This window comes from Caretta caretta, chromosome 2 (assembly GCF_965140235.1).
Source record: "Caretta caretta isolate rCarCar2 chromosome 2, rCarCar1.hap1, whole genome shotgun sequence".
In the NCBI taxonomy this organism is placed as follows: domain Eukaryota; kingdom Metazoa; phylum Chordata; order Testudines; family Cheloniidae; genus Caretta; species Caretta caretta.
Window position 1 is genome coordinate 90,276,466 of NC_134207.1, and position 576,716 is coordinate 90,853,181.

The 576,716-nt window shown below is 40.7% G+C and overlaps 1 protein-coding gene across 4 annotated transcripts; it reads right to left on the reverse strand.

The window, feature by feature from the left end:
* Positions 1-3,525: 3,525 nt before the first annotated feature.
* On the reverse strand, positions 3,526-469,284 carry PIEZO2 (piezo type mechanosensitive ion channel component 2). 4 transcript variants are annotated; one of them, XM_075125318.1, is made up of 56 exons: positions 468,502-469,284; positions 375,842-375,937; positions 300,500-300,625; positions 238,840-238,882; positions 197,896-198,058; positions 170,822-171,029; positions 166,751-166,964; positions 136,244-136,406; positions 131,891-132,010; positions 129,053-129,091; positions 127,390-127,528; positions 125,605-125,747; positions 123,290-123,526; positions 117,111-117,234; positions 114,216-114,439; positions 113,167-113,315; positions 111,904-112,077; positions 107,129-107,170; positions 103,853-103,885; positions 103,300-103,508; positions 97,872-98,032; positions 96,883-97,059; positions 96,569-96,694; positions 94,851-95,051; positions 92,706-92,910; positions 92,472-92,573; positions 91,745-91,910; positions 81,987-82,230; positions 80,640-80,736; positions 79,406-79,565; positions 77,258-77,347; positions 73,686-73,807; positions 72,542-72,613; positions 67,863-67,966; positions 66,875-66,973; positions 64,371-64,482; positions 60,726-60,791; positions 54,908-55,074; positions 53,237-53,412; positions 44,213-44,380; positions 41,625-42,014; positions 39,922-40,180; positions 39,165-39,347; positions 37,477-37,729; positions 36,467-36,599; positions 35,840-35,987; positions 35,513-35,727; positions 33,634-33,792; positions 31,595-31,742; positions 23,522-23,710; positions 20,650-20,742; positions 19,042-19,214; positions 14,783-14,902; positions 12,379-12,458; positions 6,213-6,390; positions 3,526-5,024 (listed from the first exon to the last, which is right to left on the reverse strand). In XM_075125318.1, the coding sequence occupies exons 1-56, from the start codon at positions 468,563-468,565 to the stop codon at positions 4,772-4,774; spliced, it is 8,499 nt and encodes a 2,832-aa protein (XP_074981419.1). In that variant the 5' UTR covers positions 468,566-469,284; the 3' UTR covers positions 3,526-4,771. The 4 variants fall into 4 exon arrangements, with proteins under 4 accessions (XP_074981419.1, XP_074981416.1, XP_074981417.1 ...); XM_075125315.1 differs by lacking the exons at positions 44,213-44,380; positions 66,875-66,973; XM_075125316.1 differs by lacking the exons at positions 44,213-44,380; positions 66,875-66,973; positions 129,053-129,091.
* Between the last annotated feature and the right edge of the window lie 107,432 nt (positions 469,285-576,716).

A 576,716-nucleotide genomic window follows, 5' to 3' on the forward strand; every position in this document is an offset into this window, starting at 1 on the left:
TAACCTACACACCTCCTGGGTGTGGTGTTCTGTCCTATCTAGTGGCACAGAGACCACTTAGCTAAGGCTGTAGAGTAAACTAATTTTTTACCTCTCTCAAAGAGCCAGTTAGCTTTTAGCTCATGCTATAGAGGTTCATGCACTAAGCTCCAGAGCTGCTGAGCGGGGGTCTGTCGGTGTTACGCTGGCACACAGATTCCCCCTTTTTACGTGAAAACATGTCCCTTGAATTTTTGCTTTGTCACCTTTGTTGATTAGATTAGTCACTTCAGGGCAGCAACTAGATCTTTGTATGTTTTTGTACAGCACCTAGCACGTGCATGAGGACCTTATGCCAAATGGAGTCTTTGGGATAATACAAATAATAATTAAGCAACAATCCCTTTAGTAAAGCCTCATTCTTAAATTAGAACTCTCTGGAACCTGATTGCTACAGTAGGGCTTCTTGCTTACTCACCTGTATTTCACCAAGCCCACGTGTCTTAGGAAAGTAGAAACTTGGACCTTAAGTATAAAAAGCCTGAGCAACTTTATCCATTAAAGGGAGATAAAAACTGCTAGGAAAACAGCTGAAGTATGCACCAATTTGACTGTTCCCCACCCCATCAAGCTTACTGCAGCCACCAGGTCCCGGCGGATAGGCAGCTCCATGCACTGCCCTCATGCCCACAGGCACCGCCCCCGCAGCTCCTATTGGTCGTGGTTCCCGGCCAATGAGAGTTGCGGAGCTGGCACTGGTGCAGGGGCAGTGTGAGAAGTCTCCCTGGCTGCCCATGTGCCTGCGGGCTGCAAGGACCTTGCAGCTGCTTCTGGGAGCCGCATGGAGCTAGGGCAATCAGGAAGCCTGCCTCAGCCCCGGGCCCTCACTGCTCCACCCACCGGACTTTTAATGGCCTAGTCAGCACCAGGGTCCCTTTTTGAGCCGGCGTTCCAGTCAAAACCTGGATGCCTGGCAACCCTACTGTTAGTGCAGGGTGGCTTCCCTGCTAGCACTGCTGATTGCACAAAGAAAAAGAATTTTCAAGTTTGCCCTAAATGAACGTGTGGTAACTAGGTTCTACTTCACTTCAGGTACTTAAACTGCTCTGACAAAGCTGTTGGAAGGAATACGAGCTGCTGCAGTTATTCATTGGGAGAAGAAAAAAGCCATTGGCAAACAGGCAATACACCAAGCATACGAGAGAGGGGTCACGTCTTATGTTTTATATTAAGAAAGGAAAAGCAAGAAAAATGAGCAACGCTGTAGCTGTTTTTGTTGCTTTAACATGCTGAATGCTGACAACTAGCCAGTTTAGGGCTAATTTCTAGACATGCTTTGATTTAAAGTGTTTTCTTCTAAGTGTGCTGGTTTAAATGTTGTCCTCAGAAGGTTAATGCATCCGTCCTAGCCTGGAGCCTGACCATGGGTTTTTGTTTAAATCATACTGACAAACCAAGGCAGTTTTAAACTTGAAATTAAAAAGGAGTAAAACGGAATTCAACTAAACGGGTTTGCGCCCCTCCTCCCCCCCCCCCACATAGCAGTAGAAATGAGACTAGTCTCAACAGGTGCTGCCCCCTTTCATATGTTCCAGTGGTATGTATCATTACTAAGGCTCTTAACGGGCCTCAGCTGACATCAGGGCCCATTGTGCCAGTACAGTACAAAGCTCAAGTAAGAGTGTAACAGGGTGGCTTGCCCTGGGAGCTGGAGGTTGAGCCCTCTTGATTGAGGGGAATCAGGCAAATTCCCCATAAAGAGCAGAAGGTGGCTGCAGTACTGGAAAACGAGAGCCAGGATTAAGTGGTGGTAAAGCCCAGTTGGGAAAAGGGCTGGAGAGAGCCAGGCAGAAAGCAGAGAGAAAGGAAATTACTTCAAGCAGGGCCCTGGGAGAGACAGAGGGACCTAGACGAAGCACCCATGGAAAACTACTGCCCCAGCTAAAAGGAGCAGCCCTGAGCCCGAACCAAGAGTAGCAGGTGGCACTGGGCTCCACTAATGGTCCCAAGGAAAGGCGTGCACAAGCCCAACATAAGGGCTGTAGGCTGAGCTGAAGCCAGGCTGAGGAAGAGCTGCAGAAAGGGGAATGACCGTTGGCGGGGGGCATCAGCCCAGAGAGCTGCTATGCCACACTTGGCCACAAGGAGTTGCCAAGTGGTAAGTGGACTATAAAGAGACAATGCCCCTCATAGTTTACTGTCTAAACAACTGTGTACTCATTCCCTCTTAGTCTGCACAGATGCCTTTTAGACTAGTATAGAGTGCCAAAAATTTAAAATGACTGAAATTGTGTGGAACTTGGCAGCATGTCTCCTAACCATCTTTTCCCCACTAACCTTCCAAAATATGGCTGTTTGCAATGATAGGAAATCCATATTGAATTTATGGTCAGATCCTTGTACTGTTCAAAGTCAGTGGTTAAAGGTTCCATTGACTTTAAGGGTATGTCTACCCTGCAGCCTATAAGCACTGAAGTTTATAAGATGCAATGTCTAATAGTTTCTCTTATTTTTACCTAGCATCCACCTGCTTGAGACTTGAATTTCTTGCCTTGACCAAGAAAGCTCAGCACTTCAAGTTAGGGCTCCGTTTCCCCAAACTGTTGGCAGGCATGAGCTCTTTCACAAAACCATGCTATTGCCTAAGGCCTTTGTAGCTTGAGCTGGAGGTACATGCACTGACATGGCTGAACTACGGAGTGCATGACAGGTCAGGTAGAAAGATTGTTTAGTCAATTAATGAAAAGGAAGGAGCCGTTTTGCAAATCTAAAAGGCTGTCAAGTTCATTCTGCGATCAAGTTTTTCACCAGTAAATAAGAGCCTATTAAGGAGGGAGGAGAGACAACAGTGGTCAAAGTAGGCTGGTTGGCTGGTACATTTTGGAAGCGTTACACACCAGCCACATTTAACTCCCAGTACCTTATTCTTCAGTTTAGAAAAGGGGAACACACAGTATTGCCTCTCTTAGGCCAGCCAGTCCCTATACTGGTTCTACAGTAACCCCTGCATAGAGTCACATGATGGCCATGGTGTGAGGAAGAACTAGACTTTGAAGAGTAAATCACTCCACAGAGGAATGTTCAGCACAACCAGAAATCTTGCCAGCCTATAGAACAACTACCACCTTTTCTTTATGGTGTATGAAGAAATCAAATAGCCTTCCAGACACCAGTTGATTTTATTGTTACAATATAACAAAGCACTTCACAGTGTCCAAGATGCGCTGCTAGGGTATAGAATGGAACTGACACCACTTTCATGGAAGAACTGAATAAGACGGCAAGTGTGTTGTAATTTCAACTGTGCTGTTTTTATAAAGCCCTGCACTAAGATGTGCCAATAAAGCTACAATTGTCCCTTTAGCTGAAAGTTACCTTGTATTTTTTGCCCTCTGGTAACTGACTACATCATTTATATAACAAATAGCAGCAGCTAACTGAAAGAATATGATTGGTCACTGACCTTAACTCCACTGTGAACAGTTTAACTAGATAAAGATGCTTCCCATTTAGTGTAAAGAGGAAGAAGAAAAAATACTTCTAAAATGACTTTGCATCATGTGCTTTATTTTAAGTCATTACTGAATCAAAACTACACAGTATAACCTTTTTAACATACCCTACCCACTCAATTATTTTGTTTTTCAGAAATTGCATTTTTTTAAACATGGAATTAATCCTATATTGCAATCGTAAATTTTCATGCTACAATGTTCTCTAATGAACCGTTTGTGTCACCAACCATAGTAATTTAAGAAAAGGCCATTTTTCAAGCTCATATGTACTTCTATATTTGGGAACTTAAAAAACCCGTCTCGGATGTAAAAATGTAAATTGGAATATGTAAACATTTTTGTATACCTGAAACACTGAAAGGAGAATATCAGATAACAAAACCATTGCCTTAAATCATCAAAATGGGGGAGGGAGGGGAAGCATGTAGTGGGAAGCACAGAGTAGCACACACTATTCAGTCTTCAAAGAGATATAAGAAGTGAAACCGCTCCTTAGTCGTTCAGTTGGCTTTTCTCTGTCTAAAGGAAAGCAGTAATTGTGGGAAGATGGCCCAGCAGAACACCCCAATATTTCACCATAATTCTTTAAGGTTTAACTAAGGGCTAAAACCAAGTTTTTTTTCCTGAGAAAAGTCATTGATGTTTCCTGGAAATGTCTTCTGGGACTGTACAAATAAAATAAGGTAATTAAAGAGATTGTCACTTGTTTTCTTTTTGCTTACAGAGGGTTGTCCACAGAGTCTTCGGTACATCAAAACCCCTGCTTTTCTAAAAATGGATATGGCTAGCATTTCTTCAGCTCCCACTATAGCCTTTTGGCATGGTTGTCCTGAAGGCTAGTCAGATTCCCATTACTATATCTTCAAAGTCAGTGACGTACAACAGCATATTGCACAAACTGTATCGCTCCAGAAAAGGTCCAGTGAAGTCATCTGAGGGATCGTTTCTTTCTTTCCTTTTTCTTTAAGGGTAGAAATTTAATGTCTGGAAGATTAACTTACCTAGACAAGGATGCAGAACATTTGGTTGATTAAATTACAAAGCAAGGTCCCCTGATTTTAGAGGAGTGGGCATTCTAAAAAAAAATCAAACCAATCTTCTTCACCATTAATCCTTAATTTGAAGGCAGCATGGACTCCTAAGGAAGTAGCTTCCTAGACTCAATCTGTGAAAAATCATTGCTACCTAACTATAAAAGGCTTAGCTCTTATGAGAATATTGTGCTTTTTTAAAATTCAGATGAAGTCCTCTTGATTTGCAGTGTGACTCCAAAGGGATCAATTAGTTTTTTCCCTAGTCCATTTGATCATAGTCTCTGGTGAGCGGTACAGGAATATTAATTTGGCGTACAGGTCTTCCTCTAGTTCCAGTTCTCCAGTCTCTCTTACTAAGAAAATATCAGTACACAACTTCAAGATACGGTCCACGTTTGGTAGTTCTTCAAACATGATGGAGTGAGAGATCCCGCTGAAGAACTCACGGACAAACTTCCCTATCACCAGGACAACTGAGGCATACAGTCCCATGATACTGTAAAACAAGAGTTCAAAGAGGTTTTTCTAATCTGGTTATAAATCCAAATACAGGCAAATGCTGATAAAACTAAGGTGGTGATGGGTTTATGAAAGATGACCATTTCTACTAAATCAACTGTGTTACGCATTAGGAATAATAATATGTAATCTTCAAAACCTAAACATTTCTCATAAAATCATTTCTAAAAATCTTTTTAAAAATTGTATACTATTAAAATCATAAAGGGACAAAAACCCCACCCCATGTGGAAAACATGCTGAGGAGAGGAATCTTCTTGGGGTTCTCCTACTGCAGGTTCCCCCAAATCATTCCTGTAGAGAGAGCCTCCAGCAGGTTTATCTTTCTGCTAAGGTTTCTTTACCAGAACTTGCAGATCCCTGAGATATGCTGGAGGCTAGGATTAACCATAATGCTCTACAAGGTCTGGGGCCTGTGAAGCTGGGCTGCTAATGCTTCCTCCATTGGCCGCTCCCTTTAAAACCCCATGAAGGAATATTCCACAAAGTGGGAGGGCATACGCAGAAAAGCCTCAGACCGTGTTAATTTCCCTGCAGGGTTATGGGAGAAGACAATGTATGTCCTCTCTTCGGCCTTGTCCGCCTCTCCCTCCCAGCTGCGGTTTCCTGAGCACGGAGAGGGTTCTTTGGCAGGGTAAGCAGCAGGATGGTGAAACAACCATCATGGTCCATCCCCCACTCCACATGGATGTTGTGTAGGGGGAGCAAATCCCCGATCCTGAGAATGGAAAAACACCAGGGGGGCAGAACTCGGTCTCTAGTTATAATTGAGAATGACAAACCTATTTTAAAAAAACTGTTTAAAATCAGTTTCTTTATCCAGCTGCTAGGGGTTTCTAGTGAAGGGTTCTTATTCCACCTAAGATAAGGAATACCGTGTCTCTGATACCATGATGTTATAGCTATGAAGGCCATTAGAGATTCTAAAAAAAGATCTTAATCGCCACAAAATCCTGAAATTTACTCCCTTCTTAATGCACTTTTTTTTTTTTTTTTTTCCGGTGGGGCTAGGGCCAGTCCTGCACCTCTATGATTTATTTTAGGTATTTGTGATGCTGTCATCTGTTACACAAAACGCTGGTCAACAGGAGATACATTTCTCAGTTCACCTTAAATTATTTCTGCTAGACAGTACTGTGGTTTTAAGTACAAGATTCTCTCTTACCCATAGCCTGCCAAGAATCCAAGGCTAGGAGGGCTAACTTTGTCACTGAATACAAAGAGTTCAAGACTTTCTTCCTGTCTGTATCTTTTTCCAAGCTGATTGAGAACCCACCATTCACGAACCCCATCTTTAGACTCATTTTTGACAAGAGAAACAGTGATGTTTTCCATCCTCCCCTCTATTGAAAGAGAAAACATTAACACAAAAACAAGCATGTTGTCAATAAGTCAAATTTGTTAGGATCAGATGCTTATTAATATGCCACAGTGACGGTGCAACCTAAAAAATAAGTCAATTAAAACAATCTTAGAACCCATTTTAAAATAGTTTATAGAACAGCACTACAATGGTTCTCTAGCCTTTTAAAGTTTGTGTTTTCCCTCCCAAAATCCCTTTTGAATGGTCTTTTTAAAATTTTTCTCACATAACCAGATTTAAAACTTCATAGAAACAAATATGGCCAACATTTTCAAACTTGAGTGCAAATGTCGGCCACTATCCAAATTTAGGGACCTAAATAAATGAGGCCTGATTTTTTAGACATGCTGGGCACTCACAACTCCAAATGAAATTACTTCTGAAAACTAGTTGTGTCTAGGCCCTGCAAGGACTCATTCAAGAGCTTAACATTAACTCTGTTGACTTCAGTGGGACTCCAAAGTGTGTAAGGTTAATTGTGTCTCCTCAAGATCTGATGCCCTAGATTGAGAGTTCTCTCTGGTAGACTTTGGGAACAGGGGTGGCAGGTTTGTATAATTTTTGGTGGTGCCCAGAAAGGATCCAAGTCCCACCCACACCTGCCTTGTAAGCCGATATATATTTTAAAATAATGTAAAAATGGACTGGAAACAGTGAGCGTTTACCAGTTTCTCGATATTGCACAATATCACTATTGTAAGAAAAAATTATTTAACTAAGAATATCAACTTTATTAATACTCTTGAATACGGAAATAACCAAGCACGCTTGGATTAATAACCCTCCAAAAGTAAATACTTTCTAAAATTAAAACAAATGTAGCCCCTTCTTTTGCGATGTTCTTCAGGAGGCAGCGAACACTTTTTGTCGTTGTTCAGTTCTTGAAATGAAGTCATCCAGGAGACTTGCAATGTCCAATTCAGAGATAGAGTTCTTACGAATGTGCAGAAATGCCAAGTAATTTAGATGTTCTTGGCCCATTGTCGTTCGCAAATAATTTTTTCAGTCTGCGCAGGCAACTGAATGATCACTCAGTAGTGCAGGTTGTAGTCGGACTTGTGTAGAATAATTTCAGGAGAATTGTAACTTCTGACAACATGTCACTCAAGCCTTCATTTTGTTTCAGAAATAGCTTCACTTCGCTCACCGAATTAAGGTGACAATTTCTCAATCTGCAAATATCACTCAACATTTCTAAATGAAGAGATAGCCTCTCCATGTTAATGTCACCATGGAAAGCTTCACTTATTGGGGTAATATCCTGTTTCGAGCCATTTGCATCAGTTATATGCTTCTCCAATTTTACTGCAAATGTGAAGCTGTCTGTTGAAAGCCTCTGTTCAATGGCAACTTTGCAAGCATCAATGATCCCAACATATATTTTATGAAAATACCCTTTGGGGTCACTGAAGGTGTGAGGAAGGCTTCCAGGGTCGAGCCATCTCAGTGGCTTCCATTTTCTCAGGAGTGTAGGATCATCTAAATAAAAATTTCTTGCCTTCTCTACTGTTGTTTCCCAGAAGTGATTGTATGACGAGTCAGTGTGCATCCCACTCAATACCTCTTGCAACAAGCCAACTTTCTTCATAACACTTGCCAATGACATGTTTGGGCTTGGAATTTTTGTATTAGCTTCTTCTACAGGACCCATGGCTTTCTCAAGAACCGTTAGTATAAAATACGTTGAAAAAGATTGAAGTTCTTTGAGAGCTTCGAGAATCCACTACATTTTGAGCCAAATTCATCTGGGCAGTTCATCATAGCCTCCTAATCGTGGAACAGTGATTTAATGCTACTGATCCTTAGTGTCCATCTTGTTGGGCACAATAGTCGTAAAGAAGGTGCCCCTTCACTCTCTGAATGCTGCCATACGCTTTGGTGACTCCCTGAAGGCACTGATGAGATCTTTCACCATTGAAAACATATCATGAAATTCTGGAACATTATGCAGGGCAGCCTGCGTGGCAAGGATAAGGGAACATGCCGCACAGTGCACAAATTCTGTTCTCAGCTCTTGATCCTTCACTCTGGCTTGGATCCCAGTAAATTTGCTGGACACATTACTGGCTCCACTGTAACACTGCCCTCGGCAATCAGAAAAGTGGAAATCACACCTGAGAAGTGTATCTTACACATTTTGGAAAAGAGACGCAGCATCCATTGCATCAGTTTGGTAAAACCCAATAAACTCCTCGTAAATCTCCCAGTCTTCATTAGAAAAGAACCCTAAAGAAAAACTTACTTGTTCTTTTCTTGACAAATCAGTAGTCTCAGCCATTACAATGGCATAAAACTTTGAAGCCTTGATCTTTTGCACAATTTGTCTGAGCGCCATCATTTCGATTTCATTAATAACCTCATGTGACAGCCAGTTGTATTTTGTGTGACTAAGCCACTGTCTCAGTTCCTCTGACTCTGTACTCCATAGCAACAAGAGCTGCATCCAATCTGAATCGCTCTCATTATGTCCACGTAATGCTATGCCTTTGTGAGCTACGTACTGAACACAGTTAAAAAGCTTGTGCAGCGCATGGGATTCTTTTCTGTAACTGGCCGACACTAGTGCAGAAGCATTTATCTGTGACTGCAGAGCAACCTACTTCAGTATCGCTTCCTTGCGACAGGAGGATTTTTCGTGTGATGTAAAACCACGCACTGTATGTCTCCAATCTTGAAATCCAGATGAAATAAACGTTGGTTCGGCCTTGGTAGAAAATATTAAGATCTTCTTTGCAGACTGAGCAAAACGCTCTGTCTAATTTGCTGTTGTACTCCAACCATGTAAATCTTGATTGCCAAGACTGCTGAAAACTCCTTTTCTTATCTTGTGGATGTGCTATATATTTCTTTTGTATAACTTCAGTTTGAAAGCTGGGTGGTGAACTCAGGCAGTCACTTGATGAATTACCCTTTTCTTCTTTCTTTCTCTGGGTAACTTTATTAGGAATTTATCCATTGTTGATTATTACTGGTCCTACAAATCAAGAATTTGTTGCTGGGATAAAATGAAGCTGCAACGTGCCGGCGCCACAAGATTACAAGGGCCAATTAAAAGTGGAAAGTCAGAAGCAGCATTCACCTGCTTCAATACATTATATTTTGTTGTATGCGTATACAACCAATTATATACTTAAAGGGTGTAAAATAATCAAGTATTGTGCTAAACACGACCCTACCCTCATGTAGCCCCGGGGCTAGGGCCAGAGAGGACTCCCCGCAACCCTCTCCCCGCTGGCAGCAGCAAGCTCTGGTGGAAGTGGCTCCCACTTCTCCCCAGCAGCCCACTCACCCTTCACCACTGTCACTGAATGTGCTCCTAGGGCCCCTCTCAGGGTTCAGGAACCCCCTTGCCTCCCCTGTGCTGGGTGCCGGGAGGGGGCTGCCATCACATGGGACCTCCTCCCCTCGTGGTGCCCCTCACCATAGCCTCACTGGGGGCTGCCTCTTGCCCAGCATGGGGCAGGAGCAGTGACTGCAGGCAGGGGTGGGTGGTGGGTGGATCAGGGTGGCACAACACACACCCAAGCCCCAGCTGCTCAGGTCCAGGAAGCCTCCTCACCTCCCCTGTGGTGGGTGCCGGGGGTGGGGGCTGGCCTCCACGGCTGCAGCCTGCTGCCCCTCACCGTAGTCTCCCGGGGGATGGGACTGCCCCTTGCCCAGTGTGGGGCGGGAGTGGCGGCTGCAGCAGGGGTGTGGAGGGCATGGATCATACGGTCGGAAACTCACCCAAGCCCCAGCAGCTGCTCAGGTGAGGTCCGGACTCTGTCTCCCAGAAGCACCCTCAGTGTTGCCTCCCGGGGGGTGCTGGGGGAGGGGAGGGCTGCCAGTCATGTGCTCGCCTCCTTCCCTCCTCCCGCCGCAGGTGCAGCAGCCACCTCAGCCTGCCGCCGGCGGTGGCGAGGGAGTGCAGTGCAGAGCGGCAGGGCAGCCGCCCACTTGAGGCAGGGATGCTATGTGGGAGGCGCGCGGGGGTGGCAGGCAGGGCGGAGGGAGAGACCTGGCTCCGAACATTGGTGGAGCCAGGCCCCTGAGCCCTGAATATTCCTGGTGGCTGGGCACCACGGCCCACACAACTCGCCACCTCTGTTTGGGAAAGGAAGGGAGAACACCCATTAAGAGGAATGTGTCAGAGCTCTTGTGTCAGGTTGGCTTTGTCTCCATGGAGTGTTTGGATTCATCTGAGAATTTCCCATTGAATGGGCTACTCCCCACTTCCTATTCTGCAGAGGGTTGGACTCCTTCCCCCTATACTATCTGTGAAGAGGAATACAGAGCCTGGGGCTCCTCTCCAGTACCCTGGCTGCCTCCTGCTGGTAGATGTGCTCCTCACAGACCATTGGTTACCATCTTCCTTCCTTCCTCCAGCCTGACTGGGGACATGGAGAGGGACAGAGCTGGTAGCTGAGTTGCAGTCAAGTCTCCCCTCAGGTACTCCGCAATCATGACCCCCTCATTACCATCACCTCCTCAAAAAACAAGGAAAATTCACTGTCTGAAAATGTCAGTCAGTACAGAGTTCAAGCTGAGCAGCAATGCCTCATGCCCTTCCAGAATGTTGAGTGTACCAGTACTTAAACCTCTGAAAAACAGGAAATACAGAGTTAAGGTACACACCAGCGCCGCTTTGCAACTTTCGCTCTGCCCTCTGGCACTGGCAAAAGCCACTGCAGTTATACTGTACGTGTATTTTAGGAAGGCCTGCCCTATAATAAGCAGACATGAAGAATGACTTGGTAAATGTGTCATTTCGTGCGTATTGTGTCCCACAGAATTGTATTCTCTTATTTGCCTGCATGCACTCGATCTGACCTTCGCTGTGTTAGGGACACTGTACTGACTGGTGCAGGGATTACTTGCAGCAGATTGCCACAACTCACACTGTGACATGAGAGGAGCAAATGCACCCAAAAGGATCACAATCCTCTTGTTTCTGGGCTGAGTTATGTTGGTTGCAGAAGTAGAGGAGCAGAATAATATATTCTTGCCCTGGGGATTTATAGTAGTTGGGTAGCATATGTGACAGGGCACTACAGAGGTAAGTGTAGGTGGTCGACCAGAGAAATCCTTAGTACAAAGGCCAAGGGATTGTAAGGGGTTATAACAGCCGGTTTCTCTGAGGTAGTCAGTGCATGTAGGAGTGGTTGAGTACAGGCTAAGTGTAGTCAGCTGGTGTTCTCTAAGCCTGCCATGGTCTGATGGTTTCTTCTACTGTGCCCACATGCTGTGTCTCCACAGCGTTCCATATTATCTGGAAGGATACAGTGCTACAACATCTGTCAGGAGTGTATGGGGGCATCACTCAAAGAGGGCAGAGTTAAGGTTACAGGCTGGGGCTAGTGTGCACCTTAACTGTATAATTCCTGGTTTTCAGCAGTTTCTGTACAGGTGCACTTGTCACTCCAGAAGAGCATGAGGGTTCGGGTTAACCTTAACAAAGTTTTAACTGCATTAACAAAGTTTTTGGGCAGTTAATTCTTACTTGTTGGTACAAGGCCTAACACTATGGGGCCCTGATCCTCGGTTGGATCTACCATAATTCCTAATTATTATAATAATAATAAATGAAAGCCCATGAGGATGCCTAACTATGCAATTTGATGACTGACTTCAGGTATTGAAGTTTTAAAATGTTGCTATTAAATTCTCTGTGTCTCCACTTTCCCATCTCAAAAAATGGGGGTAAACAATGTTCACACACCTTTGGCAAAGTGCTTTCAGCCCCTCAGCTAAAACATTCTATATAAGAGCTAAGTATTTAAACACAGCTTTGAGGGTTTTTCTTGTGTGAAAGGTGTTGGGTCGATAGCTCTAGAGCCCGATATCCTCCTTTTACCTACACAATAGCTACAACAGAGCAGAGCAGCAGCCCAACCTTCCTTGACACAGTCCCATTATTACCTAAACAGCCTTGTGTGTTTCACAATGAAAAAATATATACATAGAGATAACCACAGCCTGCAGTACATACCTTTCCATAGTTGCTTTATGGGTTTTGCCAGAGAATCACTAGGTGCCTTGATGTAGTATGGAAACATCAGTTCTAGCGTCCTGCAAGAAAAATGTGACAGCAAATGATTCCATATTTTTGTATCTTTATAAATTCCCTTAGTCCCTCTTGGGGCAGCTGTAGAATATGATTCCAGTTTGAAGAAGGAGAGTACTTTGCTGTAATTTTTGGACTGGATTCTGAGCTCACATCAGCTTTGAACCAGTGTCACTCCATTGACTTTAATGGACTTACCAGTGATGTTCTGCCAATATTTTAACAAAAGCGTTCCATTCAAAATTTCCCCACTCACCGGTCATCAACCACGAATGCTGGGTATGTGTGTGCACAGGGAGGAATGAGGGCTGGGGAACGCATTCCTTTGTTTTCCCACTTAAACAAAAATATTGTATCACACTATCAAAAAGGAGAGAGGCAACACACCACCACTTGCTAAATAAATGAAGTACATCTGATGGAAATGTTTATAATCTCAGAATAGTACAGTGTTCAGCTAGTGCTAAGCTCGGGGAAGACCATGTGGGAGTGGGTGTAGCTTTTATAAAATTACTGCCTTCTGAGAATGGGGCTTACAAATACATCATTTACTTCTTGCCTCAAACAGATCCACACCCTCCAGGAAATGCCTTTATTTAAAAAGCATGAGAAATAAAATATTTAAAAGACATGCAAAGACATACAATATAGACCTATATGCAGCCATATATCTGTGCAATAGACCTACATATATTCTGAACAAAAAGAGCTCTCAACCATCCGTGTAGCAGTATCTGTTGCTTTGCACTGACTCACCAGACATTTTAGGCTTCAGAGTGACGTTCCTGGAATCTTAGGGTAGGTCGATGTTAAAAACACTGCAGTGATACCGAGTGATCACTTTGGGAAAAGTATTCACCCACAGGTGACAGGGTGTTTTTGCCTTTTATTATTTTTCTGTGAGAGTTCATTTGAGACCATAGCAATTATCTGGTTTCACCCACATATTTGCTTTTGGGGCATTTAGTGATCACTCTATATCTGACCTATCAGTCTTCATCCTCAAAGGAAACCTGTACAATGCTTTCAAAAAACAAGCCTGGGAATTTAAATTCATAACTTTGCTAGATGCTAAAAATCATAACCCATTAACAACCCCACCCCAGCTGCTTTCTCTCTCTCTCTCTCTCCTCCCCCCGCTTTCCTTTCCTCCCTATGACTGCAGGGGTGTTAAAGGGCCACTTCACGTCGAATGGTCCTTTGAAAGGTGTGTTAGCTACTTATGCTAAACAATCTGTTCCACCTTGTGTTTAGCTGTGACACTCTGATTAAGGCCTTGTCTACACTGCCGCTTTACAGTGCTGCAACTTTCTCGCTCAGGGGTGTGAAAAAACACGTCCTCCCCTAGCACTGCAAGTTTCAGCGCTGTGACGTGCCAGCGTAGACAGTGCCCCAGCACTGGGAGCCATTCTCCCAGCGCTGGGAGCTACTCCCCTCGTGGGGGTGGTTTTTTTACAGCACTGGGAGAGCTCTCCCCCAGTGCTGGTGCCGCAATGACACAGCCACGTTAAAGCATCGCTGCGGCATGCTAGTCAAGACATACCCTAAGTTTCCCAGACCAGAAGAAGGGCTCTGTGTGGCTGGAAAGCTCGTCTCGCTCACCAACAGAAGCTGGCCCAATAAAAGATATCACCTCACCCACCTTGTTTCTCTAATATCTTGGGACTGACACAGCTACAACACCGCTGCATATTACCTTTGAAGTAACATTTATTAGTATAGGGCTAGAATGTCCTTGGCTTTTGTGTAGGTGCTAGGAATTTTCACCCCTTTATAGTCTGTGCAAAAGCCAGGGGCTCTGCCAATCCTTGTTGCCAGGAAAGTGGAGTTGGCGAAGAGGACACAGTATGCTGCACCATCCATACATGCTCCCCGTCTCCCGGTGCGCTAGAGAACACAATTCCTCTCACAGCTGCCCCACTGGTGGTGCAAGGTGTGGCCCTCACTCAGAGCTTTGAGTAATGTATTCACTTGGGTGGTGACTGTCCATTTTGCTGTACATTCAGTGAAGTATCCGCAAAAAGAAAAGGAGTACTTGTGGCACCTTAGAGACCAACCAATTGATTTGAGCATGAGCTTTCGTGAGCTACAGCTCACTCACGAAAGCTCATGCTCAAATCAATTGGTTGGTCTCTAAGGTGCCACAAGTACTCCTTTTCTTTTTGCGAATACAGACTAATACGGCTGTTACTCTGAAATCAGTGAAGTATGTTTCAGTTTTATGGTATATGCTATGCTATGAGATTACATTATAGGTAACAACTGTGCACCTGTTAGTTATCTGCTTCAAGAGAAACATCTGTATGAACAAGTCAAGAACATAACTTACACCTTCTTTACCGTGTGATCCCCAGACATCATTGTAGCGATATTTTCTCTAGTTTTGTTCAGTAGGTTACAGGAAAGCTTATCCGATGCTATTTCTGCTTTTGCACCAAGAGAGAGGTTTCTATAACAATAAATGAAAATGAAAACAGATAGTAAAGCTCAGTACCACACAATGCCCAGTTCTCTGAGCTGTGCTTAGCTGATGTGGGGTTGCTAGTCTATCCGCATGGTGCTGATGGCCCTTCCCCATATCCTGTCAAGCATCAGGCTACCAAGACAGCACACGGAACCCGCAGCCGATGTTTAGTGGCCTAAATCCCCCTGCCATTATTGATCATGGCTTTATATGGTTCAGAGGCAATTTTTGATAGTACAATGTAACTGTGTCAAAGTCAAAATAGAAGCCTTACACAGAAACCTGCCTGACGGCTTGCTTTTGAACACAGAGGCCAGATGTTGGCCTTGGCAGACGGCACATGACACCTCGTTGCCTGACTAACCACAACTCCAACTACCAATGCTCTCCGAGTGATTCTAAAGACTTTCATTATCATCAGTGGGCTCATGTACAAATGAAATAAGAACATGGTATTCATCCCCTCATTCAAACACCACTTATAAATCAGGGTGTCTAGGCTGAGGGTTCCTGGGGCCCCTGAGACAAGATGAAAATGTGTATTTGATTATGAACAGAAAACATGTTTCCCCTGATGATTTTTAAATGGAAGTGCCTGAATCAGCCCTGTGCACCCTGGGGAGATGGATGGGGGCACTGCTTTCCCAGCTCCCTCCCACTACTTCCTTTGCAACCCTAGGGCACTGATGGGGTGAGCCAATAAGGTTCTGTCCAGCTGCTCAGCAGCTGCCCTGCTGATTGCATCACAGCACAGAGAGGAGGGTAGTTCTGGCTCCTCCATTGCCTGCTTCCTTGCTAGGCTGTGGGAGCTCCACGGAGAGTAGCAGAGAAGCTTAACTGGCTCTACATGAGCCTAGGGCAGCATCTAGCAAAGGCAGGCCACCCTCTCCATCTCTCCCACCACCACCCCCGTCCTCCCAGGTCCTCCCAGTCACTTAGGAGAGCTTAGGAGGAGGGGGGAAAGGAGAAGCTGAAAATCAACAGCCAATTACAACACAATTCCCTGATTCTCTGTCCCAGCCCAAATTAGAGCAGCCCAGTGACTGTTCTAAGCTCCATCAGCTGGTAACAGTCCTCGTTAGACCACATGGCAGCTGTAGGAAGCTGGAATGCAGTGAAAAAGTGCCACAGCCGCTCCTTTCCCTCCACATCCCACATGCCCTTTGCGACAGGGGCTGCAGGGAGGGAGTAGGAGCTGGCTGTGTCAGTTCTCTGCCTGCTGGAGGCGCCTCGACGCTGGGAGAATCCCCAACAGTGGACTTGCATGTGTCTTCTGCTCCCCTATGTTGCCAGAGGAGCAGAATACACCAGAGAATCTCTCACAGAGAACTAAGCGCGGCCCCCTGACATTTTTAAAATCGGATGATTGGCCTTCAGGCTGAACAAGCTTGGCCTCAACTGCTGTAAATGTTAACCATGTAATATTCAATCATACTTACTATATAGTCCACTGCTTCCCAAAGATAAAGGATCCAATTCATTACTGTTTTTAATTAAACTAACATAACTGATAGATTAGTTGAGGAGTATTAAAAAAGGACTGTAGCTCTGAATAAAGGAGGAAGCTATATTTCCACTGGATAACAGACTATCTTTTCACAGTAATAAAAAAGGTCTAATTAATTATTTTTTAACCTTAAATAAAGTATCTTTTTTATTATGGGTCCAATATTTGTTTTCGATTTATGTACACAACTCCTAGTAATGTAGCTGTGAAGGGACAGCTGTTATGATAGGAGCCCAGGTGTCCATCTACATGATTCTTTTATCAGGGTTAGATATTACAATTCCCAGAAGCTGGAAATGGACAACAGGGGATGGATCACTGGATGATTGCCTGTTCTGTTCATTCCCTCTGGGGCACCTGGCATTGGCCACTGTAGGAAGACAGGATACTGGGCTAGATGGACCATAGGTCTGACCCAGTATGGCTGCTCTTATGTTCTTATTAATGTGCAAGCTGTGCACACCACAGCATGGCTCTTACAGGAGTGTAGCAAAGCTTGAAGGGAAGACTGTACACCAGGGGGCAAATGAGCCCTAGAGTAAATGGGCACATGCCCCAATGAAGGGAATGGGCATTGTCTCTACTTAGTTCAGGGTGGCTCTAGATCAGGGGCGGGGAATCTTTTTTCTATCTGGGCCACTGACCCACAGAAAAAAACAGTCGTGGGCCACAAACACACACACACACACACACACACAGTCGTGGGCCCCGCCTGGGGGTGCGGAGGATCAGGGTTTCCCCTAGGCTCTGGGGTGGGGCCAGAAATGAGGGGTTCAGGGAGTGGGAGGGGGCTCCGGGCTGGGGGTTGCGGTGTGGGAGGAGGTGAGGGGTCCGGCTGGGGGTGGGGATGAGGAGTTTGGAGTGTAGGAGGGCGCTCTGGGCTGGGGCCAAGGGGTTTGGAGTTTGGGAGGGGGTTCCGACCTGGGGCAGGGGGTTCTTGGTGCGGGATCCGGCTAGGCGGTGCTTACCTCAGGCGGCTCCCGGTCGGTGGCACAGTGGGGCTAAGGCAGAGCCGGGGCTCAGTGCTGCTCCCAGAAGTGGCTGCCATGTCCAGCCCCTAGGTGGAGGGGCTGGGGGTTCTGTGCAGGGGGTGGGGGCAGTGTCCAGAACTTCCCTGATTGCCCCTGCTCCTAGTGGCCACAGGGACATGCCAGTCGCTTCCAGGAGCTGCACAGAGCTGACCAGACTTTTAAAGGCCTGGCGACACTAGCTTCCCCCCAAAGTGGGGCAAGCCAGCGCTAGTGACTCCAGCACTACGAGGGGGCGCCGAGGCTTGGGGCTTTCGGCCCACGGCCTGGAGACTAGCTGCGGGCTGGATGAAATGAAGCAATGGGCTGGATCTAGCCCTCAGGCCGTACCCCCCACCTCCCTCTAGACGTTCAGGTAGTTAACTGCTTTTCATCTTGTGTCTTGCTATTTAATTCCTTACAGCATAAAGGGTATGGCGAATAGCGCTTGAGGCTGTAAAGCCGCAGCAAGAGGACTGATTGTTTCTCTTTTGTACCTTAATTTCATTTCCCCATTAAATTATCTGCTTATACCAAATGTTTTTTCCAAAGGCCTGATCCTTCAAAGTGTTTAATTTACATAACTATTGATGAGCATGTTGTCTGAAGCAGATTTCCTATTAGTCTGGTCATTGGTTTTTAAACCCTAAGGTTGGGATTTTCATGTTTTTCTCTTAACCCACTTTGGGGCCCCCCAAATAAATGGTTGTTTTTGAAGATTGAGGTTAGGATTTCAGTTTCTGGGTGCCCAACCTGAGGCCCCTGAAAATTACTGGATTTTCAGAGGGCAGAAGCTCTGCATGGTCTGAAAATCAGGCATCTCCAAAGTGCTTCAGGTTGGGCGCTCAAACCCTGAGGAAGCCACGACCTCGAGTCACTGTTGACAATTTGGCCTACGCTGCGTGCACCTTGTTTTAAAAGTGTCTTTTGGTCACCAAAGCTACAGTATCAGCAGAGTCACAAATGAAGTTGTTAGGGGTTTTTTTTTTACTTTTTATGCTACCCTTAGCTGAATTTTTATGGCAGATGTGCTCTTTAGCGTACTGCATGTTCGAAAAAGGTCTGAAGTAGTCTTGGTAACAATCTTTCACTGGTAGAAAAGCTCAAGCATCATAGTCCTACTCTAGAACTTGCTTTTCCCCTATAAAGAAAAGGAGGACTTGTGGCACCTTAGAGACTAACAAGGTGCCACAAGTCCTCCTTTTCTTTTTGCGAATACAGACTAAAATGGCTGCTACTCTGAAATCTTTTCCCCTATGTTCTTCCATGCTGAATCTCAGATCATTTTACTCCTGCTTTCATAGTTTCCACCTTGGAGGTGCTAATGCCTGGCAAAGGGCATTCTTGCTCAGGAGTTCTAAGGCAAGCTTCCCTTTAAAATTCACGAATGTTATTTTTTGTTGCCAGGAGGGCTCATTGTTGAGCGACAAAGATCATTCCCTTCCCCATCTCCTCCCCAGCCACCCACTCTCAGTCTTCCTGACCTGATGAATGAGAGAATTGGATGGGAAAATAAACACATCACACATACAGGGGCAATGCAAAACACTTCCATTAAACCAGCAGCCCTAGCCCAACAATCAATCTGTCAATATCATCATACTATTTACCTTTGAATACTCCATGAAAGAACTAGAGTGAACTCAGCAGAAAAATCTCGGAGACCTTGAATCATTTTCTTTCTACTGGGAGGGCTGATAGTCCACAATGAATTTGAATTCCCTTCTAGTTCTGCTACAGTTATATCTTCTTTTCCATAGCCTTCAAGGAACTGCAAAGCACCCTGTACATGCAAAAAGAGAAAGGAAAGTTTAACATACATGAAACACACAACTATTCTTACAGGTCAGCCAGAACTATAGGTGTACTACTAATTATGAGCCTAGTGATTTGCACTGATGGTTTTCCTCAGGCACCAGGTAAGGCATAAGAGGGGAGAGGTTTACCCAGAATACAGCCCAGACTAGAAGTCAATGATGTGAAAAAAAATTGCATTGCTAGTGAAACTGATTTAAAAAACAAAAAAAACACCTAATCTGGTAAAAAAACATTTGCAAAAATGGGCCTGAATAAAATTAAGCATATGGATTCTATGCTTCCATTTCTGAGGTCCTCAATACACATTTAAGTGCAGCTAATGAGTTATCCAGAACAAATTTTAATTTGAGATAATATATGTTCTAGTCCCCACTTGTTTTGTGTGGCACCTCAAACTTACTTTAAGCAAGTTCACAGGGGCGCCACACAGCACAAATGGCTACCATTATATGTAATTCGTCTGACAAATTCTATGTGACGTAGATTACCAGACATCGCATTGGACCACGTGGTAACTTGAGGCTTTCTCAAAGTGCAAGGTAGAATTCAGGAGGCCCAAGATACCACACAACATGGCTGGGGGTATCTTCTTTTGGCTTTGGCCTTGTTTCCCCTTCTACTCTGGGTGAGGTGAGTCAGGGAGAGTCCAAATTAATGAATTTTACATTTCTATCCCCAAACCCCGTCTGCTTATATAAGTAACACTTTTAGCAAAGTGAATATGGGGAATTCTGCATAGAGGAATGGGGCCTGCAGACTCTTGTTACCAAAGGAGAAGGTGAGTATGGGACAAATATTTGTTCCAACTGCTGGCAAATAACATGGCATAAGATGCATCGTGCTTGTTTTAGGGTAAGGCATGTTGATGGTTTTTATACTTTTAGATAATGATATGATGCAAAGTGTGTTTGACATCTTTTAAATAGAGTCTACTGAAAAACTGGCTACCACGTGCATTTAAGGTCTGCTTTTGAATGCTTTTCCCTTACCAAGGAAACCTAAAGTAGCTTTGCAGACACTATTAAGTGAAATGATTACTGACAAATACTCAGGGTTCGTCTTAGGGAGGGTCCTAGAGCCTGGGCTGGAGCCACAGCCCAAATGTATACACTGCAATCGTATAGCCTCAGGAGCCAAAGTCACCTGACCAGGGACAGCTGCGGGTATTTTATTGCAATGTAAACATATCCTTAAAGATCTCACGCTTGGAAGCTCTTATTCATGTAAGTAGTCCTTATTTCAGACAAATTCAATGGAACTAATCATCTTAATAAGGCCAGCACTATTGATCCCTTATTGTCACCCAAAGGAAATTAAACAGAATGATTTGGCCGATCAGAATACACTGGATGTATACACACAAATTCTTAAAATGATGAAACACTCCACATTTTACTTACAGTATTACCCGAATATTCTCTTTGAAATGAATTGAACTCAGTTTGATTCAAATCCTTGAGCTGGTTCTGCTGAGCACTCATTGTAAAAATAGGCTGGAAAATAAAAGAACACATCCTTGTCAAATATATTTCATTTTGTTTCTACATTAAAAATAAAACATTCTGTGAATTTCAGTCTAAGACTATGTCAGTCCTTGGTGCCATAGGGAGAGATTCTGAGGGACGGCAAAAAAGGTCACACATGAGATCTAAAAACTTCCAGAACTGAATCTCTGAATTTCTTGTCAAATTTTCTTAAATGGTCCAATTTTGGGGAAAACAAACTACCCCTAAATCAAAACATTTCACCAAGTTTTGTTCCAAAATGGTCCTAATGTTAAGCAATCCCATCCAGAAATGTGTGGAAATTCCATCATTTGAAATTTCTTTCAGGCAAACATCTATTTGCATTGGTTGGAGCAAACATGAATGAGAGAACAAATGGAGACTATTCTGTATATGCTATCACACTTCTGACAGCTGTCATTTTAGATTTACTCCTTCAGAGAAGTGAATTCCTGTGGCTGTTTGTGAATGTCCCATGTTAATATTCACTTTAGAAATCTTTTGTGTTCATTTTTGTAAATGCTCCACAGCATATTTTAATCTGGAAATAACATTATTTTAAAATTTCACAAAGGGCCATGAGACTCGCTCCTAAGAAAGGCAAAGCGAAAATGGCCTCTCTGATCATTCCTCTCCCCCATAACCCCTTTCCTGGGAAATGCATGTAAAATTTTAGTGCTTAAGGTACTTAGGAGTCTACGTCCCATTTTCAAAGGTGATTCAGACCCAGATTTTTAAAGAAATTTAGGTATTGATTTGCTTAGCATTGCAATACCTCACTGATTTAGTAGTCGGGGGAAGAAGTAGGACAGGTTTGAAAAGGTATTTAGGCACCTAACTCCCACTGATTTCAATGGGAATTAGGTGCCTTAATTCCTTTAAACATCTGTCTCCAAATCTCATTTTCAAAAGTGACCAAGGCACTCAGGTTTCTAAGTCCCAGTGACTTTCAGTGAGATAAATGAAGGCATCCCTACAAACTACATTGCTTGCTGGGCTCTTTCAAAATCTGATTGGACCCCGAAATTGGCCAGCTAGTACAAAAGTGGGCCCCAGTGAAAGAGATGAGATAAATATGGAATGATCACCCATATATCTGACTCAGGTTTGTTTACATTCTTTTCATTTTCCAGATTGCACCAACACTTGACAGAGACTTAGGGCTTGGCTACACTTGCGAGTTAGAGCGCATTAAAGCAGCCCCGGGTGCCCTAGCTCACTACCCATCCACACTGGCAAGGCACGTAGAGTGCTCTGACTCCACGGCTAGAGCGCTCCTGGTACCCCACCTCTGCGAGTAGATTAATGCTTGTTGCGCCTTGGCTGAAACGCCCGGGCATCAGTGTTAACGAGGTGTTGCATTACTGCGCTCTGATCAGCCTTGAACTTGCTGTAGGAATGCAGATAAGCCCTTTGGAAGCTCCGTTTCTGACAGCCGGCTGCTTATCTGCTCCGAGACAAAGCAACCATTACCGTGGAATGCTGTGTGTGAGAGAGAGAGGTGGGGCGGAGGGGGAGTCTGCTGCTGCTGCTGTCTGAACTTACAAGACAGCATGCTGACAGGCTCTCAGCCCCCCCCCCCACTCTCTCCCCCCCCACAACCCACACAACACACTCCCTGTCACATTCCACCCCACCCCCCAACATTTGAAAAGCACGTGGCAGCCACGTGCATGCTGGGATAGCTGCCACAATGCACTGCTCTCTGTGGCCGTTGCAAGAGCTGCTAATAGGGCCACTCCAGTGCGCTTGTAGCCTGTCAGTGTGGACAGACTGCAGCGCTTTCCCTACTGCGCTCTACGACAGCTGGTTTAACTCAAAGCGCTCTACATCTGCAAGTGTAGCCATGCCCTAAATGTTAGACCATGTCTACACTAGCCAGCTTACAGATGGCTCATGCAGCCACTCTATGTCGACAGGAGAGCTCACCTAGTCTGACCTCCTGCATAACTCAGTTGGAACCCTTTCACCTGTAAAGGGTTAAGAAGCTAAGATAACCTCGCTGGCACCTGACCAAAATGACCAATGAGGAGACAAGATACTTTCAAAGCTGGAGGGGGGGGAAACAAAGGGTCCTCTCTGTCTGTGTGATGCTTTTGCTGGGACCAGAGCAGGAATGCAGGTCAGAACTCCTGTAAAAAGTCAGTAAGCAATCTAGTTAGATATGCGTTAAATTCTGTTCTGGCTGATAAAATAAGTTGTGCTGAATTTAATGTATATTCCTGTTTTTGTGTCTTTTTGTAACTTAAGGTTTAGCCTAGAGGGATTCTCTATGTTTTGAATCTGATTACCCTGTAAGGTATTTACGATCCTGATTTTACAGAGGTGATTTTCTAATTTTTTCTTTAATTAAAAGAATTATTTTAAGAACCTGATTGCTTTTTCATTGTTCTTAAGATCCAAGGGTTTGGGTCTGTGTTCACCTATGCAAATTGGTGAGGATTTTTGTTAAGCCTTCCCCAGGAAAGGGGGTGTAGGGCTTGGGGAGATTTTGGGGGAAAGATGTTTCCAAGTGGGCTCTTTCCCTGTTATATTTTGTTAGACGCTTGGTGGTGGCAGCAATAAAGTCCAGGGACAAAAGGTAAAATAGTTTGTACCTTGGAGAAGTTTTAACCTAAGCTGGTAAAAATAAGCTTAGGGGGTTTTTCATGCAGGTCCCCACACCTGTACCCTAGAGTTCAGAGTGGGGAAGGAACCTTGACAGCTCAATGTAAAGAACAGAACAAAGACATATAGGGCAATAATTGACTTTTCTTCTGTCATTTACCTGATAACCTCCAAGGGTTATCGTGATTGATACATCAAGAGGCCTGTTGGTGACGCCTGCAACAGATTTGACTAAAGACATGAAGAGCAGAGGGAACCAGACAATACAAATCAGCAAGACAACAATCATGCCACCCATTCCATACTTCACAACTTTCTTTTTCTTCTGGCCTCTTGGCTGTGGGTATCTCTGCAACAAAAAACAGTCACATGGTAAAGCAAACCATATGTTCAGCAGTGGGACAATTTTAATATGAACCCATGTATGAATAAATAATAACCTCTTCCATGGCTCACGACAAAACCTAGTTCAGGACAAGTTTCATGAACATTTTGAGTCAAAATTGGGCTGGGATTTGACTGAAACTTAGTTGAGTTTCAGGCAAACATGGAGGTAAGTTTCAAGTGAACCTGGGTCATTTTAGGGCTTGGGGTGAAAACCTTGCAAAACTCTGTGGGGTTCAGCATGTTCCCAATCCCAAATGAGATAACAATGGGGAGGTTCATTTGAACTTTCTTCTCAAACAGAAGGCATGAAGCCGTATGAACCAAAACTAAAAAAAACCCGAAGGTTTGCTCAATTCTTTGCCAATTGAAGCCATCAACTTTCACCAAGCTGTGCTTCAAACACTGTTTTATCTCAGATCCCTTTTAGACAGAACTGAAACTTTTAGATCCTGAAAACATTGTAACTTTTCTTGCAGAGAAAGGTTGTGTTTATTTTTCAGCAATAGACATATAAATGTCAGTCTTACACTGCACTAACTCCCCATACACTTCAGATATATTCAAAACTGTCCTCCTTGTTCTTAAACTCTCCGTGGGCTTGCCCCAGAGTGCTTCTCAGCCCACGTCCCTTGTCTCTGATCCCCAATCCTGCTCCTTAATCTTGCCTAGCAACAGGATCTTTGCTCTCCCTTTCCACAATATGTCCATTATTGGAGTGAGAGCCTTCTCTTCTGCAGCTCCTGGGGTCTAGAACAATCTTCTTGCATCTCTTCTTCTCTTTTCCCATCACACCAGAAAACAAATCTTCCCTCCCCTGCCCCCCCGCTATGATTCCTCTCCCCCTCTGTTACTGACCTCATGACTGAATGCTTTAATGGATTCACCAGCACGTACAATGTCTTTGCATCACTGTGATTTATTCTGCCTGCTCTCTTATAGGATTTAACTCTGTACAGAGACTAGGTGGGTGAGGTAATAGCTTTTATTGGACCAACTTCTGTTGGTGAGAGGGACAAGCTTTCGCACAGAGCTCTTCTTCATGTCTGGGAAAGGCAGAGTGTCCCAGCTAAATAGAAGGTGGAACAAATTTTTTAGCATAACTAGTTAACACGTAGTCTAACCATTCAAGGTGAAGTTGCCAGTTAACACCTCTGCAGTCACAGGACAAAAAAGAGGGGCTAGTAGGTTACAGATTGTCCTGGGACCAACACAGCAAACATTAACTCTGTACAGCATTTTGAAATAAAATGTGTATGAAAGATGGCATATACAAAATAAAGTTGCATTGCACGCATACACTTGCCAGAAATCTGGCTTTCAGGAAATTGTTCTTGCTTTACAACATGAATCCATAAAGCCCTAAGAGAATATTACATTTGTAATACAACTCTATATTTAAAACAAATCAGTTACATTTTAAAAGTATTGTGTCAAACCATTTGTCTCACACTACAAGACACTGTTTTCATTAATATCATATTGAGCTCTCAAGGGACATATCATTTATCTGTAGAAGGTTATTTCAGGCACCTTTAATGCTATTACAAAGCAGCTCAGAGAGTTAGTAATAGCCAAGTTACTCAGGAATACCACTCAGAGACGTACCTTGAACTACTCTCAGTTATCATCAGTTATTTTGTTTTTAACATACAGATTTTTGAGATATGCAAAATCCATCAGCAAGTGTGGCAATGTGTGTCATTGGCACACACATCATGACTTAGACTTGGAAACTTATATATTCTAGAATTATTCCATAGCACAGTATAGAATGTTCCTATTATAGAAAAAACAACACGTAGAGCACAATTGAAACTGGATTACTCCCTGTATCTTTCCCTATTAATTTCTGAAATGTGTGATGTGATGCAATTCAATTCATGACAGGAATGTAAACAACTAAATGCCAGGTATGTGTGGATATCCGGTTAATTTACTTGTAACTAAGTGACACACCTTGAAATAAAGTACAGTTAAGAGGTAGGATTATAATAAAACTAGAAATATGTCAGTAAACACTCAAATATAAGGCCATTTTATTATTTTCTGAATGGTTGGGTTATTTCCTATTCCTAAAACAACACTTAATTTCTTTTTAAAATTGGCAAAACAACCAAGCATCCGGATGCTGTTTTTTACAAAGATAACACTGAATCCAGGATCCCCGATTTTTATTCGAACTGAATCTTAACTCATTTAAACTGTCTGAGTCTAATGTTTTAAAAATTGACAAAAGAAAGACAAAGAAAGGCTACATCAAAGAGGTGGAAACAAATAAAAAAGTAAAAATAGGGGAATAGTGCAGAAAGGAGAACGAAGGACAAACTAGGGATGGCAAGGAAGCAGGAGAGGAATTCTTTGGACCTCCATTGTGGTCTAGGCGGAGGTGGGGTCTATGTATTCTCATCTGCACTGACCTCTGTTACAAGCTGCCAAGGCTGTTCTACTCCTGGCTACTCAACAAGGCCTTGTCCACACTAGAAAGTTAGGTCAACGTAAGGCACCTTGCGTGGATGTATTTGTGCACTTGTCTACACTCAAATTTGTCTCCCGCCCACGTAAGCATGCTGTTAAGGTGACGCAATAAAACCACCTGCCGAAATAGCATTGACCCATGGTTGACCTACAGAAGTCAACACAGTGGGAGTGTAGACACTGTGACCTATTTGTCTCACACTACAGGACCATTTGTCTCACACTACAGGACATTGTTATACCCTAACAGTCCTCCAGCAACTGTGCCAAAATGCCCCACAGTGACTGCTCTGGTCACAATTATGTACTCCACTGCTCAGGGGTCAGAGACCAGAACCCCTTTAAAACATCTTGCATATTTTTCAAATGCCTGTCCTGATTGTCCAGCTTGACAAGCACACACAGCATCTCTCCCTTGTGGTGTGCAACTGCCCAACCGACCATGCCAGCTCCACACACTAGATGTGCTCCTGCCTAGAGCAAAGAAAAGATATTGGGTCTCCTGGGCCTGTGAGGAGAAGAGGCTGTGTTGGCACCGCCAGGGACCAGTCATAGAAATGTGGACATCTGTGAAAAGACTGCACAGGGGATGCGGACAAAGACAGGAATCAGCCTCTGTGCTGCATGGAAGCAAAGGAACTGAAGCAGGCGTAGCAGAGGCCAACAACTGATCTGGGACTGAGCTGCAGACCTGCTGCTTTCCTACCAAGCTGCACGCCGTACTTGGTGGAGACTCCACCAGCACCCTGCAAACCACTAGGGATACCCCCAAGAAGCTAGAGACCCCTGCTGTGAGCATCCAGGAGGAGGAAGGAGTGGAGGAGGAGGAGGAGACCTGCTTTGAGGTGGGGTGGGGGTTTGTTTATGTACATAGGGCTGTCCCTTGTATCATCTTGAGAGATCTTGAATAAACTTTCATGGAGATACTCTGCAATCTTCTCTTGAAGGTTTCTAGGAATGGCAGCCCTATTTCTACCATGACACTCTGGGATGAGTACTGCAATGGTACCAGCTGAAAACAGACCAGCGGCATATGGACCTAGGCAACTTCAGGATGCCAGCAGCAGCTGTATTCTGTGCCTTTGTTACCCTCAGGAGTAAGTTATCAGAAAAAAATCACCACCGCCTTGGAAAATAATGCCAATATCCAGTGCCATTGCCTTATAGTCATACCCATGGAAACAGGCACTGAAATGTTATTGTTTCATGCAAGCAAAAATCTTAATGCCTTCCTCCTTTCCCCCCACACTTGCCCTTGGTGGGCCATGCTCACCATGGCTGAGGATGGAGAGTGGCTCTGTGCAGAAGCACTCCAAAAATGAATTGCCAATAAAAATGCCTGGTTAAAAAGTTTTAAGGGACTAAGGGAAGGGAGTTTTGAAACTTAACTTTCACTTTCCATTGTGGCTGTAATTCCAATTATACATGCATCTATTTTATCTGCAGCTGCTGCTGTTGTGGCCTGAAGGGGTGCCACCCACAGAACACCTGACCGTGAGGAGGAGAAAGAATAGGAGGAGGGAGGATATGTTCAACGAGACCCTGCAAGCCAGTGCTGCATTGGACTGCAAACAAAGGGCCTGGTGGATCAAGATGGCAGACCACCTGGAATGGCACAGAGAGGACAGCAGAAAATGGAGAAAAACCCATGAATCTCAGCAGCAGCAGAAGAAGGAGATGCACCTGGACATTGTGGGGCTTCTCAGGCTGAAAACACAGATGCTGCAGACCCTAGTTGACCTACATGTCCAATAATCACAGACTCGCCACCCTTTGCAGTCCCTAGACAACTCCATGGTTGCAACTCCCTACATCCCTATCATAAATATAAAGGGAAGGGTAAAGACCTTTAAAATCCCTCCTGGCCAGAGGAAAAACCCTTTCACCTGTAAAGGGTTAAGAAGCTAGGATAACCTCGCTGGCACCTGACCAAAATGACCATTGAGGAGACAAGATACTTTCAAAGCTGGAGCCGGAGAGAAACAAAGGTTCTCTCTGTTCTCTCTGTTGTTTTTGCCCGGACCAGAGCAGGAATGCAAGTTAGAACTCCTGTAAAGGGCTAATAAGCAATCTAGTTAATATGCATTAGATTCTGTTTTGTTTAAATGGCTGATAAAATAAGTTGTGCTGAATGGAATGTATATTCCTATTTTTGTGTCTTTTTGTAACTTAAGGTTTTGCCTAGAGGGATTCTCTATGTTTTGAATCTGATTACCCTGTAAGGTATTTACCATCCTGATTTTACAGAGGTGATTCTTTTACTTTTTCTTCAATTAAAATTCTTCTTTTAAGAACCTGATTGCTTTTTCATTGTTCTTAAGATCCAAGGGTTTGGGTCTGTGCTCAGTTATGCAAATTGGTGAGGATTTTTATCAAGCCTTCCCCAGGAAAGGGGGTGTAGGGTTTGGGGAGGATTTTGGGGGGAAAGACGTTTCCAAGTGGGCTCTTTCCCTGTTATATATTTGTTAGACACTTGGTGGTGGCAGCAATAAAGTCCAAGGGCAAAAGGTAAAATAGTTTGTACCTTGGAGAAGTTTTAACCTAAGCTGGTAAAAATAAGCGTAAGGGGTTTTCATGAAGGTCCCCACATCGGTACCCTAGAGTTCAGAGTGGGGAAGGAACCTTAACAAACCCACAACATTCTGCAATGCACCAGAGGCCGCATCCCTACGCCTACCACTCCATGGTTACGGACAGTAAGGACAACCACAGCTTCACATATGCTTACCTTTGAGAGGCACAGTTGGTGTATGGATAGCCAGAATGGACTTCATTTGTGGACTGAAGTGGACAGAAATGTTTGCTGCCTTCCTAAATTTAAATTTCTGTTCTGTTATTTTATGTTGGAAGTTTGTATTGTATTGTCCTTTTTTATTTGCAAGTTTTTCCCCACCGCTTTTGTTGGTCAGTAAAATTCTGTTTCTTGAAAATAAACCTTTATTAGTTCACTATACATAGTGCAGTGAGTATAGCAGTACTCCAAGCACCCAGTACCATAGGACTCAGAGATTCAACAAAACACCCAGTTGTATGTGTAAATGTGCAGCAAGCACCACCCAATTCATAGCTTCAGTGAAAAACAGTAACAATTATAAATGCATAGCAAAGTCAGAATAATTCATACAGTCATTAAGAGACAAAGTGTTACATATACTAATGTACACCAAGCACTACACACAATTCCTAACAGCTCACAAATGTTCAGGGCCAGAATGAAGTGGTTTTCAACATGTGGTCTGCGGATGCGGACTCCTGGGGGTCCGCAGACTATGTCTAAGATTTCCAAAGGAGTCTGCACCTCCATTTGAAACTTTTTAAGGGTCAGCAAATGAAAGAAGATTGAAGACCACTGGCATGGAACATTAATGTGGCTGACTGTTAAAGTGCTCTATCAAAGTCTCTTGCAACCACATAGTTCCATGTTGGGCTCTCCTAGTAGCCCTGTGTCAGCCACTTTACCTCAGCCCTCTACCCCATGGCAAATTTTCCTTCTTTGCCTCACAGATATTATGCAGGACACAGAAGGCAGTTATAACCATTGGGGTATTTTTCTTGCTGATATCCAGTCTTGTGAGTAAACACCACCAGCATCCCTTCAGTCTATTAAAAGCATATTCGACAGTCGTACTGGACTTGCCGAGCTGGTAGTTGAATCTTTCCTTGGTGCTGTCAAGATGGCTAGTGTACATCTTCATGAGCCAGGAAAGCAAAGCATAGACTGGGTCCCCCAGGATCAACAATTGGCATTTCAATATCACCCAGGGTACTCTGCCGATCAAAAAAGAATGTCCCTGCTTGCAGCTTTCTGAACAGCCCTGTGTTCTTAAAGATGTGAGCATCATGCACCTTCCTTGACCAGCCCATATTGATATCGGTGAAGCATCACTGGTGATCCAGCAACGCTTGCATAACCACAGAAAACCAGAAAAGTAGCCCTTTCTGTTGATGTACTGTGTGGCAATGTGGGCTGGTGCAAAAACAGGGATATGTGTGCTGTCTATCGCCCAACTGCAGTTTGGGAACCTCAGTGCTGCAGATCCATCCACTATGTTCTGCACATTGCCAGGAGTCACACTCCTGCGTGGGGGAGATGACTAGGCTGTACACACTTGCACGACAAAAACCTCCACTGTGGATTTCCCACTGACCCATACCAATCTGGTGTTGAAGAGCAAGTGGCCATCACACTCTGGAATCTTGCAACTCTCAGTGCAGCTCTTATTCTGGTGTCTCTGCGTTGGAGGGCCAGGATGAGCCCAGCACACAGACTCAGGAATTTGGCCTTTCTTATCCAAAAGTTCTGCGGTCACGGATTGTCAACCCAAGCCTGCATGATGATGCAATCCTATAGGTCAGAGCTTGTTTCTCGAGCTCAGAAGCAGCGCTCCACCACCTGCAACTGCATGAATACCACCAGCAACCTTGAATTTTTTTTTGCTATCTCCCTTAGCAAACTGTCCTCAAGAAATATTTATGTCCCCAACTGTTGAAGTTCTTCCTGTGACTCTGATAATAATTGACAATCATGTATCCTGTATTTGCAACATTCATGAGAATAGCACAGAGCTATTTGGGCTCCATGCTTCTGTCAGAGATGGCAGACACCAAACAGTGCCATGCAGGTTTGTAGGATTTTAAAAGAGGAAGCAAAAATTATGGGATATGAATGGCACTAAGGGATAAATAAAGTTGCATGCTGGGAATTTGACCCCTAGCTCCTAGAGATCCCTGGGCAAATTATTTCTATCCCACAATACATTGTGAAAACTTCCCAGAAGGCATTGCACCAGATAGTGGCACATAGCACACTGAGATACTTACCTGTGGTGCACCACTGTTTGAACTGACACAAATATCCCCGGTGAGTATGCACAGTGCTAATGCAAGCAGCCAAGTATGCATGTGTTTGAATGATACACTAACTGCGGTGGCTGTATTCCAACATAATTTGTAGTGTAGTGAGGGCCCCAGTTGTTTGGCTATTCCTCCACCAACTCTGGACAACCTGAGTTCATTTGCTTACCTTGTCTTATTCTTAAATCCACCCCTGAAATCTAGGTCTACAACTGAGTATCTATGTTGGCAGACACAAATTACCATGATTTTACATAGAACTTGTATGAATGAAAGAAAAATTAGTTAGGCACAAACGAGAAGTTAGATGCTGGAAAGCCATTCAAATTTTCATCTGCAGCAATTGCACACAGACACAGGCACATAATTGGATGAACATTTTTGCACATGAACCTTAGGCCTCTCTGATAAAACTCTGGCCTTCTGATATATTTTTTTAAATTTAGGAACTCATGAATTGGCAGCTTTTCTTCATTATTGCCACAATTAACTTTGGGTGTAAAAAAAGCTTTCTTACCTTTTCAGACTCTCGCCAACATTTCAAGATAAATATATGAGCATAAATATCCTCAACGCAGATCCAGCTGGAAAGGCTCAGAGTGGTATCAGTCCAAACCCAGTCCATTACTGCTCTCAACTCAGTCAAAAATGGAACCAGACGGAATCTAAAAGGAGAGACAGTATAGTAGATGAACTATCTTACTGTGCGGTAGTGAGGTATAGCATTGTATCTAATTAAGGAACACAGATAATTTTTAGTGAGTCTTATCATTACACCATGTGTGGGAAAATTACACAAATGTTAAATATCAAAAAGCTTAATGGAGGGGTTCAGAACTGAAAATAGAAAACAGGAATTGAAAGTGAAAACAATTGCACTTAGTCATTTTCTGGGGTTGCTTGGGTATTACTGATGTTCACCATATTTTAATAACCCTGTAGAAAAGTCAAACATGCACTTATGTCACTTGTAATCAATAATCATGGGAGTGATGACAGTGTCACAGATGCAACTTTATGGGATAGATTCTCTCTTGGGCCAAAGCCCCTTCTTCCCTTCTGCCATAGCTCCTAAACTGGGAGGGGAAGGCAGAGACGGATATAAGAACCGATTGCATTTCACTTGGAAGGGAATTTTCTGCTGGTCATTTGCTTTGTGGTGCTTTTGCACTACCAGATTGGTGCAAGGGCTAAAACGGTGTAGAGAAGTCTGGCCTAATGACTTTACTGTAGGATCAACAGGAGAAACTGGGCTGTGAGTATGCAAAGTGGTTTTTGCGCAACTTGAATACTTTCTGAGGTTCAGAAATTGTTTGGTTACCTTTTGCAAATATTTTAATTAAACTGACTTATTTAATATTTATCCACCTTTCCACTTTCTTCTTCCTAGTGCCAGTCAAACCAGAAACACTGTTATAGTGTGAGGAAAGCTATTTCTGTGATTTTTCTAGCTGGACTGTAACCAGTACATACTAAAAATCTTGGAATAAAGCCTGGATTATTAGAACAAAGGGATTGTGATAAATTTGATTATGGTATGAACTGTTTAGCTGGCAAGCACAAAACCCCAAAACTTTTCAGACTCACAGTCAGTAATAATTAGCAATAATGGTAAACAAAATATGAGAGACAACTAAAATGTGAATGATTTAGGCAAGTTTAAATTTGAATTTCTCCAACATGAAAGTCCCTCTTTAATAGGCTGAAGAGTGTGTATGTAGTCTTAAAATGTTATGATTCATCTCACCACACTTTTGACATTTAAAAAAATTATCACTTGTTTGACAGGGAAATCATGTGTGGTTCACGTTATAGCTATTTCATAGTATATATGTGATGGCAATATTTATGCACTGCGTTTAGAGTTATCATGTACTTTTATTTTCTTACCTGCATTCTGCCCACTGAGCCATCTCTCCAAGGGTAACTACTAATATTCCATATCTCTGAGCAACTTGAGAGACACTATTTTTTTTTTAAAAAAAGATCCTTTCTACTACAACAAATATTTCCTTAACCCTCCCATGTGTTATTTCCCACTCAAGACTCTTGGTGTTGGGTGCGACTCCAGTGACAGGTTTAAAGTCAGATATCTTGTTACTTTGCAGAGTTAGAAAGAGCATTTTAAACTTGGAAAAGTGGAGAGTCCAAACTTTCCAATAGGACACACAGCACTTGTTTCTGGACCTGGAAGATCCAGGGACACAGGACACTACAGTGATTTTTATGTAAACTATGTAAGGTAATTGTTAGAATTCTAAAAATGGATTAATTACATTTTTTCTCTCCCTTAGAGGTCTGTATAATTGGGCTCATGACAAGGAAGGCTCATAGATTTAAAGAGCAGATAACATTTCTAAAATAGCTTTTGTCTTTAATTATGTGCAGCATATATTGTGGTGGTATGATGATATGATATGCAATAAAGGTTTTATTAGCACTCATTTACAATGACCTGCAGAACTAAGTCATGAATAATGAGGCCTTCTGAGTGACAATTAAACCTTCATACTACATATATACAAGGGTGGCTGAGAGAGAGTGGGATACACTTACCCTTGAAATAAGAAGAGGTTTACATAGTTGTAACTTTTGGTGAGGAAGTTGCCAAGAACACGGGTTGGGTAACCACAACGGATCTGATATGCTGATAACCCAAAATAAACACATTTCACAAAATACCAGAGCTGGGCAACTGTGTTTTGGCTAAATTTCCTGCAATTAAAAGGAGAGATAAAAAATTGATAGTTTTATATCTATGTTCTACAGATTTAATCCAATATGCTCTGCACATCTCTCAGCTCCTCATTTATGAAAACCTGCAATCAATCCTTGGTTCAGGTCCCCCTGTGGCTGCCACCCAGCTCGAGAGAAAAACTACAACTGAAAGTGTAGATATTTAATAACAAAAATCTATAGAATTGGGCTAAATCCTGACTCATGTTTGCAGGGCTGTAAGCAACACAGTAGCACTGTACAGCTGTTTCACCTGCTGTTCATTGCGCTGAATCTCCCAGTAACAGACTCACTGTGCTCATGGAGAGGCCCCACATCCATTCCTTGAGCAGCTTGACGTGAAGCTGCAGCAGGATGGATGGGATACACATGCAAATGTATTACTCACCCTTCCACAAGCAACACTGTGTATTTCTGGTCTTGCCTCTCTCCCAAAAGAGCCTGCAAGTATTACTGTACCTCTAGTGATGATAAGGGTCAGAGATGGGGGACCAGGGTCCCTGGAATGTGTGAGAAAGTCACTGATGGTTGGGATGCATCTCCGTTTCTCAGTGACCAGGGATGCTGATTTAGACCACGTAAACTGGGAAGGAGCTGTTTATGTGGGCATCTCAGAAGTGGAGTGGTCCCTAGCATGATTACAGCTCAGCAGCATGCTGTGAACTCCTCACCAAGGACAGTGTTTGGGGAGCAAGATATGAGCCAATGTTTTCAATGAGTTGTTTTGGAAAACTATTCTAGATAAGGAATTTTCATGGGTTTATAGAAATCAGTTTGATTTAAATTGACCCTGACAGGTTTCAAATGCAAATTCAAGATTAAGATTAGGAGATACATATTTCTTAAAGGCAGGGTAAAGATCAAGAGGGATTTTGTTGCCTTTTCTTTTGAACAATAAATTAAACTGACAATCCCAAACTTCATTTTTCTCTCCCTTTTCAATGCTCAGTAACTTTTGAGGTAGGAGGTCATTGGGAGAATACCAGTTTTATTCAAGCATAGCTGTAATTACTATTGCACTTGGAAAAATATAATAAATACATTCAAGGACAGTTTTTAAGTGCAAAGGAGGGTCTTTTTGTCTTTTCTAATTAGTTTGAATTCTTCACATGCAATAAACCATTTTTCCCCCTCAGTAAACTATTCTATCACTATTTGCAAGGTACAATGCAACTCTCTTGGAATTTTAAGTTTGCACTTTTTCATTAGTTGCTGGGACAAATTATGACCTAATACTCAATAGCTGTATGATAGCTATAAAAAGGCGGTGTATTTAATGTTGAGGGGGGTGGAAAATAGAGCTATTACAGGAAACAGGAGGTTGTTAGGAAGCATTCATTAAAGCAGGGATGGCCCAAGAGTTTGCATTATGTCAGTTCTGACTACCTTAAATTCAACTTTGAATGTAGTACTTACTCTGTGTCCAGATCTTCATGATACATTAACTACAAAATTATCGCCCTAAAGGCAGTTCTAATTCAGTATGGTTTTATATAGTTCAGTCTTTCCCCATTCAAGCAGTTCCATATTTGCAGCACTAATTATTCTGAAAAGATACTTAAACAATCCATTGGTAATGAGATCAAGAAGAAACCTGTTTGTGATTCAGTCTTTAGCTGTAATTCACTCAAATTAAATTAGGAATAAACTTGAAAAATGATGTTATTCAAGTCTTATGCTTTATTTTTAATGGATTTACCTTTCAGTTACTCCAGGCAAGATAAAGAACATCCAAAAGTGTATCCCAAAAACAAGAATGACCTGGAAGATGACTTTTCCCATGACAGTCTTTCTGAGGTACAGTGCTCGGTCTACCACCATGGTCCCAAACTGAATGAGCACCATCACCAAGAATGCCTCTGGTACCTGGTCCTCTGATAATGAAGAGGTGATATCTGCTGCCGCAGAATGTTTCTGGGAAGGAAAACATCACAGTAACTTTGGGATAACAAATTCTACATGGTATTTCACAATTGTGACGAAGAGTCTGAAAGAGGATTTACAGAACAAGCCTCTCATAACATACCCCAAAAGCCCAAAACCCAAACACAATGATGATGAAGTCCACAGTATCTGCGAGGAACATCAGCACATAAACATCAGTCACAGCACTGTATTCCGGGTGAATGAGATTGTAGAAAAACTGTCTGATGGGCACATATATTTGAAGAGTCCTGAAACAACATACACCACAATCTGATTTAAGACAAGTACCTTGAACTCAAGTTCCTAAGCTTACAAAAGGAAGGGACTGATATTATTAATTTGCTTAATTATACACTTCACTTTTGGGGTTCACGGTGTTTTACAGAAGCCAATTATTACCTGTTGTGTTGGCCATTTTTGTAATGTTCTGCAAACACCTGCCCACTAGGAAATTCACTTAGTCCACCAACTCATTCACAAAGGACAACAATTAGCCTTCAAATGGACTTTGTCTGCCACTGTTGTTTTGTTTATATGTGAACTGGTGACCAAGAGTGAAAGATTCTGTATCCTATCACCAATCTACTGAATCACCCAGTCCCCTGATAAATTTATACTTTTATAACTTATTTTTACTAAGAGTAGCATATTTTTAGTTACTTAAAAAGTTATTTCACTGTAATTTCCCCTATCCACCTCTCCAATCCCCTAGAGAAAATTTGCTCACTTTTTAATCGTAAATGCCTTTGCTTTGATCATTTGTTCTCGAAACTTTTCCATAAGAAGCTCTTTTCTAGATTTTTGCTTGATGCTTAATACACTGCTTCCTTTCTGACTGCTGTTTCGTGTACTGGTGCTCCCTGGAAGTGAGGATGGGAGGAAGAAAACAAGAAAGAAGGCATCCAATTAAAATAAAAGTTTAGATAAAAATACAGAAGGAATAAAATCACAGAGTATAACCCGTGTAAATAAGTTGCACATTTAAGAAGTTTTTAAATGAAACCAGACACCTTTTTTTAATATAGACATATATAGTAAAGTCTTGACTGTTTGACACAGACTTGACAACTGGCTGAATCAAACCTTGACTTAATATGGCTATAAAAAAGAGTTGGTACCAAAACTGATGTAACTGGCCTGCTTCAGTTGCCAGGATGGTGTGTGTATATATAGAGAGATTGATAGATTTGTGATATTGATTTGGATATCTATAATCTAATATCTATCTATCTATCTATCTATCTATCTATCTATATCTCTCTCCAAACTATAGTGAAGTCTTCCTCTTCAGGAGATAGGGAAGGTGATCTGTCACAATATCACAAAATCAATACTTTCCTCACTTCATTACCATATGACCTCAGATGGTAACAAAAAGAAGTTCACTATGAATTCCTGCTAACTAGAGATGGTGCTGAGCCATAAAGTTTGGATCTGGACCTTCCCAAAGATTTGGAATGTTCAGTGCCAGCAAATTATAGAGAAAGCACTGTCTGTAGTGCTTGGATCTGGATCTGAACTTTGTCAAAGTTGAGGGAGTTCACTTCTGGGTGTTGGTTGGGCCCATCTCTATAAGTATCCGGGATTTTGATTCGCATATTTCCCGGTCTCAAAAAGCAGCCGTTGTGTTAAATGTTTTCTGAGCTCTCCACAGAAATACATCAAAGGTCTCAACAGAATCATCTAATCAGAAGTGAGCTACTGGTTTTCAAGGCCCAGTAGCGCTGTGACACATACCTCTCTTTGACCTGTGTGAGGACAAACTGGATCTGTGTGAAAGTTGTGACCCACTGCTGGAACTTTTCCTCCTGACGGCAGTCTGCTGTTCTGGGAAGTGGACATGTATGGATTCCACAGAAGCCGCAAGGTTCACTGACTTTAAAGAGTCAGCAGAATCTCTCCTGCCTGCTGTCAGTGAGAGCTCATCGCCATATTCCTCTTTACTACTGCAGCTTTCACCTTCATCATCTTCATCCCATAACCCATGGCACTGGTGGAGAAAGGAGGAAAAGCATGTCACTCTTGTACATCAGTTAGGGTGATATTTATTGTGCTGCAAAACAGACTATATAATTACGAGCATCTTCTGTCTTTCTATTCTGATATTTATAAGGCTCAGATCCCCTTTTTAATTTGAAGTCATCAAAGTTTGTTTGACTAAAGGGATATAATAAATATCTGAAAGTTACATAGCAATCAGTATGTGTTCTGGGACACAAACGAGGCAAAGGAAGTGCCTACTTAATGTCCATTTTAGAATAAATCTAGTTAGAGATATTATTATATTTGTGTTGTAGTAGGTGCCAGTTTTAAATTTTGCAACAATATTATGTGTAGGGCAGTACTTTCCTTAGGTTTCTGGGGATAAATTATGAATGAGCCACAGCCATAAAATCAGGGATTTCATAAAAATATACCCCTTCCATGATATTTTCCTTGGTTCATTTCAACTGTACACCTCAATTCTCCCCTCCATTTTCATCCCATTTCCAGAAAGAAAAAAAAGAAAAAGATCAATTGTCCATCCACACAAATGTCATTAAAGTATTTCAGTATGAAAGAAAACAATACTGCCTAAGCAGCCCCAAAAGACGTGTGCTGAAGGCAAATCTCAGGTGTCATATCTATTGTTCACATATAAGAGTTTTAGTTGCTTGGTGTTAGACAATTAAGATTTGACTATATTGATAATTCGAAAAATTCTTAAGGACGAATAAATGTTTCACTCATTGCTATGGACACACCAAACATAAGAAATGGCCACTTTGCCTACCTTTGGGGACATACTATCTGCAAAGTCAGCAATGAGATCAGTATTTTTTTGTTGAGATGTCTTCAGGCTTTTAATGAGTGTCAAGGCCAAACATTTCCTTAGAAAATGGAGTCTTCACAATTTAAATGGCAAAAATATTTTAAAATAAAGACAGGTTTCAGAGTAGCAGCCGTGTTAGTCTGTATCCGCAAAAAGAAAAGGAGTTTTCATGCGATGATGCGCATGCGATGAAATGAGCTGTAGCTCACGAAAGCTTATGCTCAAATAAATTGGTTAGTCTCTAAGGTGCCACAAGTACTCCTTTTCATTTTAAAATAAAGTAACTTAATTAAAAAAGTTAAAATAATGTTAACTCAACACCTGTAAATAAACCTGTAAAAGTGCTGATGAACAAGGGACAGAGAGGGAGAATGGCCCTGCACAGTGGAACCAGAAGGTTTCCACTCTATTCCTTGTTCTGCCACAGCCAACTTGTAGGATACTAGGCAAGCCACACAATCTCTCTGTTCTTTAGTTTCCCCATCTGTACAATGGGCATAGTAATATTTTACCTCACAGGGGTACTGCGAAGACAAATTCATTGTGCTGAGTCGTCATAGGAATGACTATAAAAATTAAATAAAATAAAGACATGCCTTTTATCTCAGTTTACCTTTAAAATGGATCGATGGAAGAACAAAGCAAGGAGCTGAACAAGGTCATAGTGTACATAACCCTCTTTCTTTTCAATACCAATAATATTGGGCGGATGGTAAGGTTTATCTTTGGTGTAATCCACATGTTTATTCCAGGGAAAGAAGCCAAACTGGAAGAAGTACTTGATAACAATGGTCACCTGTACGGAAACATAATGTATCAAGAACAATTATCCAAACACCATTCAACTGACAGACAAGTAACCTCATGTCAGGAACATGAAATACCATGTGACTATTTCATGGTTTTTTTAAAATTAGATTAATTAGTGCATTTATTGTTCTGTGAAACTAATTATGTTTTCATACATTCCAATTAGAGGGGTCGCCATGAAAAAATCAGTGTTTACCAACAAGTGCTACCCAGTGGCATTTGAGATACCGCAGTTATTTTCCTATAAATACAAGAGACAGTAACTGCAGTATCTTGGATACCGCTAGATGGTAGCTATTAGTAGATGTTGCCTTTTTAAAACTAGAAGGAGGTCAGCCAAGTGCAGAACGGAAAAATCAAACAATCACCTCTCACACCAATGCCCAAGGATGTTATTTTTAGTATATATTTGTATTATAATGCCCAAAGGAGAGATGTACAAGCACAGAAAAGAGACAATTCCTGCCCTGAGCGGCTTATTATTCACTTTTATTCGCAAAAGAGCATGTTATCTGTTCCCAATGTGTTTGACAAATAAGGATGTAGGAGTAATGGCATACCTCAGTGTAGACAATGGCTGTCATCCAGAAGCGTTTGCTCGGCCTGGGGACAGACAGCATGGCCCAAAGGAATATAAGGATGGGAAGCACAAGGGTAATCATGGAGGCAGATATCATGTGATTAAGGATAATCACAAAATAACACACCATTTCTGACCGGGCCACCAGTGTATTATACAGGGCATAAACGAGAAGCAGTAGTCGAGGCTGACCACTGTAAAATTTCTCTGATTCCTCCAGCTCTTCATCACGAAACATCCTGTGAGAAGAAGAGTTCTATGAATGACATCAATATGAAATTCACGAGAGCTGATTTTTATTATTACTGTTTTCTCCTTTATAATGGTTCCAGATTCTGTTGGAAAATCTGTAAACATGAAGAGAATTTGGTATTCTAAACAAATATATGTAACATAGCCTGATGCTAAATAAATTCATGTAACATTAAACTCCAGCGACAATTCACAGTAAACCATTTGGAAGTGCTAGTTTGGTATTTAATACATGAAAACAATCAGCTTGCCGATAAACACCTAATCATTGCACCTCATCTGCAAATCATGTTCTGGTAGTGAGACATTGGATCCAGTTCTGATCTACTTATACCAGGAATAACTCCATTAAAAGTCAGTACAGTTACACTGGTGTGAAATTAGTGTAAGTGAGATCAGAATGAATGCCATTTTTATTTTAGCCACCAGATGTGCCTTGTCTTCTTTGACTGTTAGGGTAAACCCGACTGTTAATAAAAAAAACAAGCTGATGTTAAAAACATAATAAAATTGTGACAAGTGTAAAATTATTACATGAACGCACATAGATTTAAATCTCTCTGCTTTTCATGAGTGTCATTTATTTATTATTATTTGTACTACGGTGGCGCCTAGGAGCTCTAGTCATGGGCCAGAACCTCGGTGTACTAGGCACTGCACAGTCATAGCATAAAAGAAGAGCTTTTTTGTCTTGTCAACACTTTGAATGTTCCAGCCTTTGGAAAGATTTGGTTGAATACCTGAAAAACAAAGGAACATGGAAGCATAGACGAAAAAGCACTTGCTTTGCTCAGGGAGTGTGGTGCCTTTTGGTCTAGTTCTAACTGAGCGGATGGGACCATTTCTGGGATTTGAGATTCTGCCTGGCCCTTATGCAAGTGCACTGTGGTAAAGGAAGGAATAAGGAGACTTTTCACATATTATGTGGCCTGCATAAGGGCTGGGCAGAATTTCAGTGTCTGCAAGCAAGGGAGAACAGGGAAAGCTCCCTCCTTACTGTCCTTGGGAAGAATGATGTCACAAAGGAAGATGAGAAAGAAGAGCTATTGGCTCCAACTCCCAAGCACTGGTCAGGATAACTTGTTGGCTGCATGGTGGGGAAGGGAGTATGCTGCAGCCCATGAAGGAGTGCAGCATTGCCATTGAATTTGAACTGCAGAAATCCAATGGCAATGGGGGCTATTAACTAAGTGTGTGTTGGGGGAGAAGCAGAGATTTTTTTCCATGTAATTTTAGAAGGAAGGACCTTTCCCAAATAAAATTAAAACAATTAGAGAGAAACAGCCCCACCCCACACTTAAAACCAATTTTTGAGAGAAAAATCCTCACTAATAACAGCAGTAGTTAGACAGAAAACACCTCCTGAAACAGGAATTAAAATATTTAGGAAAACTTCAAAGACTACATTTTTTCTTCTCTAAAGTTTCTTACTTGTTTAGAAGCAGCTCACTGGCAGTCAGATCGTGTGTCAATGGAGGGAGGATAGTATCATTTAGCTTGTCAATTTGACTGTCATCTGGGCTCACCATCATGAGGTTCTTGCCAGCAGAGTCATCTTGGGAACTGAAGGAAAGATGATCAAAGCTGACAGCTTTGCTGTATGAAGGTGGAATTTCGGCATTGCCATCCGCAGCAGAGTATGATGGCACGTCAGTATCAGGAGTGTACGCAGCTCCTTCTGAATCCAAGCCATAATCGTCCACCTCATCTTCTCGTCTTGATGTAGAACCTGCCCCTTCTTCTTCATGCTCCCCTTCTACTTCTTCAATGGTTTCTGTTGTGCCCTGACGAGAATACAGCATGGTGACCTGGGTAGGTTCACTGTCAGGAGGAAGAAAAAGGATTTCTCTCTTAACACAATTACTCGGAAAACTTTGCTAACTCTGTTTTGACCTGGAAATATTGGCAAGCCCTCACTCTGCTCCCAAACTTTGAAAATTCACTGCAGTTGGCAGAAGATGTACTGCTGTCACCTCTTCCTTACACATAAAAAACACTGATCCATTTGCACGCGGAGTGATTGCATGTTGAGCTTGCAGTGATTCAATACAGTTCCAAACCAAGACAGGACAGATTAATGCTGACAAAGAGGGAAGTTGCACACAATTTTCTTAGAACAAACAAATTCTAAACACAATTAGAGCATATTTCTACATTTGTTTCAAGTGAGCTGGATGATGCTACAGTATAATATAGGAATGCATATACTTAATTGTAAATGTAACATTTCTAACAATCATAGCTTTATCATTTCAAAACTGCAGCTTGCAGGCAAAATTCAATTGGACACACAGAATCCATCCCCTCACGTTTCATGCTATATCTATATAAAAGGGTAGGCCAACTGCAAACATGGAGTAATGCCATCCAGAGTAAATAACTGTTTGAGTAGCAGGGTATTATGGTATCTTACCTTCAGTTCACTCTCCATTTTTCTTCTTCACTTCTTTGGCTTACCTGCCTCTTTCCTCTTCTGTGTGTACTTCCTCTCTTTTCACATTGTTCTTACTCACTTTTATCTGCTCACCTACCTCTCTGCTTCTCCACCTTGCTTGACAAAGCTCTACTCCGCTTTATGTGTTTTTCATCTCTCCTGCCACCATTCTGTGTTTGCTCCTCTCTGCATCAGCTTCTCAGCTGGTGTAAATTGGTGCAGCTCATTGACTTAACTGAGAATCTGGCTATCCCCCTTCAGCTACTTTCCTGTCCTTGCTTTGCTTCTTGCCTTCTTTTAGCTATGCCCCACTCTTCCCCTATTCCTAGGTTCTTCTCTTTCTTCGCTCCCATATGTTCCTCTCCTGTTTGCCCCCATCCCAGCTCCAACAGTCAGATAATAAAAAGGAACAACATGGATTTTACATGCATCACATCCTTTTACAGCTCTCCAAAGAGACAAAGGTTGAAATACTGACTGGTAATGGCAGAGCTCCCTTTGACTTCACTAGGATTTTACCCAATATATATATAATAAACTTGCTATTGTAAAAGCCAGTTGACAATACTACCTCCTGCCAAAATTCAAAATAGATTTCTATACCCTTTTCCTTTGAAATCATTTTCAAACTGTAGCTATGTTAGGTCACCTTTTAACTTCTAGTGAGAGTTTTCAGAAGTAACCTGATGGTAGCTGTTGCTTGAATGTACATTTTGGTGATTCTTAATAGTAAATAGCTCCTTTAAAGATGATTAATGAGTGAGAATGTAAAATGCTGAATTTCAAAATAAATCAACACCCAGAAGTTGCTAAAACAGTGTGCAATATGGAAGTAGAATGACCTAATATGCCATACAATTTTATTTTTGAAATGAAATTTGAAACATTGCTTTTATATCTTGAAGCCATATAAAATTTAGGCAATTTTAGTCTTGAGTTGCAAAACTGAGTGAACAGCTCTGGAACAGTTCTCTAACATGTTTTTTCTTTCACTGTTTGTTTATATTGCTCGCTATCTTTTCTTAATAATTTCCCGTCTTAATTCCAAAACTTCAGAGTCTGTAAATCAGTGGAAGAGAATTCAAAACATATTTAACAATTCTTTCCTATGAAGAGAGTAACTAAAAATGAAAGGAGCGTGGCCAAAATTTGCAGAGCTGGATGCCTAAAATTAGATTCCTAAATCCATATTTAGGTACTGGATTATTTGAAGAGCTGAGCTCCCATAAATTCCACTGAAGTCAATGGCAGCTGCTGGGGGTTCAGCACCTTTGAAAATCAGCCCCTTTTTTTATTCAGGTTCCTATATATGGATGCAGGAGTCAACATTCAAAGGTCAAAATTACAGATCAGGTTATAATGAATAAAAGAATAGGGGACTTTTTTTTTTAAAAGCAAAATAACAAATACGTAACTGGTTTATGATACTGTCTTGTACCTCACAGTCTTGTCACAATATACAAGGGAATGAAGCTTCCAATAAGCATGCAAATTGTTTTAAACACACACATCTTCACATGTATACAATGTCACATGTAGAATGGCCAGGGTAAATGAGTGAACAAAGCATGCATGAGTTAAGCACCTTGACACTATACTGCCACTGTCAGCTGATGAGGAGGACATATCCATGCTGTACATTTTACGAAGCCTAGGTCGAGCGCGCTCACTTGTTTTAGGAACAGTGTCTGGTCCATCTAAATCATCAAGGGTTGACTGCCTTGAGAACAGCATGGTTGCTTCAGTGTAGCAGCTAGCAGCGCAAACAGTTATAAACACAATGTTAAATACCAATGACATTACTTTATACACAGTTCAGTAAATGAATGTGCTCGCCATGCAGCAAAACACAGACACAAAGACAAAAGGTTCAGAGAGAAGATAAGGACCTGATTAGAGTCACCATAAAACCAAATTCTTATGTACAGCCAGATTGTGACTATAAAAATATAGAAGCCATAACTACTAATCATAAAATATAACCACTATGCATATAGGGATTGGAATCAATATAGTCTCAGAGTTCCCATACTGCCTAGAGATAACTTTGTACAAGTGAGAGTTTTTACTTTTGTTTGCTTTGAATAGAAATTCCCAAAATTCAATTAAAACATTTTGGAAGCTGATCTCCTCTTTACAATATCTATTTTATTAAAAATAGATTTGGTGGAATTCTTTTATATGGGTGCAGGCCAATTTCCTAAAAGAGCTTTCAGAATTAAAAAAAACCCTTATGTTCTACTAATAGAAAAAACAGAGCCAAATCAGTACTTACTTGATGAATGCCATGTATAATTACCATTGCTTTGGATTTTGTATCTAATATTATATTGTATAATATTGACATTGATAATTAATCATTTTAAGAAGATTTTATTTATTTTGAGTCATTTAAAAATATTTTCCCCATTATTTCAAAATTTGTAAAGCACACACAATATCAAAGAAAGGACATTTTCAGTTAAACCCTTATCTCCTTTCACTTGTCACCACAAGTGGGACAACAGAGGCATATATTATACATTCAGGTGCTATTGGATAAAATGAGAAGTGGATGAGTAATGAAAAAGACAACACTAATGTAAATAGAAACATTAGCAATGGGAAGGAAGCAAATACATTAATGACATATGGTAGGTAAACACAATGTATTTTGCTGTAATTGTGAATGAAGTACACAGATGTGCATGAACTGAGTTGAGGGAACTGTTTGGAGTTTTAATCCATGCAGTCACCTCTCTGGGTCTCTAAGATCCATAAGTGAGAAAAGAAAGCACTAAACAATGGGGGGAGATCCACACTTAGGATCTGATCCTGCATCACTGAAGTCAGTGCGACTTTTCCCATTGACTTCAGTGGGTGTAGGATTGAGCACCTGGAAGGTCCACACTCTACATGGATCTATAGGGCACTCTAGTTCTAACTCTTTAAATGAGGTTTTTGGAATTGAATTATAGGGAGCTAACAGCAGATTGTATAATTTTTTATGATATTTAGTGTCATTTTAAAACCCAAACTCCATCTCATCATCTATGTGGGGAGCTGGGTTTCTTTTCTGAAAGCACCAAGGGACAGATTTCCAAAGGTATTTAGGCATCTAAAGAGGCAATACGCACCTTGTGGGATTTTCAAAAGCACATAAAGCAGATTAGGCATCTAACAACCATTGAAATCAAGTACTTTTGAAAATGTGGCCCATTGCCCTTTTTCACTTTGGTGTTTAGTTAATCCCCAATCTAGTTATTACCTTGTAAAATTACAAGTTCCCCTCTAAATATATATATGTGTGTGTGTAGACATGTTGTCTTGTAAATAACAGTGGGGAGATACAGGGAACGGAAACGAAGTAACTCTGGCGCCTGTGCCACAAGCAGAAGATGACTCTTATATCATAAGGAGTGCCCCCACTGGTACATTTTCATTGAAAAAATGTATTCCAGTTTCCCTCAACTGCTCCCCACCTGGAGGACTTGATCTGGCCCCTGTTGAAGTCAATGGCAAAACAATTACTGGTTTAATTAGGGGCAAGATTAGAGTTAGTCTTTGCAATGATTTTGATTACAGCTCAGTGATCAGAAGGAAAATCTACATGTTCTGAGCAGCTGATGAGAATCCTCCAAGGTTTGGAAAGTGGCACAAGATTATACTGATAGCACAGTGAATGTGCTTCCGAATGTGTAGGAACCTGCAACACCAATAAGCTGTTAAGGAGGATATGATCTATACTGTGATGTACAACTGGCAAAGTTTGTGTTGACTCAGTCACTAACCAGCACAAACATTTATCCAGGCATATCCTTCCAGGTCACTTTTCAAATTGGCATCTCTAGAGACTTTGAAAAGCCCTAGCTTCTTTAAAAAAAATTCAAAGAATAAGTATTTTAAATTGAAATGTGCATTAAAATCCCAAGTCAAAGTATTTGTAAATAAAGTTAATCAGCTATCCATTACAAATGGGTATATATTTAGCATAGATGTTTTTATTCTGAATGATAGGATGGGTAAGAAATTTCCCATTCTGCTAGCTGCATTTCCAACAATTCTACCTTCCCTGGATGACTTATTAGCCAAATTTTTATATCTACAGTTTGTGACCCAGTTAACCACTGTACATAGGCCACTGGTTGGCATTGAAGTTATTGTTACTAATCACATCCTAAGAGTTTTCACACAGCTTTGGAATAAATTGCCAGGTGGCAAACTGGAGAAGGTGGTGCGGCCAGCACAGGCTGCGTTACAATACTGAGCTGCCTACAGAACTGCAGAGCGGAAGGGAACAGAATTGTGGGAGACTCTGGGCTGAAGAAAAGCTTTGGTGAGAGCTTCTGAGCATCACACAGTTCCTACTAAAGTCAAAAGAGTTCAGTAGGTGCTAGGATTTGATCCTTGCTTTGACATCTAAAAACATTCAAGGTGAAATCCTGACTCTGCAGAAGTCAATCAGAGCTTTGCATTTGACTTTAATGGAGCTAGGGTTTTACTCTCTATTTCAGGGGTGGCCAAACTTACTGACCCTCTGAGCTGCATCGGAAGTTTGAGAGCTGGGGCATACCTACTGGGGCTCAGGCCTTCATCCCCACTCCTGTTGAAGCCCTGAGACCCTGCTCCCCACTGAGCAGAAGCCCCTACCCCACCACTCCGCTTCAAGGCAGAGATCCTGAGTTCCCCGCTCCCCAAGTCTGGTAGGTGGACGATGTGTGTGTGTGTGTGTGTGTGTGTGTGGAGGGCTCTACAAGCAGCACTTTAATGGTAAAAGAGCCGCATGTGGCTCGCGAGCCGCAGTTTGGCCATCCCTGCTCTATTCCTTTGTAAACTTAGGCCACATTCCACAAAAGACAACTAATTGGACTTTATCAGCTCCCAGCCATTTTACCAAAATTGATAAGATATTTAGCTAATAAGTTAACTGGAAATAAAGGGCAATGAGCTCATTATAATGCTGGCTTGAAATATTTTCTGGCAGGGCATAGGAAACAACTAGTTATAACAGGGCAAAATTTTCTTCTCATCTCTTCTGTGCCAAACTCCACTGCCTACAATCACCACCCTCCCTCCCTAATTAGGTCACAGATATGCCGAGTGTTTAGCTATATCTGCTGTGGGCATTACGCTAGTCTCCCTGCGAAGGAGGGCTGGGAAGAAATTTTTCCCTTACCACCATATTGGCCAGGTGCAGTGAGGTTTTTTTCGCCTTCCTTGCAGCAGGTTCAGGTAGGCTCTATTCATGCACAGCATGACGGGCGGTAGGCCATATGTCGCAACTCTTTATTTAACTGTATAGCGGATGTTCAGTGCAGGTACTCCACAAATGAAAGCACAAAAGAACGGAAAAATGGCATGGAAAAGGAATTAAGGAGAGGTGCTTGGTAATTAAGCAAGTCGGGGGCCAGTTGGGGACTCCTATGATTGGTACAGCAGGAGCAGGAGCACCCCCATGATCATAGTTCACCTTAACTCCTCCTGTGAGGGGGGTGGTCGGAAAGGTCCCTGTAAATTTTTTATCCGCCGGGGTAGTCCCAGACATCTATTTAATAATAAAGTTCAGCCTGATTAAACCCATATCTAATGTCTCCTGTCATTCTTTCAGCCTAGCCAGATAATGTCCTCACTTTGCATTTAGGACATCCAGTGCCATCAAAAGTGCCTAAAGCATCAAATATACAATAGGGATCCACAAGGGACAGATCCACTGTTGATTAGAGAGAAGAATTTTCCCCTTAAAAAATGAATATGATAATTTTACTGACAGGACCTTTATAGAAGCCATATGGTGTGTGATATTTTAAAGTATAACTGCCTAGTTTGCTTTTTCAGAAAATAGTCAAGCAGAGTCCTACAGAATTCATGGACATTTGCTTGAGTATAAACTGAGTTAAGATTTAATTATTTTAATTCAGAAATAAGCATCCAGTTTTTTTCCCATCTTATGAGACCAACCACGTATATGCTAAATAAAATCCATAAACGTGGTTCACTGACTACCTAGAATGAAAACTTTGTGCTGGGACAAACTAAAGACCAAAACAACAACTTAATTATAGAGGAAACTGTCCCTCAGAGCATCCAGATACTGCTTAATCTTCAAGTGATGAAACAGGGATTAATCTCAGTCACTCTGAGGCTTGGAAATGAATTGGTATATAATGGTTAAAAAATTATTATTTGAATCACATTCCCCGGAAGTGAAAAGTACCAGTAGGAAAGACAATTTATAGGCTAATAGGGAAATAATATGAGTATAACAGTGGATTTCATAAAAATAATAGAACTGTGTATGAGAGCATGTTAAGTATAAAGCCCAAATTGACTCGATGATGTCAATTCGTGTTTTGCCATTAACTTCAACTGGAACAGAACGGGCCTTACAATTAAGAAACATTGGCACATTTTAAAAAGTAATCTTGTTGTTGACAGGGCAAGCTCTATATTTAGCAAAGGAAAAAAATTAGCAAAGGAACTGGTGCAAAATTGATGAGCTTTTGGGTGAGGTTTTTGAGATGATAAAGTTCTCTCACTGTTGTTTGGGCAATGCAAAATGTCACTCACTTTGTATTGCTAAAACAGCTCATGAGACCTCTTCATAATCCCAGAAAGAGACAGGCAAGGATGCTTTTATAAACAGACAGAAGATCTATCATTAGATCTAAGTGACTGGTTATTGCTTCCTCCATTTAGAGGTCATTAGTGATGCAGCAGATGCACATACTCCACAAACACTACTGATACACAAACACGTAAATATCTATTTCCAGGAAAAGAGTTTGAGATTAGAAAATCAATTGTGACAATACTTCTGTTGTTCATTTATTAATGTGCCCTGGTGACATCTTATTTTGGGGAAACAAAGTTTTTTTCAAAGATTATATTAGTGGGTATACAACAACTGTCAAAATAGGCATTGTTATTTATCCTCTTGTCCAGTTTTGGTTCAGCATCACCATCAAAGTCTAAAGGTTTGAAAGAAGCAAGTGAGGTGTCACTCAAAAGCAGGGGGTGGGTGGAGGGGAAGAGGGAGGCAAAGAGGTTATTCCAACAAGAATTGATTGAATTTCAACGGTGGATACAATTTTACTACAGAGACTGAATTCAAATATTGAATTTACAAGAATTACATAATTTTTTTGTAATTATGTTTGGCAACTGACTTCCTTTTATAAAACAAAATTACCCTCCCCAACATATGGCTTTCATTGTTGTCAGCACACCAGCTAACACTGCCATATTGCTACTACACACTGCTAAACAGCTGATTTCAATTTCTACTGTACACCAGTACAGTATATATTGGGTAATGTGACTGAAATATTATTTAATGAAAATGGTTTTGTACCTATAAGTACTGTCTCTTTAAATGATCAGATGAATCCCAAGAGCCAAATTCTACCTCTCAGATAGCCATGTGAGACTCAAAGTAAAGTCAATGGGTCTTGCATTCAGGTGAGAGCAGAATTTGGCTGAATGACATTTTTCCTATACAATCTGACTCCAGTGAATTTTCAGACAACTCATGCAGGTGCTATTTCTCCTGGTAGTTAGCCATGAGGAAATGTGTGCTAGCTTTATTACTGCATGAAATAAAGAATTTTGACAGTTAAACTTCAGTAAATTATTGAATGTCTTATGAGTGCCAGCATTGACCCTGGGGTTTTTTTTACAGCCTGTGGAAATGCTGGGTAATTTTGTGGGTATTTTGTTTACGCACATTGCTTACACATTTTTATTTCAGATAGGTGTTCAGAGACTCAGTTACATTTACTTTTGAATAAACTCTGAAAGGAAGACAAGCCCTCTACTATTTTTAGCCTGTTAACCTCTTACCATATGTCATTAGTAAAAGCTGAGCAGAGTTACTGTACATACAAGCAACTGAGTTTGCAGGGGAGTATCAAGTGTGAGCGGGTACTGCCACGCTTCAGAGAAGAAGAAACTGCAGAAAGCAACTATCAGATTATCAGAGGTCTCCCTGACACTGTAGAATAGCTTCTGCAGGCTCTCAAAGGTCAAAAACGCATTGGACACAGAGAAAACAAAGGATGTTCTTGTAACACGTGGAACTGGATGAGTGAGAGTCTGTGCATGTGCGAAACAGCAAGGATGTGCTAAGCCTTTGGCACTGAACTCTGCAGCATCTCTCTCCAGGGAAGTGTGGAAAAGGAAGGTGGATTTACTCCTGCGGGGATTCTGCATTACTGTGTGCCCACAGAAAATGCCACCCCCCCACCCGCCACCTCGCCAGCAGAATCCCTGTGCTTCCCTGTGGAAAATGGCAGGGAAGCAATGGGAAGCCAAGGGGGGTGGGGGGAAGAGGCAACCATTGGCGCAGTTTTTTGGGGGGTGGGGATTTCCCCCTCCAAACAGAGGTGAGGCATGGGAGAGCACATGGGGTTACGTGCCACTGCCCCCACCCCCTGCCCATTTCTGCAAGCGCAGAGCTTCCCAGCTGAAGGAGGCTGAATCTGGGCTCTGCTGACTCTGCAGCTGAACACCACCTCCTGGATCCAAGTGCCAGTTGTACTCCTCCTGTGTGTTCTGGGAGCCTTCCTGTTTTTTGTGCAACAGTGAGTGCCTGCGGTGGGGCTGCATAATGGGAGGTGGGGGAAATGAGGGAAGGGGGGATGAGCGGGTGGGGAAAGAAGAAGGGTGGAATGGGGCTGGGAGAGGGAATGTGGGAGTGTGGGGAGGGGGATGGGGAATGGAGAAGTCAGGGAGGTGGATGAGGTGAAGAACAAAAGGGAATAGGGGAATCATGGGGAGAAGCAGGCATCCCTCGGCAGCAGCTAGGGCTCCCCCATTAAGCAAGCCCATTGAACTCTCACCCTGACAAGCCCTACCGCCCATACACCTGGATCCCTGTGATGAGCCCCCCACACCCAGACCCCCACCCCACTGATCCCCAACCAGCTGCACCTGGACCTCCGCCCCATGAAGCCCCACTCCCCCAGCACCCAGAGCCCTCCCACTGTGTCCCCCCACCCAGAGCCCACCGATGAGCCCCATTTCACCACACCCAGACCCCCTGCTGAGCCCCAACCACCTTCACCCTGCAGAATCCCATTGCCCCTGCACCCGGAATCCCACAACAAGCCCCAGTGCATCCAGATCTCCCACTGAGCTGCTCGCACCCAGACCGCCTCACACAGAAATCTCTCACCCCACACCAAGTCCCTCCACACTTGGATCCTACTGGGATGTACCTGCCCACCCACACCTGGTGCACCTGACGCAGAGGGGCAGAGCCCCAGGGTGTTCCTGAGGCAGACTCAGCCCTTGCACTGTGTCAGGGTCAGGTGCAGCCTCACTGCCAAGTCCCTGTACCAGGGGAGGTGTGGGCTTCAGTGTGATCTTCCACCTCAATGCAGCCAGTGGCCTGTGATCCTCACTGCCATGCTGGAGCCACATTTAATTATTGACAAATAACATTTGCAGAATTTTGCAGAATTTTAAAATATTGTGCACATATTTTTTAATTTTTTGGTGCAGAATTTTACATTTTTGGGTGCAAAATTCCCTCAGGAGTAGGGGTTGGTCAGGTAAATGGTGGGGGCACAGACATGAGCCCATAAACTGCACTTATCTAGTGGACCATTCCAAGACGAATGGAAAAAAGCAGCAGGGAGGCACTTCCAGGCCTCTGTGCCCTGCCTTTGTCTTGTGAGGGAAAATTATATTCCCTCAAACCCATGTAGTTTCCCAGTACAAAGTCCTTTTACTCAGGCTATGTGCAGGAGACCAGAATTTAACTGTCCAGAACAAAACATTTGTAATAAGGATGGAATTCCTTCATTCAGCACCTATTCTCACAATCAAAGTGAAATATCATGAGACTGTCTTCAGTGTATTAATCTCTAAAAGATAGTTCAAAAACCCTCTAGAAGCTTGTCATTTGGTATTGACATGCAGAGGAAAATTAGTTCAGCCAGATGTTCCTCCCAGAGCTTGGTGACCGTGTCGCCTTGGTAAAATATCCATGCAGCCCCTCAGGAAAAGGACTGAGGTCAAGGGTAAGAGGGAGCTGTACTAAGGAGTATGCCCCGACCCCCTTCAAAACTGCAGACAAATGGAGAGATAACGGTGCTTGAAGAAGCATTAACATGAGTGGCGTTCAGTGACTCACTCCCCTCTGCAGAGTCACAGACCATAATTGAGAGCACTGAGCCAATGACAGCATGACAATTGCTCCTACTGTAGAGTGTAGACAGGAATCATCCATGCAGCTGCCCAGTAACCATGAGGTTAGGGACCAGGATCCCTTCAGATTCCTGGCTTTGTCTTCCTTTTGGGGCTCTGCTCCATGCTCCCTGCCTACTTTGCGCTCCAACCAGGTCTGGTGGACTAGTGGTGGGTGGGGGTGGGAGGTTGGTGGCTGAGTTGGGAGAATAAGAATTAATTCGCTCCCTTTGTGCACTTTTGCACAGAGGGAAACACGTGGGTCTGTCAATTTGATCATCTTTTATCTACTGTACAGTGACTGATAAATCTGATAAATCAAAGGGTTCTTCAGCTTCAGATGTGAAGTCCAACATTATGAAATAATTTCTTAAAATAATTTCTGTCACATGATTTTTCTATCTATACAAAAAACAAGCGTTTTGTTTTTACAATAAAATACCTGGAAATACTGTCATGAGAAGCAGCTGAATCTAAACTATCCATCCTCTCAGATGCCTGTAAACTAGAATCTTGACCAGGATTTTCATCAATTATGTCCAGTCCTGATTCCTTGGAAAGCTTCATCATATGGTTCTGGTAATACATATGGATGCTCTCACGAGTTGGAACATTCCCCTGAGAAAGAGAGAAGAGCTATAGTAAGGCATTTGTGTTGTGTGATATTTTGGTTTCTTCAGTCATTTGGCTGCATGAAATGAGTCTTTGCAAAGAACAAACTGGCAAAAGCCCAAATTTCCTCAAGCCCATTTCAGACAAAGTCAGATTATGATCTCACTTACAAAGGCATAATTATGGGGTAACTCCATTGGAGTTTCTCCAGATTTACAAAGGTGTAATTGAGATAAAAATTTGTTCATAAAACTGTCCATGTAGAAAGAGGCTTCACTATCTATTCGCTCAATGACTTCCTGGTCCAATTTGTCAACAAAAGGATGGTTTCATTCACTGTAAGCACAACCCGGTGCACAGGAGCCAAGCAGAGTTCTTTCTGTCTATCGCAACTTTATTGATGTTTCCTAAGGCCAGACAGTATCCAACTCACTCCACCAATAGCTGTATAGACTTTGGAGCACGCATTGAGTAAGAAGTTTGTTATTTTGCAAAGTCATTTTTCTGAGTTTTATTGAGACTTCATGCACAGATTTCCTTAGGTCAGTAAAGCGATCAATTATAAACTACATGAAAATATGTTGGTCTGTCCCTTTGTTAGTATTGTTACTTCTTCAAATTTCAGTTCTCTCCCTCTAAATTAAATTTGATTAAAAACTTTCTAATTTGAAATTTTGACAAAATTTGAAATTTTGACAAAATTTGACATTTTAACCAAAAGTTTTGGGGAATTTTTTTTAAAATACTATTTACCCACTGCTTCTGCAGTGAAATTATAATCAAGTGTCTGTGACATTATAACCCTTTGCCTTTTAAATATTTATAAAGGCACACATACAGCATTATAGCTTTTTTTGTAGGACCATAATGAAGAAGAATGACTGTGAAAGCAAAAGCACTCTATGTTTTAAATGTATATACAGGAGTGACTATATTAATTTATATGATAAGCCACACATGCCCAGTGTGAACTGCATTTCTAGGACTCTGAGCAGATCCAGACTGAGTCGAATTCTTGAGCATTTATGTTGTGCCTTACTCTCTCCTGATGTGATTTCTGAATGTCTACTATAAATCCCTCTCTTCAATGGGAGTTTCAGAATTAAATCCCCGAGAACATTTGTTTTTCCAATCAGCCGCTTTGGGCTCAGAGACAGAGTGCTGAAACTATTTTTATAGTGGGGCTGCTGAGACCCATTGAATCACACTGTAAACAACGTATATGATGGAAACCACTTCAAGGGAAGGGATGCTGCAGCACCCTTAGTTCCAGCACATATTCTCAAAGTCACAGTTCTCAAGATTTATCTGTTTTTGTTTTTTTGAAATAGAACACAACGAGGATTACAGAATTCATACTATTTCTAAAATCTGTGTAAGTGAGACTTTTACAAATATCCATCTCTAGTACACTGCCTCAAATTAAGTTGAAACAATAAACCTCTCATTTATCACTGCAATGCAAATGGTACGAGCAAAAGTAAAGCACAACGTATGTTACCTTTTTAATTTCCCTGGTCAGCATACATCTCTCAATTCTCAGTACAGTAGAGATATCAATGTGCTCTCTTGAAATGGAATTGAGCCAAGCTGTAAAACTATCTAGCGTTGCCAGGAAAAGGACCCAGGTGAACTTCAAAATATTAAATATTCTTTTGATGATATTATCTGAGAGGGGAGAAAAGTGACAGAGTTAATGAACATAAGCTTATTTTATTCACATTATGATCCTGTTCTGACATTTCACAACAGCTTGTTCAATTTTTACTTTATTGAATATAATAATCCAGGCTGCAAGACCTTTCTATATCAGAAGCAGGAATGTTTGGAAATGCCTGAAAGCCATGTGGTTTGTTGGGGCTATTTTCCTACCTTTCTATGGCCATGACTAAATGTGAACACGCAGGAAACTTAAAGTGAATCAACTAAAGGTGTGAAGTCAATGTGCATAAGTTAATACATATTAATACCCCCACCTACCTCCCCAACGTGGCTGCTCTCATTCAGGAGTAAAATGGCCTTAATTTGCTGTAACTTAGTCCTGGGGGTTTAACTTTGACTTCACACCTTTAGTCAATTTGCCTGAAGTTTCCTGAGTGTTCCTGTGTAGACATGGTCTGTCTGTCTGACTAGTGTTTGTAATCTTGGAATGCCTTTTTCCCCTCTAAAAGATTGATCCTGATAGTCACATAAGTAATTGTCACCAGCTTCAGAGGAACTCCTCAACTGTGGAAGGGTTTTGCAGGGTAAAGCCCTCAGGGCTAAGCATCTCCTGAGAGGTGCAGACACCCTCAGTTCCATCAGCTTAATGGAAGTTGTGGGCACTCAGCACCTTGTAGAACTGGGCACTTTATTCATCCATCCGGCACATGCATTTTCTTCTGTCCAGCGGAATTTCTCCTAGCCAGTTCTCCATTCATGCCTTGACCTTGTTAGCCTGAGCTGGTATCTTTGACCTGCCTACAGTTATTACTCTTGTATCTGGGCTACACTGCCTCATCTTATGAGCCCTCTCTTTCTCATATATTCTTGCAACGTGTAATCAGTTGACTTCTACTCTCAAGTCGCTTCACGAGCTGAGATCTTACATATATATTCCTCTTCCACAATAAGACATTGCAAGGACTGGTGGTTAACAACTACTGCGTCTAAACACAAAACAGTAGTTTTAGTTGGATTTCTTTTTATGGTTTCAATTCAGCAAACTTGGATTGAGGAGTACTTTCTGACTTGAATAGGATCTGTTGGCACTATCAGTGGTACTTCTCATATGGGTAGGTGCTCCTTTGGGTATTTAGGGGTTTATAGAATACCCCATAAATAGGGGTTTATGCCACTATTTGCAACCCATCTCCATCCCTCCTGCTCATAGTTTGACAGTGCTTTATGTGCTGCTCTTTCCAAAGCAAAATCTAGCCCTATGCTGTGGTTTCCAAATCTGAAAGAACCAGATATATGTATCTAATGCTGACCAAGTGGAAGAATCTGCAATATGCAGCTAGAAGTTTACAATATGTGTTACGGAACAGACCTATGTCAGCATTATAGCTCTGCTGTTGAGAAGCTTTTTAACAGTGTCAGTACCCAATGTCACCAGACTATGTTGCTCAGCACTTTGGGGTGTGAGTAGTTTGTGTTTTGAAAGGCATGCAAAAGTTGTACACTAACAAAGTAATATGCAGTAGATATCTAGAAATGTTAAAAACAGATGAAATTTCTAATTCAGGGAGCCACCCCACTGCCAAATGATTCCATTGACCCTCCCTCCATCTCCTCACTTTTTTTGCATTATCATTATCCAATTGCTGTTTTCACTTCCAGTGCTTTTCTGTAATATATGGGTTTGGAGGGATTTTATTATTTACTTACCGAAGCATTATTCCTACATACTTTGAGGTACTCATCTCTGGGCTAACCAAAATCTTGTCACTATAAGTTAAAGGTAAAGTTTAATTTTTGTTTCTGATGAGCACTGCCATTTGCCTAAACTTGAGATATAGACGCCGACTCTGTGGGTGCTCCAGGGTTGGAAAAAAAATAGTGGGTGCTCAGCACCCACTGGCAGTCCCCCCAGTCAGCTCCTCCCCCTTCCCCCCAGACCTCCCGCTCACCAGAGATCAGCTGTTGAGCAGCATGCAGGAGTGCTTGGAGGGAGGAGCAAGGGTGGGGTGTGCTCAGGGTGTGGAACTTGGCAGGGCAGGGGTGGGAAGAGGCGGGGTTGGGGTGGAGGTTTGGGGGAAGGGGTAGAGTGGATGGCAGGGCCTGGGGTGGAGCGGGGGTCGAGCACCCCCCCGGCAACTCATAAAGATGGCGCCTATGACTTCACATGTACTCATGCACAATTTAAAAGAAAATGTGATTCTCTATCTCTCACATACACACAGAGCATGTATGCAGACAGTATAAAATGTGTTGAAACATGCCCTCACAATTGTTGGGGTACCATTTGCACAGTTGAGATTAATTGTGTGGCAGTCTCTGTTCACTTACAAACAAGAAGTCTATTTTACTATTCAGCTATTATAGGTATCCTATAGTCTCACTGAGATGCTTTGCCAATGACTTCCAATTTAATCTAGAAGGTCATTTTTCTTTCAGGGTTGGAGGCAATTTAGTATACATTTTTAATGAGTTTGTGGCTGTTCTGTTCTCTGTCACTTTTTAAAAACAATCTTTTGGGGATCAATCACATGTAAACATCTTCAGAAAGGGAAAGATATTTATTTTCTTGAGAGACTGTAATACTTAAAGGGTCAAATACCGAGAGAGAATGAACACCTGCTGCCCCCATTGACTTCAATGGGAGAAGCAGGTGCCTAGCAATTTGGTCCAAAGCTGTTAACTAGAATAACCCTTTCTAATAATTTTTCCTTCCAGTTTTGGTAACACTTTCTTCAATGAATTTTATCTAGGGGATGTGTGAAACAGTTAAAAGCAAATATGAAAGATGCTACATGCTTGCTCCAATCAAACCCAATGATAATCCAATTAGCATAATATTTCCCTTTCCTCAACCCTCATCAGACCATCCACATTCATTGAAATTCATCTCAGTATGTTAGTGGACCAAGCTACGCCATGAGATAGTAAAAGCTGGAAGAAAGTAAGAACCTTTTCTTCTTTTGAGAAGTGCTCATCTTGTGGGAAAGGGACAAGGTATCTCATGCTTCTGATCTTTGCTACCTTGTGGTTCACTCTGCGGCACAAGTTTTGCCGGAGAGTAGAGTGCCCTTTCCATTATAAATACAGGAGATAAATAGCTCTAGAAGAGAAGGTCACACTGCAGCAGGTGAGAATTGGTCAAGTCCCAGACTGCTGCGCTGGGCATCACAACATGGGGAATAGATGGCCAGCCCTCTGTGGAGAAAGAGGTGGTTAGGGTCTATTTAGAAAAGCTGGACGTGCACAAGTCCATGGGGCCGGATGAGTTGCATCCGAGAGTGCTAAAGGAATTGGTGGCTGTGATTGTAGAGCCATTGGCCATTATCTCTGAAAACTCATGGTGAACGGGGGAAGTCCCGGATGACTGGAAAAAAGCTAATGTAGTGCCAATCTTTAAAAAAGGGAAGAAGGAGGATCCTGGGAACTACAGGCCAGTCAGCCTCACCTCAGTCCCCGGAAAAATCATGGAGCAGGTCCTCAAAGAATCAATCCTGAAGCACTTACATGAGAGGAAAGTGATCAGGAACAGTCAGCATGGATTCACCAAGGGAAGGTCATGCCTGACTAATCTAATCGCCTTCTATGATGAGATTACTGGTTCTGTGGATGAAGGGAAAGCAGTGGATGTATTGTTTCTTGACTTTAGCAAAGCTTTTGACACAGTCTCCCACAGTATTCTTGTCAGCAAGTTAAAGAAGTATGGGCTGGAGGAATGCACTATAAGGTGGGTAGAAAGTTGGCTAGATTGTCGGGCTCAACGGGTAGTGATCAATGGCTCCATGTCTAGTTGGCAGCCGGTGTCAAGTGGAGTGCCCCAGGGGTCAGTCCTGGGGCCAGTTTTGTTCAATATCTTCATAAATGATCTGGAGGATGGTGTGGATTGCACTCTCAGCAAATTTGCGGATGATACTAAACTGGGAGGAGTGGTAGATAAGCTGGAGGGCAGGGATAGGATACAGAGGGACCTATGGACAAATTGGAGGATTGGGCCAAAAGAAATCTGATGAGGTTCAATAAGGATAAGTGCAGGGTCCTGCACTTAGGACGGAAGAACCCAATGCACAGCTACAGACTAGGGACCGAATGGCTAGGCAGCAATTCTGCGGAAAAGGACCTAGGGGTGACAGTGGATGAGAAGCTGGATATGAGTCAGCAGTGTGTCCTTGTTGCCAAGAAGGCCAATGGCATTTTGGGATGTATAAGTAGGGGCATAGCGAGCAGATCGAGGGACGTGATCGTCCCCCTCTATTCGACATTGGTGAGGCCTCATCTGGAGTACTGTGTAGTTTTGGGCCCCACACTACAAGAAGGATGTGGATAAATTGGAGAGAGTCCAGCGAAGGGCAACAAAAATGATTAGGGGTCTGGAACATATGACTTATGAGGAGAGGCTGAGGGAACTGGGATTGTTTAGTCTGCAGAAGAGAAGAATGAGGGGGGATTTGATAGCTGCTTTCAACTACCTGAGAGGTGGTTCCAGAGACTATTCTCAGTGGTAGAAGAGGAAGGACAAGGAGTAATGGTCTCAAGTTGCAGTGGGGGAGGTTTAGGTTGGATATTAGGAAAAACATTTTCACTAGGAGGGTGGTGAAACACTGGAATGCGTTACCTAGGGAGGTGGTAGAATCTCCTTCCTTAGAAGTTTTTAAGGTCAGGCTTGACAAAGCCCTGGCTGGGATGATTTAATTGGGGATTGGTCCTGCTTTGAGCAGGGGGTTGGACTAGATGACCTCCTGAGGTCCCTTCCAACCCTGATATTCTATGATTCTATGATTCTAAGGCTAGACTGAAGGGGAAGTCACCTTCTTCTATTCACACCACCTGAAGTCAAGGAGCCAGTCCTGAGGATCTGACCCACATTGTTAGTTTTAGGATGTGGCATAGCTGTACTAATTTCCTAAGCCAGAGAAACCCCTTACCAGCTTATCGTTATTGGCCAAGTTGTTGACTGCCTCTTGCGAGGTGCTGAGCACTCTCAAGTTCCATTGGGAATTAGAATCAATGGGATTTAAGGGCATTTATTACCCTGCAGGAGACATTCAACATTTTGCAGTATTGGTCTCTAACTGAGCCAGAACAGGGTGCTCAGCAGTGCACAAATAATATAAATATAAGGTCCTGGCTCTACTGGCCTTAAAATTTGAATGTCAGATCCTGCACAATAAAAGTCAACAGAAGTTTTGGCATTGACTTGAACGGAAGCAGGACTGGATCCTAAGACAGGCGTAAAACAGTACACAAATGTATAATACAGATACATCCACCGGCCAGAAGACTATGCAAATGTTGATGTCTGTTTGTGTACATAGGTTGCGGAAGAGCTTGAGAGTATTTGCTTCTATTGTGAAAGACCTTTTGCTTGGGATTTTTAAAACTACTGGATAAAACACCTGAAAGTGAGAACACTTCTGTACTGTCAGGGAAGTGGACTGGATGATTTAATAGTCATTATCTCTTCCTCTGTGATTCCATGAATGAAATGTCTGTATTTGGTTAGACTAGAGTCGGTTGTGATTCTGACTAAAGAGACGAAAGCTGGAGAGAATCACGTTGCTTGTATGTTGCCCTTGGGTGACTCACACATTGACCAACGCCATTTATCCCTGCAATCACAATTACAATGCAATACTGGTGCAGCCTTTCTTCCGCCTGCATACCTGGCCCATCTGATTTCTTTTTGACAGGTTCATCGTCTCTCTCTTCATGTTCTACATCTGTAGCACCTGCCAAATTAAAATATAAGCAATGAGTAAAGCCTTTCCCCCAGAGGTTAACATGTAAATCCCACTAGAATTGAAGCGAGATTTCATGCTTATTAAAAAGTACTTGGATCCATCCTGTCTTAGCAGAACAGGTTTCTCCAGATCTCACACGATCCAAGTGAGGGAAAACATTCTAACAACGCAGTTGGAGCTGGTCCATGAATGATACTGGTTTATTTTTTGTAAGGACATTTTGTTTATCAATTACCTTAAAAGCCAGATCCTTAGATGGTGTAAATCAGTGCAGTCACGTAAATTTCAATCAAGTTATGCCTGTTTACAGCTGCTGAAGATCTAGCCTTAAAAGTTTGCTTGTTAATCCTCTAGAAAGTTTAATATGCTAGAATACTTTTTTAACCTACTTTTGCCTTTAACTCATTGAACTCTATACTGTCATGCTGATTGAGAATAAATGAATTGACAACAGCATGAAGATGGACCTGATTAGCTGAAACAAAGCAGAAGGGTTGTTTTGAATCCATCATGTGCTGTTTTATTTAAGTATAAGTGGAACAGTCAGTATAGTGCAGATATTTGTCATTAAAAAAATCACAGACATGACTAAGTGGGTCAAAGAAGTGATCCAATAGTATCTGATACCTGAACATAGCTGTTGTAGCTTCAGTGACAGAAGATAATTCAATAAGTACCAGAGGAAGATACCAGATAGAGGGACTTCTAATGTAACTACTTCAGGATGAATGTTTTTTTCTAACACACATTGGCAAGAATACTTCTGGTGAGTATTTCTGTTTTTTTAATAGCAAAAACTCAAGAGTTGCAAATCACTTACAAACTGTTTATGTACTCTAAAATGTTTAGTTTTGTGACGCTAAGAAAAGAATGTTAAATTTGAATGTATTTTCATTGCTGCCTGCCAAATGCATTGTGAATTTAACTGCTGCCGGAAAATGTGTGAATCTACCACAATGAAGTATTCTACATGAAAACTGAAAAATAATTCTTCATTTTTCATGTCTGTATGCCAACTCAAGAACTTCTTTTCAGACAATGTGAAACTGGCCATTAAAATTGGCAAATACAGCAAAAATACTGTGTGACTATTCATTTGAATTTTTATATAGATTCATTTGAACTGTGTTAGCTCTTCTATTGTGTTTGCTTTACATATATACATATATTGTAAGGAACAAGTTTACCGGCAAGAACGTTCATAGAAACAATTTTTAAGAGAATATTAGCTAATGTTTGCATAATACAAATTTTGAATTGCAAATTCAAGTCGTTGCAATGGAAAAGTTATGCTCATCAATTTTGGTCTTTGGTGATAAGTGAATCCATTCTACATAAGCTCTTCTTTTAATACATATATTTTTCCGGGGGCATTCCTCGCTTACAAAATAACCTCCCAACTAGTCTCTAGCTTCCTAGATTATGCAGCTTCACACAAAAGGAGGCTTTTTCAAGAAAAAAGGATTCGGAGCATAGCTATCTGTGCTGAGTCAAAGCAATATAGGGCTAGAAGGGACCTCTAGGGGTCATCAAGCACAGCCCCCTGCTCTGAAGCAGGCCCAAGTCAATTCAGACCATCCCTGACAGGTGTTTGTCCAACTGGTTCTTAAAAACCTCCAATGACAGGGATTACACAGCCTCCCTTGGAAGCCTATTCCAGAGCTTAACCACACTTATAGTTAGAAAGCTTTTTCAAATATCTAACCTAAATCTCTCTTTCTTCTGATTAAACCCATTATTTCTTGTCCTTCCTTCAGTGGACTCAGAGAACAATTGATCCCCATCCTCTTTATAACAGACCTTAACATATTTGAAGACTTATCAGGTCTCCCCTCAATCTTTCCCCCCCCCCCCCCCCCAAGCCGAAACATGGCCAATTTTTTTAAGGTCAGGTTTTTTAAACATTTTATCATTTTTGTGGCTCTTCTCTCCAATTTGTCCACATCTTTTCTAAAGTGTGGCACCCAGAATTGGACATGCTATTCCAACAGAGGCCAAACCAGTGCTAAGTAGAGCAGGACAATTATCTCCCACATCTTACACAGGACATTTCTGTTAAAAGACCCCAGAACTATCCTAGCCTTTTTTGCAATTGCATTGCATTGTTTACTCATATTTAATTTGTGATCCACTATAATACCCAGATCATTTTTTAGCAGTATTACCACCTAGCCAGTTATTCCCTGTTTTGTAGTTGTGCACTTGATTCTTCCTTCGAAAGTGAAGTACTTTGCACTTAACTTTATTGGATTTCATCTTGTTTATTTCAGACCGACTCTCCAATTTGGGGGGAGGGATAGCTCAGTGGTTTGAGCATTGGCCTGCTAAACCCAGGGTTGTGAGTTCAATCCTTGAGGGGGCCATTTAGGGATCTAGGGCAAAAACTGGGGATTGGTCCTGCTTTGAGCAGGGGGTTAGACTAGATGACCTTCTGAGGTCCCTTCCAACCCTGACAGTCTATGATTCTATGATTTGTCAAGGCCATTTTGAATTCTAATACTGTCCTCCACAGTGCTTTGCAACCTTTCCCACCTTGGTGTCCTCTGCTAATTTTATTAAGCCTACTCTCAACTCCATTAATTAACCCAAGTCATTGATGAAAATATTGAATATTACTGAACCCAGGACTGACCCTGCTGGGATCTCACTCGATATAACCTCCCAGTTTGACAGTGAACCACTGATAACTACTCTTTGAGTATGGCTTTTCAACTAATTGTGTGCACCCACCTTAAAGTAATTTCATCTAGACCACATTTCCCTAGTTTGCCTATGAGAATGTCATGTGGGACTGTAACAAAAGCATTACTAAAATCAAGATATATCACATTTACTGCTTCCCAGGTATTCACTAGGCCAGTAACCCTGTCCAAGAAGAAAATTAGGTTGGCCTTACATGATTTGTTTTTGACAAATCCATGCTGGCTATTGCTTAAAATTTTATAATCTTCTAGGTGCTTATAAATTGCTTGTTTAATAATTTATTCCAGTATCTTTCCAGGTATCAAAGTTAGGCTGGCCAATCTATAATTCCCTGGGTCCTCTTTGTTCCCCCTTTTAAAGATACGCACTATGTTTGTCCTTCTCCAGTCCTCTGGGACCTCACCCATCCTCCATGAGTGCTCAAATATAATTGTTTCAGCTAGTTCTTTAAGTACACTAGGATGAATTTCATTAGGTCCTGCTGATTGGAATACATCTAAGATATATATATATCTTATATATATATATATATAAATATTCTTTAACTTGTTCTTTCCCTATTTAGGCTTGTGTTCCTTCCTCCTTGCTGTTACATGTTAAGTGACTGGTCACAATTCATCTTTTTAGTGAAGACTGAAGCAAAACAGGTCAGCACAGTATACAGAACATTATACAGTGTCTTCCAGGTAAAGACACAAGGCAAACTCAGTTCAGCACAAAGCACTCCTCCTATTCCCCTGGCAGAATTGAGAGCATTCTGTGATAGTATGGTTGCCTGCCACACCAGGGATTGAAAGAAGAATACGTTTTTGCTTCTTTGTTTGTTTAAAGGGGACTTCAGAAGACCATCCAAAGCATACACACCATCCCCAGATCCTTTTCGCCTTCGCTTGTCTTCCTTCCCAAACTTTTTCTTCTCTTTGCGCCTCTGTCGAAGTGCAGTTTTAGGATCAGTAATCCAGGCCTGATACACAAACTGGAGGAAGCAATTCATTTATTTCAAGGTTCTTCATGTTTTGAAAGTAAACAGTAAAATAAACTACACACAGGAATACATATTTAGGGTAAACACAGGGGTAAGCAAACATTTTGAATCTCAATCCAAACACCTTCCCTGCAGATCTGCTGAGTTTTCTTGAACTATTTTTGTCAACATGAAACCAAATGTGAAAATGTTTGTGGGTGAACCAAGTTTCATAAGAACCCACAAAAATTAATGTTCTGGGAATTAAATTTGGGGATTAACACAGTGTTGTACATAGGGCTCACTTCCCCCAAATCTTTCTAATGTATATTTCTACTTTATCAGCATTACAAGTAAGGTGCAATGAAACAGAAACTTTAACAGCAGGTGTTATAACCAATAATCTAAAACATCAAAAATTGCTATTAATATTTCAATGCTAGTATTTGTGTCAGTAAATTTAATACACTTTATGTGATTTTCTTTCTATCTGAGGATTACAGACAGAGGTCTAGTAGTCTATGAATAGTCTACAACTAATAGCCAGGAAACTCCTGAGTTTTCATCCTCATTTTGACAATAAACTTTCTCTGTTGCTTTGGGTAAGTCACTTAACCTTTCTGCCTCAGTTTCTCTATCTGGAAAATGGAGATAATAATACTTACCTGCATCCATGGGATTTCATGGGGATGTATGAGCTAACAAGCCAAATCCTGCTCACCATACTCATATTAATCTGATTTCCGTGAGTGAGTAAACAGGAGTTTGTCCAATGTTTATTAAATGCTGTAGCAGTGCTAAGTATTATTACCATGTAGTATTAGTTTGAATAGCTTTGCTAAGGGTGTGGGGGAAGGTTACTGATAAAAGCAATTATATTTTATTTTTTTCCAGCACAGTATAACATGAAGCAAGAACTAAAGGCATTAAACACTATTTCCTAGCAATTTGAGACAAAAGATGTGTTTTTGTTTTTCTACGATTTTCATTCAAAAATGAAAATAATTTGCAACTGGCATTCTTCATTTCTAGTCAACAGAAGTTGTTAAGCAAGAAGCACATGATTTCATGCATGAGGGGAAAATAAAGCAAACCAATACAAGCATGCACACAACAACATGAGCACACCTGTGTCTCAGGGAAGCTGGAATTGTCCATTACAGGAAATAACATTGTAAATGTTCCTTTTGTTTATTTGTTTTTGCTATTTTATGAACAGAAATCACTCTGAGGTCTTCCAAACACAATCTTAAGAACTTTCACAAAATTGGCTTTTCGCTGCATTTACAGAAAAAGAAATCTTCTGACTGGTTCTGATTTGTGAATGTGCGCTCAGTAATTGCGAGGGGGAAATGATCTGGTACAGAAGAGAAGCTGGTCTCCTTCCTAGTTTCTCAAGGTCAGCTATTTTCTTTTTACTAGGCTGCTTTGTCCAATGCAAATACCATGTGAAAAATGTCTTGGCATAGAAGGCATGGAATCCTCTTTGCTTTTTAAGGCGTGTTTGTTAATGGAGAGTGATCTAGAGGTATGTTTATCCAATTTTAATAATGACTTGACCTAACATACCATTTTGGACACTATAGGTGAGGCACTGTCAAAGGCTACTATTGAACAGCTTGCAATCATACTGTAAATAGATGAGAACATAGTGATGATGGAACAGACTGAGATAATGGGGGAAAGGAAGACTGAAGGAAAGAAATGAAATTAATAAACTGACTATAACTCTAGTTACGTTAAACGACAGGGTATTTCAACTTCTGCCAGGGAAAACATATATCTTGCTTTAGAATTTCAGTAGTGGACAACACTTGACAAGCAAGAACTTATAGGCTTATGGTTTGGTGTGGTTAATCAATAACGCATTTAGTGCTTACTCTAAAGTAGTATCATGTTGTGTATATGGAGTGCATTACCATGAGCACTATAAAAGGCTGGAATGTGCTAAATTTATTTGAGGAAGACAAAAGAAAATGCTAAGGATGCACAGATCAGATTTATGATGACCTAGACCAAGAAAATAAAGTGCTAGGACAATGAGTTTGGGACAGAATGTGTATTTTGTTAGTTTACTTTTAAGATCTTACCACACTGTCTAAAGATGCATGCAACTTGATGTGACCCTCTTACAATACCTTAGGCAGTAATATCAAAAGAAAACAAAAATTTGGATCTGCATTTTCTCTGAGGTCATAGTTAAAATAGGACAGACAACTTATTGTAGTTTGCGCACTTCAAATAGTTCAACTGATGACATTTAATATGTAAAAAGCTTTGGACTCTCACAGCTCCTCAGACAGTTCATACAAGAGGGAAAATGCAGGCAAGGGCAGTTGGGTACATTATACCAGAATATTACGTAATGAGGGCACATATTGCACACTAGTGAAATGGCAAATACCTTTGCTGCTCTGATTAAATACTGGAGAATAGTTTTGGGCAGTTTAATGACAGACTTTGGCAAGGCTAAAATGGCTGAAGCAAATTTCCCAATAGCTCTCTACAAAGAAGGACAAAGGAAGAGCAATTAGTAGAAAAAAAGGAAAAGTATTAATAAAAAGTTACCTTTTGTATGATTGTAATTATATACTTGTTATTAAAGGGTTTACATTACTTGAAAACAATGTGATAAAAAGACAACATGTGCTATTTGCTCTAAACTTTCAGCTAGATAATTATTGAGCTTTTTGTATTATCCTAATAAATAAAATGCTTATATAAAACATTATCTTTAAGTCCATAAATGTAAACCCTAGTGAATGGTCAAGCTGATAAGGATATCATTATAAGCCCATGACAGATGACTGTTAGAGGCAATTTATGGTAAAGGCAAATATAGCAGTTAAAAGTAAATATTTAGTAGGGTCTATAACAAACAGCAAGTTAAAGGTTAGTATTGTGCTAATAATGCTACACACATACACAGTGATGGAAGTTGTATGGAACGTGGAAAGCTGACCAAGCAGTTGACAAGCTACTCACAAGCTAACGTACTATTCTGCCTCCTCAACTCCACTCTCTGGCAAAAATGCACAGTATTAAGAGCCTTATTCCACCCTCAGTTCTCATGTGCACAACTGGAGATGTGTGCATGGATCAAGAGCCTTATATGGTCACAGCTCCTAGGTACAGGTAGGATCCTCTACTCTTAGAAATCAATGATTTCAGTCTCGAACGGTAACGTTTTAACAATATGAAAAACAAAGGACAATGTCAAGTATTTGAGACATCAAATGTGGGTTTTGTTTAAAAGCTAAAACATCTGGCACCACCTAATATTAACAATTACGGTCAACTTTAATGTATGAGAGTATGTTAGGAGATGCTTATATCTTAACTCAAGCTCTCTCAGTAAGAACTTCAACTGACAAGCACATTACGTAAAATACCTGGAATGCAGATCTTCGCCGAGGTTCTTCATCATCTTTTTTTTCATCCTCCTCCTCTTCTTCGCTATCCGTCTCAAATAAATAATAATCTCCACTTCTGACCACTAAATGAAACAAAATATTTGCTTATTTCTTGTAAAAAAGGAGCTCTAGGCTGAGCTGAGCCAAAGATGTATAAATAACCAGCCAGTCATTAATGGACTCCAAAGCAGGAGAAATGGAGATGAAACAAGAGATGAACAGGACTCAGTGTCAGACAGATTATTTGGTGTTAGAGTATGTGGTACTTTGGGCATGACAGAGATAAGAATAAGCTAAGAAAACATCACCACAAAGAGGAACAGGGCTGGCAAAATGTAAAGAAAAAGCTTGAAGTAGACCAAGTTATTACATTAAAATATTTGACAGGAACTTGATACATAATTAAACCTAAATGTATCCAGGATTGAAGGTTGCTTTCATTTTGTTAGAGAGTAAAATAATCTCAGAAGGTAAATTAACGATTTTACGTAAATTGTACAACTGGACAAAGAGTACAGAACTGCTTTTTTAAATGCTGAGGTATCCTTTAAACTACATAATGGGATGTATGAGTTATTTTCTTCAAACTTTTAAGCTTTGATGAGGTAATGGAAAACCTTGGCTTGTTTAAAATGAATCACTTTAATATTATTAAACATGATCACAAATGAGGTTTTTGCCCATGGATTCAGAAAGGATCTGAAACCTCCATACATTAAAGATGCAGAGTGAATGAACTGGGCCTTATATCCTTGAACAGAAGCATTATTTTGGTATGTAATAAGGTAACAGGCCTAACATGAATGAACAAGGAAAACAAAAGAAATGAAAAATAAGATGACGCGCAAGAGAAAAAACAAAGTCACGGTATTACGTTTGGCAGTGAAGAATGGTAAAGTAAAACCTGCATGTAAACGGAAAGATTTTAAAACAATAGTTACTTAGACTAAATATCACATAGTCACCCAAGACATATGGAACAATATATATTTATATAAAAAGTGTACATTTTACCCTCATTATAAACCTCTAGAAAAATCAAAATAGCTTCAACCCTTCTCAAACATATGTGGTAGTCTACATGTCTCTTTTGTGCTCAGATGGACACTAATAAATCATATTAAATCTTAAACCTGAGATGAAAGTTGCCAGTTCTCTATCCAAACATAGACATGGTACAAGTTGCCATTAAAAACAGAGGCAGTCATGTCTGCTCAGGTGGACCTCTGGGGCTGTGCAGATCTCCATTAACATCAATGGGACTCTGTGGGCTTAAGAGTCCACCTGAATGGATCTGATTGCAGAATTGGGGTCACAAATATTGAATAACAGAAAAATATTGAAACAAGTAAAAATATTTCACACAGGCCTCTAAGAATGTCCCTAGAAGAGATGTTAAAAATGAAAGCTTTCAGAGACATTCATAATTTAAGGCCCCTAACCTGGAGTTGTTTTTCAGGAAAAATTACAGTTGCTGATAACAAGAAGTTGTCCACACAGACAGGTCAGCAGGATGAGATCTACAGTCTGTGTGATACTTAGGGGTTAATATATTGTAGAGTATTACTGTCATACATTTGCAACTACAGGCATCCTTAAGCCTGGAGCCCCATTGTGCTGCAGTAATGTACAAACACTCATGTAAATTCTCTCTCAGCTGTGCACTCAAGTATTTCTGAAGAGACAGTAATATAACAAAACACTCCTCTAACAGCTAATAAGGAGTGTTTTAATTGAAAAAAAAAGTATGACTGAACAACAACAACACGCTCTGGCAGATACACCTCAGGATGGAACAGAGAGTACATTAACCACCTACGGGCATTATTAAAACATTTAATAAGTAAAATAATTAATTAATGGCCAGATTTGTGTTCACTCACAGATCCCCTCCCCACTTCCCACTGAGGAAGGGGATTTTGTGGCAACATTCCTCTTTTTTCCATGTGTCATGGAGAACTCTGCACAGATGTGGGGATTTGCAAGGGAGGAAGGGGAAGGTCAAGGTAGGGGTAGGGCTTGAGGAGTGGGAACTGTACTATTTTCTCCTCCCCACTCATATCCCATAGTAGGAATCCCCATTTGGGAGCCATTTGGAACAGCTGGGAGCTCTGTTTACATCACTCCATTAGAGCAGAACTGTTAAGGGTGGGGATACACAGCCAACAGAGAAGCAAAGAACCTCTATGCAGATGGCTCTGCCACCTGCTGATCCTTTTAGGGCTCAGGGGCCTGTTCCACAGGGACTGAAGGAGCACTGCTTTCCTCATTGGAACAATTTGGGAGACATCTCAATGAGGAAAATCTCACAGATGTTTCCCATCCCATTGTCATCATTATGATCAGAAGGTATCTGAGTACATAACTGTATAAACGGAATGAAAAGGAAACATGGTCCAGTTTAGCGAACACCAGAACTGGCATAAAACGCTGAACTCCAGTAGTGCAGGCTCCTCAACAGAAGTAAACACACCTACAGCCACAAGCCAAAACACTAAAAAGGAAATGTCTTTAGCCTTTTACGGAAAGTGGTTATAGAAATACTATAAAGGATTTACAAATGGTGGTCCTTCCATGTCCAAATTGTGGGCCTGATCTTGCCCACAGTAAGTACTATTGTGCTTCTACTCTGTGTAGTCCTCTTTATTTGAATGGACATGGTAGTGAATCTGCATGGCAGGGCAGGCAGTGTCTGTAGGCTCAGGCTACATGATGCTTTCCACAGGTTTCTGCCTTATTGCAATAAATAATTTAAATAAGGCTCACTGTTTAAACACCAAAATGCGTGTTGTTCCCTAAGAACATGATATAATGAGGGTGAAATGAACCAGAAATTGCTGAAATCAAGGCCTTGTTTGGGCAGTTCTTCTGTTTACTACAAAACCAGTGTGAGGATTAAGACAGACCATATCCAATTCCTTCCAAAAATACTGTAGTTTAAAATTGTAAGAAAACAGTTGCTAATTGTAGCTTGTGTTTATTTTGCTATTGTTGTTTTAAATGAAACTGAAATGACAAGAAGTAAGCTTTTGAAAAAGGATAGGTCTCTCTAAAGTAATATTATGCTCTTTACAAACAGAAAGACATAGGCACAGTTTACTTGTGACTTGACAGAAACAGGCATGTAATATACTATAAAATACTGTTGGCAAGAACACACATACACAAAAATACAGACATGGACACAAAGAGCATAAAAATATGTTTGGAAGGGAAAAATAAGCAACTCTAGAGGTGCAAGACTGAAAGTGATCATTCATAAATGTTTCAGTTTAACTTTGCACTCTGATCAGTACCATTCACTTGTTAAATAGCCAATACTGACTATCCTGCAATAGATGACTTCTGTGAGCTAAGATCTAGTAACTGGACATATGAGTTTAGGCAATTAAGTGCCATACTCTTCTCTCTTCTGATTTATAAAGGGTGTAAATTAGGGTAGAACCATCCATGTATTATCAGGCTAGCTGTACTGAGTTTTAGGGCTGTAAAGGAATTAAAAATATTATAAGGAGTCTGGTGGCACCTCAAAGACTAACAGATTTATTTGGGCATAAGCTTTCTTGGGTAAAGAACCCACTTCTTCAGATGCAAGTTTTTTCCCAGAAAAACCTTTTATTTCCTGTCCCCCGTTTAGTAAAAACAAACACCACTGACTGAATATCAGCTGCACAGTGTAGGGGCAAATTTTGTTGCAACTGCAATAAAGTAATAAGGACAATTTTTTTGGCGGGGAGAGATCTATGGAAAGATTTGACTTGAGGAAGAAGTTGAAGATCAGAACTGTTCGCCAGTATTAATAGTATAAACTTTTTGCTGGAATGGCTCTCTCAAGTCTCACCAATAACGTCAGAGATTTTGGAAGAAGACCTTCACTGGCACCATCTGTTCCTATCTCAGAAGCATGAATACAGTTCTACACTTCACATTTAAATGCTTTATATTTATAAAGGTGGGATTTTCTAGAGCCTTTAGCCTAACTCTACCCTCACAGAAGCCAACAGTAAATCTCCAATTGACTTAAGTGGAAACAGAGTTAGGCAAACTCTCAACACTTTTGAAAACATCACACCAATCAAGATTCTCATGGTTACTGAGGGATCCATCCTACAGTTCTTATTCAGGTTAACTTCTCATTGATATAACTGATTAATGCGATTTTTAAAGAAGAATATTTTCCATGCACATGGCTTGATTCCATTCTCACTGAAGACCATGGTGATCTGTGCATGAGATGACAATTGGTGAACCATCTAACTTTGAAAAATAAAACTAGTAAGGACTAAGCTCCGGCCCCAAATGCATACAACTAATCAGTATTGGGGCAAAGCTTCTACTCTCAAATTTAAAACCATTTTATCATCTTTTTGGAGGCTTCCCCTTCTTTGTGTGTGAGACAGATTATTTTGGTTCATGTTTTTCTTTGACTGGATATAACTGCAAATGGTCAGAAATACCAAAATCCGCATTACAGAACATTGCTTATTTGTCCCCTGGAGGTTTAAAGTTGAAATCACTGGTTTATACAATCAAGCACTCTATCAAGTCACAATCATAAAACCATGCATAAAAACAAACAAGTTGTGGGAATGCTTTCATTCTGGTCAAGGATATAAGGGGTAAATCCATGTATTTGTAAGATGATTGAGAAAACCTACTGGAAGCATGATCAACCCAAGGCCGCCACCACAGCTTTTTTTTGCCCTTGGTTTTCTCTTTGTCTGCTTCTCCTAAAATAAAATATGGCCAAATATTAATTTTACAAAATGAAAAACACATTTTTACACTTTGTTTAATCACTTATTTTTTGTAATAGATCTAAACTGCATAAGCACATCAGATTTCAACTCTATTCAATATACTCAGTATGAATGATATTTATGTTTTAAGAGGTAGCCCAGAATGCTAATGATCTATCTTACACAATAAATAAAAAAAAATAGTATTCCACTCCAAGTACGACAAAAAAGTTCACAGTTTATATATACACACACACACACACACATATATAAATAAAATAAATGATCACCATGCAGACGTGCATTACACACTGATGGATTTCATTGATTTTCCATAAAACTAATGGAAAATAAACAAAAAAGGGTTTATATAGATGTCCAGTGACATTTCATTTGTTAAAATGTTATTGTCTAATATGCATAAAACTTGCTTGTAAATACTATAAACACGATTTGGAAACAGTTTCTATTAATCATCGATGAAGTTAAGTTCTGAAAAAAATATCCATTATTTGTTAACACTCTGAAAAATAAAATTCATTCATAAAAAACAAAGCTCTAAAAGTACATTGCAAATGCCAATAACTTTTTGATCCAAAATTCAACCCCAGTTAGGTATGATTGGAAACAATGGCACTTCATGATATTTTAATCTATAGTGTTTCAAACAATAAAAGATGTTTGTGTATTTCAATGGTTTCAAAAAACTCACAGCAACCAAGAAAAGATTGCTGGAAAAATCGTAAATCTTTCTCTTTCTGAGACACTACAATTTTTTATAAATACAGCTGTTGCTCAAGTAAATGTCTGTTATTCAGTTCCTTGCTAAAAGACACAAATTTAACCAAAGGTATGTCTGTTTACCTCAAAGCAAATCATTTTCTTAAAATGGAAGTACAAAAGCCAGATATTTATCTGGATGAATCAAGGTTTAAAATGGAATTCCACTAATAATGCCCATCACATCAGTATTTCTCACACACACAGACTTAAGCCTACTGAGTTCCTAGCACTGAGCTCCAACTTCTGATACATTTATGCCATGGAAACGTGCTAGAGGTACCTTCATCATCTTCTTCAGAAGCCTTTTGAATTTCTTGCCCTTCTGTTGATTCTTGGGTCATGCTCAGCATTCTCTCTTTACCCTTTTTGTATTTTTGTTGCCTAGCTTTGATGCGGTCCATCCTAGCAAATGAGATATCATATTCAGTCCTTCACCCCTTTGGACCCACAAAGAAACATGACTTTTAAACATATATTACTTATGAGTATACATGTGCATGCGCACACACACACACAGAGGAAATTCTGGATGGGATTTTAATAGATTCTCAAATGATTCTGCCATTTGCAAATAAGCCCTGGTCTACACTGGCCGGGGGGAGGGGGTCGATGTAAGGTACGCAACTTCAGCTCGAGAATAGCGTAACTGAAGTTGACCTACCTACATCGACTTACTGTGGTGTCTTCACGGTGATGAGTTGACTGCCGCCGCTCCCCTGTCGACTCTGCTTGCGCCTCTCGCGGCGCTGGAGTTCTGGAGTTGATGGGAGAGTACTCGGGGACCGATTTATCGCGTCTACATTAGATGCGATAAATCGACCCCTGATATATCGATTGCTACCCACCGATCCATCCTACACAGACATACATTAATCTCCCATTTAAAAAGTAGTTAGGGAGCCCTGAAGATGAGCTCTACATGGCCCTGTGAAATAGACCAGAATTGAATCTGGGGCCCAGTGTCTCACTCCAGAGGATGGCAGGGTGTGAGAGTGATGAGCAGACAGAGCACTCAGCCTGGAGACTGAGAGCACCTTGTGTCACATGGCTGCCCTAGTTGATTCACTCTAAGTGGTCAACCTATTTCAGGGGGAAAATGCCGAACAGTAAGCTGGAATATAGAACGTGGATACTCACATTTTCCTTAGTGCAAGCAAATGGCAGCAGTGCTTTAATGTCCCTGCCCCTTTCACCTCCCCCATCAGCGGCCCTGCTGGTAGAGTCCGTACCAGCAGGGCCACTTACGGGGAGGTGGGGGTGCAGCAATGTTAAAGTGCTGCTGTGGCAAGGGAACCTACAGTGTTTTAACGTCCCTGCCCCTTTTGCCCTCCTGGCTGCCAACGGCCAAGTTGGGGGGTGCAAAGGGAGCAGCTGCCCCGGCGCCAGTGATTTAAAAGGGCCTGGGGCTCTGGACACCACTGCTGCGGTAGCAACGGTGGTGCACGGAGCCCCGGGCCCTTTAAATCGCCACTGGCGCCCCGGAAAGCATAGGCCAGGCAGCCTGGAAGGGCTGGCTGGAGGATGCTGACCCCCCCAGCCCTGCCCCTTTTGCCGAGGCCCCACCCCTTTCGGGGGCCAGAGCCGTCCCCATCCCATTAAGTGTCCGGAGATACTTTCACCCCTGTTTATAGTATAAAAATTCAGGCTCAGTCCTGCACTGGGAGGCATTGGGGCTATACTACTGTAGAAGGAGCTCTGGGGGGAAAGCTACCTCATGCAGAACTTCTCCTGAAGACTCCCACAACTCAGCAGGAGTGTGCATGGTATTACACCCCTTCAAGGGGTGCAGCGTACTTCCTCCTATGCACTCATGGCTATGACCCTAGCTCCTTTGGGAGTGCAGGGACTTCAGTTTTGTTCAAATGTAGCATGGGTGCAGGGACTGGGGGTTGGGCATTTCTCATGCCCTCCTTCCTCTGAGCCTGAGAAGCCACCTCCACAATCTGGTGCTCAGTAAGAGACTGATCCAAAGGCCACTGAAGCCAGTGGAAGTTTTTTGATTCACTTCAATAGGGTTTTGGATCAGACCCTTAAGTACCCAAATTTTGCAATAACTTTTTGAATTTTTTGAACAACTTGTTTAGAATCATCAGGGTCAAAAATTCTAGTGACTAAAAAGTGGCAACATAATTTTCAATTGATGGATCTGACCATTCGTAAGAAACAAATTATATTCTAGGTCTCTAACTACATTATAGTACATATTCAGTTATATATTTGTACTATAGACCAATGGATGATCAGATTTCTCTTTTTCCTTGTGTTCAACTACTGCTGGAATTTCTCTAAGTCAGTCAAACTGGTACAGTTGTTTTTGATTTCCTGCTGTGTAGGCAGTTCTCTACATTCTATTGATGTTTATTATTGAATAAAATCAAACAAAGCACACTTTGGCTTTCCTTTTGTTGAAGTCAGATTTACTGCAAACCCAAAACAATGATTTTTGAATACAGTACATTGGATTTTTGTTTGTTTGTTTTTTTAAGTAACATGATCACCTTGACCTCAAACATATCTATGCAGAATTAAAACAATGATGACTTCCAGTACAGGCATATTGTCTTTTTTTACAGTTAGGATGAAATTCACCCTAATGCATAGCAGCACCCTCCACAGCACCTATACACCAAGGAAAAGATTTACGTGAGGAGAATGGCCACAGAGGAAAGCTTTGTAATGACCTCAGTTGGGCAGGTGTGGACTTGACTGTTGGTAGTGGGTCAGGGGAAGGATAACTGGATGTTTTGGCATGTGAGTAGCAGATAGATAGGACTTTTAGCACTTAGGGTGGCACGGAAGGCAGATTGGGAAATGAGACAAGAACATTAGCAATATGTGATAGAAGCTGAGTGGCTGGGTTGGCTTTATACAGGAAAGGGTTCTCCAGATCAGTCAGAGCGAAAGAAAATATTTTCAGTCAAGATAAAATAGATTCTCATCCTGGGCAAAAGCAGCACAAACTAAACAAAAGAACTAACCCACAACAGAGGTCACTATGAATAAAGACACAAGAGGTGAAATCCTGATCATACTGAAGTCAGTGGGGGTTTTGCCATTCACTAGCCAGCTCAGAACCACAGCTTTGCTGACTAACCCCACTGCTACTGAAGTTTTTGTTTTTTATCCTGTTTCCTGTGTCTCAAGGTCCCACTTGGTAACCTGTGACTCCAGCAGGATTTGGCTAATCTGGCCCTCCAAGTTATTAGTATTCTCAAATGGAAAAACAAAACAAATTTAGTAGTCTCCTACTAAAGAGACAGACCATGCTGCCACATTGCTAAAATGATAAGCAATGCAATAGTTAACAATGTTGGAATTTAAGTTATCATCCTTATATTTCAAAGGTAAAAAACCCCACCTTGAAACTAGTGGGGAGGTTCACACCTTCTGTTTTTATTTACAGTAAAGGACTATTTATAGTATATTTTCAGGCTTTCTACAGACTAAGGAAGTCAATATTGCATTGGTTTACATGTTGTTCACATTTTAAAGGTTAATTGTACAACCATTAGTTATAGAAAGACAATTTTATTTTTAAATGGAAATTTAGATCCTTTGGCTTAATTTTATAGCAAAGGGTAGATTCTGCAGCCACAGAATAGTGGAATAAGTGAAGGATCTCAATTAACAGAATATAATTTCCATACTCAAGAAATTATATACAAAAAACAAACAAACCAGCATATAAGCACTGGTTTGGTTGTGTGCAATAATATGCAGAGAAGTATGAAAGGATGCTTTAGAAGACGAGAGAATGCGAAAGAAATATCCCTTCCAGCTCCCAGAAAAGGGTTAATATGCTGTAGAGTAGGAGTAACCAGTGAAATAAATATAATAAATAATAATCCATACTGTCTCTTCAATTGATCCATTGATTTTTTCTCTTCTTCGATTCTTGCCTTTACTGCCTTGACAATTGTGGCCTGGAAAAGTTCAGCACCTCTACAGAAGAAACAGGGGGGAAATGTAACACTATTATGATTCTACATTCCCTTTATAGCAAGTAAAACACAGGGAGAAGCTTACTTTATAAACTACTTAAATAGTCTGAGACAAAACACTACCATCAGAAGGACAGTACAGAAATGATGAGCAATCACAGCATAATAATTCACTGGTTTTCAGGCAATCATTACCAGATTTTGGGCCAAATCCTGTAGTCACTACTCAACCATTTAGTTACAGCAGTCATTATCCAGTGCTTGGGTTCACTGGCCTCAAGGACTCAAAGTCAAAGCCTGAGTGAGAACTCCTTGCACAACTGCAGAATTTGATTCTTTACTTGTAAACGATGGCATACATTAAATCCTCTTGTCAAGCACGGGCAGCTCTGCCTTTGAGTGGGTGGAGTTCTGCCTGCCTAGTCCTCAGTGAGCACAGCACATGCTTCGTGCTCACAACACAAAATGCAAATGCGTATGACTCCTCAAATGAGTACGTGTCCCACCTCCAATCTGGAGGCATACTTGAACCTCTGTTAGTTAGTTAAGGGGTAACAAAATGGTTAGAGTTAATTTACAATACGTCAGTGTGTATTAGTTTAAACTATTTCTTGATGCATATCACCAGTATTTTGCACTTGCCTATGCTGAATTTTATCTGTGTTGCCAGTTGCTTAGCTTTGTTAAGTCCTTTCAAAGTTTGTTGTTCTTAGCCTACTTCTATGTTGACAACTGACTGACTATTCCTACCCTTTGTTTTCTGTTTCTCAAGCAGTTTTTGATCCATGAGAAAACATTTCACTCCATGACTACTTAGTTTCATCAACAGTCTCTCTCATGAGGGACTTTATCAAGGGTATTTTGAAAGTCAAAATAAATTGTGTTTATTGTACCTCCTCTTGTTGTTGTTGTTGACTCTCTCAGAGAATTTTAGTGCACTAGTGGCCTTTATAAAAGCCATGCTTGTTTGTCAACATCGCAGTGTGCAGACATCTAGAGGTTTCATAAATCCATTTTAATTATTTTTTTATCTGGTACTGAAATGAGCCTCACTTATGTGCAATTCCCAGGATAACCATATGCACTTTTTAAAATATAGGTACAATACTGGCATACCATGTCAGTTCTGTAGCACAGAAGATTATTTTAATAGGAAGTGCATATTGTTTGTAGCAACTCAACCTCTTCATTCTTAAATGCCTAGACTCTTGGATGAATATCATCTGGCTTCAGAGAGGTATTGCAATTGTCCTGAAGACAATCTAATCTTCTCTGGGTCAGGATTGTATGTTTCATAATGTTAATTGTGAACTAAAGATGGGCTCCGGTCATAAAGTTTGGATCCAAATCTAAACTCCCCCAAAGTTCAAGAATGTTTAGATCTCAGATTTTAGTGAGGCAAGGGCCCATCTATGAAGTTCAGCTCTATCTAGCAATGTATATGACCCTCATCAATGTAATATCTCAGTGCCTTACATTATTCATAGATTTTATCCCGGTGACATCCCTGTGACATAGGGAAGTATTATCTTCATGTTTACAGCTGAGGAATTAAAGCATTAGGTAGATTAAGTTTCCAACTTGGGGGGATGTTACTATCCAAGATTTTGGTTTGGGCTAGCTTTACTCTAAACATACAATGGTAATGGATGCATGATTATATCCTGAATTGGCTAAGTTGTATGAGAAAGAGAAAGGGAAAGGGTCACAGAGACAGCTACATAATGAAGCACAAGCAGCCTTGGGCACATTCAGTAAAATTCATCCAAGTGCAGAAATCAGAGAGTTCTATGGTATCTGATTCAGAGGCCTTTTGCTGGCCTTTCCTGCTGGGGTAGCCAATATAAGCAGCCAGACAGAATTCCCTTTTAAAGGAAGAAATGTGTTTGCAATTTTTATTTGGTATTGATTGTGGAGTAGTCAAACTTATGTCAAAGTGGCTGGAGCTTGGGTTAGTCAGACGCTTTACTGGCAATACTCAATATAAATACTAATAAAAACAAACCTAATAATGAAGGATTTGTGTTTAATCAGTTTCCGTTTTTACACTGAATGCTACCTTGATGCCAGGATCTGTGAAGCTTTTATATCAGCAACCACATGTAGGAAGTAGTAGCTCATGAAGACTCTTCTTTGCAGCAGCAGGAAAGCAAAGCATATACTGTCCCAAATAATTCCTGCCTCACCGCTAGGCAATTTACAGTCTCCAGTTTCTTTAGCTTATAAAAACAAACAGAAATCACCAACGTAAGGATTATCATCTTCTTAAATATGTAAGCACATCTCCATTCTGCCCAATGGAAATAAGCCAGAGTTCTGAAAAGCCTTTTTGGGCCTGTAAATCGTTTTTCTTAAGATAACTGAAACGTACAATTCCATCCGATGTATGCTGTATTTTATTTTTTTATATAGGGAGTTACTTTTTGGATGTCACAGAACTAAACCTGGGCTTTGTGGACCCAGAGTGTAAACTCCACCTGCAAAGTTAGCTGGCCTTGGGGAAGCTGGACAGTACTCTGGAGTTAGAGGATGGGGCGTGCAGCCTGTGCATAAGAGCTCTAAAATCAGAGAAGCCAGCCTAGTAGCTTTTGAAGTCCATACTCCAAGTTGGAGTTTCAAAGCTTGCTGCATGAACCATCTTGATTTTTGCAAGCCCCAGAGAGGTTTCTGTTGCCACTCAAAACTTTTGCATAATCAGGGCTGCATTGTATGTAATTTTGTTTGGTGAACTGCCTTTGTATATCCTTTCCCTATTTAGATAAGAAAAAACAAACAAACAAAAAATTTGAAAAAGAAAACAACAACTTTGCAGCAGAATTCCTAGGCAGGACACAGGTTCAGCCATTAAAATTTCACAGAATTCTATGTTCTACAGTTTTACAGTAGAAACCATTAAAAAAAATCTACATTTGCAAACCACTAGGCACAGACATTACGGTTAAATCTGTGATAAGTTAAGATGTCAGTATTTGTTATCTTTTGCCAAATACTGATTTTTAAAAATGGTTATCACTGTATAAACAGCAGATAGTACTCAGTTTTATGCAGTATTTTAAGTATTTGATCATGTTAGTCTATTTATGTCCTAGACCATACCTAATTTAGTTTGTATTATATAATATTGTTCTCAAGATATCAAATCAGTCAAGAGAAAATAGATTTGTCTGAAATTTTGAAAGGAGCCAACGTAGTTAACCTTTATTTTTATTATATTTTTTATTATTATATATTTATATTTCTATAAATAACCTTTATTTATAGAAAAGCATTGAAAAAAATCTAACTGCACTTACGTTGATGGTATCCTTTAACTGTACAAGCCAAGCTAAATGCTTGAATCAACCAGCAACTGTTTCGAATTAATGACTCAATGTAGCCACATGCTCCTATCTGAAAAGCAAATGAAGAGACTGATACATAAAGTTCAGAAACAAGTGATAAGAATCTAAGCACATCTGTTTATGTCACTGTCACAGTTCCAGGGTGGCTGCATCTGTATGTCCCCCTCTGTGTTCCACTCCACACACTAAACATACCAGGAGTCACCAATCAGTCTTAGGGGGCCTTAGCGGACCAAAGTCTTTTTAGCCTTTCCACCAGGGTTAGGGCTCCCCTGGGACAAAAGGCCTCATCTGTTTGCTGGATCAGAAAGAAGGTACTTTAAAAGCCCTTTCTTTGTCTGTTGGTTTCTGGAAACCCAGCTTGAACCTGTATATGCAAACCACTCCAGGCCGGTGATACTTCTGTAAAGTTACTTAGACTCACTGATTCACCTTTATCACCTTCCATTGTGTTTAGTGCTTGGAGGAGCTGTGGTAACCCTCCTTCGTGGAACAAAACACAATCATACATAACACGCTGATTTATATATATTTAAAATGAAAAATGCCTGTTTTTCTCAGTCCAGCAGTAAAAATGTTCAAAGGTAAGCTACAATTGCCAAAAATACATTTAAAGTTATCTTTTATAACATTTTAAATTATTGGCTTTTCTCAGCTTATCGGAGGCATCATAGGAGTGTTCTTTAACTAATGGTTTAACATTCATAAAAAGAACCCTAATAGTTAAATAAAGCCTTTAAGAGTTAAATATTGACATTTTCAATTGAAACTTAGACCAGAATTAAAGGAAACTAGAAGCTGGTTTGCCATCTCTTGCATCAGGCCCCCTATTCTCAGTGTCAGAAACTACAAAACTTCTTAGCATGATGACTGTCCGGCTCCAAAATGCCAATTATAATTAAACACCATAATGACACAAACACTCTATTCATTGTAGACCTTACAGACTTGTAGTCCTTACAGAGTTCTTACTCACACAAAGCGTCTACAGACTTCAAAAGAGAGCTTTCCCAAGTAAAGAATTCAGGATTTGGCTCCTTGAGAATTGCTTCTTACCTTGTGAACTTTCAGACAGTTCGACTGAGCAAAATAGGTCCACATTTTCTTATAATATAGAAACCCACAGTAATTTTGGATACTGTATTTACAGTTTCTGAATGAAACATGGAAGACTCTTGCACGCATTAGTACAATTTTGTGATGCTGAAAGGAAGGTTTTAGGACTGCTTAATGACTGCACACTTTTGCAACTAACCCACAACAGCATTCAGCACTGAAACTATAGATGCAGCCACTTACCGACAGTATGTTTTTCATTGTAATCACAAAGACATTGTATGCAATCAGCCAGTCCCAATAACGTAGAATGCTTCGGATAGGTTTCAATAATAGATCACCACCAAAGAGCAGGAAATAGAAACAGGCCACCAAGTAACCCATACAAAATATGCTGATCCTTGTAGTTCCCGTGATGAAGATGATAGTAAGCACAAACCAGAAGAGGTAACTAAATATTATCACTTTATACATATCTAAGTAGGATCTGTAACAAGAAGACAGAAACAAGGAAAAAAATTACTAAACTTTTTCTGATCATTTTCCTACACATTTTTGCCCACTACTGACTTAACCCTACAAAGTGCAGAGCACTCTGATCTTGACTCAGCAAAGCTCTTACACACCTGCTTAACTTCAACTCTAAAGCCAATGTAACTTCTCCCATCATGTGCTTGATTCAAGCTTAAGTGCTTTGATGAACAGTGGCAGAGTGCTCAGCACCTTACAGGATCAAGTCCTTTATCATAAAAGGATGGAAAATACATTCTTCACAAACTTCATGATGCCGTGATTTATGTGGCAATGTTATATGCATGTAAAAGACTGTTTGAGCTCATAGCTGAAGAAGTCTGGGTAACTGTTCAGCAAATCTATTTCTAAAACCCACCTGCATGACCTCATTGCAAACAATTCTATACTTATTGATGACTTCTAGAGAATTCAGTCTGGTGAGAGGCCCCATTTCCAAAGACAGCTGCTAAAAATATCTTTCTTCAATGCAGATCAACTGTAAGAGGTTTGGGGAGGTGTTTTCTGCAGAATGCCAGTGTGTTATAATTTACTGAAAGCTACGCTAAGAGGCCTCAGACAGGACAATCTGAAATCCATCTTGATTGGGAGAAAGGAGGAACAATGCAGTATTTTCAGATTCTTCAAAAATCTTGACTTAATATTCACTTACAAGGAGAACAGAGACTACCATTAGAAAATGTGCAAAAGGCTGTAGGGAGTAGTAGGTATAACTAACCATTTCCAAACCAATGAATTCTTAGTTTCCCTTACTGGAATATTTTGCTTCCAGATGTTCAGGATCAGCTCACACAAGCTGTGAAACCTGCTGTTCCAGGAAACCATGCAGGGAGAGCATGACATGAACATTCACACCTTCTGTGCCAAACTACCTAAGGAGTAAATGAGCCAACTGTACTGTAGATTGCCATGTGAAGAAACCCCTGCTTGACATTCTCATGCCTCACCAGACCTTTCTGGAGCTGTCTTGCTGGTCTATATTTATATATTTTCCCTGCTTAAGTTGCACTCAGGGAGATACTTAATGATAGGTTACAAAAAGGGTCCTTCTGGTTTACTTCTTGTAAGTAATAAGACTATTGGGACTAAATAGGACTAAACTGCAGTCAAAATTTTATAGATGTTGTTGGGTTTTGTGCGATAAAACACAAAACAACAAATTGTTTATAAGTTTTGCAGGAGAATAAGTAAACGGGGGGCCCCAATTGAACAGGTCTTCAGGGGCCCCTGGATGTGACTGAAATGGCACTGTCTGTGCTTCTGCTGAAAAAGATGTACTGTTGTGTTGCTGTTCCTTTACATAATAATTATTGATGTGTGGGATGTCTGGGAAGAGATCTGCTTCCTGACACTACTTTTATCATCCAATATTTGAGAAGCCTTGTCCCATTGTGCTTACATATTCTGCATCAGCATTTTTGAGAAAAGCTAAAGAGGAAAAAAAACTGAAGCTGAAAAGAAATCTCTCAAAAAAGATCTAATCAAAAGCATTTTTCTACATTTTTTACCGACTTGGGCTATCAGCCTCAAGGGTTCTGTCTGGATGCAATCACCTCCAAACTTCAGGTATATCTGGGGTTTTCATTCAATCAGAGGCTTGCAACAAAGTTCAGTTCTGGAGCAAAACATCCACACAGAGTTTGGGAGGCATTTGGATTAGGAGGCTGGTTTTAGAATAATCTCTTTTTAAAATTTAAATTATGCCTGGATTAAATAGACTACATAACAGTACAAAGCACATATTACACACTCATGCATTTTTTTTCTCATTTTCTCATATGTAAATAATTCAGTGCACCTTAATATTCTTACCTTAACATTCTTACTCCAAAGGAGGAGAAAAACAAGAGCTGGGCTGGGGGTGCAGGCTCTGGGGTGCAGCCAGGGTTGAGGAGTTTGGGGTGCAGGAAGGGGCTCCAGGTTTGGGGGGGCTCAGGGCTGGGGCAGGGGATTTGGGCACAGGGTTGGGGCGTGGGTTTACCTCGGGCGGCACCAGGTCAGCGGTGCAGTGGGGGTGCTAAGAGAGGCTTCCCGCCTGTCCTGGCACTGCAGACCACACTGTGTCCGAGAAGCAGCCAGCAGAAGGTCTAGCTTCGCGTGACTCTCACCTGCAGGCACCCCCCCATACCCAGCTCCCATTGGCCAGGAACCAGCCAATGGGACCTTGGAGCCAGTGCTCGGGGCAGGGGCAGTGCGCGGAGCCCTGGGGCCCCCCTGCCTAGGAGCCAGACCTGTTGCTGGCCACTTCTGGGGGGCACAGCGCGGTGTCAGAACAGGTAGGGAGTAGCCTGCCTTAGCTGGGCAGCACTGCCGCTGGGACTTTTAATGGTCTGGTTGGTGGTGCTGACCAGAGCCGCTGCGACCCAGCGCCTTGCATTCCACGACCCAGTACTGGGTCGCGATCCACAGTTTGAAAACCACTGTTTTACACCACAGGGGATTGTTATTTATGCCTCTTAATGTTTAACAAGAGGTTCCAATATTGTCAAATCTGCTGTGAGGCGAAAAACAATGAGCTGCAAAGAGACTGATCTACGTTAAAATCTGCTCCAGATAGTCTGAATGACTATGTGATGTTGCGGCTTAGCTGCTGGCATCCTGGTGCCAAGACTTCTCAGCATGATGACACTGGTCAGCATCAATATTATAGCATCATCCCCTTTGAAACAAGGATGCTATTGCCCAATTAGTACTTTGGAGCTTCAAGCAAGGTTACCAGCTCTGTTGATAACTCAGCCAAAGGTTCTGAGTCTATTATAGGAGTGGTGGGAGAGGTTCTGTGTGGCCTGTGAAGTGCAGGGGGTCAGACTAGATGATCACAATGTTTTTTTCTGGCCTCAGAGTCTATGATACACCAGTCAGACTCTTCTGCACCCACTAAGGACGGCCAAGATGTTGGTGTCCTGTAGCAGTAACTGATGTCTCAATGCTTCTTCAGGCTAATGGAATTGTCTCTCTCTTTTGCCCCCTTTCCCACATCATTCTCCTGCTTCCCTCTCCATGTTCTCAGCTCTCCCCTCCCCATCTCTCTTGCTGCCTCTCACTCAGGTCACCCCCCGCATCTCTTTATGTTTCCTGACCTTGTTCCATAGGCACACGTGTATATTTACCTACGCCCAAGACTTTCACGTCAGAGTCTCCTACTCCTCATATCATCCCTCTCTGGCCCTATTCTAATGCACCCCGATGTTTCCTTGCATCCCTGTCAATCTCCTTTTCTGCCCTCCATATGGCTCTATCCCCCAGTCTTCTTCCTGAACCCCACATTCTCCTCCTTTTTCCTACTGAACCCTGCAGTCCCCTTCACTCTGCTGAACGCTGATTTGTTGATTTTCCCTTTGTCTTTAGCTATATTAGCACTTTCAAAAATAAGCGTTATTTGTATTGGATTATCCATGTTTTCTTCCAGGATATGCAAGAAAAATTAATTGGACCTAGTTCATAAGATCTCTTCAGGGCCTTTCCTACATTTAATGGTATTTTTTCTTCTCCTGTTTTTCAAGTTCATCTCCTCTATCAGTAAGTTCCTTTTTTCTTGTCTCCACCTGCTTTAGACCATAAATCCAAAGTTGCACTGGTTGTTAAAACCCTTTTTATTAGCAACAAAATGTTTATTTCATGCAAGTCTGAGCTGAAGTCTGTAATGATGATTTGCAGATCCTCTGTCATTAACCTAAGTCAGAATATGTGTGGTTCCAAAGAATGCATTACATCTGCCTATGAGAGTGGTCTGCTGCTTCACCTGCTGTTGTCTCCTTGGTTGCAGGCGTTACAGGGGCCAGCTCTGTGTTAGATGCTGGTATTAGGTCCTGGTGTTAGGGGCTAAAATATTTTGATATCTCCGTATTTTTTCTGTCCATTTCTAGGTTCTTGCACAGGAGTTCTTCTAAATTGGGATTTTCCCACATCACAAGCAGTGGGAACAGAGATCCGCCTGTAAAGCCATCTTGGCTTTGCCTCTAGAAAGTCCCTACTTTTTATTCTTTGGCTTTGCTTTGTTTTTTTAAAATTTCTTCACTTGTGGTTTCCTGCAGGCTTAGTTGTGCATCCCCTGAGAAATCTGGGGGTGGAGTGAAATCTGGACTTTCAGAAAATCTCTTCCTTCAGATTCATTTGTCACTGTTGATCTCAAGTACTTTTCCAGAAACAGGAAAGTTAAGTAATTGGTTTGGTTACAAGTTCTTTTTTCCAATTGTTCCTACTGTAATAAAAGGCCTTTTAGCAATGCCTACTGGAACAGTTACTGTCAAGTGTCTCCTCAGAGGAGAAAAATCAGAAGAAAATCTTCAGGTTGTTACGTAAGATTTTTGCTATGTGACACTTTATGGACAGCAATGAGAGATGTTTGACTAAAACCTCATATACAATGCTTTGGAAATGTGAAATGCCCCAACAGAGAGGACATGGGCCAAATTCAGCCCTGGTGTTAAGCTAGTTTACATAGGCACTCAAGTCAATATAGTTTTAATTTAGATTGTAAAACCTAATTTAGAGTGCAAGCTCCTTGGGGCAGGGACTGTGTCTGCTATTTGTTCTATAAGGCAACTAACACATTTCTGGGTTCAAGAAAATAAACACATACTGATACACTGGGCATAATCTGATCCCACACTTACAAAATAAGGGAATTAAGGGAAAATTACTCAACAGCAATTCTCTTTTCCCTAGTCTTCTCTTCTTCCTTTCTAAACAGCAAATCCAAAACAAGGAAGCCTGTGGCTTTACCAACCAGGAGTAAGAAGACAAAAGATTAGTCAAATCCAAGACTTCCAGAACAAAGACATATATAATAAGATCAAAGAAAAACTACACCAAGCAGCACTTCTTGAGGGGAGCAGAAGAGATGTAGCACAGGAAAAGAGGACTACAACAAACAGAATTACTGGTGAGTAATCTTCCCTTGATGTGTGTCCTCCTTCTCCTAGTCTACCCAGCAACAATTACAATTAGCAAATATCACAAGCTAGGCCTTTGGAGGGAGGGGAGGAGGGCTAGGAACTTATTATATATAACTACTCTCGGAGAATCTAATGCAAAGTAACATTAATAAACAAGTACAGATCAATCTGGTAGTTCAAGAGGAAGTTATGAGGAAATGAACAGGTGGCCACCTTATAAATTTCAGAAGCAGATGCTTTTGCACTATGAATCAATGAAATTGGCTACTGCAGAATGGAATTTAATAATTTTGCATATAGCCATTTGGTTAATGGCATACAGTCTTGAACAAATCAGTCGTAGTCAGAGAAGTGATTGTAAAAATGGCATCTTGTCATGACACTGAACTCTTGATGGATTTCTGTTTAGAAAGACAGAAACTGTTAACTTTTACAAAACTCTGAGTGAGAGATCAGTACAATTCCAGAACTTGCTTTGCACACTGAAAGACACTTTCTCTGATACAGCAAAGGAGGACTGGGACACAGCACAGGTAAACAAAAGGCTAATTAACATAAAACTGCCTGAGTTTTGAACTGGACTCAGTGAGCATATGAAAATTCAAGTACAGGTCCATTACAGAACATGGGAACGGGAATGCACATTCAACTTCTTTTGGAACTTGAATGGGGGAAAAGTATATCAAGGACAGAAGTTGACTGCCTCTGAGCATGACTCAGTCACTAAACTCCTTGGAAAAACCTTTAGCAGTCTATCTGCCTTGCTCAATCTCCACACGGTCAGTGTAAGCATTCCGGGCTGAAGAACAGGATCAAACCTTCAATGCAGTCGTATAGGGCATTTCTAGGAATGCATTGCAATCACAGATTTAGGTTCTAAAACCAAGGGTGGTTGGACTGCAGGGGCCAACACTCTTTCATGAATGTTCTTTTCTCCAGAATCAGAGGTAGGATCCCATGAAAATATATCATGTCCCCAGAGTCTTAGACTCAAATGATCATGAGCAGGAAGGAGAGAGTTTTGCTGATAGGGTGGAGCTAAGCTATTCAAATAGGTGTCCCAGATTATAGTAAATGTCCTGAAACACATGGAGGTCCAAGCTCCTCTTGGTAGGGACCATTACTATTCTTGTTATTAATAGATAGCTCATGCTGAACCAATCCACCATGATGCTCTCCTTCCTTTAGAGGTTCACTTGCTCAGAAAGAGGGAAGAAGAGAATCTATCTAGAAAGTCAGCCATGAGGCTTTAGAAAAGATTTGAAAACTTCCAGTTTGCATGGCAGGTGTAATGTAGCTATAAGGAATATGACTCTGTTCTGCTTCAGAATAAACGGTCAGCTAAATTACAATTCAGAATCTTTATTACTAGTGATGACACACCAGTGAGGAAGGACACAGCTTGATCTTTAGATCTCAGAGTGAATTTGCAATACTGACAGCTACAAAAATCATCTCTCTGACTTGTGAGCTGAGCATATTTTACATGGAAGTCTTATAGGGAGAAAAACTGGCATGATATTATGTCATTTTTACAGTCACTTCTTTGACTATGACTGATTTAAGTAAATCTAATTTGTTTAGTTTTAGGGCTTATTCTAATTTCTCAGTGATACTAGAAAAAAGGACCTCCTCATTCTGCTCATCAGCATGCGCTGTCTTCCTGTAGTCAGTGGGACCTGCTACTTTCAAAACTTCTGAAGACCAGGCACTAGCTCACTTTAGATTAAAGGAAGATAAGCCCCTCGTTCTTGCAAACAACGATGAGACATAGCCAATAGATATGCGTCAAGGTTACCTGAACGCCTCTCAAAATGCTTGGCTCTATTATCTTAAAGAGAGGAACTTTTATCAAATACAAGAGTTTTCTCAGTCCAACTAACATGCTGTTACTCCAGTCTATGAACAATGAACAATTCAAAACTCAGAATCTCTAAATATGGCTAAACCAGTTGATATTTTAGTCTCAGAGTCTCCATGTAGTGTATACCCTGGTAAAATATAGTAACCAACGTGAAAGTCATGAGATTGCTGTTGCTTATTTGGTCCCTGAGTTTTCTAACAAGTTTCCTTTTCTTGTTCCTTTTTCTGCCTTATTTTTCATTTTATTTTCTACACAACATGAGTCTCTACACAACAGATCTACACAACATAAATGCATCAAATATAAAAGGCACATACATTTCCATGCTTAACCAGAACAAATATAGTCACAAACGTGTGTGTTCACCCTAACACAATTAAACAGATTGTTTCTCTGGATTTTCTGTTTTTCATATCCAATACTTTCCAGCGACAACATTGCCACCCCATAAATGTGAGCAGCAAACCTTTTCTGAAAAGGCTGTATACAGTTAATTACCTATATAAGAGTCTATTTTCTCATCACATCCCAAATACAGCCTTTGAATATACATAGAGTGACCTAGGACTTTAAGGAATTTTACGTATGACTCAAAAGGGAGAATTTGGTCCTAAAGTTTATGGAAAGGCAGCAGTCCAGTTAAGGTTGAGGTTTATTTCCCAATAAAAGTCTGATTTTGTCTCCTATCCAAAAATCTTCAGAGTACATTCTTTGTGCTGCAGGTTCTTCATATTTTGCCAGCAGACAATTTCTCCCATATTTCTGGGATTCGAACAAGTTATTCTTGATTTAGATAAAAATAAGTCAATCATTACTTTTTGAAAATCTGCTAAAACCAGCTTTTCCAAAAAAAGCTAAAATGAAATTTATTTGAAAGAGCTTGACGAGTTGCAGTGCAAAGGACTGATGTTATGATGGGAAAAGGTGCAGTTGGGCAGTTATTCCCTGGAGTGATAAGCATGTCCACCAGACTCCTGTGGACATTAAAAAAAAATGCCAAGCGAAGTGAGTCTTTAGCCCTTTTATTTCTGAAGAGAACTTTTAAATGTAGATTCATTGACACTAGTCACAGTGATTTTTCTGACCCAAATCAGGAAAATCACAACACGTTCGCACTGTCCCCTGGCATTCTCACCAGTGATGCTCTTGCCCGGAACCCCTAACTCAATGACAGCTTGGAACCATCTTCATCTCCGGTGCACTCTCCTCAAATATGAGCTCAGAGCTAAAGTGGATGTGGCAGCTGTGGCAACAAGTGGAAGTTAATACTCTTCCTGTAGTATTGGAGTCAACGCCACTCCCTTCCCTTCATTCCTCCCAATTAAGCCCCACTGTGGCAGACATTTTCTGTAGGTATTTCTGGCTGCTGCTAAGACTCCAGGAAATCATCTCCACTTGGTGCAATATCTAGTAGGGAGATGGTGGCACCAGGCCTCACCCTGCTATCAACAGTTGCCTGTTCTCAATGGCAGCAGAGCGCATCAAGTGCTGTAATCTCCGAATAAGCATGTCGGCTGAATGCATTTCAGTGAGTTCACCTTCAAAGCTATTCATGGCTTTGGCCACAGGTTCCAGTAGAAACAATAGGATTCATTTAAAGATTTTATGAAGGGATTGCAATTACAATGAGTGTCTGGTGAAATAATAACTGTTTATCAATTAAAAACAGCTTTCCACTCTGCTCCCTCTCAGCCATCTGAGCATAACATGCTTTCTGAGTCACAACAAACATCTAGGGGGCAAAACGTAGACACTAATGAAGTTTCCCCCATAGATATTCTTGTAAATATTGCACCAAACCTTCAGAAATGCATCAGGCTAGATGGCCAGCTGTGCTGAGCTTACACACGCAGCAGTTGAGGAGCAGGGAGAAGATGGCTCCAGGATTATGAGCTGCTCTAATTTTCAACAGCTGAAGTCGTTATATAAGAGCTGCTCCATCTGCCAAAGATTGGCTGGTGGAGTGTGTTTCTGGCTCCACCTCTTTTTTTTACCCCACACCACCAAAACAGACCTCCAAAGTCCATGGGTGGGAAGGGGGTGTCATGCAGGGGAAATCCTCAGCTGTCCATATGAGACAGCTTTATGTCCTCTTATTTGGGTTGAGTGAAGAATCTTCTTCTTTTCCAGAGAAGATTTTTGTTTGTTTAAATAGTGTATGACCTTCTTTAATTTTGAGCAAAGCAGCAAGACGTAATTAACTGATAAATACATTTGTGGTATTAAAGAGATACAGAGACAGGGCCAGACTAACTCGGTCTCGCACAAGTGCATGGGGCAGAGAAGACAAGGAATAGATCAGGTGTACCACCATGTACTCACCAGGAAACCTAGGAAAGGATTTTGCTCCTTCAGGCACAATCCCTCCTTGAACTCCACCTGCAATGCTGTTGATCTGTACCTTCCGCATGGCACCATCGAGACCACCATCAGTGGGCCAGCTACACCGAGATATTCAGAAACATGCTCACGTGTGTTGGAAAGAGCCTCCTAGGTAGTACCATATACTCTTTCCAGCTATTTCTTATGGAAGATAAATAACTTACTGCTGCACAAGTTGCATGTTGTAAAATGGGAAAAATTAAGACAGATCTCAATAGAGTTGGAAGCCAAAATTCAAACACTCTTCTATTACAGATACCTTCAAAACAGAGAATTTTAAAAAGAAGATACATTGTAATTTCAAAATATTCCAGACCCGACATTACCGGCAGTGAATGAAGTCGGGAACTGGGTTGTGCTGGCTAAATGACGCTGCATCAAGGTTCATGCAAATTTCCACGTTGTCCCCAGCCATGATTCGCACAGCAGCCTTATTTTCATCCTCAAACATTTGTCTTTGTAAGGATGCACAGAGCAGCAACATGAAATCGTCTGGAAAAATGAAGATATCACCTTGAGAACTTCAGCCATTATCTCAGTTCTATGGTGTGGAATGCTGAATGCTATTGGTGAAATGTTATCATCTAATCACAGCACAGTAGTTCTTACAATGATCCCTGGGAGATTGCATTATCTATGATGCACTGTAATACAAGTTTGACATTTGTTGCTACATTTCATTTTCACCTGATTATTCCACTTCCATGATTTTTTCTGAGAAGGAGATTAAAGGGAGGAAACAGAATTCATCACTTTTTATTCAGCTTTATTAAAGAAAAATGAGAATGTACCAGTTGCATAAATTACTGAACATTTGAATGCACTGATTTGATAAAAACACAATTACTGTTCAATGTACTGTGTTGGTATAATGCCTAGCACAATGTGGTCCTGCTCCATGAATAAGGCCTCTAGGATCTAAGTAATAAATATAATAATAATGCCCTGTATTGCTGCTTCTTCGAAACAAATAAAACCTTTGTATTATACTTTTGCATGATTTGAAACCAAAGAAAAGTAAACAACTTTCATAGCCTGTGCTAAAATACTTACAGACAAGAAAAATAGGATTTGGTCTTTCAATGAAGTCTGGAAAGTATAACCACTTTATGATGTTGGAGTTGAAGTTGGCATTAAGGCTTCTCCATGGATAGTCTACAATAAAAGGAAGCACGCAAAAATGTAATCAATAGTTTATAACAATTACTTCATTTTCTTTAAAGTATCTGTCAGTTTTCCAGCAGTTTCCTGTAAGAGCAAATGACCATAAAAGGTAAGTGACCCTACCTTTACAAGGAGCAGGTGGAATGCCAATACAAATGAAATACTGGAATATAATGGTGCATGCCAGAAAACAGCAGTACTTTGGCCAGATCTCTGCAATAGCTTTTCTTCTACGTCGATATAATACAGCAATTAACCAGAAGGCATGAATCATGGCAAAGAAATCCATTCGTTGACCAATTACATTAACTGACAGTAGGAAACAGGTCTGTGGAAGAAGTAAAGAAAAATATGCAGCACTTAGAACCCCTGAGATGGTCAGGGCAGATATAATAAATTAGCTTTTCAATCTGATTCTTGGAAACTTGATGTAGCTGAGTGTAGCTCTTCACATACTAAGCCTCTGACATGGTTAATAGTTCTCCACCACCCCACACTTTGTGTAATTTTCTATCATCACTGACTATCTCAATGCAACTGTAAAGCAAGTTTCCATTTCATGCTACTAAAAAGATAGAAAATGGCCAGAACGTAGTCATGATAAAGCCTAGATTGGAAATGCTTAATTGTTGCCAAGCAATGCATGTTACATAGACATATATTTTGATACTACTTACAGATGTTAAAAGAATGAACTCATAAAGAAAAATAATAACTGGAGGGCATCCTCAGGTGGGAACCACATAAAAAGAATAAGCTTTGTGACAATGTAACTTTTGTTTACTATAGACAAACAGCTCAATTGTTCTGAAGTGGTTCGCCATTATTTTTGAAGCTCTTTTTCCCAGGGTAGTTTCTACTCTCTGGTTGCACTTAAAACAGTGCCTTTAGGTGATGCTATGATGCAACACTTTGTTTTAGAACTCAGTGAATAATTCATAGTGAATCATTTAGTCAATGAATTTCATCATTTCTCTCTCCAGGAACTGCTCTCAAACAGTGATGGTCTCAATTTTTGTGGCTAACTAATTTTGGTGAATTGCTCCCAAGGATTGCTTGTTAACCATTCATTACATTGACTATTTGGAATTTGAGAGAGATGTTGGTTAGTTCTGATTAGACTCATAGGCACACAGTAACTTATAATTGGGTTTCCACTGCAAATAGTTATGCACATGAGCTGAAAACTTGCTTTCTGCAGGTATTCTCTAAAGTTTGCTTAAAACTTGCCTTTTACACAAACATTCTTGCCACTACACTAATTTTCTTCATTTGAATATTAATGAAAATTGAACACAAAAGGGTGTGAACATAGCTGAAGCAAATTCACTGTTCTATTCAAGCAAATATTTATAAGTGTTTTATGAGGTATTTACTCAGCATTACTTTATTTTCAAGATGGATTAAATTTTGCTTTGTCTGTATGAGTTGGTGCCAGACTGGCAGGGAAGGGAAGGCAGAGGGAAGGTGGGAGCTAGACAGAGATGCAGGCCAAACAAGAGATACAGAAGGAGGAAGGAGAGTTGTCTAACCTCAGATCTGCCCTACCCCTTTACCCGTGCTGTGGCTGGCAAAGCAGAGCAACTTTATCCATGGAATACAGCATTGGCCTGAGACTCAGGAGCTCAGGTTCTACTTCCAGATCTGCCACTGACCTGCCACGTGACCTTGGGAAAATCACTTCCCCTGTATCTTTCCCTGCTCATGCTTTGTCTATCTTGTCTATTTAAGTAGTAGGCTCTTGAAGCCAAGAAGCACAGTGCAGAACCAAGCTTATTGGATCTACCAAAATATAAATAATACTAAAATAAAGAGTGATTCTTTTCCCAGATCCTGCAACAGTCCAAAGTGCAGCAGGTGCAAGAACAGCTAACATGTACTTAGCCATAGACAGTAGCCTGCCAGCTGCCGCTTTTCTCCTCTGCTCCCATGGTACTCAACTCAGTTGTGGGTGACATCAGTGGATGCCCCTTGCCAATCCCTCCCTGAATAGCACACAGCCTTCCCTTTTAGTGAATTAGAAACAGAGCACAGGAATGAGAAACAAGTATATTGAAAAGAAAAGAGAAAAACAAGAGAAAAAGCATGGGGAGGGGAAGATGGAGAGGGGGAAGAGATGGTGGTAACTGTGCCCAGACAACTCTGGCCCTAGTGAGAGTAGCAGATGAGGAAGCAGCAGGTTGTCAGTAAATCTCTAACTGGGACCAACAAAACAAAACAACACCAGGTTGGGAATCATTGTCTTAACCACATGAATATGTTATTTACCTCCAACCCAAACTTGTAGAAGAAGTAGTTTATGAAATACTTGGCACAGTTTATGAGTCCATCATCCAAATGTAATCTTGTAATGTCATGGAAAATGGTTTTAGTCACAGGTGCAGTAAGATTATTTCGACATCTGTAGTACTCCTGATGCCGGTAAATTGTAACTTCAAAGGCCAGAATAGCCAGCATCAGTAAGTTATTCTACAAAAGAAGCAATAAAAAGAAGATAAAATCAAAACTGAAATATGAGGAATTGGAAATATTTTCTGAGAAGCATAATCAATGAATATTCTAGTGGATGTTATTGTTTAATATTGCTGCAATACCAAAATGTTCTGGGATTCAATTTCAAAATGGGAAGTTTACTTGAGTCATAAAATGCATCAAGGGTTTACCAATTCCACAATTTCTTTCCTCCCTCTGGAGGGGGTAGAGAGACCTACTGTTCCTCACTGCAGGTGTCTTGACAACTGAGACTCTGAATTCATACTCGAATACCTGCCAGGCCACTGACTTCCGTTCTCACCAACGAAACAATGGAAGTGCTTGATAGAGTTCTTTTGGTGTTGTTTTCATAACCCTAATTTATGTGGGCTGTTCACTTTGCCTGTGTTGGTGCAAGAGGGAACAGCAGCACTATTAAGTACTGCCAGACAGTATCTTTTATGTGATAAAAGACCAGAAACTGTGCATCTGTCCCAAATTTTGGCCTTGTCTTGCTGAAATCACATGAAGATAGGAAGCAGAGAACCTGAAATGGGCTGGATCAGCACTGAGAAAGTTACCCTCTGCAGAAGGGTGTAGTTCTAATTTCAACTAATCTGATGACTGTGTTCAGAACGAACATAAATCTGCAGGCCAATGAAGGTACCATACAGGTAGGTGAAGTAAGTCACTGATTGTTTTTTTTAATTCAGGAGGAGTCACAAGTGATCATTAAACCTGTGATATAATCTAAATGTGCAGTGACTCAACTATGATTTTTTCAGCCATTTTCCATGCAGAACTTCTTATCCTAAATCGTTAAGTAAAGGACTTCAGACACTCTCTAATCCTAAGGGAGTCATGCAGGATAGCCTTCAGGTGCTGACATAGAGTAAAACTAAGAAATGTTTAATCCAAATGAAAGTAACAAAACACACCCTGCCTGCATTAAACAGAACAAAAACTAGAATAAAGACAGGATTATTGCTGTTTCCCCTCCCCCTCCCCCTACCTCCCAAAAAATCCACAACATTTTTCCCAAGTTGTTTCTAAGGGATAAAAGTTTTAAAAAAATGATTGCAGGTAAAATGTGCTGGCAGCCAGAGACAATTATCCAGATCGAACATTTATCTTAGATCTTATAATATCTGAAGTGGATGTATGTTGTTACTTCTTACAAATCTTGTAAATCAAATTTCTTGACATTCTTTTAATCCATAGCAAGAGAGCTATGGTTCCCTGTGCATTTTATCTGAATTATTGCATGGAATTTCCTTGAGTTAGGGGCTTAGGAATCATGCATAGCAGGGCACTTGCCCCCTAACCGTACATCACATTTTTTTTTCTCCATTGCCCACAGCTCACAATTCATGGAATGATGTATTGTGTGTGTGTGTGTGTGTGTGTGTGCGCGCGGGGGGGGTGGGGGCACATGATCCATTTCAAGGGTATTGAAAAGTTCATCGGGAGTAAGAGGCAGTCAGTCTAAACACAGAAAAATGTAGAGCAGTTACCCTTAAGTATACAAGCAGGGGATAAGACTTCCTTAATCCAACCCACTCTGTAGGATCAATGGGTGCGCTGTAGAGAAGCGACGTCTTCAGTTCTTCACTGCCTATGTCAGTTTCATTTTCTGTAGGCTAAAACGCAAACAACGATAAGTTCTTTCGTTAGAATCTCTTTGGAGCCACTGGGGGCAGGAATCATGATGGCTCAGCAGAAACACATCAGCTGAACCGCAGCTTTGAACACTTCACATGCTTCCTTTGGCTCTGTCCTTTCACTGAAGTACCTAGCAATTAAACTCTTAATATGCACTACTACTCACCATTGTACAGTTACTGGAAAAGGTGCTAGGGTCAATAGATGTGAGCTGATATAACATTTTGCAGACGATAATCACACATGTCCAAACAGTGCAGACACTTGATGCCAATGGGCGGAATTGAGCATATGGCAAAGCAAGAGCCCAGGCAATCAAAAACACAAAGTTAAACAGAGACACCTGAAAACACAAAACAGAAATTACACAGAGCAGCCAGATGACCAGGCACCTTAACGTGACCTTTTACACCTACAATACCTCACACACAACAGTCACTGAAAAATCCTTCAAAACAAAGGGCCGAAAACAAGATCTAAGAAAAGTAATGAAATAAACATTTAAAACAGCTCTCGATGTGATGCTAGACATGGATGTCACTGAAACTCAACAGCAGTTAGTGGCTGGTGGAAAACATAGTAATCAATTAGGTTGGAAACAATTCTAACTTCAAAATACTATTAGCACCTCTAACCCACACAGTGGCATGCTCACTCTACAAGTATGGTTTTAAATAAAAAGGGCCAAACCTGTGGCCCTGCTTTTTTTTGCAGCAACAAGGTGTACACAGTGGACTGTTCGGGTTGGTAGAAAGGTTGATTTTTGTGTTAGGGGACTCTCACAAATTATTTTCTAGGCACACTAGAGTTCTCCCTCTCATCTGAAGGGGCTGCTGGTGGGATGGAGAAAGACAGAGGGACTATGACGTTGGCTCCCAAAAAATTAAACAAAAACCGTAGTATCTTCATTGGTGGAGAGGACTGGAGATTTGCTGTGTGAGAGGGGTCCCCATTCCCAACTGATGACTTTAATTTAAGATGGGACTTCAGGGTTTGATTAGGCACCAGCATCTGGAGAGCCCAGCTGGACCATGGAACCGCAGTTAAGCCTGCACCTAAGAAGTAGGTTGGAATGAGGTTTGGCCCAAGTGTTTGCTGTGGAGCCAATAAGCGTCAATAGAAGGATGAGATTTTGTCAGCACGGGTTTTACTTGCCTCTTTCACTGTGACCCAGATGATGTATGAAGAAACAATTTTGATAATATGCAGCTCCAAAAGCCACCACACAAAAACTTGCAGTTTATGAAAATATTCCAGAAATTTCAAGAATAGCACTGTGAGGCGGTCGATCACCAGGTGCCACTTATTCTTTAAATCTGCAAAGACAAACCCAACGGAGTCACTGAAAAACTCTCTTTACCTTTGTTACTTCTCTATCCAGTAGAAAATAGTAAGACAGGATTTTTTCCGCTCAGCCCCAAAACAAGAGACATTAAGGTGAGTAAAATCAGCTCTGACTTTCAATGGTGGATTAAGACAAAATGGGGCCCACCACAACAACAAATCAAAGACTACCCGCTACAAAAGTACTTGTGGCACTGACTGTGCATCCAATGGCCCCTGCAGACCCAGGGCCTGGATCTGTGAATCTGTGAATCCATGGATCCCTGCCTTAATCCACCCATTGATCTTGTAGAACTAAATCAGTTTAGTTTGATTATATTTAGTGGATATGGTCCTATTTTGTTCAGAAAAGTGTAAACATGAAAGTAATTCACAGAGGATATTTCTTCCTAGCAAATCTTTATGTCAGCTTTGAGCAGAATCACATTCCAACCCTGAAAATGGTATTGCTGAGAGTGACAATGTGGAAATGGAAAAGACTGCCTGACGCTAGCATATGGCCGAACACTGCTTTCTAAAAGCTGAATATGCCACTGAGATGATTAAAAACATGTTCACAAGTCTCTCAGATGTTTACACAGTCCTCTGGGAAGAGCAATATACTGTAACAGAGTCTGCAAACCCTCCTGCAGAGTTTTGCTTGAAATACAACTTTTTAGTTACCTTCATTGTACACTTAGCATTAGTACTGCTCTGTTTCATACACATAACACACTACATCGTAGAATACCATATTTTGCTAACCAATAAATGAAGGACTTGATGAAAAAACATAGAGGTAGCATCACAGATGTACTTTGTTCATTTATTTTGACAAATGTAATTTGCAGGGAGGAGCCAGTCACAGATGTAAGCCAGCGAGGAGCAGTTTAAGCAGGTTGTGTGGCACCCAGGAAAAGGAAGGCAAAAGATGGGGCCAGCCAGAGGCAAGCCCCCAGTGCTCCCGAGGCCCAGCATTATGTGAGAGTGACCCCCGCTTGGACACTGTTAGGTTCCATATCCTTGGTTCAGAAAGGAAAAAACTGAAGGGAGGAGCCAGACAGAGATGGAAGGTGGCAGAAACAGCTATAGAAGCAGTTTAAACAGGGCCTGTCAGACAGCAATAATGTCACGACAAGGCGGTCCACAGTTTTCACTCTGAATATTCTCTGCCCTGTACTGATTGGCTGTTTGCTCCAACCCCGTCCTGTTTCCTCCCTTAGTCTCTTCACTTCGACTTCACTCCACCTGCCCTTCAGGCTCCTCTCCCCTTCCTTCCTTCTTCATTGCTCTGTTCCCCTTACAGTTTCCCCTCCCTTCAATGTCCCCTCTCCTTTCCTTTATTTTTCCAGGTAGCAAATACTCTCCTAACTTAAACTCACATAAAGGAGTTTAATTCCAAAACAACAACACAACAAAAAAAAATGGGGAAAAAAAATCATGGCACTAACATGGCCAACCATCACTCTGTTCTCTCTGCCTGTGTGTTCTATCCCTTTCCCTGGACTTTTGACTGTCTTGTCTATTTAGTCTGTACGATCTTTGGGACAAGGATTCTCTCTTATTCTATGTTTGCACATGCCTTGCGAGTTGGCCTCTAGGCACTAGCGTAATTCATAGATTCCAAGACCAGAAGGGACCACTGTGATCATCTTGTCAGATCACCTGTATAACAAAAGCCATAGAATTTCCCAAAATAATTCCTAGAGCAGATCTTTTAGCAAAACATCCAATCTCGATTTAAAAATTATCAGTGATGAAGAATCCACCACAACCCTTGGTAAATTGTTCCAGTGGGTAAGTGCCCTCACCATTAAAAAATTATACCTTATTTCCAGTCTGAAATTTGTTTAGCTACAACTTCCAGCCATTCGATCCCATTATATCTTTCTCCTCTAGGCAGAAGAGCCCATTATTAAACATTTGTTCCTTCATGTAGATTACAGGCTGTAATCAAATCACCCTTTACCCTTCTGTTTGTTAAGCTAAATAGACTGAGTTATTTGAGTCTATCACTGTAAGGCATGTTTCCTAATCTTTTAACCAATCTTGTGGCTCTTCTCTGAACCTTCTCCAATTTATCAACATCCTTCTTGAACTGTGAGCACCAGAACTGGACACAGCATTTCAGCAGCACTCACATCAGTGCCAAAAACAGAGGTAAAATAACCCCTCTACTCTTACTTGAGATTCCACTGTTTATGCAACCAAGGATCACATTAATTCTTTTGGCCACACCATTACACTGGGACCTCCTGTTTACCTGAATATCCTCTATGACCCACAAGTCTTTTTCAGAGCCACTGCTTCCTAGGATAGAGAGTCCCCCATCCTGTAAGTATGGTCAACATTCTTTGTTCCTAGATGTATACATTTAGCTGAATTAAAACTCATATTGTTTGCTTGCACCCAGTTTACCAGTGATCTATATCTGAATCGGAGATCTGTCTTCATTAATACTACTCCCCCAATTTTGGTGTCATCTGAAAACTTTATCAGTAATAATTTTATGTTTTTTTCCAAGTCATTGTTAAAAATAATAACTACCATAGGGCCAAGGACCAATTGGTGTGGAACTCCACTGAAAACATACCTACTTGATGAAAATTTATAATTGCATTTTGAGACCTATTAGTTAGCCAGTTTTTAATCTATTTAATGTGTGTATTGTTAATATTATATCGTTCTAGTTTTTTTAATCAAAATATCATGTGGTACCAAGTCAAAAGCCGTACAGGACTCTAAGTATATTTTATCAACATTATTACCTTTATCAACCAAATTTGTAATCTCATCAAAAAAGATATCAAGTTAATTTGACAGGATCTATTTTCCATAAACCCATGTGGATTTGCATTAGTTGCATTACCCTTCTTTATTTCTTTATTAACTCAGTCCCATATTAGCTGCTCCATTATCTTTCTAGGGATCGAAGTCAGGCTGACAGGCATATAATTATCTGGATCATCCCATTTACCCTTTTTAAAAATTAGCACAACATTAGCATTCTTCCAGTCTTCTGGAACTTATTGAAAATCAGCATTAAATATCCAGTTAGTTCTTCAGCCAGCTCTTTGAAAATTCTTGGACGCAAGTTATCTGGTAATATTAGTAATAATTTAGTTTTAACTAATTGTAATAATTCATTATAAGGTACCTATTATGTAGTACATATGTATTATATAAACAATATAGTCTTAGGACCTGATCCTGCAAGCTGATCCATGGATGTGGACTCATATGCCTGTGTCACTGAAGTCAATGGATTCCATCTTGGAAAAGGGTCTGCTAGTCAGATCACTTTGCAGGATCAAGCATTAGTAATCTGAGACTTCACTAGCTCACAATGCTATTTGATGAGAAGTAGAGTGAGACCACTTTTTAAAATGAGAATTAAGTCTGAAGATTGGGTTAGTAAAATGTAGATGAATGAGGACCTAACATACAGTAAGAATGGTTGCACAGTCAGTACTGGAGATGAAAAATTAGATGTGGTTGCCTAAATTGGCCGAAGATGCAGAGGCATTTCAGGGATCCTTAGACAATGATGTCAAGTTTTCTGATAATTATTTTTATTTAAAAAGACAAAGAACTGTCTACTGAGTGCATATTTTGTATGAAATTCTGCCTTTTTGGGTTTCTGGCCACATAATTCCCAATTATTCATTTTGTTTTCTTCTTTTTTCTTTAAAAAAATCTCCTTTGCAAGTATGTTTCTGTATGCACATGTATGAATTAAGATAGTCTTTAATGACATGATCACGTATTATTTCTCAAAGAATAAAATGTTATATTGTGCAATTTTTTTTTTAACCATTCTGGAAAACAACACTTTGAAGGTGCCAGGTGAATGAAGCAGGGCATGCAAATTATGGTCATGAGTTGTATCTGGCATACAGAGAATAACATATGGCACAAGATGCTACACATTTAAAAAAATTAAATGGAATATTGTATTATTTGAGAAATAGCATTTAATCATGCAACAAGGACTGTATGCATTACCCTGCTAAAATAATGCTGGCAACTCCAGACACTTGAGTGCTTAACAGCGCAACTTTATGATATAGCTTTTTGGTATTCACACACACACACACACTCATTATATGTGTATGTAATCTAAAAGTACCTGACATCCAGTCACAGATATTTTCTGTGCTGCTGCCAAGATCCATTCAGCGCAGCACAGAGCGGAGGCCTCCAGGGAGTCAGTTACTGCTCCCTGATTCTTGGCTCTGCCCCAGTGTAGGTTAACTTTCAACAGCTGGCCAGTGTTCCCAAGGGAACTTCCACCAGCTAGGGATAAGCCAGAGTGCAGCATATTCCAATCACGCTCTTGCCTGCACAGAAAGAGCACAGGAGCTGGGTATGCCAGGGCTATACCCACTGTGGAGTCCTCTATGCGGATGGAATCCCCCAGCCAGGGAAGTATGAGTGGTTTCTGATCCCCTGATGCAAGCTTCTTAAAGCATATAAACTGGCATTTTTCTTTGAGCAGGCCTCATTTCAAGTCTCTATTTCTGTTCCAGAGCTCTACATATAATGGTAACAGTAGTTGCCCAAATTAATGTAAGGCAATTTCCAGACAATCTGATTTTCCTCTGTTCTAAACACTCTTCCCTCAGTTTCCTGTCTCTGACGTGTTATTTCTCTTGCTAATCTAAGTCATGCAGGGTTCATGTTCATAACTGTATTACAGAAATTATTTATGTCTTAGCCAAGGATATCCAGGATAACAGCGTTAACCTCACCCACCACCACACTTCGGCATTTTTATATTCATTTAGAATCAGTTAGATATTCCTCATTCAAAATTGAAAATGTGACACTAATGCTGTTCGTGAACAAGGAAGCAGAGAACTTACTGAAATTAATAACCTTAAAAGCATACAATACAACAGAAAAAAAAGCATTATTTATTTCGGAATTCACATGGAAGGAGCTTTCCATGAGCTTCAGGAACCTCCTCATCCATCACCGGCTTTGTAAAGAGTTTTCCTCTAGTAGAAGTTGGAGGGTTTTTTTCATTTTGTAAGCATACTGTAGGTAACAGTAGCTGTTCTCATCTTAAGAGACTGAAGCATGTTGAATAATTAATAAGGACCCATCTGCTCAATCCATACTATTTTGGCAAAGACTCTAGTCAAAATTAAAAGGAAAACATAATGTTATCTAAAGTAAGATGAGCTCATCAAAGATGAACCTACAACTGAAGTTAAATAAAGTTAGCAAAGGGCAACATTACAGCCTCAAAGCCTACCGGATGTTTCTTCTACATCAGATTCATCATCCTCTTCCTCATCTTCCTCCTCCTTCTCTTTTTCATCCCCACCTTTCTCTCCCTCCCCATCTCTCTCTTCCATTCTTTCATCACCATCCTCTTCCAGATTTTTATCCTCTTCCTTTGCATTGCCAGCAGTTAAATTCAGCATGGTTAGGTCAGGCAGACTTCCATCTTGGTGCACCAGTCTGTTGGTAAATAATGAGTTATCAGCACACTGAGCCATATTGGTATCAAGAACGATTTTTTTCAAGCAGTATAATTTAAAAAAATAAACAATTCATGTATAAATGCCATTGAACTGGAAATGTTAATGATTCTGGTACTTTCTGCAAACAAACACTGCAAACTGAGTCAGAATGTATTAGTAATTATTTCTCAATCGGATGCTAGTGATTAGTTAGTAATGAGTGGTTTTGACACCTAAACTTGACATTTTCCCCAATGGAGAAAATGGTCAGAGTTTAAGGTGTAGAAGCATGAAATGACACTGTGAGAGAGTGAGCATTTCATTACTTCATGGGGGACTTACTCATTGTGGTGGTTTGGTATTTTTTTCTTGAGGCTGCTCAAAGTAATTGAAACAGAAAGAAAAAGGGAAATGAGAACAGAGGAGTTATAAAAGAAGATCAGAGATAATAAATACATCATGCTACATAACAACTACTAAAGCATTCTCCCACTCCATCCACAGCAGCCTTCTGACGTCAAGAGCATGCATCATGGCATTAACTGGGCACTTCTAGTAGAATGACAAAATCAGAGCAAAATGGAAAGTGCCATATAATTATGCTAAAACTAATTGCTAAAAAGTGCACGTATTCTCCCATGCTTTTAGTAATGCAATTGAATTGTCACACGTAAGCTATACAATTCATATTTTGAATACATTTTCAACTTTTTGACATGGAAAGATGTAACTGGGTAGCAAAGAAACATGTTAGTTTCAAAGGTGCTTTTTTTCCAACTGCGGATTCATAAACAGTATAGCAAAAATTCCAAGGTCACTCCTTCAATAGATCTGATATCATGTAATTTTGGGAAGGCCTACACATTCTCTCTCTTTTCTAAAACTTGCAGAGGTCATACCTCAAATCCTGAACCATGTCTGAATGAATCACTGAGCAAAGTCAAGAATAAGCTGAAATACACAGCATGCAAATTGTATTTTAAAGTAGAAATGATAGTAATGATAGAATTATTGTGACATTTAAACTCTTCCTCTTCTATCATCTTTATTAATTTTGTCTTCTCTTTTGTAAAAAAGCAATCACTCATTTTCTATGATATAAAAAGTTTTAGCTTAATATGAAACTCACCAATTCATTTTGCTTTTCACATGTATTTAAATAATATATAAATTGGAGACTGACTGCAACCAAACCTTAAATCCCAACACCTCTGAACTTTGTGGACATTCAGCTCTGGGTCTGGATTGGCACTGCACTGCTAGCCCACATCTCACTAATGGATCATGTGGCTCAGACTCCTCTCTAACATAGACTCTTCTGACATTAACATATTACTCCCCTCCTTTCTTACTGCCAGATCCTGCACACACCTCTAAGCCTAGTGACACACCTGCACACACCCCTCATGAATAGTTCCTTTTGAATGAGACTATTCCTGTAGCACTCTGTTTGGCAGTAAGGGTATGCAAGATCAGGTGCCTAACCATTTAGCTACAGTAATAAATATAGTATAATCAGGAATGTTATAAAACATCTACTGTATTTTTTTATTCAGGGAACTAATTTTAATAGGCTAAAGTATTGTTTCATTTTTATTTACAGGATGAAGTACTAGCATATTATTCAATTTTATTAATTGTAGACAACAATCCCTGAAACTTTTAACTAGCATATTAGAAAATAGAAAATCTAGAAATACCTATTTACTCTGTACAATGTATTTCAAAACATTGTTTACAAAACATGAACAGCACAGCATGAGCTGCCAATGCAACAGTTAAACAAGCAAAAGCATCTTTCAAATAATTGGGACTTGCAATTTCTTCAAATTGCAAGTTCAAGTGGCTTAAATAAGGGAAAGGTTACAGAAATCTGGCTAATTGATCTTCAAGCAGCAAATTAATTGCATGCTAATTATTGAAAGACAGAAAAGGTACAGTGCATAATATTGCTTTAATACAATAGTCAGTCCCAAACATATATTAATCTTACAAAGTATACCTATGAAAATGATTACTAAGAAAAACACCATGGAATATGACTGGAATCTTATGCCCATTAATCTCATTTGACTAAATCCTTAGCTTTCAGTAGACACCTCCCCAAGATATTTTATTTCAGCAATAAGCAAGAGTATAAATGGATATTAAGGGTGCTTGCTCCCAGCTGCAGCATAGATATACCCATAGAGGCCCCAATTCAGGAAGGTATTTCAGCATGGCTAAACTTTAGGTACCTGAATAGTCCCACAGACTACTGAGATCAATGGCACTACTCAGGTGCCTAAAGTTAGGTTATGTGCTCAAATACGTTGCTGAATGAGGGCCAAATTTAACTACGTTCAATATATTTACTAGAGCTGAGTGAATAATTAATAGTGAATAACGTGTTTGCCACATTTATGCTTCTTAGGCTCTTTGTGAATTTTCTACCAGCAATTTATGGGTTTTTTTTTAAATTCACTTGTTCAGAATCATTTGCCAAATAATTTGTTAATAATGCTTGATCTGTACAATATTCCTGAGCCAACCATTGAGAGTACTCAATATCCAAGATTCAAGCTATTAGTTTTGAATGGACGCACAGCTCACATGGCATTTTTTCTGTTCTCTGACTGGATGGGTGTTACTAGCGTGGATGCTCAAGTTTACAAGTTCAGCATTTATTTTCTGTGGATAATGCCTAATACTTACTTAAAATTTGCTATTTCTGTGACCATTCCTGCCAGCAAACTCATTCACTACAGCTGGGATTTTTAAAGGCACCTAAGGGGTTCTCCTTGAGAACTGCAGACTGAAATATTGACTGCAAGTGCACACAAAAGGGACATAAGCACAGGATAAGAACATTAGTTTTTCATTTAAGCAAATATTCACAGAAAACTTGTTGAGGTATTTGCCCAGTTTTTGTGCTTATGTTCAGGAGTAACAAAAAACCGACCCCATTCTTATTCTTACCCTAATTTAAAAAAAAATCCTTGAAAAATTGAAAGGAATCTTGCTTATGGAAATATTTTAAAAAGCTAATTTTATGATGGCATGATGATAATATCAGTTTTGTGGTTTAGATTCTGTAGCACTCAACTCTGTACATCGCTTAACTGATTTTAATATACTGAAATGTACAGGTGTTCTATTTTTGTCTATACTTCATTACTTTGTATACAAGAAAGCTGACCCAAAGGCACAGACTTTCATTTTTCTTCAGAAAAATACTTCTTGTGCATATTTCTTTAACTCTTAAGTGCACTATCTAAAGTACATCTGAGGTAAGTAGGCGTGTGGATATGGATATCTGTAAAGCGTAGCTATACCAACCTCCTGAACTAATTCTGTTAACTGCAGCCAATTAGAAATAGTATTGCTTATGCCTTTATTGAGCTTGAATGAAGTTTAAGAGAAGAATCTGAGTTGGGGAGAGAATTCACAGCCTCTAAATCCATGTGGCAGATGTGTTAACCACTATAAACCATCCGGTGGGTTTAGAAGTCTAAGCATTGTCTTTGCTTATTTCACAATACTACACGGCATCAGTGATTTTTGTTTCTAGGAACTGAAGAAATAGCAAACAAATTAAAGTACATTTTTTAAGAAAAGGAAACATTGAAGTGTACCCACCTATTTATTATTAGATAAACACGACCATTAACTTTAGCATGGCTACGAGGAAGAGATGAAAGCACAAGAATGCATGCGATAGCAAAGGAGAAATGAGTTAGAGAGAGAAAAAAGGAAACTGTTAAACAGGAATGAATGTACTTTGTTACCTGTCACAGAGGCAAGTATTGTCACAATGAGACATTAAGTCTAAACACTTATTACTAATCTTGCAGTGAAAAAGGCCTATATGTACAATAGCATTACTAGATGGCAAGCAACTTCCGCTAGAAGGACTGTAGATAAATCTCAGGGACCACAAAAATGTCAGAACAGGTTTTATTCTTTAGCTTGATCTCATATTTGTCACACACAATATGTATTGCTTCTTTCAATGGACATAAGTCTATTTAAGGTATTTATATGATCCCCTTAACTGTAGTATCTAAGCAACTTTCAGTCTTTAATGTACTTATCTCCACAATAACCCTATGGGCTAGGAAAGTACCATTCTCTCCATTTTATAAATAAGAAATGTTGGCATAGAGAGATTAAGTAGTTTGCCCGAGGTCACAGAGCAGGGAATTTGGGAACCTGGATCCCAAATAAGCGCCGTAACCACTGGATCACTCTTCCTCTCACTTGAATATAGTATTCAACAGCCCAATTCTGCCACCTTGAGACATATCCATGAGTTAATTCCATTGTGCCAGGTTCTACCACCCTTCCTTCCGGTAGAAACTTCCTCAGACATTCATTGTGACATCTTTAATCATGTTTGAGTAGTACCTTACTCCACAAAATAATCCCGGTGATTTCAGTGAATCTTAGTTTCAGACTAAGGCCTCAGTTCAGGAAAGCATTCTTGTTCAGGACAGAATTTAATAGAGGGTTTAACTTTAAATGTGTTCCTAAATCCCATTGACTACCATGGGAATTAAAGCACGTGTGTAAGTGTTTTCATGAATTGGGGCTTAATATCTAATTAACAGTTTCTCTATGAAAATGACTAAATCTCCAGTGTTGTCCACATACTGAAGATAAAGGTTTGTCTTTCTGTAGAAATCAGTTGATATAACACAGATAAAATTAACAGAAGTAGAAAAAAACATAAATAGCAGGCACAATAAATGTGGTGCTAAGTCACCAGATCTTTTAAAATGAAATGAAATGAATAACTGCACGTTGCTTTGATGGCTTTATAAAAGCTAGACCTTGCTTTGTACATAACTACTTTTAATAGATTTTCTGAATCACATAACCTCTTAATTTTCTGCACAACCAGGTTTTTACTGCTGACAGCACTGCCAGACCAGTATTGGTAGCTGTGCCAAATCAAGATGCATCTTATTCTGCTTCATGTACCATGAAAAGAATTGATAGCTGAATTCTGGTTCCAGAAGCCTTTCAGGTGGTGTCAGTGCCAGGTGTCAGTTGACAACACACTGTGTCAAGGAGGAGGAAAACAGCTCGATTTTCAAATGTCAGGTTGTGTTTGTGTTAATTATATAGTAAAAAGGAGAAAATTTATTTTGATTTGCAAATAGGAAAGGCTTGCTGTGAAAGTCACTGATGAAGAACAAATATGATATATGTGACAATTATGGGTTTCAAAATACTGTAAAAAAAGTAAACGTTGTCACTTTTAGAAAACAGTTGTAAAAATCTCTAGCTCCTAGTATAACAGTTGCTCACCATCCAGTCCCACAGCTAGCTGTATGACATAAAAACTGTGTTGCATTAGCATGGAACGAAAGATAATGTAACAATAGATATTCTTTCTTTACCATTTTAAATAAAACAAAGTCCTAAAATGCTGACTGCAACTAATACATCAACTTCTACTATCAGAGTCGTTAGACCCGGGGGGCCTAGAGCATAAGGATATTTTCATTGGCTTAAAATGAAAATCTACACACAGTCACCTTCCTGTTTACTTTTTTTCTAATATTGGTATTTTCTAACTTTGATTGTTCTGTTTTCAACAAGACACTTAGTGTCCATTGTACCACTGGCTCCTCACTTTGGGCAATTACATCAGTTTTCTTCATGTCAGCATTTGAAGATGGACAGTATTTTATATCCTCTGTCCCTATGTATGGGTAATGACAACAATAACAGAGGATGCAAAGACAGCTGTTTTGCAGGGAGAAGATGTTGCAGCATGAGTGCATCTGAAGGACTGGAACTGTGTCAGGCAGTTGTCTCATATTGTGCCTTTGGAATGCATGTTGGAAGCTGCTGCTTTGTTACTGAACACTGCAAAGTGCTCAATCTACAGTAAAATGTGTGTAGTTACCATATGCTATACTATGCCTCCCAAATGGCAATCCCTCAGCCCAAGTTACACCACTGCTCAAATGCAATCATCAAACTGGGCCCAGATTCAGGTGCACAGTTGCATGGTAAGGAAAAGTTCTTTTAATTGAATATCATGCATCTTTTACTGAACAAAGAATTTGCAGCACAAAAGAAGGTTCACACACAGATTCTCTCAAGAGAGCCTTGAATTTAACATGTGATTTATTACTTTGCTAACATAAAAAAAAAATGAAAAAGAGAAATATGTTTGGAAAAGCAAATAAAGAAAAGATTGTTAGGAATTTATCAACAATTTTTTACAGTCCATTTAAAATATATACTCAAGAATTATGCACACGCATATTCAAAAAATAGAGCTTATACTAAATACAATGCTGAATAAGAACACAAACATACCTATATTCTACTGCATATGTATTGTGACAAAGTTCCTGCTCTACCTTGGTGGGTCTTGCGCTTATTGGCGGATTTGCTCGCCTTGGAGCTTCACAGCAGCCCTCAGCTTGGCCGTTTTTCTGAACCCACAGTCCAGGTCGACTCCTCCTGTGTCTGACCAGGAGTTGGGACAATTTGGGGGAACCCGGGCCCACCCTCTACTCCGGGTTCCAGCCCAGGGCCCTGTGGAATGCCGCTGTCTAGAGTGCCTCCTGGAACAGCTGTGTGACAGCTACAACTCCCTGGGCTACTTCCCCATGGCCTCCTCCCAACACCTTCTTTATCCTCACCATAGGACCTTCCTCCTGGTGTCTGATAATGCTTGTACTCCTCAGTCCTCCAACAGTCCACGTTCTCACTCTCAGCTCCTAGTGCCTCTTGCTCCCAGCTCCTCACAAACCACAAACTGAAGTGAGCTCCTTTTTAAAACCCACGTGCCCTGATTAGCCTGCCTTAATTGATTCTAGCAGCTTCTTGATTGGCTGCAGGTGTTCTAATCAGCCTGTCTTAATTGTCTCCAGAAGGTTCCTGATTGTTCTGAAACCTCCCCTGTTACCTTATCCAGGGAAAAGGGACCTACTTAGCCTGGGGCTAATATATCTGTCTTCTATTACTCTCCTATAGCCATCTGGCCCGACCCTGTCACAGTATGCTGTACAGTTAGGTATAAACATATATAAACATAGGTATAAACCAGATATCTGATTATGATTACCAGAGACATTCCTTTATTTCCTAAATTTCAAGCCATTAAACAAATTGGGCCAAATTCTCAGCTGGTGTAAATTGGTATTGCCCCATAGTTCATTTATGGCACAGTGCAGTCTTCCCAAGTTCATGACCATAAAAATGTCATTGTGTCACACATCACTACATGTTATATTTAGAATGCAAACGTTTTACTTCAAATTAACAATCTAAAGCACTTTGCTACTTCACAAAAACAACAGTCAAATCCATTTCTAAAAGAAACCCATTTTTATCTCCTATTCTTTTGTAAACATGATGGAAGCACAAATTTGCTTTTGTGCAGAAAAATCTTTAAGTGTATAACAGTGAATAAGGTGGAAGGGCTGCGAGAATCACAATACTCTGTTAGACATTTTGATGAGTTTGCTTAATAGTCTAGCGAGCTGGCACAGTATAAAGGCCAAGATTTTCAAAAGTGCCTAGTGGTTTAATTTGTGAGAGCTCAGTATGAGACACCTTAATAAAGGGGCCTGATTTTCACAGGGCAGCTGCGCAGCACTTTCCAAAATGCAGACCTCTTGAACTTGTCTCAATGTGGGCACTCAAATATTGGGTACTCAAAATCAACAAAAAGAAAAGGAGTACTTGTGGCACCTTAGAGACTAACCAATTTATTTGAGCATGAGCTTTCGTGAGCTACAGCTCACTTCATCAGATGTATACCGTGGAAACTGCAGCAGACTTTATATACACACAGAGAATATGAAACAATACCTCCTCCCACCCCACTGTCCTGCTGGTAATAGCTGACAGTGGGGTGGGAGGAGGTATTGTTTCATATTCTCTGTGTGTATATAAAGTCTGCTGCAGTTTCCACGGTATACATCTGATGAAGTGAGCTGTAGCTCACGAAAGCTCATGCTCAAATAAATTGGTTAGTCTCTAAGGTGCCACAAGTACTCCTTTTCTTTTTGCGAATACAGACTAACACGGCTGTTCCTCTGAAACCTGTCAAAATCAACAGTCACTTTGAAAATCTTCCCTATTCTTGTCAGGGTTCTTAAAAAGCACATGTGGCACCTAATGCCCACTGAAAGTCAACGGGTGTTAGGTGACATAAGTGTCTTTTGTACTCTGAAAATCTACCCCAAAGTCTAAACCTAACTATGTGTGTGCGTGCATATGTGGGGGGGGGGGGGGGGGGGAGGGAGGCTGGGTGGGAAGGGGGCGCTAATCAGTGGGTTATAAAAAGGCAAATAACATTTCCTGCAAAGTAAATTGTTAGAGAACAGTAGAAAAGAGTACTATATTATGGACAACTGGTAGCTTTGTTTACTTTGCTTGTTTACCTGTAAATAGTGCTGTCCTGTTTGCTGGTTACAGCTTTTAAGTCAGTGAGCTGGAGGAAATGGTCATGGAAGTAATGAAGGTGTAATATACACACCAATAAGAAAGAGGTTGGAATAAAGATACGTGTGAACAGCTCAGCCACAGAAAACTGTTTTAAACCGAGATCCTCTAGTCTGAAAAATAAAACAAGTCACTAAGTCACCTGTTCAAAATGAATTTTGCAATATTTCTCCCATATCACATTAGGTGAATAGTCACAAAATGGCACAGTAAGTAAGATTGTACTTGCTATGTATCTTTTATCTTTTCATTTTTCCGAACAAAAGATAAGAACAATGCAAATGTACAGTACCTTACCTTGCCACTTAACCCTTTAAAGATATGAGTCACACTAAATAAGCACTATTAAATAAATTACCACTGCCACAACATTTGTAGATTTAATTTCTTTCTTATATCAAATGTTTTCAGTGTAGTATTTCAGAGCCAGCTTTTCCAGCTCCAAGCCAACAACTACATTGTTACAATATTGTTGGCAATAGAAAGCAGTAAAAGAGGTTTGTTCTGCTTCTACAAAACAGTTTACTGGGATCCTATATAAGATGGCAGATTTGGCATATATCTGCTGTTTCAGAAGATTTTGTTTTGTGTTTTGTGTTTTTATTTTTTATTTTTTGTTTTGTTTTTGTTACAGCCTTTAAGTCTATCTTTTAAGGAAGGGTTATGCCTTTAGGAGAATGATTAGGGAAAAGCAAAAAATGTTTCGCAGGACACCTCCATTTATCCACTGTGTAGTCAGAATTAGGGTGGTCAGAAATTAGGACTGGTAGTCAGAAAGAGGTGGTCATCTAGGGCAACCAAATAGCAGGGACAGCAAAATGTTCAGTGACATTTTTGTGGGGGTGACAGCAGAGGTGTAGGGGCACATATTTGCTTGTGTGCATGGGGCAGCAAAACCCCCCAAAGCCAGTCATGGTTGGAGAAGGTTTCCTGACATTTTTTCCATAATAATAAGGAAGTGGAGGAAGGAGATCAAAGAGTGCAAAACATCACCATTTCTCTCATGTCAAAATTAATGTGAGTCCAGGTTTGCAAATTGTTTACAAATATTGGTGAAAATCTCAGCTTTTTTACTATGAAAATCTGCAAAGCAAAATAGGGAGTTTTACACAGACCTATATAAAGTCTTTGTAACAGTATGAAAAAAAATCACTACGCATCTGCTTGTGTACAATAAGTCTAAGTAAAATGAAAATACTCACTTTTTTTCATCTAGCCCTGTCATGTTCATCCACAAGCCAGGAAATGATTCAAATTGATATGTATAGATGAAGATAAGCACCAGCATAGTGTAAACAACCACTGACATCCAAAAATATTTTAGGATTCGCCTCCACCATTCATAGTGCACCTGGGAACCAGCCATTGAAGATGGTAAGGCAAATAGATCCAAAGCAGAAGAATCCACCAAACTATACTCTTGTGCAGGCAGATCTCTATAAAACTATAACCCTCCCCTCTAAACTAACACCATTTTTTATTCTTGACATGGAGGCTTAACTCTCATTGTTACTTATCAGAGACATGTCCAGGTAGCAAAGGGAGAACCAGTCTTTGTAGTATCATAGTATTGTTTATTTTGTGGTCTACAGCTAAGCAATGGAAAAGTGGCCGTCATCAGCAATCAAACATGAAGTCATGCAGTTCTAATGTAAAGATCAATAGTATTCCTAAATTCAGCTAGGGATGGTTAAACTGGCCTCGATAAAACAACCATGGTGAATCTTAGTCCAAAATTCTAAACAAACCCCAACTTGATCCATTTTAAGTTAACTTTTTTCATTTTCCCCCTCATGTTTATGTAAGCTCTATTCTTCCAAGTTCCAGCCAGGATCGGAAGGAAAAAAAGTCAGAAATCTCATGAAACAACCTGTCCTCATAAGTTACCCAGAACAATTCTTCAGGCTCAAAAGGTTTTGAGTGGTTGATTATTAATATTTTTTACTAATTTAGTTCTAGGGTGCCCATCACCACAGAGTCTGGGTTCTCGTTCAGCTAAGCATTCATATGTTTGGGTGCTTATCCAAACTACAACTTTTAAAACTTTGCTTCTCTCTCCCATCAGCCGATCTATTGAGGTTTCAGAGAATCAAAACTCTTCAAATGGTCTAAGCTGTTGAGAACTAGTGAAAGAAAGAATACACAGTGGATTAAGTTATTAAATGTTGTTCTCAGTTCCACTGGTGCTGAGTCAAGAGGATGCAGCAGTGCAACCAAAGGAAGAATTTTGCTTAGTATTGCTCTCATTTACCTGGTACAGGGCCACACAGAAGAGGAAGAGCATCATATAGATGATTTTGTACATGACAATTCTGCCCTCAAAGCTGACAAAGAAGAACATTCCTCCGCAGACATAAATCCAGTACTTAATGAACATAGCCATCACCAAGTTTCCCAGGACTTTCATAATGTCCTGTTCATCCTCATCTTCTTCATCTGCTTCCTCTGTCACTTCCCCTTCTTGCAATTCCTCTTCTGCAAAGACACAAATCAAGTTGCATCACCCCCAACCTATTTTTACAGGATCTTTCCTTTATAGGATCTTTCCTTGTAATTGTAAATGAGGTAAAGCATAAAAGCTTTATGCAGGACATGGAAGCTTAGATTACATTTAGATACATGTCTGAATTGACTTTATAACCTCTGCTTCTGATTGAGGGAGAAAATTCACCAGAAGGCTCCAGAGAATTTTGGTCATGCATTTCCTTCTAAAATATGTTATTTTCCTCCTCTACAAGTTGACAGTAGTGTCTCCATGACCAAACTCCTATGCCCAGGTGCCTAGTTGGTAAATGTACTCACTCTTCCACCCCTTTCAAAAATCAGAGGGCCAGATTCTCTGGTCCACTAAGGTCACTTTGTGCTGAGTAAGCAGCACAAAGTGTCTTTAAAACAGCTGGAGATAGCCAGTAGAGTATTCCCTCAAATTCCTGCGAGTAGAATATTCCCTCTATGTCACCTTGTAAGCCACTAGCCTTCACTGCCACCATAAGGGGAAGAGACTTTTCAGGGGCATTCTGGAAGGTGGGTTGGGACAGGAGAAGGCATGCTGTGGCAGAGCTCCATGATCGTTCACTGGGCATAAGGTCTGTAGCTTAATTTGCTTGGACTTCCACTGGGGCAGGGTGGCCAAAAGGTGAGGAAGCCACAGCAATTCCCTGTGATTACCGCTCCCCACTTTGCCCAAGCTGCACTCAGACATAGTGGAGAACTGTGATAAATGAGAGCAGGGATAGCTCCCTTTTGTGGACCCAGCCAGCCAGTTGGCTGTGGAATCCCTCTTGGTGGTTGCTCTCTACTTGTTTTACCTGTAAAGGGTTAACAAGCCCATAGGTAAAAGGAAAGGACTGGGCACCTGACCAAAAGAGCCAATGGGAAGCCTAGAACTTTTTAAGATTGGGAAAAAACTTCCCTTTGTCTGTGTGTTGTGGTTCTCCGGGAAAGAGGGGAACAGGGAGCAGTTATGCTGTGAGAAGCTGAAAGCCAGGTATGAAAAACCATCAGATCATACCTATAGATTGCTTACCTGAAACCCCAGATATGTAAATAAATTAGGGAGCGTCTAGGAAGACGCGGTTAGGTTTATTTCTGTTTATTTCTTATTGGCTTGTGGACTCCTCTGTGCTAACCCTAATGCTTTCCATTTTGCTTGTAACCTTTAAGATGGATCTCAAGAAGGTTATTTTTGATGTTTAAATTTTGTAAGTGGTTTTTTTAAATCTGGCAAAAGCCTAAATTCCAGATGTATTTTCTTTCATTTTGTATTTAACAAAATTTACCTTTTTTAAGAACAGGACTGGATTTTTGGTGTCCTAAGAGGTTTGTGCATGTTGTCTAATTAGCTGGTGGCAACAGCTGATTTCCTTTGTTTTTCTTCCTCAGCTCTTCCCCAAAGGGTTTGGGGGGCTGGGGGGATGAAAGGGCTTGAGGATACCCCAAAGGAAGGAATTCCCAAGTGTGCCTTTCTGGTTTCAAAGGGGTTTTCTGCATTTGGGTGGTGGCAGCATCTACCATCCAAGGTCAGAGAGAAGCTGTGACCTTTGGAGTTTAATACCAGCCTGGAGTGGCCAGTATTAATTTTTAAAATCCTTGCGGGCCCCCACCTTCTGCACTCAAAGTGCCAGAGTGGGGAATCAGCCTTGACAAGAACCATGGCCTGAAGGCTATGTATTGGATCATAGTCAAAGCAAATATATACTGTTATGCCTATATTTTCAGGCAAAAAACATTGTTAAACTGGAAAAAAATGTATCCTTGATATCCAGAGACATAAATTCCAAAGGGAATATTGTGGTTTTGGCCAAAACCACAAACATTAGACAGCTTTGAAATTCAAAGCAGAGGTTCCTGTTTAAAACCAACCAACCAACAAAACTTAAAAAAACATATAGATGTGTCATACCAGGTGGGAGTTAAATGCCGCATTTCAAAAGAATGACTATCCCTCCCTCTTGCTCTATTGTGATCAAACCATGAAAAAAAGGGCAAGTTACTGCTGTGTCATTAATGGGAGCAGTATGGAGAAATCCCTGTTCCTAGTCTTGCTATGCTGGGTGTGAAGTGGGGGCCATCAAAAGGCATCTGCACATATAAATAATGCCAGGGCCTGGCAATTTCAGGGAGTGACTCGTGGCTCTGATCATCACATCCCAGGCCTGATTCTGATCTGATTTAAATCAGTTTAAAACAAGAATAACTACACCTCACTGAAACCTATAGGCCAAATTCTGCTCTTGGTTACAAAGGTGCAGCTCCCAATGAAATCCCAATGGACATTATCCATGTAGGCCTTTCTCCTTTTATGGTTAAATTTTGTGTACAGTGATCTTTTTTAGGGTGTGAGGGGGTGCAATTGTGGTGCATCTATAGAAGGTTTTTCCTGTATTTCCCATTCAAGTTATTTATTTCGTCATATCATTTACTGTCGTTCAACTGTAAAGAGAGTTTATATATTTTGTTTGATATTATCAAGTTCAAAGCTATTTTCTTATGTCCCCTGAGAAATTTATAGTGCATGGATTTAGCAACATATTGTTTTGCACTCAGTCAATAGCAGATGCAACTTTCCAGTTACTTTAGCAATAAGAAAAGAAGTAACCATAACCTCCTACATTCATTGAAGCAGTCAAACTTGATATTCTTTTACCTTTTTCTTCATTTTCTTCATCTTCAACTTTGACCTCATCTAAAGAAGTTTCTTTTAGCTGAAGCACTTTCTGCTCTGTGAGGTGTTGCCTAAGCAGTAGCCAGAAAGTAATCGTGAAAAGGATCTGCAAGCAAAAATAAAAACAAAAACAAGAGAGACAGACTAATTGTACATCCTAGATCCTGCTAATGTTAACAGATATTTTGAAATGTTTTTCATGCCTTTGTTTTCCACTATTCAGCAAAATTGGCAACAATATCATCATTGCCAAAGAACACATTTCTGGAAGCTAGGTCATTTAGGCAACCTATTCCATTAAAAGCAAGTTTATTTTACTTGCAGCTGTCATCCAGTTTGGATAGGAAATTGACTTTTTATTCTGTGGCTTTTGTTAATAAGTTTCTCTTTTGATTCCTTGCGCTAGGAGAGGATAGTCTATTATTCCATAACCAGGTACATAAATAAATAAATATTTTAAACAAAGAGTGTGTACTTTTGTGTTTTCTATACTGCCAACTTCAGCAAGTGTCAGTACTGAAAGCCAGCCAGAACACAGAAAACAGAATGGCACCTGTTTATCATGGGCTTGAGCCTATATCCACTGAAGTCAATGCTCCCATGGATTTCAGTGGTTCAGGATCAAGCCTCATTTCATTACTTTATACAGAAAACAAGAATAAAATTTTAAATGAGACATACAAACAATCAAATATTTGGTATACTCTACTGTGGGGTTGCTGCTGCTGCTAACCAGGCTGACGATGTAATATAAAAAGTAGGGCTGTCAATTAATCACAGTTAACTCACACGATTAAGTAAAAAAAATTAATTGTGATTAATCGTATGGTTAAATAATAGAATACCAATTGAAATGCATTAAATATTTTGGAGGTTTTCTACATTTTCGAATATATTGATTTAAATTACAACACAGAATACAAAGTGTACAGAGCTCACTTTATATTTTTTATTACAAATATTTGCACTGTAAAAATGATAAAAGAAATAGTATTTTTTAATTCACCTCATGTAAGTACCATAGTGCAATCTCTTTATTGTGAAAGTGCAACTTACAAATGTAGATTTTTTTTGTTACATAACTGCACTCAAAAACAAAACAACGTAAAACTTTAGAGTCTACAAGTCCACTCAGTCCTACTTCTTGTGCAGCCAACCGCTAAGAGAAACAAGTTTGTTTACATTTACAGGAGATAATGCTGCTCGCTTCTTATTTACAATGTCACCTGAAAGAGAGAACAGATGTTCACATGGCACTTTTGTAGCTGGCATGCAAGGTATTTTCATGCCAGATATGCTAAACATTCGTATGCCCCTTCATGCTTTGGTCACCATTCCAGAGAACATACTTCCATGCTGTTGACACTCATTAAAAATATAATGTGTTAATTAAATTTGTGACTGAACTCCTTGGGGGAGAATTGTATGTCTTCTGCTCTGTGTTTTACCTGCATTCTGCCATATATTTCATGTTACAGCAGTCTCAGATGATGACCCAGCATGTTGTTCACTTTCACTGCAGATTTGACAAAACACATAGAAGGTACCAATGTAAGAGTTCTAAAGATAGCAATAGCACTCGACCCATGATTTAAGAATCTGAAGTGCTTTCCAAAATCTGAGAGGGATGGAGTGTGGAACATGCTTTCAGAAGTTTTAAAAGAGCAACACTTAGACGCAGAAACTACAGAACCCGAACCACCAAAAAAGAAAATGAACCTTCTGCTGGTGACATCTGACTCAGATGATGAAAATGAACATGTGTTGGTCTGCACTGCTTTGGATCATTATCATCGGCATGGATGTATATCCTCTGGAATGGTGGTTTAAGCATGAAGGGACATATGAATATTTAGCGCATCTGGCAAGTACATATCTTGCTAAACCGGCTACAACAGTGCCATGCGAATGCCTGTTCTTACTTTCAGGTGACATTGTAAACAAGAAGCGGGCAGCATTATCTCCTTCAAATGTAAACAAACCTGTTTGTCTGAGCAATTGATTGAACAAGAAGTAGGACTGAGCGGACTTGTAAGCGCTAAAGTTTTACATTGTTTTGTTTTTGAATGCAATTATTTTTTGTACATAACTATAAATTTATAAGTTCTACTTTCATTATAAAGAGATTGCACACAGTACTTGTTTTAAGTGAATTGAAAAATACTATTTCTTTTATTTTTAGAGTGCAAATATTTATAATAAAAAATATAAAGTGAGCACTGTACACTTTGTATTCTGTGTTGTGATTGAAATCAATATGTTTGAAAATGTGGAAAACATCAAAAATATTTATATAAACGGTATTCTATTATTGTTTAACAGCGCGATTAATTGTGTGATTAATCACAATTAATTTTTTTAATTGCTTGACAGCCCTAATAAAAAGTGATTCTGCTTTTTCATGTGAACTGAAAGCAACTGATAAAACAATGACTTCTTGTTATGTTTTTCAGCCATTGATAATGGTTATAAACACTGACAAAAATGACAATGTTCCTTTTAAGAGATTTTTAATGATATATCCTTCCTGTTTGTGCATTCGGATGTAATTTACATTGTGATCACAGTCTTTGTTCTCACTTGCTTCCACGTGACACATACCAGTAGTGTGAGAAGTGGTGCAGGAAGCACGTATGTTCCAAAAATACTGAATGGCCAGAAGTTGAGTGAGTGATCCTGCATCATTTCATCACCATTATATTATAATAAAACAACTGATTTCAGCTCAAATTGATGAATTTACCATAAAAATGAACCTGATTTACACTGTAAGCTCTTTGAGGAAGGGACATGTATATGTAAAATGCCTATCTCCACAGGCCCCAATCCCTGAAGGGGATGTCTAAACACTATCACAAGAGAAATAAATAATAACGACAGGGAAACTCAGTTTTTAAAGGAGTGAAAAGGCACCAGATTAGCTAAAAATAAATACTGAAAATAAATATCAAAACTGCTAAACATACAAACGTAACAGATAAGTGAAGCCCTTTCATGAATGGCAAATGCACAGAGAGTTTGGGTCAACACTTTTAAGCTATTGATTGGGGGGGTGGAATCTCCCTCCATTGTGTACTGCTAGATGTAATCCAGGGTTACAGAGCAGAAAACAAATCCTTGGGGTAAGTGGATGACTTAGGGAACTGATAATGGGGTACATAGACCATCATTTCAAAGCAACTAGTATGAATCCAGCCCAGATTGGCAGTGACACAAAATTCTTTTCTCAAGGTGGCTGTTCGTGGTGTCTGTAAATCGAGTTGGCAGCCTCATTCCAGTTTGCAGAATACATACATCACAAAAACCATTACAACTGACACAAAATGGTATCTCAAAGAGAGGTGGGTAATGGAAACAGAACTACTCTCTCCCTTCTGGAGATGGATGCTTCACATCAATGTTAAAGTATATTGGCAGATCAGCATGGAGGAAACCTACTCTGCTACTACCACCATCTCTTTGTTCTGTGGGGTAATAGAGGGCTTCATTCTCCGGTCATATTAACACAGCACCTTTCACACACATGAAGGGCCATTTTATGGCTGTTAAGCTAAGCCCATGAGAATAGGTAGCAACAAGAGGTTCCACATCATCAGAAGTGACTTTCAAAAGCATTGTGCTGACTCAGACACAATGGGGGCAGATCCTCACTGGGGATAAATTTTCATAGGTCCACTGAAATTAATGATAAATTTACACCAGCTGAAGATCTGCCCTAATCCTCCAGGAGTGCTGGGCAAATTCACAGAGAAGTGGCCACTGCTATGCCACCTTGAGCATCAGATAACATGCATTTACCCCTACACTGACTGAGCTCTATTTTGCTCAGCTGCTGTCCTCTTTGGAGTCACTGCCAGTACCAGACTAGCTTTTGGAGCTGTGGAATATAGAGGTGTTTTCATACTGCCTCTGACAGCCAGCCTCTGTGCAATGCAGCTCTACCTTTCAAGCCAGTACACACTCTTCAAAGCCCATACAAATATATGCAGGGAAAATTATGGTACATTCACTTCTCTTTTATTCCACTGAATCTTTATTTAAATCCACAGGGTGCATTTTATCCAGTCTAACAAATCCAACAGATGTTCTTCAGTTAGTTTTATAGGTGTAACTAAAATCATCCCATATACAAAATAATTTCACTTTCCTGACAGCAGTTAGTTTTAAATATGACATTCCACAATGCAATTCATCTTTGAAATTATTGAAAAGGGGCTGGCAATATATCAAGGCAGCCAAATCTCTTAAGAGAGATTTACAAAGTCAATGAAGAGAAATTGCAGAACTTACCTCTTGACTATTTAATCACTCTTATCAAGACTAGCACTACCTTCCATAGGAAAAATAATAGAATGCTCACTAGCATTCAAATACATTATAAATCCAGTCATGGCTTGGCAAGGGGCACTGCCAAGCAGGAAATACAGGTGCAGAACCTCTTCAAATGGAAATCAAGTGTATCATGATGGAAGTGGTTCACTCAGTTATAAGGGAATTGGGCGAACTATCCACATTCTGTGAGAAACTCCTCTTGAGTGCTCTATGAAGAAGCTTCTATTGTGTGCTCACTTTCCTCCCTCAAAGATAATCTGCCAAATGTACTGGTCTCAAGACAGGGCAAATATCTGGGTGAAAAAAAGCCTCATTAATTGAGACCAAGAAATGCTTTCATTTGTGATCTAAGGTGATTCCAATTCATGTTTCTTCAACTGAATGACTAAAGAATTAATTCTGATAAGTACTTGCGCATGTGCCTAATTTTATGTGTGAGAGTCGTTCCATTAACTTCAATAGACTATTCATGTGCTTAAAGTTTGGCACATGCTCAAAAAGCTTGCTGACCTAGGCACTTCTATTCTTAGAGACAAATTTGGTGTGTTTTTAGATAGTCAAATGAACTCAGCTACTCTTCACAAATTAAAAAAATATTTGACATTACAGGTTCAATTATCTTTTTCCGCTGCTCTTATAGTGAGGCTCTTATACTTAAACTGGCATGACATCTCAGGTGTTCATTAATATACCAAAAATGGTACCTATGAATATTCTGGTGAATAAAAGCCAGTGATTCCACTCACTAAAACGTACAATCCTTTTTATTCACTTGTTCGGAAGCATTCAGATGATTTTTTTATTCATAAGAATGTTTATGGACAGCAAATGTTCATAGTGTCATGAATAATAACACAGAGAAATATTCCTGAAAGTATCTGGACCAGAAGTGTTCTCACAATATTTTTTTATTCTTCACACAGTACATTTATCTAATATTTCTAAGTGTTTGTGGATAACTTGAAAAGCGAAAAAGAGCTACACATGAAATTTTCAAAATGCTGGCCTAAACTCTGCTCCCATTAAAGTCAGCAGATTTTATCATATACTTACAAGTGTCTGGATTTGCAATTTTTAATTCCACCAGACTCCACATGCAATATGTGTTCATAACAAAAGTGTTCATGAATAGCTGAGACAGAATGTCATGGGCTGTGAGAGGTGGGGTGATAAAGTGTTGCCACACACAAATTCTGCCAACAAAATAACTAAAAATGAAAGGGAGAAAGGAGGGAACAACCACTGTACTGAGGTCTGCTACATTAGTCTTCATTCAGAAAAAAGAGAAGGGAATGGAAATCTTTTATTTAAGTACAACTACAGCACTGAGTTTTCACCTGTACTGACTGATGCTAATGACAAAGCAGAAATGCACTTATAAAAATGTATACAATTTGTGTATGTATAGTGTTTATGTATAGGTTGTGTGTGTGTGTGTGTGTGTGTACGTACAAACAGGTTTCATAAAACAAAAGCTGCCTCATAATTCTATTTAATTTATCTCGTATTTAACAAATCGAAGTACATGTTTTTTCTCTTCCCTTTCCTTCTGTTTTCATAGGGCCAAATACTAATGCTATTTTCTCCCTGGTGAGAACTATTTTATAAAATTATCTAAATTTGACACATTCATTATAGTATTTAATTTACCGGCAAGAAGGAATTTTGTGCTATTGTATTTTTTAACCACTCATCCTGTACTGTAAGTCCCATGCTGAACAGGATTATTCATTGTATTAAACACCAAAGGACCTGAAATTTTTACTGATGGCTAGTGATTATTGTTTAGTTCTTTAAACTACAGATGTCTGTAAGTAAACTACACTTACCTTTGATGCTAATTCCCCAGGATCCTTCTTTTCTAAAAATCCTGAAACTTTAGGAAGCTCATCATTATTTAGGTCAATACTCCATATATATTGTAATGTTAACAGCAAATTTCCATAAACAACCATGAAAGGTGAACTGATCATAGCATATTTCCTTCGGTCACGAATCATCCAAAGTGTGCAGGACCAGATCAATAACACAAAAGTCAACCAACTGTGATAAGTGATACTCCAAGCCTTGGGAGGGAGGGGATGGGAGAGAGAGAGAAAAATGTTCATATATTCACTTAGTTACAGTATTACTGCATACAGTCAGTAAAACTTTACAGCACTGCCCAACTTGACACACTTTGTCTAGGATATGTTTTCATATTTCATTATTTGTATGTAGATTTAGCCATGTGACTCTCATTTATGTTAATATGAATTGGGCCACTGACAGCTACAGTAGATCCTCTGGACTACATACTGTAACAGATTCCTAGGAAATTCACAGTTTAGATAAAAAAAATTTTGTCTGGTACCTTTGCGTCTTGGTACTTCAGTAGAAGTGTTAGTTTAGGTCTCCCAGAATTCAGCAGTGACTATAAAGCATGCTTTAGATTTCACTCTCTGTTGTACTCTAGATATTAGAGATTAGAGATGGAGTAGACTTAGACTGACCTAGCCTAACCCAACCCAGTGTAGCATTGTTTCTTACAGTATATTCAAATGCTCTGCTCATTTTACAGGTATCAAACAAATGTTCTGGACAAAACACTGTATTATAGCACGGGGGGAAGTGTCTTTTTATTAAACGCTGTTATAGATTTTGGACTAGATTCTGGTATTGGCTATGCACCAGTATAAATCTAGAGTAATTTAGCTGAAGTCAATGGAGTCTTAATTTCTTTTTTTTTGTTTAGACAGAAAAGCATGAAATATGAAGAATATTTTAATCAAGGCTGGATTAGTCCTGAATTGATACAGTGTCCATTATAGCCTCTGAGAATCGTGCATATGCTATTCTTTCATTAAGATTCACAACTGTAACACAGACAATGGTCACGTTTGGGTACGGTATAAGTGGAACAGCAGCTGAATTTGGTTCACAACACTTAGAACAAACGTCCTTCAGAGCTCATATTATCTCAATTTAAGACTAGAAGAAAGCTCAGAACAATACAGCTCCATCACTGATACTGACAGATTTGAACGCTGAATGGAATTTAAAGTAATTAAAGCACATGTGCAGCAGTCACTTCAAAAAAATGAATATACCACAGCAAGAAAGTAACTACTTATTAACATCTCAAAAAGCACCATATTCAATCCAGATTCTGCACAAAGAATCTGCTATGTTTTGTTTATCTCCAGAGACTTTTCATGCTAAGGGACAGCAAACAGAAGTCCGAAAACCAAACCAAAAAATCTGTTTTCTTTTGCTGTATGCAAACAAAAAGTGGCCAAACTATTTTTAAAAATTTAAAGCAAGATTGGGCCAAGACACTTTATGTAAATTGCATCCCAGTTGAAACCTTTTGAAAATAGAAAAGCCAGACCTTGGAAGTGCTGACAGAGAACTATCTATCACGCTGTGAACTCGCTACAGTATAATCCGAGGCTAATTTGCACAAAATGACCCTATGTTTTAAGGGATAGGCAGTGTAATTTCAAAAAGAAGAAAATTAATGACAAAAAAAATTGTTGGCACAAAATTGTATTTTCCTAGATGTCTTCCCTGTGTAGATGAAAGAAATCAAGGTTTATTTTCATACAGAGTTTGAACAAGGTGCATCGATTCAATTTGAAGTAGAAATGGCAAGTTTAGATTTACTGTATGACTATGAAGTGCTTTATTTTTGCAGACAATTTCTGATTTGAGTAAATGCATTAAAACTCACTAAAAAAACGCTTTTGAATTATCAGAAAAATTAGCATGTTGAGCATTTTCTGATCTGCCACAAGTAACAAAATACTATGTAGTTTAAAGCTAGAATTTTAAGCCCTGATTCTGTAACGGAATCTCTGCAAGCAGAAACCTGTGCCCTACCCCATAAGGAGTTGGTGGTAGGATCAAGGCATAATTTGAGGGGTAATGTTTTATTAAACCACATGCATCCAACGGATTCAAGCTCAGGTCCAGATTTTACAACATTAAAGTAAACACCAATGAAAAATCAACACGACAAATCACCCTTCACCAAGACATTTTGAAGATAAATATATTTATGCTGTCAATAAGGTGGCAAAAGCTCATTTCCAGAGTTAGATGACATCTATAATTAGATTATGTATAGTACTCCAACTCAATTATTTTTGTCTTTCATACCTACCATCATTGCAATCAGAGCACAAATGTAACTTTGTTTCATGATAAAATGGAAGACGGAGACCATGGCATGTATTTTAACACTTTCTTTTTTCTCCTGAATATCTTCCTCCTCTTCTTCTTCCTCATCTTCCTCTTCTTTCTTTTCTAAGTAAAAAAAGATTCTTACAGTGCAATTCAAATAAGTCTAATGGCAGCGCATGCACACACAGTTCAAAACTCTACAGTCTTTGCACAAACTGAGTAAATTTTGGCCATCACGACATCCTCTAGCAATGAATTCCACAGGTTAATTGGGCATTGTGTGAAAAAGTATTTTCTTTTGTTTGTATTAAATCCGCTGCCTATTAATTTGAGTGACCCCTGGTTTTGGCATTGTAGGAAAAGCTAAACAACACATCTCTATTCACTTTTTCCACACCATTCATGATTTTATAGACCTCTATCATACCTCCCTTTAATCATCTCTCTTCTAAGATGAACATCCCTATTCTTTTTAGTCTCTTCTTGTATGGAAGCCGTTCCAGACCCTGGTTCATCTTTGTCACCCTTCTCTGAACCTTTTCCATTCCCACTGTATCCCTTTTCAGATGGGGTCTCTAAAACTGGAAACAATATTCAAGTTGTGGGTTTATCATGGATTTATATAGTGGCACTATGATATTTTCTGTCTTATTTTCTATCCCTTTCCTAATAGTTCCTAATATCCTGTTAGTATTTTTTACCTCAGCTGGGCCTTCAACTGAAGTTTTCCAAGAACTATCTATGATGACTCCAAGGTCTTTTTCTTGAGTCATAACAGTTAGTTTAGAACCCAACATTATACATGTGGATTTGGGATTATTTTTTCCAATGCACATTATTTTGCCCCTTTCAACCCTGAATTTCATCTGCCAGTTGGTTGGCCAGTCACCCAGTTTTGTGAGCCCCCCTGTAACTCTTTGCAGTCAGCTTTGGACTTAGCTATCTTGAATAATTTTGTGTCATCTACAAACTGTGCCACTTCCTGGTTCACTCTTTTTCCAGATCATTCATGGGTATGTTGAATAGAATTGGCCCCAGTACAATTCCCTTGGGGACCCCACTGTTTACCTCTCTCCATTCTGAAAACCGACCATTTATTCTTATCCTTTGTTTCATATCTTTTAACTAATTACTGATCCCTGAGAGGACCTTCCATATTATGCCATGCCAACTAAGTTTCCTTAAGAGCCTTTGGTGAGGGACCTTGTCAAATGCTTTCTAGAAAATCCAAGTACACTGTATTGACTGGATCACCTGTATCCACATGCTTGCTGACACTCTCAAATAATTCGAATTGATTGGTGAAGCATGACTTCCCTTTACAAAAGCCATGTTGCCTCTCCCCCAACAAATTGTGTTCATCCACGTTTCTGATCATCTTGATCTTTACCAATTTGCCCAGTACTGATGTTAGGCTTACTAGCCTGTAATTGCCAGAATAATCCTCTAGAACTCTTTTAAAAAAATGAGTTTCATATTAGCTACTTGCCAGCCCTCTGGTACTGATGCTTGTTTCAGCAATAGGTTATATACTACAGTTAGTAGTTCTGCAATTTCATATCTGAGTTCCTTCAGAACTCTTGGGTGAATACCATGTAGTTCTGGAGACTTACTGCTGTTTAATTTATCAATTTGTTCTAACAGTTTCTTAAATCCTTATGCCAAGCTGCTTAACAAAAAATGCACAAGGCAAAGAATCTAACTATAGAGTAAATAATAAAGTACCAAACATGCAAGTTTATTCCCAAATAATTCATGTTACTACCTGACATGTCATCTGATGGCTCCCATTTGTACTGTGGGGTTGAGTACATATCAGCTTTGGCAGGGCCATTCTCCAAGTGAAGTGTGGGGTGTATGGTGTGATAATCTACAGGAGTCCCATTCACTGTTACGAGCAGGACCTGCCAAACGAGGATTGGAGAAAGGCATTCCTTTTAGAAAAGCTTCTGTGTGAGTGAAACTGCTACTTACTAACTTTCACTAGGTATTGCTTTTAAAATATGAAATAAACTTAATGAAATCATTTCAGCAGGTTTCTCTATATACTGAACAATCACACATTACACATGATGTCAACACAACTGTCCTAAGAATAATTTTAGCAGACCAATTTATGCTAAAAAGAATTATTACACTGATTTCGTTATATTTTCTTTAACAAAACAGTAATAATAACGATGGTGGTGCTTTGCACTTCTACAGTAACTCCCATCAAAGAATCTCAAAGCTCTTTATAAACATTACTTAATCCTCAAACCATCACTGTGAGGTAGGCATTACACCTATTTTAAAGACACACCAGTGGAGGCATGGAAAGGTTGAGACTTCTGTTAGGTGTCATAGGCAATCTCTGGCCAAGCTATGAAAGAACCCTGATCTTCTCACTAGTTCTATGCCATAGCCATGAGTCCTATCCCTCTCTTTGAGGCAGTCTTGTGGCTGGATATTTTTCAAGGTTAATTTTCTGTCTAAAGATTTCCAGTACTGATGAAGATGATGGGTACAAATGATTTGCATTTTTAAATCAGTAGGGTGATCTGCATTTGTTACAATTAGTAAAATTAGCTGTGTTTGTTACAGTTGTTTATTACTCAATGTTTATGCCACTATTTGAACTTTCCTTTCTGCAACGTGTTGTTGACCATTGTCCTTGTTTGGCAAGGGTTTCTAGCAGTTGACCAATGCAGATGGGCCAGTTTTACAGACCCAATCTCATTGCAAAATATATCATGTGATTTCCTGATGCAGTAGATGTCACAAGGCCAGGGGGCATATTCAGGTTTAGTTACAGCTGTTTCCAGGCTGCATGGAGGAGGAGACCTGCAACTCCATTTGTTAGAGTATGGGACTGAAATAGAGCATTTCCCTCTTCAGAATCTGTTAGGATTTCCTACCTTTGGGCTAATTAGTTTGTTGCCTGTTCAAATAAAGTTTCATACTTTCCACCATTTTAATATTCAACTCAGGTATGTGGTCATTTTTGCTGGACCTCAGCAATTCAACATGAACACTTTAAAAACACATCACAAAGAAGGAATTAAACCAAATTTTAGGGTAGCTTATGTTAGAAAAGCAGAGTTGCATGTTTTCTTTAAAATACAAGGAACTAAGGAAGATCTTTTGCCAGTTAATACAACCTCAAATGTTCTAATGTCATGATTGATACTTAGTAAGTTTAAATAATCAAGATTTTGGATAATCAAAGAAGTTCTCAATGTAATTAACAGACAATGGGAAGATGATCCTGTTTTAGACAACAGGTAGGTTTGGATAATCAAGGTTGTAATATAACGGCTAGGCTAATAAAAAGATCAGAACATTTTAAAATTTCATGTAAACTTATCTCTGTAAGGCATATGGCATAATCCATATATACACCATCGATACGAATACAAATAAATTGCAAAGACTAATAGTATACTAACATCAGATGGCTTGTATTCATCTGGAGTCATTGACAGAAGCTGTAAAAAGCAATGCAAGGACAGATTATTAATGAAGAAGCATAGCTCAAGCAGTAATAAGTTTAATAGATGCATGCATATTTGCTAACCCTCTCAACAGATCTGAATTAAGAAATTCAGTAAGAATTTTAAAGAGTCAGCAGAATTGTATATTATGCCCAATAAAACAGCATTCATTTTAGCATAATTATTGGCATAACTTTATTTTTAAGTGTCTTAATTCCAAATCACAACTGAAAATGTTCTATTGAAATTATATGTGATGGCCATGGGAATTCATCAATATGTTATTACAGTTAGTATCAAATGACTTTCCAATGAGACATTTAAAATTAAGGCTTTTTTAAACGATCATTAGAATTTCTATAAGTATAAAATCACTGTCAACAGAATTATTACACTAGCATACAAATGTTATACCTACATTTCAAAGTATTAATAATATAATTTAAATTACTGGAAGAGCACTACATTTTTGTCAACGGCATCTAATTACTGCCCTCCATCATTCAGCAAAAATTATTGATATAATATGAAGCAGTAGATGAAGAGATACAGAGATCATCAAAACACACTCTAGTAATTTCTATTTGTTGAAAATTTGATAGATAATAATTACATAGGGCTAGAGGCTGCAATCTTTTCTCAGGCAAAGCTCATGCTTGAAATCAATGGGAATTTTGCCTGAGAAAAGACTTTAAGATGTGACTCATAGAAGAAGAAAATATTGTAACTACAGTATTTTAAAATTTGTTAAGAATACACAAACTCATCTTCCTGCATCATATTGGCTTTCCCAAGATTACATTTGGCTTATAGAAGATGTATCTTTTGGATAAGAAGACACATTTCTCTACAAGTAATCAGCACCACATGTAGTGAAGCCCAGAATATAGTGGAAGGTTTTTGTTTGGTTGGTTCTTGGTTCTTTTTTTAAAAGAAAGCAAGCGTTGGGACCCATTTTTTTCAGTTTTTATTTATGAAAGTGGCCCTCTTGAGTTAGGCTGATAGGGTTGGGCCCTTGCTCTGTGACATGAAAGCAGTGTGTGAAGCACAATAACCCCACCACATTAATCAACTTTTACTGTCTTAGACTTTTAAGTCTACATGAAACTTTGTAGAGAACCATGGCCTTACAATAGGACAGAGCAAAGTCTACAACTGTATTATAGTAGTATATATATTTTATAGTTTTTATAATAAACAATTATGACTGGGGCAGCCCCTTTGTGTACTCTAAACCATTAGTGCTTCTCTTGGGTAATAGATCCTTCAACAAATGCAATGCAATCTATTCTAGTTCCTTCTATTCTTATGTGTGTGAATGTCTCTATCACCTGTTGTCCACATATTACACTGATGTGGTACACTGATCAGCTCCACTTCTGATGAAACCCTCTTCCATGCCTTCAGCTCCTCTCACCTAGACTCCTTTCAATGGCCTCCCCAAGCCCCAGCTTTCTAGAATCCAGCGAGTGTAGAATACTACCCCTCTTTAAAAACATGCAAACATTTTCAAACAACTCCACTTGGTCGGTTTCATTTCAGGATCTGGTTCAAAACTATCTTTCTTGTTTATAAAATCCTCCATGGAATTGTTCCTATCTAGAAGACTTTGTCCTCCTGTTCTCCCCTCTTTATTCCTTCCCCTCATTGAACACATGCTTCATCTTGCCCTTAACATCTCAGGGCTGTCAACTTAAGAGTCTTTTTCTCTGCGGCTCCTGCACTCTGGAACTGAACTCCTGTATCTCTCCACTTCATTTGTTACTTAAATGTTCTTTCCCGCGGTCATCATTTCACTTTGTAAATGTACACTACCACAACTCTGTAAAGCATTCTGGAATACAAATTGTCTGAAATTTGTGATACCATATATGTCATTTCACATCTTTTAACTGCCTTTGTTGGCTTGTGTTATCGCCATTCCAGATCAAACAGTATGAAGTTGGAGATACTTCCAACGTATGTCTTCGCTGGCTTTTCTAATACCAGCTGAGCATATAGAAGTACTAAAGTTACTACTGCAATTGTTGGATACGGGAATATAGCAATCTGTCTGTTGTTATAGTTCAGTGTCCAGTTCACTCAGAGCAGTTTTTCTTATTACTACTGTTATTGTTACTTCCATCACAGTACTCGTGGGGATTGGATATGCTAATTTAAGGCTCACCCTAATACTTTTTGGAGTCAAAATCTGGGGGCAGCTGGCCATATGAGAATTCCCCTAGTGGACAAGGAGAAGGGGACTCTTTGGTGCCATGAAGCTGGTGGAGTTGGCTTCTACACCAACTACCCTCCCCACCCTAGCATAGGGGTGTACAGGGAAGAAAAGGAACATGTTGGTGGCAGGCTGGGTTGTGTTGTGGGAGGGCGACGGCAGCTTTGCCTCACTAATTAGGGATCCTAGTCAGCTGTCATTAGATAGATCAGCCTTTATTGCAGGAATCTGGCTCCCTGACAGCCCTCCCTGCTCTCCTGTCCATAGAGCCACCCAGCAAAGGAGAGACTCTAATCCTGGATCTTTTTGTTTTGGAAGCTGGAAACACAGGAAACATTCTGCTTTCACTTCCTTGCACCGTCCCTTGTTTTTCTTCTTCTAAGTTTTACAAAATAATAACATTCCTTTCCCTACCTCAAAATCTTGGTGTCATGCCAATTACATACTCACACATTTTTACTTTGAACTTACACCACTATGTCCCCAAATAGTAATACGTTACTTACAAAGCTACCACAATAAAATGAACTGCATGTTTGAAACATTTTGATGTAGGGAAACCTTCCCCTAGGTCTTACTTTTCTCTCATCAGTTGTGTAGTGGCTTGCATACCACAAACTTCGTCTCCTTGAGGATGGGTTGCAGTCTGTTTCTTTGTCTTCTTCGCTGATACCAGATTTCTCTTCATCATCCATTTCCTAAACAATGGGAATGGCAAGGATAGTTGTAATTCTTAAACCGTGATTTTCTAAGAGTAACACTATGGTACCTAGATGCTGTTCTTCCTCTAAATTATATGCCTTGAAATATTGTCTAGTGTTTAATGTACTGTATCTATGATGAATGCTTTTTATTAGTATGACATTTTCAGAAAATGATGACAGAGCTATTCTATAATTACTAAACCCATCAATATCAAGATGTTTCCTGATTCCTACAGGATACCATAAGTAACCAGACTTCCACATCCTGCTTTATAGTATAAACCAAACCATAAAGTATAATACAGATATGTAATCATTTTAAAGCTAGATTTACTGAAATTAAAGCTCTCTGCTGCTTGTATATTTGAATGTGGGAACAGCATTGACTTGCTATACTGAGCAATAAATTAAAAGAAAAAAATATTTTCCGGGCATAAGCAATGCATATTCAAAGACTACAGAATAACACACAAATCCTGTTCCTGATATATGGTAGCACAGTAAATGCATCAGAACAGTGAACTGATTCAGAACATCTAAAAAACACACCTTGGACAACTATGGAATCACATGCCCAATGGGAAGTTTCTTCCAATCCCCTACCTCTTAGTGGTTAGGTTTTAATCTCACCATGAATAGCAAAATTAAGGATTTTTAGGAGAGAGTGTACATGCTGTAAAGTGGGTTATCCTGTCAGGAAAAGCACTCTATTAATAAGCATTTGAGTCTGACAAACAGGAAGCATTACAGTCTGATTCTGCATTGCTGATGCACTAACATTATAGTTACCCTAAATCATACTTCATCTCTATGTAATTTCTATCAGCCCTGGCTAAATAGCAGGCAGTTTAGAGAGTTGATTACACTAAGTATTAAGCCAAATTCTGCTGTCATTTATACTGCTGTAAGGCCCCAATTCAGAAAACCAATCCCTATTTAACAAAGCATTTAAGCACATGCTTAACTTCAAACACACGCTAAGGTCCCACTGGCCTCAATGGAACTTAAACGTATGTTTAAGTGCTTTACTAAATTGCAACCAAAATCCAGAGTATCCATTGACTTCTGTGGTGTTGCTCAGGATTTATACTGATGTAAATTAGAACAGATTTTGATCTAGTCAAGTAATTTTCATATTTTTTTCACTTTCAATGGTCTGGCTCAACAGGATGAAAAATGATGATTTAGTTGGGGACTGATCCTGCTTTGAGCAGGGGGTTGGACTAGATTACCTCCTGAAGTCCCTTCCAACCTCGATATTCTAAGATTCTATAATTTTTTTCTTCCCATTTTATTCTTTCTATTTAATAGATATATTTTATTTCTTTGTTTCAAATGAAGCCTAAATTAAATTGGCTTTTGATTTACTCCCTTTCTTTTTTTTTTAAAAAAAGAGGACAGTATCATAACCAATATCCACTCGGCTCTGGGAACAACGTTTGTCAGTTTATTTGAGCTCCATCTGCTGACTCCATTGAAACAGCATAGCACAAAATTTTACTTTTGTCGTCTTTCTCAGGCCAAGATTTTCAAAACCAAGATTCTAAAGTGGGGCTTTAATAGGGGTTGTGAGGTTCTCAGCCCTTCTATATCAGCCCACTTATTCTGAAGTCTAACCCATGAAATAGAGCTGAGATTACAAATCTGCCCATGGGAGTAAGGAGCCCAAATAATCTAGGTGGATTTGAAAAACCCACTCTGCAAGCTTCATATTAAGCTCCTCTTTTTAAAAAGCTCAGCCTAAATAAGCAGTAGTTATTAATTTATTTTTACTTCTCAAAAGCATAGCAGCACATTTCACACATGTATGTATATTTATATTTAGAATGTAGAGGATATTCCAAACCAAATTTTAACAAATGTAAAATAAACTAATTATGAGGCTTACATTTGCTATGCCACTTTCATATATTGAAAGTTTTCATATAAAAGTGGCCCACAATGAAACATTTACCAGCAACATTTTGTTTGGCATTGATTTGACCACACAAACACTAAGTGTACTGAGGTATTGAGATAATGATTTTAAGTTATATGAACTTCAGGTGGCGATGGGTGTGGGTGGGAAATGGTGTCTTGTTTAATCTATTTCAAGGATGAGGAAAAAGAGGTCAAGAAGAGCATTATCTAGCAGTCTCATATTGCTAGTCTCATATCTAGCAATCTCATAATTCTAGGCTGCCTTTGACTTGTCCAACACTTCCAGTTCTCCCACCATACAAGCAACTACGATGGTTGAGTGCACAGCTCCAGGAGAGTTTAAGAGTAGCACTAACAATGTTCTCCCAACCCCCATCATCCACACTAGATTAACTCAAACAGCATTGTAGAGGCCTGGTTCTCTTCTCACATGAGCTTCATAGTGAAGTTTTTCCTGATTAACATCAAAGTGAGCGAGTGAAGAGTCAGGCCCTAGATTTATATTTTAAATATTATCCAGTGAATAAACTGATTCCTGATATAACTTCACTGAAGTCAGAAGAGATAAATTGGCTCTTCTTCTTTTATTAAATTATTGCAGGACTCAAGGGCCCAAACATGAGGTCCTTACTCAAGAAAACTTCCAAACAACTTTAATGGGAATTTTTTTGAGTAAGGACTGAGGGTTAAATTCATCTCTGCGCAGAAGTAGCACAATCATGCACCATTTAAAATCCCACTTATGCTCCTTTTTGAGTACTTTTTCTCACCCTGAAAACTCAGGACCCAAATGTGGGCATAATTCCTTGAGCATTTTTCTGAAGCTGCATTAATCAGAACAGAGATATAGCATCTGCTCTCAGATTGACCCATTCAGCAAATTTATCATCTTTGCCTTCTGAACTTGGTTAATAATGTAGAGGAGGTACCATAAGTTAAAGATGAGATTCTCACTACTATGCTGCTTTGACATTGTTTCAGATTGTAAAAACAGAAGACATAGGCAGCTACAATAAAAGACAAGGACCAAATTCAGATCTCCATTAAAGTAGCATAAATGCAAAGGAACTCTATTGACTGCAATGGAATTACAGTGGATTTAGACTGGTGTAACTGAGAATAGAATTTGGTCTAAAATTTTCTAAGACAAAACAAGTAAAAAGAAAAACCAATCCCTGATCCATGGCACAATCAAAGGTGAAAACCATCCATAGCAAAACAGTCTATAAAGCCGCTAAGATTTAGAAACCAGAACATATCATTTTATAGACAGATGTTGTAATGGTGTATCTTCTTCATCAAAAAAGAAGTCATAGTACAAAGACAGCATTTATCTTACCATGAACTTTACTTTTTAAAAAAATGGAAGCTGAGATGTTCACATAATCACATGAATCCTGGACTTGGGGCTTTAAGAAAAACACCAAATGTTGCTAGACTCATGATAAAATTGCAAGATTAGGCAAAACTATGTATGTCTTACAGTATCCTGCACCAGCTTGCAGCTGATATTTTGGTTTTTGGGCAACGAACCCTTGAGGCTGCTTTTAAATTTTCATTCTTTATTGCCTTTGGTATGAGGAAATTTTCAAGGCTGTGTAAAGACCATGAAACACAGAGTAACTCCTGTGTGCTGCACTTACTGCTCATTTTGCTGTGACTTTATGGTGCTTTGCATTGTGAAAAAAAACCCAACAACCCTACCTACTGTAGACAATATTCACACAGACTTTCACAATTCAAAAGTAAGCTAAGGACTGATCTACATTAATGCTGTGAGACGATCTAAGTTATGCTAATTCAGTTACACAAATTATGTAACTGAAGTCGACATAACTTAGGTCGACTTACATCGGTGTCTACACTGTGACATGAGACGATTTCCCATCGACATAACTTCTGGCTCCAGGGAGGTGGAGTATGCAAATTGATATGAGAGCACTCTCCCATCAATTTAGTGTGTCTTTACCAGACCCAATAAACCAACACCACTGCATTGATCACAGCTGTGCCGATTTAGCAGGTAGTGTAGATATGACCCAAGTCTTTGATCCTGTAGCCCTTAATCACATAAGTAGTCCCATTGACTTTAGGAGGACTACCCATGTAAGAGCTGGAGGGACTTATCAGAAAGAGTGTATTTAAGACAGCAGCTTGCCTCACATAAAAATTTTGTTCTACTGTTTGCAAATGCCAGTAACAATCTGAGAATCTTACAATCACTAGTGAGCATTAGAAAAATTCTACTCTGGCGGCTTTATTCTCTTCATAAAGTGGAAAGAAAAAATAAAGTGGGAAGAGCCTTACAATGGGCTCTTGTAGCCAAAGGCGAATAAGAGTTGCCAGGGTGTAGTACATCACCAGCAGTAATATGGGATTGGCATGGTGATACCAGACGAGGTCTTGGTTTGCTATGATCTTCCAGGTGCTTGAGCAGTTGGTTTTAATTACTGAAGTGACACCAAATAACCTGTTCAAAAAGAGTAAGAAAAAAATTTAGAGAACAAATATTGAATTTTAAAACATTTTAAAAGTGAAATTAACAGATACATGATTATCTTTCTTAATTTTGTTTAATTTTGTCTACTTGTGAAACATTGACTTTAATACAGTTTGATCTGATTAAAATTTTATTTGCTTAAAGAGTCTTAACTGAAATGCAGGTCAAAGTCAACATTTTCATTTTCCAACATTTAGTGAGTACAAAACAGGGAGGGTTATTTAAATATCAAGACAGAAAATAAGGACATTATGTCTTTGCACCTCTCTGTTCCAATGAAAAAACTACCAGGGACCTGACCCTTGTAGACTCAGGCCTGAAGAAAATGAAAAAGAAAACTTCATGGCAAATCCACATGTTACATCATGGCAGCACTCTGCCACTCCCCTGGGTCCAACCTTTAACATTTAGTAAGTTATGATTCATAACAAATTAGTAAATAGTCTCACATCATCATTCTAGTCACTTTGTCCAGGACAGAGTTGGAGAGTAACTCTTCTCAGTAATATCTACTGAGGCTCCAGAACTTGTAACAGCTAGGAATTTTAATGCACTGTCCTAAAAACCTAGGCCTCAATCTCCCAATACTTATATACATGGGTAATTTTACACAAATGAATAGTCCATCTGAATTCAAAACTGATGGAAAGTGAAGCCACTCAAGAAACACATTTTAGAGGGAGCACAAGAAAAGTTATTTGTGAAATTACTTATGAAAAATAACATAGGTGAAGTTTTCCACAAAGAAAACATGAAGCATCTCAGAGAAGTATTTTTAAAGTATTATTTTGCTTTGGCCTGGCCCTCACAAAAATTTCTGGCAGGTAAGAATGGCTATTTGCAGATTGAAAATTATTTCAAACAAGAAAACTGCTGTATTTTATACAATTAAAATTTAAAGCAAGATGCTAGAAATTTCACACCAAAACTGGTGAAAACTCCATAATTAATCTAGTCTCTACAGTTTAAAATATTTTGCAGAGTTCTAAAGCAGAGTTATTAAAGTCTTCACCATGGTTTATCACTATTTAATTAAAGATTAACTAAAGATGGCAGAGCTATGATTTCTTTGGAAGACTTAAGCAGTGATCTCTATTCACTTAAATACACTGTATTTTTTAATGTCTAATTAGGCAATTAGGCATGCCAGATAATGACTTTCTGCAGGATTATTGCATTCCTCACCTTCTGACTTCAACCAACACAATAATTCCACAGAAATGTACTGTCTGATGTGTGTCTTTTTGAGGTTATGAAAGGAAGAGAATTGAAAAGGCGAGAGTTCATACCTTTTCATTTACTAGGGATTAGCAATATGGGTGTAACAGCAATCAATCACTAGTAAGAAATCTCTAAGTCTGGTGTTCTAACATATTCTATTAAACAATTTCCTTAGTGGTCATTTCTCATTCTGATAGCTAACATGAGCCAGTTGCTATAAACTTTAAGACATTTTACAGTTTTTGGGTGGATACCACTGCTTGGAAAAGTAAAAGAGAATTCTGCATACAAAATAAAATGCTGTAACTAGAGAGGAGCCTGAGCAGCCAGGTTTGGATATGGACCAGAATCAAACTTCCTCTGAGTTCAAGCACATTTGGACCTGGTGATTTGGTTCAGGTCTATTTAACTGCAAAATATGCTAAACTGTGTTATGTTAATATTTCTACTATAATAGTGGAACATCCTCTGTCGCCTTCTGCCCAGTCTCTCAACCAACTCGCATTTCTTCTCTCTTACTGATCAGATACATCCAGCTCCCACCATTCTATCTTTCTCCTTTATTTTATGCTACACTCTTCTCTCTATTATTTTAACATTTTATTTATAAGTACAGCTTTGAATCACACCAACTTTGCTTCACAACTGTATCATTGTTTCAGGTCATGATCCAACTCTCACTGAAGTCAATAGAAACCTTTAGTTTATACTAAAATCAGGAAAAGAAAAGATCTGTTACTTTAGGTCATCTACTTTATCTCTCTGCCAGTGTAGAAATGATTCCTACAACATATATTCTACTGCTTTGTACAAAATCTACAGTAATTTTAAAGTTTCTAGATTTTAAATCTTCATTTAACGTCCCTCAGAAGACTACTACACATTCTACGTAGTTTTACTGTTCAGAAGATTTTCTTGACATTCAGCGTAAATATTCTTTGTTTTATTTTCATCCCCTCACTCCTAATTATTCCCACTTTGTACCACAGTAATTAATTCAAGTCCCTTCTAGCTGTTTATTCCCATCAAATACTTGTAGATCATTATAGTGTGCTCCACTTAGATGTCACATAGCTATGCAATACCTATTTAGCTCTTTTAACCTTCTCATAACTCAGTACCTCTAGATCCATCATTCTTTATCTTCTCTGAAGTCACCTCAATGTTTCAGCACTCTTCCAGTATGAAGGTACTCAACACAATATTCATTATGTGCCTGATCCAAAGTATACGCAAGTCAAATGGAAATATTTTCATTCATTTAATGGGCTTTGTACCAAGTCACAAATTGCCTCTCATGCAGCATTTGTGCCTGGCCATTAATTTCAGTTCAAATTGTGGGTGCACAGCATCACTCAAGATCAGACCCTAAAACCTTTTCGTTATTCAAAGTTTTTAAATACATAACAAATATTCTGGGATAACTTCCACAATACCAAGTTGCATGAGAAGTGATATATGACATACCATGCTTCGTTCTAGATATTTTGATGTTAGAAACATGTCACAAAATCAGCCCAACTGAGGATCAGCTATATTCTGAGCCTGGTTCTGACCTTAGTAGATGTATTTTCCAACATACATAGCATATATGATAAGTAAAGGGAAAAGAGGAAATAAAATGCAAAACTTGACATGCTTGTAGCTTGTTCAGTCTGGACACTGAAAAAACATCTGGAGAAACCCACCTATTACTGTATACTCTTTGCTTAAAAATCATATTTAGCTTCTTGATAAACAAATGATTTTCCAGGTACAACACAGTGAGCCATTCCGTTTGTGCATAGAGGCAGAAGTTATGTTTTTCAAAGTACAATTTAGTATTCCAAAAACATATTTTATAGAAATCAGTGAATTCACAGAAAGGCAATGATCCAAGAAGTATTTTAAATTATGAAGGCCAGGAGGAACTTTATTACTCTGCTGAGGAACATTAGGAAACAGCTCACTTAAAAATAGCTTTTAAAACAAAGGTAACAGGTGGTTGTCCCATTGCTGCTTTTCAAGCCCATTTTCCCAGCAAAAGCTTCCTACTGAATCTGTGAATTATCCATTTGGTGGATGTACTCTGAATTTCCAAGACTCTATTTGACAAATTTGCAAGCTGTAACTATGATAAATATTTAATAATAATTTAGCATCAAAATCACATTGACTTAGAGTGGAAATGTTGCTTTTAATTGAAAACCATGAAAAACTTACTTTCTCATGATATCCCGAATTATGGAGTTGAAGTGTCACACAGCTAACGCTTGTCCAATTTACAGCAGTTTATTGGTACTTTAAGATGTTATTAGAATCAGTGCTATGTTATGGTTTTAAGTATCCACTGATTAATGGTTAAGCAAACTTAAATGGAAATTAAACATACATTATCCACAAGACTGCTGAACAAATTAATTATGATCAGCTAAAGCAATATATGCTACATACAGTTGTCATGAACTGGGACATTTTTCATTTCAGAAACAGATTCACAGGCCCAGATTCTGGTCATGTTGACGTTATTAGCAGTTTATCCATTGACTTCAAGGGGACCAGGACTTGCTCCATCAGTTTCTAAGACAGAAGGGCAATTATGATAATCTAATCTGACTCACTGTGTAAACCTAGTAATTCTTGCATCAAATCATAAATTGTGGTTGTATATTTTATGTGGTTGTATATTTTATGTGGTTATATATTTTAGAAAGACATATAGTCTTGAGTTACAGATTCCAAGTGATGGGAAATCTATCACATTACTTGGTTGGCTAATTACCTTTATTGTTAAAATTTTGCACTTCATTTCCAGTTTGTATTTGTCTAGCTGCAACTTCCAGTAACTGGATCTTGTTATACCTTTCTTGGTTAAAGAGTTTGCTACTATAAGATATCTTTTCCTTGTGTTGGTAATAATAAATGTAATCAAGTCATTTCAATCTTCTCTTTGATAAACTAAATAGATTGAACTCCTTGAGTCTCTCATTTTAAGTACTATTTTCTAGACCTCGAATTATTCTTGCAGCTCTACTTTGAACACTTCAACAACCTTTTTTCAAGTACAGACACCAGAACTGAATTCCAGTAATAGTCTCAGCAATGCCATATGCAGAGGAAATTCCACCTCCCTACTCCTATTCAATATCCCCCTGTTTGTACATCCAAGGATTACTGTAGCCTTTCACCCACAGCATCACAATGGAAGATTATGTTCATTTGGTTGTCTACTATAATAACCAAGTTATTTTCAGAAGCATTATTTTCTAGGATACAGTCTTCTATCTTGTAAGTATACCCTAGATTGTTTCTATATACATAACCTCAGATTTTGCTGTATCAAAACAAATATTGTTTGCTCCCAGTTTACCAAGCAATCCCAATCATGCTGTGTATGTAGGTTTGGAAGGATTAGATTTTTATCAATGTTGATAAGCATCAATTTCTCTGTATATGCACACAAAATATTTCCATCGAGAATAGTGGAAATTTACAGCTATGAAAGTAAGAAAAATCCTTCTTGAGAAACGATTAGTACTAGATTTAAGGATATTTACTTTGTATGTTTTGACATGTGATGTTGACAATTTGTTTCAACAGCTATGAAGATTTAACTTTTTGAATCTCAACATCTTTTCTCAGAAATAATTACTACCTAACCCCTCACAATTTCCCCTGTGAAAATTTAAATTGATAAAACTTCATACTTCACTGAACAACAGTGATATGAGCACCAACTGTTGTATTACATCCTTACCACTACACAAGATAAGGACTGCAAAAGGAAACTAGTTCCACTTAAAGAAAAGGAGTACTTGTGGCACCTTAGAGACTAACCAATTTATTTGAGCATGAGCTTTCGTGAGTTACAGCTCACTTCATCAGATGTATACCGTGGAAACTGCACATTTTCCACGGTATACATCTGATGAAGTGAGCTGTAACTCACGAAAGCTCATGCTCAAATAAATTGGTTAGTCTCTAAGGTGCCACAAGTACTCCTTTTCTTTTTGCGAATACAGACTAACACGGCTGTTCCTCTGAAATCTAGTTCCACTTAATACTTCCATGTCATAAATAAAAAAATATATTGGCTAAAGAAGCCAGTGTGTATCATTATCAAACATTAAATGAATGCATTGTTGTTACAATATAAGATCTGTCATTGCAAGTTTTTCATATAGTACAAGGCAAAACAAAAATCTTTCTTTGGCAGTGAAGCTTTTCTTTATTAATGAAACATTATTGTTTTTTAAAATGTAGTTAAAATGTGTATATACCATACTTCTAATTTCAGATTTTACATTTTAGAAATAACTGAGTATGTAACTTCATTACTGAAGTTCTCACTTAATCTGACTCCTATTTCTGGTGGTTAAGGTCAGGGAACAATAGGATATGAAAATGCTGGTTTTGACCACTTAATGCCAGAAACAACGACCTTACATTAAAGGGTTAGAAACAGTCATTAAGTAATTAAGACAACTAAAAGCCACATGTTTGCTGCAGAAAGCCTGCAAGTGAAAAACTACCAAGGTCATAGGGATTTAGATCCTGATTCACTAGATGGAAGTAAAGCACACAGCAGTTTTTCTCATGAGCACACACTAACGTGCAGCAATGTGCAAACCACACTTTATTCAGGTAATTACGCATAAAAAATTCATTCAGTGCTTTGGATCAAAGAGGACATCAAGTGATTCATAATGGCAGGAAAATGTCTCTTATCATGTACTATTGATTATGCTTCTTCTGAAGGGGCTTAGAGTGCAACTGATTCTCAGGCTGGCTAGAGTTCTCGTGAGCCTCTCAATGGCCTAATCACAAATACTCATAAGCTCAACACACTGTTTTTGTTTTTGGTTCTCATGTATTCTTGCTGGACCTCAAAGTCTGGTGATTGAGAAATGATGGTTTTTGTCCCATTCTAATTGCATCTGTTGGCAGATTTATAAAAGCTAAACCTGTTTCCAGTATTGTCAAAATTCTCTCTGAACACCTGCCATAGATCATTCAGGTCAGACACACAACCTCAAGCAAACAACATGTGTACATATATGTTAACATATAACATAGTCTTTTAGTGTTCTACCCCACTCAGAGATGATAAAGTGAAGAGACGGAATACGTTACATCCTAACAGCTATTGAAATGCTGGAGAGGTTTTGTTTTGGTAAATGGAGAAAGAAAGAAAAGGATCTAAATGGTTCTCTGAACACAGCTGAGACTTACTTTTTTTTCAAGCTGTCAGGGCCAAAAAAAACAGAGATTAAAACCAACCAGCCGTTTCCCACCCACCCCAACCCCCCAAAATCTGTACAGCTATTGCATGCAATGTTACCTCATCTGGCAGAAGCCAGAAGCCACTGCTTCCGTAGGATGTAAAGACAAAAGGAAGTATAAATTCCCAGAACAAATGTGATTGTGTTATCTTTTGAGCTGGGGAAATGATAATAAAAAGCATCACCATTATAATTTATAAGGAAAGAAACAATATTTGTAGAGGGAGCAGAAGCTCTTGGGCCCTCACTACAGGGGGATTTTTGTAACCAGTGTAACATAAGTAACAATGCTGTCTAATTTTAGAGACAATAATGCAAAATGCTTTCACATGGTGCTGGCTCTCCTTCTTGTTTCCAGTTGCTTCATTGCAGTCAAATAAATTAAAATACACTATTAAATGTTTTTCTAACATTACTTTTTTTATACACCACCTTCTCAGATATTCTGTACACTGTGGGGCCATATCCCCATGCTCTGCTATGTGGTTGCAACTCCTATTAATTTTAGTGGACAGTTACTCCATTAGAACTAAGAGTATGTGGAAATAATGGGCCCATCCCTGCAATTGGTTCTTCAATGGGTTACACATGGACCCAGAGGTCTCCCTGCAAGGATGATGTCTTTTTCCTTTCTTTCTCATGTAACTGGTACTGCTATCTGGTAATGTATGTTACAAAGTATGATCAATGCAGCATCATAGCATAATAGTGTAAAATGAAAATGTAATTAGGGATTGGAAAACTCAAATTGCAGCTTTGCAGAACATTTAGAAATTTATTGAATAAAGATATTTTCCCATCAAAAGCCTTCATATCACACAAAAGGATTTTTTTAAATAAAGATTTCTCTCGCATCTTTAGACCTTACTTTATGCTAAAATATTCCTGTTACTGCTAATACAAATGTTAACAATTAAATCATGCAACAATATTAATGCTAGGTCCGTATTATAAAAGCAATTTGATCTGAATGGAGAAAATCCCTGATTATTCACACTCGACCTGCTCTCCTCTAGCATAAAAGTTTTACCATAGATGTACAAAAAGTGAAAAATGAGTATGGCTAAGTCCACTACAATGTCAAATGCTGACGCAAAATGGGAGCTGATCAGAGAACAGGACAGAGAAAAGTTCAAAGTTTTATACTGCTGAAGCAAAAGTTTATAGCAAATTCCTATCAGATCAGCATTTCCTCTTTATTTACTTTTTATTATTAAAGAAACCTTTTGCAGTGCCTGATGCTTATAAAATCACTATTTAAAATAACAGCAAGATTAACAGAGGCTTTTTTATTTAAAGTAGTGTAATGCAAATTAAAAGAAAGCCCTAGTCCCCCAGACTAAGATACAGTACTAGAACATAATGCAACTTTCCTCCTTGCTCAATATTTAGTATAAATTGAGGGGATTTTTCCACTTGGTTTCAGCCCAAAATATAGTTATCCTAACAAAAGGGAGGTTAGCAAAACCTGAAATAAATAGAAATGAACAGATTTCTTTTTAATTTCTTTGGAAACACAAACATAGTCCAAAGGTGAATATTTTTAGAAATGTTGGTAAAATTTACATGAGCTGATTTTAAAATTATTTTTCATGCTTTACAAAAATTGTTCAGCTGCTTTCATTCCTCGAGTCCTTTAAAATGGTGGCATCTTTTTTAAACCGCAGACTTGACTTTGATTTAACCCTCAGTGATGAATGTGAGCTTTGTCAAATCAGAAATTTGCTGGAATAAAAAATGCATCTGGAAATAAAGCAATTGCATAGTAAAGAACAAATACCATTATTACGTATCCTTTTCCTCAACAATGCCAGTAGCCCTTACTCACACAAGCTGTCCCACTGATTTCAGAGAGACTAACAGGAATGACTAAAGGCTACTCACATGAGTAATGGTTTGTAAAATCAGGTCTTTAAAAAGTGCTCCAAGTTCTGTTATCCAGATAAACACACACACAAACATATTACACTCGAATCTCACATCACACTGTAAAATAAACACATACTCTTGAAAAGAACCCAGCAGGTCTGACAGCCCCTCCAGACTTTATCTCTACCCCAGAAATTTATTATAAATTGTACATATGCTGTAGGATGTAGCACACTTTGGGGCACAAGCCTCCAAAGTACACTAAATTTTAATTGACCCTACATTTTAAAAGAAACGCTGGAGGACGGGGACTAAGGAATAGGAAAAGGTGACCAGAGTATGTTGAGGGTCCAGAAGGAGTAGGGTTAAGATGATCAAGTCAGCCATTACTAGTGGAAAAATTGGCATTTCTTTTGCCAACCCAAATTTCCTTGAAGATTCCACAAACACTTATCTTCACCAAGGGCTTGATCCTGTAAGTCTCCTCTTCACATAGCTCAATGGGAGTCCCAAGTACAGAGGGCTTGCAGAATCTGACGGGTTGAAGCTTTTAAATTAGGCTGGTTTTGAGTGATGCAAAAATGTTCAAAACATCTGTGGTAACCAAGTTTATAACATGTGAAAAAAACCCTTTTATTTGTACTTGGATAATTCAAAATTGGCTTAATGGAATTTTTGCCATGCTTACAACAATTCATTGTTTGCTCATAATTCTTCTCAACCCAATTTTAGCTTAAGGAGATTTTTTTTTTAAAGTGTCTGACTTAGAATGAAAGTGCCTTCCCTCAGCCATAACTACAGTGTTGCTATCACAACACTACAATACACACATTGAACGTGAGGCTTGATGGTTAAGCAGATCATTGTAACTTTTGTTTGAATGTGATCATGTTTCTATAGCTCTTTAGCAGATGTCTGTTTGTACTTTTTTCTACCAAGACCTGGTTTCCATAGCTCCGATTGGATCAAAGTTTTGCTGGCAACGACAAAACCAGCACTAGTATATCCCCCACCCTCTTCTTTTAGCCAATGACTTTTCCTTTAAAGGAAAACTAATCTCAAATGCAGAGCTGTTACATGTGAAACCTCATGAAAAAATACAGAATTTAAACCTTGTGGGCAAATATCATCCATGTAATGTAAGTAAAGAGAGAAATGATGAGCCATTAATCCAGGGATAAATGCATAGAAGAAAGGGTTACACCCTGAGGACTGAGATTTATATAAAGTTAGCAAAAACTTTATTTAACTAAAACATGGCTCTTAATTAAAAAACATCTTATAAGCAGCCATAAAAAATTCACTTTTCTCTCAAGTGTATTAACAACTTTAAAACAGGATGTTAAATATTATTTGCTACATAACCTATTTTTGTAAAAGCAACCTAATAATGGAATTTTTTCTGAGGCTATGTGACTGGAAGCTGTTAGGCTTTGGACATCCATTAAAAACAACTGGACCTCAGACATTCAAATACTTAATGTGTGTGAAATAAAGCAGCTGTCTTCTGGAGACTTAAGTCTGGATATAAAGATTTGGGAGTTACAGCTTGTTTCATACAACATTAGGACTTTGGAGTTACTCTCTGCAGTGGTAGAAATACAAATGTCTTTACTTTACAGGGAATAATATCCCAGGGGTTTTACTAATGCTCTGGATATAATCAAAGCTCTTTGGAGCTCAGACAGAGGCTACTTTCTGAATCATGGTATGAAAAAGATATATCCATCTGCCAAATCAGTCCATTTCTCCAGGTTTACATTTTGTTTTGTCATCCATACTGCATCTGTTATAGCCCGAATGCTCTGATGGACATTAATATAATGCTTGTTTTACAGTAGATCAATGAACTATATCAAAAGTTGTACAAGCTGTAGCCCTGAGGGCAGACCTGGATTAACCAATGTGCACTCTGTCCACCTGCGTAGGGATCACACCAGGTTTGGCCCTAGAGTTGCCACTTGCTGGGGTTTTTTTAATTGTCCTGGACATTTTTGATTCTGCATTGCCAGTTGCAATGTGCCCGGATTTTTTCACTGGTTACTTAAAATTACTTGTAATTTCATAGAATCATAGAATCGTAGGACTGGAAGGGACCTCAAGAGATCATCTAGTTCAGTCCCCTGCACTCATGGCAGGATTAAATATTATCTAGACTACCCTGACAGGTGTTTGTCTAACCTGCTCTTAAAAATCCCCAAAGATGGAGATTCCATAACTTCCCTAGACAATGTATTCCAGTGCTTAACCACCATGATAGTCAGGAATTTTTTCCTAATGTCCAACTTAAACTGCCCTTGCTGCAGTTTAAGCCCATTGCTTTTGTCCTATTCTCAGAGGTTAAGGAGAACAATTTTTATCCCTCCTCCTTGTAACAACCTTTCATGTACTTGAACACTGTTATCATGTCCCCTCTCAGTCTTCTCTTCTACAGACTAAACAAACCCAATTTTTTTTCAATCTTTCCTCATAGGTCATGTTTTCTAGACTTTTAATCATTTTTGTCGCTCTTCTCTGGGCTTTCTGCATTTTGTCCACATCTTTCCTGAAATATGGCACCCACAACTGGACACGATGCTCCAGTTTGAGGCCTAATCAGCATGGAGTACAGCAGAAGAATTACTTCTTGTGTCTTGCTTACAACACTCCTGCTAATACATCCCAGAATGATGTTTTCCCCTTCACCTTTTTTTTTGGGGGGGAGGAGGGGAAGTGTTACACTGTTGACTATATTTAACTTGTGATCCATTATGACTCCCAGGTCCCCTTCTGCAGTACTTCTTCCTAAGCAGTCATTTCCCATTTTGTATGTGTGCAACTTATTGTTTCTTCCTAAGAGGAGTACCTTGCATTTGTCGTAAGAACAGCCATACTGTGTCAGACCAATGATCCATCCAGCCCAGTATCCTGTCTTCTGACAGCGTTCAATGCCAGGTACTTCAGAGGGAATGAACAGAACAGGCAATCATGAATGATCCATCCCCTGTCACCCATTCCCAGCTTCTGGCAAAGAGCTAGGGACACTTCAGAGCATAGTTTTGCATCCCTGCCTATCCTGGCTAATAGCCATTGATGGATTTATCCTCCATGAACTTATCTAGTTCTTTTTGAACTCCCCAAGAACTAGATAAGTTCATGGAGAATAGGATATATAAGTCCTTATTGGATTGGATTGTTTACTTCTGACCATTTCTTCAGTTTGTCCAGATCATTTTGAATTGTAATCCTATCCTCCAAAGCACTTGCAACCCCTCCCAGCTTGGCATCGTCCGTAAACTTTATAAGTGTACTCTCTATGCCATTATCTAAATCATTGATGAAGGCATTGAACAGAACTGGACCCAGAACTGATTTGCCATGTTGTAGTAGTGATGTGCATGCCAGGATCTGAGAGAGACAAGGTAAGTGAAATAATATCTTTTATTGGGGGACTAATGTCTGCTGGTGGAAGGAACAAGCTTTCGAGCTCCACAGAGCTCTTCATCAGGTCCACAGAACTCTTTGCATAGGAGCACCACAACTGTTTCCACTAGGGCATTCAGGTCACCTGGCCACTGGGAGCACTGCCAGCCCAGTACCCAGCTATCACTCCATGTGCAGGTGGCAGCGAAGACTCCTGCTCCTCTCAGCACAGGAAAGCAGCATGGACCTGAGAGATAAGGTGCAGAGACCAGGGTGAGAGAAGCATGGGCTCTTGGGAAGGGATGGTAGAGGGAGACCAGGATGAGGGAAGCTGAGGCTCCTGGGATGGGGTGGGTGTAGGGGTTATTGGACAGGGGGGTCAGGTTGGTGGTTGTGGGGGACACCTGAGGGAGAAAGAGGCATCTCAGGCTGATGGAGGAAGGGGGATGCCTCAGAGGGGAAATGGAGGGTCAGGCTGGTTGGGGGAACAGTGGCCATTTTTTCTAATCCACAGAGATGGCAACCTCAGTTGGCACCCAACCAAGTTTGTCCCAGTAGTCCCCAATCGTGCCAGGGGCAAGCCAAACTTCAGTGAGTGGCACTGCAAGCTGGCGCACAGGGTTACACTGCCACTCCGGTTTAGTGCCCTAGGCAGATGCACAAGCAGGTTTGGAGCTCTAGGCAGCTGGGCCTCTTCTTTTCTGTCTAGTTTAAGGAAGGGTGGAGAACCCCCAATTTCCATAGTGCACAAGGCCCCAAAATTCTTTAATTCAGTCCTGCTTTAAGGCTCTTTATGGTGATTGTGTTAAGAAGAATATCTGATTATTACATGAAACTGTGTTCCCAATAGCTTTTCTTTCACCCTGTGAGGGAAGGAGGAGGGGAAAGAGAAGGGCAGCCTCTGAACTGCTACTCCATTAAGAGGAGGAGAGAAGGTAGAATGAGACCAGAAGCCCGTTGCCACATAGTCTTCACAAAGTGGTGAGGAGTGTGGAAGTGAGCAAGCAACCTGCCTTTGGAGAGACCAAGCAGCACGGCTCTTTTCAATGCATGGGTTATTTCTCAATTCCTTCCCCACAGAGGCCAGGGTAAGAGATGGCCCCCTTGATTCATTTCCTCTTCCCCTCCATTGAGAGGGTTTAGAGGGAAGAGTTTGTGTTGGCAGTGGGGGACCTTTGCTCTGAGAAGAGTAGAAGCAAAGACAGAAAAAGAGGAGCACACAACAAAGATCCTCTTTGAGTACTCCCTGCAGCTCAGTAGGTGAGTGGCTTCCCTCCTAATATGCTGATGGGGACAGGATTTACACATCTGCACCAGAGACAGGGAATGCTGAGGTAAGAACTGGCCTGGCATGGGGAGCCTACAAGCTGCTTCCTTTCATTTGGCTCACACTCTGATTTCGCTACCATAAAGAGTCAGGAGGAAGTCTAGCTGGGGTTCCATCTAATTCTACCTGGAGTTTCACTTACAGTTCCATCTCCTCTCACCCCCAACATTGTCTGTGGCTTTAAATCAACAATCTGGCCTACATATGCAATAGTCACAACAACCTGTCACTGAATACCAACTGCAATTCAGTCACTAAATCAGGACAAATATTCTAATCTTCAAAAAGTGCTGTGCCAATTTAGTCTGGGCTCTCTTTGGAGGTCTCCCAATCAAACACTGACCAAGTGTGATACCACTTGGTGATCACAGCCCAAAATGGTATAGCTTCAAAAGAAAAATAAAGGTGGAAAAATGGAAGAAGACAAGCAAAACCAGTGAACCTCATTTCCTGTTCTCATTATTGGGTCACATGCCATATTGCTTTGCTGAGGCACTTGGAAGAGATTTCTGAAATACATGGGAAGTGATACATCAACACTGATGCTGCTGGAACCTTGTGCAGAACCTCCAGAATGGGAGACAAAAAAAGAAATGTCAAGAGTCAGAAGGAAGGAAACATACTGGACACGTTAGGTGGCCATTCTCTCTCACTCCCTCATACACACGTTTAGTCAGAAGGACCAGGGGAGGAGAGGAAAAACAATTAATGTTAAATAGCACCGTCTAGGGGAAGGACTAGTATCAAGGAAATACAAGTGAGTTTTTATTTTTTAAACACAGATGAGTGAAAGCAATAAGCAATAGGCCCAGGTCTCTAGGAACAGTGTGGAAGGGATATAGGGGGAAAAACGGAGGGAATGTTCAGAAACAATGCATAGTGTACAAAAAGGATTCTCCTTGCCAAAGGGTGAATTTGGATACCCCTACACTCAGCAGGAAGCATGGTTTAATGTTGTCTTGCTGTGCCAATTAGTAACTGAGGTTACTAGCTCTTTGAAATGAGTTGGCAGAGTGACTGGAAGGATAGCAGCCAACAATTCCACTTCAGAAGTTTCACATACATAGAGGGGTGGATACTACAGAAGGGCAGATCGAGCTGATTTTCCTGAGCAACCAGGTAACTCAGGCTATCGATCTCCCTCTTGCCTTCAGTTTAGATGCTGGTGGAATTAAAAACTTACTTGTCTGATTAGCCCACCAAGTGTATTTTATGTCAGTGTCTTCAATAAAAATCACGTGGCAAAGGGAACACGTGCAAAAATAATGTTAGTGGACACAAGCATTTAGTAAAACAGAATTATCTGAATAAAATATTACTGATTCAGGCACAATAACTAAGCATGTGATTCTCTGTTAGGACAATAAGTTTTTAATGGTCCATGGAGATATGCTGTTAGCATTTTATTGCAGAGCAAAGGCTAAATTAAGTTTTGACAAGAGCAGTATTTGCCTTGACAAAGTATGGCACATATTGATTTCAAACTTCAGATGGAGAAAGCTTACAGCAGGATCTACTAAACTAAGTTCAGCAGCTTGAGCCAGGAATGCTAATCCAAGCTTTGAGAGACAGTGTGCGTCTTGGGCAAGTGATTTAATCTTCCTGTGTTAGTTTCCGATCTGTTAAATGGGGATAATAATATTTCTCAACCTACCTGTGAGAGGCTCCAGAACTGTGCATGGAGATGTCGATCTATTCTGTTGACTCATCTGGCAGCCAGACCAGGAGGATTTCATTACATTCTACTCAGATGGATCAAAGATAGTGAGTTGTTGAGGCAAAAGAGTGACTAAGATCTTGCAGGGAAAACCCTAATAAGTCAACTCAGGAGAAAACTCAAGCTCAGGTTTATGTTTGTTGATCTTAAATTAAGAATAAAGGAAAACACCAGGAAAGTGACTGTGGATGCAGGGATGGTGGACATGAAGGCCCAGTCAATACTAGAAAAATACACAGTTCAGCTAGTTACATGACTGCAAACCTGTAATATGTATATGCACTTAAATGGAAGTAAACACTGACTAAATAGGTTTAATTTGTGTCAGCAGCTTACCAACATAAGCTGAACTGATATAAGCAAGGGTTAAACTGGTTTAATTACATCAAAATTAGGGCTTTCCACTTGTTTATTTAGACTGATTTTTAAATCACACTTCTCTAGTACCGGAGTACTTGTGGTACCTTAGAGACTAACAAATTTATTTGAGCATAAGCTTTCGTGAGCTACAGCCCACTTCGTTGGATGCATGCAGTGGAAAATACAGTGGGGAGATTTTATATACGCAGAGAACATGACACACTTCTCTAGTACACACTTCTCAAGTCTCTGCTGTGTTGAGACTGGGACCAGGCTCTGTCTCTTCCCACTACCTCATAAGACAGTGGGATGATTCATAAGTGAATGTTTGTATGATGATTTGAAAATATAAAGAGCTACATAAGTGTTAAATATTATCATCATCATTGGTAGGCATGCCAGAATATGAAAAAAGAAGGTTGACAAGTAGATATTATGAAAAACTAAGGAGAGGTGTGTCCAGCCAAAAGCAAATTGCTATTTATAATTCTTTTCTCTTAATACCATAACATGGTAGAGATCAGAAGCTGGTAGGACTATGTGATTTTATACAAATGTATGTGTGTTTTCTGGGCATGGCAATGGGCCCTTATTTAGGAATCATGGCATACAGCTGTGCATTCAGTTGGTGATGTTTTCTAGGTCAGAGGACATGATGTGGCATCTTCTGTCACCAGCGCTTAACACCAGCTTCTGAGCTTGTGGATGGAGGAACACTTAGGAGGAGCGAATGGGCAGAGGCAAAATTCACAAAGCTTACCATCCCATTTGAGGCCTACCCTTTTCAAAATATTACAAAACAAAGGGCAACTAGCTTTTGATACCAAACTGAGGGCCCAGTCCCGTGAAATGATGAGTGCCTTTAATTCCCATTAAAATCAGTCCATCATGCAGGACCAGGGCAATTACTTTCACTTAGATTTTATGCTTGTTATTAATGTTATATTTAAAATATTCACAAACTGGCTGATCGTCCAGATTTATCACATACTTTAAAGGCTAATATCACCCATTTGGACCCAGGCATATTAAAAGCTATGATTAACTATTTTTCTCTATTAATTATATGACGTTGGCATCATTTTAAGGATTCTTCCCCTTCCAGATAGAATCATAGAAATGTAGGGCTGCAAAAGCCCTCTATTGCAGCCCCTTGAGCTGAGACCATCCCTGACACTTGTTTGTCTAATTTGTTCTTAAAAACCGACAAAGGCAACCTCCCTTGGAAGCCTATTCCAGAACTTAATTATTCTTAGATAGAAACTTTTTCCTAATATCTAATCTAAATCTTCCTTGCTTCAGATTAAGTTGTTTACTTCTTGGCCTACTTTCAGCGAACCAGAACAACTGATCACAGTCCTTAACATATTTAAAGACTGTTATCAGGGCCCCCCCGCTCAGTTTTTTTTTCTCTCAAGACTAAAAATGTCCTGTTATTTAACTGCTTTTCATTCTAAACTGTTTATCATTTTTGTTGCTGTCCTCTGGATTCTCTCCAGTTTGTCTATATATCTCATAAAGTATGATGCCCTGAACTGGACAAAATACTCCAGCTGAGGCCTCACAGGTGCTGAGTAGAATGGGACAATTACCTCCCATTTCTTACTTATGATACACCTGTTAACACACCTCAAAATGATACAAGACTTTTTTTTTTGCAACTGCATCACATTGTTGACTAATATTTGTGTTGACTATAACTCCCAGATCCTTTTCTTCAGTACTACTGCTTAGCTAGGTGTGCATTTGATTTTTAGTTATGCATTTGATTTTTTTATTCTTGAGTGTAGTATTTTATACTTGTCTTTACTGAATTTCATCTTGTTGATTTCAGACCAATTGTCCAAGTTGTCAAGGTGATTTTGAATTCTAATCCCATACTCTAAAGTACTTGCAACCCCTCCTACCTTGGTGCCATCTGCAAATTTTAGAAGCATACTTTCCACTCTGTTATCCAAGTCAGTAATGCAAATATTGAATAGTAATGGACACAGGACAAACCCCATTGTCACCCCACTAGATACGTCCCCCCAGTCTGCCAGCAAACCTACTTTTTGAGTACGGTCTTTCAAACAGTTTTGTACCCACCCTATAGTAATTTCATCTAGACCATATTTCCCTAGTTTGCTTGGTATATTGTTCCAGCTGGAAGGCACTGTTCATTGGCAAGCTTTACAATAAGAGCATTAAAGAGTTCTGCATCAGGGTACCTTTGCCCAAACAAATTTGTGTAGTTATGTATGTTAACTTAAATTTAATTAATTAAATGGACAGATTTTCAAAGTTATCTTCATGCATACAAAGTTCACGTGTAACATATGGGTGCACATACTCAAACCTGAATGAGCAAATCAGGTCTCTGTATATGCACATGGGACCTGATCCATCTCCATTTGGCTGCAATAGGAGTTTTTCACATTAACTTTACTGGGGAGTGGATTGGGTCCATGGTGAATTAGGTGCCTACTGGACACATGAACATGAAAATATCTGCTGTGAGTGTGCACATACCTGATTTGCTCAAGCACATTTGACATTTGCTCACAAAAGTTAATTATAGTTAATTAAAACTTTGAAAATCTTCCCCCAAAGTCTTAACAATAAACCCAAAGAAAGATATGTCTTCCAATACTGGTAATATGTACCAATTTGGCAGCAGAAGGAGGTGGAATTTAGCCAATGTTACGTCATGCAATGGAGACTGATTTTATGTTAGCAATTCAAGCCTGGTTTCTGGATACAGCTTATACATTGTTCTGATAGCCAAGACATTTTCCTCTCATATTAATGAGAGCCACCTGTACAGAAGACCAACCAACAACCAGGTATGCCAAAGAAAACCTCACCAATTGCATACTCACTCACCACTGTAGCAAAACACATCTTGGAAACTGGTGTGTACCATGTGAAGAAGGCAGTTGTTTTCAAAAGGTCTTAGCACATCCATTTATTTACATCCGTTTCAAGTTAAGGGGAAGATACACAGCCAAATTCATCCCTGGTGCAACTCCAAAAACATGAACAAAGTTGTGTCTGCTTTTGCCAGGACTGAATTTGTCATATACAGTTCATCAGCTACAATGCAGGAGCAACTCTGGTTGTTGGGACAAATTAATGGAGATACACCACATATGACTTCTACATAAAGACAAACAGAGAGGGGAAGTGGGGTATTCAAAAGGAGATTATCACTAACAAACTGCCTAAGACAGGGTCCCATTGCCTTCCTCAGAAAATGAGTAACTTACTGATAGTCTTGGAGCAAAAATATTATTGATCTTCAAGGAGTGCACCATTACTAAACTCTTAGTTGTATGAATGAACCTCAGAGTATTCCTCTTGGATCATCACGCCAACATTTGGATGAATCTGATTGCCTTTATTGCAGAGATTAAGCTGGAAATCTCACAAGAACAAGCTTGTGAAGTTTCTGATACTTTCTTGCTACAGTCAGTTGGGAACTCCTCCAAAAGGTCTCTTTCTATATTTTCATACTTCAACTTTTGGAATCTATCAAAATCAGAATGTTAAAAGGCACATGAAAAATAAAAGAAAAACAAAACAACAAAAGTTAACCCAACTTTTTCAGTCTTGAAAAGATTCTGTTTGCGGTGAAAGCCTGAGTTGGACCCATCATACGTGTCTCTTATGTGGCAATAAAATTGTGTTTGACAATGTCTGGGTGCAATAACTAAGACCCTAATGTTCCCCTTCTGTGGAAATACCCATGGGAGAAGAAACAAATAACAGGAAAAATTAGGTTTTGGGGGAACCCATTTTTGGCAGATTGCTGAGACAGGAACGATGACCTCATAAAATGGTCAGGAGAGGTTCTGCATAAAGCAAAGGATCTGTGAAAAACGCAGACCAAGGATATTAGGTAGACTCACCACAAGGCTTCCACAGTTCTCACCCTGACAACATCACCATCTCTTCTGCCCCACTACCATTAACTCTCACTGCTGTGTCTGCACATTTAATCCCCTCTATAGGTGGTTTTCATTGTCAGGAGGATATTGGCATTAGTATATACTCCACTGTAGCCTGTTATGGTTTGTACTAGTGGTCAATCAGTTCAGCTATGATCACATCACTAAGAGTGGTGTGACATCAGTTTGTGGAGTATTAAGTGTTCTCTGCAAAGTCATGGAAGCTTAGTGTTCAGTCGGGCCCTGTAGCTCTGACTTTTTTCTGTCGGGAGTTCATTTTCATAAAGAAACACTATCAAGGACTTTTTGACACGAAATTAAGGATATTTTAAAAAGAGTTAGGGGTGGCTTATTAAACCATCTAAGATTAGTAACGATGCACAATTTTTATTTAATTAAATTATTCACCTGTAATATTAAAGCCCCCCAAACACAATACGATGAGAACACATGCAGAGGGAAATGAATTATAAACAATGGGTCCATGTCACCTCAGTGTAATTTGCTGGATATCTCATGGGGATTAGCCCCAAGTGAGAGCAGCTTTAATCTCAGTCAGAAATTCTTTAGCAGTGCTCATGGCAAGGCTGTTTACGGGATATTAATACTATCATAGTGGCTACCTGGACTGGCTGCAGGTCCCCGGGGAAGAGGAGATTGTAGCCACCTTGTGTCTCTGCCTGTTGGCAGACACCCGTGCTGACCCCACATAACTTTGACCCAGAAAGTGAAATTAACCAGTTTAAGCTTCACTGTTCATGAGGAGAGAAGGGCACAAAATAAATCAACAGCACAGAGAAATGTCAATTAGATGAAGGAAAATGAAAGAATGTTTTAAAAGCCATGATATCTGTAGTAGCACAGTTAAGGATGTATGTATTATATTACAAATAATGGCTAATATTTTTCAAATGAAGGGGCCTAAAGTTAGGAACCAAAATTTCAATCAAAGTTGCTAGGTGCTCAGCACCTCTGAAAATCAGGCTACTTATATAGGTACCTAAATATGGAGTTAGGTTCCTAACTTTACTGTTTGAAAATATTGATCACAATTATAATGTTGTATCTTTAAACATACTTGGCCAAGATCTTTCTGTGGGGGATCCTTGCACAGAGGGGTCTGACTGTGTCTGGTTCTCCTCTTGTCTCTCCAAAAGCCGGGGAGGTCAGACCTCTTGTGGCGCTGTGGTCCACTGACAGCCCTCTGAAGAGGTCAGAGAATAGTGTGTGTGTGTGTGTGTGTGTGTTGGGGAAGAGTAAGTCAGAGGGATGGAAGTGGTATGCTGTGGAACTGCTCATAAACTACAAGATTGAATGCTTAACTTTCCTTACAGGCAGGAAAATCCCCGGCAGAAATTCAAGGTGATTTTTAAAAAACAAATAAGATATTAATAGTTTACATTTTTAAAACCCAATTTGAGTTTACAGTGTTGTGATATCTAAGAACAGGGAGAAATCCTGGCTCCATTGAAGTCAATGGCAAAAATTCCATAATGTTTAGGGGGTTCGTTGTACCTTAAGTGACAGCTTGGCGTTGGAGGAGGCCTGAAGCACACCATCCATGACCCAGAAGTAGCAGCACTGAGCACAACTGTCCCTGACTCAGGGAACACAGGTGGAGCACAGTCACTGTGCACCAACCCTTTGTAATGTAACACTCATGTAGACAGGGCTAACTCCACTTTGGGAAAGGTAGCACACAGCAGACCCTAGCCTGGTGAAGTCACTAGATTCAGGGGAGTGCAAAGACAAGATTGAGTCCAATGACAAAGACTCAACAGTGGCCGTTCCATGCACAGTACATATGGTATTACAGTTTCTGCATTACAGCATACACAGTTCAGTTAGTTTTTACTTATGAAGCACCTGTGAACATGGGTGGTATTTTTCTACTTTTTATTTTGGGCAGTTGGCCAAGAAACAAAGCACATTTATTTTCATCACTGTATTCCTGATCTGTCGTGGGATGACTCAATATCTGATAACTTTTCAGAGAAGCAGTCTGAAGACTTTCTAAGCAATAGAACTGTGGGGTCTTCTTTGTAACTCTCTCAATCACACTGTCTCTTAAGAGAAATATAGTGTTGTCTTGTAGCTAAGGAAATAGCCAAGGTAACTTTTTTCCATCATCTGTATATCTCGTTAGTCCTAGTTTATAAAAATAACACAGTCTTTCTGACTCTTTTAATTTAACTCCTTGTCAATTTAACAGAATATCGTATTTCTATTAAAGTGACTAATTACTACATACATTTTGGACATAGCAGTGAGGCAAGCGGAGTCTCATTACACAGCACCCGCTGTGCAGATTTTAGTAGGACTGTCTGCAATTTCACTGGCTATATAGGGATTAACAAAGAAAGTGAAAACCAAAGTGTTAGGATTATTGACATAGTGGGAACAGTCAGACATGGCTATTGGGATGTGGCCTAAATTGAGACAGTTTTTAAGTTTTCCTTGTTTGAGTTAATAAAATGTTTAAATGGGTGGAGTTATTTTTTTAAAAGTGGGCACAGTATTGAATTCCAGTATTTATCCTTAAAGTTCTGAGGGCAGTGACTTGTCCTCAGTCTTCATCCTCCCATCTTCATCCTCACTGGGAGACTTCCTCGTTCCAATCCTCTCTGAAATGCTCCAGGTCATAGACATCATCTTCAACTAATAGGACCAAATGGGACTTCATGCCATTCCTAGTTTGGCAGTATGGGTCAATGCAAAGAGACAGGAAACACACCCATTCTTCAAATAGGGCTGCCAACCCTCCAGGATTGTCCTGGAGTCTCAAGGAATTAAAGATTAATCTTTAATTAAAGATAATGGCATGTGATGAAACCTCCAGGAATTCATCCAATCACAGTTGGCAATCCTATTTTTGAAGCACCCCCCAGTCCCAGTGAATAAGAAATTAGGCCCAGGAATGAAACACGGATCACAAGACCAACATCTTATCCCATGAGCTTTGTTTTACGATGAAGGCTTTGGTCATCAGTAGAATAAATCTAGACTCTAAACATTCAAGATAAAAAATGTTTTGTATCTTGACATAAAGAAAGAGGAGCCCCAGAGAACATTCTGAATTTCACTCTGTATTTTTCAGTAGTTAGTATCCTGTGCATAGATAGAGCAGATAAAGCAAATATATATGAATAACAGTTTACAGAAATAATCAGTAATTAATTATACAATAATCTATTGTCTCAATAAGAACTACTGCTCTTTGCAGAAGACTGTATGATATAAAAATAATCATTTGCAGGTAGATGGGTTTCCTTAAATATACCTTTATAACTGGTATTTTATAAACTGAAGACGGTGGTTCTGCAATGCATCAAGTTCAAACTTCTTTCTGTCATCCTTGACATCTTTCACAACTCTGTTCCTCACTGCTTTTCCACTCATTTCTTACGTTGCCCTCCCAACTCTGGCTCCTACAATGGTGCTATTTGTCAGCCTCTTCCACAGCCGTTCTTGCTTTCTTCCACCTCTAAATTTACACATGGAATAGTCTTCTGAACTAGTCCATAAGGCCATTATTTCATCCTGCTCCATAATCCTCTTTTAGACCTACTTCTATCATGAAGATTACAATAACTGCTAACTAACAATATCTAAGTTGTTTAGCAGAGGTAAAAAACTAACACTGCGTTAAAAAAACCTGAGGCCAGATTCTCAGCTACAGCCAATAGCCCTTTGGCACAGCAGGACAAGGACATCTGTCAGGCAGCAGGTTCTGGATATTTGATTCTCTGTCCAGTTCCATCTCAGCCCTAACCCTGGGCAGAATAATTTGCCTAATGAGCTGCTCTATGCTATATCGTCTGACAGAAGTCCCCAAGGGACCATCCCTCACTAGGGATAGCTGGAGTACAGTGCACTTCAGCCATACTCCTCACTGCCATCTACCCTAGAGGCTGCAGGGAGGTGGCATGGAAATCAGCTATGCCAGTATTACATATTGAGGAATTCCCAAACTCCAGGGGAATCCTCAGCTGGCAAGATGGAAGCAGTTTCTGCCTCCTTTGTATAGCATGAGTGGTGTAATGTGATTAGAGCAGGTCTAAGAATCTGGTCCTGTATTTTCTCTCTCCCCCACAACACTTTGTATGGGGCTTGTCCTGTTAGATTGTGAGCTGCCTGGGACACTTGGAAAGTGTCTAATACATAGTGGGCTTCACCACAGTCCAAATATTACTAAGTATAATATCACAATAACAGATGCAAGGGCCCTGTGTTTGGACAGCCCTCAGTAGAGATGGGATATTCACAGAGACTGTCCAAACCATTTAGAAAATATATGATTCATCATGCCACCCAGCAGTAAAGAAATGACTCCTAATGAAGGATTTTGTTGCATATAATGAGGCTCATCATGTGCTGGCTTGTTTGGTGGATGAAAACCTGGGACAAAACACTTCCAAAGAAAGGTGTTATCCAGAACAGCACATGCCTTGGGCTACCTCATAGTTTAGATTTAACACAGGCAAGAGATTAGTATAATGGCAAGGACAGGTATTGCTTTTTACCAACAAGAGCTTGAACTTGCCTTCCCAAGCTGCTAACAGAACCAGCCACACCTGTAGCAAAAAAGACCTAAAACTTTAAGGGAGTTACACAGGTATTATTTCTAAATATTACTGCAAGTGTTCTGAGTTCTGGGATGTTTCATTATTAATATGCATCTCCCTTGGGAAATTAGTGTGAGGACAATGACAATTAGCTACCTCTGTTGCTCTTTTAGGTGTAAATCTTCCCCTTAAATCAAGTTAAAGTAGGCTCACTGGCAAAATAATTAGTGCAATTCTGCTGTGAAAAGAGAGGTACTGCGACAAGAGGACCATCCCTTGTGTGGTCTGGAATACCACTCTATAGGTGCTCAGTTTGCTTTAACTGGCAGAGGATGATAGGTAAGGGGCAAGGGCAGCAGATAAGATCCATGAAGCATGAATCCACTCATTTCCTCCACCACAGAGGGCACTCAGACATCATGTGATATCAATGCCTAGAATGATTAGAAAGGGGACACAAAGAGCAGAGAGTCTACTCCATCCACATAGTGGCTCCATATAGAACATACAAATGGATTTCTGATCTTCCTTCTGATTGGACATCCTTATCAACACTTGTCATCAGTATTGGGCGTCCAAGGAAGGCCCAGGTCCAGTGTGTTTGTGGTTTGAGAAGAATGTTCCACTTGTCTCTAAGACTTACTCTTGGGGGGGGGGGAACCCAGAGAATTAATTTGCGAGAAAGAATATTCTAATATACTGCTGCAATGCAATTTGTGTCTGTGACTAATCTGAGTTACCAATTTCACTATTTTTCCTAGACATTTTTTTTATTCACCATGTATACATATTTTATTCCCCTTGTATATCAGAGAAGGGATTAGGCTGCAAACTTTGAATCCAGATCCCAGCTCTTGGGGATGTTCAAATGAAGGGCTCTGAGTTGGGCCCAGGGAAAGGGAAAAACTCCCTCTATTTTGTAAATATGCAAATAATTCAGCCATTATGACTCTACCAGTATTTTGCATGATCAGAGTGGAAGACAACCTAGACTGGTCATGTGATGCAGTGCTTAGCTTCTACTGCGATGGCTGCTATAAAAAGTAAACCCCATAAAAGATAAACAGACGTTATTCAGAAAGCAATTTCCCTTATGCTTAGAACAAGGTCTCAGATTTGACCTATATGTTTAGGATCTAATACAGCAACTTGCTGGGCATCCTCAATTCTCATTCACTTCAACTGGACTTGAGGTGCCATCTACCTTTCAGACGATTGACACCACAAGATGAGGCCCTCAATATCACCGGAAGTTAGTGATCGCCATACAGACCATATAAAGACAACAAATCTACAGTTTTTGTCTTAGATTGTCTAGATTTTTATTAATTTATAAGGGTAAACTCACTCATTCTCTAGACAAACTCATTCATTTTTAAACTGTAAGTTATAAACACTAAATCTGGCATTGATTGGCAGGGAAGCACACTAACTATTTAGTTACATACCTAAAGGATAAATCATTTGGTGAATATACTATGTTACTAACAATTTTGTGAAGGAATAGGGTAAATGACTTGAGATAAAGCCTTATGTTATTGGATTGATCCCATTTCTTCATCTTGGCAAGCCCTCTGCTACCCAACATACTAGATACTATATAAATAAACCACACCTGAAAAAACTGCAGGAAACACTTTGTGCAAGTGCCAATATATCGTTGCATATTTTTTCAGGATGCCACACTTTGTATATAGTTTCTAAGATCATTTTGTTTACTAGTCAATGTAAAGAATATATTGTGACAAAGTTCCTCCTTTGCCTTTGTGGGTCCTGCGCTTATTGGCGGATTTGCTTGCTTCAGAGATTCACGGCACGCCTCAGTTTGGCCACTTTTGCTAGGGGCTCAAACCTGCTATCCACTCAGCTAACCTCATCACTGGGCAGCATGGGGGAAACAGAGAACAATCCCCGCAGTCTCTGTATCCCACCTAGTGGGTTGGGGACAGGCCAGATCCCTTTCCAATTTAGACCTTCCCTTCTAGTGTTTCTCACAGACCAGGTCAACTCCTCCTGTGTCCGATCAGGAGTTGGGGGGGATGGGGGGAACCCGGGTGCACCCTCTACACCGGGTTCCAGCCCAGGGCCCTGTGGATAGCAGCTGTCTACAATGTTCCCTGTATCAGCTGTGTGACAGCTACAACTCCCTGGGCTACTTCCCCATGGCCTTCCCCCAGCACCTTCTTTATCTTCGCTGCAGGATCTTCCTCCTGAAGCCTGATCACGGCTTGAACTCTTCAGTCCTGCAGAAGCACGCCTTCTCACTCCCTGCTCCTTGTGCACTCCCCTACTAACTGATGGGAGGTCCTTTTTAAACCAGGTGTCCAGATTAGCCTGCCAGCCATAACTGATTCTAGAAAGTTCTTAATTGACTCTAGGTGTCTTGATTAGCTTGCCCGTCTTAATTGGTTCTAGCAGGTTCCTGATTGCTCTAGGGCAGCCCCTGCTCTGGTCGCTCAGGGAACAGAAAACTGTTTATCCAGTGGCCAGTATATTTGCCTTCTACCAGACTCCTGTACCCAAACTGGTCTGGGTCTGTCACAATATGTATATGGCAGAAATATGATATTTTCAGAATTAATGTTCAGAAATGGTATTTTTTTGAATTGGTGCAGTTTTTCCCTTTCAGTAAATCACCAACTTACCAATGATAAGGCAGTTAGTTCATTTAGAAGGAATCTGTATTTAAGAATTGGAAGAATATCTGTTTAAAAAGAAGGTAACAGAACCAATGCGGTCTAGCTGGCAAGAGCTCAATTAATATTTGTTTGGTACTTTGAAACTTTACAGCACTAAGTCCTAACTAAAGAGTTGATTCATCCTCACTGGCAAAGGTCTCACAAACCGCACCCTCCTGCACCAGCAAGGGACCCTGTTCCCTGGGAAGAGAGGCATTCTTGTGCCTCCTCCCTCCTGCCGGGACTGGTCTAGGGAAAGATATCTTTAAACTGACGATGCAGCTCCACAGGATCCCTGCCACTGCAGAATGTCAAGGGCATATAATGAGTGCCCTGGCTCTACCTCCTCACTACCAGCTTTTCAGTCTACTTATCGGGCTTCAACATGCAGAACCGTTTTGTGCACACTGAGTTTTATGAAATGTTGCATGAAAATTACATCTGCATGTAGCAGAGGCATAAATATAAGCAGGCTCTGTGGCATGATTGCTGCTTTAAAGAAGTTCCATATATTTATCCTAGATAAAGCAGTACGGTAAAGACACAGTGCTATATTTTTCCATATCCTTTTTACGTTTTAATTTATTTATTGCTGCAGCTCCCCAGGAGGATTCAGATCAAAACATTCAAGTTCACCAACGTACACCATCCTGTTTTTATTTTTGGTTATGCCTCTTCTCATACAAGCGGTCAATGGATGCTTTTATTTTTATCACTAGTGCTGGATTTTGAAGTGGGGGTTTCTTAAAGGTACAGCATAGGGGGAAAACATTAGTGGATGAATACAGTTAACATCAGAACTTCCCTACTTGTCCGGATGTAGTTTAACTTAATCTAATCTGACAGAAAGTGGCATGCTGGCAAACTGATGCGTTTCGCTATCCAAAGCAGACACATTATTTTGACCGGAACCAACTCATACATTTCTTGTGGACCCAGGAATGTCAATGTTAACAGCTTTTAAAAGTCCAGCCTTCTACTCCTTTGAGGGAAATATTATCCCTCATTAGCTCAACAGGATTTATTTTAACGTCAGCCCTTGCATCTGCACAAAGTGGAAAGAAGGGAGGAATCTAACCTGGGAACAGAGTTTTTAAATTTTACAAAGAAATAAAAGCCCTGTTTCAGATGGATCCTCTCTATTTTGTGGATGGGTGAAAGTCACTTTCTCCTTGTAACAAAGCCAAGCCCCGCCCCCCAAGCATTAGCACATACTTACTGAACTGATTTCCCTAGCAATGATTTTAGCACAAAGAGGTGAAGTGATTTTCACATAAATTAACAAAGCTGAGAATTGTTACCCCTTTCTCTTGTAAGTGACTATTAAAAATATATTTTGGATAGGAAAGAGAAAAGGAAAAGCAAAATACATAACAAATAAAAGAATAACTGTAAAATATATTAAGAATATGATTCTTATCTCAATGTACTTGGGATTTACGTGTGTGAGCCAGACACTCGTATTAATGGGTCAAACTTGTGCCTCAAACTGAAAATATTGTGAATAAAATAGCAATATACCAAATTTCTTGTAGTATGGGAAATACTAAAATATTTTTCTGTGCCACCCAAAATACATCTATATCTCATTTTCTTCTATTCCTCTACCCACAGCCTAAGCACCACCCATGCAGCTCTTTTTAATACCATATTTGTGGCTTTCTCTCAATCTCAGATTTGTATATCCCTTAATGGCCAACAAATACCACTACTGCTCTTTCCTCAGCTCTCTCCTAAAATTATTACTTCCACAAAGCCCATCAATATCAATTCATCAGATCAAGATGTGTGATTACAAAAAGATACATGTACTGCTTAGAGATTAGACTATCTACTGCTCACTTGTCTTCTGTTATATTATGCATCTGAACATTGTCTGTGTAATTTAGAATATAAGATCCTTAAGTCACATCATATATTATTTATAAGAACAGCTAAGTTTCTAAAGCCCAAGAGTCTACTTTTCTGCTCCTACTGTCAAGTTACTTTGCATATTTACTAGGATGTTTTACTCATGCATATCATTTTTATTCTAAAACTTTGATTAAGAGGTAGCTAATTAAACTTGGTACTTTAAATCTGTAAAGAGTTTAGGATAGTGAGAAATGTAAATAGACAATAAACAAAACATGGCTCACATCACATAATACATTATATGAATTTTTCAGCTTTTTGAGGTCTTGTATCTTTAGGAATCTCATTGGAGTCCTCTTTAAGTGAAATTCTATTATGAAAAAGCCCAACTGCACTATTTATGAAGAAATTTAAAGCAAAAACTAAGACCTAAACTACATTAACTGCAAACTTTTAGCTGTTTCCATGTGTGGATTTGAAATAAGTGAAAAGAAGAGTAGTCTTTATAAATGTTCAAATTAAAGAGAGCGCTTTAATGCTTTAAGTAAAAATACTATGCAGCACACAACAAAGTAGATTGGAGAAGCTTTTCTACCTTGATAAGAATTTATTGGTGTATAATATAGGGCCATATCCTAGTACACAGGTAGTTAATGGGATGTTTGCAATTTTCTCCCAACATATTAAAAAAGAAGCAAAAGGAAGTTCTATGGCCTGTGTTATACAGAAGGTCAGACTTGATGCCAGTGGTCTCTTCTAATCTTGGAATCTATAAACCTATGAAAAAGAAGGATTTTAGGCTGCTTAAGAATCTGTTTTAAAAATACTTTTCTCTTTTTTCTCCCTCTAGGTTATGAGAATTCATACGATTGCCTAAGCTGGCCTCTAGATGGTACAAAAGAACTTACACCTAGGAATCTTTTCTGATATACATGTGAAGATTTATGTTCCCTGCACCATGTGGCTACTTAGATCATCCTCCTAAAATCAGCAATCCCAACGTTACAAAATGTAGCTGTGGAATAAATAAAATGTCGAAAAATATAAGTGCCAGAAACTGAACGTAACGTGCCAATGTACTTAACATACCAACTGTTATACGAAAACAGTTACATATACAGTTGTGAGACTCTATTTTTCACTTGTTTTAACGAATTGCTTTGAGACAAAAAATGATTAATACTGGCTCATCAAGTGTTCTTTCATTTTCAATTTAAAATAGCTTAAAGTAACATGAAACTTACTACAGACAACATGAACATTAAAGAGTTAAATTAAATTTAATTCAATTAAATATAGTGGCCCCAAGCATTATTTATCATAAAGGCAATCTGAGGTCACAACCCAGTGGAACACATACTAACCAATAAAATACTCCCATGACTTCATATACTTTCGATTTTTTTTTAAAAAGATTTCTTCTTGTATGTTTTACATCCAATAGATATTTATTACAGAGGCGCTGTGTGGAAACTTCAGACACCAACATGTTACATTTTGATCCAAGCATTTTGATCCAAGCATGAGCATAGAACTGGTGTGTGGTGTATTAACACAGGATACACCTCTATATTTTTGAAGGTCAGGAAGGGTTCATGCTATTTGCCTAATATTATGCAAAGTAGGCATGATCCTCAACCTCCTGGCAAGTTGTCAAAGTAGCCTTCAGTTCAAAGTAAGTGCACTGACAATGACAATAATGTACGCACACTCTTTACCAATCAAGAGGTGGTAATGTTGTATTTTATATCTTCTTGTTGCCACTGCCACAAACGTGTGTGTATGTTCTGGGTGATGTACTGCCATTCCCTTAGTCTGTGGGTCATCATATCTTCTGGATTTCTCTGTCTTCTTATCTTTTTAGCCAGAAAACCTCTCTCTTTCCCACTGAGGATTACTCCTGCCTAAAAAGGCTCATTGTTGTCATCTCTCACACAGAGAAGCCTCTAGGGCCAATCCAGTTTACTTCATGCTTTGACTCTCAAAGTCTGATGGATTTTCCTAGCATTACACATATTTTCCTAGAATTATGTTAAATTATTTGTAATGTGGAAGAGCAATTCCAACAACATCTATCATCAGAAAAGTGCACCACTTGTCTATAATTAAACAATGCAGACAGGTCTCTTACCTTGCATAGTAGTCCTTTGGGGGAACAACTTCCTGAAAGAATTGTAACTGGTACAGATAAAGTCCAATCAAGTGCCCCGCACTGTATATAGCCATTAATACACACAGACAGCTGAATATCAGCGGATCAAATGCTAGGCAACAGGACCACCAGGTGCACAGTCCCAAAAATACAAAGAAATACACAGCTGATGTCAAAGATGGCAACATCATACCTGCAAAAACAAATATTGAGGATACTTTGAGAATATTAGTGTTAAAAACATTTATTAATCCTAAAACATTATGTAGTTTATCAAAACAATTTCAAAATCACATTTCTGTTTTGATAGTTTTTACTTATTATAGGTAATGCTAAGACTGCTATTAACTGAAAAATGCCATAAAACACGTACATATTTTTTTCATTTTGCTTATTCTATGAAAAAACAACACTTGGTATGTAGCTAAATTTAGAAGGATTAGATTTATATTAGTAAATGTTGATTTCATACCGATGAAAAAATATTTCCATCAGTACTAATAGAAATTTACAGATAAGCAGAGTAAGAAAAATGCTGCTTGATAACTTATTAGAGTTTGATGTATTTTGACATGTGATGTTGATAATTTGTGTTTAATGGTTATAAAGCTTTAACTTTTTGAATCTCAACATCTACTGTAATTAAAGAATTATAAAATCAAATTCTGCCATGCCTATATATAGTTAATTTCAATATTTCCTCTGAGTACTTCCTGTCCCTAGTTTGTGCAGCTCCTTCCCACAGTAAAAGGGGAGAGAAAAACAAGAATTTGTGATCATAAACCCCCAAATCAGCAGTGAGACGCAGAGATAGGTACTGTACCTGAAAATACTTTTAACTTTTTTTAAAAAATTGTTAGATTTCAAGTTAACATTTCTGTAAAATAATCAGTAGGATAATAAAATACTATGATTAATTAATATGGTGTGAAAGTTTCCCATGTAATCATTGAATTTCTAATCACTAGAAATTTGTGTCCCAGTCAGTGAGATACTGTGTACACTGGAAATAAAAGAGCATCTACAATATATCCAGTACATGCGGTCTATGTAAGTGCCAAATATGGATGAAAAGTAATCCAATTTATATCTCATAAATATTTGTAATACTTAGTGTATACCAAGGGCTGTCTTGTATCCTACGTAGATTTTCTTTTACACACTTAAACAACATTTCATTTGTGAAGTTGCTATTTTCACTCTTCACAGCTGGAGAACATCTCATGAAACGCCTACTGTACCCTGTAAGAGGGGTATTTGAGGAGGTGGGGATGGGGAGATGCTCATATCTAAGATGCAGGAAACTGGAGGAAGTGACATAAGAAACTTTCATCCTACATAATGTGCCAAAGGCATCACCAAAGCAACTCCACTGAAGTCGATGGAATCACACTAGGGATGAATCCGGCCCATTTTGCTTCAAAAATCTTGACAATTGCATACTTGAATGGAAGGTGGATACAACCCAAGAGATCTGGGGCTCATTCATCTGAGTCTGGGTAGTCATCCTCCAGCAGAGTGGCCTGCTGTGCCTCAGAAAGATCCAGGTCTTGGTGCACTGGTTCTCAAACTTTTGTACTGGTGACCTCTTTCACATAGAAAGCCTCTGAGTGTGACCCCTCCTTATAAATTAAAAATACTTTTTATATATTTAACACCATTATAAATGCTGAAGGCAAAGCGGGGTTTGGGGTGGAGGCTGAAAGCTTGCGACCCCCCATGTAAGAACCTTGTGACCCCCTGAAGGGTCCCAATCCCCAGTTTGAGAACCCCTGCCTTGGTGGATGCAGCTTTAAACTGTGTTTGGAGTTCTACAATCAGACAGAAGCCACTTGATGGATGGGATGAATCAATGCATTCACCGGCCAGCGTTCTCTCCTGGCCAGCTCCACTCACTCCTGGGTGATGATGTCTCCCTTTCAGCTCCCAAGCTGAGTAGGGTTGTGAACTCTTTACACTGATGAAAATCCCCACTTCCTGTTGTGCTTCAGCTGACCAGGGTCTTTCATCCTGGGTTATGTTAGCAGAAGCTAGCATAAACCTGGGGTGCCTGCAGCCCTTCACTGCTGAGGTGTAGGACACACAGTATTGTACATACTAAAGTTAGCTTTATATATCTGTGCTAAAAGAACCTTCCACTAACAGTAAATTGGTCTGTGTTGTATTAGCATAATCACAGGCTTGTACGCGGTACTTTAGGCCAAGCTATTGTCTCTCCTCCAGTATATAATCTGTGAGTATGTACCATTTTCATGATTCATATATTTAAAGGTCAGAAGGTTCCCTTATGATCATCTAGTCTGACCTCATGCAAAACAGAGGCCACAGAAACTCATCCAATCTGCATCAAGCCTATAACACTGTTCTTTCTTTTAAATAGATATCCAGTCTTGATTTAGTCTTCAGTGATGGAGAATCTACCACATTCATAGGTAAATTTTGAGAATAGCAGCTGTGTTAGTCTGTATCCACAAAAAGAAAAGGAGGACTTGTGGCACCTTAGAGACTAACAAATTTATTTGAGCATAAGCTTTCGTGAGCTACAGCTCACTTCCAATTGCTCATTACTCTTGCTGTTAAAAAATTTCACTTTTTTCTAGCCTGACGTTGTCTAGTTTTAGTTTGCAACTATTATGCCTTTTTCTGCTAGATTAAAAAAATGTCTACTATCAGAAAAAAACTTTTCCCTTGGCAGGTACTTTCAGACTGTGATCAATTCACCTTTTAACCTCCCTCCCCCAACTAAACAGATTGAGCTTATTAAATCTCGCACTATAAGACATCTTTTCCAGACCTCAAATCATTCTTATAGCTCTTTTCTAAGTCCTCTTTGATTTTTCAACATCCTTTTTGAAGTGCAGACACGAGAACAGGAAACAGTGCTACACTGATGTTCTCACTAATTCCAAATACCGAAGGAATATCACCTCTGAACTCCTCCTTTATATTCTTTGCTTATATATCCCTAGAATGCATTTGCCCTCTTAGCTAAAGCATCGCATTGGAAACTCATGTTCATTTGGTTATCTACCATGAATCTGAAGTCCTTTTCCATGTCTTTGCATTCCAAGATATAGTCTCCCATCTTTTAGGTGTGACCTACATTCTATGTTCCTAGATTTGGCTTCATTAAAATACATGTTATCCAAATAAGCCCACTTTACCAAGTGATCCAGATTGGTCTGCGTAACTAACCTGTCCCCATCACGATTTACCACTTCCCACTGTTTTTGACAATCTGCTGCAAATTTCACCAGAAATTTTATACTTAATTCTGTCTTATTCTTTGATAAAGACATTGAATAGCATTGGGAGTACAGACTCTTGCAGGACCCCACTAGAAACATCGCCCTAGGATGATGTTTCCTCATTTACAATTACTTTTCATGATCCATCAGTTAATCAGTTTTTAATCCATTTAATATGGATTACATTAATTTTATATAGTTCTATTTATTAATCAGATGTCATGCAGGAGTATGTTGAATGCCCTACAGAAGTCTATTATGTCACTAGTGTTACCTTTATCAACCAATTTTGTAATTTCATAAAAAAAAATCAAATTTGAACATTTTTTATTACAGAATGTATAACAAACCAGTAAATAAAGAGTAGCAATGTTTTGTTTTGTGTATGTTTAATATTGTGTGATGTGCAGGTGTGTGACATGTGAGACGTGTGTGAGTGTGAGTGAGTCAGTGTGAGTGTGCGTTAGTAGAAGGAGCTAGCACCTAGTCTATTAATGCACATTCCACTTCTTACCTACAACATGTAGCCTTTCACAGTTTGGCCATAATAATAGCTTTAAAATTAACATATGCAATGAGTGGACCGCTTAGTACTAGCACCAAAATAAATAAATAAATAAATGAAATTAAGCAACTCAGTGTAATTCCATGCCTGCCAAAAGCTAATTTAAATAAAAATCAGCAGAAATTAATTTTCCTTCCAAATTTCCATTTTTATTCCCCAGTGTGCCAAAGTGCTGAAAATTCATTTGTACAATGCATAATCTCAGGGACTCTTGATGAATTTATCAAAAGCACCAACCTGTTGAACCAAGTAAAATTGTAACAACAACTTTTCCAGCGGTGGTTATAATGTTTCCAATAAACTCTTTCAGTTTGGAAGCCAGTGAGGCAATTCTGCGCAGTAGTTTTAATTTTGTGGTTTCTTCAAATTCCTCTTCGCTATTTTCTCCACCATCCAAATCCTCACATATCAATGCATCATCTGGCTCTAACTTTTCTCTTCCAGCCTTAGAAAGAGAGAGAAAACAATGTGAGATGAAACAAGGGACTTGTGTCATATAGGTTATTTGTCAAGTCTTTTTTATAGTGACTGAGCCCTGGTCTACACTAGGACTTTAGATCGAATTTAGCAGCGTTAAATCGATTTAAACCTGCACCCGTCCACACAATGAAGCCCTTTATTTCGACTTAAAGGGCTCTTAAAATCGATTTCCTTACTCCACCCCTGACAAGTGGATTAGCGCTTAAATCGACGTTGCTGGCTCGAATTTGGGGTACTGTGGACACAATTCGATGGTATTGGCCTCCGGGAGCTATCCCAGAGTGCTCCATTCTGACCGCTCTGGACAGCGCTCTCAACTCAGATGCACTGGCCAGGTAGACAGGAAAAGAACCGCGAACTTTTGAATCTCATTTCCTGTTTGGCCAGCGTGGCAAGCTGCAGGTGACCATGCAGAGCTCATCAGCAGAGGTGACCATGATGGAGTCCCAGAATCGCAAAAGAGCTCCAGCATGGACTGAACGGGAGGTACAGGATCTGATCGCTGTTTGGGGAGAGGAATCCGTGCTATCAGAACTCCGTTCCAGTTTTCGAAATGCCAAAACCTTTCTGAAAATCTCCCAGGGCATGAAGGACAGAGGCCATAACAGGGACCCGAAGCAGTGCCGCGTGAAACTGAAGGAGCTGAGGCAAGCCTACCAGAAAACCAGAGAGGCGAACGGCCGCTCTGGGTCAGAGCCCCAAACATGCCGCTTCTATGATGAGCTGCATGCCATTTTAGGGGGTTCAGCCACCACTACCCCAGCCGTGTTGTTTGACTCCTTCAATGGAGATGGAGGCAATACAGAAGTAGGTTTTGGGGACGAAGAAGATGATGATGAGGAGGTTGTAGATAGCTCACAGCAAGCAAGCGGAGAAACCGGTTTTCCCGACAGCCAGGAACTGTTTCTCACCCTAGACCTGGAGCCAGTACCCCCCGAACCCACCCAAGGCTGCCTCCTGGACTCAGCAGGCGGAGAAGGGACCTCTGGTGAGTGTACCTTTTAAAATGCTATACATGGTTTAAAAGCAAGCATGTGAAAGGATTACTTTGCCCTGGCATTTGCGGTTCTGCCTTTGCAAAAGGTTTCTGGGGAGGGCAGCCTTATTTCGTCCTTCATGGTAGGACACTTTACCACTCCAGGCCAGCAACACGTACTGGGGAATCACTGTAGAACAAAGCATTGCAGTGTATGTTTGCTGGCATTCAACCAAAATCCGTTCACGCGGTGGGAGGAGGCAAAATGCGACCTTGTAACGAAAGCACATGTGCTATGTATGTAATGTTAACTTTCAAGGTTTACCCTGAAAGAGTGTAGCCACTGTTTTATAAAATGTGTCTTTTTAAATACCGCTGTCCCTTTTTTTTTCTCCACCAGCTGCATGTGTTTCAATGATCACAGGATCTTCTCCTTCCCAGAGGCTAGTGAAGCTTAGAAAGAAAAAAAAACGCACTCGCGATGAAATGTTCTCCGAGCTCATGCTGTCCTCCCACACTGACAGAGCACAGACGAATGCGTGGAGGCAAATAATGTCAGAGTGCAGGAAAGCACAAAATGACCGGGAGGAGAGGTGGAGGGCTGAAGAGAGTAAGTGGCGGGCTGAAGAGAGTAAGTGGCGGGCTGAAGACAGGGCTGAAGCTCAAAGGTGGCGGCAGCGTGATGAGAGGAGGCAGGATTCAATGCTGAGGCTGCTGCAGGACCAAACCAGTATGCTCCAGTGTATGGTTGAGCTGCAGCAAAGGCAGCTGGAGCACAGACTGCCACTGCAGCCCCTCTGTAACCAACCGCCCTCCTCCCCAAGTTCCATAGCCTCCACACCCAGACGCCCAAGAACACGGTGGGGAGGCCTCCGGCCAACCAGCCACTCCCCCACAGAGGATTGCCCAAAAAAAAGAAGGCTGTCATTCAATAAATTTTAAAGTTGTAAACTTTTAAAGTGCTGTGCTTAAAGTGCTGTGTGGCATTTTCCTTCCCTCCTCCACCACCCCTCCTGGGATACCTTGGTAGTCATCCCCCTATTTGTGTGATGAATGAATAACGAATGCATGACTGTGAAGCAGCAATGACTTTATTGGCTCTGCAAGCAATGATTAAAGGGAGGAGGGGAGGGTGGTTAGCTTACAGGGAAGTAGAGTGAACCAAGGGGCGGGGGGGTTCATCAAGGAGAAACAAACAGAACTTTCACACCGCAGCCTGGCCAGTCATGAAACTGTTTTTCAAAGCTTCTCTGATGCGTACCGCGCCCTCCTGTGCTCTTCTAACCGCCCTGGTGTCTGGCTGCGCGTAACCAGCAGCCAGGCGATTTGCCTCAACCTCCCACCCCGCCATAAACGTCTCCCCCTTACTCTCACAGATATTGTGGAGCACACAGCAAGCAGTAATAACAGTGGGAATATTGGTTTCGCTGAGGTCTAAGCGAGTCAATAAACTGCGCCAGCGCGCCTTTAAACGTCCAAATGCACATTCTACCACCATTCTGCACTTGCTCAGCCTGTAGTTGAACAGCTCCTGACCACTGTCCAGGCTGCCTGTGTACGGCTTCATGAGCCATGGCATTAAGGGGTAGGCTGGGTCCCCAAGGATACATATAGGCATTTCAACATCCCCAACAGTTATTTTCTGGTCTGGGAATAAAGTCCCTTCCTGCAGCTTTTGAAACAGACCAGAGTTCCTGAAGATGCAAGCGTCATGTACCTTTCCCGGCCATCCCACATTGATGTTGGTGAAACGTCCCTTGTGATCCACCAGAGCTTGCAGCACTATCGAAAAGTACCCCTTGCGGTTTATGTACTCGGCGGCTTGGTGCTCCGGTGCCAAGATAGGGATATGGGTTCCGTCTATAGCCCCACCACAGTTAGGGAATCCCATTGCAGCAAAGCCATCCACTATGACCTGCACATTTCCCAGGGTCACTACCCTTGATATCAGCAGATCTTTGATTGCGTGGGCTACTTGCATCACAGCAGCCCCCACAGTAGATTTGCCCACTCCAAATTGATTCCCAACTGACCGGTAGCTGTCTGGCGTTGCAAGCTTCCACAGGGCTATCGCCACTCGCTTCTCAACTGTGAGGGCTGCTCTCATCTTGGTATTCATGCGCTTCAGGACAGGGGAAAGCAAGTCACAAAGTTCCATGAAAGTGCCCTTACGCATGCGAAAGTTTCGTAGCCACTGGGAATCGTCCCAGACCTGCAACACTATGCGGTCCCACCAGTCTGTGCTTGTTTCCCGAGCCCAGAATCGGCGTTCCACAGCATGAACCTGCCCCATTAGCACCATGATGCATGCATTGTCAGGGCCCATGCTTTCAGAGAAATCTGTGTCCATGTCCTGATCACTCACGGGACCGCGCTGACGTCGCCTCCTCGCCCGGTATCGCGTTGCCATGTTCTGGTGCTGCATATACTGCTGAATAATGCGTGTGGTGGTTAATGTGCTCCTAATTGCCAAAGTGAGCTGAGCGGGCTCCATGCTTGCCGTGGTATGGCGTCCGCACAGAAAAAAGGCGCGGAACGATTGTCTGCCGTTGCTCTGACGGAGGGAGGGGCGACTGACGACACGGCTTACAGGGTTGGCTTCAGGGAGCTAAAATCAACAAAGGGGGTGCCTGTACATCAAGGAGTATTTCAGGCAGGACTGCACGGAGGGTTCCAATAAGAAATGGTGCACCTAAGTTATCGTTGTTATTGGAACAAGGAGGTTAGCCTGGCCTCTGATTGATACATGGCTAGATTTACCTCGCTGCACCTTCTCTGTGAGTGACTGCAGTGTGACCTAGAGGAATGAGTCCCCTAGACAGGGGAGGAGGCAAATGAGTACAAAACAAATCTGGTCTATTTCTTGTTTTGACCCACTCCATCTATCTTTTACATCTTTGGCTGGCAGCAGACGGTGCAGAAGGACTGCATGCCATCCACATCTCATGGCTGCTCGGCAGAAGATGGTACAGTACGCCTGCTAGCCATCCCCATCTCTTGCCTGCCTGGCAGAAGATGGTGCAATACGACTGCTAGCAATCCTCATCTCTTGCCTGCCTGGCAGAAGATGGTACAGTACGACTGCTAGCAGTCCGTATCGCCTGCCTGCTCACCATAAGACGGTTCAATAGGACTGACTGCAGGACTAAAGAGAATGACCTGGTCAAGTCACTCCAAATGTAGTCCCTGCGCCCATGTCTGCCCAGGCGCTCCCAGCCGACGCGGCCAGGAGCACCTCGGACACGATGAGGACGACTACCAGTCGTATTGCACCGTCTGCTGCCAGAAGGCAAGGGGTTACTGCTACTGTGCAGCAAAGCCGTACCGCGTCTGCCAGCACCCAGGAGACATAGGGTGACGGTTACCTGAGCGGGCTCCATGCTTGCTGTGGTATGGCGTCTGCACAGGTAACTCAGGAAAAGAGGCGCGAAATGATTGTCTGCCCTTGCTTTCACGGGGGGAGGGAGGGAACGGGAGGCTGACGATATGTACCCAGAACCACCCGCGACAATGTTTTAGCCCCATCAGGCATTGGGATCTCAACCCAGAATTCCAATGGGCAGCGGAGACTGCGGGAACTGTGGGATAGCTACCCACAGTGCAACGCTCCGGAAGTCGACGCTTGCCTCGGTACTGTGGAAGCGCTCCGCCGAGTTAATGCACTTAATGCACTTAGAGCATTTTCTGTGGGGACACACACACTCGAATTTATAAAACCGATTTCTAAAAAACCGACTTCTATAAATTCGACCTTATTCCGTAGTGTAGACATACCCTGACTCTATAATCACAAAATAATCCAAATAAAGAGTTGTGAAAGGTATATTAGAAGTCCATTTGGATATCTAAGGCTACCACCTTAGACTTGTCTGAAAAGAAAGAGATGAAAAATATTTGAGAGTGAGATTTTCCCTGGCAAATGCAATCCAGCTGGTTCCTCTGGCAGCTAGCAGGTAATTCCAGTTCTACATGTCTCTATTCAAAATTATGACCACTCAACATTCTGCCAGGTTTGTTGATTAGATTTTGTTAAGTCCCTTTGAGACACAGATCATTATTATTATTTCCAGGTCCAGACCAAAGGTGACTCCCTACCAGATGATGTTCCTCAGGGTAACCTCCTTCTTGGGATCATTACCATTCCCTATTGCAGGTTCTTTCCTCCCCCCTGCTTACGAACCCAGAGTTTATCAATTGGATGGAAGGGTGTGTTAGCTGCCTTTTCCTTGATCTTTCCATGGATTAGTTAGCAAGAGGCACTGGCACGACGAACAGCCATGACAACTATCAGTAGCATGCCTGGACTCAGAAATCAAAAAATCTAGGCCTTCTTCCAAACCTAGATTTGCTTCATTATATCAAATAGTGCTACTATCAAGGCTAGTTTTCATAGAGAAAGAGAAAGAGAATTCTATATATGTCATTCTAGTATGGATGTGGCTATAAATGTGACTCTCTAAAAGAGATTAATACCAGTGTGCTATTAGTATAAATGCAAAAAGAGATCACAGATAGAAACATTACAATAAACAAGCTTTCTTGTTTCTTCAATATATCCACTGATTGCACTATGTTACTCAAACCTGACTGAGTCAAATTCACCAAAAGAGTGTCTCAGTTGGTCCCCACATCCCCATTCTATTTTGTTTCTGTAATGTTACACTATCAATTTATCCAGCTACAAATGGGTTTACTGAGGAGGCCCAGCATGTGGGACTGGTATTCAGGTAACAATTCCCACCGACAGGGAAGAGAAAGAGATGGAGAGAATCCCAGCAACAGGGAACGAGAGAAGAAAGCGAAGTGTGCATGTGTTTGGGACAGGGGAATAGAATGAAAGAGCTGTGAGGAAGGTGATAGCTCAGGATGGATGGATGGATGAAAAGACTGGGAGGGAAAGAGATGTACCACTCAAACTCAAAGAAAGGTGGAAGCCTGGAAGGATGAGAGAGAGGGAGAGAATGTGAGAAAGAAAGATGGTGAAGAAACAAATAATACAAGGGACAGAAAGACAAATTTGAAAAATGTTAAGTAGCAATTAAACAATGAAAATGGGAGGGAAAGGGGAATTAAATAATGAAAAAAGAGAAAGAAGAAGAAGAAAACCAGAAAAGACACACCCAATAGGTAAGTAATTTGTTAGGACTTAATGGTGCCCTGGTCCAGGGAAAAAAATTTAACAATAAATGGGCCAGATCTTCACCTTGTGTAACTTGGCATAGTTCCATTTGTTTCACTGGAGTGACTCAGAATTAAACCAGCTGAGCATCTGACCCAAATACTTTCTTTTTGATAGGTAGGGGCACGTGTGAGTATTATATCTGTAATGACTTTTCAAGAGAACAACGTATTTATTGCAGCCATTGGAAATGACAAATTAGACAGCATTGATTGGGAGGCTTCCAGTGGCAATTGCAGAACTGTTATCCTTCTGAGTATTTAACTGTACAGAATACTTCATTACAATTTTGTTAGGTGGATTCCCCGAGGAAAAGAAACTCCCTCTTGTTCCATTTCACCTTTAAACTTTGTGCCAACTTTCTCTTCCCATTAATATTGTCTGTGACTGCCCAGAAAAAGCTTGTTCCATCTAGAGTTTCTATTTTGCAGACAATTAAATATGTATTAAATGCCGTAGAGCTGGTCTGGGAAATCCTCCTCTCTCTCAGACACATCCGGCTGTTTCACTAATTACGTCCATGATAAGTGGAGTGCGCTGGCGTCACAACCACCTTGTCATCTTCACAGTTCATTTTCATGGCTTTCAACAAACAAGGTTAATAGCTCTAGAAGCAAGACAATCATTAGGAGGTTGCAATGTGCACACCCAGTAAACACTTCGGGGGGGGGGGGGGGAAGGGCTAGCATGGAGAGGAATTACTATTGTCTGCTGCCCTTGCTAGAGCTCATGTCTAGAGAGCTCTCTAGTTGATGCTACTTTACTTAAATAATTAACCACAAAACAATGCTAAATGCAGTTCAGCTAAATGCTGCATAATATTCTTCCTATCACCCTATCAAAGGGAAAAACACAGGAAAAAGAGTGCAATGACACCTTCCTATGTACTACAATTACTAGAAGAACTTCTTATTTAGCCCCGTTGGGTCCAGTCCTGTGTTTCCAAGCCAACTGTAGCTCTAACTACATTTCTTGTTTAACATGATCATTAAACAGCTAACTCTTATGTGCATGCAAAAAACAAAGAAATCAGTGGAAGTTCTGGATCTTCAGGGATGTGGGATTGAGCTTTTAGTGTGCACGGACCTTGTCATAAATATAAAGGGAAGGGTAAACCCCTTTGAAATCCCTCCTGGCCAGGGGAAAGCTCCTCTCACCTGTAAAGGGTTAAGAAGCTAAAGGTAACCTCGCTGGCACCTGACCAAAATGACCAATGAGGAGACAAGATACTTTCAAAAGCTGGGACGAGGGAGAGGAACAAAGGGTCTGTGTGCTGCTCTTGCCAGAGACAGAACAGGAATGGAGTCTTAGAACTTTTAGTAAGTAATCTAGCTAGGTATGTGTTAGATTATGATTCCTTTAAATGGCTGAGAAAAGCATTGTGCTGAATAGAATAACTATTTCTGTCTGTGCATCTTTTTTGTAACTTAAGGTTTTGCCTAGAGGGGTTCTCTATGTTTTTGAATCTAATTACCCTGTAAGATATCTACCATCCTGATTTTACAGGGGGGATTTCTTTATTTCTATTTACTTCTATTTTTTATTAAAAGTCTTCTTGTAAAAAACTGACTGCTTTTTCATTGTTCTTAGATCCAAGGGTTTGGGTCTGTGGTCACCTATGCAAATTGGTGAGGCTTTTTATCCAACATTTCCCAGGAAAGGGGGGGTGCAAGTGTTGGGAGGATTGTTCATTGTTCTTAAGATCCAAGGGTCTGGGTCTGTAGTCACCTAGGCAAATTGGTGAGGCTTTTTACCAAACCTTGTCCAGGAAGTGGGGTGCAAGGTTTTGGGAAGTATTTTGGGGGGACAGACGCGTCCAAACAGCTCTTCCCCAGTAACCAGTAATTGTTTGGTGGTGGTAGCGGCCATTCCAAGGATAACGGGTGTAATATTTTGTACCTTGGGGAAGTTTTGACCTAAGCTGGTAAAGATAAGCTTAGGAGGTTTTTCATGCAGGTCCCCACATCTGTACCCTAGAGTTCAGAGTGGGGGAGGAACCTTGACATGGTGGCACAGTGGTGGGATTAACCTGAAATCATTTGAGATCCAGTTGAGATTTTTTGAACTAGAAATACAGAGTTTAAAAAGGAAATTTTTTTTTCTTTGGAAAGAAAGTCCAGAAAGCAGCTTTGAAACTTTGGCCAAGCAGAGACAAAAGGGGATTATCTTGTGAATTGCAGGTTTTTTTGCCTGGAGGCAGGGTACTTAACTCCTGCAGGGAAATTCACAGTCCTCCAACCCATTGTTTTTTTTTTTTTTCTTTTCTTCCTAAAAGTAAATAGGGGGTGTGTGTTCTACCCATTTGCTTTTTCTTTGGGCTGGGTAAGCAGGTTTCCAAGCAGTTGGAGGTTTTTTGCTTTAATTTGGGCCCAGAGCAGAGACAAGGGAATTGTCTTTTTCTGTAGGCTGACAATCACTATCAGAGAATAGGTATTCTATTGCAGCACAGCAAAATTTTACAGCCAAGTTTTGTTTGTTTATTTCTAAACCTCGGGTGTAAAGTTAGTTAAAAACAGAGAGGTTAGAATGACCAAATCCTCAGCTCGACTACAGCTGGAATTAGCCAAATTTCAGGCTGAGGAAAGACAAAGGGAACATGAAAGACAGATAGAACTCATGCGGCTGAAGAAGGAACAAGAAAGGGAGGCAGCGAGAGAAGCAGAACAACACCAAGCGGCTGCTCACAGGAGAGCTATGGAAGCAAGGGACAAAGAACTGGAGGAGAAGGAAAAAGAGAGGAAGTATGTGGAGGAGATGGAGAAGATAAAGGCCCAGCAGAATATACCAACAAACCCTAGCAATCCTTCTCCAGGTACCACTTCCCATCCCAGAAAGTTCCCCACCTACAAGGCAGGTGATGATACTGAGGCCTTCTTAGAAAACTTCGAAAGGGCCTGCCTTGGGTACAACATCTCTACTGACCAATACATGGTAGAGCTGAGGCCGCAGCTCAGTGGACCCTTAGCTGAGGTGGCAGCTGAAATGCCTAAAGAACACATGAACAAGTATGAACTGTTTAAATCCAAGGCGAGAGTCAGAATGGGGATAACACCCGAGCAGTCTCGTCGGAGGTTCAGAGCCCTAAGGTGGAAACCAGACGTGTCATTTACCCGACATGCCTACCACATTGTGAAACATTGGGATGCCTGGATATCAGGAGCAAGTGTTGAATCTCCAGTAAATTTGCCCTTCCTAATGCAAATGGAACAATTCTTAGAGGGTGTTCCTGAGGAAATAGAAAGATACATCCTAGATGGGAAACCCAAAACTGTAATTGAGGCAGGAGAGATTGGAGCCAGATGGGTGGAGGTGGCAGAGAAGAAGAAAACTGGTCGCAGTTGGAGCGGAGACCAGAAGGGACCACCCCAGACCACACCTTATTACCGGGGGCCGCCCAAAGCCCCACCTACCTCCCAAAGAACCCTCCAGACCCCTTATCGTCCCACCACCCCGTTCTCCAGCAACCCTCCTCGCCCCAGTGACCCGTCAGCTGGACGATGTTTTAAGTGTAACGAGCTGGGGCATGTAAAGGCCAACTGCCCCAAGAACCCCAACAGATTACAGTTCATTGCACCGGAATCACACCAGAGGTCCACAGGCCCAGATACCTCCCAGATACCCTTGGAGCGGAGGGAAACTGTGAGTGTGGGTGGGAAGAAGGTCACCGCGTGGAGGGACACCGGAGCACAAGTGTCAGCTATCCATGCTTCCTTAGTGGACCCCAATTTAATCAACCCAGAGATCCAAGTGACGATTCAACCCTTCAAGTCCAACTCTTTCAATTTGCCTACAGCCAAGTTACCTGTCCAGTACAAGGGCTGGTCAGGAATGTGGACTTTTGCAGTCTATGATGATTATCCCATCCCCATGCTGTTGGGGGAGGACTTGGCCAATCATGTGAAGCAGGCCAAGAGGGTGGGAATGGTCACCCGCAGCCAGGCTAAACAAGCCGTGAGGCCTAGCTCTGTTCCGGAAACTTCTATCAGGACCCAGTCAGAGGTGATGGACCCGGACCCCAGGCCAATGTCTGCAACAGCAGTAGTGGATCCAGTCCCAGAGACCCAGACGGAACCAGTCCTAGAACCGGAACCAGCCGAACAACCAACACCAGACCCCGTGTCAGCACTGAATCCAGTACTTGCAACCTCAACACCAGAGGGCCCCACCGAACCTGAACTGGCAGCAGCCGATAACCCTACACAAGAGGCTCAGCCGGAGCCTGAATCCCAACATAGTGCACCAGCGGAGAGCGGTTCACAGTCAACAGAAACAGCTCCATCCCCTATATCGCTTCCAGAGGGACCAAGCCTAGGTCCACAATCCCATGAGGAACTGATGTCTCCAGCATCAAGGGAACAGTTCCAGACCGAACAGGAAGCAGATGAAAGCCTCCAGAGAGCTTGGACGGCGGCACGGAGCAACCCACCGCCTCTCAGCTCTTCTAATCGATCCAGGTTTGTTGTAGAAAGAGGACTTTTATACAAGGAAACTCTTTCTGGTGGACACCAGGAAGACTGGCATCCTCAGAGACAGTTGGTAGTTCCAACTAAATACCGGGCCAAGCTCTTGAGCTTAGCCCATGATCACCCTAGTGGCCATGCTGGGGTGAACAGGACCAAAGACCGTTTGGGGGGGTCATTCCACTGGGAGGGAATGGGCAAGGATGTTTCTACCTATGTCCAGTCTTGTGAGGTGTGCCAAAGAGTGGGAAAACCCCAAGACCAGGTCAAAGCCCCTCTCCAGCCACTCCCCATCATTGAAGTTCCATTTCAGCGAGTAGCTGTGGATATTCTGGGTCCTTTTCCGAAAAAGACACCCAGAGGAAAGCAGTACATACTGACTTTCATGGATTTTGCCACCCGATGGCCGGAAGCAGTAGCTCTGAGCAACACCAGGGCTATAAGTGTGTGCCAGGCACTAGCAGACATTTTTGCCAGGGTAGGTTGGCCCTCCGACATCCTCACAGATGCAGGGACTAATTTCCTGGCAGGAACTATGAAAAACCTTTGGGAAGCTCATGGGGTAAATCACTTGGTTGCCACTCCTTACCACCATCAAACAAATGGCATGGTGGAGAAGTTTAATGGAACTTTGGGGGCCATGATACGTAAATTTGTAAATGAGCACTCCAATGATTGGGACCTAGTGTTGCAGCAGTTGCTCTTTGCCTACAGAGCTGTACCACATCCCAGTTTAGGGTTTTCCCCATTTGAACTTGTATATGGCCGTGAGGTTAAGGGGCCATTGCAGTTGGTGAAGCAGCAATGGGAGGGATTTACACCTTCTCCAGGAACTAACATTCTGGACTTTGTAACCAACCTACAAAACACCCTCCGAACCTCTTTAGCCCTTGCTAGAGAAAACTTACAGGATGCTCAAAAAGAGCAAAAAGCCTGGTATGATAAACATGCCAGAGAGCGTTCCTTCAAAGTAGGAGACCAGGTCATGGTCTTAAAGGCGCTCCAGGCCCATAAAATGGAAGCATCGTGGGAAGGGCCATTCACGGTCCAGGAGCGCCTGGGAGCTGTTAATTATCTCATAGCATTCCCCACCTCCAACCGAAAGCCTAAGGTGTACCATATTAATTCTCTAAAGCCCTTTTATTCCAGAGAATTAAAGGTTTGTCAGTTTACAGCCCAGGGAGAAGACGACGCTGAGTGGCCTGAAGGTGTTTACTACGAAGGGAAATGTGCTGGTGGTGTGGAAGAGGTGAACCTCTCCATGACCCTTGGGCGTATGCAGCGACAGCAGATCCAGGAGCTGTGCACTAGCTACGCGCCAACGTTCTCAGCCACCCCAGGACTGACTGAACGGGCATACCACTCCATTGACACAGGTAATGCTCACCCAATTAGGGTCCAACCTTACCGGGTGTCTCCTCAAGCTAAAACTGCTATAGAACGGGAGATCCAGGATATGTTACAGATGGGGGTAATCCGCCCCTCTGAAAGTGCATGGGCATCTCCAGTGGTTCTAGTTCCCAAACCAGATGGGGAAATACGTTTTTGCGTGGACTACCGTAAGCTAAATGCTGTAACTCGCCCAGACAACTATCCAATGCCACGCACAGATGAACTATTAGAGAAACTGGGACGGGCCCAGTTCATCTCTACCTTGGACTTAACCAAGGGGTACTGGCAGGTACCGCTAGACGAATCTGCCAAGGAAAGGTCAGCCTTCATCACACATCTCGGGCTGTATGAATTTAATGTACTCCCTTTCGGGCTGCGAAATGCACCCGCCACTTTCCAAAGACTTGTAGATGGTCTCCTAGCGGGATTAGGAGAATATGCAGTCGCCTACCTTGACGATGTGGCCATATTTTCGGATTCCTGGGCAGACCACCTGGAACATCTACAAAAAGTCCTTGAGCGCATAAGGGAGGCAGGACTAACTGTTAAGGCTAAGAAGTGTCAAATAGGCCTAAACAGAGTGACTTACCTTGGACACCAGGTGGGTCAAGGAACTATCAGCCCCCTACAGGCCAAAGTGGATGCTATCCAAAAGTGGCCTGTCCCAAAGTCAAAGAAACAGGTTCAATCCTTCTTAGGCTTGGCCGGTTATTACAGACGATTTGTACCGCACTACAGCCAAATCGCTGCCCCACTGACAGACCTAACCAAAAAGAAACAGCCAAATGCTGTTCAGTGGACCGGAAAGTGTCAGAAGGCCTTTAACAAGCTTAAAGCGACACTCATGTCTGACCCTGTACTAAGGGCCCCAGACTTTGACAAACCGTTCCTAGTAACCACAGATGCATCCGAGCGTGGTGTGGGAGCAGTTTTAATGCAGAAAGGACCTGATCAAGAATTCCACCCTGTAGTGTTTCTCAGCAAAAAACTGTCGGAGAGGGAAAGCAACTGGTCAGTCACTGAAAAAGAATGTTACGCCATTGTCTACGCTCTGGAAAAGCTACGCCCATATGTTTGGGGACGGCGTTTCCACCTGCAAACCGACCATGCTGCACTGAAGTGGCTTCACACCGTCAAGGAAACTAACAAAAAACTTCTTCGGTGGAGTTTAGCTCTCCAAGATTTTGATTTCGACGTCCAACACATCTCAGGAGCCTCTAACAAAGTGGCTGATGCACTCTCCCGTGAAAGTTTCCCAGAATCAACTGGTTAAAATCGTCCTTGAGATGTGGAAAATATTGTTAGTCTTTATGTACTTGGTAGTATATTTAGAGATGCATGTATCTTATTAACTCTGTTTTTCCTAGAGCTCCAGGAAGAAATCCCAGCCAGTGTTTCACCCTAGCTGAGATTTGGGGGGCGTGTCATAAATATAAAGGGAAGGGTAAACCCCTTTGAAATCCCTCCTGGCCAGGGGAAAGCTCCTCTCACCTGTAAAGGGTTAAGAAGCTAAAGGTAACCTCGCTGGCACCTGACCAAAATGACCAATGAGGAGACAAGATACTTTCAAAAGCTGGGACGAGGGAGAGGAACAAAGGGTCTGTGTGCTGCTCTTGCCAGAGACAGAACAGGAATGGAGTCTTAGAACTTTTAGTAAGTAATCTAGCTAGGTATGTGTTAGATTATGATTCCTTTAAATGGCTGAGAAAAGCATTGTGCTGAATAGAATAACTATTTCTGTCTGTGCATCTTTTTTGTAACTTAAGGTTTTGCCTAGAGGGGTTCTCTATGTTTTTGAATCTAATTACCCTGTAAGATATCTACCATCCTGATTTTACAGGGGGGATTTCTTTATTTCTATTTACTTCTATTTTTTATTAAAAGTCTTCTTGTAAAAAACTGACTGCTTTTTCATTGTTCTTAGATCCAAGGGTTTGGGTCTGTGGTCACCTATGCAAATTGGTGAGGCTTTTTATCCAACATTTCCCAGGAAAGGGGGGGTGCAAGTGTTGGGAGGATTGTTCATTGTTCTTAAGATCCAAGGGTCTGGGTCTGTAGTCACCTAGGCAAATTGGTGAGGCTTTTTACCAAACCTTGTCCAGGAAGTGGGGTGCAAGGTTTTGGGAAGTATTTTGGGGGGACAGACGCGTCCAAACAGCTCTTCCCCAGTAACCAGTAATTGTTTGGTGGTGGTAGCGGCCATTCCAAGGATAACGGGTGTAATATTTTGTACCTTGGGGAAGTTTTGACCTAAGCTGGTAAAGATAAGCTTAGGAGGTTTTTCATGCAGGTCCCCACATCTGTACCCTAGAGTTCAGAGTGGGGGAGGAACCTTGACAGACCTATATAAAGGAGAACATCTTCAGCTCTTCCATTTATTTATCTGTATCTATGGAGATACTGTTTACAACAAAAATAAAAAGATAATTTCAAAGTAACTGCTATTATAAAGGAGACTGGCAGATGTTCGATATAAATGACAATGTGGATTAAAACAATGAGCTCAAGTGGAAACTTTGAAAACAGATTTTGTTTGTATATATACAAATTATGCTTTCTACTAGAGATTGGCATGTCCAGTAATTGGAGCACAGACCTTTGGGCTAAGAACTCCCAATGTCTAATCCCAGCCTGGAGAGTGACTCCCTTGGTGGACTTAATTTATGTTCTTAAAGAATGTTCTTAATTTATCTTCCTTACTTACCCCATCTGTAAATGTTGATAGTATTTAGCTACCACACACAGGAGTTTATTAAGGACATATTTGCTAGTTCTCAGGCTAGATTTTCCAAGAAGTTGCAAGCTGAATCATAACATCCCCTGGCCATGCTGGCAAAATCGGTACCTGAGCAGAGCAGCACTCTTCTAGGAGACCAGAATGACAGACATTTTCTTCTGCTAGGCAGAATTTGGCATAGATGGATCTGCATAGATGAATGTGCGTAAAATGCCTTGAATATAAAAATCATTACAGAAATGTAATTGCTAGGAGTCTATATTAAATAGGAAGTCTATATTATTTTAAAACAATAATGATGACTTAATATCCTGAGTCAGCGCTTCACATATGTGCAAGAGCTGGAAATATAAACTGAAGACAGAGAAAAAACACAAAATCAAACCCCCCACCCAAAAAAACCCCAAAACCCTTACCCTGAAGGGAACAGAAAAATGAATTTAAAAACTGGTCTTGGGGGGATAAAATGAAAATTTAAATAGTATTAAACAAACGGCAGGAAATACACAAGATGGAAAAAAGGGAAAAGAAGGGAGGTAAAAAGAAATAAAAGGAAAAAAACAAGGGTGACAAGTAAGGAAAAGAAGGGAAGTTGCTTTGTTGCACAAATGGTGGAGCAGAAACCCTTTTTCTCTCTTCCAACCCATCTCAGCTGCTAAACTCATCCTATGCATATCTTCGTAATTCTTTCCAAAAATAGCCTTTTGGTTTCCCTACAACACAATAGGGATCCTGGTTTTTCCACTTTGAGAGTCTGCTCACCCTAGTTTAGCTCCCCATAGTTCTAGTCAATCTGATGCACATTCTGTCTTACTCCCCTTTAGTCTGGGTGTTGGGGTGTTTGTCAGGGTGGAGGGGGGGAGAACCACTCGGAAGAAGAGTCTTTCTGGACTTACCAGTCCCTGCTTACCAGTCTCAATTAACATCTCACATATTGTTTATAATGACAACTCTGAAGCTTCTATTGTTGCTTTCTCAAATAAAAATGGAAGTAATCACTGAGGTTGGGATAGGTTGGGCACAACGTGAATGGACTAAGGATTTTGACTTTCACCTGGTGATAACCTGTCTGTTGTTCCAACAGTTTTTGATGCATATGCTGGACATGCTCATCATAAAACAGCATTATTCAAGGCAGACTGTTTTGCAAAGCCTTCACGCCACATGGGTCAGCCTGAGACTACAAACCAATGCTGCATAGAACATAGTTAGAAAAATACTTTTACTTCCATAATAAATTACTTATTATGCAACTACAGAATCCCTGTGGCTGCCGATTAAATCACATAAACCCCTCCATTCAACTAGTATATAACATTTTTTGAGTCATAAAAATGTGTTTCCGTGGCCTTTTCTATGTAGAATGGGGCCCCATGACTTTTTTATAAACAGACTAAATGTAGTTTAAGTTTTTCAACTTTGTGCAAGTCCCAGGAGTGTTCACTGTACAACACTTTTAAAAACTGCCAAACAGAGATAAAGCACAGGCAGAGAAACAGTCTTGCCTCTGTGGCAGCTACTATCATGACTAGGGCCAGAATATCCATTAGCTACTTTTGGGGACTGCTTTAATAAAATCTAGCTTTTACATGTTTCATCTGGTACAGTATAAACACTAATGCACTGAGATATCCTAGGCCCCATAAATGTATTTACTAACAGGCAGCCTTAGTCTCAATTTAAATTCATTCTTGCACCGGAAAACCTTTTCGTAGTGTACCTACAATTAAGGATACTACATCTGTAAATAAACGGAATAGTCATTCAGTGACTTTTGGACACTAGAAAGGACAGGAATCTAAACCTTTAAAAATCTCATGGTTGTCATCATTTCAATTTTTACTAACCAGAGATGTTATAGGAGACATAGGTGGATCTCAAAAGGTTCTGTGGCTCAGAATGGGAAAAAAAACCCTCCAAAGTTTGCCAATATATTACACTATTTGACTTTTTGATCTGTTTAATGGCACTGGAAAGCTCACAAGAATAGTCTCTCATGAGAGTTCAGGTGCTTCCTCCTTCAAGTTAGATCACAAAGGCTGCACAAATAGCCTCTTCTGCAGTATTTTGACATTTCCTCCCAGGAACCAGGAAACACAAAGGAGTGAGAAAATGAGAAATCAGTTTGGGAAAAAAAGGTTATCTGAACTTATCCAAACCTCAAAATTTGTTTTGAGTTTTGAGCAACTATGTCAAAACCAATTTTTCTTCTAAATGCAATAGCAAAAGACTACACATCAATGTATGTGTATCAAGCAGTGTATGATGCTTATAGACATAAACAGGAATGTAATGGCAGGACATACTATTATAAACTTGATGTTTGGATGAATGTATTCATGTTTCAGAATGTTTTGATTATATGCAGTACAGAAGTGCAAAACATAATGAGAGATACAGTGTGTACTAAGATGACAGGAATTTCTGAGTTCTAATTCTGGCCCTGACGCTGTCTTGACGAGTGACCTAAGGCAAGTTGCATGAAGTGTGATTATACTCTGAAAAATTTCTATGTAAAAATGGTTCCTTCTTATTCAACAGATCCCTGTGAATCAGAGAGTTTACTGGCTGAAATAAATTCTCACAACTTTGAAGTCTTGTCAGCTTTCTAAAGCATGCTCAGCTAACTGGATTCTATTCTTTTTTGTTCAACATCAACAGAATTCTTAACTAAATTCCAATCAGTTACACCTGTGCAAACTCATAGAAGATAATGGGTTTCCCCAGGTGTCTCAGAGAGCATAACACAGAGACAGCGGGGGTTGCATAAATGTGTTGGAAGGCACTATTTGACCTGTAGAACATTTATTGCCAATGATGATTCCTGACAAATTTGGGGTTTTTTTAAACCAACTTAACTCTGAGATCTCTGGTTCCATTTGCAGAAAAAGTATATGAGCATATTTTATCTGAAAATAAAAGAGCAACACATGGAGAGCCTCACAATGCCATTTTCATAGTGACATTTTTCAGACTACAACTGCACTGTCACCTCTTGTGTCTATTTCTCTACCTGTAAAATAGGGAAAATATTTATCTTCCGTACTTACCTCACAGGGGTGTTGTGAGGATTACTTAAAAATAGCCCTATACAATTGTTAGGTATAATTGATATAGATCATTGTGGGTATTGTAACTAGTAACTGGATTACTTCAAAAAGTTTCTGTTTAAATAATGCTTACATCTGAACTGTTTGGCCTGGAAACTGGGATGGAAATCTTACACCACTAGGTTTGCATACAAGATCTCTGCTTCCAATACCTTGGTTTCAGCTGGACTATGAGAATAGCTTATGGTATTTTGATTCAATTTTCTCTTTTTTTACCCAAACCTCTTTGTTCATTTCTCGATGTAACTTGTGATAACATTTTGCAGGTCACATTTTTAAGCTCATTTGTAATAAGACTAAAGGTCTACAATGCGCAAAGCAAATTTTTTTTTAAGAAGCTATCTACCATTTACTTTAAAAAATGGGGGAACTGGAAGGAAGAGGGATTTCAATGTATATGCAGAATTTTTCAAATGAGGATATGACCCAAAAATATCCAAAGAAAAAATAAGCAAGACAATGCAATATTCTGCTGACAAACTTTCTTCTGATGATGTAAACTGGAGGAGCTATTGAAGTGTCACAGACACTTATGGCCCCTAAGCACCTCTGAATGACTTTAGTGGGCAACAGACCAGGCCTTTACTTAATCAGAAAGTGACTGGGGTTCCTGTTTAAAAAATGTAGTAAAAGGGTTGCAGATTATGACTGGAAGAACAGCCCTCCCAGATTCCACTCTTGACACTAGCAACTCTAATGTTTGCTCATTCCAGAATCTAAATCAATGCATGATGACAGTAGGATGCAGTACCCCCATTGATGCTGAATTAAATACGGCATTTATCAGTTTTACACCCCTCTTCAAGACAAACGGAGACACTCTGTGAAAGGTAAACACAAACCAAACAAATCATAAGAATATCCTTCTTGTTAATCAATATGAATATTTTTCTTAATATTGTGGTTTATGTGCGGGATTTTTGTAGTGAGCTTTCCAAGTATTTTTAATTCTCCTGCTGTTCTATTTGGTGATTTTTGACAGTAACATGGGATGGTATTTTATATTCAGTATTTAGCCACCTACATTGAAATATAATTGAATAACTGCTCAGAAGAAACTGTGGCTTGCTCTCTCTTCCAAAATGAGGTAGGGAAGACAGAGAATGGCATTTCCCACTGGACACAACTGCCTATTGAACTGGCCTGCCACAGAGCATATCAAAGGACAGAGCTGCTGGCAGGCTCCTTGTTGCACAATGTCTCCTTAAAGCTCCCTTGGAGGGAGGCCCAAACACAACGACCCCAGAACAGACCTACATCTAACAGACACAATCTAATCCTCAATATTTACAAGGAAATTAGTGATGAAATCTTGGCCCTATTGAAATTAACTGAAAAACCGCCACTGAATTTAAATGGTCCAGGATTTCACTCTAGGAGGGAAAAAGTAAAACCATTTGCTGACGGCACGCCCTGCAAACCCCTACTCGGGTAATGAATCATTTCTCATACAAATAATGTCATTGAGATATATGGGGCTACTCATGTGGAAGAGAGTTTGCAAGACTGGACTTGCAATTTTTAAGATTCTATTGAATTTGTAAATTTCTTTATATCAAAATACTCCTTGTTGATGCTGTAGAGTGGTAAACATTTTACCTGCAATAAGTTATGTGAAGCATTGAATACTGATCTCAGAGTAGTGATAAACTGTAGATTGATTAGCTCTTGCAAAGGGTTTACGACTCTACTATATAGCCTGAAAATCAGTTATAACAGGAATAAGACAACCGTGCTGATGAAAACAAGTTTAAAACATTATGGTAATACACAAAAATATAACTGTGAGACAAGATTCATTCATGTCATAAGCAATTATCATCATCTTTCAAATACTCAACTCCTTTCTTCCATAAAGGTCTTAGACACTTTAAGAACATAAATATAGCACCTCAAAAATGCACCCATTTTTTGGAAGGAGAGTAACAATTGATCAGCACACAGTACCCTACATACACTGGGAAAATTGAATTTTTAATTTGTTTATAACACAATTCAACTGGTCTCTGTGGACAGGATCAGCTCATACTCATACCCTGTTTCAAAACGGAGTCCTAACACTGATAATGAAGAAGAGATTTTAAAAGTTAAACTGTGCTAGAAACCCTCTTTACAATGAATTAAACACTGTTCCTCAGTTTGATTTAAACCACAATATAGACAAAACTTTAAGCCACAGACAAGTATGCAAACTCCTATGTAAGTTAAAAGCCTCATGAGATCACTGCAGTTCATTCAGAACAGAAAGAACTGAGTCAACCCTGCTAGGATCTGAACTTGTGATTCTAGGAAGCATTATTCTGCTGTCATTTACACTAGTGTAAATCCTGGGTAACTTCACTGAAGTCAATGGAGTTACACCACTGTGAAAGGAGAATATGAACCGGAGATTATAGTAATGTTTAACACATGAGAAATTACTGAAAACTAGGGGAACCTGAAGGCTGTGACAGAAAGATAATGGTTTTTGATCTAACTCTGTAGGCAAAGCCAATCAACAGCCTCCTATGGGGAGAACTCTTAACTTAGAAAGCTATGCTCCCCAGAGTGTATGCAAAAATGAGTTGTGCACTATTGGTTGAAATCTATATAGGATCAAAAGAATTTTTGAAATACACAAGAAATTGGAAAAGAAAATTGGTGTTTTAGAGTGGGAGATGGGGGAAGGCACATAATTAAATATTGCACACAATAGCTATTGCACAGGGAATGGACAGAGATTTCACTTCCCAAGATACACCTAAGCAAATTTCATATGAATCCAACACAGGATTACATGGCTAATATGGTAATAAAAATCTTACATCTTGAATTCAAAGACTGTGAGGACTATAAGCCAAAGCAAAAGAGGGGGAAATCACACATATGGAGTTAGGCAGGTTGACCTGAGAGGCTGAAACACCATTTGTTAATGAGAGAGAAACTGGCAGACTTAACTGCCTGCGGGCTAAGACTTCACTTGCAATACCTAAAAAAGTGAGCATTTTAGTCTCTTTATTTTCTGGTAAACAGTGGCATGTTTCAAGTTTCCCTGCTGCACATTTATTAATGATCTGAGGTGGTGGGGGTGAAGGTGTGGGTGAGCAGTGAGGTAGCAAAATTTGAAGACAAAATTATTTAGGTTATTCATGACAACAGAGGACTGAGGAACTTCCTAGACAGCTAATCAAGCAAGGTGAATGGACAACATAGTGACAAAATTCAACGTTGACAAATGCAAGATCCACAAGTTCTAATACACATTGGAGGGAAATTTTTAAACTACTCATTCACCCTACAGAGTTCTAAATGAATTGTATCAGCTCTAGAAAGGGACCTGGATATTACTGTACACGTGTTAGTGAAAACTTCAGCTCAATGTGCAGCTGCAGTTAACAAAGGTAAGACTATGTTAGGATACCTAAGGAATAGGATGGTGAATAATGCCTTTATATAAATCAGTGTGTGTGGCCTCAACTGTATTATTGTGTGCAGTACTGGTCACCCCAACTCAAAAGGATATTACAGAGCTAGAGGGGATTCAGAGATATGCAACAACAATGATCCAGGGCCCAGAAAGGGAAGAGAGGGATTGTTTATCTTAGGAGACAAAGAAGCGGGGACTTGATAAAATAATATAAAAGAATTATTAGTTGAGGGATGGTAAATGGAAAGCTTCTATGCTCCCTGTCTCATATCACAAGAATAAAGGAACAGTCAATGAAATTAAAAAATTTAAAAAAGGAAATACTTTTAAGCATGATTAAACTGTGGAACTTATTGCCATAAGAAGTCACTGAGGGTAAGAATTTAAAATTTTAAAAGGGATTGGATAATTATACTGATATCAAGAATATACAGTTGTCAGAATGAATTATAAAATTTGGACGGGATATTAAAGCTCATGCTTCAGGACTTCAGCCAGTCTCTAACTATTAGAAATCAGAATATGACTTAATATGGGGGCAGGTTATTCCATATCTGCATGTCCTTACAAATTCCTCTAAAACATCTAGTCCTGGCCACTGTCAGAGACAAGATACTGGAATAGAAGGACCTTGGGTCTGATCCTGTATGGCAACCCCTATGTTCCAATGTAGTTTTAAAGGTTTTGGATGCCTTAGGTGAGGCATGGGACAGTTTTAGACCTCAGTATATTTCATACCATTTGCCTTGGATTATCATTCATAGAGGGCCCAATGAAAACTGATTCTCCATTGTGCTAGGTGCTGACAGACACATGGTAAAACACAGTCCTTGCCTTAAATGGCTTACAATTCAAGTGTATGAGACAGGCAAAGGGTGGGAGAAAGGAAGCTTTATTATCCTCATTTACTGATGGAGAACTGAGGTATAGAGAAATTACGAGACTGACCTGAGGCCACAAAAGAGATTTGTGGCATACCCGGGAATTGACCCAGATCTCCTGAATCCATTACAGTGCCATGAACACAAGACTATCCTTCCTTGATGACTTTCATTTTCTAAACTTTTCTTTATTTAAGAACCTTTTCATCAAACATTTTTGAGATTCCAAATTGAGAGTCAGGGACAGTCTGAGCCTAAACCTGGCTCAGATACTTTGACCTAAAGCACAGACCAGGGGTTTTTAGGATTTTAAGTATCATGGACAAGAATAAAGTTTGAGGGGGAAGGTGATAAGTACAATGAGAGCAAAACTAAAAATGTACATTCCAATTAAGATCACCCCATCGGGTAAAGTTTAAGTTATGCAGTCTTCCAGGGATTTTTTCAGTCACTTACAATACTAGACAATCCATAGATTCAGCGATTATAATGCCAGAAGGCACCATAAGTGTTCATCTAGTCTGACCTCCTGTATAAACACAGGTCTTGTTTGAATTAATTCTTGTTTGAACTAGAGCATATCCTTTAGAAAAGCATCTAATCTTTATTTTAAAATTGCCAGTGATGGAGAATCCACCACAACCCTTGGTAAATTGTTCCAATGATTAATTACCCTCACTGTTAAAAAACTGCTTTTTATTTCCAGTCAGAATTTGTCTAGCTTCTACTTCCAGGCATTGGACCTTTTTATACCTTTGTTTTCTAGGCTAAAGAGCCCATTATCAAATTTTTGTTTCCCATGTCGGTACTTACAGACTGTAATCAAGTCACCCCTTAACCTTCTCTTTATTAAGCCAAATAGATTGAATACTGCACTCAAATTGCCCTGTTCTGTTCATTCCTTCTGAAGCATCTGGCACTGGCCACTATTAGAAGACAAGATACTGGGCTAGCTGGCCCATTGGTCTGACCCAGTATGGCCGTTCTATGTTGACCTACTTGAGTCTATCACTATAAGGTATGTTTTCCAATTCTTTAATCATTTTTGTGGCTCTTCTCTGAACCCTCTCCAATATATCAACATCCTTCTTGAACTGTGAGCTCTAGAACTGGACACAGTAGTTCAGTAGTGGTCACACCAGTGCCACATACAGCAGTATTATAACCTTCCTACTCCTACTCAAGAGTCCTCTGTTTATACATCCAAAGATTGCATTAGCCCTTTTGACTGGGGTGGTGCACTGGGAGCCCATGTTCAGCTGATTATCAACCATGACCTCCAAGTCTTTTTTCAGAGTCACCTTTTCCCAGGGCTGTAAGTATGGCCTTTATTCTTTGTTCTTAGATGTAAGACTTTATATTTGACTGCATTAAGACATATATTGTTTGTTTCCACACAGTTTACCAGTCAGTGACCGGTCCTCTTCATTATTACCGCTCCCCAAATCTTTGTGTCATCTGCATACTTTATCAGCAACCATTTTATGTTTTCTTCCAGGTGTTGATAAAAATATTAAATATAAGGCCATGAACTGATCCCTGTGGGATCCTCTAGAAACACACGTACTTAATGATGATTCCCCATTGACAATTACATTTTGAAACCTGTCAGTTAGCTAGCTTTTAGTCCTTTACTGTGTACCATGTTAATTTTGTATTGTTCTAGATTTTGTAATCAAAATGCCATATGATACTAAGCCAAATGATTTACAGAAGTCTATGTATCAACACTATTACAGTTATCAGCCAAACTCGTCATCTCATCCAAAACAGGTATCAAGTTAGTTTGACAGGATCTATTTTCCATAAACCTAAGCTGACTGGCATAGTCATCCACAGTCTCAAGAAAAACAACTTTTTTTTTTCTAATATCTATTAAACTGTATATACTGTCTCTGCACATTGACACATAAAATCACCATCTGCTTCAGTAACTGTTTACTTTCAGACACAGCTGGGAAGTTAACTTTCCTCTTTTCTTTTCTCTCCCTGCCCCCCTCATCTTTTATACTTTTTGACTGGCATTGTGCTTCTCTGAGTTTGCAGTCTCGGCCCTTCTCCAGCTGAATTCACCTGCTTTAGATTTTCTGAGTCCTAATAAAAAAGGCCTGCAGACACATTTGCTCCAAGTGTGCAACCATTTAGGGGTGGTAATGAGCTGGACTGCAGCCTGGTACCTGGCAAACCTTTCTACTTCATGACTCACTGCTCATTAAAACCACACTCTATGCTTATTACTGGGACAGCTTTACTTACAAATAATTGTGTGCCTCCCATCCCCTTTCCAGCGCTTCACAATACTGTACATTTTTTTTGTTCTGGTGCAGGTCTGTTTCTCTGAAAGTTGGATGCACTATTATGAATCAGGATTTCCATATTTTCATTGATCCTTACTATCCTTAATCCCTTACGGTTGGATATCAATACCCTTACACGCACTGAATTATGTCTTACTTTGTGAGCAGTCTCGCTGATTTTACTTTACAGATTTACTGCCCGTGGAATAAAACACAACTCAGCATGAGAAAGGATATCAGAATTTGGTGCTTACCACCCTAAGAATCTCTCATGTGATGTGTTTAACTTAATTCAGGAGTGATGGCGTGAAGTGTGACCTTAACAACATCTGATAAATATCTTGATTTTATCAAATCTTTTTATATTTACATTTTAGTTCAGAGGGTAGATGTGTTATCTTTGTTTTTTACACTGCTTACCATCATGTAATTCTATGCCCTGAAAACAGAGAGAGCACTGAGAGTACATGGGAACTGTTCTATGTATATGACTACCTGTCCTAAATAGGTAAAGCTGCAGGGCATACTATTTGCTTCTGAGTGCAGTTCAGGGTGTTGACTTTTTGATTTATAAAGCCCTCTATGGCTTGGAACCTAGTAATCTAAAAGGCTTCCGATTTCCTCAGGCACTGTGTAGCTGGGGTCATCAACCGATGCACTCTTAATGTTATGTCTGGAGACGGGTGGCAGGGATTCCTGGCAGAAGTTCCTCAGCTATGGAATTTGCTTCACTTGCTGGTACAATAAACCCCCAGACTGTTCACTTTGTGGCATTGTGCTGGACTTACCACTTTTTCAGATGCTTTTATTTGCAGGGTGAGATGCAACAATTTAAACCAATTAAAGACCCAGTCCAGTGTGCTTCCTAAAACATGGTAATCTGCAAGCCAGTGCAGTGTTGAAGAACTGGTGTATTTATTTATTTAGGTTTCCTGGTTCAACACACTCATCCAAAGCATAAATCCAAAATATCAATTAAAATTAATACAAATGGGGCCAATGTGCAAAAAATTATGAATCCTTCAAAATCCCCACAAACACCGACACTCAGTGATACATTCCATAAATGCATCAGCCTCGCTGCAGCCAGCACAGCAACGTGCAGACTCCCAATATTTGTATTTCTTTGTTAATTTGTTTCTCTAGCTTTAGGGGAATTTTCTACTTTAATCTTTCTGCCACCATCTGCTCCCATGATGTCACTATATACCCAGAGTAGGCAAAGGCAACAAAATTATTCACAAATTTAACAATCTCTTTCCAAAAAGCACGGTGCATGAGGTATCTTCCCTTTCAGATGCTGCTGGTCATGGACATTAGGCTTTGGGAAATACAGACAAAAGTTGCAATCTCAAGCAATTTTGCAAAATACCTAGTAGTGACTCTGAAAAAAAAACACCCAGTTCTGAGTACCCTCAAACTTTGGAAAAGAAACAGATCCAAATGTCTGGCTGGTTTGTCACCATAATGGGCTAAATCAAAACTCTGGATCTGAAGACCCTGAACATTTGAATAATTCAGACCCTAATGCAACGTTTGAATCTTTGGTCAATCAAAAATTATTCAATTTTTAATTTTCCATTTTGCTTCCTTAAGACAATGATTTTGGTATGTTTTTCTTCTTAAGATTCATTCGTTTTTGTTTTATGAAACCAAGGTCACTTTTAAATACACTTGTGAGATATTTTCCAAATTTAGCTCAGACAAGGTCCTCAAAACACAGTATTAACTAAAAGTCACACTGACCAATACTGTCTAGTTATTTCCTTTTATTTCCCTGTCTGTCTGTCTCCATATGTTGTCTCTTACTCTTATCTTATATTTACATTATAAACTCTTTGGAATGGGGACTGTCTTTTTGTTCTGTGTATTGGCAGAATGGGAATTGTTCTATCTAAATGACTATGTACTCTCAGTGCTCTCTCTGTTTTCAGGGCATGGAATTGATGTAAGCAGCAAAAAAAAAAAACAAAGATAACACATACACCTTCTGAAATAAAAATTATATAAAAAAAGATTTCATAAAATTAAGATTTTTTCATAATCAGACGTCGTTAAGGTCACACTCCATCACTCCTGAATTAAGTTAAACACACCACATGAGAGATTCTTGGTGGTTAAGCACCAAATGCTGATACCCTTCCTCATGCTGAATAGGGTTTTATTCCACATCGGGCAGTAAAATAAAATCAGCAAGATTGCTCACAGAGTAAGATACAATTCAGTGCGTGAAAGGGTATTGATCTCCAACCCCATGAGATTAAGGATAGTAAGCACAATGGGATTCATGACTACGGCTCCTAGGTACTATTGTACTATAATACAAATACATAATAAATAATAAAATAATAATAATAATAAACATTATACAGGTATAAATGTGCATCTAATACCATTTCTTCATTTTCAAATTGTGTGTTGTACTGTGCTGCATCCTCTGTCACTGGCTTCAGCACAAGGTTTCTGCAGACAAGCCATATGGTCAAGCTAGCAATGAACATCCCGATATCTGGTACAAACACTCTGATCACGTTGCCAGCATCGGCTCCCTTCACACTGTATAGATTGAAAAAACAAAGGAAACATTTGTTACTTCTAATTCTGCATTGGCTTGAAATATTAAGTTAACTGGACACCATTCTTTTAAAAGTGTTGGAGAGTACACCTCCCAGAGTGAAACAGTAAGTAATTTTTACAACTGTGACAGAATGTCTTGGTGCCATGTAATTACAGTATAAGTGATTCATTCCTAGTAGTGTCTTCTTGTGCAAATATTCCAGCACATTGTTTGGCTGATCAAAAGTCATTTTGTAGATCCTAAAGTTATTTAGTGGAGAGAGTAAACTGCCCTAGAATCAACATTCAAATCCGATGGCTCTCAAAAAGTCTCAGTCCAGTTCCAAGAGAACAGATGTGTACAAACACAGACCCAACCATCACCCTGGGTGGTATTCATAGCAGGGAGAAAAACTACTGCATAGTTATGGAGGTAGAATTACATTCCCACCCACTCTTATCCCTTAATCACAACTGAGACATAGATGGGTAGTACTGAAAAGCCTGCAGCCCAGTGATATACCACTACTATGAAAATTGAATTTCAGTCTTTCTATATTTTGACATCTTTCAGGAGTGCTATATTCACTTTAAAGATATGAAAAATAAAACATTATATTTTACTATAATATTTAACAAAATGTTTTCTTTAACCAGATCCTTTAAATACCACTTAATCTTTTTTTGGCCTCTATTGTGAAACTTTAATGAGCTATAAAATTGTATAACTACTGGAGACCCTATGACGCATACAGTATTCAAGAATATATACAAGCTGTATGTCATTTTCCTTTTACTACTGTTCACAAAAGCAAGTTTAATCCTTAAGAACTAACTAGAGAGAAAGTGCCATGTCTTTCCTTAGGACTCCCACTTCCTGTTCCTAAATATCTGGATAGCTCAGTGAATTTAATGGAAAGTACACAATACGCTGTACTGTGCAGATTTAAACTGTTTTGTCTGGGGACTATTACCTCTATGGGTTTGGATGCTGCATCTGAATTTGATTAATTTTGTTAACAGAATTTAGACTTGTAGTTAGTTGACACAATGACTGGTCTATTTAAGCTGCTACATTGACTTCCTACACTTTTTTAACTACTATTAACAGGATACAAGCTTAATTATTTCAAAGATAGTTTTGCGATTGACTTTTTAAAAGAATACACGTCTAGAACTATTTTCAGGTTTAATGACTGCAATGGATTGTGGGAACACACAGGTTACAGATGAGTAGACTAGATTACCAGCTCAGTGCCTGAACTGTATGAGTGAAAAGAAACAACAACCTGATGTATTTTTTAGGGTCTATTAAAAATTATTATCTCAGTCTTTCTGTGTTTATATCCTAGCAGCACTGAAATTTACAGAAGAAATCCTTGCTAAGGTTCAACTGGTAACTGGGTATCATTCCAGTATTTTTGGACTCACCAAAATACCTCTAGCATCACTGCTACGAATCAATGCTGTGTGTAGTAAAAGACGTACATAATTGTCTATAGGACTCTTGCCCATTAGTGCACACACACAGGGTCAAATCCTACAGTTTTTAACTCAGGCAAAAACTCAAATTGGACCTGATTTTTCACTGCCTCCCACCTTCTTGTTTGTGCAAATCAGGTTCAAAGTGCTAAGAATTAAGAATGTTAGCTTTTAACACCCACTTTTCACAGGTGTGATGTGAATGACTACACATGGTGCAACACGCTGCTTGGGCTAGTGTACTAAAATAGCAGTGTGGATGTTTGTGCCACTGGTGGCAGCTTGGGCTAGAATGAGTCCATCTATACCGGCTGAGAGTCAGACCTCCCAGCGGCAGGGTAGTCATCCCCTTAAGTCCTTTCTTTACCTCTGGATTCAAATAGACTTGAACCCAACGGATTATGTACCTTCCAGAAGAAAGTTAATGAAGACTTATTTGCAAAAGAAAAAGAAAAGAAAATAGAACCTTTGTATATTATTTCAATCTTCCTGACTCGTGCATCTCTCAAGTATTACACTCTTGCAGTATTAAACTGGAGTGATTATGCATTAAATCATCAGACACACAAACTGGGTGAGATAATATCTCTTATTGGACCAGCTTCTGTTGGTGAAAGAGACAAGCTTTCAAGCTTCACAAAGAAGAAAGGTTGTCTCTTTCACCAACAGAAGTTGGTTACCCATTTTGTCTTTCTCCTACCCTGGGACCAACATGGCTACAACAACACTGCAAACATGCATTCCATGGCAACTGAGTATCTTGAAACTGTTTTGGCCAATGCTTTCAAGTGGTACTATAGCAGAGAAAAGGCTGAAGTGTCCAAGAAAGGCTTCCAAGACAGTCAACAGATTACATTAGCCTCTTTATTAGTAGAGCACTGGCATATTTCCTGTGCTTCTGTTTCAATGCTATAGAACTGAATGGTATATCACGATGTAAGACAGTATGTTTAGCACCGCAGGAAGTGAAGGCTTTGTAGATGTTCAGAAGTAAATTTCTCAATAGGATAGTACTTGTTGTAATAGATAGAGATTAACTGGACACACATAACATCAGATTAGCAAGATTCACTGTGAAAATGGATCTGATCTGTTCCTGTGAAATAATTGTGTGAATGGACCATTTCAATGCACAGTTAGTGAGAGTTTTCTAGAAATAAAGCCACTACAAAATGTGTCTTATTGAGGTTTAAAAGTCAGTTCCATAGGATCCAATCAGCTACACTAGGATAAATTTAAAAGGTGATTTTAACACACCAGTAGTTCTCAGGAGTATAGACCACAGGCCCTATCTCCTCTGCAAATCACATCCCAGAAAAACAAACATGAAAGTCTGTTGTGTCAAAGTTTTGTGTGCTGTTGCTCACAGTTCCTTTTACTAACAAAATCAACTGCCTGTAAGATTTTACAAAATGCATAATGAAATGTGATATTATGAGAAATGGGATTTAAAACAGGAGTTAAGGCTAAGGGGCCAAAGCCCATACTGTAATACTTGGGGCTACCTGCACAACAAAAAGAATGGAAAGGATTTATAGATTGACTGCAGTTTTTCTACACTCGCTAAGGACTCCATTCACATATTGCCATATTTTGCTAACAGCCTATGCATTGTGTTCTTCATTCCCAAAATAGCCTCGAAGAAGTTTAAAACCAGAATGGACACGAAAGCATATAGAGCATATGTCCTTAAGAATCAACTTTCCCCCCTGCAAGAATCATATTGGACAATGAATTGGCAAAGACCTTGATCCCTAGTTAGCATGGCACCATTCATTTGGCTAAACTCAAGAGAGTTTGCCTTAAAGGCTAATTTTTCTATTAACACGCACTATTGTCAGGAGTTTATAACAAAGCCAAAAGCATGTTCTGGCGTGAAATTTGAGATAATCAACATCATCTTCAATGATTTTTTTTTCAATATTTAAAGAAAAATGGGCTAGACCACTTAAAAGGTTGCTCTGTAGGAGGGCCAAAAAATAAATTAGGGATTTGAAACATTAGTTGACGATATATAATTGACTGCACATTTTTGAAGACAAGAATAACTATGTTAGGGTTGCCATAGCTGCTTTTTTATTCTGGGGGATTAAAAAAAGACATGCTATGACTTTCACATCCATATGTGAAGCTTATGTCACTACTACATCAACATGATTCCAAAACAGAGTTTTCCTCATCTGTCCATCTGAATCCACCTGGTGTATCCAGTGTTATACTTAGATTATAAACTCTTTGTGCAGGAATCATCTTTTTGTTCTGCATTTGTACAGCGTCTAGCAAAACGTGTTCCTGGTTTACTGGGGCTCCTAGGTGTTACTATAAAACAAATAAGAAAAATAATATCCAAATCACATTTTCTATTTTAGGTGTCCTGCAATATAACTAATAACCGTTGGTTCTAGGGTGCAATCCTACAGACCTCCTATCGACTTTGTGGGAGCAGGGAAGAACCCTTAAGCCAAAATCCAGACCCAAACACACAGTGAAAAAAGTCAGGAAGACACTGGGAAGACGCATGAATGAGAAATCCTTTCCCAAGCTGAGGTGCAATGCAGAGATGCAGTACCCCTGTAGCTGGGGAGTGGAGGAGCCATGCATGCCTTTGTCTCTGGCCCCATGCAGTGAAACTACACCAATTCCTATGCACTGAGGCTCCGGGCAGCTGTCGATGTGAGAGGGCTGCATTTGCCCATTAAGGTATAAAAGTGAGAATTTGGCCATTAAACTGCAGCCATACTTTGAAAAGTGTTGTTTTTAGAATGACACCAGAAGCTTCTATATCTATTGTCTCTAACGGCTTGCCCAAAAATAGCTGTGTAGAAATTGCTTTGACAGTGCAATTTGGGCTGGAGCTCAGGCTCTAAAGCCCTCCTCCTCCCACCAGGCTGACAGCCCAAGCCAGAATGTCTATATTACCATTTTTAGCATGCCAGCACAAGCCCCACTAGTATGGGCCCAGGATAGGAGGCTCATTCCCAGATGCTGTGTAAATATATCTTAAATGAGATAAAATATGCTCAGTTTAAAATAAACAGATTGTGTATGTGTCTTTGAAAGGGTGAGTGGATGAAGTGAGCTGTAGCTCACGAAAGCTCATGCTCAAATAAATTGGTTAGTCTCTAAGGTGCCACAAGTACTCCTTTTCTTTTTGGTTTTTTTGAAACTATAACATATGGATTTCAAATTTTTTAAATTTTAAACTTCAAAAGATAATTTTTAAGACAGATGATTTTGAAAAATGTTATGTGAAAAAAGGAAACGGCTGTTTGCTAAAGCCGTTTGTAACATGCAGCATAAACAGATTAAATTATTAGATCGATTTAACAGGATTCCAGTGTGTGGAATTAAATTGGTGGGTCTGGGCTTTAGCTCACTGCTGGCAATGTGTATGTAAGCTTAGATGTACTCCCTATTATTTAAACACAAATTAAATACCCATAAGAAACTAAATCAACATAGTTTCTATTTGTTATATATTCACATTATGATTTACAAATCAGTGGCAATAAAATTACAGGTTTAACTTTCCAGGACAGTTCTTTCTCTCTGATTAGAATGAATTATTTCTTGCTTGAAATGAACAAAGCATGATACACAGATACTTTCCACTATAAGACCCAGAATTGGGGGGCTTATAACTTTGCCATACGTTAGCCATTTGAAGGTGAAATTTTCCATGCTGGGTGTCTGCCTTAGACTATTTATTTATTTATTGACGTTCTAGCAAAAATTGTTCAGCCATTTCTGAGAATGAGGCTAAGGAAAAAAATCGTGTTTTGCCCATGTTAAAAAATTCCAAAGACCTTTTATTTGAAAAGCTCTAGAGCCCCCATGATGTGGAGCAGGCACTTGGCATTTGGCAGCATGGTGGCTTGTATGTCAGGAATGTGCGTTTTGCCACCCCCAATTAAATCTGCCCAAATTTAGCCAAGTTATTGCAGTTTGCACATACTCAGTAGAGACTTCTTAGAGGTTAGCAGCAAAATTTCCTTAATGTTTCATGAGCATTGGGCATGCTTCATCCCAGGGTTGAGCAGGACTTTCCCTGCAACTGCAGGTATGGGTTGCTGCAGAGAGAGCAGATGGTTTCTCCTGAGCATTCAATGACACCTCTGTGCTGATCCCAGGCAGGGTGAAGGCGGAAGCTGTCTGATTTGAATGCAGAGAGAATAAGAGCCATACCTGTAGGGAGAGGGGTGGATGCTGGGACAGGATGCTGGCAGTAGGGTGACTGGATACCAAGTGTGAAAAATCGGGATGGGGTGGGGGATCATAGGTGCCTATATAAGCAAAAGCCCCAAATATCAGGACGTTTGGTCACCCTAGCTGGCAGGGAAGCGGAGAGGGACACTAGGACTGGCAAGGAGACTCGCACTGGCTAGGATCAGAAGCAGGGGATGGGGAAAAATATAGGCGCTGACTCCGTGGGTGCTCCAGGACTGGAGCACCCATGGGAAAAAAATGGCAGCCCCACATCAGTTCTCCCCTTTCCCCCCAGCAACTCCTGCCTGCCAGCGGGCTCCACTAATCAGCACCTCTCCACTTCCTCCCCAGGCCTCCCGCCAGCCGCGATCAGCTGTTTCACGACATGCAGGAGGCTCTGCAGGGGAAGAGCGAGGATGCAGTAGGCTCAGGGGAGGGGGCATAATGGGGTGGGAAGAAGTGGGATGGGGTGGAGCGGGGTGGGATGGGGTGGAGCGGGGCAGGAAGAGGCAGGTCGAGGGTGGAGCCTTGGGGGAAGGAGTGGGGACAGGGACAGGGGCAGAGCCGGGAGTCAAGCACTGTCCCTGGCACATTGGTAAGTCGGTGCCTGTGAAGAAAAGGCAGGACAGAGACACATTAGATGGTATGGGAAATGGGCAGAAGAATCTGTGCCTCCTAGAGAACACTTCCTTCCAGAGCCTGGAATGGAGAATTTCTGTGTCTCACTATTCCTCATGCTGTCAGCAAACATTTGTGAAATCCACTGGCAAAGCAAACGCTCTAGTGCTGGTCCACATAGAAGACGACAACTTATTACTGCTACCAGTTACTCTGTAAGTTTAAGTGGCAGAGGTCTGTGCGGTAGATTTTAAGGCTTCAGCTATGAGAGTATCAATATGATGCTAAATAATGCAATTTGTATTTGGTTTTTTTTTTTTTTTTTTTTCTTTGTTAAAAACCTAAGAAATTACATAGAAAAATATGATAAAAGAACATTATTAAGGTTGCAAAGTCAAGCACTCAGAAGTTAGGAAATGCCAGAATTAAGGCTGCTTTTGCATATGTATTGCAATAAAATCTTTAATTATATGATCACAAACTATTTTTTCAGGGCAGAGAATGGATCTGCTCAGAGGGTTGTGTAGTGAAAGAGACTCTTTGGAGGACCCCTGCTTCATTTGATGCAGAAGTTGGAAGGTGTGTAATGAATGAAGCAGCGGCTTGCAGGAAGAGAGAGGATGATCTTATGATTAAATCAGTTGAATGTTGCCCTGGTGAAGTGGATTCTATTCTTGCTTTTGCACAGAATTCCTTAATTATGGGCAAGGCACTTTAAGCCAAACTTTTCACTGGTGGTCACTAATTGCCAGTTCTTTATTTTCTGAGTGCCTGACTTGATATCCTGAGATCCGATTTGCAGAAGTGCTGAGCACTCACAGCTGCAAACTGAAGTCAATGAGAGCTGTGCTTTAAATATACAAAGTGCTATATGAAAAACCTGGTCCTAAACATCTCAAATTGGGCATCTAAAATTAGTGGATGATATTTTTTACCTTAATCTCTCTATGCCTCACTTCTCCATCACCTCCTTCACTTCACAGGAGTGTTGTGAAAATAATTTCATTAATGTTTGGGAGGCCCTCAGATACTGCAGTGAGGAGTGTCATAGAAAAGCCCATGAGGAAATTATTAATTCTATCTTCAGAGCTGACTTTGAATAATGTACAGTAAATAAGATTTGGGGCCAACACTGAATTATAGCTCTGAATGAGGCAAGGGTTCGGGGGCGGGGGGGGGGAAGAGTCTGTGATCATGTAATTAAAGACTGTATCATAAACCATACACACAATGATCAAATTAAGTTTACACATGCACCTTAATTCTGCTATTTCCTAACTTTCGTGTGCTTGATGTTGCAACCTTAACAATGTTCTTTTAACACAGAGTGTGTGTGTCGGGGGGGGGGGGGAGTGTTTTTATTAGGATTTTTTGTTTATATATAAAATAAATGGAAGGTAGGCAGGATTAATCTTATAGCTGATAATTTTAAATGGAATTATTTCTAATCTTTTCAGTTACTCAAGATCCAATTTTCTTTTCCTGATCAACCGTTTTATAAACATTAGACTAGGCTGAAAGTTTTCCTTTGAAAGTTCCCGCCCCCCTCCCCATTAAAATTTGCATTTGTAACTAACTAGTTTGCGGAAAGTTTTTGCTTTCCTTTATTTTTTTTTATTTTTTATCATAAAATTGAAGACATTTAGTTGTCAGCAGTTTTGGCAAAAAAAAAAGTTCCTTTTGTTGAAATTTTCCTGAAATATTTTCTAATCAATACTTACAAATATGACATTTAATCATTTGTATTCCTGAAGAGCTAAACACATCACCTTTCACTAAGGTAATAGACTACTTTAGTGTAAATGCACCTGATATAAGTAAATTTGCTATCCATACTTATAAGGCACTGTCTCTGGGCAGCTGCCCTTTATGGGGAGTTAGAGCCCAGTCTGCCTGTGACTGACTACCTTATAAAGACTTCAAATAAAGATTACATAAGCTTAGTTAGAGGAGAGACAGGAAGCTCCTGTGGAGAAGAGATCCCAAGAGAGGTCTGAGTCAGAGGCCTGAGCAGGAAGCCAAGAGTATGAGCTCTCTGGGGAACGCACCAGAATGAGGAGCCTGGAAGATGCGCTCCTAGAGATGGGAGCTTCATAGACTGTGGGCTGCAGTCAGCAGGCATCCAAGAGGGTCTAGTATCAGCCAAGGGTCTCCTTGATGCTGGCTGGAGGCCTCGCCTGCAAAGCATGACCCCTAGTCCCTGGAAGAGAGTCACAGTGGATAAACCTCCGAGATCGCTCACTCCAGAGAAGGATCTTACTCTGGTAGGTTCAAGATGCCTAACACCAGGGACAAATACTGGAACAGAGAATGCATGAGGAACAGCTTGGAAAGATGAGAGCACAAGACTCAAGTGGGGGACAGATGGGCTAAGAACAACCTGATCACCCAGCCAAGATGTTGGGATGAAAGTGTTGTTGATTTCTACATTGACTATTCTGTTAATAAATGAGGCCTTCCAAAAAGGGGTGCTCTTTAACATGAACAGGCCTGTCTGGACATGTTGATAACGCTGGGTGAGGGAAAAATCAAGTAAGGGTTCACCCACAACACCATGCCTGCCTGCAAGCATAGGTCACTGGGGCAGCCTGGAATGATGACGTGCATCTATTGATGAAACAGAACCATAAAAATGTGCAATGGAAACCTGTCTTTGGACATCCAGATCAGTGGAAAATCAGAAGATTTTTATGTATCAAAATAAAATACAGCAATAAATATACATTTTAAAGTACAGTGTTATTTCTTGATTCATGATATTTAAAAAGTGCTCCTGAAACACATTAGAGATAAACAAACCTTGGATACACAATACAGAAACTACTGCCTGGAAATATACGATGGAAGTGTGTAAATCTACAAAAATACTGAGAATGTATACAACAAATAGTAAATAATAATACCACCTAGCTCTTATATGGTGCTTTTTTTCTTTCTTTTTTTTTTTAAAGGACAGGATGAAACTTATCCATCAGATCCAAGAATACTCTTGAATATTTTTCCTGAAAATGATTCTAAGGTACTTCCCACAGACCATTTCTGCCTGTTCTTTTTTTTTAATGCAATTTTATATAACACGGCTGTGGCAACAGAAAAGTTCCCAGTAGCACCCAAATGGATTTCTGAGGACTCAGCATGTGCCAGCAATGAAGAACTGGTTTATTCAATGAGAAACAAGATTTGAACAATAAAAAAAAAAATGGGGCCAGATGTTGACACCTGCTGCAGGCTGCTTTGCACTTATCACCAGCATCAGACAACAATAAAGTCGATTTAACCAGCTGTGCAAGGATTCCCCTGATGGTCTATGACCAGTATAGCTAGCTCTGCACTCTCTCGGATAACCCCAACACAGGGGGCGTGTTGGGGATGCTATGAGGGATGTGGCTTGCGTGCCCTTCTGATCTGGTAATCCTCACTGTCAGAATGGCCCTTTGGAGACTACTGCAGATGGGCACAAATTAAGGAAAGCCTAAAGCCTCTTTAACTTGAATAGAGTGTCAAACTGCCTCACGATTAGGGGAGCATAAAGTCAATGTACAACCCCCATTGCTTTCCTTTGAGTTAGGAGCAGATCTTGTCTTGATTTGAGGATCTAATCTGTACCTACAGCCAGAATCCCACCAATCACTGCATGCCCAAGGCCTACAGTCATGTTGGCATTGGCTAGCATGATGTGCTGGATATGGTCACCACAGCAAACCCTCCCATCTTCCTCACTGTGTATAAGGCAGTGAGCAGTGGTAGGTCTGCCTGTAATCCATTCCCTACACACACACACCCACATAATGAAAATGTACGATGTTGCAAAAGTAAAAGGCAAGATTACTGTCAGACTCTCAACCCACAGTATTACGCGCTATCACACATACCCTGCATTCCTTTAACGTGAACATCCTTTCAGTGTACTAAAACCACAATACCTGTTTTTACAAAAATAGCTGAAGTTGCAATTTGGGAGAATTTTGGTCACTTAAAGAAAAACAGTGGGAGAAAGAGGGAAGTAAAAACGCACAGAAAACTACTTATAAAAACATTTGGCACATGCTGGACTAGCCAACCCACAAGTTAAAAGAGTTCCTGAAGTATCTGTAAAATCTTAATAATGACTTACAAACGATGTCTGCATGGATTGAAAAACCAAAAGTACACTTCACTTTCTCAGGACAAATATCTTGCAAGAAAGAACATTTTCTGTATTGCGAAGTGTTTAACCACATATTAACCCAATGTTTGCTTTCCAAACATTATTATACAGAGAGACAACCTCTATTGAAAACTAAATGCACATGTCAGGTTTTCGGTGCCTCATTACAGACATCAAACATCCAACACTGAGAAATTTATGGGTCTGTGCTTCATATGAAAAGCTGGTTTATGTCAGTTTTTTTAAACACCCCCACTCTTTCTTAAGATTTATTGATCTTCTGATAAAAGGTACAAATTCTGAGGTGTCCAGGCAGTGCACAAAATTGGTAAAATTTAATGGGGAATTAGTGGACATCATGCAGAGCATCCTTGTGTGCTACAATTTGAATCCTGGAAGTACCACATAATGCCACCTCTACTTGTGTTCTACAGCTCCAAATATGCAGGGTAAATAGACGATATAAGCCAAAAAGGAAGCGGGTACATTCTTACCCTGGTCTTGTGCCTGCCAGTCCTGAGAAAGCTGTTGAAATGGCCCGCCAATTTGAGGTGCAGTTTATTCAGATCAAAGTGATAATAAGTTCCTGGGTGGAGGCAGAGCTGAAGTAAACAGGGGATAGCTGAGGACAGTTCAATTATAGGTGCATTTGGACTAGAATCTTCTAAGTGGATTTTGGTAGCAGGTATCTTCTGTTTCTCACTTATACACCTGCTCTCCACATAAGTATGAATTTCACCAAAATATTAATTAGCTTGTATCAAAAATGGTCATAATTAAGGTTTGGTTCATCCCCCAATATAAAATCCTGCATAGTCTCATCACATTAATTCTTGTATCTATGTGGTGACTGACAGCCAGCCTAAATACATTTATATGTTACAACACATTCCTGATGACCTGGATCAAACAGTGCCCAAAAACTTAAAATATGATGATTTATTCTGTGATGAGTTCAGCAAGTATTTCAAAATGTTCCCTCTCTCTGCAACTTTCATCAATTGGAGTTCAACGTGTCATCATATAAGATCTACCTTTTATTTTGTCCTATTGTCAGAGTAGTCCATGAACTGTAATAATACTAAGGATACGTAATATTGCTATGTAACAAAAGCATCTCTAAATTTTCCCAACAGTTTAGGATCAGAAGGGATTAATATTTACAACTCAACGTACATTTCTGCTAACGTACAGTATATTATATGGTAAACTTTTGTATGCAGCCAGATCACCCACTGCTCAGAAAAAATCCACGTAGGGACCAGTAAACACAGAGTTTCAGCCTGGAGTGTCCATCATATAATTCCAAAGTATGCGGGAATTTCCTCCCTCACAAAATAGGTGCGTGGAATCCACTAATCCATAGATGTCACAAGTACCATAACATGAGACAAAGATAGGAGCATTCACTTAGATGCCCAGTTGCCCCAAATTGAGACCTAATTCCCCCATATTCTTCACTCATGACATGACTCCCACTATCCTCAGCTTCTCCAGAAAACCAGAGGGTTGGTTCACTTTGCAGAGTGGGACACCATGGAAGAGAATGCTGTACCTTCTTTGTTGTTATCTGCCATGAAGCGTATATGTTTGTATGTGGGCAACATAAGAAGTAAAACATAAAAAAACCCAGGTAAATGGTCTTGAGCCAATTAATGGCCTCTGAATCAGCAGTGTACAGCTCAAACAGTCCTCCTGGGAGCCCAACACAAAAACAACAGCCATCCAGTACAGCTGCACAGTAGGCTGTCCTGGACGCTGCAGACATAGCTGGTCTTGGTGCAGCGAACTGCACCATACCTGAACCTGTTAGGCTGGCTCCAAAGGCAACATCGGAGCCCAAAGCCAGGTAGCCATTCATCCAGCCTGATGATGATGTAGGATTCCTGGTACTTCTGTCCACCACTGTGAGCTGATGATGTTATCACCTGGATGGAAAGTGTGTAGCACTTTCCAGATACGATTTCTGCTAGGCAGTTATTGGCCAGGTGCATCCCATATATTCCTGAATGGTAGAATTTTCTGTACCTTTGCTTCAGTTTGTAGGCTTAATTTTGATACCAGATGTTAGGTGGAAGAATATTGGTAAGCCAAGTATTGTTGGCTTCAGTGTGACTGTGATAATGCTAATAGTATGAGTAAACTGTATGTCTAACAGTCTAGTGTGGGCAGAATTTAACCCAACTGGGGTGTAGTATTTGCAAACTGAGTAGCAGAAAGCAAGCCCCAAACTACACAGTGTCTGCGCACTGGCTCCCCAGGTGGACCCTACCAGTTTGTTCAGGAGCTAGTTTCTTTTGAGCTATTTTAATGAGATATTTGCATGAAAGTGTGCAATCTAGGATGACCCCTAGATACAGTTTGACATTGGCTTTGAATCGCATGTCAACCACTGACCATTCAAAAAACTCAAGTTGTTAAGCTCAAGTTGGCTCTGAGCCCGGTGTAAGTGGAAGCACTTTGACAGTCTTTAACATACTTGGTTTCAGTCTCCAATTCTTGCCATAGTCACCTACATAAGGCAGCCATATCACTGTTCAGGTTCTCTTTAATCTTTTGGAAGTCCTAGTCCCTTGAATCTAAGCAGTTATCAGTGTACATGAATCATGTTTGGTAGGCCATTGGTGGATATATTAAATAAAGTTGGTGCCTTGAGGGAGTCCGTTCCTCTAGAACCTCCAGGTGCTGGTGCTGTGTCCCACAGCCACCTGAAAAAAATCTACCTTGGAACATCAACTCAGTTGCCATGACAACCCTTGACATTTCATACAGCAGACAAAGTGTGCCAAATGGTGTCATAGGCTACTGTAAGGTCAAAAAAGGGAGCTCATTTTCTTCTCTTGAAATCCATTCTTAATGTGCTTAGTAAGCACTAACACTTGGTCACAGGTGCTTCAATTCGTTTGGAAACCCATCTTATCGTTTCTCAAAAGTTGTTCTGTTATGGGTGTAATACTCTGTAGATTCATTTGCTCCAGGAGTTTGTAGCTATAATTTAGGACTTGTTGGGTGATTGCTGGCTACTGAAGAGTGATCTTTATCTTGCTTTAGTAAAACTATCACCTTAAGAATATCTTGAATATCATATTCTCCTATATGACACAGTAGATGAAAAAAACAACCCACTATTGGCTTTTTCTTGCTAATATGTTGTAATCTTTCTGGTCATACATTGTCAAAGCTGCAGGCTTTCCCTGGTTTCACTGATTGATTGAGTTCAGTGCCTTTTCTACTTCTTTCCTGGAGACTGGTTGGAAGAAGTTTTTGTCTAGGAGGAATCCATAACAAAAACACATGGACACTTTGGAGTACAGACTCCACAGATTTGGGGCTCTGTGAAAAGTGAGTGTCATGCAGCAGCCTAATCTCTCCCACCTTCCACACAACTCAGCTGATTTCCTTGAGGTTTGGCTATAAGAAGCACCATGATTGCAGTACAGTACATCTTGTTCCAGTGTATGGCACTAAGCTAAAAAGTGACACTGATAGAAAATGAGAGTGAAAGTAAATGTGTTTGCAGCCTGAAATGCCACATTTTTTTTAAAAAAATCAGAGTTAATTTGTGTCCAACATTTATTTGGCAGAAAACATTTGTGTTACCCATGTACCCAGAGCTATTTCATTTAGTAACTACATAAATGCACAAATGTAAACCAGCGGCAGGTAGGCGTTCATGGAATAACACGTGAAAGTTGGTCTGAAGAGGCTTGGTTGCAAACAGAAATGACTTTGAGGAATAACATTCTGCAACATGGCTGTCGCTTCAGGTGAGGTAGCATAAGGAAAGATCTGCAGCATGTTGCCAATGTAAAGAAGAGCTCTGTGTGGCTCAGAAGCTTCTCTCTTGCACTAACAGAAGTCGGTCCAAGAAAAGATATTACCTCGCCCAAATTGTGTCTCTAACATGGAAGACTAGCATCTTGGCAGAGCATTCAGGAAGACATTTTTCAGCTTCAAATGGAAGGAAAATGATTTGCAGGAACACCTCCCACTTTTACCTGTGACATGAACTCTTTGGTATTAGCTCCCCAGCATTCTTTTCAGAACCCTCATGCACATTATGTAACAGTTAGTACTCCACTGGCCATGAGCATCATTACCCTTTCTGTGCCAGTTTCTATCTGAAGTTCTCCTATGATTTATTCATAAAAAAACAAAATAAAACACAAAGCCAAACCGTTACACATGTATCCTCTGATGTTTTTGGACACTAAAGGCAATGCTGATTGCTCTCCAGATTAAAACAAAGACTGGCTCACATTCTACAGCTGGTAAGTTTATGACTGTAACTTTCCCAGCTACCGTGGTCTACAGGAGGCGAGGCTATGCCAAGAAAAACACTGACAACAGTTTAATAATTCAGTGCTCATACAAAACTGGCAATAAATACCATGTATCAGATGTTCATTTCCGTATGAATCCGTGCATTAAAATGGCATGAGAAAAGTTAACTGAAATTAATTTAAATGAAAAGAAAATAAGAAGCACATGGGGTGGCAGGAACAGAGCAACTTATAAATCTTGTACTAATATTGGACCAAATGGTCTATTATTAGGCGGAGAGTGGCAATGCTTTCTGATACAACCAATTTCTATTATATAGGAATTGACACATCAGAGGATATGAAAGGTCCTCCTAGTCCACTTCATGCTCTGCAACACTGGCCAACACCAGATATTTCAGAGGTACAAAAAACCCCAAATGGACAATTACAGAATAACTTGTGGAAGTTTCTTTCTAATTCCAGTCATTTAGTAAACAAGAGAGCTTTTATCCTTAATATAATTTTATGCTATCTAATGTACAGTGGCTATTTTTATAAAGGGCAAAAACTCTTTACAACTTCATGGTGCTGTGCGTGTGCCTTTGCTGAGTAACCATGTGGTGTTACTGATGTTACTCACCATTATTCCCCTGCCTCACTGCCTTGTCAGACCTTTTCCTGATGTTGGATCTCTTATACATTTGCGAGAACCTCAAGGCAGGGATCATGTCTTTTCTGGTTTTGAAGGTGCTCAGCACACCTTTGTGTGTTGCTAGAAATTAAAACAAATAATAATCTCCAAATTTGAGAGTAGCTAAACTCTTGGTCTCAGTAGCCTAGGGGGTATGCATTAATTATGTATTGTGTTAAAAAAAAGTTGTTTTTTCAGCTCTAAATTTGTTCTCTTCATTTTGTTGGGTTTTTTTTGTTCTTTATTATATTCTGAGGGAGTAAACAGGAGTTCCTGATATACCTTGTCTAAACCAGTGGTTCTCAAACAGGGATACACGTACCCCTGGGGTACAAAGAGGTCTTCCAGGGGGTACATCAACTCATCTAGATATTTGCCTGGTTTTATAACAGGCTACATAAGAAGCACTAGTGAAGTCACTACAAACTAAAATTTCATACAGACAATGATGTTTGTACTGCTCTATATACTATATACTGAAATGTAAGTACAATATTTATATTCCAATTTGTTTATAATTATATGGTAAAAGTGAGAAAGTAAACAATTTTTCAGTAACAGTGGGCTGTGACATTTTGTATTTTTATGTTTGATTTTGTAAGCAAGTTGTTTTTAAGTGAGGTGTAACTCCGGGGTATGTGAGACAAATCAGACTCCTGAAAGAGGTACAGTAGTCTGGAAAGGTTGAGAGCCTCTGCTCTAACCTATTCACTCTTTTATATACATCTATCATATAAGCTCTCATTTGTCTCCTTTCAAAAGCTGAATATGCCCAGAGTCAGATGTCAGCATAGGTGAAATTACTTTGCGCCACTCAAGTGGCACAGAGAGACTTAAAACTGCCACTTAGGAGAAGTTGGGGAAAAAACCCTTGTTGGTACAAAGCCAGCATAGCAAGCTATACGTAAATTCTCCATCCCCCCTCAATGAAGGAGCACATCAGAGATGGACAGGAGGCTACAGGAAACATGCCTGGAGTGCATCGTACTCTGGAGATCCTGGTCTAGTGGAATGCTCTTTCTTGTGCAATCCCATTTCTCCCCCTAACATGTTCCCCAGAGCTCCATATTCTCTCTGGTATAATTCATTTTAATAAACTTTATATCTCAACAAGGTGTACAAATAGTGCCTATGTTAGCAAACAATGTATTTGGTTTCAGTGCCCTCTCTTCCCATTAGTTACAGTTATTCTTCCAAAAAGAAAAGGAGTACATGTGGCACCTTAGAGACTGACCAATTTATTTGAGCATAAGCTTTCGTGAGCTACAGCTCACTTCATCGGATGCATACTGTGGAAAGTGTAGAAGATCTTTTTATTCTTCCCTCTCTTTGCAGTGTGTATGAATCTCCTGGTTTCAGTATTTGTTGCTGTATGTGCTGTGGGCCTGTCTGAATTTGTATTTTGCTTTGTGAAGTTCGGTTGTTAACTGACATACACTGTTACAGCCGCTGTGGAGAAAGGCTAACAACACATGCTGGACCCCAATCAGATCTGCTGGGGAAATTACAGTGAGGTGCAGAGGGATAGCAAATCTAAAGCTCTAGTATGGAGGAAAAAAACATGGGTCTGTGCCCTACAGAGATGGCAACTAGGAAGCCTAAAACCTAAGTAGGGTGTTCTTGAAGAACCATGGGATGGGGTGTGTGTGTGTCAAAGGTGTAGTTAACCCTGAAACTATGACAATCTGTACTTTTCTAGAACAAGATTGTGTAGTCAATATTAAGGTTATGACAACTAATGTCTTTTTTTTTTTTTTTGCTTGGGATTGCTTGTATTATGGGTCTCAGAGTCAATGTAATTTAGGACTGGGAGTAAAGCTCTACAGAAGTGGAACATGCTTTTTTCCCCCAGTTTTGGTCTTCCAATGATTTGTGACAGAAGAAATGCACATTGCTTTGATTGAGACAGAAGTACAAACTCATGAGGTGGTGGTGGGGGAGATATAAGGGGGTATATTTATAAATGGAAGAAATCTTCCTATTTATGTTTTTGGATTTTAAATATAAAACCAAATGATTACTCATTTGGCAAGAGAGATTATACCTCATCATCCTCTGAATTTGCCATCTATTCAGATTAACCTGGTTTAGTCATATGGGATAACGATATGGTTATCCATTTCTCTAAGGCTGTGGCTACACTAGAGAGTTTACAGTGGCACAGCTGTAAACTCTCTAATGTAGCCACTCTAAGCTGACAGGAGAGACAGCTCTCCCGTTGACTTAATAAATCCACCCCCCACAAGCAGCAGTGGCAGAGGCAGCTCTCCCGCCAACATGGCGCTGTCCACACCTACGCTTAGGTTGGTGTAACTTAGGTCACTATAGGGTTGCCAACTTTCTAATTGCACAAACCAGAACACCCTTGTACTGCCTCTGCTCACTCGACCCCCCCCCCCGTCGCTCACTCCCCCCCACCTTCACTCACTTTCACCAGCCTGGGGCAGGGGGTTGGTGTGCAGGGGGTGTGTGCGGGTGAGTGCTCCGTCTGGGGATGCAGGCTCTGGGTTGCGGCTGGGGGTGCAGAAGGGGACTCCAAGCTGGGGCTGAGGGGTTCAGAGTGAGGGAGGAGGCTCAGGGTTGGGGTGTGTGAAGGGGTGCGGGCTTTGGAAGGGAGTTTGGGTGTGGGAGGGCACTTATCTCGGGAGGCTTCCAGAAGCAACCAGCATGTTCATCTCCTAGGCTCAGGAGCGGCCAGGTGGCTCCATGCACTGCCCCTGCCTGCAAACACAGCCTCCGCAGCTCCCATTGGCTGGTAAACAGCTGCCGAGTTGGCGTTCAGGGCAGGGGCAGTGTGCAGCAACCCCCTGGACACCCCCACGCCTAGGAGCCGGACATGCCAACCACTCCCTGGAGCCCCATGGAGCCAGGGCAGGTAGGGAGCCTGCCTGCCTTAGACCAGCTGACCGCACTTTTATCGATCTATTAAAATCTCCCAGATTGCTTTCAATAGTCACTGGAAGATCAATGCCAATTCCGGTAGACTCCCAGCGAATCCAGGAAGGTTGGCTACCCTAGTCATTCAGAGCAGTGGCTTATTCACACCCCTGAGTGATATAAATTATGCCAACATAAGTGTAGTATAGACATAGCCTAAATCTCTGAGTTTAATTTTCAGGATGGCCTATCAGAAGAAGTGTGTACTTTTAAAGTACTGGACCCACAAGTAACAGGCATTTTGTTACCTACACATTTGCAAAGTCAAACTTATTTCACAGTTCACACATGCTACTTATGTTTAGCATTGGTTATAAAGGACAACAAATCTGCTTTGCAAGGACATTTTCTGCATAGCACACATTTGTGTAACATGCACCCCACCCCTGTTCTTACCAAAGGCACATGAATTAAGTACAGCAGGACACTGGGTTGAATTTTTTTTCAGTGGGTATATCTGACAGCGTAGGTCTAGCCTTACATCTAATGTGCATTGCAATAAAGTTTTCATTGTCAGAAAAGCAAGTTGAGGACAGTTTCTCAAAACTCACATGCAGTGACACATACAGTAAGTACAGTGACATGCCAAGATTTTTGTTCTTAGACATCTTGCAGCTTCCCTGGCAACATTTTTCTTTATGTCATCTGAAAAGGTACTTCATGGATTTGGGCTAAGTCAGAGTTTCTAAAAGGCTGCTAACTCTGTTTCACTTGGCACCTCATCTGCTGAGTTAATTTGAACTGCTAATGGCAAAAATATTTTAACTGGCTCACGTCAGATAAATACAATAATTCTGTGAATTATATAGGTTGTGTATTCATTGAACAGCAACAGTCTTTAAATGTCCAAACTGGATTTTAAAAATCCTTCAGTAAAGCCCTGTTTCTAAACTAATCTTGAAAATTGGACTATTCTTTTTCTTGTCCATATGCTGATGAAAGAATATCTCAGGCTAAGATGATTCCCTTCTACTATCATCAGGTTTAAAACTCTATTTAAGTGCCAGATTCTTTTTCTCCTAAAATCAATTGTGTGCCAGGTGCTCTGTAGAAAGCCATTATGACAAGGCCTCTGCCATGAATAGACTACAGACTAAGGCTATATCCTGACTGCTCCTTAAGCAGGTACACAGGGGGATGGGAATGGAGTAAGGAGCATCTCTGACCTCTTGTGCATCCTATGTAAGGGCCAGTCAGAATTGCCTCCTCTACCCTTGGAGGATTACCCCAGGGTTGCCACAGAAATGTACCATGCCCCAGAGAGGAAGGCAGGGTCAGGGAATAATGAAGGCAAGGCTTTGCCCCTCTGTTTCCTGACAAATGGAGTTGGCTGGCTACTCAGGCAGCAGTACATGCAGTACCCCTTAAAGAGCAGTTTGTATGCTGCTAATTGTGGAGCACCTCACCATCCTCAACACAGATCTATGTCTAAGTGCCATAATCTAGCCCTGCAGAGACAGCATACCAACGAGGGAAGGAGAAACAACATACAGTGAAAGGAAAAGTAATTGAGAGATGATGAGGAACTTGCATCTAGTAATAGTTCCACAAATTTAGTATGGATTTTTTGGTTAAAGTTTATTGTTGAAGACTTTGTTTCCTTTTTTGCCTGCGTGAATTTAATTTACTTTCTTGATGTAAACATTACTTCCTGAAGACATCTCTGATTGCATCTGGAATTTTTCTACTAAATCACTCCACCAGTTTACATGACCCTTCTAAATTATCCCACCATTTGCCCAGCATCTTTAAGAGTAATTATAGGTCTTGTCTACACAAAGAATTACGAAATAGCTCTTTTGTTAAACTGAAGTTGTGTGTGAATAAGGCCTTAGTGTATTTGACTTGGTTTCTTTTGCTGTTCCAGACACTGAAAAGCTCCAGAGCTTTCAATAAAAGGCATGTTTGATGAGACTTTGAATGTATTTAACTATGACTTGAACATACTGTAGCTGCTGTATAGACGGTAGCATGCTGAAGGTACTATAGATACATTGTTAACCAGTTTTCCAAATAAATTATTATTAGTTGTAAAACAATCTCTCTACACTAGTTTGAAAGAATCCCTTTACAGATAACATTAATGTAGCTAATGTACTGTATCTCCTTTCAATCATGGTAGGTCTTATTGCGTGTCACTGTTTTAATTGTTTACCATTCTCATGCATACACTTGGCTTTTTCATTAATGTGATTCATTTTTTTAAATGGGAAACAATTACAACTAATTTGAGTATTCTCTTAGAAATGTACCTGCCAGGGTGAGGAATCTTTTTCTTGTTTGCTGTAGCTGTCATATCACAACAGAAAAAGGGTTACAATTTGCAGGATACATGCCATCCCCAGGATAAAGACTAGTAGGGACCAGGAAAGTTTCTCCTAGGAAGAGACCCTGCACATTGCATACCAGTAGTATACCACAGATGTGTTTGTAAAGAGATGTCAGATAGATTAAAAGAGTAGAACACTGACATTTAAAAATAATAATACACATACATACACCACATAGGCAAATTAATCAAAATAAAAAGCCAAAAACAGCTATAAATTAATCAAACAATTTTTCTTACAGGATGAGATAGAAGGAAGAGATGCTCAGATGCTATAGTGACAGGAGCCAGATAGTCATATGGTATATAGAGAAAAAGGTAGAAGAAAAGTGCTGCTATTTGCATTACTGTGGGAGAAATTAAAAACCATACCTCCACTTCCACTTCTACTATTTGGTTGCAGGCCACATACAGAATGAGAAACCTGACACCTGCCTAAATCAGTCTCCAGCTGGTGTTCATCAAAATGTAACACTGCAGGCGATTTATTATTTATTTGTATTACAGTAGCATCTGGAAGCCTTAACCAAGGTTGGCACCCCATTGTCCTAGCCCCATACACTCATGTAAATTAGAGACGGTCACCATTTCTAAATAGACAAAACAAGACAAAGGTAGGAGTGGAACCTGTGTCACTGAGAGGTGAAGTGAATTATCCATGGTCACCTGTACTAATTAAAACCACCTGTACTAATTAAAATCACAAAATCTCCGGATCCTTTACACTTTGCTTGATCTGATCACATTTCACAAATGTGATCTTTCCTTTTCCTTTGTACACATTGTTATGTTGTTCTTTAACTTTCACATCAGTCATGCTTAATGTTTAAGAAGGCCAATATGGCATGAAACATTCAAGAGTCTAGATGTTGCTTATAATTCTCTGAATACTGTAAAGATATTCATCTCCTTTACACCAAACAGGGCCAGAGAGGCATGAAGGGTGTCTAAAAGCCACAATCACACATGGAGGAGAAACATGGTTGACTTCTGAGGACTCTTTCACAAGGCCTTCATAGGGGATGTGTCAATGGTGGGACTAGGGATGGTAGCGGTGTGCCGGGGAGGGGCCACAGCATGAACAGAGACACAGCTTCTCTGTGAGACTGTTTTAACTTAGAGCTGTACACCTGGAGCAAAGCGCCCCAGAAGAAGCATAGGAATTGCAGTGGTGTTAAAGTGGTTTAAAACCCTAAAGCCTTCTTACTGGGTTGCAAGTCCTGCACTGCACCTCTTAGAGAGGATGTACTTAAGAACCTTATGTGTTGTTTTCACTGAACATCATGGCACACCTAAACATAAAATTTGCCATATCAGATTGACCTTTGGTATCTTGTCTCCAGCAGAGCCTAGGATCTGATGCAGAGGCAGAGAAACAGAAAATGAACAAAACAAAATGGGCAAAGTTTTCAGACTTGAGTGTTGAAGATTAAGTATCTGAAGGCTAGTACTAAATAAGTGACCTGGTTTTCAGTGGTGCTGAATACTCTCAGTTCCACTGAAGTCAAATAAATCTGAGGTGCTTAAATATAAATTTAAGTACTGCTGTACAAGGGGAAAAATTATTTCTATCTGCTGCAAAAGAAATTTAAATACCTTTATCGTTAGCACACGTAACTACAAATCTTTTGTTATTAAAGATGTACCTAAGCTGCAAAAATTACAATTTGAATTTTGATAAACATTTCCTCAACATTCATAGTTTAGCATCTGGGGTTTCAGTCTAAGTCCACCTAGTCCAGTCTAGATATCATTGGTTATGAAATATTCAACTTTTTAAAAGCCAGACACATGATTTGACTAAATGGAACATAACCTTATTGAGCAGTTTGAATGTGGCCATTACATACACCCTCTCTCTGCTGTTACAGAAAAAGTAAAAAGAAAACATTCCCATTGGCTGAAAAATAACAATGGCAGACTTGTTTGAAAGACTTCTCCATGCGTGTTTGGCTTTTATTCATGAACAGCAGACCCAAGAGGTATAAAAGCAAAAACCAAAGTCTTGTAGAATGTCACCTTATCGAGAGAGAGAAAAAAACTAACAATATTCTACAGCTGTTAACTACAGTAGCTCAACAGAATCTGTTTTGTATGTCCCTTCTCCCCAGTGATTTTCCCTATTCAAGAAATTCATGGTGTAGATACAATTAACAATGCAAAATGCAGTGAAACTGTTGTTTTATTAGCATGTGGTATATTAAGAATCATGGAATTAATGCAGGGTTACTGGGAGTCATTCCCCAAAACAATGGTTTCTGTTGTCACATTTGGTTAGCAGGTATTTGACGACTGAACATTGCTAGGGGAAGTGGATTTATTTATTCCTTTTGTTTAGAAAAGCAAAGCTGATCCAACCAGTCTCCAGCCTCTTAGGAGACTTTATTGGAACATACAGTTGATCCAACCAGTCTGGATATTTTATTGGAACATAAAGAATACAAGTGCAATTTTCAAACGCTTCTAAGTGACATAGGCACTCAGAAACTTCAGGCTTAAGACACTTTTGAAAATTGGATTAAGATGATTTAGAAAAATGTACCCTTCTACTACAGGGAGAGTTGGTGTCTTCACTTATAACACATTTTGATTTTTCATGGACCAACAATCAAAGGCCTCGGGATGCCAACAAAAAAAATCCCTTACAGTTAGTACTAATCAACACCCATATTGGTAGTCTCAGAAGATTAGTCAAAGGAGGACATGACCATGAAGACCACCCTACCTTCTCAGATCAGAGGAGCATTTGTGGGAGAGTTTTGGCAAGTTTACATTGCCGTGGCTGGTGCTGAACTGGTTCTGTAGCTAAACAGTGGAATTTATAGTGGAACTCCCAGCTGTCAGTATGGGTCTGTCACAGCCTAACAATTATTTTTACAGAAAAAATTAAGGTGTCTATTGGCAAAGTGCATGGTGATCGATAACACTGTTATGTAACTACTTTACGTGGTAGGATTAATGAGTTATTTTGGAAATTTGAAACAGCCAATAGACTCGACTATTTAAACACCAATCATTGTCACTTGTGAATGACCTGTTTTTCAGGATGCTTGCAAGCCAAATTTTTGATGAGTTAACAGCAGAGTAAATGGGAAATATGACTTTCCTTCCACCTGTGAGTAAGTGGGTCCTTGACTTTTAGCATATCCATACTCAGTATTAAATCTTACTGATCCAACAACTATTTTATTTGTATAACAAACAGTATGATTTCCTTCCAGACTATTTGTCATTCTGCCCACTTAGCTTTTTCAATCTCTAAATTATATATGGTTCATTTATTTATACCACTAACAACCAATCCAGGGGTTGATGATCCTGCAACATTTACTCATATGAGTCCAATTCTTAAAGTCAGCAGAACTACTCACATGATTAAGGATTGCAGAATCAGCTCCCTAGGAAGTTCGTGTTGATGCTTTCAGTGCTGTATAAAAAGAAGGTACCAATGTAACTGAAATCAACACAAGGGAAGCAAGTTTATTGACATATTGCAGTTATGTATCCTGGAGGATATCTATGATCTTTGTAATTACTTTAACTAGAGACTAATTACATGAGCATTAAGACTCTTGCTTAAATGGAAACTGGGGATTCTGAGCAATTTTTTCAGATATAGATTAGAAGCAAGTCAAGATGTTTCAATGAAGGATTACATCTTTCAGAAAAAATATTTCATAGGTGAAATCATGGCTCTCGTAGAAGGGAGTGTTTAAGAAAAGCCAGTAACCTACTAATATCCTTTCCGAGTTAAGTGTGTTAGTCATGTGGTAAACTTTTCCACTAAAAGGGAAATAATCCTTTAAAAAATATCATGTCATTGTAAATTGTTCTACATTTCAAAATGTAGAGTAAAATGTCAGAGTTATAGAAATTTTAAAACTAAGATACTGTAAAAAAAGAAAAGGTGTTCTATTCTTCTTAAAGTTAACAGAGTAAATAATCATGGAAGAAATATAAAGGGTTTTTTTTCTCCTGCGAAAGTGAAAAAGCATAGAATTCGTCAAGAAAAATGTAAGTTCAGATGCAAACTAGCTCAAATATATAAAGAAAAAAGAACAAAAATACGTATGAGAAGGCATGGTGGTTGTCACATCTACATCACTGAAGAAATGGAACATATTTTTATTCTATTTTGATGCTGTAAGTGAATTTACTACTCATGCCAGGCATCAGAGTTGTAGCCCCTAGAGAATGAAGTCCTCTTTACATTCATAACAGATCTACCACAGGCAGTGGCAGTACTCCCTATATTGCCTAATCAATGCGGATCAACTGTCTCCTTCAGGGTGGCAGCTGTGTTAGTCTGTATCAGCAAAAACAATGAGGAGTCCTTGTGGCATCTTAGAGACTAACAAATTTATTTGGGCATAAGCTTTCGTGGGCTAAAACCCACTTCATAAGATGCATGGAGTGAAAAATACAGTAAGCAGTATATATATTACAGCACATGAAAAGATGGGAGTTGCCTTACCCAGTTGGGGGACGAGGGGGTCAATTGGCTAACGAGGCTAATTCAATCAAGGTGGAAGTGGCCTATTCTCAACAGTTGACAAGAAGGGGTGAATATCAACAAAGGGGAAGCTACTTTTTGTAGTGCTAATGAGGCCAGTTCAATCAAGGTGGACGTTGCCCATTCCCAACAGTTGACAAGAAGATATGAGTATCAAAAGAGGGAAAATTACTTTTTGTAGTGACCCAGCCACTCCCATCTTTATGCAGGCCTAATTTGATGGTGTCCAGTTTCCAAATTAATTCCAGTTCTGTAGTTTCTCGTTGAAGTCAGTTTTTGAAGGTTTTTTTGTTGAAGAATTGCCACTTTTAAGTCTGTTATTGAGTGTCTAGGGAGACTGAAGTGCTCACCTACTGGTTTTTGAATGTTACAATTCTTGATGTCTGATTTGTGTCCATTTATTCTTTTGCATAGAGACTGTCCGGTTTGGCCTATGGTTGTTTTTGTCTCCTTCCTTTCTCTTCTCCAGGAGAGAGTCATTTCACAACAACTAAACAAGCTCCATTACCAATATCACAAGACCCTTCAGCACCCCATGGAATGCAAATGTTTAATCAGATACTGCAGCAGTAAAAGCAGTTATCAGTGGAGACCATATTTCAGTTTATTCTGGCTAGTTAGAGCCCCTAATTTTTTTTCCATCTAAAGATGAAGGAGAAAGAAATGGTGCAGAATTATGCTCTATTATACCATATTAAACATAGGATTTTGTTTATTACCAGGTAGGCTAACCTCATTTTAGCCAGAGTATCATGTCTGTCTGAACGCTGGGGGTCAATCTGCTTTCATGCACACTGGTGTAAAACTAGAGTCATTCTACTGAAGTCCAGAATCAAACTAATGTAAAATTTTGACTCATTCAGTATTTAATGCTGACCAACAGACTCTAGATGACCTAAAATATCAAAAGTAAACATAACTCAGTCAGATCTCTTTAAACACTCTTTTTGTTTTTGTTTTCATAGATTCATAGATATTTAGGTCAGAAGGGACAAGTATGATAATCTAGTCTGACCTCCTGCACAACGCAGGCCACAGAATTTCACCCACCACTTTATTTATTATAAATTTATTTTTAATCTGGATTTTCTCCATTATTCAAACATCTAGATAGAAGTTTAATTTAATGCAAAAGAAGTAAAGAAAAGTTTATTTAAAATAAAAGATTTTAAGCATGTAGTACATATTGAACCAGATTAAAAAAAACCATATTTCTCCTTCTATTTTCTGCCCTATAAACAAAATCAACAGAAGCACTTTAAACCACATGAGTTCTACAGACATGGCTATAATGAAATTATAAGACAAGGGCAGGTTTGGAAATTAAATTAAAGCAATCACACCACTCAGAAAAGAAAGGGCTCATATCTGTGCTCTGTGCTATACAACACCCTGAAGTAAACGCACCCAACAAGGTAGCTACGTCCCCACTTGTACCTTGTTCCTTAATTACTGTCTACTCCTAGGAAATAGGACATCTAGAGTTATTTAGTTTAAATGATATAAACACGTTCTTGTGATGTGGTTTTCTACTTTAAATCCTGAATCTACTAACTAGATAACAGCCAGACAATACAATGAATGGACTGGAATGGAATCTGGGAAACAATTTTATCATAAGCAGTAAATTATAAGAAACAAAACTTTACTGATTTCATTCTCAAACTCTGAAGGGAGGAAGGAGAATACGCTCAATTTCTTTTCAGCTCATGCTATACATATGCATTACATTCAGCAGCTGAAATACCCAAATAATACGCGTAATTGTAACTACTGTAGAACAAATTCACATTCATTAATATTCATAAGTTCCTAAAGAGAAACATAGAAGTCACCGATTAGACAATAATATGACAAGGAATCTCAGGGAGCCCCCATAAATCAACCTGTGTCATACTCAAGGATCAACTGATAAAATTAACAGAAAAACTAAAGAAAGAGTTGAGTCATCTAGTGTTCATGATGCAAATAAGTAAAGGACATGCCTTTTGGGGTGAGAAATGTTTTCTAAGCTAGCTTGACTTTCTGACCCCCATAAATCACATTTGGAATCTTGTGGCTAATGTAAAAGTAAATTACACTCTTGGCCAAATTATGGCTGGCCATGAATGGTTGTGTTAGGGAAGAAGGAAAGTCAGAGAAGCCATGATGGGGATTCCACCCCACACATGACTTGAAGGGGTCAAGGTAGCGACGTAGGCCAAATAACTCCCCAGGTTGCACCCGGAGGAGGAGCCAGGGAGCAGGGATTGATTAAATGAGGCTCAGCTGGACAGGAACAGGGGGGCCTGTATAAAGCCCAGGAGTCGAGAGCAAAATGGGGCTGCAGGGAAGTAGTCTGCAGTCACTCCCTGGGAGAAGGAAGTGGGGCTAAAAAGAGTAAAATAATGTTTCTGGGAGGAGGGAGTTTGGGCTGGCAAACCCAGGGAAGGGGGAGAGCCAGAAAGATAGGAAAGGCTCAGGGGTAAGCAGCAAGGGACAGAGTAGGGCAGACTTCGGCTGCTGATGAAAGGGCCTGAGCTGGAACCCAGAGTAGCGGGCAGGCTTGGGTTCCCCTACCAGCCACTGGGGAAGTGGCATGGACCAGATGGCAGAGAGAGGACTACCTGAGACTGTTCACGTTGGAAGTCTCTGATATCCTAGAAGCAGAGGACTACAGTGGCCTGGCTGGAAGGCCAAGCCACGAAGAAGCAGCTGCAGCTCTTGAAGTGAGGGGCTGTAGGGAGAGAGAGAGCACGATGGGTCGATGGTGAGACACCTTCAACTTCCTGGCCCCTCCAGCAAAAGCTGAAATATCTTTGTGAAGTTGATACTGGAAGACAGCCCGACAGCCAATGATTTACAATCCTGGTTAATGATTGTCATGCTATCTGTTATGGCTTATAGCTGAGAGTGCCAGTCTTAGGCCAGACTGTCAGAGAACAGGGCAGACACCCCAAACTGGTGCTATATTTTTAAATTAGATTTCACCAAGCTTGTAACAAATGTGCACTCCTGGACTACTATGTTAGTCTGACCACTGAGCCATGGACAGTCCCCTTCAGCTCTCCAACCCCTCATTACCATCCAGACAAACTGGACTTTATGATGAAAGGTTATAAGAACCAAAATTCACACATTAGATTCTTCCAACCCCAAAGGGTCAGTCACTCACTCCAGGTCAGTGGATGCTCCAGATCTCATGCCAAAAACAATGCTGACAGCCATTTTCTGTAGTAAACTAAAGATTTATTAGCTACGAAAAAGAAATGAGAGCTGTTTAGAAGTTAAAGCAGGTAAAATACGTAATAGGTGACTCAGAATTTGTAAGTTTGTAAATTGATAGCAGAGATGTAATGTCTGCTAGTTTCCATAAGTCTCCAGGGTTACTCAAAATGGCTTTGTGGAACCTCTGTCCATTTGCTCAGAATTCTCCACGTCAGAATTCATCAGTGCAGAGATGCAGAATCATGGCCAGGATTCCTCCTTATAGCTGAAAACAGCCGGGCAAGAGTTTTCAGCACAGTATGGGCTCTCAGAACACACACAGGGTTTGTGAATTTTCCATTGCTGAACGCAAAGACCCATGCTTTGAAATTACCATGTTTCTTTATTTACAGTTCTGAGGCTTTCATCTCATTTAATGGGCAACTTAGAGATAATGTATATGGTTTCAGCCACCCAGACAATCTTTCATTAGTTTACAGGAACAGAGAGATGGCCAGAAACAATCCTTCATTAGTTTTTGTGCAGTTTTACATATTAAATAAATTCTCATCCTAATGCTAGCACACCTTTTGATCGAGGGCTAACTAAGTAGAATGTAAATCAACAAATTTCAGATGAGCGAAGACAACATTAGCATTTCACTAGTTTTCAAGCATTTAGGGCAAATGTAATTGTAAGGCATGTGCCATGTACAGGTAATGTGATAAATCCCTCTTTCTTCTAGTCTAACAGGTGAATGGGCCTGTGCCTTTGATTTGAGCTGGCTCCTGGGTAGGGAGCATCACAATGATAAAATGCAACAAACAAATGTATGGAGATGAGAGGACAAGGTAACAGCAGCATGAGCATTTTTACATAGACTATGTCCCCAGTATAACTCGCTACCCGCCTAACTGTTGCACAGATTGAAGCATAGCTTATTTAGACACCATCCCCATGCCTCTAGGGGAAACCTATCCAGACGCACCAACTCTCCATCTCCTAAAGCATACGAACCCTATTCACCTCACAGCCATGAAAAAAAACCCACTCCACAGTAAGAGTCAACTGTATACGAAAAGTCAGTGTGTTCTACACACAAGGGGCTAAATTCACCCCGATGCAAAGGGGCAGCACAGGGCCTAAGCATCCCTTAAGTCCCACTTAAGCACTCAGAATTTCCCCCAAGGGGCGTAGCAGAGCCAACATTTTCTCACTTGGTTTACAGTACTGTCAACAAATACATTATTCTGTTCTTTTTAGGTGAATGCAGGATTGGGAACAACAGAATAAGCAGTAACACTGAGGTGCAAATATGACAGAAGGACATGCTTTAATTATGATTTCCAAACACACATTTGATTTAGAATTAACACAAAATGTTGCATGTCCATATGCTAGTAATAGCTGATTTTGTAAACATTAACTTGTGAATAATAGCCTTGTCCACAATGTGTGTACATTACACAGCTATTGACAGACTAATATGTTTTTAATAAGAAACCGGTATCAAACCAAAAGGTCTTTTCTCAGTGTTACTGAAATATCAATTTATTATGAAAAGTGTATTCATCAAGTTGCCAGTCATAATAATCACACATCTTTTATTCTTCAACAATGTGTTTTTTTTAAATCAGTTGGTATTTATGTAACATATAATATCCGTGATTAAACTGATCTTAAACCAGTTTTGTGGAATCTTAATGTAAAGCATTACACATGAGAGAGAAACCATTGGAACAAGGGAAAAGGAGGAGAGAAGCCATATTGTTAGTTGCAGTGGGAGTTGAATTATTCACTGGAAATGGGAGAGGGTTCAGAAAAGAGTTACAAGAATGATTCGAGGTCTGGATTGCCTCCTTTATAGTGAAAGACTTAAAGAGGCTCATTGTCCAGCCATGAGGAAAGAAAGACAGGAGGCTATGGATGGGATTTAATTAGGTCACAGCTTTACTCACCTAAAATATCAGAGTACCTGGCAATAAGTTGTACAGTGCAGGTCATCATTAAGGCTACATTTTAGTCATGGGTATTTTTAGTAAAAGTCATAGACAGGTCACAGGCAGTAAACAAAAGTTCACGGCCCATGACCTACCCATGACTTGTACTATATACCTCTGACTAAAACTTGGTGGGGGAGGGGGCCAGAGTGGGAAGGCAGAGGTGCTCTGAGGGGGTGGGATGGTCCAGGGGACGATGTGAGTGCATGGTGGGGAGCAGCCCTGGACCCCCACTGGTGCTTGGGGGTGGGGGGAGCGGGTGGCGGCCCATGGCCTGGGACCCCTGCTGGCACTGGAGGGGTTGGGGCTGGCAGGCGCCCTACCCGGCTCCTCGTGGCTCCCTGGAAGCGAAGACATGTCCCTCCCTCAACTCCTAGCTCCATGCGCTGCCCCTGCCTCAAGTGCTGGCTCTGCAGCTCCCATTGGCTGGGAACATGTCGCCACTTCTGGGAAGCGCCCCAACATAAGTGCTGCCCAGAGCCCTTAACCCCTCCCGCGCCCCAACCCTCAGCCCTGAGCCCCCCCCCCACACCCAAACTCCTGCTGCTGGGGAAAAAGGGTGTAGTGGCCCTGACTGCTCCAGCAGTGGCCGGTGCTGCTGGCCCAAGGGCTGCCCGAGCTGCTTAGGTGGCCTCCGGGCCCGTTGCACCAGCCTCTGCAGCAGTCACGGAAAGTCACAGAATCCGTGACTTCCATAACCTGTGTGACAAACTCACAGCCTTAGTGATCATTAATCATTTCCCTCTGTCTGAGGATGGCATCAGCTCTCCCCCTTTCCAACCTGGTCCCAGCCACCTCGTTGCTGGAATGCCACCACACCTCTCTCATATGAAGGTTAAAGGGGCTTTAAAAGGAGAGGGATTGGGTCCCCAATGTACCACGTTAGTAGCCCTGAACGCCCTTCCCTAGCTCCCTTAAGGGATGCTTTCCTCTAAACCAGCATTTCCCAAACTGTGTTCCGCGGAACACTGGTGTTCCACACGATGTGAATAGGTGTTCTGTGAAAGAATCTAGAATTTAATTTTGACTCTTGCACTTGATTTTTCTACTACTTTATACACGCTTTCCAGTTACAAATTGTTACTTCAAGTTACTTTAAATTTGTATTTTTGCTTTGTTCAATAAAATAAAATACATTTGAGCATAAATAATGCAATTTTTTATTTGAAAACCAAACCACTACAAAATAATATTATAAGTGTTTCGTTATAGGCTAAAAAGTGTTCCGTGGCCAAAAAAGTTTGGGAAACGCTGCTCTAAACCTCCTTCCAGTCGATTTTTTCTGATGCCATATTGCTTCTCTAATGAGTACCTGCACTGGACATCTGCCACAAGGAGGTACCAGCAATTACCTTGGCTGCCTCCTCCCACACATCCATCATGTTCCTAGGTACTTACTAATTCCTTCCTTAATACGGGACTGTGATAAATGAAGGGGATGGAGGTAGCTCCCTTTTATGGACACCCAGCCAGCCAGTTAGCTATAAAATCCCTCTTGATAGCTGTTCTCTACTTGCTTTACCTGTAAAGGGTTAAAAAGTCTGACTGCATGCATAGGTAAAAGGAAGTGAGTGGGCACCTAGCCAAAAGAGCCAATGGGAAGGCTAGAAACTTTTTAAAATTGAAACAAGATTCTCCTTTTGTCTGTCTGTGGTTGTTCTCCCATGGAGGAGAGACAGAGCAGCAATGCTCTAAGAAGCTTCAAGCCAGGTATGAAAAATCATTAAATCATACCTAGAAACTACTCATTTGAAACCCCAGATATGTAAGTAGATCAGGAAATGTCTAGGAAGATGCAATTAGGTTTATCTCTTTTATTTCTTTATGGCTTGTAGACTTCTCTGTGCTAACCCCCAAATGCTTTTGTTTTGGTTTGCTTGTAACCATTAAGCTGGACCTCAAGAAAACCATTCTTTATGCTTAATTATTATACTTGATCTTTTAACATCTAGCAATAGCCTAAGTTCCAGATGTATTTTCTTTCTTTTTGTTTTTAATAAAATTTACCTTTTTTAAGAACAGGATTGGGGTTGTTGTGTCCTAAGAGGTTTGTGCATATGTTGTTTAATTAGGTGGTGGCAACAGCTGATTTCCTTTGTTTTCTTTCTCAGCTCTTCCCCGGAGGGTGTGGTGAAAGGGCGTGAGGGTATGCCACAGGGAGGAATTCCCAAGTGCGCCTTCCTGGGTTCAAAGGTGTTTTTTGCATTTGGGTGGTGGCAGCATCTATCCATCCAAGGTCAGAGAGAAGCCGTAACCTTGGGAGTTTAATACAAGCCTGGAGCAGCCAGTATTAATTTTTAGAATACTTGCGGGCCCCCACCTTCTGCACTCAAAGTGCCAGAATGGGGAATCAGCCTTGACAGGGACAAAAATATATCTGCTCCCCAGTCGGACAGGTGTATCCCTGAATAAGTCAGGTACCCAACCAGAAGACGTGTGCAGATGCATAATTAATCTTCCTTGGTCACACATGAATTTATCCACCTCACATACCCCCTGGCCTTCATGATACCTGCCATACCCTCCATTCCAACATTTCAGACCAAACAACTGTCACCCTGGGAAAAAAAATCCTACATCTGCCCCAAATCCCTCTTAACTCAAATCACCAAGTTGATCCCTTTACACTTTCCTAAATTGTTCAGACCCAGGTGAAAAATAATCACATGCAATGCCTGCTCCCAGGCCACCAAATGGTGTACAAGGGGCATCAACTGATCCCAGAGCATGTCCCTCCTTGACCCATTCCCTTGCCCCTGTAAACCACTCCTCCACCCATGCCGACTCAGAGCTGTCCAACCCCTGAGGCCCAGCAGTGAACTGGTGGGCCAAACAGGGTGGCGTAGAGAGGAGGGAGCTCAACCCTATGTCCTCAACAGCTATGTCCTCAACCCACTAAGGGGTCCATTGGCCCTCCCCCAGCCAAGAAAAAAAATCTCTGCCAGGGGGAAAACAGCTACACTTCTTTGTGTCCTGTCACTGCCTCCAACTGCTGCTGCTTTCCGTTCTTTTTCTTGTGATCCTGGGGTGATTCTGGCCTCCTCCAGTGCCTCTGGGACTCTGGCTCTACACCTCCCCATACTGCCTGAGGGGTGAGGGTTTCCCCTCCTTCCACATGCTTGCTAACTACACTTGCATGCTGGGAGGGGGGATTCTCCTTCTCCCTCCTGATCTTACTGCACTGCTGCAGTGAGCATGTGGAGACACCTGGAGCTGTTGCTGCAATCTGCCTAGAAGTGGAGAGAGGGCGAGAGAACTTCTCTGGAACTCCCTGGGGTATAAATACCTTTCTCCCTCTCCTCTCCGGTCACCTGTAAGGGCAGTGCCTCACCTCCTGGTCAGGTCATTTACTGTTCGTTCTTGCCTCATCCAAGTAAACCTTCTAAGGTTGCTAGGTGTCTGGTTTTCGACTGGAATGCCCAGTCGAAAAGGGACCCTGGCGGCTCCAGTCAGCACTGCCAACAGGCCCTTAAAAGTCCAGTCCGCAGTGCTGCAAGTCTAAGGCAGGTTAGTCCCTACCTGCCCTGGCACTGTGCTGTGCCCCGGAAGTGGCCAGCAGGTCCAGCTCCTAGGTGGGGAGCCATGGGGCTCCGTGCGCTACCCCTGCCCTGAGCACCAACTCCGCACTCCCAAGTGGCGGCGGGGGGGTGGGGGGGAGTGGCTGTAGGCGAGAGCGGCATGCAGAACCTCCTGGCCCCCCCACCTAGGAGCCAGACCTGCTGGCCATTTCCAGGATGCAGCACGGTGCCAGGACAGGCAGGGAGCCTGCCTTAGCCCCACTGCCCGGGAACCACCAGAGGTAAGCCTGCGACCCAACCCCCTGTGCCAGCCCTGAGTTCCCCTCAAACTTGGAACCCCCTCCTGCACCCCAAACCTCTCATCCCTGGCCCTATCCCAGAGCCTGCACCCCCAGTCCAGAGCCCGTACTCCCTCCAGCACCCCAACCCCCTGCTTCAACCTGCAGCCCCCTCGTGCAACCCAAACCCTTCAACCCCAGCCCCACCCCAGAGCCCGCACCCCCCAGCTGGACCCCTCACCGTCTCCTGGACCCAAACTCCCTGCTCCAGCCCAGGGAAAGTGAGTGAGGGTGGGGGAGAGCGAGCCACCAAGGGAGGGGAAAATGTAGTGAGTAGGGGTGGAGAAGGGCCTCAGGGAAGGGGCAGGACTAGAGTGTTCGGTTTTGTGTGATTAGAAAGTTGGCAAACCTAAAACTTTCCCTTCCACCCATTGCAGATGGAGCCCTTTTAGGGATAATGACTTCTTTCCTTCTGTCCTGTGGGACAAAGGACCCACTGTACATGGTTGTCGTGAGCACAATATATTTAGTTTATCCAAAAGAAGGTTTAGAGGTGACTCGATCATGGCCTAAAAGTAACTGACAGTAGACAGCTCTTAATAGTAGATAGCTCTTTAATCTATTGGAAGGTGGCATAGTGAGATCCAGTGGTTGGAAGGTGAAATTAGACAAATTCACAATAGATACAATGTGCAATTTTTTAAACACGAGGGTAATCAAGCATTAGAACAATTTACGTAGGGATGTGGTGAATTCTCCATCTCCAGGAGTCTTCAAACCAAGACTCGATGTCTTTCTAAACAATATACTATAGCTGAAAGAGAAGTAATGTGTTTGATGCAGTAATTACTGGATGAGATTTTATGGGCTATGATACACAGGTAACCACACTAGATGATTATACCAATCCCTTCTGGCTGTAAAATCTAAGAATCTATAACAGTCCTTGTGAATTAATCCTTTTCTGTGTTGGCAAAGTATCTACGAACCAACGATGATTACCTTAAAATGTATTAACTATTCATAAATATTTTGCCGAACAACTTTCAGCCTATCGGTTCTTTGGAAATTATTTGTTTCAGCTATTTGATTTTCATTATTTGTGGTATTTTTCTCCTCTGTGATTGGAGGACTGAAAAATCTTTGAACAAGCAAATATTGAGCAACATACCCTCTGCTATGAATTTTTGATCAAAGCTTTGCTAAAATTCATAAGACTTTCCTGCTTTGTGGACATTTCCACAAGTATTTGGTGGTTATCTGAGACAGTACTCACAAATTATGAACAATACAACCCCTCAAACAGCAGTGGAGTAAAGTCAGCCTAATTATCCACACGCATATATATCAGTTTGTTTGAGTTTTTTCTCATCATATAGCAAGCTTTAGTTATTAGCACTAAAGGAATAGAAAGAGGTTATATTACACGTAAACAGATAAATTCAACATTTTAACGTATTCCTCATTATGATGGAGGTATAAAACTAAGCATTTTTACATCTAATTTCTCCAAATGCACAGATGCTGTAGTCTGTACAGATTTCGATAAAGGTGATAGCTACTATAGTATGTTGCAATTATCTTACTTGTAATGTCTCAAAAAAAAACCCCAATCAATAACAATAAGAGCTTCATTTAAATCTGTCAAATCCAGATACACTCCATTTAATTGAAAGGCTCTTAACGCTAGTCATTTCCTGGATATAAAGCTACTTTACTTAAGCTCCAGCATTTTTAATTTATCTCATGCTAAAAAGCAGTATGTTGGACTCACAAGGAGTGCTTACATAAAGGCTCAGACAACCAGATCTCTTGGTGTCTCTTTGTTTTGCAGGCTACAAATACAACAGCAATGTAAATACTCAACTGCAGAGTAAACATCATGTAACCACAAAGTAATGATGACATGCCCTGTATATTATCAGGGCCTAATTTCCTGAAATGTATGCTCAGTGTCTTCATTTCCTTCTGTCAATCAAGCTAATCTGAAATGTCGCAGTAAGAAAGGGACCTACTTTCTTCTTCCTACATACAGCTTTCCCAAACTTTAAGTACTGGTCTAGCCCTCTTAAAGCCATGATTCTGAGGACTGACCTCCCCCCATACATCTTAAAACCTGCCTGCATTCTGGCATAAGCAAACTCTCATCTGTGCCAATGTCAGTGCATCTGCACAGCTCTACACCTTAGTCCACACCTTGCAAGGGATGTGCTTGCAAACAGTGAAGGCCCATTCTCCTCTCCATACTCATATCACTTTCCTATTTACAATTGAGGCTATGGGTACTACAGGCAACAAAAGATTGTTTACAACGCAGTGTACTCTAGTACCTTCTTCTCCCTTTGCCTACTTTGGAAAAGCACTGTTCATAGGAGAATACTGCTGTTTTAAACAATGAAAAGCTTCAAAACCAAGACATTGCTTACAAAAACAAACATTGAACCTCCAAAGTATTTTTCTGACAGATTACTTAAAATATGAGCTAGTTCACTGTAAGAACACCTGACGATGTTCATAAAATGAAACAAGTCCTATAAAGAAGACTGTTTAAAAAATCAGAAATAAGTGAAAACACCAGAAAAAAGTATGAAGATTCTGTTGAACAAAACTGGGTTAAATATTCAACTCATTTATGAGTTAGGGAGAAAGAGGTTGTTTTGTTCTTCTGTGCCCATCTGGAACTGACAGAGAAACAACTCCTGCTAGTGGATGTGATATCAAGGACCAAATACATTGGCTTCAATTAAATTATTCAATTAAATCAGTGTAATACAGTGAAATATAGATGTTGCCCTAGGAGAACACCTAATTTCCTGGCATACATGAACATATTCAGATTCTTCACAAGACCACCTTCTACAGTGAGAATTGTGTATTGTTGAACAAATTAGAGCATGTTAGCATCTTGTCTACAATAGGAATGATCAGAATGACTATTATTATTAGATTGTTGATTATGTCTTCTACAAGTCCTTTTCTCCATGACTAGACCTACTGATAAGATAGTATCATTAAAGTAATCTTTTCTAAATACTAGCATCTTCTAATGAGCACTATAAGTAAAATCTAAAATAAATAATCTATATTACTGTGCCCTTTGTATTTCTAATCCCTGACAGGTTCAAGCTGGTCATACATTTTATCTTTAGTTGAAACTACCATTTTCCCGCTTTGGCATGACTTGGGAAAACAGCAGCAGCAAGTGATAAAACTTTAAAGAAAACTGTAGCAATGAAAGAGTCAGTATTTCCCTGTTTTGCACCATAGACTGAATATCATGTTAAATAAACTGCCTTTTAAGAAATAAAATTAGATTTAACTTGTGGGAAAAGCAGCACAGCCCTACAGAAAAGATGTACCCGATGCTGTTAGTTCTAACAACTGAAAGTGCATAATTTCTGTAACGGACCAATGTGTTTTATATCTTCCAGACTCGCTATGCTGTAAAAACAGTCTGCCTGTAAATGGACAAGATCCTGTCAGATGTCACAAATAATGAACTTCAAATCTAATTCATCATCTTGTAGTTAATTGACTGAAAGCGTGAATGATTATAAACTAGAGCCTCAGAATATAATAAAAGGGAATTATAATTATAATTTAAGTAATGTTAAAACCAGAATGATCCCCACACTACAAAAAAGGTCCAATGTACTGCATTCCAATTAAGGTTCTTGTAAGTGATTATAGAAAACTGAAGAATTAAGCCAAATGACCACATGAAAATGAGAGGACAGAGGTTTTTAAATTTTTCATGGTATGAACCATCCTAGAATGAAATCCTGGATGGGTTTCAGATCAAAACAAGCCTGAGTGTTTCTGACTTTAGAGAAGCTCTAAAATAAAATTGTGCACATTTTTCTAAGACCTGTCCTGCAATGGAAACAAGCTCTAAAACTCTGATCCATCCACTGGCATAATATGTGCTGAATTGTCTCTTTCTGGAGTCTAGTATAGACAGATGGGAAAAAGCTGTCTGAAGAAGATAGGAAGAGAATTCTGTGGCCTATCTTGATAATTATTTCCAGGACCCTGCACCTCAAGGCTTTTTTTTTTTTTTTTTTTTAACTCAGTCAGCAAGCTATTTCTCTATTCTAAGCAGTTCACCCACAGGAGGAGGATTTAGAAAGCAACCAAGGGCAGCCATTAATCTTGAATTTAAATATAGTTAGGGGAAAAAAAAGGGGTTTTAAGATACTGAGATCTGAGGCCTGAAGACAGAGTTCACCAAACTTCGAGACATGACAACTCTCTGAAAGAAAAATGAAACACACCATATCCAATTCTTTTCTTAATTTTTCAGAGGCATAAAATCCTCACTAAAAGTGTAAAAAGTAATTCACAGCCTTATTGAACCATTACATAGACTGTCTTCCCTTAAAGGGTTGGTTGGCCAAGTGAGACTTCTGCAGGCCAGAATGATTGTTTACCTACTAAATTATTGGTAAACCATCTCATCTCCCACATTTCCTGTTTAACTCTTGTTAAAAATATGGGACAATGCAATCAATATTTCTGGCAGGTTAAAAATGTTGGACCAAACTCATAATAGGTATAATAATATAAATGATTTATCCAAGAGATTAATTTGGCCCATTTTTTTTAATTTGGTGATGGGTGGTTTGTTTTGTTTTAATTTATTCAGTGCATTAAATTGACAATTTCTCTTCAAGGGGCTGAAAATTAAAATGCATTACTAAAATACATATGTTGCCATGAATCCTTAGTTACTTCTTCAGTGAACATTCAATCATGTTACTTCAACTGGTACCTATGGTATTCTTTAGCAATGCCATTTATATATGTTGTCAGAAGCTCAAGCAGCTCCTTTGTGGTTGAGTGCAGCTTTACATCTCAACCAGCAATAGCCTGTGAAACTAAAAAGGCAAATCAGTACCAATCAAAAAGTAACTTTTACCGCTGCAAAGATTCAAAATTATAACTTCTTCCCCTCAGTCCTTTTAACTTCTCGGAAACATAGTGTTTCAACATATACCCTGCACATAGTTAATATTCTGAAGGCATTAAAATTAAAATTAATCCTTTCCCTGAATTGTCCCCTGCCAAAAATAGTACAAACACCCTGTCTGTGATCCTCCAGTCTTTACAGAATTAAGCCTACCATTGAAATCATATATAATTAAATATACCACAGAAGAAATACAACAGGCCTACACTTTGTTAAATTCATACAATGAAGATGGGTTCAAAAATTTTTTTTTTCAAATAGATCAGTAAGGGTATCATCAGCTCTTTGTAAACTTCAAGAAAAATGAAGCTGTAGACAAATGTGTGGACAACTTTCAGAGCCTCTATTTCCAAATAACTTCTAATGCTGAGCCTTAAGAATAAATCTGGGGAATGACTCTGGGACCACTGTCCTTGAAGTCCTGAGGGTAAGTTGTTTAATGGTAGTATTGATCCACCCCTTACATTTGCTGATACTACAGTGGTTCAGCGTTCAGTCAATTTATGTGCTCAGGAGGATTTAGTGAAGTGGAATGCTTTTAGACAAGAATGACACAGAGCCGCCTTTCGTTTATTGTTATTAATGTCTGAGGATTTTAATCAAGGGAGAGGTTTAAATTTAAAGATAAATTTTATTGTAATAGAAAAGCTCTAAGGCACCAATTTATGCCTTGTGCAGAATAGTTTCATTCTGGTTCAATGAATTAGCCATTAACTTAAATACAGGCAAGTTGTTTAAATTAACCAACAAGGCAATAAAAGTGAGAGCAGCTAGAAAGATGATACTAGGTGGAGACATGAAAAGGAAAGGCTTTCCTCTCCTCAACGTCACCCTGGCTTTGAAAAGGCCATCTATGTTATTAGCACCAGTCAGTCTACGCTTAATGTTAAAAGACAACACTCCCCTTCTCTCATACATATCTAGTCGTGTTCATAGTGCCCCCATGCCTTGCCCTAGCACACTCTTGTGCAGTCTAGAAATATTTGGTTTAGACAGAAGATCAGAGCTCTATATATGGACAGGAAGCAGATTACTCTGCTTCATGTTTGTAGATGGGCATACAGGGGACTGAGTATTTCCAGCCCTGAGAACAGATTACTCTTTAGCAAGGCCTGGCCTAGTTTAAGTTCCATGAGAGACATATGTTTCTGGTATGACGACCTTATGGTTATGTTTGGCTGAAAGAAGCCTTTGCACTTCAGGAATGCTGAATTCCGGATTTTCTCTGATGTTAAATAGCGCTTTGCCAATCGTGTTCCTTTTCCACATTAGTTAATATGCCATAGTTCAGAAGTCTTATGAAAAATATGGGAAAGCAGTGATACCTTCATTCAGAGGTAAGACTTCAAACCAAATACTCTATGAAGCCTACTTTAACCCTAATACATTATATTGCTCCCAGCTGAAATGATTGTGAGCCAGATTTACAAAAGAACCTTGTGCTCCATGATGATCACAGATATAGTTAAAAACGAAAGTTGTGAACATATCAGTAACTCTGCATATCACTCCCCCTAACTTTGACATCCCAGATAATGTAGGTCAATTAACATAAATAACTCTGCCAACCTGTGTGTGCACGTCTCTTTTTTTGTTTGTATTTTAAGATGTAACATGCGTAGGAGATAAATTCACTGCTTACCTTTCAAAACCGATCTGTCGTAACGTTTTCTCCCATGTAGAACCTAGAAAAAAAGACATTGAATAAAGAACCTCACATTTTTAGTTTCTCTTATTCGTCCACTTCCTCTCTCTAGCTAGATTCTGTATTTTATTTTTTCCACCCAACTGAAAACATCTTTAAATGGTGTCACCTCATAGTGGAGACCTGCCAGAACAGACTACCACTGAATGATATGGACTGCTTTAAGGTGTCAACTTACATCACCCGTTCCCCATTGCAAAGCAGTTGGTCACTGTCACAGTTGTCTTTAAATTCAAATGTGGCCGACCCACTGCAATATGATCTTCACACTACTGCTGAAATTGCTGAATCAGCATATTCACACACTACACTCTTGAAACTTCACCTTTTCGTTTTACTAGTAATATTCATTATGATTCTTGTAGAAAGTTAAACAGAACCTTTGGAAATCCCACCACGTCTTTTGTTTTAAACTAAGTAACATCTAAAATCTAAATCTTCTTTATAAATCAAGGACTCAATCCTGTAAGCATTACACATAAGAGTTATCTCTAACCATGTAAACAGTCCAGCTGACTTCATAGCATTGACTCCTATTGGACTACTCATGTAAGTCGTGCAAGATTGAGCCCCATGTATTTAAAGGGATGCAATCACAAAGCCAAGATTCAAAACTTGAGCAATATTTTACGCTCTGCGGGAAATATAATTACAGAAACTGTAAGAGAGACAATAATTCCTGTCAATGAATGACCCAGAAATATTATTGTTTTGCTGCTACAGCGACAATAATCCAAAAGAGGGAACACAAATTAACTAAAACTCTGACACCAGACTTCTGCCAACATCATAGATGACTCCCCATCAATTATGTAAAAAGAAAAGGAGTACTTGTGGCACCTTAGAGACTAACAAGTACTCCTTTTCTTTTTGCGAATACAGACTAACACGGCTGCTACTCTGAAACCATCAATTATGTGCAGGACAACAGAAAAAAATCAAAAAGAAAAAGCTGTGTTGGATGTTGCTCTATAGAGAATAGAGGAGTGGGGAAAAGAAGAGATGGTCAGATTCAAAGAGCTGGATTTGGAGAATTTTAGATTCTAATCCAAATCTGAATTCTGTAGCTCAGATCCATCTCTTATGAAAAAATGGAGAACATCTTTTTCACTGGCAGATCAAAGTCCTGCCTGATGAATGTGTGTGGAGCACATGATGACATTTTATGGTCAGTGTGAAAAAATCCCAATACATATATCCTTTACAGTCGGTCTCCTTCTATTCTGTTAAAGGGATTTATCCAAAACTGACACACAAATAACTTTATGGGGAGCTGTTGGATGCTCAGCACATTTGAAAAATCAGGTCACTTATTTAGGAGCCTAACTTTAGTGAAGTTTATGTTTTTATATATAAATGTTGGCATTGAGGCGGTTTCTATTTTATCTGCTAAACTATGAAGAGTACACCAGTAAGGAAGTGGTTAACTCCCAAAATGATCTATTTTCCCATTTAAGTTACCTATTAAGTACTACAGTGCCACTTTTGTTTTCTAAATTAAAAATTATACCCATTAAAACTAATCTAGTAAAAAATAAAGATTGTTTTGTAAAGGCATTATGTTTTATAGGGCTCCCTTCACCCACTCCAAAATAGAGAATAATATAAATAAGGCCACTAGGGCCTGCTGAACAAATCTAAATATTTAATCTCCTGTTTTTAAAATCATCTTTGCAAAAAAATCCCAATAAAATGTACATTCCTGAAATCAATAAATGTTTGACATTTAATTTCATAATAAAAGTATTTTGGAAGAGCAGGTGGCTAAGCATACAGACTTGTGAAGAGTTTGGTCACCAACACTCTACATTAAAAGTTTCTGGAAATCCCCTTTTTTTGATCTTCATCTTCTCGGCCTGTCACTGCAGACTTGGTTTACATACATTTTTGGAAACTATTAAAATAAAATTATTTTTACAGTGCAGTAAATGCTCAGGGCATGGGACGCAGAATCTTTTTGCTCTTGGCTGACAGCTTTTATCAACTGAGGCATATTGATAATTAGTGTGAAATGACGGATCATTTCCAGAGCTTACACAAAGCTTTTCTTCAGGTCTGGGAAACTGAGGCTGTGTCTACCCTGGCAATTGAATGACAAAACTTTTGTCTTTCAGAGGCGTTACTCCCCCGCCCCCCAAAAGAAACGTTTTTCCACGACAAGCGCCAGTGTGAACAGCACGTTGTTGGCAGGAACGCTCTCCTGCCGAAAATGCAAATTCCGCTTGTTGAGGGTGAATGTTTTTTTGTCAGCAGGAGAGCTGAGAAACAGTGGCTACACTGCGCAACTTTTAGTGGCACGGCTGTAGTGACACAGCCATGTGGCTAAAAGCTGTGTAGTGTAAACATGCCTTACTCAGAGTGTCACCGCTAACTAGGAGATGGAACAGATTGTTTACCATAAATAGTTAACACATATTTCAGGGGACTATTCAAGGTGAATGTGTTAACTACTTTTGCTAAACAATCTGTTCCATCTCTCTAATATCCTGGGACTAACACAGCTACAACATTGCATACATTTGGTTATCTCCACTCAGTTTAAAGTGGGTTTGGGTCTACAGCACAAAAAATCATAACCACCCTCACAAGCAGTCTCAGCAGAAAGATTAAGACATGACTGAATGCTGAGGATGGACTACTTAACACCTGGAGGTGGTCCTTTCAAGCTGTGATATTTTACCATTAGGCTAGCAGCAACATCTAGCAGTGAAGAGAGAGGTGCATAAGATTCAACTGGAGATAAAAAAAAAATCTCTACATCTTTATCTTCTAAGATAATTGTTCCATTTTCATTTCTATTTGTCTCACTAGGACATACTTGAAGATTCTGATTTCTTGGTCACTGCATTTTAACTCTTGTCTGCATGCCACATTTTGTGCTTGCATCCAAAGGACTGCACAGACACTTGAGAAAAACTGAGTGAACAATCAGATTGACTGAACGAGGTACATATATATTATACTATGACTACACTATTGAATTTGCCCTCAAATCCAGGATTATGTACAGAACAATGGAATACAGTCACTTTGGTTCCCTGTTTTGCTTTGTGGTGCTGCTGCTATGTATATTGGAAGGGAATCTATCTGCTTTGCATGAACATTGAAGATCCTTTAACCCTTTTTGTAAGAGAAGGGGTTAACCTTGGTGTTTTTGGTCAACATTTCAGTTCCCTCCACTCTTGTGCAGTGTGCTGTGTACTGGTTGTCTGTAACCTTTCACCCCACACAATTCAGTTATATGACACGTACACAGCCACAATATAGAGAGAGAGGGAGACCAGGAAAGTGGGCTCCCCCTGGTTTGAAATCCTCCTTTGGCTGCAGCTGCTTATTAAGTGCTCTTTGAACTACGTGCTACTCCTCTGAAACAAACCCTGCCAAGAATGAAACGACCATTTTGCATTTTTTTAAAATGTATCTCTTTATGGAGTCCCATTTTATAATGTTTATGACCTCAAACACTTTGTTTTAAGAGTTGCCTATTTCATTCTCAGTAGTGTAAACCTCTAAGTTGCACTAATAGCCAAGAGTAAACACCCTGAGGTAGCAGCATTAACAAGCTGAAGAATAAGGCTATTAACGCATAAAAATTACAATTTGATTTAAACTTGCCCTAAATGCTTCCAAAGCATTAAACAAAATTTAATTCACGTGACTCCCATTAAAAACAACAGGGCACGTTTATGAATTAAGCTGATCCTGCTCCCATGGTTGATAGGAATTTGGCTATTATCTTCAATGGGAATTGGAGCAAATCCTGAATCCCTGGCTTAGTTGTGGAAAGCATTCACACCTGAAGTTTCAGAATCCACCTCACTTTTTTCTTTTACTACTTCATATCAGAAACACTAAAACTGTTGTACTTAATTTGGTACTCCTATAATTAGACTTTTGTTCCAGGTACTTGCTCCAGATTGCCTGACCATAAAGAATTCCCACCTGTTTCTATGATTCTGGCTTACATGAACTACACTAGCATTAAAACTCTTCAAAAGATGAAGCATAAAGTACTTCAAGAATTACTGCTTGTATTTAACAGGAAGAATGGTGAAATGCACACAATGCTCACATATTTGCTTAGTGAGACAATATTATAGGAAAGAAAGGTGATTCAACCTACTGAAGATAAAATGAAAAACTTGCTTTTCACTTCTTTATGAACTGTGAGAGCCCAGGTTTTTTGTTTGTTTTGAGTTTTGTTGTTGTTGTTACTACTACCTGCTTACTGTGAATTGAAGAAGCTAAGGAGGAAGACAATCCACTACTAGATAATTGACTCATGCTGCCTAGGTCCTGTAGTGCAATGATAGGTATTAGATGTACATAGGTATATATTAGACAGATGTAGCATAACTATTAGCCTGGGGCCAGATTGTGTCAATACATTACAGGTCTGCAGCTCCCAGGGAGAAGTCTGGGGTCCATTGTGCAAGCCGAGAAAGGAAGCACACCTACTTCACCATCCCTGTAGAAGGGTGTAGTATGCATGAACTACCCTACCCATCTGATAGCATGTGACCTGTCATGGCCTTATCTCATCCCCACTCCCTTGGAGGTGGGTCGTACTGTAAGAAAATGCAGGAACTGCAACTGTGCCTGGCCCTGTCTGGAGGGCTTAAACAGGGAGAATGCTTCTTGCAGCCTCTCCAACGGTGACCTCATACAAGGGCCAGGCACTATTTGGCCCTAAACTAATTCACCACAGCAAACCAGAGGTTAAAATACCTTGCAGAAGATGAGAAGGAAAATACAAATTAAGACCTCAGTGAAGAGTCCACCAGTTTGTATGTGTTGTACCAATAAAATAAAAACCAGCAGGATCTTATTAAAGGGAAAAAGGCAAAATACCACATTTACTGTGAATACAGAAAGAATCATAGTAAGCAGTTAGTTATAGTTATAACATTCCATTCAATCTCAAATTTATTCTCACATTCATTCATACAAACATACACACACACACACACACACACACACACACACACACACACACAGGTTCTGCAAGGTTGTTATCATAGTTACCAGCCTTAGAGTTGCTCATGCCAAGCCACTGGCCAGGTGGCCTGGACATGAGGAGGGAGCAGGGCCTTGTCAGATGCTCATCTGATGCTCCTGGAAGTTGGTTTGCAGAATCAGACCCCAAAATTCTCACTTTTTAGAGTCTATTTTTATAGGAATTTCTTCCTATGCCAGTCTATGGGAATTGCTTCATCATGCTGTTGCTGAATCAATCAGCAGATAGCACATTCCTGACGGCTCCAAGATGGGTGGATTCCAGTCTGCCCTCTGGGGGTCCTCTGGTTATTTCCACTTGACGCCTTCTTCAGCCGATGGACACTGGATTCTTAGGCTGGCACCTCCCTGATCATTCAGTTATTATCCACACCAAGCATCCATCCACATACATCCTCTATCTCTATTTTAATCACAATTGTTAATACAACAAAAGGGTGGGGAGTCTCTGGGTGCTGTTTCTGTTGTTAGAGTATTGCTTTGAGTCTCTCTCTGTGAATTGCTTTGAGAACAGACTCTGTCTTAGAATGTACTAACACAATTAGCAGCTTGCAAGTTTCACACATAGAGGGAGAGAAACAGTACCAAAAACCAAGAGAGCTCTTAATTAGTAATACCCTGGAATTTAAACTATGGGGAATCAAACTCATTTGTGATTTTAATACAGAACTTCTTTAATATGATCCAACATATGAAACCAGCCTGTATAGCTTTATCATTGTATACAGATTTTGTATAGATGGATACACCCTATGGACATCATGTCAACTCAGAGGAAACAGAATAGTGCAGCTACTGCACTTTGAAGTCATTAAGTGACAAAAAGTGTAAGATGTCATTTTTACGGATTCTATTATTTTTTGTGTGTGTTTGTTTTGTAGAAACAGATATATTTTCTTTGGTTTCCCAATTATTCCAGTATAACATGCACTAGGCTTGTCTCCTCTTTAAAGTGGTGGGTAAGGAGCAATACTACTAAAGAGCTGGCAATGTTTGGTATCTTGGCATACTCCTGCAAACTTCACGATATCAGCCTGAAAGAAAAGAAATTACTAACTTATGCCCTTTATGCTTGTGAAAAACAAACAAACAAAAATTATAATTTTTCCTAATGGCCAGCCTTTAAACAGAGATACACGGAACTCCTACAAAAACGAAGGCCTATTCACATACTAGGCAGATTAGCAATTTGATAGTCTCATTCCAACTACCACTGCCTCTTCTCAACTGCATCTCCCAAATAAGACGGCAGAGGGGACCAGGAAGTACACCCACAATAGCAGGGCTACAGTGGTCCATGGAACTTAAGTATCTGTGGTCATGGATGAAAGATCACAGTGCACTAGGGTGAGTAGATTAAAATATATTCTATCCTGAAAGCTTGTTATTTAGGGAAGGGCTCATCTGCTCCCATTACATTCAGTAGCAGTTTTGCCATTTTATTTTTATCTTTCCTAAAAAAGTGAAACTAAGACGTAATTATGTTTTCCCAGAAATTTATCAGTTGGCAAAATGGAAAGTGATTTTTTACAAAACAGACCTGTTTTTTTTAAATTACATTAAGTAGAAAGTAGCTATAAGGTTGGTTTCAGAGTAGCAGCTGTGTTAGTCTGTATCCGCAAAAAGGAAAGGAGTACTTGTGGCACCTTAGAGACTAACCAATTTATTTGAGCATAAGCTTTCATGAGCTACAGCTCACTTATGCTCAGATAAATTTGTTAGTCTCTAAGGTGCCACAAGTACTCCTTTTCTTTTAGCTATAAGATTGACTCCCACATGAGCTTGCATGGACCCACAGGATCCATATAAAAATATAATAATCAGAATTCAAACAAAACCACAATGAATATTTTTTCGCTTCATGATCAAAATCCACATTTTGCTGCCCCTTAGCCTGAAGAGTGATCTGTGAAGTCAAATCTGTAAGCATTCTGGAGTTTTTCAGCCAGCTGGAAAGCATAGATCTTCTCAGACGTGTATCCTTTCGCTGGCTGTGTCAAAGCAAGGCTTACCAGTAAACCTTCCTTAAAGCAACATCTGTCATAGGACAATACTTCATTTAGGAGTACGCACAACGAAGGCCAAGAGCGCCTCTCTTGAACTGTGTCCGTTGTCTTGTTTACCCCTAGCTTTATGAAACTGGGGAACAGCTCTTCCACTGAAGTACTGTGGGAAGATTCTCTAGAGGCTCTGTTTACTTTCCTTTATAAATCCCATCCTTCTGATCTAAATAGTCACACTACCTGAATTTGCCAGGCATCTAATCCTGGGATAAGCCACTCAATTCAAAAAGCAGAGAATATAGGTCTATAATCTCTTTCCCTGGCTTTCTCTATCTACGTATTATACTGTAGTCTTCACTGTGGTACCTGAGCATCTTGATATACTCACCCTCAACCAACTTCCCATGAGAGTTCCGGCTGAATAAAGTGCACAATTCAGCCCTGGATCAGAAAATGTCATGGGAAAGCACTCTGTGTAGTTATTCCTGTTCCTTAAGTATCTATAACATTGTCGTCATGAGCTAAAAAGATTGCTTTCTCATTAAAAAGAACCGTGCCTCATTCCATATTAACTGGGCTGGGAGAGGGGGATAGATTCATAGATATTAAGGTCAGAAGGGACGATTATGATCATCTAGTCTGATCTCCTGCACAATGCAGGCCACCAAATCTCACCCACCCACTCCTGCAATAAACCTCTCACCTATGTCTGAGCTATTGAAGTCCTCAAATCATGGTTTAAAGACTTCAAAAAGACTAAATTTTTTCAAGAAGATTTTAATGAGTGGGAACATATATTTATAAATTGGGCAGGACATATTAATGTATTGCAAATAGCAATATTACTGAAGTGTATGTGTGTGTATGTGTGTGTGTGGCTAATGTGACAGACTGACAATATCCTGCAACATCCTGGACAAACCTTACTGAAATTAAATCCTATTGAATCCAGTCTTTGGAGTTCTTGGTATTAAAAATTCAAATATTTATGTATGGTTCTGGGATTGTATGGCACTTCAAAGGACTTTTTGGAACAATACGTGTAAAGTGGATTTCCTAGAAAGTACTTGGAAGGAGGGAAATGCAAATTCTTCTCTCCAGAGCCAATCTTTTGAAGCTAACCCTGGGCGCAAGCCCTGTAGTCCGCTGGTTACCTACTCCTGGAAACTCTAGATCAAAGACCCCTGAACGGTATAAAATGACTAAATGTGTTATGAGCATGCTTGTTCTGAGCTGAAACTGTGATGAACTTGTGACCAACAAGGCAATCCCCATTGCGTGGGGGTTTGAAAGACTGCTCCTCCCAATATCCTTGTTAGGGGTAGGGAAACACTGATAAGTTTATTTGCATGTGTGTGGATTCGCTTTTTTTTAAATATGTTTTCTTTGTAGTGCTTTTTTTTAAACCTTAAGTATGCTGCTGCTGCAAAGATCATTTGCCTAGCCTGTCACCTTGACCATGTTCACCCTCTATTTTTTTAATCCCTTCACAGGCTCCTCATGGAGAGTATGATGCTTATCTTCACTTTCCAGGTGTTTCATAGTCAATCCCCACCCTACATCTCAGCTCTCATTCATTATCAAACTATGCTCACCACCTCCAGTCAGCCTGTGATGCCAGCCTCCCCTGCCCACTTGTTAAATTTTCAAACACCATTTTGCTTTCTCCCATGCTGCCCACACACTTGGAAGGTATTCTCTGTAAATAGCTACCAAGTTACCTCATTATCCTCCTTAAAACTCTCCTCTGATGCGAAGCATACAAAAACTTTGACAACAGGGTTGCCAACTTTCTAACTGCACAAAACTGAACATCCTTGCCCCAGCCCCTTCCACTGCTCCTTTTCTGAGTCCCCATCTCCCACTCATTCCTGCCCCCTCCCTCCATTGCTTGCTCTCCCACACCCTCACTCACTTTCACTGGGCTGAAGCAAAGGGTTGGGGTGCGGGAGAGGGGTGAGGGCTTTGATGGGGGCTGGAGATGAGGAGTTTGGGGTGCAGAAGGGGGCTCCAGGCTAGGTCCAAGGGGTTTGGAGTGTGGGAGTGGGCTCAGGGCTGGGACAGAAATTTGGGGTGTGGGAGAGGATGCAGGCTCTGGCTGGGGGTGCGGGGTCTGGGATGGGGCTGGGGATGAGGGGTTTGGAGTACAGGAGGGGGCTCTAAGCTGGGGCCAAAGGGTTTGGAGTGCAGGAGCAGGCCCAGGGCTGGGATAGGGGATTGGGGTGTGGAAAGGGGTCCGGGCTCTTGGAGGAGGTTTAGGTGCAGGAAGGGGTTCCGACCTGGGCCGGGGGTTCGGGTGCAGGTGGGGGGGGGTCTGGGAGGGAGTTAGGGTGTGTGTGGGGGTTCTGACCTGGGGCAGGGGGACCAAGGTGCAGGTTCCAGCCCGGCGGTGCTTACCTCAGGCAGCTCCCAGTCAGCAGCAAAGCGGGGCTAAGGCAAGCAGGAACTTTTTTTTTCTTTTTTAAGTGAAGAGCCAATTTGTGTTAGCTAACATTCTAGGGCCCTACCAAATTCTCAGCCATGAAAAATGCGTCACAGACTGTGAAATCTGGTCTCCTCCCATGAAATCTGGTCTACAGTGCGCTTTTATCCTGTACTATACAGATTTCACAGGGGAGAGCGGCATTTCTCAAACTGGGGATCCTGACCCACAACGGAGTTGCAGGGGAGTCACAAAGTTATTTTAGGGGAGTCACGGTATTGCCACCCTGACTTCTGTGTTGCTGTCAGAGCTGGGCTGCAAGAGAGTGGCAGATGTGGGCTGGGCACCCAGGTCTGAAGGCAGCGCCCCACCAGCAGCAGCACAGAAGTAAGGGTGGCAATGCCATACCATATCATACCATGCCATCTTTACTTCTGTGCTGCTGCCTTCAGATCTGGGTGGCTGGAGAGTAGTGGCTGTTGACTTATAGCCCAGCTCTGCAGGCAGCCGCCCAGACATAAGGGTGACAATACCATACCATGCCAGGCCATCCTTACTTCTGCGCTGCTGCTGGTGGCTCTGCCTTCAGAGCTGGGCTCCAAACCAGCAGTCGCCGCTCTCCAACTACCTAGCTCTGAAGGCAGCGCTGCCGCCAGCAGCCGTGCAGAAGTAAGGGTAGCGGTACCACAACCCCCCTACAATAACCTTGCGACCCCTCCCACAACTCCTTTTTGGATCAGGACCCCTTCAATTACAACACTGTGCAATTGCAGATTTAAATAGCTGAAATAATTACATTTGTGATTTTTAAAATCCTATGACCGCGAAATTGACCAAAATGGACTGTGAAGTTGGTAGGGCCCTACCTATAACACTACTTAGTGCCTGGTATACACTTTGTCTTAGCTGGTGAAGTTGTGCAAGGTAGGGAGGCCTTTTGCACACCCAAAATAGAGGCAGGGCACAATCTACAGCCTTGTTTACACACACATTTGCACTGGTTCAAATAAGGGTGGATTTTAAATCAAATTCCTGTGTGGACACACTTAAAATTGACTTAAACCTGGCTTTTATCATAGCATGAATGGTAGTTTAGGTACAAGTAATCATGGAATCATAGAAATGTAGGACTGGAAGGGATCTTGATAGCTCATCTAGTCAGGTTCCCTGAAGTGAGGCAGGCCTAAGTATTATATAGACCATCCCTGACACGCGTTTGACAAACTGTTCTTAAAAACTTCCAACGATGGAGATTCCACAACCTCCCTGGGTAATTTGTTCCAGTGCTTAACTACCTTGACAGTCAGGAAGTTTTTCCTAATGTCAAACCTAAATCTCTCTTTTTGCATTTTAAGCCCATTACTTAATGTCCTGACCTCAGTAAACAAAGAGAACAATTTAACAACCTTTTATGTACTTGTCTTCCTTTCTCCAGAGAAAACAAATCCAATTTTTCAATCCTTCCTCATAGGCATGTTTTCTAGATCTTTAATCATTTTTGTTGCTCTCCCCTTTGAACTTTCTCCAATTTGCCAACATCTTTCCTGAACTGTGGTGCCTAGAACTGGACAAAATGCTCCAGTTGAGACTTTATCAGTGCTGAGTAGAATGGACGAGTTACTTCTCATGTCTTGCTTATAACACTCCTGCTAATACATCCAAAAATTATGTTCACTTCTTTTGCAACAGCGTTACATTTTTGACTCATATTTAGTTGATGATCCACTATAACTCCCAGATCTTTTTTTGCAGTACTCCTGCCTAGGCAGTCATTTCCCATTTCATATTTGTGCAATTGATTATTTCTTCATAAGTGGAGTACTTTGCATTTCTCCTCATTGAATCTCATCCTATTTATTTCAGACCATTTCTCCACTTTGTCAAGATCATTTTCAATTCTAATCCTGTCCTCCAAAGTGCTTGCAACCCTCCCAGCTTGGTGTCATCTGTCATAAATGTATTCTCTATGCCATTACCTAAACAATTTATGAAGATATGGAATACAACTTGGCTCAGAACAGATCCCTATGGGACCCCAGTCAATATGCCCTTCCAACTTGATTGTGAACCACGGATAACTTTCTGAGTATATGTTCCGACTAGTTGTGCACCCATCTAATAAAAGGTTCATCTAGGCTATATTTCTCTAGTTTGTTTATAAGCAGGTCATTTGAGACAGTATCAGAAGCCTTACTAAAGTTGAGGTATATCACATCTACTGTTTCCCCCGATCCACAAAGCTTTTACCCTGCCAAAGGAGGATATTAGGTTGGTTTGACAAGATTTGTTTTTGATAAATCAATGTTGACTCTTACTTCACCTTATTTTCTTCTAGGTTCTTACAAATTAGTTGTTTATTTGCTCCATTATCTTTCAGGATACAAAAGTTAATCTGACTGGTTTAGAACTCCCTAGGTTGTCCTTTTTCATGACCAGTACTATATTTGCCCTTTTTCAGTCCTCTCGGCTCCGCCTCCATGAGTTCTCAAAGATGGCGTGGACTGCACCCTCAGCAAGTTTGCAGATGACACTAAACTGGGAGGAGTGGTGATACACTGGAGGGTAGTGATAGGATACAGAGGGATCTAGACAAATTAGAGGATTGGACCAAAAGAAATCTGATGAGATTCAACAAGGACAAGTGCAGAGTCCTGCACTTAGTATGGAAGAATCCCATGCACTGCTACAGACTAGGCAGCAGTTCTGCAGAAAAGGACCTAGGGGTTACAGTGGATGAAAAGCTGGATATGAGTCAACAGTATGCCCTTGTTGCCAAGAAGGCTAACAGCATTTTGAGCTGTATAAGTAGGAGCACTGCCAGCAGATTGAGGGACCTGATCGTTCCCCTCTGTCCAGTATTGGTGAGGCCTCATCTGGAGTACTGTGTCCAGTTTTGGGCCCCACACTACAAGAAGGATGTGGAAAAATTGGAAAGAGTCCAGTGGAGGGCAACAAAAATGATTAGGGGGCTGAAACACATGACTTATGAGGAGAAGCTGAGGGAACTGGGATTATTTAGTCTGCAGAAGAGAAGAATGAGGGGGGATTTGATAGGTGCTTTCAACTACCTGAAAGGGGTTTCCAAAGAGGATGGATCTAGACTGTTCTCAGTGGTAGCAGATGACAGAACAAGGAGTAATGGTTTCAGCCATTTAAGGATCTGGGGCAAAAAAAAAATAAAAATTGGGGATTGTGCCTGCTTTGAGCAGGGGGGTTGGACTAGATGATCTCCTGAGGTCCCTTCCAACCCTGATATTCTATGATTCTAAGTTGCAGTGGGGGAGGTTTAGTTTGGATATTAGGGGGAAAAAATTCACTAGAAGAGTGGTGAAGCACTGGAATGGGTTACCTAGGGAGGTGGTGGAATCTCCTTCCCTAGAAGTTTTTAAGGTTAGGCTTGACAAAGCCCTGGCTGGGATGATTTAGTTGGTGACTGGTCCTGCTTTGAGCAGGGGGTTGGACTAGATGACCTCCTGAGGTCCCTTCCAACCCTGATATTCTATGATTCTATGAAAGATAATCACTAGTGGCTCAGAGATCTCTTCAGCCAGTTCTTTAGGTATTTTACAGTGTATTTCGTCAGACATCTAACTTGTCTAAGTAGTTCTTAACTTGTCCTTTTCCTATTTCAGCCTCAGATCATACCCCATTTACACAGCTCACCCTGTTATTGTCCGATCACTGCTAACTTTTTTGGTGAAAACAAACAAAAACGCCATTTAACACTTCAGCTATTGCTGCATTTTCTGTACTTGTCCTTCCCTCCTCATTGAGTAATGGGCCTACTTTGTTCTTGGTCTTCCTCTTGTTTCTAATGTATTTGTAAAATGTTTTCTTTTTACCCTTTTTGTCCCTAGCTAGTTTAATCTCGTTTTTTGCCTTGGCCTTTCTAATTTTCTCCCTATATGCTTGAAACACTGGGGAAGTGCCAGAAGACAGGAAGAATGCTAATGTTGTGCCAGTATTTTAAAAGGGTAAACACAATGACATGGGTAATTACAGGTCTGTCAGTCTGACAATGATTCCAGGCAAGATAATGGAGTGGTTAATAACAGGACTCTATTAATAAAGAATTAAAGGAACGTAATATAATTAATGCCAATCAAAATAGGTTTATGAAAATAAATCTGTCCAACTAACTTATCTTTTTTGATGAGATTACAAGTTTGATTGATAAGGGCAATAGTGTTGAGGTAATATACTTAGACTTCTGTGAGGCTTGGTACACACACAACATTTTGACAAAAAAAATAAAATTAACATGGCACACATTAAATGCATTAAAAGGTGGCTAGATGATGGGTCTCAAAATGTAATTGTAAATGTGGACTTGTCACTGAGGAGGTATGTTTATAGGGGGTCCTGCAGGGATCAATTCTTGGCCCTCTTTAACCTTTTTATCAATGACCTGGAAGAAAACAAAATCATTACTGATAAAGTCTGCAGATGACACTAAAATTGGGGGAAATGGTAAATAATGAAGAGGACAGGCCACTGATTCAGAGCAATCTGGACTTCAGAGTAAACTTGGGGCAAGCAAACAATGTGTGTTTTAATACAGTTAAATGTAAGTGCATACATCTAGGAACAAAGAAAGTAGACCACACTTACAGGATGGGGGACTCTATCCTGGGAAGCAAGGATTCTAAAAAAATGATTTGGGAGTTGTGGTGGATAATCAGCTGAACGTGAGCTCCCAATGCAAGACTATGGCCAAAAGGGCTAATGCAATCCTTGGATATACAAACAGGGGAATCTTGAGTAGGAATAGGAAGGTTATAATACGTCTGTATTTGGCAGTGGTGCAACCACTGCTGAAATACCATGTCCAGTTCTGGTGTCCACAAAATTCAATAAAGATGTTGAAAAGTTGGAGAGGGTTCAGAGATGAGCCACGAGAATGATTAAAGGATTAGAAAACCTGCCTTAGAGTGATAGACTCAAGGAACTCAATCTATTACCTGAAAAAAGAGAAGGTTAAGGGGTGACTTGATTACAGTCTGTATCTACATGGGGCATGAATATTTAATAATGGCTCATCATTCTAGTGGAGAAAGGTGTAACATGATCCAATAGCTGGAAATTAAAGCTAGACAAATTCAGACTAGAAAAAAGGTGTAAATTTTTAAGTCAGGGAAATTAACCATTGGAACAATTTACTAAGCGTCTTGGTGGATTCTTTAACACAGACAACTTTTAAATCAAGATTGGATGATTTTCTAAAAGATATGCTCTTGGCCTGTGTAGTACAGGAGGTCAGACTATATGGTCACAATAATCTCTTATGGCCTTGGAATCTATATGCATGTGCCTTAAGCCAATTTCTTATTAAATTAAGCTACATAAAGTGGCTACATTGAGGGCTCGATCCTACATAGTGTGCATCTGGACTCCCACTGAAGTCAACAGAAACCGAAGTGCTCAGCATCTTGCAGGATTGAGTCCCAAGTGCCCAAACAAGGGTCTTGCATTTGTTTAACTCAATTTATGGATAGATAAGGCCAACTTCTGGATCTGATTCAAAGCCCTCTTCTTTAAATGGCAAGAGTCTCATTGAGTTCAATGGGCTTTGGATCAAGTCTTATAACACCATGGTTTAAATGGAAAAAAAACCCTCATCTATAATGACGTTGATAAGGATAAGAAATGTATTTTCTATTATTAAAGTAATTATAGTTACATCATCATCATGGTATTATCATAGGGCAGTCTCAGTCACAGACCAGGACCCCCCTTGTACTAGGTGCTGTACAAAGAGCAAAAAGACAGTCCCTGTCCCAAAGATTATTAGCATAAACGGGTATGTTAGAATAAAACATTGTTCTTTCCAGCTCTACTGTGTGTAATTTATGGAAGGAAAGGGGGACACTGGGGACAGAATTTAGAATCTTAAAAAAGCAATCAAGATTTATACAAAGTTACGGGAGGCTGAATTTCTTCAAGTTTGATATGCAGGAAAATTTATTGGTGTATATTTTATTTGTAATATGATTCATAAGTATTTTTTATTTTATAGTTACAGCCCTCTCCTTCTAGAAATCAGAGATTACTCGGTAATTAAATATCATAGAAAAGAGGCTAGTGAAAGGGAGAGACTTGGAAAAACAAAAGTTACAGGCAAGCATTTTCTGCATTGCTTCTTATATGTTACATTTGTATAAAAGTACAGGTAATAAAAAAGAGAGCCCTGACTCATTCAGTATTAATTGTAGGTGGCTGAATTGTAACCAGTCAGCATGACATTGTAAACTAGCTGATCAAAGAGCAGTTTTCCATAACAACAACGACTTTTTTGTTTTTACAATACAGCAAAACCAAACCTCGTAAGGCCAAATACCTCACACCTGGAGCAGAGTGAACACACAGTACTCATTTTGATCCCAACCCTAGAGTTTCTATGCAGGACAGAAAAATTTCAAATCTCCCAAAACTACACAGGAGTGCAGGGCTCTTTGGGAAATTTCTGACATGAAACTTGAAATACCCGATTAGTCGGAAGTTTTGTACTAATCTCCTAAGGAGGTTTATAAGGAAACTCAGAGGAATTTCCAGCATTTTCAGTAAATCCTTATGTATTCTGTGGCAAATCCTATCTCCATTTTTTCAGAGGCCCCCTGCCAACAGAACTGTTGCAGGGAGATAGGAAAAGGATTCCAAGGACACAGTGGCTACAACCCTGTGTGCAGTATAGAGCACTATGGGGGCACCTGCACATGATTACAAAAGGGGCAAGTCTGAGAAGGACCAGAGGATCCACAGGTATAAGGACCCTCCCCCTCCTTCCCACTACAGAAAGGGGCATTAAAACCATAGGACTGCAAAATCAGCCACAGAGCAGTACCTTGAAAAGGAAAGATTTTCCCCCTTAAGCTCCACACACAGCCATTCAGCACCCACAGCAGCCATTCAGACTGGCTACTGGGCTCAAGATTTTCCAGTTCTGCTTCATATCCACTGAAAAAGTGCCAAGTGAAAATAAAATGGGTCTTCTGCAAATATAGGAGGCTGGTTTTGTCTGGGTCAAAATGGCTTTGGTTTTCACAGTAAAAGCAAACGAACTTGAAGGAATTAAATGACAGTGTGTTTTGTTTTTCATATATCTGAAGAAAACGTGATATTTCTCCATTTTTGTTGGCAGAGTGAAATTCTCCCCTCTCCCTGCTAATCATCTTAAAGGCAGAGGAAAAGTTTTAACTTCAGAGTGCAATTTAATTGGCCTCCCTCCAAATTTCTATTACTACCCTCTGCATAGTTTTATAGTAACACAATATACTGTTATGAATAATAATGTTGACTTAGTTTCCTGCAGTGATGGATGTATACAGTGTGCACGGCATAAAGAATATGCATTTCAATGTTTCATTCTTTCTGATCACCTCATCAGCACAAACTTATGTGGAAATAAATTTCATCCAGAATATCAGTGTAAAAATATAAATAAGGGGAAGGTAGGAAAGGATGGCCTTCAGAGATGCAACTATATGGGACAGGGAGGATGGGAACTTAGGAGATCTGCAGGTAAGCTGAAGGGACCATTAACAGGAGAGAAAACTACAGATCCTGTGGTTGTGTCTATCACTGTGTTATAACATTTTGTTACATACAATCGTCCCTTGTGATGTTTGTATATAGACACTATTTAAAAAATAAACAACCACCACCAAGATGATAGAAAGAACAATGAGTGTTGATCACTTCTTTTACTTGAACTTCCATCACACACTAGAAAATCAAGTCTTATATCTTCTAATCTGAACAGAGCAACTCTGTGACGGAGGGTATGGGGACCTGCCTATAATTCAGATTTCTTCACAAAAGAAAAATTGCTTAAGGGAGATTACCAAGAGGCATGACTGAAACTAGATACAACCAGCCAAAGGTGGTCTGTGTAGAGCTAGATGGCTATTAATCATTGTTAAAGAGTATTCAGAACCTCAGTGGTGTTGCTTTCTCTGCGGTAGGAGATGCAAGTCCAAACCCTATTGTGTGTGTGTGTGTGTGTGTGTGTGTGTAGATAGCTGGAGAAAACTGATTCGGCAAGCCGGGGATGGCTGCCATACATCCAGAGAGGTTTGTGCGACATGAAAGCTGACCCAGCCACGTAGAATTCATAAGAGATGTCTGGACACAGCAAAAAGTCTCCCTGTAGACAGCAGCACAATGCTAATAGGCAGACCCGAGTGGCCTGTTTTCAAGAGATGTATTTTTCTTTGTAAATAAGCTGGAAGTGCCATATCTAGTCTAGCTGATGAGATGCGTAAATCTAGATACGTTGAACAGTTTATTTTCATTCTGTTTTCTCTGTTTTGGGTTAACATTACTGTTGTCTGTGTGAAATTACCCAAACATTCCCAATCCTGAAACCTCTAAGAAAAGGTATTGAAGGGTAAAGAGTTTCTGGAACCTACAACTGCCCAGTTTCAGCACAGAGGCACACACACACAGATAACCTATCCCCGTGAAATAGTGTTGCCATTAGGCTGCTGTGGACAAACACAAGAGGAGCAGGAAAAAAAGACCAAGGAGGAGATGAGATTTGGAGGGGCGCTGGTCACAAGATCATCATATGGAAAGTACATCACCATTTTAGGAGTGCCACATTTAGTGTTAACTAAAGGCACTCCCCAGGAGTTACTGCTTGGAGAGGAAGGATGAGGAACTTGCATAAGTTAAGGTTGATGATAGCAGTATGACTCTAGGAGTTACCACAGGGCTCTGGGGTTTTTTGCAGGAGTGGTAGACTGATGTCATCAAGAATGGCCATTGCTTTACCTGTGGATCACTCCCTCTCAACCCAGGGAGACTGATCACCGTGAGGGGCTTCTATAGGATTAGGGAATGAGAGCATAATGATGTCATGGGCAATGATCCTGCAGCTTATTGCATGCAAAAGGACCCCCATACCCCGACACAGTCCCAATGACTTCAATGCACAGGTACCCACCCACAAGCAACAAGTTGTAAGATCAAGGCCAGGATGAGTACTACTCATTTGGCTCTGCACCTATCTCCTCCAAAAAAATGGAATTCCAATGAATGGAGGTGTCTTTTAAGATTTCGAGGGGGGAGAGGGGAAGGAATGCTTCTGAATTTGTCCCCCTCCTTCCTGTGTATACCTGTCATTTCTGGCCCAGTACTTATAAGTGTTCCCACTCTGCCTAAGGCTCATCCTGATTGAATACCTCAGCCTGAAGTCAATGAGAGTTTTGTCTAAAACAAGGCCTGGATAAAGATTGCAGGATTGCACCCAGTGTATTAGCAGATCATTTACCAGTGCTTAACTACTTTTAATTAGAGAGCCACAAATAACAGCACAGTCAACAAACTGATGAAAACAGTAGATCTGCCTAATTATCATCACTTTTAAAAGTGCCTGGAATTCCAATTGTGTGTGATTCAAGTAGTCTATTTGTTCTACAGTTATATGTTTAATCAAAGGAGTTATATTTCTCTTGCTTTAGTAACTTATAAAATGAAATATAAACTTTTGGCCATCTTAAGAATGTGTCTAAATCTATCCTCCTCATCCTGTTCTGATTGTGGTCATTTATATTCCCCAGAATGTGTTTCAGCGCAAATGCTTCTTCAGAATATTAAAACCTTTTCAAGTATTTTAACCAGAAATTAAAATATGATTACGAAAGGTAATAAGTTTCTGCATAATAGGGATTTGTGTGTTATACAGTTTACAGGTAATTTCCAAGTGCAACTCACAAATTTGTTTTTAATCTGGGTAGATTCCTCAATCTTATAGCATTTGATTGCCCACAGAAGAATTTATATCAGACATGCTGGATGAGGGGACAAACAGCACATTGTCTTTCCTTTGTATTTATTTTTTCCAGAGATTCAGGGCCAACAGTAGCATCGCTTCAAAAAATGGTGCTATCTGGCTTACTTTCCAACTGCAAGTGTACCTGAAGAACTGGAAGGCCCCACAATGGGATTAATACAAAGAATGATGATTCATGCGTGCAATCAGTATCATTTGAGAGTATAATTTATAAAGCGTTTTCTGAATATGTTCAAAGATACACTGAGAACATTCTTAGTTTACTCAAAATGAGACACCCCAGATGGGAAAAAGGAAGAGGACAAGGAACCTTGAATTTCAATAAAAAGAAATTTCATATACTTTATGTCCTGTCCCAAACTTTTCTTTATGCTGATGCATTTTTATAATATTACAAATACTGCATACACAAATCAGAATGTCTTGGCAATGTCTTCTGAAATGTAGATAGACTGTCATAATTTCTTTCCCAGACCAGCTGGAATGCATTAAACACATTTTATGTGGTATGACATATGGACTATTCACAGCACTATGGGACCCTATACCACTATATGCTGGAAGTGGAGGGACATGCATTCAATGGAGAAACAGACTGAAGTATTTAAAAGAAGATAAATCTCTAAGAAAGAACATGTCGTACGTGAAAATTTCAGTCTACCTTGGAATGATCTCTAAAGGCCAAATTCTGCTTTCGTTTATACTGATGTAAATCTAGTTATAATGTAATTCAGTGGAATTGCTCCAGATTTAAACCACTAAGAATGAGAGAAGAATTTGTCTCAAAAGCTAAAACTTTCACATCGCCCTTTCTTTTCTATTGTTATGGGGATGAAAACTTTAGTGCTGAAATAATTCATAATTCTCCATATGTCACTAAATGATGGTTATGTCTCATTTTCTCACTGTGAAGTGTGTGAAACAAGAGCATGAGACAAACAGACTCAGATACCGCTCTTTTTATGAAGTCTGTAGACATGAAGTACTAAAACTGCAGCAGAGTTCCCAGGGTTATTTCACTCTGACTATTTCCTATCATCCAGGACTAGAAATGCCAATGTCAGATTGAAGTCTGTACAAGTTTAGTTTTAGTCCCCAAGGTGATATGCTTGTGGAGGAAGAGGCCTAATAGTGAAGTATAACTGACCATGCCTGTGGAAGTACCGGATGAAGATGTCTCTCTCTTGTGGCAGTACTTCAATCAGGTATGGAAGGAAGCATTTAATTCATCCCATTCTGGACTGTTTCATAGGTCTTCTGGAGGCCAATGTCAACAGTATTGTTTTGTACTGGATATGGGTCTGGAAGCAAAACCTTGGCTCCTAACACACCAGAGATTTGGGATCAGAACTGTCTTTCACAGCTAAAGCCCAGCTCTGTTTTGAACATGCTTGATTTGTGGCTGTGTTCAGAGTTATTACTACTTTATGAGGCGGCCTTTCAGCCTCCACTTGGAACACATACATGCTTGTGCCTGCACTTTATAGCTCAACAGCCACATGCTAACACTTGTACACATATAGGTGTTAGAGTAAAGGGCACATGCTAGAGTTAATATTCTTAGCTGTCTGTACCTGCAAAGTGCAGGCATAAAAATGTGTGTGGGCAATTATGACTAGCCACATTATGGCTAGTCAGAAGAGAATGGGGGTACTTTATGCCACTGACCTTCCCTGTACAGTTGTACAATCTGGTCCTGTGTGAAATACAAAATTCCAAAACATACACCAAATTATAATTTAAAACATAGAAATTGGCTATCGTCTATTGCTATTAATCTCTGCCTTTTGTTTGTCTGGATTTAAAAAAAAAAGGCAAGTCACCATCATCCTTGCTTAATGGTTTCATATGGATATATTCATGTGAAAAAATATTTTTAGTTTCTATCTCAGTACAGAGCTACAAAGATTTACAGTACTTCACTAGGGTTTTTGGCTGACTGCAATCTCCCATCTCTTGTCAGGAATGTGTCTATGCATCAGTCTTTATATAAACACTCTATGTGTTAACCACTGCTGTAGTATAAATCAAATCCATAGAAAATGCTCTCATTGACATAGTTAACTTGAGCATCTACACTGTTGGCATAGAGAATTATACGACCAAAAATGGATAAAAAAAGATGGTAAGAAAATTGAAACATAGGAATGGGGATACTCAAGTAAGTTCTGGAACTCATGAACCCTTCAGATCTATTCAGAAAGTAGTAGATATAACATGGGTCATCTACACTTCTAATAACTTCTGAAAAAATGTTATTGTTTGCATAGTAAGTTCTATCATAGCTAATAAGAATCAACCTCAAAAGGTTGAACAGATGGCTCAGAAATTTGTTAGAGATATAAAGCTTTTCATCTGTAGGGCTCTAGCTCACATTGAGCCCTGAAAAGTAGTGACCAGAAGTAACTGGATGTGACAGCTATTTGTTGGCATATGTCATATGAAGTTTTTTTCAGTGCAGTTTCTACTAACCAAGAGTTCACATCATAAAAGTCACCTGACACCCATCTCAGCAGTCGGAAGAAAACCAAGCATCTAAATATTCAAGAAGGATTAGTGATTTTGGTGCCTCATTGTTCGGGTGTCACTTTAGAAAGTTTAGTCCAAGGGCCTTCTCACATGTCAGTGTGATTCTTCCAAGCTGAAGCAAGCTGTTAATGAAGTGACAAAGACTCCACTGCTACCTCTTCTTTATTTAAAGAAAAAATATTCAGTATTAGCCCCCAACAGCACTATCATTATTTTAAGCTATAATATAATGGACAATACTCCACTCCTGCAGTGCTCCTGAACGAGTCTTGATTTCTACATTTCAAAATACAAGCAGGAGAAGGGGATCCACTGAGGGTAACTATCAGGTTGCCAAACCTAATAATCAAGAATGTTCTACTCTATAGAAAAATGAAATATTTTCATTTATTTTATGTATAAGGAAAAGTCACTCCTCTAGGTGATTCATTACTCATTCCACAATTATTTTTTCATGTGGCATTAATAACATGTTATTTGAGGTTCCCCAGAAAATTCTGGCTTTAAATAATTAGCTGCTTGAGTCAAAAATATGTATTGAATTAAGCAATAATTCAAGAGATGTATTTTAGACTTCAAGCAAATTTTTTTTTACTACTGCCTCATAATAAAGTAATTGTCGAATTAGTAATACATTTACTACTCCTGTAAGTAATTATATAACTTAAACACATGAATGGCTCATTTTAGAATGTAAGTGATGAAGGTGTTGGGTGGGATTCTAATTATCTACTGGATCTGAGTCACACAAAAACAGTGTGGAAATTGTGTCCAACTTATAACCTCCATGTGACTCATTAGTATGGCTTTTCCATCTTATAGCTCCAATCCTTCAAGTACAACCCCTGGGTGGGCTCTGTGCAGGTGCTGGAGTTGGGCCACTTGCTACAACTTCCAGGACCAGGGTCTAATCCATTGAACAAGGATAACTTCAATGGGGATACACTGAGTAGAAGTCAGTGCTGAATTTAGCCCAATATGTTAAACCTCTGACCTGAAGAAGTAATTTCACCCTTTCTACAGCACAGCAAATAAATACAGTTAATCATAAATAATAATTACACAGAATGATATTTTGCACTTATATAGAGAGATGGAACAAAGACACATATCATGATCTGAATTCAACTTCCTCCAAAATTCAGGGTTTTTGTTCAGTCCATTTAACGAGAAGGGGTAGTGTTATGTTTGGATCAAGCTCTGAACATTTTAGGAGTTGTTTGACTACAAGTTTTTGGTTTGGATCCATCTCCACTTATAAAGGGCCAGACTATAGAAGGTGCTGGACATGGCTAACTTCCAGGATTAGCTCAGGGTACTCAGCACCTGTCTGGAGAAGACTCACAGGAAGAGGGAAGAGATTTCATGAATTCTTGTTCCAGAAACACAATTGTCTACAATAGCCAATATCCTTCAAGGAAGACATCCTTTTTATATATTTGTTTGCATTCTCTTGAGAAGACATAAAACCATTGTAAAATAAACTAAAATAAGGGGGGAAACAGTTACATTATGTATTATTGGAAATATAACATATTCTTAAACCCTGCAACAAAATGATGGAAACGACTCTTGTCTGTGTCTACCTGCTTCACTTCCCTCACCCCTTGCCTTCCTATTTACTACAATTTCTTCATGCTTTCAAGATCAAAGGATCAAATAAGAGGTGCTAATGTGCTCACTCATATTTAGAATGATTACCCATTATGAGAGGTACCAAGACCTGAAATTACCATTATCCCAAACCTAGTAACACACTGTGAATTGCCTATTAAGAAACTCTGACATTACTGACAGGTTTCAGAGTAGCAGCCGTGTTAGTCTGTATCCGCAAAAAGAAAAGGAGAACTTGTGGCACCTTAGAGACTAACAAATTTATTTGAGCATAAGCTCTTAAGTTTTTTTGTTGAAGGATTGCCACTTTTAGGTCTGTAATCGAGTGACCAAACAGACTGAAGTGTTCTCCGATTGGTTTTTGAACGTTATAATTCTTGACGTCTGATTTGTGTCCATTTATTCTTTTACGAAGAGACTGTCCAGTTTGGCCAATGTACATGGCAGAGGGGCATTGCTGGCACATGATGGCATATATCACATTGGTAGATGTGCAGATGAACGAGCCTCTGATAGTGTGGCTGATGTGATTAGGCCCTATGATGGTGTCTCCTGAATAGATATGTGGACACAGTTGGCAATGAGCTTTGTTGCAAGGATAGGTTCCTGGGTTAGTGGTTCTGTTGTGTGGTGTGTGGTTGTTGGTGAGTATTTGCTTCAGGTTTGGGGGCTGTCTGTAGGCAAGGACTGGCCTGTCTCCCAAGATCTGTGAGAGTGATGGCTCGTCCTTCAGGACAGGTTGTAGATCTTTGATGATGCGTTGGAGAGGTTTTAGTTGGGGGCTGAAGGTGATGGCTAGCGGCGTTCTGTTATTTTCTTTGTTGGTCCTGTCCTGTAGTAGGTAACTTCTGGCTCTGTCAATCTGTTTCTTCACTTCAGCAGGTGGGTATTGTAGTTGTAAGAATGCTTGATAGAGATCTTGTAACAAGATCTTGATAGAGATCTTGTTTGTCTCTATCTGAGGGGTTGGAGCAAATACGGTTGTATCATAGAGCTTGGCTGTAGAGAATGGATCGTGTAGTGTGGTGTCATAAATATAAAGGGAAGGGTAATTCCCTTTGAAATACCTCCTGGCCAGGGGAAAGCTCCTCTCACCTGTAAAGGGTTAAGAAGCTAAAGGTAACCTCGCTGGCACCTGACCAAAATGACCAATGAGGAGACAAGATACTTTCAAAAGCTGGGAGGAGGGAGAGAAACAAAGGGTCTGTGTCTGTCTGTAATCGTCTTGGCCGGGGATAGACCAGGAATGGAGTCTTAGAACTTTTAGTAAGTAATCTAGCTAGGTATGTGTTAGATTATGATTTCTTTAAATGGCTGAGAAAAGCATTGTGCTGAATAGAATAACTATTTCTGTCTGTGTATCTTTTTTGTAACTTAAGGTTTTGCCTAGAGGGGTTCTCTATGTTTTTGAATCTAATTACCCTGTAAGATATCTACCATCCTGATTTTACAGGGGGGATTTCTTTATTTCTATTTACTTCTATTTTTTATTAAAAGTCTTCTTGTAAAAAACTGAATGCTTTTTTCATTGTTCTCAGATCCAAGGGTTTGGGTCTGTGGTCACCTATGCAAATTGGGGAGGCTTTTTATCCAACATTTCCCAGGAAAGGGGGGGTGCAAGTGTTGGGAGGATTGTTCATTGTTCTTAAGATCCAAGGGGCTGGGTCTGTAGTCACCTAGGCAAATTGGTGAGGCTTTTTACCAAACCTTGTCCAGGAAGTGGGGTGCAGGGTTTTGGGAAGTATTTTGGGTGGAAAGACGCGTCCAAACAGCTCTTCCCCAGTAACCAGTATTAGTTTGGTGGTGGTAGCGGCCAGTCCAAGGACAACGGGGGGAACATTTTGTACCTTGGGGAAGTTTTGACCTAAGCTGGTAAAGATAAGCTTAGGAGGTTTTTTCATGCAGGTCCCCACATCTGTACCCTAGAGTTCAGAGTGGGGGAGGAACCTTGACATGTGGTCTGGATGAAAGCTGGAGGCATGTAGGTAGGCATAGCGGTAAGTAGGTTTCCGGTATAGGGTGGTGTTTATGTGACCATCGCTTATTAGCACTACGGTGCTAATAAGACATCAAGAATTACAACATTCAAAAACCAGTCGGAGAACACTTCAATCTCTTTGGTCACTCCATTACAGACCTAAAAGTGTCAATTCTTCAACAAAAAAAATTCAAAAACAGACTCCAACGAGAGACTGCTGAATTGGAATTAATTTGCAAACTGAATACAATTAACTTAGGCTTGAATAAAGACTGGGAGTGGAAGGGTCATTACACAAAGTAAAACTATTTCACCATGTTTATTCTCCCTCCACCCTCCGCTGTTCCTCAGATGTTCTTGTCAACTGCTGGAAATGGCCCACCTTGATTATCACTACAAAAGGTTTTTTCCCCCCTGCTCTCCTGCTGGTAATAGCTCACCTTACCTGATCACTCTTGTTACAGTGTGTATGGTAACACCCATTGTTTCATGTTCTCTGTGTATATAAATCTCCCCACTGTATTTTCCACTGAATGCATCTGATGAAGTGAGCTGTAGCTCATGAAACTTATGCTCAAATAAATTTGTTAGTCTCTATGGTGCCACAAGTCGTCCTTTTCTTTTGACATTACTGAGTAATACACCTTAAGGTAGAAAGACAAGGTGCTTGATGTAATATCTTTTATTGTATCAATTTCTGTTGGTGAAAGAGAGAAGCTGTTGAGCTTAGGGAAAGCCTACACTACAAAATTAAGCTGACCTAAATTACATTAATGTACAGCCACCACAGTAAATAAATCACTTTTGCATGTCCACACTACGCTCCTTATGGCGGCACTGCGTGTCCTCACTAGCAGCACTTGCGTTGATGCAGAGAGCAGTGCACCCTGGGTAGCTATCCCACTGTGCAGCTCTGCACTATTGCGATGAGTGCTGCAAACACAATGCACGTAATCTTGCAGTATTTCCAGAGCCGCAAGAGGAGCCATGAGGAATATGACTATTCCTTGCAGGCTGGCTTGCCGTGTGCCATGGAAAGAAACAATTCAAGGTTGTTGTTGGCAGCTGCGGAGCAGCTGCAATGGTGTTGTGCTGGTTCTGGGCCCGAGAAACAAGCACTGACTAGTGAGAACGCATCGTTATGCAGGTATGGGGTGACAAGCAGTGGCTAAAGAACTTTCGGATGCACACAGCACATTCCTGGTATTGCATGCAGAGCTCACCCCAGCCCTCTGGCACAGTGACACCAAAATGAGAGCTGCTCTGATGGTGGAGAAGCAAGTGACAATCACTGTGTGGAAGCTGGCAATGCCACATTACTACTGATCAATCGGCAATCAATTTGGAGTTGAAATCTACCGTGAAGGTTGCTGTGATGTAAGTGTGCGGGGCCATTAATCACATCCTGCTACAAATTGTGATTCTGGGCAATGTGCAGGACACACTGGAGTGTTAGGGTTCCCGAACTGCGGTGGAGGGATAGATGGCATGCATATCCCTATTTTGACACCAGACCCCATTACCACAGAGCACATCAACAGAAAGTGCTCCTTTTCTATTGCAAGCGCTGGTGGATCACAGGGGACATTTAACCAGTATCAACGCAGGCTGGTCAGGGAAGGGGCATGCATCTTTAAGAACACAGGCACGTTCAGAAAGCTGCAAGCAGGAACTTTCTTTCCAGACCAGAGAATCACATAGAGGATGTTGAAATGCCAGTAGTGATCCTGGGAGACCCAGCCTACCCTTACTCCCATGGCTCATGAAGCTGTACACTGGGCCCCTTGACAGCAGAAAGCAGTGCTTCAACCACAGGGTCAGTAAGTACAGAATGACAGTTGAACATGTCTTTGGCTGTTTGAAAGGCTGCTGGTGCTATCTACTCACAAAAGTAGACATCAGTGAAAAAAAAATCCCAATGGTTATAGCTGCCTACTGTGTGCTTCATAATATCTATGAAGCAAAAGGGGGAGAAGTTTCCACTAGGGTGGAAGGTGGAGGTGGAACGGCTGCCTGCCAATTTGGAGCAGCCACATACCAGGGCTATAAGATGAGCTCAAGGAGAACTATATGGCTCAGGGAGGCTTTGAAAGACCATTTTAATAATGAGCCACAGTAATGTGTAAAAAGAAAAGGAGTACTTGTGGCACCTTAGAGACTAACCAATTTATTTGAGCATAAGCTTTCGATAAAGTGAGCTGTAGCTCACGAAAGCTTATGCTCAAATAAATTGGTTAGTCTCTAAGGTGCCACAAGTACTCCTTTTCTTTTTGCGAATACAGACTAACACGGCTGTTACTCTGAAACAGCAATGTGTGTTACTGTTGTGGGGTGTGCCTGCCAATTTTTTGCACCCCAGTATGAGCCTTGTAATGAGTGCTCTGTGTGGAGTAAATTTACATTGCAAATGCACTATTGCTATTATCTGTGAATGATGTCAGCCCCAGCCACCATACGTTATGAACTAATAGAGATGAATAAAGTTTCCATAAATAGACTTTTATTCCAAAGCCATGCAAACCAACATATTTATAACTGAATGAAATTTTATAAATACGGGGAAAGAATTTTTGAAGAAGAAAGAACAGTCATTTTCATTTCACAGACACAGACACCCACCGTGTCTTTCACAGGTCAGTGTACGTGCAGCTGTGATGGTCTGTACACGCCTCCAGGACGGAATGGTAGGTGTAGTTCAGTGACCCCACATGCCATGTAGCATGGGGTGGGGGATGGTTAGGGAGGACCCAGAAGGCAGTTCTCTGTGGGCTACAGAGGGAGGCAAGCACAGATCTGTTGAGCTTGAAGGTCAACAAGACTCTACATCTTGTCTGTTTGCCGCCTCAGAAGCGCTATCATCTCCTGCTGCACATCACTCTCCTTTTCCCACACTTTTCTCCTGTTTGCACTGTCCCTGTCCATTCTGTCCATGAGTGTGATTCTCCAAGCCCTCTGCTCTGTGTCTGCAACACCAGAGGCTTGCAGGATCTCTTGGAACTTGTCCTCCCATGTCCTCTTCCTTCACCTCCTCATGAGGCTGAGCCACTCTGCTGGTGTGGATGAAGAGACCCTCAAGGTCACATTTCCAGCTGCAAAAAATACAATGCACAGAGGTACTATTGTGAGTGTATTCACTCCCGTTGATCCACACAAGTTACAAGCACTACATTCTCCGTTTAGCTGGGGATTCACAGAGCACGGCAGCAGTCCCAGCCATGGTGAGTACGGCCTGGTGGGGAGGGGGCAAGCTGGCACAATAAGCGGGGGGCAGCTCACAGGCATGAGTATATGTGGACAGGGCAACTGAACTGAATACTGGCATCATTTTCCACAGGCAGTGGAGACTTTCGCTGATATCTCACTCCTGAGGGTAACAGAGACTGAAAGGGAACAGCTCCTGAACGTGTCTTCCTGCAGACCGGGTCCATATGCTGCTAGCCTGTGTGCTGCAATGATGCCTACTGAAGTAATTGTTGACTGGTGTGGGAAAGTATCCTACTGCGTCAAAAGAAATAAGGCAGCCCTCCCCAGAAACCTTCGGCAGAGGATTGCAGACTACCCCCAAAAAAGCTTCCTCAAGATCTCTATGAAGGATTCATGGGACATCCCAGTGCATGTAAACAAACCGTTCTGCAGGGCCTCCCTCTGCCTAACCGTACAGGGAATTAGAAACAGATAGCAACTCTACCTCTGTTGGTTATTTCACTCCCTCTTGTAGCATGATTAAAAAAGAGTAAATGAACAGATGTCTCCCTGTAACATCAAAGCAAGCTGCATACTAACCTGAGGTTCCTTCCCCTGCATCAGGCTCAATTGTGCTGACCTGTAGGGACTGGTTCAGCTGCTCTGGAGTAAAAAAAAAGAGGTCCTGGCTCACTGCACCACTGGATCCCCCGGTCACCTGCCCAATTCTCCTTCTCATCTTCATCGTCCAACACCTCGTCCACGGAGACCTGTGACTGTGACTCCTACGAAGTATCGTTTGGGCTGGGAGTCACCACTGAGGATGGCATGCAGCTCCTTGTAAAAGCAGCATGTCTGTGGCTCTGCACCAGAGTGACTGTTAGCCTCCCTTGCCTTCTGGTACACCTGGTAAACCTTGACTTTCACATGGCACTGCTGCAGGTCCCTCTTGTAGCCCTTATCCTCCATACCCCAAGTGATCTGCTAAAAGCTATTAGGGTGATCAGAGGTTCTGATTTTATAGGGACAGTCCCGATATTTGGGGCTTTGTCTTATATAGAAGACAATTACCTCCCCCACTCCCAATTTTTCATATTTACTACCTGGTCACCCTAATAGCTATCGACGTTTCTATGGCTGGTTTGGAGCTGTGCCTGCACAGTTTCTTCTCCCCACAGACCCAGGAGATCTACGGCCTCCAGACTGCTCCAGGCTGGAGCACGTCTGCAGCATGGAGCTGGCATGGTCAGCTGGGCAGTTGCTATGTGAGCTCCACACTGAGCAAACAGGAAATAGAATTTTAAAAATTCACAGGGCTTTAAAAGAGGAGGGGAACGTCCCTGTGCACCTGGCTGCTGGGCAGCAGAGTTCAAAACGGTGACCAGTGCAGTCATGGTGGAGCATTGTGGAACACCTCCTGGAGGCCGCTAAAGTCAACATAAGTAACACAGTGTCTACACTGACACTGCATCGCCCTAACTTTGTTGACTTAAGCACTACGTCACTCCTGGAGGTGGAGTTATTAAGTCGGCGTAGCAGGCGAGTTACATCGGCGGGAGTGATATTTTAGTGTAGATGCTTACAGAGAGTGAGTAAGCTTAGTGCAAACCAGGCTGTAGACAGAGCTCTTCTTCAGGTGAAGCTCAACAGTTTGTCTCTCTCACCAACAGAAGTTGGTTCAATAACAGACATGACCTCACCCACCTTATCTCTCTAGCCAACATGGCTACAACACCACTACATATAAAAACTGAAGATAACAATTCAGAAAAAAGTGTGGGAGGAAAAAAAAATCACAAAACCACCTCTGTTATTATTTAGCTTTCAGGGTAATCCAATTACTCCTCAGGATTGCTATTTTAAATGTAGCTCATTACTGTGTGTTGCCATTTTTAAAGTATTCTGATTGTACGGTAACTAACTAATTTAACTATTCACTTTACCAATTCTTAATATGTATCACTACTCAGCAATGAGGGATATATAATAACATGGATTTGTAAAACTCTCTACAGTGCTGGAGTGCTCCCGACAGGTTTGTTTAATTTCCTTGATTGGATTTAACATCAGCAGTTGGAAATTTGAGGAGTCCCTATATTCCCTACTCATCAGTTCATAAACCTTCATAACAGGAGAGCTTGCTTTGGAATGTCTATTATATCCTATACTCCTGGGATGACTTTTATTCACATTTTTCATAGAAAGCAAAAGCCTTATGAAATGATAGAAGCCAGCCTTTGTGAGCAGTAATAGTGAACTTCTGAAAGCTGAATACATAGATTCCTACCTAAGGACTAAAACAACAAAAATGCTCCACTATGTTTCAAGGTCCATGCAGCTATCTGTGCCACAAATGCTCACGGCAGTAAAATGAGAAAATAATATCAAATTATTTTATGGTGTCAGACAAGAGGAAAAATTCAGCATGGCAGTGAGTTTTCAAGTTCAGGGTTTCAGAAAAAAAGGCTGAAGGTGAATGAAGTCACTGTTAAACAGGGAAGCAGTACATAATGCAGCTCGCTAAACAGAAGAATTACACTTAGGAAAATGGGGGAAATGAGAAATATTTTCCTCATCTTCCCTTGTTACATTTTATAACCCAAATATTGGGATTCTCTTGGCAAATATTAGTAGAACTACCATAGCCTCACATCCGTCTTATTCTTAGTGTTTTTCCCAGCTCTGCCATTAATTTGCTATATGACCTTTGGCCGTTTGTGCCTTATTTTCCTCATCTGTAAAATGGGAATATTAATGATGACCCTTCTTTGTAACGTATTGAAATTTACCCATGAAGGGTGCTACATAAGAGAGAATCATTATCTTCACAGCTCTAAAAGCACAGAAATAATGTTGCATACATTTTGGAGAGTACTAAACTTTTAGTATAACTAGCTACCTGTAGATAGCTCCTTCTTAGCACTCACAAAATTACCATTTAGTTACAATATAAGCACAGGCTTAATAGTAGAACAAACATTGGAAATATCATCCCCAATGCATCTCTTGTTACTTTCAGGTCAGCTCACCCATTGTTAAATGAGACAGTGTTTAACAATTAAATCATTTTTAATTACAACAGTAACCTAGCTGGTAAAAAAGATGGGAATGAAGTCAGAACACTGCCAAAAAGGGTAAGAGAGCTTAACTGAATTTCATGATTTTGCTTACACTCAGAATTTTCCAATTAACATAACCAAGACTACAGCCAATTTCTGAGAAGTCTCTCTGCAACCAAGATACGAAAAGGAAAATCCTGAGCCTACTGAAGGCAATGGCAAAACTACCACATACTTCAAAGGAGCCAGGATTTCACCCCTCCTCCTTAAATGAGTCAAACCTGTAATCTTAGTGTTGGATTTAATAAAGACCCTCCCCATCATACCACTGCATCAAAATTAGATTGGATTTGACAGATTACTCAGTATTTTGATTGACATATATAAGAAACACACATATATTCTTGTACACTTAAAATAATACTGTACATTAGTGCGTTGCTAAGTATAAGAAAAATAATTAATTATTTATATATATTTAACTAAAAAAAGTTCATTTCTCAGTAGGTAATAAGGATGATGGTTTTACCTCAGTTGTACATGATATTTTCCAGGAAACTTATTACACACTTAAAAAGTTGGCTTCCAAAAGAAAAATAAGAAATAAAATTACTTCCAGTTCCTGCCAGATGTAAAAGTCTGAATCAATACTAAAGCAGGATATGAGATGAGAATGTACTTTGTTTATGCAATGGGCAAACATAATGTAGCACATCTGTCATGTTTACATTTTCATACCCCGCATAAAAATATTTCCTTCACTAAAGAAAAAGCCCACCGAACCTGTGAAATAGAAGAATCCAATTTAATATTTTTTAAAAATATGGAAATGATAGTAAAGCACTTAACTTCCCTCCTTTGTTTGAGCACAATAACATTTTTTAAAGACTAAATTTGTATCACGTTGCATTGTCTATCTATATGCAATATATTGCATTGCTAATATTTATTATGACATACCACATTTCTTCAGAGGCTTAGTTAACAGAATCAGAGGAGTTATAGTAATCATTTAGACTGAAACAGTTTTCAACAGCATCAGTAAAAGTAGGTAGAAAATCAAAACGATTTCATGAAAAACATACTTAATAAATACATCACTACTACATCTATTAAGTCTTATCAAAACATGATTAATAGCATATTTTACCATTTGAAATCCAATAACCAGTGGCTGAACTTGATTTCCAAATGCCAGGAGTCTTAAAAAATAACTGCTACTAACCATATATTTTCAAAAATGAAAGCACTGAATAATGGCGAGCAGCTGGATTTCACTCTGGCCAGTGGTTAATGACAGGGCACAGGTGAGAGAGACAAGATGGGTGAAGTAGTATCTTTTATTGGACCAACTTCTGTTGGTGAGAGAGACAAGCTTTCCAGCCACACACAGCCCTTCTTCAGAGCACAAGTGAGGTTTTGATTTATCTTTTCAAGTTTCAGGGCTGACAGTGCTGTAAATTCACAACTAAGTTGGCTATAAATGAAGGGTCACTGTGAACAGAAAGACCAATCCAGTTTAGAACTGTTTTAGAACTGATCAAATGGGAGTGGGGAAGAATACCAACTGAAATGAAATTAGGGGCATATTTATTCTGATACTCACCACTACAGGTCTAATAGTTGAAACTAATAGTTTCAACCTCTGATACACAGATCCCTGAGTGTCCACAGACTATGTCTAAGTTTCCAAGTGGGTCCACACATCCATCTGAATTTTTTTCGGGGTCCACAAATGAAAAAAGATTGAAAACCACTGTACTAATACAAACCCAATATTTGCAAATATGTTCCTGATATGAATGCATACATTCACTTCAAGAGAAGAGTTAGGGTGATAAGAATTGCTAGTTTCTTTTTCGAAAGGTCTTGATCCATTTTTATTCTACATTTTTCTCTGACTCCTGGAGAGTCTTCCCCATCAAGTCATTATGGTCATGAGGCTTCATATAGTCAAATTAATGTTCTTTGATTGTCTCTTTGGCACATATTAAAACAATCACTAAGGCCATTATTATGAAAAACACCTATTCAAGTGCACTTTCGGATGAATCTACGATGGGTACAAAACAGTCGTATCACATAATAAATGCAGATTTTGATTCCATCATGACATCCTTGTGTTTGTTGGCAGCGAGTAGCAAGTTCCAACACTTCCTGAAGGATATTCCTGCTTTTCAAGACCTCACAGGTTGGTAGTTTATGAATAATGTAACATTTCATGGAAAACACCCATGTTGCAATGTGCAGAAACGCAAAGGACTTAAATTACACCAAGAACAGATTCAGTCATAGAACCAATGACTTATCATCGTTCTAAATACACCTGTAGGGTGTGGTGGCCTAGTGTTATTAATTACGCACAGCGTAATTAACAGTGTGAATATAAGACCTACTGTTATATATTTTATTTTAAGTCTGGGCTTCTTTCTATATTTATATAAAAGAGGTTAAATATGTAAAGTGACAAAATCAATTTTATATAGTTAGCTGTGAACGTGTCTTGTTTTGAGCTTGGCTGTTATTATTCTGTCATTCACTGGCTCACAAGCCAGCAGGGTCTTTGCTGTGATGTTATCCAGCATAACTTCTACATCTCCGTAGCAGGCTTCATTTGGGAGACAGCAGGCCATGGATCCCCTGGTGTTCCCTGGGTTCTTCCAGTTAGAAGAAGTGGGTACATTGCCTGTGGCCCAAAAAGGAAGCTGTGGGGAGAGTCTCAGTCCCCTCTAGATGATACACCAGACCAGCATCCCCTAGGCCATTTCCTACCTCCTCTGTTCTCTCTTCATTTGGGGCATGGTCCCCATCCTCAGCTTCCTTCCCAGTGGAGCATTGCTTATCTCCCCCCGCCCTGCAAATTCAGATAGTCAGTTGGGATTTTCCAGCACCCTTTTTCAGTATCCATTTGTTCCCCCTTGTCAGGAGAAGGAAGGGGAGAAAAAGGGTCAGGACCCTTTCCTCCTGGTCAGGTCTTATCCACAGTCCAGATCCTTTCCTTATAGGTCCCTTTGTGCCAGAAGCTACAAACTGGCTTTGTTTCTGCAGACAGCCTCTCCTTTATTATGCTTGACTGTCAGATCCCCTTTGTTACCCCCCTGCTTGACTGTCAGACTGCCCTTTTAAACAGGTCTTCCACTTGGAGCTTGCTCGGAAGCTGTTGAGGGGCAGGGTCTTCTTCGCTCCGTGCTGTTCCATCACTCCCTTTGCCTTAGTGTATGCTCTGTAAATGCCATCACATTCCTCCTCCTGTATGCAGTCCTCTTCCTGAGTATAAGATTGTAGCACAATGAGACACCATCTTGCCAACCCTTGCTCATGTCATATCACTGACGCCAACCATGTTCACATGGTATTTTTCATTTCTCAGGTAACCAGTGCCAGCTTTCCCATACTATACAATGTATATGCATTCTACGTGCCTACTCTTGTTATAGATTTGGTCATCAAGATTTGATATCTTGAGATCTCAGCTTCCTTTTGGTTTTCATTGAGATCTGTCATACTTTGGTTTTGAACTCCATCTTCATGTACAGTCCTCAAGTTTTGGATTAACTGAACTGTTTCGTTTGCAGTAAGGCCCGAGTGAGTCGCAAACCCAAGTGCAGAAATATCCTCTTTTATCTGGACTTTGGGCTGGCACTGTTGGTAACAGTGGCAGAAGCCTCCACACCAAACTAAAGGTCAGATTATACTATAGGATTGTACCAAGCATGCTACTGTATGAAGCAGAGACTTGGCCTATGTTAGGAATGGTCCACAAAAAGAGTTTGGAGGCTGCCCATCACAGATGGTTGAGAAAGCTATTACACATTTAATGGAAAAACAAAACAACAAATGTGTGAATACACGATCTGACAGAGAAGGACACGTCAGAAAATAACAGCAAAGGAAGGTGGTTGTGACGTACATTGTATGGAAGATGAGAGACATGCTAAGCAAGCACTGAATTGGGTATCTGGGAGGAAAGAGAAAGCAAGGAAGAACTGGCAGAAGACAGTGACAGAGAATATTGAATGCGCTCGCATCACCTGGGAAGAAGAACCATAACTAGAGAGTGACTGTAATCAGTGGAGGAACTGGACTGCCCTATGTATCTGTGGCACAGGAGGAACTGAGATCTAAGGTAAGGTAGCTGTGAATTAAGGTTCTCCCATACTGCAACCAATGTCCCAACGGTGTACAAAACAGGAAAAGGAAATTATATTTTAAGCTAGGGTAGTTCAAAGTCTATAACACATTCGTCCAAGAAGTGTCACTTGTGTAATTGTTTCACATTTAGCTACTTCTTTATACTTAGCTGTTAGGGATATTTATGCTTATCTATATTTAAAGAGAAATAAGAGAGAAAAAAACTTAAGAAATGGTTCTAAGGTGATCTGGTGAGGGTGAAAAAGACCACCTTTTAAAAGTCTACCAAGGTGCATGCATGCTTGTGAGCTCTCTCTTCTCCCCCTCCTTCTTCTCCTCCAGTGGCCTCATCCATTACAGTGATCGCAGCTTTTTGTGATTTTATACTGAACACAAACCTGTGCTATTTCAAGTACCAGGCAGACCAAGTTACCCATTGGTAGCTAAGCAAGAAAGATATTTCAATACTGATCCCTCTTTAACAAGTAGATTCAAATTTCATACAATTGGCCAAAATATAACTATCAGCAGAAATAATTACAGATAGGAAGATGTCTATTACATTGTTAAAAATCATTCAGCCCATTCAACTGTACAGATATGGTTACAAAGATTTGGCAAGATAAGAGAAATGGACAAGATTACAGGCAATATAAAAGATGAGGTTTAAAGGTGGAAATAAAGAAACAACAAAAACTTTATAATTGGAGAGGGAATAATGATAGATGGCTACTCACCTATCTTTTGAGTATACTCATCCACAATACTCATCTCATTTGTTATCATATCCTCTGTGGTCAACATCTCCAAAATGGAGCTATTAACCAAGGAGAGAACAGTCCATTGAGCAAAAGCTTCCCCTAGTCACCATGGTCAGTGGTGGCCAGGGTATGGACATGAGAAGGTGTGGGTAGGAGAAGGATAAAGACATACATATACACACACACACACACACACACACACACACACACACACATTATCTGAGTGACCACCAGCCCCCAATCAATAGGCAGAGAGCTGGGACTCCATCTCAGACACACTTTTCCCCTATGTGGGAGCAGAGTTGGGGGGTAATACAGCCCTAGATATGCAGTAACCTCCATTGCTTCAACTGGAAAGGGAGGAGGAATGGGTTAGGATTCAGTAAGAATTTCATGTGGGGTAAGGGGGATATTTTACATGAACTCTGCCTTATCATGCAGCACCAAACTGCCAAGAAGAGCGAGTCTTCTCTGCACTTGTTTATACATTAAACACTCAGGATCACTTCTTGAGAACCAGTTTAGAGAGTCTCTTACTGCCACATAAACATGAGTCAGGATTTTGCCCAATGGAATACTTCCTGAGTTAGTACTGAGTAAGTGTTGCAGAATTGGATCCCATGTTATTTTCTGCTACTGTAGTCTGACAGTCTCATGCTATCTTCAACAAATGACTCAACTAAAATAAATGTTTGTTGTGTGGTGCACTTATATTCCAGTCAGTCAAACAGCACAAGCTTGAGAATAAAACAACACATTCATTGCCGCCACATTCTCTCAGCCATATTCCTACAACAAGTTAGATTACACAACATCTACAATAAATCTGTTTCCCTGCACTGTATTTTATGGGAAGTTTTTTAAACAACTTTTTATTAACCTTCATATACTCACTGAAATATTGGCTAAGTACTCTATGAAAAATATCTAAGCAAGGAAGTTCATCAAATACACATCTACCTAAAACAAAGCCAGAATGCTGATCCTGTTCCACAGACATCTGGAAAAAGTCAAAGATGGGTTTCCACAACTATTCTGTGTCATTCTAGATAACAATAAGAACATGATATAACATTTCCACTTCCTAGTTCTCCTCTGTTCCTGTCACTAAGGTGTTGATGAATATTTTTTTAAACTATAGCAAAGAATGAAACAGCAGCTGCAGGAACTGACAAAAATCTATTGTCTTACACTGGTAGGTGACAAATTTCATCAGAAGCTATATATTAATTCTCAGTGTGTTGGTGAGTAAATACCTCACTGAAAGCAACAGTAATAAATTTAATTGAGTCACAGAAAAGTTCAGAGTACCCCTGTTCCTAACAACTGTTAGTCATTTCAGTGCAGTCTCACTGCAGTACAATGTGAGAAGTTCAATCCCTATTTAGTCTGGGATTTGCAAAAGGGCCTAAGGGAGATGGACACGCAATTCACACCAAATTTACTGATTTTTCAATGGATTTGGGCACCCAACTCTGTTTAGGCTCCTTTGAAATTCCCATCCTAAATAGCTATCAGTTCTCTTTATTAAGGTGATTAAAATTACAGACACACATCATGATAGCAACTCCCATGATTCCTGCTAAGATTCATTGGCTACAGCAGCGTTATCATTTTGGGCAACATTCCACTCTATTGTTCTGGTGTAATATCAGAGTAACGCTACTTAATTAAATAGAGTTGATCTGAATTAAACAGAGTTGATCATACCAGTGTAACAGAGAAAAACTGGCTTTGTGCCTTTTTGGATCCCTTCTCTTTTTACGGGTATTAGTACACATTTGGAGCATGATCAACTGAGTTCATCTGAGAGTCAGCCGCCACTCGGTTTCCAGATGAATGCATCATCTTGGCCAATGTTTCTGTTAAGAACACTAAATGGAGCTGAAATGGCACCTGCAGCATTCTTTAAGGAGGAACCACCAAAACCTGCTCCAAACTATTTTAAAGTTGGAATGAAACTTGAAGCAGTAGACAAAAAGAACCCTTATTTAATTGGGGGGGGCACCTCCCATAGTAAGTCATGTAGGAAGGCATGAGTTTTTGCTCCATGCTGGTGGTGAAATGTCCCTAAAACTCATTCTTTTAGAGACTCTGATGTAGAACAATTTGCCATGGATGATGAGCTGAGGGAGCATACCCAAATACCACAACTGCAAAAGATGAAGGGATTTTTGTTTAATTGGCTGGAGCACATTGTTTATTCAAATCATGGTATCACATTAAGTCTTTTACTCCCATATAGCATATACATTCTGTTGCCTGGATTGCATTTAAAACAATTGGGTAAACAATATTTCCTTATATCGATCACTGTAGTGCAACAATTCCTATAAAAATTCAGGACATTACAGGAGGACATTACAGAAAGTTAAGTATATAAGGCACTCTACTGGAAATAAAGTAAAATATATATTCCCTATATGTAGGGAAATTACTGTTTAAGCAATGCTCAATTAAGATTTGAAAATATTACTTATTGTCCAACAGGAAAGGAATTTTATAATAGAAGTTCGAAATGAAAATGTTGCTTTTATGATTTAAATTATCAACAATAACATATTTCAATATTTTTATCTACATCACACTGAAATCCTGTGTTAACAACACAGTTAAGCACTTCTCTGCTGGCTCTTTCTAATTCCAGCATATTTGCTGCAAGGATATGCTATGGATATGCCACAATTCTAACTGAAAACCAAAGGGATCATTCACGACACATTTTGTATGCTGGGAACACTGTAGATACATTTTGAGCAACATACTATAAAGTTGTAAAGCAGTTAAGTGCATGATTCAATATTTTAAATGTTCAGTACCATGGAAGTCTAGTTTCTGAGCTTTTGTTGTCTTGAACAGGTTTTAATTTGATACAAATTAAATGATATATAGAAATGATAAAAATTTAATTAGTTATAGAAAGACTAAACATATAACCAGGGGATATGGGATTGGATTGCTGTTCATATGACTATATAATAATATTTTCAAAGCAGCCGTATGAATCACTGATGGTGTCTCCTTATAAACTGACAAATATCCTGTCCTGTTTGGTTTTGATTCTCTCCATTCACCATTTTGCCTTTCCACCTTCCTCTTTGACATTCAGTTTTATGAGTGTTTCCCCCATCACAACTGGGATATTGCTGTGTTCATTATGCTTGCTAATGCATTATTGTACTTAAGAGGGTAGAGTGGGAGGCAGACAATAGAAATTCTGTTTGACCCATGAGTACAGTCCCAATGACAAGATTGATCATCAGCCTGCAGTCCAACTGATTTGTAACAAAGTCTACTTCTACCGCAACTGCGTAAGACTGTACATGACTGCCCAAGTTTACATCACAGACTTAGAAGATGAGCTGTAAAATGATTATGGGAAATTGTTCTGCATTTCCTTGGGTGTGATACTGGAATATGTTCGGAAGTCTATCAGCCTCAAGTCCAAGTTTCATGCCAAGTGGATGGCAAAGTTTGAGGAGGATGACATCAATAATAAACAAGGGACTCTAATTCTGCTTCCCAGGCACAGAAAAATTCTATTACTCAATTGTTCATAACAACATTACTAAAAATTAATCTTCCACTTGAAAAATCATGGTCCATTCCTGAGTATCTCACCATATGAACAACATCATGTGGAGGAATAGAGTTTCCCTCTTTCTAATAAATTTGTTAGTCTCTAAGGTGCCACAAGTACTCCTATTCTTTTTGAAGAAATTCTAGGAGTGTTCAAAGAGGCATTCAAAGGAAAACCACAGAAATTGAACAAAGATATGTTTCCAGATTGTGAAACAGAGTATGAATTTTTGAATAAGGTAAAATTGTTTGATCCCAAGAGATCACTGAAGCAACGCTAAAGTCTGAGCCAGGAAGCGGTCACTTTTCCACAAAATCTTTGTTTCAAACTACATGACCAACAATGCACCATCCATGAAAAACTTTATACTCTAGAAAAATGCCTGTGTCAAGGCTGAATCCTCACTCTGTCACTCCGAGCGCAGGAAGTGGGGGCCAGTAAGGATTTAAAAAATTAATACTTGCCACTCCAGGCTTTGATTAAACTCCCAAGGTTACAGCTTCTCTCTGACCTTGGCTTGGTTAACGCTGCCACCACCCAAATGCAAAAAACCCCTTTGAACCCAGGAAGGAACACTTGGGAATTCCTCCCTGTGGGGTACCCTCAAGCCCTTTCACGCCCCCCCCCTCCACCCTCCGGGGAAGAGCTGAGAAAGAAAAAAAAAGGAAATTAGCTGTGGCTATCAGCTAATCAAACAACATATGCACCAACCTCTTAGGACACCAAAAATCCAATGCTGTTCTTAAAAAAGGTAAAGTTTATTAAAAACAAAAAGAAAGAAAATACATCTGGAACTTAGGCTTTTGCTAGATTTTAAAAGAGCAATTCCAAAAATCAAGCACCCAAAATAGCTTTCTTGGGGAGTTCAGCTTAAATGTTCCAAGCAAACAAAAGCATCTGGGGTTAGCACAGAGGGATCCACAAGCCAAAATCAGAAATAAACCTGATAGCGTCTAACTAAACATTCCCTATCCAAATTATTTCTTCTAGGTATGGAAAATACTTTTTCATACCTGGTTCAAACCTTACATAGAATTCCTGCTTATAGCATTGCTGCTCCGTCCCTACAGCCCAGGGAACAACAGACAAAGGGAAAGTTTCTTTCCCAAATTTAAAAGTTCTAGCCCTCCCATTGGCTCTTTTGGTCAGGTGCCACTCCTTTTCTTTTACCTGTTGGCTTGTTAACCCTTCACAGGTAAAGCAAGCAGAGAACAGACACCAAGGGGGATTTTACAGCTAACTGACTGGCTGCATGTTTATAAACAGGAGCTCCCTCTGCTTCTTCATTTATCACAGCCTGTGGCAGAGTTCCAAAGATGGCTAATATATTTACTCAAGTCACAACCTCTACCAAGGTAGACCAAAGCTTCAGCCTTATATTCTCTGATTCATATTAAGGATTTTTCAGAGGACAGCATCACTCAGGTATTTATTCTATGCTTCAGTGCAAATAAATACTACAAATTTAGTTATAGAATTTTACTTTATGATTCAATTTTAGAATGATCTCAACTGGAGATTATTAGATGATTTCATAATTATTGCTGCCCCATAAATCCATGTTCTTGGTCACAGAGATTAGAACTAAAGTACCACATAAGACATGATGCACTGTAGGTAAATTTGTCCAAGAGAATAAACTTTGATGCAACAGAAACTCAAATTATGCAGTGTAACCGCCACCTCCCCCCACAATACATTTGCATTATAAATGCAAAGAAATTATTTACAACTTTTATGAACGTAGGCAGATGTCAATTTCCCATGAGCAATGGGCATTTTGCTGCTCACCACATATCAGTGGTGAATATTTTGCTGTCAGCAAAAGTATGCCTCTGCACATTATAATGAATAGAAGCATTTTTAAAGAGTCTGTCATGAATGAAGAGTGTTTGAAATGGAGCAATACAAACTAGAATGCTAAAGGCATTAGAGAAGAATTAGATATATTTTCCAGAACTTATGATATATAATAGCTGAAAATGAATATTTAAAATACTAGTTGATGTACATGTGGTAGCACATGACTGGTAGCAAATAAACTGGCCATTACTGGAAGACTAAAAATACAATGAATACTCACTTTCTGAGCTGCTACACAGTAAAGTCAGGAGGAAATTAAAGATAATCTATTATATATGCTTAAAAAGCAATGTTAGAACTTCTGTTTTCCCAGTCATAAATTTCCTGGCCTTTTAAAGTTGTTTATAATGGGTGAAGTAATGTTGAAGATAATTCTCCCTTAATTCAGAACACAATTAACTTCTTTTTAGAGAGCAAATTATATTTACAAGTGAAGTTATCTCATCTGGCCCAACAAATACATTCCAACACCATAATATGGCTGAAGGTTTATATAGTATACGCTCTGCAAAATCAGTGGAGTTAAACTATAGACCACAGACCTTTGGAAACACTGATTATACTTTAAAAAACAACAACGAGGAGTCCTTGTGGCACCTTAGAGACTAACAAATTTATTTGGGCATAAGCTTTTGTGGGCTAGAACCCACTTTATCAGACGTATGGAGTGGAAAATACAGTAGCAGGTATATATACGCAGTACATGAAAAGATGGGAGATGCCTTACTCCTAACGCCCCTATTCTACTTGCGCTACACTGATGACATCTTCATCATCTGGACCCATGGGAAGGAAGCCCTTGAGGAATTCCACCAGGATTTCAACAATTTCCACCCCACCATCAACCTCAGCCTGGACCAGTCTCACACAAGAGATCCACTTCTAGACACTTCAGTGCTAATAAGCGATGGTCACATAAACACCACCCTATACCAGAAACCTGCTGACCACTATACTTACCTACATGCCTCCAGCTTTCATTCAGACCACTCACATTATAGATCCATTGTCTACAGCCAAGCATTTGCTCCAATCCCTCAGACAGAGACAAACACCTACAGGATCTCTATCAAGCATTCTTAAAACTACTTAAAACTTAAAACTACAATACCCACCTGGTGAGGTGAAGAAACAGATTGATAGAGCCAGAAGCATACCCAGAAGTCACCTACTACAAGACAGGCCCAACTAAGAAAGTAACAGAACGCCACTAGCCATCACCTACAGCCCCAAACTAAAACCTCTCCAACGCATCATCAAGGATCTACAACCTATCCTGGAGGACGATCCCTCACTCTCACAGACCTTGGGAGACAGGCCAGTCCTCGCTTACAGACAGCCCCCCAACCTGAAGCAAATACTCACCAGCAACTACACACCACACAACAAAAACACTAACCCAGGAACCAAACCCTGCAACAAACCCCAGTGCCAACTCTGTCCACATATTTATTCAAGGGAGACCATCATAGGACCTAACCACATCAGCGACACCATCAGGGGCTCATTCACCTGCACATCTACCAATGTGATATATGCCATCATGTGTCAGCAATGCCCCTCTGCCATGTACATTGGCCAAACCGGACAGTCTCTGAGCAAAAGAATAAATGGACACAAATCTAACATCAGGAATTATAACATTCAAAAACCAGTCGGAGAACACTTCAATCTCTCTGGTCATTCAATAACAGACTTAAAAGTGGCAATTCTTCAACAAGAAAACTTCAAAATCAGACTCCAATGAGAAACTGCAGAACTGGAATTAATTTGCAAACTGGACACCATCAAATTAGGCCTGAATAAAGACTTGGAGTGGATGGGTCATTACAAAAACTAATTTCCCCATATTAATTTCCCCCTACTGTTCCTCACACCTTCTTGTCAACTGTTTGAAATGGGCCACCCTCACTACCACTACAAAAGTGATTTTTCCTCCCTTGTTATTCTACTGTTAATTGAATTGTCTCATTTGCACTGACCCCCTCTCCCCCACACTTAGTAAGGCAACTCCCATTTTTCATGTACTATGTAAATATACACCTGCTACTGTATTTTCCACTCCATGAATCTGATGAAGCGGGTTCTAGCCCACGAAAGCTTATGCCCAAATAAATTTGTTAGTCTCTAAGGTGTCACAAGGACTCCTCGTTGTTCTTGCTGATACAGACTAACATGGCTACCACTCTGAAACCTGATTATACTTAGACATAGCTGATACTTCTATTGTACAATGGTACACTCTTCCATTTTCCTATATACTTGACTATATTTGCTATCACAGAACCATGCCTCACAACTATCCCTTATTTCAAAGGATAGCCATCCCTGTTAGGCCTAAGTTTGCCTGCATCCCTCAAAGACTTACTGTTTTCTTTCTTTCTTTCATAGTACTGTATATTACTTAGATCTGAAGTATTGCACCATGAAACTGGAGTTATAGAAAAGGTTATTGTCAAGGTTCCTCCCCCACTCTGAACTCTAGGGTACAGATGTGGGGACCTGCATGAAAAAACCCCCTAAGCTTATCTTTACCAGCTTAGGTCAAAACTTCCCCAAGGTACAAAATATTACACCCGTTATCCTTGGAATGGCCGCTACCACCACCAAACTAATACTGGTTACTGGGGAAGAGCTGTTTGGACGCGTCTTTCCCCCCAAAATACTTCCCAAAACCTTGCACCCCACTTCCTGGACAAGGTTTGGTAAAAAGCCTCACCAATTTGCCTAGGTGACTACAGACCCAGACCCTTGGATCTTAAGAACAATGAACAATCCTCCCAACACTTGCACCCCCCCTTTCCTGGGAAATGTTGGATAAAAAGCCTCACCAATTTGCATAGGTGACCACAGACCCAAACCCTTGGATCTGAGAACAATGAAAAAGCATTCAGTTTTTACAAGAAGACTTTTAATAAAAAATAGAAGTAAATAGAAATAAAGAAATCCCCCCTGTAAAATCAGGATGGTAGATATCTTACAGGGTAATTAGATTCAAAAACATAGAGAACCCCTCTAGGCAAAACCTTAAGTTACAAAAAAGATGCACAGACAGAAATAGTTATTCTATTCAGCACAATGCTTTTCTCAGCCATTTAAAGGAATCATAATCTAACACATACCTAGCTAGATTACTTACTAAAAGTTCTAAGACTCCATTCCTGTTCTGTCTCTGGCAAGAGCAGCATACAGACAGACACAGACCCCTTTGTTTCTCTCCCTCCTCCCAGCTTTTGAAAGTATCTTGTCTCCTCATTGGTCATTTTGGTCAGGTGCCAGCGAGGTTACCTTTAGCTTCTTAACCCTTTACAGGTGAGAGGAGCTTTCCCCTGGCCAGGAGGGATTTCAAAGGGGTTTACCCTTCCCTTTATATTTATGACAGTTATTTAAATGAAAAAGGGTCCCATATAATTTTAAAGCATCCTGCATTGCTGATATTTCTTGGATCCTTCATTTTAGGTCTTCAGGCCTCATTCAGTTCTTGCCAGGTGAAGAGATAAGAAGATACATTCAACTATGAACTCTTCACACAGAAGCCTAGTTTGAATTTGCTGTGCTAGTTTTACACACATTTCTGCAGTTTGTTCTTGCTCTCATAGGTAACACAATAAGGTTTCCATTCCCCAAAGATCTGGGCTGTTATCATGGTTATATATGAACATTCTTTGGTGACAAGCAGCAGTGCAGGAATCCCATGTTATTATTATTCACTTGTACTGTGGTAGTACCTTGGAGCCCTAGCAAGGGACCAGGACCCAGCTTGATAGGCACTATATAGAACAAAGATGTTTCCTGTCCGCAAGAGCTCATAATCTAATTACTGGAAGTGGCTTTGGAATTCATAGTGTAGTGGAGAGCTAAGAGTATATTCAGGTGATAATCCCATGGAATGTAAAATCCAGTTCCTACCTCTGGGGAACTGGAATTTGGTTCCAAAAGAATGTTACAGATAATTTTTACAAGTTTGACAAGAAAAAGGGGATGTTTAAAAAAATGGTAACTTTCTGGTGACAATGTTTGGAATAATTTTTATACATATTTACAGGCCATATTTTATCCTGAGTTTTTGTGAGACATCCTAGTAATTATCAACGGAATTTCTACATACAGAATCAGGATGGAATTTGGCCCTTATAATATGCAAGACATAGCCCATTTAGATCACAACATTTGAAAAGGTACAGTATCTTTGCCCCAAAGTTTGATCAACTACACAGCATCTTTTTCATCTTCTACTACAACAGTACAAGAAGATTCCTGACAGGATATATGGATTAAGATGTTTTCATTTCAATAATGAAGAGAAGATGGAGGGAAAAGAAAGAAAAACCCATGAAACTTGAGTGCCAGTGGTGAAAATCAAAGGCTGATACAGACAGGATGAAACAAGGCATTTTTCAAAGCCTACGCTAAATCTGGATTCAGGTCAAGCGAACCTTCCTACCAGACTCCACTGAAGGTACCAAATCCCATGCCAAGGAGCCATCCAAGCTGGTAAACTGTTTCATCAATCCTGAGATGCAACAATCTACAACCAAACTGAACACCAACTGCTGCAAAGAACCATCATCCTAATTTGCTGACAAGATCATGCACATTTGGGAAGCCTTCTCAGTATCAATTTACTCCACCTTTGTGCACCAACCAACAGCCTACCTGCATTCCCAAAGTTCAGGGTCTTCACTTATCAAAAAGTTCTGGACACTCTACAGGACTTGCAACCCAAGATTTGTGAATCTGACCAATGTCCTTCCTGCCTTGTGAAAGACAGTCATGAACAAACTGCTACCACTCTGATCAAAATAGTCTCATGGATCACTGTCAGAAGCAATCTTCCCTTTCTCCTTTAAGCACATGATAGTTCAACTGATACTGAAGAAACCCACCCCGGATACATGAGGTCTAGCCGAGTACCTTCCAGTGTCAAACTTTCATTTCCTGAGAAAACTCTCAGAGACCACTAAAGGCCACCTACAAGCTCATCTAATTGCAAATAAAATTCTAGACCTGACAATCTGTATTCAGGCCAGGACATGGAACTAAAACTGCCTTAGTGAAACTGATGGATGATCTCCTCCCATCAATGGATAGAGGGCAGACATCCGTTCTCATCCCCCTGGACCTCTCTGCATCATTCAACAGTGTGACCCTGAGAGGCTACTGTCTCACCTGAAAGAGGTGACAGGGGTCCAGGGTAATGCGGTAAAATGCTCTGAGTCCTTCCTGTGGGTATGCACCCAAGAAGGTAACTTCACCTCCAACACTAGATCCCTGTCTTGTGAAGTCCAACAAGGATCAATTATCTCTGGTCCTTTTCAACATCTACACACAGCCACTAGGTAAACTGGTCAGATGACATGGACTCAAGTGCCAAAAATATGCAGAAAACATTTTGATGAGTTTGTGGCCATGGTGCAACTTCTTTGGGTTGAAGGTACACAGCCCATCAATTGGTCAATTCACCACAGAATTAAGGAGTCTTCTTAGATTCCTTGCTTACCCCTTGCTTACCCCCAAACTCTCACATAGCAACAGTCTTGAGAAACATCTTTTGCCATCTCCAGTTGGCTATGTTACCCTGCCCCATCCTGGCAGATGATGATCTGGCCTCGGTTATTCATACCTTTGTCACCTCTCAGCTGGACTCAGAGATACACCGGGGCATGAAGCCTTCAGTGCTTAGGAAATTCCAGCTAGTACAGTACACTTCAGTGAGCCTCCTCAGCCACACAGAGTATTGCAAGCACATCAAACCTCTCCTCCACTCCCTACACTGGCTTCCCATAGAATTTCAAATCAAGTTCAAGGGCTCGATCCTTATGCTCAAGGCATTCCATGCCCTAGGCCCAGGATATCTAAAAGAGGACGTAAAGCTCTGGAATGAAGACTAGAGTTGACATCAACACTCTTCTAGCATAATGGAACTCTCCACAAGAAAGTTGAAGCTTGTTTGTATGGGAGATAGAACTTTCCTGGAGGCTGGTCCAAGACTATAGAATGAATTCCCCCAGGAACTAAGAATCATCACAAACATTAACACCTTCCACTCTAAGTGCAAGGCACATTTCTTTGATCTTGCCTTCTCTGACATAAACACATAGCAAAGAGTATATTTATAAGCAACAAACAAAAAATATAAGAACTTATATTTAGGGCCCTACCAAATTCACGGTCCAATTTGGTCAATTTCACAGTCATAAGATTTTTAAAATGGTAAATTTCATGTTTTCAGCTATTTTAAACTGAAATTTCACGGTGTTGTAATTGTAGGGGTCCTGACCAAAAAAGGAGTTGGGGTGGGGGGTTTGCAAGGTTACTGTAGTGGGGGATGCGCTGCTGCTGCTGGCGGTGTTGCCTTCAGAGCTCGGCAGCTGGAAAGCGGCAGCTGCTGACCAGGAGCCCAGCTCTGAAGGCAGAGCTGCTGCCAGCAGCAGCATGGAAGAAAAGATGACATGGTATGATATTGCCACCCTTGCTGCAGCTGGTGGGGCGCTGCCTTTAGAGGTGGGAGCCCGGCCAACAGCCGCTGCTCTCCAGATACCCAGCTCTGAAGGCAGTGCAGAAGTCAGGCAATACTGCGACCCCCCTAAAATAACCTTGTGATGCCCCCTGCAACTCCCTTTTCAGTCAGGACCCGCAATTTGAGAAATGCTGGTCTCCCCTGTGAAATCTGTATAGTACAGGGTAAAAGCACGCAAAAGACCAGATTTCACAGGGGGAGACCTAATTTCACAGTCCGTGATGTGTTTTTCATGGCCGTGAATTTGGTAAGGCTCTACCAATATAGAATAGAATAGAATAGAATAGCTCAATGCTGACTTCCCAAGAAATAAAGAGATGCACCGCTCCTTGAATGCTCATCTTGAATATTCCAAAAAGAGAAAATAAACAATATATTCAAAACAAGATGGATGTGCTTACAAGTCTCAAAACTCTGAAGCTGTAGAGTCCTTCATAATGTTAAAAGAGTGTTACTTCTCTCACCTGGTAAACATACTAGTTCTGTTGTCTGACAAATGAAAAGATTTTTTCTAGAAAAGAGCCAAGCCAATATTGGGCTGTTCACACACTAATCAGCAGGCCAAGTATTTTTGTAACTATTACCTTTGAACCTGGTGGATAAAATATTTCTGGAAAATACAGTTACGCATTAGGATCAAAAGAGCTTCATTGGCTGGTGCTGTAACTTTAACCTAGATGAGTTATCTTCTTCAGGACAGCACTATCTGGAATAATGTGAACACATCTTGACCCCCGACACTTAGGAGGAGCTCATAGATAGGGTAAGTGTTAAGGGAATGCTCAGAGGTATTTGAAAGACGTGCATGTGTCTGACTATCTCATCTGCAATACGAACATGAAATGAAATCCTTTAATTCTCTATCTGTTTAGCAGAGGAAGTAAAAGTATTTTTTTATGCAGGTAATACATCAAACTAGAAACATGCCGGAGTTTAAAGACAGAGTATTAAATCAAAATCAATACAATCTAATAAGAAATCCCCAGTAGTCAAACACACAGAATCTTGTGAGAAAGACAGAACTAAGGAGTGACTCATTGCTATTGAAGTTCTGATATAGATTTTGTGCTTGAACATTCAATAAACAGAGATACTGAATTTACTCATGCTAAATGTGGTTGCTTCCTAATACAAACCAAAACATCAAGTATACTTTGGTAGTACTGCAAATTTTTGTAACGCTTTTGTAGCAGTTCTCTAAGAAATTATATTTCAATTTAATTTAAGGAAAAAATGCCACAGGGGTGACAAGAATTCATTTGACATAGATATGCTATGCGATATCTAATGAGCTTCTCCCCATCCAAAAAGCTTGTTACTCTATCAAAGAAAGCTATTAGGTTGGCACAATTTGTTCTTGATAAAGCCATGCTGTTACTTATCACCTTATTAACGTCTAGGTGTTTGCAAATTGATTGCTTAATTATTTGCTCCATTATCTTTCCAGGTACTGAAGTTAAATTCCCCTGGTGGTCCGTATTTCCCCTTTTTATTGATGGGCACTATATTTGGCATTTTCCAGTCATAGAATCATAGAATCATAGAATATAAGGGTTGGAAGGGACCCCAGAGGGTCATCTAGTCCAACCCCCTGCTCGAAGCAGGACCAATTCCCAGTTAAATCATCCCAGCCAGGGCTTTGTCAAGCCTGACCTTAAAAACCTCTAAGGAAGGAGATTCTACCACCTCCCTAGATAACGCATTCCAGTGTTTCACCACCCTCTTAGTGAAAAAGTTTTTCCTAATATCCAATCTAAACCTCCCCCACTGCAGCTTGAGACCATTACTCCTCGTTCTGTCATCTGCTACCATTGAGAACAGTCTAGAGCCATCCTCTTTGGAACCCCCTTTCAGGTAGTTGAAAGCAGCTATCAAATCCCCCCTCATTCTTCTCTTCTGCAGGCTAAACAATCCCAGCTCCCTCAGCCTCTCCTCATAACTCATGTGTTCCAGACCCCTAATCATTTTTGTTGCCCTTCGCTGGACTCTCTCCAATTTATCCACGTCCTTCTTGTAGTGTGGGGCCCAAAACTGGACACAGTACTCCAGATGAGGCCTCACCAATGTCGAATAGAGGGGAACGATCACGTCCCTCGATCTGCTCGCTATGCCCCTACTTATACATCCCAAAATGCCATTGGCCTTCTTGGCAGCAAGGGCACACTGCTGACTCATATACAGCTTCTCGTCCACTGTCACCCCTAGGACCTTTTCCGCAGAACTGCTGCCTAGCCATTCGGTCCCTAGTCTGTAGCTGTGCATTGGGTTCTTCCGTCCTAAGTGCAGGACCCTGCACTTATCCTTATTGAACCTCATCAGATTTCTTTTGGCCCAATCCTCCAATTTGTCTAGGTCCTTCTGTATCCTATCCCTCCCCTCCAGCATATCTACCACTCCTCCCAGTTTAGTATCATCCGCAAATTTGCTGAGAGTGCAATCCACACCATCCTCCAGATCATTTATGAAGATATTGAACAAAACCGGCCCCAGGACCGACCCTTGGGGCACTCCACTTGATACCGGCTGCCAACTAGACATGGAGCCATTGATCACTACCCGTTGAGCCCGACAATCTAGCCAGCTTTCTACCCACCTTATAGTGCATTCTTCCAGCCCATACTTCCTTAACTTGCTGACAAGAATACTGTGGGAGACCGTGTCAAAAGCTTTGCTAAAGTCAAGAAACAATACATCCACTGCTTTCCCTTCATCCACAGAACCAGTAATCTCATCATAAAAGGCGATTAGATTAGTCAGGCATGACCTTCCCTTGGTGAATCCATGCTGGCTGTTCCTGATCACTTTCCTCTCATACAACAGTCCTCTGGAATCTCTCTAGTCTTCCATGACTTTTCAAAGATAATCCCTTATGGTTCAGATATCTCCTCAGTCAGCCCCGTGAGTATTCTAGGATGTATATCATCAGGTGCTGGTGATCTGAATATATCTAATTTAAGTAATTTTTAACTTGTTCTTTCCCTGTTTTAGTCTCTGATTCTACCTCATTTTCACTGGCGTTCACTATGTTAGTTGTCCAATTGCTACTAACTTTTTTGGTGAAAAACAAAGTCATTTAGCAATTCTGCCATTTCCACATTTTCTGTTATTGTTCTCCCCCCTTACCCCCACACTGAATAACAGGGCCTACCCTATCCTTGGGTTTCCTCTTGCTTCTAATATATTTGTAGAATGTTTTCTTGTACCCTTCATGTCTTTAGCTAGTTTAATCTCATTTTGTGCCTTTTCTAATTTTGTCCCTACATACTTGTGTTTATATTTATCCTTTGTAATTTGACCGTTTCCACTTTTTGTAGGACTCCAGAGTTTCAGATCATTGAAGATCTCCTGGTTAAGCCAAAGTGGCCTCCTGCCGTACTTCCTATCTTATCTATGCAGTGGGACAGTTTGGTCTTGTGCCCTTAATAGTGTCTCTTCAAAAAACTGCCAACCCTCTTCAATTGTTTTTCCCCTTAGACTTGCTTCCCATGGGATCTTACCTACCAACTCCCTGAGTTTGCTGAAGTCTGCCTTCTTGAAATCCATTATCTTTATTGTGTTGTTTTCCCTCCTGTGTTCCTTAGAATCATGTCCTCTACCATTTCATGATCACTTTCACCTAAGCTGCCTTCCACTTCAAATTCTCAACCAGTTCCTCCCTATTTGTCATAATCAAATCTAGAACAGCCTCTCCACTAGTAGCTTTCTCTACCTTCTGAAATAAAAACTTGTCTCCAATACATTCCACAAACTTGTTGGATAATCTGTGTCTTGCTATATTATTTTCCCAACAGATGTCTGGGTAGTTGAAGTCCCCCATCACCACCAAGTCCTGTGCTTTGTTAGTTGCTTAAAAAAAGCCCCAGCCACCCCTTCTTCCTTGTTAGGTGGTCTGTAGTAGACCCCTACCATGACATCATCCATTTTTTTACCCCTTTTATCCTTACCCAGACACTTTCAACAAGTCTGTCTCCTATTTCCATCTCAACCTCAGTCCAAGTGCATATATTTTTAATATATAAGGCAACTCCCTTTTTTCCCTGCCTGTCCTTCCTGAACAAGCTGCACCCTACTATGCCAATATTCCAGTCATGTGTATTATCCCACAAAGTCTCTGGGATGTCAACTATGTCATAGTTGTGTTTATTAACTAGCATTTCAAGTTCTTCCTGTTTATTCCTCATACTTCTTGCATTAGTATACAGACATCTAAGATACTGATTTGATTTCCCCCCCGTTCTCTCTTGTCTCTCCCTTATCCCTGTTATAACAGTCTATGCTCCCCCCAGATTCTGACCTTTTCCCCAGGTCTCCAAGTTTTTGACTTACCTTTTCTTAAACAAACTAGGGAAATACAATCTAGATAGAGCTATGATAAGGTGGATGCATAACTGGCTGGAAAACCATTCCCAGAGAGTTGTTATCAGTGGTTTGCAGTCAAGCTGGAAGGACATATTGACTGGGGTCTAGCAGGGATCATTTTTGGGTCTGGGTCTGGTTCTGTTCAACATCTTCATCAATTATTTAGATAATGGCATAGAGAGTACACTATAAAGTTTGTGGACAGTAACAAGCTGGGAGGGGTTACAAGTGCTTTGGAGGATACGATTATAATTCAAAATGATCTGGACAAATTGGAGAAATGGTCTGAAGTAAATAGGATGAAATTCAATAAGGACACATGCAGAGTACTCCACTTAGGAAGGAACTATCAGTTGCACACATACAAAATGGGAAATGACTGCCTAGGAAGGAGTACTGCGGAAAGGGATCTGGGGTTCATAGTGGATCACAAGCTAAATATGAGTCAACAGCGTAACGCTGTTGCAAAAAAAGCAAACATCATTCTGGGATGTATTAGCAGGAGTGTTGTAAGCAAGACAAGAGAAGTAGTTCTTCCACTCTACTCCACGCTGATTAGGTCTCAACTGGAGAATTGTGTCCAGTTCTGGGCACTGCATTTCAGGAAAGATGTGGACAAACTGGAGAAAGTCCAGAAAAGAGCAACAAAAATGATTAAAGGTCTAGAAAACATGAGCTATCAGAGAAGATTTAAAAAAGGTGGGTTTGTTTAGTCTGGAGAAGAGAAGATAGAAGGGACATGATAACAGTTTTCAAGTACATAAAAGATTGTTACAAAGAGGAGGGAGCCAAATTGTTGTTCTCAACCTCTGAAGGTAGGACAAGAAGCAATGGACTTAAATTGCAAGGGAGGTTTAGGTTGGACATTAGGAAAAACTTCCTAACTGTCAGGGTGGTTAATTACTGGAATAAATTGCCTAGGGAGGTTGTGGAATCTCCATCATTGGAGATTTTTAAGAGCAGGTTAAACAAACCCCTGTCAGTGATGGTCTAGATAATACTTAGTCCTGCCATGAGTGCAGGGGACTAGACTAGATGATCTCTCATGGTCCCTTCCAGTCCTATGATTCTATGTTTTCCGTGTAGGGAAACTGAGGAATGGTGATAGAGACTTGCCCGGGGTAACAAAGGAAATCTGAGACCAAGCCATGATCTGAACCTAGATCCATGCTTTAACTATAAATCCATCCTTCCTCCTGACATCAAATCTTACTCTACACTCTGCAAATATAACATCTAAATAATACAGAATAAAACTAAACCATAACTTGTATAATCTTTAGAAATATTTAAAAAAATATCTGTTACAGATTTATCAGGTTGAGAATTTGATTTATAAGGAAAAATTTGAATAGCTGAAGTTCAGACTTTGGTATTCTAACTCACACTGAGTAGAACCGTACCTCTGCAAGTAGTACCATTGTTGTAAGTGGGATGTCTCATGACGTAAGATACTATTCAGTCTCAATAAAAGTGTAAACAAGATTTACCACAGTGTACAGCCATACCCAGTGAGAGCAAAGGTGGCAGAATCAGGCACTAAAAAGGTATGGCATTGGTCAAAATATAGTTAAGAGGAGACAGTTGGAGTGGAAACTATCTGCAGATGTTAGAAGGGTGCAAACACCAAGACATGAATTGTTTAGGGTGGCATAAGGGAATGGGGGTAATGGCATTAATTTAAAGAAAAGAAAACTTAGAATGAGTACCGGGAAAACTCTTTTACCTGTGATATCATTTAGATCATGTTACAGCCTGCCACAGAAAGTGGTAGAAGCTCCGTCGATTAAGTCATTTAAAACTGGACTTGTGGAAGCCTCACAAAAATATACTGTAGGAATGAAATCCTGCCCAGCCAGGGGCATGTACTTCAGGTCCTAAGGCAGTATGTCTTTTCAATTTTTAATATTATGGATTCTATGGCCAGAAGCTGTTCAACTGATCTAATAATTCTATTTCAACAGTTACAAATTGACAAAAATGATCTATAAAAAAAATTGCACTACTGTGCCTATATTACCCCTACATCAAAACCAGATTATATATCGTTTGTAATGGCATAATTGAAACCTAGCTGATATTTATTTTAAAAGAATATTTCTGACAGAATAAAAAATATTTTAATAGGCAGCACAACAGATATTTTGGGAAGGTTTACAGACCTTACTTCTGATGTATCTATTTCCTCTCTTACCTAGATGAGCTGTATTTTTTTAAAAAAAGCAGAGGTATTAAATGACAAACCTGCACAATGCAGCCTTTAACAAACCAGAAATCTGGTATAAAGTTAAATGTGCAATTTTTAAATAATTTTTTTTTATTTGTGCCAGGTAATAATCACTGGATTCAAAGGAAACAAGAGCCCCCCAATGATTCAATATTTCTAAATGCTAATGTTGCCACAATAACATGTGTCCTAAAGACTCAAGAAGATGCTGTGGATTTTCATAGCTGTGCTGAAGGTGAAGGTGTATGAGCTTTGAATGGGAGTGAGGTAGTTAAAATAACAAAATGAAGAAACTGTATATGTGCTGATATTTGGTGGTCCTGAACTGGAACACTATTGGTGCAAAAACCAAGCCATCTGGAGCATTTAATTTTGATTTACAAATGACTTGGATAGAAAGCAAAACTAAAAAAAAAAAAAAAAAAGCAGTTCTGTACGTCTAGACAATTTTTACTTTTCAGTTTGACATTTGCTACTTTGCTTCTGCAGATGCCAAAATCTATATGCTTCTAGACTTAAAAGATTAAAGAGGTGGGTTTTAGTTCAGTGGTTAAACTGTTACTGTATCACTTTAACTCTTTAAAAAAATGACAGTTTGCATTATCCCCAGTTTTTAAAAGATTTGCAAGCGTTTCTGTTACCAACCCTGAAAGTATTTTCAGGGGTTTAATAACTCAGCAGTGAGAGAAAAAAAATTCTCTGAGCTAACAACTTGACCTACATTGGCTCAGGATCAAACAGACTTACAAAATTTGAAAAAAGAACCCTGTTTACCCATCTCTCATCCCCAGTTCAAGTTGGCAGTAGCTCTGAATATTACATAAGAGGCCTGAAGAATTCTATGGAACCTTAAGACTTATTTCTGAGGTACAAACTATTGAGTTCTGGGGCCTGATTTTCATTTTCCTACAGCATGAAAGCAATTTCATGTCATTTAAACATTTTGTGGAACACCTGAATACTTAAAAATTATCAAATAAACTATACACTGAACTAATTCAATGTTATCATTCTCTTCTTTCCTCTTCTGCTGTCACTCCCTTCCTTCCCCCTGTCCTAGTGTCACTATTTCCAGCACAATGGGAAATGCTCTCCTGAAAACCCCTGGTCACCCTCTGCCTTAAATAGTTAATAAATAACATCAATTACATATATTCTCTATATTTAAATGAGGGCAACATTTGCTCTAATTTATTCAAACTCTGAGTGAAATTTACACTTCCCAGCAGCTCAAAGCCAGGGTAAACAGGCTTTTTTTTGGTTAAATTAAACTGGGGTGGAGTCATACTACCTCTCCCCCTGAGCCAGAGTGCCTGTGTAGCTGGCCCAATAAATAATAATAATAATATTTCAATTTGCAATAATAAACACAAATATCACCAATGGTCAGTCCTATACCTTGAAGCAATACTAAACTGCAGTCCTTATATTATGGAGATGCCAGTCATGGATCCATAATGAAAGCTGAGTTGAGTTTTGCATCTAAAGCAAGGATCCAATCTCTTTGTTATATATGAAGAATATATTGTATCTTCCTCAAAATTACAGTACTGTAATTGTGTACACAATGATTTATCTGAGAATTTACAAGAAATCCATCAATTTATGAGCTAAAATTAATTTTAACATTGGGTCCTTCAAGAAATTTAGCATGGGTACCAAACCTTTTCTTGTCCTGAATAAACTCAACAACAGAATTACACAGACTCTCAAAAAGTGTCCATGTAGATCAAACTCATTGAAATCTCAGGCATACACTGCATTTGAAGAAATTTAGTTATAATTATCCTAACTTATCCTAACATTTTTGTTTCTGACTGTCATTATTACAATAAAATATTGACAGGTCAACAGCTCAGGTCACTCTCAGCTGCAGCAATTGTGGCATCAGAGGCAACAATCAACCAGTGCTTTCCTTCTACAGCAAACTGAAGTAGCTAATTCTTTCTATTCGATTTTGCTACGGATCTATTGGTTGTAATGGGTCAGTGGTATCAGAACGTTGAGTGAATAAATGTGTCAAGCCTTCCTATGGGCATGTTACTTGGCCCAACTGTCACTGCTTCTTAAAGGTATGCTATGCTGAAAACCTGTGTTACAAGAGAATTAAGGCTGAGAGTATGTATTAGTAATTTAAGAGTAAAAATATTATAGGTTATTATATTTATATAATATAAACTGTTATAACTAGTTACAGTTATAATTACACAGAATAATTACAAATCCCAGAAAATCAGAGTTAAACTTAAAAGAAATCCAAACATGCTAAGGCTCCTACACAACCTTAAATAAGCTCTCTAGTGATGGGCAAAATATTAAGGGGGGAGGAATGAATGTGTCTTTAAAAATCAGCTTGCTCTAAAATGCATTGACTATAATTGCACAGTAGCACTACAGGGCACAGTTAATATCGTTCAGGTGCTCTGTTGCCAATGTTATCATGGCTCATCAAGTTATATTTTAACACACCGCCATGCACACGGTGGCATATCTCCCTATGCTGAATATGGGACACCTGGTAAACAAGTTAAACCGCAATCAATCAGAACTATGCGGTACAAACATTCAAATTAACATCAGGTTGACTGAGCCCCCATTAAAAAGAAATACTGTGTAGTTGGATTATTTTTATTTACCTTCTTATCTTTAAGGCTTTAGGGTTCACAAGGGGAGAGGTGGGACACACACCCACCCATACCCCTCTCTCGCACAGGGTGGGTGACCGATCAACCCGACCCTCCCTGCCGAACATTCTCCACCCTCCAGGCCTCGCTGGGCCACCGGGATGAACCTGCCTCTCCCGGTACTTGGTGCCGTGTCTTCCCAAGGCAATCCATGTGTGTGTGGGGGGGAGGGTGGTAAGCAGGGTCACATGCCCCCGCCCAGATTTCTGCCAGGGTTCACACCAGAACGTGGCCAGCAGCAGCATTTCAGCACTGTGCAGGACGAAAGGGATGGGAACCGCTTCCAGCTACAGGGGAGGGTGGGAGAGAGGGAAGACCTCACCCATGTCTTTGCAGAGCTCATCCCTTCCCCCGACCCTACCCCCAACCCCTGTAGGTTAGGGGCAAGAACAGGCTGGAAATCACTCCTCCACCTCCCCGCCTTTACTCCAGAGCTTGGCTGAGGGGTGGAGAGGATGCCCTGTGCCAGTGCTTTGCGGGGTTTGGCTCCTTCTGGCCAGCGCTCTGGGCCAGAGGGTCTTGGCTGGCAGGCTCCTTCCTTCCCCCACTGCCTCGAAGGAGCCTGCCAGCCAGGCTGCTGGTGACCTGAGCTTTCTGACCAGGGGCTGATTCTCTGCACAGCACTGGGAGAGAGACATGCCCCACCAGAGGGATATGGAGGAGCAGCGGAGCTGAGGAGGGTGAAGGGGCAAAGCAGGGAGAGGACAGCGAGAGGAGGAGCAAGTAAAGGGACAATGGATGGGCAGCAGAGGCGACACGTAACTGGATGCTGCCTGGCACCTGCCTGCACTCACTGGCCACTGCAGCTTGCAGCACGCAGTCAGCACCAGCTGGAAACAAGATGCGGGGATGGGACTCTGCTGGCCGAGACCAGGCACACAGCGGTGGCCGTGCTGACAGACCAATAGGGGGAGCAGCCTGGCCCCACATGCTGCATCTTCACCCCGCCACCAGGCTTGCATACCCATCACTGGCCACTGGACCCCCCACTCACCACCAGTGGGCGGGTGGCTGGTGAGCAGGGATCCGACCAGTAGCAGGACCCCCGAGTACTGATGGGGGAGAGGCAAAAAATATGGGACAATTTGCCCATTTTTAAGAAAAAGTTGATACACCTGTAGGCAGGCTTAAATACAGGACTGTCCCTTTAAAAACAGGACATCTGGTCACTCTAGCTATGCACAATCTTGCAAAGCCATATTTGCATGAGTATTCCCTACTGTATGACTGCAATAGGGCTACCTGCTTGAGTAAGTATGAGTAAGGATCCACAATAGTGCTCCAAAATTACTACTTGGAGTCGGAATCACATCTTATTTCTCTGGTAAGTACCATGCATATTATGATGCCATTATTTAATAATAAATAATATTAAGGTTTCAGAGTAGCAGCCGTGTTAGTCTGTATCCGCAAAAAGAAAAGGAGTACTTGTGGCACCTTAGAGACAAACAAATTTATTAGAGCATAAGCTTTCGTGAGCTACAGCTCACTTCATTGGATGCATAGAATGGAACAAATAGTAAGAAGATATATATATACACATACAGAGAAGGTGGAAGTTGCCATACAAACTGTAAGAGGCTAATTAATTAAGATGAGCTATTATCAGCAGGAGAAAAAAATTTTTGTAGCAATAATCAAAATGGCCCATTTAGACAGTTGACAAGAAGGTGTGAGGATACTTAGCACAGGGAAATAAATTCAATATGTGTAATGACCCAGCCACTACCAATGTGATATATGCCATCATGTGCCAGCTATGGCCCTCTGCCTTGTACATTGGCCAAACCAGACAGTCTCTAAGCAGAAGAATAAATGGACACAAATCTGACATCAGAAATCATAACATTCAAAAACCAGTAGGAGAACACGACAACCACTCTGGCCACGCAGTAAAAGATTTAAGGGTGGCAATTTTGCAACAGAAAAACTTCAAAAACAGACTCCAAGGAAAAACTGCCGACCTTGAATTAGTATGCAAACTAGATACTATTAACTTGGGTTTGAATAGAGACTGGGAGTGGCTGGGTCATTACACACATTGAATCTATTTCCCTATGTTAAGTATCCTCACACCTTCTTGTCAACTGACTAAATGGGCCATCTTGATTATCACTACAGAAGTTTTTTCTCCTGCTGATAATAGCTCATCTTAATTAATTAGCCTCTTACAGTTTGTATGGCAACTTCCAACTTATCTGTATGTGTGTGTATATATAGCTATATATATATCTTCTTATTATATGTTTCATTTATGCATCCGATGAAGTGGGCTATAGCCCACGAAAGCTTATGCTCTAATAAATTTGTTGGTCTCTAAATAACATTAAGTATTTCTTTTATTATCTATGTCCATCTCCTCCTCACTATTAGCCTTGACACTCTTGTTTATCCCTTTCAGCCACAACCATCTTTGCACTTACTACCATGCTCCTTTCTAAATGAAATATCCTGCCTGAACTAGTCCATAAAACCAATACCAGGTCCTCCTACTAATCTCTAACCTATATTTATTATACGATGACATATGCAAGAAACTAGTAATCTAATAAGGCATTAGGTTGAAGGCCACTTGGGTATACTTGATACTAATTATAGGAGGGGAAAGATTTTACATTTTCTCTTTCTCCTCCCACCCTCTTTGTTGCTTGCCCATGAAGATTATAAAGACTGTGGGAGCAGGAATTATTTATCTACATATATGGAAAGTCCCTAGAGCATTGTGAATGCTACCATAATGAAATTATAATAGCCATAATAATTATCAAATAGAAATAGCAAAGGAACTTATCTAATGCACTGGATCAATTATATGCATTTTATATTTTGAAAATGCAAAAATTTCTTTTGAGAACATTAAAGATCTGACAAAAGCCTAATAAGTCAGCATTAAAACTGTCATTTGATGTGCACAATTGTATCTTTTCTTTAAAAAATAGTATAACTTAAGGATGAAGTGTTAGCATTAATTCTGAGTTTCCTGGGGCTTTTGTTGTTTTAAGACAGATGCTCAGCTTTACCGGTGTCTTGTATTTAATTGTAGAACTACTGTTTATTCAAGTGATAGTAGCACATTCTGTGATAAATAAAATGGGCATTTATCAAAGGTAACTTGCCAGTTATAAATGTCAAACATAAGCATTGTAAGACAAATAAATTGTCTATCTGGAGCTTACATTTATCTTATTTCAAGTCTTTGGATAATCAACATTTGTGCGACAGTGTTCACATTTGAATTATTGAAGAATATTTTTGGAAAGAGGAAGATACAATAGGTTACATGATTTACTTTTAATTAATATTAGCGTAAAAAGAAAATACTAAAAATGCTATTTCCTATATAATATTAGAGAAGAAGAAGAAGAAAGTAGTGTGTTTAGGGTTGTAAACTTTGAATCCAAGGTTTGGATTCAAGGTTTAAAGTTACTCAAATTAGCAAGTACAACAAAATTTCATAGGAGGCATAATATGATAGCGGTAGTCAGTCTAGATGGATTTGCATTAATATACAACAGTTTAATTTTAATGTAATGAGATATGCATTAACTACATAAAAGAGAGGCCATTCCAGGCTGTGGATAACCTTGACCAACTCTCAAAAATAAAATTCACATATAGCATAATACATAATAGATCCATTGAGAACACTACCCTGACAGCAATATAAGTATTACAAACATTTAATAATAAAACCTCCCACCTCCCTTTGGTCCATAAGGAAAAGATAGGCCTTGCAGCATGCCAAAGGTTAACAAAGTTGGGTAGAGCCTTAATGGTAAAAAAAGTCCAGCCATCAGCACCCACCCCTCCCTTTTATACTAGCAAAGCATTCTTGCATCCTTCAAGTTAATGCCAAAGATAGAAAGGATACTCACAGTTAAAACCGGGTTCAATATTGTTTCCAGCTTCAAGGCTGTTTATTGTGATTTGGAAGATGATGTGCAGCAGCAGGAATGATAGACTGATGAAACACAAGGATTTTAATAACCTTCCTGTATGTCCTAGAAGACACAATATTGAGATGTACATAGTTGGGAGAAGTTCCAAAGAGTCAAAATAGTGTTTAAAATTATCCAAGCATAGAAATTTTGTAAAAATCTGGTAAATGGAAAAGGTTTCTAAAGCAAACCAGTTATCCACTAGTTATGAATGTTACCTTGAGGGTTTCTGTCATTCATACCACAGTATACAGCACGATTATAACAAATGTTCAAATATGGCACTTCAGTTATAAAAACCCTTGATTATAACTCATACAATATTTTCCTCAAATGTTTTTTAGAAATTATCTAGAATCTCCAGATATCAGTCTTAACTCAATGAAGAAAATTTTAAAATATTTCTATCACCTAATCATCTGACATATACACTGTAAATAAGCAAATGTTGATTAACATTCCGAAAGGCAAAGAGAAAGAGCTACCAATCTGTTACTCCTTTAATTACATACAACATGGCCAGAAAGATTAGCAACTTAAAACTGCTGTGATGGTCAGAAGGAGCACAGACACTCTTTTAAAATGAACGCTTTCCTTTGTACAAACTGGGGTTGACAGACAGGCTAGCTGATCAGTCTCCTTTGGTAGCTTTTTGGAAATAATTTTCAACAGACTAGGAGACGATTTTCCCATAGGCACTTAGTTGTTGATTCTCTATGACTTGCTGGAGATCCACGTCAGACAACAAATAAAAAACGTTTGGAAGAGATTTTGAAAATGTCCTCATACGTCCCCAGCAGTGTCCTACCTTTCCCCTCAAAAGTGAAAACTGAAAGAAAAGAGTGAATTCAGAAGAGAAGAGATGTGAATTTTGTAAATCACTGATATTTCTTCAGAAAACAACATTCTTTTTAAAATCTAAAATGTATTGCTACTAAAAAATGGTCAAGAACTATCCATTTGTCTGCCTTAACTATAATAAAAAAAATAAATAAAAAGTTGCATCTCCATGGTACCTTCCACCCAAGCTTCCATAAATTTACTTTCAGATCAAATCTATGAAGTTGGTAAGTATTATTAGCCAAATTTTACACATCAAAAAACAGAGATCTTGGCCAAAGTAATACAGAAAGCCTGTGGCAGAACTGATGGGGACGAAGGCTCCTCCAATTCCCCATAACTCCCAGATTTGTGATTAAATGACTTTCTCCCTCAAGTATCCAATGGCTCATGGAAGGGAGTTGCTTCAGCAACCACGGAGACAGGAGCAGACCAAAAATAGGGGTTGTGGTGCACTATAGGTCTCTTTCAGAGAATCCCTCTTGAAATTTGATAGGGACCATGTAACTATTTACATTATAGACAAAGATACAAAGGCACTGGGATTCAGATATATAAGGCAGCACTGGGATTCAGGAGACCTGGATTCCATTCCCAGCTCTGCTCCTGACTTGTTGTGTGACCTTCAGCAAGGCACTTCACATCTCTGTACCTCTCTTTTCACCCTTTGTCCAACTTATCCATTTCAACTGTAAGCTCTGCAGGTCATGGAGCGTCTCTTATTACATACACAAAACCCACTATAACTGCACTCTGATTTCAGTTGGGGCCTCTACGCATTCCCATACTAGTACAGCTAGAACTACAAAATATAGAGAGGCCAAGTTTATAGTGGTTAGTTATATTCAGATACTACTCTCTAATATGATACTACCAGAACAGATGCTTTAGATATGCAGTTTGATTACACAGCTGACAAAATGCCATGAATTTATTTTTGTTGATACAAATGTGGAAGGTTAATGACACTCTAAAACTTGATAATTCTATCATGGCCACACTTTTCCATTTCACTCTTGTCTCAGAATAAGGAACCATTTAAAGGCATGTCATAATGCTATCAATTTAAAATCTCTTTCAGACCCAATCACACTATTCATTATATTCCTGACAGACCGTTTAGTAGATTACCATGAAACCCTCATTTCTGATATACTTCAAGTGCTATTATAATATGACCCCATATTAATACAGGGACATCACCATTACTTAAAATGATGTTTCTTTTCATAAATAGCATCAGCAGTATTGTAATTTGTATTCACTGATTATGTGCATCCAAGAAATCAAGTACTACTTGCAGGAATGCTCAAATAAAGCAAATTTTAAAGTTTGCACACAGAGTTACTTGATGATAGTGAACTGAGTTCACAGACACAACTACCCACAATTGAAATGGTACATTTTTAAGGGATTAAACTTGACACAGCAGGGGATCATGGCTCCTAATTGCTCTCACCAAACTCTGGCACAAAGACAATTAAACAAGCATCTGACCACTACTTTTGCACCACATGTGCACATCCAGCTATTTTCTGCCAGTGTGTGTTATGATGACAGAAAATTACAGACTAGTCAGAGTAGCAGCCATGTTAGTCTGTATTCACAAAAAGAAAAGGAGTACTTGTGGCACCTTAGAGACTAACAAATTTATTAGAGCATAAGCTTTCGTGAACTCATGAAAGCTTATGCTCTAATAAATTTGTTAGTCTCTAAGGTGCCGCAAGTACCCCTTTTCTTTTTACAGACTAGTCAATGTAACGTACCTGGGAAATAATCCAAACTCCACTGAAGTCCATAGACTTCAATGAGCTTTGGATCAGGCTCTTGATCTACTTTTATAGAGGAGGGAACACCTTAACAGGATGGAGGGAAGGGTTCCTAAAACTCCTTACCACAGCAGTAGCCCAGAAGTAGTTAAATAATCTAGACAAGGACCAGACTACACTATTCACAGCTAGGACTACATGCTCACACACAAGTACTTTGCGTTAGAGCTGGGCAAAAAATTTCAAATAGTTTATTTGCCAAGAAATGTAGTTTTGGTGACCCAAAACTATTGCAAATTTTACATGAATTTCCCAAATAGCTTCAGCTAGAAATGTGTTGTTTTGTGCATCAGGCGCTAGTTGCAAAACAGCATTAGTGTAATCTCCCTAACAATGCTGAGCCCCACTTGGGATGTGGGAGATCCAGGTTCAATTCCCTGTTGATGTACAGGGGGGATTTGAACTTAGGTCCCCCACACTGCAGAAGAGTGCCTATGCCACTGGGCTATGAGATGTCTGGGAACAGGTCTCCCAAATTCTGCTGTTGAAGTTGTTCCACTTTATATAACATAGTTGCATAGTCATTGATGTGGACACTGTGGAAAAATGAGGTGAGAGACATGCGTGTAATTAAATGGCAGGCTCCATGGCCGCAACTTTTATTAAATTTTCACACAGGAGAGGAACACTACCCACCCATCACCCATACTCTACTATGCCAGGCATTTGACTAGTTCCAGTGTGGGCACCTTACCATATAACCCATAACTGGTGCCAGGGTTATAGGACTCCTTACCATACAATCCATAATTCAGGGTAGGCTACTCCTCAACCTACCCTCCAGGACTCAGGCCAATTCTCTCGATTTTAGTGTGAGTCTTGTGATATTTGGTGTTTTTCTTACATCACCAGTCTCTGGATTCATGTCACTTCATGAGAACTGAAAATTTCATTAAAAATAAAATATGTTTCTGACCCTTGTGCTTGCACAGAAATGCTTGAAAACATGAACCCTACCACCTCAAAAACCAGGAGACAAATAAAAAGAACACAGTAAGTTTATTATGTGCTGAAATCTCATGATTTAAAGTCAGTCTTCTGATGTTTGAATGTTTAGTCTGAGACCACAAACAGTAGAATTCTTTAATCATATGGTTATTGCATGGTGTCATTACAGAGCAGAGTTAAGGGTTTTGAGGGCCCTAACTGGAGGAATCCTATACCTTACAATTGGATTTCTTTTACCTTAATTCTGATTTTCCTGGGTTTATACCACTTGGTTTCAGGATAACTACAACATCTCTGTATTGCATTTCACCCTAAATTACTGATATGCACTTTCAACTTTAGCTCCTATGTTAACAGCTTTTGTGTGGGAATCCTCAGACATTTATGTTTACCAAAGAGTATTTTAGCTGGTTACAGCAGCAATAACATGAAAATACAAGCCACTATTTATGCAATTTTTGCTAATATGTGGAAGTATATAAAATAGGTGGTATTAATATTTCATGTATAATTATCTCCTGAAATGGTTTCTAGTTAATGGCTTTATACATGTCCTATGAAATATGGCTGGGATTTTCTAAAGTGCTTGGTGTTGGCTCACTACTTCTCCCATAGAAGTCAAAAGGCATTTGGCCATTGACCTCAAATGAGAGCAAAATTAGGCCGAAGATGAATGATTTTGAAAATCCCATCTTATATTTTCATACCTAATGCACACAGATTGGGGGAGGGGGAGACACCTTTCCAGGAGGCAAAATATTTTTAGGCTACCTTCTCAATTAGATTTTTCAGATGTGAGACTTCAGTTACAAGTGAGACTCTTAGTGCCTCAGTATTACATTTAACCTTATAATGAGAGCAAAATAAAGATGAAAGGTCTACCACCACAATGTTTAAATTTGGAGTTTACCTCCCCCCAAAGTTTCAGCAGTGCTAAAAACTGGAAGTTTGGTTCTGGCCAATTGCAAGTATAAAGAAAAAAACGTTACTGAATTTTGCATGAAAATCTGTCATTTTCATGTACACAAAAGGTTAAATATGGAATATAAACTTTGACCCACCTACTTTATCCACCTTCTGCTTGACAGGAAAGCCATCTATTTTAGTAGGTGTAGTTAATAATACTATTGGCTACAAAGTTCTTGTCAATTCTTTTCTTGAATTCACCAATATTTTCTGCTCTTATGATCCTCTAATCTATATTCCGATGATCCTGGGAGAAGCAGGCGCTAATCAGATATCAGTTCCAAACAAAGACTAAGAGATCAATTTTTCAAGGTGCTGAACATTCTAGCCCAATCCAATAAAGCACTTATGCATGTACCTAACTTTAAGTACATAAGTAGTCCCACTGAATGGGACTATAGTCAAGCACATTTAATTTTTTTTGCTGTATTGTGCCAGAGTGTACTTTGTAGGATCAAATGCTAAGGGGGTTAAGACACCCAATTACTGCTGAAAGTCAGTGGGACTTAGGATCCCAGGTCCCTTAGGATCCTTTGAAAACCCCAGCATTATACATTACAGTTTTCTAAGTTGTCATGTAGTCTTTGTAAGAGCTGATGTAAAGAGCTGCAGAGTGGAAGCCACTTTCACTGCCCAACAACAAATTTTATTGATCTTACAAAACCTAGTAACTATGCTACATATTCTTGAGTGCCATCTACTTACCTATTAAGTGTTTACATATACACAGATATGGGAACTCTCTCGTAATAAGATTAAACATTAAACATCTCCTGCATTCCACTCCAGAGATAACTCCTAAGTAAAGTGACAACTGTATGTACAGGATAGTTTTAAACAGCTCACTGGGAACATTTAGGTACAAAGGGACCCTTGAATTGTTTGATATTTGTGTCTATCTGTATATTTTCCTTGCTCTGCAGGATTGTTTAACCAGGTTGTAATTTGCACAGTGTTTGATATCTTTTGAATAAAGATTGTGTTAATAGCACTGATACAGGGTTGGTCATCTCTAAAGTGGTGGATTACAACAAGGCAAAGGCTATGAATAAAGAAAAGGGGAACGCAATAGTTTGAAAGGATTTTATTTAGAATAAAATTTTATAGTGGTGTGCTTTCTATACTGTATATTTATACAATGGCAAATCATTAATCCACAGATTACAAAAATTAGACATTGGCACAAAACCTGAAAAAAAGATTACTTCCATTCAGTGAGCCTTAAATATGCTTCCTAAGTAGGACCCATGCAAATAAAATGCTTAAGTAATCCTGTAGTTGCCATGTTTTCTTTTTTTTGTTTTTGTTTCCCCCCTTCCAAAGAAAAATCTAGTTTCTTCCTTTCTTGCAAATAGTATAGTTTTTTCTGCTACATTGTAAGCATTCCATTACACTGCAGCCTGTCTAAATTTAGATAAAGATTAATACTATACATAAAATCTATTTTAATACATTTTAAGAATTCTTTGCACTTCAACACTACTTTCTACCCAAGGAATTTGCTTCTAGTACAGCCAAGGTAGATGACAGCTCTAAGCATCACAAAAACACTAACTGGCTAACTTGCTGGGAGTCTCAGCAAGAGGCAAGAAATGAAAGAATTAATGAACGCCCCTGTCCATGCCATACTTGCATGGGACCAAGCCCCACAAAATGTACATCTACATCCAATAGCTCCAGAGCTCCAGGTTGTGTCTTAGAGAGAGGGATCCAAGGTGTGAAGGTCAAATCTACATCCTAACTTCCCCAATACCACAAGAATTTTCAGATCCAGTGCTTCCACTCCAAATTTTCCCCAAGTCTGTCAGATTTTGATCTGATTTTTTGGGATCATTTCCCTCTCTAGTGTGAGTTAAGAGCCCAATCAAGAACTCTGATTATTACTGTGCCCTAGATTAAAAAAAATGTTAACAGAAGGAATGTTAAAACTATATATAAATCCCATTTTGATCAAATTTTAAACAAAATATTATATTATAATAAAATGCTGTCTATCCCGAGTAGCATCCTTTCATAGAATCATAGACTTTAAGGTCAGAGGGGACCATTATGACCTTTAATATTACAAATTCTTGTATTTTTTGTGAGAGCTCATATGTCATTAAAAACATGTTTATCAACAAATTTTTAACTTTACCTTCTGTAAACAAATTAACTATTGTTTATTTCTATGTAAAACACAGATGCTTATCTGCCTGTATTTCTTTTCTCTGTCTCTCTCATTTTAATTAGGATACTATTGAATTTCAGCACACATAAAAATGAATAAAAATGTTAACAGGTATTTCTAATTATGTTTACAGGAATGTAAAATGGACTTGGGTAAATCTGACAGTCAAAAGAGTTGTGTAATTTAAAGTAACCTGATTTAGAAATGAAAACAGAAAAAGACCTACATAGAAAAATAAATGCCTACTTACTCTAGCTTCTTGCAAGACTTCCTGTTTTTTCTAGAAATTTTCGTGCCCAGAATACTATTAGAACTGAGCTACATCCTCTGCATCAATAGACAATGCCATCCTTCAGCCAGTTATAATCTTTGACTAGCAAGTTTACAGAGGCAAGTTACCCATTTTGTTAAAATATTTTTCCAGACAAGTCTTAGAACTTAACCACTCATTATTTTTCCAGAGGATCATTGCAGACTTTTTTAGTGTTAAACAGCTACTTCAGTTTTACAGGAAATAAAAACTATTTTATACACTAGTATATACAAATACTGTAAAAATTTTACGCCAAGATATTTAGTTATAAGAGTTTGAATTTTCTGGTGTACAGACCCTAGATGAAATGGGTATAGTGACTGTGGTTCTTCAAGTTGTCTTGTCCACATGTATTCCAATGACGTTCACATGAACCCTGTGCCCTCCAGTTCATATTATTTTGGCCAACAGTGTCCACTGGAAGCTGGGACTGCAATTTGAGTGTCCTTATACATCCAAAGGGCATAAAGGGCAGGGTGACTCCAACCGTTCCTCACTTCCTTCGCCAATTTAGAATGCAGGTATTATAGAACTCCACAGTAGCATGGAAGGGCAGGTAGCATATATGAATAATGTCTCAAAGAACCACTGTAACTGTAAGGTAGATGACAGTTGCTTGCCCATATATATAGAGAGAGAGAGAGAAAGAGAGAGAGAGAGAGAGAGAGAACTGATGTGGGCTCACAAATAATGAAAAAATTAAATGGAGGTGGGAACCAGGAGTCTAACTAATGATGACTGAAAGACATCCATGCCAAAAAAAACAGACTGGGATATTTTGTGATTAAGCAGATAGGTCCCCATACTGGCAACAAGAGGGTTAATGAGAGAACCTGTGAACCCAAACTGGCCCTCCCACACTACACCTGCAACAGATGTCAGTCATGGAAACTAGAGTTAAAAGGAGGAGACCTGGGCCAGTTTTGGATTGCCCAGGAAGGAGAGCTGAGCTCTGTTTCTCCTGATGTGAGAGAGGGTTGCAGCCAGAGACGGGGATAGCTTGCTGTTGGATGAACTTCCTGCTAGATGGGACAACCACTGGGAGGTTGGGCTGACTGAGTACAGACTGCTTGGAGACAAGCCCTGAATAGAAATGCAGGTTCCCACGGAAGGTTTTGAGTTGTGGGGTTTTGTTCCTGATTTCTTTGAGATCTTAATATCCTGGATGCAGTAGGACTGAATTGTGCCTTGGCCAGAGGCAAGCACCAGTATCTAAAACACCAGTATCTCTGACCTCAGAAGAGGCAATGACCTGCCAGCTGAGATCTGTGGTCTGATGGGCCACAAGGGGTATTGCAGAAGCAAACCTGCTCATGTGCTTTCATGATGGAGTGGACCTGTGTGTTGAACTCCAAGTAGCTGCCCAGCATATTTTGACTATGGGCACACTTCTCAAAAAAGATTCGGAGGCTGGCTGCCTGAACCCTGGTGGAGTAAGCTGTGACTCTTTCCAGAGAGTCTACATTAGCTAATTCATACCATAGTCCACTGGCTCTCAACCTTTCCAGACTATTGAACCATTTTCAGAAATCTAATTTGTTTTGTGTACCCCAAGTTTCACCTCACTTAAAAACTACTTGCTTACAAAAATCAGACATAAAAATACAAAAGTGTGACAGCCCACTATTACTGAAAAGATTGCTGACTTACTCATTTTTATCACATCAAATAAACAATTTGAAATATAAATATTGTACTTACATTTCAGTGTATAGTACATAGAGCAGCATAAACAAATCAATGTCTGTAAGAAATTTTAGTTTGTACTGACTTCACTAATCCTTTTAGGTCATCCTCCACTACAGGGGCAATCATCCCAGGTTAGCTAGATTCCTGTTTGACCTTATTAGAGTCTTCCCCCCAGTCAAATAACTTATGCCCTTAGGCAAACATCTAGATGAGTTGATGTACTCCCAGAAGACCTTTACGTACCCCCAGGGGTACACATACCCTAGCTGAGAACCACTGCCATAGTCCAGTGCAACTATAAATCCGATTAGAAAGCCTTTAGGTTCAAATGTGTTGACCTCTCAACCTTTCTGCATAAGATATAAATAACTTATCAGATATTCTGAACTATGTAGTCCTGTCTAGATAGAATGCCAGAACCCTGTACATTTACAGTGTAGCTTAGCTTCTCCTTTATTAGGGTGTGGCTCAGGGAAGAAAATAGGGATGTCACCCATCTGAGTAAGATGGAAATCAAAAACTGTTTTGGGCAGAAAACTTGGAATGAGTTCTGAAAGTTACCCTGTCTTTTTAGGATATAAGGCTGTCCTGTCACAAGGGCCTAAATCTTTCCCACCTGTCTAGCAGATAGTATTGCTACCAAAACTGCTGTTTTACTGGACATGTGAAAACAGGATCAAGTAGCTAGAGACTCCAAGAGTGGTCCCATTGATACCATTAGAACAATGTTTAGACTCCAAGAGGGCATAAGTCATTTGACTGGGAGGTAGACTCTAATAAGGCCAAACAAGAATCTAGCTAACCTGGGATGATTGCCCCTGCATTGGACGATGATTAACTGAAATGGCTGCTAAGTGGATCCAGCAGATATGTCTGTGCTGCAAAGTAAGACCTGCAGCAATAAGTCTCAGAACCCAGGTCAACTGACTTGGCTCACGCTATGGCTCACATAATGCAGATGTTCAAGCAAAGGCTGGAACTAAGGTTCTAAAACCCACGTGGGTGTGTGGGGGGGGATAGGTCTCAGAGCCTGAGCTGCAACCCGAGCCTGAATGTCTATACTGCTATTTGTAGCCCCATAGCATGAGCCCTGTTAAGCCAAGTCAGTTGGCCAGTGCTCTGAGACTTGCTGCTACAGGCCTTTTTTTTTTTTGGGGGGGGGGGGGCAGGGGTTAAGCATTGACATACCCTTAGACAAATCAGGCCAATTCACGTGTCTTTAACGATAACTGGTTATCGAGTACATCTGGGATCCGTGAAGTATGTCTCGGTGCAGATTGACTTGGATAGTAAACCTTTTCCATTTAGCCGTGTACATAGCTCTGGTCGTGTACTTTCTGCTATTAATATGGATAACTTCTCTCTAGCACTGACAGCCATACAGCATCCATGCTGTAGGGTGCAGGGAAGTTGGATCTGGATAGAGAATTTGGCCTTCTTTCTGTGATTCAGATACAGCTGAAGAAGCAGCTGGATTGGGGCTGAACTAAGAGGTTCATCAGATCTGAAATGCAAAACCGCCTTGGCCAGGCTAGCAACAGCCCTGTCATCTTTGCTGAGTTCTGAGTGTTCTGATGAGAGTAATTAGGATTAGAGTAATTGGAGAATAAGCATACATGAGACCTGGAGACCAGGAATACATCTGTTAGAGAACCTGGATCTTGACCTCCTCTGGACAAGAAGTTTTGACATTTCTTATTGTTCAATGTTGCAAAGAAATCTATAGAGTATTGACCGCAACTGGCGGTCCTTGAATGATGTCATGCTTTATTGACTATAATATATTCATATGCAGTTAGATAACTGGTCCACTGTCCCCTTAAGAGAGGCACAGGCAATGACTCCTATATGCTGGCTTTCTCTGTGTCTTTGTGCTGAGCTAGGGTGCTCTGAGCCAAGTATGTACTTGAAAATCTTGTAAATAAAACCTATTTAGTTTACTCTATCCTGGGTAGATCTCCATTCCTGTGACCACTATAAATGAAGACAATGCACAGTGACCTATCCCAGGGGAATTCTGCGCCAAAAATTTAAAAATTCTGCACACAATATTTTAAAATTCTGCAAGTTTTATTGGTCAATAAATAAATGCAGAGGCTCCAGCATGGCAGTGGGGAGCACAGGCCACGGGCTGCACAAAGGTGGGAGCTCACCCTGCAGCCCCCCCTACCCCGGGACACAGACTCAGTGGTGAGGTTGCACCTGACCCTGACACGGCACAAGGCCTGCCCCAGAAACACCCGGGGCCCTGCCTCTCTGCTCCAGGCACATCAGGTGTAGGGCAGGCAGGCTCAAAGTGTGCAGGGGTCAATGAGGGTATCCAGGTGTGGGGTGAGAGGATTCTGTGTGGGACAATCTGGGTGCAGGCAGCTCAGTCGGGGGCGGGGGGGGAGTCTAGATATGTGGGGATCTGGATGCTCAGAAGCTCCTTGGTGGGGGCTCCAAGCGCAGCAGCAATGGGACTCTGCAGGGGTTTCCAGGTGAAGGTGGCTGGGGCTCAGCAGAGGGGTCAGGGTGCTGGGAGAGTGGGGCTTGGTGGGTGGAGGTCTGGATGCAGCTAGTTGGGAGTCAGCAGCCTAGGGGTCTGGATGTGGGAGCTCAGGGGGGTGCAGGGGGGTGACGCTCATCAGTGTGGGGGGGTTGAGTGCAGGGAGCTCAATAGGAGGTGATCTGGGCGCAGGGGTGCAGGTCCAGAGGCAGGGGGTCTGGGTGCAGTGGGCTCCAGATCATAGAACCATAGACTATCAAGGTTGGAAGGGACCTCAGGAGGTCATCTAGTCCAACCCCCTGCTCAAAGCAGGACAAATCCCCAATTTTTGCCCAGACCCCTAAATGGCCCCCTCAAGGATTGAACTCAAAACCCTAGGTTTAGCAGGCCAATGCTCAAACCACTGAGCTATCCCTCCCCCACAATGCAAGGGTTGAGGTTCAATGGGGTGGGGTTTGGGTATGGAGGCCTGGGGGGGGTTTCTGGGTGTACGGAGTGAGGCTCGGAGGGGGTGTCTGGGTATGGGAGGCGCAGATACATGGGGTTGGATGGATGGGGGAGCAGCTTCCTGTAAAGTGACCCCTCCCCCAGCAGCTGAGGAGCAATGGGGGCAGGAAGCAAAGGAGGATGCTGAGCTTCCTGCAGCTGGGTGAGGGTCTGACACAGCCCCAGCCACTCCTTACAGGGGAGGAGGAAGTCCCGTCCTCTCCTGCCTCCAGCCCAGCCGGGACTAGCTGCTGATCCTGACTCAGGCTGGGAGAAAAAGAGAAAATCAGGGACCTACTGAAACAATTGATGAGTGGAAGTCTACAACTTATAATAAAATAATGTGATTTTCCCATATGGGGATGACATGTGGAAGGATACAAACTCAAAAGTAATAAAAGAAAAATTACAAACAAAGGACAGTTTAAATTAGGAAAAAAACCATTAAAGTAGCTAGAAGGATGAGAGACACGTAAAGAGCAAATGGAAGTCCTCACTAACACCACTCACGATATGTAAGTGATAAAACAGGGAGGTGCGACCAGCAATCAGACATGCACACATACTAAGCGTGGACAAATAGGTCCTGGTTGCAATAGCAGAGCACCAGCCTCATGCAGTGTTACAAGAGAAGCATGTGGCAAAGGCAGAGACACAGTAGGTTTGCAACAGATGTGGACTGCATCATTCAAAGCAAGAGGAAAACTTAGCACTAGGGAAGATATGCATGAAGTGCCACAAAGCAAACCATTTTCCACAGACATGTCACAAAGGCAAAACAGAAAAGTGCAGTGCCTACAGTGTATGCAATTTGAGAATATCTCCAAGGAGAGGAGTTTCACAAAGACACAGTGTTATCTTTGGCTACAGTACAGAATAAGAGAGCTCTCCTGTTGATATAATAAAACCACCTCAACAAGCAGTAGTAGTTATGTCAGGGGGAGAAGCTGTCCCACTGACATAGAGCTGTGCACACTACCACTTATGCAGCAAAACTTATGTTGCTCAAGGGTGTGTTTTTTCACATCCCTGAGCAAGATACATTTTCCTGACATAAGTGATAGTGTAGATGTGGCCTAAGATATGTTGACCACTGGTGATTTCTTCAGCAGGCAATTTTCAAGCTACCAGCCAGTACATACTGTAGATGTGGTAGCTTGTGAGGTACCAGATCTTGTGACTGATACACAAGTTCCACTAACACACAACTTCCTGACAAAGAGGGGTGAATCTCACTCCTCCCTGTTTGTTTATATGAAACCTTGCTGTGGCATTGTCTGTCAATATCTAGACAATAGATAGAAGTAGGAGTGCTGCACAAGTGTGACAACTTGGTCTCAACTCCAGACTGTTTATGTGCAATCAGGCCTCTTGAGGAGTCCAGAGACCTTGACTCTCAGTGGTTCCTATGAACCCCCTATCCCATACTGTAGACATCACTGTCAGAGAGTCTTGCATGGTAATGTTGGAGAGAAGGGCATGCCTCTGAAAACTCCCTCAGGATCCTTCCACAAATTTAAAGGTTATTGAGAGACCTACACTTTGTCTAGATGATAACTGACTGGCTGATATATTGATTTTAAATCACCCTTGCACGCAATTGTGCAGTGTGGCATGCCAAGTTACATAGGTGCAGGAAACCATGTGTTCTAGAAGCCTGAAGCAAGTTCTCACTGACCTTAAGGATGTGCCTGGAGTTGATTGATTTAAATCAGCTATGTTGTTGAAGCTCTCCTGGGCAAGGTAGGCCTTTGTTAATGTTACATCCAATACTGCTTCTGTACGGGGAGACTTTGGCAAACCAGTAAAGTGCCTGAAACCACTGTGGCTTATTGCTAAAAGCAGCCAAGTCAGCTTAACCAAGGTGGGGGGAGTGGGTTTGGGTGCCACAGAAAGGGCAGCTTGACCCCCCATCCTTCCTGATAAGAATTGTGTGGAAGTTGCTGATACATGCATCCATGCATCTAAGCCCTGGTCTACACTAGGAGTCGAGGTCAAATTTAGCAGTGTTAAATCGATTTAACCCTGTACCCGTCCACACGACAAAGCCCTTTTTTCGACTTAAAGGGCTCTTAAAATCGATTTCCTTACTCCACCCCCAACAAGGGGATTAGCTCTGAAATCGGCCTTGCTGGGTTGAATTTGGGGTACTGTGGACACAATTTGATGGTATTGGCCTCCGGGAGCTATCCCAGAGTGCTCCATTGTGACCTCTCTGGACAGCATTCTCAACTCAGATGGACTGGCCAGGTAGACAGGAAAAGGCCCGCAAACTTTTGAATTTCAATTTCCTGTTTGGCCAGCGTGGCAAGCTGCAGGTGACCATGCAGAGTTCATCAGCACAGGTGACCATGATGGAGTCCCAGAATCGCAAAAGAGCTCCAGCATGGACAGAACGGGAGGTACGGGATCTGATCGCTCTATGGGGAGAGGAATCTGTGCTATCAGAACGCCGTTCCAGTTTTCGAAATGCCAAAACCTTTGTCAAAATCTTCCAGGGCACGAAGGACAGAGGCCATAACAGGGACCCGAAGCAGTGCCGCGTGAAACTTAAGGAGCTGAAGCAAGCCTACCAGAAAACCAGAGAGGCAAATGGCCGCTCCGGGTCAGAGCCCAAAACATGCCGCTTCTATGATGAGCTGCATGCCATTTTAGGGGGTTCAGCCACCACTACCCCAGCCGTGTTGTTTGACTCCTTCAATGGAGATGGAGGCAACACGGAAGCAGGTTTTGGGGACGAGGAAGATGATGATGTTGAGGTTGTAGATAGCTCACAGCAAGCAAGCGGAGAAACCGGTTTTCCCGACAGCCAGGAACGGTTTCTCACCCTGGACCTGGAGCCAGTACCGCCCCGAACCCACCCAAGGCTGCCTCCCGGATCCGCCAGGCAGAGAAGGGACCTCTGGTGAGTGTACCTTTTAAAATACTATACATGGTTTAAAAGCAAGCATGTTTAATGATTAATTTGCCCTGGCATTTGTGGCTCTCCTGCATGTACTCCCAAAGCCTTTGCAAAAGGTTTCTGGGGAGGGCAGCCTTATTCCATCCACCATGGTAGGACACTTTACCACTCCAGGCCAGTAGCAAGTACTCAGGAATCATTATAGAACAAAGCATTGCAGTGTATGTTTGCTGGCATTCAAACAACATCCGTTCTTTATCTCTCTGTGTTATCCTCAGGAGAGTGATAGCATTCATGGTCACCTGGTTGAAATAGGGTGCTTTTCTTAAGGGGACATTCAGAGGTGCCCGTTCCTGCTGGGCTGTTTGCCTGTGGCCAAACAGAAATGTTCCCCGCTGTTAGCCATAGGGAGGGATAAGGGGTGAGGGGCTAGCCACGTGGTGGGGGGAGGCAAAATGCAACCTTGGAATGAAAGCACATGTGCTGTGTATGTAATGTTAACAGCAAGGTTTACTGTGAAAGAGTGTACTCATTGTTCTATAAAATGTGACTTTTTAAATACCACTGTCCCTTTTTTTTTTCTCCACCAGCTGCATGTGTTTCAAGGATCACAGGATCTTCTCCTTCCCAGAGGCTAGAGAAGATTAGAAGGCGAAAAAAACGCACTCGTGATGAAATGTTCTCTGAGCTCATGCTGTCCTCCCACACTGACAGAGCACAGACGAATGCGCAGAGGCAGACAATGTCAGAGTGCAGGAAAGCACAAAATGACCGGGAGGAGAGGTGGTGGGCTGAGGAGAGTATGCAGTGGGCTGAAGAAAGGGCTGAAGCTGAAAGGTGGCAGCAGCATGATGAGAGGAGGCAGGATTCAATGCTGAGGCTGCTGGAGGATCAAACTAATGCACTCCAGCGTATGGTTGAGCTGCAGGAAAGGCAGCAGGAGCACAGACTGCCACTACAGCCCCTGTGTAACCAACTGCCCTCCTCCCCAAGTTCCATAGCCTCCACACCCAGACGCTCAAGAACGCAGTGGGGGGGCCTCTGGCCACCCAGCCACTCCACCCCAGAGGATTGCCCAAGCAACAAAAGGCTGGCATTCAATACGTTTTAAAGTTTTCAACTTTTAAAGTGCTGTGTGGCCTTGTCCTTCCCTCCTCCACCACCCCTCTTGGTGCTTCTCTCCTCCACCACCCCTCCCAAGCTACCTTGGCAGTTATCCCCCTATTTAAGTGATGAATTAATAAAGAATGCATGAATGTGAAGCAACAATTACTTTATTGCCTCTGCAAGTGGTGATCGAAGGGAGGAGGGGAGGATGGTTAGCTTACAGGGAAGTAGAGTGAACCAAGGGGCGGGGGGTTTCATCAAGGAGAAACAAACAGAACTTTCACACCATAGCCTGGCCAGTCATGAACTGGTCTTCAAAGCTTCTCTAATGCGCACTGCGCCCTCCTGTGCTCTTCTAACCGCCCTGGTGTCTGGCTGCGCGTAACCAGCAGCCAGGCGACTTGCCTCAACCTCCTCGATTGCCTGGAATCGTCCCAGACCTGCAACACTACGCGGTCCCACCAGTCTGTGCTTGTTTCCCGGGCCCAGAATCGGCGTTCCACGGCATGAACCTGACTCATTAGCACCATGATGCCTGCATTGCCAGGGCCCATGCTTTGAGAGAAGTCTGTGTCCATGTCCTCATCACTCTCGTCACCACGCTGACGTCGCCTACTTGCCTGGTTTCGCTTTGCCAGGTTCTGGTGCTGCATATACTGCTGGATAATCCGTGTGGTGTTTAATGTGCTCCTAATTGCCCAAGTGATCTGAGTGGGCTCCATGCTTGCCGTGGTGTGGCATCTGCACAGAAAAAAGGCTCGGAACGATTGTCTGCCATTGCCCTGACGGAGGGAGGGGCGACTGACGACATGGCTTACAGGGTTGGCTTACAGGGAATTAAAATCAACAAAGGGGGTGGCTTTGCGAGAAACTGAATAGCCCTCTCAAGGATAGAACTCAAAACCTCAAGGATAGAACTCAAAACTGGGTTTAGCAGGCCGTTGATTTCACAAAGGGAAGGAGGGAGGGAGGAGAAAATGAATACAAAACAAATCTGGTCTATTTCTTGTTTTGAGCCACTTCATCTATCTTTATACATCTTGCTGGCAGCAGACTGTGCAGTATGACCGCTAGCCATCGTCATCTCCTGGGTGCTCGGCAGAACACGGTGCAGTATGACTACTGGCCATCGTCTTCTGCTAGCTGCAGATTAGAAGACTCAATCGCCATGAGACGAAACTTAAAAGGGAAATGACCTGGCTGAGTCACTTCCATGTTTGCCCAGGCACCCAGTTAAAAGAGCACCCAAGACTACGCCGACGATGGCTACCAGTCATACTGCACTGTCTGCTGCCAAAAGGCAACAAACTGCTGCTGTGTAGCAATGCAGTACCACATCTGCCAGCACCCAGGAGACATATGGTGACGGTTAGCTGAGCGGGCTCCATGCTTGCTGTGGTATGGCGTCTGCACAGGTAACTCAAGAAAAAAGGCGCGAAATGATTGTCTGCCCTTGCTTTCACGAAGGGAGGGAGGGAACGGGGGCCTGACGATATGTACCCAGAACCACCCGCGACAATGTTTTAGCTCCATCGGGCACCGGGATTTCTACCCAGAATTCAAATGGGCGGCGGAGACTGCGGGAACTGTGGGATAGCTACCCACAGTGCAACGCTCCGGAAGTCGATGGTTGCCTCGGTACTGTGGACACACTCCGCCGACTACATGCACTTAGAGCATTTGTGTGGGGACACACACAATTGACTGTATAAAAACGCTTTCTACAAAACCGACGTCTATAAATTCGACTTAATTTCGTAGTGTAGACATACCTTTAGAAGAATAGGATGTGCCCCAGGAATGTCTACTGGGGCCTCAAGGCTGCAAACTCTGGAAAAACCCACACCTAGTTAATTGATAATCAGAAGGAGCCTCTTGCTTGCCCATTGGAACTGCTTGCTTAACAAGTTTTCTTTAAGGGACATGTCATTCTATTAATAATGTATAAATAAGGGGGGAAGTTTGAGGTGGGGGGACTCTTCAGGACTGGACTCTCCCTCTGGATGCATCTTGTGTTCCCCACTAGCAGACAGGCTGCTGCTGTGTCACTCGAGAGCCACATTCAGCTTTGGTAATTATCAAGGGTTGGGGGTGTTTTACTAACCTGTTGCAGACATATGTATAAGTGCTTAAGACTAAGTAAAGTTTAGCTTTAAGTGAAAGCACTCTTGTGTTGTCCTGTTTGTGCCAGCCATCTATCGGTTGGACTGCCGTGTCTCCCCTGATTTATTTCCTGACACCACCTCGCACAGAGTAAAAGTTACCAAGAGCTTTGGGTTGAAAGAACCCCGGGTAACACTTCTATTAAGTGTATTTTTGTTTTGTTTTACGTTGTTTGGCTGCCTGCTTTGTCCACAGCTGGCAGCCTCCCAACATCGTCCCCCTCCCGCCCGCTGGCAGCCCCACAGATCAGCACCTCCCCCCTCCTCCCTCTGCCTCCTGCCCGCAGCAATCAGCTGGTTTGTGGCATTTAGGAGGCAGGAGGGAAAGGGGAGGAGCAAGGACACGGCACACAGTCTCCCCCTCCCTCCCCTGCCCCCTGAACACTTCAAACCAGCTGACTGCCCTGAGCAGGAGGCGGGGGGGCGGGGAGGGAAGGGGAGCCTGCGTGACAAGTCCTCACTCCCCACTCCCTCCTGCCTCCTAAACGCTGCAAGCCAGCTGATTGCCCTGGGCAGGAGGGAGGGGGGAGAAGCGAGGATTTGGCATGCCTCCCCCTTCCCTCTCCTGCCTCCTGCCTGTGGCAATCAGCTGGCTTGCCGCATTCAGAAGAGAGGGGAGGGAGGGGGGAGGGGGGAGCTGCAAAGTAAAAGGGGAGGAGGTGGGGGGAGAGAAGAGGTAGGTCAGGGTGGGGACTTGGGGGAAGGGGTGGAGTTGGCGGGCTGAAGGTAGATAACGATCCTGACAGGGAACGCAGCTTCAAAGTGCTTAGGGGAGTTGGTCATCTAATGACTTGCTATAAAGAAATTTACCAAGAAAAAAAAGGAAAGCAAAACAACAATCTCTAGATGTGTTTTTTCAAGTTCAGAAACTTCAGCAGGAGAAGCAGCCGGAGAATCCACCCTCTTCCACTCTCTGACTCCACCACTTCAACCAAGCTTCATACTCAGCAATGATGATTGTAGTATTAAATTGCTTGTTTAAAATTGTTTAAAATGTATATAATGTCTTTTTCTGGCAAAAAAACATTCCCTGGAACCTAACCCCCCTATTTACATTAATTTTTATGGGGAAAATTGGATTCGCTTAACACCATTTCACTTAAAGTCGCATTTTTTAGGAACATAACTACAAAGTTAAGTGAGGAGTTACTGTACAACAATTTCACCAAGAAACTCTAGTACCTCCCTGTTTTGAAGCATGGGCTTGAGATTTGGTAGGGATGGGGTCTTAGTGTGAAGGATGTGTCTTTTGCCATTCCCGTGAAAACACACCAAAATTTGGACAAGTTATAAGCCCCTGAAAAATCTCTGTTTGCACTCTTTGATTAGATGTTTGTTCAGATTAGATGTTTGCAAAAGAGGGGTGTGAATAAAAGTTGCACAGGTAACATTAATTCTGGCATTTGCTAACTTTTGAATGCTTGGCTTTACAACTGATGACCTATGCAATCTACGGCCAGACTACATCTCCCATGATACACCAGCAATCATGTGTCTTTAATGATGCACCCCTTGGCTTGGGCAGGTATCATATGTGCATCATAGGTAATTAAAAATTACTGTGGGGGTGGTAAACATAAACATAGTTATCGTGACATGGGTTTGGGATGTCTGTATTACTTACAAGTGGCAAAGCCATGAATGGGTTCTGCAGGGCATTCCAAGTGAGTGAAACTAAAATATTTACACTACACCTCAACATATGTTATGCACATGCCACATATGCAGCAAAAATAACCATTTTAGTAGTTTCAGAGGAACAGCCGTGTTAGTCTGTATTCGCAAAAAGAAAAGGAGTACTTGTGGCACCTTAGAGACTAACCAATTTATTTGAGCATGAGCTTTCGTGAGCTACAGCTCACTTCAAGTAGTTTTAGCCCTTCACGGGATGCATGCTTTTGCTGCCTAACCATTGGTTTTTTTCTACATCATACTTTCCCTTCCCTCAATTCCATATCTTTACCCTGAAAAATAAAGTTCTGTAAGTGACAGAGCTGGTCAAGAACTTTCTAGTGATTTTTGATTAAAAAAAAATGCAGTTCACACAAAATCAGAGTATTTCCACAGAAAATTTTGATTTTGAAGAATTTTTTTTTAAATTTTCCATCAGGAAACTCCAAAGAAAATATTTAGTTTGGGAGTGGTTCAACCTGTACTGAAATATTTGGGCTTGTTGAACTGAACTGTTTCATTTCAAGTAGGTAAAGCATTAAACTGCATCTGTCTATGGTACCTCATCCTTTCCAGACAAGTGCAATGAATTTTTGGAAAACGGTTAATAAATTTTATTTAAAAAGCATTAAAATCCCATCCAGTGTGAGGTATTAGCATTTTATTTATAGCCCATTGCCCTTACTGGTCACATGTGAATACATTTCTGCATAAGCACTTCATATTCGCAGTCCCTAATAATTTTATAATGAAATTGTTGAGGAGACACCATAAACATATGATTCCCCACATTTATGTTGTTATAGCGAAGGTTGAAATGGATCAAAGTACATTATAATAATTACAGTACAGTCAATCTTTTATGTATGACTGATTAAAATCTGGCATAGAGTTAGACTGCCTTGTACCTGAAAGAACCTCTCTCTGAATTTAATTTACATCTTCTTTTGCAACCCTCAATATTATTGTGATTACCCAGTGAATTTTGCAGAGGGTACAGACAATCAAGAAATTTGTTATATGTTCTAAATGAAGCAGTGATCCCCTTTAAAATATGCAATCTTGACCTTAGCTGTAATGAGAGCAGGGTAAAGACTAAAAACATTTGAGACTATTTGCTCAGATAAATGTTATTAATTATTATTTGTATTACCAGAGCATCTAGTAGCCCAAGTCATGGACCAGGCCCCCACGAATTCAGTTCAGCCATGTTCACACTTCTTGTATTGACCTTTTGTGAATATTCAAGTGAGCAAGTTTACTTGTGCAAAAGCTCTTAGGTACACGTGTTAGTGGAGATAAGTTTTCAACTCACATGCATGAGTATTTGCAGCAGGAGTGGTATATTTTGGAAATTATTAGACAGCAAACGTAATAGGTTCCTTAAGCCCTCAAAAGAGCTCTGATGAAGGCAATTAACCAGACCACATCTTTTGTAATTAGATCTATCTACACACGTAACTACTTTGTGTGCACCTGAGGAAAATATATATATATATATGTAAACTCTTTTCCAAGCTAATAAGACTTACAGTAGCTTAATTCTTCTACAAATGATGTCTGAGGAAAGGCCTGCTAGGCCAAGAAAGGAAAATATTTAGTATTTTCTAAAATTCTCTACTTATGTTTACCCATTACCTTTCCCTAATCTTCTCTGTGTCCCTTAGAGATTCAGAGCTACTTCAAGTTTTGTTCCTGTTTATGAGTTACACTGGTCCAGTTAAGGAACAGAAATGATACTATGTGACATATGACCAATTGTAACACAGGTCAGATTTAAACGAATTACCAATCTTAAACAGCCTTCTGCTCTTTGAAGTTTGTGAATTCCCAGAGACACCAACATGAGCTATATACACACCCCTCCAAGGTCAGGATTTATACAATAACCTCTGTTTAGCAGGATTCATCCATAACTTCTCCCATGCACGCAGCAGAAATGTTCATGAAACTCCAGGAATCCACAAAGGAAACACGGATGAGTTTCACAAATGACCCACATGGATGCTACCACAAGTGTTTAAATTCCTCAGAAGGTCTAAAACATCTGTTGCTTTCCCTTTCTCTGTGCCTGATTTACCAGGGCCACCCATGGCTCTCTGTACTAATCAGCTAACAGCTTGTCATCGCCATGAAGGTTAAAATGTATCCAGCTGAAGACAGATTTAGTGGAGCCTCCCCATTGCTAGACAGGTAACTTTTCACAACCAGTGGACAAAGCAGGAAATGTTTTATTGAGATTGTACATTTGGTAATAATGGCAGAGCTGTTTGCTTAAGCACAGATCTGATTACTACTCTTGATGCAGCATTTGGCTATTAAACTGAGGGATAATTTTTTAATCATCCTGGTATCGTAAAGAACATGCAAATTTCTCAGCAAAAGAGGGATTGTAATGTAACCTCTAAGTGCCTCTGTACCTCTTGAGTGAATGTCTGTAGACACCAGGAATTTGCTCAGTGAAGTGCAACTGCTGCTATTATTGCTGGTCAATTTCCATATATGACTGTAGGGATTTGATGGATTTAAAAAGGATTCCAACTCTATAACCCATGAAGGCATAAGAGAGCAGACTATCTAGCTCAGCCCCGCAGCAATGATGCAAACAGACTAAGTGGGAGTATGTGACACTGTCAAGGTTCCTCCCCCACTCTGAACTCCAGGATACAGATGTGGGGACCTGCATGAAAACCTCCTAAGCTTACTTTTACCAGCTTAGGTTAAAACTTCCCCAAGGTACAAATTCATTTTATCCTTTGTCCTTGGAATATCCATTGCCACCACCAAACTCTAACTGGGTTTACTGGGAAACGTAGTTTGGACATGTCTTTCCCCCCAAAATCCTCCCAACCCTTGCACCCCACTTCCTGGGAAAGGTTTGGTAAAAATCCTCACCAATTTGCATAGGTGACCACAGACCCAAACCCTTGGATCTGAGAACAATGAAAAAGCATTCAGTTTTCTTACAAGAAGACTTTTAATAGAAATAGAAGTAAATAGAAGTAAAGGAATCACCTCTGTAAAATCAGGATGGTAGATACCTTACAGGGTAATTAGATTCAAAACATAGAGAATCCCTCTAGGCAAAACCTTAAGTTACAAAAAAGACACAGACAGGAATAGTCATTCTATTCAGCACAATTCTTTTCTCAGTCATTTAAAGAAATCATAATCTAACACATACCTAGCTAGATTACTTACTAAAGTTCTAAGACTCCATTCCTGTTCTATCCCCGGCAAAAGCAGCATACCGACAGACACAGACCCTTTGTTTCTCTCCCTCCTCCCAGCTTTTGAAAGTATCTTGTCTCCTCATTGGTCATTTTGGTCAGGTGCCAGTGAGGTTACCTTTAGCTTCTTAACCCTTTACAGGTGAGAGGATTTTTCCTCTGGCCAGGAGGAATTTTAAAGGGGTTTACCCTTCCCTTTATATTTATGACAGACACTGTCACAGATTTTACGATGTTTACTGTTTGAACTGTCAGCAGGAACTGAAAAGGTCAAAGGAAGACAGCATGTCCACTGCAGAATTACATTTCAGGCTCGCACACACACGCACTCCTAAGCACAGAACAAAGAAACTAGAAGAGGCAAGCAAGCAAAACCAGCTGAGAACTCTGAACTACATTATAGCAGGTGAATTAAGTACTGGGAACAAAGAAACCTGATAGATCTGAAATTTTATCAAATATATAGAGAAAAGGGTAAAAGGACAAGTCTGGAGTAAACAATAGAAATTAAAGGATATATTAAAGAGATCCTTTTTATACCTGGAAATTACAGGTTAACAAATGAAGGAGGAGGGACACATTCTGGAATTTGAAATATTCTTAAAAGATATAAAACCCAGATCAGGGTATTGCCTAATATTCAAAATTACTTGGATAGATGACTGACAAATCTCACTAATGTAGGGGAGGTTATGACTCATACAACTAACTGTCACTTCCTTGATCATGAGAAGTGAATGAAGCATAATATCAACCAGTTTTCTACATATCATAACATTTACTGATAATATATACTGTACTCAAATTTTTCAACAGAAAACTTCCCATACTTTCAGAGTCTGTAAATCTGAATGTTGTAAATGGAAAATAAAAGGCAATGGTTAGGAAATCAGCAACTCTGCAGTGAAACACCAGGAATTATTAATCTAAGCTTTAATAGGTACAATTTTTTTTAAAAAAGATGGTGTAAATCAGCACAGTGCCGCTGAAGAAAATGGAACTATGGCAATTTACAGCAGCTGGAGATCTGACCTTCTCTGTTTAATTTAACAACATAAATAAGTATTAGGCAAATATTTCCCAAATTTACTGCTGAACTTCCTACATGGGAGTCAGACTGCATTTCTCATCTCTCAGTCACCGATCTAAATGAAGTGACGGCTTAGCACATTCTGATGATAACATGAAGGCCATTTTTTGCAGAAGGATGTCTTATGCAAACATCCAAGGTGCCTGTTAACTGGCATCGAAGCTTCACAGGAGGGGCAAGTTTTGAACCCTAGGGGTTTAGCTTCTGCCACGTTGCAAGCATCCCTGTATGGCTGGGGTTAGGGTCCTAGTCTCAAACTGAAATGTAACTAAAAAGAGCATCGACATATTTACTTTATTTATAGCCAGTAGGCAATAACTATCTACCTAACTATGTGACTACTAACTAACAATAGCGCAGTGCACAACTAGAAGGCAACGGATACTGCAGGGGCTCTGTCTTATTCCTATGGGCAGTAGAAAGGAACCAAGGCACTCACTCCATCCTTTATGCCCTTGGGTGGGGAGGCACGGCCCCAACTGATACTGCTTGCCAAAAAAATCGAGCCTTGTGGCACCTGGGGTGTATGTGCACCAAGAGTGGAATCCATGTGGGCAATCACTTAAAGAAGAACCTCCTTTCCCCAAGAAGGAAATGCCACACTGGACTAGACCAGTGATCCATCTACTCTAGTATTGTGTTTTCAACAGCTGCATAATAAATCAGAGAAAGATGCAAAGATTCCTGTAATGGACAATTACAGCCTATATGGGGAGATTCTTAGTCCTGTGCAGTTAAGAACAGATTTTGAAGTTAGCTCAGCTCCCATTTAGATATCAAAGTAAGTGGGGCTGCTGGGTACTGAACACTTGAAAATCTGTCCGCTAGTGGTTGTCTTATGACCTGGAGCATGAGAAAAATAATGATGTGGGCAATACACTTTCACACTAGAGGTGTTTTCATTATCCATGTAATCCTGTGGCAGTGCGTTCCACAGGGTAATTCTTCATTGTGTAAAAACGTGGTTCCTTTCATCAGTTTTAAATTTAGCACTTGTTCCATTGGATGTGCATTCTTGTTCTATTGGTTTTTTTAAATGGTTATTAGGACTGTCCCATAGCATTCATTATATTATATTATAAACCACTATCATGTCCCCTCTGATAGATTTCCTCTCTGAATTACACAGTGTTAACATTTTCTCTGGTAGAGGGCAGAATTTAGTCTTCAAGCTCCTGAATTTAGCTCAGGTAGTGAATGCACAAAGTGGGCCCCAATGTTAGCTGGGGCTTTTGGATGTTAGAGTAATTCAAAATATTATTAATAATGCATTGCATTGTAATATCATGACACCATGGTTTGCTTTGTCCTGTAGGCAAAAACCCTGAAGGTGAAAACCAATTTAATGATACACAAGTGTGCTGTAGCTTTAAGACTCTATTCTAGTGTCAATGTTACTGCACAATGAGACTTCAAAACTAATAATTTTGCTAATGTTCTTATGATAGATGTACATTGAGCTGTCTAATAAACATAGCCAACTTGAACATATGCAGTTATATTTTTAACACATAACAGACATTTAAAAAACATGGAGTCTATGTGTTTGGAAAGAAACCTTCAAAAATATTCAGAAAAATTCCACCAAGGACCAACTCTTGCAATGGAATCAATAGGGATGTTGGACTACAGTAATTACCCCAAGTAGGAGAGATACTTCAATGTCTAAAAAATCTAAAACCAACCAAAACCGGATGCCCTTTTAAAAAGCTCAGACCAAAGTTGATTTCAATGAATGATAGGCACCTAACCTGCTTAGGTGCTTTTAGAAATCCCTCTAGACATCCTCCTGCATCTTTAGGCACAGACATACCTTTATAAATCTGGCCCACAGGGATTTAATATGTTAATTCCTCCACTATAAAACTTACTACAGACACCACAGAAATGCACATAAGAATTTTAAAGCACTTACACCTAGATTAATGAGTATCTGGTTTATTTATTCATAATAATCTTTCTCTCAGGAATATAGACTTATATTCTTATCAGTTGTTATACGTTGTTTCTTGTAATGGTTATAAGTAGTAGAAAATGACTCATGTATCCGGAAAGGAAGAGTGGCACTACAAATAGGCATCCTCATTCCTTCCCCAACCCCAACAGAGTATTTTTTTAAATGCTATGTTTCTTGGTGCCTTGTTTTGCAAATTTGATAAGGTATTATTTAATTAGTTTTAGTGTTTATTTATATTTTGGTGGCATTTAGAGGTTGCCAACTGAGATCAGGGCATCATTTTGTAAGGCACTCTACAGTTCCATAGTAAGTAAGCCCCTGCCCCATAGAGATTGAAATCTACAAAATAGATGAAGGAAGGATTATCATCCCTAGAGATGGAGAACTAAGGCACAAAGAGATTATCAGATTTATTCCATGTCATACTGGGAGTCTGAAGCAGAGTTAGGAACTTGAACACTTATCTCCCAAGTCCCAATCCAATGCCTTAACCACAAGATCAACCTTCTTCATGTCCCAATTTTTGTTTTGAGTCTAGCTACTGCTTCCATGCACATATAAAATGTAATAAAGAATTCTTGGATTATATGCTAAAAACATTTTAAAAGTTATTCTCCTGGTTTTATTCAACTTAGAGAAGTTTGTGTTTTTGTTTGGGATTCTTACTCTGAAGGAATAGATGGAAGATGGATAAAGAAGAGGTAGCAAAGGATCATCACCATCTTCTCTGACCAAAGAAACTGCTATGTGAGACACTGTAGGCATCAGAGGCAGACATTGCCATAAAAATTACTGATGTATCACCATCTATCCACATGTACCCTCACTGGAGTATGGCCTTATGTAGAAACAGCATCAATGACCATGTCCCCTATAACCAATTATTATACTACTGTCAGTATTCTGCTTGGCTCTTGTACAACACGCAGGTCCACAGACAATAATCAAAAACTATTTGATTATTGAGGTCATATGGGGAAAGGACGGGATTGTTAAACTAAAAACCAAGCACCAGACAAAACAAGAATACCACTTCTTTAAAGCAAAAAGATAAAATGAAAGCTTGGAAACTGACATGTAGTATGATTTGTGCTCTCATTGCTTGGCTCAATACAAACTAAAAATTGCACTGGCATGAAGACCTTCACAACCAGAAATTATTCCTCCATCCAGTGTTGAACACATTGGCAAAGTGATATGGAGAAGCTTGCCACTCCTCTATCTACTCTAAATACAGGACTTCAAATTTGAGAGCTAAAAATCTGGCATTTTTCCTAAGTAGTAAATTCATGCCAAACAGCAACGCAAAGCCAACAAAAGAACGATTGAGGAATAAGGTGAGAGCTGAGAAAGAAGAACTAATTGTGACCGTTCTATTATAGACTAGTAAAGAACAGATTTCAGATGCTGTGTAGCTTGAATGTGTGATATCAAACATAACTGGTACTACAGTGCCTATCTTTAAAATACCGTTACATTGTAAGATAAAATGTTAATTTTCGGAAGATTGTACACCACAAAAATTAGTTTTTACAAAACATCAACATTTTAAAAGTATGGAAATTAAAAGTTTAGGAAAGGTGAATAAATATTCAAAAACACTCATGATTCAGACTGTCTAAAGACTAAATATAAAGCTGTAAAATAGAGGAAATATGGTAATTTTCAGGCTAGAGCAAGTTGGCTAACTAAAGTTATATTTATATATATATAAAGTTATATTACAAGTAGGACTTATAATGGATCCTGGCTGCAACCGTAACTATAGAGATAGTATAATTTCCCCTGAATAAAAATATTGTTTTAAATCTGAGTCTTTTGAAAACCCATCTTCTTTGTAATTGTTTGGCATTTCAACACAAACCTAATGACATTCTGGCACAAGGCACAAGATTTGCAAATGATATAAATTCATCTTACAAATTAAAGTAATATAGAAATAATATTTACCTGAGATCTGCTAGTACTGAATTTAAATAGTACAATGGTTTTGTATGTAAAATACTGTCCTCAAAAAAATCACTCTTTTTGCCTGACTCAAAGTGTGTTGTGTTAGTAATTTGTTTCTGCAATCCAGACAAGTAAGGGGTTGCGTCACCACCTGCCTTGCAACCTTGGCTGCCTCACAGTGCTCTCCTTCTGCAGCTCCCAACCTGCGCCCCCTCACAAACAGCCAAACAGCACACAGGTCACACCCTGAGTGTCCGCAAATAGCTGCAGCCTGCAGCAACACTCCAGTCAACACTCTGGCTTCCACCACCCTTGGTTACTACTTGCAAGGTGACCACATCACACTCCCAGTCCAGGATTTTCCCGCAAAACACATGTTCTGCACTGTCCAGCCCTCTCTTGGGCAGTTCAGATATCAGAGGTCCATTGCCCCTGTAAGCAGGGTGGATAAAAATCAATTATTTAAAAAAAATCAAAATAAATCAGATTTTTTTATCTAAATCGGATTTTTTTGATAAAATGCTTTTTGAGGAAAAAACCTATCTAAAGATAGTTTTAATTAAGATACATTATAGCCCAAAGATATCTCACCATGGAACAGGGATTATAAATTCTAATTCTGTAGTATGAGACAATATATTCATGTAATGTTTAAGAAAAGTTTTATAAATGAGTTCCAATAGTTCATGGATTAGGGACCCAATATTATGAGGTCCCAGGGGCTTCTGTATAGATTATTTAGGTTAATCTTTATATCTACCCAATGGGACTCAGTGCTCAGTCTAGAAGATACCACCAGAGATGCTTAGTTTTGCAGTTTTCAAACTGTGGATTTGTGTCTCCAGAGATAACATATTTGTTAACAGCAAAAATGTTTTTAAATAAATAAATCAATAAATAAATCAAGAGAGAGGTGAGGAATAGTTAAATAAAACAATTGAAATGTCTGTCTGGTGATGTTCTCCTCTTAATACAGCATGGCAAAAAAATCCTTAATATTTGAAGGATTAGTTTAGATAAATAAACTTGTTTACTTTTTTTTTTAACTACAAAAAGTTTTTAAGTGAATACAAGTATAAGGCACTAAAGTCAGAAATGATTACAAGAGAAAAAATGCTTTCTAGTAACTAAAACTTAACAAGATAGACTTGGTTCAAGGTAAAATCCCGACCACAGCTTCCCAGCAACATTGCTGACCAAATTCTCAAGTCAGAATCTGCCCACAAAGTCCAAAGGTCTGGTTCCTTTGTCATCTTAAGTAAGAGAGAAAGAGAGAGCGCAAATGCATGCGCAGGCAAGCCTGGGGTGTTTTGCCCCTTCACTTTTAAAGTCCAATCCCTCTTTTACAGTCCAGTACCCCTCAAAGAAAGTTTTTCAATCAGTAAAGAAGGTGACATGGAGTCTAGAGGTGAAAGTGCCATCATTCTTTCTCTCCCCCCCTGCCACTGTGCATGCTGAAATGCAGATTTGCCTTGCACACAGATGATTACAGTAGGGTGTGACTACAAGGATGCATTCAGTTAGAGTCTCTCATTCTCTCTCCCCATACCTCTGTCCTTCCGGGATGCAGTGGATGTGGTATGGTTAGGCCACAACTTTATTAACTTAAAAGAGCTGGAAGTACCCAGCAAAAAACTCTACAGTGCGGGTCATCGTCGTTTCCTTGATCATTTCCATACAATCCCAGACCTCATCCAAGCCATCCCATTGCTGAGACACTGCAGCCATCCCCTCGTGTGAGAGTGAAGGAGGCTAGATGTCCGCAACCCCTCCCTTCTTCAGCTCCCTTAAAAAATGCTTTCCTTCAAATTCTTTTCCAATCCAATTTATCAGATAAATGTATCCCTTCCATAACAAGTAGCTGCCAGTCCAATCTGGGTGAAAGAGGGCTTTTCCAGGCTGCACAGGGGTATGAACACTCCTCATACTTTACTTACACACATACACACTCTCTCTCTCTCTCTCTCTGCTGGACTTCAGGAAAGGCAATACCCCTTGCTTCCCACTCCATCTTGCCCAGCTGCTTCCTACTCCTCCACACTCTGTCTTGTAAACTTTCCCCCTCTGCTCAGATTATAGAGAAAGCCCTCAAGGACCAACTGCACAGATCTGAGGTGGGGACCTAGTCTGTAGCCAGAAGCTAAAAGCATATGATGCTAAAGTCATGAATCCTCAAATTGGTGGAGGGTTCTATTATTTATTACATTATTATGATTACCAAGCAATTGTGCAATTTTTCCAACAGTATTTAATTTGATTTTATACAACCAGCAATAAATTCATCCGCTCCAATGTACTGTCGCTCTTTAACACGTAAATAAAAACAAAGTTGTTTGTCTTCAAGGATTCTTCTTCATTTCATAAGGCAAATAAAACTACTTAATTACTACATCTTGCAGAGTTAAAAGGTCTCCTTCCCTGACACTGAATTTATACGGATCATATTCTAGACACACATCAAATGTTGATGACACCCTGACACCCAGTTTTACAACACCCTAATGTTGCCATAATTTATTTTCTGTTCACAATCACTGGAATAGTTGTAAAGCAGCATAAATACTATCTTTTAGCAGATAACGGCACAAATTGCTCTCTGCAAGATACCGCTTGATTTTGATATTCTCATCCTATATGTGCAGAACTCCCATTTTTATCAGTGGTCAGACCAAGCATAAACTGAACAGAATATTGGAGCTGCAGGCTGATCTGAGAGACCATTTTTTCCTTAACATGGTCCCTTCTTTCAGATTATATCTGTAGTTCCCTTTCTTCAGTTTCTTCATAAACACAAAGCAGCCTTCTCAGAAGTAATATTCTCACAAGACAGCTTCACTCAAAATCAAGATTCTCTACTGATAGTATTATAATTTTCATATTCAGTGCAATAATCTTTTCATTGTGCTTCAGTATAAACACACAATTTTCCTTATATCCCAGAGTTCATTAAGAGCCAAATTCTGAATTCCTTACTCAGGCAAATCTCCCACTGGGCCAAATCATGAGATGTGCTGATAAAATTTGCCATCAGCTCACTGACTTTGGTTTCATGACCTCCAGGAATAAGGCATGTGAAGCTAATAAAAGGAAACAAGATGTAGAGATATAAAAGAACTAACAACAGAAACATATTAGTATGTTTCAAAGTTACTATACAGACATTAAGTGCCTTCTCGATTATAAACAGGATAATGCGATGTGGTGTGTTATGTGAAAGTACAATAATTTAGTTTGGAGAAGCTTGCCAGACAGAAAATTCATTTATAACATTAATAATTTATGAGCCAGGAGAATGCTTTTCATGGGAAAGAGAGGAAGCAAGTTTACCATAGCACAAGGAGACATTAAAGGTAGGCACATCTCCATATTCAATGTGGGGTGAATCCTGGCCTTTCCTTCCTCACACACACACACTAGGATTCCTGGCCTAGTAGATGGAGGAGGGGAAAGCAGTGTGTGAGATATATCTTGATTTTAGCCAGGCTTTTGATACAATCCCACATGACACTTTCATAAGAAAACTAGGGAAACGTAGTCTAGATAAAATCTCTATAAAGTGAGAGCAACTGGTTAAAAGACCATACTCAAAGAGCAGTTATCAAGGTTTTTTCTCAAACCAAGATGATATCGCTAGTGGGAGATATGTCCTTAGTCCAATACTTTTCAACATTTTCATTAATGACTTGGATAATGCAGCGAAGAGTTTGCTGATAAAATTTGCAGATGACTCCAAGCTGGGAGGAGTTGCAAGCATTTTGGAGGACAGGATTAGAATTCAAAATGACCTTGATAAATTGGAGTATGTGTCTGAAATCAACAAGATGAAATTCAATAAAGATAAGTACAAAGTACTTCACTTAGGAAGGAAAAAATCAGATGCACTTCTACAAAATGGGGATTAACTGGCTAGACAGTAGTACTCCTGAAAAGGAACTGGGGCTTATAGTGAATCCACGCATTTAATATGAGCCAACAATGTGATGCAGTAGAAAAAAGGTTAATATCATTCAGGGATATACTAACAGAGTGTCATTTGTAAGACATGGGAGGTAATTTTCTCGCTCTACTCAGCATGGGTAAGGCCTCATCTGTGTCCAATTCTAAGCACCACACTTGAAGAAAGATGTGGACGAACTGGAGAAAGTCTAGAGAAGAGCAACAAAAATTAAGAATTAATTTTAGAAATAAAAATTTCTAAAAAAGTTTAGAAAACCTGACATATGAGTAAAGGTTTAAAAAAACTGGGTTTGTTTAGTCTTGAGAAAAAATGACTGAGGGGGGGACCTGATAATCTTCAAATATGTTAATGGCTGTTATAAAGAGAACGGTGATCAATTCTTCTCCATATCTCCTGAAAGTAAGACAAGAAATAATAGGTTTAATCTGCATCAAGGAAAATTCAAATTAGTTCTTAGGAAAATTTCTCTCTCTCTAAGGATAGCTAAGCTCTGGCATATGCTTCCAAGAGAAGTTGCGGAATCCCCACCATTGGAGGTTTTTTCCAACAGGTTAGACAAACGTGTCAGGCATGGTCTAAGTATACTTAGTCCTGTCTCAGCACAGTGGGCTGGGTGAGATGACCTCTCGAGATCCCTTCCGGCCCTACATAGGGTTGTCAATTTTCTAATTGCACAAAACCAAACACACTTACCCTGTCCCTTCTCTGAGGCCCTGCCCTCCCGCTCACTCCATCCTCCTGCCCTCCGTCACTCGCTCTCCCCAACCCTCACTTACTTTCTGGCACAGGGGTTGGGGGTGCAGGAAAGGGTGAGGGCTTCGGCTAGGGATGCAGGCTCCAGAGTGGGGACAGAAAGGAGAGGTTCACAGTGCGGGAAGGGGCTCCAGTCTGGGATGCGGGAGGGCTGCAGCTGGGGGTGCTGGCTCTGGGGTTGATCCGGGGATGAGGGGTTTGGAGTGCAGGAGGGGGCTCCAGGCTGGGGCCGAGGGGTTCAGAATGCAGGAGGGGGCTCAAGGCTGGGGTTGAGGTGCAGGAAGGGGTGTGGGCTCTGGGGTGGTGCCAGGGATGAGGGGTTTGGAGTGCAGGAGGGGGCTCCAGGCTGGGGGGAGGTTGAGGTGCAGAACAGGGTATGGGCTCCAGGAGTGAATTTGGGTATGGGAGGGGGCTCAGGGCTGGGGCAGGTGGTTGGGGTGCAGGCTCTGGAAGAGAATTAGGGTGCAAGAGGGGTTGGGCTCCGGCCGAGTGCCACTTATATCAGGCGACTCCCGGAGGCAGCCGGCATGTCCAGCTCCTAGGCAGAGGTGCCAGGGGCTCTGCGCTCGCAGGCGCCACTCCCACAGCTCCCATTGGCTGTGGTTCCAGGGCTCAGGAGGAGGAGCCCTCAACACAAGGAGCCCCCGGGGGGGCTGCCCCAGCGCCTAGGAGCTGAACATGCCAGCTGCTTCTGGGAGCTGCACAGACAGGGATCCTGCCTTAGCCCCACTGCACTGCTGACTGGACTTTTAGCGACCTGGTCAGCTGTGCTGACCAGAGCCGCCAGAGTCCCTTTTTGACTGGGCAAATTCAACTACATAGGAGAGGTGGGGAATCTGAACAGGAGCTCTATGCTGCCTACACACCGTGGGGAACAGCTCAGTAGGCGCTCCTTGCAAGTAGTTGGGGCGGGGAACAGGATCCACAGTTGTGGAAGAGCCAAGGAAGTGGCAGGGTCATTAGAAATGTAGGGGAAAAGACAGGTTTGTAGCATCCCTGTAAGTCAAAACCTGTTTTTATAATATGTAAACTAGGTTTTAGAGTTGAGTCTTTCCAAATCTCTCTCAATAAACAGGTATAAAGATAAACTTTAATTTCCATTGACCTAAATGAGTCTTTCATACAGCTGTTACAGTATTTCCCAGACACACCCATGACCACCATGACCAACGCAGATTCCAAACCCCTCACTTCACATAAAATAGGACCTTACTCCAGCAGTTCTCAACGAGGGATCCTAGGTCCCCCGGGGGGCCGGAAACAGGTTTCAGAGGGTCTGTCAAGCAGAGCCAGAATTAGACTCACTGGGGTCCAGGGCAGAAAACCAAAGCCCTGCCAACAAGGGCTGAAGCCAAAGCTGATGCCTGAGCAACTGGTGTGGGGCTGTGGGCAACTGCCCTGCTTGCTAACCCCTAATGCCAACCTTGGCTTTTATATGCAGGAAAATAGTTGTTGTGGCACAGAGGGGCCGTGGAGTTTTTAATAGTATGCTGGAAGGGCCTCAACAAGAAAAAGGTTGAGAATCCCTGCCTTACTCTACCAATAGTCTCTCTACGAGCTAGGGTGGAGTAAGGTTGCGTTCAATGTAAGTGACAATGACAGAATCTGCACAGAGTTGGATTGCATAATATCCTAGACTGGTGTCCCTGCACCTTAAAATAGAGGGCTGCAAGTGCCCTGGAAACTTTCCAGGAGGCTGAGGGACACATCTAATCTTCACATAGGTTTACACAAATTTCTTATCAGAAATGAATGCACCTTATCATCATTTTCATACATTTTTCTCCCATGATAGCAGAACTTCTGTTTGTTGCCTGAATTTACCATACATTAAAAACTTGTGCAATTACAGGGAGGAGGTAGATGAAAGCTTCATTTGGTGTCTGACATTCTGGACTGCATTTGAGTCTTAGGCTGCACTCCTATTCCAGGCAAATTTGTATGAAAGAGCACCAGAATAAACATTGGGCCCCAATTCATCCCTTAGGAGTTCACAGGCAATGCAAGGTTTACCCTGTTGGGTCTAATGATCATATTCCAAAGCTCCCCTTCACCAGCACGATTCCCACAGAAAGATCACAGCTGGGCCACTGCCACCCTGCCCTGTGATTCAACCCTACTCAGATGACAACTGCTGCCATGGGTGTATACATGGGGATTCAATTACAAACAAACCCCTGTATCCCTTAGAGTTGACCTGACCCTTTGACCCAATTTCACTATCAGGAAGCATTTTAATAATCTTGATAGGATTAGCAGGATATTTTATGCTTTGAATTATTTTCTGTAACATATCTAGATGACCCGTGTAAATAACTTCACTATATCACTAAATATTCTCTATATACAGTGTAAATAGAATAACACCCTCCTCTCACAGATAAATAATTTCCCAAGCGCATGCAAAATTAGTACAAACATCACAAACATTCTTCAAAAATCAAATTGCTGTTAACATCCTTTTTGGCTTCCTTGAACAGTCCACTATTGATTCTTAGGACAAATGAAGGATCTACCCACAACATATCTGATGGGTAATACGTGCGCACACTTTTTTCATAAGCAACTGCATACATTTTTAAAAAGCAACAGGAGTGTTCTTCAAATACAAAGCAATTAGATATTAATCTTCATAATGTTGCATTTTAGAATGAAAGAACTCTTACTGAGCTCCAACACTCCTCAGATATGAAACATACATATACACATGTGTAGATAACATATTTAAAATATCATATATATCATTTACACTAAGGCCCCCCTATGTCCCTTATATAATTTATTTTATATTTTAAATATATAAATATAAAATACACACACATACACAAAATATATTCTAATAGTTTGCATGGGATCTTCCATCAGAAAAATCTCAAAGCAATTTATAAACATGAATGAATTAAGCCTGGTTGATATTAATATGCCAGGTTTTGAAGTGTTCAAAACTGATGTACCAGTTTCTCCAGTACTACCACTTGCTGTGTTTATTATACTGTCACAGAATCATAGAATATCAGGGTTGGAAGGGACCTCAGGAGATCATCTAGTCCAACCCCCTGCTCAAAGCAGGACCAGTCCCCAATTTTTGCCCCAGATCCCTAAATGGCCCCCTCAAGGACTGAACTCACAACCCTGGGTTTAGCAGGCCAATGCTCAAACCACTGAGTTATCCCTCCCCCCTTCTGTCATTACAACAAGAGAAGTTTCCTTTTCTGACAAGTGGAAATTAAGCATCCATCTGCCACTAGGAATAGATTTGAAGTTATCTCACAAGACTGGATGCCTTTCTGGAAGATATGCTTTAGTCAAATACAAGTTATTGGGATCCATACTGGTGTAACTGGATGAAGTTTAATAGCCAGTGATATAAACAGGACATCATTCCAAATGATCTAATGGTCACTTCGGGCCTTAAACTCTATGAATCTAGTATTTTCATTTACACTAAGGCCCCGTTATGTCATTCTCGGAACGTAAAGGGGACTTACAGTGGGCTATTGTTATGCTTACTTTAAGACCCTTTTATGTTGCCAGAATGAAATAAAGGGGCCTTAGTGTGAATGAGACTCAGGCCCATTACATTTTATATGAATACTTTTCTATTGGTAATTCCAGAGCCATACCTATCGATAGATTTCAGTGTGCCTATCATAATGGAATCTAATTGCCCAAATCATTACATGTATTTACTGTATTTATAATAGCCCCAACAAGTACCCAGCTGATAATCTGAATTCTTTCATGAATATAAAACTCTCAATAATAATATGTATGGTTATCCATCCCACTCTAAAAAATTTCTTGCCAAACTGTATTAAATGACTCTTCAGATTATATCCCAAATTCTACAGGTTGCTTCTTCCTCAAATACCCAAGAAAATACCCCAAAGGTCACTAGATAGAGCACATCCTGTGACTCGGCTACTTCATTGCCTAACCTCACCCAACTACTCTTTTCATAATCAACACATTGTCTCCAGCATACATAGGCCAATTGTGTTTTGCAGATTCAGAAAAGATTAAAAACTTACCATATAAAAAGCGTAGAGGTTAAAAGTGGATTTTGCTAAACAGTAATTTTTTTCTGCTGGAATGAAAATAGTGGCTTGCACCGGAGAATCAAGTATTTGGGGCAAATTAGATTCTCTTTATGGGCTCTAAAGCATATTTGCATTGTGCTCATGACATCTCTTTCATATGTCAACTGCTTAATTTGATGGGAAAAGCAAGCTCAGTTGTAAAACTTTGATCCAGATTTTGTAAATATAAGCAGAATTTTGTACCTCTTGAAGATTTAAGTACCATATTCCACCCTCCAAATGTATTCAAAGTTCTCACTGATGCAGATGAGAGTTTTATCAATGGAGGGGAGATACTTAAACTAAATTCCTTTTTACTACATTAACTATTGCTCCTAGTAATTATTTTGATCAAAAATAAGGGTAAGAACTTACTTCCCAAAAGTTATTTCCTATTGATGTATTCACTCCCAGTTTATGCTGATCATTTGGGTCATTCAGTTATAAGGATGAGATCACACACTTCTGATATTTCCAAGGAAAGAATTGCACACTTTTCTGAGCACCAGATGGCTGAAGGTATAGAATGCTACAGCTTGTTACAGAGTGTCAGTTGAAGCCAATTATAATTCATCTGACCTGCCTCGGCAAAGTATCTAGGTAAACTTGCTCTGTCCTTACAAGAGGGAGGTTTTGCTTCTAGGCACATGTCATTTTCTAAATTGTGTGTTTTATAGATTGGGATATAGTGATAATTTGGCTAGAATGGCCAAACCAAGGAGTTTACAGAAAGAACAATGTAACTAGACCCTCCTGATGATGTCCTTAGCCAGTGAGTGATTTTTCTCAAGTCAGAAACACCCTAAATAAAGGGAAACAGCATGAGGTGGACCTTAGCTGCAATCTTATGCAAGGGCATATTAGCTTCAAGCTCCCTCACCACCTGCCTACTCCCTCTACTGGTCAGGTGGTATGAAGTTGCAGGGCCCCTGTATGTGGCTGGTCAGGTGGCATGAAGTTGCAGGGTCCCTGTATGTGCAGGACCCTAGGAGACCCATAGGTCATACAGGTCTTAGGAATATGATGAAAATGTTCCACATTTCACTCCAGTACTGAGGTACTAGTGGAGAAATGAAGCACCATCTCTACTTCATTTAAGAGTGAGTGAAAATTCAATTGTTACTACTGCAAAAGAAAAAAAAACTGATACTGTAATAATTTCTAGTCCTTAGTGCTATGCTGAGTACCATGACCACTTAGAACTTCATGCAGTATGTACACAATGATAGATTCCACAGATCAAGCAAAAGAAAAAAAAATCTAGGAAGTAGAATCCAATTTTAGGAATCTCACTAAGTCAACCTGAGACTCAAAATTTATCTTCAAAATGTGCAGATAAGTTGCTACTCAGGTGTACCTCATTCTTTCTTTTGAACAAGTAAAATCTCATTGCTCTGCAGAGACAAGGGAGATCCCAGACAATGAATATATGCAAACTGCACAATAATTTTAAATTACTAAAATCACACATTTTAATTGTAGCGTGCTGACCTCCAACCACAGACTAAAAATGAACTCTTCTTTTGACCTATTAACCAATTTCTAGATATATTTTCATTGCTCCTAAGTTTTGGCTTTTACACAGCAAGAGAACATTGTCCACTCTGAAAATGTTACTCACACAATAAGGTAAAGGATTCATTTTCTTAATTAGTAATGATGAGCAAAGAGGGCCATGTTCACAACCAGGGTCTTCTCTGCATGGCAAAGTTGTACTATTTTAACATAAATCAGTTTTAAATTGAGTTAGTTGCACCAGTGCAAAACTTTGTTTGGACACTTATTTTGGTTAAAGAATGGCTGATTGCAGTTTATCTTAAATTGATTCCCAATCAATTCCCAATCAATTTAAGCTGAACCAAAATAAACCACTCAAACGGAAGTAAGAGATTGTCCACACAGGTATTCGCACCAGTTTGAACCAGAAAAGAGACCTTTGGTTCGGATCTGTTTTGGAGCCATACTACAGATACAGGTTTGAACACCTAGGGATTCAAATTAGCAAATTCATATTTGAGGTATGGTTTTGACTCCTGTAATTTTAATATAGTACAGCTTTAGTCTATATTAAACAATATTTAACTGAGCTACATTATTTATTCAATACAACAGAGGTAAGGGTGTTATACATTCAAAAATAACCAGTAAACTAATATAATTTAAAAATACCAATACATGGGTTTGCCAAAGGTAGATCATGACAGACTAATCTGATTTCTTTGTTTGAGAAAATAACTAGATATGGGAAATGAAGTAGATCTAATATACTCAGACTTCAGTAAAGCATTCAACACAGTACTACACAGGTAAATTATTAGTTAAATTAGAGAAAATGGGGACCAGTACAAGCATTGTAAGTTGATTAAAGACCTGGCTAAAGGGGAGAAGGCAACAGATTGTACTGAAAAGTTCACTGTTGGATTGGAGGAAGGTTACTAGTGGAATTCCTCAAAAATCATCTTGGGACCAATATTATTCAATATTTTAATTAATTTCCTTGGCACAAAAAGTAGGAGTGCGCTAATGAAATTTGCTGATGATACCAAGTTGGGAGGCATCACCAATACACAGGAGGATAAGAATATTATACAGGAAGATCTGGATGATCTGGAAGACTGGAGTGACAGAAATGGGATAAAATTCAATAGTACAAAGTGCAAGGCCATGCACTTAGGGTCTAATCATAAGAATTTCTGCTACAAGCTGTGGGCTCATTAGTGGGAAACGACGGAAGAGGAGAGAGCCTTGGGTGTGTGGATCAATCACAAGAGGACTGTGAGCCACCAATGTGTTATACCTGCACAAAAGGCAAATGCAATCTTAGGATCTATCGGAGGAGGCATTTCCAGTAGAGATAGAGAAGTATTAATGCCACTGTACAAGGCATTCTTATAAACATATCAAGAGTGTGAATACAAGGGAGAATGAAGAGCTATTTAAGCTAAATGACAGTGTTGGCACAAAAAACAAATGGATATAAACTGGACATGAACAAATTCAGGCTGGAAATTAGAAGGAAGTTTCCAACCATCAGATAAGTGATATTCTAGAACAGGCTCCTAATAGGAGTTGTGCAGGCAAACAATTTAGGTTTAAGATAGAGATAGACAAATTTATGAGTGCAACTGTCTGAAGGAGGTGATTGGGGGGAGGTGAGGGAGAGGCAGGGCTCAGCAGCCCTGGGTTCTCACTTCCAGTTTATGTCTTACATTCCTAAAAGGTCACGCTTCAGGGCTTCAGTTGGTCACCTGCCAGGATCAGGCAGGGACCCACTCCCAATTTATCCTGAAAGGTTGTTTTGTGGGTGGGGGAAGGGGAGGGAGAGAGAGGGGGTTGTCTCCTTCTTCTGAAGCATCAAAATGCTAGAGAGGGGACACTGGACACAGTGGGCTGGTACTTTGAGGGGGTACTGAGCATTCTCCCTCATGTGCTTAGCTGGCTGGTTCTTGCTCACATGCTCAGTACCTAACTGATCACCATATGTGGGGTTGGGAAGGAATTTTTCCCCAAGTCAGATTGGGAGTGACCTCAGGGGTTTTTCTCCTCCTTCTGCAGCATGTGTGTACAGGTCACTTGCCGGGATTATTGGGTATATTTCAGTTAATCATTTCCCTGCCATTGCAGGGGCCTCAGACACTGCTCCTTGGTTCCTCCTATTCTCTGCCTGTGGCACATGATAGTTTAGTCTTCTGAGGGCTGTAATACTGTAGTTTAATTTTGGCTGTTGGGCTTAGTGTGCAGACGCTGGGAGATACTGGTGGCATGAGATTGCCAGAGGTCAGACTAGAGGACCTGAAGGCCTAAAACTCTGACTTCATGACACTATTATAGCATCTCAGCCTAGTATCTCAATGCACTTTTATAAAGAACCACAAAAGTCCTGTAAAATAGGCAAGGAATATAAAGAGATAAATTTGCCTAACACTGAAATGCAGCTGTATCTGGGAAGGAACATGACCACTGTTTAACAGTGCAAAGCAACATTACGCAGCACTTTAAGATAGGACTTGAATAGCATAAACCACCAGAAACTACACAACAGGACTTTACAGTGGGTAGGCCAAATGCAAACATTACAAGAGTGCTCTATAAATAAGATGTGCATGCAGACGTAAATAATTAATAGATAAGGTGCCAACAGATGGCACTCAAGAATATATAGCATGGTTCTTGGGGTTTGTGGAATTAATGAAACCTGTTGTTGTACACTGATGTCTTCCCCTCTGTAGATCTCTAGAAGGAGCTCTTAATAGTAATTACCCAACTTGGTGTTTAGCTAACCAATGTTAAATAGAACAGAATAGCCTTGTTCTTGATAAAAGTTGGCAGAAGGTTTTTATGTGCTAAAGGTGAGGATTTTGGTTTTACATTTTATCCAAAGTGCAAATCTTCTAGTGCCCTCAAATACCATGCTATGGTACTGAGTCAAGCACTGATTCATAGGGAAGTGCTACCTAGACAAAGTCTTTGCTTTTAAGATGAACCAACCTCCTACTCCCCCTCCTCCACTCTACTTCCATCCTACACACAAAAGGATTTCTATCACACCAGATTTTGAAGTCAGCTTGGAACGGTATAATTTTCTGGGTGACATTTCCTTCGGGCTAAAATAGGGGCATGGTACCTAATTGACCCACTCCTGCCCTGACCTACCCACTGCCCACCTCCTCCCCCAGCATGGATCCTGAGCCACACCACAGGGCCAAGCAAATGGCTATGGAACACTACTGCAAGGCAACCAGTCTCCCCTTCCATATACAGAGGAGGAGATCTGGAATGTACAAGCAGACCCTTTGATTTTAAAATGAAGAAATTATCTTTAACTATTTTTTGCTGCAATTCCAGGGAGGGAAATTTTGGGGTTTCAAAATTCCTCTGCCAGAATTAATTCAGCCAAAGCACTTTTTTTTTCTGTTCTTTGCCAGCTGAGTATATAGAATTTGGCTCTAAAAGATAGACCAGGACCTGTAAAACTATGCATATGAAATGCCCATTAGATGTCAGCAATATGTGCTGTACTCACTTTTTTTCTTTTTAAACTGTATGTGTTCAAATCACCAAGTCAGGACTTGGAGTAAACTCCCCAAAGCCAAGCCAGATAGCAATTCCAGTTGTTATGGTTTCTGTATCTGTTTCTATCCTAGTGACATCAGGATACAGTGTGCGTGCCCACAACTAAAATCTAGTTAGTACCTTGTGTGCATATATTTTCTTTTACATAGTTCCAAGTACCCGAAGTTAACAGGATCCAGTTTACCATTCTTCTTATTCGTGCTATAATGTACTACATACCTGAGCATCCTTAAGATATGTGTACAACCTGGGTGTTGCAAACAGTTAACAGAGGGTTGTTGTCTTTCCACATTGTTAAATGGGAGGAGTGTCCTGCTATGGAAAAGGAAAACCTCTGCTTTACACCAACATTCATTCATGATCAATGCAGGTGATTTGAGGCATTAACGCTTTTGGTTTCCTGAACAAATACTAATGTTAGTTTTATTTTCTAAATTAGTGACTATTCAAATCCTGGACAAAAGGATGGTGAAGTAAATGGGAGCCTTGCGTGCACACCCAAGGGAAAATATCAGCTCTGTATCTCCAGAGTTGGTAGAGAAAAAGAAAGCAATGAACACAACAACAACTTGAAAAAGAGGATACAAAAAGCCTTCTATGATGGTTTAACAGATTCAGACTTGTTCCAGACATGAGGATATAGAGCAGTGATACTCAATAGGTGGCCCATAGGCCACATGTGGCCCGCTAAATCTTCCTGTGTGGAAATGTTTGTAATTAAATTCACAAACAGTCATGTGCTGCCTATCATTTGCCTATGACTTTCCTTGTAACTTAACTTACTGGCAGTCATTAATTTGTAATAAAAGAGGTGCCAGGGCTCAGCCCTGGCAGGCGCTGCACCAAATTAAGCACTGGCTGGATGGTCGGAGAGCGGCAGCAGCTGGCTGGGCGCTAGGGTTGCCAGGTGTCCGGTTTTCAACAGGAACGCCTAGGCAAAAAGGAACCCTGGAAGCTCTGGTCAGCATAGCTGACCAGGCCACTAAAAGCCCGGTTGGCCACAGCGCAAGCAGTGTTGGGGATCTGTTTGAAAAAGTGTCTGCCTTTCAGAGGAATCTTGATGTTGCACTTTCCTACATTGAGTGCTGTTGCTACAGAGGAAACCTTAATGAAAACGATGCAAGAATTCCTAAACAATATGATCAAAAAATTTAAAATGTGATTTGAGAATTTTAAAATTCCAAAGGACTTGCTTTTATTTGTTTATTGTTGTCTCTGCCATTTGTTATCTCTGCCAATGGACCTTGCCCTTCTAAAGCAAATAACATTCTTGATTCAGCTGATGAAGGTGCCTTTCAATCAGAAATTGTAAGGCTCCAGAGCTCAGATGTCTTGCACGCAAAATTCAGAGAAGTGGGACTTTGTGATTTCTGGACTCGATATGCTGACCATTTCAGAATAGCCAGAATCTAGCCATCTATCTTTTAATGATGTTTCGACCAACATACCTCTGCAAATCTGAGTTTTCTACCATGAACATTATAAAAAACCAACATCGCAATTGCCTGACAGATGAGCATCTTCACCAGTGTATGTTCCTTGCCCTCACTGCCTACAAACCACCCTTCACAAAGCTTGCTGGAGATCGTGGATGTCGCCTCTCCCATTACAGTTTGCCACAGTTTGCTAATGTTGATTTCTAAACTTTATTAAAAGATAGAAACACCAATACTTAGGCTGCAATCAAAGTCTTTATTTATTGGCAACTGAAGCGTTTTTAAATTTTTATTTGGTCAGCCTTCTGCATAAATGGCCTGCCTCTTGTCATACAATTCTCAAATCTGCCCACGGGTAGAAGTAATTGAGTATCACTGGTGTAGAGTCTGCCCACCAGTAGTCTTGGACACAATAGTCACAGAAATATTTTAATTAAATTTTATCTTTTTCTTCAAACACGCATAGTCGGATCATTTTTGCAGAAGAAGAATATAGAAGACTTAGTTTAAAAGTATATTCATTTTGTTTTTAATTAAAAAATAGTTATTTTATATTGCACTGGCCAGTGGTAAATTGCAAAGCATTTTGAAAAGTAAGGGGCATATAATTACCACAATTTTTCACATCGGAAACTGAGGTCAAAGTGACTTGCTCAAGATCACACAAAGTCAGATACAGAGCCAACATTTCCTGGCCCGCAATTCAGTGCCATATCCACTGAACCATGCAGTGCCCATATGGATAGAATTAAGGTACTGTGCCAGTCGATGGCACTTAAGAATGTGTACTATTGTTCCTAGGTTTTCTAGGACCAATAAAAGTTATTGCGCATTACAAACGGTTTCCTGAGTACAGCTCTTTACATAGTGCTTTTAACAAACATGGAAGCTTTAATGCATATTAGGCTGCATTTAGAGTGCATCAAGCCCCATAACTTTTTTAACAGATTACTAGAGGTGACTTCAAATGAGATAATGCCATTCCTACCATTGTCTGTTCATTCACCTCAGTGCCTGGAAGATGTGAGTGGATGACATACTTTCTCCTAAGAAATAACACCCTTTTCCCATTTCAAAGGAGAATACGTACAGGTCATACAATATGCAGAGTCCACTGCTGTACAGAAAAGAGGTACTTGACCAACCAGCTCTGATTTTGATTAGATAGGGCCTGATTCTGATGCAATACCTGCACTCACATCCTACTCCCATTGTCAGTAACAGCGTTGTCCAAGGAAAAATGTGTCATGGAACAAAGCACTGGAGCTTCAAAGTTGCCCCGACCTAACTGGCATAAAGTTTTCTACAAATAAGACTTGTTAAATGAAGTAAAGTAAAGGCCATATATCTATAAAGAGAGACAGAGTGTGTGTAACTTAAATTGTGCAAGCAGGAGCAAGAAGCACAGAGAGGCATGTGCGACTACAAACAGAAGTATTTGTTTAACTTGCTTTCACTGGCTTTTTACTATCTCAAGCTCAGTGCTCCTTTGAGATACTAATTCACAATTAAGAGTATCTCAATCATACACACCATCCATCCTATTCTACATCATAAGATTTGTCAAATGACCCTCTCTCTCTCTCTTCCTCTCATTGGTTTTATTATTTCAAAAATGTGGGGCCTGAGTCTACGGAAAGGAAACTAATTTTCCTGAGTTCAAAAGGAGTCTGCTAGCTCTCCAGTAAACTCAACCCTTTTAACCTAGATTGGAACCAAATGCTTACAGGCTACTGAGCCTAACTTCAGTGCCAGGCAAACTGGTAGAATCTATGGTAAAGAACAGAATTATCAGTCAGATAGATAAACACGATTTCTTAGGGAAAAGTTAACACAGCTTTTGTAAACGGAAGCCATGCCTCACCAATCTATAAGAACTCTTTGACAGAGGTATTGTTTCATATTATCTGTGTGTATACAAAGTCTGCTGCAGTTTCCATGGTATGCATCCGATGAAGTGAGCTGTAGCTCACGAAAGCTCATGCTCAAATAAATTGGTTAGTCTCTAAGGTGCCACAAGTACTCCTTTTCTTTATGCAAATAAGAGTTATCCAGTCAATATAATGTACTTGGATTTTCAGAAAGCTTTTGAAAAGGTCCGTCACCAAAGGTTCTTAAGAAAGTAAGTAGTCATGTGATAAGAGGGAAGGTCCTCTCATGGATCAGTAACTGGTTAAAAGATAGGAAACAAAGGGTCGGAATAAACGGTCAGTTTTCACAATGGAGAGAGGTAATCAGCAGGGTTCCCAAGAATCTGTACTGGTACCTGTACTGTGCTGCTCAACATACAGAAGAATGGTCTGGAAAAGGAAGTGAACAGTGAAGCAGCTAAGTTTGCAGATAATATAAAAGTATTCACAGTAGTTAAGTCCAAAGTTGACTGCAAAGGAGTTACAAAGGGATCTCACAAAACTCTGTGACAGAGCAACAAAATGGCATATAAAATTAAACAATAAGTGCAAAGTAATGCACACTAGAAAAAACAATCCCAACTACACATATATAATGGTGGCTTTTAAATTAGCTGTCACTATTCAAGAAAGATCTTGGAGTCATCATGGATCATTCTCGGAGAACTTCAGCTCAATTTGCAGCTATGGTCAAAAAGTCTAACAATGTTAGGAACTATTAGGAAAGGGACAGATAAGAGGCGAAATATCGTTACCCCTATACCTTGAATATTGTGTCCAGTTCTGGTCACCCCATCTCAAAAGGGATACATTAGAATCAGAAAAATTAGAAAAGACTAAAAAGATGAGGGGTGACCAGCTTAGAAAAGAGACAACTGAAGGGAGATATTATAGAGGTCTATAAAATCATGAATGGTGTGGAAAAAGTGAATAGATAAATGTTATTTATCCTGTCCCGCAATACAAAAATCAGGGGTCACCCAATGAAATTAATAGGCAGCAGGTTTAATACAAACAAGAGGAAGTACTTTTTCACAGAATACACTTGGAACTCATTGCCATGTTTTGTTGTGATGGCCAAAAGTATAACTGGGTTCAAAAAAGAACTAGATAAGTTCATGGAGGATAGGCCCATCAGTGGCTATCAGACAAGATGGTTAGGGATATAACCCCATACTCAAACCTCTGATTGCCAGAAGCTGGGAGGGGAAGAAAGAGATGGATCACTCCAACTTCCCTTTTCCATACACTCCTCCTGAAGCTCTGTACTGGCCACTGTTGGAGACATTATACTGGGCTAGATGGATCATTGGTCTGATCTGGTATGGTCATTCTTATGTTCTTAAGAAGATACATAGGCAATTATATTCTTTGGGAGCATTTAGTCAACTACAATTTTGAGGTTTTTGCTACCCATTATAAAACTTCAAAATTGTCCTAAATATGAAAAAACACTGACCAACTTATTTGTGGTTAGAACAAGACTAATGCTAAAGTTAATATCAGATCGGACAAGTCTACAGTTTTTCCCTGAAGACTATAGGTTTTTGGCCCTTTCAACAGATCTGGAGGGAAACTAGAGCAATCCACTGATTTTCCTGACCCAGGCCCAATGCAAAGGAGGTAATGAAATCAGAGCGATATTAAGAATTAGCCCAGATATTAAAATGTTTCAAAGTCATCCTAGGTTTCCCTGACTTCTCTTAATTTAGATTATCCTAATTCAGATATCCCAGGCTCTTTCTAAAGATAAAAGGACCAGATCGCCTGCTGGTGTAAACCCGCACAGATCCATTGAATTCTGGCAAATATCTCTAAGCAAACACCTCTCTTCTTTTACAAAATAAAGCCCATATTTCTCAGGTATCTCATTTCTTCCCTATTTAAGATTAATAATTACTATGGGCTTAACCCTATACTTACTGAAGTCAAAGGGAAGGCCTCCATTTACTTTAATAGTTCAGGATCAGAGCCTGTGAAAATTTGTGGGAGCTACCTTGACATTTTTCTAATTGTTACCTAAGGTCAGAAAGCAAATACTTTTGAAAGAAATGGGGAAGCGGAAAGAGATGATGTAGTTTTCTGAATCCCTAACCATCTAGCGTAAAACTAAAATGTCAGCACCACTTCTAAGGACACGAGTGCATGATTATTTTAAATAGCACAACTTTCTGTATTTCCTTGCGACTTTTTGGGTTAAATGAATGATAACTAAACCAGAAGTAGCACTAATAGACACTCTTCCTCCTCCTCCTCTTTATGACTTGTCACCATGAAAAAAGAATACAAACTATACTGGATATATTGGAATAGGAAATAGGACGTGGATTTTTATTTCTTAGTTTGCTGTCTGGAAAAAAATAGATTGTCAAAAAATCCACACAATTATCTCCCCCCACCTAAGAGCTTGCTACAGCATACATTTAAAATGGGAAGGTATGTACTTGTGATGGTTTCTGCCAGAATTATGCATATGTTTGAGTATTTTTTCAAATCTGCAATCTACTGTTTATGTCAGAGGATGTTGGCAGGTATGTAATATAATGTTGACCTACTGGCCAAATTTGTTTTATGCTACAATTTTTATTTTATTTTGACCACAGCACTGCCAGTTGCTTGTCGGATGCAGTCCATAATAAATATCTGACTCATAAATAAGTATAATTTACTGGAATCAGACCCCTAGAGTTATACACTAAAAACAAAAAAACAAAACAAAAAACAAAAAGAAAACCACCAGCCAGCCAAACACCAAATACCCATAATGAAATGTGTTCATTGCTTTTATAGCTGAGGGAAATTTTTACAATCAAAAGAATTTAGTGCCTACAGAAAATCCTCTTTTTTTAGGGGGGCTGGGAAGGATTTTTTCCCCTTACCACCATATTGGTTTGGGTGCAGATGGGGTTTTTTCGCCTTCTCCACAGCAGGTTCAGATGGGCTCTGTTCATGCATGACATGAAGGGCGGTAGGCCATATGTCACAACTCATTATTTAAGTGTAGGGAGGATGTCCAGTGCAGGTACTCCATAGGAAAGGTATACAGTGACCAAATAAATGGCTTGGAAAAGGACTTAAAAAGAGGTTTTCATTAAAGGAACAAATGGGGGGTGGTTGGGGAGTCCTGTGATTTGGCAGGGAGCCAACTCCCCAGTCTTATAGCCAACCTTAACCCTCCTATGATGGTAAGGGCCCAGCCATGGATTTGCTGGAGGGACCTGGATGGAAAAAGAGGGGGAGCTGGTAAAAGCCTCCTGGATAATTATGGAATAAACATGGGGTTACCTGCACTGTACACTTTTATCTGCCAGGTGGTCCTAGACATCTAATAATAAAGTTGCGGCCTGATTAAACCCATGTCAAATGGCTCCTGTTCTTCTTTCAGTATAGCCAGACAATAGAGTAGTTCTCTACATATCTATTATTTTGAGGGATGTCACTCACTTTAGTCCCAAAGTTACTTAAATGTCACATAAAGTTGGTGTTCCCTCATTTTTACAGCTAAAGATCATTCAGACAAAAAATAAAAAATTTTGAAACTAAAGTTAGATAAAGTAATCTTTACACCACAGCAAGTGGAATGGGCCTGCAATAAAAAGAAACTGATTTGATGTACTAGAGTACTGGAAATGTGTTGATATGTGGCTTATACCTTCAATACAATAATTGCTGCTGGTGCAACCAGCCTTATAGCACAAACTATCTTTGTGTGTCATCTTTAAATATCGATTTGGGCTAACATTAACTTACCTTTTAAATTATATATTTTATCATCAATTTTTGTCAATAAGCTGTTCCTGGCAGGAAGTGTGTCTGTATGTCTGCACAACACCATGCACATTGTTGGAGCTACTGTAACATAAACAACAGCTTGTAGCTTTATTCCAATCTAAAATGTTTATGCCTATAGAACGAAAGGAGAGCCTGAATGGAACGATAATTTCTCATTATTTGTGTATTATACTAATCCCTACAGTTGTCTGAAGTATGCAATATGTCACGGATAGGAACGTTTGAAAGAGCTACAATAAAACACATGATAGGCCAATAGTTATGCTGTTTTTTGCTGTGAGTAGATATTACTACAGATAGAGAAATACCTATCAGAGCCCCTGAGGGGAATGGTGGTCTAGTATAGTAGGTACAGAGTTTTAAAGCGAAGGGAATGAGAATCAGGAAACCTGGGTTCTCTTCCTGGCTCAGTTAATGCCTTGCTGTGTGCTTTTGGGCAAGTCACACAACCTCTCAGTGCCTCTGTTCAATAACTCTCAAAATTAATAATAATAATTTTCTACCTTGCAAGACTGTTGTGAATCTTATTTAATTATTAGAAAACCATTTTAAAAGTCTTGGACACAAAGTCTTGTGGGGGGAATGGAGTTGTCGGTATATAAATGCAAGGTATTATTGTCCTGTATAATCTAGGTAATGGGGAAAATTCTGACAAATTGAGATTAGAATGGCATCCGTCTGCATTTCCAGACATTTGTCTGTTTAACAATGTTTACATACAACATATAATATTGTATGTTGTCTAAAAAAAAAACACTTGGTTTATTAAAGTGAATTCAATCTTAAAAGCAAATGCCTCCATTCCCAACCAAATGACTTAATGCTCAGACTTCTGCTATCATTTTCTATTATTATGAAGAAACTATAGAAACAACAACAACATAACAATGGATTAATTGCTATCAGCAAAAAGCAAACATTCTTTAAGATCTATAGCATAGCACTCTTGGTGAATAACAAAACCAATACTTAAGTTTATTCCAGGCATTTCTATAAGAAGTTTTTGTTTTGTGTTATAATCTTCAATAATTTTAGACATAAAATCGAATATGGTCAGCTGTGTATTTACAGTTCTGAGAGTCATTATAGTTCATCATGATGGCGTAATGCACATGCTCTCGTGACATTAATGGACTTACTCATTCAATCCATTTTTAAATTTTAATTGTTTAAAAAACATGATTTTTAAAAAGAGGTCCCTGTGAGGATCCACTGAGCTCCGCCTGTGGGCATTTTAAAAATAATTAACAACATATGTAAATGCATTTCACTGTGCATAAAAAATAATTCCCAAATCTAGAAGTTTTGCCATTTCTTGTCAATTTTCCAAAGATGCCACTGAAAAAATTTTGATTGACTCTTTTCTACTTTGGTTTTGTGAGGAAGGCTATTATGTTTGAGAAAAATAGATATTTATGGATGATTATTTAAGTTCATGAGTGCTGCTCACCTTCTGAAAACCATTTCTTCATTAACTCATATCTCAAAAGAGACCCATATAATAAAAACTCTTCAAACCAGATTCTCTGCTGGAGCAACTACATCGTCAGCAGAGAATTTGTCACTTCACACACTCTGCATTTCATCTGAGCCAGTCAGCACCATAACCTCTTGGGATCAGAATTTATCCTAACAATCAGAAAGCCATGCACAGATTCTTCTGGTCTAAGTGTCACCTTTTGCCTTGCTTTGAAATCCCCTTCATACCTGTAACCTTTTAGAGCTCAGCAATTCCAAAAAGGGCACTTGTACTATTTTTCTGCCTTTCTTATTGACTGAGACACAAGCATGATGAAAAACATGAAGTCCTGGAAAATAGCTGCAAGGGCAGTGAGAAACGAAAGACACAATAGCACCCCCTGGCAGAAGTAGCTCTCAGTCTGTGTAAGAACTTTCTGCTTCCAATAATCAACAGAAAAAGGGAAAAGCCCATTTTATGAAGCTTTAATAGCCGATGAGTTTTTAAAGATCAGTTTATCTTTTTAAAAATGATTTCCCACCTCATCCCAACACAAATATGCAGTAAACCTGTAAAACAGACCCAAACAGTCACCAAAAGCTATGGGACACACTTCTCAAACAAAACAGCTTTTAGTCTTAGCAATAACAAAAACAAACATCTTTGACTTTGTGCAACATTCTTCTACAAAAATCAGCTCCAGCCATTTGCCAGCAATAACCTATATACTGATTTAGAATTAAACGAAACTTGGAGGATTGAGTTGGGAAACAAACCGTCAACCAATCATTAATTGGATTTTATGATGTGACTCACAATTTAGCAATTTCCCAGAATTTAATCACAAATGCACCCAGAAGATCAATTAAAGAACAGGCTCAGAATTTGCTAGAGCCCTGTGTGAAACAGGGGAAGATGACGACCTCAGCAGCTTTACCACAGAATTTTATGAATGAACAAAGAAAGGTTTTAAAAGGCAAGATTAATTTTATCTTGCATTTCCTCACAGCCCCTTTCATTTTTTTTTCTGAGTAGCCAGGGTTGTTTTTTGGGTTGTTGTTTTTTAAATGAATGGTTGTACCCAAAGGATTGCATGTTGTCAGCTACTGCTTGTTTTACAACAATATCTATACATGGCTGTGGTCACTCTAGGTTTGAACTGAACTTCGTTACTTTTAAGCCACATCATTTTTATGATGCCTATTTCTGAAAAAAAAATTATGCAGTTAAGCAACTTCCTTTATATTCCTGTATGGCATCAGAGGCATTATTAGAATGTGTCCTGCAATGAAAAGTACAGAATTTCCCATTTCTCACAAAAGTCCTAACTAAAGTCACAATAAGCAGTTTTTAAAAATGCAGACAATATGGCATTTTGGACCACAATATCATAAGACTTCCCCCATGACTCTCTATTTCTCTTCCCACTCAGATAGTACAGGCCTCCTCTCTGTCCCGTCACACAATCATGTCACAGCTTTTCCAATCTGGAACAGTCTTCCTGCAGCCCACTTGTGTCACTGATTGTCTTAATAAACCGATGGGGCAGGGTGGACATTATGCAAACTTTTTTCAAATCTTGAAGTGATTTTGTTCAAGTTTTGGGCAAAGGTCCAAGTGAATTCTCATTTTACCAAACGATTTTGCCTACTGCTAATTCTGGCATGCCATGCACACGTAATTGTTTATACAATGCAATCCATATGTGCATCACACAAGCATGCTTAGAAGCTTATTTCCTTCCTTTCTCCTGCAAAACTCTCATTGTGCTTCTCCGCAAAAGGCTCTTGGGAATGGGATTTAACACATTTCCTTGGGTCAGGCTAAATGAAGTGAGAATAGATTGATCTGGTCCTGACATCAGAGCTTTGAAAGATATTTTAAGCATTTTAAGATTGGTTTCAAGTCTTAAAGTTTTATTAACACACACCATTAAAATGCATTCCCTTATAGGTTTTCCTTCCCATATTATGTAGCACCAGCCAATTCAATTACAAAGCAGTAAAAAATGTCATCTTATAAACATACACCTACAGAATAGATAACTGGAATCCCAAAAGTCATGTTTTTATATTTAAAGCAAATGTTTCTTTATCTCTTCAAATAAAAAATTAAGTTAGTTCACCCGGCTATTTGATGGTGGTATAACAGAATTAATATGTTTGACATGGACATTTGAATGAATATTTGGCAACAAAAGACACATTCCACCCACACAGCTATTTCTTTTGGAAAAAATACAAGCCAAAATTTTCAAACTTGGGTGCCTAAAGTTAAAATACCTAAATAAGTGGCCTGATTTTCAGAGCTGTGAAGACCCTGCAGCTCCCATTGAAATTTTAGTCCTAAGAAGACTTAACATTCATTATGGATCCTACATACATTATTTTTCTACTACTTGATCTTCACCAATAATGGGAATACTTTTAAATAATCGTGAGTTTGGTTCATTTTATTAGGGATCAAATCCTACAATGCTTACTACAATAGGAGTTTTGCCAGATTAAGGTATACAGATTTGGTCCTATGAGAATCAACTGCTCGTCAGGGTAAGGTATCCAAAAGACATAATGAAAATTACACACCTATCACTCTTCAACATTTGCCACTGAACTGTCCCCTATGTCACATGGCTGTTTGCAGGTAACTATGAAACACTTTGAGGCAGGTTTTTTTTTCAATTAACATTTCTGCTTCTGTGGAATATTTTTTCAGGGAACTGTTTATTTCCCCCAAACTTCCCTAGCATTGTTGGGACAGATCTAGAAAATCTTTGTACACAAGTTAATCCCACCAAAGTAGTGGAATTACTCACATGAGAACGATTCACGAACAAAAATGTGTTGGTTTATTATGCCATTACACAAACAGATGCGTATTTATTATTGAGGGCACCCATCTCTAATGAGAAAAGCAGCCTAGTTCAAACTCTTCTTTCTTCCCATTGTCCCATTCCAGCATTGTCACAGAATCACGGAAATGGAAGAACCTGGAGAGTTCATCAAGTCCAGCCCTCTGTGCTGTGGCAGGACCAAGTAAACCTAGACCATCCCTGTTCTTAAAATCCTCCAGTGGTGGGGATGCCACAACCTCCCTTGGAAGCTTAATCCAGAATTTAACTACTCTTATAGTTAGAATTTTCCTAATATCTAACCTAAAACTCCCTTGCTGAAGATTAAACCCACTTAATCTTGTATTTGTTTTATGTACAGTGCACATGGAAAACAACTGATCGGTCCTCTTTATCACAGACCTTCACATATTTGAACACTTATCAAATCCCCCCATAGTCTTCTTTTCTCAAAAGTAAACATAGCTAAGGTTTTTGGGTTTTTTTAACCTTTCCTCATAAATTACATTTTCAAAACCTTTTATAATTTTTGTTACTCTTCCCTGACTCTCCCCAATTTATCCACATCCTTCCTAGCATGTGGTGCCCAGAACTGGACAAAGTACTCCAGCTGAGGCCTCACCAATGCAGAGTAGAATGGGACAATTATTTCCCAAGCCTTATATACGATACTCCTGTTAATACATCCCAGAATTATATTAGCCTTTTTTGCAACTGCATCACATTGTTGACTCGTTCAATTTGTGATCCACTGTAACTCCCAGATCATTTTCAGCAGTAAAACTGCCACCTAGCCAGTTATTCCCCATTTTGTAGTTGAGCATTTGACTTTTTTCCTCCCTAAAGTGTAGCACTTGTATTTACTGAATTTCATCTTGTTGATTTCAGATGAATTCTACAAGTTGTCAAGGTTGTTTTGAATTCTAATCCTGTCCTCCAAAGTGCTAACAACTTCTCCCAGTTGCTTTGCTTCTCCCAGCACTTTGTCATCCACAAATCGTATAAACATATTCTCCATTCCATTATCCAAATCATTAATGAAAATATTAACTAGCATTGGACCCAGGACAGACCAATCTGGCACCCCACTAGATATGTCCTCCCACTTGGGCAATGAACCATAGATAACTACTCTGAGTGTGGTCTGTCAACCATTTTTGCACCCACTTTATAGTAATCTCATCTAGACCCCTTTTCTTGAGTTTCTTTATGAGACTGTCATGTGGGACTATATCAAAAACCTTACTAAAATCAAGATACATCACATTTACTGATTCCCCCATCCACTAGGCCAGTAACACCGTCAAAGAAGGAAACGAGGTTAGTTTGGCATGATTCATTCTTGACAAATCCATCCTGGCTATCATTTATTACCCTATTATCCCCTAAGTGCTTACAAATTGCTTGTTTGATAATTTTTTCCAGTAATTTTCCAGGTATCTAAGTTAGGCTGTAATTCCCCAGCTCCCCTTTGTTCCCATTTTTAAAGACAGGTACTATGTTAGCCCTTTTCCCCTCCTCCGGGACCTCACCCAACCTCAAAAATAATTGCTTCAGATAGTTCCTTAAGTACCCTAGGATGAATATCAGCAGGCCCTGCTAACTTGAATACATCTAACTTATCTAAATATTCTTTAACCTGTTCTTTTCCTATTTTGGCTTACGTTCCTTCCTCCTTGTTGTCAATATTAACTGTGTTAAGTATCTGGTCACCATTAACCCTTTTAGTGAAGAGTGAAGCAAAACCGGCATTAAACATTTCAGTGCGCTTGATGTCATCAGTTATTACCTCTCCTTTCCCACGAAGTAGAAGACCCACACTTTCCTTCATCTTTCTCTTGCTCCTCATGTATTTCAAGAACCCCTTCTCATTGCCTTTTAATGTTCCTTGCAAGATGTAACTCAGTTTGTGCCTTAGCCCTGGTTTATACTACCAGTTTAGGTCGAATTTAGCAGCGTTAGATCGATTTAACCCTGCACCCGGCCACACAATGAAGCCATTTACTTCGACTTAAAGGGCTCTTAAAATCTATTTCTGTACTCCTCCCCCGACAAGGGATTAGCACTTACCTTGGGGTAGTGTGGTCGCATTTCAATGGTATTGGCCTCCAGGAACTATCCCAGAGTGCTCCACTGTGACCGCTCTGGACAGCGCTCTCAACTCAGATGCACTGGCCAGGTAGACAGGGAAAGGCCCACAAACTTTTGAATCTCATTTCCTGTTTGGCCAGCGTGGCAAGCTGCAGGTGAGTGCAGACCTCATCTTTTCGCCGTTCTGATTTTGTCCCTACATATTTGTGCTATTCTTTTGTACTCCTTCTTCACAATCTGTCCACGTTTCCACTTTTTCTAGTATTCTTTTTTTGATTTTCAGGTTATTAAAGAACTCTGACGTGGCCACATTGGCCTCTTGCTGTTCTTCCTATCTTTCCTTTGCACTGGGATAATGTTAAAGGCACTTATTCAAACTGTGCCTTTAAGAGCTTAAGAAACTCTTAAGAGAGCTTAAGAAACTGCCAGCTCTCCTGAATTCTTTTTTCCCTTAGATTTTCATCCCATGGAACCTTACATAGCAGTTCTCTGAGTTAAAGTATGCTTCTTTGAAGTTTGTTGTCCTTATTCTATTGCTCTGACTCCTTCCTTTCCTTAGAAACATGAATCTTATGATCACTTTTACCCTTCTGCCTTCACATTTGCAACCCATTCCTCCCTGTAGTCAGAATCATGTCTAAAATAGCTGTTCCTCTGGTTACTTCCCTCACTTTCTGAAAAAAAAATCTGTCCCCAATACATTCCAAGAACTTACTGGAAATTTTGTGTTTTGCTGTATTACTTTTCCAACAGATTTCCCACATTACTACCAGGTCTTCTGTTTTGGATACTTCAGTCATTTGTTCTAAAAATGCCTTATCCTCTTTCTCTTGCTGATTTGGTGTTGCCAGGAGACCTTCTACAAGGACGTCCCTGCTACTTCTTCCCCTTTTACCTTTACTCAGACACTTTCAACTGGTCTTCCTCTCACCTCTTTCTGGACCTCAGAACAAGTGTTATATTCTTGTCAGATACACCATATGCAACACCTCCTCCTTTTTTCCCCCTGCCTGTCCTTCCTGAACAAGCTATCGCCTTCTATACCAATATTCCAGACGTCAGATTTATCCCACCAGCTCTGTGATGCCAATGAAGTGATAATTTATCTTATGTACTAACATTTCCAGTTCTTCCTGTTTATTTCTCATACTCCTTGCATTATGGGAATTAACTTTACATGAAATAGCAGCATAAAAATTCTTGGAACTCAAACATGAGTAATTAAAGAAATACTCGAAAAAGCTCTGTTCTCTAACTTAGCAGCAGCAATTGCATGGGCCCTTAAAAGCCCATGCAATTATTATAAATATTTGATGGACAACATCTGGCTTAATGACAGAATCAGTTACTGCTATTCAAATGTAAAGACAAGTGAATCAGCACCTTATTATTATTTTCAGCTCAGATAACACACAAACAAAACAGACCAGCCTGCTGAGCACTATTTATTTTTCTAACTAGTACAACCCACGTTAACGGTCATAACAGGATATAAGCACGCTAGTTAAAAAAGCATTATGAATAATTTAATCCAAATCTATCAATATTTTGCTCTGACTGCTTGTAAATGAATAGTTTTCTAACTCTAAATTCAATGTCTGTGATTTGAACAATGTGCTACACATGTAGATCCAGATAATGGCAAAAGGAAATATCAGTAGGAGTGGTGGGAACTTAATTTTCTTCTCTACCTCTCCTCGCTGTCTCTATTTTCTGGTTTCTAAATGCTCTCAGCGATCTGAAAAACTGTCAAGACATTTTCATTAAAATTAGAAAGCCCTAATGTCATGTGTCATTTAGCAGTACAGGACTAAGGCAGCAAAAGGAAGCAGCAGAAGGTCAGAAACCACATGGAAGGATAATTAACATAAATGTTCCTCAACTCTCTCTTATTATAGGGCTGACAGTGACGGGTCCTTGTCACCACCTGGAATTCACAATTTTTTTTTCTTCTTTAACTAGGGTACTGAAGGAACTCTTACAGAAATCAAACAAATCTGGGACAAAAGTTGTGTGACAACAGAGGGGAAAGCAAAGCTGGACCAGCCAAAGGGAAGATGTAGTATGCCGACAGCCCATGCTCTCCTGGGAGGAACTGTGTGTTCAGTTATTCCAGGGTATATCCCTCGGCTATGAAGAGCTGAACCACCCCACGCAATACCTCCTACATGGGCTTTATTTTAATTTTTTAAAATATGTACTAGAAATGGGACCAAGATGCAAAATCTGGGCCTGCATCTGAACTTCTTCAAATATCAGGGTGTTTGAATTCAGGATTTCAGTCCATTACAGAGACTGGGCCAGCCACAAAGTTCAGGTTAGGGTCAGATCTGTGGTTTGGTCCAAGCCTGTCTTTATAACACACACTTATGCAATATTACATTCTACTGCCAGTTTTTGATCAGCTGTATCACTACATTCTACTCCTTTCTACTAAATGGTGATAAGTACATTGACAAATGAAACAGAAAACAGCAGCCAGCCATTCCAGAGTGTCTACTTTGGGGAATACATAGGCACTACTGCTAACCACCCCCAGTCTCACCTGATTGCATGTTAAACAAGATATATACTGTCTGAAGCAAAACTGGGGAAGGGTTAAGAATGGGAAAAAGTCCTTCAAGCAAGAGGAATAGACCACAAATAAATATAGCTTATTTACTGGCACCACAGCAGACACATTTCTAGTACAAGTCAGGCAGTTTTCTAACAGAGAAGAGATTTATGATGAACAGCCCAGGCTGCAACCAAAGCAATAACAAATGATGCCATTGTCACAGCCTGGCCCGCTGGCTAGTTCATTCTGCAGCTCATTTTTAAGAGCTCCTTCAGGCATCCTCTTGCTGCCTGGAATACTGTACATAGTGGATTAGGGCAGTCCTTGAAGTACTGTAGTATGATTGTATGATCTTGGGCGGGGCAGTGTCAATAGAAGAGTAACTGAAAACAGTTGCAACTGCTTTTTGAAACACTGGCACATGCTGCTTTTATAGGAATTCCTCTCATCTTTAGGTTGATCACTATAATAAAAACACATACCTAATGGTTTACTGGATTTTCTTCCATCTACCTTTATGATGACATAATCAAACATGATTCTTTAAAACATAATGGTATTCAAAAAGGGGGCTAACGAAAGTGTTTTAATAAAAAACAGATGCAGCTAGCTTTATATGTCTGCTATTATTTTATATTCAATAATTAAACATACAATTACATGGTACCACCCTCCCCATCTAGTCAAATCCACAGTTCTTTTTTCTTCTTCTCACTAGGGACGAAATCCTCAATCCTTCCCCACCAGTTCAAGTAAATGAGCTGTGAGCAGCAGGTCTCCATTGTTATCAAGCAAAAGGAAACCTTCAACACTGCCATAGTGTCCTCTGAACACTACAAAGTTATAAGCTGTCACAGCCATTAGGCCCCTCCTACGGAAAGTGGGAACTGACCGGTGGACATATGTAATTATAAATCCATAAGCCTTTCGTCCAAATCCTGCTATGTACTGCTCTGCTCCCTGCAAATGACTTGGGTGCAATACCCTCTCCCCTTCACACAGCAGAACTACAATGGCCATACTGCATTCAGGGTCCTCCAATCCCACAGAGGAAGGTAGAGCAGGATTCCCCCTTATATCGTTATTATAGCACAAAATCTAGAATACATATTTAAAATACAGCTATCGGGGATGGGGAGGGGGTTGGAGACCAGCTTCTACTACAGTAGTAAAGATAATACAATCAATTTACTGTAATAAAATAATTCCCATCTTTAAAAGTGTTCTGATTTTATTTATACCTTAGGGTCCAAATTGTGTTATTAGTTCCACGGATTTAAGACCTGAGTAACATCACTAGGGCTTCGTCTAAACTAAAAAATTAGGTCAAAATAGCTATGTTTGTCAGCGTTGTGAAAAAACCACTCCCCTGGCCAGTGTTATGATGACCTAACCCCAGTATAGACACAGCTATGTAGATGGAAGAATGCTTCCATCAAAATATCTAACTTCATTTGGGGGAGGTGATGATCCTACACCAATGAAAACCCCTTACATCAGTGTAGCTGGCATCTAAACTAAGGAATTATGCTGGCATAGCTATTTCGACATTGCTATGCCGATATAATCTCCACAGTGAAAAGAAAAGGAGTACTAGTGGCACCTTAGAGACTAACCAATTTATTTGAGCATAAGCTTTCATGAGCTACAGCTCACTTCATCGGATGCATTCAGTGGCCCACTGTGGCAAATGGAGGGGTAAAATTACACACATTTTCTCTACTAGAATTGTTTAAACAATCAACCTCTAAGAAGTATATTTGATGACAAAATTTCCTTTAAATTACTCTGGATTAAGTTTTCCAAATGTGGTTTCCATTTGTTTATACCCCCCCTTTTTTTTTTGGCATGCTATTTGCCATTTGTGTATGCAAATGAAAGAATTTGGATGCATAAATCAAGATCTAGTACAAGTATGGAAGACTTAGACTTAGATTTCAAGGCCAGAAGGGTCACAGTTCAATTTCTTGATGTTAGTACATTTCAGTTATTCTTAAAATTAAAAATGTTTCTATAGGCTTAGAGGAAATGGATTTTTTTTTTATTTGCTTATATATGGAAGGAATAAATACAGATTTCCTAGTAAGGAAATTTATCATCTTATATGACAGGGATAAATCATGCAGGCAAATTGTATATCCAAGTCATGAAATGGGCTACAAATGCAATAAAAAATAAGGTATTCAAAAGTTTAACAAATGTGGGGGAGGGCACCAAAGACACTATTCGCCTGGGACGCCATTTGGTCTCCGGCCTGAGTCAGAAGGTCTTCATAGTGCAGTATGGACACGCTAGCACAGCTGAAAGATCCAGGTCCAGCAATTCTAAGGCCAGATTCACAATGCAGTTTGGAAGCTCAAACATGGGCTTGGAAACACCAAAACTCCTGGGTCCTAGAGACCTAGGTTCACAATACAGTGTAGCCATATCCACAGGTGCACCAGGCTGAGGCTGATTTGCCCAGAGGTGCTCTAACTGCTTCCTGACAGGGATGGGGATCTTCTCCACCACAATCTCATGTTCTTAAATGTAGACAAATTTACAAAACTGCTCATTACAATGAGATTCAGCAACTATTTTATTCCTTAACTCTAGACACACATACATCCTAAAGTCATTTTCTATTCCTCTGTTTATGAATATTTGAGGGATAAAAGGATAAGGAGACTTTCACTACCAAGTCCTTGCCATAATGGGAATGGCCAAAGCTCATTAACATGACAGTTGTTTGGTGGCCTGTATGTGAAATAAACTGGTGTCTTAGCCCAAGTCCTGGTAGCCCAACAGCCCAGCAGTGCTTCTAACACCTGTATTCATGCCCTAATTTCACACCATCACAACTAACTCCAGGCCTTCTTCAATGCTGCCCCTATCTATAGAGCTCTTATCCAACTCCAGGCTGCAAAGACACTACTCTTCTTTTCATTCAGATCACTCCTGAAGATATAAAAAAAAAAAGCACCAATGATTTAATAATATAAGCTAAAGTAAAAACCCTAGTTATTTCCTCTTTTTGGCTTCCCACTTCACCCTGTCTACCATGCCTATTTTGCTTCGGTTGTAAAGTTAGGACCAGGTGCTGTCTGGATTCTATGTCATATTCAGCTCCAAAAACACATCTGGCACTTAAACGATGATAATGAAGATGAAAACTGGTGTCCATAGCATAAAATCAGCCATCTACCTGGAATTTCTGTTGACAGTCTCTTTAGAGAGGCCATGGATAAACGGGCACAGAATCAGAGATCTATCTTCTCACATTAGAGCATGCCACTTTGCAAAGCTTGAAACACACCAAAGGGTACAGTTGCTGTGGTATAAAATGCTCCGGCAATGAATGGAGGATTTCCATTTCCTGGGAGGTCAGTATGATGCTTTTCATAAGTAATAAATTCACTTAACATTAATTTTAAGAAGGTTATTTTCCCCACCAAATGGTCTGATATGAAAGCAGGGAGAACGGTATAGGATATTAGTAACTAACAGAACAGTTCTCCACTTATGAAAAGCAAGCGGATTTCCAATGTTGGGCTAGATCTTAAAGACCTGCTTCATTTTTACTAAAATTTGCCTGAATAAGGAATGAGTAAGTACTCCTGGATCTGGCCTGTTAGTTATAATGAACTCCATTGTTCACCCCCTGGGAATATGCATGATGCTAAAAATGAAGAAACCTAGCTGAGATGCAGTATTTTGAGCCAAAGGATGTTTATGTAGCAGACTGGCATGGCTCCATAAACAGACATATGCCCAATCCAGTAAAAATCACATTTTTAATTGCTCAAAAGCATTTTCTGAACTATAAATAAATCTCTCTGATGCCTCAAGTGTATACAAAGACATTCAGTAGTTCTGGGGACATCAAACAGCTCTCCCTCTCTAGTCAGCAACCCAGTTATTCCTCAGTGTACTTTATAATTGACACCTAAAAGCCAATGGGCAATAAACCTCCAAAAAATGGAAGAAATTATCTCTGTGGTTACAGTTACAGTATGGATGGAACCTTTCTAAAACACATCTTAACACACAGTATTGCCAAGCCAAAAATTCCAAAAGTCGTGAGTCAGGCCCCCTCCAAAAAACATGATATTTTTTTAAATCATAAATATGAACATAAGAATGGCCCTGCTGGGTCAGACCAAAGGTCCATCTAGCCCAGTATCCTGTCTTCTAACAGTGGCCAGTGCCATGTGCCCCAGAGGGAATGAACAGAACAGGTAATCATCAAGTGATCCATCCTCTGTCGCTCATTCCCAGCTTCTGGCAAACAGAGGTTAGGGACACCATTCCTGCCCATCCTAGCTAACAGCCATCGATGGACCTATCTTCCATGAATTTATCTAATTCTTTTTTGAACCCTGTTATAGTCTTGGCCTTCACAACATCCTCTGGCAAGGAGTTCCACAGGTTGACTGTGAGTTGTGTGAGGAAATACTTCCTTTTTTTAAAAAAACCTATTGCCTATTCATTTCCTTTGGTGACCCCTAGTTCTTGTGTTATGAGAAGTAGTAAACAACACTTCCTAATCTACTTTCTCTACACCAGTCATGATTTTATAGACCTCAATGATATCTCCTCTTAGCTGTCTCTTTTCCAAGCTGAAAAGTCCCAGTTTTATTAACCTCTCCTCATACGAAAGCCATTCCATGCCCCTCATCATTTTTGTTGCCCTTTTCTGAACCTTTTCCAATTCCAATATATCTTTTTTGAGATGGGGCGACCACATCTGCACACAGTTTTCAAGATGTGGGCATACCATGGATTTATAGAGAGGCAACATGATATTTTCTGTCCTATTATCTATCCCTTTCTTAATTATTCCCAGCATTCTGTTCGCTTTTTTGACTGCCGCTGCACATTGAGTGGATGTTTTCTGAGAACTATCCACAATGACTCCAAGATCTCTTTCTCAGCTAATTTAGACCCCATCATTTTATATGTATAGTTGGGATTATGCTGTCCAATGTGTATTACTTTGCATTTATCAACATGAAATTTCATCTGCCATTTTGTTGCCCACTCACCCAGTTTTGAGAGATCCTTTTGTAGCTCTTCACAGTCTACCTGGGTCTTAACTCTCTTGAGTAATTTTGTATCATCTGCAAATTTTGCCACCTCACTGTTTACCCCTTTTTCTAGATCATTTATGAATAGGTTGACTAGGACTGGTCTCAGAACAGACCCCAGGGGCACCACTAGTTACCTCTCTCCATTCTGAGAATTGACCATTTATACCTACTTTTTGTTTCCTATCTTTTAACCAGTTACCAATCCATCAGAGCACCTTCCCTCTTATCCCATGGCAGCTTACTTTGCATAAGAGCCTTGTCAAAGGCTTTCTGAAAATCTTAGTATACTATATCCGCTGGATCCCCTTGGTCCACATGCTTGTTGATCCCCTCAAAGAATTCTAGTAGATTGGTGAGGCATGATTTCCCTTTACTAACACCGTGTTGACTCTTCCTCAACAAATTATGCTCATCTATATGTCTGACAATATTGTTCTTTATTATAGTTTCAACCAGTTTGCCTGGTACTGAAGTCAGGTTTACCGGCCTGTAATTGCCAGGATCACCTCTGGAACCCTTTTTAAAAATTGGCATCACGTTAGCTATCCTCCAGTCATCTGGTACAGAAGCTGATTTAAATGATAGGTTACAGACTACACATAGTAGTTCTACAGTTTCACATTTGAGTTCCTTCAGAACTCTTGGGTGAATACCATCTGGTCCTGGTGACTTATTGCTGTTTAATTTATCAATTTGTTCCCAAAACCTCCTTTAATGATACCTCAATCTGGGACAGTTCCTCAGATCTTTCACCTAAAAAGAATGGCTCAGGTTTGGAAATCTCCCTCACATCCTCAGCCATGAAGACCGATGCAAAGAATTCATTTAGTTTCTCCGCAATGGCCTTATCGTCCTTTAGTGCTCCTGTAGCACCTCGATCGTCCAGTGGCCCCTCTGGTTGCTTAGCAGGCTTCCTGCTTCTGATGTACTTTAAAAAAATTGCTATTACTTTGAGTCTTTGGCTAACTGTTCCTCAAATTCTTTTTTGGCCTTCCTAATTGTATTTTTACACTTTATTTGCCAGTGTTTATGCTTCTTTCTATTTTCCTCACTAGGATTTAACTTCCACTTTTTAAAGGATGCCTTTTTGCCTCTCACTGCTTCTTTTACTTTGTTGTTTAGCCACAGTGGCTCTTTTTTGGTTCTCTTACTATGTTTTTTAATTTGGGGTATACATTTAAGTTGAGCCTTGATTACAGTGTCTTTAAAAAGTTTCCACGCAGCTTGCAGAGATTTCACTTTTGGCACTGTACCCTTTAATTTCTGTCTAACTAACCTATATAATAAATAATCATATTTTTGTTCTGGTATTTAACTCCCACTCTTCCTCTACAATGTATATGACAATTACAGCACTGCCAACTTTCACAAATTCACAGTGAATAAGACCATTTTGGCCCCAGCTATATGAACACTCACTTGAAAATCCAACTACAAACAGGGCCTGTGGTGGAGGCACCATACAAACACATAGTAAAAAAAAAAGCCTCTGCCTTAAAAGCTTATCGTCTAGTGCAAAATAAACTATAGCGGGGTGTTTGAATGGGGATTCAAACTCATCTCACATAGGAGTTACTAAATGTCTATTAGATGGGAGAAACTTTTAATCCCTGCTGAATTGGGAAGGATACAAACTGATGACTCGCAGGTGACAGGCTGTATGCAGCATTAGCCACATCCTGTGGTATCGAGGCCCCAAAAGTGAAGACACAACTGTGACAGGGTCAGGCCAGATGGCTATAGGAGAGTAATAGAAGGCAGATATATTAGCCCCAGGCTAAGTAGGTCCCTTTTCCCTGGGTAAGGTAACAGGGAAGGTTCCAGAACAATCAAGAACCTTCTGGAGACAATTAAGACAGGCTGATTAGAACACCTGCAGCCAATCAAGAAGCTGCTAGAATCAATTAAGGCAGGCTAATCAGCTCACTTCAGTTTGTGGTGTGCGTGTGAGGAGCTGGGAGCAAGAGGCACTAGGAGCTGAGAGTGAGAACGCGGACTGTCGGAGGACTGAGGTGTACAAGCATTATCAGACACCAGGAGGAAGGTCCTATGGTGAGGATAAAGAAGGGGTTGGGAGGAGGCCATGGGGAAGTAGCCCAGGGAGTTGTAGCTGTCGCACAGCTGTTCCAGGAGGCACTCTAGACAGCGGCATTCCACAGGGCACTGGGCTGGAACCCGGAGTAGAGGGCGGGCCCAGGTTTCCCCAAATCCTCCCAACTCCTGGTCAGACACAGGAGGAGTCGACCTGGACTGTGAATTCAGAAAAACGGCCAAGCTGAGGGCTGCCGTGAAGCTCCAAGGCGAGCATATCTGCCAATAAGCGCAAGACCCACCAAGGTAGAGCAGGAACTTTGTCACACAACCTTCAGATCCACACAAAAGACCTCTTCCATTTCAGCTATATAAGTAGCTGTTGCAGGGAAGCATGTTATCTCCTCCTAGCTGGATCAGACCATACAGGGAGACACAAAACACAAATTGTGTTTGGGTTAAACAGTATTTGAGAGACAGCAGTGGGAATGCAGGGCATTAGGATTCTTGATTTCTACCTCTGTCTCTGAAAAGATGTCATGGACTAATGGTTACCAGTGGCAAGGCCAAATGTAACACCAGCCCTGTTTGGGTTGCCTGTGGTGGCTGAACCCAGGACCGCTGAATATAAAAGCATGAGCTCCTACCACTTCAGCTAAAGAATCAGCTCTCTTAGCATAGAAACAGTAGCAGATCTGTAAACCTCTAAATGTGGTTGAATTTATTACCTCTATATCAAGTTCAATGGGATTACTCACAGAGCATAACAGCTATGCACATAATTCTTTGCAGGGTAAATTACTGTTTTATGACCTCATTATTTAGCAAGTTGATTCAACAAGCCCAAGATGCCTGTAAGCACTAATATTCCCTACAAACCTTATGTTCTATATCAATTTCTGTAAACAGCATTGGTAAAAGACATGATGGGGGACGGGAAGGGCTGATGGAAGCTTCCCAGGTATATATTGAAATGATTATGGAATTACCTGCACTATACGCTTTTATCTATCAGATACTCCCAGACATCTAAGAATAAATTTGCAGCCTAATTAAACCACATCCAGTGTCTCCTCTCCTTCCAGCACAACTGGGCAAAAAATATTCTTGAATATTTGCAGGTTTGTGCATGGTTTAAATATATTCATATTTTAAATGGATAATTATTATTACATTAGCTCCTCAGCCAAACAAGATATAAAAATACCTAGCAGATATTTATTTTGAGCCAGATTCTGCCAGTCTTCTCTCACACTGAGTAGTATCTTATTCCAAAATAGTTCTATCCATGTTGTTACTCAGTATGAGTAATGATAGCTGAATCTGATCCACTGCTTTACTAAAGTGATGTATATTACTTTAAAAACAAACACTATCTGGTTAAGAATGCTTCTTATTCACAGCTACTATAATATAAATTAGCAACTGGAGTAAGGAACAGCTGGTAAATCTAACAGAATGCAATCTCACTTCTATTAAGGAAAACCAGTTATTCAGTACTGATAAATGAGTAATTTCTCCTGTCCAAGCCAATTAAAATATAAGACATAACTTTACTTACTCTACTCTTTCATGACAGAAATAACACTATCATTAAAACTGTTTTAAACACATTACTCCATTGATTCCCAATCAGGGCAACAGAATTATAGTTTGCAACTGGTCTATTAAGCCGTTACTACTTATTCTTTGCCTTAAGAGAGCTACTATAGGTAATAAACCAGTCACTAGTCAGCCACTGTTTATACACAAGGAGGACCACTACCTAAAAAGCTATATGGTTTTAGAATTACTGTAAAATTATGTGCAACAAGAGCAGTTCCTAATGCTGCGCTTGATAACTTAGCCTAAGCAGTTTTAAACCACCTCTATAATCAAATGAAATAACCTGTTATCTGCACCAATATGTCCTCTTTATAATTTTTAGATAGAGAATACTACACTTTGTGTTTATATTAATGTCATAGTAATAGCCAATAGTAATTGATTTCAAGACCTATAAACATTAGAGGTAGAGTTGAACAAATAACTACCCAAGATGAACAAACAATGAACCCAATGAATTTTAAATGCATAAGTTATTTGTGAATATGTTTCCATTATGAATGGTTGAATAGTATTTCAGCAATTAAAATGTTCAGCTAATTTTTTCAGTCAATTGAATATCTTAATTTTTTAGCTTTAATTAGAGAAAATATGTCATTTTAGAGATGGATGAGATCTCAGATCACCGGGAAAGAACATAACTCATGGAGAAAGGAGAATTAAAACACGAGGTAAGAATTAATATTATTGAGTTATTTTAGTGATCACATTTTTCTAGAAGATAAACATTACAGAATAAAGAAAAAGAGGTTAAAAGGGATTTCATGTACAATATAGTTCAATACAATTTTTCACTCCCCATTGTTTATAATAATGCACTCTCTCAAAACTTTTAAAAGAAAATTTCCCCTATACTGATTTTGTCCATGCCAACCTACGAACCTGTAGTCATTTTGTAAGTGTCTCCTTGGAAGTTGGAAGAGAGAAGACCAACAAAGGAAAAGAACAAGGGGAAGGAGGAGGAAATAGTAGAAGAGCCAAGGGAAAGAGAAAGATGGATGGGAAGACCCAAAGGAATGGGAATGGTGACTGAAGAGTGTAAGTGGTAGGTGGATGAGCGGAATGGGTCAGAAAGAGGGGAAATGAGGAAAAATGGACAGAAAGAAAAACACAAAAGTAACAATGAGATGGAGGAAAAAAGGCAAGAACAGAAAGTGAAAAACAAACAAACAAAAAAACATACAATGAAAGAGAGTAGACTTTAGTGAAAAATTAATTGGTGGGAACACATTAAAAATAGGTAACAAGATCCAGGTATTGTATAGACTAAAAAGTGTAGTATAGTAAGAGAAAAAGGAAAGAAGGAAAGGAAAACATGGAGACATAGCGAGATGTTTATTTTTTCTATTTTGTAGAAAGTTTGCTTTATTTCACATTTTGACTCTATGATTTAATGGTGGTTTGGCTGTTTCCAGTTAAAATAGCTATAAATTTTCCCATTTTATATTCTGTGGACACACACATACATATGACAGAGAAAGAAATACATACACACATATACAATTTAAAAGTCAACAAGCTAAGGTATTTAACCCTCCACAATCCACACATTTAAAGTTAACAGCATTCTTCCCTAGACAGTCTGTTCTAATATGTTAAGTTTGGATTTTAAATTATTTTACTCTTAACACAAAATGCACCAAGACATCACACTGTAGCTACCTTATGAGCTGTACAGTGCACCATGACTTAAAATTACTATGAGACCATCTGAAATTTTTTGAAAGCACTCCCCACTGAAATTGGATTGTTTTAAAGTGTATCCATCAAACCACTTCGGAATTTGTTTTAAATCCAATAAATTAAAAAACAAAACTAAAATGAGAGGATGAGGATGACAATCAAAAAATATCACACTTGGCTGTTAGAAAATAACTATATTTAAGTTGTTAATCATTCTTGCTCACACGAAAAGGGCAGAAAAAGCAAAACACATAAAATCAACATGGTAACCGGATATTGGCTAGGAAGCTGCACCCGTATTCCCCTTCTAGGCTTGCTGCTTCCGTCTCGTGTGTCACCTTCAGCGCTTTTAAGAGAAACTTTAATCCACATCTGGGCATTTACTAATGTTTCATTTTCTCACTGTCCTTCTAACTTTCCACAGTAAAAATGACTGACAGTTTTACTTAGATTGGGATTTCCTAACATATTGAGGATTTGCTTTTTAATTTTATTTTTCAACTCTGTTTTTGCTGGCTGCACTGGGCACTTATGCATCCAAGCAGAAACTAATCCCGTTGCATTAATGCCACTCAGGTTTTGTGGGGATTGACTGGTTAAAACTACAGGAGCTTTGGGAGGGGGAAAATTAAGAGGATCCATAGTGGAAATATAAGAATTAGTGAATGTTATAGAGAGGGAAAGATGAATGCTCCATTTTATTCCATAATACATGAGGACGATGGTTTTAGATTAAAAGCAAAGGAATGATTGTTTGGGGATTAAGTTACTGAACTGGGATTTGGGATTCCTAAATTCAGTACAAAGAAAAGGAGTACTTGTGGCACCTTAGAGACTAACCAATTTATTTGAGCATGAGCTTTCGTGAGCTACAGCTCACTTCATCAGATGTTTACCGTGGAAACTGCAGCAGACTTTATATACACACAGAGAATATGAAACAATACCTCCTCCCACCCCACTGTCCTGCTGGTAATAGCTTATCTAAAGTGATCAACAGGTGGGCCATTTCCAGCACAAATCCAGGTTTTCTCACCCTCCACCCCCCACACAAATTCACTCTCCTGCTGGTGCTAGCCCATCCAAAGTGACAACTCTTTACATAATCAAGTAGGGCTATTTCCTGCATAGATCAAGGTTTTTCACATCCCCCCCACCCCCATACACACACAAACTCACTCTCCTGCTGGTAATAGCTCATCTAAACTGACCACTCTCCAAGTTTAAATCCAAGTTAAACTAGAACATCTGGGGGGGGGGGGGTAGGAAAAAACAAGAAGAAACAGGCTACCTTGCATAATGACTTAGCCACTCCCAGTCTCTATTTAAGCCTAAATTAATAGTATCCAATTTGCAAATGAATTCCAATTCAGCAGTTTCTCGCTGGAGTCTGGATTTGAAGTTTTTTTGTTTTAAGATAGCGACCTTCATGTCTGTGATTGCGTGACCAGAGAGATTGAAGTGTTCTCCGACTGGTTTATGAATGTTATAATTCTTGACATCTGATTTGTGTCCATTTATTCTTTTACGTAGAGACTGTCCAGTTTGACCAATGTACATGGCAGAGGGGCATTGCTGGCACATGATGGCATATATCACATTGGTGGATGTGCAGGTGAACGAGCCTCTGATAGTGTGGCTGATGTTATTAGGCCCTGTGATGGTGTCCCCTGAATAGATATGTGGGCACAATTGGCAACGGGCTTTGTTGCAAGGATAAGTTCCTGGGTTAGTGGTTCTGTTGTGTGGTATGTGGTTGTTGGTGAGTATTTGCTTCAGGTTGCGGGGCTGTCTGTAGGCAAGGACTGGCCTGTCTCCCAAGACTTGTGAGAGTGTTGGGTCATCCTTCAGGATAGGTTGTAGATCCTTAATAATGCGTTGGAGGGGTTTTAGTTGGGGGCTGAAGGTGACCGCTAGTGGCGTTCTGTTGTTTTCTTTGTTAGGCCTGTCCTGTAGTAGGTAACTTCTGGGAACTCTTCTGGCTCTATCAATCTGTTTCTTTACTTCTGCAGGTGGGTATTGTAGTTGTAAGAAAGCTTGACAGAGATCTTGTAGGTGTTTGTCTCTGTCTGAGGGGTTGGAGCAAATGCGTTTGTATCACAGAGCTTGGCTGTAGACGATGGATCGTGTGGTGTGGTCAGGGTGAAAGCTGGAGGCATGCAGGTAGGAATAGCGGTCAGTAGGTTTCCGGTATAGGGTGGTGTTTATGTGGCCATTGTTTATTAGCACTGTAGTGTCCAGGAAGTGGATCTCTTGTGTGGACTGGACCAGGCTGAGGTTGGTGGTGGGATGGAAATTGTTGAAATCGTGGTGGAATTCCTCAAGGGCTTCTTTTCCATGGGTCCAGATGATGAAGATGTCATCAATATAGCGCAAGTAGAGTAGGGGCTTTAGGGGACGAGAGCTGAGGAAGCGTTGTTCTAAATCAGCCATAAAAATGTTGGCATACTGTGGGGCCATGCGGGTACCCATAGCAGTGCCGCTGATCTGAAGGTATACATTGTCCCCAAATGTGAAATAGTTATGGGTAAGGACAAAGTCACAAAGTTCAGCCACCAGGTTAGCCGTGACATTATCGGGGATAGTGTTTTTGACGGCTTGTAGTCCATCTTTGTGTGGAATGTTGGTGTAGAGGGCTTCTACATCCATAGTGGCCAGGATGGTGTTATCAGGAAGATCACCGATGGATTGAAGTTTCCTCAGGAAGTCAGTGGTGTCTCGAAGGTAGCTGGGAGTGCTGGTAGCGTAGGGCCTGAGGAGGGAGTCTACATAGCCAGACAATCCTGCTGTCAGGGTGCCAATGCCTGAGATGATGGGGCGCCCAGGATTTCCAGGTTTATGGATCTTGGGTAGTAGATAGAATATCCCAGGTCGGGGTTCCAGGGGTGTGTCTGTGCGGATTTGATCTTGTGCTTTTTCAGGAAGTTTCTTGAGCAAATGCTGTAGTTGCTTTTGGTAACTCTCAGTGGGATCATAGGGTAATGGCTTGTAGAAACTCGTGTTGGAGAGCTGCCGAGCAGCCTCTTGTTCATATTCCGACCTATTCATGATGACAACAGCACCTCCTTTGTCAGCCTTTTTGATTATGATGTCAGAGTTGTTTCTGAGGCTGTGGATGGCATTGCGTTCCGCATGGCTGAGGTTATGGGGCAAGTGATGCTGCTTTTCCACAATTTCAGCCCGTGCACGTCGGCGGAAGCACTCTATGTAGAAGTCCAGTCTGCTGTTTCGACCTTCAGGAGGAGTCCATCTAGAATCCCTCTTTCTGTAGTGTTGGCAGGGAGACCTCTGTGGATTAGTATGTTGTTCAGAGGTATTTTGGAAATATTCCTTGAGACGGAGACGTCGAAAATAGGATTCTAGGTCACCACAGAACTGTATCATGTTCGTGGGGGTGGAGGGGCAGAAGGAGAGGCCCCGAGATAGAACAGCTGCTTCTGCTGGGCTGAGAGCATAGTTGGATAGGTTAACAATATTGCTAGGTGGGGTGAGGGAACCATTGCTGTGGCCCCTTGTAGCATGTAGTAGTTTAGAAAGTTTAGTGTCTTTTTTCTTTTGTAGAGAAGCAAAGTGTGCGTTGTAAATGGCTTGTCTAGTTTTAGTAAAATCCAGCCACGAGGAAGTTTGTGTGGAAGGTTGGTTCTTTATGAGAGTATCCATTTTTGAGAGCTCATTCTTAATCTTTCCCTGTTTGCTGTAGAGGATCTTGATCAGGTGATTCCGCAGTTTCTTTGAGAGCGTGAGGCACAAGCTGTCAGCATAGTCTGTGTGGTATGTAGATTGTAATGGATTTTTGACCTTCAGTCCTTTTGGTACGATGTCCATCTGTTTGCATTTGGAAAGGAAGATGATGTCTGTCTGTATCTGTACAAGTACCTGGCTCTGCCACATACTCCATAGATGTATTACCTTGGCCAAGCCACTTGGGTGGAATTCTCTATAGCACTCAGCATTGACCTAACTCTGCTCCCACTTAAGTCAACAGAAAACTATACACTTTTGAAAATTCCACCTTATTCTTGCCGTGCCTCAATTCTCCATCAGTAAAATGGGTTAAATTATACTTCTCTTCTACCATTCTTTGAATAGCTTGTCTATTTTAACTAAAAAGAAAAGGAGTACTTGTGGCACCTTAGAGACTAACCAATTTATTTGACCATGAGCTTTCGTGAGCTACAGCTCACTTCATCAGATGTATACCGTGGAAACTGCAGCAGACTTTATATACACACAGAGAATATGAAACAATCCTGACCAGCAGGACAGTGGGGTGGGAGGAGGTATTGTTTCATATTCTCTGTGTGTATATAAAGTCTGCTGCAGTTTCCACGGTATATATCTGATGAAGTGAGCTGTAGCTCACGAAAGCTCATGCTCAAATAAATTGGTTAGTCTCTAAGGTGCCACAAGTACTCCTTTTCTTTTTGCGAATACAGACTAACACGGCTGTTCCTCTGAAACCTCTATTTTAACTGTAAACTTTGTCCCTCGTTATCTATGTGTACGGCGCTTAGCACAGTGGGGCCCCATTCTTTGTTGGATTCTTCAGGAGCTACTGTAATCAAAATAATAAATTAAAAGGCAACACATTTCCTGTAAAATGGATTGACTAAATGCATTTTCTAACCTACATATAACTAACATGTGGGAATAAATGTGGCATCATATCATTTTGGAAATTACTCTGAAGGTTTCAAAAAAACATCAGCATTTACATCAGCATAAAACACTGTGTTTTATCCTTGTCAAAGTCATAATTAATGAATTAATGGTTAAGGTGAGGGCATATTTTCCATAGTGCAAGACTAGCTTTGACTCCTTTCTCCTCCAATGGAACTTGATGGGGAAAAAAACCTCTTTTCCCCATAAAATATTGTATATGTAGGTGCTCAAACACTACAGTACTGTAATAGAGGCCATATAAATAAATAAGTAAATAAAATGAGAGATATTTTCAGTTTAATTGCTTTTTTTTTCACCCTATCTTCAAACTAGTTTTGTGCATTATCTCTCAGTGAGGTCTATAACAGAACACAGTACTCTAACTTGGTAAAAACAACCATTTCTAGTTAGATGATTTCTCTGTGTGTTATAAAATGAACAACAATATTACAACTACCTGAAAGATTCTATTTCTCGTCTCTTCTCCCCAGTAACGAGAAAAAAGGAGAATACCCTGGGGATGGGAGGCTGCACTTAGACAAACTTAAAGATTCCTCAAGGAATGTTTTCAGTGAATTCAAGAAACAAAAATGTTTGATGCCACTGACCGGGGGGCAGGAGGAGAGGGTAAATGGTGTATCTGCCATTTGAATCTGCATATGGAAGACACTGAAATGGTTTCTGTTTTTTAGAAGGAATATTGTTATTTATCATTAAAGCACTTGTAAGTAGGTTACTTGCTGATTAATGTACACTGGTGTATGACTTATTACTCAACCAAGTCACTATAATCTAAAAAGGTAAGAGGTCAATGTCTTTCAAATTGGCAGTTGACTGGGATGACTCTCCTTCCCTCTCACGTTCTCTCTTATCTAGTATTCAGAAGGCCGGACATAAAACAGGAGAACACTGGATCAGATGCAAATGGTTTTCCAGAAACACAGATTTTTATATATAGTATGTGCCATGACTCTAGATTCTAAATCTATCTATATGAATATTAGAAGCTAGAGTCATGTTGAAAACAAAACTGACAGACAAAAGCTATCCTGGGAGAAGGTCAAGACTACTGGTGCTCAGGAAGGAAGAGGAGCCACACTGACTCCATTCCGAAACATACCAGATGGAGGTTGCCAGGAGAGTATAAACTGAACCAGACTGGCGGCCAAGAGTTACTGCTGAAAATGGAAAGGGGTAGCTCCAGATGCAACCTGGGAGACCCCTTTGGGGTGACTGATGTGGTAATAGAAGCCCTGTATTCAGAGAGATGTTATGGGGTCTTTATATGGACGTGATGCTACTGATTCAGGTAAGAGCTCCGTAGGAACCTAGTAATTTGAGATGTTTTTATGTTTGAAGTCTAGATTTCCTAGTTTGTTTCATTAGGGATATTTATTGAATAAAATGTGATTTTCCATTAACCATCACAGTGGTGCAGCGTGTTCTTTGAGAGAGCTGCTGTAGGGGAAGTGTGCTACATGCACATGGTACCCACAGCATTCAAAACAAAGCCAATAATTTAGGTAACATTTTCAACTTACAGCGTCAGCCTCAATAGAGCCCCATATAATATCTCCTTTTCCTTCTCTCCCATATGGAAGAAGCTTACTTTTATTCTTCACCCCACCACTCACTTGAGTAAAATTAAAATGTTTCTTGAAGAGAGATACTATTGTAAATAATAGTCTGAAGGTGAACTGGGGGTACAATAACTGCTTTAATACAAGAGTTTGAGTCAAGCCACATGACGGAGAGTTCTGAACTGCAGGGACCAGTTCAGAGACCTACTCACTAAAGCAGCTCCCACAAGCTACTGGGTGACAATACATATCACTGATAAAACACAAAAAAGGAAATATTAGCTTACCACAGCAAATTTTAATTTACTGTTCAATGATCCTGAAGTTACAATACTGTTGCCCAGAAACTTCTGAGAACTAACTTTTACAGATTAACCCATTTGTTGTTGCAATATACCCCACAGGAATAACAAATATCCTATTTCTGAAATGGCTTTTGTCTTTTCATCTCTGGAATCCTATTTTCACATTTTAATATTGAAGTGCCGCTATTACGTGACATGTGGGTGATTTTATCCATGATGCATTTAGTTATTCTACAGCTGTAAAACTGAAAACAAAAAAACAAAAATCAAAAACTTTTCAAGATCATGGTAATGGGGAGATCAGTGGGGTGCCAATGTCTGTAGAGGTGGCTAAAATATACATTGTAAAAAGAATATTCCATAGTTGAATTTAATCAGATCAGTTACTAGGGAGTACTCACTCCAAATCCAGATTCAGTGAGTTTACATGACATATTACAAAACCAGCTCACTTACCGGAAGAAAAGTTCAAACCAATAAAAGTATATTGAAGAAATACCTGTAAGACTCCATCTTATACCACCTACAAGATTTCTGTACATATTACATGTTATGTATCTTTAAAAAACCATTAGGGAAACTCTTACCTTGCATTGTTGTTTTTGTAGGTTCTGAAAACAGAGGAATGAGCAAGAGGTAGACGAGGTACACAAAAGAGAGCCCATTGTAACGGAACGCACATGCTGCAATGGAAAAAAGAAAAGAGTATGTTTGTTAATCTGGCCAATCTATCTGGTAATACTTAAATTTAAAGGCAAATTGCATTCACCATGAGTTGCATATTTGACTAATGCTTATAGCTACTACACAACTTCTTCACATAAAAAGATAATTGTATCACTCTCTGTATTTGTTCTACAGAATCACTAAAGGTTCTATTTAAGGTAGAAATATAGTGATTCAAAACATGCCTGCAGTACTATACATTTCATTTTAGAGAAAGGTGGTCTTATAGTTGAGGCAGAAGATGGAGTCAGGAGACCTGGTTTCATTTCCCAGATGCACCACAGACTTCCTGTTTGACCTTGGATGAGTCTCACTTGTTATTTGTGTGTCTCACTTTCCTCATCTATAAAATTGGGATAATGCTATCTACCTCTCAGGAGTACAGCAATACTTAAATCATGAATAGCTGAGATCCTCAGGTAGAAGGCACTAAATTCATAATTACTACTACTAAGTAATGAGGAAGATATGCTAAATTCATAAAGTTATTCAATGTATCCAGGGAAATTAAAATCTTTTTATCCATTTTCCTCCTCTTCTTTTTGGTTATGCAGAATAGAATGTAACACTCTTTATTATATTATAATTATTTAATTTTATTTTTAACCACACAAAATTCTGGAACCAAAACTTAACATTTAGTGTTTATCCTTTAAAAAGCACTCTGCTCATTCCAGAATTCTTTTTATGACCAAAGGCAAACACCAGATGGTAAAACTGAACAAAAGATCCTGTAGTGAGAAAAAAAACTGTGAAACCACCATGTAAGATCTTCATGCCAGTGATATTTTAACATCTTATGCTGATAGTGTAAATACAAGGTGTTTTGCAAAGGAGGCAGTTTGTTAACTTCTTTCAGTGTTTCTTTTTCTTTTTTCATATGTTCAGCATTACCGTACTTTCACTGAATTGGATACTTTCAGGAGACATTTGTTCAAGAAGCAATATCACTAAAGACTGTGTTTGCAGCTTCAGAGTTGTACATGCAGACTATGCTGCAAGTCAAGTATATGGACTTCTTTATTAAAAACTCAGCATGATGTAATCCAACTGCATGGCAGATGTTAAAACATTATGAGACCTACCACATTCAGTTTTTCCTGTGAGATAAGCCAGATACAAGGAGTAAGGAGAAAAAACAACAACATTCCTATTTATTTATACCACAATCATGGAATGTAAGTAAAATCATCAAATCAATTCCCTCAACTAATTCCAAGATGACCAACTTTTGGAGGAAACATATTGGCTTACTCTGTCCATTCTGTTGCAAATTTGGTTCCTAAATAAAGTTAGATTTACTAAGCCAACTTCATCCCTGGTGCATCATCACAATCTTGACTAAGGCTATACCAAGAATGAATTTGGCCTATACTCTGCATGTAATCAACATACTTAGATCTAGCCTGTTCTGATCATCATAACTTCTGCCCACCCTACTTATAAATGGTACAATAAACAAAAGTTGTGTTATTAAATAAGCAAAGTTATACAGCAGTTGTAATTTAAGGTTGCAAAACTGACTAGTGTTTTGTACAACATCAATTTGTAAGGGATTGTACTATTAATTTCTAAACTGACAGAGATTAGTCTGATGTAAAAACTATATGGGTCTTCTGTATTCTACAGCTGCAGAGTGTAGCTGTGAAGCGTCTGTGGCCTTCAGGAGTAGCCTCAACTGGGACTGCTAGCAAGGAACTCCCAAGTTCTGTTTCCAGACTACATCAATTCTGTCCGTTACTGTCAACATCTCAATAAGGCCGAAATTTTCAAAAAGAATCCATTAATTTTAGGTGCCCAACTTGAGATTTCTAAGGCCTGATTTTCAGAGTTGATTATTACTCACAACTCCAGCTTTAATCAATGGGAGCCAAAAGGGAGTGTACCATTCCTCTGAAAATCAGGATCCAATTGTCTTAAATTTAGAACAATTTAGGTGTTGCATATCTGCAAAATGGTGTAATGCTTAGAACACAGGTCTGTTGTAAGAGCTGATGTCTGTAAAGTGCTATGATGTTGGAAAGTCAAATAAGCTCTTAGGTATATTCAACTGGAATGAGGAGTTAAAGCTTCCTGTTGATCTGTAAAAACTGGGCCAAAATTTTCATGAAAAGGCTTTTTTCATTAAAATTCTTATAAAAAAAATAATTAAATGTTTTAAATATTTTAACCAATTAAGTAGCCTGCAGGCATTACCACAAAAATAAATTAATAAAAACTAATAATTATAAAGAAATAGATTTGCCATTTTTTTCTAGCATTTAATATTTTAGTGGCTTAATTATGTTTTGCTGTACTGCACTGTGTTCTTCCATCTTGACAGTTATCACACAACGGACTTTCTGAACAATTTTAAAATTTCTTCATCAGCTAAATAAGAAAATCTGGAGGCCAAAGAGAATTTAAATGCTAATGGATTTATACCTCCTTGGTCTTTTGAAATAATACCATCACCTAAGTGAGAAAATATTATATTTCTAATCGGATTGTCTAAAACTCTGAAAAGCTTTGCAACCTGGGGTCCTCCTAACCACTAAAATACTTTGAATTGCAAGTTTACTTTGGCATTGCGGATGTCTACTACATCTCTGTTTGTAAGCGATAACTGTGGCAAAAACCAAAGATGGTAGCAAAAAAAAAATGGTGAAGGACATAGGCAGCATAGGACAAAATTAGGCATCCGCTCAAATTGTTTTCATATTTACCTTACATTAACAGCAGTGGCTTTTTAGGAATGGAATTAATTTACTGCCTGCTATTGCTTCCTTCTTTCAAGAACGACATAAAAATAGATTTTTTTAAAGCTTTTACTGTAGGCTTGAGTAGATTATATATTATTCTTGGCAACATCCTCTCTGGACTGATGTGTGTGCATTAGCATGAAGAGGAATTGATCCAGCCAACGATAATGAAGTCATATTTCTTCTATCTTCAGCAGGATATTGCATAGCACTTGCATCTTGTTTAACAACTTTACAGTTGAAAGTTTATTAAGAAGGCTCAGCAAAGGTATGCTTCAAGGAAGATTGTTACCTATAGACTTAATTTTGGTTCAATTTTCATGCTATTTCGACAGCAACAAAAAGATATTGGATAAAAATCTTCATTTGAAGAAGTGCTGCTGGCAAAATGTTTAACACACTGCAAAACAATGTTGTTGGCTGAAAGAAAGATCTGATGCAGTTCACACCTTAAAATATTCAGTCAATCCTAAGGAATCTACTTTTTTTTCTTTTCTTTTTTTTAAAAGCGAATTGAACATTAACCTTGGCTTTCCACAAGAACTCAAAAGAGTGATATTGCCCAACTTTCACACAAAGCCAGAGATATTGGGCACCTATCTCCTGTGGTCCCCTGTGAAAATTCCAGTCTATAGCTATATTCTTTTCATCGTTATCCCCAAAAGAATGTTACCAAAAAAATAACCACCTGCTCTGAGAAACAAACTCCCTAGAAAACATGGAACTCAAAAGTTCTACCCATTTTACATTTGCAGTTCTTTAAAATACAGTCTTGTGTAAATAAGCTAGAGTTGGAGGGAAAATACTGAAATATGTGACACTTAATGGAGAACACGTAACTTGTAGAGCACATCTTCTAACTATATTGGAAGACACTTGGATGAGTTACTACAGCACTGTGAAGTTATTTTATAGTAAAAAGATCATTCACATGTAATTGTGCAAGACAAGCAAAATAGGATCCCTTCTTGCAGGCTCAAGGCAAATTATCAACCATGCCTCCTTCACCTAATCACAAGGCAGAACACTTGATATTTGGTTGGTTTCTACCATGCAGAACACATGAATAGGATGACTATAGGTTTGTAAGGTGCCTAGCACAATGGGACCCTGGACCATGACTAGGGCTCCTAGGTAGTTTTGTAATAGAAATAATAAATAATGTATCTCCATTTTCAAATCAGGGTGCTGCATATGACAATGTAATAACAGTGCCCTCATCAGAAATCATTACATAGGACAATAGGGAGGTAACACGGTGTACATACATTAGTGCAAATGATTAACAAGTTCAAGGCAAACCAAGTGAAACATCATCGTGTATATTACACTAACTATTTTTTAAAGGAATGTTATTTAGGTTGCAAAGTCAAACACACAGCAGTTAGGAATGCCAGAATTAAGGCTGCCTTAATTTTTTCCCTAAGTATATGAATTATGATACAATCAATAATTACGAGGGCTGTCAAGTGATTAAAAAGGTTAATTGTGACTAATCGCACTGTTAATAACAGAATAGCATTTATTTACATATTTTGGATGTTTTCTGCATTTTCAAATATATTGATTTCAATTACAACACAGAATACAAAGTGTACAGGGCTCACTTTATATTTACTTTTGATCAAAAATATTAGCACTGTAAAAAACAAAACAAATTGTATTTTTCAATTCACTTAATACAAGTAGTGTAGTGCAATCTCTTTATCATGAAAGTTGAACTTATAAATATAGAATTATATACAAAAACCCTGCATTAAAAAATTAAACAATGTAAAACTTTAGAGCCTACAAGTCCAATCAGTCCTACTTCTTGTTCAGCCAATCACTCAGACAAACAAGTTTGTTTATATTTGCTGCCTGCTTCTTGTTTACAATGACACCTAAAAGTGAGAACAGGCATTTGCCTGCACTGTTGTAGCTGGCGTCACAAGATATTTACATGCCAGATACACTAAATTTTCATATGTCCCTTCATGCTTCAACCACCATTCCAGCGGACATGCGTCCACGCAGATGACAAGTTCTGCTCGATAACGATCCAAAGCAGTGCAGACTGATGCATATTCATTTTCATCATCTGAGTCAGATGCCACCAGCAGAAGGTTGATTTTCTTTTTTGGTGGTTTGGGTTCTGTAGTTTCTGCATGGGAGTGTTGCTCTTTTAAGACTTCTGAAAGCATGCTCCAGACCGCATCCCTCTCAGATTTTGGAAGGCACTTCAGATTCTTAAATCTTGGGTCAAGTGCTGTAGCTATCTTTAGAGATTTCACACCGGTATCTTCTTTGTATTTTGTCAAATTTGCAGAGAAAGTGTTCTTAAAATGAATGACAACATGTGCTGGGTCATCATCTGAGACAGCTATAACATGAAATATATGGCAGAATGTGAACAAATCAGAGCAGGAGACATAATTCTTCCCCAAGGAGTTCAGTCACAAATTTAATTAAAAAGAAAAGGAGTACTTGTGGCACCTTAGAGACTAACCAATTTATTTGAGCATGAGCTTTCGTGAGCTACAGCTCACTTCATCAGATGCATACCGTGGAAACTGCAGCAGACTTTATATATACACAGAGAATATGAAACAATACCTCCTCCCACCCCACTGTCCTGCTGGTAATAGCTTATCTAAAGTGATCATCAGGTGGGCCATTTCCAGCACAAATCCAGGTTTTCTCACCCTCCCCCCCCCCCCCCCCCCACAAATTCACTCTCCTGCTGGTGCTAGCCCATCCAAAGTGACAACTCTTTACATAATCAAGTCGGGCTATTTCCTGCATAAATCCAGGTTTTCTCACATCCCCCACACCCCCATACACACTCAAACTCACTCTCCTGCTGGTAATAGCTCATCTAAACTGACCACTCTCCAAGTTTAAATCCAAGTTAAACCAGAACATCTGGGGGGGGGTAGGAAAAAACAAGAGGAAACAGGCTACCTTGCATAATGACTTAGCCACTCCCAGTCTCTATTTAAGCCTAAATTAATAGTATCCAATTTGCAAATGAATTCCAATTCAGCAGTTTCTCGCTGGAGTCTGGATTTGAAGTTTTTTTTTTTAAGATAGCAACCTTCATGTCTGTTTGTTTTAAGATAGCAACCCCTCCAACGCATTATTAAGGATCTACAACCTATCCTAAAGGATGACCCAACACTCTCACAAGTCTTGGGAGACAGGCCAGTCCTTGCCTACAGACAGCCCCGCAACCTGAAGCAAATACTCACCAACAACCACATACCACACAACAGAACCACTAACCCAGGAACTTATCCTTGCAACAAAGCCCGTTGCCAATTGTGCCCACATATCTATTCAGGGGACACCATCACAGGGCCTAATAACATCAGCCACACTATCAGAGGCTCGTTCACCTGCACATCCACCAATGTGATATATGCCATCATGTGCCAGCAATGCCCCTCTGCCATGTACATTGGTCAAACTGGACAGTCTCTACGTAAAAGAATAAATGGACACAAATCAGATGTCAAGAATTATAACATTCATAAACCAGTCGGAGAACACTTCAATCTCTCTGGTCACGCAATCACAGACATGAAGGTCGCTATCTTAAAACAAAAAAACTTCAAATCCAGACTCCAGCGAGAAACTGCTGAATTGGAATTCATTTGCAAATTGGATACTATTAATTTAGGCTTAAATAGAGACTGGGAGTGGCTAAGTCATTATGCAAGGTAGCCTGTTTCCTCTTGTTTTTTCCTACCCCCCCCCCAGATGTTCTGGTTTAACTTGGATTTAAACTTGGAGAGTGGTCAGTTTAGATGAGCTATTACCAGCAGGAGAGTGAGTTTGAGTGTGTATGGGGGTGTGGGGGATGTGAGAAAACCTGGATTTATGCAGGAAATAGCCCGACTTGATTATGTAAAGAGTTGTCACTTTGGATGGGCTAGCACCAGCAGGAGAGTGAATTTGTGGGGGGGGGGAGGGTGAGAAAACCTGGATTTGTGCTGGAAATGGCCCACCTGATGATCACTTTAGATAAGCTATTACCAGCAGGACAGTGGGGTGGGAGGAGGTATTGTTTCATATTCTCTGTGTATATATAAAGTCTGCTGCAGTTTCCACGGTATGCATCTGATGAAGTGAGCTGTAGCTCACGAAAGCTCATGCTCAAATAAATTGGTTAGTCTCTAAGGTGCCACAAGTACTCCTTTTCTTTTTGCGAATACAGACTAACACGGCTGTTACTCTGAAATTTAATTAACACATTTGACCTTTGTAACGAGTGTCATCAACATGGAATCATTTTCTCTGGAACGATGGCTGAAGCATGAAGAGGCATATGAATCTTTAGCACATTTGGCACAAAAATATCTTGTGACACCAGCTACAACAGTACCATGCAAATGCCTGTTCTCACTTTCAGGTGACATTGTAATTAAGAAGTGGGAAGCAAATGTAAACAAACCTGTTTGTCTGAGCGATTGGCTGAACAAGAAGTAGGACTGATTGGACTTGTAGGCTCTAAAGTTTTACATTGTTTTGGTTTTGAGTGCAGTTATGTAACCAAAAAAACTACATTTGTAAGTTTCACTTTCACGATAAAGAGATTGCACTACAGTGCTTGAATGAGGTGAATTGAAAAATACTATTTCTCTTGTGTATCATTTTTACAGTGCAAATATTTGTAATAAAAAATATAAAGTGAGCACGGTACACTTTGTATTCTGTGTTGTAACTGAAAATCGATATATTTGAAAATGTAGAAAGACACCCAAAATATTTAATAAATTTCAATTGGTATTCTATTGTATAACAGTGCAATTAATCGCAATTAATTTTTTTAGTTAATCGTGTGAGTTAACTGCGATTAATCGACAGCCCTAATAATTACATGATCACATCCTATTTTTCCCCACAGGAACCCTGCCTCATTCAGTGCATATAATGGAGGATGCTCAGCTAATGAGCAGCTATTCAATATTTCATTTTTTCCCTGTTGTTCAAGGTGTGGTCCCTTGCCTTATTTACTGCACACTCTCAAACCATGCTCTGAAGACAATTATTGATTTCCTTTTCTATGGCATTCATCACTCTAGCGTCTGAGTGCTTCACAAACATTCATTTAGGTTTACAATACTCTGTGCGGTGAGGGAGTGGTCTTATGCCCTTTTAACAGATGGGGAACTGAGATAAAGATTAAGGTCAGATAACTCACTAATTTTGGATTCCAATCTGAGATAACTAGAACCTGATTTTTCCAGAGTACTTAGTACTTAATATATTAAAGCACACTGACTTCAGTCACAGCTGTGAGCACTCAGCACTTCTGCAAAACAGGCCCCAGGATCTCACATTAGGCACCCAGAAAATGAGAAACACATAATTAGAGACCATTTGGTTTAAGTGTCTTGCCTAGCATCACATAGGAATTCAGTGGCAGGAGCAGGAATAGAATCCAATAGAATCTAAGCAAAAAGGTGAAAAATAACTAAAATATTACGTTGTGTCCAAAAATTCATGATTACATGGATGAGAACGGCATTTTTATCATCCAGCTGCAAAATTCTTTGAAGCAGTGTGATTATTTAACATTTCAAGGTTTCTAAACTAGCACTTAGAGAGGATGTGTTCTTTTCTAGCATATCAATCCTTAAAGGACAAAAAACATAGCTAAGAAACTACTGAATTTTCCAGAACCACACACCATTGGCCTAATTCAGCTTCTGTTGAAGTCAATGGGAGTTACACTGTAAGATTTTCAAACACACACAATACTTGCGGAAGATTAAAGAAATCAGCTTAGTTGGACTGAATGAAAAATCCACTGATGGTAGGCTCGTGTAAAATGTTGCCCAGATTTGACAATATTATAGCTAGTATCTTTGCATGCCAATCCATGGTGCAAGTGCTGGAAGATCATTTTCACAGTTGTGGTGCCATTAAAGAATAGATGCAGAAGCATGAAACCAAAGAATTTCCATCTATACAGCACAATGGAAATCCTACCAAACATGAACAACTGAACCAAAACTTTCCTAGAACAGAAATTTCAGGTTTAAGTTGATTTTACTGAAATCTACTGCATTTGTGAACAAGTGACAATGGGAACAGTGATAATGGCACCACTCACATGCTTAAAGTTAAGTACAGACTTATGGCTTTGCTGAATCAAGGCCTTGTTGTACAAGAACTAAAGCCCCAGTTTTGCAATGTGATACATGGAGACAGACCCTGTGCCCATATGGAGCCACGCTGAATTAAGTGAGGATCCATACAAGAAAAACAACTTGTAGGACACTGGACTAAGATTGCTCTGCTGATTGCAGAAAGGACTATTGGAGCCTGGTCCCAGGCAGAGCCAGACAGACAATCTACTTCATAGTGTTTATTAATACTGCAAATACAGCACAGATTTTAATTATGACAAAGTGTTAATAAGGTGGTAATGATTCAGCTATGGAAGTTATGAGCAGCATTTCAAGCCATGGTCCAAGTGTGCTATGTGTGGGATACAAGAGCTCAATAAACCAATAGCAGTTTAAACACAAAATGGGAGTGGTTGTGTTCAGCAGCTGCAGAAAGAGAGACTAATATGTCCTCAAATCATTTTGCTGGGTTTTTTTTAACACCCACTATCCAAGCAGACAACGTGCATTTCCAAGAGCAATAGGATTTGAAGACCACATGCCTGACTGAAGTATGTATATTTTGCTGTGATTAAACTTGGATGAAATTTTTTTGATTACATTTTTTCCATTAAAAAAATGCATATTTGGGTCAATCAAAACATTTTGTGAATTAATTCAGGTCAAACTCACCAAATTGCTTTGGCTAGAAATAAAAAATAACAATAATAATAAAAAAATCAGAAAAAAAGTCAAAACATTTTGTTTCAATATTTTCAAAATGAAATGTTTTGATTTTCCATTTTGAAATGACTGCTTTCAATGTTGCCTCAATTTTGTTTTTAATAGGGTTAAAATCCTCAAAAATTAAACAAAATATTTCATTTCAGTTTGAATATAATGTTTCATTTATTTTTTCACCAAAAAATTCAAACACATTTCATTTCAGGTCGACCTGAAACAAACGTTTGAGGTTTTTTTCACTTTTTGGTTCAGACACCAAACCAAAAACTCAGTTATTCCACAGCTCTTGCAGAGACGTATTAATGTTTTTACTATAGATTTTTCTAGTAACACTCTTGTTTAACACTAAACACCAAGAGTGAATGAGAATAAAAATGCAGTCTTTTCCTCCATTTATGTGTGCACTTTTTATTTATTGTCCCTTTTAAAAATACCTATCGCATTAGGTAAATTTTGTCTTCTGAAACTGGTCTATAGCTCCCATCGCCTTTCATGACAGCTGCAGGTATGGAATGGAAAGGAAAGTTGGCCACAAACTGCAGATCTATGCAGTTTGTTCCTCAATCTGATGAGCCTTACACTGATTATAAAATAATAAAACAGAAAATAAAACAAAGGGTTTGTCTACATTACAGAAACTATGCGAGCCTAACTCCATAGTGGAGATTCAGCCTACACCAGCATAAAGGGTTTTTCCATCAGTGGAGGAACACCAGCTCCCATACAATGGTAGCTACATTGACAGATGCACTCTTCTGTCAGCATAGCTGCATATGCACTGGGGGTTAGGTTGGCATAGATGTGTCGGTCACGGGTGTGAAAGATCAGGTCTTCCTCATCACCGCCTGGATAATACAATCCACTATTAAGTAGCTGAAAAACAAAATTATTCAAATAAAAGTGTTGCTTATAAACTCCACTAGTCTTCAACACTTTGGGCCAAACTCCGCTTAGTTAAACCACACAGGTTCAATTTCTGCTCAGTTACACCAGTGCAACCCTAGAAAAGTCAGTAGTAGTAGCAGTAGCCTAGGTAGTAGAGCAGAAATGGCCCTGTGAGAATAAACAAATGCTCAATATTAGAGCAAAGTTCCTTTCGGCATGAACTTCTCTTTTCATTACCAGTTTCTGCCATTATTAAATATCAAACACCAGATATCCAGAAAGTAAAGTTTTAGGATTTATTTAAAAAGAAAAGGAGGACTTGTGGCACCTTAGAGACTAACAAATTTATTTGAGCATAAACTTTCGTGAGCTACAGCTCACTTCATCGGAAGTTTATGCTCAAATATATTTGTTAGTGATTTAGTTAAATCGCTATCCCTCTATACTATTTTACAACTCCCCCCCACACCATGTTCTTATCCTTTTATTTTTGTCACAAGAAACTCTACTACTTCTCCCCTGAGCTGCCTACAGCAAAGGTAAGAATCATTATAATTACATGCCATATAATGGATGGAAAATGTGCTATAAATACATTATGTTCCAAACTGCCTTCTTGAAAAAAAGTGAGACGATTTACACTTTTGAAACCATACTGAGAACTTCAAGAACTAAATTCCAAATCAGAACTACATTCCTTACCAATCATCCTAACTATATAATGCCCAGATACATTTTAGTCTTATGTTAATATTTGGTCTCCCTCTCTTTCTGAATTCCTGCTATGCCGAGCCCGATTTTGCTCTCACATCAGTGTAAATTAGGAGTAATTCCATTTAAATCAATGGTCAGGGTAGATGAGTTTGGAATCAGACTTTATTGTACAAAATAACATGAAACAGGTTTCTTACAGTTAGCTCAAATAACTGTTTAGTGTAATAAGTATGCAGTAGCCTCAGACAGAAAACTTTACACTTTTGGAAAGCCAGTGAATGCTTTGATAGATATATGATTAACCTGGATAAAATCTGTAGGTTTGATTTATGGATGTATTTAGAGTCACGTTTTCCCCTTGGTTAATGCTCATCAGCACAGATGACTGCTGGACAGTGACTCTTTCATCGTCTCAGAGCAGCAATTTCACTAAGCTCACTCATTTAAAAATCGTCTGGAACCGGTTAAACTTTGGGCAGATTGTCTGGGAATTGAGTGTAAAGAGTATTGCTCCTCCTTTCTTCAAATTTAGAAGTGCACAGCAGCTATTCTCCTCACAGGTCTTTCAAACAAAAATGAGAACATGAAAAGTCAGACAGGGAGAACAGCACGAGGAATCTCTTTTTCAAACTTAGAACAATGGAGGTGTCATGATTTGCTACTTTTCATATCAACAGCACTTTTCACTTCAAAAGTTAACTTAAGTTTTTACAACTTTGTGATTTTAGTGCTTGTGAAAGGTGTTTGCTTGACAGTCTTGGAGACTAAATCTTGATTTAATCTACAGAGAAGGGATAACAGGTTGTAGCAATGCAAACTTCTCTACAATATCCCAACATGCCCCACCAGGTCAAGTTTGAGGGATAAGGCAATGCTTGACTTTCCTTGCCCTTTGTCTCACAATGGAGTCTCTTAGCTAGGAAATTTCATACATCGTTTCAAGTTTTGGTACTGCAACTGAGCTGCTAACTTCAGAGTGCCCTGTCTTGGCGTGATGTGGCCCTGCAGCATCTCTGCTTCAGTTTCTTCTGCCAAGGTGAGTCCCTTTAGCCTTCTCCAGATGGGTAGGTACCAGTGATGTAGCCAAGTTACTAAACAAATTAAACTTCTTTGGGGATAATAAAAGGCCATCTAAAAGTCCAAAAAAACATCAGGTTCTTCTGTCCCTCTTGGGCTACTCTTCGGCCTACCTTTTGGGCTCAGTTGATGGCAACTTCCAGGCTAATTTTAACTCTTTCCCTGCTCAGTTATAGAGCGCTGACTCACAGGTTGCTTTCCCTGGAGTCCCTCTTGCAATCTACCACTCACTGAAGTTCGCGGCTCTTCAGCCCTACTTTTAAGCTTTGCCGATTTGTTTTTAGCTAAGCACTGACTTCCAGGACTTTCCCCCTGAAGGCCTTTTTTTCCTCAGCAGGCTCCCACTGCCTTTCCTTCCTGGGGCCTACCTACCTACTATGTCAGGGTCTCCCACAGGAAACTAACCTGCTTCCTGCAGTTCCTCTCTCTCAGTTCTCTCAGCTCTTTTTCAGAGGCCCAGGTGCTCATCAGGCTAACACCTGAACCCACTTGTCCCACCTCCTCAGTCTGGAAGGAAGCTAATTATGGCACAGGCAATACAAACCAAAAAATTACATTTCGGAGCCTCAGCTAGAGATTTATGTGAATTGTTCGGAGAACTCTGCTGGCTCACTTCCCTACAACGGGCCCAGTACCCTCTACTCCACTTTTGCAGGAAATCCAACATCAGTAACTCTGTTGGCATGACAAGGTATACAAGTGTTTTGAGAGATAAATGCAATACAATCAAGAATACTTAGGATACGTTTCACAGTAGTAATGGACCATTTAGCATTATCGTTCATTTCAAATTCAATGGCAGGTTGCCACATACTGTGAGACTATTTTTGCTGTCTCCTTTATTCGTCCCAGAATCATAGAATCATAGAATCATAGAATATAAGGGTTGGAAGGGACCCCAGAAGGTCATCTAGTCCAACCCCCTGCTCAAAGCAGGACCAATTCCCAGTTAAATCATCCCAGCCAGTGCTTTGTCAAGCCTGACCTTAAAAACCTCTAAGGAAGGAGATTCTACCACCTCCCTAGGTAACGCATTCCAGTGTTTCACCACCCTCATAGTGAAAAAGTTTTTCCTAATATCCAATCTAAACCTCCCCCAATGTAACTTGAGACCATTACTCCTCGTTCTGTCATCTGCTACCATTGAGAACAGTCTAGAGCCATCCTCTTTGGAACCCCCTTTCAGGTAGTTGAAAACAGCTATCAAATCCCCCCTCATTCTTCTCTTCTGCAGGCTAAACAATCAGAGCTCCCTCAGCCTCTCCTCATAACTCATATGTTCCAGACCCCTAATCATTTTCGTTGCCCTTCGCTGGACTCTCTCCAATTTATCCACATCCTTCTTGAAGTGTGGGGCCCAAAACTTGACACATTACTCCAGATGAGGCCTCACCAATGTCGAATAGAGGGGAACGATCACGTCCCTCGATCTGCTCGCTATGCCCCTACTTATACATCCCAAAATGCCATTGGCCTTCTTGGCAACAAGGGCACACTGCTGACTCATATCCAGCTTCTCGTCCACTGTCACCCCTAGGTCCTTTTCCGCAGAACTGCTGCCTAGCCATTCGGTCCCTAGTCTGTAGCTGTGCATTGGGTTCTTCCGTCCTAAGTGCAGGACCCTGCACTTATCCTTATTGAACCTCATCAGATTTCTTTTGGCCCAATCCTCCAATTTGTCTAGGTCCTTCTGTATCCTATCCCTCCCCTCCAGCGTATCTACCACTCCTCCCAGTTTAGTATCATCCGCAAATTTGCTGAGAGTGCAATCCACACCATCCTCCAGATCATTTATGAAGATATTGAACAAAACCGGCCCCAGGACCGACCCTTGGGGCACTCCACTTGATACCGGCTGCCAACTAGACATGGAGCCATTGATCACTACCCGTTGAGCCCGACAATCTAGCCAGCTTTCTACCCACCTTGTAGTGCATTCATCCAGTCCATACTTCCTTAACTTGCTGACAAGAATACTGTGGGAGACCGTGTCAAAAGCTTTGCTAAAGTCAAGAAACAATACATCCACTGCTTTCCCTTCATCCACAGAACCAGTAATCTCATCATAGAAGGCGATTAGATTAGTCAGGCATGACCTTCCCTTGGTGAATCCATGCTGGCTGTTCCTGATCACTTTCCTCTCATGCAAGTGCTTCAGGATTGATTCTTTGAGGACCTGCTCCATGATTTTTCCAGGGACTGAAGTGAGGCTGACTGGCCTGTAGTTCCCAGGATCCTCCTTCTTCCCTTTTTTAAAGATTGGCACTACATTAGCCTTTTTCCAGTCATCCGGGACTTCCCCGGTTCGCCACGAGTTTTCAAAGATAATGGCCAATGGCTCTGCAATCACAGCCGCCAGTTCCTTCAGCACTCTCGGATGCAACTCGTCCGGCCCCATGGACTTGTGCACGTCCAGCTTTTCTAAAAAGTCCCTAACCACCTCTATCTCCACAGAGGGCTGGCCATCTCTTCCCCATTTTGTGATGCCCAGCGTAGCAGTCTGGGAGCTGACCTTGTTAGTGAAAACAGAGGCAAAAAAAGCATTGAGTACATTAGCTTTTTCCACATCCTCTGTCACTAGTTTGCCTCCCTCATTCAGTAAGGGGCCCACACATTCCTTGGCTTTCTTCTTGTTGCCAACATACCTGAAGAAACCCTTCTTGTTACTCTTGACATCTCTGGCTAGCTGCAGCTCCAGGTGCGATTTGGCCCTCCTGATAACATTCCTACATGCCCTAGCAATATTTTTATACTCTTCCCTGGTCATATGTCCAACCTTCCACTTCTTGTAAGCTTCTTTTTTATGTTTAAGATCCGCTAAGATTTCACCATTAAGCCAAGCTGGTCGCCTGCCATATTTACTATTCTTACGACTCATCGGGATGGTTTGTCCCTGTAACCTCAACAGGGATTCCTTGAAATACAGCCAGCTCTCCTGGACTCCTTTCCCCTTCAAGTTAGTCCCCCAGGGGATCCTGGCCATCCGTTCCCTGAGGGAGTCGAAGTCTGCTTTCCTGAAGTCCAGGGTCCGTATCGTGCTGCTTACCTTTCTTCCCTGTGTCAGGATCCTGAACTCAACCAACTCATGGTCACTGCCCCCCAGATTCCCATCCACTTTTGCTTCCCCCACTAATTCTACCCGGTTTGTGAGCAGCAGGTCAAGAAAAGTGCCCCCCCTAGTTGGCTCCTCGAGCACTTGCGCCAGGAAATTGTCCCCTACGCTTTCCAAAAACTTCCTGGATTGTCTATGCACCGCTGTATTGCTCTCCCAGCAGATATCAGGAAAATTAAAGTCACCCATGAGAATCAGGGCATGCGATCCAGTAGCTTCCGTGAGCTGCCGGAAGAAAGCCTCATCTACCTCATCCCCCTGGTCCGGTGGTCTATAGCAGACTCCCACCACTACATCACTCTTGTTGCACACACTTTTAAACTTAATCCAGAGACACTCAGAGTTTTGCTGTTTTTCTTCTCAACTTTTTATTGGAGATCTCTGACCATGCCAACAAGTTTGAGGCACTAGATACCTTTTGCTCCTTCACGTTTTCAGTGAAGGAGTAGAAAAATATCATTCAAGTTCAATCTCTCCTCCTCACAGTGGTTACAGAAGGTTTTTCCCTGATTAATCACTGTATCTTTTGTCTCCAGGCTTCTTTCTTTCCAGTTTATAATCACAGATCCTGTAGTTGGTGAAGGTCTAAGAGTTTGTCTACATATTCAAGTTAATTTGGAATAAGATAGAGTGTGAATTTAATGTGGATTAACTATTCCTGATGAGAGTGTCTGCACATGAAGCTTATTTCACAATAATATGGTACTCCACATGTGCAGTCAGTCAGGATTAGCTATTCCAGAATAACTCCCCATGTAGACAAGCACTGTCTGAGGCTGCAGTTCTAGTGCAGACAAATGAAGCCAAAGAAGTCAGCCTGTTCCTTGAACCACTTACTGGGGATATGAGAGGGTGACAACCTAACTCTCCGCCTGACTCTAGGCATTGAGGGGACCAGTTGTATGAATGCAAGTGTCCAAACAAACCTAAAACTATGTGAACCATTGCAATTTTAACATGCTGGGTTTGGTTCATGAAACCCATGTGAACTAAAATCAGAAGGTTCTACACAGTGCTACTGCTAATCAGGGTGCCAACTGGTGACAGACGTGGTGGTGACTTTGTGATGTGGACACCTTCACCAGGAAATGAGCTAAGACTATCAACTCATCACATTTAGCCACTAAGCACGCATCAGATGGCTGTAACTTTTAGCCACTTATGCACCGGGTCAGATTCTTACTACCAGCCTAGATGTGAAATATTCCATGTCCGTTACTAATCCACTCAGCCATCCAAATACTCCATGGCAAATCATGTTTTCAATATATCAGTTGTCAAATGTCAGTTTATATAAGATTTGGAAAGGAACAGCCACTTGTTTGTGATGGTGTCATTAGGGTAAGGAAGTATTCCTAAAAACTCTGAGTCAGATGAAGGATGTGGCAAAAACTAACCCAAAAAAATATTTATGATTAAGTATGACTATGGATACCAGCCAAGTGCTAACATGAAGAAATAAGAATATCATTATAATGGTTATAAATATTAATATGAATAGAATATTTAATCTTCTACCATTATTTCAGTTATAGAAAAGAAACACAAAAGGCCAATTTCACCTCTTGACACATCAGGGATAAAATGGGCCCAGAATGTGCAGAATTGCAAGTGATTAGTGAGATGGCAATCTAAACAACATTACAAAGACATAATATTAGAAAAAGGGAAACTGACGGAATCGAAGAATCACAGTGATTGTCAAGGAATCTCTCTTCATCTGAAGGAGATGCTAGTCTTTTATTCTTATGGTCCAGTATTATACAAACTCTGAGATGATCTTTCTTGTACAAAAAGTAATAAATAATTCACTTGATATGAAGTGGTAAAAAGAAAGAGAAATGGTAATTATTTATTCCTACTTAAAATATAGTGAATTATTAATTCATTACTGAAGAACTGTTCCTCTTTTGCTGTGGCACTGCCTGTCCAAATTGGGACTTTTACTCCTTAAAGTAATGGTTAAAAGGCACGTAAATCTGTTACATGAAATCTTCTTATGAAGGATGCCAGTAAAACACATCATCAAGTATCCTACAACACTGTATTTACAATATACACCAGTAGCTTTTGATAGGTGAGGCAGCCAACACAAGAAAAAGAGAAAGGTTTCTATAGCTCCACCCCAGACACCAAAGTAGTGAAGGTGTCACAGATCTAACTGCTGGACACTCATCCAACAGCTGTGAGGGGATCCAAACACTGATTCCTATGTGTCCTATGTAGTATTTTACTGATCAGCAGAACAGTTTCAAGATAAACCTTTTATTGTGACAGGTTTCAGAGTAACAGCCGTGTTAGTCTGTATTCGCAAAAAGAAAAGGAGTACTTGTGGCACCTTAGAGACTAACCAATTTATTTGAGCATGAGCTTTCGTGAGCTACAGCTCACTTCATCGGATGCATACCGTGGAAACTGCAGCAGACTTTATATATGCACAGAGAATATGAAACAATACCTCCTCCCACCCCACTGTCCTGCTGGTAATAGCTTATATTATATTATATAATATAATATTATTATTATTATTATTATATAATAGATAAGCTATTACCAGCAGGACAGTGGGGTGGGAGGAGGTATTGTTTCATATTCTCTGTGTATATATAAAGTCTGCTGCAGTTTCCACGGTATGCATCCGATGAAGTGAGCTGTAGCTCACGAAAGCTCATGCTCAAATAAATTGGTTAGTCTCTAAGGTGCCACAAGTACTCCTTTTCTTTTATTGTGAACAGAATTACAAACAGAGATGAGGTAACAAACTTTCTACGGCTCTGTATAGCTGCAACCTGCCACTACCCTGTCCTGAGCTTCTGTTTCAGGCCTCAGCAAGAAGACAGGGAACCCAAAGACTGCCTGAAGAGTGTGAAGGATGTGGCATCTGTACGTTTCCTAGAGGACTTACTCTACAGCACACCCTTTGCCTAACTCTTCCTTGTCCCTGACTTTTGGGTTCCAGACAGACGCACTCCTGATGCAGACCTTATATCTTACAACCCTCTTAGTAATGGAGACCCCCTTTGATCAATTGCATAGGGCCTGAAACTAGTGCCCTCTCTCCCCAGCAGCACTGCATGTTCCCCAGAATCCCGCCAAAGGTATGAACCTTCTGATTTACAGTTTACCTTTTAAGGGGCATGCAACAGTGAAAGCCAGACACCCAGACAGACTTTGCATAGGATTCTAACACACCAATACTCTTTACATAATAGCACAAGAAATACACAGCTCTAGTCAAAATAATAAACACACCAGTACGCATTTCCCTGCCTCAGGTTTCTCACCACTCTGGAAAATTCTTTATGCATAGGCCAGAGTCACCTAAGAAGTCCAGATCCAGAGTCAGCAACTTCCTGGGAAAAACTAGTTTAGGACGGGCACTAGTAAATACTGGTTCAAACTGGGATATTAGTAAAAAAATAAAATTACTATTAGAATATACCCTATGAAAATTACTGAAAAATATTTAGCAATTTGATAATAGTTTTCAGTATATAATAGTTATACAATATTGGAAACGGAAGTGTCATGACATATATAAACTTCCTTGAGAAAATACCAAACCAAATTATATATTTCTGATATTCAGTATTGTATAACATACTACGCCTACTGCAATTTTAATTTTTTTTGTACAATCCTAGATTAAATTTCTGAATCTACTGCCTTCATAGAATCCTAGAATCATAGAATATCAGGGTTGGAAGGGACCTCAGGAGGTCATCTAGTCCAACCCTCTGCTCAAAGCAGGACCAATCCCCAACTAAACCATTCCAGCCAGGGCTTTGTCAAGCCTGACCTTAAAAACTTCTAAGGAAGGAGATTCCACCACCTCCCTAGGTAACGCATTCCAGTGTTTCACCACCCTCTTAGTGAAAAAGTTTTTCCTAATATCCAACCTAAACCTCCCCTACTGCAACTTGAGACCATTACTCCTTGTTCTGTCATCTGCTACTACTGAGAACAGTCTAGATCCATCCTCTTTGGAACCCCCTTTCAGGTAGTTGAAAGCAGCTATCAAATCCCCCCTCATTCTTCTCTTCTGCAGACTAAACAATCCCAGTTCCCTCAGCCTCTCCTCATAAGTCATGTGTTCCCCTCATCATTTTTGTTGCCCTCCGCTGGACTCTTTCCAATTTTTCCACATCCATCTTGTAGTGTGGGACACACTACAAACTGGACACAGTACTCCAGATGAGGCCTCACCAATGTCGAATAGAGGGGAACAATCACGTCCCTCGATCTGCTGGCAATGCCCCTACTTATACATCCCAAAATGCCTTTAGCCTTCTTGGCAACAAGGGCACACTGTTGACTCATATCCAGCTTCTCGTCCACTGTAACCCCTACGTCCTTTTCTGCAGAACTGCTGCCGAGCCATTCGGTCCCTAGTCTGTAGCGGTGCATGGGATTCTTCCGTCCTAAGTGCAGGACTCTGCACTTGTCCTTGTTGAACCTCATCAGATTGCTTTTGGCCCAGTCCTCTAATTTGTCTAGGTCCCTCTGTATCTTATCCCTACCCTCCAGCGTATCTACCTCTCCTCCCAGTTTAGTGTCATCTGCAAACTTGCTGAGGGTGCAATCCATACCATCCTCCAGATCGTTTATGAAGATATTGAACAAAACCGGCTCCAGGACCGACCCTTGGGGCACTCCACTTGATACCGGCTGCCAACTAGACATGGAGCCATTGATCACTACCCGTTGAGCCCGACAATCTAGCCAACTTTCTATCCACCTTATAGTCCATTCATCCAGCCCATACTACTTTAACTTGCTGGCAAGAATACTGTGGGAGACCGTGTCAAAAGCTTTGCTAAAGTCAAGGAACAACACGTCCACTGCTTTCCCCTCATCCACAGAGCCAGTTATCTCATCAGAGAAGGCAATTAGATTCGTCAGGCATGACTTGCCCTTGGTGAATCCATGCTGACTGTTCCTGATCACTTTCCTCTCCTCTAAGTGCTTCAGAATTGATTCCTTGAGGACCTGCTCCATGATTTTTCCAGGGACTGAGGTGAGGCTGACTGGCCTGTAGTTCCCAGGATCCTCCTTCTTCCCTTTTTTAAAGATGGGCACCACATTAGCCTTTTTCCAGTCGTCCGGGACTTCCCCCGATCGCCATGAGTTTTCAAAGATAATGGCCAATGGCTCTGCAGAACATCTGCAATCACACTTGTTATGTAACCAACAAGTTGAATATATAGCTAAAACTAAGGAATGTGGTGTGTGCATTAATTAAACAGTTTTTAAAATAGAAAATGCCTTGAACTGAGACTAATCTGTTTTTCCCAGGGCAGTACACACCATTTAACCAGGTAAAAAACACCTCTGGTGAATACCTTTCCATTCCTGGCAGGATCCTTCCTCTCTCCTCTGCCCTCCTGCACAGGACTTCTCATCCAATCTCAGTCTCTTCTTCTCCCCTCCCTCCGTCCCTCTCTTTCTCTCTCTCTCTCTCACACACACAAAATGGCTGCTGAGAGCCCCTCTTTTTTTGTAGACTCTAGCCCCGTTTCTTAGGTGACCTCCTTAACACTTGAGCAAAAACTCCCACCAGTTGCTGAATTTACATGGTCCTTTATATAAACAGATCAAGACACCACAAAATTCTCTTCCTCAAAGAGATTCCAATCTATGCCTTGTGCTTGCTTTAAATTGCCAAGTATTTTGTACTTTTTGGATGCTTTCTTCCACATACTGATTCTCCATTCTACAGCATCCTTAGAACCTGAATTATGGCAACTCCCCAGGATCTTTGATAAGTTACCAGCCAAGTTCTAACAGCAAGACAGGACATCCAAAATGATTTAATGCCTCCTTTATGTTTAGAAAACAAACCATTGTATTCTTGTCCAAAAGTATTTGAATGTGGGAATTTAAAGGGAAGTCTAATTTGGAAAAAACTTCCCACGCAGTTAATAATTCTAATCTGTTTATATCTAGGCTTAATAAAAAAATCTGATTACGTTTTACTTTGGAGCTAAGCCATTATTGTGAAAATACTCAATGAGTCTCTGAAGCATCAAATCTATATGGAATGGAAAGGAGTTAAATTAGCCGAAGGGAAATTAGAGTTCTTGATTCTCAGTTTATATATGAAGTTCCACATCTGATGCAGTTATCTAAAGGTGACAAAGATTCTTTGCTTTTCATAGAAAAAAAAGACAATGAACTTTTTTCATTAGACGAGTGTTGCGTATGTGAAGGCTGGTAAAAGAAAAGTTAACGGAAAATAACCAAAATACAGTTGTAAGGTCACATTGTGAAAATTCCTTCTTCAAACAAAATAATGCATCTGTGCAATTAAAACCAACCATCTCTCTGTAATTGAAAACTCTCAATTGGAGAAATGAGACTACTGAAAATCTCAGATGATCTGTTCCTTGAGAAGGAGCCAAAGTATACATCCTGAAGGATTAAAATTAAATGAAGGGTGCATTAAACTTGACTTGGAGATTTTTAAAAAAACAAAACAAAACACCAAACTCTTTTCCAAACAAAAAGTGTTCTTTCCTTAGTGATCTCAGTAGGGAAGCCACTGATCCCTCACTGACACTGTGAAAGTTCTATATAGTGAAGAGATCCAACAGTAAAGATGTACAAACCCCTCTTACTTTACTCTTCTGAGTACTTCCAGTGGGCTAAATTCTCACCCCTAGTGTCAGTCAGCCTACTTTTATTAATGTCAATGGAACTGCAATAATTTATGCCAGTTGAGGACCTAGTCCATCGACTCCAAAGTCTTCAGCAATAAAGTGGCCAGAATTTAACCCAGGATGAAATCTGCAGCTACCAGAAAGGAGCAGTTAGTGTAAATGTACTTGTGGTCTCTCTTTGCACAAGGGAAGTTCCCTCCCTTAGCCACTTGAGGGTTCTGTAGTAGTCAGTCAACCTGGGATAAAAAAAGATGCTCCTGAAAGATAATTGGCCTTAGGCTTTATCACATACAGTAGAATGGCAGCAGTGGTGGGGGGATGGAAGTGATATAAAGAAAAAGAAGGCTCTTCCAGGAATGCAAGAGATAAGCCTCATACAACCCCTATCTCACTGATTTCTCTCCTCTTCACTGCTACAGCACTATGGTTACATTACTGTAACTAACTTAGCATGTGCCCTCCCACCCAGATCTTCAACCCGGGTGGGGCGGGGGAGGGAGGGAGAATGAAGAGGAGATTTCACATGTAAAACATAAATTAATTCTTAACTCCAGAAGGTGCTCACATATGATGATGGAAGATATGGTAGAAGAGCCTGAACAGAATGGAATGTAGAAATACAGACTCACTGTCCTCTGCACAAAGAAATCAATTATATTCTTCATGCAGAAAGCTATACGCTATTTGTCTCCGGAGGGCCATCCTTACAGAAATTTGAGAGATTTTGCAAGTTTACCTAAGACAATAATTTTATCATCCAATGAAGTGAGCTGTTGCTCACGAAAGCTTATGCTCTAATAAATTTGTTAGTCTCTAAGGTGCCACAAGTACTCCTTTTCTTTTTACGAATACAGACTAACATGGCTGCTACTCTGAAATAGGGAAGCTATTAACTGAGGGATACCCTTGTGTTGACTCCACTTAGGGCTTGTCTACACTACCAAGTTTTGTTGACAAAACTTATGTCGACACCCAAAAGCCGACAAAACAAAAATCGCCAAAGGGTGCTCACACTTGCTCCCTCTGTCAACAGATCATGTTCACATTGGGGACAGCATCATCGACAGGGTGAGCCATGCACCATGGGTATGTATCCCACAGTGCAATGTTGTGGGAAGGAAGAGCTGATCGCTGCGCATCTTGGGATTCTCTCCGAACTCTCCCACAGCCCCCGCAGCTGCCGAGAGCAGCATCCTGAGCAGCTCTGTGAGCTCTCCCTATTGAGGAACGCAAAGCAGCACAGCCGTCTGTCCCCCTTCCCCTGCAGCAGCCGTCTGCCTGCTGCTGTGTTCCTAGCACAGGGCAGAACAGGAGCATCCCAATGATTTGCTCTTTGTTAGCTCCCCAAAGGGAGCAGCAGACAGATACTTCCCCAGAGCTTTGAAAGGGGAAGGGCGCATGCCTGCAGGGCAGCAGAGATCACTGAGCAGAGCAATCAGGGCAGGCGTTGTGAGATACTGGCGGAAGCCAGTTCTGTGGACAAAACAATCAGCAGTGTCTACACTGGCTCTTTGTCGACAATAAAGGGAGGGGAAAAGACAAAAGTCTCTCATGGGGTGGAAGATTTTTGTCACCAAAACTGGGCGTTTTTCACAAGAAAAAAGTCCCATTGTAGTGTGTATGCTCTTGCTGTTTTGTTGCCAAAAGGCAGTTTTTGGCGACAAAACTTGCCAGTGTAGACAAGCCCTTAGTCTGTCAAAGTTTATTCTTTCCAGCCTGAGTCTCAGAAGAAAGGGAAAACTAAGCTATTAAAGGATCCTGGGCCTTGGGGAAAAAAAGGAGTGGTGGTGGGAGGTGTTAACAGCTGCCTACGGACGAGATGCTGACCAAGACACACCAAAAAGAAACACACAGAAACTGCAGTATTCCAGCTGTCTTTCCTAGCCCAGAGTTGGAGGTAGATCAACTAATGGAATATACAAAAGCTTACAAGGAAAGATTAAGGTTTAGGCAAGGGGAAATAGGCACATAGTCCTTTATTGTTTTTTACCCTTTGCTCTGTATGCTATGTACCTTTTAGTGAATACATAATGCTTTGTTTTGAAGAAGCTAGTTCTGGGTCACTTTAAATCAGATTGACTATCACAGGTCCCAGGAGGAAAAGGGATTATTACCTGTGCCCAACACAACTGGACTAACATTGTGTTAGTCCAGTTGTGTTAACATTAGTAACAGGGGACTCAGAGACTCGCTTCCCAAGTGCAAGGACCATGTTATACCCAGAGGGGTGAAGATAGCAAAACCTGACTCCGAAGTGGTGCACTCAAGGCGGACTGAAAAGGTCTAAAAGCACAGCTTACCCCATACCAACCATAACATAAATATTTGTATTAAAATTGAAAAATATTCACAGGCATGTGTTTACTAAAACTAGATTTTTGTGGAATTTGCTTAATAGGATACAATAAACCTAACACTGGTGCCCAAAAAGTCTTATCTCATTTACCCAAAACCTGTAATGTTTTTAAACTAAGTGTTTATTTCTGCATTTGTGATTAAAATCCCCTGCTCCTTCTGCACCAGAAACAAATATTACATGGTCTCACTCGCTAGCGAAAGGTCGTCTCTTCCTTTCTGGATGGTCATAAATGTTAGACTAATAGGTTCATTATATAATCTGAGTCTTAGTTAATAAGTTTGGCAAACAAACATTTAGGTTAAAAACAGGGTTTTTGCAATAGCAGTACTAAAGGGATTCTTACACCCTTCACAACAATCAGAGGTTCATTTCTTCTCTCTTTGAACCAGTTCTTCTAAGGAGAGGTATTGGTCTTGTTCCTTATCTTATTGAAGACCCTACACCAGAGTAACTCTTGGCGATTCCAGGAAAAGTCACACAGATGGACATGTAAATTTCCATTTGAAAGAGTCTGTATCCTAGAAGCAATATACAAAGAGCTGTAACAAGCTACACACCACTCCTACTGGCTAGGACATACAAAGGCTCCCTCTCGTCTTGTCTGGACTGGGAGGAAATAATAGGAACCATGAGGAAGTCAAAGTTGCAGGGTAATAGTCTGAATCCACATTTCTTGTTCAATCAACACTCGTACTGACTTCCTCTGGAGTTTTGAGTGCTCAAGTAATGCTCTTCAAAGTTTAGCTACTAGATGGCGGAGATCACTAAATTTCCTCTAGAACTGTGAGACTAATAGACAAAACATGTCTCTAATTTACAAACCATTTTAATCTGATCAGCTACACTGACTGCAAAATCATTGGTCAAACCACAGTATTTCTAAAATATCAGAAACAGACGAGAAGCTTTAGGAATATTTCTACAGCACAGTGAATGACACAGTCAAGTAAATTAGGCCCGAAATATGACCTGCCTTAAAATGTTTATATTGTGGTTGCGACTGTTTTATTTAAGAAGTAAATCACAGCATAACTGACTATTTTTAAATCCACCAATATTTAGTTGCATGGCAAAACAATAGTGCATATACTGCTCTCTTGTGCTGCCTACCAGCAAACAGTTAATATACAAAATCTGATTCCTAAAGCAATAATAAACAAGCACATAGACTAGAAAATAATGAAAAGGAGCCAACAGGGTTTCAGTTTCAATCAAGAAACATGAACAAAAAACCAAATCCATTAAAAAAGAAACTTTGCATGCCCAGAAGAGAGTTTAACTGGTGCTTGTTAAGAACACTCGTGTCAGAACTCCTTCACATCTGAGCTACATCCTGCATTGTACATATCAACAAGGCTTCCTTTGTTCATATTTCCATAGAATAGAGATAATGAATTAGTTTTTATGTATGTCATATATAGTTACAGTTGTGACTATAGAGCCACACATTTACAATATGTACATTATATAAAAACACTCTACATATTTTATATATAAATATATATTTGTGAGATAATATACATGTGGACAGACAGGGGAGACAATTCTGTATAACTTCAATTTGTATATGTTTTTCAGCTTGGCACACCCTGCCTACCAAATTCCCCAGTTCATTTTCTTAGTTAACGCTAACCCTTTAAAGGGCAAAAGTCATTTCTTAGCCTTTAGCTGAGAAAGATTCTAAGAACCCCTTTAAAAGTTAAAATGCTGATTGAAATAAGTATGAATGGCTTGATTTTTATATGGAGTTTGGGGCTGAGGAGAGGGGAGCACATCCTGTTTTGTGGTCAAGTAAAGTTGGCAATCCTGATCTGAACCCCCTTTTGTATGACCCTTGCATAAAAAATCTGGCATTTAGAAGAAAGCTCCCATTCTCCTCCAACAGCCCTGAAGCCTTCTGCAGAGAAAGAGAGAAAAGTGGGTCCTCCACTCATTCATTCAGTGGTCCACATGGTTTCCAAAAATAACACCCTGCCCAAGGTTTCAGTTTATTTGCAGGCAGCAGAATCAGAAGACTCCAAATTAGATTCAGATGCTGTAAGTGAGGAAGACTCACCTTCCTCCAAATTCAACATCTAAGAGCTGTTCATGTTTTTATGCTTATTAAAAAATTTTTATAAGCAAGAAACTAAACAAATTAGTTCTAAATCAGTCCTTCTTTCAAGAGCAAGAGGCTCTGGATTCAGAAAGGAATCCTAACCTCAGTCAAGCTTGGAATCTGTAATTCTACAATATCCAACTTCCTGCTATTCTGTTTATCCAACTTCCTGGATTTCATAAATCACATAAGACAACACACTAGAGCAGGGGTGGGCAAACTACGGCTCATGGGCCTAATACAGCCCTCGAGCTCCCACTGGGGAGCAGGGTCTGGGGCTTGCCACGTTCTGGTATTCCAGCAGGGGAGCAGGGTCGGGGGCCACTCTGCATGGTTCCCGGAAGCAGCGGCATGTCCCCCCTCCAGCTCCTACATGTAGGGGCAGCCAGGGGGGCTATACTCCGCACGCTGCCCCTGCCCCAAGCGCCGCCCCCACAGCTCCTATTGGCTGGGAACTGCAGTCGATGGGAGCTGCAGGGGTGGCACCTGCAGATGGGGCAGCGTGCAGCAGAGCCGCCTGGCCACGCCTCCACATAGGAGCCAGAGGTAGGACATGTCCCTGCTTCCAGGAGCCGCTTGAGGTAAGTGCCGCCCAGAGCCTGCACTCCTGAGCCACCCCCAACAGCCCAACCCCCTGTCCCAGCCCTGATCCCCCTCACACCCGCCAAACCCCTCAACCCCAGCCCAGAGCACCCTCCTACACCCCAAACCCCACACCCCCCGCTGGAGCCCTCACTCCCTCCTGTACCCTGAACGCCTCATTTCTGGTCCCACCCCAGAGCCTGCACGCCCCAGCCAGAGCCCACACCCCCACCCCAATTTTGTGTGCATTCATGGCCCGCCATACACTTTCTATACCCAGATGTGGCCGTCAGACCAAAAAGTTTGCCCATCCCTGCACTAGAGTCTAGTGACTTCAAAAAGCAGGGGTGGCCAACCTGTGGCTCCGGAGCCACATGCAGCTCTTCAGGAGTTAATATGCGGCTCCTTGTACAGGCACCGACTCTGGGGCTTGAGCTACAGGCACCAACTTTCCAATGTGCCCGGGGGGTGCTCATTGCTCAACCACAGACTCTGCCACAGGCCCTGCCCCCACTTCACCCCTTCGCACCCCCTCCTCGAGCCTGCCATGCCCTCGATCCTCCCCTCCCCCCACCTCCCCGAGACTCCTGCATGCCACGAAACAGCTAATAGGGAGGTGCAGGGAGGGAGGAGGAGGCCCAGATCGGCAGGGCTGCCAGTGTGCAGGAGGTGCTAGGAGCAGGGCGGGGGGGGGGGAGCTGATGGGGGCTGCTGATGTATTATTGTGGCTCTTTGGCAATGTACATTGGCAAATTCTGGCTCCTTCTGAGGCTCAGGTTGGCCACTCCTGCCATAAAGTGTTAAAAGGTAGAATATCCCAGAGCACTAGAATAAAAAAAAATGCTAAATATCTTAAACAATTCGAGACTCACTGTATCAGTGATAGAGAGAGCTGTTCCTGCCACTCCCTGACTTTCAGCTGCATCTTAAATTTTATAATCAGTAGTAGTTTTAGAGTGGTGCAAAAGGATATGTCGGCTGCCTTTGTGTTTTCTGTACTAGACCAGTCTCTTGGACATGGATGTTCAGTGCACAGTGCACTTCATTCACAGCTAAAAATCTGGGCTCCGTCCTGCTCTCAGACTTGGGCACATGCTGCACATTGCCACATACACTATCTTGCAAACTCAGCCACTACATAAATATGCACTGGAAAAATAGCTAAATGAGTCCATGTAGCTGAAGGAAGATTAGACGCCAGAGTTCATACTACTGATGGATCTCCTGGGACTTTTGTATAAGCATGTGCTTAGTTTATACAGAAGAATTAAAAAGAAGGTTAAAATAGGCAGAAATCAATTCTGCACTTAAAGTTCTAGGAATAATTTAAGGAAGGTTATGAAAAAAATAGTCATTCCACGCTATAGAACGTTCCTTGAATAAAGGGTCAAAATAATGCATTCACATGCACACTCTGTGGTAAACAATAGGCTAAATTGTATCTTGTATACTGCATGAATAGGTTACAAATACTCCAAAAACATTCTTAAATATATCATACAAATAGAAACCAACTTTAATCAACAATAAAGAATGCTTGAACTTGTAGCACATTTCAAGCTTATGTTATTCCCTAAGTGACAAAATGTCAGTCTTTTCAGAGCACCAGGTGGATAGAAATTGTGCAGTGTAGCAGTTCAGGAATGTTGACTGACTTCATCTTCCCCAAAGCAAGGAAGCAGTATTTCTTTTCTTCTTTTCCCTTTTGAGTGTATGTGCTAATGTGGTAATAATTTTACAAAATGATGACGACCCTTAAAGCTAACTTCTGCACTTTTTTAGCAGAAACTAATCAATCATTGCTTACCTCGTGTCATAAAAATAAAGGGAAGGGTAAACCCCTTTAAAATCCCTCCTGGCCTGAGGAAAAATCCTCTCACCTGTAAAGGGTTAAGAAGCTAAAGGTAACCTCACTGGCACCTGACCAAAATGACCCATGAGGAGACAAGATACTTTCAAAAGCTGGGAGGAGGGAGAGAAACAAAGGGTCTGTGGCTGTCGGTACGCTGCTTTTGCCGGGGATAGACCAGGAATGGAGTCTTAGAACTTTAGTAAGTAATCTAGCTAGGTATGTGTTAGATTATGATTTCTTTAAATGGCTGAGAAAAGAATTGTGCTGAAGAGAATGACTATTTCTGTCTGTGTGTCTTTTTTGTAACTTAAGGTTTTGCCTAGAGGGATTCTCTGTGTTTTGAATCTTATTACCCTGTAAGGTATCTACCATCCTGATTTTACAGAGGTGATTCCTTTATTTCTATTTACTTCTACTTCTATTAAAAGTCTTCTTGTAAGAAAACTGAATGCTTTTTCATTGTTCTCAGATCCAAGGGTTTGAGTCTGTGGTCACCTATGCAAATTGGTGAGGATTTTTACCAAACCTTTCCCAGGAAGTGGGGTGCAAGGGTTGAGAGGATTTTGGGGGGAAAGACGTGTCCAAACCACGTTTCCCAGTAAACCCAGTTAGAGTTTGGTGGTGGCAGTGGATATTCCAAGGACAAAGGATAAAATGAATTTGTACCTTGGGGAAGTTTTAACCTAAGCTGGTAAAAGTAAGTTTAGGAGGTTTTCATGCAGGTCCCCACATCTGTACCCTAGAGTTCAGAGTGGGGGAGCAACCTTGACACCTCTTTTCTGCACTATATAGTCACTATTTTCCTAGTATCACAATTACTGAACCCTCTTTGATTTGGCCTCTGATAAAATTGCACTCTCTAAACACATTTTTTCTTCACAATATGAAATGCACACCATTGAATCATAATGCAAGAACATGCATGTTCAGAATTATTCTGTAAAATAATGATATTGTGTTGTGGATTTTAAAGTCCATGTATTCTTCACTATTAGATGATATACAATACATGTGACATAGTAAGAACAACATACATTTTTTCATCGTATTAGTCAGATTCAGGTCATTTCTGTTTGCACAGACATTCCTTTAGATAGAGTTTAATAATCCAAATGTAGGTGGCTCTTGAGCGACTGCATCAGGAATGCAGAATTCAACTGTAGGCATTAAGTTGTCAGAAAGCAAATGAAAAAAAGTGGAGATAGTTCAGAGGAGAGATACAAAAATTGGCATGGGTGGACGATTTCTGTGGCAAGATCTGTAGAGTTTGGCTAAGCAACCACTAAGGTAAAGATAAAAAGAGTGCCTGTTAAGATATCCGAAGAACATAAACACCAAGGAGGGAAAGGAATTTAGTGCAATACATGGGGGCACAACCAAGAGGAATTGAGTGAAATTAAGAAAGGGAAAATAGACTGATCATCAGGAAAAACTTCCGGAAAGTGAGACATATTACTTGTGGAAGCCCCATCCCTTGAGGACCTTAAAATTAGACTGGACAAAAACCTAATGTAGAGAACAATCTTGCATTGGCAGGAAGGTGGCTTGGATGACCTAAAACTCTTTTCTATCTCTGACTTCTAGTTCTACGATAATCTCCAAAACCACAGCTATGAAATCTTACAGTGATTTATAGTGATGCATGTCAGAATGTTATATAATGATGAATGGGATAATCCCTACAGCTAATAGAAGTCTCAGCTGCAGAACAACAAACAGCTACAAGTCATACATTTTATATGATCGGTTTGTATTTGGCCTGGTTTGTCATGTGTCCCATAAAAGAAAGAAAAAGATGCCCCAGTTGAATTTAAGCATTTTTAGAGTTTTACAAACAAGCTTAATAGTCTCCATCATTACTCCACAATGAATGAGCTCTCCACTGCCATCTGTTGATGAACTAGGGGGAAAGACGTCAGGAGCAGACTGTATTTGTATAGACACACCTACTATGCTTAGATGATCAGCAGAAAAACCTGTTTTGCCAAAGTGATCATCTTTGATTGTTTGGGTTAAAATTCACTTTAGGCATGGACGCAGGGGTAATGAAATGTTGTTATCCTTATTCTATTACTGAAGTGCAGAACTGTAGTTAATATGCCTTAATGGGGCAGGAGGTCACCTTACCTGTAACATCACTCTCTAAGCAGTGATGCCAAATAAAAGTGAAAGAGAAAGAGAGGTGGGTGGGGACAGGCGTTGTCAAGGCTGATTCCCTACTCTGGCACTTTGAGTGTAAAAGATGGGAACCCACAAGGACTCTAAAAATTAATACTTGCCACTCCAGGCTTGTATTAAACTCCCAAGTTTACAGCTTTTCTCTGACCTTGGATTGGTAGATGCTGCCACCACCCAAGTGCAAAACCCACCAGGAAGGCGCACTTGGGAATTCCTTTCTGGGGGGTACCCTTCAAGCTCTTTCACCCCTCCCCTCCGGGAAGAGCTGAGAAAGGGGGGGGGGGAGGAAATCACCTGTTGCCACCAGCTAATTAAACAACATGTGCACAAACCTCTTAAGACACAAAAATCCAATTCTGTTCTTAAAAAAGGTAAATTTTATTAATAAAAAAGAAGAAAATACCTCTGGGAATTTAGGCTTTTGCTAGATTAAAAAAAAACTACAAGGATTAAGCATCAAGAATAGCTCTCTAGGTCCATCTTAAAGGTTACAAGCAAAACAAAAGCACCTGGGGTTAGCACAGATGAATCCACAAGCCATAAAGAAATAAAGGGATAAACCTAATAGCGTCTTTCTAGACATTTTCTGATCTACTTACATATCTGGGGTTTTAGATGAGTAGTTTCTAGGTATGATACTGATGATTTTTCATACCTGGCCCAAGCTTATCACAGCATAACTGCTCCCTGTCTGCCTCTCCCAGAGAGCAACAACCGACAGACAGAAGTGGAGTCTTCTTTCAATTTTAAAAAGTTCTAGCCTTCCCTTTGGCTCTTTTGGCCAGGTGCCCACTCAATTCCTTTTACCTATGCATAGCAGGGAGACTTTTTAACGCTTTACAGGTAGAGGAATTAGAGAACAGCTACTAAGAGGGATTTTATAGCTACTGAATGGCTGGGTGTCTAAAAGGGAGCTACTCCTCCCGCCCCCTCCCCCCCTTTATCACAGGCATTCTGGACACTTAAAGAGTTTTGGATACAATTTGGCAATCCCCCTTCAGTGTTTAAAGACAGAGCTGATCAGACTCAATTTAGAGTCCTTGTTTCTGGTTAGTGATCACTAAAGCTGAAATAACTGGTAAGCTGGTTTAGGGGGCAAAACCTTAGACCTTGTGTGGGGGACAGTGCTGCAGTGAAAGACAAAACAGTGCTGCAGCAGTGAGGTTCTCCACTAGCTGGTGAAATCACTAAGAACTGAGCTAAGTAGTGGAACCTCAGAACATGCATCGCAGCCGGAGCAGTGGCAACAACAGTAGTAGTGAGCAATAACAGCAGCAGAGGCATTGCTTGGTCCCCCTTTGGGGGGCGGGAGGTGAACCCACATTAACGTACCCCTGAATTCTGGGTCTTCGCTGACTTCAGACAACAAACTGCGAATGGGGTGCAGTGGCAGAAAAGGAGAGGAGGTTATTAAAGAGACATTCATGCTTCGGGACTTCCAAATCACAAGGTGAGAAACTGAGACAAAGGACGGTTTCCAAAGATAATGTGGAGTGGGTATTTACTTATTATTTGCATTTTTTCGAATTGTGGTTGCAGCGTTTTCCTACATTAATGCTGATTCCCTCTGCCTTTCGATAAAAAAATTTATTTTGTTATACACAGACTCTCTGTTTGTGAGGGGGGAAGTATTGCCTCCCAAAGGCTCCCTGGGGTGCTGTTAGTTTTACCAGGTTTCTGGGTGGGGGCTTGAGTCGGTTCTGTTTTGTAATGCTAAGAAGAACCCCTACATATTGAACTCAACCCCTGTTGTTGCTGATTTCACTTGGCAGAAGGGTGACATATATAATACACCCTTATTATTCCTAAAGTAACACTTATTGGTGAATATAAGAAAAAAAAAATCCAGTCTCCTGAATGGCTGCAAACAGACATAAAATGAATCAGCAAATGTCTATAGTCCAAGGCTTTGTCCACACCAGAACTTTTGTCAGTAAAACTTTTGGTTTTTTCCCACCCCCAACCACCACCCCACCCCACCCCCGACCGACATAAATTTCACCGACAAATGTGCTGGTGTGGACAGCGCGATGTCGGCAGGAGAGGCTCTCCCGCTAACACAGCTACCACCACTCGTTGGGAGTAGTATAATTAGGACGGCTGGAGAGCTCTCTCCCATTGGCATAGAGCAGGTGCACGGGAGATCTTACAGTGGCGCAGCTGTAGCAGTACAGCTCTGCCGCCGTAAGGTCTGTAGTATAGACAGTCTTAGTCTTCAGAGGTCAATAATACTGTGATCTGGAGCAATGTTAACCAATATAGACTGCATACACAAAAAAGGCACAACTATCTTCCTTGTTCCTAAAAAGGAGGAATAATAGTTCTCCCAATCCACTTTATTTTTTTAATTAAAATACAAGTAACTTCATCTGTCCTTTAAAAGATGTTTTTTTAAAAGGGAGGAAATAATCCTTCTGCCTTTTTTTTGCATTTAGAATTCTAATTAGAAATTAGAGATAATTCTTGAAAATATGCATACAGATCTCAACTCTTCAAAGTTTGGGAATGATTGGCATCAGAGTTTCAGTTCAACCCATTATAAATACACAGCCAATTACAAAATCACACGTTCTAATTCCAAAATCCACCTACCCCTGGAAGACAGGGAGTTCAGATGCAGAGTTTTGATTCGGGCTTATATTTAATTAGAATGATTGTTGCAATAAGCAATATGTATTTTTGACTTGGTCCAGTGAATATCAAAGCATTGGCTAGCAAGTTAAATATTGACCAAAGTGTTTCTCTCTCTAGTCAATACATTCAGATATTAAACTCAACAAGAGTCAGTATCCGCTTACAATAATTAATATATCCTCTCTTCAGCAAATGTGATGTTAGAAACTATTGATTGAAGGATAAAGGTGGTGTACTACAGATAGTCCTTTGATTATAAACATGTTCCCAAAACATGTTTTCTTTATGTCAGTTAGTAATCTGCCACCTCATTTTCTGCATTCTCTCAGATGTCAATCTTTATTAAACTTTCCCCATTAATTTAAAAAAAAAAAACAATTCTGAGCCTCCCTTTTGAGCCAAATTCATCTTGACGGTCCACAAAGCGGTGACTGCTTCTGTGAAGTGTGAATCTGGCAACCCCTCTCCCTTTCCATTCATGAGTTCCACACTAGTGTTTTGCTCAGTTTTTGCTCTACATTAGAGCTGGTCTAAAACCAAACATTTTTAGCAAAAATACATTTTTTTGTGAAATTTCAGAAAGCTTCAAACAACTCTACTCTACCCACCAAACATTTATAGAGTACACTTGAACAAGGTCTCCAACCCCACAGCCACACACACAAAACATTCTTTTTGCCCTGAATCCTTTCTTATTCATTTTCTCTACCCTTGCAATCTCATAGTTAACAACTCACTTTCTTCTGACAAATACAGCAGACACAGTTCTCATTTGTATATAATTGACACTAGAGTCATATCAATGCTGGAGATTGTTGTTAGACTATAAAATCATAGTCTTCCAGAAAGCAGTTACTGATGCACCTCCAATCACATTGTCAATTGTCATTGCCACTTATTAATTTTAAGATAACAGTTCTGTATTGAATCTAAATTAATACAAACCCTAGTTTCTTTCTCCGCTAGTATAAAGCTTTTCTTAAATAATTAAATACACTGGGACTTTCTTGACCTACATTTGGGGAAACAAAGTTAAATCAGTATTTCAGGAATTTGTATTGCTAATGGAGAAATATAAAGACATACAAATTATTCTCCATAGCAGTAAGAGTTTGGACACATCTTGGAAGCCTTCAGAAATGCACATTTTCTGATACAGCCCAGTCAGGGGACAATTCAGCCAGAGTTTATAATACACTTTCGACTTTCATTATACACATTAAAAACACACTTTTAGTCAATCACTCAATACATAAAATTTAATATTTTAATAGCAACACAAGAGATCTGCCTTTACAAATTATTAATGGTATTCCCTAAATGAAATAATGTTTCAGTTGACTTCATTTTATATTATCACTTACATGCATTGCATTAATAACTATAACTTTGAAGTTAGCTTGAGGTAAGATAATTTGAACAAAGCAGTATCTATTAAATACAATGGCCTCACTTTGCCATCCTACTATTCCAAAGTACAAACAAGGAACCATTTTAAGTATGATATATTTTCTGAATTAATATACATTATGACCATTATTACTCAACTCAAAAGTTGAATCCACTCTAAGCTGCATACACATTACAATGAAATCATCAACACTAATCATGTGTTCCATTTTTCAAAATGTTATTATTTCAGTTAGGTTCAAAGACATTTTGTTTACGACTTTCTGCATTTGTTCACTTTCAGATGTTCAGAAATGCAGTACACTTTTCTTGAAAAGTTCCAGAAATCCAAAGACTTAAGTATCAGTACCTTACTAGATGTGTTCTAGACCTGGAATACTAACAGGAAAAAAATGCATGTCTAGGATGTCACTAAAATGAAACACTCTACTGATCATGTACTTATTTACAAGATTCCCAATTTGATTCAAATATTTTAAAGTCTGAGGCATAAGCTAGGCAGGAAATACCGAGAATTTCAACCACCATGCTCATGTACGCTAATGTGAAACAGAGTTCATAAGAATAAGTAGAACAGAACAGTGCCCATATAAATCCAATACCATCAAAAATTCAAAAACAATTTTTAATTTTTTAAATGTCATTTATGATACTAATGATAGAAACAATGTCCTTTAAGGAAAAGAGATTAACAAACAAATTTTGCACACTCCCAGTAACTATCAAAATGTGGAAGGCTGGGTTGCTTCTTTGCCAGTTTCATAACCAGATCTTTTTGTGGGGTGGGAATTCCTCTCCCTCCTTATATGCTAAATTTTGCTAATTTTGCCACAAAATATTGCAAAAAAATTAATTTAAGATGTGGATAATGACACTCAAAGGTCAACTTCAGATTGGCCTCAAGAGATCCCAGATCTTCATGCCAGATATTAATCCCAATATCCCCCAAAGTGCAAAATTTCTATTTACATCTATGGGAGATCTATTTACATTTACATCTCAAATGAGCTTTGTGCTGCCATATGGTAGACCCAGATCCAAGACCCACAAGAGGTTTTGAGGACAAACTATTCTCATATTTGTAGTTTCAAAAAAGGGAGTGGATCTCACTCAAAAGTGCCCTCTAGTGGTCTGCTTGGAATGCCATTAAGGCATGGGGGCTCCATCTTCTCAGGCAAGGAGTCTGGATGCTACAATATAATTACAAAGTGTAAACATCAATGATCATTAATTAAAAAGGGAGAGAGAGACCTGGAAAGAGGAGGTACTTTGAATGGAGAAAGCCTGCACAGGACTCCATCGAGCTGGATGCTTTACTGTTTAACACAATGAGAGAGAATAGCTTTTAAAGAAAACCCAGAGCAAATGAAAAATCTTGATAGGTGGCTGAGGAAGGGGAGAGCCTAAAAATTATACATGTTATCCCTTAGGTTATAGCCTTGTAAGATGGACTTTTCTTCACCCTGCCTGTCCCACAAGAAGGATGAGCTCATTACCAAGATTTCAATTCAGGAATCTGGACAGAATGAGGCTCTTAACATTTTAGCTCACCCATTCTTTCCAGCCCTTTCATGCACACCCGCTACCTAAGCGTCTTCACTTCTGCCAGCTCTCCCATTACTACTGCACCAGCTCTATGAAGCACAAATATTCATTATGGGCTAGGCTGCGGGATTTAAAACACTCACAGCCCTGAGTGCAGAGATGAAAGGATTTGTGCCTCTATATTGAAAATCAGAAGTGCAGCTCCTGTTGGCTGCCCAAGTACAATTCCTACCCAGTAACTGGGCACCTACTTGAGCTGCTACACTGTTATTTTTAGTGGACTGGCTCCATCAAAGTTAGTTCAGCTATGCCTACACATGCTGCAGTCCCACCTTCCAACTCTGTGGCCCGTAAGGGTGGTGGTACAGTTGCTGACCCACAATGATGTGATTAGCCACACCCCCAGAATTTGCCACACCCCCAGCAAGCTGGCAATGCTGCTTAAAATCATCTGCTTGGTAGTGCAGTAAAATCAATGCCTGCTTTGGATACAGAGAATATCAGCACTAGGAAATTCCCAGCCTCCAATGGCTCAAAGAGAAAGAGCCCAACCAAATCAAACCAACAAACCTACCAAAGAACAAAGAATATTCCAAGCTGAATTTTTAACCCTGAAAAAAGAAGAGCGCCAGAAACTCCACAAAAGTCCTCTAAGGGTGTCTACACTGTGATAAAAAAAACCCCACAGCACTAAGGCTCAGAGCTTGGGTCAATTGACTCAGGTTCAAGGAGCTAAAAAAGCTGTGAGGCTTAAATAAACAACAACAACAAAAAATGGTAGATGTTTGGGCTGGAACCCAGGCTCTGAGACCCTCCATCCTCATGGGATCACAGAGACCATGCTCCAGCCCAAGCCTGAACATCTACACTGCAATTTTATAGCCCCAAAGCAGCTAACCCAGGCCAGCTGCAGCTGCGCCACGAGTCTGCTATTGCAATGTAGGCATACCTTGTGGGACTTCACTATTGCTAACAATTTTACATGGAAGGTCCTCAGAAGTAGCAGTGATAGGCAAAGTATAAAACCCTGAAATAGAGTCCCCAGGTGTCTCTGGACCCCAGGCCTCCTGCATCACATCATGCTGCAACAACAATCATGCCATCTTATCTCAATATAAATTAGACAAAGCAAGAGGAAAACAACACAGCTCTTTTGTCTGTGCTAAACTGAGACAACCTCAAGGAAACGGAGTATCCTTGATTCATTTTTGTCAAGAAAATAGACTAGATGTGCAAGTGTATCTTTTGCAAGTGATGATCAGTACAGCTGAGCCTAAAGTTTTCTGACACATTTTTGACTAGTGTGTGCTGCTGTAAAAGGGACAGTATAAAATGTAATGCTTTATATTTTTTATTAAAGCTTGCAAGAAACTTAAGATGGATAATGTCCTGAAAGATATTTGCTCTAATCTAGTAAATGTAATTCATAATTTTCTCCAGAAAGGTCACCTGAGAGAAGATCTGTATTTTACAAATTAGACTTGTAGTAAATGCTAAAATAAACAGGAAATTCATGTTTGACTTGAACTCAGACTAACAAATTACTTTCTACTCATATAGGCATAAGTGAGCAGAACAGAGTGAATACTATGCATGAAGCAATTTTCTGGCAGGTATTGAGTTTTTTTTCTTTAAAGAAAAAATAATTGAAAAGATCTATCATGCCTTATGTTCTTATGCCTGAAGAATTCAGCTCTTTATATCGGCTAGGTATTAAAAAACAACAAAGTGATAGGTGAAGTGAGTTACATAGTGATGCATGTACTGAATTACTGTGGTAGGACATGCTTTTCTGAAGTACAATTTTCTGGAAATGTCACTAGAAGACATAGCAGTACCCACAGAGTTATGAGTTTCAGATATTTTCAAACCAGTTGGGCCCATCTACTCTTAATTTTAAGTGTAAAGCTATTTTTATTAGTCCAAGGCATTCCATAGATATAATTACACACACACACACGTCCAAGCCTATGTTAAATAACATCAAGGTTGCAATTTGTCAAGCTAACAAGCTTGCTGAAACCAACCTTCTCCCTTGAAAAGTTTTGGTTTTGATGAATCAGCATTTTGATCTAAAAATATTTTGTTGAAAAATTCCCAACCAGCTCTAGGTAACTCCACAATACTCTAGATTTAAGGACAAGGAACCCTATTATCCAGCTACTGCATACATACAATGGCTACTTACTTCAGTGGGAGTTGCTCGTATGCAGTGGCAGGAAAACTAGGTCTCTATAGCATGGCTTTTACAAATCTGACTGGCCATTGTATCCTCTAATCCAAAACCCTATTGATCCAGATGCATCTGTCATGCTGTCTGGAGTGGTTCACGACCATGAGTGTCAGCCTCAGGGCGGACAGTCAAAAAGCAGGGAACAGACACCCAAAACTGGTTGTACGTTTTATAATTAGATTTCACCAACCTAATAACGAGTGTGAACTCCTAAAGACTATCACAGTCTTACCACAGAGTCACAGATAGTCCCTTTGGGCATTCCAGTCTATCTTGCCACCCAGGCAAACTGGATTTCGTGATAGTTGGTTCCTAGTCACCAAAGATCACAAAAGATTCAGGTTGCTTCCAGTCCAAAAAGACTAGTCACTTCATTCAGTACCTTAGATCTCAAACTAAAGAATACTTGTAGCCAATCCTATAGTAAACTAACTAAGGATTTTCTTAACTAGGGGGGAAAATGAAAGTCATTTACAGGTTAAAGCAGGCAAACATATACACACAAATGAGTTCTAGTCTATGGTTCGAAAAGCTGACAGAATTGCAGTAATCTGTCAGCACTGAATGTCTTTTAGGGCTAACCCAGGTTGACCCTGTGGATCTCTGCTTCTTTCATAGCTCCAGCCCTATCAGAGTCCAAACAGCAAACAAGATGAAAAAATTTCTTGTGAGTTATTTTTTACTTCTTTCTTCCAGAATTCATGCGGATGGGACAAGCCCTTTTGCGTGTAGCCTCTTCAGGGGTGTGAACGGCCAATTAAAGGTTTTGGATTGTGATGTTCCTCAATGGCCCATTTAGTTTTGATAGCTCTTCTTGATGAGCAGGAAACCATCCCTCCCGACAGGTTCACAGTTCCAGAGCAAACATTTTTTACAGTTATAAAGTAAAAAAATTACTTTATAGCATGTGATAAAGATATAAGTGAAATTAATGCATGGAGGAGCTTACAAGCATTTCATAATGTCTAAACCCATTGTTATAAGTGCAATACCCATCTGAACCATACTAACACAGGTGAAACAGACTGGTTTCCAGCAATGAATTTGTCTGTGCTCGACTGAGGCCTAAAGCCCTGGCAAGAGCTGGCAGATGGTTTCCCAGTGTTACAGCATCTACAGACCTTCAGATCTGTACTTGGAATGCATGGAAATGAATGAAGATTGTGGACCACTGTAGATATGATCAAGCATAGATCCATGATCAAATGAATTATGTGAGTCAAAAAAGGTTGCAAAGTCATGCCACAAAAGCTAGGAAATGGTTGCCAGCAGTCTCTAATCATGTGATCCATTCTATTTTTTCCCCCACAGGAAATTCATTCAGTGCACTGGATGGACAGTGCTCACTTAAACAGCTATTCAATATTTTGTTTTCTCCTCATTGTTTAACATGTGGTCCCAGGACTTGTTTATTTCACACTAGTCAAACCCTGTTCTGAAGACAGAATTACTAATTTTCTCTTGGGCTTTTTCTATGGCTGTTATCACTATATTATCCTGGTACTTCACAACACCCCAGTAAGCTGAGGAGGATGGTATCCACATTTTACATATGGGAGTGGAGGTAGAGAGGTTAAGGTTAAAGTTGCCACTCATTTTTGGTGCCCATTTTGAGACACCTAGGGTCTGATTTTTCAGAGTTCTTAGCATCATACAGCACTTTGTACATTCAAGCACAGCTCCCATTGACTTCAGCTGCAGCTGTGATCATTCAGCATTTCAACAGATTAGACCCCAAGGTCTCAGATTGACTGCCCAGAAATGAGGAACATACAGTTAACAACCACCTCTGAATAGTCTGATTTAAGCAACTTGCCTGGCATTAAACAGAACGTCTGTGGCAGAGACAAGGTTAGAATCCAGTTCTCCGGGGTAGTATTCAACTACTTTAACCACAAGACCATTTTTTCTCTTCCTGGAATCCACTGCCTCATTCACAATATACCTTCCAACTTCTGCAGCAAGTGAAGCAGGGATCCTACAAACATTACACAACCTTGATTTGTCCCCAGAGCAGCTCCGTCATGTAAACTGAAAAAGTAGTATCTGATCATGTAATTAAAAGACTGTATATTAATGTATACACACAAAGAGGCTGAACGAAGGTTGCATAGACAACCTGAATTCTGGCATTCCCTAACTTTTAAGTGCTTGACTTTGTAACTTTAATAATATTCTTTTAACTTCCCCACCCCTGCCAGGTTTTTAAAAAAAGTAAACTGAATATACACAAATTCTATCACGTGGGCTCACATTACACCCACATGGTTCATCAGCGGAGTTGAAATCTTTACACAACTGCACACACCTCTGCAATGGGGTTTCACAGATAGTTGCTGATAGCAGAGGAATGGTGAAATTCAGGAACCTTGGATTCCATCTCAGCCTCGGGAGGGGAGTGTGCTCCAGTGAGCACAGACCCTTCTGCTCATTCCCCCAGCCCCAAGTTTGACCCCTTCTGCTCCATCTTCTCTAACCTGCCCCTGTGCCAGGCCTCTCTCTTCCCCACTCCTGGCTTCTTATCCCAGTCCCATTCTCCTTCCCTAAGCAGTCCCAGTCTCCACTTCCTATGCTTCTCATCCCAGTCCTAGTGTCCCCCTCCGGGCTCACTCCGAGTCCTAATCTCCCCACACCCCTAGTCTTTCTCATTTCCCACACCTAGTCCTAGTCTACTTGTCCAGGCAGTTCCAGTTCCCTCTTCGCAGGCTCCCCATCCAATCTCAGTCTCTCCCACTGCCTTCTTGTTCAATCAGTTCTAGTTCTCCCCCCACACCCAGCCTCTTGTCAGATCTATCTCCCTTCATCACCACACACTGGTTCTTAGTCCTCGTCTTTGCACAGCCAGTCCCAATCTCCCCCTAGCTCCTCAACTGATGTCAGTTTTCCCACCCACCCACAGCCAACTGGCACCCAGTCCCCCCACATTACCTTCACTGGCTTCCAGTCTCCTTGCCCAGCCTTTGCCCCCAACTCCCAGTCCTGCTCTCCTTGCCCAACCAGTCCCAGCCTCCCCCATCAGATCCCTATTCCAGACTCCTCTCACACATCCCCAGTGCCCAGTCCCAGCCTCCTGGCCCAGCCAGTCTCAGTTTCTTTTTCTGACCCCACCAGTGCTTGTCTCACCATACTCCTTCTCCCAATCTATTCTATTTCCTCCACCCTGATCAGGCTTTTGTCCCCTCATGCATATGAATCTGTTTCCTCCTCCACACTGCCTGAGTGCCAACAAGAGTAGTTGGATCATTAAGAGAACAGAAGACACAGGGTCCCTCCTGTCAGTGCTGGTGCCAGGCCCCAACCCCAGTCCATAGCAGCTGGGAGCAGCCATTACAGGGAAAATCCAGCTTTGGCCCTTTAGCCATGGGCTCCAACATGCTCAATAGATCTGTAGGCATGACCCATGGGCAGTCTGGTCAGCACTAGGAGCTGTGAGCATGCTCCGTGACAATGGAATCTTTGGCGATTTTAGCTTTTAAGCTCTAGCAAATTTCTACTGAGCATGTGTGAACTGTGATTTTTCACAGGCCAAACTCAGAACTTGGCCAAATTTGGGCAGATTTTGGATGGCAAGAGGCACACAAAGACACAAAGATCACGCACCTGCTAAATTAGAAGTCCCTGCTTCAAAGCATGCAGGTGCTATTACATTTTAAAAACAGGTCCCCAGATTTTTTTTTAATATAAACATGGACAAAACAATATATTTTCCCCTCACCTAACTCTTGGCAAGGCTGAACCATTTTGGCTCAAATTAAAAAAACAAAAAACAAAAAACAAAAAACCACAAAACAAAAACAAAACAGACTCTTTCCAGCATGGAAAACAAGATCTTATAACAAGAAGTGTCAGGCATCATTAATAATAGGCAGTGCCACCAGCCTCACCTATAATCCAGAATCCTAAAACAAATCCACTCATAGGGTATTAGCTTAAAAATAACCATTAAAGTCACTGAGATACAAGTACGTTCAAATCCTTGTGCACTGGTTTCAAAAGTGTAGGGTCTGCTCAAGCAGAAAGGTCACCTATAATCTCTTGAGCAGTGACACCAACAGAGGTTATAGATGTACCCCCTCTCTAAAAGTTGCAGAATGTTGAAATAGGCCTAGATTCTGCAAACACTGATGGGACTACTCACAACCATGAAGTTAAGCACATGCATTAAAGTGTTTATAGGACTCGGGTCTCTTAGTCATTCTGCACTGCCTTTTTCCCATGGACAGAGCTATTCATAGGCCAGAAGGGACCATTGTCATCATCTAGTCTGACCTTCTGTGTAACATGTCACAGGCCAGAGAACTTCCCCAAAATAATTCCTAGAGCATATTTTTAGAAAAACATCCAATCTTGATTTAAAGATCGTCAGTGATGGAGACTCCGTTACAACCCTTGGTAAATTGTTCCAAAGGCTAATTACTTTCACCCTTAAAATGTTATGCCCTATTTCCAGTCTGAATTTGTCTCTCTTCAACTTTCAGCCATTGGATTGAGCTATACCTTCTCTGCAAGATCAAAGAGCCTATTATTAAATATTTTCCCCTATGTGGATACTTATAGACTAATCAAGTCACCCCTTAACCTTCTCTTTGTTAAGTTAAATAGATTGAGTTCCTGGAGTCTATCACTAGAAGGTGTGTTTCTAATCCTTTAATCATTCTCGTGGCTCTTCTCATAACCATCTCCAATTTATCAACATCCTTCTTGAATTACGGGCACCAGAACTGGACAGAGTATTCCAGCAACAGTCACATTAGTGCCAAATATAGAAGTAAAATAACCTCTCTACTCCTGCTCAAGATTCCCGTTTATGCATCCCAGGATCACATTAGCTCTTTTTGCCATAACATCACATCATGGGAGCTCATGTTTAATGGATTATCGACCACAGCCCCCAAATCTTTTTCAGAGTCACTGCTTTCCAGGACAGAATCCCCCATCCTGTAAGTATGGCCTATATTCTTTGTTCCTAGATGTATGCATTTACATTTAGCCATATTAAGATGCATATTGTTTACCTGCACTCAGTTTACCAAGCAATCCAGATCTCTCTGAATCAGTGATCTGTCCTGTATTATCTACCACTCCCTCATTTTTTGTGTCATCGACAGGCTCCTCTCTAAGATAAGACTCTGAGAGGCGTCTAGCTGCTGGAGAGAGACAATAACTAGTATGTATTAGTCTGGCCAATAAGTAAACAAAGAGATGACATCACAAAAAATCCTAGACTTGTCTATCTCCATCTGCTGGCAGGCAGGAGCCATTTAGCAGAAACTGTCATTTCCACAATCACTATTGCTCAAGCAACCACATCCGCTTGGAATCCAAATGTTCATACTCAGACAAAGATACTTTTATGACCCATCAAACCATGCTTTCATCAGCTCCAGTGTCAACAGCATGACCTGACTAAGCAGTTAGAGATTTTTACCAGCATGTTTTTTCCCCACTGGAACCTTAGGGTGCCAACTAAGTGGAGAAGATGGAAACTCATTAACAATTCTCTTGAATGTCCGAGATGAGAAATAAAAAACACAAGTATCTTTGTATTCTTCTATTACACAAATTAAACTTGGACTTAGACTCTGAAAAAGGCTCACTGTGAACATTTGTTCTCATACCACATGCATATCTTGGTATTTATGTTGTATTTCTAGGGTCTGTTTTACTTGTGTCTGCATGCATCATGTCTGAAAACAGATGCAAAACAGTAATAAATACGACATGTGACAAAACAGTTTGAAAATCCTAGTTGTTCAGTTTTGCATATGAATCACAAAGCACTCATGTCTCAAGTTAAACCCATAAATGCAGGAAATGTTATCCAAATGTCATACAAGCAGGGGATCACCATAGGTGGTTCTTCAAAATCTAATCCAGCTACAAATATCTGTGGATATCTGAGAGATGCAAGACTCCAAACGTTGTATGTCTTTCCTCCATGACAGCCTGATTTATTCTGAAGAAAGATCAGGCACTCAGACACGTATTGGCACCCATCACCATAAAGAACCTAGACAGATATTACAAGAACCTACATAGAGGTTACTATAACAAAAGTCAATACCATTATTCACGGGGACGGGGGGAGGAGGATGAGGAACCAAAATAGGGGTGGCCAACCTGTGGCTCCGGAGCCACATGTGGCTCTTCAGAAGTTAATATGCGGCTCCTTGTATAGGCACCGACTCTGGGGTTGGAGCTGCAGGTGCCAACTTTCCCATGTGTCGGGGGTTGCTCACTGCTCAGCCCCTGGCTCTGCCACAGGCCCTGCCCCCATTCCACACCTTCCCACTTCCTCCGTTCAGCCTGCCATGCCCTTGCTGCTCCCCATCCCGAGTCTCCTGCATGCCACGAAACAGCTGATCGGGAGGTGCGGGGAGAGAGGGGGAGGCGCTGATCGGCGGGGCTGCTGGTGGGCGGGAGGCGCTGGGAGCCGGGCGGAGCTGATGGGGATGCTGTTGATGTATTACTGTGGCTCTTTGGCAATGTACATTGGTAAATTCTGGCTCCTTCTTGGGCTCAGGTTGGCCACCCCTGAACCAACAAACCATACCGTGCTGTTCTTTTCTAGTGTTCCTCAGCACAGAACTCTTCAGTCATTTGAACTCACCATTCAGAGCCATGCTGGAAAGAGAAGTTCTGTTATATGGCAAAGCAGATTAAGCCATACTTGTTCCTTTTCTTGCTCTATCATCTGACAGTCGGCCAGGGATGCCATTTGTGCTAGCAGTTGATCTGTTTTTCAATAAATGCTAGAGCATGTAGAGGCTAATAAATGGTAAAATGAACAGACCCATCAACAAGGAAAGAGTACTATGGTAAAATTCATCTATGGCCCCTTTAAGGTTCTTGTCTAGGTAATTAAACATCTAGTCAAGAAATCATCCCTATCATTTCTCTCAGGGAGCCCCAAAATCCTTCCCCATTGCCTGATTTTCCAGAGGTGGTCTGGCCAAAGATGTCTGTTTGGCAATTGTGTGTCTTCCTGTATTGCAAGGAGGACTGTGGCTGCACTAGAGAGGTCCACCTTTTTCACTATTGCTTGAGCTCAAAGAGTAGTATCCTGGCCTATGACCCAGCCAGTCCATCCCTGGGATTTCTAGAAGACTGGCAGAGTCAAGGTCAATCCTCTGAAGAAGAAAGAAACCCAAATGACAAATTTGTTCCATGCCATCTGAAAGGATAAGATTAATCCCCTAAAATCATACGTAGTTTCTGCAGCTGTGGCACTCAGGAGATCTGTGGTGCTCTCATGGCCAGCAGCACAGCAATTAAGTTTTGGCTGCTTCTTGTTGCTGGAGAAGACGTTAAATGCTCATTACTAAAATTCAGTGTTGTGTAAAAACCATTATCTTTAGTTATATCAATCTGCTCAAAACACTGTATTTGAAAACTTGTATGTTAAAAAATTTCAAACCTTTTATATATGAAAAAAATATATCACTATTATGCATTAGTGCTTCTAACTACGAGATATCTGTTCAGAATGGTAGTTTAATGGAGACAAGATACAAAACTAATAATAAATTAGTCCCCTTGGGCCAAATAGGAAAGAATGATAGATGTGAGATAAAAACCTTGATTGATTAAACAGATCCTTAACTTTTTGTTTAACCTAAGTTAAACACTTTAATAATATACTGACTTACAAACAATGTATATTAATAGTACGACCTAACAACATAATAAAATTAGCCTCATACTAATGTTAGAAAATATAACTAATTTAGAAATACTCTTTAAAACCCATATAATCACAAACACTGACATTTCAAAGGGAATTGCAAATGCTACCGCAAAAGAGCTTTTAATATCTGGATTCTACCTTTCCCTTATTAGGCACTCACAGTTTTGGTTTGGGGGTTTTTTGCTGTTGGTGGTAGAGTTTTTTTAAAGAATTATTTAAATGAAATCAGATATATAGCACAAGTGAATTTGTTTGATAATGTATTTTTACTCTCATGAGACAGTTTTCTGAATTACTTGTATACAGACTGATATTTTAAAAAAGACTTGAGTGCTACCTATTTTAAATAACTTTGTCCCACTGTTACTTAAATCAAATATTATCTGTTTTCCACATTTAAGCCCTAGCTTGTTAAGTTATGTTAGTTATCTTAAGGAACATTTTTCATGATATAATCAAACACAAAGCTGATTTAACCCAATTAATCACTCTGACACTGATATTTCTCAGCATTTTATAGTCCATTTTGTCAATCCAAACAACATTCTGTCTAAATTAATCCAATTTAATCACAAGGAATCAATTAGTCAAACCAAAGGGCAACAAAGTAGGGCACACTTCTTTAGACTAAACTAGTTAAACCTGAACTTTCAATTGATTCTCACACACTTATCAACCTCAACGAAAGTTCCACGCAACGAATAATTGTAGGAGGCAACCAAGATTAGGACACAATTTTGCTTTGCAATGCACAAGTGCACTTGGGCCTGCAGAGGGTGCAGGAAGCCTCTTCCTCTTTTAACTAGTGCAGGAGACATAGTACTTTCCTGAGTGAGGTAGGGGGCCTGCTCAACTTTTCCAGGGTGGACCACATAGCATGCTCAGCCATTTTGGGAGTGAAGACAAGCCTCTACCAACCTTGCAAAATTAAGTGTTGCACAAAAGAAAGTACTAGTGGGCAGGCAGAAGAGGGAGGAGTCCATGGTGCAGCTTTCTTTGCTTATATGGTGATACAATTACCACCATATATTAAGAACATTTTATTCTATATATGTGCAGTACTGTAAGAAAGTTGAAATCAGGGCCCTTGTTGTTGTTCTGTAATGTACTGAGCACACAATTTGAATCTCAAAAAGTAGAGCCTCCTTGCAATTGACATAACATCTACTGATGTATAAGTGTCATTACTTAGACTTAGAATACATGCAAGTTTTTTAAATGTAAATGCCTGCCTTTATCCATGAGGGTGTTCTGTGACATATGCCGTGTAGAATGAAAAAAGGGCTATGGCATCATAAGTAACTCAACTAATCAGCTGATCTTAACTTATTTGAATATATGATCCTATAGGTTAAAAGAATAGGAAAAAATAAAGGAAAATTCCATGGCCTGATGTGCGAGACCACTACAAAGAGGATGATCCAGAGGCGTTCTTTGAACTGAGGATGGGGTAGGGGAGGAAGAAACAAGAGAAGCAGAAAAAAGAGCTAGATTATGGTAGACCCTGAAAGTGAGAACTAAGAGTGCGAATCTGATTTGGGATGAATAGGGAACTAGTGTATCATGATATAATAGAAGGTCTTCATTGTGTATTTGTGCAGAGGGAGAGAAAAACACAAATGTATGCATATGCAGGATCACAATAACTGTGGCATATTCACTTACTGCGTGTCATGTACAGAGCAGCCTTTTATTTTAAAAATAGCGTTCTATATGGTGCAAATCCTAACAAAACACACAGTAAGCACAGGATCATTCAGAAATATTGTCACCACACTTCTATATGAAATAAATAGTATATTACACTAGTTTATTTGTTATTGTTAGTTGGAAAGATTTCATGTAAGACTTTCCCAGGATATAGTCTTTGAATAATTAAGTACAAATAAAAATACATAAAAAGTAAAGAAATAGTTATCCAGAAAAGGCACATTCCTTATTCACTCTTTGAAAGAAAATGTCATAAAAGCTTATTACTTCTGTCTCTACGTGGTGGTGGGGGGAGGGGTTAAGAATACTACCAATATATCATATGGTCTAAGGATTACTGTCATAGTCTCTCAGCGAGCTATGTAAACATGTGAGAGCATGTTAGGAAAAATTATTTTATTATCTGCACCTGCAAATTCCAGCAAAGTTATATGCTGAAAGTGAACAGATGATAACTTAGTTTTATAACTAAAAAAACCCCAACTATTCAAGTAATGTATTCATTTACTCAAACTTCTCCAAAGTAAACCACTGTAAAAATTCAGGGAAATTATCTCTAAAGCTGAATGACATTCAGGAACTACTCCTCACAATTTTATTTTATTTTAAACAGTACAAATATCAAGACTAAAATATGGCATGTACGCTTTATTTTTGTTTAATTATCAGGTTGGATAAAACACCCAAATTTTAAGGTACATATTTTCAAGTGTTCTTCAAATCTGTGTTACCAAAAGTTACATTCTAAAGTTTGTGTATGAATATTTATGCACCCACATTTTTGCATATCCCAAAACTCAAAATTAGCATCAAACTGCATGTGTGAAGGCAAATCAGATAGTTATGCGATCTAATTATTAGACTACACAAATTTTCATAAGCAACTGTAATTTACATTTATTAAAGTAAAAATAATAAAATTTAATGTGTTTAATTGTATTATTTCTATTATGATACCATCTCTAATTACATGATCACATACTATTCTTACCACGCAACCCCTGCCTCATTTAATACATAGGATGGATAGTGTTCTGGGGATGAACATAACTGTATCACAATACGTACACAGAAAGGGTTCAACCAAGGTTCCACAGGCAACCTTAATTTTGGCATTTCCTAACAGTGGAGAGCTTGATTATACAACCTTAACCATTCTTTTAACATAGGGAATTATTTTGGATGTAATTATATATATTGCATGGCCTTAAAACATGACACTATACTGTTAACAGTAATCTGTATATCAGTGGGATAACAAAATAAAAATGTGTGGACAAAAAAACAATACCAGTGAGTGAAAAAGAAAAAGCCTTATTCATAGATTTCAAGGCCAGAAGGAATGACTACAACCCTTGGCAAACTGTTCCAATGGTTAATTTCCTACATTGTTAAAAATGTATGCCTTATTTCCAATCTGAATTTGTCAAGCCTCAACTTCCAGCTATTGGATCATGTTAGACCTTTCCCTGCTAGATTGAAGAGCCTATCATCAAACATTTGTTCCCGTGTAAGTACTTATAAGTCTAATCAACGTTCCCTTAACCGTCTCAATGTGAAACTCAAGGGGCTCAATTTATCTAGTTTATCACTAGAAGGCATGTTTTCTAATTCTTTATTCTTTCTTTTGGCTCTTCTCTGAATCCCCTCTAATTTATCAATATCCTTATAGAACTGTGAATGCAAGACTAGATACAGTATTCCAGCAGCAGTTGCACCAGTGCCAAATCCAGGGGTAAAATAATTTACATCCCGATCCTACACCTGAAGAAGCATGGATGCTCACTGACTTCAACGGGGCTCTGCACAGGTGCAGTAGACCAGCCACACACTATCAACTGCAGGATCTGAACCGTAATGTAAGTGACATTACCAGTGAGTTGTATTTCATGAATATCATTGTGACGGTGTCCCCCATAAGGCTTTATGGAAATATGCTTTATATATATATATATAAAATAAAAATGACATAACTGGAATATGTTTTATGCTACATATGCCATGTAACATGTCTATGTAAAGATTATGATCTATTGAATCAATTAATCCTATTTGTATGCATGCATCAGTTTTGTATTAGAAGTTATGAATATCGGCTGTGTACTGGCTTGATTTCTAAATAGCCTTAGTAGAGCATTTGGTCAGCTTCTTGAGAAAGGAATGTGCAAATTAGGTGCCCAATCAAGAAACACTTAAAGGACTCTTGTAAGGCTCCAATCCACATAAGAAGTCTACCCGAAGATGTTTAAGGAAGCATGTGAACCATGGCTGCTACTGGTAAGAAACTCAGTCATGCATGGACATGTGACTTGCCCATGTGACTCCAAAACTCCATTTTGTAGTTGGATTCTACACAGGGGGAGGGGGGAATCGACCCACTGGAGAAAGTCTATTTAAACCCCTGGGAGACCCCTCCATTTGGTCTTCAGTTGGCTAAGGAGACAGCATTTCCACCCTCAAGGATACCTGAAAGAAACTGGAACAAAGGACAGTAACTACAGCGGGTGTGAGAGATTGCTGGACCCAGACTAGAAGGAGTCTAGTCTGTAAAAGGAAGCTTACTGCAATTCCTCTAAGCTTGAGGTTTTTATCTGTATTCAGAATTCTTACTGTATGTTAGAGAGCTTATTCCTTCACTCTCCCACTTCCCTGGTCCTTCTCGCATGAACAGAGAGCAACAATACCCGAAGTCCGAAGGTGCAAACAATTCGATGTTTATTGGGGTGAACTTCCAGCAAGCTTAAATACAAGTTCCTTTTTCCTTATTTTCGAATCCCAACTTACTTCCTGTTTGCCCCTAATTTATATAGTAATATTCTTAGCTATACCTTAACCAATCATTCTACTGAAATTTAACTAACCAATCCTAACATATTGTAACATGATTAGCTAACCAATTATATCCCACCACAATAATTAGATTACACCCAGCAAAATTAATTATACAGCAGACAGAAACAATCACAGAACCAGACAGAGATTATACAGACAAACAATAGCAAAGTGGGAACTATAATGACAAAACAATACAGAAGTGAGGATTTCACATCCCAGCTATTGATAAGTGAGTTCTTGCCAGACAGGATGCTATCAAACTAAGTTTCCTTTTACATTTTCTAGGCACTTCCCTTTCTCTGGAGGTGATAGGAATACAATCCTATCCTGATAGTGCCTGACAGCCCAATAGCACCTTATTTCAATGTGACTAGTTTGGAATGTGAGGATGTGACTGTTCGCTTCCTAGCTTATGGCTGCCTCTGCTGCTTAGCCAAAGGCCTTAGCCTAAGAACAGGGCCTCAGACTGTCACAGTAAGAGAAGGACCTTACACTGGCAGACAGTGATTTTGATTCTTTCTTTTATATCTCTAACTCGCCAAGTGATAAGAATACACCTAAATTCTTAAAGTACAGGCCTTTACAGACAGGCCTGAATATCTATATCCTAACATTAGACTTAGACTTGCATGTTCTATTTTATTTTGCTTGGTAATTCACTTTCTTCTGTCTGTTACTACTTGGAATCACTTAAATCCTAGTGGCACCTTAGAGACTAACAAATTTATTAGAGCATAAGCTTTCATGAGCTACAGCTCACTTCATTGGATGCATGCAGTAGAAAATACAGGGGGGAGATTTTATATACTCAGAGAACATGAAACAATGGGTGTTACCATACACACTGTAACAACAGTGATCAGGTAAGGTGAGCTATTACCAGCAGGAGAGAAAAAAAAATCTTTTGTAGTGATAATCAAGGTGGGCCATTTCCAGCAGTTGACAAGATTGTGTGAGGAACAATGGGCGGTGGGGAGGAAAATAAACATGGGGAAATAGTTTTACTTTGTATAATGACACCCGCATGGCCCCACAGTATGCCAACATTTTTATGGCTGACTTACAACAATGTTTCCTCAGCTCTCGTCCCCTAATGCCCCTACTCTACTTGTGCTACATTGATGACATCTTTTCCATGGGTCCAGATGATGAAGAAGCTCTTGAGGAATTCCACCATGATTTCAACAATTTCCATCCCACCATCAACCTCAGCGTGGACCAGTCCACACAAAAGATCCACTTCCTGGACACTACGGTGCTAATAAACGATGGTGACATAAACACCACCCTATACTGGAAACCTACTGACCACTATGCCTACCTACATGCCTCCAGCTTTCATCCAGACTACACCACACGATCCATTGTCTACAGCCAAGCTCTACGATACAACCACATTTGCTCCAACCCCTCAGACAGAGACAAACACCTACAAGATCTCTATCAAGCATTCTTACAATTGCAATACCCACGTGCTGAAGTGAAGAAACAAATGGACAGAGCCAGAAGTTACCTACTACAGGACAGGCCCAACAAAGAAAATAACAGAACGCCACTGGCCATCACCTTCAGCCCCCAACTAAAACCTCTCCAACGCATCATCAAGGCTCTACAACCTATCCTGAAGGACGACCCATCACTCTCACAGATCTTGGGAGACAGGCCAGTCCTTGCTTACAGACAGCCCCCAACCTGAAGCAAATACTCACCAACAACCACATCCCACACAACAGAACCACTAAACCAGGAACCTATCCTTGCAACAAAGCCCGTTGCCAACTGTGTCCACATATCTATTCAGGGGACACCATCATAGGGCCTAATCACATCAGCCACACTATCAGAGGCTTATTCACCTGCACATCTACCTATGTGATATATGCCATCATGTGCCAGCAATGCCCCTCTGCCATGTACATTGGCCAAACTGGACAGTCTCTACGTAAAAGAATAAATGGACACAAATCAGATGTCAAGAATTATAACATTCAAAAACCAGTTGGAGAACACTTCAATCTCTTTTACAATCTCAATCTCGATTACAGAACTAAAAGTGGCAATTCTTCAACAAAAAGACTTTAAAAACAGACTCCAACGAGAGACTGCTGAATTGGAATTAATTTGCAAACTGAAAACAATTAACTTAAGCTTGAATAAAGACTGGGAGTGGATGTGTCATTACACAAAGTAAAACTATTTCCCCATGTTTACTCCCCCCACACACACACCGTTCCTCACACATTCTTGTCAACTGCTGGAAATGGCCCACCTTGATTATCACTACAAAAGGTTTTTTTTCCCCTCTCCTGCTGGTAATAGTTCACCTTACCTGATCACTCTCATTACAGTGTGTATGGTAACATCCATTGTTTCATGTTCTCTGTGTATATAAAATCTCCCCCCTGTATTTTCTACTGCATGCATCCGATGAAGTGAGCTGTAGCTCACGAAAGCTTATACTCAAATAAATTTGTTAGTCTCTAAGGTGCCACAAGTACTCCTTTTCTTTTTGTGAATACAGACTAACACAGCTGCTACTCTGAAACTTAAATCCTACTTTCTGTACTTAATAAAACCACTTTTTTTACTTATTAATTAACTCAGTATGTATTAGTACCGCGGGGGGAGGGCGCAAACAGCTGTGCATATCTCTCTATCAGTGTTATAGAGGGCAAACAATTTATGAGTTTACCCTGTATAAGCTTTATACAGGGTAAAATGGATTTATTTGGGGTTTGGACCCCACTGGGAGTTGGGCATCTGAGTGTTAAAGGCAGGAACACTTCTTAAGTTGCTTTCAGGTAAGTCTGCAGCTTTGGGGCACATGGTTCAGACCCTGGGTCTGTGTTGGATCAGACTGGCGTGTCTGGCTCAGCAAGACAGGGTGCTGGAGTCTCAAGCTGGCAGGGAAAGCAGGGGCAGAAGCAGTCTTGGCCCACCAGGTGGCAGCCCCAAGGGGGTTTCTGTGATCCAACCCGTCACCGTCATGTCATTACCATGGACTGAGTCTTAAGCACTGGAATTGCAGTACATAAATGAACCAGTACATTATATTCTGATTAGCGAAATTACCACCATCACAGTCACCTTCCTGAATTCTAATATTACAGAGACGAGGTGGATGAGATAATATTTTATTACACCAACTTCTGTTGTTGAAAGATAAATTATCCAGCTATACGGAGCTCTTCTTCAGGTTTGGGAAAGGTACTCAGACCTTGCATACACTACAACTTACTTCAGCCGCTCGGGGTGTAAATAATCCATAAATTATACCACTGTAGACAGAGTTTCTCCAGCCAACATAGCTGCCACCTCTCGTGGGAGGTGGAATAATTAAGCCAACAGGAGCACTCTCTCCCATCAGCTTAGAGCATCTCCACCACAAGCAGTGCAAATGCGCCGCCTTAAGTGCTGTAGTGTAGATGTAGCCTCAGAGTGTTACAGCTAAATACACGGTGGAATAGACTGTTTAGCATAAGTAGTTAACATATATTGTAAGAGACCACTCAAAGTAACGTGGCCAGTTAAAACCTCTGCAGTCATAGGACACAAAGGGTGGATGCCTGGGTTACAGACTGTTGTAATGAGCTATATTATAAATCAAGTGTCCTTATTAAGCCCATGCCTTCTAGTGTTGTTATGAATTTCAGCTCCCAGGCTCCTCTTTTGAAGGTGGTTTGCAGGTTTCCTTTGAGGAGGATGACAAAGGTCAGATATAATGATGGGTGAGGACAGAAGTCAGATATAGAGTAAAGTTGCCCATGGGTGATATAGAGTTTTTCGTCTTATTTTTCTGTGAGAGTTCATTCAGGAGTGTAGTGATTGTCTGGTATCACCCACATAGTTGTTATTGGGGCATTCAGTACACTGGATGAGGTACATCACATTTTGTGATAGGCATGTGAAGGACCCATGGACCTTGTGGTAGCAGGGGAGATATGCCTGCAAGTTTTGCATCTACTGTCATGGCAAGATCTAGTATCGCTTCGAGTTGGTAGGTCCTGGTCTGTAGGTACTTTGCTTCTGATGACGAGCTTGGCGAGGTTGAGGGTTGTTTCAGGATGCGGGTCCCATCGAGTATGGGTTGCAATTGTTTAATGAAACCCTGCACGGGTTCCAGTGAGACAATTAGGGATGTGTGGTCGGGGAAGCGGATGTTCTGTATTGAAGCAGGGTCTCCTGGAGTATTTGGGTGAATTCTAATATAACATGAATGAATGGTCACTTGGTTTATACTTTCCTGTAACAGGCCTAGCCAGTTAAGGTTGAATATCAGCTTCCATTCTAACCCTCTATTCCTTTCTAGCGGTTCATAACTTTCTCATACAAATCCCTTTCGGGATGAAACTTGTGATACTTGGTCTCAGTCCAAATGTAATTATTTTTAAAGTTTGAAAGACAATTGGTTCAGCTGCTTGAGGTCAGTGTGGTGGTGACAAATATTTTTTCCCCCATTTCAGGTGAGTCTTTCCACTCAGATATCTTATTAAAAAAACTATTGAAAATAGAACTCTCTTACTTATTTTGCAGACTGGTTTGAGATTTATAGCTGAACATTTTGAAAGAGTAATTTTATACTTATGAGTATTTAAAGTTGGAAATTTGGCCCATGAGCAATACTTTTCTATTTTCAGCCGTGTTTCATGGTATAATTAAGTTAAAAGCTTAATGGCTTGAGAGTCCAAAACAGATAAGTAGTCACTGCTGATTAAAATATCTAGAAAATTTCACAAAGTCAAATTCAAAGGCAAAATAAATAATTTAAAATTAATTTAACATGGTGAAATACTAAAACTTCTATTGTTTTGGTATTCAATAGGTGGGCAAAATTAGTTTAATTTATACATCAAGATAGGTGAAGAGTATTCCAGCATGAAAAGTAATTTACTGAAAAATTCAGGTTAGGATTAGACCTACTTTAAACAGTAAATGAAGCATATTTTGTCTTAAACCCTCCTTTAAGTTGCTACAGTTACCTTTGATGCGCACATTAAGTTCATTTTGCATACCAACTGAACATTAAATCAGTGAGAGTTGCACTACTTCCACACTTGCACCCATTTTAAATCTAATTTATGCCAGACAATTTTACATCATTATTTTCATCAGTGAATTTAACTTAGAGACTTTCTCAGGAGCTGCTCCTGCTTATCTCAGGATCAGAACCATAGGCGCTCCATCCCCGCTGTGCCCAGAGGCCCTTATCTCACTCCACAAAGGCTTGCTCCCTTGCTCCACCTCTTCCCACCCCCGCTCCACCTCCTTCCCAAGGCCCCCACCCGCTCACTGCACTCTGTCTCCCCCAAGTCCCTCCCACAGTCGCCAATCAGCTGTTTGGGGGCACCACCAATCAGCCATAGCTGATAGGTGTTGAGCACCCTCTGGTTTTTTTGGGGGGGAGGGGGGTACTCCAGCCCCAGAGCACCCATGGAGTTGGAGCCTATGATCAGAACATATGAAATTGTAATAAAAAATAGGGTCATGTCAACAATCAATCATCTGCTGGACTAGGATAGCCTGACCACTACAGAAAAATTGGGACAAGGAATAAAAATTGATCCAGAGAATATGTAGTAATAGTTATACAAGAGTGTATCAGAATTTAGTTTATCATCAATCCACTCAAAAGACATCCCTATGTCTTTTAGTCCCATTTCCCCATAGTTTTCTTCTATGAGAAGTCTACAGCTCTCCCCAAACCCTTTTGTTTCTTCTTCTGCCCCACCCTGGGCACTCCTAGATACTGCTTCAGCCTCCCAGTCTTCAAGAGAACTATCTCATCCTTCTTTCTCTACGTTGGAATGATCTTGCAATAAACTGCTCCAAGGCCAACTCCTGAAGCATCAGCTTGAGGCTAGCAGAACAATAAAGGCACTATGCTGAGTCCCAGAAGATTGAGGTGGGGGAAGCAAATATTTTAAGTTGCTCTCCAGACAACCCTTCCACTTGACTTGTAAGCAACACAGGCGAGTTCCATAGAGAGATCCATCCAAGAGGAAGTTTAACACTACCTAAAGTGAGGGTGAAATTAAAGGAGAAAAATACACCATGTCACCCCAAACCAGAAATAAGTTACAATAAATTAAAAACTATTGTTAATTGATAATGTAGCTAAGAGAAAACAGAAATCACTCATTTCATCTCCAAGCAACTTTCAGCAGAACAAGGTACTTTCCTCTGCTTTGCACATGCCACCTGTCAGCACCTCCTACACCTTAATCTGGTAGGTAAACTCCTAGCACATCAGCAAGTACAGCTGCTGGTGTCACCTTTGTATTTTTTGCCACTTTGGGAAATGATGACATTATGTCAGCCAAACAATGCAGCGGGTTAGTAATGACAGTGAGTAAATAGCCTGCATAACGTACAACCACACATCTGACAACGCTACTGATGATTGTTACTGTTCTTCAGCAGATACGCAGCAAAATATTTTATTACTATTTTTTATTGCCAGCATGATAATTAAGCACAGTAAAAAGCTTCTCTGGCCAAAAACAAGGGACAGGACTGAATTAGCCATAGCTTACCAAATGAGTAGGGGATTTAAAAAAAAAAGTCAGAGTATTAGGGAGAATTAGCAATTCTTACTTAGGCTGGGAAGGAAAAAACCCAACTTCTTATGCTACTAAATATTTTGCAAAAAAAGGATTATCTCATTTCAAATATAATGTTTGGTTGCTTAATGATATCAGCTGAAAATGTTTCCCCCTACCACTCTAGGCTAATGATAAAGAGGATGTTCATTTTAGGTAATCTGTACAGATATCCTGATTTGGATGTGCGTCTACTAAATATACACAGTGAAGTCCCCACTGGTCATGTTGCAAATACACATAGCCCCAAGCTGACTCCTAGTTCCAGACTATCACTCCCCAAAACTTAACCAGCAGAAACTGAAAGCGGTGTCAAAGGAGGCCATTTTGTTGTAGGGAATAGAGTGTTTTAGTTTTCTAAACTGGGAGCTTGCTAGTTGTGATGTGGAGGATTTGAGCTTGCACAGCATGAGAAGTAAAGGAAAGCAGAAAGAACCTTAGTAGTGATAGCCATGCAGAGGAGTTCACAGTAGAAAGCAAGGTACGTTCATGTCTGGATCCAAAGTCAAAGTCAGTGAGTCTTTCCGCTGATTTCAAAGGGCTTTGGATCGGGCCCTCACTACAATAATCTAACATTCTGCCTCAAATCTAAAACACTGTGAAAAACAAAAACAAACAAAAGCATAAAACCAGCAGCATCCATGACCTAATTACTAAAGAAACATCAGACTTCGCTCATATCACTGGGTATGTCTACACTGCAGCTGGCAGAGAGCTTCCCAGCCCCCACAGACAAACTCGTGCTAGTGGGGCTCGTGCTAGTGAGCTAAAAATAGCTGTGTGAATATTGTGACACCATCAGAGGCTCAAGCTAGCAACCCAAACTCAGACCTAGGGAGCAGGGTGGGCTTGAGCTCAGGTGGCTTGCCCAAGCCTCCACCAGTGCTATAATGTCCACACAGCTATTTTGAGGGCGAAAGCACAAACCCTGCTATTGCACGTCTGTTATGCATGCTGCAAGGCTCAGCAAACTACAAACCTCCCAACTGCCGTGGAGACATATCCACTGAGACCTGAGGGGACAACCCAGCTAACCAACCATGTGTTTTCACTGAGCTCATTGAATAAGTGGTTGCTGCAATACGAGCCTCAAGTGGAACAAGGAAGTGGAGCAAAAATGTTTGCTTCTGACCTTACATGCAGGAAGTGGCCCATTAGAGACAGTAATGAGCCTTTGGATATAGCTAACATGGGAATCATAATGATCTACATACCACCCTACCTTCCTCTTCACAGGCTCCCTCCACAAAATCAGCTGAGAGGCAGAGTCAGGTTTTGTATGGGAGTCACTAAGTCTATTGAAATCTGGGAAACTTCAGTGCACAACGAGAGGACATACTAGTTAACTGAACTGTGACCTCTCAATCTTGATATTAATCCAAGTGTTTACTGGAGATGGGTTACTACGCAAGTGATTCAGTGAGCATCCCCTTAACCTGATCCGATCATTTCCTCCAGACCAAGTCCAAGGCCTTTCTATCCTTCTGTTAAAAGTAAAGAATCTGCAATGTTGACTCACCCTCAGATCTCGATCAGGGTATGTATTGCGTAGAGAGACATCACAACAATCTGCCATCCACAACCATTAATGCCCTGGCGTTTAGCCACCCACAACCTTTTGCATTGCCCCCCCCCCACGTCTTCATGATATACAGATCATTTTCAAGAGTTGAAAACATGGAGAGGACAACAGAGTGCCATTGGTGGAAGACTAGCAACAATTTCTATAGGCTCCATCATGAAAAAAGTTGCAATCCTGTGCTGGGTTTGTAGTAGAGGCCAAGAGATCTTTCCCTTCCTTTCTGGCTCAGATCATTGAAAAAAGTAGAGGCTGATCAGCTTCAGTAATATCTGAAATCTATTAGTTTTTCAGATCTCAATCCTTAAGTCTTCAGAACAAGATTTTACATACAGTGTAGTTTCACTTGCCAGTACAGTGCGACAACAGTTCTTCTCTCGCACTGAGAGCTCTCAGGTGTGGAATTCGAAAGTGTTCAGTAGTATGACCCCTTCTGTTCAACATATATGTGAAGGCACCACAAGAGACTAAGATATTATAGGCTACAGTGTCATCAATATAATGATGATACTCAGACCAACATAAAACAAATATATTATTCAATACATGTGGCCAGCTAAATGAGAGAAAGATGCATTCTTTTGTTCTTTCAGTAAGATGTATTATAGGTCTGATGTTTTAGCATCCAAACAATACATAGTTTCTTGCTCTAATTGTACAAAGTTATCACAAGGTCAGTTTACAATACTCTTGTTTGCAGTAGTTCCTGGCACTTCATGCATTTTTCATAGCTATTTGTTAATATATACTGTGCTCCTTGGAGAGCTTGCAAAAATGATGCACTTAGTTGTAAACAGCATTTTGCAACATGAGTTTAAGCACATAACAAGCAGCAACAATACACACCACCTTCGGAAAACTTTGCAAGTCTACAGTTTCCTCATCCTACAAAAACCATAATCACTTTAATAGCTTTTCCAACATGTAAAGTTAACATGACCGAAAGATGTAAAGACAACCTTTATCTCCTGATCACTTTGTGAGCTGAAAATAGGAGCCAACATTTTTAGCAACCCTCCTCACTCATGCACATACATATCTTTGCATTCTTTCCATATCTATAAGAATGTGTCAACACCAGGCTTCTGCAAGCAAAATTAGTTGATGCACAAACAACTGCTGATCCGCAAGTGTAGTTTGCCATTTGGTCCTCAAATACCTGTTTTGCATTTACAAAAGGTGAAACTTTGCATGAACAAACAAATATGTCCACAAATATTTAGGCTGCAATTAAGTCTGCCTCACGCTTTGAGCTTCCTCATATCCTCCTCTCTAGCTCTTGTTCAAGAAGCTTAAGAAGCCTGCCTGTATGCTCTTTCAAAACGAAACTGAAGACTTGCTTCTTTGGTAGTTCAAGTTTTTCTTCCTAAGTTCCTAAAACATATTTCATACTTAACTCCAGTTTCATAAAGCTCTCTTCTTGGGAATTTTCTTAATAAATAGTCAGACAATTTCAGACTTAGTTACATTTTTTTAAAAATATTTGAAATTACTGTTAGGAAATCCTCATAATAAAATTGATGGAAACAAAAAGTGAAGTGCAGGATAGAAGAACTAAAAAAAAAAAATGCAACTGTTCTTTTACAAGCAGAAAAACAAGTGTGTCAATGCATTCATTTTCAAATTAACAAAAGTTACTGTAAAAATCATATGTAAACATTAGGTTGTAAAAAGAATCTCTCTGGGGCACCTCGCTAGCTGGGCTGGGACCCCCTCGCCACACCCAATTCCCACTCCCAATGGTGAGGCATGTAACTAGGGTTGGCCTAGTGCAGGTAATAGCCTCTTAGTTTTAGTAGTGGCCTGCCCTTGTGGGCCTACTTCCTTTACTTCTGGGTGAGGGAAAAGCAAAAGTTCAGGTCAACACAAGCCAAGCCCCTCCTGAAGCCAATAACAAGGGGGAAAAGTCACCACCTTACTTCAGGGGTGCCTTGGTAGCAGTTTTGTTGGAGCCCCTATGGCTGCATTGCCAAGTCAGTCCTTCCCTATCAGGCTACCCCTGGGGTTTGCTGGACTCCTCACAGAGCTCAGAAGTTTCTGGCATAAAGGTTCCCCCTACTAGATGCTCCCTTCTCAGGGTTTCCCCCCTTTGTGTACTGCTGCTTCCTCCTTTTAAAGCCCTCTTCCCTACTATACATGATTGACAGGGATGGAGGGGTAGGGGGGGCTACTTTCACACAGTCTTCCAAACCCCTTCCCTGTCAGTGTGGGGTTTATAGACCTCATCATGTAGGTGAGTAACAATTTTCTGTATATCTATTTATCCTCTGACAATATGAAACACGATATAATCACAATTCTGCGTATTCCTCCGGTCAGGATAAAGTTACAGACAGAAGCATTTAATTAGTTTAAAATATGTTCTGGAGGAAGAAAATGAAAGAGCTCATTGACATACTAGCACTATAAGGTCATAACCCTATGAGGAATTAGATGACTAACAGAATATATTACTAAGAAAAATAAAATGTCCCGAAAAGTACGGAAAGACAATTTATGAAGATGTCTCTATTTAGCTCATGGCATTTTGTGCTTTTTAAAAGCAATTATAAGACATGAGAAAGAGTATGTATCTCATAGCAAATATAAAATATTACTCAGATGCATAAAGCAACAGTGATATCAAACAGAGTCTCTGCCAAACAAGCTGGTTGCTGAATGGCTTATCAATTTAGTTGACAAAGCTAATATTCATGATTTTAGCCAGTCAGAAACTAATTGATTCATAAGAATAGAATATATTCTACCACACTGGCTAAATGCCTAATCCACTCCCCCACTGTATTCAATGTGTTGTGAAACAGCCCTAAGTGAGATGTAGTTAAGCCATATATGGAGTAGTAGAGCTTACTCCTGTTACCAGGTAACAGTGGTGGTACTCTAAGCTCAAATGGTGAGGCATGTAACTTGAATCTGAAGATGCTAGATTCTCTCTTTACTCGCAGTCTGGGAATAAAGTGAGAATGGGGGGAGGGCAGTGGTGGATGTTTATATGTAAAATTCAAAGTTACCCTCAGAGTACTAATAGATGGTAACTTCTCTGTGTTTGTGTCCAGGCAGCTGGACAGAGGCAACCAAGACCCTAGAATCAGTAAAAATTGCCCTCTGTCCTACCCTTCAATGGCCCATCCCCTCAAGTACCACCACATTCAGCCACGCCTCAGAAATTGTGGTAGTGGGACCAGCCTCCTTCCACACAGACCTCAGTCCTTTGAAATGGAGGGGAGAGGGTGATATATGATGCACCACTACACCTGCCAATAGCCCCAATATAGCAGGAACAACCTTGGGTTTTCAGAATAATCAGTCTTGGGGAACTGAGGTCCCAGCCAACATCCTGAGACCAGGTGACAGCAAGTTGTTTTAGTTGCTCCTCTCCCAACAACTCACTGCACTGCTTCCCCTACCATTGAATGGTTCTCTCTCAAAGCAGATGACAGTTCCTCCCACTTGCAACCGCATTCTGAGCAATTCACAGCAGGCAGTGAAGGAGCCTGCTGCTAACAAAGGGAGGCAGGCAGCAAGAAATGGGACCTCTGAGCTCCCTCGATGCCTGCATGGGACAGAGAGGTGTCAGTCCCTGAAGGGCAAAACTGAGAAAGCAGCCATGTGGTTGAGAGGAGCAGAGTAGGGGTAGGAGAAGCAGCCATTTAGGGGGTAGTAGATTCTTCCACTTTTGGGTCCATACTGACCATTCTCAGTATTGTAGCATGACACATGCTTCCTTTTTAATGGAAACAACCATCCTTTGATTAAATATGCTCATCTCTGGTTGGTCAATGCCCACAACAGGCCTTATCTAAGAATCAATCCATATACAGCAGGTGAGGATATTAACAATAAGTAAATATTCTACAGCCTCAGCAGCCACCATATTAAACAATTAAATCTACATCAGCCATTTGCTGCAATAGAAGTAAAGTCACAGAAACAGATAACTGTCACAAGAGCAATATGCCCAGCTTTGAAAATAAATATTTTATATTTACCTCTATATTTTCACAACCAACCATCTCTGCACCAATCATTCCCAAATCTGCTTGTCCACCTGTTCCTCCCAGAATTCTCTCCATCTACCCCACCTCACATCCCTAGCTGCCTCTCTGGAATCTCTTCTTGGTTGCCCAGCCGTCATCTCAAGCTAAATCCCTCCAAAACTCATCTTTTATCATGATCTCTTTTCTCTCCTTAGCTGACAACTTCATTACCTTTCCCATCACTCAGGCTTATAATTTGGTGCAGTCTATGATCCTCTCTCTCCTCCTCTCTTCTACCATGTCCAGTCTCTCACTGAAGTCTTCTCACTTCTTCCTCCAACATCTCCAGAATCCATGCATTCTGCAGAGCCCCCACTGCTAAAGTCATCGCAGCTGTCAGGGTCATCTCTTGCCTCTATTACTGTTCTCCCACCCGGCCTAGCTGCCAATCTCCCATTCACCCTCCAGTTTTACCCAAAACACTGCTAAACTTATCTAACTATCCCAACCTCTCCAAACACATCTCTCTTCTCTATCAATCCCTCCACTGATTTCCTATCTCTTACCAGATCAAATTCAAGCTCTTTATCCTCCTCTTCAAGGACCTCGTCTCTCCCTACATCCCTGCTCCCACTCCCTGCCTTCTTACTTTTTCTCTCCATTTGTCTCCTTTTCCCTTTCTCCACTTCCAGTCTTCCACCACGCTACCTCCTACACCCAGAATAGTAGCTCTCTCTTTATCTCCCTCAATTCCTTCCTTTAAACCATCTCTATAAAATGGGGTTATGGTACTGGTTGAAACCAGTGCTCTCACCACAACAGTGAGGAAATTTACAACATTATATAAACATTCTGAAATAATGTCTGAGGTCCAGATGGAGGTGAGGGGCAAACCAGTTAAAATTCTCTGAGCAAAGATAAAAGGGGGGGGGGGAACTGAACATTCTGTAGGACTCTATTATTAGGCCACCAAATCAATAGAAGGACATGGAGGAGGCATTTCTAGAACAAGTAACAGAAATATTCAAGACAAAAGACATAGTAGTAGTAATGGGGGACTTTAATGACCCAAATGTGTTTAAAAAAAATACAGCAAAACACAAATCTCCAGCATGTTCTTGGGATGTATTAGGCAGCGGTTCTCAAACTGTGGGTCAGACTTGTTTGGGCCTGGGCCCCAGCTAAAACCTGAGCCCCACCACCTGGGACTGAAGCCAAAGCCAAAGCCCAAGGGTGGTGGGGCTCAGGTTACAGGCCCCCTGCCTGGGGCTGAAGTCCTTGGGCTTCAGCTTTGGCCCCCCTGCCTGGGACGGTGGGGCTCAGGCTTTGGCCCCGGGGTATCTAGGCTCAGACTTCGGTCCCTCCTCTTGGGTTGTGTAATAATTTTTGTTATCAGAAGGGAGTTGCAGTGCAATGAATTTTGAGAACCCCTGTATTAGGGACAACTTTTTTCAGAAGGTGGAAGAAATAACCCGGGGGATGGCCATTTTAGACTTGATTCTAACAGTGAGGAATTAGTTGCAAATCTAAAAGTTGACAGCAATTTGGGTGAAAGGACTCTAAGGAAAGGCAGGAGTGAGAGCAGCAGAATAAGGACAATGTATTTCAAAAAAAAGCAAGCTTTAAACTCAGAACTGCTAAGTAACGTCCCATGGGAAGAAAAATCTAAGGGAAAAGGGAATTTATCAGAGCTGGCAGTTTCTCCAAAAGACAATATTATTAAAGGCACAACAGCAAACTATCCCAGTGCAAAGGAATGATAGGAAGAATAGAAAGAGGCAGTATGGCTCCATCAGGAGTTCTGTAATGACCTGACAATCAAAAAGGAACCCTATGGAAAGTGGATACAGGGATGAATTGCTAAGGAGTAAAAAAGGGATTTGGACAAAAACTGATCTGGAAGAGTGGGTCTCTAGATGGGAAAGGGGATATAGAGCTTCAGTCTGTGTAGCTCAAATAAAGTTTTCATAGATTACTGTATAGATTGCATTTGACTCCAGTTGAGAGCCATCATGTTTTTGCTATCAGGGAAGCACTATGTTGGAGTAGTTGTGGGGGAAAGGGAACATACTTGTACACGTGGTGGTTGTGCCCATGAATTAGATTATTTTGGGAGGAAATTATTAAAAAGAGATAAATCTTATGACAAAACGGCAGCCTCCTAGAGATTTCCTGATCTACTCTTTAAACAGAATGACATATTAATTTATTTTATTGTTAGTAGCGAGACTTTGTGCTGCACGTTACTGGAAAAATATGATCTCTCCTCTTAGGGAATTGTGGTATAGCAAAATATGGACTGTTCCTGTAACAGAAAAACTTTCACACCAAGTACATACACAAGAGAAGTGCCAAAAAGAGAATAGATCATAGGCGCCGACTTCCCTTCTGCCCGGTGGGTGCTTGACCCTCCCCCACCGACCCCACCTCTTCCTGCCCGTGCAGCACCTTTGCCCCGCCCCATCCCACTCCTTCCCCAAAGTCCATGCCCTTCCTGCCCCCATTCCACCCTCTTACCCCCAAGTCCCCTCCCCTGCCCTGCCTCTTCTCCACTTCCTCCCCCGCGCACACAGCGTCCTGCTTCTCCCCCTCCCTCCCAAAAAGTCCTAAATGCCGGCAAACAGCTGTTAGGCAGAGGGCGGGGTGAGAAGCACTGGGAGAGAGGGGGAGGAGTGGGGATGCGGCACGCTCCAGCAGGGGGAGAGAATAAGGAGGTGAGGAGGGGAGAGTTTGGCTGCCGGTGGGTGTGGAGCACCGCTAATTTTTCCCTGGGGGTGCTCCAGCCCCAGAGCACCCATGGAGTCAGCACCTATGGAATAGATATTTAATTATTTGGTCACCCTTTTTATCATAGAGTAAGAGATCAGCAACCCAGAATTATTAGTCAGGTTCTTTTAATATTAAGCTGATCCTGAATAAGCACTAAGTAAAGTACAATGTAGCATGTTAATGTTTTATTGTAACTTTGCCTTAATTTAAAAAAAAAACAGGGCATGTTTAGTATTGAGAAAGATGGCTGGGGTTGGGAGACTAATAAAAGTCTAAAAATATGTTAAAGGTTATTATAAAGAGGACCATGATCAACTGTTCACCATGTCCACTGAAGGCAAGACAAGAAGTAAATCAACTTAATCTGCATCAAGGGAGACTTAGATTAGATATTAGGAAAACCTTTCTAACTCTAAGGAAAGTTAAGTAATGGACTAGGCTTCTAAGGGAGGCTGTGGAATCCCCATCATTGTATGTTTTTAAGAGTAGGTCAGACAAACACCTGTGCCAAGGATGGTCTAGGTATACTTGGTCCTGCCTCAGTGCAAGGGACTGGGCTAGATGATCTTTCAAGGTCCCTTCTACCCCTACATTTCTATGAGTCCGTGACAAAGAAATCTCAGCTCATGAAATTAACTGGGAAAATTTAATGCTCTTGCCTTTAAATTCTGCTTTTGTGAGACCTGGTTTAGCAGACTAGCCTCTACATAAACACAACTGGTTTCTAGAGAAGAGAAAGAGGAGAAGCCATTGCTAATTTTACTACATTACAAACTCAGACCCTTTGAAGTTGGACCAGAACAATTCGTGTCTTCCTACATCCATCCTGACCATTTCCAGTTCTCTCTGCAGAAGTGAACTAGCATAAGCAGCAAAATTTTGCACTCATCCAATAAATTATCTGATTTACCTTTATATGTACATTGGTGATAAAAGTGATTCAATGCATAATAGTCATCTAATTGCTAGATGTCTTTACTGTATTTGCCAATATGCACTCTGTCCATTGTAGAGGCACGCAGAAGACAGGCTACATGGCCACCTGTGTTAAAGGCACTGTTCCAGATTACTCAGTTTTCCCTGAGGTGGTTGATTAACCTAAGCTCTCTCACTGCTGGCAAAAAGATGAAATAAATATTACAAGATAATGAGAAGATTCAACAAGTGCCTGGTATTACCAGCAAGTCTATACGTGTTTATTCAATCTCCCTGGAAATATCTTTGTGCAAGTGAACAAATTCAACAGATACTTTAATGTGGATTGAAGAAGTCAGCATACCTTCAGCTAAAGGAGTTTACTTTTACACTCCCCTGGTACTCTAAATACACACACACACACACACAAACACACACACACCCCTCCTGTGGAGCTTCACCTATACAACTACCTTACCCTCCTCCAACCACCATTCCTACCAAACCATGCCAACTGGTGAAGATGAGGCAGGTGACTGGTGGCTATTACTTGCGAGGCAAGATTTTCTGATTATACAATTATCACAACTTCTCCTTTCCCCTCCGATCTTTGTTTCATCCACCTGTTGTCTTGTCATAAATCAAGACTGGAAGCTCTTTGGGGCAAGGAGTGTCTTTTTACATCATGCATGTACAGTCTCTAGCACAATGGGGTCCTGATCTCCAAATGGCTCTCCTCAGTGCTATCAGAATACAAATTAGAGCTGGTGGGGCAGAGAGGAAAGAGGTTCTTGAGTACTTTTTTAAAAAGCCTTTTAAAATCCAATTTCCAAAATCAAAATTTTTGACTAACTCTGCAAAGAATTATAATAACGTTGTTCAGTTCCATAAGCAGTAATAATTTTGATGATTCTGTGACAGCATGTCCAGTAAACAGTTATTAAAGGACTCTGATGTGCTAAAGGACAGCTGCAGCAATGTATTTCAGTGGACAAAAGGGTGCTATTCTCATCATGCAATATGCATCATATAAAAATGGGACATGTAAGCACTAGTACATTGTTACATAATTCCACTAGGTGTCTTTTAAAGTATTCCAGTTTTTGGTGAATTCGGATAGCTTGCTGTACACAAAGGTGAGTGGCAGAATCATGTAAATTATAACATTTTCTGCATTTGGGGTCCGGCATAATCTCTTGTAGTCTGTGATAGAAAAGGAAGCTTCCATTCTCAAGCAGTGAAATTCTTCTCCTCATAACTTAACTTTCTCTTTGTAACCATAGGTTTGAAATCCACATTCAGATAATGTGGTGTCTACTAGCAGAATTAACCTATTTGTATGATTTGGTTTTAGAGTAGGACACTGGGAGTTAAATTTTAACTCTATTCCCAGTTCTGTCATGGATTTGTTGTATGATTCACCTCCCATTTGATAGGGTTTCCTAATTTGGGAAATTGGGATATTACATAATTGTCAAGTTTTGTGCACTGCCAGGTATGACACTCATTTCCCCTCCAGGGTCCACACTTCTCCTCTGCACCCCCTTACCAATTGCTGCCGGTGTGCGGGAGACAGGAACTTATACCCCAACACACCTAAAACACAGGGGAGGTTGACAGGACTAGGGTACTGTACGGAATTGAGGGCCACGAGGGAGAGGTTGCTGATGGAAGAGATTCTGGAATGAGGAGTCTTATGGCACCCTAGTGAGCATTGGGGCAGCCTCTCCATTTTACACCTTACCCCATCCAGTGGTCCTGCAACAATTTTTATAGTGGGGGTGCTGAAGGCAGAAACCATGTATTACTACTTCAAGTAGCACTCCCAGCACCCCTAGTTCCAGCACTTCTGACCCCATCACTGTTCAGCCACTGCTCCCCATTTTGTTCTCTCTAAGTTATGTTATTTGAGTCAAGCACTCTTCTACCTCCTTTCCTCATCTCCTCCCACATATGCTTTGGTATCTGCCAAACAGAATTTGGAAGAAAGTAAACGTGCCAATTCAAAGTCAGAGAACTGTAAGAATCTGGAGCAGGCCGTGTGACCACTAGTATGGTTACCTTCTGTATGCGCTATACTTCCAGGCCCTGAATTCACTGGCTGTGAATTCATTCCAGCAGTGCTTGGCACCATGTAGACCACTAATGGTTGCCGTGGTGATTTTTTACGGTTATGTCCTTATAAACGAAATGATGTTCCTACATCTCACACCACAGGTCAGAACAGTGATCCCCTCCTTAAAATTCTTCTCATTGATTTATTTCAGCCCACTACAGTCAACTAGCTTTTTCATAGCAATTTTGACTCCATATGTTTCATCATAATATGCATGCACATGGACGGAGCTTGATCAACCCAATGAATACTTAAAGACCCTTCCAATGCTAAGTGCCCGAACCTTCATCTTCTTAACCTTCTTCTTAAAAGGGTGACAAAAGCTTAGATGCTCCTAAAATCACTGACCCCTACAAATTTGTGTCATTGATATTATAGTTAATATAGTACTATGTATTAAATTGTGTATGTTAGCTAACTAAGTCTGGAAACAATCACATTTATTAGTACTTTGTTTATATGCAACGTTTGGACCAATAGCTTTTCTTCTGGGCCCAATTCTAATGTCAGATATACAGACGTAAACCCAAAGTAATGACACTGAAGTTACTGGAATTATACTACCATAATGCTGTTGTACATGAGATCAACATCCAGCCCTTTAAGTCTACAGTCTCCAAAAAATACGTACCAGAGTCTGTGAAAGGTGTAAATTACAAGTCTACCCTTTGCTATGAAAATAAGCATAGAAAGGGGAAAATGGGTTATGGATTGGCGATAGGATTGTACACAGCACTATTTTTTCCTGCATATTAATATCCAAGTCTACTGGCAATATCTTCTCATTCTTTTTTGATTAATCACTATGTTAAATATTATTCTCTCTACTGGCATTCAAGACTACATTCCCAATATCTGCTTATCTTCTACTGTCTATGCATCCATCTGTTGACATCAGCTGTCACCTTACACTAACTGTAGAGATCATCACTGCAAAGTCAACAATAGTATCAGATATCAGAGTTTCCCCTTATGCTTAGAATAGGAAATAACTGTAGTATCTCAGGTAAGTAAATATTGACTAATAAATGGTGATCATTCTATTTAGCATAACAGGGATCTTTTTAGAATGGTTATGGTCAATCTGAAGTTTGCTGAGTCTCTAGTCCCTGTGAAAAATGTCTTTATTACAATTGCCTATTGGTTTTAACATATTAGATAATTCAGCATATTTGTTGTCTGTCTACAGTATGATTGCTAACCTTTAACACATTATAACACAATTAGCATTGGCGTAGAGAGAAAGCCTATAAGTGTGGATGATTTTTTGCATTTGCTGCTTCTTTATATAGTATGTATCTGCTCCCAGAGAGCAACCCCACATTTCTGTTCACATTATACACTAGCTTTCAAAACAAAACAAAAAACCAGGAGCATATGGGGATGTTTAAAAGCTTTTCCATTTTAGAACCATTTTTGGAGCATATTTTCTTCCCTGGGATCATGATTTTTATTTCACAGGGCATGAGTAGGTCCCATTTAAATTGATGGGAATTACTCATATCCTCTGGGTATGACAGTGGGAGAATTCTGGCATCACATGATGAAATGTAACCTCACATAACCCACTGCAAGCTGCATCTAGAATGGCAGTATGGATGGAATTCTGTGCTTATCTAAATCAGAGTAGAAGCTGTGATAGTAATAAACTATTAGCTTAAAGCACAGAAAGATTCCTTCATGACCAAAGATATTGAAGTTGCTCATAGAAACATGGAGCTTTACTGTATAACATACCACATTCATCATCCATGTAACTCCATCTACTTACATGGATTTACATTTAAAATTGGCTCTATACACACTGACAGGGGCCAGACAACTTACTGAAAACCTTCTGAAGAGACACATAAGTGGAACAAACAAACAGCAAGAAAAAAATATTAGAAAACTTTACCATTAAAGCAGCATCGGTTATTAAAGCAGTTTCTTTTTAAATTTAAATAATTTAATTTTGTTAAGATGAAAGAATTTAAACCCCTTATGTGCCATGTATTTCACAGAATGAAAGAACCTAGCATTCTGAAGCGTACTCCCATTTGGAACTGACAGAGCTCAAACTTGGATAACTGCCTATGGGACCATTACTTTAAAAAAATGCCACCTACAACACACTGCATCTGTTTTAAAGAATCTGCCAACCTAAAAGGTAATGTTTTGAAATCAATTAAACTCTTCTTTGTGTGTCAATCTTAGCCACCAACAACAACATGTCAACCACGAATCCATATAAACTCAAGTCAATGCTCTTTGCTACCAATATGTCAAATTCCTTGAGGAAATTTCTGAATATCAGTCTTTCTCAACAAAGAGGATAGTTGCATTCAAAGATGTTCATAAGATCATAACATTGACTTTGATTCACTTTAATTGCTTTGACCAATACTAAGTTACAACTGGTAATTATGTGGCAGGTTACTACGTGCTATATTTTTAGCATGTAAGTAATGTTATCCATGTTATTTTTCTCCTTCCCACTGAGATTTCACTTGTCCCTATTATACAGTTGGAGAGTAGGCATAGATTTGGAAAGCCAACAGGAGACTCATAAATAGAGCTGTCTGAATTTTCAGTTTGCTGGCTACTCTGAAAAAAAAAATCCAGATTGAGTCAAACCAAACTGAAGGTATTTATTTTTGAATTTCCAACAAATCTAAAAAGCTAGAAAGCTTTCATTTGGGGTTGAACAAAATATTTTAGTCAACCTAGAAGGAAGCGTTTCAGGGCATTTAAAATCTTTTAAAAATAAAATAAAAGCAAAGGAAAAGAAGAGCTAGATTCACCAAATTGTGGAGGCGGCAATTCACTAAATGTTTCTCCTGACCTGAAGCCATATTTTTTGGCAAAACATTTTTTAGCTATCATACTTCACCCAGCACTACTCGTAAGGCCTGATGTTCAGAAGGCTGAGCTCCTAAAATTCCAGCAAAAGTCAAAGATAACAGTGTGATCAGCACCTCTGAAAAATCAGGCCCCTCTTGTTCATCCCCTTTCTATTGTTCAGTCCTGTGCTAAAGACAAACACACCAATTGCCCCCAGAGCCTTTCTAAAAGCCTGTTGCTTTCACCTCATTTTATACCTCATTATAAATCAGAACTATCAATATAGATAAAATACAGTTTTGAAACACCCTTATATGATCTATTTCAGTAGTTTTAAACATTATTTCTAGCCAGCTTCGAATTAGGTAAGAAAATGGTCTCTCAATAATAAATTGATCAGTCTGATTTGTGTGACAGTTGTCCAATGTATTTTTTTTTTTTAAATAAGAGTCAGGAGAGTCACCTGGGCTGCTTAAAGTACATTACATTATTGTTTTCCGTATGTAAATTATCTGTTCCCTCGGGGCAGGCAAATGTAGATAAAGGAAAAACAGAAAACATTCATATGTATGACTACTGGTACCAAATCTCTTTATTATATGAAAGCCACTTTTGCTACAAGTTGCTGATCAGTTATAATTGTCATACTCTCAAAATGTAATTTTCAATGATTTGGAAAAACAGTCTTCTGATGTTCAAAAAGTGACCTTTTGATTTCAGTATATATTGTTTGCTACACACTGCAATTGATTAAAGTAGATCAATTCTGTCTTCTTGAATAGCAAATTTTTGGAACTGTTAGTTCTCATTGGACTCAAAATACAAACACATTAGGGCCTCTGAACAATTGGTATCAATTGCTTCTGAAATACAAGCTTTTTAAAAGTCTGGATATTTGTAGCTGCAACCTTAGATTAATAACCATTCTGACCAGCTGTTTTGCAAGCATTTCATCAGGATAATTAACAGTAAAATATTCATTGTATTTTGTGAGGAAAGAATGCAATAAGGTGACATTCAAAAGTAATCTTTTCAGTTCTGTGGTTTTTAAAAAAGGGTATTTAGAAAGATGCCATTCACAATGATTTGCAATGTAGAAAGCCTTACTGTCTAATTAAGGTAATTCTATTATATGATCATGATTACTATGAAATAATGCCCAGAATTTACGGGCTAGTAAGCCCTTTCAGAACACTGCCATAGGATATTTCCTGAAATTGAAAAGTAATGGCTTAGACCTCAACTTCCCCCATAAATTAATTATTCCATTACAAGTCAGTGATAGATGACTGTGCCAATGTAACAGAACATCATCCATTAATAATCAACACATCCAACTGAGAAACATTATTTTAACCTTTTCAAAGCCTTTGGCTATATACCATTAAGTGCTGAAAAAAAGGACACAGCAGAGCCCTACGGATATGTAATGTGGCTGTATGTCATGGGAGGGGGAGGGGGGAAACGTGAATGGAAAATTGGATCCTCTGAAATGTGTGGAACCAATAAGGTTAGGGAAAGATTAAAAAATAATTTCTCACAGTAAGATTTCTAAGAACAACTGCTATACAACTTGGCGCAAATATAAGAAGCCATGACTAGGATGTTTTGACGTGCATATTTAGTCAACTTCTTCCACACTATGGGACAACTTAAAAAATAACATTTACTGAATAGATTTAGAGTTCTCAGAATATTTTTTTATTAGAGAAGGCCCTGGACAAAAACCCCAGGCCCAAATGACATTGAACTTTAGACAAGTTTTGATCTTCTAAGTCTGGATCTTAACATCACTACTCAGGTATGACCCTATTAGTAAACATTTACATGAAGGCTGAAGCTCTCTAGACCTCAGGCATCAATTGCTTGTCTTTTCTTGAATACTTTTGATTTGGAGTTATAAGTTTTTAAAATAAAAACCAAGCTAATAATTTTAAGTGATCCTAATACCTTCAGCTTCTCACACTTGGAGTATTTTACACAAATTTATGTCAAAGTTTACTCTGTGGTATTCAACATTAGTTGTACATGTTTAAAAGAACACATGAATTGCCAGGATTCAGTCACATTAATGGTCCATCTATTCCAGAATCTTACTTAAGGTATTGGCTAATAACAACTACTTCAGAAGAAGGTACAATAATCCCAAAGTGAGCAATTATGGAATAACTTGCCCACAGGGAAATATTTCTCTAACCCCTTCAGTCGGAGGTTGACTTATGCCCTGAAGAATGAGGGTTTAAATCTATTCCAAACATATTATGAAGGGTTTTAAGAGATAAAGAGAATTTGAAGAGTTATCCATATCAACATCTAAATCTTTGTGAACCCTCTTATGCTCGTAGTCTCAATACTATCTGGCGGCAATAAGTTCCACATGCTAATTATTCAAACATGGTCTTTTGATAAAGAGTTTTTTCTTTGCTTTTCTTATTTTAAAGTTTCCATTTTTATACATATAAAGTATAGTTGTTGGAATTATCCTGCTTCTATGTAGTTACTTTATTTTTAACGGACCCTGCCAATGGCAACATGGCTTCCTCAGGAGCTGCACTGCCAAGATAAGGATGCTAATGCTGTTTTTCAAAAATACAGGACAGACTTCAGAAGTCTTGACTTGAGCCTCTGGGGGTGAGTTCCTTCTCTCCCATCCTTCCTAGGGGTTCTCTCTCTCCATCTCTGGTGCTGCAGAGAACCCAGCGCCTCAGACACTGGGTTGGGCAGCTGCTGCAGCCTCTGTTCAGATTCAGTGCAAGCACTGGGAGCTGTCAGAGTCTGCAGTTGATGATCTGGGCCTGCTTCCTGTAATGATTTAGGGACAGGCAATTTTTATTTAAATAAAGGAACATCCATTATAATATGGGACTGTTAGCAACCTTATGTCGCAAGTCATTGCAGACAGTGGAAGCACCAGGCTATCCATGCTTTGACAGTTCTAGAGATTCTTGTCCAACATTGATCCTCATGATCCATGGGTTTGGGCAGGGGAGTGCAGGAGGGGGTTCTACCACGTGCTCACTTCATCACTATCCAGTACAACCCCCTTCCCCTTTGAGTAGCCAATTTATAGGAAACACAGGAACCTCAGGGAACTATTCTGTCCCTCTGACACAGCTTTCTTCGTGGGAGGGAGGAATCTAGGCCATCACCACTACATCTGTCATCACATAAATCCTTGAAATTGGCACTGTAAGGCTCTCTCTTACTTCAAACTCTCTAGTTTACCATAAAAAGTGGTAAATGATAGTGTTGCTCATTGGGGGTTAGCTGACCAAGGCTGATGTTGGTTTCATTTGTACAAAGTTATTGTATCTCAAAGCAATTTTTTGTTTAATTTTCAATCATATAGCAAATTGTAAGCATTTAACAAAAAACATACATTTGCCTTTGATCCTCTAAGAAGAGGTCTTTGAGCAACTAAGGTGCTGTACTTGCATAGGACAATGAAAAATTATGAGTAATTAACTGAATTTAATGTTAAATGTGAAGTTTGCATTGGCACCAGTTGAGTCAATTCAATGAAAGTGAATGGCTGACAGGTTAAACACTGTAAATGTGTAATTTAAGATACAGTACAGCACTAAACTTCCATATTATCTGCAAATCTTACTTTATTTTTGGCCACAAGTCTTAGTATATTATATTTCAGTTTGGAAAGATAGCACATTTAGCACTTTATATGATAGTCTTCATTCTAGGGTTTGGCTGATTGGTTGTTTTGGATTTTTGTTTTGGTGTTAAAAGTTATATTTTGACCAGATTCATGAGTAAGATGGATAACTAATTGGCTTTATACAGTACTCCTCCGAAGTCCTTATTTACAGTGTTTCTACTGCTCCTCCATAAATTAATAAAAACTAAACAACTGATTGTATAGATCCAGGAATCCTGACCTGAATGTATTTTGACTCTGTGAAATCAAAGAAATATTACCTGTCAAAATCAGTTGAAATAAGGGGTAAACCAATCAGAAGTAATGGATGACCATAAGCAGGGAAGCCCCAACATGAAGCGACTGGAAGTAGAGCCCAGAAAGAATCTCCAAAGTGGGGGCATATGGAAATCAGCAGAGAAGCGGTGACCAGGAGAAGCTCCCAAATGGGCACAGGCAGGACAACTTGAAGCTGTGGGGTGGAGGTGGGGGTTGGGGAGACACTGACCAATGCTGCCAACCGCACCCCCAAAAAAACACCATATATCCCCTTGCTCATCACCATTTCCTCTCTCATGTCTACCAAATATCTCACCGATAAGGAAAGAGGTTCTGCCAGTGTCAAGCAGACCTAAAGTCCTGTCAGAACCTGAGAGGCAAGCTGGCTTTGGGTCTTAGAAGTGCAACCCAGGCTCCCCTTTCTCATACTCATGCCTCATACTGTGTGGTGCAGAAGAGGAAGGAAAAGCTAGCACTGAAAGAATTCCAATCCCTCCTGCAACCACAGGCCATGTAGCTAGGACAAGATAAGGAGAACAATTAAATCACGGAGTATAATTTTCCAAGAGAATGGCGGAGGCCTTTTTTTGGGGACATTTAAAAGTAAGTCCCCAGGGAGACTGGCTTAGATGACCTGATAATTATTTCCTATCGCTAACCTGTAGGATTCTATAATTATGGAAATATGAAGTAAACAGCAAGATTTGAGATAACACTGTGGTTGCTATGTAAGTGTAGCACTAGTCTAGTGAGAGGGAAGGAACCTCATACAATACAATCCAAAAGTCATCACATAGAGCATGCAACCGAGGTGACTCACTATTCGTACAGTGCTATAAATATGCACATCACTTGCCAAAGAAAGATGAAGTCTCTGGTCAACCTAAATTAAGGAAAAAGAATAAATGAAGAGGTGATGGACACAAGAAGGGTTATGACAATAAGGTTGTGTGGTAGATTAGATGACTAATGTTCACATATTAATTTAAAACACTGAGCTTCCCTTAGTAGAATGGATGACTAGGATTTAAAAAGACTCCTTGAAGAAATGTGTTTGGAGAAGGAATTTGAAGGAATTGCATTTAGGAGGCTCCAAGCACTTGCCGACACAAAAGCTGGCCTAGGATGCAGGAGGTAGTCAGACGAGCAAGTAGGCCAGGGATCGGCGGCCAGCACATCCCTCGGCCCGTGCCACTTCCCACAGCCCCCACTGGCCTGGAGCGGCGAACCGCAGCCAGTGGGAGCCACAATCGGCTGAACCTGTGGATGCAGCAGGTAAACAAACTGACCCGGCCCACCAGGGGGCTTACCCTGGCAGGCCGGGTGCCAAAGGTTGCCGATCCCTGAAGTAGGCTAAGCAAGGTGATCTGGGGTGAGTGAAAGGAGACAACAGATAAGTTCTGGAGGGCTCTGAAGACAAAGATAGGAGCTTGAATTTGTTACGGGAGGCAACCAAGGGATTTAGAAAGGAGCTGAACACGGTTGGCAAAGCAGATACTTTTCACAGGTGAGATTCGGATAGGTTGAAGAAGGAAGAGGTGAAGATCAAGGAGGTCAGAAAAAGTATGAGATCAAAGAGTGGACATGGATTTTGGCAGTGTGAAAGGGGTGGAAAGAGTGAATTTTGGAGATTAATGTTTTGCAATTAATCAGAGATCTACACAAAGTCAGAGGCAGATATGATTTAACATTAACATTGATGTTTAACTCTTTAACTCTATAATTAGAGTTAGCAATTTCCTCCTCCCCCGACAGTAACTTTAAAAACACTGCAATTTTCTATTTAAAAAAAAAAGGTAATGCCATTTCATCCAAACTTTTTTAAAAGGTATTTCATTGATTTCCCTTCAGTTTAGAGAAAACTATGGAAATGTTATTTATTATTTACACAGCACAATACAGTAAATATGTATGGCTAGCATTTAACTAACAAATAAGAGACATTGGCCCTGCCCCAAAGACCTTTGTCTTCTAAGTTAAGCAGTAGTTTGACAAGTGTTAAACTTTGGGAGAAGAGGGAAAGGAGGAGGAGAATAGCAATAAGATCATGCAGCTGCTTTGATTGGTAATGCACATGCCATGGAGGGTGCAACAATTTTTCAGGTGTTCATGTGTACACAACTGTGATTCAAAGTATCACATGAATATCTCTGGCTAATACTATAGGTACAAATATACTTTTATAAATCCAAACTTAGAACAGTGGTTAGACCAGAACTACAGAATTTCTTCAAAGTAAATATTCTGTATGTGTCATGCAGATGCTTAGACCCGAGCTACTAGAATTCTATGCTCCAGCTAAAAATGTATTCCAAAAAGATGCACTGCAATACACACATCTCAGAAAAGAGATGTGGTATCTGGGAAAGTGGATGGAATAGGTTTAAAGCTGTGTCACATGTTGTGTGACAAAGTTCCTGCTCTACCTTGGTGGGTCTTGCATTTATTGGCGGATTTGCTCGCCTTGGAGCTTCACGGCAGCCCTCAGCTTGGCCGTTTTTCTGAACCCACAGTCCAGGTCGACTCCTCCTGTGTCTGACCAGGAGTTGGGAGGATTTGAGGGAACCTGGGCCCGCCCTCTACTCCGGGTTCCAGCCCAGTGCCCTGTGGAATGCAGCTGTCTAGAGTGCCTCCTGGAACAGCTGTGTGACAGCTACAACTCCCTGGGCTACTTCCCCATGGCCTCCTCCCAACCCCTTCTTTATCCTCACCATAGGACCTTCCTCCAGTGTCTGGTAATGCTTGTACACCTCAGTCCTCCGACAGTCCGCGTTCTCACTCTCAGCTCCTAGTGCCTCTTGCTCCCAGCTCCTCACATGCACACCACAAACTGAAGTGAGCTCCTTTTTAAAACCCATGTGCCCTGATTAGCCTGCCTTAATTGATTCTAGCAGCTTCTTGATTGGCTGCAGGTGTTCTAATCAGCCTGTCTTAATTGTCTTCAGAAGGTTCCTGATTGTTCTGGAACCTTCCCTGTTACCTTACCCTGGGAAAAGGGACCTACTTAGCCTGGGGCTAATATATCTGCCTTCTATTACTCTCCTATAGCCATCTGGCCCGACCCTTTCACAGTTGCTATCTGGAAAAACTACAAATCAGTGTGGAACATGTAATTATGCTCAACTATAAGTGCTGAGTGAACAGTAGGCAAGTCCTTAAACCATTGAAATATAATGACAAAATTGCACATCAGATACATTGCACCCACATATATTGATCAGAAACACCTCCCAAAGAAGTGGTCTAACAAAAGGACAACTTGAGCTGAGCTGATGTAAACCCATAATCCATCACCATTACCCTCTGCAACTCATTAAGCCAATGTATATTGTGTTTTTAGAAGCTGCGCTCAATTTCTGTGACAATCTTGTGATACAAAATAGCAATCCCCTCACTTGCCATTGGGTTACAGGCCATCCTATTCTCAGTGTATAGCAAGCTTTACCACTAACAGAGTGCATAAAGGCCATACACGTGGACAAGGAGAACGACATTATGTTGTTAAATGTGGGAACCGTAATTAAACATGTGTTTTGCCTGGTGCCAGAGCTAGCCCACTGGGGGCCCCCCAAAGCAGGAATACCCCCCCCAAACACACACACACCCCACATAATAAAAAGCAAATAGGTGGCGTCCTTGAGCTGTTTGGGGCCCAAAGCAATTGATTAGTCTGCTTATACCTAGTGCTGGCTCTGCATACTGCATTAATTTATATCAAAAGGGTTACTGAGTTTGCAAATACATGAGTTAAAATGAAATCCAAGTAAGCTGCTGAGGACATTTGCTGGAGATACACAGGAACAGACTACAGATTGGTATAATCATTGTTGTAGTCTGCACTTCCATTTCATTAATCAATCTGGAAATAAAGCTGGTTCTGAACTACCAGGAAAGTATATTGGTTCTTTAACCGTTTTCACTGCTATTCATCTCACTCTTTGCAATCTCTTCTGCATTTAACAAAAGCTAAACAGGACTTTAAAGATATCCAAATGTGTACTCTGAAATTCTTTAATATACAACAGCTATTGAAAGGAGTTAGTCTGGGGAAGTTGATCTAAGTATACACTTACCCAACGTCTTCTTAATATGTGGGTGAGGTACACACTTGGAGCTGGGGTAACAGCAATTTTGCTGTTAATATAGGCTTGGCTAGGGTGGAGATAGTACCATTGGGAAAACTGCTTAGCATCTTTTGACTACACCCAGGAAGAGATGCACAAACCAAGGTGTATATTTAGACCAAATCCATAGTAGTTTCCTCTTTAAAAACTACATATTTTAATGTATAATCTCATGCAACACTTTTGAAGTGAGGGCCAGGATCTGACCCACAATTTTAAAAAATAGTTATTACTCTGTCAGGCTAGATGTAACACGGGTCTTGCAAAGAGCAGAAATAATTCGTAATGTCTGCAATCTTGTGTTTTATAATAATTAAAAGAAAAAGAGCGATCTCTCTCTCTCTCACACACACACACACACACACACACACCTTTTATTTTCATTTTATTTACAACAGAACTTCCAAACTGAAGCTATCTGAATGAATTAAAAGATGAAATGCCATACTGTGCTTCTCTCTAATCTCTTGAAACGAACACTGCATGTATACTACAAGGGTCTGGTTAAAAAGCAAATTAAAAGTGTAACATCTCATCCCTTGCTCCTCAGACAAGCAGATCGAAAATTTATAGCTGTTAATTTCTACTGTCAATCTTAATGGTTGCTTTTGTTCCCTGCAAATGTTATTTCAACATTTTAGAGTAAAGCAAACATTACATTTTTGTTGATCTAAATGATTATATATTACTTCTCATCCAACAGATTATTTACTGCGGCAACAAATTTGAAATCGATTAAGAAGTACTCCCTTTTTAATACAAAGTAGAGTTAAGCTGTGGAATTCACTGCCACAGGATATTATTAAGGCATATATCTTAGCACAAAATCAAAAAAGGATTTAATACTCAAAATAAAATAGTAACCGTAATGCAACATTAAGGTTATGGTTTTTGCACTACTCAAGAAAGGAAACAAACAGGCAAAATTCTCAAAAAAAAAAAAAAAAAAAAAGGACAATTAATTCAGCCACACTGCACATCCTAAATGTGTTTAACAATAATGTATTAAGAGACATTTAATAAAATCAAAAATAGAAACTACTACATTTGTGCAAGATGGCAGCTTAACATAATTCAGCTTTTTCATTTTCTGATTTTTGAATGCTCAAAATCATAACCTGATTCATATGAAAGAAAGACCAATCCCCACCACCTGGTGCCCTTAGCACCAGAATGAGGCAAGTTCAATGCTGACTCAAAAATCAGAGTGATACTTTCTGTGTTACCAGCACTACTGCCAGCAGCACCTGGGCTTTCTCCAAGTACTGCCCAGGTTTGACCCTGCTTAGCTTTTGAGATCTGAAAAGATCATAGCTAGGCTTGGAAGGATTAGATTTTTAATCAGTAAATGCCAATTTCATCATACATACAAACCAACAAAAAATAGTTCCATCAATAATAACCAAAACTTACAAACCCGCAAAGTAAGAAAAATGCTGCCTCAGAACTCATTTTGATTTAAGCATGTTTACTTTGTGTATATTGCCATGTAATATTGACAATTTGTGTTTTAACCGTTATAGCTTTAACTTTTTGAATCTAAATATTTACTGTAATTAAATAATTATTGTCTGACACCCCCAATTTGAGCCCCCCATATTTTCCCACAACTGTGAAAATGTAAATAGATAAAAATGGGGGGGGGAACTTAAAAATAAACATTGATGATATCCATTGAAATTGTAAAAATAAATAAAAATTGAATCCTGCCAAGCATAATCATAGCATGAAGTATTATGAATATTGGATTCAGAGGAACAGCCGTGTTAGTCTGTATTCACAAAAAGAAAAGGAGTACTTGTGGCACCTTAGAGACTAACCAATTTATTTGAGCATGAGCTTTCGTGAAGTGAGCTGTAGCTCACGAAAGCTCATGCTCAAATAAATTGGTTAGTCTCTAAGGTGCCACAAGTACTCCTTTTCTTTTTATGAATATTGGAAAAGTCAGTGCTATAGAAAACTGGATAATTTGGCAACAGAGGATAAGTTGGGTGTGGGTTATGTTATAAATATTGACATGTCTGCTGTAGCACCAAAGGAGAAACACATTTTAGTGTTTAGTGGTTTAGCAAATCATATTTACAGAAATGCCTAAAATCATGGCACATAATTCACATAAACCACATACATACCATAGATAACCTTTTCCTTTAGTTAAGGCTTTTTAATGTCATCCTTCATTGTACAAATATGATTTTCCACAGAACAAGCACAACAAACAACTAAGTACGGTACTTAAACATCTAAAGGGGCAATTAGGTGCCTAAATCCCCCTTGTGAATTTAGCCCTAAGTCCAACATTTAGGTGGCATTGGCATTGACTCCCCTAGGCACCTACATTTCTGTTGATGGGCATGTGCAAAGCTGCCTAAGTCCTGACAGTACCAAGCTGCTCAGTGGTTAAACCCCAGCAGGACTCACAAGCTAGCCGTTCCCTTCGTCTTTCTCCACAGCGAGGCCCAACCCTATAGGAGCTGTCAGAGTACACCTACCCTGCACAGAAGACAGAGTGGTGGTACCCATGCCCTTATGCCCAGTGGCCTGGTGTTTAGGACACATACCCAGGACAGGGGAATCTGGAGTTCAAATCCCTCCACTACCCAATTCAGAGCAGAAACTTGAATGCAGCTCCCCACCTACCACTGGGCTGTAAGAAATTCTTGGGTGGGTCTCTCTCTCAATCTGTCCTGTTGAACCTGCTCTGCTTGGTATGAAATCCTTAAAAAGTCACTGAGCCAGACAGCAAGAGAGAGAGAATGGCTACTGACCAGTGACTAGGACATTCATCTGGGAGGTGGGACTCCTGAGTTCAAATCTCTGCTCTGAATCAGGCAGAGGAGGGATTTTTTTTTATCCCAGTCTCCTATATCCAGTGAGTGCTTTAAGCACTGGGCATGCAGGGGCACCAACAACAATTTTCCCTAATTTTTTCTTCAGAAGAGACTGACGTAACTTCGACATGTAACTCCACAAGAAGGGATTTACAACGATGACCCAGGCAGAGAGAGGTGCCCCCCTCTGGCCCAAAGTTATGCACCTAAGTCCCTGTAAAGAACAGGACTTAGACCACACCTCTCTCCTCGGCATTCCCTATTAGCTAGCATAGGCAGCTCCCCACTTACCATGCTGGCTTCTGTGCATCCACTCCTCCTGGGTTGTATTGGGAGCCTAGACACTGCTCCTCCTGCGTTGTTTTGGGAGACTAGGTGCCTAACTCAGGATTGTGAATTCCCTAGGCAGCAGGGCATCTGGAAGTTGGTGCCCCTTACAGACCTGCCAACAGTCCTAGGTTTCATGGTCCTGTCCTGTTTTAATGCCCAGAGTCCTCCGTCCTAGTTGAAGTGAACATTTTCCACGTTTGGGGCCACCCAGAGCGAGGGCAGAAGGGGCAGTTTGCCCCTAGGCTCCACATTTAAGTGTGCCCCCAAACTAAGTGGCATTTGGCTCTGCAACCTCATACACTGGGTTGCAACCCCTCGGGTTTGACCTGTCCACCACTCCGTCTCCATCTACAGAGGGGCGGACAGGCCAAACCTGAGTGGCACAGCATCCTGCTTTACCCATGTGAAACGTTGGGAGCTTTGCCCCTATGAATCTAGCCTGAAGTACTAGTCTAGACTATTGCATAGTATGCCAGAGGTTACTTCCTTCTCAGTGAAAGGTTGAGAGCCAGGCATTTCAGCCTCACAAAGACCTGTTGTTACCATGAAGGAAGGCAGAGGAGAAATTGGAGCTCAAACATACACAACTTTATGCCTGAAAAATGTTTTAATATCCAACATTTGTCATAAGGAAGGAGGTTATTCTTTGAAATCTCCCTCAGATAAGATCCAAATAACTGATATTCTCTACTGATAGTCTTTTTTAGCACTGCCAGCACTTCTGGGGTATTTGCCTGCTTTTGCCAGCATCTGCTATTCATCTGCTCCAACAAATGACCCAGCCTGGCTGCCCTATGAAATGATGATTTTAGTGCTGTAGTAGTTCAGAGACTGTTGAACTATATCCACCAGCTGTTAACTTACAATTTTTTTTGTGGGACTCAGATATTTGGAATTATAGCAGACATTTTCAATAGTATATAGAAATGGACCCCAGCACAAGGGGTCTAACTACAGCTGTATTAATAGTACTATTATCTTCATCCACCCACCACAAGAAAACAGTGTCTTATCGGTTTCCAAAATATGTGAAGCTCTGCCTTGCCATGCTGTGCATTGCTTGCTCTGATACACAGATAATCAGAATACAGTCTATATTTTCTGCTTGTAATTTAAACGCAGAGAATGAGAGTCCTGTGCATGACATGATCATAACTAAAAGTGAAGTCTCTAAAGAACTACAGCCCACAATCTATTGTGGGAGTTTAGGTTCTAAATGGGTCTGACCAATGTATTTATGTCTGAGAGCTCAAGTATTAATAAACAAATGGATTTTTATAGTTCCATTCAATTCAGAAGGTCACTAGGCAGGTTGTCCTCAACCCCATTTTTATTTGCATTGGCATACACTGTGCAAAATAACAAGCCAAATTCAATCTTCGACAAATGTGAACAGAGAAAAGAGAACAACAGAACTGCCTTGTACCCAGATCATCATTAACTGTTTTTAGCTTTCCCACTGATTTCATTCCCAGTTTAATCTCATTCATTGAGCAATTCAACTTGCTTGGAAATTCCAAGTTTTTCATAAATCTTGTCAAGTGATTGACAGGATCTACTTGGCCTATTTTAATCTTCTAAATGAGATGGAAGTTGGGTAGAATTTATTAAATATTTAGGGATTAATAACTGTGGTGTGTGTGTAGCAATGTAACTGTAAGGGAGAGGTAATGATTCTATCACGTGTGTGTGCTGCACCTTTAATTGAAAGGGCATGCTGGGAGGCAATGTTGTGAGCAAATTCAAGATGGCTGTTATATCACGACCACCACAATATACTCTCTTCCATGGATATTTTGTTAGTTTTTCTTATGTTTGGCTTTTCATTACTCTAAAATAAAAGTAATGCAGATTTAAAGCAATTTTGCTCTTTTCACAGCGTTGAAGAAATATTGCCCCAGCAAGGCTACAGAAATATATATTTATTTTCATTGCTAGCTTAACCCAAGGCTTGAACCTGCTCCCATTAAAATCAATGACAAAACTCCCACTGATTTAACTGAAGCAGGATTAGCCCCATCGGTGTTGAAGCTTAAAACAAAAACAAACCAAACATACATTTTAGGGTCTCACATGCAGTTTGGCTGAAGTGGCTTCTCAGTGTCATATCTTTCTTATGCTACTTAAGTTCCTCAATATTTTTTGTTGATCTGATTAATACAATTTATGGGTGTGCTGGGAAAAACCCAAAAGTAAGTTTTAAAGTGTTACAAGAAGACTATGTTAAAGAAGGAGTTACGTGGAAGGTGTGTGTATACTGTCAAGCTGAGTTTTTACGTTGGCATCCATCACCAGACTATGTGAGCACCTCCCAACAATAAAAAGAATGACAATTATGTCTCTCTCTTCCCTGCCCTTGAAGTCTTTAAACAACGATTTGAGGACTTCAATAGCTCAGACATAGGTGAGAGGTTTTTCGCAGGAGTGGGTGGGTGAAATTTTGTGGCCTGCGTTGTGCAGGAGGTCAGACTAGATGATCATAATGATCCCTTCTGACCTTAGTATCTATGAATCTATGAATCTTCCCTGCCCTTCCTTGGTACATCAAAAATGATTTTATTGCTATTATGTGTCACTGTAATGGCAATAAAATGAATAGTTCTTTTCTTAATATCTGGATTTTTCTTTACCAAGGTGACTATGGAATAACTAGCAGTGCTATCATTTTCACAATTTAAAGTTCACTGTAGCTTTGAAATATTTTGTTGTTATCTTCACAGCATGTCATCACTGACATCATCTTAATATCATAACTATGATGCTATGAACAGTAATGCGTAAGAACTGTTTTGCAATCATCTTGACTTTTTAACATTACCTTCACAGGTTTGCATTTATATAATTTTATCTTCAAAGCATAACATACCGTACAATCCAATTTTCAACAGCTATTCTCATTCAAAGTAGTGGGAAGTACTGTATATAAATTAATGGCATGACATGGTCCATTGACTTGCCTCAATCATATCAAAATTTTCTAGACTTTCTCCATATTTCTTTTAGGGTAACCCAAGGAGTAATAAACAGATTGTCTCATAAGGGATCGTTGTATTCTGAAACACTTGTTAACACAGACTATTAAATCATTTTAGCAACTACAGGAACAATATGAATAACTCAATAGCGACTTGTGGTTCCCTTGTCATCAAAGCAAAATGAAGCTATAGGATAAAATTTCCAAGACTGCCTAGGTGATTTAGGAATTTAAGTCCCATTTTCAGAGGTGAGATATCCCATTGTCCATGTTCCTAAGTCAATTCTGAAAAGAGGATTTAAGCACTTTTGACATGGTTACCCACAATGTTATCTTCACATACTGAAAAAATAAATAATCTTCAAAAAATCATTATAATGAGTCTCCATGATTATTTGAATGTAGAATGAGAATTGTAACAAAATTATGGAACATAATTTATGTTAATTAGAGGGGAAACTCCCAAAGTTAAGAGGTTTGGTTTGGATAAACAACCAGTAATGCCTAACTGAAAAAATCTGACCCTCTTGGGTCTACAAGACCTGACAGAATGATTTACAGACATTCTTGCTTTTGGTCACACCAATAATATCACAAAAACTGACATTCTAGCAGCTTTTCAGAGACTTACACTTTTCATCCTGACCAGAACCCAAAAGTGTAGAATTATAAGTTATCCAAAATGATTCAGCCACATCTAACGTATTATTTTAGCAAGAGAGTGAGCGCACGTGTGTGAGCGAGCAAGGGCACACACCTAATCCCACAGAATTAGCTAAAACCAAAGAAAGCTGATCTCTCTAGGTAGGTTCCTTCAGCATCCCACTGGAAACCAGATTATTTTATTTTTTACAAAACTAATTAAGTGTGCGCAAAGTAAAGCAATTGGAAGCAAAACAGAGAAAACTGTGGTTTACATCACTTTCAATTTTGTGGTTTTTAGACTGAGATGTTTTAGACAAATTAATTAGCACAAGGTTAATTTCATAATTAGCCTCTTAAAAATTCTGAGGTCTTACTGCAGAGAGAGAGGGAGAGAGAGAGAGAAACAACATTCTGTATATAACAAATTAACTTGCAATATAAAATAACCATTTTATGCTGATTCCAAGATAGTTGGCAGAATTAAACAATTATGCATTTTCAGTGCCGATGCCATGGGTTCTCATTTTCCTTTTCCTGATTATTTTAAACACTAGTAACATTATACAATAAAATATCATATGAACAGTCTCTTACTATAGAATATTGCACTTAACTGTGAGGAAAGTTTGAAATCTTTGGGGTTACAATGAGTTACCTTGTATCCAAATCTGCCATACTATACAGAAGTGTTGCAACACTTCACAGGCCAAAGGCATATTATGGCAAATTAGTAGTGACACACAGATATGGCTGCATCAGAGGTTTCACCATCCAAAAATCTTTCATTTTCATCTTTGAGATTCTTGTCTTTAATGAGAATTTTGTATCTAATATGTATCTAAGACAAACAAATGAAATAAATACTACTATATACAAATCACCAACTCTTTAGAAAACAAACAAACACAACAACAAGAAAAACACAAGTTATTCTTTTCCCCTGAAAATATTTGGACTTATGTGCACGGTGCAACACACTGGTTTTGGCATTTCTGTCCTTGCCCCCAAAATATTAATTACACTAATACATAATACTATTTAATACATGGGAGACACTCAAACACTGCAGCAGTGTATATACGTTTTAAAAAAAGTAAAGTTAGATAACACTAATTTTTCAACTTATTATGCAAATGTTTTAAATATATAACCACTAACAATTTGGTGCATCTGTTATGTTATTTCCTCAATCTATTTAGATTATATTTTTGACAGCAATACATGTAATCAGATAAGCAAGTTTCACACTACTCTGTTATGAAAAATCAATAAATCCAGCTTATCTAACCATGCAACAGTTAAATATTGATTAAGAGAACAAACTATTTTCCTCCTTTTTGTATAACTGTACAAGTACTGCTTAGATTGGGCTAGGAGGCACAATGAGTCACAGCACACTCGCCCTTCAACTCCAGATGTGTGGGTTAAAAAGTCTGTTTTAAGGCACACAAGTGAACATCGCTTTGGCATTAGAATTCTAGTGACGATTGTCCAGAAGCCAATATAAGCTTCCTCATGGTTGGGGACAGATGGTGGCCTTTGCTAATGAACAGGTGAGGACTAGAATAGCAGAAGTGTGGTGAAATGAAGTTGAGCTGTATTGGCAGCGTCTCACCTTTATGAGAACTGCATTCACATTTTATAACCATTAAAGCATGCACATAACATAACAGATTAGTTAACACACCAAGCTAATATCCTATTTAATGTACTTCCTCATCTCCAACTGAGCAAGATCACTGGATCCAAAAACTGGGATCTAAAAAACTTTCCACTACCTGAAATCCAAAAATCATGCCTTACATTTTTATTTGGACATTTTTCCCTTGCAGCTGAATGAGATATATAACTATTAGAACTTCTCATGACAATGTCAATTCACATCTGTTGAGATACTGCTACAATAGTAAGGCACGTTTTCATTACAAGTTACCAAAAATTATGATGGCAAAATGATTCTGAGACAAATCTATTCAGAACACATGATGCAAAGAGGGTAGCAAAACCAGACCAACAGAATGTCATCATTTCAATGCGAGGGTTAATGTTACTGTGTCGGAATGGCTGCTCTGTGCATATATGAAGTTTCCATTATTATATCAGTTTATTCCTCTCCCCCAAACTTGCAGTATAACTTTTCTGCTAGTTCTTCTTTTGCACTCCAAGGATCACTTGTATATAGCACACATAAGTGCGGCCACCGTTCTGTCTTCACAATATTCTCCAAAGACTGTCATATCACTCTGATGAATGTGTACATACACATTTCTAACACTATCTACAGCGAATATATAGAAGTAAGGGAAATGTGTTCACACTTCACTGAGGTCTTTGAGGTCGTCTTGACTAAACATGAAGATCTCAAAGACAGGGTTGGCCCTTGAGCAGCTGAGGCCCTCTGTGAACACTGAAACAGAAGATTACATGGCTGATTTTCCAGTGCCTTGTGCCGTATGTGGACATGTATACCTGTGCAAAGGGAAGTGAATGTCAAAACCAGTTTGAACAACAAGGAGTCCTTGTGGCACTTGAGAAACTAACATATAGTCTCTAAGATGCCACAAGGACGCCTCCTTGTTTTTGTGATACAGACGAACGCGGCTACCACTCTGAAACCTAAAACCAGTTTGACTACATCTTACACTCACTTTTCACAGGCATGAAGGACAGCACTAGGTGGGAGGCAGTGGAGACCCAGGCCCTGTGGGGGGAGAGGGGGGTTAGCACCAAGGGAATTGGAGGCCTAGGGCTCCCCTCACTCATAGATCAGACGAAGCACAATTGTGGGGATCTAGCTGATACTGTGGTGAGGAGCAGAAATAGTGCACTTTGTGGGAGAATTTGAAACCTTCACCATTAGTCAGAGGAGGGGCATGGTAGCAGGATCCCTTCTTCTTCTGAAGAGGAGTGCTTTGCTTCAGGTGCATTTAAGACCACATTTCCTAGATATAAAATAAAATAATAAAACCAGCTCCCAACAGCAGGTAGCTCTGTGCGACCCCCCCACTCCCCCCCCGTTGACAAAAGGTGGGGAAAGCTGCCTGAGTGTTTGGTGGGGGAGGCTTCGGGAGGATCAGGCGCTGGAACCCATCCACTAACCTTGAGAATCTCATCTCGCTCTTTGAACAGTTGCTGGCCCAATACTTGGGAGCGGCTCCGCTGAGCAACCAGAACAATTAGCGGGAAAGTCTGAGGAGTTCAACATCACCGGGATTCACGAAGTCGGGGGGGGGGGGCGGCGGCAGGGACCCTGGGGCTGCACCTGCTCGGCTCAGCCTCCTGCATGGTCCCTTACCCCCCCCCCCCCCCAGACTCTCTGCTCCCTGTAGGAGCACAGGCCCCTCCCACGTGCGGGGCCCATCACTGACTGCAACAGGAAACGAAAAGGGGGGAGGAGGGGGCCGTCGTGCTGGCTGGGCAAAGCTGCTGCCCTACGGCAGGTTTCTCTGCAACCCCGAGCCGCTGGGGGTGGAACAAGGGGCTGACTCCCAGCAAAGCCATTGCTACCCAGCTGAGAGGGGTGTTAATTGCAATGCCGGGGGACTGGTTAGACCGTTAACCTCGGAGGGTTATAACCTCCTGGGAGGCACCGAGAGATCAGCCCCTTAGTCCCGAGGGAGACTCAGCTGGAGGCGAGGCGGGGGCGTTGGCAGCTGCAGGCACTGGGGACCCCCCTCCCCCGCCACTGGGACCCAAAGCGGCAGCTCGTCGAGATCCAACTGAGTCCCGCGCAAACGCTGCCGCCGCGCGCGCTCCTTGGGCAGCAGCGAACCCCCGGGAGCCTCCCTCGCCCGCGCAGCTCGCGCCTGCTGCAGGCAGGGAAGCTGCGCGGAGCTTTCTTCTGCGCCGCTAAAGCCGGGGGGGGAGGGAAGCTGCCTACAGGCGCGCCTCTTCTCCACCGGGTCGTGGGGAGCTCTCTCGCGCACCTCCTGCCCTGGATCGTCCAGGGCGTGGTTGTATTTGGACACGGTCAGAGGCTGTAAACGGGAGCTGCCCTGTAGGGGTGCTGGAGGTTTGCCTGGGGTGGGTAATTGTCTCTTTCTAACGGTCCGTCTCCTGTTCCTCCGCCCCCCCTTTGAAAACATAGTCGATGCGCTTCGGAAAGCAGAAAGCGGTCCGACTGCTGCGGCATCTCGCCGCGCTGTGAATTTGCAACGATTTACCCCCCCCCGCCCCCCATCCTCAGTTATGCGGAGGTGTTTTAACAAATCCCGTGCGGCAATCCGGAGTTACAGTCCTCCGCAAAACTTCTCCGTTTCCCCGCACCTGAATCCTAAGTATTTTTGGAGCAGGACATTAAAGTCCTCCTCCTAGTGCCCTAGTCCGATATGCCCATGCCTTATGATCGCACAGCTGGCAAAAAGGTAAAACAAGCGACTGCCTGTCAGATCCACAGTGAACTTTAGAGAACAAGCTGTTCACGTCCTGCTGTTGGACATAATTCTTCAAAACGCGGGGCAGTGCCTAAACTGGATGTGTAACTGCAGAGCTCCGGGCTGTGCAGAATGTCACATTACCTTTGAAACGTGGTCTACTCATACCTTAAATGGATTTACCCCAGCCTATACACATATCTATTTGCCGTGGACAAAATACAGTAAAATATTAAAGAGACCATTGATAATACTGAAGTGCATTTTTGGTATGAATACCACGAAAATCCTGGTGGCGTTTCAGTCCCACTATATTTTTGTAGTTTAAATAAAATCTGTCGCATACATTTAGGCAATTGATGGTAAATTAATTGATCAAGGCTAAATCAAAACACCATTTCCGAGATTTGTCTCATTCATTAACTCGTGCTTGGTTTATCATCTTAAATCTCTTTCTTTTTTGGTAGATTGAGGTTAGCTTTTTCAGTTCTATCTAAACCGTAATCGTGAGTTTATTCAAAGTTTTATTTGCAGATTAAGAGGAGGACACTAACCCATCCACCCATAGCTGTTCATTACACTTCTAAATCCCAAAATAATTCATTTTTAGGTAGCTGCCTGTTAGTAAAATGATTTAATAATTAAATTTTCTCAGAACCCATTAAACAAATTAGTCATCTACCTCTATCTCAAACATCAATTCCTGTTATTTTAAATCTAAAAATAATTTACTTTTTCAAAGGATACTGAATTCAACAAAAAGGAAAATATAAAATGCCTAGAACGAGAAAATATCTTATTAATATTTTTGCACCGTCTGTTGGGATGGGGAAGGAAAGTACAGATTTTTATACACTAGAATTTTCGAGTAAAATGAATCAAGGTTATGTAAAGAGCTGTGCAAATCGCAGAGTACTGTACAGTATTTCACTTGACCAGTTCAGTGCCAGTGATACAGCCACGATTATTATCCTCGCATATTGCATGAAATCAAATACACGTGGGGTATCTTGAATTAGTTGTAAACTGCCTCTAGCCTGTCCAGTAGAAAAATGTAAATTAGGTGTCAATGAGCTGCAGACATGAAAGTTTGTGGGGAAAAAGTAATTCCAGAATCAAAAGCATACAGAAAAACGCAGAGGGGATTTCTGAAGCCCATGCACAGAGCATCTTAAGAAAAAAGAGGAGGTAATACACCGATGGCTGCATTTCTAGAACAACGATTGCCAAAGAAACACGATTTCATTTTAAAGGTAAGGCGTTCAGAAAAGTAAAGCAGTTTTACAATGATATGGATACCTTTGGAGTAGCTGCAGATAAGAACAATAATTTAAAATTAACGCCCTCTCCTCCCGCCACACACACTCAAAGCAAAATTCACGTACCAGCTACTAGACATATTGGAAGTAGCAATCTGAAGATCAATCCACACACCACTTCTGTTGCCATTGCTTGGAGATCTGACTAGTTCGAGTCTTGATTCAAGAAATGAGAACAATATTTGCTTGCTGTTACGACAGGTACCACTTCATAACTTTTAGGTCCACCCTTGCACAGCGCTAATGCAGTTTAGCATGGTCTTTCACCGGATTTTCTCGACCTGCTGCAGATTTCTCACAAGTCCCTTAACACCTTTGGAAGAGCCCATTAAATACCGAAGCAGCTGGACTTCTGGTGACTTCAGTTGCAAGACGCACGGTTTCTTAGAGAAGCCTTTTTTTCTTCTTCTTACTGGAGAACCATTTTGTTGTGCTCCACATCAAGAAAAGAGAACCAGCATTTTAAAATTAAATCGCACTCGATCGTTTCTGTTATATACCAAAGGCTTTGCTCTCGCTCGCTCGCTCGCTCTCTGTTTATATATCCGAGGAGCGATGTGAGTCACAATTCACAGATTCCCAGACACACTAAGGACTCCAGCCACTTTCTTCCAGCTTCTGACCCGTAGGACCCAGCTTGTCGTACACTGAGCAAAATCATCCCAAGCTGCTAGGTTGCTGGCATTTTGCATCCTTCTAAAATGACTGGCATGCTTCCCTCCGCTGGTGCATGGCCAGAGTGCTGTAGGTAGGCAGAGGGGGAAATAGATCGCCTCTCCCGCTCCTGCCGCGCCTGCTGTCTGCCTTGCTGCCCCTCACCGAGGCTCACACACAGCTGCAGCGGTGCTCTTTGCCCACACTTCTCCACCTCAATGAAAACTTTGCGAGGCCCCGCCCCTGCGGGGGGACAGGCCGGCGGAGCAAACAGGCGGCGGAGCAGGAGAGGTTTGCTCCAATAGGAACAGGCGTGTGGGGCAGGTCTCGCTCCGACACAGAGCCCGAGTTAGAGGCATAGCAAAGGGAGCTCGCTGCGGGCGGGCCAGCTGCAAGCCGGGGATCCAGAGCCTGCTTACTCTGCGCCGCCGATCTCCTCTCTCCACCTCCTTCCTGCTCACGTCACCTGTGCTCGCTTCTCCTTCAGTGCTATTTTGAAGACACCTTAGATATGTGACTCCCGGCGTGATTAATCATGCAAGTCCCAGCCACACACCCACCACAGGAGGCTCTAGCGGGAAGGTCTGCCCTGCATTTAAGATCCCTTGAGGGAGCTGCTGCAATATGTACCGTATTCGCTCCAAGAGGCATTTTAAAAATTAATGACAAGTTTGTCACAGGCAACAGTGGTTTGGTTTAGTTATTCCGGGTACTTCCGTGCATTTTTTACTCAAGCAAAAGCTATATAGACTGCCTCAGGAGTTATTCTTCAGTTAGGAAGGCAAGATGTTCTCAAGGAATAAATATAAATTTAAAAGTTTACTAATGTAAAGGGACACTGGGATACACACAAATATACGTAAGTGCTGGAACTAGGGGTGCAGGGGGTGCTGCCGCACCCCCTAGCTTGGAGTGGTTTCCATTATACACAGGGTTTTACAGTTGGGTTCAATGGCTCTCAGCACCTCCACTATATAAATTGTTCCAGCGCCCCTGGAAATATATGAGATTTCTTTACCTATAATTAACACCGTCCCATCACCTTTGGTTGAAAAACAAATAATTTTTAAAAATCCAATGTTCTTTTCACTGGTTTGCTTGTTTACAGTTTGTATTTCTCTGAAACTGGGCACTCAAGCGTAACTTTCACATGTGGGCTCCCCAGCACTAAGACAATACTTTCAGAGGGATGGCCATTCAAACAAACAAAAAACCTATTTCCATTGGAATTTATTTTAAATTTGTGGAAACATTTTTACTGACCAGAAATTTGTACAAAGCTTACTTTTACTAATCTTAATTTGGGGGAAATTTTGATCACATTGTGTCTCTCTGTGTTGTGTAACTCACAATGGCTTCAATTTTTTATAGTAGTAATTATATATATTAAAATGTAAGGAAGGAGGGAAGGAACTCAAATATGAAATTGCAGAACTACTAACTGTGGTATGTAACCTATCACTTAAATCAGGCTCTGTACCAGATGTCTGGAGAATAGCTAATGTAACACTGATTTAAAAAAAAAAAAAGGGCACCAGAGGCGATCCTGGCAATTTCAGGCCAATAAGCCTAACTTCATTACCAGGCAAAGTGGTTGAAAGTATAATAAAGAACCGAAATATCAGATAGATAGATTTGATAGATGAACACAATATGTTAGGGAAGAGTTAACATGGCCTTTGCAAAGAGAAATCATGCCTCACACTTTACAGAATTCTTTGAGGGTGTCAGCAAACATGTGGACAAGGGTGATCCAGTGGGGATAGTGTACTTGGACTTTCAGAAAGCCTTTGACAAGGTCTCTCACCAAAGGCTCTTAAGCCAAGTAAGCAGTCATGGGATAAGAGAGAAGGCCCTCTCCTGGATCTGTAACTGGTTAAAAGATAGGAAACCACAAGTAGGAATAAATGGCCAGTTTTCAGAATGGAGAGAGGTAAATAGTGGGGTCCCCAAAGGATCTGTACTGGGACTAGTGCTGTTCAATATATTCATAAATGATCTGGAAAAAGGGGTAAACAATGAGGTGGCAAAGTTTGCAGATGATATAAAATTACTCAAAATAGGTAAGGCCGAAGCTGACTGCAAAGAGTTGCAAAGGGATCTCACAAAACTGGATGATTGGACAACAAAATGGCAGATGAAATTCAGTGTTAATACATGCAAACTATTACACTCTGGAAAACATAACCCCAATTATACATACAAAATTGTGGGGTCTAAATTAGCTATTACCACTCAAGAAAGAAATGTTGGAGTCCTCATTGATAGCTCTCTGAGAACATCTGCTCAATGTGCAACACCAGTCAAAAAAGCTAACAAAATGTTAGGAACCATTAGGAAAGGGATATATAAGATGACAGAAAATGTCATAATGCCACTATATAAATCCATAGTACACCCATACCTTGAATATCATGTGCAATTCTGGCTGCCCCATTTTCAAAAATATATATTAGAATAGGAAAAAATATAGTGAAGGGTAACAAAAGTGATTAGGCATATGAAACAGCTTCCATAGGGGAGAGATTAAATAACTAGGACTGTTCATCTTCAAAAATAGATGACTGGGGGGAATATGACAGGTCTATAAAATCATGAATGGTGTAGAGAAAGTGAAAAAGGAAATGTTACTTACCCTTTTGCATAACACTATAACTAGGGGTCCCCCAATGAAATTAATAGGCAACGGGTTTAAAACAAACATAAGGAAGTACTTCTTCATACAACCTGTGGAACTCATTGCTAAGAGATGTCGTGAAGGCCAAAAACACAATTGTGTTAAAAAAATAATGATATAATTCAGTGAGTACAGGCTCATCAATCTATTAGTCAAGGATGCAGCCCCATGCACTGGGTGTCCCTAAACCTTTGACTGCCAGAAGCTGGGACTGGATGACAGTGGATGGATCACTTGAAATTGCCCTGTTCATTCTCCACTGTTGGAAGACAGGTACTGAACTAGATGGACCATTGGTCTGACCTACTATGGCCATTCTTATGTTCTTAAGTTATAAATTATAATTTAAAAATACAAACAGAGGTCCATAGTCTCAGTAAAGCAAGAATTTGCCAAGAAGAATGTGGAAGCAGTGATCACATACTCTAAAATTCCATTCCAAATACTTTCCTTTACCAGGAACTATATATATATAGTTATACTATATATATATATATATATCTATCTGCGTGTGTACACACACACACACACACTTGCATTTTACAGAGTTGCCAACTTTTGCAATTTCATCATGAGTCAGACAATATTTGGTGCTGTTCTTGAAGCCCTAGCTCCTGGACTCTTATGATTCCATAGAATCTCATTTTTCACTTAAAAACACGTCTAGCTTTCATGGCTTCAGTGTAAAGCTTGCAAAAGTGACCCAGTTGTAGCCCAATTGTATTCAATACCATAAGGAAAATAAAAAGAATCCCTTTAAAAAAAACCCTCATGATTTTAAGCCAATCTCATAATTTGGGGGCCTCACTCATGATTTCTGAGCAATAGATGTGTGTGTGTGTGTGTGTGTGTGTGTATATATATATAGCTGACCCACACGTGGTGTATTTTGAAAGCAAAGAACTGTATGGTAAGTTCATTCAGAGTCTGGACATAAAGAAAAGTTACTTCTTAAGGATCTTCTTCGTTATTGTACATTTATATGTTTTTTAATCTTATTGACTGTTTCTCCACTATAAGGCATGATACTGTGATATTTATGTAAAGAAACTCCTAGTAAAGTCAGCAGGAGTTTTGCCCATGTTAGCACTGGGCCTTAAATTTGCTCTTTATTCAACATCGCTTAGTCATGTTTATCTTGTTTGACTAATCTCCTGTAGAGAAAAAGCTTTGTTCAGCTGCTGACCTTTTTACTGTTCCCCTTCATGTAAGACATCCATAATGATATTGTTTAAACATCTCAAACAATACATGGAAGAAAACATAGCTTGTGATTAGTATATAATCTTTTTCTTTCTTTTGTCCTACATAGGAAATAAAATTAAGTAAAAATGAAGTAACTGTAAAAGTATTCCCCATATAGGATTTTAAATATGCATATTTGTTTCTAAATATGCAATTGCACAGTGATCCATAGTTGATGAAATGCACTCTCTCAATCTGCCATGTTATGCCTAGATATTACAGAATATGTACTATGGCACACATGTTCATTCTTTATTTAGGGGGTTCCTACAATATCTAACCATGACAACACAGATTACAATTGGAGGGTTGTTTCTCTCCACTGGCACACAAAGATGCAAATTGCACCACTTGTGCCCATGAGAAGAGCATCAGCCCCCCAGAGGATGGCTGTGGCATGCTCCTGAGGGTTCCATCAAGGGACAACAGCTTTATTGTGTAAGCATGGCCCAAGAGAACCCCTGCCAATAAATGATGTTTAGGGGATGCACTCAATCAGTCCTTATTCTGAGCCATGGTCACACCTTCCTTCTCAGTTAGCACCACCCATTTTCTAGGCTGGGTCAATGATTGCCATACCTCTGGCACAACTGGTTGGCAGGTCCTTTGTGGCCTCCCCTCCAAGTTGCCTTTTCCCCACTGGGGACCAAATTTCTCCAGTGGAAGTGAATCTAGCCTGGAAGTTTGATTCTGAATTTTCTGCCTTCTATCACTTCAAAGCAAACATCATTACAAAATCCAATTAGTGACCTTTTTCATTAGCAGACTAGTTAAACAACCCCTACAAATCAGCTAACTAAGGACCCAGTCCAGTCCCCACCAAAGTCTACGTCACAACTCCTATTGGCTTTCAGTGCTGCAAGATCAGGCCCAAAGTCACTATTTTTAACAAGCAATTCTCCTTTTGCATTGGATGCTGCAAAACAAAACTAGCTGTTCATAAACTAATAAATAAGTTTTGTTTATGCACCCTATGGCATCATATTGCACGCATATTGGCAGCGTTAGATTTCAGAGATTGTTTATTTGCTTAATCAGTTGATTGGGATCACTTAAGTTAGTACAATTCCTTTATTATTTTTACAGTATGGTTAGTTTTTACATTGTTTGTATCCTGGAGAGTTATTTGCCTATATTTTGGAAATAATGAACTCATTGTTGCTTCAATTACTGTATTTACTCATAATTCACAGGGTATGAAACTAGAAATTATAATACATTCAGTGAATAGCTTATTAGCTCACGTAAGACAGCTAACCTAAAGCAGAATGCATGCAGCTGCAGTGCCACCTTTTGGTTAAAATGTCTTTTATAGAAGTGTAACGTTTCTCTTGCCAGCTGCCAGAAATGAGCAATGGCAGAAATGAGCTGCTAGGTTTGAGCCTTATTGTTTTGCAGAGTAGATGCGGCACCCTCTCTTCCCCCACAATCTTCAGAGTCCACCAAAAGTATCCCACAATCCCATGGGTGAACTTCCTTTGTCCTCTCTACTCCAAGAAACTCCAGTTGGTTCTCTTACTATGTTTTTTAGTTTGGGGTATACATTTAAGTTGAGCCTCTATTATGGTGTCTTTAAAAAGTTTCCACGCAGCTTGCAGAGATTTCACTTTTGGCACTGTACCCTTTAATTTCTGTTTAACTAACCTCCTCATTTTTGTGTAGTTCCCCATTCTGAAATTAAACGCTACGGTGTTGGGCCGCTGTGGTGTTTTTCCTGCCACAGGGATATTAATTTAATTACATTATGGTCACTATTACCAAGTGGTCCAACTATATTCACCTCTTGGAACAGATCCTGTGCTCCACTTAGGACTGAATCAAGAATTGCCTCTCCTCTGATGGGTTCCAGGACCACCTGCTCCAAGAAGCAGTCATTTAAGGTGTCAAGAAACTTTATCTCTGTGTCCCATCCTGAGGTGACATCAGTGGTGTAGCCAGGTGGAAAAAACAGGGGGGAGCAGAGATTAAAAAAAGGTGCCACCCGCTAGTATTCACCTGGCGGCGCTCCGGGTCTTCAGCAGCACTTCGGCGACGGGTCCTTCACTCGCTCCAGTCTTCGGCACTGAAGGACCCCTCCCGCCACCACCGCACTGCAACCGAAGACCAGAGCGAGTGAAGGACCCGATGCTGAAGTGCTGCTGAAGACCCGGAGCTCTGCCTGACCCGCCGCTGAAGACCCAGAGCGCCGCCGGGTGAGTAAAAATGTAAAAGGCGCCAAAGAATTAAAAAGGCGCCACTTCTGCTCTGTGGGGGAGCGGCCGCTGCCCCTCCCCCCCCCCAGCGATGCTACTGGGTGACAGGTACTCAATCAATATGGGGATAATTGAAATCCCCCCTTATTATTATTGAGTTTTTTTATTTTAATAGCCTCTCTAATCTCCCTGAGCATTTCACAGTTTCTATCACCATCCTGGTCAGGTGGTCAGTAATATATCCCTATTGCTATATTCTTATTATTCGAGCATGGAATTTCTATCCATAGAGATTCTATGATACAATTTGATTCATTTATGATTTTTACTTTCACCATTTGGCGGGAACAGCATCCCAGATTTAGCCCAGTATCCTGTCTTCCAACAGTGGCCAATGCCAGATGCCCCAAAGGGGATAAACAGAAGAGGTAATCATCAAGTGATCCAGGCATTATGAATTACTTTCAATTTAATTGTTAGTTTTGAAGATGCTACAAACTACAGTTTGTGCTCCCCTGTCAGTGCTGCAACACCAGCATTAAATATCATTCCCAATACCATACTAAATAATCAATTATGTAGGTACACAACAAAGCTTTGGCAACTTCAGACACAAAATGCATGGAATTTGGTACTGTTGTTTAACAAGATAACCATGTTAGATTAAGCTTCATAGAAACCACGGGGTGAAAAAACAGTTTGCCAAATGGAAAAGGACAAACCAGACAGAGAAAATCCGTACTTAGAAACATTAAAACTTGTAATACTTTATATTGTCCAATTAACTCTTAGAACATATCCACAGTATATTGGTATGAACCCCAGACTCTAAAGCATGCACTACTAGAAAAAAAACAGAAACAGCAATAAGCTTATATCCCAAGAAGAGAGTCTCCTCTAACAGGAAAGGAGAAAGACCAGAAGACTCCATGATGAATTCCGCTAGGGGACCTCACCATGCAAATCTAATTCAACTGGGAAGCTCTCAGGTACTGTATGACAGGCATTACAAAAGACTAATAGGTAGATATGGGAGGTTGGGCAGAATGTAAGTTACTCTATTAACAATTCCAGTACACCCCACCAGACCCCGCCAGAAAATCTCCCTGAAATTCCCAGTGAGAAGAAAGAACACCCAGTTTCAAGTTATCATCCAGCCAGAATTTGATCTGTTTTCTCAGAGCTTAAAAAGGAAGACTATCATTTTAGTTTAAACTAATATTTCCTGAAAAAAACATTCAGAGAGGTTTTATAAAACCTGAGGTAACATGAAGAGAAATATTTTGGCACAGTCTAATTTAAACCTTCCCCCACAGTACTGTGGACCCAAACATGGCAGCATTGAGCTAGAAACAGGAACATCAGAAAATAAGATGGTCTCTAGATATTATTACTATAAAAGTGAAACCAACTGAGCAAAATGAAACTGAGCAAAATGAAACAGTACACATACCATGAATATTTAATAAATATATAATTAATTGAAGTAATTGAAGGTATTAAATATGTAGTTTATGTAAATATGTAATTGTAATTTAACAGTTATTTCAAGAGTCTTTTTAAAAGATCAGATTTTTAAATATATTTGGAACAATGATAGAAATAAGAGTCCAAATATTCAGTTACTGTTGCTAAGTAATTTATTGGTTTGACACCAGCTAATTAGAAAAGAATGTCAGCACAATGAAACAAAGTGGTTCCAAGATAATTCTGGATCCATTGTCACAAATACTGAGCAGAAATTCAGCTATGCAATTGGCCTAGGATGGTTGGAATTAGGCACATTCTCCACCCAGTTTAGTGGCCTGAGCATCTGTTTGGTGATCTGATTTAACCTTCCTCCAGTAGTGAAGGGCCAGACCGCCACATCACAAAAAGCATCTCATGGTCATTTACACTAATTTGCACCTTTGTTGGCAGCCTCAGCATAAAACAGAACACCAAGAAGTCAGGCTGGACACATCCAAAAAACTGAACAAAAAGAGAACTCTCCAAAAAGTAATGTAACCGTAAGATAATACATTTGTTACCCAAATGAAAAGCAGACATCGATGCACACACGCACAAGTTTCAGCCAAAAGTCTTTTCTCCAACTGAATCTAAGCAATCAAGGAAATTCCTTACTCTTCTCAGTTACCAGTTCAAATCCAGCCTAGCTCAGTGACTGAAATTCATTATTATCTGAAAAAAGAAAAGGAGTACTTGTGGCACCTTAGAGACTAACCAATTTATTTGAGCATAAGCTTTCGTGAGCTACAGCTCACTTCATCGGATGCATACTGTGGAAAGTATAGAAGATCTTTTTATACACACAAAGCATGAAAAAATGGGTGTTTACCACTACAAAAGGTTTTCTCTCCCCCCACCCCACTCTCCTGCTGGTAATAGCTTATCTAAAGTGATCACTCTCCTTACAATGTGTATGATAATCAAGGTGGCCATTTCCAGCACAAATCTAGGGTTTAACAAGAACGTCTGGGGGAAGCGGGGGTAGGAAAAAACAAGGGGAAATAGGTTACCTTGAATAATGACTTAGCCACTCCCAGTCTCTATTCAAGCCTAAGTTAATTGTATCCAATTTGCAAATGAATTCCAATTCAACAGTCTCTCGCTGGAGTCTGGTTTTGAAGTTTTTTTGTTGTAATATCGCAATTTTCATGTCTGTAATCGCATGACCACAGAGATTGAAGTGTTCTCCGACTGGTTTGTGAATGTTATAATTCTTGACATCTGATTTGTGTCCATTTATTCTTTTACGTAGAGACTGTCCAGTTTGATCAATGTACATGGCAGAGGGGCATTGCTGGCACATGATGGCATATATCACATTGGTGGATGTGCAGGTGAACGAGCCTCTGATAGTGTGGCTGATGTTATTAGGCCCTGTGATGGTGTCCCCTGAATAGATATGTGGGCACAGTTGGCAACGGGCTTTGTTGCAAGGATAGGTTCCTGGGTTAGTGGTTCTGTTGTGTGGTATGTGGTTGCTGGTGAGTATTTCCTTCAGGTTGGGGGGCTGTCTGTAGGCAAGGACTGGCCTGTCTCCCAAGATTTGTGAGAGTGTTGGGTCATCCTTCAGGATAGGGTGGGAGACAGGCTTGAATAGAGACTGGGAGTGGCTAAGTCATTATGCAAGGTAACCTATTTCCCCTTGTTTTTTCCTACCCCCCCCCCCCCAGACGTTCTTGTTAAACCCTGGATTTGTGCTGGAAATGGCCCACCTTGATTATCATATACAATGTAAGGAGAGTGATCACTTTAGATAAGCTATTACCAACAGAAGAGTGGGTTTGTGTGTGGGGGGTGGGGGAGAGAAAACCTGGATTTGTGCTGGAAATGGCCCAACTTGATCATCATACACATTGTAAGGAGAGTGATCACTTTAGATTAGCTATTACCAGCAGGAGAGTGGGGTGGGGGGAGAGAAAAACTTCTGTAGTGGTAAACACCCATTTTTTCATGCTTTGTGTGTGTATAAAAAGATCTTCTATACTTTCCACAGTATGCATCCGATGAAGTGAGCTGTAGCTCACGAAAGCTTATGCTCAAATAAATTGGTTAGTCTCTAAGGTGCCACAAGTACTCCTTTTCTTTTTGCGAATACAGACTAACACGGCTGTTACTCTGAAACCTGTCATTATTATCTGACAATTTCTCATTTGCCTATGTCAAATGAACTGATGCTCTTAGTGCAGTTATTAGTGGACTGTGTCCACATCACAAAGACTAGCCTAATTGACAAGGCATGGTGCAGACCCAAACCTTTTTGAAAGGGATTTAAACTATTGCCAGTCTTGCTCTATGTGGGTTTCATCTCCTGCCCTCCTACTTTGTCTTTTTGCATGGCCCAATAGACATTTTTCACAGGGATTTTAGGAAGGGGATCCCCTTCTTCCTTCCACTTAGGCAGATGTTGGAATAGTAGTTCCATCTCCCATCTGCGCTGTCATTACTTTCCTCCCCAGCCCCAGCCATTCTCTATGCTTCCCTTTGTAGTGCCAGAGCCTCAGGCACAGCATAGGGAAGCAGCCAGGAGATTCAGCTTCAAAAAGGGAGAAGCAGTAGCAAGGACTAATGGCTGCTGTTGAGAAGCCAGGAAAGCAGCCCTTAAAGGCTGGAGGGCTGCAGAGAGGAGATTGTTTTGCACTTTTCTCCAGGTTAGGGTGGTGAAATCTCATTTGTACATTTGGCCTATTTGTACAGTTCATCCCATCTCTTGCAGACGGTACAGGGAACTCAGTTGGAGGGCAGCACCAGACACAGAGACTGAGGGAGATTTAGGACAGGGTTACTTACTATAATAGTATACTTATTAAGAACATAATGAAGAGTATTCATGATATATTCATAATAAGTATACTTAATACATAATAAGTATACATAATAACTATACTTAATGTTATGTATTAAGTATAAAGTATATAATTATAGAGTATTAATAATAATAATATAGAGTGCTATAATAGTATGCTTTTAAAAAAGGCAGGAAGTGGGGTGCCTGACCAGGCAACACATCCCACAACAATGGACAAGCACAACAACTCTGTATCTATTACAGTGAAATGCAGTGAAATCAGGTAACAGTGTTGGAAATTAACACCCCTTTTAGATGGATGGGGCAATTCACACAGAATGTCTGCAAATTCTGGAAAATCACACCTATATCAGTTGGCTTTCAGAAGATTATTTCTGCAAACACATAGGGTCAAATTATAATTTGTTTTAAAATATTGCAGCAACCAAGGGAAGTAAGAAAAATTTGGGAAGGGCTTTAAGTAGAACTCTTTCCAAAGACCCACAGTAGTGCGGACAATGCAATTGGTAGTAACGGGTACTCTTGATGGCAAAATAAAGTGGACAGAGAATGTATAGGAATGGCTACTGAATTATCCTCATCTCCGGAGGTAGCCTTCCTGGTCAAGACTGAGCATATTATCAGGGTAATGTACCTATAAGGCCACTGCTTGTGTTGTACATATTCTGTGGCATAAGAGGATAATTTTGCCTTTCACAAGCATTAAATTCACTTTTAAGAAAAATAACTGGAATGGAAAAATAAATGACTTGCAGTACATGACTGGAGTACATCAATTCTTTTATACTGAATTTATAGCATAAATGCAGTAAAGACTGTAAAGTAATACTTGTAGAATGTTGTCAGCTCATTATAGCAAAAAGCCTAAAATCTACTTCTAGATTTTGTACAGTTTCCTAGATTGCAAAAAAAGGCTTTTCTAGCTCAATCTAGAATCTAACACTACTGGTTTAGCCATTTTTGCAATATGCTTTTCTTTACCTTTCAATGAAAAATAGGTTCTCAGCAGGGCCGAATTAACCTTTTGTGGGCCCAGTGTCAAACATATTTGTGGGCCCCCATGAAGGCAATCGAGCACGGAGCGGGGAGGTCAGTCCCCGGAGCAAGGGGCCAGCCAGAGGCTATGGGGTATGGCATGGCATGGCAGGGGAAACCCCGCTGCACCCAGTGCGAGGGCACTATTTACAAACTGGCAGTTGCCAGACGCACAGTGGCCTGCCCGGCCCTGTGCTGCCAGCATGCCCCTTCCCCTCAGAGGCAGGCCCATGCCACACCACACACACACCCCGCCCAATACCCCCCGACTCCCTATGGCTAGAGGCCCCCCAGACCCACCCACAAATGCCCAGCACCCGGCACACCACCGCCCCTGCCTACAACCCCACCACAACTGCCAAGCACCCGCCTCAGAACCCCCACTCCTTAGTGCCCCAGCACACAGATCCTCCCCACCCCTTCACAGCCCAGCACCCTCAATACTCCCCACAGACCCACTCCCCCAAGCTCTGCCTGCCGGCTGCACTCACCAGCCTTGCTGGGAGGCGACAGTGTCTGCCAGGCTGAGCTGGCAGCGCAGCCAGGGCTGGTCCCAGGGCCGGGAATTGCTCTGGCCCCTCGGGAGTGGCGCGATCAGCCAGGCCAGGACCTGCCCCAGCCAGGGTTCCTCAAGACGCACTTGCCTGGAGGGGCCCAGCCAAGCCCTCCACACTGTTCCCCACCAACACACACATCTGGCTGAGACTGGCCAGGCTTCTGCACCAGTCCCAGGTGGCTCAGCTCTGAGGAGACAGGTGAGGCCCCACAGGTGGTGGGAAGCAGAGACTGCCCAGAGCCAGAGGTGCCCTGGGGTCCAGCCAGGGGACTGAGAGGAGCAGGGGGTGGGGTCAGGCAGTGGAGAGGAGCCCTGGACCAGCTGACGGGCATGCCGAGAGGAGCAAGTGGTGGGAGAGGGAGCCAGCGCAGTCTTGGGGCGCAGTGCAAGCAGAGCAGGCCAGTCTCTTCTTCTGAGCATGGGCCCGGCTCCATGGAGCCACTGGAGCCATTGTAAACCTGGCACTGGGTCTCAGTTCCAGACTTTTCTTCATCCTCTCAAGTTCTTAAAATCATGAGATCTGGCAACAATGGAAAACTCTATCTAACCAAATATAAAATTCAATCTTATAACATTATTGAGATATGTGGTGTTTCTGTTAAAACCCCAGCTTCTGGAGTCAAGTGATTTTGTGACAATCTTCTCTTTCTTTTTCTAAAATAAAAGTTTCTAGCCCTCGTGGTTAAGATAAAGATTTTAAAACGTTACTTCAGTGTGCTCTAAGGTCTCAGAAACTAGAAAATAAAAAGAACCCCAACATTATATTTTTAAAAGTCTCATGATTTGGGGGGCAGGCTCATTATTTTTCAAACACTTTCAGTTGTCAATAGTGAGAGAAAAACAAAAGGCATTAACAGACTTGTGTGTCTAGTGTCATTCTCTATCATCTTCATTATATTTCTACCCATCTGTGAATCCAGTTCTAAACTAATCTGATTAAAAAATATCCTTCTCCATGGACTTTGATCTTCCTTAACATCCACCTACTGCCTCTTCCCACTGACTTCACTATTGCAGTCCTGACCTCCTCATTACTGTCCAGCAGCTGGGTCACCGTTTTGCTGCTGCTGTAGTCCTGTGGTAGTCTCTGCTTTCCTCATTTGAAATAAAAGGATATGCCTGAAGGTGAGATTTTAGGCCTGATTTACAAAGTCCATTAAAGTAATGAGAAGACTTCTGTGAACCTCAGACCCTAAACTAAATCACACCTTCTAACTTTACCTTTATCTTCTATTAACTTAGAGCTCTTTTCTCTCTCTATAGTGCTTTGTGTTCTGTGAAGGGAAACTTTCCCTGGGACCATTTTTTTAACCTTAATAAATCAGTTTCTAGATGTGTGACACACAAAATTCTACATAAAGATTTGCATATCTTTAACTTAGATTGCTGATAAACAAGGAAATTCAGTAACATTACCCAAACTCCTACATTTAAAAAAAATCACATTTCTGGACACAAATATTCTAAACTCTCTAAAAAACATTCAGTTCTGATAATAATTGAACACACTGTTTCTTCTACTAAATATTAATGTTAGTGCATATTCAAACAGTTTCTAAGATTCCATTTGATAGACATGGTACTATTGTTCCAAAAAGAAGAACTATTTGAACTGGAAAAATGATAATGTGAATCAGCAAAGTCAAATTGGCTTTATTGCGTTTGGGGGACAACAAACTATCATGTAAGAAACAAAACAGGTTAGTTCTTGGGCAAACTATTTTGTAAAGTTCCTTATTAACAAGAACAGGCAAGAGCAAAGCATGGCCAGGTAATTACAAGGTCAACAAAACTGGGTTTGAATCTGTACTTTTGTGGAGAGGAAGGATTAATGGCTACATGGTGTTCCAGCTGTGCAGCAGAGTTCCACCACATTCTATTCTGCATTCATTATTAAAGGACATGTCACTTAGGGTCAGTTCCTGTGATATGCTGGGTGCTATTTGCAAGGCACTGAACACTATCAATTCCTCAAGTCAGTGCTTCAGGTTCTCTCCTAGTATAAGTGGATGCAGTTCCAGAGTACAAGGGCCTGGGCTTAACACAAGGGCTGGGTTGCTCTAAAGGAGCTGGAAGTGCTCAGCAAGATCAGCCTCTTAAGCACTGTTGTCAACAGGAGAGGTCTGACAACTGGGATTGTGCAGATCTTCATCTGACGTACCATCCCAGTAGTCAATCCATGGTTGGTTTTTCACTGCAGGAAGGTTGCCAGGATTCAGGCAATGCGTGTACAAATCAAACAGTGCTGAGGCACACACAACACAGCAAGCAGCAGCCCCAAACAACCACTGCATAAAATACCACAAACCCATGGATCTTGGCAACCTGCCAGCAATGCCTCAACGATTCCACTTTGTGCATGTTACTTACACGCAAAAAGTGACGTAAAATGTTATCAGAGGGGTCTAGGACTCTGCTTCTCTCCATCCACCTCCCCACTTGGATTCTCTAGTGTTGTTGTCAGCACTACACTGTCCTGATGCAACTCCCATTCACTTAGATGATTGTTGGATCAGGCACAGGGTTCACAAGGACAGAAACAGTGGCTAGTCCCTACATGGGAACTCTTTGGATCCTCCCTTCTCCTTGCTCACCTAAGCAGGACTAGCCACAATCTCATCCTGTGTATGCTGTACATAAAAATCAGTTAATCCACCACTGAAGTGCAACAGAACAAATCAGCTCTTTCAGAGCACATAGCAGTACATACTATTTTAGGATACAAAGTTAAGGAGTGTACTGCATTTATATGAAATAGACTTAAGGAGAATTTTACTAGGTAGAATAGAATTACACAAACTAGAATTTGACCAGGACAACAGGGCTAATGTTCTTATTCTTGCAACAATCATTATGGAATCTTTAACGATCATAAATAGTGCCTCACTTTTAAATCTCATCATGTCATTCACACTGAATTCCTCTAAATTTTATTTTATTTAAAAATAATTTCACATGATTTCTGATCTATGCTTTTCTTTACAGTTATAAAACACAAATGAAGAAAATACATTTGGAAAAGGCCTGCTTGGAGATGAGAAGTAGTTAGAAAGACAAAACAAAAATAAAGGGTAAAAACCCTATAAAATCTAAAATACAATTGCCATTAGCTTCGTTATTTAGTATGTTTAGTTGCATCCATAAAGAGAGACGATTGCATGTAAGTTACAAACAATAAACATACACGCAAGACTAAATGGTGCCACATAGGTGCTGCCATGAATTGAGGGCAGGGCAGAGCCATCTCATTCCAGTGGAAGCTCAAGAAGATGCAATCCACCTCAGCTCCCTGCTGCACAGGGTGAGTGTTACAGTGAGGCAGGAACTGTTTTTTTCTCATCCCACAAAAATCTGAAATTCCATAAGATTTTTCCCATTCTGCATTGGGGTGAAACTGAAACCTTTCAAAGGTTTTCATGGAAAGTGAGAGATGCACCCACCCTACAATACCCAAAAGCTCCGTGGTTAGAGCACTGACCTGGGGGCATGGGAGAACCAGATTCCACTCCAAATCCCTGCTCTGAATCAGGCAGAGCAGACACTGAAATCCGATCTCCTATATCGCCAGGCTATTGGTGATTCGGGGCCGGGGGGAGGGGGGGAGCGCGGCTTGCTCTGAATCTCTTCTGTTGGAGTTGTTCCACTTTGTATAAATAATTAAATATCTTTAGGCCAGACACATTGATTCTATAGCCTAGTGGTTAAGACACTCACCAGGGATGTGGGAGAGACTGGACTTTCAACACAGATTTCCGACATCCCAAGTGAGTGTCCTAGCACCAGACTGTAGAATCAGTTTTCTCTCTCTCAATATTTAATTATTTATACAAAGTGGAACCCCTCCAGCACAGAGATTGATAGAAAGAGAAGCCAACTAGAGCACAGTGGTTAGGACACTAACGTGGAATATGGGGAAGCAGGTTGTACCTGGAACTGAGAAATCTTCCCAACAAAAAGTTTAGTTGAAACCGATATGGTCCCACAAATAGATTCAATTTTGACATACGGCTTTTTTTTTAAAAAGGTCAGAAAATCCCTGACCAGCTCGAGTGAGGGCATCCTTGATGCACCATGTCCAGTCCACTGGATGATAGAAGGAGAAAAGCCCTACTTCCTTCCTAGTCCCTTGAGATGGCAGCACCTCCACACACCCTTAGGGGTACACAAATAGGAAGCAGTCCGTGCTCTCAGAGAAATTCCATCCACCAGCCTCAACTAGTGGGGGGAATTGATGGGGCCAGTAGTGAAAGGGGACAGCACCAGCAGCGCTCACTGAGGGATACCAAGTAGTTCCTCCTGCCTTTAGAATCTGAACCCACTTGCTAGTTGGGGGAGGGGTGCTGATTGGCCAGCCCTGGCCCAGTTCCCATGATTTAACCTGGAGTTGGGGCTATGTGGAGCCTCCTTCAGCTCCATTTCAGCAGCTCCACGCCACCCACCCACCCTAACTAGGAATGAGAATCTGGCCTGATAGATGTGGGTCTAGCAAATCACCTGTTTTGCGGAGAGGGTGTCAGGAAGGAATTTTTTCTACCATGAGCCAATTCTACCTTCCTTGTAGCACCTTCTAACCACAGTTATTTACTAAGCACATTCCTACCTAATGGAGGTATTTGATTGAGTTGTTAATTAGTCACAACTTGCAGCCAGTTTCCAATGCAGTTAAAAAGGATAAAAATCAATGATTCCCAGAGGTAAGAGACCTTGGAGTTTGGTGATGGGCCTTGGGCTCATGCCACCTTGTGGACCCTTGCAGGCCAAGGTCCCCACCATTCTGCACTCCTGCGGCAGTAAGCCAAGGAGAGCCTACCCCAAGTTACAGGTTATATGGTAGGAGCCCTGTAACCCCTGCACAGGAACCAGGTAGCGCCCCTCCCCGTGTTTAAGCTGAATAAAAGTTGCGGTCTGCTGCTAAGAATCCATCCATGTATCTCTCCTCATTTTGCTGCTGTGTCCACATCAAGGCACTTCAATCACGGTTAGCTTTTGTACATGGCCATTCAAGGCTGTAGATGAGGAGAAGGGAATCTCCTTTGTTCTCTCATCTTCTTGCATGTCCATACAAAGGCAGGGGCAATTTGGCCCACAGTTTCTATGTTGTTCATAATCAGAATATGTAGGTTAATCGTGCAGAACAGGCATAGGATTTGTTTAAGATTTAAGCTTTTCATCTGACTATATCATAAAAAAAGAAACAAATTGTGTGTGTGTCTCTATAAATGCAAACAAATATACACCAAGTAATGACATTTATGCCAATTGTATTTAAATTTAGGTTTCCCTTCTCTCTCTCCTCTCCCTTTTTGTCTTACTATTTCCTCTCTGCAAACAAAGCTTTTTTCAAAGATCAAATTCAAACTCGATAATTGCAGAATAAGCTATAAAATTGCTTTAGAGGCAGCTTTTAATAATCATAGAATCACAGAACTGCAAGGGACCTCAAGAGGTCATCTAGTCCCGTCCCCTGCACTCAAGGCAGGACTAAGTATTATCTAGACCATTCCTGACAGGTGTCTGTCCAACCTGCTCTTAAAAATCCCCAAGGATGAAGATTCCACAACCTCCCTAGGCAATTTGTTCCAGAGCTTAATCACTCTGACAGTTAGGAAGTTTTTCCTAATGTCTAACCTAAACTGTCCTTGCTGCAATTTAAGTCCATTGCTTCTTGTCCTATCCTCAGAAGTTAAGAACAACTTTTCTCCCTCCTCCGTGTACTTGAAAACTGTCATGTCCCCTCTCAGTCTTCTCTTCTCCAGACTAAACAAACCCAGTTTTTTCAATCTTCCCTCATAGGTCATGTTTTCTAGACTTTTAATCATTTTTGTTGCTCTTCTCTGGACTTTTTCCAATTTTTCCACATATTTCCTGAAATGTGGCTCCCAGAACGGGATACTATACTCCAGTTGAGGCCTAATCAGCATGGAGTAGAGTGGAAGAATTACTTCTCGTGTCTAAACATCTAATAATATGCAAGTTATGTCTGATTGAACAGTTTTATAACCACAATTACAGGGTATCCATCCTAGGCTTAATTCAAATCTCTTACTTAAATACTTTTAAAGCATTTTTAAAAACTGCAAAAGAGTTCCTTTTGATGTTTACTTCATGTTTCTGCCATGCATGTGCTAGTATACGCGGCGAAACACAGGCTTTCAAATTGAAGTAACAGTAGTAGAACTTGTAAATCCTAATGTACTTGTAGTAAATGTGAACGTTCCACAGTCATATGCAGCATTCCCAGGGCTTGAGTCCATTCTTCAGAAATCTAACAGGAGGAACTATTTTCTAAGGGAAAATCCATGGTCATAGCTCAGGTGTTCCTGAAGAGAGCAGAGGCGCCAGATATAGCTGAAGTCCCTTTGTGTGTCTATAGAGGCCCTGCATTAGCCTTCAATCTGGGCACATCCTATGAGATGGTGTGGTGTGTACTCTCCCAAGTACACATGAAAACTGCAAGAAGGATTGAATTTCCTGAATAGAGCTGGGCAAAAAATTGTTTTGCCAAAAAAATGCATAGTCAGGGCAACTGAAACATTTAGTGAATTTGTGCAGAATTCAACAAATGGTTTAGGTAAAAAAAAAAATCCAAAAAATTTTAAACAAAATGTTTCAAATTTTACTTCAATTGTAATTTTTTTTTTTACATTAAAAAGGTAAAAAACGCAAATGAAAGAAACATTGTTTCACCAGGAACAAAAAAATTTCAGGTTTTTCAGTTCACTGAAAAATTGAAAAAAATGTTTTTGGTTGACCCAAAACATTTTTTTAACAATTTGACAAACCAAACAAACAAAACAAAATAGGCAATTATTCACACAGCTCTATTCTTAAGGCACAGTTGAGTAATAGCTCTATTCTTGGGGCACAATTCTAGCTCCTCTTGAAGTGATGCAACTCTACAGGCCATCCCTACTTACAGCTGAAGCCAAATTCCACAACTAGACCCAGCTGGTAGACTGATGGCAGCCTTTGGGACAAATGGAGATTTGATTAGGTTTACGGCAATACTAAACTTCAGGCAAACAGCTTGGTACAGCTGTGCCAACTAGAGATTAGTCTTTTAATATGGCACAGAAGCTGATAACATGATCTGCAGCCTTATAATATCAGCCACACTCATGTCATTGGTGAAAAGTTCCACCTTATAGTAGAAGAGTTACATTTATTTACTTGCAACAATTTCCTACACAGAGAACAGCTAGTAAAGATCAGAGGTAAGACAAGAACAATTTAGTCTTCACATCACCAGTAATTGTAAGATGGAAAATGGTTTCCCTCTCTTAGAGGATTGTTCCTGATATTTTTAAGAACCTGTCATTTCCTTAAATGAATGTTTATGGCAGCTGGCTTTCAACTTTTTGGTATTTCTCTCAGAGTTATTATTCAATGCAGTTGCTCTGTGTTCACTTTTCCTTCTGAAGAACTGACTTCAAGCAGAGCTGCTCCATGCCTCTTAGTGGCATATTAACTGCTACTGGGTTGTGTCAGAATCATTTCAACCTATTTGCATGCATGCCGACAACAAGGTCAAGCTTTTTGGGACCTATCCTATGGAAGATGTAATCTGAATGCCAAAAGAGAGGAGAGACTCCACTAAAATGCTTCCCCCACGCACACACACCACCTTCTTCTTCTACTCTCTCCCACAAGCACCATACACTGAAACAGCTCTGAAGATTTTTATTTTAAAATGATCCCAGTCTGTGTAGTTGTGTTAGCTGTCTTTTAGTTTTGCAACGTAATGCCGATTAGAGCTTCTTTAGCCTGAGCACATCCTTATTATCCTCCTGGCAACACAGATAGATGGTATTTTACCTGCTCGCACTTAATAATAAATAAGTTGGTCTCTTCAGCTGAGGGTGTTGGTAGCATCTGAGTCTATTCTTGTGAAACTTCCAGCCCACCTCTTCTCTTCTGGATAAAGCTGCTGCTGTGTTGGTAGCTAGAAAGGGACAACAACTGCAAAATATGGATATGGATCAAGATCTGTCTCAAGTTCAGAGGCATTTTGATCCGCTGTTAAAGAAGGCAAACTCCAAAAGGCTGTGTGTTTGGGTTCAGTGTGGATACATGCCCAAAGCTCCAAGCTACGTAAACAACTTGTGTCTGTAAAATTGAGTTGAAAGTCTCAAAAGAAAAGACTCTCTCATGAGATTTCCAGTATTAACTGCTCCAGTTTGAGCCAGACCTACAGTGACTTCTCCTGTGATCATACAGCTCTTCTAGTTCCAGCCCAGTCCAGGTCTGAAGCTTGAGAGGGCACAAATGGAGGAAAATTAAAATTAATGAGAAGACAAATAGTTAACTATACATTTCAGAACCTTCACAAACATGGTTCTAAAAACCAAGCAAAGCTTTGAGAGGTGATTTTTTTTCTTCCTGACCCAGTTTGCCTATTCCTCATTAGTCAAGTTCTCCACATATTCAGATGGCTACAAATGCAAGAAAGCCAGACATTATTTCTGCATCCCCTGGAAAAGCTGTTAAGTTCACTTATGATGTCAAAACACATGTAACTTGATAATACAGTCATCCACTGGTAAATCCCATGACAGATAATATCCCTGGGGAAATGGAAAAAGACCCTGGTTCTGCATTTCCCCAAGATATTAAAAGCTTACCAGTGACCCACTGGGGCTGAGATACCAAGTGCAGGCATGATTAACAGTGCTAACAGTGTCTTGCTAGAGTATGGGTTTCTGTAGAACAGAGGTACAATATTGCATAAGTTACTGTCAGGAAATGCAAAGACAGCAAGCAATGCTCTCCAGCATTCCCTCTGCCCTCTCTCACAGACACTTCCTTTGTCTGTACAAGCAGGGTCATTAACACAATATTGCTTTACATTCCAGTTCTCCTCCCTTTGGGCTTCCTATAATTCTCGTCACAGAGAAGAAGGTAAATAAAACATTTTAATTACATGGTTTGACAGAATTCTTCAAGACTCACCCAATTTATTAGGTTTTTAGTAAAACAGATTCACTTAAGAAAAAGTAAAGGAAAGTTTTTCATACTTTCACTTATTCTACACTGTGTATCTCAATGCAAAAAAATAATAATAATGAATTAACATGGCCCTTCCCCTATAGAAATCAAGAAACAAGTCCATACAAATAAGTCATATTTTACACTGAACTTTAATTCTCTTCCTGTAGCATAATAGACATTTCCATGAGTCCTGGAAATGTTACTAAGTGTACCAAAAAGAAAGAGAATTTAGCATTTTCTTCAGAGTCAACAACAGACTGGTTCTTTGCTGTGTATGCTTCAATACATGGCTCATTTTTAAGAGGACTTTTATATTTTTATACTTTCTCCAGAACTATAATAGAGTTTAAACAGTCAATAATCCATACACCATCAACCTCTGGTTGCAAAGAGAAAGTATATCTGGTTATATTAGCCACCAATGGCATTTCTTTAACTTTTTCAGTTCAGTTGAAATGGCACTAGTATGCACACTATCGTACCTGCTCAATTATGGCTTTGTGAAAACAGTTGTTCTTGCCTAGAGGCATTCTAAATGCAGCACATGAAGTCAACTAAAATAAATAAGTACAGAGTGAGTCTGTGTGCTAAATAAGAAATTTGTCCAATATTTGTTAACCTATTGGATTTTATGTGTGGATGATTAAAAGGTAATTTTTATATATATGCATGCATAAACAGACACATTCATCCATCCCTAGCACCTCTCACTCACACCCACTATCGCCTGGAGCCACCCTTTCCCACCGCACCCACCCACACTCATGCAATAATTTGAAACCTCACCCAAACTCACTGAGACTGGAACGCCAGCTTCTTTTCCCCCCACCCCTCAATCCAGAAAACTCATACTAACTCCACTATGGGTTCACATTCTTAGGTACCTTCCCACAAAATAAAGTAAAGGAGAGAGAGAGGGAATCATCAAATGGAGATACCTGGAGGGTGTCTTTTCCTCACTATTGCATACCTGCCAGAGGAATTTAGCCACCGGGAGCGGGACACTGTCTTGCATGTGCCATAAGCCACCTTGTAAAATGAGAAATATAATGTATTTTTCACCTTTGTGAAAGAATCATGTTGCACAAATATTAGACATTTCAATGAAAAAAACATAACCCCTATGTAAGAGTCTCCCAGAATGTAGTAGAAAGTGATAATCCTGCTATGGCATTTTAAAATCAGCCCATAGAATTATTTATTGATAACTATTTAATAGAGAATTGCTATAGTTCTACAGCAAGGTTCCATTTACCTATAGAAAGGATTTAATTGCCTATTAAATACTAAGGGACTTGAGTGTATGCTTACATAAGAATTTCCTTTCTGTGAGTAGTAAGGTGCACAGATCATTATAATGGGTATGGCCTGATCTGTTCTGCTTTGATCTGCCATGTTTGCATTCCTCAAATGTGAACAAGGGACCCAGGCATGAAGGTGAGTAGGGAAAACAGTGACGATTTTATTTCCGCTTTGGAAGTTTGTCACTCTGGCCCTGCTTCAGAGGAGGTAGCAACACAGACCTCAGAGAATGCTCTAGAAATATTTCAAGTGGCCAGTGACCCCCAGTGCTCAAGGAGGCTTGGTTTATTTTTCTCCCAGCCCCCTTCTGGGTCTTGCAAGGAAAATACGGGCCTGGGATCCATACGCGCCTCATGGGTTTGTATTTCCCTTAGCGGCCCTTGGGATAATAGGAGAGATCACCCGGGAGGCCTGTTATAGAGGGTGAACGGGGCCTATTGGCCCCTAACTGAGCTCTCTGGCTTTCTGTACTGTGTCCGGTGTCCTCAATCTGCAATGCATGGAAAGACAGGGGGTGAGGGCGGGAGAGGAAGTGTTTGAGCTCCGCAATCAGACCAATATTACTTCACCCTTGTCTCTCTAATATCCAGGCACCAACACAGGCTAAAATTACACTGCATTGACTCGAGTTGTTTGTCAGAAACTGAAACAAAAGAGTGACATTCCCCCTCAAAAAGAGCTCTGCAGCCAGAAGGCCTGACTGAGTCATCAGCTGCTGAAGAGGTAGCTAAAACTGGATGGAACTTCAAGAGGTGGTGTATTTCTCTGCTGCCAGTGACTTGTCTGGTTCTGCCCCCAGACTGCAAGCAGTCTGAAGTACCCATTGTAACAGATGTGAGGATTTTAGCATGATCAAGAGGAACCTTATTGGTTCCACCCTTAGAACTTTTCCAAAAAGGAATTAGAAAATCAGAGCTAACTCAGGACCTATTCTCAGTACTCATAAACCTGCACATGGATAAAGAAAGGGGAACTAAAGATTCAATTACTTCCATGAGACCTTTTCTTCAGTAAGAACTAGTAAGGACTTTAGATCTGTCTCATGTATTGCAAACATTAGCAGCAGATACCGGACAGACTTACTCCTCTCCTCCAGCTCTCCTTGTAATGACCCTAGTCCACTGCCCTGTTGGGGCTTCTGGAAAATACCAGAAAGTACAAACAGAGGCTCTGATTGTGCTTCCAAGATCTGCCTGCAGATGTCCCTGTGACCCTGACAGCATCCCAATGCCAGAGGGGAAGGGGCTGCCTGGTATCTGTTAGTGAGTTTCAGCTAACCAAACCAGTTCAGTGTACCCCAACTCACTACTGTCATAATCTGTGTCATGTAAGGTAAAACTGGTAACACCGATTAATATTGCATAATGCACATACAATAAACCTACAAAATGGGACTAAAATGTGTTCAAACAGATAAATCTGGGATTGGTAAACAGGTTTTTCCCATAGAAAGGGAAGTCCAGTGCCTCCAGGTGCAATCATAGTTAGTTGGTTATTCATTTGTATATCTGAGACTGTAGGAAGAAATCAATTTGCATTGTAGCAATCACCAACAGGGGAGGAATCAGCATGGAGCCTTATCATCCAGACCTCATGGCTCCTTTTCTCAGCATGAACTAAAACTTCATCTGGGGGAACCTTTCAGAAGAATACTTTCCAAATGTTCACTGGACTATGAAAGAGTAAGGCAAAGAACCCTGGGTTATCCTTCACTTTAGACAAAGGAACCAAGTGATTTATCCCTGTTATGGATCCTGGCCAGTAAAAGCTGGAAAGGAGCCTATGGGTTAGAGAAACCATCTTAAATAAAGACTATCTTGCTAGATTAAAATTTTAGTTTTTTAAATGTGGTTTCACTTTTATTTACTTGTGTCCGTTTCTACCTTCATCCCTCTTACATGGTATTACTCAACCTATGTCCTTTTGTGACTAAACTTGTTTTATTTTTACTGTAGACCAACTCAGTGCTGTATTTGAAGGGAAGGATATGTTTACCCCCCTTAAATTAAGCGGTAATGTACTGACTGTTTTAAAGGGCAGCAAATTTAATGTCTTCTGTGAATGTGCAGTGATACGGGCTGTGCACTGCAGAGGAACATCTCTGAGGCGCTTGGGAGCTGGAATTCACTGATTGTTAACTGCTAGGTAAGTTTGGGCTGGAGAGTCTTGAGGATTTTGCTGGTGAGGAAAACAGACTAGTGTGGCAAGGATCTTATACACACACAGTCTAAGCGCAATCAAAGCTAACTCTTGCTGAGGCAGAGAGGTAATACCACAGCGCTCAGCTGTGGGTATCCCCAGCAGCGTGTTGAAGTCCCCCACCCAAACAGAATGAGTCAATTGCTTCCATGGCAGAAGAATCCTCTTCCCACAGACCCCATAGAGAGTGCACTGAGGATCTGTCTGGGGCCAGGGGTGATTCAGGATAGAAGTGGAGGGGGCCAGGAATACTCACATCATCTCATCACAGCCTCAGGAACATTTCCCCAGGAATGAGGAGCCTGCTCCACAGTGGGGATTTGCTTTAAGAGGACTCCCAAGGGAGCTCAGGATAGGGGAGTCACTGGCAATAGAGCCACTGATGTAGAGCAGAGCTTCAGATGCTGCAAAGGCAAATAGCCTCCATGGGTATGACCCTAAGCTTCCCACTGATGCCACATGATCCACCCACAATGGTGAAGTTCTCTAGGTTTGGGAGTCCAGTCCCATGGATGGGAAGCAAACCCTAATCCGCTGATGGAATGACATGGGAAAAATCTCTGCAAGGAGAACCTCAATGAGAATTCCTGCTCTTTAGCCCTCTCCAGGGCCCAGACACAGATTATATACACAGATAAACATACCAAAAAAATGCTACTTGCCTCTTGTGGTGAGTGTTAACTAGATCTAGTGGTTGTGGACCCCTAAAAAAATTTGAATGTGCAGACCCCTTTGGAAATTTTAGACAGTCTGCGGTTCCTCCAGTGGGCCGTATGCCACAGGTTGAAAACCACTGTTCTATGGTAACGACAGCCTTTTGCAGACCCCTTAGACATAGTCTGGGGACCCCCAGTTGTCCATGGACCACACGTTGAGAACCTCTGAACTAGATTCCTGCTGTTGCAACCTAAAAAACACATGAAGGTTTTGGCTTTATGCTTCTTGGCAGGGGAGGAGGGGAATGGAGTTGGATATAAAGATCCTGGAAGCCAGAAGACATAAGGAAGGCTCTGTCTGAGGCACAGTATGCATGCTCACCTTTTCTTATTTACAGACCAGACTTAGCAGAGCTCACTATTTGATCATGAATATATTTTCTTTGTAGGTCTTCAGTTTAAATGCAATCAGGCTCAGTAATTTAATATTCACAAGTGAAGTAGGTTGCACGCATTCCTTTCTTGAATTCACTTTAAAAATGTAGGATCTGATTTTTCACTTCTCCCACAGGATAGAAGTAACTCCCATTACCTTGAATTGGAGTTATTTGGATTCTTGGAGGAGTGGGTAAAACAGATTAATCAGGCTCCCATTGTCTACATTACTTGAAATTACTTAAACCTAGAGTGCTAGAAGTATTTCCTCTAATGCTTCTGCACTGTAAAACCATGGCTATTTCCCAGAGTAAGAGCTGTTGCACATCTAATTTAACTTAAAAAGTCTGAATCCTCCTCATCTCAAAGAAAGTTAACTAATACTGTGGATAATCATGCTTGCTTCAAACAAACCATCTCTGTAATTGACTATTGTGGAGAAAAAAACATCCATGGAAACATAAGGATGTTCCCTACCCTGATTTTTGCATTCTCAAATATTTTGACTGTGGTCGCAAGCAAACCCAATATCTCACAGATATTAAAAACCCACCAAGAAAGAGAAATGCGAAGTTCATCACTTGATGTATTTTATCCATATCATTACACAAGTAGTATTTATAATCCTGTTATTTGTGGCCATTAACATTTGAATCCTTGTGATCATGTTCTGGTACCTCGTGTTACTATTAAAACCTTCCTTATGTCATATCCCATAAAGCAGTCACCATGAATTTGTCATGCCCAAAAAACAGACCCATAAAGTGTACCTCATAAAGAGTGCCTGTACAGCCTCTGCGCCATATCAGGGCCTACCAAAACTACTGGGTTTAGTGTTTACTATTATGCATAGTATTTGTGAAGTAAATGAGATTACTTACAGTGGTACGCGCTATGCCTAGTAATATGTGTTTGGAGGTTTGGATCCTAAAGCCATAAATAGTTAAAAATCGTCATCTGGAAAGGACTCTAATTTGAAATGCCCTGACCCTACCTTTTCTTTTGAACATGCCATTTTTAATTGGAACGAACAAAAACTCCTTCAAACATTTTTATGTTATAATGCAGTCTATTGGCTGTACATTGCAGTTATGGTCTCCTTTTTACAGTTTAATGAAGTACTTATGGAAACATTAAAACAGCCACACAATACTCATGTTTGTCAAGCCATTACAGTTTTTAGTACCATGCACCCTTTAGGAACTGATTTAATTGCCTAGTGTAAATCATACCGTGTGCTACTGTAGAAAACTTATTTTGTTATTACACAGAGAGCTGTTTGTAGCCATAAACCCATCTGGGGGATAATAGGGTAACAGAATTATATACAGAGAAAGTCCCTTTTTGAAGATTTTCATTTGAGGAAGCTTTTTTAGGGACAAATGAGTAAATGTGCAGTAACAAGACTGAATGCAAACAAACTGATTCACTCAACTTACAGGAAAGTCTAAAGAATGCCATGTAGGTAAACAAATACAGTAAAGCAACCAGAAGAAAGCAGAGAGAAAAGAATGAAGAGGAGAACTAAATGAAACAAGAAGAGATTGAAAGAAAGAGGCCAGGAAAAGGAAAAGTAGGTAAGTAGAGTTATTACAGATATATTGGCACAGCTGCTGTCTTTGGAAGATGAGATTTATGGGCTAAAATAGGATAGCTGAAGAATCTCTCAGATGAAAAAATAATCTGGAGATTCTTCCTCAAGAAACAACCTGTATGGCAAGCGTGGAGGATATCTCCTGCTCCTATCCACTTAATGAGGGAGCATTAGGGTCTTTACAATACCATATGAAAATTCTGAAGATTTACATCTGACTTCAACAGCATTGCTGCCATCAGACAATGAGTAAGAAATAGATTCAGGATGCTCATTATGCTAATTTTGGTCATTCCTGACCCCCCATTTTTAGCATTATTTTACAGTATAGTAACTAAAGTGCTTGGGCCAAATCCTGAAAAGAATTAAACTTCTGGGGGAACATAAGCCACAGAAAGATCTGCAAACTGACCAAACACCCAACTGACCCGATCTGGACAAGGTTGGTTTGGTGCATAAGTAGTTGTTGGGGGTGGAGGGGGGATGGGTAAAGGGATCTATAGCCACAACTGCTGTAAGTATGGAGCTGCTTGGAAAGGAGAATGAGCTCCCCATCCCACAAGCCACCCTCTGTGTCCCCAGCTCTCTCCCTGCCCCCACTCTGCTGGGCAACAGGGATTGCTCCAATCCTGGCGCTGAAGCAGGCTCTCTTACCTTTTTAAATGCTTAAACTATTCAATGTGGATAAACTATAGAAGACCTTAAGGAAATAAAGTTTTCAATATGAATAAAAGTCTCCTCCGCTCCCACATCCATGGACTACTACCTCCCTATTGTGTCCAGAAATAATTAGTCAGTCTCTGGATTTACCAAGTGTGTAGGAGAGAAGCCTCACTTTAGAAGGCCTCTAAGAACTATGGAAGCAGGATTCCCCTCCTATGCATTTTATATGCCCACTCAATGTAAACAGTTTTTGGCACTCAGTTCAAACTAAACAAAACCTGCAAAAAAACAGAAGTATAGTTTAACCATAGCTCAGCTGACACACAAAAAAATTACGCTTTCTTTACAAAAATCTGAAATCTTCAAAAATACCCCAAAATGTTAAGTCTGGAAATGAACAGTTAAAGTATTCAGCCAAGGTTTAATCACCATATAATTGGCACATTTCATACCACTAATCACAGTCATTCCAATTCTCTGTTTCTGCTCCACCAATATGAATAAAACCATAAGGAACCCAGCATAAGGAACCGAGGATCCCCAAAGGTGGCACAAACTCATCTTTTCTCCTTTTCGCACGATCAGCCAAACCTGTCCCCGCCCCCCCCAAAAAACTTTTTCTCCCCTCCAACCCCAAAACAGACCCAGTAAGTAATGAGTTTGGCAAAAGATAATAGCCCTTTCATTTAAATATGGGACCTGATACTGTAACATTTACAGGAATACTCTAAATCAAGTCACTAGTATACAGTTCCCATGAATCCGAACTATTTGTATGAGTAAGTAGTAAAGCACTCAGAAACCACAGAAATGGGCGCAGTATAAGAACTTAAATCAATATTAGGGTGACAGAAATGGACACATTATCTCTGATTTAATTATAACTGCAGGACTTTAAAGCTCTGGTGAAGGGTTCAAAACCTCTATATGCAAACACAAGAACAATCATTCTGTTTTTCACCCAATATAATTTATAAAGAAAGTTTAAAAATCATTTTAACAATTAATTGATCCACTTTTCCATCCTTTTACATCAGTAATTATTGCCCTCAGCATTGTGAAGACCTTTAATTTTCATTATCCAGCTGGAATGTCTACTGTGCTTTCATCAATCTTTGAAAGGCTGGGTCATCATTTTAAAAACCACACTGAAAAGGAAGAGTTTACCACAAAATGCAAACTTGCTTTTAAAGTTCACAGTGTAGTTATAGAGGTCATTGTGATACTTAGTGTAAATTGAATCATGCAAAAGTCAATACATAAAATATGTTGTCTTTGTTCAATAAGTAGGTTTTATGATGTGCCAGTTTGTTTACCATGGAACTCTGCAAAGTCAGCAAAGTAAAAGAATTTAGAATTTATAGGGACTTTAATTCAGTATAGCAAATACCCAGAATGTGTCAGCCTACTACCTCTATTATCTAAGGAATATTTTGTTTATTTGGCAGAAATTATATGGAGATATACCATAAAAATTATCTTCAGCAACCAGTTTATTCCCACGTTAAAATAAATCCATTCACTACTACTACTGTGCTACAAAATGCATCATTAAAATGTTGAGAGTTCTTCTTTGATGCCAGGGCAATATGCAGTATTGATATTGCTTTATAGTCAATTTCTGTCTAGACGAAGGCAATTAGAAGGAAAAGGGTACTGGGCTCTATACAGGAAACAAACAAAATCCAAAAGGACTGTATTTGAATTTGGCACATTTCAAATTTATAAGTAATTTTTTTCCTATTTTTGTGGGCCTAAAATACTAGTTGTTTTTCCTCTAACTAATGCATTGTGGACAAGGAACAGTGTATGTGACCTTTTATTCAAAAGCCATTCAAATGGTGTTGGTTTTTTTGTTTAAACTGCATAACCTAGTTCAAGTGTAGTTGTAGCCATGGTCCTAGGATATTAGAGAGACAAAGTAGGTGAGGTAATATCGTTTATTGGACTAATTTGTGGTGGTGAGAGACAAGCTGAAGAAGAGCCATGTGTGGCTCAAAAGCTTCATCTCTCACCAACAGAAGTTGGTCCAATAGAAGATATTACCTCACCCACCTTGTCTAACCTAATTCCAGTTTATTCTGTATTAGATCCAAATTAACTACCTTTCCTAACTACAAATGTTCACATATCCTGAGTTATCAATTTCAATAAATGCAAGAGAACAGAGCATGAGCCTAAAGGCAAATTTTTCAAAAGTGCGTGAATAATTTAGAGTCTAAGTCACTTAAGCACTTTTAAAAAATTTGTCCTAACTTTTTGGCTCCCCAGAATTTGGCATCAGGTATCACTTGATTCATCAAAAGGAAAGGCCAAGTCCTGCTTGTTCTGAGGCAATATTGTCTTAAGTCATCATGGGAACTGTACAATTACCTTCCATGCTTGAAAGGGGAAAGTTTAATCCAGACAGATATTTAACATGCAGAGAACCCGATGCATTATCTCCTCTGGGTCTGGGGAGTGATTAGAAGGGAGATAGAAGAGGAGGGAGGATAGCCTTTTAGTCCCATGATCCCTTTTAACTGGTGATTGAAAAAAATATGATTTAAAAAAATCTATATGTGCAAGATTTTCAGAAGTGACAGTGATTTTGGGTGACTTAATTTTTGAGTATCAGACTTGAAACACAATACAACCATTTGATTTTCAGGAGGTAAGTGCTCATTACTTTCTAAAAATCACCCAAAATTGAGGCATCCGGCACATCTTTTGAAAATCTTGGCCAAAGTCTCTATTTAAATAGTATAAGGAGTGCTATTATTACCCCTGAAAGGCACTTGGTGCCTTACAGAAAGAAAGAAAGAAAGAAAGAAAGAAAGAAAAAAAAAAAGAAAGAAAGAAAGAAAGAAAGAAAGAAAGAAAGAAAGAAAGAAAGAAAGCTGGCCCAGTGAGCCAGTTCTAACTGTCCCATCTAACTGAAATGGGGCACCATCCTTTCCACACATATTCACACAATTCATTTGCCAGTCAACTGAAATATCTTGTGCTTACCAGACTTAGATTATATGATAAATGTTTCAGAGAAAGCTAATTGCCTTCCTTTAATAACTCAAAGTTCTCTTCAGTTATATCAGTGCATCAGGATCCTACAGATGCAGCAGAAAGAAATATGGCCCATTTAATGGGGAAGTTTGCACTACCAAAGCATGTGCTATATACAGCTGCGTAAACGTTTTTATCCGAAACTTTTTTCAACTGAAAAAAAAATGCAGATTTTGATCAAACATTTTGAAAAATTGTATCAGTTTTAAGGAATTGTTTTGCTTGAAACAAACAAATTGGCAGGGCTGAAACTGTTTGACTCAACATTATCAAAATGAACTACTTTGATTTTTCAGGCTAGATTCAAAAAGCTTAAGAGGACCTGGGGCTTCCTTTCACTCAACACACCAGTGGTTAGGGGCACTCCTCTGGGAAACCCAGATTCAAATCTCTGCTCTGGAGCAGTACCCTAACCACCCTGTATTCTGGGCTGGGTTTTGCTGAAGCTGTTCTATGGCACACAAACAAATATTCACTGAAACAAGGACTGGAACTATCCCCGTCCCTCTCCCGCAAGTAAGCACCCTAATCACTGGACCATTGCACAGAAGAGGGAGTGGCCCCACCACTGGTGTTTTATGACTCTAGCCCTTTATTTCTTTTGCTTTTTTTAAAAAAAAGATTTAAAATGCCCAGAAAGACCGTGTTTAATTTCAGGTCAAACAAAGCATTTTGTGTGCCCCAAAACAAGATTTTTCTGACTTTTTTCGATTTGCCAAGAGATCTGGAGAACTTTGGTTTCAGTTCAACCCAAACTGAGGTTTCTTTTCCCCTCCTGCTTTTTCAGAATTGACAGCAAACTGAAAAATCAGTTATTCACACAGCTTCAGTTCTGGACCTACGCTGCTCAGCTTCAGCCTCTAGGGCTGCCAGTCATGCAAACCATACTCACTTGAGAGAAACTGGCACAAGCCTAGGCCCTGTGCCATGCCTCAGTTTCCCCTTCTGGCTACACAAATCAGTCCTGACTCAGATGTTACCTACAATAACTCCTTATTTGGTGGGGGAATGGGGAGACAGGAACTTTATTCATGAGTAAGCAATCAGTTAACAGAGAAATAGGCCCACGATTCAGTTTCCTGTCAGAGTTTTATTCTTCTCTTGTTGGGAAGTCAGCAGCAGTCCCTCGTGACTCCCAGTCTTAGCTGTCCACCCACATTCATGCTGGGCTTCAGTCTCTTGTTCCACTATTCCTCCCTGGAGAGCTAACCTCTTAGTTACATTGCTCCCTGTCCAGGGTGTATGTGTCTTTCTTTCTCTTTGACAGCACACTCTTCATCTTCCTCTTCCCTTCCCAGGAGCCTGGCTCAGGATGTAGGTCTCTCTGATCTACAGGCAGACCAGCTCCCTTCCTGGAATTTACTGACATGTGCTCCCCACTATCGCCCTTCCCCAGGGACTCTGACACTTTTCTTGGCAATCCTACTGTGAACTCTTAGCCCTCACGCAGTTCTTGTCTTCACAGAGGCATCGTCTACCTCCTGCAAGCTCCTCCAGCCTTCAGCAACCACAGGGCTTCTCCCTCCCAATAGCAACTTCCTCTTTATACTGTTCTAGCAGTCTCCTTCTGCCTCAGCTGCTCTATTTCTAGTGTATTAAAGGGGCACCACCTGGAAGCACCTCACTGCTCCCAGGTATTCCCCATAGGGATATCACGGGCCATTTAGGCCCTGATCCTTCCTGTAGGGCCACTGGCCCCAGGACAGAAACACAAATCAAACCAAAGTACAGGCTTAATGAAAACGAAAGTTCTAAATTTGTCTGATTTGGTATGGTGAAGTTTTCAACATAAATAAAAAGCTGTAGGCAGCCAGGGAAGCACACAGTGTCACAGCTCTTTACAACAGCACTTGTGGTTAATGCAGAAGGTTAAAAGCATTATTCCTGTGGTTTAAGAAAATGAATCTTAAAGTAGCCCTTTAACTGAAACATAATTATATACTAATGTAAAGAACACCAGACTGTTAAAATAATTCCACATTACACTGTGGTTTGACAGCTTTATCTCCTGCTTTTATGTGTCTGCAACAAAGCCAAATTTTGAAAATGTGTGGCAACAAAGATATGCTTTCATTCATTTACAGTGTGTTCTATATCTGGGCCTGAACATTATAGGCCTGCTTCTGCTTGGAAAGTCTCCCACTGGCTTCATAAGACCAGGATTGGGCCCCATATAGAAGTAAGACTTTCAGACAGGATGTACAATTGCAACAGACTTCTATGATGTTTTTAATAAGGGAATGCTTATATTTCTTTATGGTAAATCTGACTCATAGCTCTGAGCGTGTAGCAATGAGAGTGTGTAGCAATTTTTAGCAATTTATAGATCCCAAAGCACAAGAAACTGAGGGCTTCTAGAATGATATCTATAATTTATGCCTTACAGTACAAGTATTATCTTCCTTTTCACTAGTACAACTTTTGATCACGCTATTCCACAATAAAGGACTGCCATGTTTTATATCTTTTGAGTCTTAAAACTCCTCACTGCACCAGGAGGTGATACTCCTGCCCAATCCACCAAACCATACTGACTTTAACTGCATGCTTACCTTCTGTCCATTGGCCCCAGCAAAGGCATACACCAAATAGTCCCAATGCAGTGATTCAAATTATCATGTTTAACTGATAATAGCCCATTCCCATGTTTTGGGGTGCATGGCAATCATGATCATACTTGGGACCTTGTAGACACAGACATGAAAGACATTTCTTTATTCTCTTGTGAACCAATAAAAATGCAATGGAATGAGGAGCAGCATTCCTGTATTTATAAAACTCCCCATGTTGTTATATTAACAGTTGTCCATTGTGCCATACAGTACAAGTATTGTCTTCCTTTTCACTAGTACAGATTTTGATCATGATATTCCACAATAAAGGAGATGATTAACACATTGTTATCTGCCATCAGATGATTCACAAGTACAGGTGACATCAGCAAGCTTTTGTTGAAAAGTACACACAAAACCCAGATCTTGAAGAGGAGTGCAGAATAATTTTTTCAAAATAACTTTCCTTGAGATAGTTACTCATGGGGGGAAAGCATGATGGATGTTCAATTGCAATAAGCCAGAACTTTGAAAAGTTGTGTCTTCTCAACAAACCCCAATTGGATTTCTTTCTGGAAAACATCTTATAGTTAGCTGCTGGCATAAAAAGGGTGCAGATGCATTTTTATGAAACCTGTACACTAGTCAGACACTTTACATTATACTATATTGAACAACTGAGACCCTGACTTTGTGTGGGCATGGGAGTAGAATCTGGATGGGGAAATGTACATAGGTAGCATTGATTGTATAAAGAGATTGTTCTTGTAGACAGATCTGCGGCTATTTGTGTATATTTTATGCACAAGGACTCAGCTATGTGCCGATGACTAAGTGCTTCTATTTAAGAGTGGGAGATAAGGAAATTCCCAGATTAAAAACTTTGAGATGAATTTAGGGGTGAATGTAAATATTATGGTTTTAATCATGGTTGACTTCTGTTTTCCACTTAGAGCAGAGGATTCAGCATGTTTGCACAAAAAAATATAATGACCAAAAATGAAAAAAGCCACAAAATAGATTCAAGGGCTGGATAAAATGCCATACAGTGAGAGACTTAAAGAGCTCATTCTGTTCAGAGTTTCAAAAAGACTGAGATGTGACCTGATTACAGTGTATAAATACCTACTAGGTATTTAAAAGGCTCTTCAACTTAGCAAAGACACAAGAGCCAATGGCTGGAAGTTAAAACCAGACAAATTCAAATTAGAAATAATGAACATTTTTTTAACAATGAGGGTGATTAGACTTTGGAGCAAACTCCCACGGGAAGTGATGGATTCTCCATCTCTTGATGTCTTCAGATCACGATGAGGTGATTTTTCTGGAAGATATGCTTTGGCCAAACACAAATGATTGGGCTTGTTACTGGGTTAACTCAATGAAGTTTTCCTGTCAGTGTTACACAGGAAATTGGACTACAATATCTAATGGTCCCTTTTGACCCTAAAATCTTTTTTTATACACATAAGTTGGCTGCACATCTTTACCATATCCCATTGCCTGAACCATTTAAAACTGTGCTGGATAAAGTTCTAAAAATATATCAAATGGATCAGTAGTGTGGCAGTGAATGAATGATATGGCCTAATAAATCCTAGGTATAATGTAAATGAATCTATCTAAATAAGCATTTGTTTCAGTTACAATATCTTACATATTCCACCTTTTACAAGTATAGCAGTAGACTACAACGTTTGTAGTAAAATATTTGCCCTTGACAGGCTCTATTACCCAGCTTTTATATCACTGTTATAAAATTACAGAAATGAAATGAATCAATACATGTCCTTACTTCAGCTAAATCATTCCACTGCATTTCACATATGTATAGATGATACCCAGAAATAAAATGCACTATACTATCACTATAGCATAGACAAAGAACCAAGCATTTGGCCTTTTCTGAGAATTCGATTGTATCATTGTGAGAACTGTACAGATTACAGAGACCAAGGACACCATGCTCACGGCAAATGTAAGACTGTTTTTATTTCATGTTTACACAGACCCCTACCTCCTTGCTATATCCCCTCAAGTGCCCACCCCGAATAGTGACTCTAAACATTCACAACTAGTGCCAGAAGAACAATGTTGCTTAAGTGTCACAGTCTCTTAATGTGTGGTACTTAGGAATCAGACACACAATGGGGGGTCTGGTCTTCTCTAAGGTGGGGGAGGGATTGTCTCTCAACTTCCCCATCCCAAGAATTTAGAAAACAGATTGCAATGTATCGAAGGGGTAATTCTGGCCCCATTGAAATCAATGGAAAACTCCCATTGACTTCAATAGGGCCAGGATTTCACCCCAAATGTCTATTATACACTTGCAAAGTTGATAACAGAGCTGGTCAGGAACTTTTTGATGACATTTTTTTTTCCCGTTAGAACATGCAGATTTGTCAGAACCGAACATTTTTGCAGAAGTGTATCAGTTTCACAAAACTTTAGTTGGAAAAGGTTTGTCAGTTCCAGGATGAAATTGAGGGACGGACAGGGATGGACACACACGCACAAACACACATGCAACCCCACCACCGCCACCACGAATAGCCAATAGCCTGGCAATGTGGTTCAATTCTCTAGCACTCCCCTGGTCTGTGGGACTCACATCCCCGATGGGGGCCCTGTCGATTGTGCTAGTGGCTACGTATCAGAAATGAAACAAATGTCACAGGTTTGCACAAAAAGGAATTCGTGTTTTCCAGCCAGACGTAGCTGCCAGTGCTTATGAACTCTGCTAGCTGTTAACATATCACTTCCTCATTTTGCCAAGCTGCTTTCATGTACGCAATCTGTGTCTGAGATACTTAATCCTAGTGAGTACTTGATGATGTTACGAGATTCAAACAGAGATACCACTAATAGCTACTTAAATGAAAGAGATATTTTTTTTCTTGATGAACAGCAAGTATTTTCTTCAGCAACAGCATTTTCAGGCTGCTAGAGTCTATATAGAGAAAGAGAAGGGAAATAGATGCAGACAAAGTGAGATGGTGCAGTGATGATTGTTGATAAACTGAACAGGAATCAGTTTTCAGAGTAGCAGCCGTGTTAGTCTGTATCCGCAAAAAGAAAAGGAGTACTTGTGGCACCTTAGAGACTAACAAATTTATCTGAGCATAAGCCTTCATGAGCTACAGCTCACTTCATCAGATGCATTCAGTGGAAAATACAGTGGGGAGATTTATATACACAGAGAACATGAAACAATGGGTGTTACCATACACACTGTAACAAGTGTGATCAGGTAAGGTGAGCTATTACCAGCAGGAGAGCAGGGGGGAAAAAATCTTTTGTATTGATAATCAAGGTGGGCCATTTCCAGCAGTTGACAAGAACATCTGAGGAACAGTAGGGGGGAAATAAACATGGGGAAATAGTTTTACTTTGTGTAATGACACATCCACTCCCAGTCTTTATTCAAGCCTAAGTTAATTGTATCCAGTTTGCAAATTAATTCCAATTCAGCAGTCTCTCGTTGGAGTCTGATTTTGAAGTTTTTTTGTTGAAGAATTGCCACTTTTAGGTCTGTAATCAAGTGACCAAAGAGACTGAAATGTTCTCCGACTGGTTTTTGAATGTTATAATTCTTGATGTCTGATTTGTGTCTGTTTATTCTTTTACGTAGAGACTGTCCAGTTTGGCCAATGTACATGGCAGAGGGGCATTGCTGGTACATGATGGCATATATCACATTGGTAGATGTGCAGGTGAACGAGCCTCTGATAGCAACAAAGAAAATAACAGAATGCCACTAGCTATCACCTACACCCCCCAAGTAAAACCTCTCCAATGCATCATCAAGGATCTACAACCTATCCTGAAGGACAACCCATCACTCTCACAGATCTTGGGAGACAGGCCAGTCCTTGCTTACAGACAGCCCTGCAACCTGAAACAAATACTCACCAGCAACCACACACCATACAACAAAACCACTAACCCAGGAACCTATCCTTGCAACAAAGCCCGTTGCCAACTGTGTCCACATATCTATTCAGGGGACACCATCATAGGGCCTAATCACATCAGCCACACAAAAGCTTATGCTCAGATAAATTTGTTAGCCTCTAAGGTGCCATAAGTCCTCCTTTTCTTTTAAACAGTAATAAGTCACCAGGACCAGATGATATTCACCCAAGAGTTCTGAAGGAACTCAAATGTGAAATTGCAGGACTACTAAGTGTAGTCTGTAACCTATCATTTAAAACAGCTTCTGTTCCAAATGTCTGGAGGATAGCTAATGTGGTGCCAATTTTTAAAAAGGGCTCCAGAGGTGATCCCAGCAATTGTAGGCTGGTAAACTTCATTTCAGTACCAGGCAAACTGGTTGAAACGTTAGTAAAGAACAAAATTGTCATACACGTAGATTAACATGACTCTTCCCCAACAAATTAACATAATTTTTTTAAAGAGAAATCATGTCTCACCAATCTACTTTGAGGGGGTCAACAATCATGTGGACAAGGGGGATCCAGTGGATATAGTGTACTTAGATTTTTCAGAAAGCCTTTGACAAGGTCCCTCACCAAAGGCTCTTAAGCAAAATAATCTGTCATGGGATAAAAGAGAAGGTCCTCTCATGGTCTGGTAACTGGTTAAAAGACAGGTAACAAAGGGTAGGAATAAAATATCAGTTTTCAGAATGGAGAGAGGTTAAGAGTGGTGTCCCCCAGTGGTCTATGCTGAGACCAGCCCTATTTAACATATTCATAAATGATCTGGAAAAAGGGGTAAACAGTGAGGTGGCAAAATTTGCAGATGATACAAAACTACTCAAGATAGTTAGGTACCAGGCAGACAGTGAAGAGCTACAAAAGGATCTCTCAAAACTGGGTGACTGGGCAATAAAATAGCTGATGAAATTTAGTGTTGATAAATGCAAAGTAATGCACATTGGAAAACATAATCCCAACTATAAATATACAGTGATGGGGTCTAAATTAGCTGTTATCACTCAAGAAAGATCTTGGAGTCACTGAAAACAACCACTCAATGTGCAGTGGCAGTCAAAAAAGCAAACAGAATGTTGGGAATAATTAAGAAAGGGATAGGTAATAAGACAGAAAATATCATATTGCCTCGATATAAATCCATGGTATGCCCACATCTTGAATACTGTGTACAAATGTGGTCGCACCATCTCAAAAAAGATATATTGGAACTGGAAAAGGTTCAGAAAAGGACAACAAAAATGATTGGGGTATGGAATGGCTGCCATATGAGGAGAGATTAATAAGACTGGGACTTTTCAGCTTGGAGAAGAGATGACTATGGGGGGATATGATAGAGCTCTATAAAATTGTGACTGGTGTGGAGAAAGTAAATAAGGAAGTGTTATTTGCTCCTTCGTATAACACAAGAACTTGGGACCACCAAATGAAATTAATAGGCAGCAGGTTTAAAATAAACAAAAGGAAGTATTTTTTCACACAATGCACAGTCAACCTGTGGAACTCGTTGCCAGAGGATGTTGTGAAGGCCAAGACTATAACAGGGTTCAAAAAAGAACTAGATAAATTCATGGAGGATAGATCCATCAATGGCTATTAGCCAGGAGGGGTAGGGATGGTGTCCCTAACCTCTGTTTGCCAGAAGCTGGGAATGGGTGATAGGGGATGGATCACTTGATGATTACCTGTTCTGTTCATTCCCTCTGGGGCAGCTGGCATTGGCCACTGTCAGAAGACAGGATACTGGGCTAGATGGACCTTTGGTCTGACCCAGTATGGCCATTCGTATGTTCTTATGCTGTTCTGTGGATCTCTTTTCAGTCTAGTCTGATCTGCTGTATGTTGCAAAAGTAAAAGTGAAAGCTTCTGGGACACAGCTGTAAGACGATAAAAGAAAAACCAGGAAGACCTATGTTTAATAGTGAGGAGAGGGCAATAATTGATACCCTGCTTCCTATAATAAAAACACTTTGGGAGTGGGTAGTTGTGTCATTTCCTGATTGTTCTGAAGGTGAAGCTGTTCACATCAATAAGTCTGTCCCTGATGTAATGATTTCATTTTACTTTGTTTCCTTTTCTGGCAATCATGTTAAAACACATATTTACACATTATTCGTTTCAAAGATCTCAGGCTCAGGCAAACCTAAACTACATCTTCAGAAAAAACGGTCAACAAACTGATTATACAGCAGTTGCCAAAATTCTCATGCCTATTGCTGAATAATTTTTTCCTTTCCGATTGGACACTGGCCCACAGATTTGAAAATTTACAAGGCAAGAATGAATAATAACCTTGTGATTATGCATTGTGTCTGTTTCCATTGTAAGCACAATAGTATGAAAAAAATTCTTTGCATAAAATCAGTTCCATCTTTTTTAAAACCAATGTAACACAGTAATTTTAGTTAGGTCTGCATCTACTGTATTTTGCTTTTAATATATAAGGCAATTCATTTAATGGAGAGGAGATCTAGGATTTTTCAATATGTGGGCAAGTGAAAGAATAACACGAATGGCTGGGAATTTTGCAGTCAGAATCTGCTTAGATTCCCTTGTCCAGTTATGCCAATAAATGCATGTTAGTGCAGCCAGTCCTGAGTGTCTCCTGAGCATAAATAACTACATGTATGCCAGACTTTCTGACAGTTCTGTGATGTGGTCAAATGTGCAAGAAATTGCCGGACTTCTTAGGTTATGCCAGAGGTCAAATTTTCAACCTACCTTTGGAGCTAAATGGCAGGTTTATTAACTTGCAGTCCCACTTTCCACCATGTAATTCAAAAAGTGAACTACATGGATCTAGATCATGTCAATCAAGAGAAATGGCCTACTCAGTCAGGGCTAAATTCACCTTGATTTGGAGAAAAAAACAAGTAGGGGGCAAGAAATTCTAGGAGTGTCAGCTTACATTTCCCCCAGCAGGGAAGAGAATAATTCTACCCACCCACACCCATGGGCTTCAGAACAAACCAGGGTCCAGCCCAGGGATGTGCACAGGAATAAAATTTTGGTGAGGCACTTTCTCCTCCCCGCTCACTCCCCCTGCAGTCAAAGGACCTCGCCTTCTCTACCCCAGTGCTGGAGGACCTGGTCCTCCCCACCATGGCTCTGAGGCCAGTGGAGCAAGCTCCACTCCCTCCTCTTCCACCCCCCCCCCCTGACCCCAGGGCCTTGGGTGACAAGATAGCAAGAATAAAAAATTGGGACAGAGGGTGGGGGTTAATAGATGCCTTTATAAGAAAAAGCCCCCAAAATCGGGACTGTCCCTATAAAATCAGGACATCTAGTCATCCTACCAGGGCTGGAGGAGCTGTCATCTCCTACCCTGGCCCAGGGCCAGAGGAGTTCCCTCTCCCGGCCCCAGCCCCGAAGAAGTTCTGTGCCCCCACTGATCAGGGGACCCATGTGCCTGCTTTCCCCACCCCCCTTGCACATGTCCCTCCAGCGCCTAGCTGTCATGAGAGCCAAAGAGATTACATAACACACAAGGCTCAGCACCTCATAAGCTGCCAAGACCGACCTTTCTGAAGGCAACAAGTCTGCTAGAGCCATGGTGCTATTGATGACCTCCCCTCATTGCTGTACAGCTGTAAGTGAGGAGGAGCCGCACCATAAGTTAATGGTGCTGAGAGCAGCATTAACTCACACTATGGGGCTTATTCCAGGGAGAATTTCTGGTCTTGCTCAGAAACACCTGCGAAGAGCTCCAGTTAGGAGAGTGGGTGGGTCTGAGCTTGGGTGGCAAACCCGAGCCTCTGCCAGTGCAGCAACATCAACATGGGGCATTTTTTAGAATGCTAGCTCAAGCCTGCTAGTACGAGTCCAAATACCCAGGCTGGGAGACCTCCTCCCCCACCCAAACTCCCTTCCAGAGCCCAACCTCTCCCCCCTTCTGCATCCAAACTTCCTCCCAGAGCCTGCACCCCAATCCCCTACCCCAGACCTCCTCCCCCACCCAAACTCGCTCCCAGAGCCTTAGGCAGGTGGGGGGTGGAGTTTTGCAGGGTGGGTTCTGGGCAGAATGAGTGACATTATTGGCCCACTGGGAGGACTTGAGGACTTGCACCGGCCCTAAGATAAATTTGAGTTTGAGACCCCTGCTTTAGAAGTAATTTTCAATAAAATTAACAGAGAGTGTAATCCATTCAGTGATCCAAGAGATACAGTTCTGAGACTTTCACAGCCTTTATAATGAGATGTTCATAGGAATTGATATGCTTCTCTGGAAAGACAATAAAATTTCATCCTCAAACTTACAACTTTTATTAGGGGTAACATGTGAGACACAGGGACTTTAGAAACATGTACACTATACCCAGAAAACAATGCTTTGGCTACACATCTGAGAGGGGTCAAAAATGTTAAATAATTCCATCAAAAGTCTGCATTAATTTAGTGCCTGAATTTAGGTCCAAATCTGCTTTGAAGAGAGAGAAAACAAAGAACATCAATGTTTTGCTAATTGCACCCTCTTTTTGGTGAAAACACAGCTGTTTTTAGAAGGCTGGTGATTAGAAATGCAGACAGCATGTACTTTCAAATCAGATAGAAAGGGACCACACATACATGGTTTTAACTCTTCGCTCAAGTGAATTACTACCAACCCCACCCCACCCCCACCCACAAAAGCAAACAAATAAAATTTAGTGTAGCCTTGAGGGCAAAATTTAGCCCTTAGAAGTGCCATTATAAAAAATTGTTTTGTTTTTGTATTACTGTCCCTGGGTATACCACACCATTTGGCACTTATAGCTGCTCCCAAGGTGCCTAACAAGCAAAAATTACTCACTGCTTCGTCACTGCTGTCTCAGAGTTGGCAAGAGAATGCTGTGCTGCCACGTGGAGTTGGAATGGTTTAACAGTAAGCTGTTGTTCAAACCATAATACTTCATTATTGCTAGACCTCTGGGTTTTTTCCCCCCCAACTATGCCTACATTTTGTAACACAATGGTGTTTTTTTCCACAGTATTTATGGAAGTATGAATCACAGACATTAGAAATAACCTATTATCAGGATTGTTCCAAGCATGCTAATTAAAGACCATCACCTTCCTTTCATTGTCAAATTTAACAGAGGAGGGCAGAACCAATGGGGTGGTGATAGGGTGGAAGTGGAGATTGCTGATCCAGTGGCATGCGCCCACCATCCTTGAGCCCTGCAGAAGTCTCTCTTCAGGCTGTTTGTGCCAGTCCTCTCCCTTCCCCTCCCTCACAATCTCTTCTCCCCTGCCCTAACCCCTCACCCCACTTACCTTCCCTTTTCTTTCCATTTAGCTTATCCCCTTCTCAGTAAATCTTCTCTCCTTTTCCCTTCTCTGCCCCCCCCCAAAATGATGACACTAACAAGACCTTTGCTGCCATCACATTATTCGTTTTGCTTCTCTGTTACACCCCTTCCCACACCCTGTGTCTGTCTTCTCTATTTAAATTGTAAGCTCTTTGAGACAGGGATCATCTACTCTTCTGTGTTTGTACAGTGCCTAGTACAGTGGGGCCCTGCTCTTGGTTGGCCCTTAGGTACTACCAAAATAGCCTATATTATTATTATTATCAATCACGTCTATGTCTACACTGCAGGATCTGGTCTGGGTCAGGGGTCCAGGAGGAGGGGGTGGGGTTGCAGGCTCTGGGAGAGAGTTTGGGGGCAGGAGGGGTATGTGGGGAGGGGTTGCAGGCTCTGGGAGGGAGTTTGGGGGCTGAGGTGTGTGGGAAGGGGATGTAGGCTCTGGGAGGGAGTTAGGGGGTGGGAGGGGGTGTGGGAAGGGGCTGGGGTGCAGGCTCTGGGAGGGAGGTCGGGGGGGCGGCACACACCTGGGGCTCCAAGGCAGGGCGGGCCAGAGGGCACAGCTTCCCATTGGCTGCAGGGGTGCTTGGGGCAGAGGCACTATGCAGAGGCCCTGCCCTGCCCCAGGGCCGCAAGGGAGGAGCCAGCAGACACGTGGAGCAAGCAGGCTGATGCTGCTCAGCTCTGCTGCACTGCCAGGCCCCAGGCCATTTTAAATCACCTTGCGTGGGGGAGAACCTGGGGGCTGCAGGTGGAGCCGAGGGAGAGACCCGGCCCCAAAACTGCTGGAGCGCCGCGGGCCGCACTGGGGAGGTTCACAGGTCACAGATGGCCCACGGGCAGTGAGTTTGAGACCTCTGTTCTAGAGAATGATGTACATATTTCAGACATATTAAAGGATTCATGTTTATTTTTCATTAAAAATAAGGATGAGGATATTAGAAATTTGAACATATGTAATATTAGATAGCTTGCATTTCTAAAAGTGTTAACTAGTACATATCTGATGTGTATGTTTCCACGTACTCATCCAAAAGGGGAAAGAGGGATCCTCAGTATTAGAGCTGAGCCACTAATTCCTCATGAATCAGGTATGCTTCAAATTATCTGACATTACTTAATCATTTCTAAATCAGCTTTTGTTGGCTATTGACAGACCAATGATGTATGCAATAGAGATGACCATTTTACTGACTCACCAGCATTATCCTAGAGAATAATTAATGTATGACTGAAACTTCAGGATGATGGAAGTTCATCCCAAAGCACATTAGTAAAGGGAAGATTCTGGACACTAATCCCAAGTATTTACATCATTTCAGGCCACGAAGGACTGCACAAATTTCCTTCAGGTATGGATTTGGAAAATGTATTCACGCTCAGACTTCTCAAGCGTACTTGTTTCAAGTGTCAGTTTTCCTGCTTTCGAAGGGACAGAAAATGCCATGCTTTTCAGACCCAAAGCAGAACAGTTAATTTTTGCCCATTCAAAATTACCTTTCATCCTAGTGAAAATATGCAAAAATAAAAAGGCCACACTTTTTACTTTTTGAAAATCTATTTACAAAAAGAAAATGGGTGTGTCATTTTTTCCAGCCATTATATGTTTTTGTATTTCTCTAAAAAGAGCTACCCCTTTCAAAAATATATACAAAAAAGGTAATGTTCATTCCTATTATAATTTAATAACTAATCAAAAACCAGTACGCTTAACAATCCTAACATCTTTGTGAACGAGTAGCAAAATTCATATCAAGTCCTCAGTTCACGGCCTGAAATCTCCAACTCCAGTATAACTCTAAGCTAGATCTAGATCCAGATCTGAGCATTGCCTCTTCAGGCCATCTTCAGATCCTGCATTGCTAGGCAACCCATTTGCTCACTTTTCAGTTGTCAGTTGTTATTATTATGCAACATGCTGAGCTCTTCCTCGTTCAAGCCTCAAAACAAATCCAGGTTTTATTACAAAACTTAGGGAGTGCTGTCTCACAAAATATGTGGTGTACAGCACGCCAACAAAATCTCGCTTTTATTTGCGCTCTAATTTTCTTCTTTAACCCCCCCCCCCAAGAGTACATTAATATATTAAACAGTAGTATGACAAAATAAAATTCCTAAGGCAAGGTTACTAGATGCCAAAGCTATCGTTTCTAGTGTTCACATAATGGTACATAAAATCTGTTGTTGAAACTAACAAGGCATGTAATCAGATCATTTCACAAATACTCCAAATTCCTATCCTTCCATACTATATAACAATTTATATGCTAGGTTGTCTCTTTGACAAACATATTAATTAGGCACCATGAAATGTTATTGTGGGTGAGAACAACACTGTCTATTAGTATTATTCATGTAGTACATTGGCCTATCTTCCAGTTTGTTCTATAGTCGAAGTACAAGGATCATCAGCATGGAAAGGACAGGAAAGTCCCTCGTGGGCCTGAGCTATAAAGTTCAGATCTGTATCTGATTCCATCAAAGTTCAGGGTTTGTTCAGATCTGATGTCCACAAACTATTCTGTAATTCTGGAATGGAGTCAATTATTTTACAACATCCATGGGCATATTGAAAGTACTGGTGCAAACTTTACTATATAACATATTACTTATTTTCAAATTTGTATAAAATAATATTTTAATGTTTACATGTATGCGCACACACACACACACACAGATGAAGTCTTACTCAATAGCCATTTACTCTGAGAACAAAGCACCATACCCAGCAGGCCTGTCTCCAAGATGCTGATAACTTATTAGTAGGTCAAATGATAACTTTAGTCTCCTAAAAAACTGCATCTGATATACATGAAAAGATTTTCGGTGGAACTACACTTTTGAAGATAGTTCTTATGGCATGTGATTGTCTACATTTGTGCAGAGAAGCAAATGCAAAGGTTGGAGAGGGTGACATACTGAAGTAGAACTGCAATAAAAATGAATAAGCTATGAAATATTTCCACAAAGCAGAAAAGAAATTTTATCAAAATTAGAGGCCAATTTAAAAATGGAGTTCTGCTCTGAAAAGGGATTCCATGTTTATTTTGCCTCCATGACTCCAGATCAAATGTGTTCAATTTAGAACTAAAATGATGGGTTTGTGTTTGTTTTTTCCTGAGAGCTCTGAATACTCTTCCTGAAATCTGAGCATCAAACAGGTTCTTATGTTTTCATAGATATTCATCAGAAATAAAGGTTGCCTTCAATGGGTTTCCTTAGGTGTACCTAATTGGCCCACCTATTAGAATTTAGTAAGCAATTTTGTGGATGATGGACAAAAAGGATAGAACCCAACTCTTTTCCTCTTAGTTTTTTTTGGCTCCACAGGATTAACAGGAATAAAAAGCAGTTTATAATAAGAACCTTATTTTTGTCACTAACAGACAGATTTTTCTGAATACACTGTAAGAACAGATCTGGTGAGTAAGAAGGTGCCATTTTTATACAGTTACTTTTCCAAATATAATTTCACTTTAAAGCATATTCCAGGTGCTTTGAATGCTATCCAAATATACCTACTATTTGAGTCTCCTACAAAAGCAGTTTAGTTTTCAGGATATCAAACACAGACTGAACCAAAATTTGTTATGACCCTAAATTCATCTAAAACAGAATGGTTGTAGTCAGTATTGTCTCTGCTAATTCCTGTTAACCCTGTCCCAAGTTAAAAAAAACAAAAAACAGGAGTATTAGTGTGGTCTGTGAATGTAAATATGATGTTGAATTGAAAAAAAATTCTTCATGATAGTTGGACTGGTCAAAAAGATTCAATCAAAATATTATCCCCCAGTGGAAAATTGAGTTTTTGACTAAGTAAAATTTTCACAAAATGTCTGCTTTCCTCAATTTTTTTTATTGTTTTCTTAAATATCTGAAAAAAAATTTCATCACTTCTGGGGGGAGGAGGAGAGGTGGCTGAGTGAGAGTGCAGGGACACAAGTATATTTCATATGAAAGCCTCATATTTTCAATTGCAAAAAACTTAAACATTTTTGTTTTCTGTGGTTTCCATTTTTTGATGAAAAGTCAAAATTTTATGCTTTTTTTTCATTTTGGTTGAAATTTTCCATGGAACATTCCCCCCTTTCTTATATTTGGATTAGCTCTATGTCAAAGTAAAAAAAAATCCATTTATTTCCATTGGATTGGTCTTATAATAAGTGCCTATGATACAAAGTTTCACCTTGAGATAAAAAGGTTTCACCTTGCACTCTCTCCTTATGCAAGCATAGAACTTAGACAAAAACATCTCTGTCCTTCTCTCTATGAATGACTAATATAAAATAATGATAAAGGTACGTTTGCTGCTTTTCCAGAATAGCTATGACATGGAGCCAAATGAAACATGGCATGGCAACCAACTAAAATGCTACAACAGCTAAGAATTTCAAAAATCTCCAGACCTATGTAAAAATAGTGGTAGGCACTAAGGAAGAAATAACATATTTAGAAAAGATGCAACCATCTTCCTCATGTTTTTTAAGCTCACATAATTAGACATAGACTGTTCAACAAAGAACTTAAGTGAGCAACATTTTCATCTCCTACACTTAGGTTAGTAAAGCCACAAAAAATCTTATGACAGGTTTCAGAGTAGCAGCTGTGTTAGTTTGTATTCGCAAAAAGAAAAGGAGTACTTGTGGCACCTTAGAGACTAACAAATTTATTTGAGCATAAGTTTTCGTGAGCTACAGCTCACTTCATCAGATGCACTTATGTGTTCTATTATATCAATTTGAATCTATCCCTATCAATATGACTTCTGGATAGCTGATTATTATTTGCTCATTAAAGGTAAAAAGGAACCATAGTTGAATAAAGAGATTGTGAATAATTCATATATCCAAAAAGTACATGCTGTTAACCCAAGACTAGAGACAAAAACTGGAGTAGACCCCATTCAGGTCTCACTGAAGAGACTAACCCCAGTGAAATTTATAGACAATTTTTTTCCACTCAGATTACAAGTGGACATTTAAAATGTTGTCACAATAACCACATTCTTTTTTAGTAGTATAGAGTTACTCAATTCACTCCTATGGGAATTCTGCACCACTGCACATGTGCAGAATTCATGTCCCCCACAGAATTTTTTTCCTCATAGAAAATACATTCTGCTGGAGGGGCGCTGCAGTTACACCTTTCACCCACAGGTGCTGCTGTGGTGCCAGCACAGAGATCAGCCACTCCCAAGTGGGAGCAGCCCAGGTATGGATAGGGAGGAGATGAGGCTGCATTCCCCACAGCACCTTGCTCATGGGGCGAGGAGGCATGGGATTGGGGGGAGTCACAGACTGGGATTCAGAAGGGCTAGTGGGGGGGACAGACTGGGGCAGAGGCTGAATGAGAGCTGGGGTGTAGGTCCACATGGGGACAGGGGAGAGGAGATTCAGGGACACATGGGAATGGGGGAAGGGATGGATGAGTGAGGATGCAGAGACACATGGGGATGGGGGAGGGAGGTGCAGGGCCACACAGGGAGGGGAGTAGGGACACTTCTGGGGGGAGGAGGAGAGGTGGCTGAGTGAGAGTGCAGGGACACATGGGGATGGGGTAGCTGAGTGGGGATGCAGAGACACATGGGGATGTGGAGGTGCAGGGTCACATGAAGAAAGGGGCAGATATACCTGACCCAAGGAGAGAGACTAGGGTTCAGCCAGGGTCTGCATAGGCAAATTGGTTGAAACTATAGTAAAGAATAGAATTATCAGAGACATAGATGAACACAATTTGTTGGGAAAGAGTCAACATAGTTTTTGCTGATAAATGCAAAGTAATGTGCAGTAGAAAACATAATCCCAACCATTATATATAAAACAATGGGGGCTAAATTAGCTGTTATCACTCAAGAAAGATCTTGGAGTCATTGTGGATGGTTCTCTGAAAACATCCACTCAATGTGCGGCGGCAGTCAAAAAAGCGAACAGAATGTTGGGAATAATTAAGAAAGGCATAGATAATAAGACAGAAAATATCATATTGCCCCTATATAAATCCATGGTATGCCCACACCTTGAATACTGTGTGCAGATGTGGTTGCCTCATCTCAAAAAAAGATATATTGGAATTGGAAAAGGTTCAGAAAAGGGCAACAAAATGATTAGGGTATGGAATGGCTTCTGTATGAGGAGAGATTAATAAGACTAGGACTTTTCAACTTGGAAAAGAGACAACTAAGGGGGGATCTGAAAGAGCTCTATAAAATCATGACTGGTGTGGAGAAAAATAAATAAGGAAGTGTTATTTACTCCTTCTCATAACACAAGAACTAGGTGTCACCCAATGAAATTAATCAAAAAACAAACAGAAGGAAGTATTTCTTCACACAGTGCACAGTCAACCTGTGGAACTCTTTGCCAGAGGGTGGTGTGAAGGCCAAGACTATAACAGGGTTCAAAAAGAACTAGATAAATTCATGGAGGATAGGTCCGTCAATGGATATTAGCCAGGATGGCAGGGATGGTGTCCCTAGCCTCTGTTCACCAGAATCTGGGAGTGGGCAACAGGATGGATCACTCGATGATTACTTGTTCTGTTCACTCCCTCTGGAGTACCTGGCATTGGCCACTGTTGGAACACAGGATACTGGGTTAGATGGACCATTGGCCTAACACAGTATGGCCGTTAGTGTGTTCTTATGAGTATCAATTACTCAATTCATATAGCATAAAATAGCTTCTCTAATTCCTGATCTTAAATGTATGCATGAAGAGCTCAAACCTTTCCACCCCTTCTGATGCAAGGCAGTTTCATAATAAAAATTCCTATTTGTTTTATGAGCCAGACCAGCTGGTGGACCATTATGAATGAGAAATCTGATAAAACTATAAATGAGCAATTCATATTTAGCTGGAGCCACTAATGGAATCCTAGATATGTTTATTTATTTATTTACCACAGATTGAATGTGCTCTTGAAGTGTTTTTGGCATACAGAGTTAGACCATTTGTATAGAGGTATATTTGTGAGGCTGTATGGACATTTGTTAGAAATAATTATAGATTTATTTCCTGTTAGCTAACTTGTTGTTGTTGTTTCTTTGTTTGTTTGTTTGTTGTTGACACAGTACACATTATATATACACAGCAGGAGACAGGATTACCAAAGGTTCTTACCTTTTTGAACTGTGTTAATTTTCGGTGGAAAAATCAATAAATATGTTAAAACAATTCATTACTGCAATGGATGCCCCTTAGTACTTTCATGACCCAGCTAATTAGAATTTCATTAATTACATTGCTTGGAGATGAATACTTTTGCTTAACATAATCTGAGCTCACATGTATTAACACAAATTTAGGGGGTGATGTACGCAGGATTTCAGATTTTGCTGAAAATCTCATAGTGGATATGTGAGATGGCCTACCATAGTTTATGGGGTGAAATGGATATTATTTAGATATCTCTTAAATAATACTGAAACTTTAGGATCCATTCTCATGGTCTCACAGCATGATTCTTAGTGACAACACATGGTGTTAAGCCTTCTATTTTTATCTGCTTAAATACGCAGCGAAAATTATAAATTACAAAAAATTTTGAGCAAGATCTGCAGTTGGTATAAATTGGCATAACTCCATTGACTTCAGTGAAGCTACACTATTTTACACTGAAACACTAACTCAAAACACACACAACATTGGTATCATGGAACCTACAGCTGCCAGAACAAAAAGTTCTAGAACACCATGTTCCTACTTAACATTTCTCTGACTAAGGGTGGTAGTATTCAGGGAATAGTCAGGGTATAGGGCTTTAGCCACTTTACAGATCTTTTTCCCATAGGTAAGCTAGATCAGTAGGTTTGCAAATAGTACATCTTGTAATGTGCCTCTTTGGACATAATGGCACAAGAGTTACTAGAGAGGCTTTACGTTTACACAGGCTAATCTTTCTTGGTCGACAAACAGTTATATAACTGTGCAAGTACTTAATCATGAGCAAATTCAAGGCTCTTTGAACTGGTGTAATTAAATCAGTCATTGAGTAGTGAACAGATTGTCTAAAGAAATCATCAACTAATCAGAAATTAGTAGATTCATAAAGCTACAGAATGCTTTTAACAAATTACATGTACAGAAATCAATATCCAATTGGATGAAGTATATAACAGACCCTTTTTCTAAGAGAATCAGAATTCAGGGTGTAAAATAGTACAATGACACAGAGGGGAACAATTTTCCTGCTGTACCAACATCCTGCAGTTAAAATGTTCACATCTACACTGACCCAATACTGCTCCTATCCTTTCCACTGCCTCAGCCTTAGTGTGGCCTTTGTAAACCCCATCATAGTGGGCCTTTAGTAGACTCTTTTTTTAGGGCCCAATGCTGCAAACACTTATGTACATAAGTCCCATTAACCGTAATGGAACTATCCACATAGAATAAAGATGAATACAAGTTTTCAGGCTCAAGCCCTTCAATACCATTTAGAATTAAGCCCTAGAAAATAGCAGCGACACAAATATGCATAAATAAAGACATAATAAGTAGCTTCTAATTTTGAGCACTCAAAATTCCAGTCCTCACCCAAAGCCCATTGAAGAAAATAAAAAGACTCCTGTGTCAATAAAATAAAGCCAATATGATGAAGTTATTTACATGTTGCTATGTGCTTGTTAGAGAAGGCAAGTTTGAAGAAGAGCATCTGCACTTCGAGTTGAAGATGGTGAATGGAAGAGAAGTTTCCCTACATCCCGGTGCACCAGGACATCCGGTTTCTTCACATTAAGGTATGCACAGTAATTTTAATGGAAAACAGATTTTTTGTTTCATCTCAAAACTGTTATCAAAGTGTTTGAAGTCAAACCACAGCTGTCCAAGAAAAGGAAAGTGGGAATGTATAGCACACACAAGTGGAAATTTTCTTCTCTTTGGGGCCTGCTGTTCCATTTTGACTCTTTTAAACCCTCTGCGTTATTTGGTGATGGATTAATCTCAAAAGCTTCAATTTGAATATGAATCCAGAAGTTCAGATAAAGTTTATTCAAACTACTGTATCAGAGCCCATTGCTGTATCCAAACCTATGCATCTCCCTCCTCAGGATCTCAAATAAACTCTATCTCCCTCCATCCTTCTTGGACCAAGAAGTTCAGCAAGTGTTGCAGCCACTTTGCTGGTCCCTGGATTAAATGCTGGTAAATTTCCCACACCCAAGAGTGCTTTGTGTGAGAGAACAAGCAAAACTTAAAGAGGTGCCTGGCAGAAAGGCTGCCAGAGTTGCTGGGTCCCATACATTCCTATAAAAGAACTAAATCCTAAAAAGGTGCTGAGCACCCTCAACTCCTATTGAAATTGACAGTCGATGTTCAGTGGTGATGGTAGTTACAAGGATAAGAACACAGTACAAGAAGCAGGCAGACATCAGAAGGAAGGAGAGAGGGAATCTGATGAGAGGTCAGTGGAATGGGGCATCTCTAAAAACTTTTTTTTTTTAAGTGTGGATTTGGTTTGGGAAATTAGCAATAAAAAGGGGTGGGGATTGAGGTATTTTTTATTTTATACAAACCCTTCTGTAATTAATGCACAGAACAGGAATTTCACGCCACCCACAAGAAGATCACTGTAGAGTTTACTGCAAATTAGAGCTGGTCAAAAATCAGAATTTCCATCGCACTGGAAATTATAACCTTTCAAAACTTTTTTTCACCATAATTGGGGATAAAAAAGTCAAAAGAATTCTTTTGTGGAATGAAAAGTTTGGAAAAAAACTGAATAAGAAATAGAGATTTTTCATTTTAACTTTTTTGATTGAAACGAAACATTTCACTGTAATTTGTTGAACCAATTTCAAACATTTATTTTTGGCTCAGTTAGATACTGAATGACCTGAACAGCCATAATGCCTCATGGGCATTTGGGCTCAGGTGCCTCATGCCCTCATTCTTCCCCATAATCTAGGATCCCAGGATGGACTACATCTCTCACGCTGGACTGCAGTCACTGGGACTCCCACGATGCACCACAGGAGTTCACCAACAGGTGCATCATGAAAGACATCATCCAGCTGGAGAGCCCAACCTATAGGGAAAAATGGGGACCTAAAGCATCTGAACCATAGCTCTTAGGACATACCCTGGGAGCTCAGGCAGACACAGATTAACGTTGAATTTACCCAAATGAAACATTTTGATTCAGTTTGATGAACCAAAAGGTTTTGAGTCTGGCTTACTCAACTGAACATGAAATATTTTGTTTAGATTTTCCTGATGGAAAAAAACTATTTTTTTCCTAAATGGAAATTTTCCCCTGGAAAATTTTAATGTTGTGGAAAATGCATTTTGCAACCAGTTCTACTGTAAATATCTGTTTGGAAGAAAACTCATTTGGAATCAACAGCCAAATATTACCTCCACCATCTTGTTCTCATATCATTCTGTACTCAGGTTGGAAATTTAACAGTACCAAAGACATTCTTGTACAAGAGGTTCGCCTACAGTGCCAAGAACTGTTTAAGTGACGTTGAGGCAGATTGTTTTCCTTTTCATTCTCAGGGGAAACTGGGAAAGGGATGTATGTAAGCAGGGGAATAGTCCCGCTATTGTGAGGAACTTTCCTGGCTTCTGCACTACCCTGGTGAAGTGGGCTAGTGAAAGGATCTGAGTCCTTGCTCCCACTTCCTTTACCCAGTGGCCTCCCTGCCCTTGAGGACTCCCATTCCACTCTCCTGTCTGGCAGAGTCCTCGTAACCCCAACAAGGCTGGGCCCAGGATTCCTGGGGGGCTCAACCCCCAACCCTGCTGTGGTCACCTAGGATAGGGGCTAGAGTGTCCCCACTCCGGGGTACTATCTGCACTGGGCACTTCTCTGACCCACTGACGATTACATGCAATTTAAAGCAAATGCAAGTTATTTAATCAACAATTAATTTTAAAAAGAATAAGGAAAAATGGGAACGGTTAAAGGAACACATCAATCCGCTCTGTTGAACATCACAAACAGTGTCTCTGGAATGTCAGGGCAGTTCACGGTCTGTTCCTTGTAAGTCCCAGGCCTTCTTCTCAGGCCCTGGCTGTGCTGCAGGGATGCTGGGGGTTGGACACTTGCGCTGGTGGTGGCCACCCGCTCTCAGGCTGTAAGTGGTAGGACCCTTCTTCCCAGTGTCGCCCCCGCCCTGTCGGGGTTATGATCCAAGTCTGGCCTGCAGAGCCTCTTGGCTGAGGCACCTCCCTGTGCTGGGCCTGCTGCCCAGGGTCCCCCTCGGTCTCCCCAGCTGCTCACCGCACCCAGCTCCGGACTGCTCCAGCCCCAGCTCCACCACTCTGTCTCTGCACTGCTGCTGCTGCTCTGCCTCCAGCTCCCTGGGCTGCTTTTTTGGCCCCTCTGGCTCTGGTTGCTGCAACTCTGCTCCCAGGACAGGTCTGCTCTGCAGGCTGCTTCTGTGACTCTGCTCCCAGCACTGACCTGCTTCGTGGGCTGCTTTTCTGGCCCAGGTTGCTGCAGCTCTCCTCCCAGGGCAAATCTGATCTCTCCAGCTGTACCTCTGGCTTTGGGGCTGCAGCTCTGCGCCCAGGACAGGGTCTGCTCTCTCTGAGCTGCTTTTCTGGTCCCTCTGCATCTGGCACAACTCTGCTCCCCAGCTTAGCTTGGGCCCCTGGTTTCTCCTTCACTCGGCCCCACTCTGTCTGACCCAGGCAAATCCAGCTCACATGGAGGACGGGACCCCCCTGGACTCCTGACTCCCTGATTAGCCTGTCCACCCTGTCATTCAGGCTGACCTGGAGCATTGGCCTCTCCCCATTGCTCCTAGGGACTGGCAGTCACAGGGTCCTGATTCCCCATCTACCCTTCCCCCTTTTAGTAGTGGGAGTTAGCAACTAAAACACCCCCACTGAATGTTAGTAAGGGGGCAACAGTCACCTTAGATGTAGAAAGTAAATCTCTCTAAAGACCACCCCTTCTAAACATATCTTTCCTGGCCTACCAACTCTTTATGTCTAACTTTCAGACAGACACCACTATGCCAGATGCTAAACTCACACCCCCGAATGATGTAAATTGTCCTGGTTTTCTGCATCATTTCTCCCTAAACCTTTTGTATTTTTTAAAATCAAGACATGGTTACTGTGTCTGCTTTATTTTTTTAGAGAACTAATTTATTTACATGTGACATTTTAATAAAGAAAACCCTACTAGAGCTGGAAAACATACCTCAAATAATTTCATCTGAGACCTGGCAACAGAATTATTTGAAAGCTAATTTATTTCAGTGGGTCAACTTGCAAACAAGAAGAGTACTCACATAAGGGTTTTCAGGATCAGGCCCAAGTTTTCTTGCCCAGAAAAAGTAAATGAAGCTTCAGATGGTTAGAGGCTATCCTGTTGTTGCTGTACTGTTAGCAGCTATCTCTGCTTTTGACAGTATACATTAAACTATCAGATTATTAGCAATAGTATAGTAATAGTGTACTGGGGTAGTGTCCCAAGGACCAGAACCCCGTTGTTCCAAGTGCTGACAAAAGAACCACAGGAAGAGAAGTTCCCTGCCCCCAAGAGCTCACTAACTAGGAATGTTTAAGGCTAAAATCCTCGAGTCACATTCAGACTGGTCTATATTTAAAATGGATTCCTAAGGCATCAGAGATAGCTGCTTGGCTGCAAAGTATTTCCTCACCTGTCGTATTCGGGATTTTTTTCACAGCACGTATGGCATAGTGTCTCCTGCTACATCTCTGAAAAACTAAAATATGAAGAGGGAGAAGATCTTTGGACTCCTTACGGATTTACTTTGTTTAGGAAGCTTCTCATTGTGTTGCTCATATCTTCATCTCCTGAAGTCTGTGAAAAGTTTTGGCTCTAAAAGAAATGGACTTACTTTTGAATTCTCACTTATTTTGTTTTTTTTCCGATAAGGGTGCAGAAAACAAAACTTTGTCTCATTGCAGTATTGTAAGTTTTGTCCTGGAAAATGCAGCTTTTACTTTGTTGAATTCCAAAATCTGTAACAAATGCAAAACATATCAACAAAAACAATATAGAACTACAGCCCTTCAAAATGGCTTTAGATGTCCTAACATTTACTATATTTTTTAAAGACAAGTAAATTTAGTGCACAAAGCAACAATGTTCCACCAAAGAAATGTCGTGATCCTGCACCAAGCCTCTGGAAACCAAAAGTTCTCTATTCCTTCCACAGAGGAAAAAAATCAGATGAAAATGCCATAGCCCAAAACATTTCAGAGTAAAATAAAGTTGGCTATAGAACACAATGTTATGTTTTACACTGACAATGAAAGGAGATTCAAAGTTGACAGTACAGGAGATTAAATCATACCAGATATACATCAGGATGACTGATCTACACGATGGGAGGAGGAGTAGGAAGAATTTATGGAGTGTGGGACCACTGACTCTACATAGAAATCTGGAGAAATGCACTATAGTAGCAGAGAAAAAGAAATTTTCCAGAGAGGCAAGAATAAAGAGAATGACTCTCAGGGTATCCCTTCCCTGCTTCTGGGAGCATGCTAGAGTGCTAAAAATAGCAGTGTGGCCACTGCAGCACAGGTGATGGCTTGGGCTAGCCACCTGAGTACATCCCCTTGGGCTGGAATTCAGGTGGTTAACCCAACCTGCTACAGCCACACTGGTACTTTGGAGCAGAGCCAGCACACGTCTCCCCTCTTTGCCGCCCCCCCCCCAACCTCCCACTCCGACCCCATGCTGGGAAGCCTGCTCCTGGCTGCAGCATAGACATACACTAAGGACCATACACTATCATTGAGCCACATTCATCACTCCCTTATAGCAGAGGTCTTTGAGCATGAGATGCCTTATAAAAGCATATTTATATAGAAATATTGGTGCATATACAATATCATTTTCATCAATAGATGCTGCATGCATAGATTGGTTACAGTATATGACTGGCAGAATCAAATCTAATGCTTTGCTAAGAAACCAAACAAGGGAGTTAATCTTTGGATAAATTTAGTACTCAAGGTCTAGTGTATTAAGGTTCCCACTAAAACTGATTGTACAGTATGTTTCTAATATTAGTACCTGCTGTTCAATAATCAGTGAAGAGTGAGAAATGGACGTTTCTGAGAACTGTTGTCTTAAAGCAATACAGATAGTGTACTGCACTGGTGAAAAGGGGAGACTTAATTTAAAGAACAAAAGAGAAGGAAAGAAACTTAATGGTGAAAAAATGAGGATTCTGATGAGCAGAAAAAGAATAGCTGGAGTTTCATTCACCACAGTTCAGGATTACCTCATTCTCCAGAATTCTGACTAACTTGTGTGGATAAGATGTGCAAAAAAAAAAAAAAGACATACATACCTACAAGGCCTGATTCTCTTATCACTCACAACAATGTAAATCAGGAGTAGATCTGCTGAAGTTAATGGAGTTATATCAATGCATAATTGGTGTAAAAATATCACGTTCCTACTGCACTACAGTATTGCACCACCTCTATTATTGTACTAAGGTAACAATATGGCTGAAACTAGATGGAAGTGATCTTCAACCCGAAAGTCACTGGTAGTGCTTAGCGTGAGCCTAATCTAACCACTGATACCAATCGGAATCTTTCTATTGACTTCAGTGGGCTTTGGGTGGCCCTATATGAACAACCTACTGAATGGGTATGAGCGTACACTGATTATGTCATGCTCATTTGGAATATACACTCTAGTTGGAGAGATATTAATGCTCATTTAGGTCATTCATACAAATAGTTAAAAGAATAAGTTAGAAAAACAGCCAAGTTGAACTTCCTTCAAGTTCCTTCCTTCTTAATTCTCTAAATAAGGAGGCCTGTGTAGTTGGGGCACTGGGGGTGTAATTCTGTCCCCATTGAAGTCAACGGAAGTTTTGCCATTGACTTAGTGGAGCCAGGATTACATTCTGGATTCACCATAAGTAGTGGCAGGTGATTCAGTGATCGATACCTGTGAACATCACTCTGAGATGCTGTTCAGAGCGACGTTTCTTCTTACTGTTCACGTTTTCATGAAACCAGAAGATCCTTTACAGAGTGCTACGTGAAAGGTCACGCTCTCTGGAAACAAAAACCATGAATTGCTGGCTACAATTGTTCCTGTTTTCAGTAATTTTAAGAGGAAATAGAGTTGCACATGTATGTGTAGGAGAACTCCTATGGCACATTCAGGTATTCCATACTGTGTAACAATTCAATTCAAAGCTAGAAAATTAACACAGTTGAAACTTGTTAATGTGTACACTTTATAATCTGTATAAACACTGGACACCTTGCCCCATCTTTCAATAAAGATTTAATAGGAGAGTCTCTGGTGAGTTGACATATTGCTAATATTTCATTTTATTTACAGAATATACCACAGAACATTTATTTGTACATGAAGTATCATAAATAATTAAAACTGAACTGCATGGTCAAAATAAATGAACAAGATACAAGTAGTGATCCATTATCTTTGCTTTTATACTGTGTTTATTCACTTGCTTGTTAATTCAGAAAAGTCAGTAATTCAAAATGGATCTTATTAGTGCATCGTTAGTGAGGTTCTTCTGTACACATATTTTATAAATTAAACAGCCCATTAGGGATATAAATCTAGAAACAGAGGTCACATTCTGACAAATTCTCTCTTGTCTTTCAAACAAAAATAAATCTTTTCTGGAGTGGGAACCCTGAAATCCTTGGCTCAAGGAAAATCCTCATTAATGTTAATGGAGGCAAACAGAGGACCGAAGCCAATGGGAGCGAGGTATGAATAAGGACTTTGTAGAAATGAAGACCAGATTCTTTCTGGGCCTTATGTGAATGTTAGGGGAGGGAAGGTTTCCCCCCTTGTGTGGCCTATGTAAGGGCAAACTACAAATTACAGTCCCTTCACTTTGAGGAGCACATTGTTAAGAGCTCTATGTAAATAACTGCACACAAAAAGCCATATACAGTGCACAACAACAATTATTATTGGTCCCACCAAAGCCAGGAACAGTGCAGCATATTCTTAAACACCATCTACCTGCACATTATTTATTAAACTATTTTTGTATGTACACACATCCCTTTTATATGGCATTCTTGTAACACATCTTAACAACTCACTCCTTATGTTCCTGGGGTCACACAACACCCCAAAGGGGGAGGACACAGAGCTATGCTTATGTGTCGCTACAAATATCAGCCGTAAAATGAATAAATTACACCCCCATGAAATGGTCTAGCAGCAGATGTTACCTCTTTTAATGGGTCAGTCCAAAAGCCAGCTAGCCTCGTGGTTAGGCCATGGCTCTAGCCCTTTTCAGTCTCTCCATTCTGGAAGGGGGCTCTCCCAAGTGGCATACTGCAAGCCTCATCCACCTCTCCCTCTACCCCCCTCCGCCTCCAGGTGTTTCTTCTTCTGCCCTCAAGTCTCTGTTGTGAGTGAGGGGAAGGGGACAAGGTAAGTCCCCTGGGTTCAGACCCAGGGCCTAAAAGGGTCCAGACCATACATTGGTCCACCCCAAGTTACACACCCCTCCCCCCCCCCAGATCGCTTCCTACCAGGCTGAAGCACCTTCCTTTGGGGCATGGTAACAGTCTTAATAATAGTAGTTTAGTCTGCCCAGAGGGTAACATCTCACCAAGGGTGATGTCGTGGTGGGAGTCTGCTACAGACCACTGGACCAGGGGGATGAGGTGGACGAGGCTTTCTTCCAGTAACTTGCAGAAGCTACTAGATCACATGCCCTGGTTCTCATGGGAGACTTCAATCACCCTGATATCTGCTGGGAGAGCAATACAGCGGTGCACAGACAATCCAGGAAGTTTTTGGAAAATGTAGGGGACAATTTCCTGGTGCATGTGCTGGAGGAACCAACTGGAGGCAGAGCTCTTCTTGACCTGCTGCTCACAAACCAGGAAGAATTAGTAGGGGAAGAAAAAGTGGATGGGAACCTGGGAGGCAGTGACCATGAGATGGTTGAGTTCAGGATCCTGACACAAGGAGGAAAGGAAAGCAGCAGAATACGGACCCTGGACTTCAGAAAAGCAGACTTTGACTCCCTCAGGGAACTGATGGGCAGGATCTCCTGGGAGAATAACATGAGGGGGAAAGGAGTCCAGTAGAGCTGGCTTTATTTTAAAGAATCTTTATTGAGGTTACAGGGGTGCAAACCATCCCGATGTGTAGAAAGAATAGTAAATATGGCAGGTGACCAGCTTGGCTTAACAGTGAAATCCTTGCTGATCTTAAACACAAAAAAGAAGCTTACAAGAAGTGGAAGATTGGACAAATGACCAGGGATGAGTATAAAAATCTTGCTTGGGCATGCAGGAGTGAAATCAGGAAGGCGAAATCACATCTGGAGTTGCAGCTAGCAAGAGATGTTAACAGTAACAAGAAGGGTTTCTTCAGGTATGTTGGCAACAAGAAGAAAGTCAAGGAAAGTGTGGGCCCCTTACTGAATGAGGGAGGCAACCTAGTGACAGAGGATGTGAAGAAAGCTAATGTACTCAATACTTTTTTTGCCTCTGTCTTCACGAACAAGGTCAGCTCCCAGACTACTGCACTGGGCAGCACAGCATGGGGAGGAGGAGACCAGCCCTCTGTGGAGAAAGAAGTGGTTTGGGACTATAAGGCTAATGTAGTGCCAATCTTTAAAAAAGGGAAGAAGGAGGATCCTGGGAACTACAGGCCAGTCAGCCTCACCTCAGTCCCTGGAAAAATCATGGAGCAGGTCCTCAAAGAATCAATCCTGAAGCACTTGCATGAGAGGAAAGTGATCAGGAACAGCCAGCATGGATTCACCAAGGGAAGGTCATGCCTGACTAATCTAATCGCCTTTTATGATGAGATTACTGGTTCTGTGGATGAAGGGAAAGCAGTGGATGTATTGTTTTGACTTTAGCAAAGCTTTTGACACGGTTTCCCACAGTATTCTTGTCAGCAAGTTAAGGAAGTATGGGCTGGAAGAATGCACTATAAGGTGGGTAGAAAGCTGGCTAGATTGTCGGGCTCAACGGGTAGTGATCAATGGCTCCATGTCTAGTTGGCAGCCGGTATCAAGTGGAGTGCCCCAAGGGTCGGTCCTGGGTCCGGTTTTGTTCAATATCTTCATAAATGATCTGGAGGATGGTGTGGATTGCACTCTCAGCAAATTTGCGGATGATACTAAACTGGGAGGAGTGGTAGATACGCTGGAGGGGAGGGATAGGATACAGAAGGACCTAGACAAATTGGAGGATTGGGCCAAAAGAAATCTGATGAGGTTCAATAAGGATAAGTGCAGGGTCCTGCACTTAGGACGGAAGAACCCAATGCACAGCTACAGACTAGGGACCGAATGGCTAGGCAGCAGTTCTGCGGAAAAGGTCCTAGGGGTGACAGTGGACGAGAAGCTGGATATGAGTCAGCAGTGTGCCCTTGCTGCCAAGAAGGCCAATGGCATTTTGGGATGTATAAGTAGGGGCATAGCGAGCAGATCGAGGGACGTGATCATTCCCCTCTATTCGACATTGGTGAGGCCTCATCTGGAGTACTGTGTCCAGTTTTGGGCCCCACACTACAAGAAGGACGTGGATAAATTGGAGAGAGTCCAGCGAAGGGCAACAAAAATGATTAGGGGTCTGGAACACATGAGTTATGAGGAGAGGCTGAGGGAGCTGGGATTGTTTAGCCTGCAGAAGAGAAGAATGAGAGGGGATTTGATAGCTGCTTTCAACTACCTGAAAGGGGGTTCCAAAGAGGATGGCTCTAGACTGTTCTCAATGGTAGCAGATGACAGAACGAGGAGTAATGGTCTCAAGCTGCAGTGGGGGAGGTTTAGATTGGATATTAGGAAAAACTTTTTCACTAAGAGGGTGGTGAAACACTGGAATGCGTTATCTAGGGAGGTGGTAGAATCTCCTTCCTTAGAGGTTTTTAAGGTCAGGCTTGACAAAGCCCTGGCTGGGATGATTTAACTGGGAATTGGTCCTGCTTCGAGCAGGGGGTTGGACTAGATGACCTTCTGGGGTCCCTTCCAACCCTTATATTCTATGATTCTATGATTCTATTTAGAAAAGCTGGACATCCACAAATCCATGGGGCCGGATGCGTTGCATCCGAGAGTGCTAAAGGAGTTGGCGGATGTGATTGCAGAGCCATTGGCCATTATCTTTGAAAACTCATGGCGGTCCGGGGAAGTCCCGGACGACTGGAAAAAGGCTAATGTAGTCCCCATCTTTAAAAAAGAGAAGAAGGAGGATCCTGGGAACTACAGGCCAGTCAGCCTCACCTCAGTCCCCGGAAAAATCATGGAGCAGGTCCTCAAGGAATCAATTCTGAAGCACTTAGATGAGAAGAAAGTGATCAGGAACAGTCAGCATGGATTCACCAAGGGCAAGTCATGCCTGACTAATCTAATTGCCTTCTATGACGAAATAACTGGTTCTGTGGATGAAGGGAAAGCAGTGGACGTGTCGTTCCTTGACTTTAGCAAAGTTTTTGACACTGTCTCCCACAGTATTCTTGCCAGCAAGTTAAAGAAGTATGGGCTGGATGAATGCACTATAAGGTGGATAGAAAGCTGGCTAGATTGTCGGGCTCAACGGGCAGTGATCAATGGCTCCATGTCTAGTTGGCAGCCAGTATCAAGCAGAGTGCCCCAAGGGTCGGACCTGGGGCCGGTTTTGTTCAATATCTTCATAAATGATCTGGAGGATGGTGTGGATTGCACCCTCAGCAAGTTTGCAGACGACACTAAACTGGGAGGAGAGGTAGATACGCTGGAGGGTAGGGATAGGATACAGAGGGACTTAGACAAATTGGAGGATTGGGCCAAAAGAAATCTGATGAGGTTCAACAAGGACAAGGGCAGAGTCCTGCACTTAGGACGGAAGAATCCCATGCACCGCTACAGACTAGTGACCGAATGGCTAGGCAGCAGTTCTGCAGAAAAGGACCTAGGGGTTACAGTGGACGAGAAGCTAGATATGAGTCAACAGTGTGCCCTTGTTGCCAAGAAGGCCAATGGCATTTTGGGATGTATAAGTAGGGGCATTGCCAGCAGATCGAGGGACGTGATCGTTCCCCCTCTATTTGACATTGGTGAGGCCTCATCTGGAGTACTGTGTCCAGTTTTGGGCCCCACACTACAAGAAGGTTGTGGAAAAATTGGAGAGAGTCCAGCGGAGGGCAACAAAAATGATTAGGGGACTGGAACACATGACTTGTGAGGAGAGGCTGAGGGAACTGGGATTGTTTAGTCTACAGAAGAGAAGAATGAGGGGGGATTTGATAGCTGCTTTCAACTACCTGAAAGGTGGTTCCAAAGAGGATGGATCTAGACTACTCTCAGTGGTAGCGGATGACAGGACAAGGAGTAATGGTCTCAAGTTGCAGTGGGGGAGATTTAGGTTGGATATTAGGAAAAACTTTTTCACTAGGAGCGTGGTGAAACACTGGAATGTGTTACCTAGGGAGGTGGTGGAATCTCCTTCTTTAGAAGTTTTAAGGTCAGGCTTGACAAAGCCCTGGCTGGGATGATTTAATTGGAGATAGGTCCTACATTGAGCAGGGGGTTGGACTAGATGACCTCCTGAGGTCCCTTCCAACCCTGATATTCTATGATTCTATGATTCTCACTCTTCGGTGCCAAAAGTAGGGAGGTGATTCCGCATCACTGCTTCCAGAGTGGTCTTACCAGTGCCGTAGTCACTCTTCCCTCAGCTCCAGGCAGCACCCTCACTTTCTGGTGCAACCTGTAGCTCCTTCCACCCTTCCCCAGGGCTGCCAATGCCCTTTTAAACTGTCCCTCCACTTGCCGCATACACCTCAATTGCTGAGGGGCGGAGCCTCCCTAGTCCAGTATTGCCCCATGCCTGGCTCTGGTTTAGTGTGGGATTTGTAAACCACATTACACCTCTGTTTACCAGATAAATCCAGCAGGCATTACACACACACACACAGCCAGGCAGCTTCTCAGCTAGAGTAAATTAGTGTAGCTGCATAGACAGATTACACCAGCTGAAGATCTGGCCTATTAATTTTAGTAGCAAATTTAATTTTGGGATATATTTTACTTGTGCATTTCTGGTTAAACTATGTTATGATTTAGTTGCTTATACTAAATAGTTGATATGTTGCCTGTAGTAAACACTCAGTATGAATAAAAACTTGTAAAATGTGTGACAGGGTCGGGCCAGATGGCTATAGGAGAGTAATAGAAGGCAGATATATTAGCCCCAGGCTAAGTAGGTCCCTTTTCCCTGGGTAAGGTAACAGGGAAGTTGTGGGGTTTTTTTTTTTTTTTGAAACAGAAAAGAAGTTTATTGGTAACACTTACAAAATTACCAAAGGAAACAAAACAACTATGCGACAAAACAACGCAAACAGAAGGTATAACATAGCAGCTTTCAGGAGGGAGAAGTGTTCAGGCTAGCCTGGGCCCAGAGCGGGGGGGCTTCCTCGACACTCGTGGTCTTCCACCCTCCTGAGTTACCTGGTGGCCTGGGGGGGGGGCTTCCTCGACACTCGTGGTCTTCCACCCCCTCGAGTTACCTAGTGCCGCGCCCAGTGTCACCGATCCTCCCTCTCCTGAGAGTGCCTGGCAAGATGGGCATGGCTGCGGGGTGGGCTGTTTAGGGGTGGGGGGGAGTAGACACCCATGTATTATAGGACCCCTCCTAGATGACAGTAATGATGGTATCCACAGCAGCAACGGCTGGGGCTGGCATCTCCCGCTCTTCCCCTCAATCAAAGGGTCAGATGGAGGGAGCCGGACGGGGTCACCGAGCAGAGAACCCCGGACAGCGCCCACTGCTCCTCGAAGGCGTCAAGGGAGTCGGTGGACGCCGCCCAGAGGAACTCCACCCGGATACGTGAATGTACTGAGGATCGGAAAAAGGCCCCACAATTGCAGGACGTTTCATGGGCCAACCTCCTCTCTCTGGTTTTATAAACGGCTGTTTTAGCCAAGGCTAGGAGGAAGTTGACCAGGAGATCCCGCGACTTTGTGGGGCCACGGATGGGAAGTGTATAGATTAAAAGGTGAGGGGAGAAATGAAGCCAGAAGCGCAATAGAATATTTGTGAGGAGCCGGAAAAGGGGCTGCAATCTGGCACACTCTAAATATATGTGCGCCAGGGTTTCCCTCACATTACAAAAAGGGCAAGTATCCGGGATGGGGGTAAACCGTGTCAGAAACACGCCCGTGCTCACAGCTCCGTGAAGGAGCCGCCAACTGATGTCCCCGACGGGCCTCGGGACCAGGGTGGAATACAGGCTGGCCCATCGAGGTTGCTCACCCTCCAAAGGTGGCAGGAGGTCCCGCCACTTTGTATCGGGGTGGGACACCAGGGTGTGGGCATGAAGGGTGTGAAGCGTGAGTGTGTATAAATATTTCCGTGGTGCAATTTGAAAACTGACCAGCTGCAGTTCATGCAGCCGGCTTGCAGTGAAAGGGTGAGGGGTTTGTTGGGATCTATGGGGTAGGGGCCCAATGGAAAGGCACGGCGGGCCTGGGGTAGAGGATGGGCGGGGTGCGCCCTCGCGCAAGGCTCGGTTGACATAAGCCCAAGCAGCGGGGGTCAAGGCGGCCTTCACCTCCTGAAGTACGTGCCTTGGAGTACGGGGGCTGGAGAGCCCCATGCGCCCAGCGAGTGTCAGGGGATCCAGCCAGTCTCTCTGGTCGTAGTCCAGGAAGTCTCCGACCCTCGTGACTTCCGCCAGGACCAACCTCTGGCGCACCGAGCGGCACTCCGCCACCTGCACACGGAGCTAGGGGTTGTGTAGCAGGGGCTCCGTGAGGAGATCTGCTCCCACGGTGGCTGCCACGGACCTGGTCGTTAGAAACAGTTTCCAGGTCCGGAGGAGGTCCTGGTAGAAGACCGGCAGCCCGGAGAGGTCTCGCGGAAAACCCCTTGGACAGAGATAAAAGAGCTGCCGGTCGTATTGGAGCCCTTGGAAGCGGCGTAGGAAGGCATGCGCCAGTATGCTCCATGCCGAACTACTTGCACTATAAAAGAGCCTCTGCAGGGCCTGGAGGCGGAAGACGCGGACTTGAGTGTACAGACACTTCAGGCCCTGCCGTCCTTCCTTCAGGGGTAGATGAAGAACTCCAACAGGGGCCCAGTCCATTCCTGACCAGAAGAACTCTAGAATCAATCTCCGGAGGTGGGTCAGGAAACCCGGGGCCGGGGCCAGGGTGTTGAGCCGGTACCAGAGTGTGGACAGGACTAGTTGGTTAAGCACCAGTGCTCTCCCTTGGAGGGAGAGACATCGGAGTAGCCTCGTCCATTTCTGGATCCGCTCTATCACCCCGCCCTCTAAATTTTGCCAGTTCTCCGGCGGGGAAGGGTGCGTGACGGAAAGGTAAACGCCGAGATAGAGCAGTGGACCTGCACTCCACCGGATGGTCTGAAGCGCAGGTGGGAGGGAGCTTACCTGCTGCCAGTCCCCCACCGCCAAGCCAGAGCTCTTGACCCAGTTGACTCAGGCGGAGGAGGCTGCCGAATAGATGGCCTGGCATGCCTCCACTCGCGCCAAGTCGCCCGGGTCCTGGACCACGAGGAGAACATCATCGGCATACGCCGACAGGACCAGCTGCAGCTCCGGCTCCCGCAGCACCAACCCTGTCAACCTCCTGCGGAGGAGACAAAGGAAGGGCTCGATCGCCAGAGCGTACAACTGGCCCGAGAGGGGGCACCCCTGCCGCACTCCTCGCCCGAAGCTGACCGGTTCAGTCAGGGTCCAGTTGAGCCTAACCAAACACTCCGCGGAGGCATACAGCACCCAGAGAAAACTCACAAACTGAGGTCTGAATCCGAACGCCTGCAGAGTGCTCAGGAAGTACCCATGATCTACTCTATCAAACGCCTTCTCCTGATCAAGAGACAGGAGGGCGAATGACAGACCATCTCTCCGCCCGAGTTCCAAAAGGTCTCGGACTAGAAATAGGTTGTCAAAAATGCTGCAACCCGGGACAGTATAGGTCTGGTCTGGGTGGATCACGTCCGCCATCATGGACCCTAGTCGCAGCGAGATTGCTTTCGCTACGATTTTGTAATCCGTGCTAAGGAGTGAGACGGGACGCCAGTTTCGTAAATCGCGGAGGTCCCCCTTCTTCGGCAACAAGGTGAGCACTGCTCGCCTGCACGACAGAGGGAGGACCCTGCTCTGCAAGGACTCAGCCCACATGGTGACTAGGTCTGGGCCGAGGATGTCCCAGAACACGCGGTAAAACTCCAGGTCAGCCCGTCCATGCCCGGAGATTTATTGGTGGGCATGCGACGGAGGGCTTCCGAGAACTCGGCCAGGGTGAGAGGCAGCTCTAGTCGGTCTCGGTTGCCCACGCTGACCGTGGGGAGTTCCTCCCAAAGCACCCCGCAAGCGCCAGGATCGGTCGGATCTGGGGATAAAAGGCTTGGTAGAAGTCACGGGCCCTCCCACACATCTCCTCCGGATCCGTGAGGGGGGTGCCGTCTTCCGCAAGAAGGCAGGTGACGTGTTTCTTGGCCCCCCTCGTTTTCTCCAGGGCATAGAAGAAGTGGGAGCCGCGGTCCATCTCCCGAAGGAGGCGGATGCAGGACCGAATGAAGGCACCTCGGGCCCGGTGGTCCTCGAGGGTCCGGAGCTCCTCCCGCTTCTCCCGGCACGCTCCGCAGAGGGACGGGTCCTCGGGGTTGGCGGCCAGGCGCCTCTCCATCTCTAAGACCTCCCGTTCCAACTGCTCTATCGCTGCATTTCGCCGTCGGCTGGTGCCCCGAGTGTAGTCACGGCAGAAGAGCTTGGCGCACACCTTCCCGAGTTCCCACCATTGCCGCACCGAGGGAAAGGCACGCCACTGCTCTCACCAGGCCAGCCAAAACTCCCGGAAGGACGTCACAGGAGGCCCGGGTTCCCCCCAAATCCTCCCAACTCCTGGTCAGACACAGGAGGAGTCGACCTGGACTGTGGGTTCAGAAAAACAGCCAAGCTGAGGGCTGCCGTGAAGCTCCAAGGCGAGCAAATCCGCCAATAAATGCAAGACCCACCAAGGTAGAGCAGGAACTTTGTCACATATGATATATTATATTAACTGCAGAGTGGAATGCCATTATAAAAAGATCCATCAAGAGACACAACCCCAGACTCTGGGTGTCCCTAAACCTCTGACTACTAAAAGCTGAGACTGGAAGTGGGTGGATCATTTGAAATTGCCCTGGTTCTGTTCATTCCCTCTGAAGCATCTGGCACTGGCCACTGTTGGAAGACAGGATACTGGTCTAGATGGACCATACTGGTCTGACCCAATATGGTTGTTCTTATGTTCTTTAAAAAAACAAAAAACAAAAAAAAAAACATAAGAAGATGTCACCTATTGATATTTTGGTTTAATTTTCAAATAAAAGATACAAATTACACAAGCTTTGAGTAAGAGCTTAAAATATTATTTGCCTATTATCAATTACTAATTTTTGCTAGTGTGGGACTACAATAAAATCAGAAATCATAATCCTTCTAGATTCTCTCGGCTGCAATATGGATGCCATTTTTTACTTGGATCTCTCCATAGTTTTCAAATCTTCACATCTTTCAGTTGGGACTTTTCTCTCTGTGCTGATTGCCAGATTTCTTGTCCTTCTCATTTAACAGCTCAACTACACCAGTCTCTTCCTCTCCAGCCTTCACTGCTGCAGCCTTGCCTATTCAGATCCCTTCAAAATGCTGATACCAAAATAATCTTCCTAGATCATCACTTTGATCATGACAGCTCCTCTTAGCTTTCCACTACATCAGGTAGAAACTTTTTGTCCATAGCTTTGAGGCTCGTTATGGTTTAGCCATATCCTCCCTATGAAATTTATTATCTTCAGAGTTAATCAAGCAGTGCTAAAAAATTTTCAGGAGGTTTTTTTTTTTAGTTTGATACGAAACCAAAACTAAAAATTTAAAAAACAAACAAACAATTTTTAGTTAAAGTTTTGGTATTCAGCAAAAATTGTCAGTTTTTGAAAACGCAATTTTTAAAGGAAGTTTTTGGTTTAAAATAATAATAATTTAGCAGAATACTCAGTCACTTTCTTGTAACATTGAACAAAGAACTTTATTAGAATTAGGAAACCAGTATTATCCATAATGATGGTCTATCGTGCTCTGCTTCATTAAAGGGCTACTGTAGCGTCTTCCCTATTACTTGACTATTTCAGATTTAAAGAAAGAAAAAAAAAAGACATACATGTCCTCAAAACTCTGATTCAGGCCATAGTTCTCCAAAGTATTCATCCAGAGCATTCCCCCCTAACATCAGTGGGATGCAGTGAGTGTATAAGGACTATGGCTCTAATTTGGTGAACTCAGACAGGACTGGATAGAATAGTTTGTCTCTTATCTGAGCTACTTGCATAGCACGACTAAAATCAAAAGCCGATGATGGGATTGGGATTCAGTACCATGAGAAAACAGAGTTGGTGATGAATTTTCTTTGCAAATCAGAGTAAAGTAATATATTTAGTTTTATTGTACTAGCAGTAAGACAAAAAGTTGTTATTTATCCAATTTTGTATACAAGCTGAAATCAATTTTAAAAGTAAGGGTAACCGAGACACCATGTTTATTGGAGCCATATTTCTGAGAATTGTCTGAAGAGAAATTAAAGTTTGAATCAAAGCTTTTTATAAATCATACACATAAAACTACTACTTAATGTTTTTTGTGGAAATTAACACAAGCTGGGATATTAGAGAGACAAGGTGGGCAAGTTACTATCTTTGATTGGACCAACTTCTGTTGGTGAGAGAGAGAAAGTTTTGAACCACATGAAGCTCTTCTTGAGATCTGGGCTCAATATGGCTCAACAACTTGTCTCTCTCACCTACAGAAGTTGGTCCAATCAAAGATAGTACCTCACACCTCGTCTCTGTAATATCATGGGACCAACATGGCTTCAACTTTACATACTTTAATAACTACTGTTTAACATCTTCCTGAGATGCTAGTGGAATGGAAAGCGTGTTATCGTATGACATGACTACATTCTCTGATTTTTCCCAAATACAGAACAGAAATATTTATTAATCACTTCTGCTTTCTCTGTATTATTGATCATTCTACCATTTCCATCTAGTAATGCACCAATACCATTGTTAGGATTCTTTTTGTTTCTAATATACTTTAAAACCTCCAACTTATTGCCCTTAACTCTGCCAGCCATAGATTTCAACTTTTGCTTCTCTCATCAATTTTCTACAAATCCTACCTTCCGATTTGTATTCCTTACTGTGAACTCCCCCTTTCTCCCATTTGCTATAATTTTTATCATGTGATATACATTCTTACCCCCAGTCTCAAATAAACACCATACGGAATAACTGGGAAGACAGTGATGAATTAAGAATGCTGTTTCCATTTCAACCCTGAAGTTTCTGGCTTCCATCACTTTAAAAAGAAATGCAGGCGTAACACCAACAGACCCCAGTCGTCAGCAGGTGAGATTGAACTTAGGACCTCGGGAGCTTAGTGCATGATCCTCTATTGAATGAGCTAAAAGCCATATAGATGGTTGTTAGTGAAGGCTGTAGAGCAGACTTATTTTATTTCTCTCCCTCTAAGTGGTCTCGGGGTCACTAGAGGGGAGAGAACACCACACCCAGGGGGTGTGTGGGTTACACGGGCTCTGTGGTCCCTTTAGAATCAGGGATTCTAAGGTTCATTTAAAATCCAGCCAAATGAATTCTTACTAATGTACAATAATATTTATTAAAGCAAGAGAATAAAGCAAATTAGACTGATACAAGAATCAACATTTCAACCCTTCGGTCTTCCTTGAGATCTCTGTTTCTAACTCTCTTAGACTGCCATTGAAAATTCCACCCTTAAAAATAATGATCAAAGTAAGCTTAAGACCTGATTTTCACAAGTGCTGAGCACCCACACCTCTCTTTCACTGCAATTTGCTTTATTAACATTGTTCTCAACAATAAAAATTACAATCTTAAAGAAAATTTCAAACATGTTCAGGTATTTTGTTAAACTGGATAGCTTTTAAAGTGCAGTTCTAATCTGAAAAATGACCATGAAAAAGTGGCACCGCCTTACTTATCACATCTGCTCCATTATGGTGTTCAATCATATCTGTTCACTATAGTAACAAAAATTATTGCAGAGCCAGCACAACTAAGGATAGGTCTTCACAGCAGTTACCTACACTGGAGTTAACCCCTCTCAAGTTAGCTTAGCTTGAGTGAGAGCACCCACATTGTGAAATAACATTTGAGCTGCAGAGTGCTTGTTTCAGCATCTGAGGAAGTTGTGTTAACTCAGACTTTAGCCTATTCCCTTCTGGTTCTGCCTGCTCCAGTTAAAACACCACCACACCTGAGTTAAGCACTATGTGTGGATGGGACTCAAGGTGGGGGCAACACAAGTTATGACTTGAGTAACTCTGCAGTAAAGACAAGCCCTAACAACTGGATCCTATTCCTTCTTGGGCAACACCAACAGATTTCCAATCAGGTACACTGTGCTACTCCATTGAAGGCAACAGTGTGTGTTTCTTTGCCATGATATCAGCATGAAATAAACTCAGTTTACAAGTAAAAATATGTTTGTTTTCTGCCCACTGCAAACTCAATCTGGGCTGAGAGTCAAGGAGGCTTCTTTTCTTCTTGTGAAGTAACTAACCCCAATTTAAAAAAAAAAAGAGTTTGACAAGCCCAGTTAGGTAACATTTACACCTGTGAAACCCCATGGAAAACAACGTTCCATGGTTTCTGTTCCTGCTTTTCCTCTACTTTGCATTATAGCACTGTGACACTCTCAAAGAGCCATGCACTGAGTTGAGACATAATTTAACATTGATTGTCTATAGCTCTTTACGTCTTCAAAGTGCATTATAAACATGAACCTATACAAGATGTGCACCCAAAAGCATGGATGCTTAGGACTGAGGGTCAGAGGGCTCTTCTATTTCTAGCTCTGCCACAAACTTACTGCTATGACTCGGGAGAATCACTTCTAACCTGCTCCTATTGAAGTCAGTAGCAGCAGGTTTAAGCCCCTTCTGAAAATAGTAGATCACTATTCCTTCATAGGTTGTAGTGAGGCTTAATAAATTAATATTTGTAAAGCACGTTGAAAGCTCCAATGAAGGATGCCTTAGAAGTACAAAGCAATATTATTTCTTTATAAAACTCCATAATTACATATTATTCATAATACAATTATTAAAAACTTTGCTGCAAGGGGGACAGGAAATATTCTTCAGCCCATTCAGTCTTGTTAATTCTTTACTTCATTAGGTCCATCTGCTCCTGATATAATGGACAGGGCAGGACTATAATATTTTATTACTTACTTTACAGGATAAGGTGTGTTTCACCTCCAGCTGAACTTGTTAGATGCCTGTAATCTTACATCTCCCAACATAATTTGCATTCTTCTTTCAACTGTATTTTTCTCACATTCCTCACTGAGCCTTTTTAGAGACGGTAATTTAGAAAAAAAAATCTCATCTCTGGAATTCACTTATGGACTTACAAAAGTGTACTTAGAACTTGTCAAATATATATAGCAAAAAATGCTAAAATCTATTACATATACACATATTTGTACAGTACATTTTGTATTTGCAGTTACAGATACCACAATCTATAGAATATTAGTCACATACATTATAGACCCAGACTGATAGGGTTCATTCTATGGGTGTAATTTTCCACTTCATGCCCTCAAAATACCCCTTCTAGTAGCCAATTTCTATTGCTGTGTTCATTCTCCAGGCTGGTAGGTGGTTAAGCACTAAGCAATAGTCTATTATATTAATACTAATTATATTAATGTTGCTCTGTACCCACCAGACACTCCAAAATAGATTAATAGATTCATAGATATTAAGGTAAAAAATGATTGAACATCTAAGAACCCACAACAAACTCTCAGTAAATCATCCTGTGATGATTTGTACCTACCCCTCACTGACCAATCACTATGGGCCCAGAAGACCACACCCCATCACCCCTGCTATGCATGCTCCAGGTGGAAGGGACAGATAAAAGGAAGCAGCTCAGCTCAGTCTGGGCTGGCTGAGGAGGAAGAAGGACATGTGTTGCAGTGATATATATAGGGTCCTGCAGAGACACCTGCAACTCTCCAACTGGTGGGAACCGTGGACCCAGACTATGCTGCGGACGACCAGCCAACCGAGGAGACTGACTCGGATGCTGTGCTGCTGCCAGTCAAGGAGATGCCGAAGCCAACCCTTGCGGTAGGAAGTAACCCAGGGAATGTATTAGAAGCCAATGCTTAAACCATTAACTGGGAATTTCCTGGCTTCATAGGGCCCTGGGTTGGAACCCAGTGGAATAGGGAAGGTCATGGTTCCCCTACCCTGCACTTGCCACTGGGTGTGGCTGCTGGGGGCTGATTGTTTGCTCTGCCCTGCCCAGAGGGTCAGAGCCCCAACTTTTGTTTGCCTGCCCCAGCTAGGAGGCTCAGAGTGCATCGGCTGCTCCGCCCAGGGGCTGCAAAATGATTGTTCACTCAGCCCCGCCAGGGGTCCTGAATCCTCCTTTTCACAGTTGCCTGATCTCACAAGGAGTCCTAATGATTGTGTGACAGGGTGTACCAACCCCATACTGGGCCAACCAGGGCAGCCCCAATCAACACGCAGGAGACCCCCACGACACATGCCAAGAAGGAGAATAGAATCAAATTAGCTGAGAGCGAAGGACCAACATTATTTCATAACATGATTTTCCAATGCATGTGAAAATGCTTTGCACTGTTATCAAGTCACCATTTCTACAATATGTAAAGAGTCAGTAACACTTGGTCTGTAGTAAGTGGTGGGTAAAATACTGTATGGTTAATACTAGAATTGTCACTTGCCTTTTCTGCAGAGCAGGCTGCCAAGCCAATACATTGTAGTGGAGATGTCAGTCATCTGCTGCAGCATGGGAACTCATTTAAACAAACTTACAACTAGCGCCTGCTCATTTCTCTTTAGTATAGATACCCATTATCAGCCTCTCTTATCCTTCCAATTATCACAAACATTTCTTTAAACAGAATTTGTTTTTTAAAAACAGTGATGATAATCAGTATCCATTCCATTCTCGGAATTCAGCCACAAAAATGGGACAAACTTTCATTTACTCGTTTCTTATTATGCAGGCTATTGGGGCTTTTCCTTGAGCTGACACACTTATTTAATATGAAGATTTCTCTTTTTGAGAGATACCAGGTGTAATCTAGAACTGAGACTCCCACTCTTCGGTGACACAAACACTGGCAGTAACCCTGCATCAGCTATTTTCCTGAAGTTTTTTGAGGCAGGCATAAAATATATATTTTAAATTATATATTGCCCAATTTGGAGAGAATTCAACTGGCATCGAGTGCACTATAAAAACATGTTAGTGAATAGTTGAGTGGAGGATTCAGGGCTTAATATTGCCAGATGAATCAAAATCCACTATCATCTAGGGAAGCAATCACAAGAATCACTTTCCTTGTAAAACTCAGATGAATCACCACAATACTGACCTCATTTACACTATATGTCACACTTTTCAGACATTAGGATTAACAAGTGAATGAAGAACCATCAGATTTCTGAATGTTGACAAGAAGTCAATGCCTCAATTGCAAAATACTTGATTCTGCTTCATGTTTGCAACACTGGAACAACTCACGGAAAGAAGCTGGTACGTCTCCATTTTTGAGTGTTTTGTTCCCCAACACACACACACGGATTCCTCCTGGCATCTGTCTGCAAGTGGCTCTTTGCCTATCACCCTTTAATATAGCCATGACCCATAAAACCTCACCTGGTTTAAAACTAGGTTCTGTTGCACAAGCACAGACAGATGGCCCATCTTTGCCAGAAACTGGCTGATTCTGAAGGGAAAACAAAAAATGGAGTAGCATAGTCAGATGGTTATAACAGGTTCCTTAATGGCAAGTAGGTAGATGATCAATCCTATTAATCCTTAGAAAATGACAATAGATTTTGTAAAAGTCCATAGATTTTATAAAAATGCCCACGTACATTTATATTCAGTAGCCTACAAAAAATAAGAGTAATTCACACAGCTCAAAAATAAACTTGCTCGGGGGAAGCCACCTCCTCAGACAGCAGTAGGGAAAAATAGTTCAATATTTAAAGAAGAAAACATTTCTCTGAAAATGGTGGAGGAACTGGCAGGCTCGTTCTTCTCTCTGACTTCAGGCAGTCTGAGCTCTAAACCTCTTCTGGGAGGGAGTAACATGGAGCCAACAGACAGAGGCCCAGATTTTTAAAGTACTTAGGTGTTATTCTGCTCAGCACTGCAGGACCTAAGTGACTTAGATGGCTAAGTCCCATTCAATTGTCTTTTCAATGGATTCCATCACATGATGTATACAGGAGTGAGGAAGCTAATGTCCTGGTCAAAACTGGAAGATTGGAAACTCAGGTTGGAATGACAACAGTTGAGGATATTGATGCCTAATCAAGGGAGATGGTAGATGAAATAAATGATGAAAAGATGCAAAATTCCCTGACTGGTATCAAAGCATCTCAGAAAACAACACCCACCATTGAGAGACTGGGGACAGGGTACACTGCAAGAATGAAGCCAATAGAGATGGGAGCAATATATATCCAGTCTGCAAGATGTGTCAGGAGCAGGCCTTAACACCAGTACATACTTCTGAATGTAATATTGTAAGGAAAGTTAAGCTTTTCCCATTGGACACCAAGGTTAAGCCCTTCCAGAGGATCCTGTATGCATTTCCAAATTCATTCTCAAACTTCATGGCGTGATATGATTATTGCGGGACAAGACAAAACCAAAACAACAGTCCCACTTTCAAAAGTGATTTAGGTACTTAGGAGTCAATAGGAATTCGTGCCTAAGGGTACATCTACACTTCAGGATAGCAGTGTAATTTCCAGCTCAAGTAGACATACCTGTGGGTAGCTCTGATTGAAGAGTATTCAGCGTGGTGCTAAAAGCTAGCCGCCCAAATCCAAACCTAACAACTGGGATGGGATCATATCCGGGGAGTCTAGTCTCTACTGCTGCCTCAGATACACTTCTATTTTCAATCACAGTAGGTTGATGAGACCTAGAGTGGGGATGTTTCCTCAAGCTGGAAAATACACCTCTGCTCAAAGTGAGGACTATCATAAGTCACTTTTGAAAATGGGACTTAGCCATTTAAATCATTTAGGCCTTAGGAGGCTGAGCAGAGCAATACCTAAATACCTTTAAAAAATCTGGGACAGACACCTTTGAAGAGCCACGAACACATTCCCTATTCACCACCATTCATAACACCCACCGTACAAATCCACCTCTCAAACGGTCAGGGCCGGCTCTACAGTTCTTGCCACCCCAAGCAGTGAAAAAAAAACTGCCACCGCGGACGGCAAGAGGGAGAAGCTGCCGCCGAATTGCCACCGCGGACGGCGGGACTGAGGAGCTGCCGCCGAATTGCCGCCAGTGCTTGGGACGCTGGTGCCTGGAGCCGGCCCTACGGATGGTTTCCCTTCCAACTTATTATTAATATGAAATTACTTATGTATAATCAAGAAGGTACAAAATGGCTTTGCAGACTTAGTCACTGCCTTAAAAAGCTTGCAGTCTACCCTGACAATATACAAACAAGGAGTGGGAAGGGAGCCAGTTAAAAGCATTGTGATTGTGCAGAGAGAAATGTGGTACATGTCATGTTAGTCCCACAATTTTTATTGAATAGGGATTATGAACATTCCCCTGGGGGAAAAGCTACAGTTTCATCTACTGTAGGGAAGATTAGCAAACCTTTCCCTTAAAAGCCTCTCATCACACTCACTCTCAACCAAAAAACCCAGTGTAAAAGAAGGGCGGGGGGAGAGAAGCAGACGGGGCAGCACTTTTCAAGTGCTCAGTGTTAGGATATAGATATTCAGACCTGTCTGTAAAGGCCTGTACTTTAAGAATTTAGGTGTATTCTTATCACTTGGCTAGTTAGAGGTATAAAAGAAAGAATCAAAATCACTGTCTGCCAATGTAAGGTCCTTCTCTTACTGTGACAGTCTGGGGCCCTGTTCTTAGGCTAAGGCCTTTGGCTAAGCGACAGAGGCAGCCATAAACTGGGAAGCGACCGGTTACATCCTCACATTCCAAAGTAGTCACATGGAAAGAAGGTGCTATTGGGCTGTTAGGAATACAATCCTGTCCTGATAGTGCCTATCAGCTCCAGAGAAAGGGAAGTGCCTAGAAAATGTAAAAGAAAACTTAGTTTGATAGCATCCTGTCTGGCAAGAACTCACTTATCAATACTGGGATGTGAAATCCTCACTTCTGTATTGTCTTGCCATTATAGTTCCCACTTTGCTATTGTTTGTCTGTATAATCTCTGTCTGGTTCTGAGATTGTTCCTGTCTGCTGTATAATTAATTTTGCTGGGTGTAAACTAATTAAGGTGGTGGGATATAATTGGTTACATAATCATGTTACAATATGTTAGGATTGGTTAGTTAAATTTTAGTAGAATGATTGGTTAAGGTATAGCTAAGAATATTACTATATAAATTAGGGGCAAACAGGAAGTAAGTTGGGATTTGGAAATAAGGAAAAGGAACTTGTATTTAAGCTTGCTGGAAGTTCACCCCAATAAACATCGAATTGTTTGCACCTTCGGACTTCGGGTATTGTTGCTCTCTGTTCATGTGAGAAGGACCAGGGAAGTGGGAGAGTGAAGGAATAAGCTCTCTAACACTCAGTTCAGATAAATATACATCCCCAGGTCAATATGGGACAATCTGCCCAACTCCATCACAATGACTCCACTACATCATCATCATAATAAGACCCAAGGCAATTAATTCTCTGCATAACTGTGTATTTCTGATCAGAGGAAACATATAAGGGTTATTGAAGTCCCATAACATTGTGCTAAGTTCCTACATAACCAACTACATACCACAACAGAAGAGGCCACATCTCAGTCATTTTGTGTAAAGAGCAGTGGCACTTGAACCCAGGCCTGCAGGCCCACCAGCTAACCAACACTGCCACCCAGCAGCAACTGTAACCTCACTACCCCTGTGACCACAGTCTGTGGAGACAGCATGCAATGGGAGTGATCTGTCTGATAGTTATCATAGCAATCCCTGATTAGCACATTGATCCTTTATAAACCCATGGAATATACCACAACGGCCACAATGTGGATACTTAGCTATTTGCCATGACCACTCTGCTTCCAAACTCTTAGTATTGATCTCAGATCTGACTTGGATTCTGACTCCTGATTGACCCTCAGAACCATAACACTTGGTATACCAGATACCTGGTATTGACCCTCAGCCTGATTCTATCTCCAGCTCTGCCCTCTGGCTTCAGTTCCTAGGTCCCACTAGTCCTGCCTACCTTTGCCCAGTATCTTGACACTTCCTATGCCGGGCCAGCCTGCTTTTGCTGTCAAATTCAAAGGTGTGTGAATGGTACGAAGGCCTGGGAGGGATAGTATAGATCTATATAGTATATTTTTTTCAGACCAGTAAGTCATACAGTACCAGATCATCTGGCCTCTCTGGTGGATTATTTGGGGTCCAGATCTGATGTACATGATTTTGTACAGGTGGAAGTCCTGGTGAACAACAGTACTAGTGTTGGCAGGAGACACCGAGGAATGATGTTAAAGCCTTACCTACCAGTGGTACATCTGAAGCCCATATTACTTGGGGGTTCATGAGACTTAAGATAGGGTATGATGATAACAGCATATAGGTGTGACTAAGAGCCTTTGCTGGATGAGCATGCATTGATTAGTCTAAAACATACTAATGCAAAGCAGTGGTTAACCTCTGCTACCACAACATCCACACATGCATGAATGTACATCTAATCCTATCTATGTCATATCACTAATCCTTTGGAAGCTCTGAGGTATGACACACTGTTCAGATGTCATGACCTAGGCCCCTCTATAAGGGGGTCAGGCATCAAATACGTAGCACACAGTAAAGGTGTCCAAGATTTGCAGGATTCTTTGAAGATAATGGGCTGGAAATTGAAGCGTCAGAAGTGTTAGGTCCTCACACATTTTAGAGAACTGTCTCTACTTTCTCATCTGATTGGGAGTTTACATAGTAGACACTGGTAGGAATCCCAACACATCTTCTCTCACACAGCCTCTAGCGCACCAGTATTGGGATAAGGTTTGCACACGGACACAGCTCCTAACATTCCTCTTTTATGAGATATGCAGAATAAAACCTCTGATACTTAAGATCCAGAAGCTTTAAATCAGAACTGTAGACAGTCCAAAGAAACCCAGACAATGGATAGTGTAAGTGAATAGAATGCATCCAGGACAAAGGGCAGTCAGGTGATAGGCTGGATCTGTAATTAAAGGTTTTGTGGTAAAGCAGAAGGAATCATTGTTGAGATCTAAAACATGAAAGAGAAGGTTTTGGGAAGGTTAAACTCAGTGAGAGTTTGAACTTCTGCATCTGTATTAAATGGAACCTTGAGAGCACCACTAATAACCAAATACAGAGACAGCAAAGGCAGAAACCAGCATGTGGCTTTCATGACAACCAGCTGCAAACATTTACATAAGCAGCACATGAAGCTAAGAGAGCAAATAAGCAGCCTTGTTAGAGTTTATTCTCTTATTACCCTTTAAGGATAAAGAAAAAATTCTTCTGAAACCCTTGAATGCCTCAGAACATACAGTACAGTATATTTCAAATGCAGGATCACTGATAAGGATTCATGAATGCCTGTTGTATGTCTGGATGATGTATCTCTAACAGGAGGGAGAGGGAGAGAAAGAGAGACTTTCCCACCTTTATAGCAGTATAATACACAGTAAACAGGACCATGTGGGAAGTTTAAGGATTTTTGTAGCTCTGATACAAAATCAATTTTGGAAACAAATGAACATCAAGCAGGAAAACACAATATAGTGCAAACTACAAAAGTTTCAAGAACATATTTTCAAAAGTCTACATCAGCTTCAGGTGTAGTGAAAAGGGTTCATCAAAGGTAACGCATTGATTGCATTGTTGCGTCACACCAGTTAACTATTTAATTAATAATAGAAATACTTTGCATTCAAATATATACAATCATCCATCAAAGAATCTCAAAGAACTCCTTTAGCCCAATGAATAATTCTAGCCATTTGAAGGTTTTTGTTGACTTTAATAGGACTCATTAGACTTTTACATTGCTAAGGCTGAGAAAAATGGTATGCAGATGGCAAAACTTCAAAAATGGGGCAGTGCTGCTAAGAATGCAACCACGTACAGTGAGAAATTCATAATTTCCAGTGATGGTGGAGGAGGGGGAATGAATTTAGCACATATAGAAAATGAGGTGAACTTTAAAGCACCATTAATATGCCTCTTCTGCCACAGGAGGGGTTTTGTTTGTGTGGCAGGTATGTCACAATGTGGGCCAATCCTCCACTGTTTGGTAAATAATAAATTAAAACCCAAAACATTTTGTTTTTCTGGGTGTCAAAACAGAAGTTGATTAATTAATAAGACAAATAGGTAGTCATTTGTCCTACCCATGAGTTCTCACTTTTCTGCTAGTGAATTAAAGAACCATTCTGGGATACGAAAATACAATTGGATCCCAGCAAAATATGTCTTCAAAATTAGGCACAAAAATTGACCTTGTAGCTTATGATGACTGATGTATGTCATGGCAACAGGCAGACAAGTACCACATTGTCTACAGAGGAAAAGTTAGGGATCTGATGTACTGTGGACATGACCCATAGTATGCTATACCATTATAATGATAAAAGCTTGTACTAGTAGTATCATTATGACAAATGCTCTCACATCTTTTACAGAGGAGTTTGACTTTACCTAAGGACAAATCATACCCATTTTTGAGTCATTTCCTGTCTTAAAAGGTTGTGTTGGGATAGCTGCTCTCTTAGTGACAAACAAGGAATTGAACTAGCGACCTCCAAAGCTAAAAGCATGAGCACCTACAGCTTGAGCTGAAAAAACACCTCTTTATAGGTTGGGTGTTATAACTCATATCCTCTGTGGATCAGCACAGAGGGAAACCTGTAGTACATTCTCACTGGTAGGCTCCTGTGGGCTCAAAACAGTGCCCAGATTTCACCAGCTGTGATGGACAAAATATTTAGGAAAAATCCTTCTGTCCTTAGCCAGGCAGAATTCCTACTTACTTTCAGGGGAGTTCTGTGTAAATAAGGACGGAAAGATCATCATCTATATTTTGCCTAGGGGTGGGGGAGGAGAGAAGGAGCTATTTAACAGTTAATACAAAATGTATTCTATTTTATTTTAAACCCTTCATTAAAGTTACTATCAAGCCCCACGATAAAACTATCAAGAGAAACCAAATACAAAAGGTGCAAATTGTGAAGCAGATTTTGTTTCTTTCCCTTGCCTTTATATAATAAAAAGAATCCTGGGACATTAATACCTCAGAAGGGTTGGGAGGGGTGAGGGGAATTATAGATTTGCTTTTTGTTTGGTTGGGTTTTTGTCATTTTGGGTTTCCTTTGGATCTAGGTGAAACCAGCAGTATTTGTCAGTCAACACCAATTTGGAGTTTCTCATGCAGCACCATTAGGCATGCAGCATTACTGTGTCCCAGTGAAAGGAACGGGGAGCTAATCAACATTTGTATGTTGGTTTTGTTTGATCTGTTGTAATTATTGTTTGACTTCTTTGCCCACGCATGGTATGTGGACCCGGAGACCTCTTATTTCCTCTTAGTCAGTTAAGGTGGCAAATTGTTTTTAAAAATGGGGTTTTTTTTGTTCTTTACCAACACACGTTCCTCTTCCTGCCCTCAGCCCCCATCCCCACAAAAATGAAGTTACCATGGTGGGAAAACCCAGCATGGAAAATGGAGAAAGCTATTTAGCTGAAACAGGGGAGAAGGCATTGGAGCCAAGTTGGTGTCTATGAAAGCCTAGGTTAGGAGCCAGTTTTGGTTCCATTTAGATCTCTAGGATTCCAGCATGAGCTCTCTAAAACTGCAATTCTGGGTCTCTAGAAGCAGTGATAATATTACAAGAATTATGTTACCTAAACTTTGCAGAGTCAAATTATATTTACTTTTTAATGTGATATTTTTAATAAAAACCTTTTGATAGGAGGTATGTAGATTCCAACTTTACAGATGTAGAAACTGAGGCACGAAAAGGTTAAATGAATTGTCCAGAGTCACATATACCAGCATCAGAATTTCTTTTTCTTGGATGGTTTAAGCCACACACATTAATGGTGCCTGTTTCAATGCTTGGTCTCAGAATTTAAATTTTCACAGGGTGCATCATTACCTTTTGTGGAGGAATAAGGATAGTTTCTGCATAAATGGTGCATGGGAATGCCCTAAGATAATAGTATTTTGGTGGAAAATAATTGTCAAGATAACTAAACTTTGCCTATCCAGAGTGATTCCAATACATTTCTGTCTGAAGTATCTTATTGACACAAAGAGGGCCTATTGATAACACAATTACTACTAGCAGCCACAGGGGCAATAGTTTGTTTTTGTGGAAAAGGACAAATTCCTCCAATATTAGTGACATGAAAAAAATAGCCTTGGAAATCTTTTCCGGGGAAAAACGACACACAGCCTTATATCAGGATCAAGTAGATTTTTAAAATATTATGGTTACCATTTTTTTAATTTGCACAACATATACAAATACAAATAGTCCTTTTAAAGGTAAAATAAGATTTCTTAATACTTGTATGGAAAGTTTACATTAATAATGATAAATTAAACAGTTTTTTAAAAAAATCTGAGTCCCTGTACCTTAATCTTAATTCTCCTGTGCCTTAATCTTCCTCCCTCCCTTATTTATGATGATGCATGTTTATTTTGTATTTTTCTATAGACACATGGGCACATTGTAATTGATATATATTCTTTAGTAATGCTGAATAAAGGAACAGTTCCTCTTTTGACTTTATACACATTTTATTTGGTAAAAATATGGACAAATCCTTTGTTTGGATTAAAGTATGGGTAGTAAATTCTCCCTGCCTCCCTTCCAAAAGTGAACACTCCTACTGATTTCAACCAGCTGTGGGGCAGAACACTATGCAGAGAATGCACAGCATGAGCTCTGAGCAAAATGCTTTTTAGAGTGCTTCAGAATCTTTATGACATTAACTCTCTTTAATAAGCATTTTTAATTTAAACGAGAAAAGGGACAGCATAGCTAGATACCACACTCCTTAGAAAGTATTGCCATGCAAGAGTGGACTATGAAGTACATATATTTTCTGCAGTAGATAGGGGATGAAATTTCTCCATTGATTTATTGGACACAGTGCAATACACTTTTTGTCTATACCTTGTTCCTCCTGGTCATAAAACTATGCTAGCAAAAGCAGTGTTTAAACATAGTGGTGGCTAGCACAGTTTCTCCAGCCATTGTGGACAGACATGCTTCTCTGTGCTATATCTTAGGAAATCCCTAGAGTACAGCTTACTTAACTATTTTTGAGAGAAAGGCAGCAGCGGGGGGACCCTTGTTCATATTAGGGAAGGAAACCATGCAAAAACCTGTTAAGCCACAACCCTTAAGAGAAATCAGAAGAGATTAGAACAGATCCTGGCCCTACATGTTATCAACTGGAAAAGGAATGGTGAGTGAAGCATTAAAAACAGAAAAGGAGTACTTGTGGCACCTTGGAGACTAACAAATTTATTTGAGCATAAGCTTTCATGAGCTACAGCTCACTTCATCGGATGCATTCAGTGGAAAATACAGTGGGGAGATTTATATACACAGAGAATATGAAACAATGGGTGTTACCATACACACTGTAACGAGAGTGATCAGGTAAGGTGAGCTATTATCAGCAGGAGAGCGGGGGGGGGAGGGGGAAAACTTTTGTAGTGATAATCAAGGTGGGCCATTTCCAACAGGTGACAAGAACATCTGAGGAACAGCTACGGGGGGCGGGAGAGGGAATAAACATGGGGATTGAAGTGTTCTCCAACTGATTTTTGAACGTTATAATTCTTGACGTCTAATTTGTGTCCATTTATTCTTTTACGTAGAGACTGTCCAGTTTGGCCAATGTACATGGCAGAGGGGCATTTGCTGGCACATGGTGGCATATATCACATTGGTAGATGTGCAGGTGAATGAGCCTCTGATAGTGTGGCTGATGTGATTAGGCCCTATGATGGTGTCCCCTGAATAGATATGGGGGCACAGTTGGCAACGGGCTTTGTTGCAAGGATAGGTTCCTGGGTTAGTGGTTCTGTTGTGTGGTGTGTGGTTGCTGGTGAGTATTTGCTTCAGGTTGGGGGGCTGTCTGTAAGCAAGGACTGGCCTGTCTCCCAAGATCTGTGAGAGTGATGGGTCGTCCTTCAGGATAGGTTGTAGATCCTTGATGATGTGTTGGAGAGGTTTTAGTTGGGGGCAGAAGGTGATGGCTAGTGGCAGTCTGTTATTTTCTTTGATGGGCCTGTCCTGTAGTAGGTAACTTCTGGGTACTCTTCTGGCTCTGTCAATATATTTCTTCACTTCAGCAGGTGGGTATTGTAGTTGTAAGAATGCTTGATAGAGATCTTGTAGGTGTTTGTCTCTGTCTGAGGGGTTGGAGCAAATTCGGTTGTATCGTAGAGCTTGGCTGTAGACAATGGATCGTGTGGTGTAGTCTGGATGAAAGCTGGAGGCATGTAGGTAGGCATAGCGGTCAGTAGGTTTCCGGTATAGGGTGGTGTTTATGTGACCATCGCTTATTAGCACCATAGTGCTAATAAAACATCAAGAATTATAACATTCAAAAACCAGTTGGAGAACACTTCAATCTCTTTGGTCACTCGATTACAGACCTAAAAGTGGCAATTCTTCAACAAAAAAACTTCAAAAACAGACTCCAACGAGAGACTGCTGAATTGGAATTAATTTGCAAACTGAATACAATTAACTTAGGCTTGAATAAAGACTGGGAGTGGATGGGTCATTACACAAAGTAAAACTATTTCCCCATGTTTATTCCCCCCTCCCCCACTGTTCCTCAGATGTTCTTGTCAACTGCTGGAAATGGCCCACCTTGATTATCACTACAAAAGGTCCCCCCTCCCCCACTCTTCTGCTGATAATAGCTCACCTTACCTGATCACTGTCATTACAGTGTGTATGGTAACACCCATTGTTTCATGTTCTCTGTGTATATAAATCTCCCCACTGTATTTTTCACTTTATGCAGCCGATGAAGTGAGCTGTACTTCACGAAAGCTTATGCTCAAATAAATTGGTTAGTCTCTAAGGTGCCACAAGTCCTCCTTTTCTTTTTGCGGATACAGACTAACACGGCTGCTACTCTGAAACCTGTCATTAAAAACAGACTAACTTCTGTTGAAAATGCATTTGAACAGATTGCACTGTTGACTTCAGTTGCATTCCTGGATTTTACCTAAGTCGTAATGTCGAGCACTATCTAATCACTTTTTGTGTAACAGAAACATTTAATATTGGCCCCAGAGAACTCACTCTGAAGTAGAGCTGGAATACCAGAGAAATTATATGTATTTACAACAGCAACAATACCACCAAATGAGTTAATTATCAGATTAAAAAAAGAAAACAATTAGAGATATAAACACTCAAGCTTCAGGGCATAAGCCAACTATTAATTGATGAGATTAGAAAGAAAATGTCCCCTATGGGCAGGTTGTTCATAATTGTCCATTATGGTGTTTGTGGTACTACTGGCCATTGACAGAGTCAGGCTGCTAGACTAGATGGACTGCTGCTGATCCAGTAAGCCAATTCCTGTGTTCCTTTAAATAGCACTACAATCAATTCAAAAGGAGTTAATTAGATTATAGATCTGCTTTACATACTCAGTTGATATTTCAGACTACAATGATATAGGGCCTGATCCGCACCACTGGACTCAAAGGGATTTTTGCTGTTGTCTTAAATTGGAAATGTTTCAGCCCAAGAGAGCCTTTCATCCAGAAGGACTCCAAAAGCTTTCAACAAGCCTTATAAATGGATTTATTACTCTTATTTTAGAATTGTGTCACCCATCCCTGAAATGCAGCCACCTCCGGGGTGAAACTCAGCAACTCTTTAGTATAGGAAGTAAAGGGTAAATTATCCTGTTGGAACTACAGGTGGTATTTTAGGTAAGCAAAATCTAATTACCCAAACTGGAATATGGCCAGCAAAGCAGAATAATGTGCTTACTCTTGTGAAGAGTGCCATGGGATTTTCTTTTAATAACTAAAATTGTTCAGGACCTCAATTTTACATCTCATCTGAAAGACTGAGAATGTGCTCATTTGTGTGAAATCAGTTATAATGGATATAATGAAAACGTACGCAGGTCTTGTATAACTGGTTTTAACTGCTAGAATCTTAAAATTTAGATTTAGACAGCATTGGGTCACAAAGGCACCTTTGTATGGTGTTGAAAAAAATTGGCAGAGAGTGGAGACAAGTGGCAATAAAAATTAAAGTGTTGAGACTGTCTGTTTCTAAAAGATTTCACACACTTCATAAATAAAATGCTGTATGTTTAGAATATTAATAAAACTGTCCTGGTTCTACCCCTCCAGTTTCAGTACCCATCTAGCTCTTTAAAGCACTAACCCCTAAACAGGAAAAATACAGAAAACACAATAACTAACTGCCCTTATAAATATCCTGAAGACAATAAAATAGTCCAACTTTACAGAAATTCAAACCATGTTGGTCCAATTTCAAAATAGGGCTAATTCATCTTTTTTTAAAGACAGCAAAATGACATTCATATTATAATTCTGTATAATTTCTGCACTATACTATAAAGCACCAAAGCACAGGTAGCCTGTGGTATTCTGCACTGTGAGCCAAAATCTGTGAATTTGTTTAGTTTGACAGTGGACTCTTTAAAACCAATGGGTCGGACTACCAAAATGATTAGCAGTGAACCACTGTCAATAGCTGGTTTCAGAGTAGCAGCCGTGTTAGTCTGTATTCGCAAAAAGAAAAGGAGTACTTGTGGCACCTTAGAGACTAACAAATTTATTTGAGCATAAGCTTTCATGAGCTACAGCTACAGATGTATCCGATGAAGCATCTGTAGCTCACAAAAGCTTATGCTCAAATAAATTTGTTAGTCTCTAAGGTGCCACAAGTACTCCTTTTCTTTTTGTCAATAGCTGACATTTCTTGGTCTTTAGCTTTACAGGATCCCTAATTAAGCAATCTTTACATTGTTGTGATGTGATTGAGATAATTGATTTCAAATGTATCTCCAGCAGAAGGCAACAAAGTGAACCATTGTGTTCAGTTAGCAATTCCTACTGTGAAAAAAAACGCATAAGTAGTAAATAGTTGCATGCTGAATCTGAATAATTTTCCTGTACAGTTTTCTGGCTTAGTGATTTAGGGTCATTGTAGGGAGAAGACAGGGAGAACCTATGTTAAAGTATTTATAGCAAACACATTAGCAATAAAAGTCAACTATCAATATTGATTTTTCAGTTTGACAGTGCCCAGAAGCATGCTAGGATCGTCACAACACAGATAAGAAGACACGATCCCTAGTCCAAATGGCTCAGAAGCTAGTTCCAGATGTGACATAGCATTTATCCAAATCTTTTCCCACTCCTAACCCCCTTGCTTCCATTCAGACTGTAGTAGTTCAGGGGAAAAAAAGCTGGTTTTGCAAAACCAAAAATTTGACAGACAAGGTTTTCCAAGGTGTTCCCTGGTTTGTTCATTATAGAAATGAGACAAAACAGAACTATTTAGTCAATCCACGTAAATTTTGGTGGTCCAAATAAAATGGAACCAAATCAGAATGATTCCTGGTTTAGGTACTTTGGCCTGTCTCTAGCAATGGCAGAATAATATTCCTCACATAACTGATTATTTTCCAAAATCAGGAATGGAATGTTACTGCTGAATCAACTATATTGCATGGAACATAGCATGTGTACAGTGGCTATTGCTGATTATTGCCACATCTTGAGGGGTCAACACATACACAGCTATAGATTTTGTCACAGTTTATTTCAAATTTCAGTGGTTCTGCCTTTAAGCCACTGCCTTAGCAAGATAACTTAGAGTGGCATTCTGTTAGAGAATATGATGTGACAGGAAGGATGGTCACAAAATTAAATAGTAGCCTGCAGCTCAGGAGACCTTGGTTCAATACCTGTTTCTTTCAAAGATTTGCTGCGAGACCTTGGGCAAGCTATTTAATCATTCTGTGCCTCAGTTCTCCATTTGTGAGATGGGAATAGTGAACTTTCCTTTATTTGTCTGGCATATTTAGACTAAACTCTTCATGGCAGGAACAATCTCTAACTATGTGTTTGTATGTTGCCTAGCATGAGGGAGCCTGGATCTCGGATAGGGCTGGTCTGCGCTACTGTAATACAATAATAATCACAACTCTGGCTACTTATTGGGGCCAGAGTCTGTGACCTTTACTCACACTGAGTAGAACCTTGCTGGCCAAGTAATCCCATTAATTAATCTCAAAGAGTAGATACTAGTCAGTGAAAAGGTGACAATATCTGGACCTTGGGTAGAACCTTAAGTTAATAAAGATCTCCTCTTCCTTTACTTCCTCTTGAGCTCTGGATAGCTGGTACAGTTCATTGCCTTAAATCTACAGATTCAGAGTAGATCTAAGGATCTTGTTTCAAGCTCTTGTTTTGTTAAGCAAACTACACTGATTTCACTATCAACATAAAGTAACTATCCTCATCCTCAATTTTTCTGCCCCTTTTGATACTTTTGGTCATAGCCAACTTTTCAACTGAATTAGGACTTCAGGATTGGCTCAATGTATGTAGACAGGCAGGTATCACCTGGAATATAGACAGTTCTGATTTTATAACATTTTTGAAATTCCATTTGGTTGTTGTGGAATTAAGTAGTATCTGAAATAGAACATGGAGTTAAACTAAAAGACAAAACTCTGAAGTTTCAAGTCTGAGGAGATTAAATTTTAGTTTAATTGGGTTTTGTAGTAGTCTAAATACTCTACTGAAGAACAATCCCTCACTCTCACAGATCTTGGGAGACAGGCCAGTCCTCGCTTACAGGCAGCCCCCCAACCTGAAGCAAATATTCACCAGCAACCACACACCACACAACAAAAACACTAACCCAGGAACCTATCCTTGCAACAAAGCCCGTTGCCAACTGTGCCCACATATCTATTCAGGGGACACCACCATAGGGCCTAATTACATCAGCCACACCATCAGAGGCTCGTTCACCTGCACATCTACCAATGTGATATATGCCATCATGTGCCAGCAATGCCCCTCTGCCATGTACATTGGCCAAACCGGACAATTTCTACACAAAAGAATAAATGGACACAAATCAGACATCAAGAATTATAACATTCAAAAACCAGTCGGAGAACACTTCAACCTCCCTGGTCACTCAATTTCAGACCTAAAAGTCGCAATTCTCCAACAAAAAAAACTTCAAAAACAGACTCCAACAAGAAACAGCAGAACTGGAATTAATTTGCAAACTGGACACCATTAAATTAGGCTTGAATAAAGACTGGGAGTGGATGGGTCATTACACAAAGTAAAAGCTATTTCCCCCATGCTAATTTTTCCCCTACTGTTACTCACACCTTATTGTCAACTGTTTGAAATGGGCCATCCTGATTATCTCTATAAAAGTTTTTTTTCTCCTGCTGATAATAGCCTACCTTAATTGATTAGTCTCGTTACAGTTGGTATGGCAACACCCATTTTTCATGTTCTCTGTGTATATCTATCTATCTTCCTACTGTATTTTCCACTGCATGCATCCAATGAAGTGGGCTTTAGCCCACAAAAGCTTATGCCCAAATAAATTTGTTAGTCTCTAAGGTGCAACAAGAACTCCTCATTTTTTTCTACTGACCAAGTAATTTACCTCAGCAAAATGAACCAGAATAATTCTGGAATGGATGAATAAAGAAGTTTATAATGAAAACTGCCATTTATGGAGTGCATGGCAATTGCTCTCAGTTAGCTGATCTAAGGATAAAGAACTAATAAATAGACATAGACCAAAAGTTTAGAATTACGTAGAAACCTTCAAGCACGTGTATTTGAGACATACATAAGTAGGTGAGAGTATATTTGTGCTATAAATCCATCCACACTGTATGCATTTTGCTATTTTAATACAATTCCTGGAAAGCCTCTTCAAAAACGTAACAGTAGTATTTTGGATGGGTGTTGAGAATGGTTAATGCAATGAAGTTATCAGAGATTGTCCAAAGCCACAAAGCTGAGATTTAGAGCTGAACCTTCCCAAAAGTTCAGAGGTGTTCACATGCAGAGTATTATTGTTTTGGCCTTCTCTGTGGAAATAATTCCTGCAAGGTTCCAGATGAACAGCATAGAAAGCTAAAATACATGCTCACACTACAGGACAAAAACAGCTATATAGAGAGCAAAGGCAGTGATGCTACCCTGGCAATGCGATTCAAATCTCTTACAAAAGGATCATCTATAACCCAGAAGTTACCTACTACAGGACAGGCCCAACAAAGAAAATAACAGAACGCCACTAGCTGTCACCTTCAGCCCCCAACTAAAATCTCTCCAGGGCATCATCAAAGATCTACAGCCTATCTTGAAAGACGATCCCTCACTTTCACAGATCTTGGGAGACAGACCAGTCCTCACTTACAGACAGCCCCCCAACCTGAAGCAAATACTCACCAGCAACCACACACCACACAACAAAAACACTAACCCAGGAAGCTAGCCTTGCAACAAAGCCCGATGCCAATTCTGTCCACATATCTATTCAAGTGACGCCATCGTAGGACCTAATCACATCAGCCATGCCATCAGGGGCTCGTTCACCTGCACATCCACCAGTGTGATATATGCCATCATGTGCCAGCAATGCCTCTCTGCCATGTACATTGGCCAAACCGGACAGTCTCTACGCAAAAGAATAAATGGACACAAATCTGACATCAGGAATCATAACATCCAAAAAACAGTAGGAGAACACTTCAATCTCTCTGGTCATTCAGTAACAGGTGGCAATTTTGCAACAGAAATGCTTCAAGAACAGATTCCAACGAGAAACTGTCGAACTAGAATTAATTTGCAAACTAGATACCATTAACTTGGGCTTGCATAGAGACTGGGAGTGGCTGGGTCATTACACAAATTAAATCTATTTCCCCATGTTAAGTATCCTCACACCTTCTTGTTAACCATCTGAAATGGACCATCTTGATCATCACTACAAAAGATTTTTCCCCCTCCTGCTGATAATCTTAATTAATTAGCCTCTTAGAGTTGGTATGGCAACTTCCACCTTTTCATGTTCTCTGTATGTATATATATCTTCTTACTATATGTTCCATTCTATGCATCTGATGATGTGGCCTGTAACCCACGAAAGCTTATGCTCAAATAAATTTGTTAGTCTCTAAGGTGCCACAAGTACTCCTGTTCTTAATGAGAGGTTAGTTCACTCTCTATGCTCCAGCAGTTCTTGGCCTTTCTGCTGAGGCTACCAACAGACATGTCAATTAGTGTTAATTATAACCGCTGTTTTGGTGCTGTGGACACTTCTGCTAATGACTGGTCTGAGACCACGAATTCATCATTAAACTACAATAATGTGTAGGTTGTGAATACAGAGGTGCTTAGTGTCACAGTGTTTCTTCTTCCTACTGCTGGAGAATGTCTTCCTGCATCTCCTCTCTGTAATCTTCCTCTAACCTTTCCCACAGCACTTTATAGGGAACACCTGTCCCTCCTTCAGTTGTATCTAATTAGTGAACCGTGCTGGTTGGGTTCCAAGCCTCTAACTGTTAAAGGAGCAGGCCACCTTGTTACATGTAAGCTATACTAATGTCAAACGTATATCAATTAAACACACTGAAAAGAGTGTATGATGGTGTGGCTGTCTGCCTGAATAAGTTCATACTAACAAGAACAGTGATAAAGCCCAATGAAATATGCAGGTGAATGAGTATGGTTAAAAAAATGGCTCTTTTTTCTTTTTAAAAGGAAAAAGAACAGATGGGTACAAAGTCAGCAAATGAAGTATAGGGGAAATATCTTTTACAATACACTAAAACTAGTACCTCAGAGCATTATTACGCTGACTGTCAATGACCCATGTTTATAAATGAGTATTGCCAGCAACTCAGTGAAATAAGTAATTCAAAATGATATTTTGAATTAATTTGATTGATTCTTGGAGGTACTCTAGACAAAGCTACAATACATAGATCTCTATAGAGAAACAGCATCCTATCTAAATTACATAAAGGCCTTATATTGCTTCCATTGAAGGTAACAGGAATTTTGCCGTTGACTTCAAAAGGGAGCTGGTTCAATACCAGCTGAGACTATTTCTTGCAAATTTTCTATAAAATAATGTTACAGACCAAACTCAGAGGCAAGTCTCAACTGATGTATTGTATCTCTTCCTTGGCCCCCTCAGTGTGTTAGATTCCCTTAGTTTCACACCCACCTTAAAGCAGTGGTGGGCAACCTGCGGCCTGTCAGGCTAATCCACTGGTGAACCGCCAGGCAGTTTGTTTACATTTGCTTGGCCGCCCACAGCTCCCAGTGGCCACGGTTTGCCATTCCCGGCCAATGGGAGCTGCGAGAAGCGGCGCAGGCCGCAGGTAGCCCACCACTGTACTAAAGAGTAGGTTACATTCCCTTACACACCACCTCTGAATTTGGCCCATTGAGTCCAAATGGATATAAATTTGCTGTAACTTACATTCTGAGAGGCCAAAGAGAGAGGTGTGGTATGAAAAATTTGGACTAGGAACTACACTTAGGGTCAAAACTGGCCCTTTTTGGAAACAATGAAAGCAGTTACACATGATATTTCACTATGGAGATTCACATCTTTTACAGATGACTAATACATCGTTTCGATTTTCAGCCTGTTAAACACAAGTATTGCTACCATCAAATGTATTCACAAGTAATTAGTGGGATTCTTCTCTATTCACCATGAAAAGTATTCTTCACTAACTCCAGGCATAGTCCTTCTGACACAATACTTAGAATACTTCACTTAGTTCTAATCCTTTAGTTAAGACATTGCATAGATGTACAACACACAGCAGAAGTAACCTCATTGATTCTGGAGTTAGGAGATTATGAGTAATAAGGAGGCTAGAGAGATTTGGCCTGGAATGTATCATTTAGTGGGAAAATGAGGCCAAAAGGGAGATCACAAGGTTGCATCAGACCTGAAAATGCAGCAGTAGGCACCAACGTGCTGCTCAAGATAGTAAGCACGGTCGTTGAAAGTCATGGTGGGTTAAACTGAAGGAGGAGATCAGCATATCTGTAATTCAAGCAAAATCTATTTATGTTTTAATGGCATAAAGTGCTGATGGTAGCCATATAGAAGCACCCTGTGTAAATCAATTAAAGAGGAAGCTGGAGGCATTTTTGGAGGAGAAAGAAATCAGATGACTTGCTGGCTAGCTATACATTTTTGGATTAAGATCAGGAGATACAGGTTGACTTGTATTTCTTAGTGTTAATAAGAGCAAACCTCAATGATTCACACAGTCTGCCAGCTGTCTTTAAGTGCTCCTAATTATACAATGAAAGACATTTTGAAATGTTGAGTTTTAGAGATTTTGGTTTTAGGACACGGTTTTATAAAATGTTTGGTTGCATACTCTGTTGTAAGTTTAAATACAATTTACAAGCATGTCTTCATGGGATCTGACAGAGCTCCTTTAATATGTCGATTCATTTTTAAAATAGAGTAAAATAAAACTTAAGAATTATAATAGATCAACCCTTATATGAGTGTGACCCACTGGCTGGTATGCTCCACTGTGGTGAGTCATAGCACAGCAAGCTCTTCTTCTTTTGTGGCCCCTTCGGACAGCCACTCTGGACCTGCAGTGGCCTGCTTCTTCTGACTCAGTTGTCCTGCCCAGTCCCACATACAGTCCCAGTCCCACTCCTTCTGGGATAAACCAATAGTCCAATAAATAATAGCCCATCAACCTCATAATGGACCCTCTATCCAAATCCAGTCCTTATCCCTGGGATCAGGGGGGTTTCGGTAGTCCTTGCCCATTGTCGGGGTGAGGTGTGGGGGAGAGGATTCCCATTCCACCTTCCTTGATGAGCTGGTAGGAAAGCCCAGGCTCACATTTCCTACTGCTGAAGAACAGAGCCCCACTGCTTGAGATGGATCTGTGCACAGTTGGCAACGTTTGGAAAAGTATTAAAAGGACAGATGGCCCCATAAGCCAGGGTTCCATACTGCTAAATCACAGCCACTAAGAAGAATCATGTACATTCTGGTGAATTTTAGTAACTATACAGCACTTCAGAACCATTCACTATCATAATACTTCTGTGTATTTAGGCACTGGATGGTTTCCAAGAAGGATAATACATATGCTCCATATGTTTTGGGAGTGTGACATTGCAAAACTATTCTGGCATATGGTAGAAAGAATTAATTTCAGCCTAAACTCTTACATAATCTGGTCCCATCTATTACCAACTGCATCCTATGTAATATGTAAAAACTACATGAACTAAAACTATTCTGAATGAACTTGCTTTCTTAGAGCAGAAACATTCACTCCAGGCTCTTGAAAAACCCATTAAGAGCAAGAAGCGGGTGGGGGGTGGGAGCAGAGGGTGGGCTGGGAGTAGCTGGACAAAGAGACAGACTGGAAACCAGTGTGCGGGAGAGAACACGCTCAGGGAGAGGGGAGAAAGCTAGTAGTAGCAACATTTGTGGGGGGTGGGGAGGGGGGTTGGTTTTGTTTTAGAAAAATTGACCTAAGCCATAGAATATCTCCTTCCCTCTCATGTTTCCCTATCCCCCACACTTTTTCCTCCACTGATGCCTCAACATCTTTTTCTCATTTTCACGTTTCTTTGTCTGTCCTCCACATTCTATGCCCCTCCAAGTCTCCTTAACTCCTACTTCTCTGGCCGGTTTCCTTCTTATTCCCACACTCTTTCCCATGTCTCATCCAGTGCCTTCCCTTATTTTGAGCAAATGCTTTCTGTCTCTCTGAGGTTCATCACAAGCTCTTTCTTCCCCCAGTCCTCTCATAAACCTGCACCAGAAGGGGAGTGCTTGAAGCCTCATCACTGCAACGCCAGAAGTATGGAGTGCTTTGAGCCACCATTCCCTGCCACTTCAGGGCTGCCAGCACACTCTCTTCCTTTGGGACCTTCTGTAGCTATTTATAAATAGGCATAAGAACACATATAGTGGAGAAAATGTATTAAACAAAAGCTTTATAAATAAATAAAAAGGACTAAAATTTTGACCACTGATCCCTTGGTGCAGGGTTTTCCCTAAGAGTCAGCAGCAGAGGTGGAGTTTGCTTAGAACCACTTTGGAACATTTAGACATCCATCAAAAATGTGCAGTTAACTATAGTATAGTTCTTATAACTCAAAACTCCTTAGGTGCAGGTTTGTTTATTTTCACCTTTAAATTCACTGCCCACTGCTATTAATATCTTTAGCCTCTAGAAGTCATAAATAGGAACAGCAGTATTAATTCTTACATTTTTTAGCTCATATGAACTGGTAGAGCTAACAGAGAAAAAACACAGCAAAACTAAACTGGACTAATGAATGAATTCACCAATTTCAATTCTAAATGAGTTGCCTCTCTCAAATTCCCTCAATCCTTTTACACTGGACTATTATTTGTATTTTTTTTTAATTCTTGGCCAGGCTGGTGTCTGCCTCAGGCTGATGTTTTTGGAAAACTTTTGCCTGAAAAGACTTAGTTCTCTCTCAATAAAACACCAAGCATAATCTCACTGGAGTGCAGTTCAGAAAAGAACACAAAATGCTTCAGCAGTGTCTGAGAGTGAGGATAGGAAAAAATTCATTGTTTTGCAATGTTTAAGAATTCTGGCAACTAACTCTTAGAGAAGCTGTATGGCCTCCATGTTTTGGAGCAGGGACTTGAAATTTGAGAGAGAGTGACCTTTGCAGTAGGGAATGTCTTTTGCTGTTCCCATGATAATCCCCCCAACACTTGTCCAAGTTATAATCCTTTGGGGGGAAAAAATCAGTTTGTATATGCTTGGTAGAGACGACTTAGAATTTAGCAGCTAACCCATCCCCACAGACAACGGGACATGCTCCCCCTCAAGTCTAGAGGGGCTCAGAAGAACTCTTCCTATAATTGCTGCTCTGGGCCAGAGTGGGACAGGACACTGGAACTGAGAGCAGGGCGCCTGTCTCTTCTTTGTTCTCAGCAACTCCCCTGCTGGCACCCAGGCAACCTAGAGGAGGAAGGCATGTGAACTGAACAGAGAGGAGAAAGTAAGGAGTACACTAGGACAAGGAGCCTGGTAAGAAGAAACTGTGACTGGGAGTTTGGCAGGGGGGACTGGGAGCCGGCAGGAACAGAGGAGGCTGGGACCGGGTAGGCAAGGAGACTGGGACAATGAACCAGGACTAGAACAGGAAAAGGGATAGGTTGGAGGGGATGAGGCAGAAGAATTTGTGACCATTACAGCACTCTCCTCTCCAGAGCCTGGAATAGTAAAATGTTACTTACCTGTATTGTAACTCTTGTTCTTTGAGATGTTGGTGCAGCCGTATGCTCTACTCAGGTGTTTGCACACACCCAGTGCACCAAAGCCAAAGAACTTTCCTTCACAGTACCAGGGTGGAACTCACACCCTGTGGCCCTCGCCCCTCTCTGGCTATTCAAGGGCAATGTTGTCCCAACCTTCCATAGTTCTTTTTCACCGAAAGTCAAAAGTAGAGACTCTGATGCAGAGCAGATGCAGGGTGGGTTATGAAACATGTCTGCATCCACATCTCAGAGAACAATACTTAAAGTACTGGTAAGTAACCATCTTATTCTTCAAGTGGTTGAAGACACATATTCCACTCAGGTGACTCACAAACAGTATTCGTAGGAGGTAGGGCTTGAAGTCTACTTAAAGAATGGCTGCAGGTCTGCATTCCCAAATTTGCATCTGATCTAGACACAGTGGTAACCACATAGTGCTTGGTTAAGGCTATGATATAGCCACAGATATTTTTAGTAAAAATAATGGACAGGTCACAGGCATTAAACAAAAATTCATGGCCGGTGAACTGTCCATGACTTATACTATAAATACCATATACTATACTATAAGTATATGTATATATATATATATGTATATAAGTATACTATACATATAGTATAAGACTTATACTATAAATGGCTAAATCTTAGGTGCTCTGGGGGACTCCAGGGCCACAGGTGACGCTGCTGCTTGGGGGAAGGGGGGCTCTGCTGCTCAGGGTGGGGCAGCCGAGGGCCCTGCAGTTGCTCCGGGGGCAGCCCAGACCTTGCGGCTGCTTGAGAGCAGCACCTGGGGACTACTACTACTCCAGTGTCCCCTGGGGCAAGCTGTCTGGGGCCACCTGAGCAGTGGCTGGCCCTGGGGCTGCCCCAGCTGCTTGGGTGGCCCTAGGGTCAGCCGCACTGCCACTGCAGAAGTCACGGAGGTGCTGGAAACTCACTGAATCCATGACTTCCGTGACAGATTTACTAAGCATAAGGCTGTGAGTCTACATATAGAAGACCAGGTAGCAGTCCTCCAAATGTCCAATATTGAGACATCACCGAAGAATGCTATCGACGTTGCTTGGGCCCTCATTGAATAAGCCTGTGGGGGTATGGTCTGAGCTACTTCATATGCTGAGGTAATACAGAAAGTTAACCTCCTGGAAATCTTTTGCACAGAGGATGCCTGACCCTTCAGTCAATCCACAAAGGAGACAAACAGACGAGGCAATGCCTGAAAAGACTTAGTCCTCTCTCAATAAAACACCAAGCATAATCTCATATCCAATATGTGAAACTGCTGATTTTCTGCATTGGAGTACAGTTCAGAAAAGAACACTGGTGAGTAAATCATTTGGTTAAGATGAAACCACTTTAAACGAAAATTCTGGATGTGGCTGTAAGGCCGGTTTGTCGTTGATAAACTGTATGTATGGGGGCTCTGCCATCAAGGTCTTCAACTCGCATACTGTCCTTACAGATGTCATAGATGCACAGAAGGTGGTCTTCTGGCACAGGAGAGACATAGAACAGGTTGCCAGGGGCTTGAACGGAAGTCCCATAAGGGCAACTAAGATAGTATTAAGATCCCACAAAGGAACCAGCTCTGTCACAGGAGGGTGGAGACGAATGACTCCTCTTAGAAATCTCACTACCATGGAGTTAGAGAAAACTGACTTCCCTTAGATGGGCAGATGAAATGCCAAGAGCGTTGCTAAGTGTACTCTCAATGAGCTGAGTGAGAGACCAGAAAACAGAAGGTGTAACAAATACTCCAAAATGTCTTGAAGGCAGGCCAGCATTGGCTTAGTTCCCCAAGCTAGCAACCAAACTGAAAATTGCTTCCACTTGTACAAATAAGTCACCCTAGTAGAGGGCTTCCTACTATTAAGCAACATCTATCAAGCAGCTTCCGAACATCATTCTTCACCCTCATCTAGCATCCATGCCAAGAGAAGCAGAGTCGCAAGTGCTTGATCCAAAACTCGACTGTGGTGCTGAATCAGTAGTTTGGGATAAAACGGAAGAGAGATGGGGGGTCAAGCTGATAGTTTGAGTAGACCAGAGAACGAACATTGTCCTATTCCACCTGGCATGATGAGAATCAGTTTGGCAGGATCCAACTTCAGCTTGAGAATGACCCATGGGATGATGAGATTGGGGGAAAGATGTACATCAGAGCAGATTCCCAATTCAGGCTGAAGGCATTGGTTAAGGAGCCTGGACTGAGGCCCACTTGAGAGCAAAATTGACAGCACTTCCAATTATCTCTCATTGCAAACAGGCTGATGATTAGAATACCTGGTCTGCAAAAATGGACCTCTGCACATGGATTTCAGAGACCACTCGTGATTCTAAGAGAAATTCCTGCTGAGGTGATCTGCTGAGTGCTCTCTGGATTCCAGATAAGTGAGCAGCTCTGGGAAGGATACTTTCCTTAATGTAGAAATGCCAGAACTTTATTGGCTCCTGACAAAGCTGGTCAGGGTGGACTCCTTCCTCCTTGTTCACATAATACATCACAGTGGAATTGTTGGTGAGTATATGAACCTCTGAACCCCTGATGTGATCCCAAAAGGCATGGCATACATTGCTCAGAGCTCCAGGACATTGATTTCGAGGGAAGCTTTCTGTACCAACCAGAAGCCCAGAATTTTTAATGACCCTAGCTGTGCTTCCCAACTTATTGAGGAGGCATCAGTGACTCTAGCCCTGATTGGTGTAGAATGAGCAAAGGGAATGCCCTGGCATACATTGATCTGAACTGCCCAGCACCTTCGGGCCCAGAGTCACTCAGACAAGCCTGTCTAACGATTGGTAACTCGAATGATAGACCAACTTCTACCACACTTGAAAAGAATGAAGGCACAGTCTTAGATGCTGGACTACATAACAGCATGCAGCCACATGGCTGAGAAACTTTAGGCATACACAGACCATAGTTGAAGGTTGAGCTGAAGTGTCAGACAGAGGTGACAAATTGCTTAAAATCATTCAATGCTCTTGAACTCAAAGAACCTACTAGGGCCCTGTGACAGAGTGCTAGCTCGCTCTGGTCACTTAGGTAACTGAGTAACAGAGAAGATTACAGGCTTAATTGGAATCAATTAACCTTTTATGGTGGGGATTGTTGACACCTGGGGGAAATGGTTGGGCTAATGAAGTAATTAGCTCAATAAAAGTTGGAGATATGCACTTGGCAGGAAGTGAAAGGGGGAGCTGAGTGAGTGAGTGACCTGGGGGCTGGTGGAGCAAGCTGGTTGGAAGACTCCTCTTGACACATGCCTGTACTATATTCTGCAATACTTGGAATCTAAAGATTAAAGATACATGGGGGGAGGGGAGAGACTGTGTGTAGGATGTGAATAAGAGACCACGCAAATGGGTCAGGCAGTATTGCACTCCAGATAGCCGAGGGAGCCGCAGGGAGCCCTTTTGATTCCCCAGTGAACTTGATTTTTTGAGTTATTAACATCAACTTCCTTTTGTTAAGGATGAGACCCAGGTGATCAAAGAAACAGTGTGAATTGGACATAAGCGAAGCCTTGTTTCCTGGAGTTGCCTCTCAATCACCTATCAGGTATCAGAAGATATTAATTCCTTTTTTTCTGAGGTATACTGTCACTACCCTCATGCATTTTGCAAAAATGCAAAAAGCCAAGGACAAGCCAAAGGGAAGCACAGTGTACTGATATTATGATGCATTTTTAATTACATTATTACATACTATTTTTTCCACAGGACCTCAGCCTCATTCAGTGCGCAAGATGGACCTGCTTTGAACGAATTAGGATTGTGTAGTGGAAGAGGCTGTTTGTTATTAATAGAACCCCTGCTTTATTTGTTGCAGAAATTGGAAGCTGCATAGTGGAATGAGCCAAGGGAATGCAGGAAGAGAAAGGAGGATCTCATAGTTAAGGCAGTTGAGTACCTCCCTGGAAAACTATATTTTATCTTTGCCTTTGCCACACAGTTCCTATACCAGGTTTCAGAGTAACAGCCGTGTTAGTCTGTATTCGCAAAAAGAAAAGGAGTACTTGTGGCACCTTAGAGACTAACCAATTTATTTGAGCATGAGCTTTCGTGAGCTACAGCTCACTTCATCGGATGCATACCGTGGAAACTGCAGCAGACTTTATATACACACAGAGAATATGAAACAATACCTCCTCCCACCCCACTGTCCTGCTGGTAATAGCTTATCTAAAGTGATCATCAAGTTGGGCCATTTCCAGCACAAATCCAGGTTTTCTCACCCTCCACCCCCCCACACAAATTCACTCTCCTGCTGGTGATAGCCCATCCAAAGTGACAACTCTCTACACAATGTGCATGATAATCAAGTTGGGCCATTTCCTGCACAAATCCAGGTTCTCTCACCCCCCTCCCAAAAACCACACACACAAACTCACTATCCTGCTGGTAATAGCTCATCCAAAGTGACCACTCTCCCTACAATGTGCATGATAATCAAGGTGGGCCATTTCCAGCACAAATCCAGGTTTTCTCACCCCCCCACCCCCATACACACACAAACTCACTCTCCTGCTGGTAATAGCTCATCCAAACTGACCACTCTCCAAGTTTAAATCCAAGTTAAACCAGAACATCTGGGGGGAGGGGTAGGAAAAAACAAGGGGAAATAGCCTATTTTCTTTTTGCGAGTTCCTATACCCAAGATGTTCAACCCAATCTTTTTACATGTGGTCACTGATTGTTTGTTCTTTGTCTTCTGGCTGCTACGCTGGAGAACCTGGGATCTGGTTAGTAGAAGTTTTGAGTACTCACAGCTGCAACGGAAGTGAATGCTTTGGACATATAAAGCACTATATAATGCTAAGTACTCTGAACAAAATCAGGTGTTAGGCATCTCAAATTGGGCACCCAAAATGAGTGGGCAGTCTTCTTCTTCAATCTGTCTGTGCTTCTGATCCCTACCTGTAAAGTTCGGATAATACCACTCCCTCCCCTGACAGGGTGTTGTGAAGATAAATTCATTAATGTTTGTGACGCACTCAGACACTACAGTATTGAGCATCATAGAAAAGTCCATGAGGAAATTATTAATTTTGTATTTGGAGCAGGGTTTGAATAGTGTGCAGTAATTCAAACCTAGGCTTACTCATTAAACAATGAGGAAAAAACTAAACTATTATTGAATAGTTGCTTATTAAGTGAACATCATCCATGCTGTGCACTGAACGAGGCAAGAGTCCTGCGGAAAAAAATAGTATGTGATCATGTAATTAAAGACCATATCATAATGCTTGCACACAAGGGCGATGAATTAAGGTTGCACAGGCAACCTTAATTCTGGCATCTGCTAACTTTTGAATACTTACATTGCAACTTTAATGTTCTTTTAACATAGTTTTTTGTGTGTAACATAACTATGTTTAGGAAGTCACTGGTGAAAAGTCATGTCATGCAGGTTAATAGATTAGAATAATAAAATGAACAGTGGAACTTATCTTGTCCTCACAGAAGTCAATGGGAGTTTTACACCTATGCTTAGCTCTCTACCTATGCAGCCACTTGGATTCATTTCAATGACTGTTTTCAAAAACTATGATAACAATGTTTGTAACCATTGTAACAATGGTTACAAATGTCTACTAGTTTTTGGAGTCCAAACCAACTTAAGGTTCCTGTTCAGATTTGGTAGCCCCAAATTTTGCAGCTGAACTCACAGGAGAGGTCAGCTGCAGGTGAGCCAAATCCAGAAAACGGGCCTCTTTAAGATTTGGATCCAACTTGGAACACTACCGATGAAAGGGACTTAACAAAGCATATAAGATCCCATCCACCCTCCTCCAAAAAACCCAAACCAAAACAAAACTAAACCACCTGTGAAGTCTGGTACACCTTAATTAGTTTCATAGTTTTTGTATAGTTTTGTCAGGGGAGGGTTGGTTGGGGTTTTTTATTGTTTAGTTTGTTATTGGATTTGACTTCCTTCCTCACTCGGAAAAAAACAACCCAATATTAAATTATATAACATACAGAGACCAAAATCAGCTCAAGCAAACATTCTGTTGTTAGAGATTTTGAGCCAGTCATGTCACAAATCTTTCATTCTTCTGGCTTTATTCATTATTAACAGCTTATGCCTGAATTACATTAATATGAGCATTAAAGGTTTGGGTTTGCTAGCATCTTTTAGGGCCTAACATGCTATGTGCTCTAATCTCTTTGTATCCCATTTATACGCTAGTGTAATGCCATTATTGCTCTCCTGGCTTGCATCTGGGTGACATCTGAATCAGGACCTATGGGTTTCAAACGGAGAAAGTTGACAGTCTGTTTTAAAGAGGAAATCATGTAATGTCTGAAGGCTGGTTTTACAGGCTGAATTGAACCTGGAAGAGAAGATCATGCCCCAGCTCTGACCTATGCCTGTTTTCCTGACTTGTGGTTCTGTGACCTCTGGAATTGTAGACCAAAGAGAGAGAGGCTGCTGGGAAAGGAAGTGGCATAAGCACAAGCCACTTTTCTCAACTGAGAGAGACTTGGAGAGGCACAACAGCAACCATCACAGCTTGCTGGTAGGGCTTTCCACTGACTGAGGTATAAGCTGTAGTGGAGCTCCCAGCTAAGAAAGGTGCCCAAGGAGGAGATGTGCTTAAGTCGTCTGTGGAAGTGGCCACAGAGGCAAACATAGGAAGTAGCCTTAAGAAAAGATTGTCTAAGCAACCATTGGCTTCATTGTTTATAGCCTCTAGGCTGGAGCCCATGGTAGAGGGAAAGGACAGTCTCCTCTGCCACGATGAAGTGGTTCTTAATCCTGTATCATCAAGGTTGAACCCAAGATGAAAGAGGAGGTTTGTACAGACCCAGGAGAGATGGCTGTGGCCCAGAGAATGAGGAATTGAGCAAATGATGGTTTTGTTGGGTTGTGTTTGCTTGTGAGATTTTTATATATCCTGGAAGGGATGGATTTGTTAGGTGGTTGGAGGGCTAAACTATTCTTCCAAAAGAGGAAAGCCAATGCACAGAGGGGGAAAAACCGAAGCAGTGGAAGAGATAGGTATCATGGTTTCAGGGCAACTGCACCTATGTTCCCTCATCATGGTCCTTCAAGGGCACCCACAGTAGGGTCCTGGCTCCTCACCCATTACCCCTCGTACATGGAAATCCAAGTTTCTCTTCCTCCTGACCAGGGAATCTCTAAGGCTTCACAGTTCCCTATGATATCCCCAGCAAAGCCAGACTGCCTAAAAGGTCAGCAGCCTATGCTTTGCTTTCTCTCCAGAGACTTTGAAGAGCTGTAATTGCCAGCAGCTAAGTTACCAAATAGCTCTTTCAAAGCAAGCACATTTATTCTTAAGGTGAAAGCATTACAGAGAAAATATTAAAAACAAAAAGAGAATCTTAAAAAAAAAACCCACACGCCTTACTAGAGATCACCGCCAACTCCAGCCTTGAGCTTTGGTGGGTATCAGTCCTTCAAAACCCACTTCTAGGTTTCCACATGGTTACAAGTTCATAACAGTATGAGATTCAGAACCAGAACCCCATGTGGGCAGATAAACCATTTCTTTATACACTTTGGGCCTTTGATCGCTAGTCTTCAGAAAAAGTTAATCAGCAGTTAATGACTCACTCCTCAGGACATAGTTTCAAAAGACTGCTTTTGCATAACTAGAGGTGAGGAATTTGCATTAACCTCTCCCTAGGATTCCCCAGGAATTCACTTCACACATTATCCCAAAAGTCCATTCTCATCCAGCACATTGTTCACTACTATCCTTTGAATCCCCACATCTCATACTTGTCACATCTCTCCCCTCAAAAGGTTAAATACAATCTCAGCCTACAATAATCCATAAACTATTCATTTAATACAATGTATCCTGAAGATACTTAAACTTAATTCAATAAGGTATCCTAAAGATATGGCAGGACATTGCCATCTCTGTCACACCAAGTAACTCTCACACAGGTGGCTATAACATCCTTCCCATTATTCTTTCTGTAATGCCAACTGTCTATACTGTGGGTCAGCATTTCTGAAACTGGGGTCCATAAGTCTGGGGGCTGCACTGATCAACTCCTCCCTCTCCCTCCCGCATCTCCTGCATGCCAAGGAACAGCTGTTCAGCGGCACGCAGGAGGCGCTAGGAGGGATGGGGAGGAGTAGGGATGGGGCACACTCAGGGAGGGGGTGGAGTGGGGGTGAGGCCTTGGCGGTCTACAAAACATTTTAAATCAAAGGGGTGGCCCTCAGGTTGCTAAAGTTTGGGAACCGCTGCTATAGATGTCTTCTTCTGTTGCTTGATTTGCTCATCATTATTTCTCTCCTCCATCTCCTGCCCTTTTACTTCATCGATTTCAATGATCATTTTCTGCAGTTCACTTTTAAGTAAAGTCCATGCACGAGTTGACATTAGAGACATTGCAGAGGCAATAGATGTTTAGAAATGCAGCCAATTCACCGACCAGTCCATGTTGTAGTGATACTAGGCCTTGTGCTAGGTCTTCTTACTATGCTGCTGCTACTAGTGTTTTGGGGTTCTACTTGTATGAATAGAGTTCACCCACCACTTACTTCACTTGCTCTACAATTTAATCTAAGCAAAAAGCATTCTGGTTATTTTTTGTTAGTTCAGTGCCAGTGGGAAAAGCAGATAAATTAAGCAACTTCCAGGTGCCAAGTGATCACCACAGTTACATTTTTAAAGTTCACATTGCAACATGCTCAATTACAACAGGATGTTTCTTTTGGTAGTTTCATTTTTAACTAAAATTACTCTACTGCAGCCAACATGCCTTTTTACTCCTTTTTCAGGTGTGCTCTCTCCTCTTTGTGTATGTTGGATGTTATGTACTGTACATTTTTGCAGAGGAGGGGTTCTCCTACTTTGTTCTCAGATCAGTCACAGAACAATTAATGGTCACTGATGATCATTCACAGAAAACTATTTCCCATGAATGTCTTTATAGGAAATACTGTACAATACTGCACAGATTGCCAAATTATAGCAATGTGGGTGTATCCCAAAATACTTTTAAAAGGCACCATGTTGCATGAGCCTTCCTGCACTTTTTAGAGCAGGAGTTGCAGCAGAGTGGATTGTTACTAGGGATTGATTTTAGGATGATCAGATTTCCTGGTCACAGACCAAAGTCTAGCAATTAGTCAGACAGTCGCAAGCAGCACCAGCTGTAATTAATTTCCTTTTCTCATACAGAGGGAATACCAAGTACCCAGCTGCTATTGCCTAGGCCTTTTCCCACATAGCAACTGTCTCTTCACCTTGACCCAGGGCTGGAGTTCTCAAATCCTCTTCTTCCTCACTGAATGCCAGTGCCACCAGAACTCATCTACTCATTCTCCCTTCAGCTCCAGTGACCAGCAAGGAGCACCATTCCTTGCTCCTTTGGCACCAGCCAGAACCTGACCTGCTCAGGCCCTGCAATTCCTTTTATACAAGACTCTGGTCTCTGATTGGCTGCTTCTGTGCAGCCTTTCTAGGCAGGCCTGGAGGACCCACCTCCTCTGCTCCTTCCTGAGGCGGGATGTAGTAGGACTGCAGGGCCTCCAACATGGGGCCTCAAAGGGCTAGGTACATCCCATCACATTCCCTTTTACATGTTTTTAAATGTAGTAGTGTCATTATTCATAATATTTTAGCTGGCACCAATCAGTCCTACACTGGACCTGACCATTCCTCTCCAGTAGAACCAAGAGACATGGGTAACTGCTGCTCTTCCCCAAAGGCCCTCATTTGTCGGGTCTTACAAGGATTAATACTGCCACTCCTTCTCTTTAATATCTATGAGACCAGTTAGAGAAATAATGAGATGTCTTGGGCTCCGCTACCAACAATACACTGATGGCATCCAAATGTATCTCATTATCCATTGACATACCCATGAGCACTGCTTAGGTGTCTCATTTTCCACGAGAGATCAGCTTCTTGAGGAAAAGCAACTGGCTCAAACTTAACCTAGGACAGACTTAAGTGATGGCTGACAGTAGAGGAAATGCTTTGAAGAATTATCAATATATTACCTCTCCCCATACAAGGTAATCTTCAGCAATGTTTAAATTGAATAAGAGTATCTTATTTCTAGTTTACAAATGATTAACTAGTGGGCATGTTAGTGTTTTATTTGTCATTATGGGAGCTTTACAACTTTCTTTGAAGCATCTAAACTTGCTTTTGCGAGACAGGATACTGAAGTAGGCTAGTGACCTGATCCAGTATGACATTTCTTATGTTCCTAATGCACAGGACTGTTCATATATTCTATAGAGACAATGTGGGTAAGGTAATATCTTTTATTGGACCAACTCCTGTTGGTGAGAGAGACAAGCTTTCAAACTACACAGAGTTTCTCTCTCACCAACAGAAGTTGGTCCAATAAAAGATATTACCTCACCCACTTTGTCTCTCTAAAATCCTGGACCAACATGGCTACAACAACACTTCATATTTTCTCTGTCATTGGCAGTGTAGATTTTTACAGGAAACATATATGGGCAGAAAGCATCTTGCTGTGAATACCCATTGACCTAATCAGTAAGATAAGAGGGCTCTATTCTGAAGTGTGCCCTCTCTAAATTAAGTACTACAAAATTCATTGTGTGACCATCATTTTCCCTCCATGTTCTGCACTAGCTCCCAATCAGCTTCTGGGTGCAACTCACAATATACTGGGTAGTAACCTCTGAAGCCCTGAATAGCCTGGGTCATGGCTCTGTTCGTGACTGTCTCTTCCAATCGGTCCGATCACATCAACTACCACTAACAGACACCTTTTCCTTCTGTCCCCACAACGGAACGCCACAGGGTAAGCACCAGGCTGTGCTTAGTGTGGGGGCTAAAACATGCTCCCTCATGTTCCAGACTATTGAGCAAGGAGGCTATGTATCTCATCAGCTGATGTACATAGCAGAGACAGTGCTGGGTTTGATCTGTGACATGGATCAGCAACAGGTGTTTCTTTTATTTGTCTAATTTGTGCCCAGATGTGATGATGGTGCCCAGATTAAATATTTTTAAAAATGAATCCCTCTTCCTTTCCCCACTAAACACAATTTGAATTCACCCTGTGTGGAGAATTGCCACAGTTACCATTAGACATAGGTCCAAATCCCTTCAAACATGGGGAAACTGACTCTGAAACCAGAAGTGAACTTTGTGACTAAGGCTTCTCTTGGTTATAAGAGCACAACTAGAAAACAAATCACTGGTATTTCTGCATTTGCAGTATCCTCTCTTCAAAGGAAGAAAAAATATTCAAACACAATGGATGAAATCCTGACCCTATGCAAGTCAATGTCAAAATTCCCATTTTCTTCAACGGGAAGAGGATTTCAACTAGGGTGACCAGATAGCAAGCATGAAAAATCGGAACGGGGAGTGGGGGGGTAATTGGCACCTATATAAGAAAAAGCCCCAAATATCGGGACTGTCCCTATAAAATCGGGACATATGGTCACCCTAATTTCAACCTATGTTTTTATATGTATAAAGAGCTAAATAACCACCATAGCAACTAAAC

Bases quoted from the DNA above. Each gene is read 5' to 3' on its own strand.
- PIEZO2 (XM_075125318.1), bottom strand. From the start codon at position 468,565: ATGGCAACAGAAGTGGTGTGTGGATTGATCTTCAGATTGCTACTTCCA. The intron at 67,967-72,541 runs GTAGGTTTTCTC...TGTTTCATTTAG, and splicing joins TTGGGTTGATCATGCTTCCA to TGGTCAGAAGTGGAGATTAT. The intron at 60,792-64,370 runs GTGTGTATGCTT...TTAATTTGGCAG, and splicing joins GCGAAAAGGATCTGGGGATG to GTGCTACAGATGTAGAACAT.